Below are 503,814 nucleotides of genomic sequence, written 5' to 3'. Positions count from 1 at the left end.
CCTCTCCACTATTTTTCACCAAATTATCTCTTAAGAGAGGGAGACGGTTCTGAACAAGGTGTGTCCTAGCTCTAAGAGCACTGAGCTCCTTCATTCACTCGTCTATGTTACATTCGACGGATTTCATCTCTTTGCAATAGAATGGACATGATGTGAAGGACACGTGTCAGCTTAGTTAACTGCTGTTTTCGTTCCTTTTCTCTTTTAGCTCAGAAAAAAAAAATATTCAGAATCAGCTCAAGTATTTTGTTTTTATTTTGTCTTTGCCTTAATGTTTTCAGTACTACACGAATGCCGCTGCAGGTGTTTGCTTGGACAAACCTGGAGATGCAACCCAGGGTTCATCACTACTGCTGCTGAGCTTCCTGGGCCTTTATCACGAGGGCATTGAGGAGACTGTGCTTCTTTGCATCTGTTGACAAATGCAGATTCCAAATATCAGTCACAGGTATCGGTGAATATCCTACTTACCTAGGTAGTTACCAGACAGAATCAAACCTTTGCGTCGATGAGATGTACATTTTTAGTGAAGGAACAATCGGATGATATGGTTCCTTCTTGCTCTCTTCCATTATTCTTCAAACATGCTTCTATGAGAATAAAGGCAAACTGGAATTTAAGGACAGTACTCACTTAGGGTTCTAGGAAAGATACATGTTAGTGGAATGATAGGCCTCTGACTTTTAGTTCACAGACTGCTCTTTCCTTAATCTTAGAATACAAGTCATTGACAGAGCCATAGTCTTCTATGGAAGGGTGTTGGATGAGTGTGACCACCTTTTGCGAATGCAGTGTTACAAGTTTCATTGTGAAAAAGGCCTTGAACACACCATCGATGATATCCTTTGAGGCAGCTCCATCCTTTGAGACTTCAGTGCCAGTTTTCTGTTACAGCATCCCTGTTGTCTTAGCAACACCGTGAACCGATCTGAAACACGGTTACTCGAATGGAAAGCCGAGAAAATCACCATCTTTGTGTTACATAGTGGGAGAGGAAGTCTGCTTTATCCATTTAATCTTAATGCAATAATCTATGATTAATCAATTACAGAGAATAGATAAAAATAGTGCATGGACATATGTGATGTGTCGGGAAAAAGGAAAGTTGGTATTTATTGATCTGAGTTTTCATTTATCAGTTTGATACTCATACGTTTGTGTTAATTAATGCCTCCATTTAGACCCAAAGAGTATACATGACTGTATTCTATAGGTTGATTTTTAAAATATTTTTTTAATGTTTATTTATTTTTGAGAGAGAGCAAGTGAGTGAGGGGTAGAGGGAGAGGGAGACAGAGGAGCTGAAGCAGGCTCTGTACTGACAGCAGAGAGCCTGATGCGGGGCTTGAACTCACAAACTGTGAGATCATGACCTGAGTTGAAGTCAGATGCTCAACTGATTGAGCCACCCAGGTGCCCCTGTAGGTTGATTTTTTGAAAAGAGGAGGAGCACACTGAATTCATGAAGTCACATGTAGTTTTAAGGTCTTACTTGCTTATAGCCAGTTAAATTTGAGGCTCCTTACACTTGTTGTTAAAACTAAATTCCAGAGAAAAGGGGGTGCATTTTTAAGATTATCAAAAGGTAGAGAAGCTTAGCTTCTTAATAGAAGTGAGAAAATGGTCAAAGCTGCTATAACAGAGAACCCAAAATACCATGGCCCACATGAGAAGTTATTTCTTCCTCACACAGCAGTCCAGAGGTAGTAGAGAAGTCCAGGGCAGTTCTGATTCATATGGTAATGGAGGGACCCAGGATTCCTCTACCTTGTTGTTCTTTCATTACCAAGAACAGTGTTCATTCCATGGTCAAAATTGACTCAAAGAATCACACCTGCTTTGCAACCTGGAAAAGCAAGGAAGTTAGGAGCTAGCTCTTTCTTTTTAAGGAAATCTTACCCATCACTTTTGCTCACAGTTATTTGTAAATACTTACTACCTAGCTATTCCTAGCTTCAAGGAAGGCTGGGACATGTTTTCTTCCGCTAGATGGACCTATGTTCTACTAAAACTCCAGGGGAAGGGTTCTAGTTCTAAAAGGAAAGGGGAGAGAAAGACTACTAAAGGATGGGAATGATGGATAGCTGTCAATGCCCTATGCCATGATGAAATTCTGAACAATTACAAAGATCCTCTGCCCCCCAGGAAATAAGGTTCTTGGTTAAACCTTCAATCTGCTGTCTTGGAGAAACTTGTCCATTGTTCTCTGTGACCCCTGGTTTGATCTCTAGGAAATTCTTGCTCATTAAACCCATAGCCACATCAGAAACTTTTGGCGTTTATCACAGCTTTTGCATGTTCCTAGTACATATTTGTAGACCTAGATTTCTTTAGGGATTGAACAAACAGGCTTTTGTAGGCCAGGGTTATAGTTTATTTGGCTGTGATAAAGAGGCTGACTCCATTTTTTATGTTTGACTGCTGACACCTTTCATGCCTCCTCCCTAGTCCCCTTTCCCCCTATGCTTGACATCTGGGCAAACTGGTTAGAAAGGCTGGGTGCCTCCTTCCCAGTGGGAAATTCAAACCACACAAGGCTGGCCTGCAAGCAGGATTATACGCTAAGAACAAAAAAAAAAAGCCAGACCAGTCTACTCATTTTTGGACCTGTGTGGGAACTGCCCTGCTCTCCCCATAAAGTCTCATGATGTGAATAACAAACTTTGTACCCTCTTGATGTGTGAGTGGTTAATAGTATTGACATCCAAACCAAATTTGGGGTTAGGGAGTGCATCTGAGGGGTGCCCACAACATAGGTGATAAAATTTCATCCAAAAGGTTTCTATTTGCTTCCAGTTAGTTCGTGTCAAAGTGACCACTGCCAAAAGTCTCCTCTTGTTATAGTTGTTAAACCAGCAGCATTTTACTCAGTCTCTGCTTGTACCTCCAATCCTCAACTTAATGGCAGGCACCTGGAAGCTTTCTGGAACAAGTTTAAGTGGGAATGCAACAACATTTATCTGATTTTTTCTGCTGAGCTACTCCTGTTGTCTGGCCAGCATTACTTAATGGAGACTCTGGAGAAAGATTCTGCATAATTTCCTGCTGTTTGGGGTAAAGAAGCAGTGGGCTGCAGGGCAAAGGCACAAGTCCTGTAACAAAGCTGTGTTACCCTATTTATAGACTAGTTCTTGTCTCACTCAACTATTTTCCATGGTACTTTACTAAAAAACAGCAAAAAGCTGCCAATCCGCATCATCACCGCTTTTTCCTAATTGCTCTCCCCTTTGCTACCGGCCTGCCTTCTGAGTTGGTGCTGGTGATGATTTTGTACTTAATGATTGGTCAGAGCATAACAAGAATCTCTAGTTTTCCACCCTGCAGTCTGTTTCCTCGCTGCCAGCTGCCTGGCAACAATGCCAAAGCCACGTATTTTTGAATTTTGTTATGATGGGAGATAATTCACCTTGCTTTTCTCTAAATGGTCTCATCTGGCGAGACGTCCTCATCTATTACCTCCTGCCCTCACCTGTCCCGGGGTCTGAATGGACATTGCAATAGGTCTGATGCATTCTTAGGTCTTTGTCACAAGCTCAGTGATGGGCAGACAATACAATGACAGAATGAATAATGGGACAAAATATGATCGGACAACATGGGTGGAGAATCATTTACCTGGCTCAGATAATTTATCCTTTTGAAAAATGAACTGAAATATATCAAACCATATAAAATCCTTTTCCTAATAGCTCAGCATTGGCATCACATAGCCTACAATCCAGATGCACTGTGGTCCTCTCAGGGTCTGTACCTATGGGGTCCTGTGCTGTGGCCTGAACCCCTCTTCTCACCATATTTGCATATCTGTTTCTTCTCGTCCATTAGGTCTGAGCTTAAATATTGGCCCTTCCTAGATGCCTTCCCTAACCACCCTATGTAAGTAGGCTTCTCTGGTCATCCTCTTCCTCTTGCTTTCTTCCTTTGTAGTACCTATTGTTGTATATTTATTTGTTTACTTGTCTGTTATCTCTCCCATTAGATGATAAGCTCCACAAGAAGGTAGAATAATGATAGGATTTTTTTTTTCATCACTGCATGGTGCCCAACACAATAAGGTGCTCAATAAATATTTATTAGATGGATAAATGAATGAATGAATGAATGAATGCTCCCAGGATCCATTATGTTCTTTGTACATATGGTTTCTTATATCCTTTCCTGTCTTGGGAAGTATTACCTTACCTTCAAGGCCCAACCTCTTCCGTGCATCTTACCTACAAAATTAATCACTTCCCTCTCTGTGATCCCATACCAATTTGTACATACTTCTATTATTCTAAGACTTTAGCATGTATTGTAATATTTTATTATGTATTGTATGGCTATTAATCTCTGACTCTTCCTTACCTCCTCACCTTTTGAGATGAGAAACATATTGATTTATTTTGTCCATAATGATAATAATAATGACCCAACTAACACTTATTAACTGCAAACGTTTATTCTTTCATACTGTTTCTGAACATCAGGTATCAGGAAGTGGCTTAGCTGTAATTCTAAATTATTCTTGGTGAAATATTGCCAATTAGGAAGATAAGTGCATGAGTTAGAGGAGTTATATGGAATAAACATAAGAAGCAAGAGTCCAGTAGAATTACAATAAGGAAAAATTTTTTTAAATGTTTATTTATTTTGAGAGAGAGAGAAGGAGAGTGTGGGGGCAGGGGGAGGGCAGAGAGAGAGAGAGAGGAAGAGAGAGAATCCCAAGAAGGCTCTGCACTGTCAGCGCAGAGCTCGATCTTTCGAACCGTAAAACCATGACCCAAGCCGAAATCAAGAGTTGGTGTCTTAACAGACTGAGCCACCCAGATGCCCCTATAGTAGGGAAATTTTGATAAGAACACATTATTCGTTTGATAAGCATTTTAAAATAGAAAGTGAGCAAAGTCCAATTGTCTGTCTTTTTTGACTGACATGAAGAGGCTTCCAAAAGAGTCTTTGAAGGCTTGAGGAATAGACTTTACAGTAACTTTAGATCACTTTCAAGAGTAGACAGTGAAGCATATGTGACTCTTGCTCCTTCCTCACTTTTTGTGAATAACCTTAAGTCAGAAACGGGGGAGTTAACTTGCAAACAAAGACTGAAATTGGGAATAGTCCCATTGCCAGATCTTTAATACCTCAGGGAAATGTTTGAAAGAGCCCTAGAGACCTAGGAATTGGAATAAACTAATGTCTTTACAGGTTAAACTCCTAGACACATCATGGGAGAGAAACTCTGGATTGAGATGCCTGTAGGTGTTGTTAGGAGAAAAAGTATTGGGAAACAATTGTGCCAGTGAACAAACTGAAGGAAAAAAGAATACAGTGAGTGAACAATAAAGGTGCTCTGAGGGAGAGCCAAGTAATCAGCAATTTACTCTTGAATTCTCCATTGAAATTTCTTTAAATGTTAAATGACAACTTTGCAAATGTTTTCTTTTTCTTTCTTTCTTTCTTTCTTTCTTTCTTTCTTTCTTTCTTTCTTTCTTTCTTTCTTTCTTTCGTAGTGGGTGCTACAATACCAACCTTAAACCCTGGCATTATTATATCACCACTCCCTCAGGGTCAACAAACTTCTCCAGTAGTGGGTAGCCCGAATGATCCTGGGCACTCTATGTCCCAGCTCATAACTTTTACCCTTGGACTTCAATCAAGGAACATTCCGTTATCCTTTGTGACACTAACCTGCTAATTAAGTAAGACTCCATTATGCAAAAGGATCTGCAGAATTAAGTGTTCCTCTGAAGACCTCTTCCTTGAGATCCACAAGCCCTTCCCTATTCAGACTCAAGTCAAAGCTAATTTGGAAACTAACTTACTGGTATCCTTCTGTCTAAATCAAATCCAAATTGAAGGTCTTCGTGAAGTTCTGGACTCCTTATGCATTAAAAATTCTACCTAAACTGATAGAATTTTGAGGGCTGAATCCATCAAGATTCAATATTCAAATGTTATCCACACTTGCATAATAGCTTCTAAAAAAAAACAATAAGCAAAGGACTGAAACCAAGAGCTGAAACCTACCAAAAGACTCATCATAAATTGTATTGGTCCTTGTACAACTTGTCCTCCTTGTCAAGAAACTCAATGGGTAAAGATTAGATTTGTTCGGGACTTCAGGGTCATAAATAAAATAGCCATTCCTTACTTCCCTGTGGTAGTAAGCCCAAATACTATTTTATGGGGTTATATAGTCTAGACTCTTCCATCTGTGCTATCCTTTCTTTAGTAGTTCCTTAAGTGAGATTGGGATAGGTAAACTTGCTCAAACTTTCCTGCGAGTCAACAATGTGCCATGTCAGTTACCCTTCAGTAATTTAACAAGGTGCCCTTCTACTTTTTTTCTTTTCTTTTTTTTTTAAAGATTTTATTTTTAAGTAATCTCTACACCCAATGCAGGACTTGAACTCACAACCCGGAGATCAAGAGTCACATGCTCCACCGACTGAGCCAGCCAGATACCCCCCTCCTACTTTTTTCTCACAAGGAATTATGGGCCTTAAGTTTCCCTGCAATTCTTGTTTTACCATCTTAACAGTTTTAACTCAGAAAAGATTTTATGTTAGAAAGAATGTTATAATTTTGTCAAAACAAATTATATCACCTAGAACAAGATTATTGCCAAGGAGGTAAATCTCACTTTATACAGACTCAAAGTCATTCAAAACTTTCCCAGGCCAGTCATTCATACTTAACTCAGTCTGTTGAGAGGGTGCCTGGGTCTTAGAGCTACTGCAGGCAATTGGTTTTGAGCTGTTTTAAAATTAGCACAACTCTGTGATTTAACCAAGTTATCAGTAGTCAAAACTCTTCCTTGGGAACCTACACTTGAGCTGACATTTTGTGATTTTTTTTAAAGTTCATTTATTTATTTTTTTGAGAGGGAGCAAATGGGTGGGGGGCAGGCAGAGAGAAAATCCCAAGCCTGCTTAGCAATGTTAACACGACTCCACCTCAGATCTCACAAGATGTGAGATCATGACCTGAGCTGAACCCGAGTCAGACGCTTAACTGACTAAGCCATCCAGGTGCCCTGACATTTTGTGTTTTAAAACTAGCTTTTTAACATCTTCTTACTCTAGGTCAATTTAAGTGTCTTCAACCTTTCTACATATTAATTAATAAACAATCTGGACAAAGCTTTGTTTTTTTAACTCACTTGTATGGTATTGTAACTGGGCCCAAGGGTGTGAGAGCACCTGGCTCTGGGGTCCCAAACAGACCAGATTGGGCCACTCCTGCCACTGATAAAATCCAAAGGCAGAGGGAGGAGCAGTCGGGAAACCAGAAAGGGATTTATTTTCGTGAAGCCAACACCAGGAAGACAGAGGACTAGCATCTTCGGAGACTGTCTCCAAAGTGCTGACAATAATTGCAGGCTTCTATAAGGAAAATATGAGACAAATCTGTAGGTACATGCAGGGGGGCCGGAAAGGTCAAGTCAATCATCATCTTGGGTTCAATCACGCAGGGTCTTGCCGGTGTCAGGGCATCCCCTATTGCTTGAGGGATAGTTTCAGTTCCCCTCTTGAGATGTTTTGCCGCCTGGGCAGATCTTTTGCCTGAGTTAAGAGATAAGCTGGAAAGAACCTAATCAACTAGAAAGTACAGACTGAGGTCAAAATGGAGGTAGTTGAAGTCCTCTTTCTGCATTTATCAGAGAAAAGCTTGCTACGGCTTTTCTCTTGACCCAGTGGCAAGAGCCCACCTTCCTAGTGTTGCAGGATTTTTTAACACATTTTCCAGGATTCGTTCTCTCACTGCTTTGAAGAATGAATGGTGGACACAAAATGAGCAGCAGGCAAAAGTTTATTAGAATATAAGATTAGAAAGGAGAGTAGGAGGAAAGGTCTCTTTACAGAAAGAGGGCATGTGAAAGTGAATGCCTGAGGACGATAGGCAAGGGTCCTTGTTTTGTAAGGTTCTGATTACCCCCTTTCTTGCCTTCCCCCTTGTTCCTTCTCAGGTTCTACCCTTATTGGCTTGATAGCTCTAGGTGCTGGGTTGTCCATTCCTGATTGTCTAGTTCCTATTGTATGAGGGGTGGTCTATGGCCATACTTAAGTCTTTTGTCAAATTTCTGAGGGGAGTGGGTGGGGTCTGTTACATTCTTAAGAGGAACCTTAGGTCTACTGTGGTCAGACACTCCCAGCATTGTTCCAAAATAGGTGTTTTTCCCCACCCTCAGACCTCAGGTCCTAATCTTTTCCTCTCTGCCTACTGAATCCTATCTTCTCCCATCACACTAGTCTCAGGGTAACAGTACCTGCAAATACGTTAGTGAAGACTACTGCTAACTAGGGTCTCCCTCAGTCTTGTGGACCCTCATGGTATACAATCTTTGTTGCTTACTAAAAAGACACTATATTTCTTAGCAGGTAGGCTTACCTGTCATGAAATTCTATTACTTTCTCCTTTGCACATTTCCTTCCCTGGTAATAATACTGCTTTCCCTTTTTTTTTTTCCTTTCCTCTTTTACCAGACGGGTAACTCATGACTGCCTAACCTCTGTCTGAGAACAGTCCATGCCCTGAACAAATATATTAGAAACTCCTCTAGAAAATCTAGAGTTAACCTTGTTTGTTACCAGGTCATACCATAAGACAAAAACAATAAATTATCAGGCTGGATATGTCAAAAAAGACCTCAATTTGTCACCATCTAGACCCTAAGACCTGACCTCTACTGCCCACTTACTTGTACTCACTGAGTATATTTTTGCCTAAGCTCTTCTTTCCAGTTCATTTCTTAACTCAGGCAAAAGACCCAATGGGCATAATATTCTGTGATGGAAATGTAAACTACCCCTCAAGCAATAACTCCAGTGGCCCAGGCCACCCAGACCAGTTTGAACTCAACACCTGACTCTTGCCTGCTCAGATGGATCATGGAGTGACTGATAGTTACTTTTACCTCATTAGAATACTAAAATTTCTGCCAAGGAGGAGCACAAGCCTCATTTACATAACATACAATACATGTACAGGCACGTTTCCTTCAGGCGCATGGGCGACCTTGTGCCCACCTCTACATACGATGACAAATCTACCCCCCCCACACACACACACATTTTTTTTGCCTTCCCTATCTAAATATTCATCCTAACCCTAAATAAAAGGAATCCATTCATCCTCGCTTGGGGGGGTCACAGCTTTGGGAATTATTCCTCATGATCTCCTTATTTGCTACAGATAAAGTTTACTTTGTGCGACAACTCTACCTGATGTAGTTTCTATCTGTGAGTTACCAAGGAGAGAACTCCTATTAGTTTGGTTACAAATTCACTCTTAGAACAATGACCCTTTACTGGAGGCAAAGTAACCTAAAGGCTGTATGCATTGTATTCACCAGGACCAGAACTTGTCAACTGACTAGATACAAGGGAGTTAATATCTATGGCAAGAAGTAGGGAATGTTTTGGAAGTAACTAAAGAGGTAGATCTCTGCATGAAAGAAAAGTAAAGGAAAATGGTCTAATGATTAAGGAACTCTTTAAGTGTTCTGACAGTTCTTAAGGATGTGGGTTCCATTAAAAAAAAGGGGGAAAGGGGGATTAGGAAATGCCCTACCTGGTCATTATGACAGAAAGGCAACTCCTTCCAAGAACCTGTTTCCATAATGTCCTAGAAGGCCAAACCTATTTAAAAATATGAGGGATTCCCTCCAAAATCAGAAAAAAAAAAAAAAAAAAGAAAAAAGTTCACCCATTAAGGACAATAGTTACATCAAGACTTATCTCACGGCCCTCATCTCATTGCCTCATCAATCCTCAACTATTACCATACGAACTTGCCTCTGTCCCAATAAATCCTTAAAAAACCTTAAAAGAACTGCCTTAAACCACCTGAGTTCCTATAAATACACTTGCCTTTCTTTCTCTTTTTTAGTACGACCAAGGGTTTGTCATGGAGTCTCCCTTGCTGGTGTCAGTTTAATAAATTCAGCTTTGTTTGCTTCACAGCTTTTTCTGTGGAGTAGAAAAATTCATCTTGTTGGAACCATTAAGCAGTATTTGGTTTCTTTAAAGCTTGCTTTCCATTATTAACCATATTGTTTAAATCTCTTCACTGGAAGTGTGTAAAGGCGCTAGGAGTATTTACTCTTCTGGGGCATTTAATTAGGGTCATTGGTAAGAAAATGTATGGAAAGATAATATATACAAAATGCTTAATGCCAAATAGAGTTCCTGGCACAACATGGGTGTTCAATGAACATTAGCTACTTCATAATCCCCTAATTCCCCAGTCCTTCCTTACTGGGACCTCTGAGCACACTGCAAACTCCAGGTTAATTGTCTCTGAATTCAGAGTTCTGATTCATGGGTCAACACAGGTTTCTCATCTGGCGTGATTGGCGGGGACCACATGTTCTTCCTCCTTCCTTCCTTCCGTTATTTTGACTCCATTCCACTTCAGTCCCACCAGCAAGCTGAGGGAGGAATTCAATTTGTTTGCCCTCCTTATCCCTTAAGGTGACTCTCTTGGGGGGGACTGAGTGCAGGGTTTCTGTTCAGTGACATTCAATTTTAACAGTGAAACGTGAAAACTATCTTGCCCCTGATAATTGAGCCCATTTCCTTTTCTCGCACTTTCCCCAAATAAATGAAGAAACCCAACAATTTCTCAAAAGCATGCTGGATGGGGTCGTGGCTAACGAGGGGAATCTTGATTAAGTTATACGGTTAACGAAATTAGGAGTCTAGAGGAAACCTTGGTATATCTTTCCTTACAGAGCTTCCAGACCATGAACATAAAAGGTCACCTAGGAAGAGGGGTGCCCAGGGAAGTTTTCCATAATGTCCTGTACGTTGGAGACCAGAAGACACTAAAAACACTGCAGTATTTGCATTAGTTCTTAAAATTCTCCTTTCTGAGACAGCATATCCTAAATGCCAACTCTCTGTTATAAAATTCAAATCTACTCTGAAATTTAAAGGGGAAACGGATGAAGTATAAATGTGTGAATAAAATCTTCCAAGCCAGAAAAAAATGTTTAAAAGAAAAAAAAAAAAAAAAAACCCTGCAGAGATGTTTACTTTGCCCTTTATAATTATTGGATGAAATAATGAGGTTGATGACTTCACTCCTGGATTCGGGGAGCGGGGTGTAGTGTTTGTGTGTGTTTGGGGACACGAGGTGGGGAGGCTTACTGATGGGAAGTGGTGCACGGGTAAATGTTTCACACCCAGCCGGGGGTGAGAGGGATGCCCTCGTTCATAGAGTTTGCTGATTCAATCTACCCACCTGGTTGATGGCGAGCTGTCAACGTGACATTGCTAAACTCGGAGTTGGGAGGAGATGTGCAGTGGCAGGCCATTGTACCATATTCAGGTCACACAGATATAGTAGACAAAAATAACTTCAAGGGCAGAGATAATAGTCAAATGTGGGGAAATAATTAGGAAGTGATGAGTGCTGGGTATTGAATGCCTTTTTCAAAATATAATCGATGAAGTTGTAAGTTTATATAATTTACTTTGCAATAATGGCTGTGTTTGACAACCGGTCCAGAAGAGTTAACATTTGGCTCTCATTGGCCAGGACCAAAACGCTGTGAGAGCTGAGTGTATACTTGCACTTCTGCTTCCCTAATTATGATGGATCTGTAGTTCTTGTGGGTCATGTGGTTATTTCACACCTGAAGATGTAACTTCCTGCCCAGCTTACTTTGAAGACCCTGTCTCCAAAACAAAGCATGTGATCCCATTAAATCTCAGTTTAGGGCAACGGCTTCTCTCTCCAGGCAGGGCAAGGCTGGCCAGGTACCTGTCACACTGCACACTTTTCCAAAGGGGCATGATCACCTCCAGGATCTGAGAGCTGGGGTGGGAAGGCAAGAAGGAAGCCTGAGCTATTACTACTACAGCCAAGTGTAGGGACTTTTTAGAGATGATCTGTGCAAGGCCAGAGCAGTGGCACTTTTCTCAGACTAACGTGGACCCAGCTGCTCATAAATTAATGTTCCAATTCAAATGACTCATTTTGAAGGAACATTAGGTTCACGGCCAATTGGTCAATATAAGAAAAACTATCACTTCATGTTTTTAAAAACTCAAAAAGTATTGCTTAAATTTTGTGCTTTATAAATCCCATTTTGGCAAAGGTGGATTGAAATGCACAAAGGTGGTGTGGGAGCATTAGTAGCACTGTGTTCAACTTGGCTGCCATATTTTCCAAGATGGTTAGAGGACTTGAAACTGTCACCTGAGGATTGGCTAATGAAACTGCTTTTACCAGGCAAAACTATAGGACATGATATCTACTTACAAATATGTGAATCACTGTCATGTAGAAAAGGGACTAGAACTTGTTTTACAGATTATTACGGTTAGTAGTAATAGAGGCTCTATATTATAGAGACTTGAGTTCCAATTTTGGCTTCATCGTGTACTACTTGTATGACCTTGGACAAATTATATAAACTCTCTAGACCTTGGATCCCTTATCTGGAAAATGGGGGTATATTTGTTTCCCACTGGAGGTGTCTAGATGCTCAGTCAGTTAAGTGTCTGACTTCGGCTCAGGTCATGATCTCACGGTTCGTGAGTCTGAGCCCCATATCTGGCTCACTGCTTTTAGCACAGAGCCTGCTTTGGATCCTCTGTCCACCTCTCTCTTTGCCCCTTCCCGTCTCATCGTCTCTCTCTCTCTCCCTCTCAAAAATAAACATTAAAATAAATTTTATTCATTTCCCACTGTTCTTGTAACAAACTATCATGAATATAGTGGCTTAAACCAATTTAAATTTATTATCTTACAGTCTGGAGGTCAGACTTCAAAATGAGTCTCACTGGGCTAAAATCAAGATATCAACAGGGCTACATTCTTTCTGGAGGCTCTAGGAAAGAATCCATTTCCTCTCCTTTTCTACCCTCTACAGGCCACCTGCATTCCAGGTTCAAAAGCAGAAATGTTGGGCCAAGCCCTTCCTACACTGCTGTCTCTCTGGTTTTCTTTTCATTTTCCTCTTCAATTTATAAGAACTCTTAGGATCATATTTGGGCCCACTCAAATAATCCAGGATAATCTCTGTATCTCAGAGCCTGCTGATTAGCAGCCTTAATTAAATCTGCAACCTTGATTCCCCTTTGCCATTCAGTCTATTATATTTCTATTTACAGACTCCAGGGGTTAGGATGTAGACATTTTTCAGGGCCGATTATTCTTTATACCATTTGAGGATTTAAAAAAGTACCTACCTTATACCATTGCACTGCGGAAGAGTTCTTGGACAGAGTAAAGACTTAATAAATATTAGCACCCATCATTATTATTATCTTTAGTAACAATCTGTATTCGTTTGCTGGGCTGCCATAACATAGTACCACAAACTGGGTGGCTCACACAACAGAATTAAGTGCTGCACAGTCATGAAGGCTAGAAGTCTGAGATCAAGGCACTGGCAGGATTGGTTCCTTTTGAGGACGGTGAGGAAGAACCTATTCCATGCCTCTCCCCTAGGTTTTGGAGGTTTGCTAGTGATCTTTAATGCTCCTTGGCTTGTAGAAGGATCACCCTGTTCTCTGCCTTTATGTTCATATGGCATTCTCCCAATTAGTGTGTCTGTCCAAATTACCCCTTTTTATAAGGACACTAGCCATATTGGATTAGGGGCCATGGTACTCCAGTGTGACCTCATGTTAACTAATTATATCCGCAACAACCCAATTCCTAAATAAGGTCAAATTCTGAGGTGCTGGAGGCTAGGATTTCAACATATGAATTGGGGGCGGGGGTACAATTCAACACATAACACAATGCAAAGGATGGGAGGTATTTTGAATGAACTAATGGATGGACGGTGTGGGCGGAGCATATTTAATTGAGTAAAAGGAAATGCTTTCTACCAGAGCTGCCTAAATGTGGAATCGAGTTTCCTGATAATCATCAATAACCTAGTGAGGACAAGGATGTTGCAGAGGAGATTCAAGCATCCCAAAACTGCTAGGAAAACATAAGCTCTAAAATGCCCTCTTAAAGGGCACCTGGTTAAGCATCTGCCTCTTGGGTTTCGGCTCAGGTCATGATCCCATGGTTCGTGAGTTCTAGCCCTGCATCTGGCTCTGTGCTAACAGTGCTGAGCCTGCTTGGGATTCTCTCTCTTTCCCTCTCTCTCTGCCAATCCCTGCCTCTCTCTCTCTCTCTCAAAATAAATAAATAAACTTAAGGATATTTTTAATAAAATAAAATAAAATAAAATAAAATTTTCTCTTAACCCAGAGAGGATAGGCTTCTTGCATAATCAGCTCCAGAAAATGGCATCACTTTTCAGAGAATTATGAGAATTCAGTTCCACAAAGCAGTGTGTCTACAGTGAAACCTCAGGGGAGCTTGCTGTGTGGGCATCTAGAACATTTGGGGAAAATTTATCCCAGATTTTCATTATAGACCATGATGTAGTCACATTCCAGCAAGTCAAAAGTGGTTGAAGTAGGGATGCCTGGGTGTCTCAGTCAGTTGAGTGACCAACTCTTGATTTTGGCTCAGGTCATGATCTCACAGTTCTTGGGTTCAAGCCCCATATCTGATGCACACCGAAGTTTGAAAAACATTGGCGGAGTGATTGAGTGCACTTGCCCTGAAGCTGGATAGTCTGGGTTTGAATCATGGCTCTGCCATTTCTTGGCTGTGACTCTTGGGTCTCGTTTTCTCATCTCATAGGATTTCTGGGAGAATTGAGTCTATCAAAATGGTTAGAATCCAATGAATGATGCTGGGCACTTTGTTGAAGTGTGTATATTAGTATTACATATTACTGTGTTATTATTATCATAATATCTGGAATCTGTCTCAAATTTGTTTGCTTGGTGCCTAGGAGCATCTGATCTGAAGCAACTCATAGTCTAATAGGGAAAACAGAACAAATAATTTCCACATAATGTGCAATGGACAGTGAAAAATGTCTCTAGAGATACAGAAGCAATATGGGAAAGAGGGGGAGTTTAAAAGGATAAGTTAGGGGCATCTGGGTGGCTCAGTTGGTTAAGGTCCAACTTCAGCTCAAGTCATGATCTCACAGTTTGTGAGTTCGTATCCTGTGTGGGGCTCTGTGCTGACAGCTCAGAGCCTGGAGCCTGTTTCACATTCCGTGTTTCCCTCTCTCTCTGCCCCTCTCCTGCTTGCTCTCTCTCTCTCTCAAAAATAAATAAACATTAAAAAATAATTTAAAAAAACCAGACAAGTTAGAGAATGGGTCAGCAACAGTCTCAGAGGTCAAGAGAGGATTGTGACCATTTTTTGAGGTTTCTGGAATAGTAAAAAGCTTTTTTTTTTTTTTTTAAGTTTATGTATTTAGTTTTGAGAGAGAGAGAGAGAAAGCACGAGTCAGGGAGGGGCAGACCGAGACAGAAAGAGAATCCCAAGCAGGCTCCACACTGTCAATGTGGAGCTCAATGTGGGGCTCAAACCCATGACCTGAGCTGAAGTCGGATGCTTGACTGAGCCACCCAGATGCCCCAAAAAATGAACTTTAAATTTTAAAAAATGTCTAAAGAAAATTATAAAAATTGTTTAATTCACAAAATAATAAAAATATTTATTAAAAAAATTTCTTTATAATGTGTTATATAGGTAGACTGATCTAATAATGGGCCTGAATTTAAAGTTATATGAAACATGTCTTCACATCTCATTCCTGTCTGCATCTCTGAGACTCTACATTTAACTTTGGTAGTTAAATTAAAGGGCTGTATACTGCTAGGAATTTACCCAGGGATACAAGAGTACTGATGCATAGGGGCACTTGTATCCCAATACTTATAGCAGCACTTTCAACAATAACCAAATTATGGAAAGCACCTAAATGTCCATCAACTGACGAATGCATAAAGAAGATGTGGTTTATATATACAATGGAATACTTCTTGGCAATGAGAAAGAATGAAATCTGGCCGCTTGCATCAACGTGGATGGAACTGGAGAGTATTATGATAAGTGAAATAAGTCAGACAGAGAAAGACAGATGCCATATGTTTTCACTCATATATGGATCCTGAGAAACTTAACAGAGAACCATGGGGCAGGGGGAGGGGGAAAAAGTTACAGAGAGGGAGGGAGGCAAACCATAAGAGACTCTTAAATACTGAGAACAAACTGAGGGTTGATGGGGGGTGGGGAAAAGGGGAAAGTGGGTGATGGGCACTGAGGAGGGCACCTGTTGGGATGAACACTGGGTATTGTATGGAAGCCAATTTGACAATAAATTATATTTAATATAAAAAATTAAAGGGCTATATCTGCAACCTTTTGTGAGGATGAGGCCTAGGTTAATGACCTTCCTGCCTCCTCTGTGATATACCCTGGGTGTCAGAGAATTGGTGGTAACCATTTTAGCGGGGAGAGCAGAATATACAAGAGCAAAAATGCACAGAACAGCAGTATGCACTCTAGAAACCACAAGGAGCTCGAGTCTGCAAAGCATAAAGTTGCAAGGAGAGGAGTGGCTACTACTAAAGCCAGAGAGGAGGGCACAGGCCAAGTCAAGGAAGGCCTTCTATAGTCCCTGAGGAGCCTGGGCTGCATGTCGTGGATGGTGGGGAGTCACTGGTCAATTTCAGATGGTCCATGGTCATGGATTTTAGGTAAGTCACTCTGGAGGCAATGTGGAGGGAGGACTGGAGTGCCAGACAGAAGCACAGAGACCACACGGAGAACTTCTGGGCTTGGCTGAGATGAGAACTGAACTCCGGCAGGACAGTGATGTAGAGAAGGGCTGGCTCTCTAAGTTAGTAGAAATAAGAACACTTAGAGGGACTGATGACTTCCTGTCCAGGAGTGCGGGTGGAAAAGACAACGGGTCCTTCAGACTTAATAAAGTCGCATAGCTTTTACATGAATCTAGACGCTATTACTCTACCTCCAGTCCTCGGTGTCATGCTGCCCAGCAAAGTGTGTGCACAGCCTTGGGTGCTGAGGCCCCGGGAAGCTGCTGGGGGAGACTGGTCCAGGGAAATCCCAAAGGAGCCAGGAAGACTGCCTACTTCTTGGTCAATGATCCCTTTGTTGAGCTCTGCTCATTCCCTTCTAAGTATGCCACCTGTTTCCTGCTGGACCCCTGACCAGTGTATCCGTGTGGCCTTTGCCCAAATGGAAGTGACGAATGAGCATTTTATCACACCTTTCTTGCCCGTGGCTGGGTTTGGGGGACATGGTAGCAGCAGCACATTTGAGGACCTTCCTGTCCTTCATTCTGTCTCACTCTTCAGGGCCTAGGTAATGCTTGCTTTCTTTGTCTTGCTGGCTGTGAACAGTGTTCCTGTTTTCTCTGCTCTCCCCAGACAGCTCAGCAGTCACTGTGGCCTGGCCTTTACAGCCTCTAGTTGTTAGCATCCTTGTGAGTTGAGAGCTGTCTTTTGGTCCCTGTGTCTTCTGCCTTATTTATGGATTCCTCTTTGTGGTTACTTCTCTTTCTTTATGGCTCTCATTCTGAGTTCACATGCCGGTTCTGCATGGGACAATTATTGGTGCTTTGAGCTAGGAATGTCCTGTAACCTGAAGAATTGTTTAGCAGCATGTTCTGAGGCCATAGAGGGAATAGACGCGTTTGAATTTTGAATAGGTGACTGTGCTATCACATTTAGTCTAAAATGCTGGGAGAGACATCAATATCAGGGCTAATGGATTAATGGGCCTTTTAGCAAGAGTCAATAGGGTAAGGGTGGAGGGAAGTGATTTGTAGCATATATGTGAGTCTGCAAAACTGAATTGAAAGTTGGAGGCCCCACACTGAATTTAATATAAGCCATGGAGCTTAGTCAACCTTTTCTTCAACCCCTGATACAGGAGAAAATGGTTGAGAGTACAGGCTTCAGAATTTACTCTGTCCATGGTTGAAATAAGGCTCTGACATTTGCTAGCTCTGTGACCTAGGGCAAGATACTTTCTTCATGCCTCAGTTTATTCATGTGTAGAACGGAAAAAGTTGTAGTCCCTCCCTTATTTAGTTTAGAGGTGATTGAGATAATGCAGGTAAGGGAGTTCGGAATACTACTTGGCACATAATAATAAGAGTTGCTAACATTTGTTAGGTGCTTATTATGTGTTAAGGCTCAAAAAATATTACTCATTACTATTCCTCTTTGTCACACAGGGTCTGATAGAGTTTCTTCTCAAAGAGCTAGATCTGATTGATGAGAAACTGCAAAACAGCGAGGCTGCCCCAACTTCATACAGAACAGTGTGCTTCTGCATAACCCAGGGACTTGTTCAAACACACGTTGGCCCCACCCCGAGAGTTTCAGATTCAATAAGCCTGGGGGATAGGAGTCTGAGAGTTTGCATCTCTAACAAGGTCTCAGGTGATGTGTTGCAGCTGGTCTGGGTAGCAAACTTGGAGATAAACTGGCATAGAGATTAAGAGATCACATTTTGAAGCCAGAAGGATTCAAACTGGACACAGCTTTGGCACTGCGTGGCCTTGGACAAATTACCTTGTCTCTTTAAACTCCAGATTCCTTGGCTCCAATATAAGTGTAGTAGCTAGGGTGTGCAAAGAGTTAAATTAGATATAAATTATATATGTGTATGGCATTTAGCATAGAGTTACTGATAATAGGCGTTAGCTATTGTTCCTGTGCTTCTGCTTAATTTTGAGCAATGTCTTGGTCTTCTCAATGCCTCTACTTCCTTATCTCTGAGGTGGGAACATTGTCTAATCTATAGTATATGACAGGTGAAGGTTCTCAGTAAGATAATAGCCTTAATGTCACAACCTCGAGTGACTATCCTAGAGATTAAACATGTAGTCCCCTTCTGTTACGCTTTATGTTATCTTAAAATTTTTTAAATTTATTTTTTATCTTTAAAATTTTATTTAAATCCAAGTTAGTTGGGGCGCCTGGGTGGCTCCATCGGTTGAGCAGCCGACTTCGGCTCAGGTCACGATCTCGCTGTCCGCGGGTTCGAGCCCCGCATCGGGCTCTGTGCTGACGGCTCAGAGCCTGGAGCCTGTTTCGGATTCTGTGTCTCCCTCTCTCTGACCCTCCCCCGTTCATGCTCTGTCTCTCTCTGTCTCAAAAATGAATAAACGTTAAAAAAAATAAAATAAAAAAAAATAAATCCAAGTTAGTTAACATAAAGTATAGTAATGGTTTCAGGAGTAGAATTTAGTGATTGATCACTTACTTACAACACCCAGTGCTCATCCCAACAAGTGCCCTCCTTCATGCCCATCGCCCATTTAGCCCATACCCTACTTATCCTCTCCGGCAACCCTCGGTTTCATCTCTGTACTTAAGAATCTCTTATGGTTTGCCTCCCTCTCTGTTTTTATCCTATGTTTCCTTCCCTTCCCCTATGTTTATCTGTTTTGTTTCTTAAGTTCCACATATGAGTGAAATGATAGGATATTTATCTTTCTCTGACTGACTTCTTTCACTTAACATAATACATTCTAATTCCATCCATGGTGTTGCAAATGGCAAGATTTCATTCTTTTATCTTTTTTCTTTTTTTAAATGTTTATTTTTGAGAGAGAGAGAGAGAGTGTGTGAGCAGGGGAGGGGCAGAGAGGGAGACGGAGACACAGAATCTGAAGCAGGTTCCAGGCTCCATGCTGTCAGCACAGAGCCCGACGCCGGGCTCGAACCCACAAGCTGTGAGATCATGACCTGAGCCAAAGTTGGACACTTACCTGATTGAGCTACTTAGGTGCCCCAAGATTTCATTCTTTTTGATTGACGAGTAGTATACCACATCTTTATCCTTTCATCCATCGACGGACATTTGGGTTCTTTCCATACTTTGGCTATTGTTAATAGTGCTGCTATAAACATTGGGGTGCATATGCCCCTTCGAATCAGGACTCCTGTATCCTTTGGATAAATACCTCGTTGTGCAATTGCTGGGTCATTGGGTAGCTCTATTTTTAATTTTTTGACGAACCTCCCTACTATTCTACAGAGTGGCTGCACCAGTTTGCATTCCCACCAGCAGTGCAAAAGTGTTCCCCTTTCTCTGTATCCTCACTAACATCTGTTGTTGCCTGAATTGTTAATGTTAGCCATTCTGACAGGTGTGAGGTGGTATCTCATTGTGGTTTTGATTTGTATTTGCCTGATGATGAGTGATGCTGAGCATCTTTTCATGTGTCTGTTGGCCATCTGGATGCCTTCTTTGGAAAAGTGTCTATTCCTGTCTTCTGCCCATTTCTTCACTGGATTATTTGTTATTATTTTTAGGTGTTGAGTTTGATAAATTCTTTATAGATTTTGGATAGTAACTCTTTATCCAATATATCATTTGCAAATATCTTTTCCTATTCTGTCAGTTGCCTTTTAGTTTTGCTGTGTTGCACTTTAAATAGTACTCGGAATGTCTTCCTCTTAGGTTAAATGAGAAAATCCTCTGCTGTTACAACAGGTCTAAGACTCCCAACATCTCTTCTAGATTCTCTCACCTTTGATTTTACTTCCTTGTTGACTTATGCCCACAGTTTTCCATCAAAGCAGATCATTCATTTTATTTCTCTTCTGTCCTCTTTTGCCTTTATTTATTGCTAATGTGTTATTCTTTGAAGGTAGACAGTTGTTTCCTTCTCCAAACATCTGATGTGAGGGGGGAAGGAACATCTGCTTGGGTGAAGACTGAGCCAGGGATCATTGGAAAATTCTTTAGGAATAAAATATGGCTTAAAAATTTAATTTATATGTCTTACAAATGATATTGTTTGGTGAGGTTAGATTTGGGAATGTTCCCTGGCTTCTGAACTTTTCTCTACTTTTAATGCCTTTTGTTTTTGTAGTTGTATTGTCAGCTTTTTGGTTTTGGTTTCTGTTATTGTTATTTCTTACCTTAGCTCTTTGGCAAGCCCTAAGACACAGAATCTTCTTGGCCACCGACGGCTTGTAGCAGGATAGCAGAGACAAGAAACATATTATATTGCTAGCTCTTTCTTAAAGACTAAAATGCCACATTTGTCCTGGCATCAAGAACTCTGAGAGCAAAGAGAAAAGTAGTTTAATATTAGGATAATTTACACAAAGGTTCTTGCATCATTGTAGTAAACCTCTGAAAAAAAGGGGGCAAGCTTTACTCAGATCAACAAATTCTGAATAGTACAAGTTTCCTTTGGGGGATACTGGGTTGGGGAGATAGTAATCACAGCCTTTGGGATTGATTACCTCCTTTGGTAAAAAGGTGAATGTTACCTCCTATACAGAACCATCCCTGCATGGTTTTCTTTATTACTCAAACTTGAATTTTACTGGTTAATTTTTATCCTTCTATTATGAAAGCTTCTTTTATTGGCAACGTCGAAACCTTGCCAATTCTTTCAAAATCTAGCTGTCGTACCTCTTCTGGTTTTAGGTGGTTTGAATTAGTTTCAATAATGTTTTATAATAGTATTATGTTGGAAAATCATGTCTTCTCTTTTTCTATTCAATATCTCAACTTAAGATTGTGATGGCTTTGCTAAGGCATGACTCTAAAATACAGTCTGAGATGTGTTTTAACAAATGGATGTCTTCAGACATACAAGATATAAAAATAAGAGGAATAATCAGCCAAAATGTTGACAGTTCCATTGAAGTTTCTATCTCAGTGACGAAGGTGGCTGGAAACTGAGATTTCCTGTTTGTGTATATTTACATGTAAACAGGTCCTCCCCTGAGTGTTGGAGGAAGACAAGCTTCAATTCTAGTACTGTCCTGTTTTGCTGTATCACTTTTAATGTTTTTTTAAAAATATTTATTTTTGAGAGAGAGAGAGAGCGAGCAAGCTAGGGAGGGGCAGAGAAAGACAGGGGTGTGTGGTGGGGGTGGGGGGACCGAGGATACCAAGCAGGCTCTGTGCTGACAGCAGAGAGCCCAACACGGGGCTCAAACCCATGAACCATGAGACCATGACCTGAGCCAAAGTCAGACGCTTAACCGACTGAGCCACCCAGGCGCCCTTTGCTGTATCACTTTTTTTTTTTTTTTTTTTTAAACTCTGTACCCCGGCTGTTCGGGGCTGCACTCTTTTTTTTTTTTTTTTTCAACGTTTTTTATTTATTTTTGGGACAGAGAGAGACAGAGCATGAACGGGGGAGGGGCAGAGAGAGAGGGAGACACAGAATCGGAAACAGGCTCCAGGCTCTGAGCCGTCAGCCCAGAGCCCGACGCGGGGCTCGAACTCATGGACCGCGAGATCGTGACCTGGCTGAAGTCAGACGCTTAACCGACTGTGCCACCCAGGCGCCCCGCTGTATCACTTTTAAATTTGGCTCCTGGTTTCCTTCCTTGTCCATCCCTAAGGGATTTTCTAGCTCTAACATTTTATGATTGTGGAAGACATAACAACAAAATTACTCAGAGCTTAGTTCAAATTCTTTAAGAGCAAATTCCATCAAACAAACAGCTACTTTAGGGGGAAAAAAATCCAGCCTCCTAAGTCAAGTTATTTTATTAATTTGATTATTTGAATCCAGAAACTGTTGCTTTGAATTAATGGTTTTATATGTAAATGTATTCTTGCACATTTTAAAAAAATAAGGATTTCTGTGAGTCGTAGAAAAATGAAATACTGGAGTTGTGAAGGACACTGATCTTTCAACTGAAATAGGAAAAGGCAAAGGGCAAAATAATAATTCTGGAAATAGGCACAGCAGCCCTTTACCAAATGTCACACTGCCTGCTAATGTGTGAAGTGTTTCTGAAGGGCTCACGGTGATCCAGCTGGGGCAGGGCCTCTGAGAATACGTCAACACTGCTGGTCAGAGATGACATTTTGGTTACTAATGAACTACAGAACTGAAAACAAGAATTTAGTTGGAGACAGTCAACTAGAGAGTCTCTTGTAATGTACGTGATAACCTAAGTAACCAACTCAGCACTCACAGGAATAAAGGAGAGGACAACCATGCTCTTATGATAATGGCCTGGAAGATTTTTCTCATTTAAAAGCAGTCACACATGACCTTTCTCTTGAGCAGAAGGATGACAGAAATTGACAAATGAGAAATAGGTGAAGAGAAGACAGGACTCTTTGCTTCAACAAACAGCAGTTTTATTCTGGTACTAGTGAGAAAGTGTGTAAGGTACTAGGTAGATGTTTTTGACCAGTCGCAAATGTGAAAATATATCAAGCAAATACATAATTTAAATAGGAAGACTAATGAAGCTCTTTGTTCAAATAGAGTTGGTTAGAAACACACTATTGTGGGGAGGTGCAATAATATGAAAAAATACAATCAAACCTACTGCCATTTTAAATAACCATATTTGCAGAGAAAGAGTACATCATATTAAAAACATAAAAGTGCTCTTTGATAGAACATAATATTTTCAGTTGCTGAATTTATTTACATTGTTTCTGTAAGGTGCATGTCAATCAAGGAACAGCCAGATGAACCTCCATGGACAATAGTGTTATTAGACACTAACACCCAAAGTGTGGGGCCAGGAGCAGTTTCCACTCAAGACATAATTTCTACAAGATAGGAATAGAGAAGAAATTAAAGACCTGATTCTTGTCTTTGTAGAATTTATATAAGCCTAATGAGTCCCACATGGAAGATCAGCAATCAGGGACTCTTCAGGGAAGCACATTGGTGCACCCGGTTGTCAGTGTGGTGGACAGTAGATTTCACCAAGGCCTCTGCAGACTTTCCCACTGGCTTGCAGATGAAACTCTGTCCAACTGTTACTACAAACTCTTAAAGCCACAATCGCATACGTTCCTATTGGGATGCTTATCTGCTCACTCAGCTATTAAAATACATCTCAAATGTAACAGAAAGCTTGCTGTTAGGGTGAAGATGGTATTTCCTAAAAGAAATTACTTAAGGCAGAAAACAGCCATAACTAACGTTTCTTGTGATGATTCTACAAGGGGGACATTACACCTGTGTGACATTATTCAGTTTTAAAAACTTATTTTGGTAACTTATATAAGATCATTGGCATAGAGACTATAAAAATAATCTTTGGTGAAACTGTTAATAGATTCCTTTGTTTTCATTACATAAACCTCTACTAAGAGCATCCACTAACAATTTCCTTATTTCTTTTTTTTTTTTCCTTATTTCATGAATGTATCTGTATACATAACCTTTAAAAAAATAAAATGCCTTATTTTCATTGCATACATTTATTCCTAGGGAACCTCCCTACAAGTCAAGAGTTTTCTTTTAGTCAGAAATATTTCCATTGCTAGAAGCATTTTTAGAACTGAACAGATTTTTGCTATTATCATGGCTGTATCAAATGTTACCCGGCATTTTAACGAAAATGGCCACTTTCAAAGGCATCATCCACTATAAGAATCTTAGGTAGTGTGTCTGAATTCCAAGCTCAGTTTAGTCAAACACCTGGTCAATTCACAAAACTAAATGAATCAATTCAGTTGCTTAATCAGCTAAATCATGTGGCTAATGAAGTCAAAGAGAGCCCCCAAAGGATAATACATCCTCATAGAAACATGACACTTTGAAAAAACAGTCTGGACACACAGAAAGGGAGCCATTTTCTCTTCCCGATGATGTCTGGTTAGATTCCCTTTTTTCAGCTATTTCCCCTTCTTTGCATCATTTCACTTGCTTTTTGTAGTCATGGTTTACAGATTTTCCTCTGATATGAAACTTCCTTTGAATACTTGATATGACTTGAAACCTCTGGTTAAAACTACTCAGAAACTTAACACGGCATGTAGGCTGATAATGGCCTTTCCACTGTGGCTCTTCAGGAATGAGGTGGGGTTGAGGGTTGCTCACAGCCACGTAGGGGAGGAACAGCCATTCCTTCTTGCCACTCTGTTTTGGCTGATCAAAATGGAACCTGCAAAGTCCTTGAACTACTTCCTCAAACAAGCAGCCTATTTTCTATTGTTTTTCAATGCCAGGTCAGGTTCGGTCTGGCTCACATGGGTGAACTAAAACTCTAGAACATCCCAGAGTTGGGGATCAGGTCCTGTTGTTTGCAGTCATACAGATCCAGCCAGTGTTGACCTCACGATTCCAACCTCAAAACTCAGAAAGCTAATTGGGAATTTAGTAGATGGCCAGTAGTTTTCTTGCAAAAAATGAGGAGAGTGTTTAAGAAACTGATCCCGAGACACTAAGACAAGAGAATCAGAGTGTGAAGTATAACATATGAGGTCTATTTTTGTATTGCTGGACATCTGCTTGGTGGTTTCATATTATTTTCACGTGTCATTTTGGGCTTTCCTCCAAGAGGTAATAACAAAATTAATTAAAGACCCTTCCAAATAAAACTGTCCCCAATGTGTCTGTGTGCCACGACCATTTTAGTATTTAAAAGTGAAACCATGGTCATTCTTCTATAATGTGGAGCCTGAAAAGACTATGAAATACCAGTGGTTTTAAGGAGATAAGATGAACAGAAAGTAAAATCACATTCAACTGGGAAAGCAAACATATTCAAAAAAGGAGAAGGGAACAAGTCGTGAGAAAGAGGGACTCAGAAGTGTTCAGGGATGGTGAATTACTTAGGACAAATACGTGCAGGCCCAGGCAGGGAGATGAGCCTTTGAAAAGTCTGATTCAAGAGCTGAAAAATTGGCTGCTTTCCAGAGAGCAACAGAATGATAATATGAAATCGATTTAATGAGTAGAGATTAAAGGAGTTAATTATAAAGAACTTGAGTAAATAATTATTACGATGCAAGACAGGACTCTCTCAAGATTTGATAGCTCAAAAGCCCTTTGAAGATTGGGTGATTCAAGTGTAGCACACAGGTGCGAACAGAATGCCCACCACAACAGGAAATGGCGTGTTTACCAAGACAAAACCCATGATGGGATTAAATTAAAATACATCCAATTGAGCTGAATGTCAAGGAAACCTTTTTTCCCCACCCTGTCCTAAATTTAATAAACAGATCAAGTAGATAATGTATTTAGTCTTTGGTGGCGGCAGGAGGGAAGATAGCGAAATATTTGTTGCCAAGGAGATTTAAAATTAGACAGGTGGAGGGTAGGAAAAAATATTTCCTGGATTAGACTAAAAGAACAGACAGTTTCCCCTTGTCATGTCCATTTCCCTGTGATTCCACCCCAGACACGCCAGGGCATGTGGACATTATTTACTGTTACAGATGTGTGCGTTGTTTATAGTTTTAATTCCTGGTTTGTGTAATTCATTGCTTTCTCTTCTAGATCCAGTGGTCTGCTATGGAGACTGCACTAGCCTTTTCCAGTGTGATCTGTGGGAGGCTGCCACTGCCTTGGACTGCTTATTTTACCGGCTCCCCAGAGCCCTCTTTCAAGCTTCATTGGAAATAGTAACAGCAACCCTAACTTTACTATTGTGATGCATTCTCTTTATTGAGTACAAATGTGTTGTTTCTAGGACAGTGCCTCGTAGGTTATATAGGCACTTACTAAAACTTTTCTGAATGAATGAAAGGCCAAAAATGAATTTCTCTTTCCATGTGTTAATGTACTTTGTGCCAGGCAACATTAGTATAAAAATCTGTTGTTTTTCTCTTGCTTTTTCTTTTTAATGCAGGGAAAGTTATTCCTAGTTGACCCTACCTCTCATAAATCTCTGACCTCTATTTTCTTCCTGGTGGTACATCTGCCACCCTTACCTATATATTGTTTCTTTTCATTTCTAGAAGATCCACCTAGTTCCCTGAGACAACCCAACACTGTTATTTCACAAGGGCATTGAGCATAATGAGACTGAAAACTTGGAATCCTTTTATTACTCTTTGCATCTATTCTTATAAAGTTTTTCCCTGTTTTTATAAACTTCAAGTAGCCCTGGAAATTTTTCTGGCGTGTGTAGAAATTTACGTAACTACAAACAACCATTGTGGATATATTTAATGATTTTCACTTATACCCACTATATTATTTATGGGACTTTATGGTATGTAGCAAAAATACGTACTTTGAAAAGAAATGTATTTTTTCTGCAGTTGAAGCTGTGAGGTCAACAATTTTCATCTCAAATTCTTAGGTTTATTACAGAGAAATCTGTACGTGAGAAAAAGGGAAACATCCTGGCTCATTTCTCAAGTAGCCGTAAGGATTCAGTACAGATACCTTTCAAATTTTCCCTGGCAAGACCCTCAGAACTGGACACTGAGGAGGGCAATGCCTACTATCTAATTCACTGATATTTGTTATAGTCAAAATAGGCACAAATACTGAAAATAAATTTGGTAGGGTATGTAATGGCTTTCATATTAAATGCACCTTCCGGTGACTACTGATATTTTCACCTCAATGACTTACTAAAAAAGTCTTTTGGAAGTTTTTACGTTAAGCACCACTGAGTTGTTTTGTTTTGTTTTTAAGTTTATTTATTTATGTTGAGAGAGAGGGGCGGGGGCAGAGAGAGAGAGGTGGAGAGACAGAATCCCAAGTAGGCTCCGTGCTGTCAGTGCAGAACCCAACGCGGGGCTTGAACTCACGAACCATGAGATCATGACTTGCGCCGAAGTCAAGAGTCAGATGATTAACCAAATGATCCACCCAGGTGCCCCAGATTTTTGTTTTTGTAATGAACTGCATATGATGTTTGTGGACATTTCTATAAAGATGTTAATATCAGGTCCTTTGGTCAGAAATGTAATCTGCCACAACAATCTTCTTTTAGTGGGAAAACCAAATACGACTGGCATAATTTTGACTTTTCCAGGAGTGCAGCCCACTAGAAATGAGACAAGGATGACTGTGTGTACATCAACCAACACACTCATTACAGTATGGGTTTGTATGTTCACACACCGAATGCAGTGAAATCATCTCCAATCACTACAGATGGCACCTTGCATGTTGATTTTGTTTCCAGTCAGGGGTACAGGAGGCATCCTTGATGTAAGGAATTCATCCCTTCTGTTTGGATTGTCCTCTATCAGAACCCTCAATCCTGCAGCCCGGACTTCTCTGCAAGTTACACGGCCCCTGAACTGACCACTTTGGCTTGAACCTCTGGCAGAAGGAAGGGGAGAGATGAACTAGTTTAGCAATAACCACCGGCTTCAGCTTTCGTGCTTCCCCCCCAGTTCTTTTTTTTTTTTTTTTTTTACTGTTACATTTGTCCAAATAGCATTTGGATCATCTTTGGATTTCTACATTCCTAGAACAGCAATGCAGCAAAGCCAGGTGTCTTACACGCTTTCTCTAGCCCTGTCCTTTACCCTGACCAGTAAATATCAAAACAGGTCAAAATCATGGCCCATGGGATTGCCTCTGCAACCCCCTCCAGACATGTTTTACCAGGAGTCCTGTTATACAGGTTGAATTAGTTTATGGAGAACAATCCATGAACACTTTACTGTGGAAACGTAGTATTATATAAAGCTTAATATTAAACATTATGAAAAAAATACATATTTACAGAAGAAACTACAAAATACAACTATGTACAATAATATCTGTTACCTTTAAATTACATAAATTCTTTAAAATTCTCCAGATTAATAAATTATACATAGCGACAACAGAAATAGCTGGAACCTCTGTAGGGCATGAAGCAAATTTTTTAAAAAATCACACAGTGCATAGTTTTTATCCAAGAGATCTTCAGATACATTCTCAATGCCTTGAATAGCCCGTGTCTGAAAGGAAGGACATTGTAATTAGAGATGCAGCAGGGTGTATCATAGTTGTTCCATTTATGAAGATTACAAATGAATGAGGCTGACAGAAATGACTAACGTTCAATATGGTTTAAAGTGAGGCCATCCCTGGAGGGGTCAGCTCATCCCATTCAGAACCATAGATTACTAGAACTGGAAGAAACCAGTAATTCTAGTCCATCCTCTCTGATTTTACAGATGTAAAGTAACTAACTTTACATCTGGTAAAGTAACTAACTCAGGGTTACACAGCTTGGCAATACCAGTTAGTTCCAGAGCTAGGACCTGAATTCTACTTTCAGACACCTGAAGCTAACTATACCACAGCTAGCTCTTTCGGGAGCACCCAAGATAACTCTTGAAAAAGACTCTCAAGCAAGTCATAATAAGACAAAGGAAGTTCCAAGATCCCCCAGAGCTCCCTCCATCCCAGAGCTTCTTAAAGAATGTGACATGCAAAAACCTTAATTTACTATACAGAAAAATTAGGGGGTGATTATTTATAATACAAGAGTATTATCTGACTGACAAAGACTCCTTTAAATAGCAGCTCTCTCATGTTTTTGTGCTTCACAGATTATTAACTATTTAATGTAGTGGCTAGGTGGGTGGGTACAAGGGGTGCAGAGAACTTAAGAAAATTGAGGATAAGTTAGAAATGGAGATAAAATAACTGAAATAATGCTTAAAGAATGATCTGATTTATAGATGGACATGGGTCCATGTGGCAAGGAACTGAGACCTATACCAACAGCCGTGTGAGTGCACCATCTTGAAATGGATCCTCCAGCCCCAGTTGAGTCTTCAGATGACTGCAGCCCCTGGCCACCAGCTTGACTACAGCATCATGAATGACCCTGGGCCAAAACCACCCAGCTAAGCTCCTCCCAAATTCTTGATCTACAGAAACTGTTAGATAATAAATGTTGAATTAAACTGCTAAATTTTAGGGTAATTTGTTAGGCAGTAATAGATAACTAATACAGTGTAACTTCAAATTAGCCTCTGTGATACATTAGGTCTAAATGATATCAAGTAATTAGTGTCTGACCTAAGCAGTGCCTTATAAAGTTTATATATTCTTTCACTAAAATTTTTGTTTAAAAAATCGTTACATGCTTATTCTAGAAAATGTACATGAAACAGAAGAAAAATTGTATTTTATTGCTGTGAGAAATTTGTCTACTATTGTGGTATATTTCTTACCAGTCTTTTCTCCCCCACTTCCCATGTGTTGTTTTTGTTTGTTTTGCATTCTGCTTTTCTTTTTTAACTCAACATATTTATAATAATATCCATGTTATTATAATAATCTCCAAGATATCATTTTTAATGACTGCATTGTATTCTATTAAGTGCACCATGGTGTACTTAGTTCTCCATTGTAAAACATTTGGGTTTTTTTTTTTTTTTTAATTTTTTTTTTTCAACGTTTATTTATTTTTGGGACAGAGAGAGACAGAGCATGAACGGGGGAGGGGCAGAGAGAGAGGGAGACACAGAATCGGAAACAGGCTCCAGGCTCTGAGCCATCAGCCCAGAGCCCGACGCGGGGCTCGAACTCACGGACCGCGAGATCGTGACCTGGCTGAAGTCGGACGCTTAACCGACTGCGCCACCCAGGCGCCCCTGGGTTTTTTTTTCACTTAAACTTTTAGCTATAAAAATTGTCGTGCATAAGACTTTTTTAGTACTAGGTGACAAGATGAGAACATATTAAGGACTTTGACACATATGGCCAAATTCTTCTTCAAAGGGACTTTTGATCTGAACCCTCAGTTGTGATTTCAAAGCATCTTCCCCAGCAAAGAGCCTTACTGCTTAGAAAAGAAATGTTAAGCAGAATCCTTAAGAGAGGGCATCCAAGGCCAGATAGGAAGAGATACCCCATGCAGTTGGTGCTCAGTGGTGGGAGTCTCCTCCCCACTCTGCCTCTCCTCCCTGTTGCTACTCGCTAAGGGTCTTTGGGTGGAAGGAGAAAGGGCTGGTGCACTTTGGAAGAGCTTTTGGTTATTAATGGTGTCCAGAGGCATCATATCTTGATAGGTGAACTTGTAAGTTAATGAAGTAAGGTCCTACCTCTGTGATACTCGGGATTCACATTTTCGTAGATTGGAAACAAGGGGTTTTCTTGTTCACTCCGTAGCTTCCTTGCTCTGAGGACATCTCTTATGCACTGATGTAGGTATAAGTACTGACACTATGAAAAAGTAGAAAATGTGTCAGAGGAAGGCAAGTTCTGAAGCAAAAGAAAGACAAGACACTCTCATAAAGCATCGAGAGTGATGGGATTCTATATGGTTAGCAAAAATTTCTTGATCATTTCACTAACAGTCTCTAGTGCATAGAAGAGTGACTGCTTTCTATTAGCACTAAAAAGAGAATAATGGTAATGAGGAGAGATGGTGGTGTTTATTCATTCTCTTTTTATGTGCATGCATATTTATAGAGTATATTCTATGAGTGCCTGGGATTATGTCTGGCACATAGTTGGTCCTCTACAAATATTAAATAGTTGACTGAATGCTAAACACTGTGCTCTGCATTTTATATAAATTACTTCATTTGATTATTTTGACAACCTCATGAAGTAGATATAAGCATCCATAAGAAAGGAGACTCAGAGAAGTTAAGTAACTTCTTACACGGCCAAGAAATGGGACTTTAGAATTTGATCCTAGGGCTCATATTCATGTTCTTTTCACTATAGCAGTTTTCTTAAGTGACTTCTAATTTCACTGTATTATTTTTTTTCAAATCTTTATTTATTTTGGGAGAGCACAAGTAAGGGAGGGGCAGAGAGAGGGGGACAGAGGACCTGAAGCTGTCTCTGTGCTGACCGGCTGACAGCAGTGAGCCTGATGTGGGGCTTGAACTCATGAGCCATGAGATCATGACCTGAGCTGAAGTCGGGCGCTCAACTGACTGAGCCACCCGGGCACCCCTAATTTCATTGCATTATTCAATGAGAAAATCACTTCACTGTATACTCTTTTGTTCTCTTTCTTTAGGGAGGACAGTGAGAAAAAGAAGGTAGGTGTATACAATAGACCCCATTGGACCATCAGTGCTTTGACGGCAAGGTCAGGGTCTTATCTATCTCGGTTCTCTCAGCATCTCAGCTGGCACAAGGAAGAATCTTGAAGATGTTGGCTGATGACAGAGAACTTCAAAGGTTTACACGGTGAGAACACACTCACCTCTGTCAACTCTCTGGTAACTACTTTTGAAATAGAAACAAAGATAGAAGAGTCAGTGTTTTGGTGACCCCAAAGACATACAAAACCTCCACTGAACACACAGGCTTAGACACAGGCAGCTAAACATGTGCATTGGGCTTCCTTCCTCACTACCTACAGAGCTGTCTAGCAAGGAAATGTCTGTGTAACCTCCGTGCTTGGCCTTGGGCTCCCTTAATGACATAGCAACTCCTCAGAGGGAGAGGACGCTAGAATGCTCAGAAACCCTATTTACTTGTTATGAGTATTTTATGCCACATTGATCTTGAAAATTTGAGGAGGGAGCTGTCCTGGAAATCATTGTTAGTATAGGCAGTTTCTTTTTGCCATCATTAAGACAATCTACCAAATTATAGATTGACATTTCCTGTTTCTTCCCAACCAAACCATGATTCATACTTTCAATTGTACTGGGATATTAAATTACTTTGGGACCTTAAAATTCAGCTGTGAATGAATTCTATTACATCTATGGTATGCCTTACTAATAAATTCTTCAACAATGACCCACTATGGGCTTTGAAACCAGTTAATATTCATTAATTTGCCTTGCCTTAAATATAAATTCTTTTCCCAATGGAACGTCCTTTTGAAAATGATTACCACTAAAACCTTCAGACTGTTAATGTGCTTCCCACTTTATTCTTAATGGAAAAATACAGTTTAATATATGAACCTTGGATCTTAAAAGATAATTTTTGGCTCTGCCTAGCTAACTTATGAAGCCTCGATTCCATTCAATTTCACCAATAGTTGTAGTACTAGATAGTATTTATAGAATAATAGCCTTTCACGGTCCCTGAGTTCGCAGTTTAGCAGAAGGGCAGATATGTGAACAAATACCTATAAGGTTATAAATGTGAGATAGAATTGTGTGTAACACTTCACACATAAGAAGAAACCCTCAGGTTCACTTTTGGGGGAGAGAAGTATCAACCTAAGGAAAAGGTAAAAATTTGAGCAAATAAGTAGGACCTTCCAAGTGTCATAAATAATATGACAGTGCACATATGTATTCTGGAAGCTGTGAGCAGTCTAGGGTAGCTAAAATGTAGGGTGCGTGGGTCATGGAAAACCCGAAGGACAATCCCCCAAATGGGCACTGAGATGCTTATTCCTACAACATCCCACTATTTCCTCCTTAGGGGAAGCAGATGAGTTTAACAGACTGTGCCTATCACCTATCGTTCTTTAACAAGTTACTGCTTCATCTGAGTGTCTCTCTGGGAGTCAGGCTGCAAACTTCCCCAGGCTAAAGAAGAAGGGACACATCTGAAAATCTCCTGTTTGATTCCTCTTTGTTTAGAAATCCTTGCTCTTTGATCTATTTATTAAAATCTGTGAAGACCTGCAATCCCTTTGTATCCCAAATAAGGTGAAATAAAATTAAAGTTGCCTATCCCCAAGAACCCAGAAAAGAAATAAAAGGGGTCTGAAAGCCTTTCCTTCTTTGCTTCCCTTGGCTCAGCTGTGGTTCACACCCCTCTGCACTCACTCCTGGTACTGAGTGAGCCATACCAGTGCCGAGGCCAGGGCTTCTGAGACTAGAAAAAGCCCACTGTGGGCAAGGAGTTAAAACAAGACAGATATTACCTGAATATTGTTTGGGATTTCATCTGACAGTGGGAAGAAAAGAAGAGAGAGAGAAAATTTCTCTTACTATAATGTTTATTTCATTATAATCAAAAGAATCAGAGTTGATTCTGACCCAGGAAGGGAAGCCTTCCTGAATTTTGGCAGACCCTAAAACAATGGGTTATGCTGTGGTATGAAACAGGAGAAGTAAGTAGAGCCCAGTTATGAAGAGGCCTGTAGACAAGGACAAATGCACTTCATTTGAAAGCAATGGAGAGCTTGCCAAGATTTTTATGCAGGAGCTGACATAGCTAGCAAAAGTACTGTGTTGGTGGCAGTGGTGACAAAGAGCTGTTAGGGCAGAGGCTGGTGGTAGGAGATGACACTAGGAGATTACCAGGAGAGCTGATAAATGGCTGAGCAAGGACAGTGGCAGCTGGGTGGGAGACTAGAAGGAAGAGAAAGATGTTAGGTGCTACTGACAGGACTCCGTGACTGCTTGAATGTGAGAACTGTGGAAAAGAAGTCAGAATCCTAGCTTGGGCAAACAGGTGGAAGGCAAGATGGATAGCAACACTGTTACCCGAAACTGAAATGAGCAAGAGGGGGAGGAGCGCTTTCTTTGCTTAAGACAAATAATGAGTTCAGTTTTGAGTTTTTAAATTTGAGATGACTGTAAAGCTTCCTGGTGGAACTGTATGGTAGGCAGGTACTTAGGTCATTGCTGGAAAAGGAGAATGAGACTTGAAAACACAAGCTCGTACATGGTTCTTCAAGCCATGGGACATCACAAAGAATGAAGATCCAGAGAAGGAAGAACAACACCTTGAGGACAGATCTGTGGGGAATCCAACCACTGAAAGGGCAAGCTAAGGAACAAGAGCTATAGAATCCTCAGAAGTTAGGAGGAGAAGGAGGAGGGAAGAGGGGAAAGAAGGAGTTATGTCCAAGAAGGAGGAAGAGTTATGGCACATGGGCTTACTCTGCGCCGGAAGTCTGCCAGTGATATTTACAATAGGAGTGGTTGCTCTTTGCCACAGTGCATCTCCAGAGTTTGGGGCAGGAGTATGCAAGTGACACATGACCCAAGAAGCCTCTGACAATAATTAAGGAACCTGAACACCTCTCTCTCTCTCTCTCTCTCTCTCTCTCTCTCTCTCTCTCTCACACACACACACACACACACACACACACACACGCCTCAAGACGACTTACAATGTAGTAAGCAGTCTTAATCCCCAGATTATAAATTAAATATGGGTTGAGTTTGTAGAAATGACAATAAATAATGAAACACTGATCCTGACTTTTTAGCAACATATTTGTAGGATATCAGTTCATTCATTTAGCAGGCAAAAAAAGAAAAAAATTGCATTTTGAGAGAAGGAAAACGAATTCCTACAGTCTTTGGAACTGGTAGTCTTATGGAGAAAGATGAAGGATGGCAGTTATGATACGGTGTGGTATAATTCTGCAAGCCTTAATGAAATAACAGAGCTAGACAGCTATGTTCAGGTCGCCAACAGTTGCTAAAACTGTTTAAGTGAAAGGCTCATGGGAAATGTTATAATGGATGGTCATTGTCAATTTCATCAAAAGAGTCTCCAGACGGGAAGGGTGTCCTGATGCGATGCAACAGGCAGTACTTGGCACCACCTGTAAAGCATTGGGGTGGTAAAAAGAAACCTTAATTTAATGGAACCTCTAGATCCAATGACCTGCTGACAAAAATTACAGGGAAGAGAGGAATATATTACCAGCATGAAAAAGCAGTCAAATCCAGAATGTGGGAAAAATCTGTGAACAAATTAAGCTGGTGTCTTTAACAAATAAATGGCTTGGAAAACAAGGGAGGGTAATTATAGATTTAAAAGAAATTTAAAAGAGACTTCGACCAAAGGCAGTATGTGGACTCTGTTTGGATTCTTATGCAAACTAAGTGTGGAAAGTAATTTTTGAGATAATTAGGGATATTTGAACACTAACTGGATGTTAGATGATATTAAGGGATTATGGTTAAAATTGTTAGGTGTGATAATTGTATTCTGGTCACAATTTTAAAAAGAGTCCTTATCTGTAAAGTATCTGCATATACTTTATTTAAGGATGAAATCGTGTGATAAGTAGGATTTCCTTTAAAAATAAGGTTATGGGGTGGGGGATAGTGTATGCGGGATGTAGATGAAAAAAGAGCATAGAATGCTGATAATTGTAGAAGCTGGAGTTCACGTGCATGGAAATTCACTATGCTATTTTCCCTAGATATATGAATTTTAAAAATTCCACAATAAAATATTAAAAATATAGTGTAATAATTGTTACAATGAAAGTACTCCCAGCCCAGGACAGTGGTGGTGACAGAGGGTCCCAGGTGTGGCCACTGCCTATGGGAAGCAAGGATGCTAGTATTTTTCCAAATGTGTTACAGCATGAGAGATCTGCAGGATATTAATATGTGCTGCACAAGAAAAGAATCCAGCCATCAAGGTGGTTGGGAATAGTGGGTTCAACAAAACTCAAGGGGAGCCTTTGCTGCAGGATGTTCCTGTTTTGTGGAGCACGGCTGCCTCCACAGTTTTCCTGTGTACTATAACTGCAAGAGGGGCATGTAGGGCTTTGTATCTTTCCAACAATGGGAATATATATATATATATATATATATATATATATATATATATATATGGAGAGAGAGAGAGGGAGAGAGGGAGAGAGAGAAAGAGAGGATTTTGCAGAGTTGCTTGGGAAACACAAGGGTAAGAGAACTTGAGTCTTATAAGGCAATGATGCAGGGGGGATAACAAGCTTGGTCTGTGTGTGAGCACAGATCTGACCCTGAGGCTGTGGGGCTAAGGGCCTGGGACTCTCTTGAATGGGTTTGAGTCCCAGCTTGGCCACTTCAAAGCTGTGCAAAGCCCTTTAGCCTCTGAATCTCATTCTAGCCTGGAAATGGGAAATGATACTTCTCTTGTCTGTTTTTTTGTGAAAATTTAATGAGATAACATGTTCAAAAATGCCCTACAAATGTCAAAGGACAGCACAAATGGAAGCATTTATCCTTTGTAATCAATGTGCATGCAGTCCTTTGGGGTCTTTAGAGGTGGGCTGGGGTGGGCTGGAGGAGAGAAGAGACTGTAGTCTGTTTCTTTTTTCTTAATGGAAGTTCTGGTACTCACTAGCCAGCCTATCTGGAAATAACCTTCAAGACTGGCCTGGCCTTTCCCCCATGTACACCCACGTACAATGCATTGATTTAAAACAGTGCTTCCCACCCACCTACAGAAGATGGGCAACCGGTGCAGTAGAGAAAAGGACACACATCAGCCTCAAGGTCACTGAAATATGTTTACAATGACGAGTCTGACAGAACACCTATATTCAGTTCTCTTTCTCTTCCCAATGAGTCACAGTCATTTGCCCTTGTCAGATTAAAGCCTTGGACATTTTAGGGGAAAGAGGCAGGGAAGGTGATCTGTGTCCTTCAGCCTGTAACTCTTACCTCGGTCTGGACCATGTGAACCCTGTGAAGTCTTAGGTCGTGCACCGCTCCATAAATGTCCACAGAGTCTTTGGAGTCTAATTGCTGGAGGATTCTGTCCAATGCGATAAAGGTTCCAGTCCTACCCACACCGGCACTAGGAGAGAGAGTGAAGGAAGACTGAGCCTTTTTTCTTAAATTAGCCTTTCAGGACTGCATCCCCAGAGACTCTAGGCCCATCTTTCTTTTCCCTTCCAGGTTATGAGAGAATGTGGGAATCCTTCTTTCCCTCTGAGAAAAGTTCCAGCTTTTCATCTCTTTTTCCTTCCTTCCTCTACCTCCCCCGCCCCACCAGGGATAAGTGCTTCTCTACACTTAGTGTGCGTTTCCATGGATGTTTTATACTCTTCCTGCATACATGTAAAACCATGAACCATATACTCATTTTTTATGTTCCAAAAATTGACCAAAATGGTAACATGTTTTATGTATCCTTCTGCCAACTTTCTTTTTACTCCGTATTGTGTTCTGAGATTTATCCATGTTGTTACATGCAGATCCACGTTCTTTTTTTTTTAATTTGATTCTTATTTATTTAAGTTTTTACTTATTTATTATTTTTGAGAGAGAGAGAGAGAGAGAGAGAGAGAGAGAGAGAGAGAGAGAACCAGCGGGGGAGGAGCAGAGCGAGAGGGAGACAGAGGATCTGAAGCAGGCTCTGCACTGACAGCAGAGAACCGGACTCAGGGCTCTAACTCACAAACTGTGAGATCATGATCTGAGCTGAAATCAAGAGTCAGACTCTTGACTGACTGAGCCACCTAGGCACCCCAAGATCCACTTTCTTTTAACTACTCCACAGAGTTCATAAACCACTGCCAGTCTAACCCCTGCTAATCTATTCCCTACTGACAGGCAATGAGATCATTTTTAGTTATTCTCCTTTAAACATTGTGTTGCAGTGAGCCTCCTTGTGCACATGCATGGGGACTTCTCTAGGGTTGATATCTAGAAGCAGAACTGATGGGTCATTGGGAAGCTAGAATCCCTAGCTTCAGTAGGGATTGCTGAATTGCTTCCCAAAGTGACTGTGTAACTGGAGGTTTCTGATGCACAGATTTGTAAGATAAAGAAAAACAGTTCTCAAGTGGTCCCGGCAGAAATGCCAGCCATTCTTCAGAAAGCAGGAAGCTCCTGAGTGCTTCACATTCCCATTAAAAGCATCAGGGTTCCAATGACATATAAAAGCCAGGCTCCTAGGGTGCTGGGCTAACTGCGAGGAAACGAGGGCATCTGACATTTCTCTTACTGTAGCAATTCCCTGCTCTTTATTTCTTAGTGCCATTCGGTCAGGGCTATCAAAGTGTTGCTGCAAACATTAATTAGCTAAGCATCAGGCTCCCCAGAGACGAAGAGTGAGGCATTGCTTGTTAGGCTGGTTATATGGGTATGCAGTCCAAAGCAAAGAGAAGTCAAGACAGAACAGAGATTTAAGAGCAAAACTGGGTGCTCCAGATGGCAAGTGCTACTTGACCTGCAGGGAGGTCTGGAGCAGGGATCTGGAAGGGTGCTCAGGGTTTATACAAGGGGAGCAGAGAGATTTGGCCATTCCAAAGAGTAAGGATGGCAAGAGGCGAGAATAGGCAGGTTTGTGGAGAGCGTGGGAGGGAGGTTTCCAGGAATTTGGGTTGGGAAGTGAGACGGACCCACTTATGGCGGGCCTGGAAGTCACATAGGGACTTTGCATTTTGTACAGCAGCAAAAAGAGCAAGAGGGAGAGAGAAAGGGATGGAGAGTGAGGGTGAGAGACAGGTGGAAGGTGAAGAAAGGGAGAAAGAAGACAGGAGAGAGCACAATAATGTGCTCTCAGCCTGCGCAGGCCGGTTGGCCCAGACGGACGCTCCACTCCCCGTCGGTACCTGCAGTGCACCACGGTGGGCCCGGCACCAGGGCTTCTGCTGATGTAATCCCTGACGGTTCTCACGAACTGGATCAGGGACTGGGTGGTTTCTGGGACCCCGTGGTCTGGCCACACTGTGTAGTGAAAGTGGCGGATGAGTCTGTGTGCATCGAGCTGTTCCTCCTGGAAGGCAGAGAGGATGATAAGAGGAAGGACACCCCCCACCACCACCAAAAAAAAAAAAAAAAGAGGAAGGACCCAAGGCAAACATGCAAGTCTGACATCTGATGCCACTCAGCAACTCCCATGAGCTGAAACTATGGGGGAGGAAGCGGCAAAAAGGGGATTCATGGGTGTCCTGTGTCTTTCCAATAGGGGCTGTTAGGTTAAGTCAAACGACAAACATACGCTGCATATCCTAAATTCCCGGATGGTCCACTCAGGCAGCACAGACTCTGAGAGCATCTGCAGGATGAGGTCCCCATAGTAGAGGGAATCCTGGTCTGCTGGCCAGTAATGGTCACACTTTACCTAGAGGAAGACAGAGATATGTGAGTCTGGAAACGTGACTCCTCTATGAACCTGGATGTTTCCTCCTCAAAACATCTTCCTGAGCTGGAATCTAGGGTCAGCTGCTAGAGCGTCTGACCATCTGCTCTACATCAGTGTGCTCAGGGCCAGTGCTCAAACCAGGCTGCAGTTGCGAAGGAAGGAGAGACTTGGAGGGAGCTCTCCTTGGAGACTATCCAAGGAGCGAAGCCCCGACTTTGGGTTCACGTACCTTTCAGGCACACTGTTCCAAGGCTTGAGCTTTCTGTTGATTTCCTTTGCATTTCAATTCCACTGGCCCATAACCCACATATTACAATAGTTCTTTCTCAAGAAAGTTCTAGGTGGGCAGAGGAAGCCAATGTCTTCTTGGCCCTGTTTTGTTTCTATTTTGATATCACTGTCCTCACCCAGACCAAATGCCATGTGCCAAGTGATATTTGAAAATTTGGAACATTTAGCTAAGCTTCAATTTACATGTAGGAAGACAGGAGGGAGAATTATGAACCCATATTTATTGATCACAGATACTGGGTATTTTATATGCAATCTCTTTTTTCATCCTCAAAATAACCACATAAAATAGAGGCTTATAAATGCATTACAAGATTTGCTTAATTTGTCCAGGTAACTATTTTATTTTATTTTTAAAGCTTATTTATTTTTTATGGGGGGGGGTAGGGGCAAAGGGAGAGGGAGAGGGAGGGAGAGAGAGAGAGAGAGAGAGAGAGAGAGAGAGAGAGAGAGATTTTCAAGCAGGCTCCACACTGTCAGCTCAGAACCTAATACACGGCTCCAACCCACAAACTGAGATCATGACCCGAGCCAAAACCAAGAGTTGGACACTTAACGGACTGATCCATCCAGGTGCCCTAGATAACTATTTTACTTTGTGTCTGCAGCCTAAAGTTTACTTCCTCTTTCCTAAAAGTAGGGGCAGAGCCAGTGATTCTGGCAAGGTATATACTGAAGGGTGGAACAGACAAGGAGCCACCTAATATTTCTGTGTCATGGGCACTTCTGATGATCCCAGTCTTCAAATGGAAACACCTTTGCCTGAAACTTCAGACCCAGAATCAGAAGTGAGTATCACCCAGGTAAGCCTCTTGTAACTGAGTGGCTGAATTCACTAACAATGTTCTCACATGATCCCTCCTTCGCTTTTATGGAGTTTAACTCTCGGAGGTGGGGTAGAATTCCATCCTGGGGGCGGTAAGCGAAGTTCGGAAGTCAGGGAGACTGTTTACTCACCCTGCCCTTCTCCACACACTGGGTCACCATGACGATGTTGTGAACATTCTGTTCCCACGCCATTTTCCAGAAGTCATCCTTCGTGCCAGGAAGAGGTCCCTGAGTAGCAATGTATTCTCTTCTGAAGTTGTTGCCCTGTGATGAATTTACAACATGGAGAGTCAGGAACAATGGGCCTCCTCAGGACTGTAAACAGAGGGTTATCTCTGCAGACTACATGATATATAGGTCTTTGCCAGATCCCTGACTTGAGAAAAAGATACTAACACAAGTGTCAAGGCTTGGGAACAGGAAGGACAAAGGCCGGAACACTGAACTATTGTTAGGAGCCTGCTTCCCATTTATTAGGCTGGGTCTATTCTAAGAGGCAATGGAGGACTCGGGCAATAATCTAGACAGTGTGTGTGTGTGTGTGTGTGTGTGTGTGTGTGTGTGTGTGTGTGTAGGAAGGGACTGTCTGAGGGACTGACTTGGATCAGGCTCTTCCCCTATTCAATGTAGGGGAGCTTTAGACATTTTGGATAGTTGATACGAGCACTGGTTGGAGACATCGTACAAGGGAAAGTTAGGGGAAGGGAAACCATTGTTTATCGAGCATCTACCATATACTGTGGGGCAGGACTTCCACAGATCTTACTTAATCTTCACCACAACTCTATAAGCTAGGATATTTTCGTCCACTTATTCTGCACTCCAGGAAGACAGAATTACTTGCAGCTCCTAGCTGAAGTTCCTTCTCTCCTTGCCTCTCCTCGGGGCCCCTGCACTGTGTCACCTCTGCCACCCCCACGCCCGCCCACCCAAACACTGCCTCTCGGCTGGCTAGTCCTTATTTAGCCTTCATGTTTCAGCATGTTGCCTGCTCTGCTGAGCCTTCCTTTATCTTCAGCTCTGCGGGCTGGTGGTCTCCTCCCAGAAGCTCCCCTGGCCACCCCTAGCTTCTTGCTCCCCAGAGACCAGCAGCCCGGTGATGACCTGGGGAGCTTGTGAGAAATGCAGAAACCCAGGTCCTACCCAGCCCTGCCAAATCAGAGTCTGCATTTTAACAAGACCCTACATGCTGTGGATGTATGTTGATGGTGGAGAAGACTTCTCTAGCCTGTTTCCCATGGCATCGCCTTGTCATTTCCTGATGTCCCGATTCTTCTCTGATGGTCAGGATTCCACCTGACCTTATCCCTGTACATAGCTCAGCGTCTGACTTATAGTTACTACTTAACTGCATAGTGTTTATTGAGTGAATGAATAATTATTTGAGGTAAATATTATTTTCCTCATTTTTTGGGAAAGAAAATGAGGCCCCAAGAGGTGACATAACTTGCCCGAGGTCACAGAGTCAGCAAGGGGCAGAGATGAAATTCAAATGTGAAACTATCTAACCTTAAAGTCTTTTCCACTGTAGTGTGCTGTGGGAAGTTGGCAAGATGCTAGTCAGAATTTGAGCCCAATAGTTTGACACAACTTTTGAGTTCTGTCTTTGGTTTTCAAAAATCCAAATAACATTGAGTCAGCTCCCCTAGCTGGGCAGCCTGAGCCATGGAGCTTCCTTAGGGAGCTCTAATCTTTGCTGAGAGCTGCAGAGAGAAGACTAGCCTTGACAATGCCTCCTGAGCTCATTATCATCTTGTGTGACTATAGCCATTGTGAAAAATGGGCCCTAGCAGTGATGGAATTGCACCCCCTGTGTTTTATGGCAATCAGACCTATGTGCTTCCAGACCTGGGAACAGTGTGGGAGCATGTGGGAGGAAAGGTGTCTGCAATGTAGCCACCCATCAAAGCTTCATCCCAGGCACTATGGCTTAATGGTTCACTTACAGGGATGTAGCTGGCATTGATGTAGTCTGAGCACGGGTCATCATCTACATTGGACAGCTTCACTCGAGAGGCATCATCTGGAAGGAAGTTGATTGAGAGTCACTGGATCTTAGGATGATTTTTTCTACTGTTTGATGGAAGGCTTGGTATTTGATATGCATTAGCTCTGACCCCCAAAACACCCAGAGGGAGGTATTCTCATCTCCATTTGCAGATGAGGGTCAGACAGGGTGACTGATTTGCCAAGTTGCTCAGGCGGCCCATAAACACACAAAGAAGCCAAATGCTCTTTGAGGCCCCCTCTGCTCTTTCCTTCATAACACTATACCTTTCCCCGATGGAGTGGCTGGCTCCCTTTCACAGCCGGAATAAATACAATCCAGAACAACTATTTTCTACTGCCTCACCTGCTAGGGTCAGGATAATAAAAAATATATAATAACTCCTAACTTAGGACTTGAAGGAAACCCACACTGGCCTTTGCTGTTAACCCCATTACTGCTCCCAGGCTTCCAAGGAGGTGCAGTAGGACCACGTGGTGACATGTCAACAGCATGAGAGGTGTCATAGCGGGTTGCAAGCTGGTTGTTACCCACTGAAGGGAAGTGCAATAACATACAAGTCATTCCTTTTTAAAGGCATTCAGAGCCTCAGATCTTCCATATTCAGCTATACCATATTTCTTTAGCCCCATTTTATTCCTAGAAAAGAGAAGAAATGGCTAGAGGAAGACAGCTTGACACATTTCAACACAAAACTCACAGGGCAATATATTGTTGTATCGATTTTTCCCTCTGTTCTCCGGCAAGAGTGCAATGTCACATGATTGGTTTCGACCCACGTCTTTCAAGTCCTATTAGGTCAAAAAGAAGTTTGCAGGTGGAGAATATGAAATAAGAGAAGGCAAATCATACAGTCCTCAAGATACATAATGATCTAACAACATGTCCCAGTAGTTGCTGTTTACGGAATGGCTCTGATCCCCACAGCAGAGGAGCTGTTCTCACCTCCACTCTACAGATGAGGCTCAGACTGGATAACTAACCTGCCCCAGGCCACACACGTGGCAAAGCTGGGAACTGAATCCACAGCCTGGGCACTTTTCACCAAACCACATCGTCTCCCAGTCCAGCAAAATGCCAGGTTAAATAATAGACAGAATTAGGTTTACATCTGAGATTTGTTAATTCTTTCTTAACGTCTTGTCCAAGTAGCACTTTGCTTGCTGTGCTGTTCTGGAGATGAGACTGGCCTCTGGGACCCAGTGGTGCATCAGCAGGGAATGGATTCGGGCATAAAAGAGCGGTCAGCTGAGATCCTACGGGTCAGCTCCCGAGCCCTATCAGCCTGTGACTCCACGGGAGACTCCACGTGGAGGGGAGGAGGGAAGGGAAAAGGAAAGGAGGGAGGCTGGAAGGGAAATTCTAAGGACTGGGATTGCTAAAGCATCACGGAGCCCAAGTTGTACCTCGTATTCCTTGGATAGAAGGTAGTTGGAATCAGCTTGCAGCTTCATGAAGTGCCCTTCGAACTGATTTATTATTATTGGGCTATAGTTAAAAATAGAAAAAAGAAAAAGAAAATTACTGACGTAAAGGGAAACTGCCATACCCAATCTGGGTTGTATTTCAAAAGCAGATAATATAGTAATTAATGAGTTCTCTCTCTTACCAAGACGTTTTCCGGTTACTGTGAGGGACGCCAAAAGAAGAAAGACCTCGTTAGCAAATCTCACATAAAACAATCAACTCATCTTTCAATACATTATGTGAAGGAAAATGTGGCGCTCACCCTTTCTGGCCCAGGTTCAAGTGGACAGATAATGGTCGATCCCGGCGAATGCTCAGGCGGGCAGAGGGCCTTTCTCGACCAAGGCTGAAACATAAGGGAGAGGGTTTATATTCTGATTATGAAACTTGATTCAAACAAAATTTTCCATTTATGGTGAGGCTGTGCATGTCTGTGCAAATATGGATTTTTCAGTATTCATGTAGATTTACACTCAGCCAACGTCTCTTTGAGGGGAGGAAGAACATAAAGAAGAAATAGATTTTTCCCACTCAGAAACGGATCTCTGCAATAGCTGAAGATTTGTCTTCTGGTTTTTGGCTACAGGTCATAATCACTTCCCACACTCTCAATAAAACTTTCCTTAAAAAAAAAAAACCCCAGTAAACCTTAGATGCAAGACATGACTGCAAGAGGGAAGACAATGTGCCAAATAAAACAAATTCCCTAAGAGGAGGGGGTGTGGCTTTGGGGCCACCTGCTATTTGGTTCTTTTTGGTCCCTTCTTAAATTAGCATGGCAAATATGACCACGACGTGGTGATGTCAACCATACTTTTCAGCATATTTCAGAAAAGCACTTGGGTGGGCAATTCACAGACATCTCTATCTTCAGGAGCAAAAGGAGTTATTTCACATTCAAATGAAGAAGCTACAGATGGCCCCTCAGTCATTTGGCTGGGGCAAAATTCATCAATGGTCCTGGAGGGGCTGAATAAAACGAGTCATTGTTGGAGGGTTTGACTTGTTTTTCTCCAGAAACAAAGATGATTTAGCCTGGAGAAAGGAAATTCTTTTCCCTTCTTACTTCTCAGGCTAACGGGCATTTTCAAAGGCACCTTTAAAGTTGGGAGCCCAATCACCATAGGAATCTTTGTACTCACCTAGCTTTCTGTCTGCAGATGAATAAGGCAACAATGGCCACCAGCATGCCAATTAAGAACAGACCGGCACTCACACCTTCAATAACTCCAAATAAAGGCTCTACAATAATCCAGAAGGAAATAACAAACCCAGGTAGGAAAATTAGTGCTAAAGAACCAGGAAGCCAGCTACTGAAATCCTGTCTCCCTAGGGACATTATTACGGAAGAATTCAAACGATGGCCACACTGGAGTATTTACTAGATCACGGAGGAGTGTGCAGCCGGGAAGGTGAAACACTGGCTCCTACACTGGAATGGCAGGTCAGTCCTTACATGTTTGAAGTTCACGGTGTTCAGCTTATAAAGGAATTTTGGACTCATTTGTGCTTGTTATGGAAAGGCCAGCAGTTTGCCACCAAGATAAAAGTGTTATTTCAGGGGCACCTGGGTGGCTCGGTCAGTGAAGCGTCCAACTCTTGACTTCAGCTCAGGTCACCATCTCACAGTGCATGGGTTCGAGTCCTGCGTCAGGCTCTGCGCTGGCATGAGGAGCCTGCTTGGGATTCTCTCCCTCCCCCTCTCTCTCTCTCTGCCCTTCCTGTGCACTCTTCTCTCTCAAAAATAAACTTTAAAATAAAACAAATTTAAAAAATAAAAGTTTAAAAATCCTATTTCATTCATATGAAACAAGTAATGAGTAGCACTGGGGACTTTTGCAAATCCAGTGAATTCCTGAGAGCTATTTTAATGAAATCTTATTTTTATTATCTGGTATAATACTACCTCTGGGAGTTTATGAATAGGTAAGAGCAGACTATTTTTAAAACAGCTTTATTGAAAGACAATTCACATACTATGCAACTCACCAATTTATTTAAAAAAATTTTTTCAATGTTTATTTTATCTTTGAGACAGAGAGACAGAGCATGATTGGGGGAGGGGCAGAGAGAGAGGGAAACACAGAATCTGAAGCAGGCTCCAGGCTCTGAACTGTCAGCACAGAGCCCGACGTGGGGCTCGAACTCATCAACCGCGAGATCACGACCTGACCCAAAGTCAGACTCTCAACCGACTGAGCCACCCAGGCGCCCCGCAATTCACCAATTTAAATTGTGTAATTCAATGCTTTTTGGTACAGTCATGGAGTCTGACAAACATCCATCACCACATTCAATTTTCTAACATTTTTGTCACCCCTCAAAAGAAACCCCATACCTCTTAGCAGTCACTCTCCATCCTTCCCCAGCTCCTGGCAACCAAAACTCTACTTGTCATCGTGGATTTGCCTATTCTGGACATTTCGTATAAATTGAAACATAAATAGGTGGTCTTTTGTCATTGGTTTCTTTTACTCAGCATAATGTTTTCAAAGTTCATCCATGTTGTAGCATGGGGTCAGTATTTTGTTCCTTTTCATAGGTGGATAATATTGCATGGAATATATAACATATTGTTTAGCCATTCATCCACTGATGGACACTTGGGTTACCACTATTTGGGGGTTATTATAAATAATGCTGCTACAAACATCCGTGTACAAGTTTTTGTGTGTGCGTATGCTTTCATTTCTCTTGGGTACATAATTAGGAGTGGAGTTGCTGGTTTGGGTAGATGGTAACTCTAGGTTTAACATTTTGAGGAACTGCAGAAATGTTTTCCAGAGCAGCCAAACCATTTTATATTCTCACGAGCAATGTAGGAGGGTTCCAATTTCTCCATATCCTCGCTAACACTTGTCAGTGTCTTTTGATCACAGCCATTGCAGGGGGTGTGAAGTGATGTCTTACTGTGGTTTCGATTGGCATTTCCCCTAATGACTAATGATGCTGAGCATCTGGTCATGTTCTTATTGGCCATTTGTGTATCTTCTCTGGAGAAACATCTATTCATATCTTTTGCTATGTGACTTTTTAAAAAAATGTTTATTTATTTGGTGGGGGGAGCGAGTGGGGGGGAGGGAGGGAGGGAGAGAGAGCGAGAGAGTGAGAGAGAGAGACAGAGAGAGAGACAGAGAGTCCCAAGCAGGCTTCACACTGTCAGTGCAGAGCCTGACACAGGGCTTGATCTCATGAACTGTGAGATCATGACCTGAGATGAAATCAAGAGTTGGATGCTTAACCGACTGAACCACCAAGCACCCCTGTTGTTTGACTTGTAAGGTAACAGTTCTTCACATATGTTGGACATGTGACCCTTATCAGATATTAATTTGCAAATAATTTCTCCCATTCTGTGGGCTGTTTTTTCACTTGCTTCATGGTCCTGTTTGAAGCACAAAAGTTTTCAATTTTGACCAAGTCCTATTTATCTTTTTTTTTTTTTCCTTCTGTTGCTTGTGCTATCACTATCAGACCTAGGAAATCATTTCTTAATCCTAGGTCACAGATTCTTACTCCTGTGTTTTCTTTCAAAAGTTGCATTGTTTCAGCTCTTATATTTAGGTCTATGGAGCAGCCTGTTTTTGAACTTGCACTTGAAGCCCTTGGATTTTGTTTGTTCAATGTTGCTATTCGAGATGTATTAAATCAACACAATCTTTTAATGTGGTTAATATTCTTTTCTTGGATATATGTTGACTATCTTCCTTTGCTGGACTACATACAATTTTTGCTGTTTTCAAATAGGAAAGAATTGTGTTTACGATGCCCCTACTTAACTTTCAATTACAAGCAAACACATCTAAGTCCTCTTAACTGTGTTCTGATCCCTTTTTGGTTTGAAAAGTGGGAGATTATCCCTATATTTGGCATAAATAGACGGGAGTGTTTGTGAGGCTGAGTCATCTTTTGTCATGCAGCATGAGAGACTGTTTTAGCTATGAAGAAGAACTTCCTGAGACCAAGCATTGTGGAACACTGGCTACAGGGAAACGCTGGGACAGAAGACCGTATCAGGGAACAAGGTGCTGAAAAATGAGGCTGTTTGCAGCATGATGGGAATATTCTGAGGCAATGCAGGGCAGAGGTTAAGGACTCCAGCAGAAAATGCCAGAATTCCACTTCTACTATCCTGGGCAAGTTACTTAAACCTCTTGGTGTCACAGGTCTTCACCTTTGAAATAGAGATGATAACAGTATCTACCACAAAAGGCTAGAGTAAAGATTGGATAAACTATTTCATGTACCAAGGTGATAGTAAATATTAGCTGCTATTATTATTCAGGCTTTCCCTCTAGAACACTAGGGAAGTTTCTTTCATAAATTTATGTAGTCTTTTTTAAGTTAACATTTTTTTATGGTGTAAAAGTAACATAAGCAAAGAGGGAAAAAAATCATCTTATAATCCCACTACTTTGAGATATTCATTGTTAATACTTTAAGAACAATTTTTTTAATGTTTATTTTTGAGAGGAAGGGGGAAGGGGAGGGAGAGGGGCAGAGAGAGAAGGAGACACAGAATCCAAAGCAGACTGTAGGCTTTGAGCTTGTCAGCACAGAGCCCGACAAGGGGCTCAAACCCATAAACTGCGAGATCATGACCTGAGCCTAAGTCGGACGCTTAACCAACTGAACCACCCAGGAGCCTCAATATACTTTTTTTTTTTTTTTTTTTACGTAAACGCTATGCCCAACGTGGGGCTTGAACTCACGACCCCAAGATTAAGTCGCATGTTCTACTGACTGAGCCAGCCAGGCACCCCTCATTGTTAATACTTTGGTGGTTTTCCTTCTAGTCTTTTTTTTTTTCTATGCATTTCTATGTTTCTGCATACATACATTCTCACCTATGAGCAAAAGCCTTTTGTACTTATATTTTGGCCTGTGCAAGTTCTTAATTTGAATGTTTTTCACTCATATTTTTAAAAACTTCATTTTTAATTAAAGAAATCTGATACTTCTACTTTCTTTTCAAGATTAATGCGCATTCAGTCCATTCCCCTTTAGAAGTACGAGCAATTTCTCTAATCCACATCATGCATGATCACATAGAGATTAAATTCCAAGTGAAAGCACATGTTCCCCTGTTAGCCAAGTCACCAGACTTAGGGGCTCTTATAAGTGACACAACAGTTGGTAGACGATATGGGTAGATGAAGAGGTTAGCCTTACCTGACTCGGTGGTGATAGGCAAAGAGAAAAATGTGTCTGAGTAGAGGGGCTTTGTGAACTCCTTCAGGTCCTCATCAAACAGCTGTGTAAAAGCCCGAATGCTGATTCTGAAAGGGAAACCGATTTATTTGAGTACAAATTAGTGTCTGTCCACAGTAAAGCTGACTAGAAAATGTGCTCAAGGAGAAACAAGGTGGGCCCCTGGTCAATATGTGTCCAAGGTAGGATATGAAATATGGAATCAGATAGAGCTGGGTTCATTCATGCATTTATTCGTTTATTCGTCAAATGTTTACTGAGCCTCTACTATGTGCCAGTTCCTGTTCTAGGATCTGGGGATACTGCCAGGGACACAACAAAGACCGTACCATCCAGAGGCTACACACTCTAGTGTTAGAAGTCAGATAACATATATACAAATTCAATATGCTGGATGGTGATATGTACCATGAAAAAGAAAAGAGGAGAGTAAGGGAGAAAGACAGCTATGGGGATGGGTATATGGACCTGCTCTATTCAGCACGTCAGTGAAGGGCTCTTGGATAAGAGGACATGTGCACAGAAATCAGAGGAGAGTCAGGGAGGCAGCCATGCCTGTGTTGCGGCAGAGGGAGCCACAGTGGGGAAGGCACTGAGAAGAAAGACCAGATGGGACCCAGCCTAAAGAGGAGAAGGGAGGAATTCAGGATGGGCCTACGATTGGAGCTCAGTCATTTGAGAGAATAATGGCATCACTGATGGGAACGGGCATCTCAACTGGGGAAAGAAGAAGAGCTTTGCTCGGGCTGTGTTGGATTTACAGTGACAGTGAGGTTGATCTCGAAGTCTCCAGCTGACATTTGGAGTTATTCCAGCCGCCTGGACAGGAGAGCTGCCGAGGTGGCTGTCCACATGTCCATGTGGGACAGTCCCTGAGATTAGCTGGCCCTGAATTCAATAAGCAGCTACTAAAAGATGAAGTTGTAACCTCAGCCTGGATGAAGTCTCTTGTCCCCACCAAAAAACCTTGGTCTCATATTCTCTGGGTAAGCCAGGCCAGTCTGGATGGCCACACTCAGTTTCTGGGGACGTACCTTACTTAGAAAGGGTTTGAGATCATTTGAAGTGATTAAACAGGACAATGAGCAAAAAGACTTTGTGGGACATGTTGTTTGATTTCAGATTTAAGGGAATCTTACCTAGAAGAGGAAACAGACCATCGTTATTTTTCCTCTAGGAAGGCAGAATGAAGCCCAATAGGCTGAAGTCACAGGGAGGTGTAGTTTGGGAATATAAAGTCACTTTGTAACACCTACAGTATGAGCTGCTGCACAGGTAGTGAGCTCTCAGTCATTGAGGGCATTTAAGCAGAGGCTGGAGGAGAACCCGCTCTCAGAGAAGCAATAGGAGAGCATCCCTGCACTAAATTAAAAAGACTGCCTCAGGCCGGCTATTGAGGTCTTTCTCTTTCAAACTGTAGATTGGCTGAGACTATGAGGCTTGATTATATGGGAAAACTTTCCTAGTGTTGATTTAAATCCTACGAAAGTGAATGGAAGTATCTTTTTTCCTTTAAAATAAATCTAGATTTGTTTCACCCAAATGTTCTGGGCAAATTGTTCTGCCCTCTGCCCTTCCTTCTAACTCATGCCCAAGTCCAAATGCAATCTTATAAAACGAACAAGATGATATTGATCAACCACATATTATAATTTCCACCTCTAAAAGCTGCTTTCCAGCCGAAAGTTGTACTTCCAGGAATAACAGACTGTTGATGGAAGCATTGTGAGATGTCCCTCACGGGTAACAAGCAGTCAGCTTGTGTTAAGTGGGAAGGTGAGGAGTTGGTGTGTGTTGCTAATGCATTGTACTTTTGGAAAACGAAATGAGTCTCTCCGGTGAAAAGAGATTCTTCTATTTGTATAGTGATTTATAAGTGAAGAAGAATTTTCACAGACATGGTTCTACCTGATCATTTCCAACTTCTCCAATATAACAAGGAAGCTTATTATTATAATACGTCAGAGATTTGGAACCTGAAGTTTGGAGAGATTCTGTGTCTTGCTCCAGATCACAAAGAACAGCAGTGAAAGAAAACCAGACCCTGTGTTTTCTGAATCTTAGTCCAGATTTCTTTCTCTTATTTTCTCTTGGCTTCATTTCAGTTTGACAGCAATGACTTCTGTTGGAGGGATGGTAAAAAGGGCCCAGGCTAGGAAGCAGAGGTTCTGAGGTCTAGCTATCACTCTGTTGCTGATTAGATGAATGGCCCCTAAAGTTTTTTATGCCTTGGTTTCCTTCTTTGTAAATTAAAAGCATTGAGTGGGACAACCTTGACATGTTCTATTCTGAAATGCTAGCTGCAAAATGCAAAATACAATGTGGACGTAGATGAATAAGAACCTCTAGGAACCCAGATAGGAGACAATGACCTAGTACAGGATTGCCTTCAATTCAATGGGTCAGTAGGAGCTCTGCTCTTAAACTCTTTCCAAAAATGACAGCACCACCACATTAGCATTTAGCACCCATCTGGATCCTACCTTCCTGGTCTTGTCTTCCCTGCTACCCCTTTCCATGCTCTTCCCCCAATTTGAAACTGAACTATTTGCTCTTCTCTAAACAATCTGTGTATTTCTTTCTCTGCACTTTGACTCCCACTCTTCCCTCCACGTTGAATCTCCTTCTGTCCCTATCTCCATATTTTCAAATCCTTCTCTACTTGTTAATGCTAAGCTAAAATGTTACCTCCTTCAAGAAGCCTTTTGAACCTTTACAGCGTTTATTTACTCTCTTATGTCCTTCAACATTTCTGCTTATATTTTACAGACCTCTTCTGCATATATATGTATATATATATATACACATATATACACATATGTGTATATATATATATATATATATATATATATATATATATTCAGTGTATACATATATATTATTATTTTAATTAACAGATATATGATAGTAATTACTTCAACTTTATATGTGTCCACAATCAGAAATCTATAGCACAAAGTTAGAGATCATGTGTTTCAATTTCCTTCATTTGGGGAAAATGAGGTCAAGAGAAGCTGACTACCTGATCGTGGCCACAATGCTATTCCATTTAGAATGGAAACAAAGCCTGGGGAGCCTTGATGGCTGAGTCAGTTAAGCGTCCAACTTAGGCTCAAGTCATGATCTCACAGTTCGTGAGTTCGAGCCCCATGTCGGGCTCTGTGCTGATGGCTCAGAGCCTGGAGCTTGCTTCAGATTCTGTCTCCCTCTCTCTCTCTTGTGCTGGTGCTCTCAAAATGAATAAACAAACATTAAAAAAATACTCTAGAATAGAAACAAAGCCAGATCAGCACTTTATTAACTTCCAAAATGCCTCCCACCCATCATGATCTGCCCTTTCTCTTCCAATATGGAATGGAGTTAATTATACATCCAGTAATAGGAACCCAGTAGCAAATGGGAAACATTACATTCGTTGACATAATAAACTTGCAAAGCAGCTAAACCTAGCATTTCCCATTTCGTCTCAATCCTCTTCCCCTCACCACCCTCCCCCCACCCCCGTTCTCTCTCATCTCTGGAAAAAAGATGCCTGACAGCTTTGAGGGTCACTATGGTGACCATCATCTTGAGACAGGTAGAATTCTGACTGTATTAAGCTAGGGGTCAGCAGCCATCACACAGGATACCACGTAGTGTGTGGTTCCCCCACATACTTTGAAAGGCTGTGCCTCCTCTTATCAAGCATTATCTGCCTGGCATGCTTTTCACAGGACTGAACCAAATGTGGGGAAATATAGGGAAGCTGTGTTCTAGAAAACATGTAAGTATGGCATGAGTTGATCAAGCTATAATAAGAAATGTGTAAGTATTGATAGAGCAACTTGGGTCATTCCCTTATTTGTTCACAAACATTTAATGAGTGCCTCTTTGGGGCCAGGTATTTGTCATATTGTTTTGTCTCTATTAGACTACAAGCTCTCGTAGTCTAGTGAAAAGGGTAAGTAACCAAACAAAGGGCTGAAAAGTCCTGGTAAGTGAGGATTAGAGTGATGAAGGGTCTGGGTGCTGTGGAAATGGGAGCTAGGGCCAACTGCCCAGTGTGGGTTGACAGGTTGATTGGGGTAATTTGAGGGCTGAGCTGGTTTCTGAAGTGTATGAAGGGATGCACCAGCCAGTCAAGGGAGGGGAGGGCATCCCAAATAGAGTGAAAAGAATGTGTGAGGGCTCAGAGGTGTAAGAGACGCATGTCACTGTCAAAGGAACTCCAAGTAAGGGTTAACAAAAGGCAGGGTGTACTTGTGACAGATGGTAGGAGGCAAAGCAAGAGAGAGAAGGTGAGGGCTTTATGAGCCCTCTTTGGAATCTTCATTTACTCCTAGAAGTGACTGGGGACCACTGGAAGACCTTAATCGAGAAGGGACATGACCAGGTTTGATGGATCATCTACATTCCTCCTCAGGACAGCCCTGTGTTGTTATGCAGATGAAAGAAATGAGGATTTGGGAATTGAAATGCCATTTCCAAGGTTACACAGCTAAGTGGCAGCGCGTGAACTCAGTACAGGCTCTCCCAGGCCCTCAGCAGCCGTTACGAATGGGAAGGAGTGTGGTGGAGAGTGGTAGGCTCTGGGACAGACATGAGCCATCTAGAGCTTCTCATTGTCCCTCTCTTAACTGTAGTAATGACTCAGTCATCTTCTCTCCTTCTCTTTCAGAAAGCAAACAAACAAAAAACAGCCTCCACTTTCCAACTCACAAATCGAATAGAGCCACTGGGAGACTTTTGTTCAAATCTCCTTGAGTCCATGTGACCGAGGAGATGAGGCATCTCTTGATTCTTACAGGAACTAAAGGATTCCAGGGCTCTGATCTCCCTCACATTTCTCCTTTGTTCTGTCTGAGATCTCACCTTCTTCAGGTAGGCTCATATGGTCTCTTCTGGAATAGAAGACCATATGAGCCCACCTCACTAGTAAGATCGTATGAGTTTACTCTGAAGATGCCAACCTGGGCTAGGGTGGAAATCGCATTTTTATGGTGAGTCCTGGGCAGAGGGAGTTACACAGAGTTCCTGCCCAAGGTGAGTTTTCTAGTTTAGGAAAACTGTTGGCCTTCCTGTGTTGATTCTAGGGAGGGGCTGAGAAAGTTCTCAGGTGTGATGTCGTGTCATTGTCTCCTTCTGGAGAATGTAGGAAAGTCTCTGCTGGGACTCAGGGATGCTACTCAAAATATGTAAGAGTCAGTCAGACCTGGACACTGACCAACCCGCCATAGAGAACCTGACTGGCTGCCATACTGGCTGGATGTCAGCTCTGCCAACACCTAAGAGAGACAGCACATTCTCTGCAGAAGTACTGCTCTCGGATGCTTGTAGCTTCTATCCAAGATGGCAGCCAAGGTTCCCTTTTTCTTGAGGACTCTGGCTTGGGATGCTGTGTACTTCTGCTCACACTTGCTTTCGGGGAGCACAGTGTAGACCAAGGGCACTGCCAATTCCTATGACTGGAAGGGCCTGTTGGCTGCCATAGTGCTTCCTAGGGCCAAAGCAAACAGCTGCTCCTTTTCATCTGTCATCCTAACAGGAGGAAAGGGTACTCCCATTCATTAAGGGGCCTTCGACTTCAAGAATTCTGTCTGGACCAAAGAGCACCTTTATCTTTTTATGCCTTAGAAGGTAAATAAATATGTGTAATTACAGCCCTCACTAGAAGTAGAAGATGAAACTTCATATTTCTTGGGTCTCCCTACACTCAATTTTTCTGTTTGGACATCTTTGCAGTCATTAAAATAGTAAATAAGTTGTTTTATTTGTACTAAAGAAGTTAGGAGAAAAAACAATCTATTAAGAACCTTCAATTCTTCATATAATGAATTAGAGCTTTTGCAGAGTGCCGAAGGCTGGCCTTCTTTACACATTACCTGTGAACGGGGGCAGGAATTCAACTTTTATAAATGACCCAGTAACATGTGGAACACTGTTGTAGTGCTGGTTATTCATCTACGGGAGCTCAAGTGCATCAGATGCCCAGACTGCTAAGGACCCAGTAGTGCAGCATGTCCCTTCTTGCAAAACAATACATCTAACCTGTAGGCAGTGCGCGGCTTCAGTGGTCCGTCACAAAATTTTTGCTGATTGGGATCGCATTTTCCACCCAGGCTCTCCATCTCTGCTCCAAGCTTAATGTTAAAACTCTTGGAGTTGCTGTCGGGACTTTCGGCACATTTGCTGGCAAAGTAATCGGTCTGATACATTCGGATGGAGGCATTGTGCCTGTATTCTAGGTAGGAGGGCAGAGGGTGCTGTTGTTCTGGCTTCAGCTCATCACTGCCTGGAGGGAGAGAACCCACAGTGAAGCACTGGCTTTCTCGTGACTTCAGTGATTCCTAACTAGGTTTCTACGTCTGCCTCCTCTCACCCACCATCACCGGTCATCTCCAAAGTGCAGACTCTTTGATCTTGAAGGAGGCTGCGCAATCCTCCTAACGAAGTTAATTTTAATTCACTTCCCCTAGAATGAAAATTAAAGTGTGCGGATACTAAATTTTATACACACGCGTACGTATATTTATGCACACACCCTGTCATTTTTCTAGGAAATAGAATGTGTGTATTTGAGAGGTGAACTCACTGCATCTGATAATAATGTGTTCCAGAACTCCAGAAAGCTGGACACTCCCCACTGTGAGTCAGCCCACTAGACAAGCTCTCTACCTTGCCAATGACCATTGTAGCTGAGCTAATAAGGAAATCCCTATGACCTAGGAAATAGGGAAGAGATAAGAGAAATCGAGTTCAAGTCCAGAGCAGTCACCCAAAGGCACACTCCACGGGCCACACCCTGTCAGATAATTGCTCCGTGTACAGCTCTCTGTTATCTTGAGTACAGTTTAATCCTGGCTCGAATTTGGCCCCTCGTGCGGAACGCTTCCCAGAACTCTCCTCTGTCCACCCAGCCTGCTGTGTGTTTTGGCACTGCAAACTCGTTTTTGTGTTGGCTGGAGGAAAGCATAATTAGGAAGATAAATATTATAGAGATAGGATACCATTTACGATGCGTCGCAAGGAGCGGTATTGTGGGGGTTCACCACATCCCGGACTCTTGTTTAGTAAAATTTGCTCAAAATGAGTGGGTCTTGGAAATATTATCTTGTTGGCAGTAACTGAAAGGAATGCCGGGGCGCCTGGGTGGCTCAATCAGCTAAGTGTCCGACTTCGGCTCAGGTCATGGTCTCCTGGTTCATGAGTTTGAGGCCCATGTCGGGCTCTGTGCTGACATCTTGGAGCCTGGAGCGGGCTTCAATTCTGTGTCTCCCTTTCTCTCTGCGCCCCTGCCCTGCTCATGCTCTGTCCCTCTCTGCCTCTCAAGAATTAATAAATGTTAAAAAAAAAAATTAAAAAAGAAAAAAGAAAAGGAATGTTGCCTTTAAGATGAACATATATGCTATGAATGACATTTACATGAGATGGACTGTTATCTTAGATCACCAGGGACACACAGCCCAGCTCCATGGACATCAATAATCAAAACTCACATGGCCGGAGAACACAAGGCTGCCTTCTGGGGTATGGCCTCTTTTTGGTCACTGCCTTACATTCATGTAGTAAAGCAAACATCACCTTCACTACATCTTCATTAAATCTAAAAATCTCTCCACAGTTTGCTGATTTATCTCCAACTATGAGATGTAAGGAAATCTGGGATGCACCACTGGCCGTTGAAATTATTTAATTAGTTACGCACAACCAACTTTAGTACAATTAAATTACATGTCAAAGCACATAGACTGTTAGACACCCGGTGAGCTAAAGCACTATTTAGCCTAGGAGCTGCTCCAGCACTTGTCAGCTTTAAAGTTTCTCATCGTCCACAAATGTGTTGAAATAGAGATGCTTAAGAAACTCATGTGCAACCCTTTAAACAATTCTGAAAAAACAGAAGACGTGTAAAAGATACCACGCCACTCCAGACACAAACGTCTGTTTTGGAGAAATAGTGCACAAGCCCTCGGTGGCAAATACGACACTCCTGTAGGTGGTTTGACAAATGCTGACATGATAAACTCTAAAAATCGTACTTGAGGCCCTATGGAACGTTGTCGTAACTATTAGCCTGTAGAAATTAGGTAGACTTTGAATGCCTTCATAGACTAGAAAATGGACTCTACTGCTGGCAATTCAGTAGAGAAAGGAAGGATGCTTTTCATGATCATCTGTTCCCTCTTTTCGGCTCTTGAATATTTCTTTGTGAATTGGTGAGTGGTTTGGAAGGGTGCGGTTCCTTGAGGTATTTGCGATTGGGGCGGGGAGGGCATTGAAGCATATTGCCGCTTAATGGCCGAACAAAACAAGTAGTGAACAGCATTGAATGAGTGTGAAGAAGGCTGTGTAGGTCAGTCCGTGCAATGCACTTCCAGCAGTGCCTGGCACATAGGAAAGGCTCCATAAATGATAGTTACTTGTACTTACTGCTGTGGTTGCTATGATTATCATTCACCCTTTTAATAAATAAACCCAGTGAATAATAGGCTTTATTGTTGAAAGTTTTTGTTACATCTCCCAGCATCCAGCAGAGAGGGGACAGAATTATATAAAGATTTAAGTTTTCCACTCTTCCAAACGTGTCACAGAAAGAGCCTCCACGGTGACCTTTGAGAAAGCAGTCCCCGTGTCCTACTGCTAGCAGATAATCCGTGATCACTTACCATCAGCCTCTCTCACTACCACTGTGAAGTATTTCACAGCTCCATTGGTGTCGCTGAACCAGCTGCAGTTGAAAGTGAAGTTGATGGAAGATTTGCTAATTAGCACATCCTTTTTATTCACACGGATATGTGGAGGTGGAGGAGGGGGCCCTGAAAAAGGATGGAGAAGGAACCCAGGGGAGTCACAACTCTGCTTTTCCATATAACAGCAATCAGTGAACCGAAGGTCTCCACGCACCGACCTCAGTGTGTGCGCGTGCGCGTGTGTATGTCTGTGTGGAAAGCTTGTGATCCAGAAAACCTCCTCCTCTCCTAGAGGAAAGCAGGCAGAGGAAGTGATGTGCCAGTGGCACGTTAAACCTAATGAAAGAGGCAGCACCTCAGCAGGATTTCCTGAAGTCATAGCACCAAACTGCTTAAAAGCTCCATTATAGCTCTAACTCTATCAGGCAAAGTGACGTATTTAAAGGCTAACTCATTCAAGTACCTTAAGATCATTTAACTTGTTTGCTGCCAGACACAGAGAAATGTTTCCATTCCCTGGAGGCTTCTAGGTTCTCTTTTCCAAGCGACAAGGCCTGCTCATGTGGAAGCGACCTGCATGCAAGTGAGTGGCAGTGATGGGTGCGGTACAGCAAGGTGTTCACTCAGCGCACGCGTCTAGAAACACTTACGGTCTATCATTGTGATAGTGCTGTCTTCAACCACCTCGCTGGTCATGCCAGCCGACTGCACCTTGATGGACACCAGGTACCTCTTATGGGGCACCAGCATCATGATGTTGAGCAGAGATTTTTCTTTCTCCAGCTTTCTGGAAAATTCAACTTCTTGAGTGTCCATTTTCCGACATTCAATGCTATACCCATCAAAGTCAGAATCAGGAGGGATCCAAGAACAGGCAATGGCCGTGGAGTTCTGAGGCCTGCAGTGCAGGTTTTGTATCTTATCTGGCTCTAAAGGAGAGAAAGGAGGAGACACTTCTTACAACTCTGTGAGACATATTTTTTTTCTTCCAGCTCCTCTGGGCCCTACTTGCTCTGAGGTCTAAATAAATAATTCTCAAAATTTACTTGGATTGTTTTTCAAGAAAAAAAATTATTATGGATCTCCCAAGGAATTTCACACTCTGCGAAACATTAAAAATTAAAACGCTGTCCCTTTAGAAAATCACCAGGTGCCAAAGTGATCAGAAACACAAATACACAACTAAGTTCAGCGGGGGCACTAAAATTAAGGGGCGGAGTCAGATCAAAGGTGGGGCTGAATAGCCAAAAGATTAAAAATGCAGCTCGGCCTGCCAGAATTCAAATTCTATTTATCAGCTGTGACTTCTTAGGCAAGTTACGTAAGGTGTCTGTGCCCCATTTGTAAAGTGGGGAGACGAAGAGTACCTCGATCCTGTGATCACCGTGATGGTTCACGGAGTAGAACCAGGCACAGCCACCTAGAAAATGGTGGTTGGCATAGTAATCGCTCAGTAAATACTAGCTGTTACAAGAAAATTAAGAAACGGCATTGCTTACTTGTTAACCCCCTAGGCCCTGGCTCTGTCCCCCTCTTCCACTTTTGCCTTTCCTGCTCACACACATGCTCCAGGCACCAAAACTGCTTCTGGCTCCCCATGTACACCACGCTCCTCCACCTGCTATGCTTATGGCCATTCATTTTCTTCTGCCCAACAGAGTGCCGGACCCAGTAGGGACCCAGTGAATGGCAGCTGATCTCATTAGTTGTTGTGAATGACACTACAAGGAGTAAGACATACAGTCGGACAGAAAGGCACTTATGTGACCTGACCGTGCACGTTAATAACCAAACTCTATAGGCTTTCCCAACCAGCTGCATGCCTACATCTCTAATTACATCCTAGGAAGCTACACTGTACGATTTGGATAAGTAGTTTTTGTATTTTAATATTAGCAGCTGAGCCATTTAAAAAAGAAAAGGCTGGGGGCGCCTGGGTGGCTCAGTCGGTTAGGCATCCAGCTTCGGCTCAGGTCATGATCTCGAGGTCCATGAGTTCAAGCCCCTTGTCGGGCTCCGTGCTGACAGCTCAGAGCCTGGAGCCTGTTTCAGATTCTGTGTCTCCCTCTCTCTCTGACCCTTCCCCGTTCATGCTCTGTCTCTCCTTGTCTCAAAAATAAACGTTAAAAAAAAATTTTTTTTAATAAAAAATAAAAAAAATTAAAAAAAGAAAAAAGAAAAGGCCGGTGTGTCTGGGTGGCTCAGTTGGTTAAGCGTCCAACTTTGGCTCAAGTCATGATCTCAGGTTCGTGAGTCTGAGCCCCACATCGGGCTCTGTGCTGACAGCTCAGAGTCTGGAGCCTGCTTCAGATTCTGTGTCTCCCTCTCTCTGCCCCTCCCCCGCTTATGCTCTGTCTCTGTCTCTGTCTCTCTCAAAAATAAATAAACATTAAAAAATATATTAAAAAAAAAAGGTCTCAGTTCCCCGATATGTTAAATCAGAGGGTCGCTGGTCCTGTGCTTTAAGTGTGCCTTGGTGGTCAGGGGTGCTCTGCTGGGGTGACCTCCCTAAGACTTTCCTTACCTTGCCCCTTGTCCCCAGGAATTTCTGAGGAAATTCTTGAAAATCTAGGTCTAGACCACCCTATTTCATTCCAGGAGTCAAAAGTCTTGACAAAATTAATTTGAAAAAGCCTGCCCGTTGTTTTATTGATCCCAGCAGAAAATACAGTAACAATTTTCAGACAGCACTAATCAGTGGTATCAAAGCATCAAAAAGACTCACAAGAGCACTGCATGATGAGGGGAGGAATTGAAAAAATAAGGCTAAAGACGCTTATGTTTGACCTTTAGGACACCAAATAGAAAAAAAAAAAAAAAACCTCTTCCATTTCATTGTTGGATTTTTATAGTCCCTGTTGTAAATGTAATCCTTTTCTCTTTTCTCCACCTGCCCTTCCTCCCCAAATTAAAATTGTACGTTGGTTCATACACCCTGTAGGTAGGACTGGCTACGTAACTTTCAAGGTCCAGTGCCAAGTGCAAACGCAATGCCCCATGTTCAAAATATTATTAAGATTTCAAGATGGTGACAACAGAAAATGAGACCAAGCATAGGGTCCCTCCAGACGCAGGCCCTGTGTGCCTGCACAGCAGAAAGCTCTAAGCCCTGCTTGCAGAACAGATCACAGATGAGCGACTAGGAACTCTGTGTAGACCTAGTAATCAATCCCTCACAGAGAAGCACCTGTTGCTCTGATTTGGTATTCAACCCACCTTCTCCTGACACCTCCTCCTTCGTTATAGGACTCTGTCCTTAACAATCGTGACTTTGAAATACTCAGTATCTTTGTGCCACTGAATGAATTTCTATTACATATCAAGGTCTAAAATATCAGCTAAGTCATAACAGTTCAGATAAGAATGATTTAGAAAAAAAATCAATCTGAAGATTTTTCAGGATACAGGAATTGGCCTTTGAGGCAAGCAATAATTGTGTCTTTTAAAAATGTTTCTATTTATTCTTGACAGAGAGAGAGTGAGAGAGGAGCTCAGACAGAGGGGGACAGAAGATACAAAACGGGCTCTGTGCTGACAGCAGACAGCCCGATGTGGGGCTTGAACTCAAGAACCGAGAGATGATGACCTGAGCCAAAGATGGAAGTTTAACTGACTGAGCCACCCAGGTGCCTCAGTAATTGTGTCTTTTCAAACATTAACTGCTTCTTAATCTTTTGAACTCCTTCAGACTAATCACAGCTGGAAATCAAGACATCTTCTCTGTTCAGCCTTAGAGAAAGTCTTTAAAAATATCCTGCCTGATCCCTAATTCTAATGTGCTCAAAGAATAATATAGAAATTTGCTTCAACCTCTTTCCTCAGTTCCTTCTCCCTCCTCCTTTCTGCCCCTAAATCCCACATGCCTTCTAAGGCCTCAGGTCACTAAGGTCCCTATTCACTAAGAAATTAGTACCTGCTATGGGCAAGGTGCTCTTCTAGAGACTGTGAACAGTTCAGAAGTGAATAAGGCATTAGCCCTGACCTCTAGGAAGGTAGAGCAGTACAAAACAGCCATAATATGAGATGGCAAGGAGAATGTACCAGAAGAAATGGAGAAAGAAGGCGGTGGGTGGAGCACCAGACAACTTCTCGGAGTCGGTGGTGGGCAGGAGTTGGCAAAGGCTTTCCGGCAGAGAGGACAGACACCTCGCTGAGAATTGGGGTGTTTCAGGCGGAGAAATGCATGAACCCAGGCACCCCGAGGGGGAAGGTGGAAGATCAGGGCTTGCAGATTGTTCATCGTGGCTGGAGCAGATGTGTGAGAAACGGAGTAGTGGAATGATTCCACGTGGGAATGATCAACTTCTCTGTTGCTTAACCCTCTATTATGATGGGTTTTCTGTTACAACCAAACCCAGTCCTAACTAATGCAATCCTTAAAGTTCTATCATAAAACACATAAAACACAGCACTGAGTCCCTCTTCTCGCCAGCGGCTCTCCTTGTAGGCATGCTCCATTTCGTAAATGCCTCTCTTAAATTCCAGCACCCAGGACAGAATACAGTATTCCAGAAGCCATTTAATCCGTCCAGCCTCTACTGAGTTCTTACCTGAGCACCTGTTTTGGTTATACAGCCCACGGTAAGCCACTGAAAACCCATCCTGAGCTTGCTGTAAATTAAAACTCTTAAGTTCTTTTTCACAAATTTCTCTTGACATCCAACTATTTAATCCCAAACTGCTCTTTGGATACACTATGGAGTACAAGTTATAATTATTATAAGATTAATGTTTGTTGAATAGATGAAACAACTACTTAAGTTTATAATTTTCAACTATTTATTTTATAAGTAACCACCATCTGATCTGGTTGTAGAAATGACATATATAGGTATTATTGAAAAATAAATATGTGGATTGAGGTTTCTATACTGAAAACCTTTTCTTTCTTTCTTTCTCAAAGAAAACGTTTGTTCTTTGAGATTTGCTGTACCTATTACAAAGTGCCTTTGGGAAGAAACTGATATATATTTCATTGCCAAAGTATTTTTATCTTTAGGATTGACAGCAATATGTCCTAGCTGACCCCTCTGTTTCTAGTTTGCCCCTTTCAATCCATTGTCTACACTGTACCCAGAGTGACTTCTTATAGTGCAAATTTGATTATGAGATCTTGGCTGCAAATCCCTTGGTGGCTCCAACTGATTGAGGAGAAAGTTGAAATCACTGCTGTGGTTCACAAGACATTTTATGACCTGATTCTCTTAATCCTCACCTTTTATGCTCTGGCCAACTAAACTCTTCTGTTCCTCTCTCCTGCCTGGTCTTGGAATATTTTATTCTGTCTATCTAGAATATTCTCCACTTCGTTCCCCATATCCACCTGGTGAGTTGTTTAGGCTTTGATTTGGAAGTTTCTTCTTCCAGGAAGCTCTCTTGTATTGGCTCAGATGCCCCTACCATGGGTTTCTACAGAGCCAAATACTTACTTCGTCACACTTCCCACTCAAGCTCCATGAGGGCAGAGACAACCTCTTTATTGTCCATTGTTGTTAATGTTGAAGGAATGAAGACGTCTATACAGACTTATGCCTGAATTCAAATCTAACCAACCCCAAGTAAAAATGTGGATTTAAACCAAGCCTCGCTGGAGTAAGAAGTCGCAACACATACTTCCCCCTCACTCCATCTGAGAACCAAGAGTAGTAAAACATGTCATACTTGTCCTCACGGATCCAGATACTGGTTTGCTATAGGTTTTCCAGGAATCACCGCTGATAGTCTTGACACTAAACTGATAGGATCTCCCTGGACGAAGACCATACACAATGCGTCCTTCCGATTTTCTATTGCTGTAGGGGTTGAAGACCGTGATGGCATCTCTGGGGAACCACTGTAGCTCAAAGTCATCGTAGTCTGTCCAGTCTGGTGGCCCCTTCCAGGTGATGGCCAAGGATGTGTTTGTAACATCAGCAAATGAGATAAGACTGGGAGGACTCGGGGCTGCATGTAGGAGAACATGAAAAAAATCACATAAACATGTCTATGCCATAGCATAGACGAGAGCTGGGTGACATCAGATGTACCTTAAGGTGCTTTGTAGGAAGCAATAATATGAAAATATAATAATGGAAGCTTCTAGCTATAGTGTTTACTATGTGTCAGTTGCAGTCCTCAAGTGTTTTACACACATTTTCTTTAATTTTCCTAAGGAGAGATTCCTTACCAAGGTGCTGTGGAGCATGGGTGCGCCCTGAATGGGTTACAAGTGTGCCAAGGTATTGGTTCCATTAGATTTTGAGGTGTGAGGGCTACAATCCACAATTATGCCCAATTGCAGATAGCTCTGTTCATTGATCCCAGGGTGGTGTACAGATTAATGTTATCTGTGTATGCCCGGGAGATAAAAGATTTAGGAAGCATTGCCAATAGCAATGCAATGATGACGTATGTGATTATCCCCATTTTACAGATAAGAAGACTGAGACTTCGAGATGTTCAATGACCTTCCCAGCTTCACATAGGTAAGTGGCAGAGCTAAGTTAAGGACCTAGATCCTTTTCCTAGATCTTGTAGGAACAGTGGTTAAGGTCTGCTTCCTTTATCCATTGTAGCATAGTGCCTTCCCAAGAGCTAGCACGAGGCACTCCATTATTGATTTTCTTTCTTCTTATTAAAACCATAACTCAAATGTGTCTTTAGAAGCTACTTCCAACCAATAGTTGGCCTTTGGCAACAGAGCTCCTTACCTGTTCTGCTCTCCCCCATGAGCTTGTTCCTGAGGTCCCCGCTGTGAGTTACCACACACAGCGTGTACTTCCTTCCAGGAATGAGGCCGTGGAAACGCCACTCTGTCAGGTTCTTGTCTTTCCAGTTTTCCTTCTTCGTGCCATTGGGGTTGTACAGAATTAGCTCATAAAAATCGAAGTCCCCAGAGGCTGGACTCCAGCTGAACCAGAGACTGTCTGTCATGTTCCGATTGGATCCCCGGAGGTTACTCACAGAAGCTGGGACTTAAACACAGCGAAAACCTTTACTAAGGACAGAGGAGTTACAAGCAAAGGCACTTGGCCTACAGGTGAGAATACGAGCTATGTTGGGCATATGGGTGAGTGGTACCCATTGCAGAGTCAGATCTTGCCTGCATTTCAGGGCACTTACGTAGAGGGGCATGTGGTCTAGAGATGTGGTACAAATGAAAATAAAAACAAACCAGCACAGGTGGTGGCTTCCATATGCTCACCACACGTAGCCTGATAAACGTCTGAAATGAAATCTTCAGAAATGATTAATTAAAACTCGTCAAACAGTTCATAACTTATCTTATGAACGGCCTTGAATATATTCACAAAAGGTGCCAGCCCTTTCCAGCCCATCACACCCAGGCCCCTTATCCCATAACATCCTCCCCTGGGTCTCTCTGCTTCCTCTCCGCTCTCTTGTAGGTTCTCAGTTCCCTCATTCGTTTTCCTACCCAAATCTATATTGGTAGATCCTCACTTGGGAAAAGGGTGTTAACAGTCACGTCTACCACTATGTAACTTAGTCACACTGGCACCTGTCCCGTGGGTATTTAAGCTTCGTTATTCTCTGGGAGTGAAGACTGCTGTCTCTTGATGGAGGAACTTTAGACATTAATGAGCACATAAGGGAAGATGCGCAGAGGGCAGATTGTCCTAGAAACGGTAACATCGAGGCAATTCTAGTCAGGGTCTAGGTGTATCCATATCTGTTGCTCATTTCATTCCCTTCCAAAAACATGCTGAGAACTTCTGTTGGGTGCCTGGGATACACTTCCCTCACCTACAAGGCTCACCTGAAATGCTTTCTCTGTCTAAAGTCGTTTCTTGTCCTGCCAAGTCACTCTGTCACAACATACTGTTTATTTCCTTCACAGACTTCAAGGCATTCCCAAGTCATGTCCCTTAAAAATCTGCTGTCTGGCCCTGCTCCCTCTCTGCCAATGAGAGCTCTGTAGTCAGGGGCCTCATCTGTGCTGTTCACAGTTAGATTCCAGCAGTGAGCCCCGTGCCCGGCATACAAAGCACTCAAAAACTATTGTCAGATGAGAAAAAAAAAAAAAACAAAAAAACTGAACGGGAAAATAAAATAATGGCCTCAAATTATGGAAAACGAGTGGATTCAGTTTCTTATTTGCAGCCCAGAGAGATGTCTCTTTCTCTCCTTTTCCTGCAATGCTTTGTGTGCATTTCATCCAGTGCCGTGTTTCTGTCTCACAGTGGACATTGCTTGGTCCTTTTTGTAGCTGGCCCTTCTCCGGACCTGCCCTCCACTCTACGCGTGTCCTGTAGAAAGCTGAAGGGCACAGCTTGAATCAAACCACAGTGGGTTACAACCCTCTTGTGGCAGTTTGGTGGCAAACAGAGAAGCCAGAATCATTTTTCCACCAAGCCCTATGAGGTCAACGAGGGGTGGCAACAGAGCAGAAGCCAGTGCAAAGGCAATTCTGATATGTAATCAAATGCCTGATTTCGGATAAAAAAGCCTGAAGGTCACAAAGTTCATATAAAGCTAGACCACGGCTGGAAGAGGGAACTAAGGACAAAACAAGGAAAAGCCAGTGAATACTGAGACAATTTCCCCACAATACATTCCTGCTTGGGTCCGGGCCTTACCTGTTCTACCGAATATGAAAGACTCATTAGACAGCTCCCCACTGTGAGTTACTATCACCATTTTGTACATTCGGCCTTGCAGCAGGTTCTGGAAAGAGATACTCTGGATTCGTGGGTTGACTTGAGCTCTCTCCTGAAGCGTTCCATCTGGGTTATACAGAAAGATGTTGTACCCGTTGAGTTCCCCTTCTGAGGTGGTCCAGCTTAAGGTCAGGTGTCTGGTGGAGTTCTCTACGATCCTCAGATTGGTGACAGCTGCTGGGACTGGAAAAGTTGAGCGAGAGGGTGAGACCGAGTTTTAGTACCCCCTTGACACAGCCCAGGCCTGACGCCCAGGTGGATACACTCCACAGCAGCTTAAAACACATGGTCTTGGCCTTCAGAAAATATTGACTTCATGGGGACCCCAAAACTAAGAAGACTGAATTTTGTGCATTACTGATGTTGAAACTGTCAATTAAAACAACAACAACAACAACAACAACGACAAAACAAAAGCACGAGAGAACAAAGAAAAACCAGTAACTGGGAAATTATCTACAAATATGTTTTTTGGATATAAAATAAATGTTAATCTGACCTGTGTGACTAAATGTTTTTCTTTCTTTCTTTTTAAATTTTATTTGAGAGAGAGAGAGAGAAAGAGAGAGAGAGAGAGCATGAATAGGAGAGAGGGGCAGAAAGAGAGAGGGAGAGATAATCTACGTGGGGCTCAATCCTACAATCCTGGGATCATGACCTGAGCTGAAACTAAGAGTAGAATGCCCAACTGAGCCATCCGGGTGCCCCAAGGCTAAATGTTTTTCTAATAATAAGAGCTAGATAAGAAATAAAAAACTATCTCTGAATGCCATTTGAAAGCTAAGGAATGGCAAACAGAAGTAAGGGCAGCGGGAAGGGAAGAGAAGTGGGAAAGAAAGAGAAAAGCAGACAGAAGGAGAAGATTTGAGTCGGGGATATGGGAAAGAGATGCAAGAGGAAAAGCCAAAACCATTAAACAAATAGTAATGGGGCACCTGGATGGCTCAGTTATTAAGCATCCGGCTTAGGTCATGACCTCACGGTTCATGGGATCGAGTCCCGCACGGGGCTCTGCACTGGCAGGCTCTCTCTCTCTCTCAAAATAAAAAAATAAACTTGAAAAAGCAGTCTTAAAAATTATTTACATTGGGATTTTACGACCCTTTCGGTCTTCAGTGGTACCTGTTGGCAAAATGATCAAGAGCCACCAGAAATGACCTGCTTCCAAACTGTTCGCACAGGTGCTGCCTAATTCCACGGATGCCAGTGGAAACAGGACACCTGCCTCAGTCTCTTCTGGGTTCTTCTCCCTCCAGTCTAAACACTTCCTCTTTTATTTTCTCCCTCTCCCTGTGCCAGATCCCTGAAAGTTGATGTTTCCCATCATTCCATCCTCTGTCCCCTTCCTACTCCATAACACTGGCTAAACAACCAACCTCATTCACTTCATGGATTGCTATGACTAAATGTTTACGTCCCCTCCACCTCAAATTCTTATGTTGGAACCTAACCGCCAAAGTGATGGTACCAGGGGCTGCAGTTATTGGGAGGTGATTAGGTCATGAGAGTGGAGTCCTCATGAATGGGATCAGTGCCCTTATAAAAGAGACCCCAGAGAGCTCTCTCATCCTTCTATCGTGAGGACACAACAAGAAAATGCCATCTATGAACCAGAAAATGGGACCCTACCACACATCAAATCTGCGGGTGCCTTGATCTTGGACTTCCAGCCTTGAGAATTGTGAGAAATACATGTTTGTGGTTTAAGCCACCCAATTTGTGGTATTTTTGTTATAGCAGTCTGAACAGACTAAGGCATGTATTTAATTAGAATTTTTGTCCAAATATTTATCTCCAGCTCACTTTTCTGAGCTTGGGCCATATTTTCTATTACCGATGATCATCTCTCACTGCAAGCCATTCAGACATTTCAAACTCAGTACAAAACTGAATCCTGTCTCTTTCTCCTTGACACTGCTCCCCCGTTCCTCTTATCTCAATTAATGGCATCATCTTCTTCCAGATACCCCCGGTAGAAATTCTGGAATTTTCTGTTCCTCCTCCTGTACTCTACTCAGACACCAAGTGGCCATCTTATCTAATTAAGAAGTTATTTCTTGACTGTATCTACTTTTCTTCACCAGGGCCCCTGTGTTAGTTCAGCTTTTGACCCTTATCATTTCTATAACTGCAGTCATCTTATGACCCCAGTTACCTTTCGGCCACATCACCCCACTTTGTTCTCACTCACTCCGCTCCAACTATTCTGGCCTCTTTACTGGTCCAACAGGCCAGACACACTCCTGCTTCAGGATCTTTGCCTTAGCTCTTTGCTCTGCTTAGGGATATTCTTCCCCCAAACGCCTGCATAACCCTTTTTCTCATTTCTTTCAGACTTTTATTCAAATATCACCTTCTCAACAAAACCTGTGAGGGCTGTGCTATCTAAAATTGTAAGCCTCGGGGCACCTGGGTGGCTCAGTTGGTTAAGCGTCAGACTTCGGCTCAGGTCATGATCTCAGGGTTTGTGGGTTCGAGCCCTACGTCAGGCTCTGTGCTGACAGCTCACAGCCTGGAGCCTGCTTTGGATTCTGTGTCTCCCTCCCTCTCTCTCTGCCTCTCCCCTGCTCGCACACACACTCTCTCTCTCTCTCAAAAATAAATAGACATTAAAAAATTTTTAAATTGCAAGCCTCTAACACTCGTTAATCCCACTTTCCTGTTTTACTTTTTGGGATTCACCACCATCTAATCTACTATATTTTTTACTTATTTATTTTGTTTACTGCCTTTCTTTTCTACTAGCATGTAAGCTTCATGACCACCAGGCTTCATTTTACTCACTTCTGGGTAGCCAGCATTTAGAAAGGTGCCTAGCACATAGTTGGTGCTCAATGATAAATGAATCAATGAATGAGTCTCTTCTCCATTCAACCTATCTATCCCCGATTGCCATCTGATTTATCTTCTTTAAGGTACAAATTTTTATTACAAAGCGCTCACTGTCTGGCTGAAAAACCTGTATTGTCTCCTCACTGCTTATAAGATGAAAAATAACCCCCTGAGGAAGACGTGCCAGGCGCTCTCTAATCTGGCCCCAATCTGCCTTTCCAGCCTCACCTCTCTATCATGCCACCCACACTTCATCCATCCATTGCTTCTCACTGCTCCTTCTCACACCTCCCTGTCTTGGCACAGGACAGTCTGTCTGTACATGGTGTCCTTTTACCTTCTCTCCACACGCAGAATTGTTTCATCCTTCATGACAGTACTGAGACGTCAGTTTTACGAGGACCTCCCAATTCTACCTGTCCTCCATGCTCCTCTTGGTATTGGACATTCCTTTCTTCTATATAATCCTTATCACAAGTATTGTCATCACAAATATCACAAAGTATTGTCATCCTTTGTCTATGTGTCTGTCTATCCCACCAGTCAGCCAGCTCTTCCGGGACAAAGCATGCTTAATTCATCTTTTCATCTCTGTCAGCATCACCCCCCCTTTCATATCTAGCTCCTTCATAAGTAATCAATTAGACCAGTGTTGTTGTCTGAATAATGACCCCCCAAGATGTCCATGTCCAAATCCCCAGAACCTGTGAACATGTTATCTTATGTGGCAAAGGGGACTGTATACCTGTGATTAAGTTAAACATCTTGAGGCAGGGAGCTTATCTTGGATTGTCCAGGTGGTGACTCACAAGAGTCCTTAAAATATGGAGGAGGGACGCAGAAGAGTAAAGAAAGAGATATGGTGACATACACCAAGGTTGGAACAATGCCATTGTTGGAAGGAGGACATGAGCCAGGGAATCTGAGTGGCCTCTAGAAGCTGAAGAGGCCAAGGAGAGCTTCTCCCCTAAAGTCTCCAGGAGAAACACAGCCCTGCTGATACCCGATGCCTTAATTTTAGCCCCATTAGACCCACTTTCAGTTTGTGACCCCCAGAGCTACAAGATAAAAAATCTGTGTTGCTTTAAGCCGCCAAGTTGGCGGTAACTTATTGCAGCGGCAGTAGGTTTTAACACTATATCTGAACTGGCGTGGGGTAGGCTGAAACCTGTGCAGAGAGGCTGGCTGACAGGGAAGTGGTAAATCATGGTGAATGTTCCCACTGTGTCAAGAAACAGACATCATCTTCCTGTGTTGCTTCATCTCTCCGACCCTTCGGTTCTGAAGGAATAGCACACAGGGAGAGATCTGGTATGAAACAAGCCATGCGGATTACCTGTTCGGCCTTCAGTTTGGGCTTCTTTGCTGAAGAGACCTCCACTGACAGTTAAGATCTGAATCTTGTACTTTGTTCCCGGTGTTAGGTCTTCAAATTTGTGCTGCGTGGTGGAGGCTGGCTCTGACGTGTTACTCAGAAGGATCCCATTTTCACTTAGAAGCAGGATCTCGTATCTTTCTGCCACACCAACAGCCTTTTGCCAACTTACGGTTAAGGAATGACTGCTGTATGCGTTGTTTGCAACTATTCCCTGGACAGATGCTGGAACTGCAAAGAAAGAAGAGAAGCAATGGCCGTCAGGTTCCCTCACTTAGGGTAAACCGGCTGAGAAACCAATGGAGAAAAACTGTCCTAAATCAACTGTGGGTAGAAGACGATGCTACCAGTTCACTTGTGTTGCACCTACACTCCCTGTGTGTGCCCTCAGGAGAGAGCACTTCTTGGCCTGAATTATCTGTACACCTGCTTTGGGTCTCCATTCTTTTCGCTGAATTAAGACAGGATCTTGAAGTCAAACAAGTAGAAAAATTAGTGAACGTGACACTGATAAATATGCAGTGATTCATATTTATGTATCTAGAAAGTGGAAGATGCTGAACACATTTACATTCAGTGAATATAGTTTGGACGGCTGAATTATGTTTAGACTTTCATTCCCAAGATTAACTCAAGTCAAAGCTCTGAGCCTTCACCTAAGCAGTAGCATATAATGATTTTTTTTTTTTTTTTTTTACTATGGCTCCTGATGTGAAAGGCAAAATAGTATTATTTTGAATAATATTTTCTGTCCTGGGCTCATATTTTTTTTTTCTCGTTCTACATAATCTTAAGAGATCTCATCCACTCCCATGGTTTGAATTGTTACCCATATGGTGACGACTCCCAAATTTAAACTTGCAGTTCAGATCTCTCTTCTATTTTTGCAAATGACATCTCTCCCTGCATGTTCCATCCAATTCTCATGAGGCCCAAATTGGACTCCTCAGCTCCCTCCTCATAACCTCTTTCTTGTCCTTTGTTTCTCTTGGTCCAAGCCGGAAATGTGGGTTGTCACTCTGATCCTTCTACATATATAATCAAACATGGGTCTTGTAATTTCTAAGTCCTAAATCTTGTATCTCTTTCATCTATCCACTTCTCTCCCTTCTCTATCCACTACTACTCCCCTAGGACAACATCATCCCTCACATTAGTGATCAGTCCCCTTGCTTCCTCGCCTCCCACACTATGTGTGACATATTCTCACAGCACCCCCATGTGGATGGCCCTTCAATGGCTCTCCATAATTCTAAACATCTTAACAAGGCACACAAGGCCCTTCAAAATTTGGTCCATCTACTTACTTGGCCACATGGTTCATCTTTAATCTAGCATACCACACAGTGTGTAGGTCCTTAAATGTGCCATACTTTCTCTCACCTTCAGGCCTTTGTTTTTTTTCGGCTGGAACCAAGTCAATATATGTGTCACCAGTATGACTCTTAGTGTCCATTTAGATGTTACCTTTTCCTGGAAGCCTTCTCTGACTCTTCATGTTTGCTCTTAACACACCTCATTATGATTTTTATTTTAGAACTTGTGCTGTAATTGCCTTTTTATTTCTCTGTCTCCTTCACTAGCTCATAAGCTTCTTGAGGTTGGGGCTCTATCTTGCTACAGAATTCCCATTTTCTAGCATAGTGTTTAACACATGGTTGGAGATATACATATATGAAATAGAGACATAGTAGGGCACAGTACAGAAGCCCAGGCCCCACAGCTAAACAAGTGGTTTTATGAGAAAGGAAGATGTATTGTATCCCAGTATAGAGGGTATAAGGTTTGGAGCCAGACAGACTTAGATTTGAATTATAGCTCTTGGTCTTATTACTTATATACTTGATAATGTTTTATAAACTTTCTGAGCCCTATTTTCATCTGTAAGATGAAAATAATGATCCCTATCTTCTAGTGTGACTCGAGATAATTTTAAATGCCTGGCATATAGCAGGTGCTTATAGCTTATTTTTGTTTTATAAGTAATATATTAACAGTAATATTAATATAAATAGGCACATTATTCCTTCATTTGCTACTTGTTCTTGTAACAAATGAAGTAAATGGCATAGGTGTTCATTTAAAAAAATAATTTTGAGAAAGGGGTAAACTTTACAGAAAAGGGTAAATATTTATAGGTAGTTAATGTAAATAGTTCTAAGTGTCTACTTGTTAAAATTAAAGTTTTTATATCCTTTAGCACATAAGCAAATGTATTCAAATGATTTGGTTCCTAATTACCTTTCATTTGTTTTGAAGATCTCTATTAAGAAAGAAAAATGCAAAAAAAAAAAAAAAGTATGAGAAAGACTCTTGAAACCACATTCAATTGTAGCTTTGAATTTGGTTAGTTTTGATTTGTGAATAGCTAAGTAAGTCCATCTGTTGTTTCATTATGGATAAAATTTGGCTTTTTTTCCAAGCGGGCACTCACCTGTCCGCCCAACGGCGTCTATCTGGTTCCTTAGGGACCCACTGACCGAGGCAATCACAATCTGGTACTGTTCCCCTGCCACCAGTCTATGGAATGTGTGCTCAGAGACGTGCTTGGAGATAGTCTGAGACTCAACCTTTTGATTCTGTCTGAACGCTGACACGGTGTAAGAATCAACATCGCCCCCACCAGGAGTCCAGTTGACTGTCAGGCTGTCTGTCGCCCCATTGGAAGAAATGTGAATATTTTTGACAGTGCTTGGAACTAAAAAGGAAAATAAATTTAAAAGTCATCACTTAGAGAATGAACTGTGGAAATTTTCAGCCAAAATTTTCATGCTTCTTATATTTTGGCACTTACTAAAAGAACTTGCTTGGATTTTTCTGCCTGAATTGAAGCGATAGGGGAAGTTTAGGGGGACATGGAAACCAGTGAGTAGAAATGAAGAATGCCAGTAGTAGAGCGAGGGGTTAGTAACATTGCCTTGGTTCAGGTCTTGGTTTTCTCATTTACTAGCTGTGGGACTGTAGGCAAGTTACTTAACCCTCTGTAAGTCTCAGTTTCTTCATCAGAAAAATGGCAATGTTAGTTAATTGTAACCAGCCCACAGAGTTGTGAGGATTGAACAAAAATGTACATGTTAAGTTCTTTACTGTGGGTCTGGCTCAAGGTAAACTGTCAATAAATGTCAACTATCATAACAACACTCCTAACAAAGTTCCAAAGAAAGGATACCCAACCAACAGAGTTGTTGTTTTTTTTTTTTAAATTTATATGCCTTACAAGCACCAGCTATTCACATAAATCCAATGCTATTTGCTGTTTCTCTGAAAGCCTTTTTTCGTTTTACCCTGTGTTGTACTTTAGTTAATCCAGATTGGACAACATCGTTGTCACCATCAAGATAACCTCACTTCTTGCCATCTCCTTCTTACCCTAAAATCCTCATCCCAAATGCCTGGCTACCCAACATGCTAAATACACCACCACAACTACTCAGGTTCAAGAGCCACATCTGGAATTACCTGTGAAGCCCTCAATGAAGGCTGACTGCTGTACATCTCCACTGATGGTCAAGACAAGGATTTTATACTGGCGCCCTGGGGTCAGGGAGGTGAATCGATACTCAGTTGCAGTATTTACAAGGTGAAAAGGTGGAAATACTTTCATATCATTGAACAGCAGTTGGATCTCATATTGGTCAACATCCCCATCAGCTCGTGACCAAGTCACCAGAAGGTCCTCAGTGCTCCTATTCCGCAATGTTAGATCCCTAACGGGCTCTGGGACTAGAGAGGAATAGAGAAGACACTTCAGGAATGTGACTGATTAAAGTTTACCTACACAATAATTTATGAATCACATTCAAGGAACTGGCAAACATCTCTTCCCCAAATAAACCACTTGAATTACTTCATGCATAATTAAATTAAATAAAAAAATTGGAAGCAACTATTAAAATTATAATTTTTTTCCTGACATAAATCTTATATGTAAATGTTGGTAGAATATAATTATAAAATGAATTATGACCTCAATCATACGATAAAAAAAGATGTCTAGAACTTTAAATGACACAACGCAAGAGGACAAGGAAGAGAAATGGGACATTTGGCCTTCTTGCTTCCCGACTATGCTTGCTTTTATCTACCAATAAATATTCTGTAATCATAGGCCATCGCTTGGCCGAATGCTGTTAGCTCCAAGTAAGACTTACTGGGAATGTAATTTACTGATCAGTAAGCAGAGAAAATGCAAGGCTCATATATTTTATTGACTCGATGACCTTCAAGTCCCAACCAGCTACCAGATTTTGCGATCTTTCCACTTACTTGTTCTTCCATTCCCTTGTTCACTGGCTTCATATTGTCCACTTCTTGTACTAACAGTAACACTGTACAACCGTCCAGGGACTAACTTAACAAATACACACTCGTTTTCAGCCTTGGGAATGCTTTTGGTTTGAATGAAGTTGTTTTTGTTTTTAATGGTGACTTCATAGTGATCAAAATCTCCAGTAGCATGTAGCCAGGATACCTTTAAATAGTCACTCCTGGCTGAGTTGCTAACACTGACTCCCTGGACCTTGTCAGGCACTGAAAAAGAGAACAGAGAAGTACTAAAGATATAGTGATTCTAAGTGAGTAATTGATCACAGATGACAACCTGAAACAGTAAAGGTGAGTAGATTTTTATTGTGGGCATTGAAAACAAAAGTTTTAGACCTTCAGATCACACGTTTCCAGAGGGGAAAGACTGTTACACTACACAATGTGTCTGGCCTACACAAAATGTCAGGTACAAGACTGAACATTAAAAATGATAACTGATGATTAATATGAATTGATGGTGATATTAATAATTCTAACATACCTGTTGACTCAAGATGTAATAAAAAGTTACAAAGAAGAATACAAATAATCCAAAAGAAAAATGGAAGAAGAGGAAACACATAATTAATACATGAAGAGATGTCTAACATCACTGGTGATCAAATCAAGACCATGGCAAAATACCCTATAATTTTATGGCAAAATTTAAAAACCCAATAGGACCTGGGATGAGAGAGGATCCTCAACCACAGGAGAGTGGATGAATGCACTGGTATATATACACACTGACATTATATAACAGTCATAACTAATTACTTTCTAACTCAAAATGTAAAAATATGGATTTTTGTGCCTTTAACATCAAAACAAAATATAAGTGAATGTTATCAATATAATATAAGTCCCAAGAGATTACATACTGCATAAAATAACCTTTTATTTTATTTTATTGTTTTTGATTTTGAGAGAGAGAGAGAGCATGAGCAAAGGAGGGGCAGAGAGAGAAGGAGAGAGAGAATCCTAAGCAGGCTCTGCCCTGTCAGCACAGAGTCCCATTCGGGGTTCAATCCCACAAGCTGTGAAATCAAGACATGAGCTGAGATCAAGAGTCAGATGCTTAACTGACTGCGCCACCAAGGTAGCCCTAAAATAACCTTTTTAAAAATAATGTTAGGGGCGCCTTGGTGGCTCAGTCGGTTAAGTGTCCGACTTCGGCTCAGGTCATGATCTCGCAGTCTGTGAGTTCGAGCCCCGTGTCAGGCTCCGTGCTGACAGCTCAGAGCCTGGAGCCTGCTTTGGATTCTGTGTCTCCCTCTCTCTCTGCCCCTCCCCTGCTTATGCTCTGTCTCTCTCTGTCTCAAAAATAAATAAAACATTAAAAAAAATAATAATATGAGATCCAAAGTGTTTTAACCCAGAATTTTAGGACTTCATAAATAAAACTGTGCAAAATGAAAGGCAAGAAGACAGATGAAAATGGGAGTTAAGATGATGGGCTACCTTTGGATGAATCAGTGAGGTGGGAACCATATGACTTGATATAGGTTATTGTCAAGGTTCTAGCTTTTATTATAGGTAGTGGTTTCTTGTGTGTATTACATTATTAAAAATGACTAATTAAATACCTGAATTAAATTAGAAGCCTAAAAAATAAATAAAAGTGACAAAACATGGTTTCCTGAACCAAGAATTAAGATTAATCCAATTTTGTGCACCTGAGGTTACCCCCAATAAATATACAAAGAAACAAACAATGTGTACTTGTGGTTTTCTCTCAACCAGTCTATCAATTTATCAATCAATTGGACAAAGCCTGTGTCTAAACCTTCTCTTCCACTTTCCTTTGAAGCATGAAATGACCCAGAAATTTCAATATTTTGGCTTCTAAGCCACATTTTCCATGATGTTTCTCACACCTACCGTTGCATTTTATTATATTTTGTTGGCATATGTGTAGTGGTTAGTTTTTGTATTAGAATATATCTCTCTGCAAAAAAATAAATTAAAAAAAAAAGAATATATCTCATTGCAGATATGGAGCCAGGACAGGTATGCTTTCTTCAAGATATTTACCCAAACCAATTACAGTGTACCTAGAATTTATTCATCATAGAATAAAGGAAAAGAAATTTGGAAGTTTTTATGCACATGGGCTAAGTAAGAAAAGTCAATGACCCAGGCAATTTATTGAAGACAAAGCAACTATTACAGGAAGAAAAACCAGGTTACACACCATGCTAAGTCAATAAGGGGCTTTCCAGGTGGAATTGGAGGTAATCTGTGAGACTTGCCTTGCTGCACGATGAGATGATGTGATGCAGAATTAGAAATATTGATATTTTTACCCAAAATGTAGAACAAAAGCATTAGAAAAGGAAAAGGGCTTTGACACAATCAGCCAAAATCAACAAGACAGCAACTCAGACGTGACTCTATGTTAAACTGATTTGTTGGGGGGCAATGGCTTGCCTTGATTGACTCATTGCATCAAATCCAAGTTCATGCTGGTTTAAAGAGTCAAGCAGGTGCTTTGAATAAAGGGTCACTTTTTTTTTTTTTCATTTAAAAACAATCTTAGCAAAAGGCTTGCAGTATGAAGATCAGATGGATAGGAAACGTTCATGAGTTGACAGAGAGGGGAAGCAAGGGGTTAGTAGTTGGATGATACATCCTTTAACTCTGGTGATTTTTAGGCTCCAAGCTGATCAACATAAGACACTGACATAAGGCTGCTTCATAAATGGAAATCTACTTTTCACATCTCAGTCATTATTGTGATTTTATCACTATAATTAGGCTTTAAATCATTCGACGGTAGGGCATAGCTCTTTATATCCCCAACCAGGGCTTTCAGGGATAGCACTATGTAATGGAAATAGCGCTTGGAGCTAGGTTGAACTTGATTACTGGTTAGCAATGTGACTTTCCCTCCTGGACTTTATCACCAAATGAGACGGAATTAGATCAATCTACGGACACTTTCAATGTTAGCATCCTGTAGCAATGTAAATCAGTGGTTCTTAACCTTTTTGAGGTCACAGAAACTTCGAAAATCACACACTCTCTCCTCAAAGAAATACACATACTTTTCCTATCTGCAACGATTTCATAGACAGTTTCAGGGGTTATGACATTCCTAACCTCTACCCACAGGGCACTAAAAACTAGCTAGAGCTAAGTGATTTCTGATTGTTAATTTATTGAACATTTATTGAGTGTCTATGAGGCTCCAGACCCTTTGCTAGGTAACAGGATGAAATCAATTGTCCTGATCCTCGTGCAAAAAATGAATTTTTTTTTCATAGTTTTAGATTTTTGTAAGGTCTTTGAGTCCAGAAGATGATTGGCTAATTCTTGCGTTCATCAACAGCAATAAAATTATAAGTTCTTATATAAGCCAGGTTTTGAAAAAAAACATGCAAAAAAAGATACGGTTCCAGACATAAAGGCAATCACAGACGGAGAGATGCAAAACACTGCAATGAATGCTAAATTTCTCCTAGAAAGAACTAATAAGAACTGAGAGGGACACATGGCACAGCATGATGGAGTTAAGTGGACAGAGGAGCAAGGGAAGAGAACCATTGTAACTTTAAGTAGTAATGCTCTATGTTCATGCTGTTGGCAAGAAAAGCAAAATAAAGATATACCAGTGAAAACTTTTGTGAGAGGTCAATAGCAGATCCTAGCAAAGGCTAATGTATCAAAAGTGATTTTGAAATTTTCGGTTTCGGTGAATGTGAATACACTTTGGTTTTGGAAACCTGACAAATTCATTTTTTTTTTTTTTACAGTATATTCTTCTAATTTCTTTTTTGTTATTATTTTTTTCCAGTTTTATTGGGAAATAACTGATATATATCACTGTATAAATTTAAGGCATATAACATGATGGTTTTATTTATAAATACTATGAAATGATTACCACAGTTGGTTCAGCTAACATCCAATCTCTCCTACAGATACAATAAAAAGAAAAGAAAGAAGAAAAGAAAAAAGGAGAAAAATTTTCTCCTTATGATGAAAACTCTTATGATTTAATCTCTTAACAATTTTCCTATAGATCATACAGTAGTCACAGTCATTCGTGGGGTACTTTACATCACTGGTACTTATTTATTTTATAACTGGAAGTTTGTACCTTTGGGCCATCTTCCTCTAATTCTCCCTTCCCCCACCGTCTGCCCCTGTTAAGCATAAGTCTGATCCCTTTTTCTCTGAGTTTGTTTTTGCTTTAGTTTTAGATTCTACATATAAGTTAGGTCATAGAGTATTTGTCTTTCTCTTTCTGACTTATTTCACTTAGCACAATGCTTTCAAGGTCCATCCATGTTGCTGCAAATGGTAAGATTTCTTCATTTTTATGGCTGAACACTATTCCATTGTATAGATATACCACAACTTCTTTATCCATTCATCCATTGATGGACACTTAGATTGTTTCCATGTTTTGGCTACTGTATATAATGCTGCTATGAACACAAGGGTGCAGATACCTTTTTGAGCTAGTGATTTTGTTTCCTTTGGATATATTCCCCCAAGAGGAATGGTTGGATCATGTGGTCGTTCTTAAATTTTGAGGATCTTCCATACTATTTTCCATTGTAGCTGTTATCAATTTATACTCCCAACAGTGCACAAGGGATCCCTTTTCTCCATGTCCATAACTGCATTTATCTATTGTCTTTTAATGATGGCCAGAGGTAATATTGCATTGTGGCTTTAATTTGCATCTCCCTGGTGACTAGTGATGTTAACCATCTTTTCATGTATATGTTGGCCTTTGTATATCTTTCTTGGAGAAATGACTGTTCAGGTCCTTTGCCCATTTTTAAATAGAGTTATTTACTTTTTTGCTATTGAGTTGTATAAGTTATTTCTATTTTGAATATTAATGATGAATTTGATATTAACCCCGTATCAGATATGGTTTGCAAATATTTTCTCCCATTCCATAGGTTGTTTTTTCACTTTGTTGATGGCTTCTTTTGCCGTGCAGAATCTTTTAGTTTGACGTAGTCCCACTTGTTCATTTTTTATTTTGTTGCTTGTGCTTTTTATGTCATATGCAAAAAATCACCACCAAGACCCATGTCAAAAAGCTTTCTTCTTGTGTTTTCTTCTAGGAGTTTTATATTTTAAGGTTTTGCATTTAAGTCTTTCATACATTTTGAGTTAATTTTTGTCAGTGGTGTAAGATATGGGTCCAGTTTCATTCTTTTACACGTGCATATCCAATTATCTCTGTATGTTTATTAAAGAGACTGTCTTTTCTACATTGAATATTCTTGACTCTCTTGCCAAAAACCCCTGACATTTTTAAATTAAACAAGTTTTTAAAAACTTTTAATGTTTGTTTTTATTTTTGAGGCGGGGGGCAAGCAGGGGAGGGGCAGAGAGAGAAGGAGACACAGAATCCGAAGTGGGCTCTACTGAGCTGTCAGCAAAGAGCCTGACACTGGGCTTGAATTCACAAACCAGGACGTCATGACCTGAGCTGAAGTTGGGCACTTAACCAACTGAGCCATCCCGGTGTTCCAAAACCCTGGCATTTTTAAATGCAAATAACAACCCATAGCTTAGCAGGAAAGATCTGACAAAATATTAATGTCAACCTTAAGCAGAAATCTCAGATGTAAGCCCCCCAAAAGCATAAGTACGTTGGGAAAATGGTAGCTGTCTAAATTTAGTTCTTTCCATCACATCGAAGACCTGGCATTCATTGCTTTTGCTAAGATTGTGCTCCTGGTCCCAGGACTATGAAAGTTCACATCTTCACCTTGTGTGAAAAAGAGTGAACAGTAGACTTTGACCAAATAGGCATTTCAGAAAGGATTTCAGGACAGATAACTTTGTAGGCTCTGGAGCCATTCAGAACTGGGGTTAAATACAGAAAGGCACTGGCTGTTTCACAAGTTAAACAGTGGAGCAAGTAGGTTATTTAACCTTTCTGAAGCTTGATTTCCTGATCTGTAAAGTGGGAATACTAACAACGACCTCAATCAGGAATTTGCAAGAATTAAGTTAGTTAACATAGCCAGTGTCTAGCAACCGAAAAGTACTCCCAGAAAACACTTGTTACTATATTTGCATATAATACGAATTCTAGCCACAAACGTAGGGTTCATCTTACTTTAAAGGAAACATCTGCTCACATAAGGAATTTCCAGGGTCAGAATTTGAAGACTCTGTCACAATTCTGTGATCTCAAAAAGGCTTTAATCCAATCATTACAGAACGGTTGCAGATCTGTTGCCCTGAGCCACACATAGCCAGGCAGTTCTCACAGAACCTGGATCTCCGTATATATAGCCTTACCTGTTCGCTCCTGGCTGAAGGAATGGTTTTCATACTTGCCACTCCTTGTAGTTATGGTCACATTGTAGAGGCGGCCTGGAGTAAGGGAGCTGAAGGAACATTCGCTGACAGACTTGGCAATGATGAGGGACTGAATTACCCTGCTGCCATGAGAGAGGGTCACCACATAGTTATCTACATCTCCGGGAGCCGGCAGCCAGGAGATGCTCAGGTAGTCGTTCCGACCAGAATTGTTCACCGTCACTCCACTCACACTGGATGGGACTGGGGTTTAAAAAGTGGGGGAGAAAATTTAAAAAGCAAGCACAGTCAAAAGTCTGGAGTCATCTACGACGGCCAGCAAAATACAGTGTGGACTCAGGAGATCTCAACTGATTACCTAAGAGGTCAAAGATGTGTGGGCATTTCACTTTAGCTTCTGGAAGCTGAGTGTTCTTCTATCAGCAAGGCTAGCCCAAATAAAAATGCAAGGAGGTCTTTTGGGTGCCTTATAAATATATGGATGCCGCTACTGTATTTTTATGGTGTTGTTTGTAAGGTATTTTAAGTGGAGGCATTTTTAGGTGAATATGTCAGGAGGTTCCCTCTGTAGGAAAAGGAAAAAACATTAAAAATCCAAACTGCTGAATCCAATCAGCTCAAACCAAACCCATCAATAAGCAAAGATGTTTGAAGGGAAAGGTGAAGGTGGTCACAACTTTTCTAAAGAGCTTAGACTTTGGGATAGTTTTGATTTTCTTGTGATGAAATTATTTATTCCTGGGGAGTCTAATAACTAACACGACCAAAGGGGTTGCATCTTCCCTTTATAAAGCATTTCCTGCCCTCTAGTGGCAAGAAATAAACCTAAACGCGCATCCTGAAAGCTACAAATCAGGAGGTTGACCCACCTGTGGGCAGAAAAGCTATTGTGGTGATAACGGCCATCATCATTTGCTTATTTTAATTGGGGCTTAGTGCTGCAAACATTTATTGAGGACCTACTATTTGCCACATACACAAAAATGGGAAAGATGTGGATGCCTTCAAGGAGCTTCTTGGCTAGACACAGTATGCAAATTAATCATTGTGATATCGAGTGGTAATTGTACATGTATCAGAAATAAGTGTACAGTAAATAGTATTGCCAGTAGTGAATATCAGAATAAAATCCTGTAGTGTATACAAACTGCACTACTGTTTTCATCATTGGTTCACTACTTTAGCTAAACATTTTCGTATAATTGTCACTAGCAGTACATCATGGACAATGGACAGGGTCCAGCTAAATGACCTCTGAGAATCCTTCTAATCTAATGTGCTCTGACTTTGTGACTTAAGCCCCAAAATTGTCTTTATACGTGCAAGCACTTGCCCATCACCAAAAATTATACATAGCACCGTATCGAACAACTTTGCTAATGCTGTTCCATGTATATGAACATTTCCTGTACATAAAGTTGAACTTTTTAGCCACATTTATATACTGATGTCTTCCTCCCTCCCTCCCTCCCTTCCTTCATCCCTCCTTCCTTCCCCTCTTTCTTAACCTTAATGTAACAATCTGTACATCCCCTGGTTGCTCTCAAAAGAATTATGCTTGTTTTTTAAAACTGCTAGAAATATTTGCAATTACTGGCATTTTATTAGAAAAGATATAATTATCAGATATCTTGTCAAAAATATAAATTCATGTTTATGAAAAACAGATATGAAATTTGTTTTTCCTTTATTTATTTATTTTTTTTTTTTTAAATTTTTTTTCAACGTTTATTTATTTTTGGGACAGAGAGAGACAGAGCATGAACGGGCGAGGGGCAGAGAGAGAGGGAGACACAGAATCGGAAACAGGCTCCAGGCTCTGAGCCATCAGCCCAGAGCCCGACGCGGGGCTCGAACTCACGGACCGCGAGATCGTGACCTGGCTGAAGTCGGACGCTTAACCGACTGCGCCACCCAGGCGCCCCTGTTTTTCCTTTAGAAAAAGAATTTTCTCAGGTTAGAATTAGATTTGTTAAGCATATCTGATATCTTGCATTTTAAATATTGTTTTTAAGAATTTTTTTAAGTTTATTTAGTTATTTTGAGAGACAGCAAGTGTGAGCAGGAGAGGGACAGAAAGTGAGGGAGAGAAAGAATCAGAAGCAGGCTGCATGCACTGTCAGCACGGAGCCCAATGTGGGGCTTGATCTCACGACCTGTGAGATCGTGACTTGAGCTGAAATCAACGGTCTGCCACTTAACTAAGCCACTCAGGCACCCCTGAATTTTAAATATTTTGCCACCTTGTCTAGGCTGAAGGTTTATTTATGTGTTTCAACTCTGTGGAAATATAAGTGAAAGAGAAAACCTTTCAAAACCTTTCAATTATTTCAGCACTGACAGATCTTTCAGCAATTTGAATAGATGGTAATGACTATCCAGGCTTTAGCCACTGAATTTTTTATAATCTACTGTATACAAAATTTACTAATCTAGGAAAATTTCAAAATCTCCAGTTATTGTGTTTCTATAGTGGTATCCCATATTCCCCCTTTCCCATGATAATGTCTGCACTCTTAATGTGTTTGAATAAAATAATTCATGCTTATATTTATTCACATTTTGCCCTTTCCTCAAAACATTGTGATCATTCTTTACAGAATTTTTTTGTCTTGGTTTTGCATACTTCTGTTAAATACAGTGGGTCAAATACTGATATCTCTGCTACAATTGAAATTTAGGCATAAAAACAACTATAGGCCCCACTTTTTCCAAGTGGTATAAGGCACCAAACTGTTTTAGTATATCACAGTAAGTCAGAAAGCCCTTAAGGTATTTTAAAATGGGAATTAACTTATGTGGCAGAATCTGACTAGTTGTGCTTCTCTTTCCTCTTGGACACAGAACTAGAAGATATGTCCCGGCCTTCCCCGCATGACAAGTAGCCATATAGTTGTGTTCCCACCAGTGGAATGTGGGGGGAAGTGATGTATCTACTTCCAGGTCCGATCACCTTCCCCTGCCTGTAACCTCTATTCTCTGGAGAAATGGACAGAGTTCTGAGGACCTAGAGGAAGGAAGAGCCACAGATGGTAGGAGCCTGGATCCCTGAACTACTGCTTGGGAAAGAACCAACCAATAGAGCTATCTAATCAGGAACCCCCACATTGCACAGTTGTGTAAGCAGGAAATAATTCAGTCTGATCTGACTAACATGACTGCAACTCACTGGGAAATGGGTGCACCCTCTCCTCAACCCTTACCTCAGCTTTCTTAATTCTCCTTCCCTCCTCCAGTAGGGGTAAATTGGTGTATATTACTAGGGATGGATTAGAAAATGGAGGTTTTGAGACATAAGTTAATTGCAGAGCTACAACCAGACTCTAGGCCTCCTGATTCCCAAGCTAAGTTTTTCAGTCCCCTACCCCCAATTATGCTACACCAATGGTTGGTGCCAAGAAGTACTGAAAGAGGAGAAAGAAGGTATCAGGAAGAAGGACGTGGGTAATAACAACATCAGCTACCACAGAAGGAGAAAATGAGAAAAACGGTATGTATCAGTGAATTTCTTCCAAAACGAGGAAATACCTTTTCAATGACTTAGTTGCTTTTCTGGGAGAGTTAATGAAGTTAATGTTCTTTGGGTTCATTAAGTAGATGAGATTCATGATTTTTAGAAAAGGGACCTATCGATGATGCCTACAGCTGATACTCAGATGTAGGCATCAGAGATCTAGAAGAAGCAGCCTGAAATCCAACTTATGATCATATAAAATTAAGTAGGTAAAGTCACTGACCTGATTCTGAGTTCATTAGTAATTATCAAAGCTTCTACTGAATGCATTTAATTTTTTTTCTTTCTAAGAAACGGGAACATAAGTTGTATATTGTCTATTTATATTCTTTCTTGGTATTGTGCAGAAAACTGTATCTCCTTCTTTGGTGCCAACCCTGTCTGATGCACATGACCACATAGCTCTTTGCCCTATTTGACTGTGATCTCTTCAAGGTCAGGGAACATTGTTTAGTATTAATAGTATTAATATAGTATTAAGCACTTGTTTAATGCTGCTTATGAAAATATATGTGATTTGGGAATTTTATTAACTCAACTTTGAACCACAGACATTAGAGATCATTTCCTTTCTACGTCTTGAAAGAATATGAAAGGGAGTGGAATTTACTTTTTTAAAAGAAGTCTCATTACTTGTCTTCATCTTAACTGGGCCATGAACATTAAGGAAATCATCAACTGAATGTGGGGATAAGCCTCGGCATGAAATGACTATTATGTTGCCGCAAAGGTTTTTATGACACATTTATGGGAGATTTTAGAAAATTCAGAATTCATTCTCATTTACCCTCACCCACCCTGCAATTTCCATTCCTAGAAGAGTAACATGAGTTACTAAGAGTAACTCCTAAGAGTTCTACGAGTTACTAAGGAGTTGTAAGAGTTACTCCTAGAAGAGTAACCACCTTCCGGATGGTTGGTATTGAAACTTGGCTTTTGGGAGAGTCAAAAATGGATCTGTTTTCAGGATGTTTAAAAAAATCCTAGAATATACTCTTGAGTTGCCATGGGGTCCTCTTACCTGTCCTTCCCTCCACCACCACTTGTCGGGATGAGATTCCTCCGCTTACTGTTGTTACAACCACAGAGTAGAGACTGCCTGATTTGAGGGAGTGGAAGCTGTATCTGCTGGTCTCACTGGAGACACTTTCGTTTTTGATGACCACGTTTTCATGGATCAGTAAGACTTGGTAGAACTCTATGTCTCCCAGTGCCTGGGTCCAGTTAGTAAACAGACTGCTGGTTGTCCCTTGGTTGGCCACATACAAGCCAGTCACTTGGGCAGGCACTAAACCACAGTAGAGAAGAAGAAAAAAAAGAAAAGCAAAACAGATGACATTTAATCACCCTAAGGAAGTGTAACAAAGTGAGTCAAAAATGGAGACAGTCTTGAAGATGCTAAAAATATATCTACATTTTTTTTGCTATAGACTCTCAGCTCTATTTCCTGTGGCATATGGCAAACTACTCCCATACAGAAGCTGTTTATATGGAAAATCAAAATTACCTCAGATCCAAGGATGAGATGAAGCATACCTATTAAGTAGTTCCGATTTTACATGTTCAGTAATGAAAGAATTTTATTTTTGAATATTGCCTACTTTATGTGATTTCATCTGTCCTTACCTCATGAGAACTGAGTGCTATGTTAGCTACCTGAGCTGATGGTTGCTATGGGGTGGTAGTGGGAAATCCCTTCAACCTGATGATTAGGTTGTAGTTTAAAACCGGTTAATTCCTTACTGGCGCATTCTCAAGAGGACCATTATTACTATACGTGAAAATGCTACAATAGTATAAATTATATTATCTTATAATACTGGTAATTAACAATGATAACCATAACTAGTAGTCGGAACTATTAGTTCCTGCTTTGTGCCAGTTATGGACTCTATAGTTTTTAGAAATCATATTATTTGATACTCACTCGAAACTCTACATTTGATTTCATTTGATTCTCTTTACTGATGAGGAGACCAAAGACAATTAAATATAAGTAACTTAGCCTATTATCACAGTGCTGATAAATAGTCATCCTGGAATCCAAAGCCTGATCTATCTAACCTGTGAGCCTGTGCCCTTCTCCTATTAACAACTATTGTGATTTCTAACCTACCCATTAAAAAATCTCTTACACAGATCTTGAAGCTGACTCTTGATCAACGTATTTGATTTTCTTTGTGCCTCTTCCCTGAATTTTGGTAATCAAAAGGATTGGAATCGTGGCACAACCCTTCTTAGAATTTGTTAACTCTTGGATTAAGATACAAATATATTCATTAAAAAATATTATTGTAGTTGGGTCGGAAGATTCAATTCTCATTTTAAATTTCATATGGAAAGCAAAGGAACTAATAATAAATAATAAATAATTTTGAAAAAGAAGAACAAAGTTGGAGGAGTAACATCGTCTGATTTCAAGACTTACTAGAAAGCTTCAGTAATGAAGGCAGTGTGATACTGGCAAAAAGACAGAAACATAGATCGATGCAACAGAATTGAGAGTCCAGAAATAGACCAACACATATATAGTCAATTGATTTTTTTTACAGAGATGTGAGGGCAATTCAGTGGAGGAAGAAGGGTCTTTTCAACAAATAGGACTGGAATTATTAGATGTCCACATGCAGAGACAAAAACTTTGGCCCAGATCTCACACACATATAAAAATGAACTCAGGATGGATTATGCACTTCAATTAAAAATGTAAAACTATAAAAACTCTAGGTGAAAATCTTTGTGACCCTGTACAAGGCAAGGATTTTTTAACATGACACCAAAAGTATGGTCCATGAAATAAAAAAAAAAACTGATAAATTGGATATCAAAATTAAAAACTTACATTCTGTAAAATACACTAATACATTAATGAAAAAACAAACCACAGACTGAGAGAAACCATTTCAATACACATTTATGACAAGAGGACTAATATCTGAATATATAAAGAATTCTCAAAATTAAGTGATAAAACACAAACAACCCCATCAAAAAATGGACAAATATTTGAAAATATGTTCTTCCCCAAAGAAGATACATGAATGGTAAATAGGCATATGGAAAGATGCTCAAAACCATTACGCATTAGAGAAAGGCAAGATAAAACTGCATGATATACCTCTATACACTTATTGGAATGGCTAAAAAAACCCAAAAAACCAAAAAAACACAAAACTTGCAAAACCAAGTGCTATTGAGATCATGGAGGAACTGGAAATCTCACATATTGTTGGCGGGGATGTAAAATTTTACAACTGTTTTGGAAAACAGTTTGGTAGTTTCTTCCAAAGTTAAACAATACACTTACCATAGGGTCCAGTAATGTGAATGTTGAGAATGATGGAAATGATCTTAAGACTCACAAAATGCCTTGGACTTCCAATTCTGGCAATATAGTGGGCTACGTACTGTGAAAATCCCCCCCAGTAAATACAACTATGTGTGTGGGATAAAATATAAATATATAAATGTATGAGCGCATTGTCAAGAATGTAAGGAACTCTCAGAGACCTAAAAGTGATAGAAAGGTAATTGGTTCACCGAAGCATACTTTCATTTTGGTGGCATTTTTCAAACATAAATTGAAGCTTTGATTTACAGATTTGCACGATCTATAGGATAGGAGGTAAAGTGTAGGACTTTTCCAAACTGGGGAAGCTCATAGGTGACCCTGCATAACACTGGGTCCTGAAAGGTTACATTCTAAGTGTAAGTGAAATAAATATTCCCTCTCTGCTCTCAGCCTCCTTGGCACTGGATGGAGAAGAAAACCATTTCTGCTGAGCATTCATAACCTCAAGATGGTTTCAGTGAGTTTGCAACCCAGATTCATTAATACCAGGTGCTTGAAAAACCTCAAGTTGAAAATTCAAATTGAAATAGGTCTGGGTTGATAGCCACCCGTGCACCTCAAAGGATCAAATGAAAAGAAAATTCTTTCTAAAACCCATCTTCAAACAAGTCCTCAAAGAATTCTCACAAGGTTTCCAAGGTGTATGAGTTTAAGGACTCACAAACACTTAAGGAAGTAAAGCACCATGAGCAAAAGGCAGCAAACCCAAAAGACAACAGGATTGAACCCCTTAAGATTTCACCTATTATAATTATCAGACATAGAAGAAAGTAAAATAAAAATGGTTTATTTACTTATAACAACAAACGTGGATAATGGAAATATGACAAAAGAGCAAACGAGCACAAAAAAGATATGGAAAGAGAACTAAAGAGAATGTTTCAAAGTGAAGAACATACCAATTAAAATTAAAATTCAGTGGATAAAGTTGAAAAAGATGAGACAGAGCTAAAGAAAAAATTCATGAACTAAAAACAAAGGGCTGAGGAAATTATCCAGATTATAGCCAAGAGGGCAAGTATATGGAAAACATGAAAAAATATATATATACATATACATGCATATGTATATATATTCTAGAATACCAGAGGGAGAACAGAGGCAGTATCAGAGAGTTAATGGCTGAGAATTTCCAGGCATGAGGAAAGATACTAACCTACAAGTACACAAACTGTAATGATCTCAAGCAAGATACACAAATAGTAGTCTGTATCTAGGTTATTACTGTAAACAACAGAACACCAAAGGCAAAGAGTAAATCTTAAAAGCAGTCATAGTAAATAGATTACCCAGGGAGAGAGAAAAAAAAAAATTAGACTGACACCTGACTTTTCTACAGCAAGGATAAATGCCGGAAAGACTACAATAATATCTTCAATGTGCTGAGAGAAACTAGCTTTCAACACACAATTGCAACCTAGGGAAAATATCTTTCAAGATTGAGAGCTATGTTAAGACATATGCAGAAAAACAAAAGTTTGGAGAGTTAGTCCCTAAAACTCTAACTAAGGACATGTGAAGAACGTTTTCCAAAATGAAGGAAAGTACGCCCAGACAGAACTTGTGACATACAGGAAGGAAAGATGAGAAGGTAAGTGGTAATTGTTTAGAAGCAGGCTCCAGGCTTCGAGCTGTCAACACAGAGCCCGACATGGGGCTCGAACCCACAAACAGCGAGATCATGACTTGAGCCGAAGTCAGACGCTTAACTGACTCAACCACCCAGGCACCCCTTCAAGTTCCTTTCTAACACCAATTCCTTTACTTGTGCTCTAAATCCCAGTATCTCTTGCTTATTCAAATAATAACTGCAGCAACTCCTTCCTTATATCGTCACCACTCCTTTCTCTTCTAGAACATTTCTGTCTACATAAAACATGGTATCTCTTCTATTCTTGAAAAAAAAATCCTTCTTTCAAACATACTTCCTCTTTCTGATGCTGCCCTATTTCTCTGCCTCTCCTTTGCAGCAAAACTCCTTGGAAGAGTTGTTCTCTGCTCTGTTTCAATTTCAAAATAAACCCGGGGCGCCTGGGTGGCTTAGTCGGTTGAGTGTCTGACTTCGGCTCAGGTCATGATCTCGCGGTCTGTGAGTTCGAGCCCCGCATCGGGCTCTGTGCTGACAGCTCAGAGCCTGGAGCCTGCTTCGGATTCTGTGTCTCCCTCTCTCTCTATCCCTCCCCCGCTCATGCTCTGACTCTCATTGTCTGTCAAAAATAAATAAACATTAAGAAAAATTTAAAGAAATAAACAAACAAAATAAACCCAAAGTAAAACAAACAAACGAACACTAAGAGTTGAAATTAATATAATAAAAAACAAACAATAGAAAAAATTCATAAAACAATGGCCAGTACATAATAGGCACTTAATGAACACTTGTAAACTGAATGTTAAACAATTTAGCACACAGTAAAACTTTTATAGAGAATATTACCTGTTCTTCCTTTAGTCGAAGATGAATTTTTTAAGTCTCCACTAATACTGGTGACTGTAGCTATGTATTTTCGTCCAGGCACCAGGTCAGTAAAAGTGAATTCTTTGGCATCTTTGGGGAGTGACTTGTGGATGAGTAAGAGGTCTCTGTCAGCTAGTGAAATGATGTATTTCTCCCATTCTGCTATGGGCGTCTGCCACATGACACCCAGTGAGGTTTCGTTGGCGTGTTTGACACGAAGCTGGAGGACAGCCAGGGGCGCTGAGGAAAAGGCAATGGAGACTGTGTCAATGTTTTGATTCTGAAACACTAGAAGGAGGGGTGCCTGGTGGCTCAGTCAGTTGAGTGTTGGACTTTAGCTCAGGTCACGATCTCACAGTTTGTGGGTTTGAGCCCTGCATCAGGCTTTGCACTGGGAGCCTTATTTGGATTCTCTGTCTCCCTCTCCCTCAGCCCCTCCCTCACTAATGCTCACTCTCTGTCTCTCAAAAATAAACATTAAAAGAAGAAGAAGAAGAAGAAGAAGAAGAAGAAGAAGAAGAAAGGAGGAGGAGAGGAGGAGGAAGAAAAGAAACACTAGAGTATTTCCTAGAGAGCTGTTCCCTTCCAACTATAGGAGTGTTCCAGTTCAGCATTTCTTTTCTGAATGTGTATGAGCTCTCAGGGAAAGAAGGAAAAAAAAAAAAAGCTAATCCTTGTTCTTGTTGTTGTTGTTTAAGATTTTATTTTTAAGTAATCTCTACACCCAATGTGGGGTCAAACTCACAACCCTGAGATCAAGAATTGCATGCTTTTCCCACTGAGCCAGCAGGCACTCCAAACTTTGTTTATATAACGTATCCAGAAAGGAGGATTCAAAAGAATACTATTGGAAGGTACTTTTCTGGATCATTTATTTTTGACCACATATTACCTTGAGTATTTATTTCTTCACATGAACCCTATGATACAAAAATATTTAATTCAATCTTGTCATCCACAAACCCACAGAGAAAGGTCCATGTTTGAGTATTTAGGTGAAGTTAGGAGTATTTTTTACTCCGTTAGGTTGGAAAGACAAAGTGCTTCTTCCCTTCATTTCTGAGAAGGGGCCATTGATGTACCCATGAAAGCAAGAGTAATAACAGTACCTGATTAAGGGCTCCCATTATCCAAAGAATTGAAATTGTTTCTATTTCTTTAAAAAGTTTTATTATTACAATTTCTAGGATACATCGTTAAGAATCAAGTACTGGTCCCACAAAACAACAGGGAAAAAAAATTATGGAAGAACCATATTGATTTTTACATCAAAGAAATTTTCTATAATTCCATTCTAATTGAGTCCCTAAATCTGTATCTTCCTTCTTTAATACACTGAAACGAATTGGGTTGTTACAGCAAAGCCTACTTCGACTTACCTTATTCACCTAGAGGTACAGTTTAAGAAAATTTTCCTGATAATTATGACAGTATGCTGAGAGGCCTTATTGTTTCACAGTATTCCAAGTTATTTTAGGTGAATGAGGTACAATATCGGAGAGGACATAGACACTTGTTCTGTGAAATGCTAAAAGTAGCTTGGTTTAAGCTTATGTAGGTCTTTGATCATTATTTAAGGGATATTAATATCTAGAAAATGAAGATATTACTGGAAGACCCCGTTGGCAAGCTAAGGAGGTGTCTTGGTCCTTTTCTTTGACATTCTTCCAAGAAGAACATTGAATCAATGCAGTTATTTACTTATCATCAGGCAAGACTAAGAGAGAAGATATTCAAATTTCATATCAAGTATGGACATTCCATATCATAGAAATGTTAAGCTTGGAAGGGCAATTCTCTTATTTGAAAGTTGAGGAAACACACTCAGAGGGGTTGTGACTTGCCCAAGGTGTTACAGTATAGTGGTGACAGCCAGAATACCAAAACCCATGTCTCGGGATTTTCATTCTCCTCTACCCTAAAATCCAAATATATCCCTCTTCACGTTAATAACCTTTCCTTGATACATGAAATTAGTCAACATTAGGTCAAGGCAAATTAGGTCAAGTAGAAAAATTGTCAGCTGTCCTCTTTTGTGGGAAGGATTCTCAGATTGTTTTCTTCCTATTCTTTTGGTGTTTAAAATGGCTTTCTTTTTATAGAATAATGGACTTCCTACTGGAAGCGATTTTTAATGTTCTAATTTGACAAAATTAAACATTACCAAACCTAATTCAGTCTATAATAAGTCTATAATATCTCAAATTTAGGGAACACGGGGAGGCGGAGGAGGGATGATATTGACCACTATCTGTGTTACTTGGGAGAGGGACCAAGTTAAGGTTCCAACAGTCATTACCAGTTGGTATTTCCTTACCTGTCCTGCCATAGCAACGCTTAGAATTCTTCAGATTTCCACTCTCAACAGTGACTTCTACCTCATACTGTCTTCCTGGTATGAGCCCCAAGTCATCTATGACATAGTGTGTTTCCTCCTTTCCCACCGTGATGTTGAGCAGCACCACAGAATCATTGAAGAGCAGGATACGATACTGCTCCCAGTCTCCAGCAGGGGGCGACCAGCTCACTAGTAGGGACCTTATCGAACCATTGCTGTTTGCTTCCAGGTTCCCAACTTGCTCTGGAACTAAACGGTGAAATGATGTCAAAAAGGAGATTCTAAAAACCAAAAGTAAGGATACTCATTCACTTTTCATGGGAAAAAGTAGATAAGAGACCTGATTGCTGCAATTCAAAATATTTCTATCCCCTTCTAATGTTTGTGGATTGCGAGTATTCTTTCCTAATTTTGGAGACATTTGACACTCAAGAAATGAACGCTAAAATCATCTTAGTAATATACCAGTAATGCAATTTTCTGTCACACTGTTAATAACCTAGATATAGGAGCGCTGTGTTTTCTTGATTGCACGCCAGCCCTAGGGACAGTATTGATGTTGCTTCTAATGATGTTGACATTGATGGATGTGGTTGGTGTCTTTTGGTAGAGACACTGCATGTTGTGGTCATGAAACATTCTTTTCCAAAAACAAGATTAATCTTCTTGCAATATAGCTCTGGTCTAATTATTCCTTTGCTTAAAAACATGTAAGGTCTCTCCATTAATTACAGAATAAAACACCAAGTCCTGGGTGTGGCATTCATAGCTTTCCAAGATCAGACCCCATAACCTCTGACCACTCCCTGGAGCCACCCTCCCTGCTTCCCCACTCTCCCAAATGCTGGCCTCCAATTGCATGTTCTGGAGACCTGTTAGTATCCTGGGCTCTTCTGCCTTCCTGCCTTTGCTTATGTTATTCCTTCAACCTCGAATGCCCTTTCCTCTTTTCCCTCTTCACATTTTTTAGGTCCCAGTTAAAAACCATTTCCTCTGAGAAGTCTTTACTGCTCTTCTGAACAAGAATTTTGTTCTCTTGTTTTTCTGACCATAAGGCTCTTAGTTGGAATCTCTAACAGCACAGAGAACGGACTCTTGACTTAAACACTCTGGTTTAAATTCTAACCCCACCATTTACTGTCTGGACCCCACCAATTCATCTGTCTGAATTATCTGTAAAATGATAGTAACAGAACCTCTCTCATGGTTTTGTAGGGAGAACTTGATGAAATAACGGTGTAAAGTGTTTAGTTAGTGACTGATACATGGAAATATCAATGCAATTACTATTATTAAAATGTACTCTTTTATTTTTGTGTGTGTGTATTCTATATTTGTCTGATCAGAATGAAACTTCCTTAAAAGCAAGGGTCGGCAAAGTAAATATTTCAGGATTTGCAGGCTGCGTATGGTCTCTGTCTCATATTTGTCTTTCTTTTTCCTTTAAAAAAAAAACTTTTAAATATGTAAAAACCACACTTAGCTTGGGGCTAAGGCAAGACGTATACAAGTATAGGTCACAGGCCATATTTGGCCAAAGGGTGTAGTTTGCTGAACCCTGATATTTTAACAACTTCCCAAACTCACCGCACAGAAATTTACACATAGGAGGCACTGGATAAATGTTTGGTTGCATAAGTTAATAAAATAATTTATGGAAAACATGATTAAGTGCTAACTGGCCCTCACTATAAGAGTTGATCAGAAACGTCTTATTCATTAGTATCAATGCTAATGCATCTACGCTACTTAAGTGCTGTGACATGAAATAGCACAGGGCAGAGCCAGTTAGGCACATCATTCAGGAACCATTCCAAACACATTTGCTTAAATAACTCAGAGGAATGCAGTTAACCCTCTGCTTTCCTCTATATATGGGGCCCTGGCCCGTAGGCACCCTCAGTCACGTAGACCATATTTCCCAAATCGTGAACTTATTTTGCCCTGATGAATGGATCTAAGATGGATCAGACAATGATTTGGACAACCAAGGAATATTCGGAGCCCTACACTCACCTGTTCTGCCCACTGCCATCTTCTGAGCAGACAATTCACCGGAGATACAGCTGATAGTAACTTGGTAAAGTCTTCCAGGGATTAAGTCTTTGAATTGAGTTTCAGTAACCCGGGGTCCTAGTGTTCTGGATTCTTTGATAGTCCCTTTGTGAAACAGGGTAATGTTGTAGGAATCCACATTTCCAGAAGGTCTTTGCCACTTGACTTTTAGAGAGGTCAAAGTGCCATCATTTGTCACCTTCAGATTTGAGACTTCCATGGGGGCTAAATAAGAAGAAAGGAAAAGACACTTTAACTCAGGATATTGGACCAGTCTTATGGCCAGATTTTGACCTGTACTTTAATCCCTGAAAGCCGCACTCCCTGCTCAGAAGAAAACAACAATTTCACTAGCAAAAATAATACTGCAAAATCAAAGAAAGGCTGTCTGGCTGTTGGAAAGAGCACAAAGATTGGAGTCAGGAGCCTGGATTCTGGCTCAGACGTGGCCATTAGTCAGCTGGGCAACCCTGGACAGCTCTGTGTATCTCACTGAGCCTAGGGATCTTCACTGGCAAATGACGTCTTGGAATGCTCAAAGAAGTCTGTCATCTGCCTAATTTCTTCCCATATTTATGTATTTAATAATAGCAAGTACATAATAAATAGACTGGTCAACTCATCGGCCATCACAAAATTTTGTGTGCTAAAAATATGCTATCTTTCATATAAAATCATGATAAAGTTAAAGCTCAAGAGTTGTGTCATTATTTCATCAAAGGAAAATGATTACAAAGAGAAACACTTTGGTGAATACTTTTTCTACCTCTTGGCTATGTCATAATTTTGGGCTTCACTAATAACAAAACAAAAATGTTTCATTTTAAAAATGGGCACATCACACTGATTTTGCATAAGCCAGTGATAAGTACAATTTTCTCTTGATATACATTAATAACTCTTAAGATATATGGTACTTTTAAAAAAAGATTTTATTTAAAAATTTTTTTTAACGTTTATTTATTTTGAGAGAAAGAGATAGAGAGCAAGCAGGGGAGGGGCAGAGAGAGGGAGACAGAGAATCCCAAGCAGGCCATGCATGGTTGGCGCAGAGCCCGATGCGCGGTTTGAACTCATGAACCACGAGATCATGACCTGAGCCAAAATCAAGAGTCAGATAATTAACCGACTGAGCCACCTGGGCACACCTAAAGATTTTATTTTTAAGCAATCTCGTACCCAATGTGGGGCTCGCCCTCACAACCCTGAGATCAAGAGTTACATGCTCCACCAACGGAGCCAGCCAAGGCTGGCCCAAGATATATGGTACATATTTGTTGGGAATGTTTATACATCTTTTGAGGTGTGATATGAAGGGTATGTAAATGTACAGGTGCCCCCAGATATCTTTCTCACCAATCTCTTGTAGTCCCAAGAACTCTCCCCATTAGAATAATTTCTAAGTCACTACATACTTAAAAGTTTCTCTTAAAAGTAGATAGTTTCTCAAGAGAGGGAATAAGTTATCAAAAGAATGAATTTATTAGACCCACCAGAAGCATTAGACTCCATTAGAATGTAAGCTCCAAAGGGCAAAGACTTTGGCCTTGTTAGACACTACTATATCCACAATGCCTAGCATATAGTTTACACTCGATAGATACTGAACAAATGAATGAACAGAATGAATGTGTACATGAAATATTCATTAAAACTTAGCACAGATTGGGGCACCTCGATAGCTCAGTTGGTTGAGCGTCTGACTTTGGCTCAGGTCATGGTCTCACAGTTTGTGAGTTTGAGTCCCATGTCGGGCTCTGTGTTGACAGCTCAGAGCCTGGAGCCTGCTTCTGATTCTGTGTCTCCCTCTCTCTCTGCCCCTCCCTGCTCTCACTCTGTCTCTATTTATTTCAAAAATAAATAAAACATTAAAAAAATTTAAAAACAAAACCACTTAGCACAGATTAGTTTATCCGGCTATGTTAGGCTGTGAGTATAGCTCCTGTAGCCTTGGGTCTCAGGGCATGTTTTATTGGATACTGGGTTTAAGAAATGGCTGTTTCACAGGAGCAGGTCTTTGTATAGCACTGAGAAAGGTAATCTTGGCTCATTGTGAGTGATGTCACAGGGCAGAGGATGCTTATTTAAGAGAAGGAAGTAGGAATCCTTACCAAAGAGAACAAAATACTAAAAAGACAAGCTAGGGCGCCTGGGTGGCGCAGTCGGTTAAGCGTCCGACTTCAGCCAGGTCATGATCTTGCGGTTCGTGAGTTCGAGCCCCGCATCAGGCTCTGGGCTGATGGCTCAGAGCCTGGAGCCTGTTTCTGATTCTGTGTCTCCCTCTCTCTCTGCCCCTCCCCTGTTCATGCTCTGTCTCTCTCTGTCCCAAAAATAAATAAATGTTGAAAAAAAAAATTTTAAAAAGACAAGCTAAGACTATATCAGCGGTTAACTCTGTACTTGAGAATGTTGCCGAGGGCTCATCTAAAATTTAGAATAAAAGGGAATCTCTCTTTCTCTGAGTAGAAAAGTGGGTACATCTTAAGGGCCTTCTGTAACATAAGAATTTCAATTTGTCCCGTATTGCCATTATTCAAATAATTTAATAATCCTTGGTTATTAAACATTTCCTTGATTTGAGCTTTATTCTTGTTCAGCTGGTTAGTGGAACTTACTCGTCCTGGCCAGTGCCCATCTGTAGTTTTGCAGCCCTGCAGCCTCAGTCACAATGGTCAGGTTATAGAGGTGGCCAGGTGTCAGTCCGTGGAAAGTATGAGAAGTAGTATGTCTGTCCACAACACTGCCATGAACTAGGGTCTCTTTATCCATGAGCGTCAGCTGGTATCTTTCCACATTCCCAGAGCCATGGGACCAGGAAATCAAGAGAGAATTGGTTTTGGCTGAAATACTGATATCTTTCACCGGAGATGGCACTAGGGACATAAAATGCATTGCCAAAGGGTCATTGATAATTTCCTTAGAGAAGACATAGACACATTTAATTCAAAATGACACATTTATGTATGCTTCTCTGTACATCTCATTTGTATAATAAGTAACGAAAACAGCACTCTTGAAATTTCACTGGAGCCTGGATTAATGCTCTTTTCAAAGTCCGCGCCTAAAGTCACATCATAGTTTACCCACTTAACAGGTATGAAGGTAATTTTTGCCAATGAACTATGATATGGCATAGCAGCAAAGGGAAAAGAAAGGGAAGAACTATGCAAGACGAAAAACAGAAATACAGCAAGAAAGCAGGAGAGAAAACGAGAGGACAGGGCATGGTGAGAAGGATGGTACTTCATGGAAGGAGGTGGAGTGTGTCATTGACATCGGGACATGTGGGGGCAAGTAAAAACTCGTTCCGGGCATCAGAATATTTAGGAAACGTCATGACTTGATGTTCTGAAAAGAATATACAAAGGATGAAAACACTTAAAAAATAAGTTTTATTACAAACTGGGAACCTGAGGCAGAAAATGCTGTTGCCTAAGATTTGAGTTAGAAAGGCCATTAGGAAACGCCTACTTAAGTTTGGAGAAAATTCCAGTCCCAGAGAAGTTCCAGGACTTGTTCAGAATCAACCAGCAAGCTAGCAGCGCAGCCACATCTCCTTATTTTCAGTCTAGTCTACCCACTGCACTGCACAGCATTTGTCTGTCTGTCTGTCTGTCTGTCTGTCTACTTATCTACCTATCATCTTTGGTCTGGGGGCGTTCTTACTTTTATCTCTTCAATTTACTGTATTAAATACTCGACTATCTATAAACAGTCTTACCTGTTGATCCATTGGTATAAACTGTAAGGGAACGTTTCTCTCCAGAAACAGCTGTGATGGCAATATTGTATTTATTACCAGCAGTGAGGTTAAAAAATGTATGTTCGTTCCAGGAAGTACTTTCTTGAATTTGGGTCTCCTGTATCTTGTGGCTATCGTCAAATAACTCCAACTCATAGCGGGTGACTTTTCCAGAAGAAGGAGTCCACCAAACATGCAGACTGGTTGAAGTAGTCTTCTCTTTATTGACTTCAAACTTAGCAGGAGGTAAAGGATCTGCAAGGCCAAAACCCACCAAAGATGACATGGCTTAAAGACTTGTGCAAATACATGTTAGTTTGCTGTAACACAGATTCATTTTCCTTAAAGACTCTGAGAATCTGCTGCCCATGAAACAAATTGGCATTTTACTCCACTTTCACACTTACCATTTCATTTAAAAAAAGAAACCCACTTAGCTACTAGTCAGATACACTTCTTTTTCTGAATAAAACTTCTTTGTTAAGAAAGTTCTGAGCTTAGAATTCCATGAAAGGTTCTATGCTCTTTGGCTTGCAAGTTTTGCACTTTCCACACACTGACAAACATCCAGGCTATGCCTGGAGAAATACCAAAAATCTTAATAGAAAATACAGACATTAGGAAATAATTTTGAAATTTGTACTGAACTTTTTTTGGTTTGTTTGTTCATTTACAATGTCAGTACGAAGCCCGATGCAGGACTCGAACTCAAAAACCATGAGATGATGACCTGAGCTGGAATCAAGAGTCAGATACTTAACCAACTGAGCCACCCAGGTGCCCCTGAACATTTTATTTTTTAGGTTGTGGATTTTGGGGGTTAAGTATACATAACGTTAGTTGTTTTTTTTTTTTTTTTTAAGGTTATATATTTAGATAAAGAGAGAGAGAGTGCATGTGCAAGCAGGGGGAGGGAAGAGAGAGGGAGAGAGAGAATCCCAAGCAGGCTCTGCACGGGCAGCATGGAGCCCGGTGTGGGGCTTGACCTCACGAATCATGAGATCATGACCTGAGCCAAAACCAAGAGTCGGAAGCTTAACTGACTGAGCCTCCCAGGTGGCACAACTTTGGATTGTTTTTAAATATCAGAAAACCACAAACGATGACCTGATTATGAGCCTCGCCTAGGTTTGCTCAACAAAATGAATTCTCCCAACAGCTGGGATTCCTTACATTTTCTCAACTTGCATTCTAGGACATTTTGGAGCTGCTAAAGCCTCCAGAGAAGGTAGAGAGGGTTAGTCCTGCACCCAGCTGTTCACTTAGTTTCAACTCTCAAAACCATGGGTGAGTTTGAGGAGTCCCATATCCCATTTCCTGTGTATTGAATCTTCACTGTGGGACTTGAAGTAGGATGAGCCACCTGTCCCTGCATCAGGAACTAAGTCAATAGTGTTTGGTGACCTGCCATTCTATGATGCAGTGGGACCATCTGAGAAATAAGGCTCTCCTTACTCTGAATGCAGGGAATAGCAACATTGAGAGACATTTACATATGAGCAATTTTCAGAAATCCAACCTGGTTCTTGATCTAGAAAGTCTGATCAAGATATTGGAGGCTAAAACTCAAAGCCAGGTCAGATGTTTTAGTGGCATGGCTATAGAGATCTGAGTTCTTCCCTACACTTGGCAAATTACATTTTACTCATGAAACCTCTGAAACTTTACTCTGAAACTTCAGATCCTAGAATCTACTTAGAACAGTATATGTTTTAAGAAGGTGTTTGCTTGTGACTAACATTAATACAAATAGGAACAAGGTGGTCTTAGTCTATATTGACAAGACATTTATGGCCAGCCAACTCAGAAGACTATCTATGGGTCACCTACAGATACCACACGTAAGCTAAATACAGCCTGTGGTCAGTCTAATGTCTTTTCATGTGCGTGTTTTATGCTGTGATTTATAGGACTACATCGTACTGCAAAAACAAACAAACAAACAAAAAAAAAACCCACAAGCCACCTAACATTTTATAATACAAGAACTAATAATAATATAAATGTCAGTTGACAAGGAAGCCAAGGCATCAGTAACCCAGAGAGCCCAAAGCGCAAGTTGTGTGGTTTACACCCAAGCACAGCAGAGGTTCACCCAAAGGGTGTAGGCTCTGTAGTTTGGCAGCCTGGACCTGAATCAGGTTCTCCTTCATTGTAGCTGTGTACTTCAGGCTGTACTCGCTGTTTCATCCGTGCAATGCTGATAATAATACTATCTTTTTGGCAAGATAGTTACGAAGATTTAAAATTTTTTTTTTAAGTTTATTTATTTATTTTGAGAGAGAGATAGTGTGACTGGGGAAGTGACAGAGAGAGGAAGAGAGAGAATCCCAGGCAGGTTCCATGCTGTCAGCACAGAGCCCAACATGGGGCCCAAACCCACTAAACCAGGAGATCATGACCTGAGCCGAAACCAAGAGTTGGACGCTTAACCAACTGAGCCACCCAGGTGCCCCTGTTTATGAAGATAAAATTGAGGGTTTTCTCTAGAGCACTCAGAACAGTGTCTGGCACATAGTGAGTATTCATTGTTAGCTGCTGTTACTATTTCTATAAGCAGGAGATCTTGTCATGGAAGCAGAGAAATGCAGTGGCAGAGAACGTGGGCTTTGGAGTCCGACGGAACTTAGTTCAAATCCTCGGCTCCATCATGTATCAATCAGAAGATTTTGTACAAGTCGCTTAATCCATCTAAATCTCTGCTTTCCCATCTGTCTGGGGATTATAATAATACCTACATTCTCGGATGTTTTGAGGTGTAAAGCAGGTTTTACCTGGCACAGAATGGGCACTCAATATAAACTTACACTTGATCATAAAAAAAGTGTCCTCTGAATCACTGATAAAATGGAGGCAGAAGTAGAATACAATTTTTTAAAACTAAACTAACAGCCTTACTTGCCTTCTTCATATAAAAAACTTGATACAATCTTATCAGTTAATTCCCATGACCTAACTTTCTCACCATTAAGATAAAATAAAAAAATTCCCAAGATGATTCTAGTTTATAGGTTCTTGGAGAAAAACTGTAGCTTTTTTTCGCCCCCCTGGCAATATTATTTAAATTTCCTATCCTACATAATGGTCTATAATTAAGGACATCTTAACAAAAAGAATGAACATAATTTCCGCTCACAGAAAGTTTTCTGTTGCCTGGCAAGAATAAGGCACTTCACTACCAGGAGATTCTGGTTCCCAACGAAACTCAAGAACAACCTTGTCATAGTTGAGATGACACATTTTTGCTGAAGAGGCATTTTAAGGACAAGGATGCGAGGGACAGCTGCTTTCCAGCGATAGCTCAAAGGAGATCAATACTGTCATCTGTCTCCAAGCCAGATGAAGGTTAAAGACAATAATGGTGTGATCAGTATCATCTAAACCACATATAATCTGCAAAATATAAGCTATAGAAATGAATTTTAAGGTTGCGTGCCTAGAGGGTGAAGTTCAGAAATGCAGGCTTTATCTAATCTCTCTGAGCCAGAAAACAAAACAGTCAATCCTTTGTACATCCGCTAGAACAAAGGAACAATGAGACTGGGAAGTGCCTGGGCTGCGAGAACCTGCACTGGAAACAAACACTTAAAACCCCATTTATACCGCGATAAAGTCCTGTGCTGGCACTTGTCCACTATTGCCCCAGATGCTGCAGAAGTTAAATAGTTTTCAGACTGCTTTTCAATCTAAGCCCGAGAAAAACTCTGCTGTATTAAAAAGAATTGTTTTTCAATATTTTATTAGAAACAAATTAAGATACTTCCAAAGGGGTGTTAATTTCATATATATATGCAAATGAATGTCACATATATACATATATATGAATGCAAGAGAGAGATTTCTAATGCTAGTTGAAAATTTAGTTATATGTATGTAATCTTTTGATCATGTGACAGCTTGTATGTAATTAGAAAACCCTACTTGACTTATGTAATTCATGCTGATGGCTACAGGTATCAGTGCACACATATGTACATTTATAGCCTTTCTGGTTTTTCCATGTATCACTCTCATATATACAGTAACTAGTTAAGTTTTATAAACTACAAGAATGGTCAAAAACCATAAATCAATAATTTCATCTTAATATATCACAATTTATCATTAGCTATAAATTTAAGACATCTTTGTACTTCTTAGTTGCAAACAGACCTGGAATATGGACAGCCAAATGTTCTGTGATACTCATCTGTTACATTTGAATGAATCTGTCAGTAACAGGAAGCCCGATAATTTCTAAGTGGGCTTGATGTCAACCCAATTTTTCTGTTCTTAGAGGAAAAGATGAAGTTTAGCTAAATTTCTGTACCAAAATGAATTCTTTGTTTCCCTTTTTAAAAAATGGGACTTAGGAAGAAGGTGAAACTCACATATAAAAAATGCAAGTAACAATACCTCCCTAAAAATTATTTTGTATGGCCACTACAACATTATTATCTGTTGATATAGGAATGTCCAGAGTGTTTAGAATTTGAAATGATAATATTTATTTTGGAAATAAATTCAACCTTAAAACAAGAGTGCAGGCAATCCCAGGTTTAGTACCAAAAGCTTTTCTTGAAGTCACAATAGTATCACAGTGTATCTATGTAAGATCTGGTCATTTACAATGTGCTTTCTCAGTTGGAATAGGAAGTCAGAGATGTTAAGTGACTCATTTATATCATATAGGTAACAAGTAGTACAGCTGAGATTCTAACACCTGGCTGCAAGTTCCTTCTAGCTGTCCTAGGGTGGGCAATGTCTTGAATGCATATTCAGTAAAATAACAAAGCAATCAAACCAGATGTCTATGGAAAATAATAGGTAAACTTACAGAACTTCCATTTGGTGGCTTGAGTATTGTGGCCGAGATAAAATGAATAATAACACTAACCACACCTAAATCTAATTCTGTGGCTATAAAAGTTATACTGATTTTTTTGAAAAATAATTTTTCTTGATTGTTCCTTTTGTTTCCCTAACCTTACTGTTTTTACCTGGGATCTCAGTGCTTGTGTCTGAACTGCTCCCAGAGTTTTCTGGGTGCCTTCTTTATTTCCTGTCTTTCCTCTACGGTTGCCAAATAATCTCTCTGTCTATCTTCCCCATCACCACCCTCATCCATCTTATAGCACCAAGATCGTTTCAGGAGTTGAAGTTTAAGTTTCTCCATAGGGACTCAGGGTCTCTGCCAATAGGATACCATTCCCCACCTCTCCACCTTATCGTTTACCACCCACTAACTCTAGGCCAAGAGATCTATCTTTTTAGTAGTTACAGGGTCCATTTCTGTATCTTCACAGAATTGGGACACTATTTAGTTAAAAGCAGGGTGGCCAGGAGACTGTAGAACTCTACAGAAAATGGAATGAACACCAACTATTCTTATTAAATAATTGGGAATTTTCTCATGGAAGTCAAGGGTGGCACCAAAAGCCACAGAGCATCCCTTGGTGCGGGTTTTTGAAAATGAGCAGGAAGGGGCGCCTGGGTGGCGCAGTCGGTTAAGCGTCCGACTTCAGCCAGGTCACGATCTCGCGGTCCGTGGGTTCGAGCCCCGCGTCGGGCTCTGGGCTGATGGCTCAGAGCCTGGAGCCTGTTTCCGATTCTGTGTCTCCCTCTCTCTCTGCCCCTCCCCCGTTCATGCTCTGTCTCTCTCTGTCCCAAAAATGAATAAACGTTGAAAAAAAAAAAAAAAAAAAAAGAAAATGAGCAGGAAAACAAAATGAGAAAGCAATTGCTCAGAATCTGTGGCTCATTACATACAGTTATAGAGAGGTAATTCTCTTCTACCTTGTGGTTGTTGCTGTATGACTACTGTCAGCTTCCCGGCTTATTTTAAGAGGATATACTGTATTGCGACAGCACATCAGAGTGACATGCATTTGACTTTGTCAACTTTACACACTAGACATGAAGTTCAAGTAGTAACAACTTTCCAAGTTTTAATAGCCCTGAAAGGGAAATCAGAGCAGTGTTCGCAGTGATTTACGTCGTCATCAACGGCAGTGCTGGGTGCCAAGATACTGTGAGGGACATCGTATTTGGCCCTAGGTATGTTAGGTGGTAGATGCTCTTCTGAGAGTCTACAGTCTCTCAGGCACTCAAGACGTATGTGGAAAAGGTAAGCAAAAGGTAAATAATTAGGGAGGGTGACTTTGATGTCAGACTAGACTTGGGTCCAAATCCCATCACCGTCACTTACAACTGTGACTTTAAACAAAAAGTTGTTTAAACTCACTGATGCTCAGTTTCCCCATCTGTGAAAGAGAAAAACACCTCCTTTACAGAGTTGTAGGTGTTAAGAGGTAATGGAGGTAAATGTTAAGTGCAGCCCCGGCATGTGGCGAGCTCTCAGTAAATGGTAGTCGGTATTAATGTTGCTGCTTTTCTTGCTGTTAAGAGCGACACAGGCCAGGGGCGCGTGGGTGGCTCAGTCAGTTGGGTGTCTGACTCTTGATTTTGGCCCAGGTAATGATCTCATGGATCACGAGTTTGAGCCCTGCATTGGGCTCTAGGCTGGCAGTGCGGGGCCTGCTTGCGATTCTCTCTCTCCCTCTCTGCCCTTCTCCTGCTTGCACATGCTTTCTCTCTCTCTCTCAAAATAAATAAATAAATCAACTTTAAAGAACAATTAAAAGTAATAGTAATAATAATAATAATAATAATAATAATAAAGAGTAACACAGGACAGCAACAACACTAAATGTGGAAATGGAGACTGATATCTAAGGGCTAAGGTCTCAGAGGTTGGCTTTATGAAGGAAATTAATATGAGCAAGTTGGGAAGGTCAAAGTAGGACTTAGAAATCAGAGAGAAGAAAGGGTGTTACAGAGTGAGAGAACAGGTTCAACTAAGGCACTCCTAGTGAGCACCAGAGAACCATGCCCCTGCTGACATGTGAGGGTGCCCTGACAAGCGATGGAGAGTTAACACTGCCATCCGATTGCTATCCTTCAGCAGCCCCACTCCAACCCTTTGATATTAACAAATGAGGCTTTCTCAATATTATCTAAAGTGCTATATAAATGCTGCATAAAAAGAAGTCACTTGGCCTTTCCTTCCAATCAGATTGCTGCCCAGAAGCCTCTCCTAGGTAGAAATTCATGAGCTATCACTTCATGCGTGCCTCCAAACCTGGACATGTAGCTAGTAAGGAATTATTTTTAATGCTAGGTACCTAAATGATATTGTGGTTATGTTAAAAGGAATCCTTTCAGAAATGCATACTAAAAGATGTATAAATGGAATCAAATGATGACTTGGGTTGCATCAAAATGATATGGGGTGGGGGAGTGGGTGGAGCTATAGATGAAATAAGATTGGCTATCAGTTGGTAACTATTGAAGGTAGGTGATGAGTACATGGTAGCTAATTATATTATTCCATTTACTTTTTTACATGTTTGAGTTTTCCCATAAAAAAGGAAGAAAGCAAAACCAAAAACAAAAATTCCTGGAAATCTATATGTAAACCTACCATGTTACCTTTTTTTTTTTAATTTTTTTTTAATGTTTTTATTTATTTTTGAGACAGAGAGAGACAGAGCATGAAAGGGGGAGGGTCAGAGAGAGAGGGAAACAGAATCTGAAACAGGCTCCAGGCTCTGAGCTGTCAGCACAGAGCCCGATATGGGGCTCGAACTCACATACCGCGAGATCGTGACCTGAGCCGAAGTCGGAGGCTTAACCGACTGAGCCACCCAGGCACCCCCTACCATGTTACCTTTAATTTCATGTTATATGTTTAGGGACATATATTCATCTTCATTTCTGTACGTTCATATACATTGAACGGGCTTGATTTCTTTTACAAAGTCAGAAAGGCGTCAATATTAGCCATTAACCCTCAGGGGTATTCCAGCAAACTGATGTCTGGAAATGGAAGATGAAAAAATGTTTCTTTGTTCTTCTCTTATTCTGTCTGACAAATGAGATTTTATGTCTTTCTAGCTAAGCTGTAGAATGCCATGCCCACCAATAGACTAATGGAGGGACAAAGTCAGACTAATGGAGGAAGCTTCCTAAACACTCAAAGGAAGATTAAGTTCAGAGAACTAGGTTGGTTCATTCCATGTGCATAGCTCAGCTTGACCTTAGAATTCCTGAAATAAATAGACGGCCCATGGCTGATTGCTAAATATTGAAATCCATCACCAAAAGTTCCACACAATTAAAAAATCAATAGCTGTTTATAATTTCTTCACACTAAAATGCTTTTAATCATGATTCCATCCTTGTGTAGGCTAAATATACATAGATTTTAGGTATTTTGTAATGTATTTTTTCTTCCTTAAAAGTTGACTTGAAAAGTGGTAACGATATTATATGGTAATTTGGAAGAACTAATACCAACTTAAAAATCATATCCTTTCTGCAGAGTAGTGGAAAGAATTGGAATGGAGTCAGCAAATGAGTGTTCAAGTTCTGGGTCTATTATATACTAGCTGTGTGACTTTTAATTCTCATGAATATCCGTCTCACCCCCAACCTTAAAGTAATAATAGTAAACTTACTATGCACTTAGTATGTGACAAAACTATTCTAGAATTTATGTACGTACCAAATAAAACCTCAAAATGACCCTATGAAGTAGGTGTTATTTTTATTATCATCCCCATTTTATAAGTTAGGAAAAAGTCCTGGAGAGGTTAGTAACTTACTCTAGGCAACTTGACTAGTAAGTGATGGAGGAGGCTGCCTTTAAACTGAGCTCTCAAGCATTATGCAATCTACGCCTTCACAATACTCCCTAAAAATAAAATTAAACAATATATGGTTAGTATAATATATAATTTATACTCTTGTAAAACATTTTCAAACATGTTTGTTTTTGAGAAAGAGAGACAGAGCACGGGCAGGGGAGGGGCAGCGAGAGGCACACATACACAGAATGTGAAGCAGGCTCCAGGCTCTGAGCGGTCAGCACAGAGCCTGACACGGGGCTTGAACTCACGAACTGTAACATCATGACCTGAGCCAAAGTTGGACACTTACCCAACTGAACCACCCAACTGCCTCTAATCTAAATATTTTATACTCTTATCTACTAAATAAAGTTAGTAAGAGTCTTTTGTGTACTATAAAAGCACAAGACAAATATTAGAGTATTATTTTCTTCCTGGGAAAGATAATAAATATTCTTAGGTATTATAGATTTAGCCATGCATAGGGAGGAATGGTACCAGAATCTTAATGCCAGTGAATAAAAGAAAAACTATGTCAATAGCTCTTGAACTCCATTGTACATTGATTCACTGTGATATTTGTTCAAAATCAGACACCCTAGGCTCCACTCCTTCTAAATTTGTTACATGTGGAGTAGAAGCCAATAATATATGCTTTTATAAGAGGCTCTGCAAAAGATTTTGATGCAAGTAGCTTACAGACATTATTGAAAAGTATTGGCTGATGTTTAAAGCTCTGTGGACTGAATTGTGTCCCTCCAAAATTCAGGTGTTGAAGCCCTAACCCCCCAGTACTTCAGAATGTGACTGTGTGTGAATATAAGGCCTTTAGCAAGGTAATGAAGTTAAAACGAGGTTGTTAGGGTGGGCCCTAATCCAATATAACTGGTGTCCTTAGAGAACACGGACACGGAACAAACATGAGAAGACACGACAAAAAGGTGGGCATCTGCAAGCCAGTTAGAGATTCCTCAGAAAAAAAGCTGCTGACAACTTGGGCTAGGACTCCTGGCCTCCAGAATTCTGAGAAAATACATTTCTGTCATTTAAGGCATTTGGTCTGGTATTTTGTCATAGGGTCCCTGGTAAAAGTAAAACACTGTGAAGTGAAAATAAGTAGCTGATATGGTGATTTGGTGATTAAAGTTCCTGAAGTGTACTAAAGACAAATGAATTAGCCATATTAAAAGAGCTCATTGTTTTTCACTCTTTATTCTAGGCTGATTATTTAGTAGCTGAACCTGACTAACAAGAAGGCGTGTGCTAGTAAGATATTCTTCCTATAAGTAAAGTTCTCTACTACTGGACTACTTCCCTAAGGCTCTATAACTATCTATAACCCAACAGATCATATTTTTAGTATATATACATTCTCCCACTGAAATATTCATCTCTTTCATTCATATCTATCTATCTATCTATCTAATCTATCTATCTATCTATCTACTCATTCAGCTATCCATTTGTTCATCCATCTATCCATCCATTTAATCAATATTTATTGAATACGATGTGCTGGTTGCCATTTTAGATACTGAAAAACCACTTCTTATTTCTGGGAAGATAAAAGCCCCCAAAAAGTTCTGAATGAAAACTCTACAGTTTCATTTAAATAAACTCAAGTGCCCTTAGTATGCATTTAAGTACAGAAATAAAGAACTGGTCCAGGGGGATTCCAGTGGATTGGTATCTAAAAGGAGAGAAACTACAGCTTAGCTCTAGAGAGTTCTAGGCAGACCGGTTTAGCTTTGCCAAATCTTCCAGTGTTTTAAGGGAACCTTCATAAAGCTGGTATTTTTGTAAATTTGCCATTTATAGTGCTCGTGAAATAATCTGGATTTTTCAAAAACATTACGTGAGCCAAATGAAACAAATTTATTATTTAGACACCTAGACACTCCTAAGGGCTACCAGTTTGTAGCTCTCTGCTTAGACTCTGAGGACACAGTGTTACAAAAGTGTTGGAATTTTTCCATATCTGTTGTCTTCATTATTTGATTTCCAGTGAATTCACAACTAAATAAGTTGGCTTTCAACTTATTATGGCTGTTGCATCAACCATTTAATGACTAAAGAAACCTGAGAACTGCCTAATGTCTTCTCTATGATTATGAAAGTGTGGGATCCATGAGGCAGGCAAGGTCTTCATCTGGGAAAGAAGTGATGAAGCTCTGTTCCTACCTTCATCATGACCTTCTCCAGCCTCTGCATAAGACTGCAAGGGCTGGGACCACGTTTTGTTCAGCATCCTTATAAGTGCACCAGTCACTACTTGGCATGATTCCCTGCAGGATCCATGCTTGATAAAGGTTTGCTGAATCCACGGATGTTCTTCAATTCTGACTTAAAATCTGGAGTGAAAACTGATTGTTGCTGAAATAGTCCCCATTTAGTTAAAACTTTTTTATCTTTACTGTCATGTCTACATGACAATAAACTAGCTATTTTAGACAACTCCTCAGGAAAAACAATCAGACAAATCACACTTGGAATGATACAGAGATCATCTAAGCAACTGTTGTATCTCTAGTCAAATCATGTCTTGTTCTCATTCTATTTTATTCTAGACTGAGAAGACAGGCAAAATGGAATAAGGAAAGACCAATACATTTTGAGTAGCTTTTTTTTGATTGAAGTTGTATCTCAGACTTCACATTACACTACTAGTTGGTCCTGCTTTACTAACAGTAAAATAGGATTTGTAGAGTTCATCTCTATAGCCTGGCAATTTAGAGAACTACTATACTTTCTCTCAAATAAATGAAAAATTCACATGTGTCCTTAAAATATAGAAAGCACCAATGACAAAAAACAAATAACAGGCAACCAAAAAAATCCTTCCTGGAAGATTTTAAAAATATCTTAAGTAAAAAATGTTTATGTAAGTTAAGTTATTTTTAAAGGGTAGAGAATCCTAAGCCTTCTACCATTGTACAAATAAGTATGGGGGGAAAATATCATTATATAAACATCACCTGCAAATTTCATTCTTCACATGTATCAGGGAGCTCATAAAATTTGTGGTGAAAAGTATATTTGTGATACTGTAAAAAGTAACTCCTTAAGAAAAATGATGAAAGCCTGAATGCCAATGGAGTCTTTTTTTTTTAACTCAACATAGTCAATAAAATGCAAATATGTCTTACATTTCACAAATGTCTCTGGACTTGGAACACCTACATGCATAATTAAACTTGGAGCGCATTCTAACTCGTAACACCCACAGTGAGTCCTTTTCCTATTTTTAAAAATCGTTCTGCCCCATTCAACAGACATCTTAGCAAATGCAGTATACACATCTGGAAGTTCTATGCCATAAATGTCACAGTGTTAGCAATCTGAGTGTTCACAAAACCATCCTCACAAACTGAGACACCAACAACTTTATGACTAAAACCCCAGCCCCTTAACGTCTGTAAAATGTTCTCATTATGTGGTTGATTTCAGTCTTTCCTGCAAATCTCAGAAATTATCTAGATGTTTCATCTGAAGCAAGCCAAGTGATGTAACTGGGCATTCTTAATTTTTCTTTGAAAAAATAAGAGAGTTGATATTTGACTGACTTATTACACGAATCCAGCTACATTTCCTGACCCAGCTCTAGCTGCCCTGAGAGCTGAAAGCTCTCACACATTTTTAAAGAACTGTAGCTCAGGAAGTAACCTTTGTTCAGGTTGACCATGAACTAGGAGTAAGACAACACATTTCTACAATTTGACTTCCAGAAATTTTCTGTGAAATTGACCTTCCCGGATAAAAGTTTAAAGTTTCACTGGTGCAACAAGTAAAGATATTGTTAAAAGGAGGACTGATGACGTCATCAAACAGCCAAGTTGTTAGAGAATTTAGAGCACAGTTACCGGGTAGCTGAGAGGAGTAAGGAGGTAAGTGCCAAGTGCTTGGCACTTGGTAAGAACTTGGACCTGAATGACCAAGCCTGACACTCTTATTTTACAGACAAGAAAACTGAGGCTGGAGAGATATACTCTTACCATTTATTCCTTGCGAGGGTTGCCAAAAGTGTAAGGAAAAGAAATGATTTGAAGCCCAGAGTAACTGAAGGACTTTCTCTGATATTACGCTGTTTTAGTTATTCAAGTTATACAAATTAATTTTCATGCCCTCGTTTGATGGGATTTTTCCAATTCTCCCCTATGAATGGCTCTATTCTACTCCTGAAGATTTTATGTCCTGGTTCCAAAAATAAAACTAAGTTGAGGGAAGGCATATCCCTAATCACTGCACTTCCATTATTTATTCTAAAAACATTAAGTTAAAATTATTCCAGGGCTTGACAATTTAATGTGATGGGAGCTCAAACCACATCATTTTAACAAATTTAACAAACTCCCCCCACAGCCCACAGCTCCTGTCTGCTGTGCTCCCCTTCAAAGGGCTAGTCCGCAGTCTTCGGCACTAAGGAAATCTCTCAAAGTCAACCAAGCTGCTTCTGGCCAGATCTGAAGAAACTAGAAATCTTGGTCAATATTGATCTTCACAGGTATTTTTACCTTTAATTTTTGTCTGCCTGGAACTCAAATGAAACACCATCCTGAAAAGGCAGGGCTCAGCCCAGAGTGGCCTGGCTGCCCATCTGCACCTGTCGCCCCTTACCTGTTTGCAAGACTACCGTTCTCTCTTCTCTATCCAGAGACACAATCCTGAAGTTATAGATGGTTCCCGCTTGTAAATCCTTGGGGTAACATCCATAGGTGATGTTGTCTATCCGCGTGGGGTGGCACAATGCGACCCCTGACATGTCACTGCTATAGATGAGGCTGAAGTTACAGGGTGACCCCAAAGTTCTCCACTGGAGAGACACGGACCGGCTGGAGACCTTGGACTCTGTCAGGGTGACGTTACATCTCACTGGCTCCCCCAGACCAGCCTGCAAAGGAACCAGAGGCAGGTGAAGCCCACAGTCTAGACTGCCCAGGAACTTGTCCACTGCAAGGTCGCTAAGCCGCCTCCTCAGCCGTCAGCCCCAGCCTCGGCCCATCCCTTTGCCCTCCAGCCAGAGAAAAGGCCCGCGGAGAAGGTGGGTGGCAACTTTCTCCCTAGCTGCTCTTTCCCGGGAACAGCTGGAGAAAGAAGGTGGCTTTTGCGCCTTTGAAGTAGTGTGAGCTGTCAGTCCCGGCTGGGGGCTCAGAAGAGGATCTTTCTTCCCAAAGGAGAAGAAGAAATCCTGCCGTCTCCCTCTGCAAAACACAACCCAGGCGACCCGACAGCGGAGTGGGACTTTGGTCGTCGGCGGGGAGGGGCGCGTCCGCCCGCGACCCCTGTCGGGCCACTCACCTGCAGCAGGCTCAGCGCGGTCCACAAGGCCAGCCCGGCTCCATGGCTCAGCATCGCGCTCGGCGGTGACCACCCGGACTCGGCAGAGGGGCTGGGGGCGCGGGGCAGCCCCGACGGCCGGCGCGAGGGGCCACCTGTTGCGAGCGCTCAGCGCGCCCCGCGGGCGCACAGCGCTTCCCTCCCGGCTGGCGACGCGCAGGGGCCGCCGCTGCTGCCGCTGCTGCTGCTGCCGCCCCGGGCGGGCTGCGGACGCGAGAGGCGGCGGGGGCAGGCGGCGCGCCGCCCTTCCCACGCTGCCATGCTGACCCGCGCTGCCTCGCCCCGGGCCCCGGCCGCGGACTTCCGCAATCAAAAGGCAATTTCCTCGTCTCCCGGCAAAGGAACAATGCGCCGGCGAGGGAGGGAGCCCCGAGGAGCCAACGCCCGAGGCTGCCACGAGGGCCCCCCCCGCGACGCGGGCCACGCTGTCTCCCACCGCAGCCCACTGCCCCGCGCCGCCGCCTCCGCGGCCCAGGGGTCCCGTCGGGCCCCACCGAGCTCTGCCTCCTCCTCCTCCTCTCCCGGACTTTCACTTCTTTCCCACCCAGTGGCCCTCCTCCCTGCCGTCGTAGCCAGGATCCGTACTTGCTCCCTCTCACTTTCCAGCTCCCCCCTCCGCCCCCTACCTCCCTCCACGCCCAGCGCCTCCCCCCTCCCTATCTTCCTTCCTATCTTCCTCATCTGCTTTCTCCAGGGCCTCTTTTCCCAGGATTAAACTTGACCACAGCAGATTTCCCTAGGTCGCCTACAGTCCTTCCTGAAGCCTTTTATTAGAGTGCTCTTGCCTTTCTCACCTCAAAACACTCACTTGTCCCAGTGCACACCCCCCTGACACACCAGCGACAGAACAAGACCCGCCCCCCCCCCCAGGATCTTGTCCATTGTCCACTTGACCTTTTTTGTTTTTTTCTCTGCCATTCACTTTCCCCTTTCTCCTGTCTAGAGGTCGGCGTCCTCCCTAAATCTGATGCAAATGGTGCTGACCAAGAACAAATATAATCACTCCCAGTTGTTCATCCCACAAAGCAAACCGCAAAGCAGTTTCATCACTGACCATCCAGTAGTTAAAACCGTTTCATCCATAATTGTCCAAGCAATAGAAGAAAGCAATAAAACTCTCCTTTGTGGAAAATACCATGCATGGCTCAGCTCCCACACATAACGAAAATTGGAATTTACTCCGTTTTCAGCACTAACTTTATGCTTTTTAGCAACTGCCTGGGTACCTGAATGATCATGTATCTGAAAATGGCTTTTCAAAGAGTTCCTAATAACCAAAGAGCAAAAATGTTTAATTGCACACAGATGATAAAAGCAAAATATTGCAACAACTTTTATAATGCTCGGTTGCTTTTCTTGGGTGTCATCCCTGACAACTGCCAAAAAAGATAAGATTTTACGTTTTAATTTTCAAAACAGAATACTCTGGAGCTAAAGCAATAGGAAGAAAGTCATATTCCCTTCTTTTTCAGACAGGCAGATTATACATAAAGCTATATTATTGACTTCTATATCAACTGTATCTACTCTGAGGATAAGCAGAAAAGGGAACGTTGTTCCAATTTTTTTAGAAAATATGTTCTTAAGAAATCTTTTAATGAAAACATGAAATTCCTACCCTTTCAGAGATTCTACGGGCTTTAAATCTGCAAGACCTCAGATTTCCTTTTCAAGTTCGCAGACACTCAAAGGTCAAACCTAAACATGTGCGCATTTCAGGGAAGATGGAAGGAACCTTTCCTATTTCTCTGCTCACATGACTTGCCTTCCAAGAGAGCTTTTTTGGCCCTCTGTATTTTGTCCCCAAGTTCAATGGCTTTTCACAGCCTGGCATGCCTTTCTGCAGCGTCAGAGATGGTCCCCTCCACTCTCCATTAGATACTGCCAGCCCACAGGCTGCCCTCAGCCCTTACGTGAGTCTTTTTGCCACTTCATTGCTTTTTTTCAACATTACCTTTTTCTTTTCTTGCTGTATTCAGAAAACAATGTGGTTTCCTTGTCTGTAAAACTGGAATTGTATCACTCTAAGTACTTCCCAGAGCTGTTATGAAGAATGAATAAGGTCACAGATGTTAAAGCATCTTTGTAAACTTGAATTTGCCATCTAGGTGTTGGTTTGCCTGGTAATAGCATCCTGGTCACATTTTTTTTTTCTCTCTTTTAAATTCATCCATCACCTAAGTTGCACTTTTCTAACTTCTGCCTATCTTTTGCTTTGTCCTTTCCATTGAGGTTTATAATATTTTCTCATAAATTGCCCCTCAGAGTTGAAGTCTTCTCACCCAAATACACTAAATACCCTCTGTCCTTTGTGGAAATCTACTATAAATCCTGTCTCCTCCAAGTTTGGCCAACAATTTTTGTTTTCTTTTAAACACTACATGCCACAACCTACTGTACCGTATAAGTTAATCTAAAATTGTATTTCATTTTCAATATACTTTCTAACATTCTACCTATAATCCTAAGGTGTAGGCAAATGCACCAAAAAAAAAAAAAAAAAGGCAAAATTTAAAGCACTAATCAAACAAGGCAATCACAAAATATCCTCACAAAACAGTTTAGATGCTTACAAATTCTGTTATTAGAAGTGATTCGTTAAGAATGCCCTCGGAAATAGGAATTCGGAAAAGAAGAAATGGTTTCTTTAAATAGGATTCTTTTTTTTTTTTTTCATGTTTATGTATTTATTTTGAGAAGAGAGAGCATGTGAGCACAAGCAGGGGAGGGTCAGAGAGAGGGAGAGAGAGAGAATCCCAACCAGAGAGAGAGAATCCCAATCCACACTGTCAGCACAGAACGCGATGTGGAGCTAAAATTTATGAATCATGAGGTCATGACCTGCCGAAATTAAGAGGTGGACGCCTAACCAACTGAGCCATCCAGGTGCCCCAGTAAGGTTCTTTTATTTTTGATCTACCAAAGAGAGGCACGTGTATTTAGAGTCATGTGTCATCACTTATCTATTTTACTATCAGTGTATATGAAGAACCATAGCAATGCACTAAGGAAAGGACCAGTAGTCAGGGCATTTCTTTTCCAAAGTTATATGACTCCTAGTTCTTTTTCTTGGAGAATCTTAAGGCTTACAGCAGAGTTTCCCCCCAAAATTAGTGGTTCTTAAATAGCCCATAAGGACTAATATGGTATGAAACAACAAGGAAAACTTTAAACTCAGGCTTTTACTGATTACATTTTTCTTCTTAAAAAACACTTACATTAATAAGAGAAACCAGAGAGAATTGTAATGGATTCAAGGCGGTGTGGGACTGGGGAAAGTTGCCAGATGTCGTTTTTTCTATGAGGAGTTTATTTGAAACTACTGTGCAAAGTATAAATAAATTGACTCATTCTTCTTTCTTTGTTCTCATCTTTGTTTGGAGTTCCTCAACTTCTTTTAAGCCTATTTATCCTGCATATGCTTTAGAGGTTACTGCATTCCAGGAATTTGGGACCAGCCACTCCATAACTTCTCAGGGGACAACGTCTTCTCTTTGCCACTTGGAAACATTTCCCAGACTACGTGGGAAGGGAGGGGATGCTTCTGATGAGACACGAGTGGACAGACAGTAGCCTTTTAAACAAATTGTCTTAGCAATCATAATTTACATATTCATAAATTATGAATTCATGGATGGAAGCATGGCTCTTGTCAGCTTATGAACACAAAGGTTGAACGACACAAGTAGACTTCAGGGGCCCAGGGGCCACACCTTGAGAACTGCTACTTCAGATCAGGGTTTGAGCTGGGTGTGGGAAAGGTTGGGGGGCTGAGGGGAGTGGGGAGCAGACTGGTAAAGTTACTGGCTAATCCAGACTCCTCACTTATGACCTAAAACTCCGTTCATGACCTGGCATCTCTTCTGCTTGCCTCCTATGCTCCAGCGGCCTTGGTCTGATAATGCATTTACTCGCTGACTCGGTAAATATTGACTGAGCACCTACTGTGTACCTGACACAGAGCTGACTTTGTCGGGCTTTATGCCTGCTTTTTCATCTCCTTGGACCACTCCTTCCTAGATTCTCTGCTTGGTTATCTTCCTCTCAACCTTTAGGTCTCAGCTTTAAACACACCCCTACGATAGGGCCAGACCTTTTCTGACCACCCAAGGAAAAAGTGTCCTTTTATAATTATTCCTGTCATCAATCCATTTGTTTAATTCAGCGCATTGAGGACACTTGTTATAATATAATGCTTGTGACTGCCTGCCTTTCCCAGGCATATGGAGAATTCCCTTTGGGCAGAGTCTTTGTCTATCTTGTTCTTCTTGCTTGGTTAAAAGTTTCAACAAATATTTGTTGAATGAATGGATGAAGGAAGGAAGGAAGGAATCTTTGTAGCTGTTCAGTAAATACTGTCATGTGAATAAGTACTCTAAGCAAGTGCTTCTAAACATGTTCTTGTTGGATGCCTCAAATACCTTGGAAAGAAGGGAGGAAAAGAGAAGAGAAAAAAAGGGCAAAGGGATAAAAGATTGATTTTGAACAGAAAGAGGTGGGAGGGAAGATAAAAGGAGGAAAGGAGAGAGGGGAGGAATTCCTATTCTTCAGTATGATGGTTCTCAGGTGCAGCATGGCATCTTCTGAGAACTTGCTAGAAATGTAAAGTCGAGGCCTTATCACAAGCTGAGGGATCAAAATGCCATGGTGGAGCCCAATAATCTTAATTAAATCCTGCAGCAGATACCATTTGTATTAAAGAGAGTTAATAATATCTTATTGTTCTTTCTCTTATAAATTTAAATTCTGAGCTCTTTGGTTACAAGAAGCTATGTAAGTGATTTAGAAAGTCTTGAACTATTTTAGAATGTGTCAAATAAGTAAATTGGCGATATAATATATAACAGTATATTTTATATAATATATGCATACTTATATATTATATAAAATATATATTCTACTATGTATATTTAGAACAAATTCGATATTTATAACTTCTCAATAAAAATAAAATGTGGATGCTAAAAGGAAAAAGAACCAACATGCAGCAAACTTAATAAGTATTAGATGATGGGTCAATTCTGCACTTCTTCCTCCAAGGAAATAATTTTTTTTTTATATTTATTTATTTTTGAGAGGGAGAGACAGAGCATGAGTGAGGGAGGGGCAGAGAGAGAGGGAGACACAGAATCCAAAGCAGGCTCCAGGCTCCGAACTGTCAGCACAGAGCCCGAGGTGGGGCTCGAACTCAAGAACCTCGAGATCATGACCTGAGCCAAAGTCCGATGCTTAACAGACTGAGCCACCCAGGCATCCCTCCAAGGAAGTACTTTTGTTATGCAACTCTCATGTGTGTACCCCCAGATATGGTTAAAAAGAAGAAGGCCTAGCAATCAGGCCTAAAAACGATTCTAAGATGGTGAATCCTTTCTAAGTTTTCTTTGAGCTGACTCAGTAGTAAATTATGACAGAAACGAAAACAGTTTTCACTAGCAGGTGTCATACATTTAAAGAGATGCGTTAAAATTTAAGGTAAGGTAATTGTGATAAGCAGTTGCTGCTGCTTTTTTTTTTTTTTAAAGGACCATGACTAGCCTCTTTTGTGTTTAGAGGTACCATTTTGGGAGGCTTATATTTCAAGGAATCTTTCTAGCTTCCTAGTTCATAACCTTCCTAGGTCATAGGTGTCCAGGAAAATGGAAATAATAAAGGCATTTGGGGGAGAGAGGTTGCAAGGATTAAATGAGAAGGTGCATGTTGTATGTATAGCATGGTCCTTGAATAAAGGACTCAACAAATGTTAGATACTATGAGTATTAGTAGTAATAATAGTATATTATAAATACCAATACATCACAGATGCCCAGCACCCAGAGATGCTAGAGCATGACAAAGTCCGTGGATGAGAATGTCTTTCTGAGAACATCCGAATGATAATACATTATCACGCCTTTCCATCTTGTACCGAAGAGAAGCCCTTCAGTAGATGAGCACAAAAGACATTTAACACTGCTCTGGCTGGCGGTCATGCCAACATTTTTTTAAGTCCTGGAAGGGAGGGGTGGGAGTGCACCAGGCTTCACTGTCTCCCTCAGACACATCTCTAAGGTTTCCTGATACTTTTTTTCTACAACAGTTTCCACCCTCTTCTCCTCCCCTAGGTTGTTTTTTTTTTTTTTTAATTTTTTTTCTTAAGTCTGGTGGAAAAGGACTTTGCATAGCTTTTGCCCCCGCTTTGTAACCATACACAGACGGATGACTTAAAATGATGTGACTGTAAACGAATCACCTTTCCAATCTCCAGTGCTTCCTCTCCAGCTTCAGTCCTGCTTTTCAGTCCCTCCCACCCTCGGAAACCTGTCTGCTCACTAATGCGAGGAGTCAAGGTATGAAGGCCTCCTGGGTCTGTGATCTTAATATTGTTTTTTAGAAATGGGAATATGTGGATAATGTTGAGAAAAATTGATTTTACGTGTAAAAAAAAAACCCCACTGGATTTTGATTTTTCTTTAAAAAAACTAAAAGATGGAGGCTTGCTGGGCCCCCATTCTGCCTGCCTCTTCCCCACAGCTCTCCTTTCTCTGCTGGATGAAGCAGATGCCAGGCACGCTAGAGTCCCCTGGATGTTGGGGCAAACAGTGATCAAAGTGGAAGATCAAAGGGTCTTACCATGTTTTTCAAAATGTAATGAAAAACCTGTTGGCTAGATTATAAGCCTTGTGAAGGGAAGAGTCATGTATCTCCATTAGCTAAGCCACATCCCCAGGTCGTGGGGACTTAATGCTACTTTATACTGACAGAGGAAACATTTATACCCCTACCACTAAACAAGGGCAGGACTAATTGTAAATCTGAAGCCAAATGTCATTCTTCAGCTGCTCCAATGCCACCCTGGAACCTTTAGCATCACAGAATCCAAGAATACCTAGCACCTAAGCCTTGGGATAAACTAGTGTCCAATCGGCCCCTGTTCCAAATGGACAGACCCTGACCACTTCATGGAACATCTACTGCTTCTCAAATAATCAGGACCACCAGGGTCAAAACTCTTAGCAAAGGACACTCTTTTTGATATTCTCTCCACAGTCGAGTTGTTCTGGGCTGGACGTACAACAGCCTTGCAGAAGGGGGAGCAAACACAAATGTTCCCGGACACACAGATAAAGGGCAAGCACCTAGTAAAGCTATTGCACATGGGGTGTACTTATTGGTCCAGATCTATTAGGAATCCAAAACAGGGGCGCCTGGGTGGCTCAGTCAGCTGAGCATCCGACTTCAGCTCAGGTCATGATCTGAGCTCAGGTTCGTGAGTTCGAGCCCTGCATGGGGCTCTCTGCTGACAGCTCAGAGCCTGAAGCCTGCTTTGGATTCTGTGTCTCCCTGTCTCTCTCTGCCCCTCCCCCACTCGCACTCTGTCTCTGTCTCTCTCTCAAAAAATAAACATTAAAAAAAGAAAAAGAAAAAAGAAATCCAAAACAGAAGAGCTTTGAAGAAAAAGAGGTGCCTCCTCTGTACCATAGAAGGTTACATAGCTGGGATCTCATCTGGATTTAGCAATGGGAATATTCTGCTGCCAGGTCCCCCAAAGTGTGGGAAGAATGGAAAGGATTTTCATTTTAAAGATGGCTCCTGGAATTCATAGCATTTCCCCTTTCAGCGGTGTGGAGAGTAAGCGGGTGCAAACAATATGTAACTGGCGAAAGTTACAGAGAATTAAAGGACTTCATCTCTTGCAGAGCTTTTGGTATCTTATCTTCAAAATTATCAAGTGACTCATCCAGCAGTTCCGACTCTTGGTTTTACTGTTCTTTCTTGCAAATTCATCATCATTTCTCTGTTGTTCACATCATCATTTCTGTGTTTGCTCTTCTCTTCCTCAGCCCCCACCTTCTCTCCCCCGGTCCTTGACCACGACAGACAGGTTTTAGTTCGTCGGAGCCTCTGGTCTATCCCTAACTCAGTAGCATCCTTGGATTCTGCCCTCTAAACCCTCCCCCTGACTCTTTTATTTAAAAGACATAGAGAGCGATCAGGGAGGGGCAAAGAGAGAGAGGAAAACAGAAAATCCTAAGCAGGTTCCATGCTGTCCGCGCAGACCCCCAAAGTGGGGCTTGAACTCACCACCTGGAAGATCATGACCTGAACTGAAACCAAGAGTCAGATGATTAGCCGACTGAGCCACCCAGGCGCCCCTACCCTCTAAAAGCCCTTAAGCAAACTATTTTTTATTTTTTCAAACTTATACATTGTAAGAATTTCACAGAATGCTTCCATATATCTTTACCCAGACCCACAAATTCTGTTTGTTTTTTTATTTTAACATTCTGCCACATTTACTGTATTGTCTTCTTTCTCTCCGTACATACTGTTCTTACCTGAACCATTTCAGAGTTGGTGGTGTAATCTCAGTATAGTTATCAAATTCAGAAAATTCAAATATTGTTACAATGCTTTCATCTACACTCCATATTTCATTGTTGTTCATTGCCTCAATAACGTCCTTTTTAGCATTTGGGTTTTGTTGTTGTTGTTTGTTTGTTGCTTTTTTTCTGTAGTAAGGATCCAGCCTATGATCCTGTATTGCATTTTGTTGTCAAGTGTCTTAATCTTCTTTAATCTGAAACAATTCCTCAGCCTTTTCAAATAATCCTTATGACACTGACCTTTTTGAATGATACAGGCCAGTTATTTTCTTCTTTTTAATGTTTCTTTATTTTTGAGAGAGAGAGGAAGAGAGAGAGAGAGAGCAGGGGAGGGGCAGAGAGAGGCAGACGTAGGATCTGACCTGGGCTCTGAGCTGACAGCAGAGAGGCTGACATGGGGCTTGAACTCACAAAATACGAGGTCATGACCTGAGCCAAAGATGGACGGTTAACTGACTGAGCCACCCATGAGGCCTTAGGTCAGTTATTTCTATTGTGTTGTTCTCTGTTCGCATTTGTCAGATATTTCCATGTGATTAGATTCGGTTACATGGCTCCAGCCAAACTTTTCCCCCTCTCTTTCATTCAATGTCTGTTCTAACGAGCTGATCATTCAATTATTCTCCAAGGGATTGCAAACCTAATCGCACTTTACAATCAATGGGGAGATTTTTACACTTTAGGTGCTGTGGTTCTACTTTAGTAGTAAATGCTGATTCACTAGGGCTGAGGCAGAATTTCAGAATCTGTATCTTTTAAAATCTCCCCTGGTGATTCTGAGGTCTGCAAGGCCAGGGCAAGAGCCACAGACTTCCTATCTCAATTAGCACATCCTTGCTTCTCCTTTGATGTCATTTCCCCCTTTCTTTGCCATTTTCCCCACTGCATCAACCCTTACCTGCTCAGGGAAACCGATGTGCCAGAGAAATGATGGCATGTTAAAGAACCCATTTCAATGCACATGTTGTATTTCATGGTTGCATTTTTATGTGCACATCATTTATGTTGTGACAAAATATGAACATTATCCTGTTTTTTTGTACACAAAATAGAAAGTAATGCAAATCATAACAGAAGGAAAAGAAAAATCGTTGCGCTTTAAAAGCTGGAGGGCCTCAAGTAAATACAAACTATATTATGCTGTTGGCACATGACAATCCACTTTAGCTGGCAACCTAAGAAAATGACAGCTCTTTGCCAGAATTAAGCTTGAATGATGCAAATTATAGATTAGGGGCTTTAGGAACACATCCCTTCCACAAAACATTACTCCCTAGGATGACCTTTCTGTACCATTTGCAGCCTCAGAATCTGCTTATATTTTATCCCATGCACACTAGAGAATCTGAGAGTTCTTCCTTGTTCAGGAGGAATGATGAGGGTTTTCTGTTTTCTGTTTTTGGTTTTTTGCTACATCTTTGCACTCCTCCTTCTGGGTACTTGCCTCAATAAAGGGGGAGTATTGTCCTATCTTTAGTTCTGGCCACAGAATAGTGGTGGCAGTGGGGCACGTCCCCTCTATGCTGTAAGTAACACAATAAAGGAGGTTGCCCCAGACTTGATGGAGGTGTACGGAAGTGGGGATTTTCTGCATTTGCCTTGTTACTTATTTGGAGGCTCACAGTGGGCTGTGATCTCTTTGAAGGCCAAATGGAAGGAAACACAGAACTGTTAAACCCGGAGCGGCACCACAATGGCTATTCATGAACTGAGGAAACGCAATCCCTCTCCCAGGCCCGAGCCGGGGCAGGGTGGGGAGGGGAAGAAGGAGGTGTGCCTCCAGACAAGATTTATGGTTACTTAGCAGAATCAGCACCAATCGGGAACACTTTTTAATGCATGCCCAACATCTTATCCCCCTCAACGCGTTTTCACGTAATAATGTCAGCGTATCTGGTTCTTACAACTCCGTGAGGCAGGCAGGGCAGGGATAATGAAGCAGGAACAAGAAGTTGGTGTTGATTGCTACAGTTATTGAATCCTTATCTCGTGTAGCCAGTGTACTAAGCACTTTGGCTACTCAGATTTTAATCCTCACACTGTGTTATAAGTCAGAGCACCCTTAGTCATCCTTATTTTGAAGTGGAAGCAATTATGACTGCAGTTGAGTAACCAGTAGATGCCACCACAGAGATTTAACCCAGGTTTTTCAGACACGGGACCCCTACTTTTTACCACCGTACCGCACCGTCTCCACCAAGGTCACATGGCTGAAAAGGGGTCCAGATTGGACTGCTCTTAAGAGTCCACTGCTCAGGGGCACCTGGGTGGCTCAGTGGGTTAAGCTTAAGTCATGATCTTGTGGTTGGTTCTTGGGTTGGGGCCCCACTCGGAGCTCTGTGCTGACAGCTCTGTGAGCCTGGAGCCTGCTTTGGATTCTGTATCTCCCTCTCTCTCTGCGCCTCCCCAACTCGCACGCTGTTAACGTTAAAAAAAAAAAAAAAAAAAAAAAAAAGAGTGCACCTCCACTACTCAACAGACAGAGGCTGGTCAGATTTTGAAGCTAAAGTGAAGTCCAAGGCCCACCCTTTGGATGCCACTTCTTCACATTTGATTCTTCCCCCTGAGCCCCAAACCCCAACCGGGGTCTTCCCCCCACCCGCCGTGTGCAGACCTCCTTCCTGGTGCCCCCGGTCCTGCCGGTCTCACCTTGCCCATAGCAAACGGCGGGCATACGCAGGGCACACATCTGACACCTCCATCCAGCTTCATCTGCAATTGTGCCCGTGCACAGAGACGCAGTGTATCTTTATGTAGGTGGTATATGGGGATGCCTGGCTGAGGGTGTGCCCGGGGGCTGGAACGCAGCCCGTGTTGTACTACCACGTCCTGTCACTCACGGTGGAACCGTGTGCCTGGCAACATCCTTTTTTAATTACCACAAAGACCTGGGTCTTGCAGCAGTTCCCTGTCTTCCCAGCCTCCACGTGCCCACCCCGGGGCCCCATTCCTTACGGGATGTACGCTCTGTGAAGGAATAGCAGGAGGCTGTAATTAGATAAATTAATTTCCATTCCCTGATTATTTAGCTTTTATAGCACCCTGCGCCACCCCCACAAGGCACAAAAGTGCCACCAATTTTGGGAAACCAAGGCATCTAGAAGCCTGAGAGGGAGACATTGTTGGTCAGGGACCAGATTTTTCTAGGTCAGTGTTTTGTTTTGTTTTGTTTTTAATGTTTATTTATTTTTGAGAGAGCACAAGTCAGGAAGGGCAGAGAGAAGGGGACAGAGGATCCAAAGTGGGCTCTGTGCTGATAGCAGTGAGCCAGATGTGGGGCTCAAACTCACACAGACTGCAAGATAATGGCTTGAGCTGAAATTGGGCACTCAACCGAGCCACCCAGGTGTCCCCTAGGTCAGTGGTTCTTAAACATCAAGTACATCCATGTGACTTGGAGGGCTTGTTAAAACACAGATTGCTGGGCCCTCCCCACCAGAGTTTCTGAATCAGTAGGTCTAGGGTAGGGCCCAAGTGGTTGCATTTCTCCCATCCAAGTACTAACCAGGCCCGACCCTGCTTAACTTCCGAGATCAGACGAGATCGGGTGCGTTCAGAGTGGTATGGCCGTAGACAAATGGTTGCATTTCTAATGAGTTCTCAGTCTGGGGTCCATACTTTGAGAACAACCGGTTTAGGTATTTCCTAACTCATATGGTAGACTAGCTTCTTGTTTCACCAGCCTTGTCCTTGTGAAGACACACACAGCCACAAAACACTATCAATGGTAGAATAACAACAGCAGCTAACAGTAACTACACAGGATTTTTCAGCCCTACTCTAGGCACATGACTGGTGTCAGTTTATTTAATTCATGTCTAGGGTGAGGGAGAGAGAGCCAGGGAGAGGGAGAGAGTTAGTTTTGAAGCCAAGTATTGACCCAAAGCTACAGCCTTCCAAAGACAGACCCCCTCACAATGGACAGGCAAGGATTTGAGGAAAGTGGGGAAAGGAGAAAAGTAAGGAAAATTCTCCTCCCAAAGAAACTAGGACAACTTTGCAGTAGCGTTACTAGTAATTGTTTCAAACTATGTTCTCCTTGGCATTTATCTTCACTAAAACGAACTCTAGGTAAGAGAATAAAGTGACTAGGTATGCAGGTATGGGTATGGGTGTGTGAGCTCATCTTGTTCTGCTCTTTTCTAATCTTTTGACCTCCAATCCTTGAGCTTTTAAGCCTAAGCTAGGCATGTGCAAAATAATAATAATAATAACAATAGCAACAAGAATAATAAATACCATGGTAGACTGTTTAATGACCATAAGTTCCTGCCACCCGAGCTGTGTGGCCCTTTGCAATGTGACTTTCAGCTCTTCCCATCAAAAGAGGAGGTCTATTTTCCCTTCCTTCAATGCTGGCCTGGCTTGTGACTGCACTGATCAATAGAATGTGGCAAAAGTGATTGTGTGATTCCAGAACCCAGGCCTCAAGGGGCCCTTTGCCTTCTTACAAAACTTTCCTGAAGCATCATGTAAAGAAGTTGGGTAGCTTACTAGAGGAAGAGAGGCCAGATGGAGAAGAACCGAGTCACCCCTTCCTGCAGCCAGCCCTGACTGCTAGTCATGTAAAGAGAGGCTCTTGTCAATCTTCTAGCTCAGTTTACCCTCCAATCTAAATGCAGCTTCAAGAGTGAGCGCAGGTGAAACCGGCAGAAGAATCACCCAACTAATCAACAAAATCACGAGGAATAGAAAACTGTCATTTTTTACAAATTACTAAGATTTGGTTTGTTATACAGTGATGGAAAATAGATACAAGTACCCACCTCCCAGAGTATATGAAATTGCTTAGCATAGTTTCTGGCATACTAATCTTAGATATTATTTTTGTCTCTTAGATTCTTTTCTTTGCAGACTTTGTACAGTGTCTCTTCATGTTTCACTCCTTGTAACTCAGAGACTGGTGATGAAAGGGAAAGACACAAATACAAGCCACTTTCTCTTTGAAATGTTTTGGGTCATCTCCACCCCTGTTCCCAGCCCCATGTTCCAACCCCAATTCATTCTTTGATTGTGAATCTAGAACCCTGTGGTCATTGCATAAACACTAATTAGTAGTAATGACATACATAGCATTTCCGAGCATAAAATCTTAGTATTTTGGTTCTTGTTCTCTCTTCTCTAGATTTCTACTTCAGCTCAAGTGTTCTAAATTCTACCTAGTGGCTACATGTGACTGGGAACAAAAGGAATGACAGATAATTTCATAGTGTCACTAATTAAAATAACAAGTAGGAACTAGTGACTATTTTTGGATGAAGATTCCATTTGAAAACACGGATTTCAGATCGTCATCAATAGTTTCAAACAGAGAGGGAGGCAAACCATAAGATACACTTAAATACAGAGAACAAACTGAGGGTTGACGAGGAGACTGGGGGAAAGAGGACAATGCATGATGGGCATTGAGGAGGGCACTTGTTGGGATGAACACTGGGTGTTGCCTGAAAGCGATAAATCATGGGGACATACTCTCGAAACCAAGAACACACTGTATATGCTGTATGTTAGCTAACTTGACAATAAGTTATATCAGAAAATGCAAATTTTAGGTAAAGATTGAAATCACTTTCTAACTCTCCATCCCACCCAACCCAGTTCCTTTGTCTCCCTCTTTCCTACTCTCCTACCTCTTATTAGGTTACTCCTATTCTTCTTTAGGCTCAATTTAGATATTCCCTTCACAGGAAGACACTCCCTGAAACCTTCACACCAGTTAGGAACCTTGCTTTTGAATTCCATAAGAGCCTGTGTATATTTCCATTTCCTTCAACCCCACACAGCAGATGGTGAGTTCCTTCAGGGCAACAGTTTTGTCATTCATCTTTGTGTCTCAGTGGAAAATAGCAATGAGAGCTATTATTTCCTAAATGCTTGCTAAGGACCAAGTGCTATAGTAAGCATTTTGCATGTATTGTCTCCCCCAACCCGTGCAACAGCCCTCAGAGCTGGGAGTTCCTTCTTATAGGTGAGGAAACTGAGGCTTAGAGAATTTAAGTAACTTGCCAGGTCACTGGCTAGTAAGAAGCAGAGTTAGGGCTTTGATCTCAAAGACTCAACCACTCTGTTCTGACACTAGTTAGGTCCTCAAAAAATGTTCTTTGAGTTGATGAGCATTTTCCAAATCTATTGAATTGTATGGCCATCAATGCCTCTTCCCCTTTCTTCTAATTTTTTTTTGGTGGGGAATCGAAGGGTGATTAAGGGATGAAATGGGGGGAATTAGAAGAGAAAAAAAGGAACTGAAGATTAACTCCTGAATGAAACAATATATGTATTATTATGTATTAAACATACTAAACTCTAGACACATGCAAACTTAAAAACACTAAAATGAAATGTGCAATAAAAATGTGCGTGGCTATTCAACATGACCATCGTATCTGGACACGGACAGTAGATGGGTCATTTGTTACCCATGTGGTCAACAATTCCACCCAATTCCATACCATTTCAATTGATTCATTTTCCCAGAATTCCATTCCATTATCCCTATTCTATTTTCCTGCACTGTGCTCTACTCCCCTCCACTCCACTCCATTCCGTTTCATTCCAGTCCAGTCCACTCGTCTCCACTTCACTCCATTTCATACCATTCCTCTTCAGGCCACTCCCCTGCACTTCAATGCTGTTCCACTTCCCTCCCCTCTCCATCTTGCTCCACTCCATTCCACATCTTTCTTTTCCTTTCCTTTCTACAAAAACTCTATAACATATTGAGCACTATGTTCAGATGCTGGAGACGCAAAGCTGAATAAATACGGTCCTTATCCTCACATTCAGATTTTTCCCATCACCACCTGATAATATACCACCCCAATTCACAGCCCAACTGTACTGTCAATCCAAAATCACCACAGACCAGTTGCTATCTGATAAAAAACAAAACAAAACAAAACAAAACAAAACAAAAAAAAAAACAAAAAACAAAAAAAAACCCAAAAAACAAAACAAAAAAACCCAGTGGACACATAAAGATTTTCCTTTTACAGAATTCCAAGCAATCAAGTCAAATGATATCTAGGTATAGAGATAGAGTATCTTTCAAAATTACTTTCAAAGGACAATTACTTTCAAAGCATTTTACCTCCCACGTGACTTTTCCTTTCAAAATACCTAACTACAGCTATTTGTAATTGACTGTTATAAGGTAAGTGCTCATGCTAAATCAAATGATGATCTAGCAGAGATGTCTTGACTAAAGCATTAGAGTCATGGAAAACTGCAGTTTTAGAAACTGCCTTTGGAAGGAGCATAGCTTTTAGAACTTCAGCTTCCCAAGACATAGTTAAGATTTTGCCTGTGCTTCAAGGAAAAACTAGGGGATGAGTCATGACTTGATGACTACTGGATACGTAGCCATTCTGGTGCCCCATCTGGGAGCTCACAAACATTGCGGAGGATTTCGCTTTAGAAAAAGACCAAGGGGGTGCCTGGGTGACTCAGTCAGTTAAGCATCCAACTGAACTTCAGTTCAGGTCATGATCTCATGGTTCATGAGCTCGAGCCCCACATCGGGTCTCTGCTGTCAGCAGGGAGCCTGTCTCCCCTCTCCCTTAGCTCCTCCCTGACTTGTGCTCTCTCTCTCTCTCTCTCAAAAATGAATAAACATTAAAAGAAAAAAAAGAAAAAGACTAAAAAACAATAACAATAAAAAAACCCAAAATACACCCCTGCAGTGCATTTACCAAGACCAGAGACTGCAAATCCACGTATAAGGCTGGATCAGTTGAGCTCTATAACACAGGGCTGGGTTGACCCAAGGGCAAGGGTGCCTGCAGCAAAGCTCTGGATGTTCTTGATTCATCACAGTAGAGCCTGGCTGCCTCTAGGAGCTCTTTCTGTGTGTGTTTCACAGTGGTCCAATGTGGGAAAAAAATGGGAAAATGTTTTTTGCTAAAAGACCATCCTTGAGTGTGCAGGCAGGTATGTTTTTATTACAGTTTTATTCAGCCTGTTTCTTAGTTGACATACTTAATGTATTATATGATATATATATATATATATATATATATATATATCAGTACAGTATGTGCTTATTTCCTTTTCTGAACTGGTATATGTGTATATAAGATATCCTATATATTCTTAAAATATACACTTAATTTTTGGTGTATTAGTTGTGTAAAAAAATTGCACGTACACATGTATTTTCAGATGTACGTGGATACTCTTACAAACTGATGTTTTGGCTGAGACACATTCAGCGGAGACAAGAAGGTGCTCCGCCAAGAGGCATTCAATTTCAAAAGTAAGTGGCAAATCTCACTGGCAGCAGTGGGTGGCAGGGCTTAGGAGTTAGAGATTTAGAGAGAGCACAGCACCAGTTCATGATGGCAACCTCGAGTGCCATCTCTCCTGCTCTCATTTCCTGTTTTCCTTCCCCACTTTCCAAGCCCAGACAGGTCTGAAACCACAATGATCAAACTAGGAGAGGTGGGTAAAAAGCTAGGTGGGACGTGGGAGGTTTTGGACGGGTTCCCTTTTCCTACGTCAAGCCCAAAGGGATGGGGTGAAGGGAGAGGACAAGCTAAGATTTATGTTGAATTTAGACTTTGGGTTACTTCCTGAATTGGATAATCCTTGCTAATGGGTTGAGAGTGAGTGTTGAGTTTTAAAGTGATAATCAAGAGCGTCCAGAAAAGTCACGAGGCCTTCCTAAATTCTGTTCAGAGGCAAGGGAAGCACTAGCTTGTAGGGAAGATTTAGAGTAAAGGAAGGCTGGAGGTAAAAAGAAAGTTCCACAAATTACTCAATATACTGGTTATATTTGTTTTGTGATCAATACTGAAGTAGGTGCTTACTACTCAGGAACCACATGCAATATTAAATTCTGCACAACGGGGAAGAAACCAGAGCACTAAAGGGGCGTTAAGTCATACGCCTAGTGTTGGGCTTTTACTTTCTTTCAATTGTTTTTGGTTTGCTTATTAGGAAACAGCTAAACACTTGCAAATGAAGCAGCATTTTTGATTTGTCTTTGCAAATTGCACTTTTACAGTTACACTATTATTGCCTAAAACGGTGGCCTAAAGCCCTGAGTGGGAAGCAGACTGGAAGGGATGAACTGAAATACTCCGTGAGCAGACTCTACGACTGCACTGTTGCTGCTCCCCCAGCCGTTAAACTTATCTGCCCTTTTGTGGCTGCTGATGTAGAATTGGTACGTGACTTTGAGTATTTGGCCATGTTCACAAATCAGTCATAGTGATTCCTGAATCTTCCATTGCTTTGTGACTCTTTCCACTCCCTTATGAGCATAAATGATTGTGGCATACAATCAGGGGAATCTGCAAAACACTGATTTTAATTTCTATTTCCTGTTTTTAGGTTATGCGTAAGACTATGAAGCCTGACTTTGGTTCAGAAATGTGGCCAACCTGCAGGAGTGCAGTTTTGACATCGCAGCCTGATTGTCTTTCCCTTCGTCCTATCTCAAAGAGTTTTTCATCGCACAGAATGCACCATGCATAATTAGCAGCTAGGACACAGAGTACCTAATCACACATTTGAGTAGTGGCAATTCTAGCAGAGCAGATCTTGTCAAGCAGCGGGCTTTCTGAGACCGTTACAAACCACGCCCCACACCCATTCTCCCCTTACCTCTTCAGTGGTGCTGGAGAAGGGCCGAGTAGTCCAGGGGACCCAAGATGTCTCAGTCATTCCAGTCGTCTGCAGACTGGGGTGCTGTGTCTGTCTGCTGTGGTGGCTGTCGTGTTCTGTTGTACTTCTGGTGAAGGCCTCTGTGGTATTCCTAATAAGGTGTTCCGGGCTATACGGAACTGCATTAAAAGTGGTGGGGATTTGGGGTGGAGCCGTGTTTCTAGCGCTCCTTACCGAAACTTCTGCTCCCAGGCCAGCTGAGGTAAAGAAAGGACAGTTGCTAAAATTACCTTTGTGTTTTGTGGAGTCTTCATATAAAAGCAATTTGACTTCAGAAAAAGCAGGCCTCTTTCATAACAGGCATGCGAATGAGCTTCAGTTATATGAAAAATTCAAGATCTTGGAGTGTGACAATGCTAATTTCCAGTCCACCCATCCTTTGTCCGTCTATCATAGGGTCAGGGGAGTTGTAGAAACCGCTACCAGAAAACCTCAGTTCTGTGTAGAAGATACAATTAAATTTACTCTCTGAGCATTTAGGGAGTCATGAAATTGGCTTCAGGGGGTCCATGAATCTCGAAAAACTTTATGCCACGTCCTAAATATATGTCCGTGCATACTTTTTTCTTGTGGGAGACTTTCACAGCTTTCATTCAACTTCTCAAAGGGGTCATTGGACAGAATGCCAGGCTGAGAATCACTACTAACAACTTGCCTAGCTTCGTCATGCAGATGGACGATTCCTGGGAAAGCAATGACTTTCTTTTACCACAGAGCCAACTGTTTCCAGTCCTAATTGTGTGAGCACCAAATCCTGGGACAGTTGTAGTTTCTGAGCTCCCTATCTTCTGTAATTGATTTAAAACTTATGAACTGGTGAGATTAATGTATAGCTTTACTTTGCAAGGCTGAATTGCCAATACTTAAAAATAATTGATTTGCAAATTAGGTTCACCTAGCCATAATTTTAAAATGTGCTCTCCATCTGTTGGGGATTTCACTAACATATAAATTCTGGTTGAGTAAAAGTTGTCAGAGCCGGCACTCCTCACAAGTTCTCAGGGCATGCCAATGCTGGTGTTGATGGTCTTTGGACCACACTTCGATTAACAAGACCTGGAGAACAATCGTATAATATGAAGTGTTGGAAAGGACTGTAAATTATGGATTGAGGGGTATGTTTAGATGCTTCTATCAATTTCATTATGTGTCACAGTTTCCTAGGATATAAAATCTTGCCCAGTTAGATAACTATAATTTTGAAAAGTTTCTGGTTTAAAAACTGGCAGAAGGAAGATTTTATTTTTTACTACTCCTTTAGTGGTTCATTCAACCAACTATTTCTTAAGCAACTACTATGTGCTAGGTGAAGATCTAGGTGAAGGATTGCATTTTCCCTGTTCTGGTCCACCTTTCTGAGCCCTCTTTTGAATCTCATTTATTTCCATTCCAGTTTCAGTGGACATATTTTGTATGATAGCATATATAAAGAAGAGAGGGATAAGGCACAGAAAAGAGGATAGAAATGGAAAAAGTATTTTTAAAATTTAGTAAGATAAAAAAAATCTCACCAATTCTCTTAAAGGTTAACGAAATAATCACGACAGTATTAAGCACCCTCTTTGAGATGTGGAAAGTTGTGCAAAGTACCCTGTACATGGGGTTGCCAGGTTTAGCAAATAAAAATATATAATGCCCAGTTAAATTGGAGTTTCCAATAAATAACTAATAATTCAGAATATTTAGCATATGTCAAATATATAATATTACAAAGGTTATATTATATGTTACATATTATACTGGGAATGTACTGACATTAAAACATTGTCATTTATCTGAAATTCAAATGTAATTGACTGTTCTGTATTATAGCTGACAAACCTACCTGTAGATCTACTAGGCCTAGACTTTAATAGATTTTTGGACATTCCTGCTAGTTTCTATTTGTTTTTTCCTTCTGAATCATATGCCATTGCCATTGCGCCCAGGTTACTACCCTGAACATAGACCAGATTTATTTATCCCTGGGATGTTTTCTATATGACAAACCCAATTGTTCTATTAGCAATATTCGTTTATAATAAACTCCAAAAAGCAGCCTTAATTTTGCAGTCTTAATTGAATTAAGTGCTTGAATGTTCCTTCAAGAAGACATTTGTCTATTGTTGGGGTATAAAATTTTCTGTACGTAGCGATTGGTATTTTAGTTATTTTTGGGCTTTGACCAATGCCGGTCCTCTGCGTTGATTACCACCTATGACATTTTTAGCTTTTAGACCCTCAAAAAAAATTTAATTATGGGGTTAAGACAAAAACAAACTTCCAAATACATAGTATGTAATTATGTGTCTTAGCATGTCAACCTATGCTTGTTCCTCTTCACTGAGGAGGAGATGGTTAAGTTCTTGTTCTAAGAACTTTTTTTTATTCATCAAGTTACATGATTCGTTCAATGGATGAAACAAGAATCTCCCCAAATTAGATAAATGATCAAAACACTCTTGCAATTTCTGTGTAAGTAACATAGCTTATTACCATCACATGTAGCTTTGGAACATCTTATGGAAAAAAATTCAGTCTTCTGAAATTGTCTTTAACCTTCTAAGTGTATTTTTAAAACACTCCAAACAAGTCCATTTTACATTTTAGACCACTACCTTTTTTTCTAAAGAGAAAAAAAAAAAAAGAATATCCAAGGTCGGTACCCCTTCATTTTGTCACTGTGTTTTTAACCTGTGCTATTTCAGAAGCAGGAAAGAAGCTTTAGTCTTAACATTTAGTTTCCAAATTTCGTGTGTTTTAAAGCAGTGGTCTGCAAACTGTGGTAGGCATCAGAATCCCCTTTGGAGCTTTTTAGAATATTGAAGGCTTGGCCCTTCACTAGGAGATTTGGTGTGGGACCCAGCACCTGCATGTCTAACAAGTTTCTCAGCAATTGTAATATATATCTAACTATAAGGTTTTATCCATATACTCAATATGAGCCAAACTGAATTCTAATCATTCTTTACGTGGGTATTGAAGGGTTTAAAGTAGATGGGAGGCAAGAAAATCCATTCTAGAAATATATACGGCAATCAAAATATGCTGGTCTTTTCATCTCCTGAACTCTGTTGAAATGGGTGCTATGAAATTATATTGAAAATAGTATATCCTTGAATGTTTTGGTGTCTATAAATTCTTCTGACATTCTTTAAAAAGGTGTATGCATTTTACAGTTCATGAAAGAGTGAGATGTGTTTTGACAAATGCAAGGAAAAGTTCTTACACAATGGAACAATATGTTGAAGCTATTTTTAAAAGCTTTATTGTACCATTGCTACCACATTGTTTCCACTTTATGCATGATTCCTCTTAGAACACAATTCAAGATAAGGTATATCATCCTGGATACTATTTAAAAGATTTCAGCACTTAAGTTGCAGATAGCGCAACTGTAAGATGATTTTCAATGACTGTACCAGGTCAGGACGATATTTTGAATATATTTTTTAAAAAAGCAACATGTATTTTAGTTTATTAATTAGTCTATGAGTAGCTCAGATATGATTAATAATACAAATGTGATTTTTGTATAATGATAATAAAAATACACAATCTGTTAGTTTCCCTCCTTTAAATGATATAAGTTACTTTCAACCATGCTGAAAAAAGAATAACTTGGGCAGAACTTATTTAGGAGATAGAAAATTTCAACTATATTGGGACTCTCTTTTCTGTAAGAAGATGCCAAATATAATACGCCTTTTAAAAGTGGGCAAAAAGTCTGGAAAAGAGATAATAAATGAAACAGAATATACCTTAGAAAAAGGAAGATTTATGCATATATATTGTACATTAAGTATATTCCACAAGATTAGGCTAGAATAAAGTGAAGTGAAAGGGATATGAGTTATAATAGAGTAAATAATTTTTAGAGATGCTGAAAAGAATAACATTTCAGAAAGTGTAATCTATAAAATAAAGGGTGCATAAGAGAAGACCTATCTAAAATTTGAGAAAGTGAACAAGGATGCGAGAAGTTTGTGGAAAGAGATACCAACGAGGGGGAATTTGTAAACAATGGGCGACATAACAAATCAGAGAATTTCAGAGGTCAATTTTTTTTTTTTTACAGACTTAAGAAAGAGCCAAGATTAGAAATAAAGAAAGAAAAATTAAGTGGAAGTTGACATGGCATAGGAAAACATCAAAGCAGAGCATGGTAAAACATTTAAAGTAAAAAAAAAAAAAGAAAACTTAATGAAAGCAATACTTTTCAATAGCTAATTATTATTCAACTACTATACTCCGAGTTGCGTTAGGAAGATGTGCCTGGTTTATCCTAATGTCCTATGTTTTCTTTGGGGACATGGATATATATTAGATGGTGGGTACAAGGAAACTATGCTGCATGGGGGAGAAAGAATGGCTTTTAAATTCATTGCTCCTAGGCTGTGGGAGAGGGATGCTGAGGCAGGTACTACTTAAGCAAGGTCAGGAAAATGGAAGACGGAAAGTGGGTGAATAACTTGGTGTGCCCCAGCTGACTTATCCATTCAGCACAATAGGCACAGTACCAAGGGCCCATGACGTTAACAAAAATAATTTAATTAGAAAATTTTAAAAAAGGAAGAACTTTCAGAGTCAAAATGTTTGCTTAAATTTGTTTTTTTTACACAATAGGGAAAAATGAGAATTTGGGGGCTCATGAAAATCTATGAAATCATTTTATTTATTTATTTTAATGGAGGAAGGGGCCCACAAAGGGCCCATGAAAGTCATACACCGCCATGGATGTGCCTTGATAAGTTCATTGACGTGTCACAGGTTAAAAATGGTTGGGGGACTCTGGATACAGTGCTGGGTATTTTTCTATAATCACGTAAATCATATACCAGGAACCAATGATCATACGATTTCCAATGCTCCCATAAGTAAATGGTCAATTGCGAGGCCCATGTTTTTATAATCTTGCAAGGAGAAAATAAACCCAATGGCAGCAATGCGGTCAAAGTAGGATCTGTACCTACAAAAGACACTGTTGTTTTGTTTTGGTTTTTTCCTCAACTCTATTGACAAGCATTCCCACCACTCACTAAAGGAAGCAGCTTCTGTTAAGACCCTTTCTCCCAAGAGTATATATGGATATTACAGTGCTAATGCATTTTATTCCCTCACCCACGTTACTGCAATTAAACAATTACTTTAACCAGCAGTTATATCAAGTCTGTCAGCAATTGGTTTACTTCAGAAGCGAAATCTCTTTAAGGGATTTCACTAGCTCGGTCATGTTAGGGACATGTGAAAATATGTCTGCAAAAATTTTCCTGCCCTTAGGTAAATATGAGATTTGAGTTAGTGAATCTATAGTAGATGTCAATAGAATATTGATTGGTTAGTTGACATCTTACATACAATGTTACTCCGCATTCAATACAAACACAGCTGAGTGAAAGTAACTGTTTATAAGTAGACACTTGGCATCCTTTGGAAAAAGTAGCCAAGTGATGGCACCTGTCATCTGGAAGGTCTAGAACCACTATGTTTAAAGAGTTTGTACATTAGAGATTTGGACCTCAGAATGCATTTTTACTCCTAAAGTAATATTCTTTTTTTTTTTTTAAAGTTAAAGGTGTGATTACATAAAATTGCAATATTATTGAACAGAATTTGGTTTTTCCTTATTCTTACTGTGTTATTGATAACTGCTTTGTGTTAATTTATAGACTAAGACTGAGAAATTATACACAAAGGATTTCTAAAAATCATTCTCTTAATTCAGTGGCTCCAAGGATGTAGCTATACAATATAACACCAATATGTATGAAGAAAAATTGAGAAAGTCTGTCAATCACCTTTTTGTTTTATTGACACATGGCCAAAGGTGTGTTTCCAAAGAGCTGGATATCTGGCACCTGACTGACAAAAGAATTTATGGAGGGAATGAATTTTTTCAATTTTTAGCCACATACATTGGCATTTTGGAGACAAGGTTTCGTTATTGCTCTTATGACTCAGAATAATAACTACTAGTGTCTAATTTTATAAATTGATTATAATTTTTTTTTTCAACGTTTATTTATTTTTGGGACAGAGAGAGACAGAGCATGAACGGGGGAGGGGCAGAGAGAGAGGGAGACACAGAATCGGAAACAGGCTCCAGGCTCTGAGCCATCAGCCCAGAGCCTGACGCGGGGCTCGAACTCACAGACCGCGAGATCGTGACCTGGCTGAAGTCGGACGCTTAACCGACTGCGCCACCCAGGCGCCCCTATAAATTGATTATAAAAGGATCATTTTTTTTTTAAGAGTCTGTCTCCCAGGTCCTCTCCTTTTATCCAAAATGAAGGCATGCAATGTACTCTTTAAGGGACTGTGATTATTTGAGGAAATATGACTCTAGTATAGATCCTTCTCTCAAAAAATGCATTAATTTTTGCATTGAATTTTTAAAAATGTTTATTTATTTCGAGAGAGAGAGTGCATGTGCGAGTGGGGGAGGGACAGAGAGAGTCCTAAGCAGGCTTATTGCTGTCAGCACAGAGCGCGACATGGAGCTTGATCTCATGAGCTGTGAGATTATAACATAAACTGAGATCAAGAGTCAGTCGCTGAACTGACTGAGCCACCCAGGCTCCCATGCATTGAATTTTATTTCACTTCAGAAGCCTCCTCAATTCACCTTGTAACAGAGGAACTCTGAGGAAAGGAGAGGAAGAAGAAAAAAACAGCTTCATGAGAACAGGGCACAGCTAAATTATGACAAAACCCAGTGAGCACTCAAAGGTTGGGTAAAAAATATGCAAATTTTAAATTATCCTTAATTTTTAAAACACAGTTGCTTAATATGACGGGCAAGAATGTACAGTGGAGAAAGGGGTACTTTATAAAATTGACACGCTATTGTAATTATTTACATATCTGACTTCCCCATTACTGTAAAGAATAAGACATAGTCAGTGATTCTCAACTTTGGCTGCACATTAGAATAATCTTAGAAGCATTTAAAGAACATGATACCTAGGGGCTCTTGGGTGGCTCAGTTGGTTAAATGACTGACTTTAGTTCAGGTCATGATCTCACAGTTTGTGAGTTCGAGCCCCATGTCGGGCTCTGTGCAGACAGCTTAGAGCCTGGAGCCTGCTTCAGATTCTGTGTCTCCTTCTCTCTCTGTCCCTCTCCCACTTGAGCTCTGTCTCTCTCTCTCAAAAATAAATAAACAAAAAAAAATTTTTTTAAATATGATACCGAATTCAATTGGCCTAGAGGATGAGGCTTGGGCATTAGTATTATTTCAAAGTTCCCACTGTGATTCTGATGAGATGCTTGGGTTGAGAATCTCTGGTGTAGGGTACCCGTAGCACAAGCTCTGGCATATAGTAGATATTAGGGAATTATTACTTAAGTACATGAATGATATCATGAATGTTTCCTTTATGAAACAAATAGTTCAGATTTTTGACCTTCACAGATACACTATCTTTTACTGAAGAACTTAATTAAAAAGTTCATATCTTATGAATGAACAATATGCATAATTGTGCTGTCAGATTATCGTATTTAGTTATCAAGTCTTTCAAAAAGGTCATTTGGAGTCATTCATTGCAAACATCTAAATGTAATTTAATTTTTCACAGTGGATTCTCTAGCAGATCAATGAACGTTCATGCTATGGGTCAACTGATATCATGTGCATCTTTAATCAACAGTAAGTTTGAGATGGAGGAAAAAATATGTTAACTTATAATTGTGTTCAAACATAAGTATTATACATGTGTATTCAAATATAAGATTTTTTTTTTTGGTAGCACAATGGTGCAAATTTTTACTCTGCTTTTTTCTAGAAGTCTATTTTTTCTTCCAACCCACATTCTTGGGCATGTTTTGGATATGGCACATTCAGAGATTAACTGTAAATGGTCTATTTCATCCACTTACTTTTGAAGTGAAGTCCATCATCATTGGACAAGTTTTGCATGAAGGTCAAAAGAAATCATTTTCCATTAATTATATTCTATCTTGAACAATTCTCCACTGAATTGTAAAAGTAAATCTCCGTATTTACTTTTTAAAAGTTCTAGTGAAAGAATATACTGCTAATTAGGGTTTGATTGGAAGCTGGGAAAGGATCTCACTTCTTATGTTTAATGGTACAATGGGAATATTTATAATGTTTCTGTGTTGTTTAGGACAGACCTTGCCCAAAGAACTTACTCATGAAAGGGATTGTACATATTGGTGTTCTGTGCTATATATTCTCTGATAAGTTTGAATTTTCTAGCTGACTTTTATATTTTTGTCTTATTCTCATAGTGAGAAGTTAAGAAGACCGGGACTGTTAGGGCACTTGGGTGGCTCAATTGGTCAAGCATCCAACTCTTGGTTTGGACTCAGGTCATGATCTCACTGTTTGTAAATCTGAGCCCTGTGTTTGGCTCGGTGCTGATGGTGCAGCCTGCTTGGGATTCTCTCTCTCCCTCTCCCTCTGCCCCTCCCTTGCTCCTGTGCATGTATTCTTCCACTCTCTATCTCAAAAAAAAAAAAAAAAAAGTTAAAAAAAATTAACAATAAAAAAAGGCCAAGACTGTAATATTCAACTTCTATTGTAGAAAAGCCCATTGCATTGTTAGCATCTAATTAAACTCTTACTTAATTTACAAAATGGAGTGACAGAAAGCTGTCCAAGGGATCAGCATCATGAAAAAACTCATAGGAGCCTCAAAAATAAACACCTAATAAAAAGATTTAAAAGTACAGTGAATGCTGATCCCCAAATGGGGTTATGGATCAAAATTATCTGGGGGACTTAAAAAAAAATCAGGTTTTAGTCCAAATTTCTTGAAACAGAATCTTGAAGGTGGTAGGGGAGAAGAAATGATGGCAGAGATTGCTTCTCCTCCCCCAGGTCGAATTCTTATGTAGTCAACTGGGCAAAACTCTGTGGTTAAGCATTTGTGAAACACTGTATAATGGAAGGTACACTGGACAGGGAATTAAGACATTTGGGTTCCAATCAGACCTTTGCCACCAATTAATCTGGGATAATTCACTCAACCTTGATATTGCAGTCTCCTCAATGATGGGCTTCTTTTCTAGACAATTTCTCCAGTGACTTACAAGGTCCATTTGTACCTAATATCTAATGATTCTATTAGTTTTATCTTTCATGAATTCCTAAAGCAAATCTCTACTATAGGAGTAAATAAGCAATAAAATGATTAAGTAAAATAGAAAATTAAGCTGTATCCACAATAAAATCCCCAGCACAGGACTGAACTGTGTGCTGCACCAGGAATTTGTGCATGTATATACAAGTTTTTACTGGATCTGTCATCTAGATTATATCCACCAATGGTCAACAAATTAGAAAACTCTGTGACAATGCACTGGTTCTTACCATTTCAAAAGTATGTAACCTCTTGTACCCCTAAACTTTAGTACAAAAAATTTGCAAAGGCACAATGTATTTTCCAGTCTTTCTCAAACACCATTTTAATGTTTTACTAGTTCCTCCTAATCAGAGAATTATCTACATCAGCAGAATTATTAATTTCCTGATCACTGGCTTTAGTCATCACATGTGTATGCTGCATTTATGCCCAGATTTATATTCCTATATAATGGTATCTAACCAAAGTGTCTACAGTGTGGTACAAAAGAGAAACTCAATAAATGTTTGTTTAATTAATAAAAGAAGCAAGGAAAGAAGGGAAGGAAAAGTAAGAGGTAAAAGGAAAGATGTTGGGCTAATTTAATGAGGAGGGCTTATTTAACAAGGATAATGAAGTTTTCCACATCAGTGGGAACCACATGATCCATTCCCATTAGCTTATGAATGTGCCATAGATAGGCATTGTGTTGAGGTAAAAAGATATCCCTTTAATGTGAAACAAACAAACATAACATTGAGCAGAAGAACTTTCAGAATCAATTCTGAAAAGAATAGCTCACCTTTTTTTAAGCAGAGGCTTCCATTCACTGGTTTTCCCTCCTTGTTGACATCAATTTTCATCCAGCTATGGAGGTATTTCCTGTCCTTCTTGACCACTACCTTGGAGCCTTGTTTCTTGAGAAAGAGAGAGGTATTTTCCACCTCAAGGAACCCTTCCTGCTCATGGCAAGTCCATCGGGGTGCCTGGTAGCAGTGGGTAGAGACAGCTGGTAGGGAAGGGCCACGAGAAGAGCTGGAGATGCCCAGGCACAGAGCAGATTTAACATGAAGGAGTTTTCCATCCTCAGTCCACATCCACTGCTGGTTCTGGCTGGTCCCATTGCACAAACCCACCACCACTCTCTTATTTTTGGAAAGGCACTCTTGTTTATGGACATGGACAATCTGAAACCCCTCTGGAAGATGAGATACTCATAAAGTACTATGTAGAAAATTATAAGGCCCATCAGAAAACAAAACATCCCACCCGCAAATCAGTCCAGTGAAAATACAAGGTTTACTTGTCTTTTGCTATTACTATCATTTCGAGCGAATAGTCCCAGATTCAACACACGTGATTTAAAATCCCAAGGCTGACATTGTCAAACGGTTAAAATGTCATCCTTCGCTCCCTTTCTTTTACTTTCACATGGTTTAGGGAAGAAAACACACTCCCACTGAAATAATAAAAGGAAGCTTGAAAAAGACACCAAACCATCCAAAGAATATGGTGTGATATTTTAGCCCAATTATTAAATATACTGAAGTTATAAAAAGCTCCATTCCCCTTTTGACCATTATACTCTTTCCATCTCATCCCCATCCCCCATTCTAAAAAAGCGCCCCTTTTTCCAATTCTTAAGTTAGCACTGCAGTATTTGTACACAAATTACATAGTTTGGATACGTGTTTAAAAATTAGATGTATTCATCTCAAAACAAAACAAAAATAAAACAAAATTTCCCACCCCTCTAAACCGTCTTAGCTAATAGTGACCAGTGAACGTATTGATCACAAATACAATTTCTTACAGTCCTGGAGAGAAGCATTTCTCTATATTGTGACAATCTCTGCAAGTTTCCCTCAAAACTGATAGACTAAAAAAACAAAACAAACAAAACAAAAAAACCCAGCATTTCTTGACCAAAAAAAAAAAATTAAACATCCAATTATTAAACATCAGTATTAAAAAGTGAAATGTTCAGGATCAGAAACCATTTTCTGAGCTTTTACTTAATTTTCTCTACTCTCCCATGAAAATATTCAGACGTTCCTTCCAAATAGCAACTTCCAAATAAAACACACCTCACTTCTTCACCCCCTTTAGTTATATCTCCTTATATTTTCCTTCTTTAACATACACAAAAAACAAAACTATAACCTGATAAGGAAAAAACATGGAGAATGCCACAGACTGCCACATACTAATCAGTTTCTCCTCAAGGTGCTTCACTGTCTCCTATAAAGATGCCATTTCAGGAGCTCTCCGAGTTATTAGGAGGCCATTTATTTTCTTTCAGAGAAAAGTCTCAGCAGAGTGGACAGAGCTGGCTCTTTTTATTCCCCCTCCTCAACGTCTTTGGTTAAACTGCCATGGAGACCTGGCTCCATTTCCACCTTATTTCAGACACTTCAAAGGACAGAGACTCCTCTGCTGGCTGTTGGAGAAATGCCCCAAGGGAGGCAAGCCTACTCACCTGAATTCCCAAAGATTAAGCAGGTAAGAATCGCCATGTAAAATTCAGCCTCCATTTTCCACTTAACAACTGTTCATGCTTTGCTTGAGGGGAAAAAAAATCTCCCAGATAAGAGAAGCAAAGACTAGGAAGGAAATGTGCCTTCATGGTGGGGGGAAAAAGTCAGTGACGAGCACTTCCTCCTATTGAATTGTTTGGGGAAGTTTTACACCAGTGTCCTTTTGTCTGTTTCCTTAGAAAGAAGGGATTATGATTACCTCTCCTTTTTTTATGTAGAAAAAATTCTGACCTCCAGGAGCAGAATAAAACTTGTAAGTTTTCTCCTACATCTCTTTGGCACATGACTACTTCTTAGCCTCAAGAAGGAAGAAAGGAATTGTAATCTTAGTTAATTGAATGTTCCTAAAACATTACATCTCTTCAGGTGATATTGATTCTGCTGAATAAACACAAGTCATGTAATTTATGAGGGCCTATGACAAGTGATATAAAGATGTAAACATGTACCGTTTGTATAATGATATGCTGGGAGCCTATTGAGGAAAACCACATAATGATGGTACTTCTAGATCATTATCCTTCAAGTGATGACAATATTCATTTAGAGACAGTTATCTCCACTGGGGAGAGGCAGAGACTAAAATTAAACCCATCTTATTACCTACTCCAGGCTTCCCCCAAAAGATAAGAGCTTCTTCCCAAGAGGAAAAAAAAGCAGATGTTTTACTCAATACTTAGTATTAAGAGTAGTTTATTGGCAGTATGAAACAAAGTCAACATAGCTGCATTGAAAATTCATATTTGGGCAGAACATCTAGTGTTTGCTGAGTGCATTTTTTTAACTTTATTTGTCTCTTGAGGATTAAAACCTTTCAGAAATTTAAGAATATCCATGGCAGCAACCTTTTGGAGAACTTCTGGAAATGGGACAGTTTACTTCATTCCCAAAGGGATCTGCCTTTTTTTGGGGGGGGGGGGAGGGGAGAGAGATTCTAGGTAGACAGAATATTCAAAAATTCCTTCTTAGTAAAAGAGACACAGATATTTAAAATTCTGGATACATCATAGTTGCTACAAATTTGTTTTTCCCTTTTAAATTAAAATGACTCACAATGTAGAAATACAGTGGCTGGAGTTTTGGAGCAGAAACCACCTCTATGTCCAATAATAGAGAGTAAATACATACACACCCAGTGACAATCATTGTGCTCTGTAATTGATTGACAGGAGGTACTGATAAATACACATTTATAGGTAATATTATCAAGACACATTTCCATATAAAATAGTACTGCTTTTGATTTTTTTTTTTTTTTTCAAAAACAAGGACTTATTTGTGAAAAATCCATTATCAATCACTTGCGACCTTAACGGCAAGATTCTGGTAACTGAGAAAGGTAATAGCACTTAAAACAGGAACAGTTTAACAGCTGACAGTCCATTCACAAGACAGATTTTGCAAACATTAAAGCATCTAAGCACATAATAATAATTTCTTCAGCAGCTTCTCCAGTTGTCATCTGATGACATATATCACCGAGTATTTCATCCGTACATTCTGTGTGGCAGGTAGTCAATACAGACAAAACAAAAGTCTCCTTAGCTGTGTGAGAAATCTATCATACCTCCATCAGCATAGGACCTTCAAAATAACTTAGGGGATGCTTACAAATGCATTCATATACACAAGAGGCTGGCAATCTTTAATTGTGTTGCCATCTTCCACAATCCGTGCCACAGCTTGGCTTCAGGACTTCTCTTTTCCTTCCATTGCAGGAAGTTCCTTCCAGAAGCCTCAGGTGGGTAATTGATTAACTACCCCTGGAGATTGATGGTCTGGTAAATCTTCAGAGAATCACTGGACAGTTTCTGCTGAAAGTCTGCTCTCATACAGGCACAGAGCATGATGTACAAATTCATACTGCTCACTAGTTTGGACCATTCCACCCCTACAAGAAAGAGAATACAGTAACTTCTTATTGCTAACGTCCTGCAGTCTTAAGAGACTATATCCAAGCTAGGGTATTATGCCAAAGACACAGAACTGTTGACCTGGTGAACTTAATATGCTAATGTATATAAGGAGATTATCACAGTGCCTGGTATACACTAGACGCTTAATTAATTTTTGCTACATACATTACCGGGGAGGTGGTACTGCCTACTGGGTAAGTAGTTAGATTTTCGGACCACCCAGGCTGAGTTGAAATCTCTCCTATACCAATTCTTAGCTGTGTGATCTTGGGCACGTTCCTTAAAACCTTTTATGTTTCGGGGTGCCTGGGTGGCGCAGTCGGTTAAGCGTCCGACTTCAGCCAGGTCACGATCTCGCGGTCCGTGAGTTCGAGCCCCGCGTCGGGCTCTGGGCCGATGGCTCGGAGCCTGGAGCCTGTTTCCGATTCTGTGTCTCCCTCTCTCTCTGCCCCTCCCCCGTTCATGCTCTGTCTCTCTCTGTCCCAAAAATAAAATAAACGTTGAAAAAAAAAAAACCTTTTATGTTTCAGTCTCCTCCTCTGTTAAAGTGGAATGATAGTACCTATTGCATAGGATTCTTGTGAGCGTTAAGTGAATTCATATATCTAGAGTGTTAGTATCACTTCTCAGGTGGCTTATAATTCATCTCGTGTTAAAATGGTTTATATACTTGGATTAAAGTTGAAGCAGGTTCACCAAACAAACTCAACTGTGAGGTGTTGCTCTTTGTACAAGTAGAAAGAACAACTATCCTGGAATGGTCTCATTGGGTATGTGATATAGAAACAACCTTAATCTTTAGGTGTGGTATGCTGGGTATCTGAATACAATAGTGGGCGGGACTTTAAATGAGTTGGAAAAAGGGAATTGCTTTTTTCCCTTTGTTATCAACATTATCATTACTAGTTACTCAGGGTACCTTTTGTTCCTGGTTTAGTAGAAGGCAGCTACTTTCCTGAGAAATATTGATGATGCTTTTCATTATACTTCTATAGATAAATTAATTATATCACATTTTGCTCTTTATAATAACAGTTCTTTTACCTGGCAAAGCTACTGACAGTAATGTAAATGCTACTTATTGTTCCTGCTCACTGAATAACAGAATCACTGTTAGTAACTATTTGATGTCCTATAAAGTCTCTATAACCAATACAGTCCTATAACTGATTTCATTATTTCATTATTTATTTACTTATTATTGAGAAAGAGGGGGTACTAGTGTGTGAGGGGCAGAGACAGGGAGAGAGAGAGAATCCCATGCAGGCTCTGCACTGTCAGCGTGAAGTCTGAAGCAGGGCCGACCTCACCCCAGGTTCACCGGATGTGGGGCTCAAACTCATGAACCATGAGATGACCTGAGCCAAAGTTGGATGCTTAACTGACTGAGCCACCCAGGAGCCCCACAACCCATTTTAAAATTACGTTTTAGCCAGTTCTTCCAAGAGGTTGTTACCATTCAAAATAATTAATTCTCGGCCATGTAAGCACTTCAACTTTAAAAACAAGATAGACTACCTCAGTGTAATGTGATTGCTGGTTAATGGTAATAACTGAAACTGAGCTTGTATCTATGTTTACTTGTCAACCTCTGTAAATATAAGCTTACAAAACATTAAAATATTAAGCCTTCTCTCCTCTAAACTACGCAGTGATGTTATTAAGTGAGTGAGATTTCACCCTTCTAAATTAAACTAAGCAGGTTGACATGATGCCAAAATGATGTATTTGGCAAGAAACAAAGAGGTAAATTTCAGTGATAGCAACTTAATGGCAGAAGTATTTCATTGGTCTTTCCCCCCAAAACTATACATTTTGTTGTATTGAAGGCAACTTTCTGGCCAATGTGTTCCTTGGTCATAAGTTGACAACAGAAATGGCAAACTGAAGATGAGGTTTTTCTTCTTCTTCTTAGCTGGATGGTAACATCTGGGCCCACCTCAAACCACAGGAGGTGTCCAAAAGATGCTGGCTTTGGCTGTGATGCTTAAGAGACACAGCCATAGTAAATAGTAGGGCAGCTCCAGGAAGCTGAGAGGTACCTCCCTTCACCTGGCTTCACACAGCTCAGAGAACCATTAGTTTTCCCCCTTGAACTGCTGATGGTTCAATGTGGGGCCTTAGATGTGGCTCCATCTCTTAGGCTCTCCTCTATGAACTTCCTCTCACCATTTACCTCACTTTGAGGTAAGCTCTTCCCTTTCTTGTCTGTTCTGGTGAGCAATGGTATTTACGTGTCCAACTGGTGAATGAACAAAGACATGGTCCAAGTTTTCATACCCATGTTACCCCCAAGTGGGTCAGCAGCATATCTTCTTGCTCAGAGTATATCTTCTATGACATTCTGTTAACTAAGTCAAGATTGTTTCTGCCAGCAAGTATGGGGGAGATGGGGAAACAAACTGATTAGGTGTAGGCTAGCAAAATCTTGTGGGTATGCAGGTTTAAGGAAGGTATATGAGAAATTATTACTTCCCACCTAATTTGGAAAGCATTTTCAGCAAAGTGATTCAATTTATGCCAATTGCTGGCACAATGTAGGCTTTCCAGAAGGGAGCAGTCTACAGTATGGCATATGGTCAGCTAGTTTCTGCTGGAATGCTCATGGGGAGGTGAGAGGTCTTAAGAAGCAGCCTTTCCCAAAGTTGCAGGAAAGCTTCTGAAGAGAGAAAATGAATCTGCTCCTATCTAACTTTCACCCCATTGGTTGAACTGAAATAACCCCCAAAAAAGTCTAAAGACTCCCTCTCGTAGTCACACAATAGCTTTCTAAATGCTGGAAAACAACCATCAAAGTCCCGTAATCTTTTCTTCTCTAGACTAAACATCCTGTGGTCCCTCAATATTTCTATAAAGTTCGGTTTCCCGGTCACCCACCAATCTAGTCTCCTTCGTGTATAGGCCATTTTATCAAAGATGACCTTCTTACTGTGTTGTGTCTACTCCCGACAGGATCTAGTCACTGGGAATATTTTCTCCTTTGAGCTGCATGTCATAGGCCAATGAGCTTGCATTTGCAGGTACATCAGACGATAAGATCTCATGGTACCCATCTGGTGCCTGGTGCCCAACAACACTTTTAAGATATTGAGGGAAGGTTTGGGCTTATGAAGTCTGCAGGATTTTTTTTTGTTTGTTTGTTTTAATTTTGAGTGTGAAAGTTACAGTTTGCTCTCATCCTGTACTTAAGCTATTGACTTTTTGAAACTAAGTACAGGATTTTCTAATCAGTCCTATTAATTTCAACTTGTTGGTTTCAGCACAAAGTTTTTATTTACTGTCATCATGATTTCTATCATTCAATATATTAACCTTTCGTTTCTTACTCCCAGCATTATGTCTTCCAGATATTTAAGAAGCATGCTTTATTTCTTTTTAACTGTCATTCCTAATGGAGGAGGAAAAGACCGGGCCAAGGTGGGGTCTTTATTATAAGTAATTTGATATCATGTGATATACTGTCTATCCCATTCCAAAATTGTTTCTAAGTTGTAGGTCCTTTAAAGATAGGCATAATGTTATAGCCTTCTCATATTTGCAACAATGAAAAGTACTTCCTAGTCTTAAGTGAATGCCTGTCATGTAGATTACTCAGGCCATGCTATTTTCATGTCATATGAAAGCAGATAAACTCTGAGCTAAAAGAAGGCAAAGGGCATTGCAGGATGCATTCACTGGAGTCTGGCTCAAATTCAGGAACTCATCACAAGTATCTCTGAAAATATTTGGTAAATATCTAATTGCATATATTGGAATATAGAATACTCTGTTGATCTTTGTAAGAATTTAAAATTTAGGATTACCATGCAGATTTTACACAGTCTTTTTATAGATTAGCCACGGTAAAAATAATACCCAGAAGCTAATGTAGTGCCTGCATGCAAAATGCAGTTATACGATAAGTGAATAATGCTAGATTATACAGAACCCTCAGGAGAGCTCTGTAATAGTTCATCCTCTAGGAGAGCTCTGACTTGGTTGTTAGGTACCTTTCAGGTCAGACAGGGCTAGATGGACTTGCTGAAGTCTGGATCCATACAGTGATGTACAGTTTAAAGTATTTTTTAAAAATGTTTTTATTTATTTTTGAGAAAGAGAGTGTGAGTAGTGGAGGGGCATAGAGAGAGGGAAACAGAGGATCTGAACTGGGCTCTGCGCTGACAGCAGCAAGCCCGATGTGGGGTATGAACTCATGAACCCATGAGATCATGACTTGAGCCGAAGTTGGGCACTCAACTTAATGAGCCCCTGAGGTGTTCCCCACCCCCACCCCCCAACCACTGATGTAAAGTTTAAAACACATGCTGGTCTTTGAAGGTAAGAAGCAGGGATGCTCTTTTCATTTCTTTAAAAATCATCCTCCAACTCCCTTTTAAAGAGCAGGCACTGGGGGCACCTGGATGGCTCAGTTGGTTGAGCTTCCAACTCCCAATTTCAGCTCAGGTCATGATCTCACAGTTTGTGGGATCCAGCCCCCTGATGGGCTCTGCATTGACCGCATGGAGCCTGCTTGGGATCCTCTCTCTCCTTCTCTCTCTGCCCTTCCTCTCAAAATAAACAAATAAACATTTAGGGGTGGCTGGCTGGCTCAGTCAATAGAGCATCTGACTCTTGACTCTTGGTTGTGAATTTGAGCCCCACGCTGGGTGTAGACATTACTTAAAATAAATAAATAAATAAAAGTCTTTAAAATAAAAGGAGAAGAGCAGGCACTAAAATAATCTTTGGCCCCCAGGAGATCATAGTTTAAACTCAACCAAGGTGGATTTTAAAAGACTTCCATGCTGATCAATATGATGCTTCAGTGGAGAAGGCCTATGGGGCCCAAAATAGATGGACCATTGTGAATCAGGCAGCATGCCCCACCATTACTTAATACATTGTTTTAAAGCATCATGTCTCCTGGAGAATCTTCTTTAGGTACGAAGCTACTTCCCAGAGTTCCAGTTCCCAGATCAAAAACAAACAAGGTTCAATACCTACTGCCAGAACAGGAATTAGTTTACCAAAAAAGTGTGGGGGAAAAAAAGCCCCAAGAAAATGGGGCAAAGGGACCAGTGAGTTATGAAAGTGACTGTGGCTCTGAAAGGTTTGGAACACCAAGGTGTCAGGTTCATTGCCCGTAGGGACTAAAGTGTGTTAAGACAGAAGAAGACACCATACACTATTGTCGAGACAAACCCTTTCTCCAACACTTACTATCTGCTTTACCTTACTACATAATCTTTGCAGTACTCAGTTTTCTCATCTGCAAAATGATGAGGTAATAACATAATGGTGTCTACCTCGTAGCATTGTTGTGAGAAAGCAACGGGACAATCCATTCAAGATGCTCCGCGCACAGCAGAGCACATACAGATGCCAAGCTGCTAGCTATCGTTGTTGTTATTGTTACACTTTGCTGGTATCTGGTGGAACAGGACTGCCTGAAAGGCTCTGGGATGGGACCTCTGAAGGCCTTGGAAAACTCAGAATACACCTGGCAGGGAACACAGTATTGCCCTGGTTGGGCAAGCCGAGATGGAAAGGTCCAAATATGTTTCTAAATATTGACCAGCCTAGAAGTCTGCTACAGTAGAGGCAGATAATGGCATGTAAAGGAGTGGGCTTGGAGTCTGACAGATTCACGTTTGAATCCTTGCTTTTGAATCTCCTCACTGTATGATCCTTCCCAGCTGGGCTTTCTTCGCTTAAAAATGACACTAATGACAAACCTCAGCAGATTGTGAGGATTAAATTAGTCAGACCATTATCAATCTCTAGACAGAGGCTCTTCGCACAATTCTTAACAGCCCACGGTTCTGCGGTGGTGCCTGAGGGGCCATGGCAGGGTGGAGGAGGGGCTTGGGTTTTAGGACTAGCTCCTAATCCTGGTTTGGACCAAGGCAGTTGTGTATTTTATTTTATTTTATTTTATTTTATTTTATTTTATTTATTTATTTATTTATTTATTTATTTATTTATTTATTTTTAAATTTTTTTTAAACATTTATTTATTTTTGAGACAGAGAGACACAGCATGAACAGGGGAGGGGAAGAGAAAGAGGGAGACACAGAATCGGAAGCAGGCTCCAGGCTCTGAGCCATCAGCCCAGAGCCCGACGCGGGGCTCGAACTCACGGACCTTGAGATCGTGACCTGAGCTGAAGTCGGATGCTTAACCGACTGAGCCACCCAGGCGCCCCTATTTTATTTATTCTTTAATTGGCTTTCAATGTTGGTTTTCTGTGGAAGATTTTGTCTTCCCATTATTTTGTTTCCTATTGTTCACCAAAAAATTTTGAAAACTGCTGGCTTGGCAAACGGTATTTACCTAGTAAATTTTCAAGTTTTGCAAGGTTTAAACTGGGTAATACATAAAACGCTTAGCACAGTGATTGTTATTTAGTGAGTACTAAATAAATGCTACATATTATTTTTCTTATTCTTCTGGTAAGTGCTTAGCTGACCCGGTGCCTAGGGTGATCATGTGTCTGGTTTGCTTGGGACAGTCCTGGTCCACTCTTCTTGTCCTGTGTAATTGCTAATAGAGCCACCCTTCACTGACAAGAGTGCCTTGGTCTGGATGATCAATTATTTGTTCACCCTAATTCTGTCCCGTTCCATGCTGTGGAAGAAAGTCATTCCTTTTATCACAGAAGTGGTATTGGTTGCCTGCCTCTGACGTATACCGCGCTCTAGAAATGTCAAACGTCTCATATCACATCAGCCCCACCAAACACAAAAACCAGTGTCTTCTGTCTCCATGCAGGGAAGCACGTAGCTGTGTCAGCTGGGGGTAGACTCAGGTTGGAAGGAAAAGCAATGTCGTTTTTTCCCTTTGCTACTAAGAGGGTGTGTTGAAAAAAACCAACCCAGATGCCCAGGAGAGAGATTTGGTTTTTCACATGTTAAAATTGTGACCTTTTGTGACTATTAACTCACACATACAGACAGCAACAGCCTTTCCTGCTGCACCGCCCAGCGCGTATCCGGTCTAATCAGTAGACAGAAGAAATTCTGCAGCAGTGACTCACTTCTGGGCTAACAATGGAACTTACGTTCCTTGGCTTTTTATTATTTTTGAATCTGGAATTCTTTTGGTAAAGTTTGGTACAGTAAATTTAGAACAAAAGGTGTGGATGTTAATGTGCCTCATGGGTAAAGCTTCGACAGCTTGGGCGTGAGTCAAGCCAGGCTAATGTCTGCTGCTGTAACTCAGGTGTCTTGAACAAAGGTTTTCCCCCGTGTCCTTTATATCGTATCAGGAGGGAGAATTTAAACATAAATGTTCTGATTCTGAGCAGATATTTTGACATAGACATTTTCTCTGGAGTAGCTGTGTTCCAAAGTATGTGTAGGGCATTAAAGCCAGCACAGACCCAACGATAATTCAGTCATAATTCGATGCTTTAGCATATCTTAAATTCCATTTTTTCCCTGAAAATTAACCAATTTTCCTCTGAACACCCAGGTTAATACTCAATTAGCTCTAAGCTGAGAAGGAGGAAAAGGTTGTCCTGGCAACCACTTGGGAGATTCATTTGGCATAATGTGTTCTTTAAGAGGACCTCTTGTTACAGTCTCAGAAACTGTGATGTCAAGTAAATAAGTCCATACCAGTCCCTGGGGCTTTATCCTTAAGTTTCCTTAAAAGAAGTAAACCAAAATGTTCAATTGCTGATCTTCAAATGAGATCTTTGAAATCCACTAATTTATGGGAACTTTGGAATGAGTCGGGAATGCAGAGAGATATGGAGAAATGTAAGGGTAGGGTTGATAAAAATTATATGAACAGGTGGAAATTTTAGCTTTGGAATTATTTTCAACAAGTTTTGGAAACAAATAATACTTTGGGGACACATATTAGCCTAGGAAGCTGATGGCTTATATATTCCTCTTCTTGGATTGTTAAAGTTTAAAAAAAAAAAAAGAAAGAAAATCATCACACTAAAGTGATTAATCAAAACATTTAAACAATGATATGACGCACACTGGAAGCACTTTTCTATCCTGTCTGGGAAGCCACAAGCAAGGTTTTTGGATGTCATTCCAGTTTAAGGCCTCCAAGGTAAGGATGTACAAAGACAACAGCAGATTTCACCACTGACTCTCTAAAAGGAGGATTAGACAGATTGTTTCCTGTTTCTGGGGAAGGAAAAAAAAAAAAAAAAGAAAAAAAAAAAGAAAAAAAAAAAAAAGCCTTGGGACTGCATATTATTTTATGTGCTTCACTTCCCAAATTCTGTTTTCAAGTTCTTCCAGTGTCCAAAGGTGCCAAATGAGATTAAGAGAAATATGATGAGGAAGAAGTTGTTCGAGGTCAACCTGCGAAGGAACATGTTCCTTTCATCCTTGCCTAGATGTCTTCTGATGGCCACATATTGTTCCTGAGTCATTTTCTATGTGCATGGGAGGCATTTTTTGAGTTTTTAAAAAATTTTTATTATTTTTAAATTAATTATTTATTTGTTTTTTAGAAAGAGAGAGAGGGGGGCAGAGAGAGTATGCCCATGCAAGTGAGTACAGGAAGGGCATAGGGAGAGAGAGAATCTTCAGCAGGCTCAGCGCTGAGCCTGATGCAGGGCTCAATCCCACAACCCTGGTATCATGACCCGAGCCGAAATCAAGAGTCAGGTGCACAATTGACTGAGCTACCTGGGAGCCTCCTGAGTTTCCTGGGCCATTTTGTTTCTAAGGATTGTTACTGTTTTTTAAAGGAACAGGTGTATTTCTCATACTTACTGTGTAAATGGCCTTTCACTATGTCATACTGCAAAACCTCGGCACACACAAGCCTAAATGAATTTCTTGCGGCAGGAGCTAAATATGGTAAAACCTGGTTGGTTTAGCTTTAACAGCAACTAAAGTTCTTTAGATGGTATAGACACAACAATTTAGTGATATTTAAGGTTAGAAGATTTAAGCAAGATATGGAATGTCTAACTAATAAAACATGATTACATTGGGCTCAATTTAGTGCCAATGCTATGGGTCCTTTTTTTCACCATAAGTTTTGAAAATTGTTGACCTATGTATGTATGGTAACTTCTATTAACAGGAAAATATGACTAAACAAAATCCTTTTTTGTCATGCTGGTCAATAGAAAGTTCATTGTATTTATCATATTCAGATATCAATAATGATCTAAACTGAAACCATCAGAGATAAACAATTTTCCCTGGTTTATACAGCATCTAGTTCAGGGTCATCGTCAAAGGCAGGATTAGAATGTGAACTTCCTCTCAATTTGCGTTTAACCCAATTTAGTCTCCCACTCCAGAAAACAACAGTGTTTTGGGAACCAAACAAATCCAGAATTTAGCCTATCTAATTAGAGAAAAACTGGAAGTTCAGTTCAGAATGTTTAAAAAAAAAAAGACAGTCAAAATTTGTTATGTGACTTTGGATATACCATTCACTCTTTTTAGGTCTTGGATTCCCCCCGAAGACTGAGAGATTTGTACAATATTTGACCATGTTTCTTTTAAATCATCCCTTTCCTAGTAGGTGTTTGGCAAATGTTATGATTGTCTGTTAATGCCGTTCCATTGTTCTCTACAGAAACAAGGTTCAAAGACTCAAAGAATGCAATAGTTGAAAGGGAGTTTAGAGAGCTAGATGATCACTTCCCAATCACTGAATCCCAAGATGGAAAAGGCATTTATTGGAAGGGTCCTCAAACCCATCTGTGCATCTAGCAGTATCATTAGACCAAATAAACACACACACATATGCATCACTAATTTTTAAATGCATGTAGGTGTTGTTTTGAGTCACAGAATGAAAATTAATTTATTAGCATTAAGGATTTCAAAGTACAACTATCAAGTTGAAGTCCATGGAATATTTTACTCTTATAAAAGGGGGTCTTCATATCAGAAGAGGTTGGGGGGTCACTGATATGCCCATTTCTCTTTTTACATATGTAGACAGAGAGGCCTAGAGTGGACAATGGGTCACACATGGAATTAAGGCACAGCCAGGATTAGTACCAAGCTTTCTGGCCTCTGGTCCAGTGACCTCCAGCCCCTCATACTCTAGTGGCTGCCTGTTGCCTCGTCTCCTCAGCCAGTGCTTGGTCCAAATTGTCCAATACCGACTTCATCTTTTAATTAAAAATGAAAGCTATGGGAATGAAGGAATGATCCATTAATACACTTCTAAATAAAACACTGGTGGGTGCCTTGCACTGAATTTGAACTCCTACTTGGAAAAAAAAAGAAATCCTAATTTAGTTCAAAATATGCTCAAAAGTATTATTAAAAAGAGAATCACAGACTCGTGAATCTGCAGTGAGAACTGTTGCATCTATTAATAGAAGTTGCCCTAAAGCCAATGAAAATAATGTCTTGCCAGAGAATGAGGAATCTACCAAATGGCTTTGTCATCGTTGTTACAATGGAAACATCCATTCAGCAGCAGAACACTCATCTCTAAACCAGACCATTTGAATTTCTTGCTAAAATGCAGGTTTGTGATCTCAGAACACATTGCCTGCTTTTGGCACGTTGAATAACAATGATCAGGCATTGTAATTTATCAACATCATCATTGTCATCATCACCAACATCACCATCATTTGGAGTCAGGTTTTTGATCATGCTCAGTGCTGAAACTCTTATCATCCATGGAAAAAGCCCATTTGAAGTATCTAAATCACTGCCTTTCTTCTTGGCTGTTGGCCGTGCCCTGGACTTCCCATAAGTGGTGGGGGGGTAAACTATTAAAAAAAGATGCACAGTGCACAGTCTTGGATCACCAGTGGGTAGAGGTCATTGTTAAAGGGAGTATGAAAGCAAAGGGAAAGTCCTGTGGAGCATGCATGCTGCAGTGCATAAAATATCAGCCCCTTGATATATTGGCTCTGTCTTTTGTAGCCCTTATTATACTCAGCTGGGTGCTCTTTTTTAATGGTCCCCACCCACGGCTCAAATCCCTATGCCATTCCCTGTCTTCTCTTCACCACCAAACTTCTTGAAAGAACAGTTCATATTTATTATTTACAACTTCTTTCGGTCCCATTTAGATAGGCTTTGAGGAAAGTTTTGTATGGTCAAATTAAATATGAAAGACAGCTTAAAGGAAGTTAAATGGGTTTCTGTGCTGGGGGACTTTCCAGATTCTTCAATGTTTTAATACTTACTGTGAATATCCATGTGGGGAGGGCTTCTAAGAAATAGAGTATATAGCTCACATTTAATTGAGAGCCTATTTTATTTTATTTATTTATTTTTGCCTGCATACACTCTAAGAGGATCTGGCACTTGGCAGGCTCTCATAGTTTAATTAGGAATTAAACTGTGCCCTGAGAAACACAGTCTGGAAAAGTCTGTTAAGGAATCCATCTTTCTATGCCTAGGTACCTGATGCATGTACAGTAGAAGGTGTTTAGTAAATGTTTGTTGAATGAATGATACATGATTCAGGAGCACTAAACAGAGAGCACCCAAGGTCTCTAAGCAGAGACCTTGGGTGTCCATTCCAGTGGACACAGGATTTAGGCCTGTCTACATTCATTCTAAAAATCATTCTAAAAATATCCCACCACAGGGTCAATTTCATGGGCTCGTGACCTGCTGGGTCACACGAGCCTCTTCCCCGTGTTGAGAAGGACCTTGCATTTGGGTTAATGCTCTGCTGTCACCATCTTGAAAAATTTAATATTTTTTTTTAAAAAGAAGCCTCACACTTTCATACTGCACTTGGCCCTGGTAGCTGCTCTTGCCCAAGGAATCTCTTGTAAGCTCTTTTGCTTCCCCTTCATGCCCCTCACTTCCCCAGTACCCACGGCTCTCTACTAGTCTTCTCCACTGCAGGGAGTACCCAGCTTCTGGGGCCCTCTCTTCAATTCCCTTTCATCAAAACTAAGTTCTGAATGTATTCCTAATGCATGGAGTTATGTTCTCTCTAGCTACCTTACTCTAGCTGGAAAGGACAGATCACATTGTTTAGACTGAAGGGTCTAGCTGACAGGTCATGATCTCACGGTTCATTGGATTAAGTCCCACATCGAGCTCTGCACTGACAGTGCGGAGCCTACTTGGGAATCCCTCTCTTACCCACTCTCTCTGCCCTTCCCCTGTTTGCACTCTCTCTCCCACCCAAAATAAATAAATAAATATTTTTTTTGAAAAAAAAAGGTTAATAACTGAGAAAGCATAAGGTGTCACTCTCACCTTCTCCTCCACATTCAATGAGCTTTAAAAAAGAATGATTCTTTTAACCAAAGATTGGTTCTCTAATAGTGATATTTCAGACATTCACCATACACAGATATTTTAGGTATCCTCCACAGACAGACATTTTGGGATGAGGCAACTTTCCTATGTTCCTTAAATTATATTCTTAAGGCAACTGCTGACAGTATCACTCTGTCTCTTCATGAAACAGCTCTCATTCATACTAGACCTTGTTTTAAAAATTATGGTACCACTGCATTTTTTTAATTGGCAAAGCATTATCAAACAGGTATGCTTCTTGTCAAGCAGTTTTGCAATAAACATATTCCAAAAGACTGTTTACTTTAATCTACAATGGTCATGCCTTTTGAGTTAGAAATCAGAAGTCCTAGATTCCAAAAAGGTCTATTTCTCCAGTCTTTTAACTACATGATCTTGGGCAAGTTACTTGATGTCTTGAATTCTTTGTTTCTTTATTGAACAAAACAGGGCCGAGGAATACTTCTTTTCTTACTTTTGGGTTCATTTTGGGAGTTAAATGAGACATGTAAGACATGTGTTTTGAAGGCCATGGTGGAGAGGCCATGATTAAAAACTTCCAAGTGTCAATAGTGCATTCTGGAATGTCTGAAGACAGTTTCAGGACTGAAGGGAAAGGTGGCCACAGAAACTAGGGTTGGGGATAAGGTTTGAAGAACTGATGAATGACAAGCCACAGGAGTAGAAAGGTGGGTGTTTGGATCTTCTGGGGCCAGTTTTTCTTTTACTGGCATATGAGTTAATGATATGGTCAATGGCAGCAATCACCTTCAAACTGGAATTTTATTTTACTTATTAAAAAATTAAGTTTATTTATTTATTTCGAAAGAGAGAGAGAGAGGGAGTGAGCAGAGGAGGGGCAGAGAAAGAGGAAGAGAGCGAATCCCAAGCTGGACAGAGGTGTAGAGTCAGGCACGGGGCTCGAACTCACAAACCGTGAGATCATGACCTGAGCCAAAATCTAGATGCTTAACCGACTGAGTCACCCCGGCACCCTACAAACTGGAATTTTAAAGATGAAGTGTGGCAGAAAAAAACAATTGAAAACTGAAGCAAGTGGCAAGAAGCCTGGGGGAAAAGAAGTTGGATGGGGTGAAGGAAAGGAGGCAGTTTTTTTGTCTTGCTTTTCATAATAACTAGGGGATTGCATAGCAGAAGGAAGAGAAGAAAAAGAAAATCTGTTTCAATCCTGTGAAGGAAGGCAGGCAAAGGAAAGGCGTTTCGAGGAAGGTTTTAAAGAAAGGATCCATTTCATAAACCACAGAAGCAGCTGCTCAGAAAGAATGTGTATAGAAGAGATGTTGATTAATGAATCTGTTAGAATGATTTCCAGATACATACTGGCAGGAATTCAAATGCAGGGGGCAGGGAGCCTTCGGATCAGCAGAGAAGCTCTGATATGTTTTGGAGATCCTATCAGCAATAAAAAGACAAGCCTTGTGGGGAGACCTTGGTGGTGATGGAAGGCCAAGGCTAAAATTTCTGACCGTTTGCTTTAGGAAGGAAGGGACCGATAGAGGAGGCATTGTGATATGGTTTAAAAAATGTACTTGTGATTCCATTCAAAGCTAGAGGACTATTGGGTAGATTTGACAGGGCAATGTGACGGGGAAATGGAAATCAAGGTGGAGGTCAGGCTACAAAAGCAGGTTGAGGAGGTGGGAGATGGGAAGGTGAAGAGCCAAGATTTAAGAATAACAAAAGCCTCCAAAATGAGCAAATTAAACCCAAGGTGTTGTTCTAAAAAGGGTTCAGAGAGAGTGTTGGAGATCAGCTCTGTTCAGAGTCAGCCTGGATCCATGTGGGGATCTGGCGTTTATGGAATTTTGGCACTAGCTGGCAAGAGAGCAGGGTACAGGGGTTTGAACTGGAGTCCTTGAGGGATTTGGGGTACCCAGCAGTAGGAGGCTTGTTTACGGAAGCACAAAGCAGGAGAGATCAAGGTCACCGTGGGAACAGCTCCAGGCTGACTCGGTGCTATTCCCTACCCTCTGACGCAGGCCCCACTTCTGGGTGAAGGTAGGTTCCAGAGTCTGGAGTGAAAAATTGGACCCTATTCCAGCTGGACAGGCAGTACTAGATGGAAGGAGACTAAGATAGCAATTGTAAGAGAAGCAGGAGACATCAGTGGAGCTGATTTTATGTAAAGAAAGAAAATATTTTTGGAAGCAGTTATATGTGGGGTATGGAAAGGGAGGAAGTGGGAGGGGTAGAGAGAGCGTTAGAAACATAGGCTAAATGTTCTACCAAGTGCGTCATGGATGTAATCTCATCTTTATACTACCGCAGCCCTGTGAGGCATATATTGTTACTTTCAGTTTATAGATGTACCTTCAGGTTTCTCGCTATATATATTGGTAACAACAGTGGCTAAACGTGATTGCATGTTTATTATGTGCCAGGAACTTATAATCTTTTCTTTTAAATAATTTTATTAAAATTTTTTTTTAATGTTTATGTATTTTTGAGAGAGAGAGACAGAGAGAGAGAAAGGGTGAGCAGGGGAGGGGGAGAGAGAGAGGGAGACACAGGTTCCAAAGCAGGTTCCAGGCTCTGAGCTGTCAGCACAGAGCCCAATGTGGGGCTTGAACCCATGAGACATGAGATCATGACCTGAGCTGAAGTTGGATGCTTAACCGACTGAGCCACCCAGGCTCCCCAGGAACCTACAATCTTACTCTTACTCCTTACAACAACAAGAGCATGTGGCTAGAAGTATAACTTCCATTTTCCAGATGAGAGACCCCAGACAAGGGAAGGTCTCACAACTTGCCTAAAGCCACACAACCAGAAAATGGTAGCAGTCATAATGCAAACCCAGGCAATCAGTTTCCAGAGTCCAGAATTTTAACCACTGTAATGAACAGCCTCTATTAAGCCAGGCAAAATTGAAAGAAAAAGAGAGGGAAGATACACCTACAAGGACTTGAAGCTATTATTCAAGAAGAGATAAGAACAATAATAGGGATGGGGAAGGAAAACCTCATCTGGACAGAGGGATCTGAATGCTTAATTTTTAGAGATAGGCTGTATTGATAATTTTAATAATAATGAAGATAATAATAACAGTTCACATTTACTGAAGGTTTACTATGAGACAGATCCTACTTTAAATAATACATATATCTGAATTTTTAGAACAATATTTTGTATCTTTTATTGAAATCCAAGGACCTGGGACATAGTAGGTGCTCAATAAATATTTGTTGGATGAATCTTGGGAGGTAACTGCACTTTTAGGAGGACACAGGGCTCAAGTCCAAGAGACCTTTCTCCCATGGCCCTCTTGTTTTCTTACTTCACAACATTTATCTCTGTCTGAAATTATCCCATTCATTTCTTTCCTTTTTTTAATTGTCTGTCTGTCTGTCTCTCTTTGCATTAGAATGTAAACTCTAGGAAAGCAAAGCTTCACTCATCTTGTTGAGTCCTCTACGTGTAGCATCTGGAATGATGCCTTGGGCATAGGAGGTAATTAATAAATATTTGCTGCATGAATAAAAGAAGAGAACGCAGTATTTCAGCCTTGCAGAACAACTCATTTCCACAATAGTACACTGACTTGCAGAGCAGAGAGGCTGGCTATCCATCTGCTGGTACAGCATCTTTTTCTGTGCCTGTTCTCAAAGAGCATCTGTGTACTTTCTCCATCAGTGGCTCAACTCTTCATCTACCCGGGTAGGCTTAGTTGTGGAGCAAGGAAGAAGAGACCTTTCTTGTTTGTTTTGTTTTCAACACAGATAAACACAGATCATCACAAAGGTGATCAAATTGTCTCCATATAAAAACAACTCACCCACCTCACACCCATTAAGATGGCTACCATCAAAAAAAAAACAAAACCCAACCAACCAACCAACCAAACAAACAAAAAATAAAATAGAAAGTCACAAGCATTGGCAAAGGTGTATAGAAGTTGGGACAACTGTACTTTTGGTGGGAATATAAATGGTGTAACCACTGTGGAAAACAGTATGGCAGTTTCTCAAAAGATTAAAAATAGAATTACTGTATGATCCAACAATCTCATTTCTGGGTATATATCTAAAAGAATCTCTACAACGACTTGTACACCCATGTTCATAGCAGCATTATTCACAATAGCCAAAAGGTGGGAGCCACCAAGTATCCATTGATGGGTGAATGGATAAACCATATACAGTGTATACATAAAATGGAATGTTATTCAGCCTGAAAAAGTAAGAAAATTCTATCACACGCCACAACATCGATAAATCTTGAGGATATTACACTAAGTAAAATACCAAGGGCCGGGGGCAGGAGGGAACAGGAAGCTGCTGTTTAATGAGTACAGAGTTTTTGCCAGATGGAAAGAGTTCTGTAAATTGGAGGCACAATAATGTGAATATACTCATCACCATTAAACTGTACTGTTAAAAATGGTTAAGATGATACATTTTGTTATCTACATTTTTTCACATTAAAAAAAGTAGACTGAGAAAAAAGATGATTTTTGGTAGTATGACACGCCTCATTTTCAAACAATCAAGATTCTAAGGTGAACGACCCAGTTAAGCCAAATGGAAATGCAGAGTAAATAGAAGGGAACAAGGGTGTAAGACAGAGAGGGAACAGCTACACCATAAATACCTGTGTTAGAGATGAGGAAGGATTAAGCATAAGCTTTTAGTTTTGTGTTCTTGATGGTCGGTGTTGCAAATAACGCTTTCCTTGATGGCTTTTTAATGTAAGATATACGTAAGCGTCTTACACAGGTCTCTACAGAGATTTAAGACTTTGGAGCTTGTGATGTTTACTAGGTCAGACTGATGGGATGAGGCTGTGGCTGATAACGCTATGTGTGAAGTGACTTCTCTGTTGCACGGTCCAGCGGACACTTACCTGTCTACACGAAGCTGGCAGACAATGCTTAGCGCGTCGACAACTCCTTCTTCTTTCAACTGTCGACAGCCAATGGATGTGGCAATAAAACACCCCGTTCTACCTATCCCTGCGCTGAAAAGACAAAGAGTAAAAAGGTGGATGCAAAGGAGAAACGATTAAATATATTCTATTATTTATTTATTTATATTTAATTCCAATATAATATTAGTCTCAGGGGTACAATATAATGATTCAACACTTCCATACATCACCCAGTGGTCATCACAACAAGTGCCCTCCTTGAGCCCCATCACCTATTTGGCCCATCCCCCCACTCTCCTCCCCAAGATAAAAGACATTCTTTTAAAAGGGTGTTTAAATCTGAAATGGGCAGCCAGGGTTAGTAAAAACAGCGACAGCAGCTCTCAGGCTGAGATTACTAACCTGGCCTGGTGTAGTGATCATTGAGTTATATGCAGTAGGGAGTGTGGGCTGGAAGGAGAATAGTGAAAAAGGCATTGTAATTATTCTACAAAGAATAATTAGGACCTAAATTTAAGTAAGGTATAGGCACTAGAAAGGAGGAGAAAGACTTAAACACATCACAGACGTGAATCTAGGGGATCGAAAGAAAGGAAGCGCCAATGAGACAAAGGGAGAATTCTAGAAGAAGGGATGATGTGGGGGCGGTGAGGAGTTCGGTCTTGGATAGACTGATGTTGAAGATTCTAGTGAAAAACTGAAGATTCAATTCAGTTTGGGAGAAGCCTGTGGCCAGAGGCACATATTTCTGAGTCATTTATGTCCAGGTGATAGTTGAATAAAAACACCATCTGTCCAGGAGGGCTTGCCCCATTCATCTGCCTTAGATGGTAAATTATCAACCTAATAAGCCCTTTAACTCTCTTTCCATATTCCTCCTCTCTCTCCTCTCCGCCCTCCTCAGCAATTTCTACCACTAATAGTCTTTATGCAAATTTCTCTCAAATTTACATCTAAATTCCCTAAGTTTCTCCTAAACTCTAGATTAGCATTCCATTTTTTAGCTGGAACTCTTGATGTTACTATTTTGCACTGGCTTTAGTTCAATGTATCTAAATTCAATGTATCTAAAACAGAATTAATTATCTTTTCCCTCAATGGCATTACCAGTTAGCCACAAGTTTTCCAGCCTAGAAATCTTGGAGCCATCTCCAACATCTCTCCTCTCTCACCTCCCACATCCAATCTGTTACCAATTCTTATATTTTCCACCTCTACTGAAGCTTTTCGGATCCATGCTTTCCTTTCTATAAACTGTGCTCACGTTTTCGACACCTCCTTACTTCATGGTTAGCAATGATCTCATTATGGTTGCCAAGTCTTGAGTCTCTTCCTGGACTAATTCACGATACACACAGCTGCTAGGTTCATCTTTCTAAAATGGGAATCTGAGCATATTACTCTCTACTCAAAGACTGTAGATGCCTTCCAGTGGTTACAGATAACGTCTCAGCTCCCTACCATGGAATTTGTGAACTTGCACAATATGAAAGTGGCTAACTTTCAAGCTTTAGGTCTTTTTACTCTTCTCTTTGTACCTTTTGTGCCATTTTTTTTCTCATTTACATGAATCCTTACAAAAAAAATGGCTTTTATTTTTCATTTTTTCTCTCTGTGTTAATGATATTCCTTTGGTCAAAAATGCCCTCTTTACCACCCTTTAAAACCACACACGTTGGTTATTTTTTAAGATCTTGTTCAACATTACCCCAACTCTTAGAGGCTTTCTTCAGTCCTCATGTTCTGAATTAATAGTTCCCTTCCTGGCACTCAAATAGCATTTATTTCTCATATTTGGTGCTTGTTTCCTGTTGAATGTGAGTGCAGAGGAATTCAGAGGTGAAGGAGGTCCCTTTTAGTTAAAGAGTCTATAAAGAGTTTGTTTCACTAAAGAGATAGAATTTGAACTGGACCCTATGAATGGAGGGCATTTTGGTTATTGTGAATCAGAATATTCCATGTACGAGAATGGAAAGAATTGCTGCAGAACAGGATATATGATGTACAATAGTAAGTAGACTAACTTGGCCTGAAAGGAAAGTTATTTTAGAGGAATAGTGGGAAACAAGACTGGGCAGACACACTGGAGCCTGATGAAGGACCGTGGGGCAAGCCGAGGGTAAAGTACAGGCTAACATACTCCCCCACTCCAGGTGGAATGCGTATTCCTGGGACACTCCTAGCTACCCAAGAACAAAAGGAAAGGGGTTTAAGTGCTTGCCATGGTGATGTAGGAAACTAAGGCAAATGAAAAATTAAATTCCTTTGCTGTCTATAGCCCATTGACAAGTCCTTGAAACCAGCAGAGTGACCTCCCTCTAGGAGTTCAGCTGCCTCAGATGATGACATTTTGCTAGAGGCAAAAGGGAATCTTAGCTTAACATTTTCCCATCTCCCAGGATCCTGTAAGTCTCCTTCAACGCATAAAAATTCCTTTAGAAACTTCTTTTTTCTCAATTCCCCCAAGGTATATGCTGGCAATCATACTCTATGCTTACGGCCCCCAATATACATCTGAAGAGTCTCATGATTGAGATTTTACTAAATGGTAATAAATGGAGTCTCCCTAGCAACAGCTAGCACCTCAAGATCCTGGAAACCTTGCTTCCAAAATATCTTAGAGACTTACTCTATTCCTGACCCCCTCCCAAACCAAGAGTATGTAATGAGTTACCGGTCATGACCTCATGCAGCTCTTCTGCCCACGGGGGTCCTGTCCCCATGCTTTAATAAAACCAACTTTTTGCACCACAGATGTCTCAAGAATTCTTTCTTGGTCATCAGCTCTGGACCACCTCACCATCACCCCGAAACTTCATTAGAGCCTATAAATGCTCTTACATGGAAAACTAAGAAGTTTGAACTTCATCCTCTAAAATAGTGATGCTTTGTGTTTTGTTTTGTTTTGTTTTGTTTTTGAGAATTTGATAAAAACTATGGACTTTCATTCCCCAGAAAAACTCACATAACTTTATGTACTCCAGTTTGTTAAAGTAATTTCAAAGAGTTCACTGACCCCTGTAGTTCATCCACAGATCCAGGATTAATAAAACCCAGGGTTTTAGGAACATCATGCAAGAGAAGTGGGTGAGTAGGCTGGGCTGGGGGTGGGGCATAGGGAAGTGGGGTGTGTTTGTGCAATTAGTTGACTACTTCTAAAATACATGTATGAGGTCATTAGGGCCTGAACCTGGGTGGTTGGACAGGAAGTGATGATTATGGGAGAAGCTTTGAAGGGAAAGCCAATCTGGTGACTGATTAGATACTGAGGCTGGAGTTGAGAGAAGGGCCAAAGATAACTGTCAACAGTAGATATTGAGTGCCTGGAAAAAAGCTGGTCTTATTCTTAGAAATAGTCATCAGAAGGGGAGCTGGTTTTATAGGGGAAATGGCTAGTTCATTTTAGATATCCTGAGTGTTTTATGATTTTGGGTGGGGGACTGTTCCAGCCCTAAAATATGACCAATTAGGCTGTCTTTCCTCACCCCTAAGGGAAGTTTAGGGTAAGGCCTAATGCTAGAAACTGGATAATGACTCCTTTGGATAAATAGATATATAGTAAATTTGATTCTTAATTAAACTATAAAGGCTCAAAGAAGAAGGAGACTAAAGTTATAATTTAAAATAATTAGCGGGGCGCCTGGGTGGCTCAGTTGGTTAAACGTCCGACTTTAGCTCAGGTTATGATCTCACAGTCTGTGAGTTCGAGCCCCACATAGGGCTTTGTGCTGACATCTCAGAGCCTGGAGCCTGCTTCAGATTCTGTATCTCCCTCTCTCTCTGCCCCTTCCCCGCTCATGCTCTGTCTCTCTCTGTCTCAAAAATAAATAAAAACATTAAAAAAATAAAATAATTATAATTTTATTTATTAATATTATCATCAAAAGCTTTCTTGCAAGGCTTAAGAGGTTAAACAAAGCAACATAAATTATTTTGACCAAGTATAAATGGCTGGTTATAGAAATAACTTTAAAATTATTTGCTTTTGTTTGGGCACACTAAAAGGAAAGTCTGGGGAATGAGGTATCAGTTATGAGAGGAGAGCTTCAAGTTAGACGTTAGGGAAGGGAACCACCATAGACATCTGTTGCTTTTCTCGGCCTACCCCCCAATACTCCATGTTCTGGTAACAACACTTTGTTCTCCTTTTGGTGAACTACCACTTGTTCACTTCCCACTTCATAAATTTGCTTCCATCTGTTTTTTTTTTTCTTTATGAAATAAACTTCAAAAATAGCTGACTGGTTTTCACCAAGTTTGACATAATAATAAATGCTATCAAGATCCAACTCACGTATGGTTCAGTGCCATCTTGAAATAACAAAAAAGCCATTAATAATCTTGAAATATGTGTCATTCCTAGTGTACATGAGACCGACAATACAAAAGCAATCGATGTACGTTTTGACGTAGAGGCCTGAATAAAGTCTCCTGTTCCCGGAGTCATTAATTTAGAAGTGGTGTTTTCTCTACTGTGTAATTGTTTGCCTAAATGTTCTGGGAATACTGCTTCAGTTCTGTAAAGTATCATCCTGATCCAAACTCAAACATTGAGCAGTTAACCAATTTCAACAAATCTTTAGTTTACCAATAAAGTCACGACCAGGAAGCACAACCCAACTTCTATCTGTCTGATGACTTTACAGAGGCTAGACAGTTGCTTAGGCAGAAAGAACGGTTACCCCTTACCTGCAGTGGACGACCACGGGCCCTCGGCCCGTGGCAGCAAGTCTGTCTTCTTCTACATCCAGCATGAGCTGTAGAAGGGGCTGGGCACTGTCTGGAGTCTTGTGATCCGGCCATGAGGTGTACCAGTAATGCTTCACATGCTGGGTGTGACTTCCTTGCTGAAAATAGCAATAGCCACCAAATGCCTCATTTACTTGTGGAACTAAAAGTCATCCAAACCACAATACTGAATGCCTTCTATCACTCCCAGCTTGCTGGCAACTTACTTCTGTCTGGGTGGAAAAAAAAGATCTAGGAGATTTCTGAAGAGTACTCTTCCACCTTGAGAAAACTTTACTACAAATAGGCTGATGTCAAAGTTTGACAGTCTTGAGAAATAGATATTTAAAATAGAAAATGCGTATGAAACATATGCTAGATAGGTGTTTGTAATTTGTTATAATAAACATAATGGTAGATGCGAAGGAAGCCGGGAGGGAATCTGAATGGACCATGTTTCCTGCTCTTTGAACATTCTTGACAAGGGATGATAAACATATTAACTCTCATAGGAACACTTACCCTTACATTTGGCCCCTACATTTGAATTTCTACATTCATCCCAAGTTGTAGTTTCTAACAGCAGTTAGGAGTCCCGGTAATAAGGAGCTAGAAGGGGTCACTAGATGAGAGTGAGTGAGAGTCCATGCACATCATTTCAAAACCCAGTGCCCGGCTGGGGAGCTGGCACAGGTGAGGCACTCAATGAAATTCCTATCTCGAATTCCTTTCTAAAAACCCTCAGTGTAGGGGCGCCTGGGTGGCTCAGCTGGTTAAGTGTCCAACTCTTAATTTTGGCACAGTTTATGATCTCACGGTTGTGAGATCGAGCCCCTTGTCAGGCTCTGTGGTGACCGTAAAGAGCCTCCCTGGGGTTCTCTATCTTCCTCCTTCTCTGACCCTCCACTTCCTCCCCTCTCTAAAAATAAGTAAATAAACTAAAACAAAAAAACCAAAACCAAAAACAAAAACAAAAAAACTTTCACTGCAGCTCGGCTTCTATACTTTCTGTGTGATGATTCTGTACCATCAGGGAGGCTCTAGCTAGGATTGAAATCTTTGAGATGATTGTTCTCTAGAAGCGAAAACAGTACCATGGCAACGTTCCTCAGCATCTGCTGCCCATAATTTAAATAAGATAACTTTTCTATGACATAATCTGGTCTGGGGAAAGTCCCCATAAATTACCGTAACTCCGAGTTTGGGAAGATCTCGTCAACACTTCAGGTTTGCCTTGCTTCCTACAGCCACCCACAAGAACAGATTTTCTCTTTCAGTTTCCAGACCTTACTAAAAGCTGCTTAGACCAAAGTGACAAAAAAAAAAAAAAAAAAAAAAAAAAGCGGGGCTGGGGAGGCACCTGGGTGTCTCAGTGGGTTAAGTGTCTGACTTTGGCTCAGGTCATGATCTCACAGTTCGTGGGTTCAAGCCCTGCGACTGGCTCTGTGCTGACAGCTCAAAACCTGGAGTCTGCTTTGGATTCTGTGTCTCCCTCCCTCTCTGTCCCTCCCGCACTCTCATTCTGTCTCTGTCTCCCAAAAATGAATACCGGTTAAAAAAAATAAGAAAATAGCCAAACCGTGATAAAGTCTCCAGTACAAGCCTTGAAAGGCATTCAAAATGTTAAATCAGGGATGTTTTATTTACAGAGATTAGAAGATCACAACATCCGATTTAGTGAATTTCTTGAATGCCTACTTATGTTAATTTAGTTATTCCACATACTAAGAGTAACTGACAACAAAGAAATACATGAGGGAATGATCATAATTGCTCTTTGATTTTGACATTATTAAAAAATTTTTAAAGATTATCTTAAAGGGGCGCCTGGGTGGCACAGTCGGTTAAGCGTCCGACTTCAGCCAGGTCACTATCTTGCAGTCCGTGAGTTCGAGCCCCGCGTCGGGCTCTGGGCTGATGGCTCAGAGCCTGGAGCCTGTTTCCGATTCTGTGTCTCCCTCTCTCTCTGCCCCTCCCCCGTTCATGCTCTGTCTCTCTCTGTCCCAAAAATAAATAAATGTTGAAAAAAAAAATTAAAAATAAAAAAAGATTATCTTAAAAAAATTATTTTTTAACATTTTATTTTATTCTTTGAGAGAGAGCGCAAGCAGGGGAGAGACAGAGAGAGGGAAACACAGAATCCGAAGCAGGCACCAGGCTCTGAGCTGTCAGCACAGAGCCTGATACAGGGCTCCAACCCAGGAGCAGTGAGATCATGACCTGAACTGAAGTCGGATGCTCAAAGGACTGCGCCATCTGGGCGCCCGGACATTATTAAATTTTAAATTGAATCTGCAGCACTTATTGGGGTAAACAATTTCAGAGTAGAAATGTAATCCTCTCATATCATCTACTTTTTAGATAGTTATAGCTTTTTCTTACCTTTAAGACAAGGTTTCGAACGGTGTAGTTATCACATTCATTTACATTGATAACCAGAACCTCAACTTTCCCATAAATTCCTCTCTTTTCTGGCCAGTATAACACACATTTCTGGAGGAGGGGAAAAAAGAACACAACAGATATTAATGATTTCACTGGTCTTAGGGTACTTTTCATTCAAATGCCTCAAGAGTTTTTATTTAATTAATTTAAAAAAATCAAGTATCAATTTTATAAGGCTGGAAATGTACAAAAAACCAGTAAGCTGCACATTTAAACAGGTGACTTTTATGGTATACAAATTATATCTCAATAAAATTTTAGAAGGAAAGTATCAGTTTTTACAGGTCCCTGTCAAACACTATTGCTAATAATCCCATACAAAAAAGGGCAAAATTTCCCAAAACTCCGCATGAAAATTGAGAACTAAATTGAGAAATTAAGGATTAAGAAGTCAAGATCCAAATATTAGACTTTATCATGTGATAACTCGACATAAGAGGAATGTTCTTTCATAATGACTGAGCCAAGTCAAATTTTCCTGCTTCAAGTTCAAGTGTCTAATAAGAGTATTTGTAAAGTTTCAGATGCCACAGAATGAGATCTCTCTAGTATGTAAAGAGGACATAATGATTTTTAATACATATATGGTACTATATCTTCCAGGATCTTTTCACATATAGTATCTATTGAAATAAATGCAAAAAAAAAAATTATTAAAATTTTTTTATGATGAATCCTCTTTGAAGGTTTTAATGAGTAATAATAATTATATTGCAACCACAGCAATATAATATGGTAATTAAGGTGCAGGCTTTGGAGCCAGAGAACCTGGGTCCAAATTTTGGTTTCACCTCTTATTATTAGCTGAGAATCTGTAAGAAAGATACGTAATGTCTCTGGCCTCAGTTTCCTCATCATTTAATACATTAAAAGCACTTCAGACAAAGTCAGACATACAGTAAGCATTTAAAACACTTTGTTCTTATTATGGTTGCTCTATTTTTAGGTTTTTGATCTAACTGATTCAATCATCACTTAATTATGCATTAGATAAAGCAGTAAATATTGCATTATTATGATATCCAAGCTACATTATTAAAAGAAAACTACAAAATGAGATTCAAACATACATATAAGCTCATATTATTCATTATTTTGTCTTTTAAACATTTGCAAAAAAAAAAAAAAACCTGTGAATTTTACTACATATTTCAATGATTAAAAATGTAAAGTGTGAATGCCGCTGTTTATTTTAAGTGCCCAGAGAAGCAATGTTCATTTTAGAAATACTGTTTAAATAGAACTTATAATTTTCTTGCAAACACACATGCACATTTATAGAGAAATTTCTTCACTTGTTGCCTTCAGTCAGGTAGACCTTTTAGTACTCAGGATACTTGTTTCTTTATATCTATGTCAAAGGCATAGGACCTTACATGAAAAAAGTTAAGAACTTATAGATTCAAAAGAGCAGCAAAAGAAAGAATCACAGATTTATAGAACTAAAGGAAAAGACATGTAAAGTATCAGAAACACATCTCGGGGATTCTATCTTGCTACGTAGTAGCCATTCCACGCCAGAGCCAGGATGGAAGTCAGTTGCCCTTGTGGAATCACTGTTTCTTTCATCCATGACAATAAAAACACATTTGCATCCTCTACATTCTGGTCCTTTTCCAAACAAAGTAAATCATATTCACCTCTATTTACATGCCACCCCACACCCAGGCCCCCAAGGCAATCAGGCTGAAGGCATACTCTGGCCGACACAATGTTAACATTAAGAAAAGAAATCTTTTAAAAATAAAGCAATGTATTTCTCTCCTCATTTACTAGTGCCAAATGTCTAAAATTTCCCAGGTTTGTTAAAGAGAATGATACTAACCAATTTGCCTGGTTTCTTTCAATGAAGCTTCAATTATTTCGCTGTAAGACCCGAGCTATTGTGTATCTTAAAACCCATGCCTCCTGGACGCATTCAAGAAGAGTGACAAAGAATCTTGAAAAAGGTATTGAACAAAGCAAGAGACATTCAGCGGTCCAGCGGTCTGGTATACGTGCCCCATTGTCCACGATGAGACCTGAGCAGCAGGCCCCCTCCTTGGGAAGGTGGCTCTTGAAACCCGTAGGAAAAAGCTGCAAAACAGGAGCTCAAAGCCTGCACCCTGACTCTTAACAATACTTGAACAGCCTTGTGCACCTACTTGATAAATGGAAGCGCTGCTTGCTTCTGTCTCAAGCTTGCCGGGGCCCTCTTGAATGTTTTTCTTGACTCTTTACCAAAAATGCAATTGGCAGTCAGCTCCCAGTAGACAATGCAATGTGACTTGTTCATTCAAACAACCCTTAATTAGCATCCCATCTCCTTTCTGAGATACAATAGCTTATTTTTACACACTGAATACATTCCCCCCCCCCCCTTTTAGGAGAACAGAGAAAAAGAGACCAGATAAGTGTGGGTGCTTTTTGAATATGAGGTGGGGGAGAGCTGCAAATGTAGTTGTTTAAAGAGCAAAAGTTCAGGTTCAGGTTATTTTTGTGAACAGCTTTTTAGGGTTTCTTTATTGTGGGGCTAACAATGATGTGAAAGAGGCAGAAAATGCAAGGAAGGAAAATGCTCCGTTACAGGTAATACAGTGAAACCACACTAATTGTAGGTAATTCAGAAGAGCACGCTATCTCACAGAATATAACCCCCAATTATCACTATTCTTTGCTAACTGGACTGAGCCTTTCAGTGAAATTATCTATGGATTCCAAGAATCCATAATTTGGAGGAAAAAGAGGTCTTCAGAGGCTCATGTGTCTCTTGTACAAACAAGTGATTAGTGAACCCTGACTATAAAGATTCTGGACATCAACCAACTCTTCATAATCAGTGGTTTATGATTTTCTTGCAAACACACAAAAGTAGAATGCAAGGCAAAGCAATGCAAATTCCTATATTTTTATGATCTTTTTTTTTTTTTTCTTTGACCCTCCCTCTCAATCCCACCACATTAGTGCTATTTGAGTATGAAGAGGAAGGAGGTCTAGCTAGTAATTTAGTTGCCTGGGGAGAAAAAAATGTATTTTTAAGTTACTTTCTTTTTAAATTCTATGCATTAAAATCAAAAAGATTTTGTTCTCTGAGCTAAAAACATGTATCATCACAAAGACAGTGGCTCTAAATAAGTAAAAAGAAGATGGTCAGGCTCATTTGGATTGCATTAGCATATGAGAGGTATAGGATATGTCAGATTGCCTACAGTTACCGTAGTTACTTTCATTCCTGGCTTTCCAACTAAATATTACCAACACAGGTGCAGCAACTTAATGTTAAAACTACCTTCACCAGCATATCACTTAATCCCTGCCACAATCATCTGAATTTGGTAGAACAGGTTTATTGCTATTAATATCATTTATCATCTTACAGCAGGGGAAACTGAAGCTCAGGTATTTTGGTAGGGGGCTCTGAGAAAATTCCCTTGGGAGCTAAAACTCTCAGAGCAAACATCATTTTAAAAATTTTACTTTCTATCTCTGACATCTGCTGTCATCCAACCAACCCTACTTTACCACGGCATTAACCAGTGGCTTTCCTTCTCTCTGTGAAATAGGCTGGTGCTCATGCGACACATGGTTCTTGGGCCAGTCTCTTACTAAGCCCAGTGCCTCTCTTACTATCTGTTGAGCTTTACATGTTCACCAAGGTGTACTTACATCCAAACCTCCTTATGGTACGTAGAGTCATTATCGAAGCCCCATCATTTAATTTTACATAGATTAATGAAACATGAAGGTGCAAAGAAAATAGGAAATAATTGTATAAGTTAAACAAGTTTTTCATTGGGAAAAAAAAGGACTCAGTAAAGAAAACTGCAGTCAAATCAGGTACAGGTGACAATTGTAAAAATTAGTGCAAAGTTTGAATCTGTGCAGGATTCTGCATTCATAAATCCTTTACAAACTTTTCTGTGTTCTCTTTCATTAAAAAAAAAAAACAAACTGAAATGGGCAAGTTTGATGATGTATAAAGGGCACGATTTCCATAAGCCATATGATCTAGAACTCCAGCTTCAGACCAACACTAACAAAACAAGTCCTATAAAAAAATGAAAAATACTTAGTGTGAACAAATGTACATGTCTTAAGATAAAACAAAGCATTGGAGTTTTTTGGTTGCTGTTTTTATGATTTTTCCACTGTAACTTCTTTGACTAATAGTGTCAAATAGGAGGGATTCTAATTATAGTTAGAAGCAAAGCAAGCTAAGACAATTGAATAAAACCCAGCAAAATAAAAATAAGGTACAGTTATGTTTGGAATATAAGAGTGTTTGAAAGGACAGGTGAGTGATTTTGCTTGGGAGCTATAAGCTTTTGAATTGTGGGCCACCCTTAACTGCTTGGGCAGTATGAGGTCACGTAGGAAATGGTAATTAGGCTTCCCAGCGTTGATGGGCAGTGCTAGGCCAGGCTGCCTCTCTAGATATTATAATAGCTAATTCTGCTCCTCCAGGAAAGCTGAAAACTGGTCAGCAGGAGCTCCACCGTTTACATGCCAGTTTGGCCTTCAACATTACCTTCCTTGACCTTCTTTGGACAGACACCCTGGTTCTGAGACTCAGTTTGCTTGTTTCTTTTTATTCTTGGTACAGGCATACCTCTTTTTACTGAGCTTCACCTTCTGTGCTTTGTAGATACTGCATTTTTCACAAATTGAAGATCTGTGGCAAGCCTGCTTGGCGAAAGTCTATAGGCACAATTTTTCCCAACAGCTTTGGCTTACTTCATGTCTCTGTGTCACGTTTTGGTAATTCCCACATATTCAAACTTTTTCATTATTATTACATTTGTCATGGTGATCTGTGATCAGTGATCTTCGGTGTTACTATTGCAATTGTTTTGGGGTTGCACCGACTGCACCTACCTAAGACCGTGAACTTAATTGATCCATAGGTGTGCTCTGACAGTCCCACTGACTGACCATTCCCTGGCTCCTCCCTCTCCCGGGGCCTCCCTATTGGCTGAGACACAACAATATCGCAATTAGGCCAAGTAATAACCCTACAGTGGCCTCTAGGTGTTCAAGTGAAAGGAAGAGTCATATGTCTCTCACTTTCAATCAAAATCTATTAATGATTAAGTTTAGTGAGGAAGGTATGTCAAAAGTCGAGATAGGCTGAAAGCTACCTCTTGTGTCGGTTTGCTAAGTTGCAAATGCAAAGGAAAAGTTCTTGGAGGAAATTAAAATAGGTACATCAGTGAACACACGAATGGTATGAAGAGAAACAGCCTCTTGGTGATATGAGAATAGTGGGATTATTAAATAAGAGCTTGGCAATTACTCATTTATTTATTAGAAAGTAGAATGGTTCATGAAAATATGAAGCCTGAGAATTTCTAAAGATAACTCCACCTTCATTTTTTTCTGGAGGAAATGATTTTTGTCTCTTCCAAACAATGATGCTGAACACAATTGGATGTTGGCACGTTTTTGGTAAACAGCATTTTCCTGGTAGTGTGAAGTTGACTGCATATTTCTTTTTAAGCCAGAATTCTCAGTATCATTTTGATCTGTGAAGCATCAAAGTTTCCTTTATAGTATTATATTTATATCATGGAGGGTCTGGACAGAAAGGAATTTTTAATTTTAATTTAATGATTAACAGTCTACTCAGATCTAGGAAATGCTGTTAACTCCAGCATGAGTTCTGGGTTGTCAGTTATTTTCTTTTATCCCTTGCTAGGTATTGTTCTACTGGTTTTTGGCTTCTACTGCCGCTACTGAGAAGCCATTTGTTACTTACTCTGTTGTTAAATCATCTCCCTTAGTGTTTTTTAGTTACATAGATGTGTCTAGTTGTGGGATTATTTTTACTTATCCAGCCTAGGATTTATGGTGCTTCTCAAATCTGAGAGCTCATGTCTTTCATCACTTTCGGAATATTTTCTCCAATATTATTTCTTTTCTTATATTCTCTTTTTTCTTCTTCTAAAATATCCATTATCTATACATTGGGCATTTACATACTGTCCTCTATGTCTTAAACTTTTTAATTTTATTTATTTATTTTTGAGAGAGACAGAGACAGAGAGAGCACAAGTAGAAGAAAGGCAGAGAAAGCAGGAGAGAGGAGGCTCCATGCTCTGGCTCCATGCTCAGCACAGAGCTCCACATGGGGCTTGAACCCATAAACTGTGAGATCATGACCTGAGCTGAATTCGAGGGTCAAACCCTTAACCTACTGAGCCACCCAGGTGCCCCTATATCTTAATCTCTCTTTTGTATTTTTGGTCATTTTGATCTTCTAGGTAATCTCCTTAGCTCTATTTTTTAATCCAATCATTATTTATTCAGCTATGTCTAGCCTATTAAACCTAATGATGCTTTCTTTAATTTTAATATCTATATAATATTTATTTCTAGGACTCTTCGGTTTATTTTAAAATCTTCCTACCCATTTGTGATGGTAACTTGTTCCCTTGTCAAGTTCTTAATTTTATGTTTTGTGTGCTTAATTATAAAAAAAAATAGCCTATATTTATAGTTTCTTTTATTATAATTTCTTGTGGGTCTATGTTACCTATTTGTTGTTTCTTCTGATTTTTCCTTATGTTGCTTGTTTACTTGTGTTGTCTCATTATTTTGACTTGTGAGCTTCTGTTTGGCTGGGCTTTTTCTGTTGAAATTCTGTCATATAAATCCCGAGAGTGTATGCATCCATAAAGTTTTTGCCTTTGTAGAGTGCCACCGAGAGTCATCAATCCAGTATTAATTTTCATATTAATTGTTATACTTGGCATTTCCTGGTTTTCAAGTGCTGAATACTACAGAGAACCTTTTTATCTCTCCCATGAGAAGACCAGATTTAGATAGATTAATTTCCTGGTATAGTCCTATTTTGGTGGGCAGGTTTATTTTCGTGGTTCACCTTTTCACTGAAGGCACAGCTCTTGTAGGAGCTCGCTTTATGGAAGGTCTCCATTCCAACTCTTGGCTCCTGCAAGCCCAAGGCTTTGTCTCCAGGTCTTGTATTGTCATTAAAGCACAAGTAACCCATAATTCTCTGGCTTTATGCCTTTTATTCACTTTTTGCCGGCTGGGACTTTTCTTTCCCCCAAGCTCTGTTATGCATGCTATTTTTATTTTACCAAACTTTCCTCTATAGTATTATGTTTACATCATGGAGGGTCTGAACAGAATGGAATTTTTAATTTTAATACTGAGTAATGCAATCTACTCAGATTGAGGAAATGTTGCTAATTTATATTTTACATTTTATGCTATTTAAAATTTTAACCAGTATGACTAGTTTTGTAATGGGAAGTTTTTCACATTATCTGGCTTATATGTATGCAGGAATGTATATACAGATGCATATATAGAGAATGTACATTTTAAGCTTGAAAAATATTTTCCTACTAGGTAAAATAAAGGCAAAATGCCATGGATGTTAAACAACTGTGCAGGAATTATCAGCGGCCCAGTGTGTTGATAGATTGATATGGGTGACACAGCCGAGAATATTAGGGGCTGTTTTTATTATGCCACCTCTGGCTTTCATATAAAATTCATAAAAATACATTTCTTTAGTAAGCTATATAGTTAATTAAGTACATAACTTCATCTATAGACCCCAAATAGACTTTTTTTCCAGGATAACTTTCAGAAAAAAAAAAATACTTTATCTATTGTAGCAAAAATGAAAGAAGGCAACAAACTTTACAAAACTCCTAAACTCCTGCGTGCAAGCCTGGATTTTCTTGATTAGCAGCCAGAATATAGTATACTCATGGGATAGAACTCACCAGAAAGGTAAAAAGGAAAGCTCAGCTTTCTTAAATTCTTATTGTCATGTTGAAGCCCTGACACAGTAATTTTAACAAGAAAACAAACACAAGCGCTGACTAAAACCAGATGATAAATGATCCAATAAGATGCCCTAAAATGTAAGCAGTACCTAGGATAGCACCCTTTGGGAATTACACAATTCTCTTTTTATGATGTAAAGTACAGAATGAGTGTTCTACAAGCTAGACCCTGAGGAAAGACTGCTAGTATGCAAATGGAATTTAACTTTGACCCTTTTCTTGGATTTCTTACAAAGATATTGAAAAAGTTGCTTGACTTTTTGAAGTTAGTCAGAGAAAGACAAATATCATATGACTTTATTCATATGTGGAATTTAAGGTACAAAACAGATTTACATAAAGGACGGGAAGCAAAAATAATATAAAAACAGGGAGGGGGCCCCAACATAAGAGACTCTTAAATACAGAGAACAAACTGAGGGTTGCTGGAGGGGTTGTGGGTGGGGGGAAGGGCTAAATGGGCAAGGGGTATTCAGGAAGACACTTGTTGGGATAAGCACTGGGTGTTATATGTAGGGGATGAATTACTGGATTCTACTCCTGAAATCATTATTGCACTATATGCTAACTAACTTGGATGTAAATTAAAAAAAAAAAAGTTGCTTGGCTTTGTTACTTCTTTCAAATCTTTTTTTCAAAGCTCACCTTCCCCTTTGACCCTTCTTACAGCTCAGCCCCACCCTATCTCCCTATCTTATTCTACCTTTTCCTCCTATACCATTTATCCTTTCTAATTGCTATAGTTTTATGAATTTATTATGTTTATTGTTTTTTAATCTGGATTCCCCAATAGCAAGTTAAAAATCGACCAATGGCAGGTATCTTTGTATGCTTTGTTTACTAATATACTTATATTGCCAACAACTAAAATAGTATCTGTCACACAGTAAGTGCTTAAAAATTACTTGGGACATGAGTAGTTTTTTCATTTCCCTGCCTATAAACCACAGTGATAATTCATAACTCCTCATTTCCTTGCAGAGCTATGTGGAATATGTGAGATACATGTACGCCAAGTGTATTGATTTATCTGAAAGAAACCTGCCATTCATACAATGACACTAATTACCATTTCTTGGAAGCATGAAGTGAAATTGTCTTTAAATGCCTTAAAGTTTCCATCTTAAATCTGTCATTAAATACATGGCAATTTTCCTTAGACAATATCTCTTCTACAGCAACTGAAAATATACAACGTTCACTACTTGGGTTAAGGTCATACCTCATTTTTTTCTTTGAGTTTTGTGATCATAACAATCACGGGACTGTCTTCCTGCCAAACCATCTGCCAGAAATCATTCACGGTGTTGATCATGGGGCCCTGTGTGGCGATGAAAGCTTTCTCTTTGCCACTGTAGCCCTAGTTTGAGTAAAGAGACAGAAATATTGGCTTTGAAATTCATGCCTTGCACTGAAAGCTTAGAACAAGTTCAGAACAAGATGGCTCTACTAGTCCAAAAGCAACACAACTTCCGTGGTTTCACTGATTCTAGCACGAGTCACGTGACTGTTCTCCCAGCTAGTCAAGCACAGCACATGCTATTGAGGGTCATAATGCTCAGTTCTCATCAGAGCAGGCCCTAGACAGCACTGCAGCCACAGACACACAGGAAAGGAAGACTCAATGTAAAAGACCCACTACCAATGTTCATTATGACTAAACAAGCAAATAACCTTGCTAGTAATCAAGTTAAATCAAAATTAATACACTCTGAGGAAAAAAAAAATCCCCCAACAATTCCAAATAGTGAGTTGACATGCTCATCAGAAAGAAAATTTTATTTATTTACTTACCCGAATATAATTAGCATTAATGTAGGTGCTCAAAGAATCAGTTACATTTTTTGGTCTTAAACACACTCTGCTGAGGGGGTCTAATGAGGAAAACAAGAAGGAATGTATTAGACAAATTTACTCTTTTGAAAGGTCCTTAGAACACCAATAACTGTGCATAGCACACTTGTTAATTTATACACTGGTCATCTGGTTTGTGTCAATGTTTGTTGTTGATGTGTCTGCATGTCTGTCTCTTGATCCATCTGTGTTTATTGAGGGACAATTGGGCCCATCTTGACCCCTCCCCTGTTCCTCAACACAAATGTTACCCATAAGCTTGAGATGATTTTATTCATCATGCCATTTTTTGGTGGGTTCCTGATTCTTGATCCCTATGTCTTATTTATGCTTCTTTTCTTGTTCTTTGGATTTGGAATTTGTACCATTTTTCCTTGCTCACTTCTCTCTTCTCTTCTGCCCAAAGCAAACACTTGGTCTGGCCTGAACCCCCTCTTGCTAAAGAAGCTGTCTTTAGTTACCACGTGTGGCACTTTGGTCACCTATAGCATGAAAATGATATTGCATAGATTGCTATCGTGTTAGCAGTATTGTCTTAACTTCTCAAATCACTTTCCATCAAGAAGCTGAAACACTCTTTGTAAACCAGTGTTAGGAAAACTATGGTAGTTATTTTTACCAACATTTACATACATGAATTAAGATCAAGTCATTCATTTATGATTTCTTTAATCTGGTACACTCTGAGCATCCTAAGGCAAGGATGGAGATTTTTTTCTCATCTATACGACCTAGTGTCTAGCACGGTGTTTATATGTGTAGCAGGCACTCGATGTCTACTGCGTTGATTTAATGGTCCCTTCCATTTTTTAAGAAGCCAGTTCTATACATTCCTCTTTAGTAATTGTTCTATTGCTGTTCTTCTCCAGAAAGATAAAATTCTGAGACTTTATCATACCCACTGTTCTTACCTCCTCCTCCACAATTCAGTCTTCCTTGGGTACACTCCAATCTATCCTAACATTAGTTTTATGCAGACACCATTCTTGCTGATGCCCATCAATGATCCTTTTGTTGATCTACACCAAATAGGCCCATGGCGGTTTTTTCTTCATGTTTTATTTTAATATTTATCATCTTGTATTTTTTTTTAATGTTTATTTAATTGTGTGTGTGTGTGAGAGAAAGAGAGAGAGAGAGAGAACGAGAACGTGAGTGGGGGAGGTGGTAAAGAGAGAGGGAGACACAGAATCCGAAGCAGGCTCCAGGCTCTGAGCTGTCAGCACAGAGCCGGATGGCGCACAGACTGTGAGACCATGACCTGAGCTGAAGTCGGACACTTAACCGACGAAGCCACCCATGGGCCCCTACCATCTTGTATTTTAAGTGCTTAATTTTTTTGCCTGTCCTCAATGAATTGTAGTGAGCCCCTTGAGGGCAAGACCTGTATTTAATTCACTTTAAAAAAAAAAAGAACTTTAGTATCCATTGTGATTTCTATCTGGTATGTGGCTCATAGAGTGTTTAATATCACAATTCATTTCTATTAAAGTTGAGACACTGCTGTTGACTTTCTAGATACTTTTTTTCTTCCTTAGTGAAGGGGACAGGAAAACTTTCATTCCTTTTCAGTATTCACTGATTCTTAGAAGTTTCCACAAGAGCTCTAAACCACTGAGACTTGAAAAGAGGCCCACTTCCTTCAGTTTTTATAAAGCCTACCAAGTATATGATTTATTGGGAACTCAGCCCTATAAACCGCTTAGATGCAGGTTCCTTGTCGAGCTAAATTAAGTTTATTTTGGAAATTGATAATTTATAAGATTTCCAAGTATTTAGAGGTTTCCAAATACCTTTTTTTTTTTTTTAAACAAGAATGAAGCATGTGACTGAGGGGAAAATTAGTTTTCTAACCAAAGACTGCCCCCCCCCTTTTTTTTTAATGTTTAGTTATTTTTGAGAGAGAGAGAGAGAGAGAGAGAGAGAGAGAAAGACACAGCACAAGCTGGGGAGGAACAGAGAGAGAGATAGACACAGAATCGAAACAGGCTCCAGGCTCTGAGCTGTCAGCACAGAGCCTGACACGGGGCTTGAACTCATGAACCAAACTGTGAGATCATGACCTGAGCCAAAGTTGAACGCTTAACCAACTGAGCCACCCAGGCACCCCTCTAACCAAAGCCTTTTTTTTTTTTTTTAACGTTTATTTAGTTTTGAGACAGAGAGAGACAGAGCATGAACAGGGGAGGGGCAGAAAGAGAGGGAGACACAGAATCCGAAACAGGCTCCAGGCTCTGAGCTGTCAGCACAGAGCCCGACGTGGGGCTCGAACTCACGGACCGTGAGATCATGACCTGAACCGAAGTCAGATGCTTAACCAACTGAGCCACCCAGGTGCCCCTAACCAAAGCCTTTTTAATGTTAGACTGGACTAATAAAAAAAGCTGAGGGTTAAAAAATATCCAAAACTTTATCATTGTCATCATCACTGTTATAATTTTATTCACTTTATGCATTTTAAGTGTACATGTGTATTTTAAATATATATGTATATTTGTCATATATACATGTCATACATATATATATATATATATATGATATATATGTATGTCAAATTCACTCTGATAACTTTTTTCAGAATAGATGCTTCTAGATTATACGCTAAATATTTAGCATGCCACTTATGATACCTCCGGGTGGTAGCAATAACAATTCCAACATTGAGCAACTTGTCTTCCCTCTCTTTTGTTTTTCTGCTTTTATTTTCTTCCTTCTCTCCTCTTGCTTTCTTTCCCTTTTTCCCCTCCCTCCCTCTCTTCCTGTCTTATTCCTTCTCTTTCTCCTGTCCTCCTTCCTGTTTCTTTTTTCCTCTCAACAAAATATTGACCACATAGATTTCGTGTAGAGAACACATGACATTTCCCCATTTTGTCCTCTTTAAAATATCTCTGGCAATTTAATTTTTTTTTTTTCAACGTTTATTTATTTTTGGGACAGAGAGAGACAGAGCATGAACGGGGGAGGGGCAGAGAGAGAGGGAGACACAGAATCGGAAACAGGCTCCAGGCTCTGAGCCATCAGCCCAGAGCCCGACGCGGGGCTCGAACTCACGGACCGCGAATCGTGACCTGGCTGAAGTCAGCCGCTTAACCGACTGCGCCACCCAGGCGCCCCAAAATATCTCTGGCAATTTAAACCTTCCATTTAACAGACGAAATGGTACCTGGATCCTGATGTTCTGACTGCATCCTATCCTATCAGATTTTATGAAAGGTTTCCTGTGCTGGAGATTTCTTCTCCAGGAAGAAATGCGTTTGAGGTTTGGAGTCAAGAGGAGAACCTATCAGATGAGGGAAGGGTGCACACTGCTAGTGTATCCCTGGGAAAAGACAGAAATGAGTGGGATAATATAGTTTTTCTAGATAAATTCAAGACAACTGGGAAATGGGAGGAAAGGCAGGGACTTGGCCACGCCTTCAAGGTGAGTGAGAGTCACCTCCACTTTGTTGCAGGAGAAAGAGAAGACTTCAGGCCTGCAGTGTCCAAAATGGTGCCACTAGCCACATGGAGCTAAATTTAAGTTATTAAAATACAATAAAATAAAAAAAAAATCAGTTCCTCAGGTGCACTGGCTATACTTCAAGTGCTCGATTGCCACATGTAGCTAATGGCCATCACACTGGAGATATAGAACATTTCCATCACTGTACAGAGTTTTGGTGGACAATGATGATCTCCACAGTGCAAGATGGTGATTACTTGGAAACTCACTTTTTAAGATCCATGTGAAAATTATGAGAGAAAACAGGACCCTTAAAGAGTCTGCTTTTGAAACTATAAACTTGCCTTTGTCTACTTAGTGTTCCTATTTTCTGGAATTGGTTCTGGGGTTAGTGATGAATTCATCTTCAGTTAGGTAGGGAGAAAGGAGAAACTAACATTACCTGAGGGCTTTCTATTGGTTGGAACTTCCTTTTTCACATATTATTACTTAATTCTCTACACAGCCCTATGGAGTGATACTATTATCACTATCTTTAAGGGATGAGGAAAGGTTAGGTGGAACAGAAAGATTAAGTCATCTGTGTAAACTATGAGTGCTCTTGCCATGATAGGGAGTCAAGTCTAACTGCAGTATTTTGTTTCAGCCATACAATTTGTTGTCTAATGAGTGGCTCACTTATTTGCATGTGTACTCTGTTCTGGGCACTTAATAGAACAGGAAACATAAGTAGGAAATATTACCAGACTTTAAATTTTTAAATATGAAATGATGGCCAGAGTAATTAGGTTTAATTAATAGAGTTCTTTAATTTTATATATGTATTTTATATTTGTATAAATAAATTGTTTGCGTGGAATAAATATACATGAAATTTGTTATTATACTTCATTGTTGTGCAAATAACTTCATATTGATATATGATTTTTTTTCCCATTGCTTTTGTGATTTAGGACATAGATATATTTTCATCATTAATATTTGCTTGTGTTGCAAAATAATGTGATATAAACTTGACCTTCTCACTTTAATCTACCATATAGAGTGTTCTGAGCCAGGCTGACATCATCATCAGAGAAACAACTATTTTTTAATTGGTTCTGAGCCATCCATATTTCTGCTGTAAACCATACTCCAAATTATACAGCCTCACTAATATGTACAAGCTGGACGCTTTTAAACTTGGGTTTGTTATAAGTTAAAACAATACAAAATTATAATACTTAAAATATTAATCATTTTTAAGTATTTTATGTAGTGTTACAAATTTAACCCATACTACAGTCCAAAATAAACCATAAAAAAACAGCTTTCCATATAAATTCCAGTCTTTTCTGATTATTTTCAACTAATGGTATGGCATGCCCAAACTGTATTTACTAAATTATATTTTGTGCAACAGGGAGTGGGTGAGGCTTTCAGACATTTTCAACAGAAAATTCATTATTTGCAACATCAGTTGTCAGCACAGGTGCCCTGGTTCAAGTGATCCACCCAGTTCTGGGAATGGAAAAGCTGACACAGGACTATGAAGGGCTATGTCTGATATCATCTGGGCAGGAAATAGAGAAGGCTGAACTTTAAATAATCCTAATAATTTCCAAATCCATCTGACATTAGATGGTTAAGTAAAACTGCGATGGATGTATATGCCCTAATTATTTATGTTTGGTAAATTTCAGATGAAAAGTCTTGAGAGAGAAAGACAGAGACAGAGAAAGAGAGAAGCACTATTTTTTTTTTTTTAATTTTTTTTTTTCAACGTTTTATTTTTATTTTTGGGACAGAGAGAGACAGAGCATGAACAGGGGAGGGGCAGAGAGAGAGGGAGACACAGAATCGGAAACAGGCTCCAGGCTCTGAGCCATCAGCCCAGAGCCCGACGCGGGGCTCGAACTCACGGACCGCGAGATCGTGACCTGGCTGAAGTCGGACGCGCTTAACCGACTGCGCCACCCAGGCGCCCCTAGAAGCACTATTTTTAACTCACAGCACTTTCATCCCCTTTAGCCAGCTGTAGTTATAAAATATCTTTCAACAGGACTATACTACATGGACCAGGTAAAAATATGTTATAGTGGAGTGTTTTCAACTCCACCAGAGGGGGAAGCCCAAAGATACCATTAACAGTAATTCTTTTACCATAAATATGGAGAATTTGATGTTTTATGAGTGAATTAATGGGCTTGATTATGAAGACTCTACTATTCAATATTCATACTTTTTAAGATTATTTTTTAATGTTTGTTTATTTTTGGGAAGGAAGGAGAGTGAGAATGGGGGAGGGGCAGAGAGAGGGAGACAGAGGATCCAAAGTAGGTTCTGCACTGACAGCAGAGAGACCAATGTGGGGCTCAAACTCATGAACTGTGAGATCATGACCTGAACTGAAGTTGCATGCTTAACCAACTGAGCCACCCAGGCACCCTCAATATCCATACTTTTTTTTTTTAATGTTTATTTATTTACTTTTGAGAGTGAGAGAGACAGACCATGAGCAGGAGAGGGGCAGAGTTAGAGGGAGACACAGAAACCAAAGCAGGCTCCAGGCTCTGAGCTGTCAGCACAGAGCCGGATGTGGGGCTCGAACTCACGAACCATGAGATCATGACCTAAGCCGAAGTCAGACACTTAATTGACTGAGTCACCCAGGCGCCCCAATATCCATACTTTTTAAAAGTCTGTGGCTCCATTTTCCAGAGCTATTGTTTTGAGATGTTTATAGATTTTGCCAAATCCCAACTATCTGTTGTCTAGTGATTGACAATGTAACATCCTCTCCAAAGCATTTTTGCCACTGTAAGCAGAATTAGTCAATCTTCTCTATATTCCTACACCACTTGGGCCAGATCTCAATTCTGGCTTTTATTATATTGAACATAATTACTCATTTACATATCTCTCCTCTCTAGTCCATCACCTCCTTGATCTTATAAGCTATTCCTTATTTCTTACTGGTTCCTGGCAGCTGGCTCATTGTTTGATATAAATTTCATGGAGTTAAATTCAGTTTTAACATAGTCTAGGGGCGCCTGGATAGCTCAGTTGGTTGGGCATCTGACTTCAGCTCAAGTCATGATCTCATGGTCCGTGGGTTCAAGCCCCACATCGGGCTCTGTGGTGACAGCTCAGAGCCTGAAGCCTGCTTCAGATTCTGTGTCTCTTTCTCTCTCTTCCTCTCCCCCACTCACACCTGTCTGTCTTTGTCAAAAATAAATAAACATTAAAAAAAAACAAACATAGTCTAAACAGTGTTTCTCAAAGAGTGGTCCTGGTATCATCTGTACCAGAATCACCTGGATGTTTGCTTAGAAGCACAGATTCTTGGGCCCAACAGCAGACCTACTTAAACAGAATGCCCCGGGTGGGGCACAGGACTCTAAATTTTTATAAGGATTCTAGGTGATTGTTATGCACAATGAAATTTTTCGGTAACAGCTTTATTCAGATGGAATTCATATACCATACGATTAACTCACTTAAAGTGTGCCATCACAGAGTTTTTTTTTTTTTAATTCACAGAGTGTACAACTGTCACCACAATTGATTTTGTAACATTTTCCTCATCTCCAAATAAACCCCATTCCCTTTAGTTATTTAGCAGTTATTTCCCATGCCTCCCAGCACCAGGCAACCACTAACACAGTTTCTGTCTTTATAGATTTGCCAATCTGGACACGTCATATAAGTGGAATTACATAATCTGAGGGATTTTGTGATGGCTTCTTTCACTTAGCATAATGTTTCCAAGGTTCATGCATGTTGTAGCATGCATCAGCACCTCGTTTGTTTTTATTGCTGGGTAATATTCCATTGTGTGGACATTCTACACTCTATATATTCATCAGTTGATGGATATTTTGGTTGTTTCCACATTTGGGGCTATTATATATATATTTTATTAAATGCTTACTTGTTTATTTTGAGAGAGAGAGAGAAAGAGAGAGAGAGAACGCACAGGGGAGGGGCACAGAGAGAGGGAGAGAGAGAATCCCAAGCAGCCCCATGCTGTCAGCACAGAGTCTGATGCGAGGCTCCATCTCACAAACCGTGAGATCACAACCCGAGCCAAAATCGAGAGACGGATGCTTAACTGACTGAGCCACCCTGGCACCCCTGGGGCTCTTATAAATAATGCTGTTACAAACATTTGTGTATAGCTTTTCAATATCAATACTTTTTAAAAGTCTTTGTGGCTCCATCTTTCCAGAACTATTACTTTGAGATGTTTTTGGATTTTGCCGAAATCCCAACTAGCTATTTGTCTAGTGATTGACAATGAAATGTTTTCATTTTTCTTGGTTATATTACTAGGAGTAGAATGTCTGAGTCATATAGTGACTCTAGGCTTTGCCTTTTGAGGAACTACCAAACTGTTTCTTAAGTAACTGTACCATTTTCCATCCTTATCAGCAACGTGTGAAGGTTCCAGTTTTTTTACATCCTTGCTAACACTTTCTATAGTCTATCATTTTTATTTTAATCATGTGGATGTGAAGTGTTATCTCATTGTGGTTTTGATTTACCTTATGGCTAATGATGTTGAGCCTCTTTTCAAATGCCTGCCAATCATTTGTGTATATTCTATGGAGAAATGTCTATTCAAGTCCTATGCCCATTTTCAAATTGAATTGTCTTTTTATAATTGAGTGCTAAGAGTTCTTTATACATTCTAGACAGAAGTCCCTTATTAGATATATAATTTGCAATTTTTTTTCCCATTCTGTGAGTCATCTTTCTATCTTCTTGATGGTATCCTTTGACCTCTGAAGCACAAAATTTTTAATTTCATAAAGTTCAATTTATTTTTTCTTTTGTTTCTTGTACTTTTGGCATCACATCTAAGAAATCACTGACTAATTCAAGGTCATGAAGATTTACATCTGCTTTATACTAAGAGCTTTATAATCTTAGCTCTTACCTTCAGGTCTGATCCATTTTGAATTAATTTTTGCATATAGTGTGAGGCAGGGTCCAATTTCACTTTTTTTTGCATGTGAATGTTGGTTGTCTCAACACCGTTTGTTGAAAAGACTATTTGCCCATTGAATTTTTTGATACTCTTGATGAAAACCAACTGACCATAATGTGCAACACAATAAAAGTTTAGAACCATGTGTCTATTGGAATTGTGAGCTGACCACTGTAATAAAAGTAATACAGGATAAAGTTATTAACCTCAAACTACTTTAATGGTTATTAGTCTTGATGTGTATTTATAACTCCAACTTTAGTGTATACAGAGAAGTTGTGAGGATGGGAATCGATGAGGTGGAGGTTAATGGGGAAGGCTTGTGCTTTATAATGCAAACTACTTAATTCAAGAAACTTACTTGGCAAAATGGTCTTATAGCGATTTTTAGTTCCATGACGTGGAATGTCAATTTCTTTGGGATCCACAAAGTTCATTGGAATTTCCTGCAAAAATAAATGATATCAAATTAGTGTATCTAATGCTGCCACAAAGAAAATCTTCCCAGGGGGCCATCTGATCCAGAGCCCTACTGAACTTCAAAGTCATTTGTAAAACAACAGACTACCACCTCTGGTTGACCAACACCCTTCCTTTTATAAACATATTAGCTGCACCCTGTCAAGCTGACTCTAAGAAACACCTCTCTGTCTTAGAAAGTATTATTTTATATATGGTTATCAAAGAAACATATAAAACTTTGATTAGATTTTTAAACTTCTATTTGGACATAATTGCCAGAAATATGTACACACACAGCTGAAAATTGACAATGTATTCAAATTTCTTTAAATCTTTATATAAGTTCAGTACCAAAAATTTCACTACAATGGATTCTCTTTTAACATTGTGTAACTCTTTTAGGATTATTAAAACCTCCCTCCCCAAATGGTAAATATAAAGGGCTTTTTTGTTGATTCAGGAGATGATCATAGGATGCTTTTTTGTATTAAGGAATGGTTGATAATTGTACAGTTCCATTTGTGTTGTCAATGTAGTATTTTTAGTGAAGGTGACCCAGACACTGTTTTCTCCCACTTAACAAGAATATAAATAGTTTTACTCGGTCAGAATATATGTCATGTGCCTCAAATGCTTGGAGAGGGAACAATTAGAGTAGAAATGGCTCCGTGGAAATGAATTAGATCTAAAAGGTGAGCATCTGTAGCTGACTGGGACAAAGAAAGAAATAAGCCAAAGTTTTCAAAAGGGTCAAAAAAATCATTTAAGGATTTGATTACACAACATAGTATGATCTCTAATTAAATTTTTGCAAAACATTGCTTAAACGTTAACGTGAAATAAGAGAACTTTCATCTCTAGATCACGTGAAATACTATTTTTGTTACTTAAAGTTTCTTCAGTGTAAAATATAACTCAACAGCCTAATATTCATTTACATGGAAGAAGTTATCCATAAATTAATTCAAATTGTCCCAGTTTTCAGTCAATCTGAAAATTTGAGGAAAGCCTGACTATCTTATAAATTTGAGATGTGGTCTACAGAGAGAAGTAGTTTACTTTTTAAATATCATTTCCTAAATGTGCACTATTTTAGATATTTATAACATTCATTCCTACTCTTTGTTCCAACTAAATGTTATAACTTCTCAGTTCCAAGTGACCAAAATAAGCAAAATTGTTGGATGTTCAACAGAAAGCACATATTCATGTTTGGTAATTTCAAACAGGTCAGTCTGTTTTAGCAAAGCTATGATGTTTGTTTCTCCTCTGCTTCTTCCTGTTTTCTGACACACACTGACAATTTATCATCTTCCAGCATTATCTTTCTTTTTGGTACTCCTTGTCATTTTTCCTTTAAGGGCTTATCTCAAAGAACAAAGAGCTATCTATGGTTCCAGAAAAGAATACTAGATGTACTTTTGATTAGCTGTATGATCATTGACTTGTTCTTGCATCTCACTAGGTCTCATCTTCTTCATATATGAAAAGATGACACACTACAAAGTCTAATTTTAAAAACTGCATGTTCATGCTTTACTTTGGATGCTTAACAGTAGTTGAAGAGGCTAACAGCAGATCTAGCCCATTGCTGGATATTTCATCATTAGAGTGACTGCAAATATCTGAACAGAACTTGGGATGATCAATTTATTAAAATCAACAGACTTTGGCTTACGATGTACAACTGATTTAAGATTAAAGTGAGCTATAAAATGCATAATCCCCTTGGGCAGTAATTAGAACTAAGAAGGTCTAATCTGTCTCCATGCTCTCTGGGTCGGAAATGTGTTTTCATGAATCGAGTTATCACCAGCTACACTGATGGGTTGCCATCACTTTTGGCTAAAACTCCCAATCCTCTTTAGCCCACATTTGGTCTTCCCCCATGTTCCTTATTTCATTTAAGGTCACTGTATGCAGCCTGTTCCTCATGTCACAAACTGACGTATCATTTCTGACTTCTTCCCTTATTTTGGCCGCCTCATCCAATTCGGCCCCCTTCTTGCAGATTCCTATAGGTTTCCCACATTTTCACTCCTACTATCTTAGTTTAGACCACCATGCCCAGTCCACAGGATCACTCTAGAGCTTCCAACATACCCCTTTCTAATGTTCACTCCACTGCAGATAGAGTGATCTTTTACAAACTTAAGATAAAGTTCAAACTTTTAAATATGTATCAAGACTCGGGTTTCTTTTATAACTCTGAGGCTCAAGCTTTGCCACTTTCCACCTTGATTTCAATGCATCAGCTAAATCGAACAACTTAATTCCCCAAACAGTGACAGTAAACTGTTCCTTCTTCCTGAAATGCCTCTTCTCTGCCTAGTTCCTTCTTGATACTTCTCTGCCTGGCCAGCTCCTACATACTCTGCCTCAATTTAGTAATCACATGCTAGTTTGAACATTTATCAGTACTTGATGAGATGTAGGGTGGCTCTAAAACCTTGTACTTAACCTTTTAAACTGTAACTGTTTGTTTACTTGAGTGGAGGACAGTGCCATTTTAGTAGGTGCCTCTAGGGTCTAGTTTATCAAAATACCTACTGAGGAGTGAATAATAAACAGCTGGCTCACCATGAATTCACTTTGGAGTAAATGTGAACTTGCCACGACGTCCCTCAGCTGTGACCTTGTGAGGATTCGGCTGGCTGACTGCAGATACTCCATTGCTACCTTCTCCCGTGGGGTTGGGATAGCCACAAAAGGTTCAACATTCCCCAAGCTACTCATGTCCAATGTAAGAGATACGTTGGACCCTCGTCTACATTGGGGAAGAATGTTAATAGGTTTAGACACCACGTGAATCATTTTGATCACACAAATTCGTCTTTCTGTGCATACACACAATTCAGTGAGAAGTTTTACAGAAATAAGGACCAAATGTCTTTTCCTCTTATGGTACCATAGTGGACTATAGCAACTATCCAGAGTTTCTTTACAGGAAACTGAAAGTTTTGTTGTTGGAAATAAATCTGAATTGAGAAAATGCACTATAATTCATTAATAGGTATATTTGACACAAAAATAATAAAATGGCTAGTAATATTAAGTGAAAAATTTAGGAAAAGTAAACATCACTTTTGAATTGAGAAATTATGTATAACACAAAACAATTTTATTTTTTGTATGTCTGAGAGCTCAGTATAGAAATCATATAGCCATCTAATATTTTTGACACATGATCTTACTGGACATAGGAAGCTCAGAATGGGAAAAATCAATTTTAGTTCACAGTATTACTATTGAAGTAGAATTTAAAAGTTTTAAAATATATGTACTTTTTATAATGTCTGAGTGAATCCCCAAATAATAGCATCTGTAGCCTCCATCTATGTATGCATGCATGCATGCATCTATATATGTGTGTATATGTATTTATTTAATTCTGTGATAAACTCATAAGGACCATAGAGATCACAGATTCTTATTCTAAATTACATTTATCTTCCCTCTGTAATTTCCCTCTTCTTGTTGAGAGGTGAGGTGGGGCTTTGCCAAATTATAAGGGCCCCTTGTGCCCTCAATAGAAGGTGTGAGTGCCTCTTACCAGTAACATTAGCTGCTTGGAAACAAGAAGTAACTATAAAATAACCTGTGCAAGATTGAGGGTCAAAATCAGAGATTTTATTCACAAAAACTATTAGGTTAAAGGGCCTTAGGCATGAGTCAGGTGATCAAATACGGTGCCAACTGGTTGGTGTTCCAAGGAAATGGAAAACAGGGAAAAACAGGTCATAGCAAATGTGAACAAAGACAGTAAGAGCAAATACTAGGTCCAGCGTATTTCATTTGAAGGGCGATTTACACATTTACTATGGAGCACTACATCTGGAAATATTCAAGTAGCTACAGCTTAATTTTAAACAATGGAAAAATTTTAGAACCTACAACAAAACCCCACTAAACAAAAGTGAGTAAGTTCTTCCTGTTACGAAATTGCCTCTGGTTGTAGCTTTGGTGGCATTCTATAATTTGGTATGTAATGTCCTATTTATTGATTTCTAAATGGTTTATAAAAAAAATAAATGGTTTGTAATTGTAGTTTTAATTCTTGCTTTGGCTTGATGTTTATGTGTTTACAAATTTATTTTCCTTATTAATTTCTAGTTATAGCAATACAAATCAGAGAATGGTTGGACTTCTAAAGTTTGGAATTTCTTAATTCTTTCTTGGGGACAAACACTATGATAAAGTATTCTGAATATTTCATAGGTACTTTTGGAGGCAACTAGTTTGATTATTTATTTACCTCTAGCTAGCTAGCTATAAATTTATCTATGTACATATGTATATCTATATCACCTTATTTATTATATTACTGCATATTATTAAAAATATTATTCCAATCTATTTTTTCCCACTGGATTTCTCAACGCCTGAGATGTATGTGAGTCTTCCACAACACTTGTGTTTGTTATTTTTCCTTATATTCTTAATGATTTTTACTTTATATATTTCAGCCATTGTTTTATTTGAAGTGATTCATAATTATATCTTTACTATAAATTTTATCAATATTAAACATTTACTTTCCTATTAATTTTATGTCTTGCCTCACATCTTATTACTTTTTCTAGTTTTATTGAGATGTAATCTACATACAGCACCATATAAGTTTAAAATGCATGGCAATCTTTTTTGATTTAAGTATATTGTGAAATGATTACCACAATAAATTTAGTTAACATTCATTATCTCCTAGGGACACACACACACACACACACACACACACACACAAAGAAAACAAATTTTTTTTCTTGTGATGAAAACTTAGGGTCTACTCTCTTAAAAACTTGCAAATATACCACACATCTGTGTTAGCTATAGTCATCATGTTGTACATCACATCATGTACAAGACATAATATATTACCTTTTGATCACCTTCCTCCAATTAACCTTCCTGCAACCTCCCACTTGAGAAAAATTAATATTGGCATACCTGCTAATTTTTTTTGCATGATCTTGAAAAGCCTTTTCTAATTTTTATTATTATGGTTAACTTTTTGAATCCCTGTTAGAGATTAGGGGGTAGCATTCTGGATACTCCATAAAATCTCACCTAGCTGATAGAAGAATGTTTGGCCCCACCATTTTTTTTTTTTTTTTTTTTTTGGCTGTTGTTGGTGATGTATGGTTTCGTTTTGTTTTGTTTTTTGAGAGAGTGAGAGAGAGAGAGAACACCAGAGGGGAAGGCACAGAAAGAGAGAATCCCAAGCAGACTCTGTGCTGAGTTTGAAACAGGGCTCCATCTCACAACCCCTGAAATCAAGAGTTGGACGCTTAACCAACTGAGCCACCCAGGTGTCCCAAGGGCTCCTGTGTTTTGAGTAGGAGGTAAACAGTTGAGAAGGCGTAAAGAGTGGTTCTCTCAGACCAAGAATTTTAATCTACTTTTAATGGGAAAGCGGTTTTTTTTTTAATTTTTTTTTACATTTATTTATTTGTGAGAGACAGAGAGAGACAGAGCACACGTCAGGGAGGGGCAGAGAGAGAATGAGACATAGAATCTGAAACAGGCTCCAGGCTCTGAGCTGTAAGCACAGAGGCTAACGCAGGGCTCGAACTCACAAACCGTGAGATCATGACCTGAGCCCAGGTTGAGCACTTAGCGGAGCCACACAGGCGCCCCAGTGGGAAAGCAATTTTTATCATTTCTCAATACAGTTCCTCTGGCCTTTAAATTGCAGAAATTCTTTCCTCATTCTGATAATAGCTTGTTTATTAGTTTTTAGTGTATTTGTGAGAATTTGGCTTTTGTTGGCTTCAGAGATTTTTTTTAGTAAGGCATTGGGAGAGGCCATTTAAGGGATTGCTAATCGGATTCCATTTTATTTTTTATTATTTTAAAAATGTTTTTAATATTTATTTACTTTTGAGAGACAGAGAGAGAGAGAGAGAGAGAAAGAGAGAGAGAGAGAGAGAGAGAGAGAGAGAGAGACAGAGTGTGAGCAGGGAGGGGCAGAGAGAGAGGGAGACACAGAATCTGAAGCAGGCTCCAGGCTCCGAGCTGTCAGCACAGAGCCCAATGCAGGGCTCGAACCCACAAACCATGAAATCATGACCTGAGCCAAAGTTGGACACTTAACTGACTGAGCCACCCAGGTGCCCCTCAGATGCCATTTCAGTCAGTCTTCAGCCCCAAAATACTACAGTATCTGCCATCTGTCCATTAAGTGATATGCAGTGCTACAGTGATTTAGTAGAAAGGGAGATCACTTCCATTCATAGTGGCCAGAGATGTATGAGGAACAGGCATTTGAGTTGAGCCTTGAAGGTAAAAGTTCAATAGATAAATTTTCGGTAAAGGGTTATTTCAGGGAGAGAGCCCGGCAGAAGAAAAAAAATGTGGAAGCAGGAAATGATAAGGCATCTTTGAGAAATGGCATATAAGCAGTTTGAGCTAGAGTTCATTTGTATAAAAGTGTATTTTGGAATTGGGGGCAGGGTCATGTAAGAGAAACGAGAGGAAAGCAAGAGTCACAGAAATAAGAATTAAAAAGCCTACCCAAATCCAGAAAAGAGAGAATTGTGAACATCAGGTTATATAAACTTCTATTAGGGCTTTCCACAGCACGCCCTGCCTGGGAGGGGAGGGTGATTAGAAGCCTCTGAGATTCCACGTCTAATAGGGTCCATTTGATCTAGTGAGCAACTTTTCTGAAGATTCTGTGATAAATTGAGAGCCATGGAAGCATTTTCATGCAAACCGACTTTGTAAGGAAGAACAACTTTTGTCTGGCAAGGGAAGGAAGAAAGGAAACTAATATTTATTAAACATCTATGATTTGCCAAGCACTGTTCTAAGCACTTTCACATATGGTATTTCAATTTCCATGGCAGCTCTTTGAGGTTATTACTTTCCTCTATTTTATAGGTGAAGAAATAACTAACTTAGGAACATGAAAGTGGAACAAAGATTCAATCCAAGTTAGAATATAAAACTCAAGCTCTTTCTGCTTTTCTACCCAAAAGCAAAGTAATGGTGGGCAGATTATGTTAGACTAGCCGGTGCCTCACATGGAGTTGGGGGCCAATTGTTGGGCGGAAGGTCAAGACTACTGAAGTCTAATGTAGAGGTAGTATATTATTCAGAGCACAAATTCTGTCTTTACCGTTATATTTGTCTGGGTTCAAGTCCTGCCTCTCCCATGTCCTTATGGTGGACCTTTGGTCAGTCTACCTAGGCTTGTTACTTGTCAATTTCTTCTTCTTCTGTGAAATGAATAATTAAGAATACTTGCTTCAGAGGGATATTATAAGGATTAACCAGATAGTATAAGTAAACCACTTGTAAGTGTTGCCTGGTTATTATTTTGGGTAATAATGGAATAAAGTCTTATATAACTCTCACCTCTGCCTCTCTAATGGATCTCTTGAAAGAGATCTTCTCAAAAATTCAAAAATTGTTTACACTGAGATTAACTTTAACATTGTGAAATTAATGGATAGTATCTACACATTTGTCACTACAGAGAAATACATCCTTCTTGATAACCTATTTATCTTAAAATTTCCCTTTATTATGGCAAATCCATTTCCCCTGAACCCTAAACAATTCCAGAACACTTCACCTCAACACCTCAGACAATGTCTCAAAGTTCAATTATGGAATTAATCTTGTACAAGCTGTTGACCTTACAGAGAGCATTTTTCCACAAAACAGCCCTTATCGTGATCGTTCTCTTCTATCCTGGCTGTGAAATATTACCATAGGATGTCACTAACTTGGAAAAATCTCTGCCTTTGTTAACTCTTATTTCCAATGAACAAACAATATTTAAGTTAATCGAAATACAGTGAAATAAGAAAATCAAATCAGTAGAATCCACTTAAAAACTCTGTACATTTCTTAGTCATGTATTGTGCTTGCAGAGAAGAGATTAAATACACATCCATATATATTTTAAAGAGTTAATTTTTTCATTATAAAAGTGACACATACTCATTGTGGAAAATTTATAAAAACTAGAAATTTTAAAAAGGCAATTGAAGTCACATAAACTTCACTAGCTCTTAAACTGACATTTAAATTTTGCTATGCCATAGGCAATAAAGGCAGTGGCTTATTGCTTTAATTTTTATTTTTTTGGTCACAGATGGGGTAAATATATTTTCATATGATTCTTTTTAATTTATTTATCAGTCCTTACCCTTGAGAAGTGTCTGTTCATGATCTTTCCTATGTTCACATTGTACCATTAATGTATTTATTATTGATGACTATGATTTACAATAAATTATTTCTCAGATATATGTTTTGAATATATAAGATTTATTGTTGCCTTAAAATACCAAGGATTTTTTAAAAATTATATTTACATCCAGTCAAACATATCAGTCTTTGTGTGTGTGTGTGTGTGGTTTCTTGCATTGCTTTAATACAAAAAATTCTTCTGGAAGCTTAATTTTTACTAAAAGCTAATCTTTTAATCTATTTCTAATTTATTTTGGGGTATGGTAATGGTGAGAATCAACTAGATTTTTCCCCCCAAATAGGTTATCAATGTGTTTAACAATTTACTGAACGATCTGGAGAACAACTGGATTTTATAATTACAGAATATTAGGCTTTTAACCAGCTATCACTGACTAATGATCTGCTGGAGAAAATGTCACTTTACTGAACTGAGATATGAAATTGCTTCCCAGTATCCATAAACAAAAGAAGTAAGGATAGAATCAAAAAGACATTTCAAAAACAAAACAAACGTAAGAAGTTAAGAGAAAGTACAAATTAAGGTACTGGGAAAAAAAAATCTAAAGGATTTAGAGGGAAAAACAATCAACAGAAATAACAGGAGACCTGGACCTTTAATGAAAATAGAATATGGAAAACTAAGAACATGAACTCTTATTGAAAAGTTTGCTTCTCCTTTGTTATGTAACTCTGGACAAACTGTTTAGACTTTTTTTATGCCTCATGATTGCTGTTGGACAAAAGGGAACATAATAAAAAGCTTTATCAAGCTCCTGCTGTAGCACCAATTATTATTTATGCCAAAAAAATAAATAAGAGGGAGGAAATTCAAAAGATACCAATGCAAACAATTGAAGGAAAAAGCAAATTCTTAAGGAAAAGTAAAAGGAATGCAATAAACAGCATGCTAATTACAATTAAGTAAAAAGGAAAACATGTATAAATATTATGGCCCAGGGCCACACATCCATTTTAGCAAGAGCTTATAAGCGGTGCTCTGTGGAAACTGTTTGAGTCCGTACCATTGCTCTTAATGACCAAGAGGTGGGAAGAAAATAGAGCTAAAAATCTAAGAACACTACAATTGCCAGTTAGAATAACTCAAAATTAAGCATTTCTTTTCTTGGTAGTTGGGGCTGGATGCTGGATTTTAGAAGCTGGATTTAGGCAGAAGGGCTACAGTTCCTAGCCCTGGGGCCATGAGGCCATGTCTATGCTGTCCCCTTTGCAATGCCTCCGCCACCAACAGCAGTGAGCCTTCAAGCCTGGCACCTGACTTAGTACCGGATAAGGAATGGAAATGGGAGTCAGAGAACAAAACAAATGATCGGTTTGCCTGTAGTCCAGGAAGATGTACTTCTGCGACTACTGGATTAAGAAATTAAGTTTCAAGGGGAAATGGCGGTAGCTGCTTATCTTGAACTATTTGAAAGGAGAACGGAAAAATATGCATCTAAAGATTATAAGAATTTAGTACAGAGTGAAAGCAAACAGATCTGGTCTTTGAGAGCTTTTCTTAATTCTTTTGTTGTTGTTGTGCTGTAAAAAAATACACATAATTCATTCAGAGCTGTCTTTATTACCATACACATCTAATCCTACATGGTGAAAAGTTGGAAATAATATTGATGTCCTCTCCAGATCTGAAACGTTGTGAGTCCAGGACCTTCAGTGCTGCCTTCCCTCCCTCCTTGTGTATTCCCATTATAAGGATCACAAAGCTGACGATCTTGCCTTGATCCCCAAGGTGAGCATAAACCCCTCCACCTCCAACTTGATTTTTCTTATTTAATTTTGCTCTATTTGTCCACATATTTAGTTTTCTAGGGTACCTTTAATAAAAATGAAGAAAAAAGAGAGAAGTTTTTACTCATTTGAAATGGCAAAGGAGGAAACAGTGGTGAAATTAGAGCGATGAAGTCCATTTATTGTGTATGGATTGCCTGGTCCCCACAGTTCCTTGAAACTCCAGATTCTACCACTTTTAAGTTCCAAAGGTAATGGTATTTAATGAATGGTTTGCTGTTTGTCTCCATCTCTTTACCTCAGATAAACTATATATAGTACTAACTACCTTCCTGGATCACTTGGCAGATGAAAGGGTAAAATTAAAAAAAAAAAAAAAAAAAAAAAAAAGAGGCTGAGGAGTGCTAGGAATGTTAAACTGTGGCTTAAATTCAAAGCTCCTGGAAAGTTAAGTGTGACATAAATGCCATGTAACTAATTTCTAAAAGCTGAAATAAATGAATAGATATTGTTACCATCCATAGTAAAATTTCCCAAAGGAAATCCTGTAGAGGAGAAATGTAATAAGGTTAAAAGAGACCAAGCACGGGGCCAAGAAGATGACAAACGTATTTCACTCTAAAGCAAAAAGAAAATCTTAAAATGTAGAGAACATTTTTTGGTGTGGGAAATGATTGATTTCCTACTTAAAAGCACTACTTCACTAGGTAAAATACTGCTCTCTCTTTTGAGTGATTATATAAAATTTTTTGATTTCATACAATGATATCCGACCTTTTACACATGGATAGGACAAGCAAAATTTACATCCTTCTGTTATTATTAAAAAAAATAAAAGTCAAAACAATCATTAAAAAAATAAACATAAATGGAGCTTGTTATATTTTTCTTGGAGCGTTGATCTTGGAATGTGAGTTTAAATCAATGTTCGACACTTCGCTTAAGCTCTTCCAGCCTCAGACTACCTAATCTGTAAATGGGGATGATAATAAAACTCACAGGGTTGATTCACCTTATAAAAATTAAAGAAGCGAAAATACATGAACATTTCCCAGCCAGTATCTGGCATATAGTCCAGATATATGAATAATTATAATGATTAATAATGATCACGTGGTAATTCTTTCTTCACTCTATGCATAAATGGCTGTGTGGATGGGAGCTATCTGGCATACACATTGCTAAATATTTGAAGAACGCAATGTTGGGAAAGTTGGTTAGTGATGAAAAGTCAGTGGCAGTGTTACATATGCAAAATCAGTGGCCCACGAAGTGGAGACCATTTTTCATACCTTGAGCCCTTAAAATCCTTGCCTCATGTCCTTAAAATCAGTAACATTTTTTTTTATTCAAAACTAATGCATATTCACAGTGTAAAACCTAAAGCTATAGATAACAAAAACAAAGAAAAAATATTCCATAATACCAATACTACAGTGACTACTAGTAACATTTTACGTGTATGTTTAAGTCCCTTATATGCATATAGGACAAAATCTAGATTTTTACTCTACATATTTCTTTATGACTTGCCTTTAAACTAAATATATCATCTTAATATCTCTTAATGTTTTCAAATCTATTTAAAAACTCTTTTCAAACACTCTATAGTATTCCATTGAATGGATGTACCATAGTTATTTAACTAATACCTTTATTTTTGTATACCAACTTTTTTCAGTTTTTCACAATTGTAGACAAGACTGCAAATAAGTAGCCTTGTATCTAAATGTTTGTGCATTTCCATGATTATTTTTAGACTGAGGAGTACTAAACACTAACTCAAAATCTCTGAGTTTGGGGAAACCACTGAACATGTGGAATGTGGTAGAAACATAAAGACTAACTCTTGGGGCTCATTGATATAGAATGAGCTCAGACCTTCTTCATCTAGTGTTCAGACCTTTACAGTAGCTCCCTAACAAACTTCCATAACTCTAAATCTCCTAGTCTGCTATGTTTTCTTCCAGATTTCACCAGAATGATGTCTGAGCACTGAAAATATGGTAATCAAACTTGGGATTTTTTTCCTCTGAAACCCCTTAGCAATTTTTCCAATATATTCACGAGAAATGGCCTATCCTAAAGTGTGAACTCCTTGAGGACAAAGACTTTAATCCTCTTTCTGTATCCAGTCCAGAACACATGGATAGTAAATTTTTGTTATCTACATGTCTGAATGATTGTAAATACTTGGTGAAAGTAATACTGCGTGTAATTACTGTGCTCTGATGGTTTTTCCAACCCTCTGAGATAGGAGAAGTGGGGGGATCATGTTAGATAGAAGTTTGAAAATTTGGAATGGTGAAGCCATGCTTATCCAGGTACAGTAAATGTTACAGTTGATATTTAGGTTGAGTCATTTAAGTATCAATGAAATCTAGCATTAACATCCTAAAGAGCTGTGATGATTTTGTTAACAAAAAGGAAAAAAGTAGTGCTTTGACTTATAACCAAGTATGATTAATTTTTACTCGTTTTTGGGCATTTAGTATTGTTTTGACTGTCACTCATAGTGAGGAGGCTGTTTCCTTTTTAACAAAAGAACAAAATGATGGTAGCTCTAATTTTAGTCCCAAGTTTAGTTTTTCCAAGTTTATATAATTAGTTAAGAAAAAGATGATCCTGAATGAATAAGTCTCAGTGAAAATATCATTCTTTCTGAAATGAGAAATCTTTCTTTGACTTTTAGCTGACATATACACACATACACACACAATTTCCTAAGTAACACAATACAATTAATAACTCCGTCTCTATAAGCAATCAATGACCAAAGAACTCTTTTGGTACTGAACATTACAACTAAATTAAATATATTCATTTACTCTCAAGACCAGAAATGACACACATGATTATAATGATCCACAGAGTTCAGCTAAAATGTAAAATCATCAAAAATATGCAACTTCTCAGCTTCTTCAGTTTTTTTCTTACATTTGGTTGTGCAACCCAATTTTTTAAAAACTGAATTCTGAAATTCTTAAGGAAATCTGTTTTCCAGTTAAAAATTTTTTTTTACCAATACATATGCAGTTGACCTAGCATTAATATTTTTAGCACTAAATGTATTTTGTACATATATTACATGTTATAATTTTTCTATAATATATAATATGATTCCATAATATAAATTATTAGGTATATAATTTTATATATATAATTGAAGTATAGTTGACTCACAATGTTACATTAGTTTCAGGGGTACACTATAGTGATGTGACAGCCCTACGCATTATACTCGGCTCATAAGTGTAGCTACCCTATTTTTTTCAGTTTTAAATAGCAATCAAGGAGCGATTTTATACCTCAATAGCACAATACAAAATAAACCTATAAAGCAACCTAACTGAAACTGATAATTCTGATAAGTTGCAGTTAGACTGTAATAAATGACTAATTTCAACTCTGACTGCAGTTAGAGTGCATGTTGATAATAAATCTCTGGAATTAATCATCGAAGAGATAAAACTTTATTACTTGGAGGACTCTGCTAAGTAGCAGGAGCATACACGATTTTTCCTCTTAGAAAATCAGGCAGGTTGGTAAACTTCCTCTTGCCTCTGCACAGATTATCAGGCATTGCCTGCATATTTATATTAGAGTAAATGTTCACTTTGGGAGTCCTTGTATGTATGGAACTATGTCATCATGATTAGGGATAGAATAAGAGCTTTAGAAATGTAGTTGATCAAGAATTTGTTCTTTAAATTTGCAATATTATTCAGTTGTAGACATTATTGAAGGTGTTCTGTAATTAGAATTCAACCATGCAACAGAAAGGAGTCAGCATGATTTGGATCTTCGTGGAGCCAGTTGTGAGCTAAACTCTCACGAGAGTAAATACTAATTTCACTGCATCCAGATATTTTAGAATGTTGTATTTTCATTTTCATTTATCTCAAAACATATTCTAATTTCCTTTGTGATATCTTCTTTGACCCATTGGTTATTTAGCAGAATGCAGTTAATTTCTACTTATTTGTGAATTTCCCAAATTTCCTTCTGTATTTTTAATTTCATTACATTTGATCAGAGAATATGGTTTGCATGACTTCAATCTTTTAAAATTTATTTATATTTTTTATGGCATATCCTGGAGAACATTCCATGTACATTTGAGAAGAATTTGTATTCTGCTGTTAATGGGTACAGCTCTATAGATATGTATTAGGTCTATGTTTTATAGTTTTGTTCAAGTCTTTTATTTCCTTCTTCATCTTCTGTCTGGTTTTATATTAATTATTAAAAGTGGGCTATTGTATTCTGCTAATATTATTGCCGAGTTATCTATCTCTGCCTTTAATTCTCTCTGTTTTCATTCTCTGTTTTTAGGTGTATATATGATGACAATTCTTATGTCTTCTTGATGAATCGACCCTTTTATCATTATAAAATGTCCTCTTTGTAGTAACATTTTGGGGAGGGTATATGGGACTAGGATAAGCAAAAATACCACACCCCATTCTTACCGAGAGTGAGCTGTTTTTCTTAAATAAATTCTCCTTGAATTGTTGCAAGCTTTTGGTTAATTTCCAGAGTTGTAAAAAGTTGATTTTGACCATTTTTACTAGTATTCTCACTGCTTTTTAAGGAGGATTGGATATTGGATGTTCTTACTTTACTGTTCTGCAAGTCCTTTCCTGCCTATTCTTTTTATGATATCTTTTTTGGTGGAATATATTTGTCTTTTAGAGTGGATTTGAATTTTGGAAACAGCCAAAAGTTTCTTGGAGTGATATATGGTGAATTAGTTGATCAATATGAGTAGAACCAAACCTTAAAAATGAAAAAAGAAGAGCAAACTAAACCCAAAACAAGCAGAAGGAAGAATATAGCAAAGATTGAAGCAGAAATAAATGAAGTCTAGAAAATCAAAAGAGAAAATCAATGAAACCAGAAGTTGCTTCTTTGACAAGATCAACAAAATTGACAAACCCTTAGCTAAACTGAGCAAGAAAAAATAAAAGACTCAATTTGAAATCTCAAATTAAAGAATGTACATCACTACCTATTTTACAGAAATAAAAAGATTAAAAGGAAATACTATGAATAGCTGGATATCAACAAATTAGATAACACAGATTGGCAAATTCCTAGAAAGACATAAACTACTGATGCTGATTCAATATGAAATAGATAATTCATAGACTCGTCTAAATAGACCTGTACTAAATAAAGAGATTGAATAAATAATTTAATAAACTTCTTATAAAGAAAAGCTCAGGACCAGAGTGACTTTAGTGGAGTCTACCAAATGGTTAAAGAAGTATAAACACCAATCATTCAAAATCACCTTCAAAAAACAGAAAGGAGAAAACAATTCATAGCTCATTATATGAAGCCAATGTTAACCTCAAACCAAAGCCAAAGCCAATATAAAAAAATTACAGCTAATTTTAATTAGAATATATATCAGTATGAATCTGTATCCATATGAATCTAGAATCAAAAATTCTCATCACAATATTAACAAACCAATTCAGCAACACACAAAAAGTTTACATAGCAATGACCAAATGAGGTTTGCCCCAGGAATGCAAAGTTAGTTTGATAAACAAAAAATCAAACAATGTTATATGCCATATTGAAAGAATAGAAGACAAACCACATATAGACTCAGAAAAAAGCACTTGACAAAAATCCAATTTTTTTTTATGATACAAGCATTGAACAAACTGGGTGTAGAAGACAGCTTCTTCAACCTGATGAAGGGCATATTTATAAAATACCCACAACCAACATCATGCTTCATAGTGAAACACTTAAAGTTTTCCATCCAAGATCAGGCACACTTTCTTGTACAAGTAAGGCACAAGTGCTCGTACCACTTCTACTCAATATTGTACTGGAGATTCTAGCCAGGGCAACTAGAAAGATAATCGAATAAACAAACAAAAATCTAGATTGGAAAAGAAGAAATAAAATTATTTCCATTTGCAGATGGCATGATCTCATATATAGAAAACTCAAAGAAATCCACAAAAAAATATGTTAAAGGTAATGCTCCAGTTCCAAAATGTTGTATGATATAAAATCTATAGAAGAAATCAATTGTATTTCTCCATACTAGCAATTAATATCAACCATGAAATTAAGAAAACAATAACATTTACAATGTCATCAAAAAGAATTAGATATTTAGGAATAAATTTGCAAAAAGTGCAAGAGTGGTACACTAAAAACTCTAAAACATTGTTGAAAGAAATTCAAGAAGACCCAAATAAATGGAAGGACATACCATATTTATGTATCAGAAAGGCTTAATATGAAGATGGCAATACTTCTGAAATTGACCTACAATGTCAATGCAGTCCTTGTCAAAATACCAGCTGGCTTTTTTGCAGAAATTGACAAGCTGAACCTAAAATTCATATGCAATGCAAGGAACCCAAGTATCCAAAATAATCTCGAGAAGAACAAAGTTGGAGGACTTATGGTCCCTGATTTCAAAACTTACTACAAAGCTACACTAACTAAAACAGCATAGCATTGGCATAAGAAAAGATATATATATCAGTGGAATAGACTTGAGAATTCAGAATAAATAAGAGAAGATGTTCAATATCATTAGGCATTATGAAACCAAAACTACAAGGAGACACCACTTCACTCTTGCTAGGATGACTAAAAAAAAAAAAAAAAAAAGGACAGTGACAAGTATTGGCGAGGATATGGAGAAATTGGGACCCTCATATATTGCTGGTGTAGCTGCTTTGGAGACACATTTTGGTGGTTCCTCAAAAAGTTAGACCTATAGTTACCATATGACCAAGCAATTCCACTCCTAGGTGTATACCCAAGTGAAATGCAAACATATGTCCACACAAAACCTTGTGCAAGAATGTTTATAGCACCATTATTCATAATAGCCCAAAATGGAAACAATTCAAATGTTCATCAGTGGTGAATGAATATACAAAATGTGATAAAGCCATACAATGCAATATTGTTCAGCCACTAAAAGAAATAAAGTACTGATACATGCAACCACATGAATGAACCATAAACACACTAAGTAAAAGAAACCAGATACAAAAGGTCACATACTTCATGATTCCATTCAACATGAAATGCCCAGAATAAGCAAATCCTTAGGAACAGAAAGTAGATTGGTAGTTGCCAGAGGTTGAAGAGTAGGAAACTGGGGAGTGAATGCTAATGGGCATGGGGTAGTGAACGTGTTCTAGAATTGTCAAGACCTTATAAGCAATCTTTGTTATAATTTTATCTGAACATTATTTTAATAATAAAATGCCTATTTACTAAAAGTTTAATAGAAATTTTGTTGATTATTAGAGGGAAGGAAGAGAAAGAAAGAAAAGAAAGGAAGAAATGGAAAGGAAGGAAGGGAGGGAGGGAGAAAGAAGGAGAGAAAGAAAGAAAGAAAGAAAGAAAGAAAGAAAGAAAGAAAGAAAGAGGAAAAGAGGGGGCCAGAAGTACTGAAAACATTTCCCAGAGAGACTATTTTTAAATGATAAGAGCTATAAAGCTTCATTGAAATATATGTGTAGACCCAGGGACAGTGGCAGCTCTGATTATCTGTGGGACATCTACAGAAAATTTTGCAGTCAACATGTATATGTGTTTGCATAACACAGTAGAAATTTTAGAGAATAATATCTTATAAAATAAGAATAATGTATGTCAGTAACAGTAAATTCTCACCATGGGCTTCATGAATGAAAATATAGGGCTATTTTATCACACAGCTCACAATTTCATACATCTGTATTGCTTTGCCTGTTTAGCAATAGGCAGCAAATTTCTTAGTAAATGTAACCATGGTGACAAATTTTCTTAATGCATCTCTGAGTTGTTGTTATGACTTGCATTGCCTTTACTTTAATGTATGTGTTTTGCTCTCTTTCAGATTAGCTATTAAATTGAATTAAAATCCCTTCACACACACACACACACACACACACACACACACACACACACACACATGAAATCTATGAGTATCTTCTCTTCTCTCAGAGCTCATTTGGAACATCCCCTTGTTATATGTTTGCAGTCAGAGTGTAAATTTCCTCATTTCTGCCCCTTCTGGGTAATCAGTCAGAGAGTTTGCAGGAAAAGAGAAGGAAGAAAAGAGAAAGTGTTGATTTTTACTGACTATATCTTCCCCCTAACTAGAGTCTGGAAGGAATCCTGACTTAGTTTCTGCATTCAACTCTTAGAGGAATAACCAGCTTGCCATAGGATGAGAAGTGCCCATGCTCCCAAGGTGGTTATGTGGCTAGTAATGTTGTAATAATGTAATGTAATGTAATGTAATGTAATGTAATGTAATGTAATGTAATGTAATGTGATGTAATGTAATGTTGCACTATAACATTATAAGTACTACTAATGATGATGATGATGATAGCACCTAACACTAAATTAAACTAAGCTTGCAAGAAGTAGTTTACTTGTATTACCTCATTTAATTTCTACACTAATTTTTGAGAAAGATATTATGATATTTTCCTGTTTTATATATGAAGAAACTAAAAACGTTAAGTAATTCATCAAAAGTTATACAGTAAGGTATGTGAATACAGGTAGTATAATTCCCAAGACTTCATACTTTTAAAAAATTTTTTTTAATGTTTATTTATTTTTGAGAGAGAGAGAAAGAGAGAGAGAGAAAGAGAGAGAGAGAGAGAGAGAGAGAGAGACATAGCGTGAGTTGGGGAGGGGTAGAGACAGAGAGAGAGAGAGAGAGAGACAGAATCTGAAACAGGCTTCAGGCTGTGAACTGTCAAGAGTTCATTCTTAACCACAAAGCTGTGGTGAATTTAGTGCAATAACAAATATTTATTGAGTACCTACTATTTTCTAGAAACCATGTTAAGCTCTAGGGAGGTGGTGGTTGCCAAGGTTAATAGGACATGACTTCTGGTCTTGAAGACTTGACAGACTATGAAGAAAGAAACCTATACAGACAGTTTAAATATTATGTAGGTTATGGAATAGTCATGACTAAGAAATTATAGGAGTAGAGGCTATCTACTGATTTTTAAGAGCACATCATTGTACTTTTTTAATTCTTTTTTTCAGCTTATTTATTTATTTTGAGAGAGACAGAGAGAGGGAGAGAGAGTGCATGAGCAGGACAGGGATAGAGAGAGAGTGAGAGAAAATTTCAAGCAAGGTCCATGCTGACATACTACAGAGCTCTATGCGGGGCTCAAACTCACGAACTGTGAGATCATGACCTGAGACAAAATCAGGAGTCACAGGCTTAACCGACTGAGCCACCCAGGCTCCCCAAGAGCACATTGTTTTATATGAAATCTTTGAACTTCCTTTTGGTTGTTAGAGATAAACATTTATAAAACTGAATTTTCACAAAGAAAATTTTCACATTTGTGGAAAAAACTAGATATTTTAAAAAGTAATTAACTTTAACGTCTATCTGAAAGCTCCTAGAAGTCCCTCTCTCACTGAGTATAAGAGGTAGATATCTTAGGGGCTCCTGGGTGGCTCAGTCAGTTGAGCATCCGACTTCAGCTCAGGTCATGATCTCAGTTTGTTAATTTGAACCCCACTTTGGTATCTCTGCCGTCAGCACAGAGCCCGCTTCAGATCTTCTGTCCCCCTCTCTTTCTGCCCCTCCCCGGCTCACACTCTCGCTGTCAAAAATAAACATTAAAAAAAAAAGAGAGAGAGGTAGATATCTTAAGTTATCAACCAGGGCACATCAATTTCTTCCTTTACCTAAAATGAACTCGGTCCAAATTGTGAAAATCTACTCTATCCAGTTTCCCCAAACGTTTATCCAAGAACACCAATTTATTTAAATACACATTCCTGTGTTTGTTCAGTGTTCATTTAAAAGTGTACCACCCAAGGGGCGCCTGGCTGGTTCATTCGGTAGAGCATGCGACTCTTAATCTCAGGGTCATGACTTCAAGCCCTATGTTGGGCGTGGAGCCTACTTAAAATAAATAAAATAAAATAACAATATTAAAAAAAAAAGTGTACCAGTTACGGGCTTTGGCCAGTTAGAATGTTTCAGGAATAAACCAGGATGATGGTTGCCTTCTAAAGTCATTGACCTTCCACCTTGGAATTTCAGAGGAGGGAGTTGCTTCCTTTGGCCAGTGAAGAGTCAATGACTTTGCTGGGTTATTCTGTGGCCATGGATTGTATCTAAAGTACCATCGCTTCTCAGATGGAAGGAAGGCCTCAATTACCTGGAAGAGTGTTAGCGATAAATGAAGAGAGTGGCACTTGACTTGATTACCATGATCACATTCTTGCCAATGTAAATACACAATCATGTTATCAGTGACGCCTAGAACAAGGATAGATGTTTAAATATAAATTATTAAACATAGTTGCCAATAGTTAAAATAAGCCTTTCTCCTCAAGTAATGGGGATTTGTTGATCTGATGCCATTCATAGTAATTCTGGGTTTTCTCTTATCCACTTTTTATTTTATTTTTGGGTCTTCCTTATCCACTGTCAGATGGAATAATTGCAAGATAACCCTGAAAAATCAAATAGCCATTAACTCAAATGCAGATATCATACATGCCAAAGTAAATACTGTGTTTTATTATCTCTATTATGGCCAAGGAGCAGATGGGCTGGTAAAAAATAAATATTTCTGGAATGCAAAATCACATACACATTTCTAAGAGTGAACTGAAATTTGTCATGTAAAGGACACTTTTATACTTGCTGTAGAAAATACATCTCTTTGCTTTTCCATAGATAAAAATGTTCTTTAGTTAGTATGTTTCAACCAAATCAAACAAAATGAAAAAAAAAATGCCAGAAGCAATGTCCCACTAATACTCTAGAAACACCCAACATTTTATATAAAATTAGCGGTATATATACTTTCCCCTTTTATATTGAGATAAAATTTATATACCATAAAATTCACCTTTTAAAAGTATACAATTCAATGATTTTCAGTATGGTCCCAGAGTTGTGTAAGCATCATAACAGCTAATTTATAACATTTTCCTCAGCCCATAAAAGAAACTCCCTACCCACTAGAAGTTAATCCCCATTCCTCCCTCTCTTCAGTCCTTGGAAACTACTAATCTACTTTTTGTGTCAATGAATTTGCCTATTTTGGACATTTCATGTACATGGAATCATACAACATATGACCTGTTTTGTCTGACAACTTTTACCGAGCATGATGTTTTCAAGGTTTATACAAGGTTTATTCAGATAGTATCTATCACCAATTCATTCCTTTTTATGGCACAGTAAATTCTATTGTATGGATATACCACATTTATTTATTCATATATCAGTTGATGGACATTTGGATTGTTTTCACTTTGGGCTATTGTAAATAATTCTGCTATGAACATTTGTGTACACTTTTTTTTTAATGTTTATTTATTTTTGAGAGAGACAGAGAGAGGGAGAGATAAGAGCGTGAGTGGGGGAGGGGTGGAGAGAGAGGGAGACACAGAATCTGACACAGGTTCCAGGCTCTGAGCTGTCAGCACAGAGCCCAACGTGGGGCTCGAACTCACGAACCACGAGATCATGACCTGAGCTGAAGTCAGATGCTTAACCGACTGAGCCACCCAGGATCCCTGTGTACACATTTTTGTGTGGACATGTGTTTCATTTCTCCTGGTATACACCTAGCAGTAGAATTGCTTGGTCATATGGAAACTCCAGATTTAATTTTCTGAGAAACTACCAAACGTCTTTCCCAAGTGGCTGCACCATTTTACATTCTCATCAGCAATGCACAAGGGCTCCAATTTCTCCACTACTTTGCCAATACTCATTATTGTCTATAATTTTGATTAAAGCCATCCTAGTTGATGTGAAGTCATAGCTCATTGCAGTTTTGATTGCACTTCCTCAATTACTAATGATGTTGAGCATCTTTCATATTCTTACTGGCCATTTGTATATCTTCTATGGAGAAATATCTACTCAAATTATTTCCTCATTTTTAAACTGAGTAATTTGTCTTTTTATTTTGAGTTGTAAATTTATTTATATATTTGAATACTAGACCCTTGTTGGATATATGACTTGCAATTTTTCTACAATTTTGTGAATTGCCTTTTCGTGTTCTTGATAGAATCTGTGATGGATAATTTTATGCATCAATTTGGGCCATGGGAGGCCAAATATTTGGTTAAACACTATTCTGGCTGTTTTGGGATGAGACTAACATTTTAACTGGTAGACTAAAGTAAAGCAGATTGCCCCTCTGTCATGTGGGTAGGCCTCATCAAATCAGGGGAAGGCCTGAATACAACAAATAACACCCTCTCCCAAGTAACAGGGAATTATTTCTGTCTTACAGCTTTTGAACAGGGACACTGATTTTGTCGTTTGGACTCAAACTGAAATTTGGCTTCTTTTGAGTCTCAAGCCTGCCAGCCTTAGACTGGAACTACACCACTGGCTCTCCTGGTCTCCAGCTTTCTGACTCACCCTGTAGATCTTGGAACTTGCCATTTTCCACAATTGCGTGAGCCAATACTTTGTAATAAATCTGTGTGTGTGTGTGTGTGTGTGTGTGTGTGTGTGTGTGTGTATCTACACACATCTGTTCTGTTTCTTTGGAGAACACTGACTACAGTCTCTCCCCCATTTTTTAAAGTTTTATTTATTTGTTTAATTCTACACCCAATGTGGGGCTTGAACTCATGACCCCAAGTTCAAGAGTTGCATGTTCCTCTGACTGTGCCAGCCAGGTGCCCCCCTGCAGTTTCCTATGAAGCACGAAGTTTTTATTTTGATGAAGACAGGTTACATATTTTTCACTTGGTTGTTGTGTTTTTGACAGAAATCATTGCTTAATCCAAAGGCACAAAGATTTATACATATGTTTTCTTCTAAGAGTTTTATGGTTTTATTTCTTACATTTTGGTCTTTGATTCACTTTACATCATGTACTGGAAAGCTTGTCTTATTAGAGTAACAAAGTGGATTTTATAAATAATAAGTATATGATAATATATATGTACTGATAAATATCTAATGATAGATATTTATTTTTAATTATTTTTGCTATTGTAAACAATGTTACAATGGATATTTTTGAACTCTGTTATTTGTGCAAATATGTCTGAAGGAACAATTTTCAGAGATATAATCAATATAAGCTTCTGCCATATATCAAGTATGGCAAATGTAAATTTTCTTTGTTATTTAAGAAATTACAAAAAGCGGGGCGCCTGGGTGGCTCAGTTGGTTAAGCGACTGACTTCGGCTCAGGTCATGATCTAACGGTCTGTGAGTTAGAGCCTCGCGTTGGGCTCTGTGCTGACAGCTCAGAGCCTGGAGCCTGTTTCAGATTCTGTGTCTCCCTCTCTCTCTGACCCTCCCCCATTCATGCTCTGTCTCTCTCTGTCTCAAAAATAAATAAACGTTAAAAAAAATTAAAAAAGAAATTGCAAAAAGCAACCTCTTTACCTATTTTATTTCCCCCTCTAGCAGGTTCTGAGCTTTTATAATAGGACAGCATTATTAGAATATTGAATTATGGTCATACTATAAAACACTTGGATTGATTCCACTATATCTGCACTCTAAATTTATTTTCCAGGGGCGCCTGGGTGGCTGTCTGTTAAGCATCCAACTTTGGCTCAGGTCATGATCTCGCAGTTTGTGGGTTCGAGCCCCGTGTCGGGCTGTGTGCTGACAACTCAGAGCCTGGAGCCTGCTTTGGATTCTGTGTCTCCCTCTCTCTCTTCCCCTCCCCTGCTTGCACTCTGTCTCTTTCTCAAAAACAAACATTAAAAAAATTTAAATTTATCTTCCATTTTCAGGTAGGATATTATTAGTAATTTTCAGTTTTTTCCCTATTGTTTATAAGTTAAAAAGGAAAAGTAAGTACATCTGCACTGAAGTTTATATATTTATTTATAAATCACATACATGTATTGTTGTACTCACATGCAATGTAAATTATAAAACATTTGCCAGATTTGAAATAGGGAAGGGCAAGATGAAAATAAATATAAATAATTTTTCTAATTTCTTTTCCTACATTCCAATGGACCATTCCACACATTCCTTGGTGTGGACACATGCACTTGGAAACCACTGTCTTGATTACCTAGACTTACACATGTATGTGGTTGCTTCCTTCAGCTGCTTTGGGTATGTATACAAGATGGTAAGAATCTGACCCGGTGCAACAGAAAATCTGCCCTATCGGCTATAATCACTATTCATGAAAGATTGTTTACAATAACATTTTAGTTGTCTGTCACAGAAGCCATTTCAATCCGTCTTCTAGATATACAACTGGTAATCATTAAGTTTTACTCAATGATTTCAATTTGCCATCTCAAGGATGTCTATAACTGTAAAGATGAAATTACAATGGTCTAAATTTAATATATTCAACAACACTTCTCCAAGGCGGATGGCAGTGGAGAATAGGTAAAAACAGGCTTTTGAACAACAGCTACAAGAATATTCCTTGTTTTGCTAAAAAACTATTCTCTTTCAGGTGTTGTTTTATAATAAAATTCATTATTTCTTTTTACCAGAGACCTCAACATAGAAATCCTAATATTTATCTACACAGCTCAATCTCTGAAATATTCAATAATGGCTTCTTTTGTGTGTGTGTGTGTGTGTGTGTGTGTGTGTGTGTGTGTGTGTGTGTGTGTTTAGATCTCCAGGACATATTTCTGTGAATGATATAATAATTAACAAGGAAGACATATATACAGATGTAAAAAGAGGTAAACCACCTTTCAGATAAAGGGAGGATGTGAGACTAGAATGACTTTAAATGCCAACTAACCCTGTCATCTGAGCATGTTAAGTGTTCCTAAGCTGTACCAGTGATACTTCATTCTGAGAATGGTCATTTTTGATGATAAGAGTGGACTTCAGAAATATACAAATGGGTCTAACTACTAAAAGACTTTAACAGGGATGACAAGGTGCAGGGTCAGCAGATTTAGCAAAAACACAAGATAAGTTAGATTTGAAAAATAGCTCTGGGGCACCTGGGTGGCTTAGTCAGGTAAGCATCCAACTCTTGATCTGGCTCAGGTCGTGATCTCAAGGTTCATGGGATTGGGCTCTGTACTGACAGCATGGAGCCTGCTTGGGATGCTCTCTCTCCCTCTCTCTCTCAAAATAATAAGTAAACTTAAAAAAATAGGTCTAACTGCCAAATTTTTGTAATTTAATTTAAGAAGCCAGATACAGGACATTTAGGGTGTCCTGACAAAGTCATTATAGGATGCAGGACAAAGTCATTAAATAGAGGACATGTCCCAATATACAGAATGCCTGGCAACACTACCAAAATGGAACATAATTGACTTAATTTTCAATTCCTTCTATGTATCCATGACTTTCTTCTGTGCATGGCAGTGATTTGTAGATGTGGGAAGGGAAGAATTAAGTAAGTACCCAGGGATTTTCAAGACTGAGTAGAGATGAATTATTTGTTCTATTTATCATAATATTTTTCATTGATTCCAAATAGAAAAAAATAATTTTGGCTTTTATTATGTATCAAACAACTATAATATAAAACCCAATAACTAGTCAGTGATTTTCCTGTAATAATGTTTATTGATTTCTGATCTGAATAGGGATCCATGCTAACAAATGAAAAAAAAATTTTTTAAAAATCCCACACAGTCACAGTACTTGAAAGATCTCTCAAATTAAATGTCTGATTTCAGGATGAAATGAGTTTTTAAAAATCTGTTATATTGATTTGAATATTCTATTATATGTAGTATTGGGAATTGCTTTTTGACTGCTGGACATTTAAAACAATAAACTACTGTAAGCCTTAACACTGATAGTTACACTTCTAAGAGAGATTTTTAAAAAAAACATTTCATGTTCCACTGCTTTATATACAAACACACACCCTTTTTGTGTCTCACCATTCTGGGTTGAATATGTGAATATTTGGAAAAGTTGGATGTTACGTAAATTCCTTGTATCTTGTGTGAAGGAAATTTGCTCACTCTAACAAATAGTCTTCAACAATTTAAATATTTAGAGTTTGCCTATATTATAGATTAAGTGAAATACTTATAAAGCATGAGAAACACAATTCTAATGGTGAAATAGAAGAATACATAAATTTATAGATGGAAACATTTATAGCAGGTTGCGTATGCTAGAAATATTGTGTAAAACGATCTGAAGGTAAGTCCTTTGAACTTTTTTTTTACCTTCACTTGTTTAAATTATCAATGAACACATTTCCACCAGTAATGCTACGTGTCAGATAAAGAACATTCAGAGAACACTAAACGAGATTAGAACGAAGCGCTTAAGACAATCTGTTCAAATGGATAGAGTGCGTTAACCAAATACTACTGACCCATTCCTGGAGTTCAGGCCCACACCTAACAAATTCCAAGAGTTCTTCAGACCTCAGCAAGTCAAAATATACTACGGAAATCATTTTTGACAAGAACTCTTGGGCTAAGCTTTAAGTAATCAGTATCTGGTTGGGACAGGAATCACCCAGTATCCTGTGGAGGAAAACAGCTGACGCGAGGGCCATTTCAGCTTTCCCTCTCATAATCATACTTTCTGATGTACTGCCAGTTCGCTCCTGGGCTGCCCCGGGTAAAACGCGTAGCATTGCGGGAACCCAGAGTTCACAAATGCAAACTTTGCAAGGCTCCCCACCCCCACCTTTTCCTGCAGACGATTCCTACAGTGAAGTTGTGCTTTATCACAGAAATAAATCCCTTTTTACCACAAATCCTAATGGAACTTCTAAAACTCCTTGAATCAATTGTGTTGTGGCTTTGTTAGGAGGGGTCGGAAGAGAGCAACAAAGTCTTTCTTTTTTAGAATGAAAATTGCGAAGGCTTAAGCATCCAAATTCTACTCTTCCGGGGTCAATGTCTATTAAATCATTACCATTGCTAACAAAGAAGTAAAAGCCCTTCATGACTGATCTCAAATGAGAATCTTCGAAAGGGCCAAGGACGCAGCAGCTGGGAAACCCTGTTGAGTGCATTTGCTGTCTGAACAAATAACAGTGTCCCTGCTGGGACTGCCTTTTATTGATGATAAGGGATCTCAGGAAAAGGAGGCTTCTGCAATTCCCTATCAGCTTTAGGATGGTTACATGGCCCTTTCCCTGTCTACTTGATTTGGCTTTAAATCTTAAAATGGCAACAAATATCTTCAGCAGGATTTTTGGGGACAGAGAAATGAACAGCTTAGATGTCTTAGGAACAAAAGCAAAAGCCCAACCTGCTGTTGACCCTGAAATTTTCCATCTGTTAGTGGCACGAAGGTGCCATCTAGGGGTGGAGGGTGGCGGCAGCAGCTCTTCTCCAAATGGGATGGGTTTACGCAGGTTAGGCTGAACAAATTATCTTACTTCAGAATGCTTCTGTTTCTCTGCTGACAAAACTGAACACAGTCCACTTATGAATATCTGTATTCATAAGAATATATCCACATACAAGGCTAAAGCAGAAGAATTACAGGGTGCCTTGGGCATCAGGGGTGGCAGGAAATAGAAGCATGAGGTTTGCTAGCACACAGACCTGGGCTCAACTCTGCAGCCTACAGGCACTGTGGCATTTACTTAAATGTCCACGTTTCGGTTTCCTCAAAATTAAAGTTGAGATTTTCAAATCTCTCTCCCTGAAGTGGCTATGAGAAGGAAATGCTATTAATAGATGTCATGCATCTTGTACAGTACCTGACACACAGCAGCTGCTCAACAAATCTTAAGTATTCACAGAGACATATCAAGTCTTTTCTAGTTTTTCCCTCTCATACAAAGAAATAGTTATTCTGGGACATTTAAAAAAATTTGTACTAATGCTAGATAGACCTTGGGGTATTATCCTATATTTAAATATGTCTGATAAATGATGTTACTTCCTCCATCCCCTTACCTTGGCCCTAGCAACTTTTTCCATCTGGGTTCAGATTAAATCTTAGATTTGATTCTTCACTGGATAGGGTTTGCTTATCCAGAAAGCCTCTTCATAGCAGTGATGCTTCCTATTCTAGGCATACCAAGAGAGGTCTAGTTATTTAAAATGCATGTGTTATATGAACAAGATCATCAAGAAAAGCACACTTGCCATATGTCCCTGAAAGAAATGCATTGTAGACATTTGCCCATTGTGAGAAGTGAGATGATTCATTTTCAGAAATACCAAATAAAAGCTGTGCTGTTTAGTTAACAATAGGTTTACAACCTATTGGAAATATGTACGAACCCCTCCCCCTGACAATGGAGTCCCAAACCCTTAGACACTTCACTTCTCGGTTCTTCTTCCCCTCTCCTTTCTGTGGGCTTATTTTCTGCCAGCTTTGCAATGAGCATGCACCAAAGAACTGAAGTCTCTGCGTCACCTTAAGGAATGTACATTTGTTCCAATCAGACTACTTTGTGCCTTACATGGGCACAGGCGATGTCCGGGGAAGGCTGTAACCTCTGTTATAGTCACCCAGTGAGGAACCAGGGGAAGGACTTGCACTCTAAGAGATACATTGCCTGCGGTAACTGCCCTGAGTGTGTCTGTCCATCAGACACCCGCTCTTGCAAGAATGTTAATTAAAACCTTGCTTCTCTGTTCTCTGAGTCTTTGCATCTCTCCTTTGATTAGGTCAGTGGGCTTATTTTTCACACTCATTGTTATCTCTATTGCTTGGATGTCCTGCAAAAGCACTCAGTTATGCATGCTACTGCCAAACATCCTAAAGCTCTCAGCTTAGTAGGTTAGAAATGATGTTAAAGAACCAAGGGAACAGTTTTGCTTACAGTCAGAGTCAACGTTGCACGTGGCAAAACTGCTGTCCAGGAATAGACACTCATTTATCCTGGCTAGCATTTCATGACGGGCACCCACCACTCTTGCGAATAACAACTGGCAGCCACCTTCCTTGGGTATATTCCTTTCTACTGCCACAGGACCAGAGGTGGAAAGAAGAATAGGGATTGCTCCTGTCCAAATAGATTGTCATGCAAATCAAAAGGGGAACTAAATTGAGGGGGATCCGGGAGAATATTAAATGTTTTTCAAATAAATGCAGTTTAGGTTTGCTGCAGGATTCTGTTTGGGTTCACTACCAGATTTTTTTTTTTTTTTAAAGGCCCTCGGCCAAGTCTCCCTGACTGCTTAAAAATATTTATTTAGTGTCCTGGGCTTTTCTGCTACTTGGCTATTGGTAAAACCAGGATTATGGGTCTGCAAAATATTAGGATTCAAAATACTGCAAGCTTTTCTTAAAATTTAACCTTTATTTCACAGACCTAGCCTCTCAGGTGGATCAAAGCTCCCCCTGCTAAGACAGCTAGGAAAGAAATCTTTGGGAGGGTGGCCGAACCATATTGGAATTGACAGGGTCAGCAAGAATAGCAAACTCTTAATGAGCATGCTTACCAATTCTTTGGTGACTCTATGCCCTGAGTGGACCCTAATTTTTTAAGTTTTTTTTTTAATGTTTATTTTTGAGAGAGAGAGACACACACACACAGAGGCAGAGAGTGAGTGGGGAAGGGGCAGAGAGAGAGAGGCACAGAATGTGAAGCAGGCTCCAGGCTCTGAGCTGTCAGCACAGAGCCTGACTTGGGCTTGAACCCACAAACCGTCAGATCATGACCTGAGCTGAAGTCGGATGCTTAACTGACTGAGCCACCCAGGCACCCCGACCCTAATTTTAAATGTATTCAAATTTTGGTGTGGAAAATAATTAAGAAAGAACAAATGAGCAGAGTTTGTTCTCAAAATAAAGGAGGCATGGATGAATAAATGGTCAAACACTCTTCTACCCTTTGGGAAATTCATCCTGGTTATGGACTCACCATGGACGCTTCCTCTCCCACCCACTTCTTTCCTGCTTTCTTACCACCACAACCCAGGGTACTTTTAGGTCTTGTGCCTAGGACTTGCAAATGCCTTGGATGAATAAGAATGCTTTTCCTGTGTAAGAACACAAGACATTTTAGGAACAGGAAAAGCCTATCCGGTCCAACATACCTGCCCTTTTTAGGTTTATCTTAATCTCACCTTCCTGTAGTGTTACCTTCCTTCTCTTCCTATACAAAAAAAAAAAAAAAAAAAGAAAAAACAAAAAAACACTCACCACATTTCTTGTACATTTCTCATGATATCTAGTATCGCTAGACCTGATACAATCAGACATACATTTTAATCCTACTGTCTTTAAAACTAATGACTTCTGAAAACAGTTCTCAAGGCTAGTAGACAGTTTGCAATTCTTCTTTTTATCTGGTCATAAACCGTGACTTTGAAAGAGGAGGCTCCAAAGAGGCTTGGCTTCCAGGAATGGGAAGGTCATCTGGCTTGATTTTACACTTAGATTTCAATTACGAGCTATCTTATTTGTCATGTTCTGGGTAGCAACATTTGCTTCAGAGCGCTCAGTGAAAAGGGGTATGTTTACGTGGAATAAGACTTATGAGGAAGAAAATATGCAGCTGGCTAAAGATGAATCACAAACAGCAGAGACCTGTTAAAAAGCTTAACATTCTCTGAGCCTTTCCTTGTCCTCTGTCACACATTTCATATCTGCAGTTTACAATAGGGTGAGGTAAGCCACTCACCATCATGAAAAAGGTAAACTATTTATTCAACAGATGTTTCATTACTTGAGAAAATTCACATTTTCAATGAAAAAGCTAAAAAATGGGCTTTCTATGCAAAGCCTTACAAGAGATCCCAGGCAGCGTTTATATTTAGTGTCTACAAGTTTCAGGCACCGGAGCCTTACTTTTTAATTGTGCAGTTCAACAAATCACTGAGAAGACACCAAAACTGTCTGCCAGATGTCGGCCACTGATTAATTTGTCTTAAGTTCAGCCAAAAGGGAAGAAAATATGATGGGTGGAGCATGAATAGCAAACACAATCAACATCTGACCAACCAGGGTTTCCTGTCACCATGGGAACTAAATTGATTGGCACTGGTTTCCTGTGTACAAGTTAAAAACCAGTAGCAACTGCGGTAACAAGAATAAACTACAGATAAGAGACTTGGAAATTAAATCAAGTCATATCATCAAAACTTCAGCTTGGAACCCTGTGCAGAAAAGTCCTGAGATAATGTTGGAGGACCCTTTTTTCCCTTTAAAGTTATGTCTAGCATATTTACTTATTTAAAAAAATTTTTTTCCCCAAGTTTATTTATTTTTTCTGAGAGAGAGAGGGAGAGAGAAAGAATCCCAAGCAGGCTCTGCACCATCAGTGCAGGGCCCGATGCGGGGCTTGAACCCACAAACTGTGAGATCCTCACCTGGGCCGAAATCAAGAGTCAGATGCTCGACTGAGCCACCCAGGGGACCCTAGCATATTTAATTTTTCCACTTCTGGCAGTCTGAAACCATTAAAAAAGCCACTGAGAATTCAAACTTATGTTAGGACTTATGTATTTTTCCCAAGACTCGATATTTCCCATAATTCAAATGATAAAATTTTACTAATGCATTGGAGTGAATTTTTGTTTCAGTTTTTACAGCATCTTGGATTACAGCTTTTGGAGGGCAGAAGGAATCTTGCTTGTATAAGGGCAGACACAAGTATATGCACAGATTAAATATTACAAATATAAGTTGCAACCTAAACTTATAAAATATAGAATTGCAGAAGACAAAAAGGAACCGAAGCATCAACATTTGCCTTTTTTGTTTGTGTTTAGGGTTTTTCTTTGCCCTTTGGCTGCTATTGCCATCAGCATTAAACAGCATTTCTACTGCAGTGGTACGTGTTTGGCTCAACAGTGGATTCTGTTTCTTATTGCTTTATTTAGTCATTCACAAATACTTATTAAGCATCTGAATATGTGGAGGGACATATAAACTGAAGATATTGACAAGTTAAACAGCATGGTAGCTTGCCTTTTATTTTTAAAGAATTCACAGAGACCCTAAAAGAGTTAAACAAACATGCACAGGGATGGTGGCAAGTTGTTGAGGAAGAATGAAATAGGGGAGACAAATGTTTGCAAAATGTACTACCTTTGAAAGACAGTTAAAAGTTGACGGTTAAGTTGAAAATGATAAAAAATGACCATTTTAGTTGTAAGAGGTGTTTGTTTTTGGCTACCTCATCTCCCCTTATTGCATTCCTCTGATTTCAGAATCACTCTCAATATTCATTCATTCCTTATAGAAGTGTATATAAATTGTAAAACATTCCTCAGACCGTATTGTAGAATTCATGACACTTCTGCTCTTACCACCAGCGTAGTGGTTAAGAGCAGATGTAGGGAGCCAGGTTCTGTCTCTTAAGACTGTGTGATCCTGGGCAGGTTACTCAACCTGAATGCCCATCAGTTTTCCCATATGCAAGATGGGGACACGACCAGTATGCTTCCTTCCTTAGGCTGTTGTGAGGATTAATTGAGATAATATATGCAAAACACTCAGGACCAAACCTGGCATGTGGCAAGTGCTACGTGACTCTGAACTGGCATTATTCACATCCTTCCTGGTACCACTCCTGCGGGTGCTATCAAGACACCTTCAGCACAGCTGCTACAACTACTACTGCTTTCCCTGCAGGTATGGCTAGTGTGGTTGTGGATTCCCTTGTCATCGCCATTGCTGACTTCCCCCTGGGAACCACCGCTGCCCCTGCTCCTGTGAGAACGGTGGCTGGGGCTTGTTCCTGCAGTGATTGCTGTCAGTGCTGTCACTGTCATCAGCAATTACTACGGGCATGGCACGTGAGGGTGTGAGTGTGTGGATAGGTAAGCCTTCGCAGAACTTTATGCGGGTTGTCTCTGGCGGTCGGGCTGACCGTGAAATCATTTCTCTGTTTTTGTTTGGGCTTCACTATGCTTTCAAAATGTCTGCAATAAGAAGGTATTATTTGTATAGTTCCTTAAAAAAATGACAAAAATTTATGGGGCGCCTGGGTGGCTCAGTGGGTGAAGTGTCTTGAGTCTTGATTTCGGCTCAGGTCATGATCTCATAGTTTGTGGAATCGAGCCAATGTCGGGCTCTGCACTGACAGTGCAAAACCTGCTTGGGATTCTCTCTCTGGCCCCCCCTCGCTAGCACATGTACGTGTGCGCGCTCTCTCTTTCTCTCTCTCTCAAAATAAATAAATAAACTTTTTTAAACAATTGACAAAAATTTATAAGGGCTGGAGAAACATTGAGGTCTCATATTTACCAATATTTGGTATAGCCTCATGGCCAACATTCCCTTAAGAGAAAGAAGGACACCCTTTTCAGTGCTCAGCAGGCATCTGCTGTATCATCCTATTAGAAAATGAGCACGAAGGCATAGGGCCAGGAGACATGATTTATGTACCATCTAACTATGCACCAAGATCACATAAGGCATTTAGTCACTGGCTTATTTCATTGTTATTTTTATCTCGTGTCAAACCTTTCCTCATTTATCTTTATGTTTAAGAAGAAATATTTTTGATAAGAGGAGAGATCTTTTGTATATTTTAGCCAAGCTATTCCCAGGAGAATGCCCTTGGGTTGGCCCATAGCTCAGTTTTGAACAATTACCCTGACATTACCCTGAAAACAATGCCCATGAGTTCTACTAAGAATAAATAAAGCACAATGGAGTAAAATTATCCACCAAACTCGGAAAGGCAGCTTTATTTTAGTCAGGAAATCTAAGGCTTTTATTTTCAATGTACTATGTTCTTATGCTCCATCACTAAAGAATTAAGGATGTGGGGAGAAAAGTCAGATCCCCCCGTTATTGATTTGGGGATTGAACACTGGGAAAAAAATACACCCACAGTCAGCTAAGGTGAGTTTATATACACTGACAACTGTCCTTGCGGAACAAATGGTTTTAACAGGACAGGGAAAATGGAGGGGAAAGAATAGAAAAGCATTCAGGTAAGGTGATTGTTTTTAGAATGACAAAGCAACCATTAACCTCTTTACTATTTCCCTTGCCAACTGTCCTGAAACTTTATTTATTTTATTTTTATTAAAAATTAAAAAAAATATATTTATTTTTGAGAGGGACGGAGACAGAGTGTGAGTGGGGGAGGGGCAGAGAGAGAGGGAGACACAGAATCCGAAGCAGGCTCCAGGCTCTGAGCTGCCAGCACAGAGTCCCACATGGGGCTTGAACTCACAAACCATGAGATCATGACCTGAGCTGAAGTTGGGCACTTAACCGACTGAGCCACCCAGGTACCCCTGTCCTAAAACTTTAAATGTCAAAGGGTTAAGTATCTGATTTTATAAGACAGATGAGCCAAATGATGACTTTATTTCTAAACTATCTGTCAAGTTATAGTATGAGTGGGTTCATGCTTACTTAGATCACTGGCATAGCCCTTGTTAAAGGCAATTGCAATAAGTTTGTCTTTCTTTGGCAAGAGAGAGTCTTTCTAGTGCCTGTCTAGACCTACACAGGACAATCATAGTCAAATAACATTGCTTCTTATGTAGACTCCCATCACAGAAAGGTCATGATGATGTGATATTTTCAATATAACTTTGTGGGAGATTGTCCAGGAGCCCGAAGCTGAAACTCAGTAAAGATTGATTCTTTCTCCTCCTCCCCCTCCTCTGCCTCTTCCTCCTCCTCTTTTTTTATCTGCTTAATATTTTTATCTGCTTAATTAATATGTTAGTCAACTTAATTCAAGGAAATTTCATCAAAAAATCCAGTTTAGTGCAACAAATATCTATCATGTACCTACTGTAAGCAAGGCATTTTAAGGGAAAAATCAGGTTTCAGGTTTGGGTAGAAATGTATGTAGAGTGGTTGACAGCTTGGGGTCTGGAGCCAGACCACTTTATATCCCTTCCCTGGCTCCCATGGCCAGTTAGGTGACCTTGAGTGAGGGACATAACCTTTGGGGGTCATGGTTTCCTCTTTTGTAAAACAGGGATAATAACAGTAGGATTGTTTGGAGTATTTGAGTTACACACGTAAAGCATTTGGAACAGGGCCTATAATACAGTAAGTGCTCAGTAAATGTTAACTGTTATTATTATTATCATCATGGGATAATCTGCATTTTAAAAATAGGGTTTCTTCTGGCTTATTTCCATTTTCCCCCATTCTATTCAAGATTTTGATATATATAGTGAAGAGGATGGAGAGGAAATGAAGGAGAGTGGGATGACCATTTGATGGAAAGAATATAAATGCTAAAATTCCTATGTAGTACTAAAGGTATCACACATTGATTGCTGTATATTCGATCATATATGGCTATCAGACTGTAGTATAGCTGAAGAAAAAATCTTTAAAACATCTTAAAATCTTACAATTTTAAGATTTCTTCTTCAACTCTACTGCAGACTGTCATGGCAGGATCCTCACTGGATGAAACTGAATTCTGGTTCCTAGTCCTGATTTAAGAAAATTAAAACACGCAGACACTTATTCATTCAAAGGTCCTCCTGAACAGAAGTTTTTGCTGAACAATCACTGCTTTCTCTGGAAATGTTAAAAAACTGTATTACTCTCAGGAAAAGATGATTGAAGACTTTTATTATAAGAGCGAAGTAAAATACAACCTTTAGAATGTGTTATAAGGATAAAAACCAAAATAATTAACTTCTAAGCATAAATGATAGGTAAAGATCACAGTTAATTTGTAAAGAATTATACAAGAAAAATTTATAAAAGAATTTCTAAGAGAAGTTATCAGACACTTTTGTCTGTGATCAGGTGTTGCAAATGGCCAATGAAAAGTGTATCTGAGATTAAGCAATGGCTTCTTTAGGAATTATTTTTGGATTGATATTTGTTATAAAAAGCCCAAGGAAACCCTAAAGATGTCTCAGATACACTGAAGGGAATGATAGGTGGTCTAGCTACTTTACTTCACCAGTACAGAGGAACTGCACCGGAAGAGTCTCATGAAAAATGTTTCTGGGGCACCTGGGTGCTGCCCAGCCAGTTGAGTGATCGGCTCTTGATTTCAGCTCAGGTCAGGATCCCAGGGTCGTGGGATCAAGTCCTCCCATTGGGCTTTGCAGTGAGCATGGAGACTACTTATGACTCTCTCTCTCTTTCTCTCTCTCCCTCTGCCCTTGTCTCCCTCTCTCCCGCTCTCTCTCTCTTAAAAAATAAAAATGCTTCCAAACAGGGCAATGGATGTGATCTGCACAAAACTGCCGAAGCATGAGAAAGACACATGTACCAGAACATAACGCGACCTGTATGTCTCTTTAGGTCACTGATTCTGACGCAGTTTATCCTGAGCAAGCCTACTAGAGGAAACAAGTGTGGTCTTAAAATTCTTTCCAAAATTGGGGGCTCTCGGTTAAGAAAGAAACGAAAACCTTTCCTGCAAGGCCAATAAGCAGCACAAGTGTATGCAGAGGTCTGCTCATGAAGAGTCAGAAGGGCAGGCCACACCAGCCCAGCTCTCACCCAAGGCCTTGCGGGGACACAGCTGAAAATCACTGATTTAGATCAAAACGTGGGGTAATCTACAGCTAGTGACCAATCCAACTACAATTCTATGGCTGAATAACTCAGTGCTGACAGATGGTTCCCACAGGATTTACAGTTCTCTGTAAACAAGCTGGTTGACTTTGTCTCAGTTCCTTCATTAGTAAAACACTAAGAACACGGTCTTCCAGTGTCCACATCTTGTGATCCTAATAATTTGGGTAATAAATCCATCTTCAGGGACCTCGTGTTAAGAGCTGTTGGACTAGCTGTTGGGGTCAAAAGTGAAATGGATTTTAGACAATCATTGGAAAAGTTTCCAGCTCTGCAATGGACAAGTTGTTTCAGTTTCGGGGCTCCACTTCCAGTAAGGGGTGTGACCACTGCTTTCACACCACAGGCTGTGTCACTAGCTGCACAGTTACGGGAACAGCCCTGGGACTTGGGCCAGGACCACGAAGACTGTGGTTCTCAAATGCGAGTAATTTACATGTAGAAATATAAAATATAGTAATTTAAGTATATTTGAACATACACAGGCAGTTAAATATATGTTTGATTATATGCATGCATTCAAATATATGCAACATTTAAAATACATATGTATATATCAATATATATCTACCATTTGTATAGATCTCTATCTATATACCTATATCTATCTCCTCAACTCTTCCTTAGGGCTATTAAGGCTAAATTTTTGAGTTTGATTCTAGAATATTTTCTATCTAGAAATTCTATCTATATGGGAAAAATTTTTCTATCCAGAAATGTTTCTAGCTAGAAGAATACTGAGAAATGTTACCAAGTTTCCCTGGGGGAGTATGAAATGAAATTAGGTTTGGGAGCTTCTAGTAGGAGCCATTGCTCTAAGCTTCCTCTCAACTCTAAAATGCTGCAGTTTGACTACTGAAGAAACCTCTAGTTCTAATTTTACCACCATCTATTTCCAGACTATCACCATGCCCATCGTGACCACTGCCACCAATACTGAGTGAGAATGAGGGAAGGGATAAAGTACTTATTAAGGTCTGATGTGCTCCAGGCACCTCAGTAGGCAATAAGGATACTAAAGGTGTTAAGATAGCCACATCCCAAGGAGTCTACGATTTAGTTTACTGAATTACACAGTTTAGTATCTGGAAGAATAATGACGATTAAAAAAAAAGTGTGGGGTCAAATAACCACTTTCAAGCCATGTTTTAAAAAAGTTATTATTTTAAAGTTTATTTATTTATTGAGAGAGAGAAGGAGAGCATGCCCTAAGTGGGGGTGGGGCAGAGAAAGGGAGAGAGAGAATCTCAAGCAGGCTCAGCACTGTCAGCACAGAACCCAAGGCAGGGCTGGATCTCAAGAAACGAGAGATGATGATCTGAGCTGAAGTCAGGAGCTGGTCTTTTAACCATCTGAGCCACCCAGGCACCCCAAGCCATGTTTTATTATTTTACTTGTTATTAATATTTTTAGGATCTTGGCATTTTATGCTCTCACCCTTAGGGGGATGAAAGTACTGACTGACAATTAAACCCACTTTAGGGAGACTCTTATTGACACCATAGTAAAGATTTCATGAGATACTCTCCCCACCCTAGAGTTTACTGGTTCCCTGTAGAGGCTGTAAAGCCAAGCTTAAGAATTTCTATCACACACAGAGACGCAGAGATTTTCACTTTGAATGCATACTGTTGTTTCAGTGCACCCCCTACAGGTCATATCTAGTAGGATATATTTAAATTAGAAATCAGGAATCTTTGGGTCACCACTCCTTAAATAATATTTGCTGAGCACGTCCCTCATTGCTCTCAAGGATTTCACATTTAATAGGGGTTAATTATTCCAGTAATATCTTTTTGTATTATTATTACAATAATATCTCTGTGTATATGCTTCCAAAATATCTATCAACCAAGCTCTTAGACTCAATCTGTCCAAATAACAAAATACATGAGATCTTACCCCCCAAACCTGGCACATGCATAATGCTTTATTGCTTACATTCTTTGATTCTCACCCATTGAACTAGAAGTACATTCACTCTACTCTAAACTGCTTTAATACTGAAGCCTTTCCCTCATATGCTTTTTGGCCAGAATAGAAGTTGCTTCTATCGTTTTTTTCTATTAATTACTGCCTTCGATGCATTTAGCACTCCATGAACTATGAGGATGGAGCGACAATAAAACACTTTTAGAGTTGAAACAATACAACGTAAAAGCTGGTTTAAAAAGTGAAATAAATACTCTCTTTTACAAAACAGTGATGGAAAATCGAGCTATCATTGCTATGGTCAAGATTATAAAGATTACTTGCATCAAGAAATCATATGGAAGGATTTTCCCTCTGTACAAGTTTCATGAGTATTTAAAAAGAAGACTGAAATTTTAAAATGCAGTTAGAAAAGTAAAGACAAGAGTAAGGATAGTCACCTCATACAAAGCTCTACAGGATGTTCAAAGATGAAGTCTAGACTTATCTGGAAAAATCTGCAATCTTGTTATTTGAGATCTCTGTTTAGATTTCTAAACCATTATTATATATATACGAGATCATTCAACTGCTTGATTTTTCATGTCTTGATGCATAACTGTGCTGTAATAACAGGTTCAGGATAGAATCTCTTTAATTTTACAAGACTTATACATTGAGCTGAGTAGAGGTCATAGACTTTAAAACTCATTGGTCACATAAAGTGGGTGGAGAAATTAAGCACCCAGGAATGAACTGGCAGTTGAGAAGTTTTCCATGTCCCGGGACTTTCGAGAACTAAATGGACATTTCAGAGCTGAAATAGTTGAGCAAGGCTAACTCTGGTGAATAAGCCTAACTTTGTATTATTCAGTCAAAATTTAAGAGCCCCTATTATACGTGTGGAACTAGGAAGTAAGGAAGCATAGATAAATGAGTTCTTAGGCGATTTGACTTGTATGTATAGTAGGAGAGAGAGAGAGAGAGAGAGGGAGAAGGAGGTATTTGTGGAATCAGGGGAGGAGAGGTGATGTAGAGGTAGTTTATTTCCAGATGTCTGTGTTTCTTCTATGGATGGATGGGGGAAGGGAAATTCAAGGAGCACAGTAAAGATTTGGAAAAACTGCCTGGGGCAATGAGAAAGAGCTGACTGAAAAAGCAACAGATTATTGAGCAGTGTTGAGCAACCACTGGAGATTTAACATGGCTAAGGATCCACATTTGAGATATATTCTTTTCGGCTACAGCAGGTCTTTTCCATTCTTTTTATGTATTCACTGCAGTGAGCCCTTTAGCACCTAATCATTTCTTCGATCATTACTGATTAAAGTGGAGTTAAAATTCCAATTTGTTTCTCAGAATCCTCAGGTAGACTAAGGATTCTCTCAGGAGCGAATATTCTTTTTTTTTTTTTTTTTTTTTAATTTTTTTTTTTTTCAACGTTTATTTATTTTTGGGACAGAGAGAGACAGAGCATGAATGGGGGAGGGGCAGAGAGAGAGGGAGACACAGAATCAGAAACAGGCTCCAGGCTCTGAGCCATCAGCCCAGAGCCCGACGCGGGGCTCGAACCCACGGAGCGCGAGATCGTGACCTGGCTGAAGTCGGACGCTTAACCGACTGCGCCACCCAGGCGCCCCGCGAATATTCTTTTGAGTAAGGATTCAGTAACAAAATACTAACGTAGAAGTCAAAATGCAGTGGCAAATTAAACATAAAAAGAATAAAACTAATCATTGAGGAAACCATATTCAGAGCAGGGGAATAAGGGTTTTTATAAGCTCCCCTTACAGCCTGGCGGTGCAGTGTGATATCAAGGACATGAAGGACATCAGCTCAGACTCTCCCCTCGTGGTGGTTAACGAGACCGGGCAACCTGCCAGCACCAGAGACTGACATCTGTAGGCCAAGAGGGAGATGATGGGGATCATCTGTTTGGCTTCGTTTTTGAAGTATTTCTTTCCATAAAATTAACCTAATTTTAAGGACTTGTTCTTTTTTTTTTTTTCATACTGAAATTTAACAAATATCCATGAAATATGTAGTATGTCAGGCATTGTTTTATAGACACTACCATGTGGGGAAATCAGAATCAAGAGAGAAAAGGAGGGTAATGAGGATTGGGGCAGGCAGGCTGGGGGTGCCTGGAAAAAGAAAGCATTTTTGAGACTCATATTCAAACCTCTGATTTAGAATAAAAATTGGCTCCTGAGTAAGAGGATTTATATCTTATAATACATATTAGCCAATAATAATTTAATTTGACCCATTGTCTTTAAAATAACTTGTGGATTGAATGAGAAATGAAAATGATTGGATGCCAAGCATTGGTAGAAAGCACATCATATTTCAAAGTGTTCACACCAATTTGTTATTTCTTAAGTTACAGCTCTTTCATCACTACACTGGGACATTTTTCTAAACTACCTCTCAAAAAAGATTATGTTTTACCTGCCAGAGAGGACATTACAGTCATGGATTTTTTTTTTTTTTAAACAAAAACAAGAACGAGCTTCCTTTCCCTAGTTGAGACTAGTTAAGAATGGCTTCAAACATGCAGTTCTCCACTAGAGGGCACTATTTGCACATCCTATGATCAGATAGGCTTCATCTAGGCTGGTTTCAGAACGTATCCAAGAATGGAGCACTCCCACCATGTTTAAATCACATCGAGATAATAAGGAAGCATTACTGAATGCAAATGTCATTTTAACGTTTGTAATATACATGCAGGTAAGACAAAAACAACAAATCCATCACTTGAAAAATAATTTTGCTAGAGTCACCTGCTGTGGGCGATCTGTGATTTTTTTTTTACTGTTTTGCTATAGAAGTCATGTATTAATAGCTGGGAAAATCTGATGAGAACACAGTGGAAACTCACTTCATAGGAAAACAATGTTTGAGCAGTCCAGAAAATGATGTAGTGGATCCCTGAGCTGTTACATATTTCAAAGAACTCCAAAGGCAACCATTTGCCTGCAAGGTAAAATCTCCTGACACAGTACAAATATTCAGAGCTGGTCTTTCTCAAAATAGGAAGCAAAACGTACTCTGGGAATCATCTGTGCCTGCCCTGATTAAAATGCTTCCACAAAAAAAGGCCACTTCACCTAATTCTTTCAACCTGTACATCTAGATCTGGAACATGGTCCCCTAGCAAAGACTTGAAATCTCTTGAAAAAGCCCTGCCTTTAGTACTTTCTATATCAAAACTCTAATTTGATAGATCACGGGTAGAGAGGAATCAGTGAACCTGAAAACATTATACCACAACAACCTCTTCTTTAGGGTCAAGACAACAGGAGAGCTCTATAGAAATGCCAGCATTATGCAGTTAGGGGAAGTAGGCATAATTTTCTCCAAAAATAGATCATATCTACAGAATGGTTCTAAGAGTTCCCAGAAAAGAATTGGGCTTTGACCCCCATCGTGGGAGTAGAAATGGAGACCACCAAGTAAAGCTGGAAGCTAGTGTCCAGGATCAGATTGCAAGTTAATGGGTGTTGAAAGATGGGTCGGGATGGCATGCTGAGAAACTCTTTCTGCTTGAATCTCAGGACCTAGGAGCCCTTGTGATGGGTGGTCTGATGGAAGACACAGAGAGGAGGACCCAATGGCCCTTACTCCTATTATTCCTCCAGGGGCCACCCGGGGAAAGGAAGGTGGGGAGAGGAAAGGAGCTATTATAGTGACCGCCATCACAGCCGCTTCTGGGTCTACACTCCTGGGACTCACTCAGCCACAAAGTCTCAAACATCTCAGTATGCTTTGAGAAAAGCTAGGTCTGTGCTTGCCAACAAGTGGTGGTCAATTTTCCCCTATTTTTAATTCCTTCAAAATATATCTTGGCTTTTGTTCTTCTGTCCCTGGGTTGTATCCCCTGTCATTTCTTTCTTTCATTAACCACTATTACCTTTTGTCTCATGACTTGCCATTGATTTTTAGGCAGATTTCAAAACTTTGGCCTCCATTTTCTTAATCTCAGTGGGTTTTTTTTTTTTTTTAATAAGGAACAGTTTACAGCTCTGTTTTTCTAACCCTGCAGAATACCAACACACCTCCATAAAAATGCACTCATGTCTATCCTACAAATAAAGAGGAAAACAGCTTGATGTTCACTGTAAACAAAGGGTTTGTGCCTATTTCCAAGGCCTCCCCAACTCTGGATATCCCCATAAAAGTAATTTATAAGGATGTGATAATCAAAACCAAGGCAAGCCCAAGATTATATCAACTGTATCAGCTAGAAGGAGGTAGAGCATAGTGGTTATATGCAAATTTATGTTGGATTACCACCGGGCCTCTAGAATGGGAACAACCAAATAGAGGAAAGGCTGAGACAGACTGGCAGTCAGACTGGCACCCTCCACTTTGAGTGTTTTGAATCTACCTCATAAAATTGAAATTTACTTGTTTAGAATCTGAAAAACATTTGAAAGCCCAGCATGAAATTTGCTAAGAGGAATAACAGCAAGACACTCCATAATATACCTACTTAGTATATACATTGATTTGTAATCTATTTTTTACTTATTTTCCATAGAATACAGAAATGTGCTTCCCTGACACTCCAAGGTAGTATTTGTTAGGGGTACTTAAACAAGTTTAGCATCTGGAGCCAGATTGCTTCAGTTCACATTCTATTTGTCACTCTCACAACCCCAGTGAACTTACTATTATGTTATTTGTGTCATAACCTAATCTCTCTGAGCAGTCAGCTCCTCACCATAAGGAGGGGCTAATAAGTCCCTTGTGAGGATTAAATGAAATAATGCATGTAAAGTGTCAATAAATCTTATTGAATTGTTTTGAATGACATTACCTGGGGTTAAATTAGGATTAATTTCTAGATGGTTGTTTGTTATGTGTTATGTTATGATTCCCATATTGTCAGACTGGAAGACATGAGTCGTGGTTGATAGACAGCGCTGGGTGGTGCTGGGTCATAGGTTCCATCAGAATGACTGGTGCTTATTTGAAGGAGGCTTCCTGGTATGTGTATCACAGGCAAGATCAAGGAAGTCTGGAGTATAAACCTAGCTCTGCTGTAACTAGTGTCACCACCTTTGGCCAGTGTAGTCATGTTGTGGGCTCTCCACCCAGATCACCTTTACCAGGCTGACGCCCCTCCCTATCCTTCCCCCACTGCTGGGAGTTTTGGCTGTGAATGGCCCACAGCTGCCACTTCTCTGGAGAATCATCCTTGGCTGATGGGAGTGGCCTAGGCCAGAGGCGCCTACAAAGTTCTGCCTCCACCATCCCCAGGATGGCCTGAAGTCAACGGCTGACTGACATGGGGGTACAGATGCCCACCCTGAGGTAGAACAACTGTTCGTGAGGTGCCACTCATGCTGCAGGGCTCCCTGCCTGAACAGGCTGAGATCAGATGTCAGCTGAAACCACCTCTTTGCTTGGCTTCTCCTCCGTTCTGCTTCCCCTACTCTCCTTTAGGCTTCTCCTGAGAGCATTGTCTCAGGCTATGCTCTTCTCACTCAAGACCTAAAAGAGAATTCTAGGTCTTAGTTTCACTCGACAGAAAATGATGGGTCTATTTCATGAATACAGATTTTAATTTCCAGAGTAGTTTTGTCTTTGTAAATGTTGTACCTTGACATTCAGTTGTGTCTATTCTATCCTTTTCTTGTATTTCCCAAAGGGAGATTAGTTGAGGAGCAATTAGGTATCTTCTAAGTCAAAATTTTTGAGCACTGAAATGTTTTTTCACTAGGGAGAGCAGGGGACAGAAGTCAGAACATTCCACCTTGCCTAGAGGAAGGTGTAAAATACTCAACATTTTCTTGGCCAGGCCCATGTTTCCATCGCTTCCATTGCTGCAGGCATTTTTAACTTTGATAGAAATCTCCCGGGCTCAGCCTAAAAAACCTTGTTTTTTTAAAACTTGTTTAAATTTTTTTTAACGTTTCTTTATTTTTGAGAGAGAGACAGAGTGTGAGCAGGGGAAGGGCAGAGGGAAAGGGAGACACAGAATCCGAAGCAGGCTCCAGCAGCCCCGATGCGGGGCTTGAACTCACGAGATCATGACCAGAGCCAAAGCCAAGTGCTTAACCGACTGAGCCATCCAGGCACCCCTAAAAAACCTTTAAAGTGACATAGCTAGGTGTTACATCATCATCTGCACATTTATGGACACCTAAAGAAACCATATCATGGTAGAGTTAAAGAAAAGTTAGAGAATGTTCATTCATTATGGCAAACCTCAGGGGCTAGTGGAGGCCTCAGGTGTGATAGAAAACCTCCGTTAATGCCACATTCCTATCAGCCCACTGAGGAAAAAAAGTCGGGAGGAGTGAGGGTGCCCTGTTAAACGAGACACCCTTTATGGACTGTTCCTTAACTATTCTTGCCCACTTTTATTTCTAATGGAAAATCAAATTAAGAAATAGTGGGAATCTACCCGTCTGCCTGTTAATTTCCTTTCCATAAAACTGGCTGTTAGTCATACAGTAGCATAAAGAAGAAATTTGTAGGAATTTGTATTTTCGAGTTCTCTGCTTTCCCAAGTGAAGGAAATGTATCATTCTAGGGTCTGAGTGTGATCTTTTGGTTACTGGAAATTTGGAAGCTGGTTCGTATACAGTTCTCTTGAGAGTGACAAGCAGGGAATTTGAGGAGGACCGGGATGGGACAAGAGAAGAGGGAATAGGAGCCGGCTCTGGCCTCATGCTGTGTCAGCATGTGACCTTGTTGTCCAGCTTAACTATCACCAGAGCTGTGCAAGGCACGTGCTATTCTCCTCATCACAGGTGAGCAAACAAGTTCCCAGTTTTGTATGCAATAGGTGTGGGGCAGACCTCTGAATGCACCTCTTCAACTCATAGAGTCAGCATGGGAAATGAACTCATCTGTTAGATGACAGCGGGTTTAATATTACCGGTAGTTATTAGATTACATTATTTATTACAAAATTTATAAACATATATTTATCAGTAGGATGAGAAAAACTATAAGTCAATTGACATTTTAAAAGGTATTTATGAAAACATAAAATAAAAAATATTTATGATGTCAAATGGCAGGCTCAACCCTATCAATTTAGTTAAAAAAAAAAAAAAAGTTTCAACTTTCCTGAGTTCAAACTGAGCTAAAACAGGCTCATGGAATGGGACCACAGGAAAAAAAAAAAAGAAAGAAAGAAAGAATGCTAGATTTCCTTTTCCTCCTTAAAGGCAAAATGCCATTTTATATTGATTGTTAATTTTTTTTAAAACGTGTATTCACTTATTTTGAGAGAGAGAGCACACACAAGCATGCAAGCAGGGTTGGGGCAGAGAGAGGGTGAGAGAAAATCCCAAGTAGGCTCCTGGCTGTTGGCACAGAGCCTGACATGGGGCTTGATCCCATGAACCATGAGGCCCTACTCGAGCTGAAATCAAGATCCGAACGCTCAATCAACTGAGCCACCCAGGCACCTCTTGATTGTTAATTTTATCGTGTCCTTTGAAAAAAAGCAGAACAGATATTATCATGCCTATTTTGTACATTGCAGAAACGACACAACATAGGACTTAATTATCTTGTTGACTCACTTATTTAGTGAATGTCAGAAGCAATATTAGCACAGAGACTTAGCCCTGGAGTTTATCATTAGGCTATTTGTTCTTGTGGAAGTTTCCTTGGAAATATATGAGATCTCTAGATGCAAAGACACATTAATTAAGAAAGTCCATAATATTTTTCTGTGTTTACAATGTACCAGGGTCGCAGGAACCACGGTAGACACAAGAGCATTTGAGCCTATACCTGTCCTGAAGGGTCTTCCGAGCTGGTGACGGGACAGGACAAACTACTTGAAAACCAGTGTTAGTCCCTTTCTGAATAATTATTCTTTAATGAAAATCACTGCTAGAGGAGCGGTGCATGTGAGAATTCAGAGGTGTTAAGAATCCCTGTGGGGATGGATAAGTGTCACAGCCAACGGTAGGAGGTTAAGTTTTGGCTGGGATTTAGAGACTAGAGATAGACAGGAGGAGAGAGAAGAGGGACCAGGTGAACACAGATGCAAATTTAGACAGGACTACAGCGCACTGGAGAAGACTGGATGGAACGGAAGGTGTATTTTGGGAGTAGCAGCAAACATATTTGGAGAGAAGGATCAGGGTCCAATAGTATAGGACCTCTAAGGTCCAGCAAGCTGGTCTGGGCCTCAGGCTGTAGGCACAAGGGAGCTTTTGAGGATTTTTACACAGCAGTACTGTTACAATGCAAGCACTGTTACAGCAAAATAAATCTGAAGAGTGTATGGTATGAATCGAAGGAGGAGAGAAGAGGATTAGATCAGGCAGAGGAGATGAAATAAATGAAATATGTAACACATGCTCCTCCTGGTGTCATTCTCATGATCACAGGACACAGTAATTCAAATAAGAACTAATGAGATCTGGGCCCAGATCTCAAAAAGAGAAATCAATAATGAGAAAATCCGAGGAGCAAGAATCAATATGATAATGGTGACTAGTTGGAAAATTTATCTTCATAATTTTGGGGATATATTCTTTGTGTTTAGGTAAAGCATTCACATTCGGTCTCTATAGTTTCTTTTATTTATTTATTTTATTTTTTAAATTATACTTTATTATTAATAATGTCACAGGAATAGATACTCTCCATCAGAGATGAGAGATTTATATGGCATGACCCAAAATATTTTGGGGACAAGTGACTCATAGTTCAGCCTCTATGGTCTCATGGAGATTTTAATGAAGCCAGATTTCCATACAATAAACAAGGCATTATTATTTCACTTCAGGATCCGAAGATGGAGGGATATAAAACACAAGTCTATTTTAAAGACACCATTAGAACACATAAGCATAAATTAAGTTTTAAGGCTTTTAAAACTCTCAGAAATGTTTCTTGATTGCATGGAACACTATACACCTGTCATATTTTACCCCTCTTGAAATATCACTATACCATCTTAGCAGGGAATTATGGCAGAAAAAATGGGGTGAGAATAGAGGAAGAAGGGGTGATGGGAAAAGCAGTGTTTCCCTACATCTGAAAGCTCACCTGAGAATTATTCATTATAACATTGATCATTCGTTCATTCATGCAAGCATTTATTTCCAGGAGCTTTTGCTTTTTAGGAATTATGTTCTACATGTAAGAGACATGTAAACCATATATGTGTCCTTAAGAAGCTTAGTCAATGGGATAAGATAGATTAGTTTTACATACACTTGAGAAATGCTATAAATACTGTATGCACACAGGGTTGTGGAGCTAAAGTAGAAGGGGGCAGAGGAGATGAAACTGAATGAATAATATTGGTGAAGTGGGCTAGAGGAAAAAGGAGAAGGAAGGAATGGCTTCTGGAGGAAGTGACACTTGAATTTCCCTCTCCAGATGCCCTTCCTACTCCCCCTCCCTCTTCTTACCTTGGACCCACCTCCCTAAGTAATCCAACCACAACCACCTTTTCTGTTGCTACCTGACACCCGGATAGCTCCTAAAGCAGTGCCTCCAGCTCAAATCAGCCTCTCTGATGGAACTTGGAAGCTAAGGGAAGAAAGGAATCTAGGTGGGAACCTAACGGTGGCCACCAGACAGCCAGAAGGATAGTGTCTTGGAGGCCAAAGAAGGAGAAGATTTTAGAAATGAAGTAGACATTCGTGCTAGATGGGAAAAGAAATGAAATATGTGCTTTCTATTTGGTGTTTAGGCCATTGATAAATTTGGCAAGTGTGCAAATAGCAAGGATTAAAGTTTGAAAATGACCAATGAGGCAACGAATACACTCTATTAATAAGATGCTCTTCTGAGAAAGGAAGGAGAGGCAAGAACCAGAGAAGGAAATGGGTTAAAGAAGTTTCTTTGATACAAGAGAATCTATGCTAAAGTCACCACGTTAGCAAAGAGGGCACAGTTGAAAACAGAGAAGGAAAATTGATGGAGCGAGCTATCAGGAGTGGGAGCAACTGACTGGAGGAGTCCGTGTGGACAGAAGAGCTTTCTCCTCCTCTGAGGTGGGAAGGAAGTGGGAGGCGATGGGTGGGGAGGCGGGGAAGTTTATAGACCAGGTGGTAGGGAATCTGACACTGATTACACACTTACTCTGCTAGAGTCCCCACGTGGACCATGAAGATGAATAAGACACCATCCCTGTACTCTCCGTTCTCAAACATTCACTTCATTTAAATGAATAAAGGAGTAGTTAACCTTATGCTGCTTGAAATTCAAACACGCCCAGCAGTGGCTGACAAAAGGTAGGATTCTGGCAATAGGTACTTCCTAGAGGATTTCACCACTGGCCTTGCTTAGAATTGGCAGTGCATGATGAGTAAAAGTTAGTCTGACTTTTAGGTAGTTTTATTATCATCTTTAAATCATCTGTAGAAAATGACCACCTTATTGCTTTCATCGGAGCAAATCTCTTCTGCCACCCCGCTTGTGGTACATCACCTCAGATACTTGCTTTGAGGTTTCATTTGGAAGCAAATCAATGTATAAAACTCATTTGAGTGACAAAAGCAAAAGAGCCGGAAGGAAGCAAAGAAGTCAAGTTTAACCCCTTCATATTACAGATGAAGAAAGTAAGGCCCAGGTAGGTGAATGATGTATATGAAGCCACTCAATCCAGCAAAGGGCAGAGCTGGGTCTGGAATCCAGTTCTCCGGACTCCTGGTTAGTCTCCAGGAGAGAGTTCCATCTTGTCTACAGCCCAGACAGCAGTGTTGTGGTACCCAACTAAGAAAATAGTACCTGGAGAGCCACATGGATCCATCAGGAAACCAACCAGTATTTGGGGGTGATGAGGAAGGAAGGAAGACTTGATTGCTCTATGTTTTTCTTCTGTTATGGAGTCAAAGTGTTCTCCCTTTACAGGACTTTAGAGATCACTGCAACAAATCCCTTTCTTTTTACTTCATTCATTTTTTTGGACAATATTTCAAAAAATTTGAATGACCACTTTGGTCTTCTGAAGTTTTTATATTTTCTGAAGGGATGTGGCATGTGTGAGTATGTGTGTGTGTGTGTGTGTGTGTGTGTGTGTGTGTGTGTGTGTGTGTGTGATGGGAAATATATTTAGAGATGTGATCTGAAAACCTAAGACAACAAAAAGGACAGTGACAGAAAATGAAGATATAGGAAAATAAGAGGAAAATGAACCAGGGGAGTGTACCTTGAGAGCCTCTCAGTTTCCCCACTACCCTCACATGCAGTGTTGGATATAACATCAATCATATATATATATATATATATATATTTTTTTTTTTTTTTTTTGAGAGAAAGGGAAATAGAAAGGGAGTGAATGGGGGAGAGGGGCAGAGGGAGAGAGAGAAAGAGAGAGAGAATCCTAAGTAGGCTCTACACTTACCACGGAGCCCAATGGGGGGCTTGATCCCACAACCCTGGGATCATGACCTGAGCCAAAATCAAGAGTTGTATGCTCAGCCGACTGAACCACCCAAGTACCCCATTCATATTTTAAGTATAGATAGGAAGCTTCTTACTTTAAGAAATAGCATGCGGGGTTGGGGGGGGGCCTGGGTGGCTCAGTTGGTTGAGTGTCCTACTTCTGCTCAGGTCATGATCTCACAGTTTGTGAGTTGGAGCCCCATGTCGGGCTCTGTGCTGATAGCTCAGTGCCTGCTTCAGATTCTGTGTCCATCTCGCTCTCTGCCCCTCTCCCGCTGTACTTTGCCTCTCTCTGTCTCTCAAAAATGAATAAATGTAAAAAAAAAATTAAAAAGAAAGAAATACCTTGGGAAAGCTTTACTTGATATTTTGGGGGAAGTAAAGAATTAGGTTTTATATACTTTGCATATCATGGTTTTCATATATTGGCTTTGTTTTGAGTGAGAATGTGTCAATATAAGTACATCACAAAGGCAGGTAAGGCAACTAAAAAAAATGTCATGGATTTTGAGATTTACTGTTTGCTCAGAAGAAGAAGAGGGACAACTTCATAAAAAATTGATTTGTGGGGTGCCTGGGTGGCTCAGTTGGTTGAGTGCCAACTCTTGATTTTGGCCCAGGTCATGATCTCACAGTTTGTGAGTTCAAGCTGTGCATCGGGCTCTGTGCTGTCAGTGTGGAGCCTGCTTGGAATTCTCTATCTCTGCCTCCCTTTTCCTCTGCCCCTCCCCTGCTCACACTCTCTTAAAATAAATAAATAAAACTTTAAAAAAATTGATTTGTGACAATGATTCTTCCCACTTCACATCAAACAATGTGGGCTTTGGTAGGAAATACCTTAAGTTTATTCCTAGTCCTTCCATCTACCAGAGTTTCAATGACAATTAAAGGAGATAGTGTTATGTTACATCATCAGCCCTTAAAATGTACTCAGTACATTTGATTATAGAAGCTGTTCTGTACTTGAAGATGACCTTGGCTTGGGTCTTCCCCCAAATGGAATCTGATGTAACGAAAATATTTTTGTAACATAGCTAGATTCTTTGTAACATAGAAAGATGGCAGTAAACGATTTTAAATCCAATATGCCAATCATCTCTGGTTCTATCATTTTTAATTGGTGAATAATCTTTTAAAAAAAAGTAACCTGTAGGGGGATACAGAAAAGCTCTTACCTCTCCTGAAGTCCTATGGGCTTCATTTTGAAAGGAGAAGGGCAGACAGCGGTGGTAGCTTTGATCTCAGGAGTGTATCGGCCTTGAGGGTCCACAACCACATTCAGCACCTTTGGGGCTTGCTCGGGCTGGACCATGCTGTTGACTGTCTTTGCCTCAGACTGTGCTGGCTGTAATGCAATGGGTGATAGGTGGATCTCCTGATTTTTCTCTTTATCTTGTCGCAAGGAAAACTGAAACTTTTCTTTTAATCTGTAAAGAATCTATAGAAGGAGATACAAAGTCTTGCTGTCATATTTTGCACACTAAACAACAAAATATAATCTCTTCCAACCCGACCCAGAAGACAAACTAAAATGAAGGTTCAATGATAATACAACTAAGCAAAGCCTTCCAGAATGGTCTCTCAATTTTATTATATTGAGATTTTTTTCCCCAAAAGGATATAGTTGGTATTTCTAGTTGTTAAACAAATGTGTTAATGGATCTATTCTTCAAATATATATTCGAAAGAAAATTTGGCTAATTTTATGAAAGTGCCAGATGTCAGTTTGATCACATGCAAATCTTTACTCAAAATGGCTGAAATGGAAGGCTGATGAAAGGAAGAGCCATGAACTATGTATGGGCTGATGACATTTACAGAAACAGAGATCTTCATCCAGGACAACATGGGAGAATAAAATCTTGTAAAATATTAATGAAAACATGGTTATGTTATAAATCTTAATTTCTTATGTTGGTAAATATCCACACTAGCCATGTATTAACTTGAATATCTTGTAACTTCTTGAAAAATTTAAATGTAGGGCACTTATCAAAGAAAAATTTGGATAATCAGAATTTCATTTCTTACCTCTTTCCCCTTTTAATTAAAAAGAAATTTAATGTTTAATTATTTTTGAGAGAGAGAGAGAGAGAGACAGAGTGCGAGTGGGAAGAGGAATAGAGAGAGACACACACAGAATCTGAAGCAGGCTCCAGGCTCTGAGTTGTCAGCACAAAGCCTGACGCAGGGCTCGAACTCATGAACCATGAGATTATGACTTGAGCTGAAGTCGGGAGCTTAACTGACTGAGCCACCCAGGCACCCCTCTCCTTTTTAATCTTGCATGCATGTAGGAAAAAGCAAACATATTACTTTCCTCCATTCTCAGAGCCCTTTCTGGAATGGCTAATTCACTTCAGAAATGGTAGGATTGTCATTTTTAAATTTTTGAAGGAATTGGGCTGACTTTGCTCGAACCCTCCATGGACTGAATTGTGAGGGAGGAGAGTTTGTTTCTCATCCTCAGGCTTCTCTTTTAATCAGTTTTTCTTTTCTATTTTTATTTATTTTTTTCCTTTTTAATTACGATTGACTTTTATTTTCTAGAGAGGGAAAGAGTATGCAAGCGAGGGACAGGGACAGAGGGAGAGAATTTTTTTTTTAATGTTTATTTATTTATTTTGAGAGAGAGAAAGCTCTAGTAGGGGGAGGGCAGAGAGCAAGAGAGACAGAATCCCAAGCAGGCTCCAAGCTGTAAGCTCAGAGCCCAATGCAGGGCTTGAACTCATGAACCATGAGATCATGACCTGAGCCAAAGTCAAGAGTCAGACACTCAACTGACTGAGCCACTCAGGTACCCCTATTTCAACTTTTTAAAAAAAGATTATTTTATCTTTTCTGGTTTTATTAAGATGTAATGGACATATTATATAGTTTAAGGCATACAACATAATGATTTGATTTTTTTTTTCTCTTAACGCTGACTCCTCTACTCCAATTACCGCAGAAACTATATGCCCTTGGGGTGCCTAGTTGGTGGCTCAGTTGGTTAAGTGGCCAGCTTTTGGTTTCAGCTCAGGTAATGATCTCATGGTTCATTGAGTTCGAACCATGTGTTGGGCTCTGCACTGACAGTGCAGAGCCTGCTTGGGATTCTCTCTCTCCTTCTCTCTGCCCCTCCTCTGCTCTCTCTCTCTCTTTCTCTCTCAAAATATATAAACTTAAAGAAGAAACTAGATGCCCTTGTATTTCTTCAAGTATGTTCTCAGGAAGTGACTTGATAAGTTAATGCACATAAAGGGGTGACTTAACCCATTGTCTGTAATTACAGCACTGACAATGTCTGCATTTTAAAAAGCTTTGGGCCAACTGGACTCCCTTGTTTAATGTCTGAAATCCATTAGCTGAACGAGTGATATTTTAAGGGAGAGGGCTTTCTTGGCACTTTTCAATCACATTCACTCTAGTCCTAAGACTAAGTCTTTCTTTCAAAGTTCTTTTAAATTCTAGTTATATCTATATTTGAAATCTACTGGAAAAAAATATATATACATATACATATATATTTGTTAAAGAATTAATAAACAGAAAAATTAAATTGTGAAATAAATTGAGAAAGAAATAATCTGAAATAATGGAGAAGATAAATACCTTTGAGAATGTATTTCAGGAAAATTTTAGAAAATATTTGTCTAATGTTCTCAAAATACATTGGTAGCACTTGTGGGTATTTATTTGAGGAAAATGAAAACACTAATTCGAAAAGATATATACATACCTATGTTTACTGCAGCATTATGTAGTAACAATAGCCATGATATGGAAGCGACCTCAATGTCCATCCATTGATGAATGGATAAAGAAGATGGCATATATACACAATGAAATATTACGCAGCCATAAAAAGAGTAACATCTTGCCATTTGTAATAACATGGATGGACTTAGAGTGCATTATACTAAATGAGATAAATCAGAGAAAGACAAATGCTATATAATTTCAATTATATGTGGAATCTAAAAAACAAAACCAATGAGCAAAGAAACAAACAGAAGCAGACTCATAAATACAGAGAACAAACTGGTGGTTGCCAGAGGGAAGGGGGTAGGGTAATGAGGGAAATAGGTGAAGGGGATTACGAGGTACCAAGTTCCATTTATACAATATAGAAGTAACAGAAGCATAGGCAATAGACTCAATAATACTATAATAACATTGTGTGGTGGCAGTGGTGACTATGTTTATCATGGTGAGCACTGAGTAATATATAGAATGGTTGAATCACTATATTGTACACCTGAAACTAACACACATTGTATGTCAACTTCACTACAATAATAAAAATAGAAAATGGTTAAAATGGGCAAAAAATATGTTGTTAAAAAGTCTGCTTAACAAAATAATATTCTAAAAAATCAAAAAGAAGCAAAACACAACAATGTAAGATGAAAAGGTATCAGACTGAGATGAAGAAGAAAAGGATTTTAAAAGCTGAAAACTCGGGAGCAGGATGAAAATCTTTTAAGCAGTAAAGAACGGAAATGACAATGCAGAAAACACAGCCAGTGGCATATGTGGCAAAGTCAGGAGATTGCCTGGAATATATAGCAAAAAGATAAAGAGAAGAAGGTGAAAACAAGGGAAACAATGGCATACAGAAGTCAGAGAAAAGTCACTGTGAACGATAAACCAGACTAAGTGAGAGAGCTGTGAATCATTCAGAGCTATTTTTCAGTGCCCACTGAATGTCATGTATTGTGAGACTTACTGAGGATTCTGCTATGAACAAAATAAACTATACCCTGTTCTCATGGAATTAGAGATATGGAATGAAAAAGGTGCTCAGTCAAAAAACATTTCAGTTGAAAAAAGAATAAATAGGGGCGCCTGGGTGGCGCAGTCAGTTAAGCATCCGACTTCAGCCAGGTCACGATCTCGCGGTCCGTGAGTTCGAGCCCCGCGTTGGGCTCTGGGCTGATGGCTCAGAGCCTGGAGCCTGTTTCCGATTCTGTGTCTCCCTCTCTCTCTGCCTCTCCCCCGTTCATGCTCTGTCTCTCTCTGTCCCAAAAATAAATAAAAAACGTTGAAAAAAAAAATTAAAAAAAAAAAAAAAAAGAAAAAAGAATAAATGTGAGGAGAAAATGGGAGAGTTTTTGTGACTGAGGAAAAAATGCATTTACAAAAAAATGCATGAATTCCACACCTCGATAAATTGAAGTTCATGAGAATGAAGCTAATAGTATCTCAAATACACAAGGTGTCAGGGAATATACTGCCTGTGTACATTTCCTGGAAAAAATTAACCCAAACTCATGAGAAAGATGACTCAAAATTAAGAACTGAAGAACTAGAAATTGCGATATAAAAGGGAGTTTTGAAATTATGTAAAAATGAGTGAAAATGAAATTTAGTTATGTCTCAGGTCCAACATCTCGGATTATAACAAGACAGAGGTTTGGGCAGAGAGATAAGAAATAGGAGTGATTGTACATTAAGTGATTTATTTATTTATTTATTTATTTATTTAATTTATTTATTTAATTCTCACGTTAGATAACATACCTTGTAGTCTTGTCTTCAGGAGTAGCATCCAGTGATTTATCACTTACATAGAACACTCAGTGCTCATCTCAACAAGTGCCCTCTTTAATGCCCCTCACCCATTTTCCCTCCTCTTCCCCCCACCCCATGAACCCTCAGTTTGTTCTCTGTATTTAAGAGTCTCTTACGGTTTGCCTTCCTCTTTTTTTTAATCTTATTTTTCCTTCCCTTCCCCTAGGATCAGCTGTTAAATTTCTCAAGTCCACATATGAGTGAAGTCATGTGATACCTATCTTTTTCTGAGTGACTTATTTCGCCTAGTATAATACCCTCCAGTTCAATCCATGTTGTTGCAAATGGCAAGATTTCATTCTTTTTCATTGCCGAGTAGTATTCGATCGTGTATGTGTATATTCATCCGTTGATGGACATTTGGGCTCTTTCCATAATTTGGCTATTGTTGACAGTGCTGCAATAAACATTGGGGTGCATGTGCCCTGTAAGTGTCTTTGAAATTAGGGATACAGATGGAATCAGAGTTAGGATGATCACTATAGGTCCTTCTGACTAATTATACATTGAAAAAATTACAGTCCATCTGAATCATGTGGCTTGCCCAAATTCAGCAGTCAGCGAGGGCAGATCCAAGTCCTGGGGCAGTTCTGCTTTGCAGACCCATGTACTTTCCACACCCTTACATTACTTCTGGTGCTGCTCTTTGCCATGCTATCATTCTTAACGATTGACTCTGACATCACATCTGCTGAAGATTGGTTCTCACCACTGAGTATATCTTTTGTGGATTAAAATCTCTCTTTAAGGAAAAGGACTATGCACCTAGGGAGTATAACTACAAATGCATTCTTATAAATTGAACTGTCAGGCAATTAAAAAGAATCCTTTTTGTCTTTTATTCAGTTTACTTCCTCATACACTGGAAACTTTTATACTGGTGGCGTTCACTGACAAAGGTAGGGTAAAGCTAAATCTTAAATTTTTGAAAACGATGGTGCTAAATATTCCTATGAGAAATATTACTGCATAAGAAAAAAACAAGACATCTAGTATTAAGTGACAAATCTTCTTACTCTTATTATAATTACTTTTACGAGCTATAGGATAGAAAACATTGAAGATAAATATCCCTACCCTGTGTATGATGCCTAAGAACTGGGGGGGAGGCAGTTAATTTACTGCTTCTCTTCAGTTTTCATAACCCTCAAAGGCACTTTGCCACCACTTTGCGCAAACAAAATCCTAGAAATACGAGAACAGTACCAATAAGATAACACAAGATTGCTAAGTTAAATACATAATTATTAAAAGATGAGGCAATAGAATTTAAGGCAGGACATCTTTTTAATTTATTTTTATTGATTATTTAAAAAAATATTTATCTATTTAAGTAATCTCTACACCCAACATAGGGCTCAAACTCACGACCCCAAGATGAAGAGTCGCATGCTTTTCTGCCTGAGCCAGCCAGGTGTCCCTAACTTTTTATTTCTTAATTGCAAGCCAGCTATTTACTTGAATGAGAAGAGAAACAAATATATCTGTACCTTCACAAAAATATCTTTAATAAAAGATAATACATATGTTATATATTCTTAGTTCTTCACATCTGAATATAATATGTACATCAGAACATTTGAATGCCTGTTTACATTTGGGTTTTGGAGAAGCATATTTTCATTTCCAAATTGGAATATTTGGATAAGCATATTTTCATTTTTAAAATGAAAATTTGGAGAAGCAAATATTTATTTTCAAAAATGAAAATGAGACAGCCAAGGAAATAACAGCTTTCTCAATAGCTCTTGACAGGTAACTTTTATGATTATATTGGTATAGAAGTAGCTCTAGTCCAAAGTCCTTCTTTACTTCATGAGTTTATGTTCTTGCTGAAGAACCTTTGCCACATATTTTTACAGTCATTGGCTTCCTTCATCGCTGGTTACAGGTCAGCTTTTTAATCTGTGTCATATGTGTACAAACTGATGCCTACGCCTTTGATTAGGCAGAACTGATGCCTACGCCTTGGAGAATATATAATGCTTACAAGACACTTTAAAAATACTCAAGAGTGAGGACACCTGGGTGATTCATTTGGTTGAGCATCCAACTCTTGATTTTGGATCAGGTCATGATCCCAGGGTCATGGGATTGAGCCCTGCATCAGGCTCTACACTGAGCATGGAATTTGCTCAAGATTTTCTCTCTCTCTTTCTCTCTCTCTCTCTTTCTCTCTCTTCCTCCCCCCCTTATCTCTCTTTCTCTCTTTCCCTAAAATTAAAAAAAAAATACTCAAGAGAGAGACTTGGTTGACAAAACATGGAAAGAATGGAAGATGTTGTTACCTGGCAATAGGTGGGTTGTCATGGAATTAAGTTGTAAGACAGTGGTTCTCAACCAGCAGGGATTTAGCCCTTCAAGGGCATTTGGTAATGTTCTAAGATGGTTTTGGTTGTCATACTAGGGTGTGTGGTGGGGTGCTACTGGCATCTAGTGGGCAGAAGCCAGGGATGCTGCTAGATACTTGACAGTGCACAGGACAGATCCTCCTCTCTCCCCAATATAATTACCCAGTCCCTTTGTGTGCTCTTGGTCAAGTCACTGATCCTCTCAGGATCTTGGTTTCCTCATCAGTAAAATTAGCAAACTAAAATACATTAAGTGTTTATGCATGGAGTCTATAGTTAATAATACAACATTGTATACTTAAAATACTTTGCTAAGAGGGTAGATCATATGTTAAGTGTTCTTATCACAATACAGAATAATAATAATTAAAAAATTGAGTGCCTGGTTGGCTTAGCGGGTTGAGCATCTGACTTCTGATTTCAGCTCAGGTTATGATCCCAGGGTTGTGGGACTGAGCCCCGTGTTGGGCTTCACGTTGACAGCATAGAGCCTGCTTGGGATTCTCTCTCTCCCTCTCTCTCTGCCCCTCTTGGCTCATGCATGCATGTGCTCTCTCTCTCTTTCAAAATAAATAAGCTTTCAAAAAATAATAAAAAAAATAAATAGAGAGCAGGAGGACACTTTTGGAAGTGATAGGAAGATCTATGACAAAGATGGTGGTGATGGTTTCATAGGTATATACTTATCTCCAAACTCACCAAGTTGTATCCATTAAATCTGCACAGCTTTTTGTATGTCAATCATACTTCAATAAAGTGGCTTAAAAATACATTAAGTATTTAGTACCACACAGTAAATTTAGTGCCAATTTAGTACCAGTAAGTGTGCAATAAAGGGAAGACATTAAATATTACTATTGTTATTATTTTTATTATTAAGAGGATTGCATTCTCAATACTTAAGAAGTAAACAGTTTTTATTAAGATAGAACAAAATTAAAAATTGCTTCAAGGCACATGCCTACTCTGAAAATGGTATGTTTTACAGAAATGGTTCTGTAAACAGATCATTCCAGCCAGAAATCTATTCCCATTTCCCTCAGTCTCTAGCAATTATATATAACCAATTAGAAGAGGGTACTGTTTATGTCCACCTGTGACATGTTTTCACTGCATGGGGCTCAGGCTATAGCAGGTGATCTGACATACAACTTCCTGTCTCAGCTACCAAGACCATGACTAGAAAACTTCTACATGACTAATAATTGGCTTTTTTATGGGTCTAACATGCTAAAACTTTTGTTGACATCAAGAGCTCTTTTCCTGTATTTTCTAAAATTGCTTTCCAGAAGCAGTCTGGCTTGTAGATATCTCTACCTACATTTCATAAATGCCTTTGCACTTTGTAATAAACCTCTAAGTACATTTGAAGATTTAATTTTGATGATAAATGTTCCTTCCATTGTTTATTGAAGTTTAATAACTAATTCTTCTTAGTAATACATTTCCCCTACCTAAAACAGACTGAATGGATTGGAAATTGCCCACACACTTTTCCTTGGAAAATTGTATTTGTCTATTTGTCGCTCCACCCACTCTACATTCACATTTGAGAGGTGCTAAATAAGTCACACATTTGAAAATGTCATGCATGTCTAATTTTATGCCTGGCAATATAATTTTTTTTTATTTTAAGGAAAGTAAACAATATGCCACATTTCAAAAATTTTGCCAAGCCTTATGTTATTGTTACATAGCACACATAATCCACCATTACAGCAATTTATCTATAAAATTTCATAATAAAACCATATGCCTTTTGTTTCTGTGGTATGTAGGAAGGCTGGATCGAAATAATGGTATTTGATCTCTCATACATATAGTTATTGCCAGAGGGGAAATTCTGTATTGTGTCTTTTCTTTTGCATGGAATCAACAAAATCATGGGAAATAGAATCAGAATATTATGTGTTTGAAAATTGCAAAAGTGATAGCACAACTATTACTGAGAGAGCCAAGTAAAAAACTTACTTTAAATCAAGGTCACTATCAAAACTACTTGAGCAAAGATAAGCTTTTTTAGAGAATCACATTTGACAAGTCCCTAAATGTGAACTGTTGACATGTCAGTGTTATAGTTGCATCAGATAAACTTAACTTCATGTTAAATCCAGTCTGAGTAGGTAGAATTTTTCTTTTTTTTTATTTTAAAATTTATTTATTCTGAAAGATAGAGAGAGAGTGGGGCAGGGGCAGAGAGAGAGAGGGAGAGAGAGAATCCCAATCAGGCTCTGTATTGTCAGCATGGAACCCTATGAGGGATTTGAACTCACAAACAATGAGATCATGACCTGAGCCCAAATCAAGAGTTGGACGATTTACTGACTGAGCCATCCAGGTGCTCCAGAATTTTTCTATCAGTATTAATTCCTTCATGTATACTGCTGGTTCCTCTGTTAACGTTTTTTTTTCCCTTTTTTTAAAGTTTATTTATTTATTTATTTTGAGAGAGAGAGAGACAGAGAGAGAGAGAGAGAGAGTGTGTGTGTGTGTACATGAGCGGCAGAGGGGCAGAGAGAGATGGAGAGAGAGAATCCCAAGCAGGTTCTGCGCAATCAGCACAGAGCCTGATGGTGCTGGATCCCATGAACAGTGATATCATGACTTGAGCTGAAATCAAGAGTCAGATGCTCAACTAACTAAGCCACCTAGGCACCCCTCCCCTGTGACTTTTCAAAGCGACCTTTTCTCATGAAAATTTAAGATTGTGTTTGAAATATATCATTCTACTTCTTTCATTTATTCAAGGGCAACTGGAAGACACATGAAAAGTGTTGTTTCTCTCACTACCCCCACCTCCAATGTGTTCCTTGCCCAAGAAATGGGAGCTCCACCAGCCAGGTACTCAGCCAAATAAATGAGGAGTCAACCTTAATTTCTTTCTTTCCTTCTCCCTGAGAAGGGAGCAAATCCTGTCATTTCCGTTTACAAATAAATCCCAACCATTCACTTCTCTCCATCTCCACCACCATCCCTCCTCTGGGCCATCATCATCTTTGTCACCAGGCTAACACAATGGCTTCCAGAAGAGTCCTGCTGCTCCCAGCTTTGCCTCGTGTTCTGTTCCCAACCACTCTTCACCAGCAGAGCACCTGCTCTTGTAAATCCACACATCAAATCACATCAAAGCTCTGTTTAAAACTTTCAGCTTCCACCCTTCTTGTTAAGCCCAGAGAGGCTGGCTTATTTCCACCTCAACTGCTCTGTCCTCTGCCTGGGAGGCCCTCTCCCCACATTGTCACATATCTTGGAGGTCTCCGAGGGTTCTGTTCCGCTCACTCACTATTAAGGTATCTCTTCACAGCACTGCACAATATATGATTTTTTAAAAAAAATGAATAGGGGCGCCTGGGTGGCGCAGTCGGTTAAGCGTCCGACTTCAGCCAGGTCACGATCTCGCGGTCCGTGAGTTCGAGCCCCGCGTCGGGCTCTGGGCTGATGGCTCAGAGCCTGGAGCCTGTTTCCGATTCTGTGTCTCCCTCTCTCTCTGCCCCTCCCCCGTTCATGCTCTGTCTCTCTCTGTCCCAAAAATAAATAAACGTTGAAAAAAAAAATTAAAAAAAAAATGAATAGACTTCATTTTTTAAGATCAGTTTTAGGTTTACACACAGCAGCAAAGAGTACAGAGTTCTCATATACCCTCTCTCCCCTATTTCCCTAAACAATATTCCCTATTAACATTTTGTATTAGTGTGGTCACATGTGTCACAATTGATGAGCCAATACTGGATATCATAATTAACCGAAATCCGTAGTCTAGATTAGGGCTCGCTCTTTTTGTTGTACATTCTATGGGTTTTTTAAAAAAATTTTTTTTAACGTTTATTTATTTTTGAGACAGAGAGAGACAGAGCATGAACGGGGGAGGGTCAGAGAAAGAGGGAGACACAGAATCCGAAACAGGCTCCAGGCTCTGAGCGGTCAGCACAGAGCCCGACGCGGGGCTCAAACTCACGGACCGCGAGATCGTGACCTGAGCTGAAGTCGGACGCTTAGCCGACTGAGCCACCCAGGTGCCCCCATTCTATGGGTTTTAACAAATCCATGAGGCCATGTATTCACCACCACAGTATTGTACAGAGTAGTTTCACTGCCATAAAAATCCGCTGTGCTCTACCTATCCATCTCCTCCCCTGAAACCTCTGATCTTTTGATTATCTCTAAAGTTTTGCCTTTTCCAGAAGGTCAAATACTTGGAATCATGCAGCATGTTCATTATTTGTTTAAAAGAAAAGTACTAAATTATTATCTGTGTTCCCCCTCCCCCTCCCCTTTAGAGTATAGGTCCTACAAGAACAGGGATCTTGTTCTCTCCTTTGGCCACAGTGCCAACCACAGGTCCACAGTGTATCCCCTGCAGGAATTTGTAGACTGAATGAATGGATGACTCTAACTGCCAACCCAGTGGACAGCAATCACCCATACTTTGGAAACATTCCTTTCTCGATTTGTTCTAGTAACTTTGGAGCAGACTTATCTAGGTTTCTGATTTTTACATTGATGCTTGGCAGAAACTGGGAAAAGAAGAGCTAGTCTCTGGCCCCCAGGGGTTGAGAGTGTGGCCACCACAGATTCTTTTGCCTCATGAGAGCAATATGTCATGAAAGGATTTATCCAGTCATGCTGGATATGCAGGTGCTCCTGAGTTAGAGAGGCAGAGCCTGGACCGAGTCTTACATGGTAAGAGCAGGCTCTGCTGGGCCTCTCTCTGCCCTCCAGGACTCAGAGGCTGCTCAGGAATCTGCTTTCCCACTTCCCTCCTTTACCCTAGCCTTTGCTCTGCCCAATCTTATCCGTCCACCCAACGCCCCCCCCCAGCAGTCTCTGCTTTTAGCACTCTCAACCTCCTTGAATTCTCCTCTTCCTCCCATCTTTTCATCTATGAAGCAGAAAAACACTCTAATTGTGACTGACAAGAGAGAAAAAAGCCCTCAAGATTCCTCAGATTAAGGAAGAGCCGCATATGTTAAAATAGTGCAATTAACTATTACAACAACAACAACAACAACAACAACAACAACAAAAAACACACCCTCTAAAATACTAAAAAATGCCCAGAGGTCTCAGTCATAGTTTCCCTAAAATCTCCAACTTTGTCTCATTAAATTTTTCCCTCTGAGTCTCCACCATTTAATACATAAAAATCAAATTTCTTACTCAATGTTTAAGTTATTCTTTTTATTATTGTGTCACAATTCTTAGAAATCTTGCTAAATGTGTGCCCATAGGAGACCAGACGCTTCTGAATTCATGATGATGGAAGCTTTAGGGTGTCCTTACTGCTTCCTATATTTAGACTCGAGGAAATATGCCCATCATCACCATGTTCAAGGCCTTAAATGTTTTATATCCTTCAAGTTTAGACTTACTCAGCCTCTGCCTTTCCCAACTAAGCCCTAATCTTTCTAACATAAACCCCTCCCCAGCAGGGGAAACATAAATGAACAAAAACCAATAAGACACTTAGCAATACTGTTGGTTGAATAGTATGTAGTGTGATGTCTTTTGGGGGCATTTAAGAGCTAAGGAAGGAATATTTTTGAAAATGTACAAAATTAAAAAGAACATAGCACAAGGAAAAAAATGTTTAAACCCCTTTGTAAACATCAAATATTTTAAAGTACATCACAGAATTTTTGAAAGAATAGGAAAATTTTATCAATGTATTTGAAAAGTAACTGTTAACTCCCTCAATACAAAATAGAGCTGCCTAGTTTAGTGGGTTTACTCTGGGTTCTTTTTTTTTTTAATTAGAAATATACTTTTAAAGGCTACACATTTATAATTTATAATTTACAGAACTATTTGCCGTGTATACTTTTATACTTTTTAAATTCATTCACCTAAAAAGTTAGTCGACAGTGAATTATCTAGCCTTTGAGCCTATGATCATCCCTTTTAATGCCTAGAATTTCGCAGAATGCTATCTATCTTTAGCTATTTATCTAATAGCATTAATATCTAATGCTATTTATCTTTAAAAATAAATAAGGAAATCAACGATTCTTAAAGATATAAGCTTGCCCCTAAGACGTTTCTTTTTAAAATTTGTCCTGAGTTCCATAAAGATGATATAAAAGAAGAAATAAAGTAAGCCCAAAGTGTGCCCATGAGACTTTAATGACTTTGAGGGCTCCAGTGACCACAGTAAATCACTTTCTAAAGCTTCATTCCCAGGGTTGATCAAGTTACTAAAAGCCTCAGTGCAATTACAGCCTTATTCTGCAGGTCAGAATCTGTAATTCCTTAGGTTTTCCTTAGCTATCACTCTGCCATCAGATATGAAATATTCCCAGTCTAATAGGATCAAAGCCTTGCTTCTGTTCCCAGTCTTTTCAACATTCGTTTGAATGACAGTATCCCATAGTATTAAGCAGTGGCTCAGTAAGGGATAAGATATATAAAGAAGCAAACTTACCATCAAACACGTTACTATAATAACAAAGATGCTGAGAAAAATGACAACAGCATAAAATCCTTCTTTGCTCCAGATTTTGTCCGCTTCATGCTGCCCTTGTAAAACATTTTTCTTTAAAAGCAAAACAGAAAGTCTGATGTTAAATGAGAGTTTGAGGAGAATGGCGTTCTTATCAGACACTCAACATATTTTTAGCTTCACTCCATTCAGTGTAGTAGAACACACCTACATCCCCCGCTGCCAGAGCTGCTTCTCAAACTGATCTGAGACGAGGACAGCCGTCCCTGTACATGAAGAGATGATTTTATCTCCTGTGCAGGAGCGAGCGTGCCGGACATGGCATATTGGGTCCTAGACTTCGTAAATGTCCCTCCAACAGTCTCTCTGGGAAATTACCTGGTTCATAAGTAAAAGAGTTCTGTTCTTTTCTGTGCTGAGGAAACTGTTTCTGAACCTTTCCTTACTGTTTTAAGTCCCCTCCCACAACACCAACACCCTGGTTTACGTGCTGTAATGCAGCTCTTGACTTCAAACAAAAGTGAAACAGGTGCAAACAAAATCTCTTGATGCTTTTATAAACAGAGTAACAGTGTCAGGATCATTTCCTTCCTTTTTTTCTCTTTCGTCAAATCTTTTTTTTTTTCCTTTGAATGCAGTCTACTTTTGCAGTTCACCTCCACCTGATTGAAGTTCACCTCCACCTACAAATTGTTAGGATATTATATTTTACTTAAAGCAACAGGGAGCATCAAAAAGTGCAGAATTATTTGGAAATAAAAGTAAGATAAATAGTTTTACTTGCGCCTTTAAAATTTTTTTGCTCTCTGCTTAGTGGGTGAAAGGGTGGAGAAGAAGCTGAATAAAATGTGAATGAGTGTCTTAGTTTTATTTCACCCACTCCTTCTTTAAAAAAAAAACCCACATCTATTAATATCACAACTTAGAAGGCAATTAAATTTTATAATTCAGTGAAATTTAAAGATTCATAGTTAAGGAAACTTTAGCTTGAAACTGAATGGCCTACAGTTGGGAAAAACATAAATGCTAAATCAAGTCAAATGTTTCCGCTCACCTAAACTTCCATTTTGTTGAAGTATGCCTTTTATTTCCCTCGGTGAGAGTCCTTGTCTGTCTTTGGATATTGCCTCCAACAATTAAGAAAGCCCTGAACAACAAGATATTGATGATGAAAAAGCCACATGGATAGTGGCCATGGAGAATGAGAGTTCATCTTGGGCACCCCAGTGGCAGATGAGTGCCCAGCTTAATGTAACCACTGGGGTGACTTCAGCTCCTACTATGTGGAAGAGAAAAACCACCTACTTGATCCTAGTCAACCCACAGAATCATGAGAAATACAGTTGTGTCAAAAATAAAATTCTTGAAGAAAAAGAACACCCCTGTCCTTGTAGGTGTCTGAACTTTGAAATCATCGTTAAATTATTTTTCAAGACTTTTTAAAAAACACAACACATTCAATGTTTGTAAATTAGACAAAAAGAAATAGTTGCCTTAAAAAATAGTTTATAAAAACTTTTATCCTGGAACTCAAGTTGCTGGGGACTTGAACAAAACAGAGCAGAAAGGATCTTGGAGTTCAATTGTGATCATAAAAATGATTTGAGGCAGACTCCTATTGCTTGCATAGTTGAATTTCCATTGCCTTTGCTTATAAAACACTGATATGCTCACTGTAACATCTCGCCTACTTTCTAAGACACAAATTCGTAGGTATAAGAAATGACTTGTATATATTTGAAAAATATGTAAGTGGTCAGTTGAGGGAGAATCTGAAAATACTTGCTTGATGAAATGATTAGAAACCAAGTATCCTACTGGAAAGGAAATCTTGCATTCAAGTGGTGACTTGTCTTTTACTCTTTGACCTCAGCCAGATCATATTTAATACAATACCTCTATAAACATAGCTGGAAACTACCAGAAAAAAAACCAACTCTTGTAGAAACCAGGTATAAATATGGTAATGAGTTTTTTACAGGCAACTAAATAACAACTATTGCTTGCTATAAAAGCAAACTAGTTAAGCATTCAAGTAGACAGCCTAAACTTGTCAAATTTAACTATGAGGATCTGAGCTTTAGTTCATGTAAAATTTGGATAAAAAGCAGTGGTTAGGTGGGTGGAAAGAGATTTTGTGTTCCTAACCTGATTTGGTTCCTTTCTTTCTCTTTCTCTTTCTCTTTCTCTTTCTCTTTCTCTTTCTTTCTTTCTTTCTTTCTTTCTTTCTTTCTTTCTTTCTTTCTTTCTTTCTTTCTTTCTTTCTTTTTCTGCTATAGTTCGACACCTCTGGAATATCAACATGTTCCTTTCTGCTTAAGACAAATCTGTTTTGTTTTCTCTTTTAACCAAAGTGGTGATGATGGAAGAATTAACCTCCTACCCCCACTCCCCCACTCCTAGTTAGAAAGGCACTTGTTTTGAACTCCTAGAACTTAGTCACTGCGCTTTCTTGGTAAATAGATTTCCTTCTGAGTCATGCTATTACTGCTGAGCACTACTATATTTGTACAGAGATCTAAAAAATTGATAAGGATAGGGTAATAAATGGAAAAGTTTGTAGTTAAGATCCCACAAGTCAAAAGAGTATAATTCACAGGAATCTCCAATCTAACCTTTGCATAAGGTTAATGTGATGCCTTCACAGTTTGTCAAAGGGCTGAGGGTTCAATAATTCAGAGGCTCCACAGTCAGGTCAAACCCAATGCCACTGTATTATCTTTACGTCTTATATCATAGCTACATCTACCTACATGCTTTGCCCTTTAACTCTGTTGCAGTGAAAGAAGCTGATGAATTTTGTTTATTACTTAAAATTTGGGCTGTTTCCTGTACCCACAATACGGCTTCTCTGCATTGTTTAATAATTTGATGCATGATAGTTGTCTTAATTGTTTTTTTTTTAAACAATTCTGATCCCAAGTGATGGGAGACATCCCAAATGCTAGAAGACATGATTCAGAGGCTTTAGGAGATATATCTTTTTAGAAGAGATGAAGCACACAGAATAAGAATGAAGTGGAAATATTTTAATTATCTGGTTAATTGAGTTAGGTAGATAAACAAGGTGTATCCTACAACAATATAATTTTGTTAGATAAATGCTAAATGTCCACTGTATTATGCATAAAGTGAACAATTTGTTCTGAATTACCCAACACATGTTATCTTTAATTGTATTCCTCCTCTGCTTTGTATGGTCAGGACTATAATTCTTTAGATTGTTGACTAATGTTCTAGTTTCAAGGAATAATCACCATGCTCATGGGTAATGGTATATATTTATTTGGTATGTATTTTTTTCTGTATGTGAATATTCCATGAAAGTATCATTCAGCACCTTGGCCTGTTAGTAAGGAAGGTAACTTCCTCCTTTGAAACATAAGACCTGCCAAACTGGCATAATTCGCCATTAAACAACAACAGCAAATCCTAGATCATTTTTGCATTATCAATGTAAAACTTACTATTTCAATACATATTTAATTCAGTCATTAATTAATTTTTAATTAATTTTATAAAAAAATTTAAAAATAGAAACTAAAATAATGAATTTCATTTTATTTCCCTAAGATTTAATTTACTAGGCAACAGGAAGTCTAATTTTATCTTTATGAGCATCTTATAATAAAAAAATATGGGAGCACTTACAATGTTCCAGCTCATAAAAATATATAAAAGAAATAATATCTTTTTCTCCCCCAAAACTTAGATTAAAGTGAAAACAGATGAATAAACAAAAGTAATTCTGTATTTGGTATTTTTGTTTCCCAAGAGTCATTTCCAATTAAATCAAGCAGATAAAGAAAGGGCAACGATGGAAAACATGTCCTTCCCTGAAAGTAATGCATATTAACTTAGAAATAGATGCTTTGAGACGGCATTCACAGTGTTCTCTAATCCAGATAAAGGATGAGAAACCAAAATACCAATATTCTTTTTTTTTTTCTGTTAATAAACATGTTAGCACAGCACAGTGATAATTTGGAATAAAAATGTGAAAGAATGGGTTGAGGCATAAGTTGTTATCAGCGTTAATGACAAAGATGAATAAAGAAATGGGGAAACAGAATACCATCACCAGCTTAAACAAATATCAACAAATGCTTTTGCAGTGCCCCTTTGGACCCTATGTTGCTGAGGTTGCCCGGGACCATAGATGGCTTTCTCTTGTTTCTGCATTAGGACTTCAGGTCAGAGGGTAATGCTGGGTCCATTCTAGAAGTGCCTGAACAAAAAGCCGCAAACAATCCATCCTTCTCTCCTTACTGAAATGCCTCATATCCAATTAAAATACTTCCCAGTGTCCTTTCAGGTAATATTCTCTAGATTCTAGATTTCTAAATTTCTACACTTTCATAAAAAGTATCACATTTTGCCCATCAAGTATACTTCCATTATTCAACTACACTACAGACCTGTGGTCTATGGTGGGCTAATAGTTCTGTGCCAAGCCCCTCATTATCACTGGGCTGAGGTGTGTTGGAGGACAAATACTTAATTTTTACTGTTTTTTTTGTTTGGTGAGCTTCTCTTGGTTTGCAAATCTGGATGACTCACTAAGCTGCTGTATTCCTAAAGCATTCAGAGTGGCATTTAAACTCAGAATAAAGCAACAGGGAAGAGTGCTTATAATATTCACTGAAAGATTACGGGAGCAAATAAATAAACCCAATGGTCTTTTTAAATTTTACAGCACTGTCCTGAGCAAGATAGTGTGCAAGGCCATCTGTCAAGGGCCTAGATATGGAAATGGTGTTTGGTTGGATACAAAAGGGAAGCCCTTCAGAGTCACATGCAATCAGGGTTGAGGAGGAGTTTGGGTGTTTAAGCTCATATTGACCTTTTCCCCTGGCCTCTCTGAAGCAGGAAATGAGGGGCTTTCTTCCTCAAAGCTCCTATGGCCCAGTGTGGTAACATTACCATGTATTCTCCTTATCTGCTTATATCTTATTTGCCCTATACTAGAATACAAACTCATTGAAAGCCAAAATCGTATTTTATTTATTTACTTGTTTGCTTATTCATTTATTTGTCCAACTTTGGACACTACCTAGCACACTGCTTGTCTATTTGTGTGCCCATTATGTGCCAGCGTCTGAATGAAGGGGTGGAGACAACAGATAAAGTGAAATGGCATATGTTCTCAAGGAGCCTATAGGGTAGAAATAGATTTGAAGACCAAGATGGGATAAGGGCTTCTTGCACTAAGCTCAGTGAGAACACAAAGCAAGAGCCCACATCTGTGGAAGCACAAGGGAAGGCTTTGTTATATAGTAGACTGATCTTGAACCACGAAAGGTGTACAGATGGATCAACATATGCACAAGCATGGAGGGAAGAGAGTATGGGGGTGTCCTGGTACTCACTGAGTGTAGAGGTGCTGAAGCATAAACTAGGAGGGTGCTGTCCAACAATCAGAAAGCCCAGTGCACAAAGGACCATATATCATATTAAGAAATCTAGATGTGATTCTATAGCATTTAGGAAGGCAAAGAAGAATCAAGAATCATGACATTAGGAGAGCACGGCCAGATCTGCTCTGAAAAAGATTACTCTGTGTGACAAGAGGGAAAATCCCTTGTGTGCGTGTTGGGGTTGTGCAGAGCACGGAGAGGGCAAGGAGGAGAGCAAAACTAGATGCAGCAAGACCGGCTGGAGGTTGTTGTTACAGTCATGGCTCAATGATGAAATACATCTTCATTCTGCCAATAAAAAAACTGTCCTGCATTCAAATTATATTTGTTTGGTCCCTACTCTGTGTGAGGACTTCCACATATATTTCTAAAATTTAATTCATATTTCAAGTCTATAAGATAAAACTATACTTCCCCCACCTTTTTTTTTTTTTTTTTTTTTTTTTTACTATACCCATTTTGGATATGAAGAAACTGAGGCTCAGAGAGGCTGATACTATGCCAAAGACAGACTTAATCTCATAGAGATTAAATCACTTGCCCAAGGTCACACACATCTTACGTGCTGGCTTTGGGATTCAAGCTCAGTCTTGGACCAAAGTTTTTTATACCACACCGGTGATATCTGCTGAAGTGAGAGGCATTGTGCTTCCCTGCATAGGGGAAGAGACTAGGAGTCGAGATGTCTAGATGTCAAAGGCTGTTTTATACCTCATTTGCTTTGTCACTTTGGTGAAGTCACTTAATTTCTATGAGCCTTAGTTTCTATATCTGTAAAATGTTCACATATGCTCCCTCAGAGTCTGAGTCTATGATTCTGTGAATTTAATTAAATGCATTCAGGATGATGATCATTCCAGCAAGTTTGTTAGAATGGGACATAGCAGAAGGTAAAAAGGGACTGAATTTATTCAGGGGCGAGGATGGCGGAGATGGTGGGGGCAATTTAAAAAGTGCAGATTTAGAAAACACTATGAAGAATACATTCATAGTTCTTAAAATTATGTTCCTCAGAAAACAAGACAAAATAAAATAAAATAAAAACCACATCTCAAATGAACTCCTAGATTGTGGACAAAGGTAAGTATCTGGCAACCACTGTGACAATGAAGGCAGTGAAGAGTACGCCTGTTGAAGAAGAGAATAGAAGGGTGTAATTTTGGACACTTCAGTTTCAAGTAATCAACCGACAAATATATCCAAATGGCTTTTCTTCAACACAATTTACTGGATAAGTCAATAGAAGCTACAAGACCATAAAGATTTGGAGAAGAAAGTGCCTCGGAGTGGAATTTTGATGTGAAAATAAATTCCGTAAGGAACAAACATATTAAGTATGAAGATCAGAGAATTCTGACCCTTAGGGAGATTTTTATTATCAAATAACACACAATAAACAGCTTTCATTTCAACACCTCCCGGAATCGAGTTACCATGTCATGCCAGCTGTGCACATTTTTAAATGAAATATTCCATGAACAACATACCTCAGGGGAGACTTCTATAATTCCAAATTGAGATAAACTTTGATGTAAGACATTTATATTAAGTGAACGCAGCACTTCCTCAGATGGGAGAGCATCCGAAATTCCTGCTTTTCGGTTTATAGGAGACACAAATAGTTCAACACTGTTCTTCTTTCCCTAGTAAAAGCAAATTATTTGTGTACATTAATAGGCATTTTAAACAGCTTTGGGAAATATTTTCACCTTCCCCCTAGAAACATTAAAGACAATCAGAACCCTAGAATGTCCAAAGGCATCTTGGCAATCACATTTATTAGTTATCTGGTACACTCAGTATTAACAGCCCAAAGCCTGAGATTTTCCAATGGCCTTCTTTCAATTAGTTGACACTTCAAGATTTGTATCTTTATATTTCATTGGACTCTGGTTTAATTTCCATTCCATATTGTGATTTTTGAAACATATCGTGTAGACGTTCCCGAAGTATTTTGTGTTTAAAGAGGCATTTTAAAATCAAATAAATTAGGGACGCCGGGGTGGCTGAGTCAGTTAAGCATCCCACTCTTGATTTCAGCTCTGTTCATGATCTCACGGTTCGTGAGTTCAAGCTCTGCATCAGGCTCTGTGCTGACAGTGTGCAGACTGCTTGGGATTCTCTCTTTCCCCTCTCTCTCTGCCCCTCCCCTAGTTGCTCTCTCTCTCAAAATAAATAAATAAACAAACTTAAAAAAAACCTTTTAAACCAAATGAATTAAATAAAACCTGTTATAATGGTACAATTATTAGACACCACCACTCCATATATTTTTCTTATAACTTGTATTAACGTAAAGGCTGAACTAAGGAAGGTGATGCTAGATGAACTTTGAAGTTGCTTCCCTGATCCTGTCTTTCACCTCAAGTATATTATACTTTTAAAATCTACCCTTGGTAGAAATGCATATGCTGGGCAGTAATATCATGGTACTTTCCTATTAGTATTACCTCCTTAGCTGAAATGGAAACACGGTATTTCTTACCATAAATGGCTGATACGCCACATGCACACACAAAACAAACACCACACAAAAATGACATAATGAAATAACACTGCACTTATGGAGGGAATTGTTGTTAGTCTTTTCTTGTTGATGCATGGAGTTCGCTCATGCTAGACAACGATCTTTCAGTGCAATTTATCAGAAGTTCAGCCAGGTATAAAATGCAGTATCATGCTCACTTCGGCAACACATACACTAAGATGCAGGGTCAGTGTCCTCCTGGAAACCCAGAAAAAACGTTTCTGTGTTTGCGGGAGATATCAGACAAAGACTAAATACAGCATAATGCTGACGTGAAACATGTTTATAATAATTTAAACAGTTTCTGACCTAATAACCACAATGGTAGGAATAGATGACTTGTTTTGTGCCTGATACACTCCTAGGTACCTTAAATCTGTTATCCATTTAATGCTGAAAACACCTCCAGGACATAGGTATCATAGTTTCCATTTTGCAAATGAAGAAACGTTAAGTGGCTTGCCTAAGGTCACACGGTAGGACATGGTCAGGCTGAAATGCAGTACGGTTCTGTCTGCCTGCCTCCAAAGCACCGTGCTCTACTGCCTCTTGCATCATCATAGCTCCATCGGTTATAATAACTGCTCTTAGAAACAGACATATATAGGGGCGCCTCGGTTGAGGCATCTGACTCTTGATTTCGACTTAGCTCGTGATCCTAGGGTCGTGGGATCAAGCCCCGTATTGGGCTCCACACAGAGCGTGGAGACTGCTTAAGATTCTCTTTCTCTCTCTGCCCCTTTCCCCCACTCGCACTCTCTTAAAAACAAACTATATATATATATATATATATATAAAATATATATATATATATGTATGTATGTATATAAATGCCACTAGCATTCTCTGAGGATAAGCATATACCTCCCTGTGTGTTCCAAAACTATTTTTCATCCCTGCAAAGAGCTATTATGCTCATTAAATCTATACACACAAAAGTATATCCAAGATATCTAAGCATACCTAAAAGATTTAGGTCTAGATCTAAGACATCTGTAATCCCTGTCTTCTCACTTGAGCCGGCTATACCCTGGATATAAAAAACAATTTTAATTCTTTCAGGATATTGGGGAGTGTTGTATTTCCTCTTCAATGGTACTGTGTTAAAAACTACAGTTGGGTTTTTTTTTTTTAAGTTTATTTAGTCTCAAGAAATAGTTGACACGGAATGAAAGTTATCATGGGGTCTGAAACAACTCATCCTCCACACACAGAAAAAATTCAAAGAAACAAAAACTCTAAAGCAAAATAAAAAGCAAATTCTTCTCCGTAGCTGAAAATACAGATATTGACGCAATAGACAGATAAGCCTAAGCAAGAGCGTAAGAATTTACAGGAGGGGTATGTGCAGTGAGATATTAGATGATCCCAAAGCCCCTTTTCACAGGAACCTTAGGTAATTAGATTTTTACAAAAAGAAAATCTTATGATTTGAATTTGCCTTTCTTTGCCTTTGCTCACACCCACCTTCACATGCAGATGGGAACATGTAGTTGGATGACATCAAGGTTCCCAAACACTGAGGAAAGGGGGAAAGAAAGGATGTGGGTGACTGATAGATAGGTCTAAAGTGGGCCCTCTACAAAAGATCCTTCGGTTTTACCTCATCCCCACCCCAGATCAGATCCCCATCTAAGTTTTCGCATGACTTCCAGCCTTATCTATTCATGCATTCCATTTGTGCTGCTGTCCTGAAGGGTTGGGTCTTCTTTATTCTTTATTCGAAATCCTCTGCCTTGTGCATTTGGTACCCTTCATCCTGATACACTTGAAGGGTTTAAATAGATACTGTCTGGAGATGGTGTCTTAACTGATGTAGAAGCTCTCACTCTTAAGGAGAATATTTTGGGAGTAGTGTTAGGTTGGTGAGACAAGTATTTTCGGCCCCTCTGTTCATATCTATCGGGATAGTAGCTAGCCCTGAACTATCAGAGAGTTGACAAACTTTTCTGGAAAGGGCCAACTAGCCAAATATTCTAGCTTTCAATTTAGCCAACTACTCAGCTCTGCCATTGTAGCACGAAAGCAGCCATAGACAATATGTAAACAAATGGGCGAGGCTTGCTCCGATAAAACTTTCCTTGCAAAAAGAGGTGGTATGCCAGATTTGGCCCCTGGGCCATAGAACTGTAGCGCGGGGGCTCTTTATTACTAAAGCCTTCAATAAAGATCAAAGTTTGTACTGGGAATGCAAAACGTAGGCATCTTACAATGAGGCGATTGATGTGCACTTGCTGGGGTAAGAGTCCTAAAGCTGCAGCCACTCCTTGGCGGAATATCCGAAGCAAGGTTATGTTCAGCCTGTTTACATCCATTTGCAGTGTCTGAAAAATAGAGGAAAAAAGAAATCAAAATTATAGTAAATTTTTGGTTCCACATTCAGTGCCCGCTGATGGCTGACCATGACAATTTCTGTGACTGAGAAATTCATACTCATGGTGCTTTATTGCATTTTTAATGGAGATTAGGGACATTTTATGTGAAATTTTAAATGATGTTAGTTAAAAATATGATGCAATTTGTCTAGGTATAATAAATAAAGCTAGGGAATAATCAATTCATAAGGAATTTCCCTGAAATGTGTGTTGGTCTTTAGCTTAAGGCCAGATGACAGATTGGAGTATACGGCCAAGTACATTTCAGCAATCCAAGCCTTAGGACATCTTTAATTTGTGTTCACACACAGTCACATGCTGTGTAGGTTCTGTGATGCTAGACTTGGCAGTTTCTTTATGTAGTGATCCACTGCCAGTGCCAGGCAAAAGAACAAGGTGCAATAATGCATTTTCAAACTCCGGTAGAGAAGCCAATGGTACTCATAATTCGGTCTAAGGTAAACAGTTGTTTTTCATTTGTTTGGGCAAACACTCTTAATTTTCAGGTTATTTGGGGGGAAAAGCACAACTAAATATTTAAAAATTCCTAAAATACAAATCAAGTTACAAAATTCATAGTATAGCCTTTGTTTAAGCCATGGGTGGTATTACTACATTTAAAGTAAAATTGTGAACTAGTTAACAAAGTATTTTCAAAAATGCATCATAACCATTTGAGGTAGGTATTTTGCAAGATGGGGAAACCAACTCTTTATGCATTTCTTATATTTTATAATCCTTATTTCATTAACTTGACCATAGCAGGTTATAAAATAGCTGTTAGATGGTTGCAATATCATCTATTCTATAAAGTGGAGCACACCTCTATTTGTGCACTTCTGTGATAAAGAGATTGGCTTACACGCATAATCTACTATAGTATAAACATTCTTACAGGACCTTTTCACAGCTTGTTGTAAAAGGACAATGGAACGTTTTCAAAAATTTATTGTTTTTTTTTTTTTAATGTTTATTTAGTTTTGAGAGATAGGGAGAGAGAGCATGAGCAGGGGAGGAGCAGAGAGAGAAGGAGACAGAGGATCCAAAGCAGGCTCTGCACTGACAGCAGCAGGGTTGATACAGGGCTTGAACTCAAGAACTGTGGGATCATGACCTGAGCCGACGTGGTCAAATGCTCAACTGAGAATTTAACATTTTTTAAGGAAATAATACATAAAGTTATACATAACTTCTATGCATAAAGTTAGTACAAAATAAGTGATTGGAAACTGGACCAAATACTCAATGTTACAGGAATCAGAGGGATTTGGGGAGGTCAAAAGACATGAATGGTTTTCAGTTAAATGGTGAACCCAGCTGAAGTTCCTGCCTGCTTTTACATCTTAGGATTTTTTTTTTCTTAATTTAATTTAATCTTTTTTTTATTTTAGAGAGAGAGAGAGAACATGAATGGGAGAGAAGGGAAGAGAGAGAGCAAGAGAGAGAAAGAGAGAGGGAGAGAATGTTAAGCAGGCTCCACGCTCAGCAGAGTCTGATCCCATGACCCTGGGATCATGACCTGAGCTGGAAATCAAGAGCTGGTTGCTCAACCGACTGAGCTACCCAGGCAACCACACCTTAGTATCTTTTAATGCTTGCCTAGGGTCAGGGACCATAGAAGTGGGTCACTTAGGAAACTGAAACTGGACTCCTTGCCAAAAACTGAGATCCAGAAAAGGTCAGAACCATTTCAAAACTTTAGCTAACAGTCCAATGAAAAAGTACAACTTGCTTCTGAGGAGAGGGAAAGGAGAATTATGTTGGGGGATAGGTAGAAAAGCTATATCAACACCATCAGTGATACTTATTTTATGAAATAAAACCCATCAAATGTATATTTGCTATATTATTTTATAATTTATAATTTATAATTGTTTGCTATATTATGCTCTCTACTTGTCTATAGACCAAAATTTTTTCTGATGTAAAACAGCATAATTTAATACAGAAAACTAAGACTTGAGCTCAACCCAGAAGGATGATCAGGATTTGGAAATGTAGTAATGAGGAAAGCATTATAGTTTCATGCATGCTTTATGTTCTATGGAAACATGCCTTATGGAAAATCCAACAGATAAGAAAAACTCAGTCCACCTGGTGGTTCTGAGAAAGAGAGGGCTTCCTTTTGTCCAACAGTTTCCTTTTGGCTCTGCAAGGCTGTGGAAACCACCAACAGATAGGGGACATTGCACTGGAGACTTAACTCCTCTTCCTTTGCAAGGCCAAAGATGGGTTCCTCAGTTCCTGCAAATGCTGATTAGGAACCACTGACTTCTGGCTCACCCCCAGTGTTTGTCAGGTGGGGTGAGCAGGCAGGCACTGCTTCTGATCCCCATGGGCAGGGTTTGGAGCCAGCAGTCTACGCTGGGAACCGAGACTCAAGGGGCTTGCATACACACTTGAGAACTCAATTCCCAGGGTCATGATTAGCTCGAAGCTTGTAACTGTGGAAACAGTATTAAAATCGAAGTTCCCCAGACGAAAATGGTAAATGGAAGTGAAATGGGAAGTCAAGATTAAAAATCACTCAAAATGGCAACTTTCTAAGAAGGCAAAAGCTGTGCATTTGAAACAGGAATTTAGACTACCTAACTAGAGTCAAGAAATTAGTTGAAATAATTAGTTTAAAATTACAATCATCTGGTTCATTGCATCAAAATATTTGAATAATTTGCCTCAGTTCTCTGCTTGCCTGAGAAAAACTGGCATGCATTTCTGACTATCCCCCATAAAATAATGATACTCAAATGAAGTACAAACAAATAAGTATATATTTGAGGGTCTAACATGTGCCAGACATTATGTATGAGTGCAACTGGAGAAAAACAAAGGATTTGAGACAAAATGAGAATTTTATTTCAGAAGAAATCAAAGTGTAAGAATTCCTGTAGTTAGAAGATATATGTTCATTCCTTCCTTCTGGATAGGTGCTAGAGATGCACAGCTTCTTTTCCTCCTATCATGTAAAATCATAACAACTATGATAGAATATAAATTTCCATGGCAACAACAATAGTGTCATAACTTCAAAGTTACCATGCAATAATGCAGGATATATTTTAGTCTGAATTCTAAACCCATTTAGTCATTTGTATTATTTAACATACAAATGATTTAAGTTTTTAATTTCGAGAGATTCAAAGGCTCTTTTCAAATGCAAATACCAAGCCATAAAGCTATTCACAGCAGTAAATAATGCAAATAGAGTTACTATCCAAAAACAATCGAGTATTTTATTGGTATTATAAATACATATACAGAAAAAAAATGGAACATATTAAAAAATTCAAAGATTTCAAACTCCATCTGTATTTAAATGTTTTTGGCCTCTGCCTCGTTAAGAGAGTTCTGAGTCAACACTCTTTATCTGGGGCCTAGGGTCCACCCCAGCTAGCCTACAACCCAGGAAAAAGAGATACTACTTTGTAATAAGACTTTCTTTGATCACTGGATTGTCCACTAAAGTAATTGAAGCCTGTGGCCCTTAGACATAAATTAGTCCAGTGGAATTCATTAAAATGTAGTACTTAATCCTATTCACCAGCATTATATTTAAATTAGAAGTATGTGATTGGCTTTTAGCAATTTATTTTTCAAGAACAGGTGAATAATTTTTGCCTGGGAGGGGGGGCAGTTTTCTAAATGTTAGACCCCTTTTGATGTAATGCAGCCTGGTCTGCCATCTGATCAAACCCAGTAAGAGTCAAGACCACACCCAGTGGCCCCATTAGGAGGAGGAAGGCCAAATGGTCAACTCTCTTCCTAGAGAGATGACGTCAAAGCCCCTCAAAGTCTCCGTTCCCAACAGCCACAAAGGAACCCAGCTTCCTCAGGACCAAGCCTGTCAAGAGGAATCTGCCCTATGTCTTTCTAACTTTGTGTGCCCATTGCTACCTGGGACGTCTAACTCCACATTATTAACAAGGAGCATCCCATTTTGTCCAGAGGTTAGATTGTCAAGTGAATTCCCGGAATAAAAACAAAAGTTTCCCTGTTTATGTCTTTGAACCAAGGAGAAGACCCTGACCTATCAGAAGCATTTTATACAATTGCCATGTCCCTTTTTACAATTCTGTGTTGTCCTCTGCTATTTTTAGACAGTATTTTATTTTATTATTATTTTTAAATGTTTAGTTTTGACAGAGAAGCAAGGGTGCGAGCGGGGGAGGGGCAGAGAGAGAGAGAGGGGGACATGGATCCGAAGTGGGCTCCATGCTGGCAGCAGAGAGCCCAATGTGGGGCTCAAACTCAAGAACCATGAGATCATGACCTGAGTCAAAGACAGAGGCTTAACTGACTAAGTCTCCCAGATGCCCCAACATTATTTTATTTTTATTTTCATATTTTACATTCCCACCTTTCTCAGAATTTTATAACTGCTTCCTTCTACATGAATGTCCTACTTCTTACACTTCAAACTCAATATCACCAACTGAACTTACTTACCTTTTTTCCTCTCCCCCTCTGTGACCAAATTTACACCTATTTCTGTATCCCATATAATGGGATGAAGTCTCATATTTGGGAGTCAATTGACTTGATTTTTTCCCTCATGCTTCATCCCACCATCCGATTAATTATCAAGTTCTATTTATTCTACCTTTTAAATATCTGTTGAAGGTTGAATCCATTTTCATCTAACATTTCTACCATCTTGGGTCAGACGACTACCACGGCCATCTGGACCGTTTGAATAGAATCTTCATGGGTTGCCAATCTTCTTTGGCTTCTAATTCATTCCCTATATGGACATCATAGTTATCTGTGCAGAATGCTAGCCCAATGGAATCACTACTTAAAATACTTTAAGGAAATCTAACTTTATTTCTTCCTTCTTTAAAAAATTTTTTTGGATGTTCATTTATTTTTGAGAGAGAGAGAGAGAGACAGAGAGAAACAGAGAGAGACAGAGCACAAGCAGGGAAGGGACAGAGAGAGAGAGGGAGACACAGAACGTGAAGCAGTCTCCAGGCACTGAGCTGTCGGCACAGCTGACAGTGAGATCATGACCTGAGCGGGAAGTCAGATGCTTAACCAACTAAGCCACGCAGGTGCCCCAGGAAATCTCATTTTCTAATGAGAGGTTCTAACTCCTTGGTTCACTGCAATCTCCCTGTCCTTCCAGTGTTACCTCCCAGTCCTTCCCATCATGCACTTTACCCTCCAGCTGTATGTAAGGTGTATACCCTTTTGCATTGTGTCAGTGTATATCTGAATCACTGGCTGGGCTTCCTTCATTCTCCCTGGAGACTCAGCTCAAAGACCATTCTGTCAGCCTTCCACAACCTTGCCTTCCTCCTCCTTTTGTTTGCATCTTTCAGTTCTCCAAGAGTATTCCATGTTGGACTTTAGTTATATTTTGTTTAAGTTTTTATAATAAAAACTTCATACTTATTATTAAAAAAATCAAGGTACAGAAAGATACATAGTAAAAAGTGAAAACATGCTTGTCCTTTCAATATCCAGAAATAACACTGCTTCCTGTGTATCATTCAAATATTTTCTATACATATATTATATAAAAATAACATGTATATATTATATATCATGTTTATCACTGTTAAGTACAAATAAACAACACATACCATTCCACAATTTGCTTTTTTCACTTATTAATATATCTGGGATATATTTCTATATTTATAATATATACTGTAATCAAATATCATGTTTAGATTCTTATCTAATAATGTCTTACTTTTAATAGGCTAGTTTATCCCATTCACTTTCATTATTTTAACAGACTTAGATGTGTTGTATTATTTTATGTTATCTTTTTAAATCTGTTTTTATTTTTCCTTAATTTTTTATCTTTTGCATTGTGGTCTGGTTTGTTGTTGTTGTTCTGTATTTTTTTTCTTCCAGTGTCTATATTTATAGTATTAAATAATATATGCCAATATATTTAAACTTTTATTTCTTGATTTATAGACTTTAGAAAGTATTTATTAACTTCCTGCTATGAAAAACAAAGAAAATGTACATCTCTTCCCACCAATTCTCATGATCATCTCCCAGTTTTTATAATTATATTATTATTTTTATATTGTTATGTTTTATATATTTACATTATATTCTGTGTAATAGAGACTACTCATCCAGCCTATTGCCTCCTCCTGGAAACTCAGCCCATTTACAACTAGGTGAAGCCATGTGATAGTTCTCACCAATTATTGTAACTGAAAGTGAGGTGATATTTTCAGTCTGAGGCAGTTAAGAATGAGGGTGCCTTCTCTATCTTTCTCTCTTCTCCCTGTCTACAAGCTGGATGGTTCCAGGGTGACTCTCAGACTGTGAAAATGGTGGAGCCACACAAAGGCAGATACCTGGCACCCCAAAACACTGTATGACACAGAGGCCCTGCCCAACACCCCTGATTAAACAACGACATGAATTAAGCATAAACTTTTATTGTATTAAGTCACTCGGATACTGGGTTGTGTTAGCATTATTTACACTGATGAATATGTTTTGTAATTATAATTTTTAAAGTTCTATAGTGTTAGTTAAATATTCAAATGGATTCAGTGGTCATGATCAGCCTTTTTAAATAGGAGTGCCACTCTTCCTGAGTTCTTTAGTTTGCTATATCTCTTATTTAACCGGATTTCATTATCAAATAGCTTCTTTCAAGCAGGGTTCATGAGTGCTATATTTCCTGAGGCATCATATGTTTGAGAATGTATGTGGTGTTTGTAACAGTGACAAGTTGGCTGGATATTAAATTCTTGATTCAAGCTTTATTTTTATTTTTTGCCTTTGAACTCTGCTATTATTCCAACACCTTCTGGTATTGAAAGTTGCCATGAAAAATACCTTGGCTTGAGGCTAGCCTGTCTTGTAGATAACCTGCTCTACTGTTTCCATCTGAAATCTCACAGGGGTCGTCATCTTTCAAGTTAAAAATTTCCATCAGGGTATTTCCTTGGGTTGATAGTTCCTGCAGCCAGCCATGCCCTTGAAGTCTACAGATTCCAGATTCTTTATTTCAGAAATATTTTCTCCTATTATACATTTGAATGATTTTTCTTTGACATAATTTTTTAGTTCATCCTCAAGGACACAAATTGTGCAATTATATAAATTTTTTTGTCTTTCTAACTACTTTATTTTGTGTACTTATTTTCTCTTACCACTTGTATGTCTTTATTCAATTGAAATTTTCTCAGGCATATGCTTTCAGCAGAATCTGTTCTATCCTTTTTGTTTCTAATGTGGTTTTGATTTCTGTAATATGTGTTTCATTGTTATCTTCTTGTATCTTCTGAGTTCCGCTGGCTTGCTCTTTGTGATGCCCTAGACAAGATATGTTCTCTCTTCACAGTTTTAGACAAGAAGTGACAGAAAACTTTTGTTTATAGTTTCTCTGCTTTTTGTATCTATTTTTAAGTCTATTTTTTTCCTGAGTTCAGCTTCTGTTTCTCTCTTAAAATGCTCCTGGCTTTCTATCACTTTTAGGGTTAAATTCAATTAGGGCTTCCAAGGCCTTACTGGCTCCTGTTTCTTCTGAGCCTCATATCCTTCCCTCAAGCCATTTCTCAGACAAGCCTCCCTCATTTTTACCTCATGGCATTGGCATCTTCTTGCCCCCTGAAGAGTTGTTCAGTATCACTGTATGGTGGCCCTCTCCAGTCAGGCAGCTTTCAGTTTAAATGCCACTTTCCTCAGAGAGACCTTCCCTGGCCACCACCTATCACATCACTGTGTTGTCTTCTCCTCACGGTGTTTATCACTATCTGACAGTTTCTTGTTTCTTTTATTTCTTCCCTTACTAAAATGTGAGCCCCACTGGTGTGGGACCTTGTCAGTCTGGCTCTGTGCTATATCCCTAGGACCTGGAACAGTACCTGGCACATAGTCAGTATTAAAAAAAAAAATCTTTGTGGAATGCAAGAATACATGAATCATCATAATCAACATAGTGTTGTTACTAATTGGAAGAATCTGGATTCCATGGTAGGCGTAGAAAGGTTACAAAACCGGGGCACTACTTTTGAGGCGTTATATCTGGTTAAGTAGTTCATCTGAAATGCCTAATCATTCAAAAACACACAGAATTGATTTAACACAACTTATATTTGATTTGTAATTAATATGTCTCTGTTTGACTTTTCCACCATTCAGAAAAAATAAGTTCATTTCATCTTATCAACTTTCTTTATTTTTTAAAGAATTTTTTAAAAAAATGTTTGTTTTTGAGAGAGAGAGAGAGAGGGAGTGAGCAGGGGAGGGGCAGAGAGAGAGCGGAGGACAGAGGATCTGAAGGGGGCTCTGCATTGTCAGCAGAGAACATGATGCAGGGCTCAAACTTACCCACTGTGAGATCACCTACTGAGCTGACATTGGACAATTAATCGACTGAGGCACCCAGACACCCCTCATCTTAAAACTTTCTAAAGCTTGCTTCTCATAGGCAAAGTCAATGTAATTTTTTCTGAGTTGTGTTCCATATTGGTTGTAAATGGAATTCAAAAATCAGTGTTAGTGTCTATCTCTTGTGGCTAATTTGAGGGTTTTAAAGTTTATCTTTCTAATGATAAGAATTAAATATAGTCATGATAGCAGGTTTAGACAACACAAGAATTAGTAAAAGAAGTAAATATTATTCTTAACACTTTATCCCATTACCCTTAAATGAAAATCGCGGTGTTTTTAGTGTTAGCTTTTTTCTGATACATAGGCAGGCAATACAATATAATGTAATATACATGTGTATATATTAGATATACCCAGATGTATCATACAAATATTTATCCATTTTAATGTGATGCTGTAACTATCATCTTTCTATAGCTTTCTTCCTTCCATGATGTTAGGAGGAAACACTTATTCCCCAACGCTGATGTTTTATTCTGTGTGGTTGCAGTCCAGATACAGTAATATTCCTTAATTCTTCTCCTCCTTGGTCTCCCCAGCAGAGGGGAAATGACTTGCATAATTGGTACATTTGGAATGAGATACTGGGGCATGTGGGCTCTGTGCTTTCCTTTTGCGGTCTGCTTGCCTGTAAAGAGCATATCATCTGGTCTTCTCTTAGTAAGTGGTAAAGTAAGTTGTAAAAGCTCTGTCCCTTTAGGGGAAACCACAGTTGGCCGATATTGCTGTGACTAGTTAGTAAATTTGCCCACGATGGAGAGGCAGTCATAGAAGTATATTGTTATCATGCTCCTAAGTCATATCTCCAGCAGATCTATCAAGAATAAAGCTACATTTTATCTCCACAGGCTGCTTCCTCTATCTTAGGTGGGAAGGAGAAGGATGCTATTTCTAGGCCTCCTCTAACACCAACACTAGCACTACAAGGTCAGACATTACCCACCCCCAGTATCTAGAAAAAGGCAAAAAGTCTCTAAAAGTTTTCTTGTTGGTTGGTGTTGATTTCAGCATGGATATCTCCAGAGAGAGAAAGATCAGAGGAAAATCAGGAATATGGTATTATGGAAGTCAGGAGAAGAGTTCCTAAAAGAGGTTTGCTAACACTACCAGATGCGGCTGGAGATTAAGAAAAATGTGGACCAATAAATGGCTGTTGGATTTGTTGATGAAGCATAACTGGTGGATTTCAGGTAGGGTTCTCAAAATGTGGCCCGGTGCACTGGGAGGCCAAATGAGTCTTCGTTGGAACCCATTTAAAAGTATAGGGTCACTGTGTAGAAATATGGGTGCATGATGTACAATTCTATAGATTTTTATTTATCCCTAAGGGTCATTTAATGAGTTATTAAGGGTTAATAAAAGTTGATAACTCATAAGCTAAAATCAGCATGTTATTGGTGTATATTGAGATTTTAGGGGGTTAAGGAGTGAGAATACAATGAAGAAACCAGCAGAACACCAGGACCAGTTTATGTTGAGAACAAAAGGAGAAAGATGGAATGGTAAATAGAAAAATCTTTTGCTCCATGTAGTTAAGACCTTTATGGTCTTATGGACCATATGGACCATATGGACCTTTATGCCATAACAATAACATGTCAGATGACTTAATCTTGCTTCTTAAGATCCTGCACTGTGATGAGCTACCCCCTTTACACATGAAATGAGGATACTAGAGTTTAGGTCAGAGTAATGTTCTGAGACATTTGGAAGACAATTGCGATGTCAGTTTCGTGAGTTTCTCACATCCTTGCTCTGTTGTAGTTACAGGCAGCCAAAATCAATTGATGAGCTAATCGGTTAAAAGATTCATGAAGGAGCTGAATGAGTACTGGCAGTGACTGAGAAAAGGTCTCTATGTTTCTTGTTTAGAAAGGTAAGACCTTGTGGGAAAGGGAAATACTTAGGAGGTTCTTGAATTATGAGCTCACACATTTAAAAGTTTTGGCCTACTCTGTTTTCTAGTTACTAGGAAGACTGAACACAACCTCAAATGATTGTGTTTGTGTGTTTGGAAGTTTCAGGTAGGTGAGTAAATACCAAATAAAAAAAACCTTGCCACGCTAAAATGTAATAGGTCAGAGCATGGTTAGGGAATAGACAGACTTGGATTTAATCCTGGGCCTTGGTCAAATTATTACTTCTCTCTGAGTTTCAGTTTCATCATCTGCCAAATGGGGACAATAACTGTGCCCCTTCATGGGGCTTTTGAGGATCACATTAGTTATTAGATAAAAACCAGCTAAAACTGACAGATAAAAGGTGCTCCATAAACTAGGCTTAAAGATACGAATTTACTAGGGGCTCCTGGGTGGCTCAGTCAGTTGCTTGTCTGACTCTGGCTTAGGTCATGATCTCCTGGTTTGTGGGTTCCAGCCTTGCGTCAGGCTCTGTGCTGGCAGCTCAGAGCCTGGAGCCTGCTTCAGATTCTGGGTGTGTGTCTCTCTCTCTGTCCTCCCTCGCTCATGCTCTGTCTCTCAAAAACAAACAAACAAACAAACAAACAAACAAACAAACAGATATGAATTTACTATATATCAATGTTAAGAACCATTAACTAAATGACCTGCTTCTATGGATATTCAGGGCAAGGGGAAATTGAGTAGCAACTTTGTTGATTAAATGAAGGCTCTTTATTTATTTCCTGGAACAGTAATAACATCAACACATGAAGAAGTGGCCTGATTGGATTTCCAGTGTTTGCAGTGTTTGCATTTACTGATTGTTTCAGTTATCTTGGAGCTGTAGCCAAAGTCAGTCAGGAAATTTAGGTCAGAGGAAAAAGCAGTGGTCAAAACAGTTTGATTTTTCTAAAGTGACATAATGTTTGGAGAGAATATGTATTGGAGGTTTAAAGTTAAAATGGCACATTTTAAGATGGATTTTTTGATTTCAGAATCTCTGCTTCCACTTCCTCCCTACTTCACCCTTGCAAACCATGGTTATGTGAACAGTCAACCCAAATCCCAAACCATACAGAAGGCTCTTTATAGATATTGCATTAAATTAAATTATATATTTATAGATATAGAATTTATATTCATCATCCTTTTCTTTTTTCTCTCTACTAAAAATTAAATAATAATATTAAACAATCAAATTAAGTGATTTGGATTAGAAGCCTTTGTCCTACTCATTTAAAAAGCTTTTTAGGGGCGCCTGGGTGGCGCAGTCGGTTAAGCGTCCGACTTCAGCCAGGTCACGATCTCGCGGTCCGTGAGTTCGAGCCCCGCGTCGGGCTCTGGGCTGATGGCTCAGAGCCTGGAGCCTATTTCCGATTCTGTGTCTCCCTCTCTCTCTGCCCCTCCCCCGTTCATGCTCTGTCTCTCTCTGTCCCAAAAATAAATAAACGTTGAAAAAAAAAAAAAGCTTTTTATAACCTAGTTTTTTCTTCATTTCATTAATCTCTCTACTCTATTTTAATATTGCCTCTTAATTAGTGTTCCCTTTCACATCCCCTAGTAACATTCTTATAAAAAAACCTCTCTTTTGCCTTTGAAGACCTCTAAAATTTAGCAATTAAGTAGAAACTTTTATATACTGTTCTGAAAATTTTAGATTCTATATGATTTGGAGTAAACCCCCATCCTTACAGTAACATATTCTTAAAATCATGAACTGGTACAAGTCTTGACTTTCCCATGTACAAATTCACTGGAGGAGATAAAGCTTCCATATGTTATAAAATAACACTATACTTTTATGATACTGCCATTCCCATACCTTGTGAAATTGTGTCTATTTATAACTTATAAAAATATTTTTATAAAAGTTACAAACATCTGTGGATGAAATAGAAGGAAATAGAGGCTTAATACAAAGTTCTTTAGAGACAGGAGAAAAATCATGATTTAACCACAAATAGATATTACCCTGGGTACAGTAAACAAACATAACAGCAAGTTACTTGCTTTCAACAGAGTTTTCAAGTCTCATTATTATATGTCCAAGCCGACAGAAATTTCCCCATTCATCTCCCCGGATTATGTTTTCTATCTTGTACTGAATGTTACTTCTCCATTATTCTTATTCCTGTGTTCTCTTTCATTCCCCCCCACCCCGCCCCCACATTACTTCCACCCCAGTCCTCCCCCCACTTCCTTCACCATTTCTCATGCTGGAGGCAGAACACAGCAGCCAAAAGCTGGAGTTGAAAATGGTTGGAATCGGGGCTAGGCAGAAACCCTGTTTGGACAAAAGCCCAATAATCAGGCAAATGTTGCCTGGAAAACCAGGTCAGACAAATTCAGGTTTCTACACCCAGCCCCGTCAAGATGACAAAAGTGTAATCATCACAGCCATGACCGCGACACTCATGCAGCTTTTGTGAAAGGACAGAGGAGACATCGGACCACTGTTTCCATTAAGAACTGAGACCAGGGGCGCCTGGGTGGCTCGGTCGGTTAAGCGTCCGACTTCGGCTCAGGTCATGATCTCACGGTCCGTGGGTTCGAGCCCCGCGTCGGGCTCTGTGCTGACAGCTCAGAGCCTGGAGCCTGTTTCAGATTCTGTGTCTCCCTCTCTCTGTGACCCTCCCCCCTTCATGCTCTGTCTCTCTCTGTCTCAAAAATGAATAAACGTTAAAAAAAAAAATTAAAAAAAAAAAAAAAGAAAGAAAGAACTGAGACCAAACTAACTTCTAAGTGGCAGTTAGGGATGCTTGGAAATACATATCCAAGGGCAAAGTAATAATCCTTCAACTCTCCAAGCTGTTGTTTGCTAGTCAGAAACTGATATTTTCCAAAACCATCAAATATATAAATGTTACTTTAAAAAAGGAAGAAATTAGCAATCCTCACAGGCCACTGGGTGCTTTACTCCCAATGTGGGTAAAATAGAGAGGTGGGTCCTTTTGATTTATATGTGCTTATATTCAATCAACAGAAATCTATTCTTTCGGGACTGTCAATTTTCCTAGGCAAACGCTTGAGCTGTGAACCATCAGGGAGACCACACGGACTGTGAAGAGTCAGTCTGATCGCAAGGGTGGTTTGGAGGCTAACGTCCATGGAAGGATGTTATAAATTTTCTTTTATTTCCATTCCCTCCACGAAGTAGTTTATGTTCTACGTCAATGACTGTAATAGGATTCTGTTTTTTGCTCTTCTGGTGAACTACATAATTCTCCAAGAAACATGCTAAAGTGAAATGAGGTTTATTGGCATGTGTTTTTGAGATGCAAATAAGAACTCTACAATCTAGTGTCCTTTCAACTTTTATTCTCAGTAATCTTGATATTTCTGTCACAGTGGGAATTAACAAATTTTCTGCATAAGTAAAAATAAATAAAGACAGAACATGGGATAAGATTTAGTCAATGTTCTTATGTGTTTTTTCATCTGCAGAATGAGATGGCAAAATAATAGTAAGTATATAATTTTCCACAATGTGTTATTTTAGTTATTAACACCTTGTGAACCATCTCATTTCTAGAAAAGAAAGACTCTAAGTGATGTAGTCTGCAGCATAACTGTAATGCATAGCATGACCCAGCCAATTTCATGTTATCTCTTCCAGTATTTTCTGTAATACTCTTCTTTTTTCTTTTAACATGATTGGGGCCACGGTACTTATTAGGATTGTTATATCTGGTCTAATTATTAAATTGTTAAATACAAGTGCATGGATTGATAAGAAAAACAATGGAGGCTATATTTAACTTATTTCTCCTGTTACAGGTAAATTTAGAAATGTCTAATTTCATACAACACAGCCCAGCATCAATCGTCATCTGAGTAATTCACCCTAGCAATTAAAAAAATAAATTTAAGATTGTGGAAACTGTCAGGGAAGATGCTTTGGTATATAAAACTAAGAAGTCACATCTTCTTTAAGACTTTAAATTCTATCAAATGACAGACTGTAAACACATTAGCCTTCCTCACATTAAAAAGTATCCATGCACTAGACATCAAAAGAAAATCACTAACAACTTTTGTGTCTTTTTAGTCTAAAATCTTGCTTCTAAACCCAAAATCCTGTTTTGAAATTAATGTCAAGCAATCATTTGGGATCATTATCTGCTCAAGTTTCACACAGGAGACATACTAAAAAAAAAAAAAAAAGAAAGAAGAAAGAAAGAAAATCTGACAACTCTATATTTCATGGCAAATAGAGATTGACTTGAATCAAATGATATATTTGGGCCATCTTGATGACTGTTTTCTGCAATATTGAATCAGACAGGAAGTTACACCAATTTTATTATTAAGATGAGTTGAAACTTCAGATGCAGTATTTTTTGACATGGTTATTCATCATCACAGACCACAGATAAAATCAGAATTATCCATAACTTTGTACCAACACCAGAACCACTATATTATTTTTAAACACTCAAACTAAATTCTAAACTCAATACATATTTTTTGAAATAAACTTAAGTGAACTAAATATTTTGCGAGGTTTTTCACCTGAGGATAATAGCACTGTGCAGATTAACTAATGAATTCATACATAATTTTTAATGAGAGCCATAATTCTTATGAGGGCAGACAGTTCTTGGTTTACTGGTGGAAAACAACAAAGCTGAGGTCCCTGGTTGGGAATTAGACCAGGGATGTCTCATGTCACTAACTTTCATTCCTTGGTCCCCCACATCCGATTACAATGGAAGATCTGACTAGTCTTTTAGTGAAGTCAGCTTGCAAAGGCAGGGCCCCCAAGATGCAGTTATGATAAAAAACATCTAGATTTAGTGACTTAGTCCATTTAACGTTTCCCTTTCTAGATTGTAAATGCAAGCTAAGTCATCTTTTCCGCAATGTCAGTGTGGGAACTACATAAGAAAATATCCGCTCCACTCAGTATCTTTTACGTATTTTTCAGTTCTGTCCAAGTGGATGTATTTGTAACTCCATTCTCTTTAGGATGGATACACATTTTACGAGAAACTTCTTATGATTGCGGTAGGATCTTTATTTAGAGATGCTGAATAATTGCATGGCATTTTATTTCAATTTCCAACTTTGAGGCTAAAGATATTTCCCTAGATATCACAAAGATTCTCTGCTGACTCACTCATATACAGCCACCCAAACAGATACAGACATAAATCTCAGTATTTACCCTCCTAACCTCGCACTGTTAATGTCACAAAAGATTCTCTTACCTGTTTGGAAATTGACTGGATGTTGTGATGAGTTTGATTTCCATTTGTGCTCTTTGTGTTATTTCCTCATCATAGCAAGCTGGACTAATCATAAAGCTTTCTAAGCTTGTGTGCTGAGATGAAGCCTCATTTAGTCACCTGGAGGTAACTGCCTGGTACTATTTCTAGAGACAGTGCTGATCCCAGGCCTGCTGTAGCAGCCCGTGCACTCCCAAGAGATACCCCAGGTGCTTGCAGTTTCGACAGTTTACTAGAATTGAAATTCACGGGGATTTTTTTAATGGTAATTAACAAAACTATAAGATGAGAAATTTGTGGACTATAGACAAGGTGTATTGCATGAAGGATTTTCTTTTCTTTCTGTCTTTAAAAAACGATATGTTCACAAGGTATTTTCACGAAAAATTTTTTCTAGAAGTTCCACTATTTCCTCTAAAATATACTTACTCTGTGCTAGGGAATTTACAGATATTTCAACTCTCGTCACAACTTAGAAAGCAGGGATTATTATTAGTCTTTTTACCAATGGGGAATTTAAAGTGATTTAAGCAAAGCCCACCTAATGAATCTGGTATTCAAATACAGGTTGGTTTGATTCCATAATTGGCGATTTTTTTTTCCACTTCACCATATGCACATCATTATGATTTAACACAGAGGGATTTCAGATAAATGATTGTTGTAATTATTATTAGTAATGAAATATTTGGTCTGAAAAACAGAAGGAAATAAAGATAATTAAGACATGATCTCTGTCTTTAAGGAACTATCAGTCTGTTAGAATAAGGGCAATTGAGACACTATAGGGATTCCAGGAATTATGGGCTCAAGATATATGGCATAACTAGCAAGGTTGCAAAAAAATCATTTATACATTACTGGTGGCACGGTAAATTGATTTTTTAAAGAAATAGGGCACTGTGAAGAGTCTTAAAAATGTTCATGATCTTTGATCCACTAATCCCTCACATGCATATTTATCTTAAGGAAGTGATTTCAATGAATAAAAATAAATGGACACAAAGATTTTCTTTGTAGCATTATAGAAAAAAATCAGAAGCAACTTAAATGAACATCATTGCAAAAAGGGTAAGTTCATTATGGTGCATCAGTGGGAGGTTAATTGTGTAATTGTCTCTCCCTTTCCTGCATCATTAGTTGACCTTCTCTACTGGGTCTTTCTTTCTTTCTTTCTTTCTTTCTTTCTTTCTTTCTTTCTTTCTTTCTTTCTTCTTCTTTTTTTTGATGTTTATTTTTAAGAGAGAGTGCATGCATGTGTGCAGGGGAGGGGCAGAGAGAGTGGGAGACAGAGGATCCCAAGCTGGCTCTGCGCTGACAGAAAAGACCCCCATGCTGGCTCAAACCCACGAACCATGAATATCATGACCTGAACCGAAGCCAGAAGGTTAACCGATTGAGCCTTCCAGGTATCCCACTGCTGGGTCTTTCCAATCTGCTTACAAATGTGCTGTAATATTTCTAATGTTAAAACAAAAGCCAAACAAACCAAAAGATCTCCTTGTTGGCCTTCATCCCTTTTCCTTACCCTCCTTTCAAACAAAGGTCTCAAGAATTGTCTGTATTTGTTGTTTCCAATTCCTCAATTTGACCTTCCATTCTCCCTGTATCAGGTTATACTAAACCATCATGGCTACATCCAATGGCCAAGGCTCAGTCTTCATGTTGCTCGATCTGCCAGGAGCCTTTGACATAGAGGATCCCTTCTATGATACGTTTTTCTCACCAGGCTTCCAGGAGACCACACCTTGGTTTTGTTTCTCATTCACCAGTCACTTCTTTTCAAATCTTCCTGACCTTTCTACGTTGAATGGTCATGTGCCCAATTCTTCATTTCTTACTTTTCCCCCCCGAAATTACAGTCTCAAATTAACCAGGACTTCATTCTCAGAACTCAACACTTGTATATCCATTGGATACTTGACATATCCACCTGGATGACGGTAACATAAGCTCTGACAGTTATTGTTTTTTTCTTTTTTGCAATGCAGGTGCCTGACTTAAGCTGTGATTGCTGATGCATCCACATCAAAGAGGCATCCAGATCAAAACAGGCATCCACTTGGAAGATGGCAAACTCCAATTAACACATCTGCTAGCCACACAACCAGATAAAGAGCTAGGCTACCCTACCAAAACTCCCTTGTTTTAGAGATCTTGGTTGATTTCAACAACTGATCATTTGGGCCACTTGCTTTTCTCTTCCCATCCATATGTTTTAAATTTATCAATAAAGAGTGAGCCATGAAACCCTCAACCCCCACAAAAGCAGAACCCTGGGTGCATGCTTGCATTCTCTCTCTACCCGTGATCTTGTTGTGTGGCTCCAGGTGTGTTGTGCAATTGCCAGATCCTGTAAGTAATAAACCTTTATTTTTTCAAACTTTCCTGATGGTTATCACTGAAGAGCATCTTGCAATCATAATAAGAATTGCAAGGGCCAGTTCAACCACAACCTTGGTTATTGATAGACTAAGACCAGCACAAACAATGACTAACTTGATCTTGTCTACATTGAACTCTTGATTCCTATCTTACCAACCTCCACCCCAAATCTGTTCTTCCTTTAATTTCCTTCCTCTCCATAATTGGCAACTTCAACCTTCTGTGTGCTCAGGTTAGAAACCAGGCATCATTTTTGCCTCCTTTCTCCCAGGACTCACAGCATCTGGCAAATCTAATCAGTTCTACCTTTGAACAATATTCAGTAGACCACTTCTCACCACCTCTGCCATTACCACCCTAACTCCCATCATCTATCACTTTGGCTACAATAGCCTTCTAACTGGTCGCTGCCTCTACTCTACCCACTGTAGTTTATTTTCTGAACAAAGCCAGAGTAATTTTTTTTAAGTTTATTTATGTATTGAGAAGGGGGAAGAAGACACACACACACACACACACACACACACACACACACACACACAGAAAGCGAGTGAGGGAGGGGCAGAGAGAGAGGAAGAGAGAGAATCTCACACAGGCTCCATGCTCAGCTTAACGCAGGGCTTGGTCTAACAGTGCATGAGATCATTACCTGAGCCAAAGTCAAGAGTCAGGCACTAAACCAACTGAGCCACGCAGGTGCTTGTTTAAGCCATAAATTAGATTGTATCACTACTTTCCTAGAAACCCTCCAGAGGCCCCACTTGTTCCCAACAGCATCCTCTCTTCCTCTGTCCATCCCTTCACCCCTGTCCCAGCCTGCATCTTCCACCAATCTTCCCCGCATTTTACCCCTTCTGTTCTGGTCCTCTTGCTGCTCTTCAAACACAGCAAGCTCTCTCTGACCTCAGGGCCTTTGTATGTACTGCCTCACTGTTAGGAATACTCTTCCTGAGATATATGCAGGGCTCATACCCTCATGTCATGCAGGTCTCTACTCAAACAATACCTTTTCAGAGATGCCTTCCCTAATCAGACTATTTTCAAATATCACTTTGCCTATCTGTCACTGTCTGCCTCCTTACCTTGCTTTATTTATTTATTCTACTTCAGCACTTTCCATCATTGATTTATAATATTCTCTCTGTATTAGAAGGCATTATTTAAGATAGGGATCTTGGCAATTTTGCTTACTGTTGATTCACAGAAACTAGACAATGTCTGGCTTACATTAGAAGCTCAATAATATCTTTTGAATGAATAAATGAATTAAACACGTACATAATCTAATATTCAGTGAAATAAGCATAATGCAAAGTTGTATACTTCCATACATAATACAAAGTATGTATACTTTATAACTATACAAATGTGTTAAAATCTGTAAAGGGATACAAACACATTAAAATAATTCTGAGTAATGGTTTTTGAATACAATGTTACATTGTTAGATTAATTTCCAAGAGTTTTAAAATGTAAAATCACCATATATATCTGGGAAATGATTTCAGTTGGCAGTTACGGAGAATGAAGTTGCTTATTTTGAGAAATGACTAGCTTCAACCACAGATCTCAGGGGAAAGTAGCCACAGTAATTTCAGAGTTGATACCACTCACATACACTTAAACATTATCTCCTGTTCAGGATAGCACACCAGTTAAGTGCAACAATTTGGAGTCAGATGGTCTGGGTATGAAGCCTAGTTATTTCACTTAATAGCTATATGACTTTGGGCTCGTTACTTAACCACTATCAAGGTCAGTATTATTTTCAGACTTTTTTTTTAGATTCTCAGCAAAATTGAGTGATAGGTATAGAGGTTTCCCATATACCTCCTGCTCCCACACATGCTAGTCTACCCCATTATCAACATCCTTCACCAGAGTGGAATACTTGTTACAATTAATGAAATTATGACACACATTATAGTCACCTAAAGTTCACAGTTAACATTCGTGCTCACTTTTGGTGTTGTACATTCTATAGGTTTGGACAAATGTATGATGATATATATCCACCATTATAGTATCATAGGGTATCTTCCCTGCTCTAAAAATCCTCTGTGCTCCATCTATTCACCCCTTCCTTTTCCTGAACCCCTGGCAATCACTGATCTTCTTACTGTCTCCATAGTTTTGTCTTTTCCAGAATATCATAGAGTTGGAATCATAGGAGCCAATCTCAGATTGCTTCTTTCACTCAGTAATATGAATTTAACTTCCCTCCATGTCTTTTCATGGCTTTTTTTTTCACTCCTTTTTAGCACTGAATAATATTCCATTGTCTGGAGGTACCAAAATTTATTTATCTGTTCACCGACTGAGGCTATCTACATTGCTTCCAAGTTTGGGCAGTTATAAATAAAGCTGCTCTAAACACCAATGTGCAGGTTTTTGTGTTCAAGGTCATTTTTTTTTAGTACCCTCCTTGGAGGGTTGTTGTGGGGGTTAATTGAGATAAAGCTTCTAACATGCTTAGCACACTGCCTGGAACCTGGTATGCATTCAATAAACGTTACCACTCATTATATTTTTATTATTAAGCTGGCCAGATAGTTTTGCCTTATTTCACAGATAAGGAAACTGAAATTCAAAAAACTGAAATGGCAACCAATAAGTGGCAAAATTAGGGCTCTTAACCAGGCCTTCTAATTCTAAATCCAATTTTCCTATTATGTCATGTGGACATTCCGCAGAAGGCAAGCAAAGGCTAGACTCACTCTGCTTAGTATGGACAATGATGCTTTGCCTCTTAGTCAACTTTACTGTCATTTTATTTAAATTATAATTTACAATGAATTTTATACACATAGCAACTCCTATAATATATCACAAAATAATTATATGTCTTTACTAATGAACTAGTTAACAATGTTTAAAGGGATGAGGGAGATGGGAATGGCTAGTTTAATCAGATACATTGTCTGTAGATCACCTTGTAAGCACCAAACAAAGATTCTGGAATCAAACAAGGAATTTTCAAAATTCACATGTAATCACAATTACTAAAAAACTTTTTGCAAAAGATGTTTATTGAGAAATGTAAGCTGCCAAAAATATAGAAGTAACATGAGAATGACCATGGCTTGAAATAATGGTGTGTTCACCTGGGGATTCAGGAAATCTGGCATAACTAGAACACCTATGACCTGGAAATAACTATAAGTCTATTTACATGAGAGACTAAGGAACTTCTTGGGAAGAAAACTGTGCTAAGAAAAGTGAAGACTGGTTCTCAAAAGAGGGGTTTAAGGACAATGGACTCAAGTGAAATGGAAGAGGAGGTCTAGACTTATAACAGAACTCTGGAGAAGTCAAGCCTGAAACAAAACAAAACAAAACAAATTTTGGGCACTTACAGAACTAAGGAACACACAAGAATGGTAGAAGGAGGGCACGAGAGAGATCCCCTTTCTTCAGCGATGAATACAGAGCAGAGCTCAGTCCACAGAGTGCTCAGTCAGCTAACACACACGGGTCCTCAATGAGGAGAGTCAGCAGCAATCAGAGAACAGTGTCCTTGGTGCATGTATCAATGGCACCAGCATCAGTGCTGGAAGCCTCATAAAGACACAGGCAGATATCACCACTGCCGACAGACAGCCATGGCAACTTTGAGACACAGGAGACTCCAGAACAGGTGACCCCAGTGAGCAAGGGCAGGAGACTTCTTTCTCTTCTATATGCCATACAAAACGAAAAGAACTGTGTGTATGCGAAAGCCAATGTCTTCTAGGGATTCTCAGCAAATATCAGGGTAAGAAAATTGAAGAAGGCTGATGATCTGGTTAATAGTCGGTGCTGATATGTGTGGGGAGGCAGGCAGTAGGGAGATTGCCAGTAATTCCCATGTTGCTAGGGCAACATGGGATTCTTTGACTTTAGGGATGTCGCATACTCCAACATGCTATTCTTTTTGTCACTCTGCAACTGCCTTACTCTATCATCACTCAGTTCTCAGCTTACATGACCCTTCCTCAGGGGCTCTTTGCCACACACACTACTTCTCGATTGAAATTAAATTAAATTTCTTATTCCCTCGGCTGAAATTAATTCTAAAGATGGTGACCGTTAGTATCACTCAAGGTCTGAAGAAAGTTCAAATAAATAAGCAAGATGTTGGAACAGCTTCAGAACAGAATAATAAGAGATGAGATCAATCTTTAATGATTTTCTAACAAGCTACAAATAAAAATTTCACAGTAAGTCTAGAATAAAATAACATAAAATTTCACTCACTGAATGTGTGAAAATAAATCCACATGTTATTAACTCATCAGAAATCTTCTGAGTACATTATTTTTCAATTTTGTATTACCATATAATAAAAATACAGCAGCAACATTCATTATTCATATACCCATTAGAGTATATATATGTCATTTCTGTTTGTATTGCACTGAACTAGAGAAATATATGGGAACCTCATAATTTATCATTCCCTCTACTCCAAATGCAATAATAAAGTTTTGTAATTTATTAACATCAGTAGAATCATTCTTGATAGAAAAAGAAAACAAAAATCTTAACTATTTCTGGTAAGCAAATGCAGCTTATTTGATGTGCTTTCTTTACAGTGTTCAATTTTTGACTATTGCTGGCTGTCATGTCTTTTGAGGAAGACAATTGCTAAAGAACAAATCTTCAAAGACAATTTATTGGGTTCTCTGAGTTCAAAATGTCTTTATTAGAATTTTAATAATAGATAATCTATCTTCCACTTCATCTAAACATCCTGAGATAGACATAAAAAAGTGAGTTTATATGAACCTCAGCCAAGTAGATAGGTGTTTTTTTACATTAGAGTTTTCCTCGCCTTACAAAAAAACATTGGCAGCGAATTAAATCTTACCAAGTGCTATTATGTACCTTTAAGGCCAAATGGATATGTGATTTGTAAATATGTTTACATATTTGGTTTATTATAATCAATAACTTTATCAGCTCTGAAGATAATCATGAAAACTAGGGAAAATTAGGAAAATTTCATGCATATCAACAAATTATTAGACTCCTGCTGTGGATCTGAAAATGAATTAGCAAGATAGAAAACACCATTTGAGAATTTACATTGTGAGGAGATCAGAATAAACACTATGTAAAATAAAAGCTAACTTAAATGCCACATAGACTGTGTCTTCACATTAAAAAAAATTGAGCTTGATTTAAAAAAAGTGTAACTCAGTTGTCTAATCAGGGTGGCAAAGAACACGTTATAAAATAAGAAATAACTAATTAAGGAGTATGAATAAGTCCTGTCTTCTTTGCTCTTCACTCTTTCCTTTTGCCTGCTGCTCGTTTGTTTCCCTGACGTGCAATGGGTGTTTACTTGATTCACTCAGGAAATATTTACTGAGCGTCGAATATATGCCAAACACTGTATACATTGCGCATAAAGTGGTTATTAAGGCACTATTTCTGCTCCCTCCCCCCATTCTTTGCTGTTCTTATCAAAGCCAAATCTCTCCACTTTTGCTCCCATCTCCTGACATATGCTCAAGAATTTTCTTCCTCTTCTGTCTTCCACATCATCAGCCCTTTCCTCACTACTGGATTATTCCAACAGGTACATAAATATGCATATGCCATCTGGAAAATCAAACCTTCATGGAGTCCACATCTCTCTGTACTGATTGTCCATGTCTTTGCTTCCCATCACATGAAATATTTTTGAGCAAATCCTCTATTGTCTCTGCTTAATCCTTATCTCTGGTTCACTCTTCGACTGCTCTGGTCTGATACTGACCCAACTAAAAGAAACCAGTCTTGTCCAGATCGCCAATGACCTCCAAGTTGCCAGGTCCAAGAGAAACATGCATATTCTCATCTCTTTCTCAGCAGCTATTTGGTACACTTGACTACTCTTTCCTTCTTGAAACTTTCTACTCTTAGCTTCTGTGGCATCATATTCTCCCAGCTTTTCAGTGGGAGAACTTCAGTGATGTTCCTTCTCATTTCCTTTTTTGCCTCTTCTTCCACCCAAATTCTAAATGCTGATGGGATTGAGGGCCTCTTCCTGGACACTTTTTATTTTCAATATGTATCTAAGGATATATTGATCCAGTCCCAGCCTTTGCACACTCTGATGTTGTTCAAATATCTACCTCCAGCCCACGTCTGTCTCCTGAGTCCCATAGACTCATGCATCTAACTGCTACCTGATACCTCTAAGGAGATGTCTAAAAGGAACCTCAAATTTAATATGTCCAAAATTGAGATTCAGATTATTCTTAAACCTGTTATTCTTCTAAGTTTCTCATTTTAGCAAATTGAACTACAAATCATCCAATTGCAAAAGATAACAATCTGGGAGCACCTGTAAATCCTTTCTCTCCTTCATATACCACATCCATTCCATCCTCAAGATCTGTCAGTTCTGCCTCCAAATACACAAGAAGTCTTCCCACTTTGATCTATCTCCACTGTCAGCACCAAGTTCACTTACCATCATCTATTTCTTGGGATACTATTATAGCATTCTTGTTCCCATTTTTGTCCCTTTTCAATCCATTCTTCACATAGCATCAAAAGAAATCTTTTAAAAATGTGAATAAGATCACATCTGTTCAATCCAAAAATTCTTTAAGGCTTCTTTCCCACTGCTTTTAGAATAAAGTCCTAGCTTCTCACTATGGCCTACAAAGTTCTACATATTTATGTCTCCAGCTTACTTTGTCAGTTTCATCTTCCTGTCTTTCCAATGTTCTAGCCACACTGGCATGCTCTCTACTTTGAAGACCTTTTTACTGGCTGCTCCTTCTGTTTCCAATGTTGTTCTGCTAAATCTTGAATTGCTTTACTTTCATTCTTTAGGTCTTGGCTCAGAGTCCGTCCTCATGGAGGCCACTCTAACATCTTATCTAAAGAAGCACCCCACCCCCACCCTCATCACAATCTCTATCTCAGTACCCTGTGTGCTTCTTCCATAGGCCTTATTAGAACCTCTAATAAATACATTTGTGTAATACATATATGTATAAATATATATATGTGTATATAAATACATATACAAGAGAGAGTATCTATCAATATACTATCTATATCTATAAATATCTATATACTATCTCTATAGATATCTATGTCTATATCATCTATATCTGTATCTATATATCTGAATGTTAGAAATTTGAGGAGTAAGCCACATTTTCCCTGTTCACCCCAGTGCCCATCAGAATTCCTGGCACATAAGTAGATGTTCAATAAATACTTGTTGGCCAGACAAATGGAAGAAAACAGAAAATAACAAGGAGTAGAAGGAAACAGAAAATAACAAATAATTGTCTAAAGGCCCTGGTAGAGGAAGAACAAGGGGCTTCATAAGCATCTTTTAAGGGTATCTAATCCTTCCATCAGGGAAGAGAAATAAGGTCAACTTATTTCCCTGACCATACCTATACACACTGACCTTCACTTCAGAGAACACTCCAATGTACCCATAGAACAAACCACATTATTTAGCCATGTAGTATAAGTTTGTCTATATGTGTTAAATATATATACACATATATTACATGTATATTATATGTACCTATATTAAATAAAACACACTCAAAACTAAATATATCACTACATCATGTATTTTGTTTTAAGTGCTGGGTATATTGTTCTTAATTCTTTATCACAAGTTAAAGATTCTGATTGAAGTCTAAGCATCACATGTATATTTCCTCTAAAATAAATGTATTTATATAAAATTTCAGCAAGATAATGTCTCAAAAAAGTTGAGAGCCATGGGAGAAGCTTACATGTACTTCTTACAATAAACAATGCCCAGGTGTGATATTTCTATTTTTTATCATTAGAGGTCTTACAGCATTGATTTTTTTCACAACATGGACATATATGTTCACTTGGAGATATATATATCACTTGGAGATATATATTTATATATATTGGAAGAAAATATATTATATATATATATTAAAATTACAAAATACATATTAGAAAATCCTTACTGATGAGAAAAAAAGAACACTTCAAATGTTTCATGAATAAATCATTTTAAAGAAGAGGGGGTTTTCATAAAATAAGCCCAGTCCGAGACTTGTATATAAATGTACAGCACCCAACATAATGCATGTCACCGGCACTTGGTCACATAGCAGTACAGATCATGGGCAGAATCTTAGAGAGAGCCGCAGCACTCAGGTAGCCTGACCAGCTTTTAATCAGCAGCTTATTGTAAATAACATCATAACAGGTGATTCAGAAGAATCAACGGTCACAGTGATATAAATAAAACACAGGAAAGCACAGGGAGTCCTGATGACTATGTTGTCCAGCTTACCTACCTATCTGAGGTGTAACAAGCATCTGGAAACATGATGCCCACATCGGAATGTGCTGCTGGACTGTACAGTTTAAGACTATTGTGAATGTGGGCACACACATTGGTTTAGCTGTTTTGCCAAAAGCTAACAAAGGAGAGTAATAACAGAACATCTCTTCCTGCCATATCTGGACCTTGCCTACCTCTCTTAACTTGTCTAAACCATTTTTCTTTCTTTGCTGTGGCTGTGGAGTTTGATTGTGAAATCCCTGAGCCCTTACAGAATGAGATACACTATCAAAGAGAGGTAGGAACCAGTTGACACAATAGGTCAGTGATGAGGGAAGAAGGGGATGGGGCCAAGGGGATGATTAAGGAGAAACTTGAACACATAAAGTTTTATATCAATAATAATACTAAGAGCTAATGCCTAGGTAGCACTTGCTATGTTGCAGTCACTGTAAGAGGTTACCCGTAATACACTGACTTAATTCATCTTTGCAACGAACTCATGAGGTAGGTAAAATTTTATCCTCATTTACTAATGAGAAAACTGAGGCTCAAAATGTTAATGGCTTTCTCAAGATTACGTGTCTATTAAGTCATGAACATTCTCCCCCTCTACACACACACACACACACACACACACACACACACACACACACACATGGGATTCATTATCATGGAGAAGATCATATTTAAACTAGTTAAAAAAAAAAATACTGTGGCATAGTAGAATGAGAGTTGAATGAAAACGTGATATAATAACACAATATATCTCATAAAATATAAAGATTTAGGTTATGATCCTGGATTTCCCAGGATCCAGTTGGGCACTTTATAACACTTTATAATATTGGAATACAGTTTTCCTTTTTTTTTTTTTTTTTTTTGGAATACAGCTTTCTTAGCTCTAAATGGATAGGGCTGGATTCTACAATGTTAAGGCCCACTGTGATAATTAATTTTATGTGTCAATTTGATTGGGCCACGAGATGCCCAGATGTTTGATTGAACAATACTCAGGGTGTGTCTATGATTGTGTTTCCGAATGAAATTAACATTTGAATTGGTTAACATAGTAAAGAAGACTGCCCTCCCCAATGTGGGTGGGCCTCGTCCAATCTGTTCAAAGGCTGAGTAAGAATACTGCTCTCTCTGCTTATCTGTCTTCAAGCTGGGACATTGGTCTTCTGCTTTATGACTGGCTTGGACTAGAGCTTAACACCATTGGTTCTCCTGGTTCTCAGGCCTTTGAACTCATACTGGCACTATATTATTGGCTTTCCTGGATCTCCAGCTTGCCTACCACAAATCTTGGAATTTCCTAGCCATCTTAACCATGTAAGCTAATTTCTTATAATAAATTATATATTTATGAATATGAATATATATTCATTCCCTATTGGTTCTGTTTCTCTAGAGAACTCAGATTAATATGCCCATCTAATAATACTCACAATCTATAACAGTTTTTTCAAATATACTATGACTGAATTCTTTCTCGCACATCCTCCTTGAATTTGTAGAAAGTTTTTGTTTCCACCCTATAGACATAAGGATAAAAACAGATGGTGTGGGGGTGTAGCAGAGTAGACTGTGGTTACCAAATTGAGAGAATATTTATTGGAAACCTATAAGAGTCAGTTTTGTCTTTTGCCCACATTGTTGAACAGAATGCTTATACAAACGAAATAGTCATCACCCTCTAGTTTAGCTCCCTTGTCTGACAGGAAAGAAAAAATACGAGGTTATATGGAGTTCTCACTGAAAAGAAATAAATGGTTATACTAAAATAATTATTGAATTATTCAGAAAATATGAGCAACATCAGCTTTAAAAAAGCTGTCTTTGCAGACACAATTTATTAAATTAATGCAACCTTATAAAAATATTTTTACAAATGCCCTTCCTTGTTTCACAAAGTACTGTTTTATTTACTCCATTAGGAATGATGAGCAAATTATACTCAGAAGAGGGGTGTAGAAGAAGTCATATTTTGTGAGATTTTAATCAGTACTAGTTATGGGAATCAGGTGTATGATACAACAGTTAAAATGCCTTTGTATATTGGTATCAATGATGGGGCAGTGAATTTGTAGTTAGCCCTAAACGTACTGTGATACTTTTTGCAAACACATGTTAGATAGAAATTAAGAATCAAGGCATGTTAAAGTGATGGTATCTTAGAGATTATGTTGTTTTAGCTCTCTCAATTTACAAATGTATTTATCAAATCCAAAGGAAGGCAGCTTCCCATGCACACAGCTATTGGGAGGTCACACAGCTAGACCTGGGTTTTCAGAGTTCCATGCCAGGAATCCTTTCTCTTTACTTGCCGTATTTATAACTAGTGTCAATATTTTGAAATATAGCATTTCAATATATGATTCTGTGAGAACATAAATAATTAACTGCTTTCAGCATTGAATAAAATTTTTTCCAATATGGTATTTTGGAAACTTCTTATTTAAAAAAGAATTAGGCCTGAAATGGCAATATGAATGTCACTTTTGGCATATCCATGTCAGAATGACCTACTCCAACTCATAAGAAGGAATTAGTGTTTGGGTGTATTATTATCACGTAGATTTGGCTTATATTACATATCTACATGGAGTACAAGCCTAATTTAATATGAGTAAGCTGTTAATTTTGTCTTCAAAACCAAAATTTAGAAAAAATATTGATCATATCTTATAAAAGTAAATTTTTTGATTTGGGTCATGCTGAAGTTTTGTTACTGAAGCATTTGCTGTCTGCTTATGTGCCAAAGAGAATGGTCGTGTTAAAGTGTTGTACTGTCCCTAGAATCCCTGCAACATCTCTACAAATTTCATCACACCAACACCTTTTCACGGCCAATGGCATCCAGGGGCCCATTCTGGGCATGGAGAGTTAGTAGCTTCCAATCACAGAGATAGGAATTGTGGGTCAGTAAACTAAAGAAGCATCTCAGGGGGTTTCCAGGTCAATAACAAATTGAAATGTCCAGAGTTGGATAAATTTAATTGAGAACATCAAGAAGGAGAAATATATGAATTCAAGTAGATAGAGGCCAATACTTATGCAACAAACATGGAAGTTTGAAGTTTGTGGTAAGAAGATGTACAGAAGATTCACTGGGCCACTGGATAACAATTTTTCAGACAGTTCCTATGGACTCAAATGTGGGAATTCTGGGGTCATGTCTGCATAAAGAAAGATTTTTCTATCATTCCCTATCACCTATCAGAAGACAGAACCGTTTGTTTTTACTTTCTAAGTGTAATTAGGTCATTTCTCCATATTGATGAAGAAATATTATACAAATTGACAATCATTCTATAGAACTGTTGGTCATACCTCTTCCTGTCTGCTGCTAAAATGTGTGTGTGTGTGCACGTGTGCGTGTGTGTGTGTACGCTCTTACGTTCATGGCAGGGACTAGTGTAAGAGGCACACAAGGTGCAAGATACAAGGAGGTGCTCAATCTTACAGTTGAGCTGAGGTCAGTATTTTGAATATTTCGTATTAGAAATGGGACCAGAATCTGTTTGCATGACTCTGGGAGTGAGGACCTCTTCATATTTTGTGCCCTTCGTGCCTCTTTTGCCTCACTCCAGTCCTGGCCCTGTGTGTGTGTGTGTGTGTGTGTGTGCATGTGCATTTTAACTCCAAATTTGGGTCTTTAATTCTTATGCTCTTTATAGTTAGGTTGATCAAGGCTATTTTGTTTTGGCATTTGAAGACACCTGATGCTAGCCATTTACGTAGTAAGTAAATTTACCTACACTTCATAGCAATACTATATGAACATCCATTGGCTCTTTACAATTGAATAAAGGTTTACCCAAGGCCACACAAGAATTAACAGAAACAGGATTGGAATCAGTCTGCTTCCTGGTTCCTTGCTTCCATCACACCACCCACTGCCTTCACATCCAAGGACAGACTGTTGACAGTCTTGATGAATGTGTGAACATGCTGGGAACCACAGGCCATTGCACTGGAGTTTATAAAAACTGAACTTTAAGATGATTGCTTTTACAAAATGAAATTTCTATTTTTTCCAGTCCTTGTGAACATTTCAAAATATAATATAGAAAAAATAAATATCATTCCTATTTTCACCAAAAGATAGCAGCTAATATTTTATATATCTCTCCCCAGGCTTATTTTCTCACATACAAACAAGATACTATGTGCCTTTTTTATTATTATTATTGCTTTTAAAAGAAATAGCCTTATACTCTATGATGTTATCCTTTTGTTTTTACTTAATATCTGATGCCATTTTTCTCGGTTCAAATATGGGTTTATCTCATATAAATATTTAAAATTGTTAAAAATTAATCTTCATGAGTGGACCTTTATGTTGTTTCCTGCAACATTTTTATCCTGCAACATTCTTTGTACATTTCTTGTATTACTTTCTTAGGATTTATAAAATTAGAATTACTGGGTCAAAATCCATGGCTTTTTGAGAGACTTTTGATAATTTTGCCAAATTACCAGGGAGGTTATAAAATGCTCATTTCCACTGACAGTTTTAGTGTAGAGCTGGTTGCCTTTTAATAGGATTAATGTTTTTCTGTATTTAAGATAAGCCCATTTTTAAAAAATTTTTGCTGTTATTCTATGTGATCAGTTGTTCTTATTTCTAGAGCCATCAAACACTGAAATCAATTATTAAAAATTTTTTAAAAAATATTTATTTTTGTGAGAGAGAGAGAGAGCAGAACAGGGGAGGAGCAGAGAGAGAGGGAGACACAGAATCAGAAACAGGCTCCAGGCTCTGAGCTGTCAGCACAGAGCCTGACACGGGGCTCGAACTCACGAACCGCGAGATCATGACCTGAGCCGAAGTCAAACGCTTAACCAACCGAGCCACCCAGGTGCCCCTGAAATCAATCAATTTACTCATTCATTCATTCATTCATTCATTCATTTATTTTTCAAATACTTATTGTGTACACAGCAAGTTTTACATGTGATAGAGGAAAATATAAATAAGAGTATTCTCCCTCAAAAATTACCTGTGTGACCACACAACATCAACTGATATGAAGCACTGGCTTAAAGAGTCATGAACTATCTCATTTAATCCTCACTACAACCAAATGGGGTGGATTCCATTATTTTCCCCATGTAAATGAGGAAACTGAGGTGTATTGCTCAACATCACACAGTTTGTAAATGGTAGAGTTAAGATATAAATTCTGGCAATTTGACACTATGCTCTTAACCAACATGTTACAATGTCTAAAAGATATACACAAATAGATCCAATATTAGAAAAAATACGTGGTAAGACCAGTGTGTGTGGCTCCTGGCCAGAAACAGGATACGACATGTAATTGGTTCAAAGCAAAAAATTCTTGACCTGGTAATAGAACCTCAGGTGCTGATGTGGTCTCTCCACCTGGCTAAGTGATGTAGAAGCTACTGTACCTGTAGTTCTGGCCTCTTCAGATCTGGTATATTTCTTACCCTTACAGGCCTAAGCTCAGTAAACCAATACAGACATGACTTCATGATAGATCAAGGAGAAACAGAGGAGCTTTATCCCCTCACTTGCCTCTTAATCCTGTGTACATTCCTGATGCTGCTTGACTGCCTGTTTGGGAGTCATCTGAAAAGAAAACAACCTTGAACTGAGTCTGAGTTATTCTTTCCAGCCTTTGACTCTAGACTAGGAGTTTGGACCTGTTCTAGCTCACCATTTCCAGCAAAATACCATAATCGTTAAAATATTATAATAGTTCAAAAGAGAGTTAAGGTGATCAGGGATGATTCTACTACATCTCTTGGCTGGATGGGCCTTGATGGGTGGAACTTCAGTTTGGAAAAGGATGGCAAGAACATTTCCATAGAATCCATAATAGGCAGGCAGCATTGCACGCCTATAGAAGATGTTGTATTGGTGGGGGGTGATAAGAAATCCAGTTTGACCAAAGGTTTTGGCATATATATGGGGTATGGTGGAAAAAATGAACAAGGAATGCAAGTTAGGTCCAAATTACCGAGAGCCTTGATTGCCACGCTATGAAGTTTTATTTTGATTTTGCATGTTCTGGGAAACCACTAAAAGTTAAACTATTGAGCGCAGCAATAAAATTCCTCTATAAATGATTCTCAAAATCCCTTTGCAAATTCTTAGCACGCAGTTTCCCCACCAGGACATTTACATATTCCTTTAGATCCAGACATCCAATACTGCCAATTGTTCCCTCCCCACACACACCATGTCATTTTATACCCCCATGCCTTTCCCTTGCTTATTCTTTTCTGAATTGTTTTGAGCCCCCCATTCTTTTTTTTAATCAAATCTTACTTATCCCAAAAGCCCCGCCTAAGTGCTACTTCCATGATATCCTTATCCCAAATCAGGAATTTCCCTTTTTCTTTCCTACAGCTGATTTCTTTCTGCCTTATTTACTTGCTCTGTGTGGATATATTACTGAGAGGTTGACCCAACAGCAGTTTCTAAGGACCTTCTTTCTCCCTTGCCGCTTCCAACAGAGGGGTTGGAAAAATGAAGTACTCATTTCTGGAGCCTTCTGTCCAGCTAAGTGTGGTCCCATGGCACAGTTCTGACAAATAGGCAGGGCACTTAATAGGGAAGCTTATGCTTTCTTATAAAGGATACAGGCACCAGGGGGAAGCTCTCTGCCTCCTCCTCCTGCTTTGAACACAGACATGATGCTCAGAGACGTGGCAGCTACCTTAAGATCATGAGGTAGAAAGCACAAAGTCGGAAGTACAGGCCAAGGATGGCAAAGTGAAGAGATGGGATGTTGTTGAACTACTGCATCTGACTAGGACTGCTCACATACGGACACCTTACATGTGAGAAATTAAAATTATTTATTGCATGAGCTAGTGTTTTGTTTCTTGCTGCTGAGTGCATTCCTAGTGGATACAATCTACTTGCCCATCATTACCACCAGATTCTAAGTTCTTGGTTTAATATATTTTAAATTCCTTGATGAAAAATTTCAAATATCTTTGTCTTTCCATTTATTTTTTTTATCCTAACCATTTGTTAATAGTGCTGAATAAGTGCTGAATTGACTGACTATAGTTTCATCTACCAATGTGATCAATTCAACTAAGAGTGAGAAAGGAAGAAACTAAATATAACAGCTAACTAAACACTACTTAATATACTTTCTTTAAAAATATCCTGTGAAACACCTTTTAGATTTTAACATTTTCCCATGTTGATATATTATTTAATCTGGACAAAGCTGAACTCATAATGTTAAATTTCCACTTTATTTAGATGAACTTTGGAATGGAAGACATATTAGTACTTTGTTTTTGCAAGCTATCATGCAAGGAAAAGATAAACAACTAGCAGGAGTCATGTAAATACAGCTGGACTTTCCAGTGATGTCATCGTGTTTCATTGTTTATCACTCCTTGTTTGCACTATTCCCCAATAAATACATCCAGGTAAGCATCTGCTATGTTCATTGAACTCCAAAGATCCACCCTGAAGTAATTTTCAGTACTTCTGTCCCAATAAAAACTTCTTTCATCTAAAATTAATAACCAATTGCTGTCATTGAATGGGAAGACACAAAACACACAGAGTCCCTAGAATTTATTTTGTAGAAGTCAATTATCAAATGTTAAGTGGGAGACCTGCCCAGTATATTTTCTGATGTTGGGTAATAATATTTAAAAAGTTTAGTCTTTAAGAATGTAGACAAAATATCATTACTTTCACAGAGGTCATTTCTCTTATTTTCTTGGTACACATAAAAATCAGTGGTAAAAGGTCAGTATGCATTCACCACTTTTAGATTGACCATCTAACTTTGTAACAATTACCTGAGTGTAAGTTTTAAAGGATCAGTTTCTTCAATATTGAATTAATGCAACAATGCTGCTCTTATATATAATAAACATAAAATTTATACCACAAACTCATGCTGCCTGGAAATGCTTATAAGAAAGCATTTCTAAGCTAAATTTGTTCAGAATTTAAGTAGTTTCTCAAAGAGAATGAGGATGCTATATAGTGAGACATGTATCTAGCATTTAAAGTGACAATGAAAATCTCAGCGCCAGGCATATTTTTCCCCCTTAACAAATTAGCATAATTATGTGTCTGTCTTTCACAGGAGGACAAAAGCTCTATGAGCCAATTAGCTTTAAGACCTTGTAGGTAAGAAAATCAAACCTAATTGAAATGCACCACAGCAATTCCGTGACTGCATATCTTGTCAGCATTAACTAGGATCTGACAGATTATTCTTCTAAAGGGTAATGCATATTAGCGAATGTGCAATGAAGCAACTAACAAAAAGTCAGGGCACTCTCTGGTATCATTGTGATTTGTCAGTGACAGTGAGGACAGGGAGATGAAGATTCGCTATAATAAAACTTCCCATCAATAAAAATACAAGATGAAAAGGATTATCTTCAGCATAGATGTTAGATGTTTGCATTTGATGGGCACAACTGCAGTTTTCAAACTGATGCAAAATGACAAGGAAAGGTTCTGTTCTGCAATAACAGTTTCATGGGACATTATTATGAACTGACAGGTGCCTACAAAATATGATATCCTCCTTTTCACCTTGTTTGGAGTTCATGTCAGAGTTCAGTAAACATGTCCCCAAATGTGAAATTCTTCAGGCTTGAAAGGCTCAAAGGCAAAGTGAATAGAGATAATAATTCAATCTAGCTGACTCTTAAATACAGAGAACAAACTAAGGGTTACTGGAGGGGTGTTGGGGAAGAGGATGGGCTAAATGGGTGATGGGCATTAAGAAGGGCACTTGTTGGGATGAGCACTGGGTTTCATATGTAAGTGATGGATCACTAAATTCTACTACACTATTATTATTACATTATTACACTATATGTTAACTAACTTGGATTTAAGTAAAATTAAAAAATTTTTCAGTTTAGCCGATTAAATAAGTAGAAGTATTTACTTTCTAAATAATTCTGGGTTTGGGGGGGGGGAGAGGGGGAACTAGCTTCCAAAATGCTTCAAAGTGAATACTATAGCTGTTAAATAAGTACTCCCAATCAAACAATATCGTTCGGTAGAGGTTGGCCTCCATGTAAAACACAACAGAAATGCTAGCCTGTCAACCCCAGGCAATTCTGATCTCCAGGATACTTTAATTGTATATTTCCAGAGTACTGAAGCAAATGTAGGTTGTGCTGGATATTTACAATTATTAATAGCAATACTAACATTTGAACCCTTCGTGTGCACTAGTTCACTGAATTTTTCCCACACCCTTATGCAGGTTCCATTACCATGTCCACTCTGCCAAAAAGAAAACTGCAGATGAAGAGCAGAAGGTCAATAACTTGCCCAAGGTCAAATAGCTATAAGCAGTGGATATAGGGCCCAACTCTATGGCTACAGCATTATCCATTATATTGCCCTGTAAAGTCAAAATGGATTCCATAGCAGGTAATAAAGCAAAATTTCAGTGGTTTCCTTTAGCACTAATATTTACCGCGAGATTTTCCTGTTTTTAAGACATGACTTCATTTTAGTTTTTCAGCTCACTTTATGTCAGCCAAGAACCCCTCAGAAGATACATTATGCAATTGGTAGGGATTATCAATGTGATTTCCATCTTTCTGCTATGTTTTAAGGATGGTTTAAAATTTTGCTTTTCCTCTTCACCAGCTGACCTTTCTTTGTCATCTTTTTTTTGTATTCTCCCCAATTAGGGAAGCCACAAAATCCCAGAGGTGTTAGAATAGAAGAGTTAGCTCACAGCATTGTAAGATGCTGTTCTAAATGCCAATATAATTGTACAAGAGACCCTGGCAGTAGAGTGGATGAACAGAACACTTCAGAGGTGCATAAATGTGCATTACCACAGGAACCCACACTACCCTCCAAAAGGCGAGCTTTAGAAATGCATCAGTGCAAATTGTTCCAGAACACAAGAGCTTTCATGAAACATTAACAGTGATTTACTAGGCCAGGTGGACAACTTGTTAGAGCATGTCACTAAAGTGCTTTAAAGGAGAGGAGAGAGAAAAATCCATAGGCCCGCTCCATTTAATCCCCCAAGGAATAGGTTTATTTTCTGCTGTGTGCTCACCTCTAATAAGATCACAGCACTTTTAGAAAGGATGGATATGACTTCTCTAACCCACATCTCCCATCTGAGAAACTGCAATAACAATTAACTATTAATGACAAGAAGAAAATAAGCTTTCTTTTTCCCTTGGCAATCTGTCACAATGAACTCAGCTGGTAGTTTGAGAAGCAGTTCGGTTTGTTTCTCTGTCAAAAGGATATCATCTTAGGGGTAAGAAACGCACATTCTTCAGGAAAGTGGCCTTCTCACAGATAAAACTAGAGCTAAATGATTTTTACATTATTATTGCAGATGCATTTCCACTTTCATAAATCATGGGCAGATGAAAAATGTCACTAAATAGAGTCAGCAATAAGAAAAAAGTACCTCTTGCTTTCTGGGGCTATACAAGCAACCCCTAGTTTAATTGCTTGATTATTTTGATGTTCTTTTTTCTGAAAACCAATGTTTGGGCATCAAATTAATTCTAAATTTTATAATCTGGGGTAAGAGTTTCAGCACATTCTTGGACATAATTTGCTGCACTTTGAATTATCTCACGTTCTGGGTTGAGAACCAATGCTTTCACTAATAACTCTTTTGCTACAATAGGTGACACCTTAACTTTTTAATATATGCAACAGGAACCAAGCTTCTTATCTCTTTTTCCCCACACATAAATTCACCATCCTGTTCATGGCATTGGCTAACAAGATGCCATATCTTTGACCTATTGATATTCAATGTATAAAAAAATCTCAGAATTAAGACTATAACTGCTTGACAAAGTCTTCTAGAAAACAAGGGATATTTTTACTATTGACTTGTCATTAGACAGGTTTGAGAAACCTTCTGAAAACTCTACTTGTCTCTTACTTTCTTGCCAAAATAGAACTTAAACCTATCAGAAATTTTCCTATCAAAATCCATTTCCTATCTTCTTTGAACTTAACCCATCAAATGCTTAAGTCCCGTGGATATTTTGTTTCTTCAAATTTGAGAAGTCAGGAATTACACTTTTAGGTATCAAAGATTTACCCTCCTTCCTACAATGAATATAAAACCAGACAAAATATATGAAACCATGGTTTTCAGATATTGGACAACAGGTAGCACAGGACGGTGATCCCTGAGAGGAGGAAGCTAATGGGAGGACCTTACCAGTACCTCAGGTTGTTGGCTGTAGCAAGGAGAAACTGAGGCCCAAAGACCTCTGAATTCAGAATTCAGAAATGACAAGGGGACTAGAATTCATAGGGCATAGTACCAGGGAATGGAGACTCACAGAAAGGAGAGAGCTGTACAGAGAGATACTGTTCTAGAGATCAGTGCACCTTTTGCCTGGAGTCTTCAGCTGAGTACTGATTAGCACACAATGGGAGGAAGCTTCCTGAGGCAAAGGGGGAAAAAAAAAAAAAAACACCAGAAAGGAAGGAGGATGACAGTCTTCAGAGCTCACACAACACTGGGAATAGTTCCTATTTCCAACAGCCAGTGTCAGAACCTATAATACACAGGTACTGGATGGAGTATTCAGAATGGTATTGCCTGAGTAGTGGGGCAAAACTAGCCCTAGATCGAGGTTCACAAATTTTTTCTAGAGGCTCATAGCAAATATTCTAGGCTTTATGGGCCAAAAGGCACAATCAAATATATCTTGTAGGTACTTACATAACAAGAGAGTAAATTCCTTGCCCCACTCCGCATTTGACTAGGGTGGGCCATCCTATGCGGTGGGCATGCTTTATGCCCAACTGCCACCTGCTGGAGACATTCTTGGTATGAGCAATGGTCTGCAGGGAAAGGTCTGGCTCTAGTGTGGGAAGAAGAGGTAGTGTTATGGGCTGAATATTTGTGTTCCCCGAAATTCATTTGTTCCAACCCTAAGTATCAATGTGATACCTTCAGAAAGTAGTTAGGTTTAGATAAGGTCATGAAGGTGGATCCTCCGTGATGGGATTAGTGCCCTTATAACAAGACACCAGAGATCTTGCTCTACTTCTCTATGTGAGGATACTGTAAGAAGACAACTGTTTATAAGAGGGCTCTCACCAGGAATGAGGAACTGAATTGGCTACCACCTTACTCTTGGGCTTTCCAGCCTCCAAACTGTGAGAAATAAATGTTTGTTGTTTAAACCACTCTATCTATGTATGGTATTTTGTTATAGCAGCCTGAACTAAGACAGTAGGTGCCTTGGTCAGTTTTATGCTCTAATGATACCCAGATCCTGGCTATGACTTTCTCTCTTCTGGAGAGTTTACCCATCGTAACATGGGCAGCTTGCTGGAGGGGAGTTGACTTGCTAAATTTCTGACTCCTAGACTAATATTCTTCCACTTAATACTTGGCAATTGCCAACAGTATGGTCTCCAACTTGTACATGGCAATCCATGCAAGGTCTGAACAGGAGTGAGGCATGGTGACTGGTAGGGTGGCAGGCTCTAGGAGTGGAGGGGATTTCTGGGCTTTGTCTTTGTGGCTTTCAGTGCTTGAGTGGTGCTCTCCAGACACACGGAAACAGACAGTGGGCAGGATTTGGTCCTCAGGCTATAGTTTGATGACCCTTGCCTTAGAGTAAACATTGCTATGGTCCTACCTAATAAAGTCTTGAAAGAACCAACAAAAACTGAATGCAAGACTTAAAAGAACCAAATCATTTGTAAGTAACTTAATTACTTGGAAGTTTAACAACAACAACAACAACAACAACAAAAAAAAAACTTGAAAAAGCCCAAAATATTTAAGGGCTAAAAAATATTCAGCACTTCACAAATTAAAATTCCCAATGTCTGGATATAATATTAAAAAAAATCTGCCAGACATGAAAAGAAACAGGAAAATACAATCCATAGGGCAGAGTAAAATTTAAGAAAAAGAACAGACCCAGATGTGACACAGATGATAACATTAGTAGGCCATTAAGGTCATTAAGAGTTATTATAACCATATTCCATATGCTCAATAAAGTAGAGAAGAAAGCATGAGCATTCTAAGGAGAGATATTGGAGATATAAAAAAGACCCAGGTCTCACCACTAGAGACAAAAATGACAGTGCCTAGGATAAAAAATACATTAGATGGGATTGAAAACTGATTGGACCAGGAAGAAAAGAAGTGAGTTTAAAGACAGCAACAGAAACTAACCAAAAGGAAACACAAAGAGGGGCACCTGGGTTGCTCAGTCGGTTAAGCATCTGACTTCAGCTCAGGTCATGATCTTGCAGTTTGTGGGTTAGAGCCCTGCATTAGGCTCTCTTCTGACAGCTTGAAGTCTGAAGCCTGCTTTCAATTCTGTGTGTCTCTCTTCCCCCGACCCCCACCCTCTGTTTCTCTGTGTCACTCAAAAGTGAATAAATGTTAAAAAAAAAACACAGGGGCACCTGGGTGGCTCAGTTGGTTAAGCGTCTGACTTCAGCTCAGGTCATGATCTCATGGTCTGTGAGTTTGAGCCCTGTGTCGGGCTCTGTGCTGACAGCTCAGAGACTGGAGCCTGCTTTGGATTCTGTGTCTCCCTCTCTCTCTGCCCCTCCCCTGCTCATGCTCTGTCTCTCTCTGTCTCAAAAATAAATAAAAACATTAAAAAAATTTTTTTTAATAAAAAAAACACAAAAAAATTTGAAAAAAGTAATGAACAAAGCTTCAGTTAGCTGTGGGACAACTTCAAATGGACTACTATACGTATAATTGGAGGTCCTGAGGTCAGGGTGGTGTGTGTGTTGGGGGGGAGTGCAGTCAGAAAAAATATTCAAAGACATAATGAATGAAAAATGTACAAACATAATGAAAATCATAACCACACAGGCAAGATATTCTATGAACCTAATGTAGAAGAAATGTGAACAAAATTATAATAGCACTTCGTGTACAAAATGGTTTAAAAATGTCAGAAGTCAGACTGCCATAACCAAGTTCGCCATTAACAGAAGGAGTTTGTCAGAGGTACAAACTTATAAAAATATATTAAGGGACAGATTTAGCATTATTAAAATTGAGACTTCAAAGAAGAAATAGAACTTCCGGTAGTTCTTATGTGCTAGGCAATTCAGGTTGTTACTTCTGACAAAAATTATTTGTATTGAATCTGGGAAAATGGCATAAAATCTCATTTATTCATTAATCCACTAAAATTCATTCAACATACACTTGAGTTCCTGTATCTGCAAACCCACATTAAGACACATGAAAATGAAGATTACTAGGCCTGCCCTCAGAGACCCAATAGTCTAATTACATTCCAAGTGTTGTGGCTGAAAGCATTTTCTAATTTTTTGATAGGCACATATATAGATTTTAGCTGTCTCTTCCTCATTTCCTTATCACATGCACTGAACATGGAATTACAGCTAATTTTAAAGAAATGCTCTTTCCTGAGTTATCTACATCTTCTTAATGTGTGAAATCATTCTTGAGGAACACAAGGTGGATGGTATTGCTTGTGGTAAAAATAGTTTTCTGTTTTCTGTTTGATTCATCATTGTTTATCTCTAGCACAAATGTTTCTTGAAGCTTCTTATCTAAAATTCTATGACAGTAAAAATGTAACAGCCATGACATGGTGCACAAATATTTGCAAACAAATATGAAATGAATGCACACACCCCAAGGAAAAAAAAGACCTTTATATAGGTGATATATAGATAGGAAAATGAATGAGCATTCCCCAAGAAACATGACCTTTACACAGGTCTATACAGGTCTATATGATACAGTATTAGCCATTATCATAAAATAATAATGTGGAATAGGCAACGAAATAGAAAATAGTTCAGACTTGAAGTACTGAAAAGTATGGTACAAGGATCTCAAGGGGTATACAAAATGATCCAGTGGAGACAAGAAATTTTATTTGTATTTACTTTTCTGTATTCAGAATTTTCTTTCTTTCTTTCTTTCTTTCTTTCTTTCTTTCTTTCTTTCTCTCTCTCTCTGTCTCTCTCTCTTGTTATAAAGGACATTATAAAGGGGCCATTTGGCAGTGCATGAGGTCTGTATATTAGGTAACTGTATCAACGGTATTTTCCTGATTTTAATAATTGTTCTATGATTGAGAAAGAGAATGTTCTTGTTCTTAGGGACCATTCACTGAACTATTTAGGGCCAGAGAGTCAGAATGTCTGCAATTTATTCTCAAATGGTTCAAAAAACTTTTAATATATTTTAAAGCTGACATCCACAACTTGAATCCTGATGAATTATCTTCTCAAGAAATAAGCATCAGACATCACTTATTCTATTGTTTCGGTACAAACAATGATGCTTAATAGGCTGAGAAAAGACAGTGACTCCAGAGGAAGTTCCAGTTCAAAATGATGACTCAAAGAATACCAGGCTATTGTTTATACAGTACTATGTCCTTTCAGAAAGGAGACGTGTATATTTCAAGAGACATATCAATAGACAAGAGATAATATTTGACAGACACATGCACACATACATACACACATATGTATGTGACCTTACTATGTCACTCAATATGTTTGTTCACAGCTCTCTGAAATTATCTCTTTTTAAACATTAAATTTTGTCTTTATTGCTTTTCTTCTCCAACTAGAATGTAAATTTGTGATAAAGGACACACACACCCACACACACACACAAATATGTATTTATGTATCTATCTATCTGGCAACAGGGAAAGGGAGAGAGACAGGAAGGAGGAGAGAGACAGAGAGAATGATAAAGACAATGTAAAATATTTAACAACAGAGAAAGCTAGGTGAAGGCTATATGCAAATACTGTTCTCATACTTTTCAGGAAGTCTGAAATTATTTAAAAATGAATAGTCACAGAATATTGAAACTGATAATCAGCAAGGGGGTTATACAGAATGAGGCTGATATAATGTAAGACTTTAGTTTCTCATCTTATATCTTACAGTGATTTATAGTTGATTCCTAGATTTCACGTTGCCCTTGAGGCCTGATTCTTTCTACCTTATTGGAATATTTTACCAAGCATCTATATCAAGTCATCTCAATAGTAACAGATATTAAATACATTTTAAGATTTTGTACTCAAGATATTTTCAGAAAATTAAAGCAATAATAATAACATCTCACGGATTTGTACTCCAAAATAAATCCTGGCAAACCAAAGGACAATTTTAGATTATTTATCTTTTTGATACTTTTGAATAACAGAGATGATAAGGGTCTTTATTTAGGTTGTAATTTGACTTAGTTTTTCAAACATATATTGAACAAGATACCTCTGTAGTGGTTACACAAATGAAAGAACATGGGCTCTGACCCAAGGAAATAACATTCTTCCACAAAAAAGAAAGAATAAAATAGGAAAAAGAATAAATCCAAAGTAATGTTGAAAAAGAAAACCAAAGCTGGAGGCATCACAATCCCAGACTTTAGCCTGTACTACAAAGCTGTAATCACCAAGACAGTATGGTATGTGCACAAAAACAGACACATAGACCGATGGACTAGAATAGAGAACCCAGAATTGGACACACAAATGTATGGCCAACTAATCTTTGACAAAACAGGGAAGAGTATCCAAAGGAAAAAAGACAGTGTCTTTAGCAAATGGTGCTAGGGAAACTGGACAGTAATATGCAGAAGAATGAAACTGGACCACCCTCTTACACCATCCACAAAAATAAACTCAAAGTGGACGAAAAACCTGAATGTGAGACAGGAAACCATCAAAATGATAGACGAGAAAATAAGCAACAACCTCTCTGACCTTGGCCACAGCACTTCTCACTTGACACATCTTCAAAGGCCAGGGAAATAAAAGCAAAGGAAATGAACTAATGGGACCGAGTCAGGATAAAAAGCTTCTGCACAGCAAAGGAACCAATCAACAAAATGAAAAGGCAACCAACAGAATGGGAGAAGATATTTACAAATGACATATCAGATAAAGGGTTAGTATCCAAAATCTATAAAGAACTTACCAAACTCAACACCCAAAAACAAATAATCCAGTGAAGAAATGAGCAGAAGTCATGAATAGACATTTTTTCAAAGAAGACATTCAAATGGCTAACAGACACATGAAAAGATGCTCAGCATCATTCATCATCAGGGAAACACAAATGAAAACCACATTGAGATACCACCTCACACCAGTAAGTGGCTAAAATTAACAACTTAGGCAATAACAGATGTTGGCAAGGATGTGGAGAAAGGGGAACTCTCTTGCATTGTTGGTGGGAATGCAAACTGGTGCAGCCACTCTGGAAAACAGTGTGGAGGTCCCTACAACCTACCAAGAGCACTTCTAGGAATTTATCCAAAGGATATAGGAGTGCTGATTCATAGGGGCACATGTACCCCAATGTTTATAGCAGTGCTATCAATAATAGCCAAATTATGGAAAGAGCCCAAATGTCCATCAACTGATGAATGGATAAAGAAGATGTGGTATATATATATATATACAATGGAAAACTACTTGGCAATGAAAAAGAATGAAATCTTGCCATTTGCAACAATGTGGATGGAACTGGAGGGTATTACGCTAAGTCAAATAAGTCAATCAGAGAAAGACAGATATCACAAGTTTTCACTCATATGTGGAATTTGAGAAACTTAACAGAAGACCCCTCGGGGAAGGGAAAGAAAAAAATATATAGTTACAAACAAAGAGGGAGGCAAACCATAAGAGACTTTTAAATACAGAGAACAAACAGGGTGGAAGGGGGTGGAGGGGTGGGGAAAATGGGTGATGGACATTGAGGAAAGCACTTGTTGGGGTGAGCACTGGGTATTTTATGTAAGTGAGGAATCATGGGAATCTACTCCTGAAGCCAAGAGCATATCATATATACTGTATGTTAGCTAACTTGACAATAAATTATATTAAAAAAAAAGAATAAATGGAAAAAAATAGGCATTGGCAAGTACTTTCTGAAAAGGTATTTATGATCAGGATCACAAGTAGAGTCAGAATCAGAGTACCTGTTGCCAATGAGCTATGATTTGAAGGTTGCTGGAAAACTCAAATTGCTCAAAATTTTCACTTCAATTTATTTCACACTGCCTAAGATTTACTACTGTAGAATGCAAGTGTCTTGTAGAATGTAGACTGTTAAGTCAGTATTCTCCAGTGGGAACCTTCAGGACTTTTCTTCTTTCTGTTATGCAGAAGAGAGTTGTAAAGAAAAGCCAGTTTGAACGGAAAGGTGAAGGTCAGCCAAGGGCATGGAATGGAAGAATTAGGTGGAACACTGGAATACAGAGGCTCAGAAAGGGGAGAATGGCAGAGACTACACACTGCCTCTTCATATTTTGTTTATTGTCAGACCTATTTAATTCTAATGTTGTGGTATTAGAATTAAATAGTCCGATAATATAAATGTGTACACTTTCTATGTCATGAATCTATTTAAACATATTCTCTGTATTCAGTCTAATCTACACCCACGCAGACCCCCCAACTATGACAATCACATTCTGTGGAATGTGAACAAAAAGCAATTATGTTTTCCTTAAGCTTAAAATTTAAAAAGGAATAAAAAGGAATACTTATATTTGCAGTGAAGAATATTAAAAATGGCTGAAATAACATGAGAGAAATGGAATTGCTTCTACAGAAGCAAACTGGCTGCATCCAGGAGTTGGGGCAAGACGAATATGTTTATGCATATATCAACAACAAAGCCAGACATCTGCAAATTAAACCATAGCAGGTGGCCGGCTCAAAAACAGCCATGAGATGCCTCCATTCTATTGTTCCGGTACACAGTGATGCTCAATAGGCCATGGAAAGACTGAAGGTCTCTCCTGACAAACACTCTCTCCTTGCCTGAACTTTGACAAGCTCCTCTAAGCCTTTTTGTTTATAGTCTTCATCTTTGGGACTGTTCTTCAGTCTGCAGAGTCCAGTCTTAGTAAGAATCCTGCTAAGGCAGAGAGGGAATCCCCACCCTTGATATTTTTTTAAGAGTTTTTTTTTTTCAAGTTTATTCATTTTGAGAGAGAGAGAGGGAGAGAGAGAATTCTAAGCACGTTCTGAACTGTCAGCATGGAGCACAGCATGGATCTTGACCTAATGAACCATGAGATCATGACCCGAGCCAAAATCAAGAGTCAGATTATTAATGGACTGAGCCACGCAGGTCCGCCTCCCAACACTGATATTTGATCACCCTCAATATCTGATCAATTTTCTCAACTCCTATCTTAGATGTAGAAGTCCTTGGCCTGCCTTTCCCACGAATCCTGATAAATAGGTTTACCAAAAATCCTTCTATGTTTGATGTCTCCTCTTAGCAATTTTCCACCACCACCCCTTACTCTGTTCATTGGCCATAAATACCTAGATATCTTGGCTGGATCTGGAGTTAAGCCTGATTTCTCTTCCCTATTTGCAATAGTCTCACTGTCTATTACGTTATTATCCCAAATAGAGTCTTCCTACCTTACCTTACCTGCCTTACTTATCTTTCACAGTGTCAGGAAATTTCTATCTTTAACACTCCAAAGCCAATGCCTGTTCCAAAAGGTTGATTAAGAATACTAGACTATTGTCCACACAGGACTGTCTCCTCCAAGAAAAAAAGATTTGCATCTTTCAAGATATATTTCAGTATTTGTGAACATTGCCATATAAATGCAAAATATGTTGAAAGGGACCACTCCTTTTTGTGCCTTGATCTTTACACAGGAACAAGTTTGGCACACTTGAGAATTACTAGGAAGGCTGGTGTGGCTGGAGCTTACTCAGTAAAGGGAAAAATAGTAAGGGGGAAATCTATATATTTATTAAGTGAGGAAAATATTTGTTGACATCTCTGATTCCTGTGGTTAATGTGTAGAATTTCAAATACTAATCGAGAAATCAATATTAACATTCCAGGAAGCTCTCACTTATCTAATAAGCATTTATTGAGCACCACTGTATAGAAAGCCTGGTGCTAGGCATTTCGGGAAATACAAAGGAAAGGTCACATTGAAGAGGTGACACTTTAACCTAACCTGGAGAATAGGGAACACAGAAAATGAAATGAAACATGAACAGATTTGAATTCCCAACTGGAATCCATGCAAGTGAGTGGTAAAGACAGCAAAGGTTTTCCTAAAAATGGATGGGGTTTGCAACACATACAAACAAGAGAGATATGCTTTCCTGCATCATAGAAATAAATAATTCATGCTGCCAGGAGGAAGACCAGTGGAAATGAATGCCAGAACCTAGGTTTAATTTTCTCTCAAATTGAAAAAAATGAATTTTAATGTTCATGAAAAACATGTGTCATGCCCTGTAGAGGCTGAACCAATTGTTCGGTTATTCATAATTTTGTGTCTCTGGTATCTGACACATGGTGGGGAAGCAGCCGAGGATAAAGCAAGAGGTGCCAGGATCCTGCGTGCGACCAGACAGCAAGCTGTGGCACCTCTTCCCCCCACCAGTTCACATTTATATAAATAGCTCCTCCTGCCTTCCAGGGATGATCTGAATGAGCGCAGAGGAAAGAAATTCAATGACTCCCTCCATCAACGTGGAGGCAGAGCTGCTGACACACTCTGAGACAAGCCACTTACCCACGCTCTTTGGGCCTTCAGAAAACTGCCACTTTGGAAAAAGGCACTGACCTCATGTGACCATAATTGGTTGAAATGTCCTCTTATCTCTTAATTCCTTGGTTGATTAGAACATAACACCAATAAAATTAAGGTCACGGGGCTTGATCCTTCTTTAGAACAATGCTGTAGGTGTGCATTTTTTTTTTTTTTTAAATCCTGGGTATAATCCCTTTTCTCTAAAGCTCAATTTTTGAAAGACAACATTTTGGGCCTACCTCCTGTATTCCTAACATTCCCTCCCTCTGCCTTTCCTCCTGGCAATGCCAGGTATGCACATACACACACGTACGCACACACTGTCGGCTTTTCTCTTTTTGAAATAACATGGCCGGCACTATAGCGTTACCTCGAGGTTTAGGACTTGTCTTTTGGTTTAGTTACCAAAAGAATGGAGCAGAAGGGTATTGCTGTAGCTGTATATAACACTATGCGATTATAGCAACTAAGGAATGGGTGCTAAGCTACTGAAGAACATTCAGAAACTGACCCACAGTGACGGAAGCTTGACCGTCTGGAAACCTGGACACTGCTGTCAATTCTCAGATTAATAGAAGTTAAAGCATAGCCTCCAGCCTAGCTGACCATTGTATCACACAGAAAGTGCCCTAGACCTACTTCTAACCCAGTGGCAGAATTGTCAACTCCTCCCTCTATATCCCACAGTGCCCTATATTTATTTTGTTATTATTATTATTATTATTATTATTATTATTATTATTTACAACTTACAGTTATTACATTTCCCTTCTAACTCTTCCCTTCCCTTGCAGCTTTATTCCCTTCCTTCCCTTACAGTTCCCATGGTGAAGACTGCATTTTCACGGAGAGAATGAGGCCTGAGTCCAGCTACGGGAGGTGGAGGCTGCCTGTCTAGGGGCCAGGTCCTTGCCCTAGAGAGTTGAGACTACATGGAGGCCACAGGCCAGAAGACAAGGCCAGCAGAAGCTGAGAGACGGCCGAGGAGGGCAGGACGAGCCAGAAAAGGGCTGCTCCTACTCTCTCCTGCTGTGGCGTTCAGCCTGTGGGCTCTACTTCAACTAAGTGGCCATGTTGGTGGGGGCGGGCCTCTGTGGAGAGCCACATAGTGGGGGCAATACACCAGTGAGGGAAACTCAGTGGGAAGGCATTGGATGGGGCTCTTCTCGGCCTGCAAGGAGCAAACTCCTCCTCCCTCAGCAAGTGTTCACAGAGCCCTTAGCATTGATGGAACTTCCAAAATTAGACAGAACTCCCTCTGGGAAGCAGCCCCTGGGTTAGATGCCCTTCTTCTGTGTCGTCATAGCATCCTGTGCTTAGTCCTAGCACCACATCTTGAGTTGCAATTATCTGGCCGTGAGCCTCTTGAGACAAGGGCTGAATTTTATCCACTCTGTGCCCCTAAGGCCTGGCACAGTGCTTGGTATAGACATTCAACAAATACTTTCCTTCAGTTGAAGGATACATAATTTTGAGCAATTTAGATGTTAAAAAAATGTAAGCGATGATCATGGCAATAAACTTCAGTCTCTCCGTTGAGAAATTCCAAGGGCTAAAAGCTACCATGAAGGATGTTAAGAAAAATAATATTTGATTATCTCCAAAGAGCATTAACTTACATGGGAAACTACTATTTCAGTGATGTTTGAGCATGGTTTATAGACAATTCTTGGTGCCCAAATGGATCATCATTACCTCAGGTAGCCCTGGCTTCAGCAGCTGCCTGGCCTGGGAGGACCCACAGTGTGACAGTGTGACCGGTGATGGCAGCTGCTGAGTCTTACTGTTTTCCTTGTCATCCTCCTAGTACTAGAGAGCAGGGACGTGGCTACAAATATTTGGCTTTGCTTCCACAAGGTGGCATCTGTTTAAGAGTAAAGATAAAAAAACACAGTTCCATCTCGACCGAAGTTGACTTTCAAAGACTGCTTTGACAGCCAAGTCACTAGAATTAATACTCATGAATGTCATGCAGTACTTATTAAGTTTTCATGAACTGTTCTAAGTGCTTTATAATACATTTACTCCTCAAAATAACCCTACCAGATGGGGAATATTATTGGTCCACGTTATAGACAAGGAAACCGGATAGAAAGGTTTAAGTTACCTGTCTAAATTCACCTAGAGAGTTAGGTGGTTGGGATAGGATCCCAACCCAGACAGCCTGGCTTGAAGAGTGGCCGCTCAAAATCACTCTGTTATCTTACAGCTAATGAAAACTGCACTCCAGATCATGCCATTTCTCTGCCAAAGAGTCTCCGGTGACTTGCACCAGGTTCAAAAGAAGACATGAAATCCTTGCCACACCCCTCAAGGCCCTGTAGGATCTGATGCCTAACTCCTCTTCCCTTTCATCAGCATCTTCTGGTCGTATTGTCTGACTTTCTACTCAGTGAACAGGCCCGGCTCATTTCTGCCTCGGGGCCTTTGCCCTTGCTCTTTCCCCTGCCTAGGATATTCTTCTACTTGAAGGTTTTCCTGATAAGCTTCTTCTCGGGGTTTAGACCTTGATTCAAACATCAGCTTCTCAGGACGTCTTCCTTTACAGCCCTGACTAAGCTAGCACTACCCCCACCACAACCAGACACCTTCTTGGGGATGGCCCTCTAAGATCACATTCACGGTATATCTCATGACCCATAATCACCTTAGTTACATATTTAGTCGTTGATTATCTGTTTCCCCCACCAGAACATAAGCCACAGGAGGGCAGGGTTCATGTCTGTCCAGCTCCTATGATTGTATCTGGTATAAAACAGGTACATAATAAACAGAGATACAAACAGTAGGTATCTAATACATATTCCCATGATACATGACTATATAAAGGTATGCCTCTTCTCCTTTGGTAATTAGTCACAGTGTAAGATATAGAACATGCCTTAGAAATGAGGAAGGGGTGACAGCCTAATATGTAAATACCTTTAACGAGCCCACTCTGGGGTGCCTGGGTGGCTCAACTGGTTAAGCGTCTGACTTTGGCTAAGCTCACAATCTCCCAATTCTCAGGTTTGAGCCCCGTGTCATGCTCTGTGCTGACAGCTCAGAGCCTGGAGCCTGCTTTGGATTCTGTGTCTCCCTCTCCCTCTCTGCCCCTCACCCACTCACACTCTGTCTCTCTCTCTCAAAACACACACACACACACACACACACACACACACACACACATACACAACAAGCCAACTCCTGTCTCCATATTCTTTGCCCTCTGATCTGACCCTGCCCTCTTGGGTACCTCTCTTCTTTCTTGTCTTTTGAGTCCCTCGATCTCTGAATTAACAGTGTCATCTTCAAGTTAATGTGTTTCTCAATCCACATATAGTTTGCTATGCAAACTCCTGCCATATTCAAAGATTTGGTCTAAATAGCCCTCTTTTGAGAATTGGTGGAGTGGAAGAAAATATCTTTCAAATGGGGAATTATATGCATTTAGTTTCATTTTTCTCTCTGTTCATTTGACTTTTCCCTTTGCACATTTTTCTCTCTGCACAATGCTCATAAACTACAGGCTGTACTAAGGCAGACAAGTTGTTTACATGGCCACATTCCCATGCTTAGCCATGACCACGTGGGGATTATTTCTTTAGTACGTAGAACTTTCTTGTATATATGTACTAGTGCAAAGCGCATGATACCCATTTTTATTAGCTAGATAAACATAGCTGGTTTTCTGCATTTATTCAAACTCTGATCTCCTCTAAGTTTGTCAACAAATGCAAAGCAGCATTTACAGCAACATTAGTTCTGTTATAAATTTTCACAAAATGAATCAATTAATAGCTGTTGATAGTGTAGTATTACTAAATGCTCCATATTTATGGGGATAAAGCCAGCTCTGCTAATTCCTGATATGTACTCACTTAAAAGAAACATTTATTGAGAACCTTCTGTATTCCAGGTACCAGGCAAGAGAATATAGGTACCAGGCTGAGAATATAAAGTCTAATGAGATATGTTTTTTTTTCCCATGTCTTTAAGGATCTTGTAGTAGAAACCTACAAATATCATACATAATGACTGTGACAGAGATATGTGTCAGGAGCTATGGAAGCACAGAACATTAGCCACCCTCAGATGCATAAACTCCATCAGGCAGGGACTTGTCTATTCCATATCTCAGTGTCTAGAACAATGACTGGCACATAATAGTCACTCAATAAATATCTGATAAAAGAATGAATGAATAAATGAACGAATCTAGATCAGATTGTACTACCAAGTAAGATTTCCTAGAAGGAAGATTGAGGACTCTACTTGAGAAAGAATGATAGGGAAGGACATTCTAATCATCCCTGCTGGGAGAAACCCTCAAGCTATTACAAATCACAGTGGGTGATGATGAAGCATCTGTGAGAACAACTTGCAGATAAACACATTTATTCATGTACTCTTTACTATTTATTTATTTATTTAAAAGTTGTATTTCTTTAAGTAATCTCTATACCCAATATGGGGCTCAAACTCACAACCCTGGGACCAAGAGTCATGTGATCCTATTTTTATACTCTTTAAATCAGAATTTTGTGGGGATTGATGGTTGGGTATAATATTTTTTCCATTTCAAAGATGACTATAATATTATATGGCATAAGAAAATGTGCCCTTTGGAAAACCAAGAAAAATTGTCATCAAGCCTCTTCTTTGTGAATGGCACTTTCGGACTGAGAAGTGTTTTATGAGTTAGGACATATCGTTTGAGGCCCCTGGCCCCTCACTCACAAATCAACCTTTTAAGGAGCTTTGACTTCTGGGGACATGTCTGTCCGTCAGTTGTCAAGTGCTGTCTGACAGTTTCGCAGGTGCAAGGTGGTCAGACCTGCCCATGAGTTCTTAAGAATTAAAAATGGTTTTCTACGCTGCTATCAAACTTTATAAAGTGCTTTCTAAGAACAAACCTGTGGTACACTGAGCAGATATTACGATATCACTCCTCCTATTTTAGGAAATAAAATCAAGGCTCAGATTGATTAACCGATTTGCTGAAGGTCACAAAGTTAGATAGTGGAGGAACTAGAGCATGATGTCAGCATTTGGCTCCTGGCCTAGTGCTCATTCTCCTGCCCTGCGTTCTCTCCTAGGGAACAGCAAGACTGGAAGCCTCAAAGAGCCACAGAAGACACCAGACAAACAAAAGAGGGCACTCTTGGGCTCTATCGAGTCCCGAGGGTGAAAGACTGATGCAGTAGGGTTTTCTGGACATCACAGCAACCAGATATACCTGGGGGTGATGTATCAGTTAAAATAGGATAAATTATGTTGTAGTAACAAAGGACCCCGCACTTTTAATTTTGTAGCTTTAAAAATAATTATTCTCACGTGTGCACTCCATGAACAAAGGGCGTTCTGCTTGTTGTAATATATCAGAAACCCAGGCTGAGGGAGGCTTGAACTTGATGTGCTTCCATAATCCCAGAGGTGGGGAGAAGAGTATGGTTGATGGTATGCTGGCTCTGCCTAGAAGTGACAAATGTCATTCCACTCTATTTTATTGACTAAAGCAAATCACATGGTCAAGTCTGCCATCCATACTCTCCCAGGGAAGGGAAATGAATTCCCTGAACATTAGTACAGTCTACCACACATGCTCAAGCAGCTTTTGTCATCCTTTAAATCTATAACAGGTATGAACAGCATCATCGTCGAACCAGCACCTCTGAATCTAAAAGACAATCACTGATCTCTCACCTGACCAGGCTCTCAACACTTTGTGCTTCTGCCAGAGGATATCTTTGTGTAGGGACATAATCTTTTTGCCAGAGTGAAAAGGGGAGGTTATCATCAGGGGCCCTGAGTTTTCTTTGTGTACCCAAATGAGCTGCCTGGAATGACTGGAATCCTATGTAGCTATGAAATACTTTACTTTAGGGTAAAAGGAGTCTAAGCTCTAGGAAAGCGGGGACCCTGTCTATTTTTCTCATCAATGGATATTTAGTACCTGGCACAACGTGTGAAAGCTGCAGTGATGATGATAGCTGACAACAGGCTAGCCACTTTATTTGTATTAGCTCTTTAAATCCTCACCACCCAAAGAAGGCACTGTTATTAGCCCCCATTTTGTTGAAAAGGAAAACGTAGCACAGAGAGGTTAAGTAGTTTGCTCTAGCTCCCTTAGCTGATGAGTACTGATTTGAATCAAGAAAGTCCACACTTTGAAGGACACCTGAGTGGCTCAGTCAGTTAAGCATCTGACTCCGGCTCAGGTCATGATCTCGTGGTTCATGGGTTCAAGCCCCACGTTGGGCTCTGTGTTGACAGCCTGGAGCCTGGTTCCGATTTTGTGTCTCCCTCTCTCTCTGCCCCTCCCCTACTCGTGCTCTGCCTCTCTCTGTTTCTCAAAAATAAATAAACGTTAAAAAGAAAAAAAATTTTAAAAAGGGAATCCACACTTTTAACCCTACTATGTCAAACTGTAAACAATATGTGTTGAATATATTAATTAATTATTCACTTCAATTTATGAATTTGGGGGTAGGAATGGGGTTAAAAGCATTTCCTTGGCAATTCACCACAAGATACTACCTGACTATTTTAGATCTAACAGTCTAATATCCTAATAATCATAATCATCAATCAATAGCCTAAGTAAAGGCTCAATTAAGCTATTTCAAATATCATTTTGGCATTCTATGGAAACAAGGAGCCAGGTGGAGAAAAGTGAAAGATGATTCTTTGAGCCACACATGGAGAAGACAGAAGCCAAGGAAACGAGGGCTTCAATCCCTTCAATCAGCTGTGCAAAGCTCTGGCTTCATTCTGTGTCAAATGTTCTGTTGTTACAAACGCTACAAAATAGAGCAGCCCACGCAAGTGTTACCATTTTCCTTTTGGCTGGTGTTCTGAGGAACTGGCTCCTGGAGGACAGATGGCGAGCTGTCATTTCAGGCCTGCCTTTTGGCTCACCTGCATGTAGCCACATGAAACTTTCTATTTCCTAATAAAGTATTTCCTATCTCATGTCATATATATAGTCTCTGATACCTCACTGCTCCTCCTAGATCTCTTAAAGTCTTGCTTACAGTCAGGAAGTCTTCCAACATAGCTCTTACCACATACACTCACGCTGCAGGGTTCTCCCAGTAGCACCCTAATTATGTTAAAACCTGAGACTGCTTCTTCTTGCTCGCCAACACATTTAGTTTTAATGTTCACACTCTGAAACCAGATCTTTCCTTCCCAGCTTTAGTGTCTCCTCCAAGACCTAAATAGATATAACCTTATCCCACCAAAGTTGTTACTCCCAAAGCCTGGAATAGAACGACAGGGCAGAATTTCTTGCTCACGAATGCAACATTATTTATTTAAGCCATGATGTTCTAATTGTTCCATATGCTGGCAGCTCCATGATTCACTGATAAATGACTTCATAAACATTTGAATCTCTGTAGGTCAGGGGTTGCAAATTCAAGTGCCAAGAGTGAACAGACAAGTATTGGAGGTGAGTAAAACAAGCGGGACTTGAGAGGGGTGTGCAATAGGGAGGTTCTGACTACAGGATCCAGCTATCCGTGGCTGTGGCTGATTGCTGGTGTGCGAGAAAGCAGGCTTTTTGCTACCAGGTCTTAGTTTTCAAGGGAAGTTCAAAATTCAGCTTTTTCAAAATGTAAAAACTTCTGATTTTTAAACGTCATCTCAAGTTTTAGAATATTACAGAGAAAGGGCACTCCAGGCAAGAAAAATTTGAGACCACAAGTACATACAGAGAAATTCAAGTCATATAATATGAAAGGGTGGTGTACACAGTGGAGAACAGTGGGAAATGGGGCTGGAAGGTCACTTGGATTTTATCTTGTGGGTGATGAGATTCCATTTAAGAATATCAGCAATTAGGGCACATAGGTGGCTCAGTTGGTTAAGCGTCCGACTTTGGCTCAGGTCATGATCTCACGGTTCATAGGTTGAAGCTCTGCGTGGGGCTCTGTGCTGACAGCTTAGAGCCTGGAGCCTGCTTTGGATTCTGTGTCTCCCTCTCTCTCTCTCTGACCCTCCCCTGCTCATGCTCTGTCTCTCAAAAATGAATAAACTTAAAAAAAAGAGTATCAACAATTATATGACATGATTGGGTTTAGATTCACATTTCTATTTGGGTGGTTAAGAGAATGGGTCAAGGGGGAGAAAACTGGGGTTGGAACAGGAGCCAGGAGGTTACAACAACAGTTCTGGGGAACATGAGCACCAGCTAACACTGAGGGGGATTCAGAGTTCGGGGGGACTTAAGAGTTCATAGGAGGAGAATAAGCAGGATGTGGTGATGAGTTCCAAGTGATAATGTGGGAGAAGGAAGCCTAGAAGATGTCACTCAGATTTCTAGGTTGGAAAAGTGAATGGTGAATGATTCACTGAGGTCGAAAATATAGGGGCAAAAGCAGGTAGGATGGGCTGGTGGGGGTTGGGGGGGAATGAAGGCGATGAGTTCTGTATCTGACTAGTTTTGTACGATGTGCATGTGAGATATCCAGGCGGCTGGAGAAAATTTCCTGGGACACATCAGTGTAAAGGTGATGCAGGAGGTTCTGAATGGTAAGGCAAGAAACAGTGTGGGGACAGGAGCCGGAGAAGAAGCTTGTAGTAGGAAACAGAGGCTGAGGACATGTGGGGTTAACAAAGACACAGTACTCTCACTTCCATCATGTGCAACTCGGAGACTTGAATCCTCCAAAAAAGCCTCCGTGGGTGGAGACAGAAATGCTTCCCCATGCGTACAGATTGCAATGGTTTGGGTATCATAGCTGACGAGCAGCCCGCTCACCTTGCATGCGGCAGTCCAATGAAAGACCCCTGGTGGAACTAAACATGACATCTACAACGGCCCCTGAAAAGGTCCCAGGTGGCATATGTTGCATACAATAAAGAAGCTTTTGTGGGGTTACTCATTCCCTCCTACACACTTCTTCCTCAAAAAGCAACCAACCACAGCTAGGCACTTTATCACACTTGGGAAAGGGCATGCAATGATTTTGGCTTTGATTCCATCAGCAGGCTTTCTAGAGATTTGGGCAGTTATTGACTTTTGAGTCAGCATGGGCACATTGTGGGGAGCAGAAACCTTGCTTTTTGCTACAGATACCAGCCTCATGGGGCTTGGGCTCTACTGAACTGCAAAACATCACCTGGCAGTGGGCACCAGAGACACCCTCGCTGTTAATGTGGGATTCTGGTCATTCCATTGTGCCTCAGTGGCCTTTAGAATGTAGGAACCAGTTTTTAAACTTACTAATAAAGATAAATATTTTGCACTTGTGTGATCTTTTAAAATTTTAAACATTTATTTTTAAAATTAATTTTTTTTATATGGCTGCAGGCTTTTGTTCCATATTCACGGTGACAAGCTTACATACCTATGTAGCAAAGCCCCACTGAATGACAATGTTCTGAGCCATCTGCCACTCACATCCCCAAATTTCTTGGAACACATAACTGAATATTTAAACACATGAAGATCTCCTTTGGTCAAATTTTACAGTTGGTAAAATCACATGGTTGGTGCAAAATGCAAAATTAATTCATTTTTTCCAATTAGTCTGGTGTTGGCCCCTAGCAGAGAAACCACTCAAGCTATTCCAACAAGGAGAGTTCAAGTGCAGGGAAGGTAAGGTCAGCCAGGGTAGCGCTTTCCTTTCTTTTATTAACTGCTGTTTCTTCCACAGTTAGAATCATCCCAGGACATGGCAGGTCTTCAATGTAAAATTTTTGACTAATAGAATGAAGTTACTCCCACATAGTCCTTCATATTATTTCTCTCAGAAAGAACATTTTCAAGGAGGAGAATCACATTGTTATTCCAGGAGGCAGTACCCGCCACCCTACATACGAGGCATCCTGACCATCCATCTCCTACTGGAGGCAGTGGATGCTCACATTTAAATTCGCAGTCACACATTTTGGTCTACAGTTCGTTGCCCGGATGCCTTGGTGAACCCAGAATTGACTTGTAGTCAAGACAAGCCTGTCCCTGAGAAGTGTACCACCTTGAAGAAGTTGGTGACCGACCCGTGGGTGATAGAACCCATGAATCTTGCTGACTACTCCTGGGAAGAGGGATGTGGAGTAGAAAAGCCAGAAAGTGGAGTTCTGTCCACTGTGAGTCTGTACGTGTAGAGCAGGGACTATAATGGCTCCGGAGCTGCTAACAGCCACTTGCCCCAGCAAAGGACCCTAAAAGCTAACACTATTCCCATGTAACGACCCCTTCCTGCCTATCAGGGGAACACCAGCTTCTTGCTGCTGTTCTTCGCTCATTTGGGAAATCATACTGTTTTTAGGTCCCTTCCATTCAGAGAAAGTGACTTCTCAAGAATTAGGCCCAAGTCACCTTCTAAAGACTCAAATGCAAGTTTGATAAATGCTAGAACAAAAGTCAGCGGTTCTATATTATTTTAGGTTTATAAAAGAGATTTGGAATTCTTTTTTTTATGACCTTGGAAGAACATTCTGGTGTTCAACTGAATGGCATAAAAGGCATAAAAGAATTTTAAAATTCTTTCTCCTTTTGTATATACGCATATGTTTTTGTTTCCTCTGACTTGGTCTATGCTCATCTGATATGTGGAATTTGTATGAAATGGTTAGCCAAGTGACTAGACTATTTCATTAATTTATTTCCTTGAACACTTTCCAAATTAAAGCAACTTGGTTAGTAAACAAAAAACAAGCAAGCAAAAAAAGTAAGAAGAGATAAAAAGAGATGTAGCTATAAATGTAGGTCAGTTAGAAAGCTAACATACTGTGTTCTGCATTACACATCCATAGCTGACTCTAGTTTGGGCTTTCCCAACTAAAAATCCTCCCTCTGCTTCATTGAATGTGGCTTTCAGCCAGTAGAATGAAGGATGCTGGGTAATCTCTAAGTATTCTTCTATCTCTGATATTTTATGCTGCTGAGACCATTGGCCACCTTGACAGAAAAGAAATATCCCTCATTTTGATGGAATATTGAGATATCCCCACTACAAGCTGAATTTATATACCTCTTTTGCTGATTATTACGGAGAAAGCTATTGACATGGAAACATTACTTTACTTTGATCCTAACATCAGACCTCATTTTTTCAGCACTTCTTTACAAAACAAAAATACAAACATTTCAAAATGCCAACAAAGTATCTTAAAGGTATCAAGAAGAAGTAATTGTTGCTGATGGCATCCTTAGAAGTTCATCCTCATCACTGCTAAACCTACATTAGGTCTGACGTGTTTTTGTGAATGAGGTTGGATATTGACTATCATACATTTGATCTCAAAAGCAGTCCAATTTGTATAAGTGGGACTACTAACTATTTAGCATAAGCTTTATCTATTCTAAAGTCAATAGCACTAAAACATAAAACCTGCTGATGTCATTCGTTCTTAATGCACTTTGGCAAAGGATAAAGCTCTTGGGTGTTGTCAGCATAAAGAGGATGTGTGTCACAGGCCATTGTTTGAGATAATTTTTGAGTGGAAGAGAAGCACCTGGGCTATTTGGGATTCCAGATTATTTGGTTGGCTAGGAAGGTGACCACTTACATGCAGAATAGAGCAGGGACAGACAACCAGAAACCGAAAAAGATATCACAGGAACAGAGTGGGGGAAAAAAAAAAGACTATAAACTGGTGGCAAAGGCAAAGGTAGCAAAGTGAAGTCACAATGGGAAAACATAGATACAGAAGGAAGTAAAAAGACTGCAAACAGGCAGCCAGAAACAGATCAAAAGCAGGCAAATTACAGCAGCAGTAAAGTGGGGATACGTAGCCAAAGGTCTTGATAAATCTGGTTTCCCTGGTAGGGATCATTCTAGCTTTCTACGCAAAGATTGTTAATTATTCCCTCAATATCCAGTCTCTCCATTTTTCCCTTCACTAATAGACTCCTCCAAATTTAAACCGAACATGTGTCCACCTACCTACAGATTATATTTCCCAGCCTCCCTTGCTGCTTGGTATGGCTGGATAGCTCAGTTGGGCTAATGGGATGTCCGTAGAGGAAATGTGTGCACTTCTCTGCATATCCTCAAAAAAAGGGTGTATGGCCTCCACTTTTTTTCCTTCCTCTATGGACTAGAATGTGGATGTTGTGATGCCAATCCACATGGACGAGAGTTTTCCCCTAAGGTAGGGTGGAGAAACAAGAAAGACACAGCATGGGCCTCTGATAAACTCATGGACCAGAAATATCTTGCCCACCTGGTCTGCCTGTCAGGTCAGATTTTTGCAGGAAAGGGAAATAAAGCCACTAATATCCTAAATTCAATTAATCTTTCTTATTCTCTTTATTCTGTGTGTGTGCATGCCTGTGTATGTGGACATATGTGTCTGAAAGGCATCCAATACATCACTGATATTTTGAATATGGTTATCATGAGTCAGATGACTCAAATCACTTAAGATTAAGGGAAAGAATCCCGGAAATATGCAACTCAAACATATGCTTCATCTGTGAAGTTATACAGACTATCTTAAAGCTATTAATATAATCCAGTGTAATAGTTTCAATATCGGTGTGGGGAATCCAAGTTAGGAGGATAAACTATTCCATGAGATACCATCTGTATGGTCTGCAAACCCCTTTGTTTTAAGGATAAGAATATCCATACACGTAGTTAGTAAGTAAAAGCAATTATTGTTGGATTATCAACCTTGTGACATACATAAAGAACCTGATTATGATATGGCTCTGGGCTCGCCTTCTTGGTGACCATCTAATTGTGCTCACACCAGATGAACCAGGTATAGAGTTTGGCTTTCCCCCACCTGTGGAACTGGGTCACTGGTTGGTACTCTCACTTGTGCTTAAAATTCCTTTCTTAGAAACAGGAATAAGCCACTGTTATTTCAAAACCAAAGTGTCTATGTTATGCTGCAATATTAATGCCCTCTTCTTGTCTTGATTGCTACCCCATAAATGTGACCATATCTTTGGATTTTGAAATATAAATTAATTAACTATGGGTCCTTGGATTCTGATTTCATATTTGTTCTTGAATGCTTACTGTATTAATTTTCTACTGTTGCCATAGCAAATTACTTTAAACTTACTGCCTTAAATAATGCAAACTTGTCTTGCAGTTCTGTAGAGCAGAAGTCTGTCATGGGTCTCACTGGGCTAAAATCAAAGTGTCTGGCAGACTACATTCCTTTTTGGAGGGGAATCCATTTCTTTGCCTTTTCTACCTTCTAGAGGCTCTTGTGTTCCTTGTCTTGTGGCTCCCTTCCTCCATCTTCAAAGCCAACAATGGCACACTAAGTCCTTCTTACATTGTATCACTCTGACTTTCTCTCTTGCCTCTCTCTTCTACTTTAATGACACTTGTGATTACACTGGGCCAGAAACCCAGAATAATCCCCCCATCTCAGGGTCAGCTCATTAGCCATCTTAATCCCATCTGCAACCATATTTCCCTTTTGCCGTGTGAAGTAACACATTCACAGATTTCGGGAATTAGGACATGGACATCTCGGGGGACTATTAATATGCCTACCACAACCATTCTGAATTAAGTAAATTAATTTTTTGAGTCTCTTACTATAATTAGGTTGCTTCTTTAACTTTTCTCTCTCTAATGCAGGATAGAGATTCAGGTGACTCTGACCAATTGGGATAAAAGCACAGGGGAGAGAGTTAACATGGATCATCTTTGAAAACCCCAGGAAGCACTCACTGCAAATTCCTCACCCTTTTAGATGGGGAGGAACAGGAGTTGGGTCTCCTGTGTGTGTCTCCATTTGAGCACATTAACTAACACCTCTCTCTGTAGACCAGGAGATCAAGGTTAAAGGAATTGCAGAGTAATCTCTACCAAAATCATCAGGACAGGGGTCAGGTTCACCAGAGATACTCCTAAGTCACCGTGCCTTCAAGTACACTATGATCAATGTTGGGCACACTATCTTTCTCTCTGTCTCGAGTTTTTACAGCTTTGTTTTCTTAAATGGGTTTACTTCAGAGATAAGAGACCCCTGCAACTAAGTTCCTTTGCACTCTCAGTAAAGAAGGCTCCTTTGGTTGGTCCCAGAGAAATTCCTGCATTTAGCCTTTCCTCTGCCACAGAAGAGATGTTCAGTAAAAATTCCAGCTCAACTGTCATCAGAATTGGATGCCACTGTACCAGCAAAATATCACAATGCATAAACAGCTGCAGCCAGCTTTTTCCTGAACCTCTTGTGAATCAGCAGCAGAGTAAGATAACAGTGCCTCAATATGCTACATGAGAAGATCTAATTTCAAATATACTAATATGGTGTGGGTAATTCAGTCTCTTGTAGAGGCTTTTCATAGTTTTCCACATTTCTTATTTATATCTCCATTTGCATCACAAACTGGATATCCCTCACTCCTTGACTGATTCTCTTAATCCTGACTTGGGTGATCTTCCAAAAAATGAACAGTATCTCTAGAACTTGAGTCTCACAACTGGACTCCCTGACTCTGAGTACCAGAGCTCACAGGATATAGCTGCATTTATAACATAATTGCATAAGATGATGCTTACGGTTAGGGAAAATAATAAAACCTTTGTCGTAGGGAAAATAAGAAAACCTACCGAAAATAACATAAGGATTGAAAATGTACACTAATTCTAATTTTACACAATATTTTTAAATATTCAACATGTTCCAAGTGTTTTATTTAAGCTGAATAAAATTAAAGGCAACTTTCCCTCCAATTTAATACAGATTTCTGATACCAGACACAATAGCCTTTATTTTTTCATTTAATTGCCCATGGCATCAATCTTCACTCTCAATTCAAAATCCAATTAACATTGTTTTAATGAGAGTATATGTATGGGTACACAATACTTATAAAACAATTTACTAATACTTTGTGGATAATAAGTCTTTCTGTTAACATCCCCATGGTGCTCCATTAGCATTACCAATTCCTTTATCAACACTCAGATCTCATATCTTCAAATTTAGTTTTAGGAGTCCTTAAAGACCAAATAGCAATGTTAAAATCTTCCCTGAAGGAATTTAGCATTATGTTTCCTCGTAAAGGCCCAAGAAAGCAATTCCTATGGAAATGAAAAATACTGGATTTGTAACCAACTGTTGTACTTTTTTTTTTTTTGCTCTTTTATATGAATATATCTTACCTTTTCCCCATAATTATCTATGAGTAAAACAATAGGTCATGGTGAGTACAATCAGACCTATAAAATTATTGAATTGCTCAAACACTGTTATTTTGGAAATCTTTGCCTACTGAAGACCTACGAACCTAGTTAATCTTGGGTTGTTCCCAGTACAGGGATTAGCTGGCAGATACCTACCAGATTTATTTATGGCATGTATATTAGTTTTCTGTGGTTGTTGTAGTAAGTTGCCACAAAACTGGTAGCTTAAAACAACACAAATTAGTTCTGGAACCATGGAAATCTGAAATCATGGTGTTGACAAGTCCATACTCCCTCTAAAAGCTCTACACAAGGATCATGTCTCCTTCTTTCAGCTTCTGGTGGCTGCTGGCATTCCTTGACTTGTGATTTTATCACTCCAACCTTTGCCTCTGGGGTCACACTGCCTCCTTCTTTTCTATGTGGCTTCACTGATGTCTGTCTCAAATCTACCTCTGTCTTCCTCTTCTAAGGACACTTACCATTGGATTGAACTGTGTCTTTATGCTCTTTGGTTATGGTCCTTCTTATTCTAAAAATGTGTATTATAAGCCCAACAGTCTACAGTCTACAAAAATCTTTATGGACTTAAAACATCTAAAATGATTTAATTTTCTCATGATATATATGAATGGCTAATATTTACTGAGCATTTATTGTGTGCTGCAACTCTCTGGAGGTGAACATGAATGTCTAAAATGACAATTTAAATAATACATAATCATAAAGCTCTCAAACATATCTTCATAGCTAATCTTCACAATTGCTTTGTGAAATCTATGGAGCAAGGGTCAAGGCCTGCTGAATGCTGGTGACAGGTGGATTAACTTCTAGTAGGTCTGTGTAATTCTGCACCAACTCATTGTTAGCCTACTAAAGCCCAGTGGGTATGTTTCCAAACCTGGTTATGCCAATTATATTCATTACTGTCATTGACAGAGTTTAAGAACTCTTGTATAGAATGATTATTATGAGTACAAAAACAAGATAGTTGTTAATTCTATGAAAACTAAATTGAAACCTTTAAAATATTGGTCAAATAAAAGTTTGTGAAAGTGCTTTGTAAACAATAAGGAGCTATATAGATGTTTTAAAAAAGAGAGATTTGAGATATATCTGTTGCTAAGAATTCCTGTTGTATTAGGTTTAGGTTACACAATTGTACTAGTCTAGGAAAAATCATAAAAGTTTAGAAGGATTTTGTACTTATTGTGTCTTTTAGGTTCTCACCCCATTGTAAAGAAACCAGAAGTGAGGGCCACCTTGGTGGCTCAGTCAGTTAATCATCTGACTCTTGATTTAGGTTCAGGTCATGATCTCAAGGATTGTGAGTTTGAGCCCCACAGCTCTGCACTGCCAATGCAGAGCCCGATTGAGATTCTTTGTCTCCCTCTCTCTCTGTCCCTCCCCTGCTCTCTCTCTCTCTCAAAATAAAGAAATAAACATCAAAAAATAAAATAAAGAAGACAGAAGTGGAAATACAATATGATAAAATTTGAGCATGGTTTTCACAAGAAGGATAACATGGCACTCCAATCAGCACATTCATATAGAAAACATTATATATTTGAAGCTAGATAACATAAGACTAAAAGGCATGTCATGTCATTTCTATTATTCCCTACTGTAAATGAAGTGAATTAGTCAACGAATTATCAGTTTTGATTATATCATATAAGCAGGTTTATACTGTATTTGGACTGATGAGTAGTTCTAGTTTGATTTTAAGATTAATCATTTAAAAAATTCTATTAGATTTTCAACTGGATACTGTGGAAAGAGTAACAAGTAGATACATATTTACAGAAAGTTAAAAAATCGATACAAATTATATATACAATATATGCCTATCACCGTGCTAGGTGTGCTAAGGGAAATAGCAGAGAGGTATAAATTATGTTTCATGCTCTTAGAGAATTAGAATTTGGTTGACGGTAAGACCACAGAAACATCAAAAAGGACAAGGACAAGAATCAACACACAGAAGAGAAAAGTCTGAGGTACATTTTGTAAGTATAATGAACATAAAAGGGGAGACCTGTGTGGGCTGCTGGAATCAGACCAAGCTTCGAAAAGGAGATTGGATCTGATTTAGACAATGAAGAGAGAACACTGGAAAAGTTAGGGAAGACTGCTGGAGGGAGTGCTGGAAGACTGCTGGGTAAGCAAAGCCAAAGGGGTAAAAGTGAGGCATATACCATGTGTTGAAGTGAATGCAGTTGGTTCAAGCTCTCACTGAAGCTCTGAGCATCATGAAAACGGGTTGTGGAGGGTGCCAGATGCTCGTTTCCTTCTAGGAAGGCTTCAGTGGCAGGTTGAAGTTGGAGGAATACAAGAGTGGAGGGAGAAAGAAGCTTATAGGTGTGCACAGAATATTTCCCCCAAAACACAAAGTTCACAAGTAAAACCAAGAGAAGTTATTTGGAAGCACTTATGTTGGTTACAAAAACAAAAAAGAGAAAAAGGGGGTGGGGTGGGAAGAAACTGACACTGAACCATCGAAGGGAATTGCATTGGACAGAACCTTAATACGTATTTACATCATCTGAGAGAAGAGGCTGCCAAGTCTGAATCAAAATAGGATACATTTAGAAAGAATTCATCTATGGGCTTAGAGCAGTGCCATTTAGAATGCATTTTTATATCCCTTAGGAAGACTTCTGTGCTCTTCATGATTTAATCATCTTTATCATATATATACACACACTCATACCACACAGACTTTTTCATTAACCTAAAAAGTCTCTTATCCACTTTAAGAAGTACTTCAACCATATCATGAATCTTAGGTCGTCATTGGCTAAAATGCCCAAGAATCCAGAAATCCAGGCTGTGCTTTGTGCCCAGTAATTCTATAAAGGGCCACATACCACATAAATGTAGCCAAGGAAGCTAAGAAAAAAACAAATGGACAGATTACAACAAAGGGATAATTCATCTGATTCCTGTATCTTGCTCTGTGGAGTCACCATCATTGATGAACTATATAGACTAATAATGGAAAATAAATTCGTAGGAATAGTGAAATAGAGTACACGTAGCCCAACCAAGAAACAACTAAAAAACACAGGTTAGCAATATCCAAACATGGGAAGAATCTGAATAACAAGGTGGAAAAGAAATTAGTTAGCTTGAGGCATCTTGTTATGGTTAGGTGAAATAGAAAGAAAGGAACAAAATAGATTTTTTCCCCCAAAGTTTAAAAACCAGAAAAAAAGGTTTTTAGGCCCATTCAAAGGCTAGATTATGAAATTACCTATAAGAGAAATTAATAGGAAGCTTTTTAGAAAGGACTGTAAAAATGTGGCTTGTGAGCATCTTGGGGATGAACTGATATTTCAGCAGACAGGGCTTAAGAAAGTATGGAGCCCTGGGTGGCTCAGTCAGTTAGGTGTTAGACTTTGGCTCAGGTCATGATCTCATGGTTTGTGGGTTCAAGCCCTGCAGTGGGCTCTGTGATGATGCCCAGAGCCTGCTTCGGATTTTGTGTCCCCTTCTTTCTCTGCTCTTCCCCTGCTCACACTCTGTCTCTGTCTGTCAAAAATGAATAAACATTAAAAAATGTAAAAAAAAAAAAAATAGTATGGAGTCCCAAGCACAGGTACTTGACAAAGGTAGCCAGTTAAGGCTCACTTTTTTAATCTTAAGAAATGGTTATTTGGTTGTGAAGAAAAAAACTCATATAGGCATCTGTATCTCCTCAATCTCCCCATGATTCTACTTGTCCCCATCACAGGATTTCTCTGTAATTTTTATGTCTCCTCTCCTGCCTTCTACTTTGATTGTAAGTCCTGGTATGAGGCTTTTTATTGATGTGTCCAGGCACTTGACATGAGAACTTTGTAATTAAGTGCAAAAACTTTGGCATGAGACTTTGCTCTGCCTCGGTTTACACAGCTGTAAAATTAGGATAGCAATGATGCCTACATCAGAGGAGTGTTGTGAGGATTAAAAGCAACACAGGTAATGTGCCTAGCACTCTACCTGGTTAGCTCATTATTATTTATTATCAGTGCATTAAAGTATGTTCAAATCACAAACATAATCAAAACATTTAGTCCAATATGACCTCTCTAAAGGTCAAAATAGGTGATACTGTGGTCATTCTGATTGGCACTGATATTTCAGATGGCTGATGAATCTACTTCCTATAATATGAGGTCTTGGAGCTGAACTGTATAGTTTCTACCTCTTTCAGTTTGCTCAGTGAGATTAAATTCTGGAATGATCCGGCAAAGCATACTCTCCCCCCACCCCCCATTCTCCATTTTAACCAAGTTTAAGGATCATTCCTTGCTCCTGTCTCATCAAAAGATGAAATATCAGTTAATGGGATTTGTCAATAATGGGCTTTAAGTTTAATCCTCCCACAATCCTAATGCTAAGAGACAGAGAATTTTTGAATTTCAGACTCTGTGATTTTAAGTACCAGATGGACACCTAGAGATTCCAGAAAGACTCAGCAGAACTGGGAAACTTGGCTGGATTTTCATTTTGAAAAGGATTCTATTTTTTGTAAAGAACAGTTTAGAAATAGTCGTAACATATAATTTGTGTTACTTGATTTGCATAAACATAATGATTTTCAGTGAAAATAATTTGCACTCAGTTGATTTTAGAGTACTCTCTTCATCTTTTTGCTGAGATTCTGAAGAGAAAACTACTTCATATGGGCGTGATCATAATCTTTACTATCTACAATAATGTATCATAAGGGTCATTACAATGAGTTACAAGAAATGCCCACGCATTCATATTACATATAATATGAGGAATGCCTTTAAAATTAACACAGAGCTGAGATGTTGACTCAGTAGCCTAAACCAACCATCAAATGACTCTAAAAATAAAATAGAATGTTTCAGTGTGTAGACAGCTGTACTGGAGCAGAGTAATCTCCATTTGCAATAATTACCCGGTTCTGTGACCAAATTTCCTTCTCTCAGTACTATTCCCTCTGGATATTTATATGCTCATCTGTGTTCATGCAGATTAATGGATATTAAATTGTAATGATCAGATTAGAGGATTATCTGATAATTTAAGAATGGAAATGTACTTTGAATGTTATTTGGTTACTGTTAGATTTTGAATAATGTAAAATAATCATCTACAATTCAGATTACTTAGAACTACATCAAAACACTGGGGTAGAATAAGTGATAGAGGCTTAGAATTATGATTTAAATCTGGGAAAATAATTTTCTAGGAAATTTCTGTGTCATATCCATTGAACCAAATACAATTAACAAATTAAATAATCTTTATCTGGAATTCTTAACTAGGTATTTCACAAACATGTACTTAATAAAGGTAATTTCTGACCAATTCATCTTGCTATAAGTTACATAAAATTTTGTGATCTAGTCCACAACCCTGGTCACCATTTATAATTTTCTATTTGTATGAAAATACATCACTTATTTGAAACAACTGACTCATCAATGAACTCTGGGGACACAACATAGTTAGCCTGGAGAAGAGAATGTATAGACAGTACTTAGAAGCTATTGAATTATTTGGATGACTATTATTGGAACAAATGTATTAGATATGGTTTATATAATTTCCAAAGATAGAAATTCAAACAGTGGATGATGGATGTAAGAGGGAAATTTCTGATGAAAGTAAGAAAGAAATTCCCAATAGGCAAAGCTAACCAGAGATAGACCAGCTGCCCTGGATAGGAGTAGCTTTCCTACCGAAGCAGATTTTTAAGAATAAGCCAGATAGCCACTTAGCAATGGTGGCATAGAGGGAATCTCAGTCCAGAAAGAATGTTTAGACTTAGCTGCTAAGGTTTTGTCATTTTGTAGCTGCGAAAATAAGTCGTGGGGATTGCCTGTGGATTTTATTAAACTCAACTACCAGTGTCTTTCATTAACAAAACATGACACTTATTTGTGTAGTAACACATCCCCAAGTTTGAGAAGAGGGACATCTGGTGGATGAAACAAGCAAAAGGAAAGGGGCTTTGTTTTCTTGTTCAGGTTTTCAGTGTTTGACATTTGCATTATTTTTCTATGAACAATTTAATCAAGTGATCTATCTACATAAATATATATTTGAAAAATGGCAATAACTATGAGCAAGTAAGTGATTTGGGTAAGATAATTCTTTCATCTGGTCCTTTAAGACATACTTAATGAATGCCTTTTTCATCATTTTTCTTGAATCAATTCAAACTAGGCTGTTTGAGGATAAATTTGCTTGTCCTTATAAAACATAAGCATATGTAAAACATAATTAACCTTATATTATTTCTTCTTATACTCTAATCACTATCAGAAGTACTCAGCACTCATCAAACAGAAATTGGATACCTACTAAGGAGAGGCTGATTCTGTGCCGAAATTAGGCTAAGCCCCTTCATGGAATTTAAGTCAGCTCCAGAGGAGGTGCCAGATACAGTGTGAGAATTTAGAAGAGGCAGCATTAGTGTGGTGTAGTGCAATAGATATTAGACCAGGAGTCCAAGACCCTGAATTCAGGAACCAGCTTTGTAATAAACTAGCTGTGTGACACTGTGTAAATTACATTATCTTTCTGGGCTCCTGTGCCCTTATTTTTACAAAGCACAGATTGCAGTAAGGACTTTAAATTTCCTTCTACTTCATATTCTTTACTTTTCTGATATTACGTTCAGCATGATAAGGGATGTAGGAAAGGAACTGCATCACATGCTGGGCTTGGAGTGCATACTTTAGGATGTATGGGTAGGATCTTAGGGCTTTCAAAAGAAGTTCTATCCTCATGGGATATTACCTTAGCAATTTTCTACTCTATACACCTGATAATAATTATGACTACTATTCAGGAGCCAGATGCCTCCACATTTTATCTCATTTATTCCTTACTACAAAACTCTGAGGTGACTGTTAATGACTTTTGTTTTATGAAGGAGGAACAGGAACACAAAAAACGATTATTAATAATGATAGTAGCAATTATTTGTGCTTATTATCTGTAATCGCTGTGCTAAGGGTTTTTCAAATATTAGCTCCCTTGATCCTCACATCCACCTAAGGAAGAAGGTTCTGCTATAATTTTCAGCCTCATAGCTGAAACATCCAACAATGAAATAATCTGCTCATGTCACATGGTTGGTAGTGGAGAAACAGGATTCAAATCTCAGCAATTCAACTGGAGAATCCAGTACCTAGTCATTGCACCTTCTGGTTAAAAATATGCATAAGGCCACACCACTAATCAGAAAGAAAATAGGAATCCAGATTTGACCCCAAGACACAAACTTTGGGCTATTCAGCGGCACTGCCTTGGTTCCTTGCCTGACCACATCTCCTCTCCTCCTGGATTTGTCTATGGCTTCTGCCTTCTCACCCACTTTAGCTCAGTCTTGGTCTCTGATCTGATATGTGATGTTATCCTTATCCCCAAATATGTTTTTTCTTCTTGCATGGGGCTCTGAGGTCCTACTGTGCTCCCCCCAGGCCATGATGGCTCTGTAGCCTATCCTTGGCTTCACTGCTTCTAACTTGGTATGGATATCTCTAGGGTCCCAGACTTGCTATAGGACCAAATCACCCAGCAATGCCCTAGCAAAAAAAATGAAGAATATTGGTCACATATGTTTATGAAAGAATTTACTCTAGACCAACAAGTGGAAAACATAAGGGGCAAAAAATTCCAAGTTTGGGAATGTTTCTACCCTTCACTTTCTCTATTTCAGAAAATGGGAGATATATGTATATAAATATATATAATGAAATATATACATATATATATATGAAATGAGAAATATATATATGAAATGAGAATGAGAGTAATAAATGACATACTTATTTTGAAGCCTTATATGGGGGAAGGGATTACTTACCCTTCCCTTCTCTTTCCTTACCATGACCACATTGAATTCCCCAACCTGATCTCTAAGTGTTTCTGGGTATCACATTCAATACAACATCAAGGGCTTACAAAGAGGAGTGGAATTGCTAAGAAGGAAAATGCAGAGCAAAGCCAGCTGCTCCTGGCAATATACACTAGTAATCTACATTTATACAGAATCAGAGTGGCACAAGGAGACACACTATATTCAGAAGATGTCATGGGCCACTCTATGCCATGTGCCCTTTTCATCCTTTTGACCGAAAAAAACAGATACATTTTCATTAGGCTCTCAGAGTCTTTAATGTCCAAAGAGGCTCACGCTCCATGTTGCATATGCAAACATGGCATCCTCAGTTCATTTATTCAAAGGTTCCCTGGATCACTTTTCATTGAGAAGGACTACTCTTTGACCTCTTCTGATGCCTATAGACCAATGATCTGTCTTCTTTTTATAAATCACACAAAAGCTGACATGGCATCTAAGCACCTGAACCAATGCCCCAGAATTTTTCTCTGGATCCAGACTGTCTGGTCTGAATTTCAGCTCTGCCAGTCATAACTGTGTGACTGGGCAAGTTATTGAATTCTGGGTGACTCTCTTTTCACATTTGTAAAATGGGGATGATGAGATAGTATTTACAACTAAGAGTTATCTACCTGTTAAGAGTTTGTTGTGTTGAGTAAATGATTTAATATTTTTGAAACATTGAAAACAGTGCTTAGTACATAGACAATGCTTGATAAATATTAGCTGTTATTTTTACCCAATGAGGTATATTAATATGGGCAGGAATTGAAAACTCAGATTTCTTCTGGGGCCAGAAATGTAAAAGAAATGACTTATGATGGGGCCCAGGGCATACTGAAGAGTGCATTCTCCGTCTCAAATCTTCCAAATTCTAAGTGCTGTTTAAAGCACTGTGAAATCCAAACAAAATACATCTATTGCTGAATTTAGCTTAGTGTAGGGAAGTGGAGGTGAAGAAAATTCTTCCATAAATGGTACAAAAACATATTCTAGCCCTCTTTGCAGAATTAAAGAATTTCAGTTTAACCTTTAAAAAATTGTTGCAGTGGTTGTTTTTTGTCAGGAATATGGAACCACAAAATCACCAAATGCAGGACAGAAGTTCAGACACCCCAAGAGCCATAATCATTATGTGGGGCCAGTAAAAGGGTTTGATAGTGCATTAATTAGAGCTGGCAGCTCCAGCCACTACTAGGGCATCTGGGACAGCTGCTGAGAGAAAGCATTTGTGAAATGAGGAACCTCCTATAACATCCATGGTCTTGACAGTGACCAGTGACCACGGGGCCATGGGAAGCAATGCAGGAATGGAAACTGAGCTGGACAGCACTAACAGTCCACAATTCCATGTGCCCTGCAGACAGAAACCACTAGCAGTGAGGATGGTGAGAAGGAATATGAGTGTAGCACCCAGAAGTCCTACTACGTTCCAGCTCCAGCTCCAGTAACTGAGTGACTGTCAGCCTTGAGCAAGCTACATAATGTCTAAAAGCCTATGTTGTATATAAATAGATGGATCATTTTGGTCCTGACTACCTCTTCGGGATACTCTGAATGCCAGATGAAAAGAGGGCATGACAACCTTTTGGCAACAGTTAAGTATTGTATGGATACAGGTTTTTTTAAAAAGGCTTTCAGGACAAATTCCATTTAAACAACAAGCACTGCATATGAAAACCTTCATATAACATGTTTTGAGACTCCCTCATGCCCTACTTACACTGGGAATATTTGACACAATGGAAGCCATTACAGGTAGTGGGAGATAATCTTCTAAAGTTGCTTTAATAGAATGAAATCTGTGCACTTGAGTACCTAGAGGAACATTTTCATCTACAGGCCACAGCACTTTTTATTTTTTTTCCTCCTGTGTATCTCTTCAAACAACTATTTTAAAACAACTCAGGAGAGGACATACTAACTTTTCAAAAGTATTTTTATTTTTAAGATTCAATTCTTTGAACCCAATCTCATTCCTGCACTCATTCAAATAAAAATATTATCAGGCACTTAAATGCCCAGGTTTGGGGAATGTATTGATTAAAGACACAACCTCTGCATCTAATTAGTGCCACACATGGGGGGGGGGGGGAGACAGAGATGCCAATAATTATAATACAATAGTAATGGATACAGTGAAGCTTTGTGAAAGAAATAACAGGAGCATTGAGGAGAGCACCTACTCTGTCTGGGATGTGAAGAATGAGTAGGCATCTTCCAGGTTGGCAGATACAGCTGCATACACACAAGGGCAGTTAAGAATGAGCATAGTGAATTCTCCCACGTAAGTGGTTCAGTTACAATGAGTATAGAGAACATAAGCGAGACTAGAGGGGATGAAGTTAGACATGTCTTCAGGGGCAAGATGGTGGCAGACTCCGTGTGGTACGGTAAGGGATCCTGGATGGTAAACTATTGAAGACTTCTGACAACCTGAACAGATTTGCCTGTGAGAATAATTACTTCAGAGATAACAGAGATCACACCTGAAATGCTATCTTCAGAGGTAACAGAGATCACAAACTGGAATCTGGAATGCCAGTTTGGAAGCTGTTGGTCTAAATAAGGCAGGAAATTATAAATCCCTAATTATTACAATTACAGTTGGGATGGCAAAGAGTACATAGATTCGAATTATTTAGGGTTGGTGTTTGATTTGACTCAGTAAGTGAGGTGAGAAATAGAGAAAGAGAGAGAATCTAGTGTCACTGTATAGTTGTTTTAGGCAACTGGATAGATATATTTACCAATACAAGGAACAACAGGAGGGAAGAAGGGGGAAATACGTGGGATCTGAATTTAAAATTATTTAAATGTGAGTTACCTGTGTAACATCTGAAGGGAGGTATTTATGAGGAGGTCAAATGACCAAATACCTGTTGATTCTGGAGCTCTAGAGAAGAGTCTATTCTGTGGAGACACAGATTTGGAGAGTTATTAGCAAATAGGTATTCGATATCTTGAGTGAAAATAATATTGACTAGACTGGGGATAGACCCCTGGGGAACAGGCATTTAAAGTGTGGTTGGAAGGCTGTGAAAGAGCAAACAAAGAAGTAGCAGAAAAACCAGGAGCATGTCATAAAGAAGGGAAGGGTCAACAGTATCAAAATCTCTAGTCACACAGGAGTCAGCAATTATTGAACTGGTCAACTAGGTGATTGGAAACTTTATAAGACTGTTCCATTGGTGAAGGTGGATCCATACTGCACGGATTGATGGAAACTGAGAAAGACACTCTTTCAAGACACTAGACTTTGAGACTATAAAATACAGCATATAGCATTTAGTAATTATTTTAGCTTGTATAAAATAAGCCAGGAAGCATAAAATTTATTAAGTTAACATATTTTGGAGGTGGATGCTGGCGGTGGTGGGAGAACAATAAAGTGTTCCAAAAATAAGTTGGTTACATTTTTGGAATCTATACACAATACATAAGATTGGCCACTTGTGAAACTGTCTATGCATGTGTGATAAGAGTTTGGGAATATATAAATGCCTAATTAAGGGGATAAGCTTTATCTTGGGAAGATGGTAGAAGTCTATGCAAAACCCAGAAAGCAAGAACATGCCTCAATTATACTGTTTCTTGACAACGGGCTGCAAGATAAAATTCAGCCTGGGGGCACAGAAGAGGAACCAGTAAGAGCCAGACGTCAGGGACATTTATCTAGGGATGTGGCAGCAAAAGGGGTGTGTTCTCAGCTCTCCCTTTCAGAGAAAACCTGTTGCTGTTGGTCTCTAGCTACTGTATCATTAGGACCCAGCACCACCACCATTTCATGCTGAGGTCATACTCTCTCCTCGCCACTCCAGCCAAGGACTGAGCACAGCAGGGGCACTAGAGCCAGCCAGTGTGAGGCTGTTTATAGGCAATCTGCTCTCTGGTTCCCCATCAGCCTGGTTGCACTGTAGTGTGAGGCCCATAGCTAGTGCTTCCTTCTTGGTATATTTGTGAATTCTTTGAAGTTCATAAATAATTGTAGAAGACTGGATGTTAAAAGGAGAGAAGAATGAGCCACAGGATCATGCAGGCCAATGTTCTTCAACTGGCTATGCATTAAAATCAACAGAGTAGTTTTAAATGTTAGTAATACATGGGCAGCACCACTCAAGGATTTTGATTCCTTTGACCCGATTTGGACCCCAGGCGTCAGTATTTTTTTTCCCCAGAGATCCTGGGGGATTTAATATATGCCCAGGGTTGACATCAACTGGCATAGGGTCAAAGGAGAAGCTTTTTTTTTGTTAATGTTACCATTGTTCTATATCATTTTATGATGTGAACATACATTCATGTGCTGAGGGGAAACTATTAGTGAAGGTTGAAGCTTCTGGGGAATGGTGGTGATAGATGGAGCAGTTCCTGAAAAGTGGGAGGGCATGAGTTCCAGGCCACAGGATTTACCTGTTTTCTGTCAGACTTGGGAAAAAAGGAAGGGAAATATACAGACCCAGAGACGTTTATATATATGAGAAGCCGGCCAGGAAGAAGAATGAGTTCCTTTGTAATGAGTCCTACTTTTTTCTGGGAAATAGGAAACAAGTTTATCAGCTGAGAGTAAGGCTAAAACTCATTATGCCAAGACCCTGGCATTGTGTGAGTAGAGACTTATATGCAAGTCTTTTCTCCTAGATGATTTAAAATTTTTTTTAACATTTATTTATTTTTGACAGAGAGAGAGAGAGAGAGACAGAGTGTGAGCAGGGGAGGAAAGAGAGAAATAGAGACACAGAACTGGAAGCAGGCTCCAGACTCTGAGCTGTCAGCAGAGCCTGATGTAGGGCTCGAACCCATGAACCATGAGATCATGACCTGAGCCGAAGTTGGATGCTTAACCAACCGAGTCACCCAAGTGCTCCATTGATGATTTATCATCTTAATAGCAGAATTACTCTGTTTTTACCATTCCACAACTACCTGTTACAGGGGTAACAATAAAACAAGTGCTCAAGAAACATTCTGCTTAATCTCAACTCAATTTATTTTCTTTTTTCTTTCTTGTTATTATAATATTCTCTCTTTTTTTCCTTCTTCATCCTGAAAACCTTTTATTACTTGCTAAATCCAAGTCATTGACTTTTTTTAAACTTCATGGTTTATATTCAAACTCCTATCTTTCAAAAGGTTTTCATAGATAGTCCCATCATAAAATCCACACTGAAATAGCTTCCGGAAAAAGACAGTGGACACTGGGATCCTTTCTGGAAAAAGGACACAATGAAACTTTCCAGTGTTGTGAATGCATTTCCTCTGAATTCTACATGGTGGCAGCAAGGCAAATACCACTTTTAGAAAATGCAAACCAGAACGAATAGAGTTAACCTTAGGACATGGAACATAAGTCAATATTTTCTATGCAAAACACTTTTTCAGTTCTTTAACTTAATGAGAAGTACATATGAATAGACTCCTTTAAGAAACATTCTATTAAATGGGATCCTATGTAACTGTAATTATTTGATACATACCAAGTTAGTACAACTAAATCCTAAAGAGTTCAGAGTTCCTATCAATTGAGGATGAATCAAGAGATTGATATGCATTTCTGAAACTATGTATGTGCTTAGAAAACCTACTTTCATGTGTGGATATTTAATTACATTAATGTGAAATACTCTTATTGCATACTCCGTGACCCACATTTACTGTGTGTATGTAGCTACCTTGTTTATGTATGTTCACAGTTACCTATGAGAACCCCATGATCAGATTTGGGTTTACCAACCAGCAACCTTGTTCTTCTTCTAAGCTTAGTTCTAAGTAGTGTTTCATGGGAATTTAAAAATAAATGTTAGAACCTGTATTTTTTTTTATAGGAAATATATAATATACTCTAGTCATGGAAGTTAAGGCACATGAGACACAAACCATGTGGTCAACAAGCACTTACAGTATATTTAATGTACTGAATATTTATTGAGTTACTACTATGTGCAGTGTGGGTACTAGACAGTGTGGAAAACTGAAGCCTCTTTCCTGGCAAATATATGTAAACCAGGTCTCAGTATAACCCTCTATTTGCTTTGCTGTTTTTTTTTTTTTTCCTAGAACTTATCAGTGCTTGAAATACTATGCATGTATTGTCTTCCTCCGCTAGAGTAAGAGAAAGCTTTTTATTTTGGATCTCCAGAATTGAAAGCAGTGCTTGACACATAAAAAATACTCAATAAAGATTTGTTGAATAAATGAAGGGCTCCTGTGCAGTAGTATTTAGAATAGGGAAAGACTAATGCAAAGTAGCAGTGATCAGGAATGAAATGCCAGCTAGGAAGAAAGACAAAGAGAAATCTCAGAGCTCAGTCTCTGAGGACATTTGTTAGTGTTATGGTTAAACCATTTTCTTGTTGTAGGTTTCCATAAAATCAGTTTTGTATGTGGTCTTTCCCATTCCTAGAATTGATAAGAATTTAATTTTCAAATTCCCAAATATTTTTCTATGATGGCTATAACGGTGAGCTTGAGATGATGCCTGGCAAATGGCAAACAATAAATTTTTATAGAGGTTATCAGTCAGATTGTGAAATCTACAAAACCATACAAAGGCTGGGATTTTCTGTTCCAAATATCCTTAATGGAGATTGAATTCCAATGGCATCCATGCAAATTTCCCAAAGCCTTGTGGAATGACTGGGATTGATCCCAGTCAGAACTGTGTTCAGGGTTACATTGAACTCATTCAGGTCACACAGAGACTTTTGTTCGGTCCTGGGGTTGGGTAAGCAGATGTATCCATTCTTCCTATCCCAAGTTAAGGTCATCTCCCTTGTTGAAGGGGCATCAATCTCTTTCTTAATATGAGGATTTTCCCAAACAGCACTGTGGACATAAACAGGTGGCCTTAATTGGTTACTGCCTTTCTAATATAGTTCTTAAGGAATAAAATTTGGATTTCAAAACCAGGCTGTAAACTTACATTCAGAATGGAGTGATCTTCAGACTGTTATACTCTTTTAAGGAGGAATTTTAAACAAAGGGACATCTGGCCAGAGGGTGAGGACATAAGGCAAATATATCAGTATTGCTCACGACCAAACCTTACTTTCCCATACCAATCCACAGTCGGCAAGACAAAGTTTATAATTAGTGGGGGAGAAAGTAGGGCAATTGTCCTCAGTCCCCAGGGAAAACTGAAGCAGTGTAAAAAGTTACAAGAGCTTGGTAAAATCCTCCAGCCCTAGATAAGTTACCTATTGTGACATAGATGAGCTTCAGTTTCCTCATCTATGCAATGAAGATAATGATGCTTTTTTTTTTACAGACTTGTAGGTATCATAATTAGTGCTTTCAAATCTTCAATAATTAGCAGACCTAATTATTTGTACTAAAGAGGGGAATTAAGATGGTTAGAAAAATTCAAAGGGTAAAAATAAATTATATAAATAATTTCAGAACAGAAAAAGTATATCAGCTATTGCATCCATTGCTTAATTTATCAAAAAAGGGATCAAGCAAATCAAATAAATTTAATAATTTGATATTAAATATTGATATTAAATTTGATAAATCAAATTTAATTTAATTTAATTTTTTTTGAGTAGAGCTCTATACCCAACATGGGGCTTGAGCTCCCAACCCTGAGATCAAGAGTCATATGTTCTACCGGCTGAGCCAGCTGGGTACCCCAAGGGTCAATTACTTTTGAATAGCATCTCATTTGGCATCCAAAAAATGTCTAAGTTTATCATAGCAATTGATGAGGAAGTAAACATAAAAGGAAGATGGAAGTAGAAAGGCATGAGGATCGGTGTAGTGTCAAAGTTTCTGTAGAATAGGTCTTCTTAGCAACCAGCTGCTCTGTTTCCTACTTGGGGTCTAACCCTACTCTATACCTTTATATAAAATTATAGCCCATAATAACTTATACAGTATCTAACTGGCATTGATCAAAGTGAAAATAAAAGATAAACAATGTGCACTGACCAGAAGATGACTGTAATTAAATAAAGTTCCATGACTGGACATGACTGTGTAAGTATGTTTGATACAGAAGACTCTCAGCCTCCCCAAATTAATTAACTCCCTAATGAAAGTTGTCTGCTATCAGAATAACCAATTTACTTTTTTCAAGAATATAGCCACATTAGTTTTCAATTAAGATTCAAAAAGCCAAGTCCTGATGAGCACGGAAGTCATAAATGATTTATGAGTGTCCTACTTTTATGTAATGTTACATCTATTATTCTACTTTAATCCTCTAGCACACTTTTCAATTCGTGAAAAATTAATGCTGAGGCTATTTTATAAAGATTATGTGCACTTGGAAGGTAGCTATTCCAGGAAGCATATTCTAAAACTAAGAATGCAATCTCTTCAAATTTAGCAAGCTGATTCCTAAAATGCCCAATTAAATTTTCATAGTTTTTTTTTTGGTTTAATTGACAAAATTGTCAGTCCAGTAATTCTAATGAGCCAATGGCTATCATTTCTTCTCCCTTCATAACAGGGTGAAATATTTCCCAGGTATTTTTATTATTATTATTATTTTCCTTTCAGAATCGAAGGACTCGGGAACTTTCACATGTTGGAAAACATTCAGTGCTTAACATCACTGAGTCCCAGTTCTGTTCAGAATGACCTTCTAGGAGTTTGTAGTGCCCAAAGCCATCAGAACTCTTGGTTTCCTTTGATTTTCACTTTGGCCACACTGCTATTCCACAGTCCGATCTTCATTAAATTCCACTGTCATGCTAAGATCCTAGGTGAAGCAACATTCCAGACAAGTGTTTTAATGATAAGGAGCAGATATCCTTTCTGAGTTAAAGACAGAGAAGAAAAGCTGTAAGGATACAAAAGACAATTTCATAGCCACGCCAAAATAGTCAAGCCTCATGTAAATCATAACTGAACACTGGAAAATCAGGAACTGAGATCGTCTCTCTCTCTCTCAATAGCTGCATCATTTCTGCATAATCATCTTGCATGTGGCAGACTGGAAGCCAGTCCCTAATCTATGGCATGACCCATTTGCTCAAGCATCCACTACCAACTTTAGACAAACCATTTCTCTTCATCTCAGTTCTCAAAAGGAAAAAAACCTCTAAAGTTTCAGGCTTGTTTCTTGTGAGTGCTCTTTGCAACAGGCCATGTCATAGGCTCCTGTTTAGCTAAGGGTAGAGTGTCATTCACTTAGGAATCTTTCTGTGTTCCCATCAGCTGTGGGGTCACATGATTAATAAGGTTGCCTTTCCAGGGCCTGTGGGAGGACAGGCACTCACGTGAACTTGTCTGTATCAGGTTTGCATTTGCTATCTCATTCAAAGATGTAACATCCATTTATAACTAAGTTCTCATAAGTGTTAGCTATCATCAATATCATTGTCGTTATCATCATTTATTTATTCATTCAACAAATATTTATTATTCATTCATTCAACACCTGCTGTGTGCCAACCACTCTGAGACTGTGGTCATAAAGATGATGAAAGTCTTTATTTGGAATAAAGTAAATTCTAAATTTTAAGGAACTGATGTACTTATGAAACAGTCCCAGAAAGAGGGAAAAGATGCTTACTATCCCAATGACAGGTAGAAAATTTTACCTCCAGTGAAGGAAGGAGTGCCCCAGCACCCCCTGGGACACAGCATCCAGAGTGCTTTTCCTGGATACTTAGGGATTAACACAGACTTTTCTATATATAGAGAGAAAGTTACTGTCCCTGTCCAAATTATCTGAGCAAATGCTCTCTAATATGCATACTTATGCTGTGTTTTTAGAATCATGATTATAAACTCAGACACTTAAACTACAGAGTCCAAGCAGTTAAAATAAGTGAGTGAAGTAAGCCAGGTGTAATTCGTCATCAGACAGTGGCAGAGATGAAGGTGACTGAGAGAGCACATATTCTGTTTGAAGGCAGAAGCAATTATGCAGCCATTTGGAAAAGTGGCACTGTGATGCTAGGTCTCCCAATTTTTATAGAAATACTTGAAATGCAAATTTTTGGTATAAAATTCCCGACTCAAGAAAAAAACGCACTGAAGACTATTCAAAATATGCAGCTGGAGGCTGCATCCAGCTTGGCGTCCACCAAATTTCAAGCCCTGTTTGATGGCAAGCAAGGAGCACAAATTGGCCTAGCCAGTCATACTCTTGCCTTGAAGAGCTATACAAGAGGGGAACTCAGAATGCTTTGTCCCAGGAGATGCTGGGACAGTCCTGAGCTGTTCAAAGTGGGTATCGTTACCAATGGAAAAATCATCATGGTCAGTGGCTGTTGTGGGTTGAATAACGGCTCCCCAAAGATGTCGATATCTTAATCTTATGAATGCGAGGCAAGAGGCATGTGATTGATGGAGTACCTCGAGATAGAAAATTGTCCTGAATTTTCCAAGTGGGCACAATGTAATCACAACAGTTCTCACAAGAGGGAGACAGGAAGGTCTGAGAGAGAGACAAGGAGGTGTGATGACAAGTCACAAGGATGCCATTGCTAGAAACGAGCCATCAGCTAAGGAATGCAGGTGGCCCCCAGAAGCTGGAAAAGGCAAGGAACAAATTTCTCCCCAAGAGCCTCCAGAAGAAACCAGCCCTGTGGACACCTTGACTTTAGCCCAATAAGATTTTGGACTTCTGATCTCCAGAATTATATGATGATAAATGTGTTGTTCCAAGCCATTATGTTTACAGAAATTTGTTGCAGCCATAGGAAACTAATACAACAACATAGAACTTTCCAAAGAGTCGAGCAACCTTCTGTGGTTGCCACAATTGAGAAAAGACCATGGGAGCATTAGAGTGGAAATTTTATCACAAGACCCAGGCCATGAACTTCAGAGCTCCCTGGCACCGAGAAAACCTACCATCCAAGAGAAAGCCCTTGGCTTTCCCTGCACGAATGATCCTCCTCTTGCTAGGAGTCCAGGGGGACAGTTGCCAATCATCTCCAGTCCTAAGCAGACCTTTCCAAAAGTCCACAGATGAGAAGAGATGCAGACCACATGGTGGAAAGAGTACTGTCTTTAAAATCAAACAAGATACTTTCTGTGTGACAAGCTCCAGGAGCCTCCATGTCATTATCTATAAAATAAGAGTAATAAGGGGCACCTGGGTGGCTCAGTCGGTTAAGTGGCCGACTTCGGCTCAGGTCATGATCTCGCGGTCCGTGAGTTCGAGCCCCGCGTCGGGCTCTGTGTTGACAGCTCGGAGCCTGGAGCCTGTTTCCGATTCTGTGTCTCCCTCTCTCTGACCCTCCCCCATTCATGCTCTGTCTCTCTCTGTCTCAAAAATGAATAAACGTTAAAAAATGTAAAAAAAAAAGAGTAATAATACCACATAGCATTATGAGATAGAGGAATGGAATCTGGTGCCATCGTGACTTATGAACAGTGGGAGCCCGATACACGGTAGAAAATGTTGTTTCTGTTATTCTTTTATTGTTACCGTATTCTCTAGATTTGCAATTATCCCCTGATTATGTTTTCTACATATTCTCAATAAAGTAGCAGTACAAAGGGAACAACAGTGAACATCTTTAAGTGTAATCTTCAGGCCCTATTGCCTCAAAGACAGTGGGGAGACAGATGCTTCCAACACTGTGAAAATGTTACATTTATAATGCAACCTTCTGTCAGCAGAATGTCAGAAAAGTGAGAGGCTTCTAGAAAAGTCCACTTCCCTTAAGCCATCCTGACAACCATGATGCCCAATACACACACTGTGTTACTAATGCTTGTGAAAGAAGGCCTTAATTATCGCAGCTTCAGAATGTGTGCTTATGATATTCAGCAGTCTTGAGGCCCTGCAAAGACTCACAGTAACATTTCCACCATGGTTTTCACAGTACCATCACATTAATTGAGCAGAGGATATATAAATGAGATCCTGAAAAAGCAGGCAAAGGACATGAACAGATTTTGGAATAGGTTACAAATACAACCAACACTTGGGATAGAGACACCGACTCTGAAATCCAAAACCAATGTCACAAACTCAAAAGATCTCAGGGGCCAGGCAGGAAACCCAAGGAGTGAAGGGGAGGAATTTGCCAATGGTCTGTGCAGGGTAGGTGGGAGGGTGGGAGGCCTGCTTGAGGGCGTTCCTCTTCAATTCCCTTCTTACTCCTTGGGGCCAAAAGACTCATCTGTGGGCTGACTTCAGCTCACAGACTACGAGCTTATGACCTCTCTGGCCAATGGGATGCTTTGCCAAAAATTTCACCAGCAGCAAAGCCAGCCTGAGGGACGTTTGGCCAGAGGAGCTGTTTGTCTGTAGAACCATCCTTACATCAAATCAGTCTCAACCCCACTCCCACCTCTTAGGTGCCCACATCCTGTATGTTGTACTCTGACTGCTCAGATCTCTCCCAGCCCCTGGCCTGACTCGGCTCTGCTTCAACAGTATTCCAAGCCTAAGCCACTCTTTCTCTTTGAGGGAAAAATTATGCATCTGAATACTCATCCATTCCATTAGGACAAGGCTAGGGATCCAGAGCCCATCATGTACAGCAATATTAATTATCATGCCAGTAGCTAAGGCATGCTGTACACATAAATGCTTTGTTGGCAGTATCTGGAAAAATTATACGAGGAATCTCTCAGTACCCGAGTACTGCCAGATAGCAAGACTTTATTCATTCCAAATATCGTGGCTATTTGGTGGCATTATCAGAGTAAATTATTCTGTGCTGATGAAAGTTTAGACTGTGTGACAGGCTGCTAAGTATTTTTGAGCAGGGGATCTCTTGTCACCTCAGATCAGACCTTGGCCTCATTTCCATAATTCTCTTTTCCACAGTGGGGAAGGCTGGATGAGTTAGATAGGTAACAATACTGTTTTTCAGAGTGGCTCTTTTGAACCTATTTTTAAAAATAAAGATAGACTTAACCTTTCTGAATAGAAAATAATGAAAACAAATTTAGTAATCTTATTTTTAACTTTACACTCATAGAGTTTTCTTAAGACTATGAAGAGAATTGGAGTGATATCCGTTTTTTTTAAAGTTCATTTTATTTTTTTCAAGGTTATTTAAAATATGGATATAATAGAATTTATGTTCTATTGACTATTAGTTACTTTTATTTCTACAGAAGATCATATAATGACACATAAAACAGGCTTCATAGAGGCAGGTAAGTTTGGTGCATAGATACTGCAAAGGATGTGCCTGAGTTCAAAACCTGACTCCAGAGCCTGGCCTGTGATATACTGTCCATCTTAAATGTCTTTCAAAGAAACAATGGCAGAAACATCCTGATGCCTACTAAGTCAACTATTCCACTCTTTTTAGGGCCAGAGGTATCATAATGAAAATCTCTAAATGAGATGAATTTGGTAGAGGGCCTGTTCATAGATAGTAAGTCAATAAATGGTAGCTATTATAATCTATCCAGAGATTTCTGATGCTCCCACTGGCGGAGATATAACATTAAATGTTCAAACAATTTTATGATACCTGCATTTATGCATAGCATAAATATTTCAAAGTATTTTCACATATATTGATTCATTTCAACACTAAAGTCCTTATGAATGAAAGGGAACAGATGTTAATGTCCTAATTTTTCATGAGAAAAACTGAGATTCAGATTAGTATCTGATTCAAGATGCTTTGATCTCTCATGAGCTCTCAGTCTCAAGCAAGCCACCTCATATTTCTGAGCCCATCTGCAAAATGAGTGAGTTAGACAGGTGGTGTGTCAGACCACTTCCTCTACTAGCACTTGCATTAACTTGGAGATCAAGTGGTTGCAATAAACCTGACTTCACTGTGTAGAGGACTGATTAGGTTGCCAACTTTTTGGGATTTGGAACTGAACTTTGAGACTTACTCCCCCTCATCAGTGCCCAGGAGTGATGGGACCCTGAGACAACGACTAATGCCACTAAAAATGCCTGGGAAATCTGGGTATCCAGTGACCTCATTTACAATGAGAAGTAATTGCACAGGAACTAGGATTTTCGCCCTCAAGTTAAACAGGATGGAGGCCCAGTCATGAAAAGAAGTCAATTTTGTTGACTCTAAAATCAAAGCACAAGGAATTTAAATGATTGATGAGAAGTCTTTAAGAGAGCCAAATGATTTCCTCACTATGCTTGAACCTACAGAACTAAGATACTTGGGGTCCTTTGCCAAGGACTTGATTCCTGTGAAACTGCTGGATGGACAGGACCACTCTCATCATTGGTCTACCTCCTTCTGTGAGCTACTGCCATTGTCTTCTACTAGAGACATATGTCTAGTCTATAATTTTACTCTAAGAATATACAGGGACATAGTCCTGTAGTCTCTCCCTGTAGGAGAGAAAATAAATGTTCCCAGACACCAAAATTTAAGACACTATAAAGACCAGAAGGAGCCAAGATGGCAGAATAGCATGGAAGTTTTTTGTGTGTCTTGCATCCATGAAATACAAGAACACAGACCAACAATACAAGCCAGACCAACACTAAACCATCCTGCACACCTAGAAAACTGACTGGAGGATTAACACAACAATCTGCACAACCTGAACCACAGAATTCAGCAGGTACGTGGCATGGAGAGGTGAACTTGGGGAGAGGGAAGCTGTGGAGGGCAGGGAGCTGCTTTAGTGTGCAGAGAGAGGATGGAGATGGGGCCGGGGGGAGAATACAGGAAAAGCACCCCACCCCAAAAGCAGCTGGTGAGAAAGTGGAAAATTGGAAACAGACGCAGGGACTGAACTAAAAAGGGAGAAAGGAGAAAGGAGAGGGTTTAAGTTCCATTAAGACTGTAAACAGGGGGAGCGCAGAGTCTGAAACTCTGAAGCTCGATACCTGGCGGTGATCTGGTGGGAAGGGCAAATCCCCAGGAGCAGAGTAGGGTCCAGGATGTTCTCAGGCCACATGGAGAGAAGCGGTTCCACTGCTGGAAGGATATTTGGTAGAGGATGTGAGGCCACCTGGGACCAACAGACCCCAAAGAACAGCCACGTTCTCTGGTGCTGGAACAAGGTCATTGGGGGTAAAGCCTTTTGCCAGATATGCATTGTGATTTTCCATAGTCCCTGAGGCGCTGCTGCTATACTGTCTCACGAACTTTTTCTGGGGTGGGCTCGCACCTGGCAACAGTCTCTGGGCATTGGCAGCAGCACGGTCCTGCAAGCATTCCTGGGTGTGGCCGGCACCTGGCCATTGCTTGGTAAGACTGTCAGCAGAGGGGCCAAGCGGATCAAAGCCGCAGTCCGTCAGAAGTGGGGGGGCTGGGGAAGGCAGCCTCATCTGAGACAAAACTCGGGAAGGAGGTGCCGCCTGGGCTTGATCACAAACAGTGTGGAAGCGGGGAGTGGACGGAAGCCAAAGATGAAGGACGGGTGCCCAACTGCTGATAAGGGAGGACAGAGTTCGGATACTACAGACTGAGTAGCTGGGTGATGTCATTTCACCACTCCTGCGCATGCCCATACACATCTACAAGGACCACAACATTCCACCCCAGTAGGCTAGCAACGCCATCTAGTGGAGAACCGAGCCATTACACCAAGCCCTGCCCAACTGTACCAAATTCACTTTTCAAGAACATAAGTCTCACCGCTTGCTTAGTTTATGGACTATAAAGCGCCTCACAGTTTGACTTCTAGGGGAAAATGAAGTAATTTCAGTCACATTTCAGTCTGTTAGCCAGTCCAACTATTCATTTTTTTTTCTTTTCTTTCTTTTTTTTCTCCTTTTCGTTTCTTTTCTTTTTCTTGAATACAGAAAGAGAAAAAAATCATTTTTATTTTCAATTTTTATTAAAATATTTTACTTTATTTTTTTCTACTATATTCTTTACTTTTGTGTAAATTTTTTCAAATTCTATTTTATTTCCATCATTTCATTTTAGTCCACTTTATTCATTTTTTCAAATTTTCAAACAATTTCTTTTTTTTTGCTTTCTTCCCCTTTTTTTCTCTAATCTATCAACCCACTTTCCCCCAAAAGAAGGAGCAGGAAGAAGGAATTCACCCTAAAAGAAAGTGCAGGAAGAAACGACTGCCAGGGACTTAACTAACACAGATAAAAGCAAGATGTCTGAACCAGAATTTAGAATCACAATAATAAGAATACTAGCTGGAGTCGAAAATAGATTAGAATTCCTTTCTGTGGAGATAAGAGAAGTAAAAGCTAGTCAAGATGAAACAAAATTGCTATAACTGAGCTGCAATCTTGAATGGATACCATGTTGGCAAGGATGGATGAGGCAGAACAGAGAATCAGCGATATAGAGGACAAACTTATGGAGAAAAATCAAGCAGAAAAAAAGAGGGAGACTAAGATAAAAGAACACAACTTAAGAATTAGAGAAATCAGTGACTCATTAAAAAGGAACATCAGAATCATAAGGGTCCCAGAAGAGGAAGAGAGCGAAATAGGGGTAGAAGAGTTATGTGAGCAAATCATAGAAGAAAACATTCCTAACCTGGGGAAAGACACAGACATCAAAATCAAGGAAGCACAGAGGAATCCCATTATATTCAACAAAAACCGACCATCAACAAGGCATATCATAGTCAAATTCACAAAATACTCAGGCAAGGAGAGAATCATGAAAGCAGCAAGGGAAAAAAGTCCCTAACCTACAAGGGAAGACAGATCAAGTTTGCAGCAGAACTATGCACAGAAACTTGGCAGGCCAGAAAGGAGTGGCAGGATATATTCAGTGTGCTGAATCAGAAAAATATGCAGCCAAGAATTCTTTATCCAGCAAGGCTGTCATTCAAAATAGAAGGAGAAATAAAAAGTTTCCCAGACAAAAATTAAAGGAGTTCGTGACCACTAAACCAGCCCTGCAGAAATTTTAGGGGGACCCTTTGAGGGGAGAAAAGATGAAAAAAAATAAGTAAATACCAAAAGCAACAAAGATTAGAAAGGACAAGAGAACACCACCAGAAATTCCAACTCTACAAGCATCATAATGGCAATAAATTCATATCTTTCAGTACTCACTCTAAACATCAATGGACTCAATGCTCCAATCAAAAGACATAGGGTAACAGAATGGATAAGAAAACAAGATCCATCTATATGCTGCTTACAAGACACCCACTTTAAGACCTAAAGATACTTTCAGATTGAAAGTAGGGGGATGGAGAACCATCTATCATGCTAATGGTCAACAAAAGAAAGCCGGAGTAGCCATATTTATATCAGACAATCTAGACTTTAAAATAAAGACTGTATCAAGAGATGTAGAAGGGCATTATATCATAATTAAGAGGTCTATCCACCAAGAAGACCTAACAATTGTAAACATTTATGCACCAAATGTGATAGCCCCCAAATATATACATCAATTAATCACAAACATAAAGAAATTCATCTATAGTAATACCATAATAGCAGGAGACTTCAACACCCCACTCACAGCAATGGACAGATCATCTCATCAAAAAATCAATAAGGAAGCAATGGCTTTGAATGACACACTGGACCAAATTGACTTAACAGATATATTCAGAACATTTCATCCTAAAGCAGTGGAATATACATTCTTCTCCAGTGCACATGGAATGTTCTCCAGAAGAGACCATATACTGGGACACAAATCAGCCCTAAGTAAGTACAAAAAGATAGAGATCATACCATGCATATTTTCAGACCACAACGCTATGAAACTCAAAATTAACCACAAGAAAAAATTTGGAAAGGTAACAAATACTTGGACACTGAAGAACATCCTACTAAAGAATGAATGGGCTAACCAAGAAGTTAAAGAGTAAGTTAAAAAGTATATGGAAGTCAATGAAAATGATAACACCACAACCCTAAACCTCTGGGACTCAGCAAAGGCAGTCATAAGAGGAAAGTACATAGCAATCCAGGCCTTCCTAAAAAAGGAAGAAAGATCTCAGATACACAACCTAACCTTATGCCTTAAGGAGCTGGAAAAAGAACAGCAAATAAAACCCAAAACCAGCAGAAGACAGGAAATAATAAGGTTCTTTGAAAGAATTAGCAAAATTGATAAATCACTAGCCAGTCTAATCAAAAAGAAAAAGGAACGCACCCAAATAAATAAAATCAAGAATGAAAAAGGAGAGATCACCACCAACATGGCAGAAATAAAAACAATAATAAGAGAATATTATGAGCAAGTATATGCCAATAAAATGGGCAATATGGAAGAAATGGACACATTCCTAGAAACATATACACTACCAAAACTGAAACAAGAAGAAATAGAAAATTTGAACAGACCCATACCCAGTAAGGAAATCGAATTAGTAATCAAAAATCTGCCAAAAAACAAGAGTCCAAGGCCAGATGGCTTTCCAGGGGAATTCTACCAAACATTTAAGGAAGAGTTAACACCTATTCTCTTGAAGCTGTTCCAAAAAATAGAAATGGAAGGAAAACTTCCAAACTCTTTCTATGAAGCCAGAATTACCTTGATTCCAAAACCAGACAGAGACCCCACTAAAAAGGAGAACTACAGACCAATTTCCCTGATCAACATGGATGCAAAAATCTTCAACAAGACATTAGCCAACTGGATCCAACAATACATTAAAAAAATTATTCACCACGACCAAGTGGGATTTATACTTGGGATGCAGGGCTGGTTCAATATCTGCAAAACAATGTGATTTGTCACATCAATAAAAGAAAGGATAAGAGACATATGATCCTCTCAATAGATGCAGAGGAAGCATTTGACAAAATATAGCATCCTTTCTTGATAAAAACCCTCAAGAAAGTAGGGGTAGAAGGAGCATACCTCAAGATCATAAAAGCCATATATGAACGACCCAACGCTAATATCATCCTCAATGGGGAAAAACTGAGAGCTTTCCCCCTAAAGTCAGGAACAAGACAGGGATGCCCACTCTCTCCACTGTTATTCAACATAGTATTGGAAGTCTCAGCCTCAGCAATCAGACAACCCAAAGAAATAAAAGGCATCCAAATAGGCCAGGAGGAGGTCAAACTTTCACTCTTTGTAGATGAGATGATACTCTATATGGAAAACCCAAAAGATTCCACCAAAAAAACTGCTAGCACTGATTCATGAATTCAGCAAAGTTGCAGATATAAAACCAATGCACAGATATCGGTTGCATTCCTATTCACCAACAATGAAGCAACAGAAAGAAAAATCAAGGAATTGATCCCATTTACAAGTGCACCAAAAAAACATAAAATACCTAGGAATAAATCTAACCAAAGAGGTGAAAATGTATACACTGAAAACTATAGAAAGCTTATGAAAGAAATTGAAGAAGGCATAAAAAAATTGAAAACGATTCCATGCTCCTGGATAGGAAGAACAAATATTGTTAAAATGTCGATACTATCCGAAGCAATGTACATATTCAATGCAATACCTATCAAAATAACACCAGCATTCTTCACAGAGCTAGAACAAATAATCCTAAAATTTGTAGGGAACCAGAAAAGACCCCGAATAGCCAAAGCAATCTTGAAAAAGGAAACCAAAGCAGGAGGCATCACAATCCCGGACTTCAAGCTATACTGCAAGGCTGAAATCATCAAGACAGTATGGTACTAGCACAAGAACAAACATTCAGATCAATGGAACATAATAGAGAACCCAGAAATAGACCCACACACGTATGGCCAACTAATCTTTGACAAAGCAGAAAAGAATATCCAAAGGAATAAAGACAGTCTCTTCAGCACTTGGTACTGGGAAAACTGGACAGCGACATGCAGAAGAATGAACCTGGACCACTTTCTTACACCATACACAAAGATAAACTCAAAATGGATGAAAGACCTCAATGTAAGACAGGAAGCCATCAAAATCCTCGAGGAGAAAGCAGGCAAAACCTCTTTGATATTGGCCGCAGCAACCTCTTACTCAACATGTCTCCAGAGGCAAGAGAAACAAGAGCAAAAATGAACTATTGGGACCTCATCAAAGTAAAAAGCTTCTGCACAGCAAAGGAAACAATCAGCAAAACTAAAAGCAACCAACAGAATGGGAGAAGATATTTGCAAATGACATATCAGATAAAGGGTTAGTATCCAAAATCTATAAAGAACTTATCAAACTCAACACCCAAAAACCAAATAATCCAGTAAAGAAGTGGGCAAAAGACATGAATAGACACTTCTCCAAGGAAGACATCCAGATGGCCAACCGACACATGAAAAAATGTTCAACATCACTCATTATCAGGGAAATACAAATCAAAACCACAATGAGATACCACCCTACACCTGTCAGAATGGCTAACATTAACAACTCAGGCAACAACAGATGTTGGCAAGGATGCAGAGAAAGAGGCTCTCTTTTGCATTGTTGGTGGCAATGCAAACTGGTGCAGCCACTCTGGAAAACAGTATGGTGGTTCCTCAAAAAACTAAAAATAGAACTACCTTACGACCCAGCAATTGCACTACCAGGTATTTACCAAGGGATAAAGGTGTGCTGTTTCAAAGGGACACATGCACCCCCATTTTTATAACAGCACTATCAACAATAGCCAAAGTATGGAAAGAGCCCAAATGTCCATCGATGGATGAATGGATAAAGAGAATATGATATATATATATATATATATATATATATATATATATATACACACACACAATGGAGTATTACTTCGCAATCAAAAAGAATGAAATCTCGCCATTTGCAACTACGTGGATGGAACTGGAAGGTATTATGCTAAGTGAAATTATGCTAAGTCAGTCAGAGAAAGACAAAAATCATATGACTTCACTCATATGAGGACTTTAAGAGACAAAAAAAATGGACATAAGGGAAGGGAAACAAAAATAATATAAAAACAGGGAGGGGGACAAAACAGAAGAGAATCATAAATATGGAGAACAAACAGAGGGTTACTGGAGGGGTTGTGGGAGGGCTGATGGGCTAAATAGGTACGGGGCATTAAGGAATCTACTCCTGAAATCATTGTTGCACTACATGCTAACTAATTTGGATGTAAATTAAAAACAAATTTTTTTAATTAAAAAAAAGACACTATAAAGACCAGAGTCTTTGTAAATTTTGGTAATGTGGTGTCAGGGTGTAAAGAGAATGTCATGATGGAGATGATTCACCTTTTTCTAAGGTGGTGATCTGAAGTTATAATTTTCCTTGTTATGTGATAAGTGGGTTCTGAGGCTATTAATACCCCCAAATAGACTGACATTGGTGGTCAATGGTTTTACAGACAGAATCCTTTTAACTTTCCCTTATTAGCAAGGTCACTGTTTAGAACGAAAATTTTTCTTAAGAACTAAATGATTACTAAAATATGAGGCTGAAATAATAAATGGTACTCTTTGCGCCTTCATTGAGAGTTCTATGATTGATGATTAAATGTTCTGAGCAAATACAGTCTCTGGTTTTCAATTCCAAACTTTGTAAACATATCAGAGACAAACAAGTAGGTGGGGTGGAGGCATCATTTGGGAGGCCACTGGAGTCGGGCACAGTGACACTGAGATATTCAGAAAGGGGTCAGGAAACTTGCAGAGAAGACAGATTGCACAATGCAGTCAAGGAAGACAACTGATCTGGAATATTCAGAAAAGGCATGTTATTCTTTTTCAAGAAACTAGAAGTTTCGGGGCACCTGGGTGGCTCAGTTGGTTGAGCATCCGACCTCGGCTCAGGTCATGATCTCACAGTCTGTGGGTTCGGGCCCCGCGTCCGGCTCTGTGCTGACAGCTCAGAGCCTGGAGCCTGCTTCGGATCTGTGTGTCTTTCTCTTCCCCTCCCCTGCTCATGCTCTGTCTCTCTCTGTCTCAAAAATAAATAAAAACATTAAAAAAATAAAAAAAAAGAAACTAGAATTTTAAAAAGTTAAAACAAGGCTTTTAAAAAAAAGAAACTAGAAGTAATAATGAGATATAAATTTACATTTGTCATCACACAAAAAAAGAGTGGTAACACCATTGTTTATAGAGATGGAGGGTGGCTACTTTCCTACTTTCTGGTAAAAATGAAAATTACTATTGCTTTTCAGAAACAAATTCAGTCACATATTATTTCAATGTAGCAATCTCACTTTTGGGAATCTATTCCACAGAAATAAACGTATTAGCATGTAGCAGCATATGTATAAAAGTGTTTTTACAACTTATTCACAGGGTGAAAAACAAGGGTGAAAACACTGTGAATTACTACCAATAGAGGAACAGAGGAATAAATTATGGTATAACCACACCATGAAGTTGTTTGCACCATTAAAAAGAATCCAATATGGGGCACTACCTGGCTGGCTCAGTTAGCAAAGCCTGTGACTCTTGATCTCAGGGTCTTGAGTTCAAGCCCCACATTGGGTGTGGAGCCTACATAAAATGAATAAATTAAAAAAAAAAAAAAAAGAACCCATCATGACCATTGATTAGAAAAGTTTTCCATAGGTATCATTGGGAAAGAATGTTGGGGAGAGAGCAGAAAATGTCTAGAATATTATACATTTTTGTGGACTACAAAATGACAAAATCCCAATGTAGGTGTATGTGTGTATATATGCACATATCTGTGTGTGACTGTGCATGTACGTGTGTGTGTTTATGTGATGAGATGAGTGTGAAGAAAAAAAAAATGAAGGATGCACCTTAGATTCTAGTGGGAATGACCAGGAAGATAAGGGGCTTCAATAGAAGCAGATGAAGCAGATGAAGGGAAGGAGGGGAGAGGAAGTCAAAAAACATGATACAAAATGACTGCAATAAAAAGTGAAATAAGTGATTTCTCAGTTGGGTAGAACTACACATGCATAAGTTTATCCATGTATAAAGAAATCGGGGGAAGATAAATGAGAGAGTTAAAACTGCCTTATAAGAATGACCATGATATATTGTTGAGAATAAAAAAAAGAGACAGTCACAAAGGTTGTTTCTAAAAGGAGGTGAATATAAACATATGAGCACAACACAATTAAAAATCTGTATAGCAAAAGACACTATAAAGAAGAGAAATGACAGCCTGGGAAGAAATAAATGCCACCCATATGGCAGACAAAGGGATTATGTCCCAAGAAACAAAAAGCTTCTACAAGTTGTTAACAAAAAGATAATTAACCTGATATGCAACTTACGAATAAGCAATTGCATGAGATGAAATCCAAATAACCAATCCACATGAGAGGTGTTCAGTCTTTTATATCATCGTGGAAATGCAAATGTAAGCAATAATGAAGTACAACTGTTACTCCCTTGGTCAGCAGAAATTAAGAACAGCAACTAACCGCTAGAGAGACTGTGTACCAGTCAGGCAGGCACCTTTATACATTACTGGTAGGAGGGTGAATTGCTACAACTGTTCAGAAAATAAAAATTTGGTAATATAGTAATTAAAACACTCTTGTGATAATCTCTCTCTTAAAAATCTTATTCATCTTTATAAAATACCTAAATGAACAAACAATATACATTTATGTACATACACACATTATACATAGATACATACATACATATGTTCCTCTTCCTCCAAGGGTGTCTATACAAGATACTGACTGTGGCAGTTTTGTTGTGGCAAATACAAAACATATACACAAAGCAAGAAAATGGCAAACAGCCTGAATGTACATTGATTCTGAGAAGTAGTTCAAGAAAGTATGGTATATATAAACTTGAAAATTATGCAACTATTTGGAAGAAATAAATCAAATTTATATCTAAAGACTCAGAGGTACATCTATTATTATTTTAAAGAAAAGCAACTTGTACAGTATGACCAAGTGTTAAAACAACAATAAAATATATATGTATTTAAAACAGAGAAATGTGTAATATAAATTAAAAAGATTTACATCCCTATACAATTATACAGGTAAACTTCAATTGTCAAGAGTATGTGTTTATATGTGTGGAATCCTTATTACCTAATCTTCCCCAATAAACTGGGAATAAATTATCAGCTTATTAATAAATTATAAGGTTATTAATAAGTTATTTTGCATTTGGATTAATGATATATTTTTAAAAAATAAAAAAAAATCCTCTTTGTAATAGAGGCTCCTGACAATACAGCTAATGTTAACATGCTAAAGGCAGTCAACACATTATTTTATTTCAGAAAATTTTAGGTGAAAAGAAGGAGCTGTATCTGGGAGCACGTGACAAGAGGTGAACACAGAGCAGGAGTGAGCACGTTCTGGCTGACGGGAAAGGTGGTTCAGCTTTCAGCGGGTAAGTGTAGCAGGTGGGAGTCCCACGAGAAGACAGCTCATGGCAGCATGAAAAACTACCAGCAGGTAGAGGTGAGGGCTGGCTGTGAGAACGGAGTTCAAAGACAAAACAAGTAATAAGGCAGGTCTCCAGGCTCAGAAGAACTGAAGTGTGGGTCAGTGGTAGCAAACACTCAGGAAAGGAAGATGTCAAGAACCCAGGTAATTAGCAATGGAGTATAAGCAGGGTTTTAGTCAGGGCCACCACGTGTGGCTGTGAGCTGTGTGACGCACAGGGGATGCTGTTGGCTTAAACTACCATGCGAAGGATGCCTCCTGAATTTATACAACGAGGCAGGAAGCTGTTGCAATGCAGAGATTTTACCCCAAGATCAGAGGAGATGAAAATTGACAATTCTGTTGATTATCATCACTAGCACCACGACTGTGACAGCTGACATTACGACAAGGTATTATACTTTACAGAACAAATTCACTGTCCTGGGAAGGATCAAAGGAGGTAGCCAGGTCAGGTACTACAATCACCATTAAAATGAGGAAACAAAGACTCAGAAATGTTTGTTGACCCGCCCAGGATCTCAAAGGTAGTCAATGGCCGAACAGGCTTGTGAACCCAAGATGTCTCCTTCTAAAACCATCCGTTCCCACTGTCTCAAATTACTCATAAGAGGAATGAAGATTGCTCTGTGACATTGGGGATTGGCCTGCTGAGCAAAGAGCCAACAGATCATTTTACACCTTGTATTTCTTTCACGCGAACTTTATTTTCTTATTTTTTCAAACCTAATAGGTAAACAAATTCTCCCTTAAGGAGATTTCCTGTTGTGCAACATTCAGACTCAACTTGTCCATACTGATGGCTGTTTTATTGTAGTGACTATTTGTTTAGACAGAATGTGTTACAGAAAGATTTATAGCAGCTTACAAAAACACTTACGATACAAAATAAAATTGAATAAAAACTAAGGAAATGAGGACATTGAATTAGAAGGAAAATGAGTGAAGAAAAGCAAACATCCAGCCACAAATGAAGTTAGTTCACAAAATAAATAAGGCACTCAATAAAGTTCCCTATGTTTGCTAAAGGTGGACTGCAAATTTGGCTCTCAGCTTTTCAGCAGGAAGAGAAAGAAGGAAACATGATTCACAGCACTTGAAAGATATAATTATAAGCCAACCAGTGGCTCAGGAGAAATACAAGTATTCTTGGTACTAAGACTGAAAAGTTATATTTTCCGTTGTTCCATATAATGCTAATAATAGCAGCCAATTTTTATAAGGATCTTACCATGTGTCGGGCATGCTTCTAAGTGCTTTGAATGCTTTGTATCATTCAATTGCCATGAAAATTCCACAGGATGGATTTTATTAGTAATTACTTTTTTACAATTGAGGAAACTAAACTACAAAGATGATAAGTAAGTCTCTGAAAACACACTCACACGCACACACACACACACACACACACACACACACACACACACACACAATTAGTAAGTGCCTGATTTGGGATTCCAACACAGTTCTGCCGACTCCAAAGTTATTCTTTTACCATGTGACTTCCATTTAGGAACTATACCTTGATTCAGTCCCTAAGTATCCCTGAAGATCTAAGAGACTCCCTCAAGATCCAACATTCTGTAGTTTCAACCATGTTCTCTCTACTACAGAACTTTGTTTTTTTCACTGCACTTACTACCATCTGCTTTCTTATTTTATTATCTTTCTCCTAACAGAATGTGAACTGTGTAGCTGCAATGATCTTATCTTTTTAATCTTCTATCCTTAGTCTGCTTTTCTGCCTAAAACATAGGAGGCATGCAATAATATTTTTGAGTAAATGAATGTCTCAAGGAACAAGGAGTAGGTGTCCATTTAACATGCTTCCATGTCTGAAAATCCACTTGCCCCTGCTTATGCTTAGCCCCTTACACATATTACTCACATATTCTTCCCTAGTCTCCATGACTTATACTAGTTACCAAAAATTCGCTGGACCCTATAATTTGGCTATATTCTGTAATCTACCTTGGCATGGAGTTAATTTTATTCACTTGACCTTACAATTTAGAAAAGTATTCCTAAGAATATAGATGTCACCATCACGTGTCACACATGAGGAAATTTTTAAATTTTTATTTATTTGTCCATAAGCAATGACTGCTGATTTTTAAAAGTATACATTCAAAGAATATAAGGCCTTGTGACCTGTTCAACATAGATTTTGGTATTGTTGCCCAATATTTCCTATTTAAAAAAACAGACCACTTCTAGAACAGAGAGAAAGCAACCTGTGCTTAAGGGACAAAAAACCAACATGAACTTGTTCTGGTGAAATACCTAATTCCAGTTACCATGTTTTCAGCAGGAAAAATAATCAAATTGTTAAACAATGCAGCTTCACTAGGTTTGTAATGGGAGCATGAGATGATTAAGGTTTTTTTTGTTTGTTTCTTTGTTTGTTTTAACTACAGACACACAAACACCCAAAATATTCAGAATAATTGATTGGATGACATTAATAAATACAATTCAGGAAATCCCGGAATAAGACAGATTCTTAGCCCTCATTGTCTTGATGCATATTCTCAGCCTTCTCTAAATCTTTCAGGATTTCTTGGAATTTGTATCACATGGCTGTCATTTCCAGAGAGGAGGACAAACAAATCTCACAAACACATCTCTTCCTGCAATCTTGGAAATTGACTGCGAACATATGGCCTATCCCTCAAAGTGGGTCTTTTTCTTTCTTTTTCTTTGAAGTTACCTGTTGCTAACTTATTGTTTTAGTAAAAAGACTAAATCATATGAAAGTGTAGGCTGAATTGACGACATGTAAAGTTGATGATGTGCTCTTGACTTATTTTTCTGAACTCGAATAGTCGAAATGTGGCACACAGGTAATCAAAGAAACAATGTGGGATAAGAATAATGGCTGGATTATACTTTCATACTTTATTCTATTTTTTAAGTTTATTCACTTCTTTTGAGAGAGAGAGAGAGAGAGAGAGAGAGAGAGAGAGAGAGAGAGCAGGGGAGGGGCAGAGAGAGAAAAAGAGAGAAAATCCCAAGCAGGCTCTGCACTGTCAGCACAGAGCCTGATGCGGGGCTTGATCCCATGAACTGTAAGATCATGACCTGAGCTGAAATCAAGAGTTGGATGCTTAACCTACTGAGCCACCCAGAAGCCCCATAATTTCATACTTTAAAAAAAAATTTGGTAAATATTAAAGTACAAGATTATGACCAATCTCCTTGTAAACAGACAATGATAAATGGCTACAGTGATGTGATATTGTGATTTATAATAACAACAACAAAAAATCATTTTGGTCTTCCTCCACAGTTCCCGGCACAAAGCTCCTAAAACCATGGCAGTTTCCTATCTGACAGCAATAGGGGAATCTTTTGTCATACTATTTAGTTTTGTTCCCAGTTCCTAAAATAACTCCAAAGCCATAAAGGTGAAATGGGTGTTTTTCCTTATTCACAATAAGCCCTTTCAACCACACTTGAGTTTGTATTAATGGGGTGACTTTTGGAACCCCCCTAAAGATGGGGGGGTCGGGTGGCCAACGGAACCAGCCAAGTGATTAAAGGCACAGAGCTTTGAGTCCCACCCCTCAACCTCTGGGAAGGGGAGGGGAGCTGGAGGCTGAATAATCACCAATGACCATGATTCACTGAATCATGGCTACATAATGAAGGCTCTGTAAAAACACAAAAGAGCAGCGTTTGGAGAGTTTCCAGGTTGGTGAACACGAGGTGGTGCTGGCAGAATAGCACACCCAGAGAGGACATGGGGGCTCTGCACACCTTCCCGCATAACCTGCCCTATGCACCCATTCCATACTCCTGGTCCTGAGTCACGATAGCCTTTCTAATAAACTGCCACTCTAGTAAGTGAAAGGATCTGATTCTGTTTCCAAATAGATAGTTCAGAACTGAGTAGAGGAGAAACACAGGAGCAATTTTCCCTTTACATTTTGGTATGAGAAGTGGGCTTTGCTAGAACAGTCTTGGTCCATGGAAACATGGGGTTTACAAGAGAAAGGATGACAGGGTGGGGGATGAAGGACCTTTGATTCCTGGGGGGTCAGGTGGTCACTCCTGCTATGAAGCAACAGCTGTGTTACACTCAGTTACTAAAGGTAAAAGTTCTTGAGGAGTAAGCTTTGTAACTTTGCTCAGGGAGAGAACCTTCCAAAGACTTTTAGCTCCTGTGTTTACCTCAAACAAGAGAAATGAACAAATTGTTTCTACCATCTGAACGATAGAGATCAAGTGGAGGGAACTGAGGCATTTGCTAAATAGTATCAAACCCATCATGCACAGGCAGGGAGGGTCAGATGCCCAGAAAGCAGAGTATAATTATCCATTAGCAGTTAGATATTAAAGTGAAGCATTTTATAGTAACAACAACAAAACAAGCAAAAAACTAAGCATGATTCATAGTATTTATGATTAGAGGGAAACAGAGAAAGAAGGAAGAAAAGAAAGAAAAGGGGACAAAAGTCACTCACAGAAGGTATAAGAGACCGGTTCTCAACAATCGTAAAACCAAAGCACAATTTTTACAGAGATCTGACAAGTATGTATTTGCTCCAAAGCAAAGATACCCTCTTTGTTCACCTGAAGACCCCATTTGTTTTTATACTGTTGTGGAAATTTTAGATTAAAAAAGGGTTTTTAGGTTCCAACATAAAGACACACAGCACCTTCCACCTTCCTCAATGAAAAACACTGAAATACAACATTTTATTTGTTTTCAACGGAACACCCTCTTTTTTGTCCTGCTAACTTCCTTGACTGCTTTAAATATTTACCTTGTTTTACACTTAAGGTTTATGGAACATAAATAATCTGGCCAAGGGAAAGAAAAAACAGACCCCATATTGCAATTGTATATAGAGTTCATAAAGAAAGAAGTTTCCCTTAAAACAAGCTCTTAAATTCTCTTAATAATAGTAATCAGGCAGTTGAAATGAAAAGAATACTGTTTGACACAGTCAACATTTAGTTCTCCTCAAAATTAGCTGCCTTAAGCCACTGGATGTGTGGGGAATATAAGTCAATATATATAACAGTAAAATCTATCATATAATGGAATTTTTAGCAGCTGTTAAAAATGATGCTTTTTAAAGGCAGTTAATGGTATAAGAAGATGTCCAAAATATAAACTAAGTAAAAAAAAGAACAGCTGCAAGCCTTATGTATGCACATTCCATATATCTGTAAAAAAGAAAGTCTACACCTGTATATATAAAAGACTATACAGATACATATAGCAAAATGACATTGTTATATAACAGTTAATGATTATTTTTATTCCTATTTTTCCTTCTGTATATTTCTAAATATTCTGAAACTCTAAGAAATTACATTACTTTTTGAGTTGAGACAAAAATATTAGTCAATACCCAATGTCCAAGTAGTATGATAATCAATTAAAGCAGCTCTCTTAAGACTCCAGTCATCCCAATGTTGAGTCTAAATGATCCAAACAAGCAGATGCACTGAGTGGTCCAGTATCAAAACTTCACACAGACACTGCCTAAGCTTGACCTCTAGCATTTCCAGAATGTGTTCCAGAATCCTCCTTGCTGCTTTAGTAGTGAGAAATGGAGAAAAGCAACAGATGGCGATAATTATGACTGTCAGGATGCCAACCTCAAGAACGAAATTTTTACTTCAAGACAATTTGCAGGGGTACAATAATATCTGGAGAATCTAGGCACAAGCTTTCTGAAATGCAAATGTTTGGGATAAAAAGAAAGTTGGTTATATAAGAAGATCTGAGAGTTTAACATGAAGCACTTAGGTTAAGAGCAAAAATTTAACCAAATTTCTGAAGCAGATTACAGAATTTCTTTTTTCAGACTTTCTTAAAAATAAAATCTAATTTGACACTACAATTCCTTTTTTATTATAATCTCTAGACCGGCCATCATGGATCTTTACCTTTTACTCTCTGGCTCCAATATTAACATATAGCTATCAAGGAGTATATTTTCAAAGCATGAAAATTAACATTATCATTAGCTTAAATAAAAGGTAATCTATCAAGTTATAAATTTTCTATTGAGGAAATGTACAACATTTTCCTGAAGCAAACCAAATGACTTATGGTAAAATTTAAAATGTTCTGAGTTTTGAAATCAAATTTGGACTTGTATTCTGCCTGTAGTACTTATTATTAACTGTACAACCTGATTTGGGGCCTTAATTTCCTCATGTGTAAATTGGAAACTAATCATGAGGGTTTTCTGATGCTTGAAGGTTCATTATTGAGGTAGTTTCTTCCATTATTACCATATATGATGAAATTTCTGTGATATGGTTTCAGCACACCCTTACCTTTCCTGAAGTTCATAGGTAGAAGAATATAATAAGCAATGGCATAATGCAGAGATGCCCCAATTTTGAAGACTGTGGTAGCCAAACCCCAAGATAGTGCTCAACGATCCCAGCCTCCTGGTAATCATGCCCTTTGGAGTCCCTTCCCCATGAGAATGGGCTACACCTAATGACTCATTTCTAAGGAACACAGTAAAGTGGAAACGATGGTGTGTGACTTGGAGACTAGGTCATTGTGGCAGTGTGGTGTCAATCTCTCTCTCTTCACGTGTGCTGGGGGAAGCCATGTCGTGCACAGCCCTGTGGAGATGTCCACGTGTTGAGGAACGGAAGTCTCCTGCCAACGCCTCGTGAGTGAGCTTGCAAGTGAAGCCTTCGGCTCAGTCAAGTATGCGGAAACAAAGCCCCAGCTGGCAGCTTGACTTCAGTAACCCCTGAGGCAGAGAACTACACAGCTTCTGCTCCCAGATTCCTGACCTTCAGAAACTGTGTGAAATAATAAACGTTTTGTGTTTTAAGCTGCTAAATGTTGAGGTAATACGTTGTGCAACAATAAATAACTGCTACACAGATCAAATCCAAAATGACAAAGTTGGTAAGGTCTACAGACAAAATACCGCTTTCAAGGAAGACAGAAAAGAAGTTTCTAAGATATAACTACATTTATCTGAAAATCCAGAAGAAGAGTTACACATTTTATTATTTAACAAATGTGTTATTACCATGGTACATGTTCTCTCAGGCTCTTATATTTATTCCCTCTAGGAACTTGGGATAAGTGTCCCAAGGACTATATTGGAAGACATCTGAGTCACATTCCATATTACAGTAGGCTTGCGTCTTACATCCATTTAGCATTGTGGACTTGGTATTTAGTATTTGATCCCAATACCCTTCACACAAAATAATTCATAATTTTTCCCAAAGCCTATATCTGAATCACACTTTCTGTGGGTTGCCCAGCATGAGCAAGTCACTTAGCTCAGGAATGAGCCCATGCACCTGCTTCCCCTACACTCAATACAGCCTTCTTGTTCCCTGCCATGTAAGCAGTCAGCATCAAAAAGTACACAGGCTACAGTGGTTTTCACAAATCTGAGACATTCTTGAGACATAATATCGTGTGTCTAGCAGATTGCACTAAATCACAGTCCTAACTGGCAAATAGTCTGGGTGTTTGGACATAGCCCAGGAACCTGAATTTTCTATTCTGTCAGAGTAAATTTGCTGCCTACTTGGGCTACTGTCAGAGAGTATAACCGTAGTCACCCATTTTGTACAAGAATCACATTCCTGAGGTCACGTTGTAAGTCCTCCTATCCTCATTACTTCTTGAAGGGGCTATTGTGTTTTAATAGAAATTGAAGTCCAGACACTCTGCTCTAGCATACATTTAACTGCCATCTGACATCTAGTCTATCTTTGCTTGTTAACAGTGTCCCAATTTTTATTCAAGTAACCTCCCCTCCCATAAACAGCTTGTGAGTTTTTAGGGATGCTCTAGGGGGTGGAGCATGTAGTTTAGGTTTGAGATAATTAGCTTAATTTTATCTGCAAGTTGTTCAGGGATGAAGTGAGTAATTAACTTAAATTGCACTAGTCATAGAGATACCCAGGATATTATTGATGGTTGTGAAAGAGTCATTCTTTCCCACTAAAAATGAACCTGCAAGGACAAAACTCCAGGAGGTTCAGGAAACCATGTGGAGATGAACAAGAGAGAACCATCTGAGAATGAAGTTACCCCAGAGGAAGCAGACCTGGAGACTGAAGCTGGCCAATTATCTGTCTTTGATCAAACCACACCTAAAGCTATATATACTACAGAAATGTTGTTACCTGAACGACAAAATTTTCTCTAGTTTGGACTGGTTTCTTGTCACTTGCCACAAAATATTTCTAACTAATAAACCTTCCCTGACATGGCAGAATTTCAACAGTAGGTACAAAGGCTAAGTCCACCTTTTAGGATATTTCCTACACAAGTACAAAATTATGATTAAAACAACATGTCTTTTAAAAAAGTGTTCAACAATTACCTGTCCACAAAACATAAAATACACTAAACATTACAAAATTTATTCACTGTGTCAAGGCTGGACTTTATTCACTGTGTCAAGGCTGGACCTTCTAAGCTGTTCAAATCTCATCTAGAAATTACCTCTTCCCTTGTAAGATGAACCTCAAAAACTAGTCCACAGCAGAACCAAGATGAAGTGAAGCATAACACAGACTCAGGATGTAACTGAAAGCCAGAATTATTCAAAGCATTTGGTTTTAAGGGTCTTCTGAATCAATTGCCTGATGAAAATGTTTTCAAAGAGAGTTTGTGTCATAAAACAAGAGAATGTCTATGTGCTGGTCTGGGTGAGTGGTGAGCAAGACAAAAAGTTTTAGGAGTCTGGGAAACTCACAGAGGCCATCTAAGGCTACTGGAAACTCCCCCATCATCTTCTTATGTGCTCACAGAAGTCTTCTCTCTGCCCCAAGAACTGTCCCTATATCCTCTCTTTTCTCCTCTTTCCTTTCTTTTTTAATGTTTATTTTGAGAGATAGAGAATGTGTGTGCACACGAGCAGGGGAGGGGCAGAGAGAAAGGGAGAGAGAGAATCCCAAACAGGCTCCATGCTGTCAGTACAGAGCCTGATGTGGAACTATGTGGAGCTCGATCCCACAAACCATGAGGTCATGACATGAGCTGAAACCAAGAGTCCAACAGTCAATCGACTGAGCCACCCAGGTGCCCCTCTCCTTCTTTTCTCCTTTCCTTTATCCCTTCCCACCTTCTTCCCTCCACTTTCCTTTCTCATCCTCCTCTGCTTCCTCCTCTTCTTAGCTCTTCTCCTCCCTTTTCTTCCTTTTATTTTCCTTCCTATGAAGAACATTCCATGAAGTAAGTCATAATGTCCCAACTTTTATATTCATTCCAAAGCCTTTCTAGTCCCAGTTTTCTCAGATTTTCTCCAGGCTAGAACATTCTTCACTCAGCAACCTATATGGATCTTGCTGAACCGGAAAAGCCTTTAGTTGGTTCCACTCTACCGTTTTCATTCATACCCCTAAGTTCTCTCCTTCCTGATGTTGGGGGCTTGCTGCCTGATGTAGGACTATGGAATTTCCAGCACATATTTGTTTAAAGCCAATTTTTTTTACTCCTACTACAGCCCTGACCTTGAGGACATTCATATTCCCTCTGTATTCCATTTGTACAGAAATCCTAATAACCACATCTTAGTTGAGCTTGTGGGATGTAATTAGCATTCTTTGGGATAAACATTCTAATTGTGTTGTTCTTTCCTTGGAATAAATAAATTACAGATTTTCCTGATCATAAAAGAAAGAAAAAAATGGAAAAAATCATTTGTGGACAAATGCTCTAATGAAATTCTTTGTGGATACAACTGACAATCTGAGAAGGAGGAGTGACACATACATCTTCCATGTCCCTTTTAAATTTCTCATTTAGGAGGAGAAAAAGTCATCTCTTCCTCTCAATGGAAGTCTTGAAAGTTACATACACTTTTTGGAAATTGGCACTGGTGTTTTTATTCTGGCTGAAAAAAAACCCAATAATTTCTCTAATTCAGGAAACATACTCATGAACGCTGCTCATTTTGGTATAAATTAAGCCATAAATAAATTCTTTGCTAGCACTACAATATTCCTCAATATATATTGTTTATATATATTGTTTTATATATGTAAACTCCTAAATAATATATATATATATTTTATATATATATATATATAAAACACAAATATATATATATATATATATATATATATATGTATATATATATATATATATATATACACATACCAGCTAACACTTGACGGAGTGTTGACCATCTATTTTTTGAGTAAGCAGAACATTACTGATTTATTTAAAAATAACCCCACTTCTCTGGTTTTCCTACTAAATCACACGTGCATAAGTAATGTTGATAGATTATATGAAACACTGACACTAGCAATTGTTGCAAGCTACCAAAGCCACAGCATGATTAGAGACTAGATCACAAGAGGTTAGGGGAGGCTAATACAGCAAATTCGCCTATTGCTTCCATGTAATCATCACTCAGAAGAAAAAGCACAGCTTCTTCATGAGTCTTCAAACCACGAATAAGCTAAAAGTGAAATGACCTGCCAGAATTCCTCATTGATGCCTTTTATCCTCCATGATATTAAATTAACTAGAGAGTGCATGAAATTACAAGATAGAACAAACCTCTTGAATGGCAATTCAGTGACTTCAAGAGTTGATGACTATGGGAATATGATGGTCACCAGAGGAAATATCTCCCATGAGCCCCTAGTATTAACACAGGCATATCCAGATACAGCCACATCGTTAACATCATTTGTCTTCACCGAATAGACAGAGTACATGGCTTTCACCTTCAGAACATCTGTTACTCATGTAAATGTACAAAATTTGTTCGAGTACCTCAGGAGGCCAAGTGACCCACATATTTTGTAACAAGAGCTCATCTTGTGTTCTCAATTGATGATTTTTTACTGAATTACCGACATTTCCCCTCAAACATTTGCCAAGCAAAACCAGAGATTCCATTTCATCTGTCTCTTTCTGGATCCCCCAAATGACAACTGGATCATAATAAATACTCAGTGTATGCTAGTTGAAAACATCAATGAATGGATCTTTGATTCTCAAGATCAAGTAAAGCATCCTATGTGTAGAAGATAAAAAATAAAGAAAAAGAAAAAAAGCTTATTAAATTTAACTACATTTGGTTCATAGAGAGGTTGTCAAAATGTAAACATGGCTTCATTCAATGATCTTGGCCTCAAAAGTCAACATATTTGATTACATTTGGGGGCAAAAAGGCAACAGCAGTCATTTAGCTACTGACTTGCAGTTTTAATGTGAATCCTCCTGTTGTGATTTTAAACTTAAGAGGGACTGTAGTCTAAACAGGGTGTCGAACTTGTATTCAAAGTATGTATTTAAACTATGATACTTCCATAAATTGGAGAACTCTGGCCTGAGTTACATACCCTGAAAATATGAGCAATGGAACCACTGCATTATCTTGATTAATAAAGGGTGATGCCTCTTCAGTGATATTAAGAATATTATCCATCAATTACTCCCAATTATTCCAGTGACAGAAAACTACCTTCCCCCTCTACTACACTTCCACCTTTCAGTAGTCTCTTCATTCATTACAATTTTAAGACAAGTGGCTAGAAGATCTTCAGTAGGTACAAATTAGTTATGTAAACTGAGACTAAGCCCTGTCTGCTGAACAGATTGTCACAGAAGACAGAGGCTCAGTGCAGAGTATTACCTACTATAACTGCAAGGCTTTCCTAAAGCAATTTTTTACTCAAATATTTATTGACCGCCTACTATGTACCACGCACCTTGCTGTGCACAGAGGATACAGACAAGGTTTCTTATTTCATGGGCTTACATTCAAGAGGCATCCAAGAGACAATAATCAAGTACCAAAAAAGAAAAGAAATATCAAAGAATGAGAAGCGCAGTGGTAAATAATCCTTGAGATCCAGTGATAACTATGCACCATTGATTTTTTTTTTTTTCCAAGAATCAACCACAGAGGAAAGTATCGGCATCAGCATCAGCATCAGTTAAACAAAACACTTACCACCACAATTACATTTGCTGCAGGGATAGGAAGGTTTTCCACTTCAAGATCTTGACCAGCCATAGCCAGCAGATTGAGAGATGGGTCATACGCAGGTCTTGGAAATGCTGAATTAACAATTTGGTGGCGTTTGTTTATTTGAGCTTTAGAAGAGGAATGATAGGTATGCTTATATATCTTTTGTGGAGTTATATCCAGGCTCTTCTCAATGTCTTGTGAATGGTGATAAGTGAATACTGGCTTTCCACTCTTCTTCTGCTGAATTGCCAACACTTGATCATTATTTCTGGAAAAGCACCCTGAAATGGTGAGAAAGCAAAAAACAAAAATCAAAGATCTTATTCAGTGAGATGAGTAGAAATATCTGATAAAGAGAATTACCTGTCCTCAGGCAGCTTTAAGACTTGTGAAGAATTTAGATCAGTTGGTTTCCATCTTTTTCCCTGCTTCATTATCCCACAAATAGGACACACTTGGCTGGTCTGGAGGCATCTCAGAGACTTAGGGTGGACAGAAGTGGGTGTAGTGTGAAAAAGTCCTATTTATTAGATATTCTTACACATCTTTCAGTCCAGAACTTCCTCCTTTATCTATACTCCCAGTTCTAACATCCATTTGAGTTTCTATTCCTGGATGCCCTATCTGTTATGATTTGCATAACCATTAATGTCATATCCAAGCCTTCCTCCCTTTAATCAATAGCCTTTAATACAATTCTTTTTTATACTTATCTTGTTTGTATTATAGTTAGCAATGTATGATTTTTTTTTAAATGCTTGCAGAATATTTTAAGCTGAAGGCAGAAATCTGAATATACTCAGCAACTTCTCGTTCTGTAACAATAACCATTCTCTCCTTAGTAATATGGCTGTCCAGATACCATGATACATTCACCTTTATTTCTCTGTTAGGCAAATATCCATTGACTTGTCTAACTCCTTTTCCTATTTGTCATTGGCCACAGGAAGAAATAGATAACATGTACACGTGACCCAAAAGAATATCACTAGGTCAAGCATCAGTTAGAAAAGCAAAGATCTATATAAGATGATAAGCAGAGTAAACGTATCACAAGTAATGCCACCCAGATTTTCCTTTGGTAGGTCACAGAAACAAGAAGTGGTACAAATACTGTCCTTAGAAAATTACCTACCTCTTTTTATAAAAGTTCTGGGGTGCCTAGAATTCTTATTGAATATTTATAGTAGAGGAATTGCTAGTTTTTACAGCTTTTGCCCTCCATCAAGCTTTTTGTGACCAGCATATATTTCTATCATCTTCAGCAATTCTGTCTTACCAACATGCTTTCAACTTTCACTTAGGGATATAAAGACAGGTTATTTTTAGTTGGCTTAAGTGCTTTCTTCCATGACATAACACTTTGGGAATCATCTTTGGGTACCAGTGACTTCAGCCTTTCAGATTATTCAAATCACAATTATATTTCATGTGAATTCTGAAATTGTAATATATACCAATTGTATCTTCAATCTTGAGTTTGCTAAATATACTAAAAGCTTTTAAAAAGCAATCAAGCTACCATAATTTTCCAAAGATGATGATTGGGCAATGATGACCTTGAAATAATTGTTGCTCTGATAAGAGATCCTCAGATTTGGAAATGAAAATGTCTTTAGGAACATATATAATATTATGAAATTCACAACAGGGTACTTCAATGTTATTATTCTTGCAGTGTTTTATTAATGGAGATTGGTGCTAAAATGTTTTAGATGTATATTGACTTTCTGACCACAAGACGTCCATTTAGAATTTTATTGAAAGTAATTTACTCAATAATATTATAGTGTCCTGGAAGTTTCTATACTTCTGAAAAGTGAACACTTTTCTCCCTCCCCTCTATGAGAACTGAATCTAATATTGTGAAATGCAACAAAGAAGTGGTCAACTTGGAGTTAAGAAATAAAATGGGCATACTATTTTTATCTTAGTTGGCTTTTTTAATACTCCTCTTTTAAATACGGTCTCTTGTTTTGGGAAAGGCATACTGTATGCTTGAATGAATTTGGGTTTCTCACGTGACAGACTGGCTCTCCTACCAAAAAAGAGGTTTCTATAATGGTTAGTAGCATGAAAACTATACCTGCCACGATAGTGCCATTGAAATAGGCATGTTAATAAAGATTAACATGCAAAAAAAGACAGGTTTAGGAAGACTCAGAAAGTAAAAGATAAAATAGTGGGGAATTGAGAATTCCAATAAGAAAGAAAGAAGCAGCTTAAAAGATCAGAGAATGCAGATTTATGAGGAGAGATGAATATAGAACTGAGAAAGTTACACAATTATCTTCAATCTTTCTTTTTATACGCTATCAATCTTAGCAAACCTTGTCAGAGCCACTTTACTTAAATAAGATAGGTGAGTCTAACAAATCTCTCTTGTGCTAAAACTGGCCTACAAGGAAAGGTGAAAAAATCTAATTTTGTGAGTAATTGTAACACAATTAAAATTTCCCAGCCTTATCCAGCTGTGTATGTGAAAAGACTTAACTCGTTCCCTGTCCTTAAGTAACAAGAACAAAGTAGGCAGCATAATATTAGGAGCCCCACTATAACCATCAGGTAGGAAAAAGTTTTTCAAAGTGTTGTGCTTAGCTTCCCACAACAGAATCACCTGGGATATTCAGATGCAGAGTCCTAGATCCCAGCCTAGAACGGCCATGGCAGAATCTCTAGCGATGTAGCCTAGGAATCTGGATTTATAACTAAATTCTTCTCACATTCAAACTCTGAAGCTGAGGCCCACTGACCTAGTCTCTGGAACTAGCTCTGTCTTCTCTATCTTCAAATGCCACCTCTCTATTACCCCCTTCAGTTCAGCATTATGAATACACTCAAGTAAATATTTCAGTAATGTTAAGATTGAGATGCCTATTAAATATCAAACTGCTGAATTAGAAATTTAATAACTAAGTGTGTAGTTCATAGTTGGAGAGAGAAAGATGGATTTGTGACTCATCCAATACACATAAAATTTAAAGCCAAGTGACCAGATACTGATGGTGAAGAAAAGACTATGGACAGAGCACTCTAGAATTCTAATATTTTGAGTCAGGGAACTGACTGAAGAAGGAAGCAAAGACAAGTGAGAAGGAATGGTAATAGAAAAAGAGAAAAACCAAGGAAGAGAGAAAAACTTAAGGAAATGTTTCTGAACTTGTATGTATTATAGGCACTGAAAAATCACTCTCATAGTGATGTCTCTAGAAATAAGTATATAAATGCAACTTCCACGTGTTACCATGGAAGATAAATCCCACTGAAGAACATTCATAGATTTTAAAAATTACAAAGCACACTGAGACTACTTGCATGAGAGACAGTCAGAAGATGGAGTAAGTGGGAAGATTCTCATCTAAGAAAGAATAAATAAAAGAGAAAAATAAATGAGGCTTTAAAATAGGTTGATTTAAAACACCCAGAGATAAAAGAAGAAAATAAGAGTAAGGGATTTAAGTAAAAGAGAATAAGCATGTTTCATTCCAAGCGGAAATCATAGAAACAAAAAAATAAGGTAATTGATGAAACGCAATGTATGGGTTATACAGTAGAGTAGACACCACTGAACAGAGATTTAGTAAATTGGAAAAATTTAGGTGACAATTCAGAAATCAGCACAGAGAAATTAAGAGAAGAGATGTGAAAAAGAAGGTAAGAGACTGTGGTAGACTGACTTTTCAGATGGCACTCTGTGATCCACACTTGGTATTCACATCCTTAAAATAATCCCCTCCCATTGACAGCTGGATCTCACTTTATTTATTTTTTTTATATGCACCTCTTTGTTTATTGCAGCATCATTTACAATAGTCAAGATATGGAAACAACCTAGTGTCCATCAATAGACAAATGGATAAAGAAGATATTTTTTATATACATATACATATATATATTATATTTTTTAATATACACAAATATACATAAATGGAATATTACACATAAAAAAGGATGTGATCTTGCCATTTGAGACAACATGGATGAGACCCAGAGGGTATTATATTCAGTGAAATAAGTCAGAAAGGCATGGGAATAAAAAGCACAGCATAGAGAATATAGTCAACAATGTTTTAATAACGTAATAATGTGTGGTAAGTGTAGCTTCACTTGTGGTGAGCATTGTACATGTGAAACTAATGTAACATCGTGTGTCTATTATACTCATATAAAAAAGATTTTTTAGGGGCACCTGAATGGCTCAGTTGGTTGAGCATCTGACTCTTGATTTCAGCTCAGGTCATGATCCCAGGGCTGTGGGATGGAGCCCTGCATCGGGCTCCACGCTGTGTGTGGTGCCTGCTTAAGATTCTCTTTCTCAGCCCCTCTCCCTCTGCACTTCCCCCACTCGTGTGTGTGTGTGTGTGTGTGTGTGTGTGTGTGTGTGTGTGTATGGACACGCATGTGCTCTCTCTAAATAAAAAAATGTAAAAAACGATTTTAAGGGGAAAAAATAAAATGGTGTCCTGGAATAGAAAGATGTGTTGTAGATGAAGTGAGGGAGATGGATGATGGTGATATTAAATACTAATTTTTAGAGATTGGAGCATTAATCTAGCAACATTTGCGAAGCTTATTTTTATTTGATGTTGCTTGCTGTTGCTGGCCTGTGTCATATATTCTTGTCATTAAATATAATATCTGAATGTAGGGAGGCTGGAGAGTCTTGGGAGTATTATACATACTGAACATCAAATGTGAGTTTGGGAATATCACTTAAAATCATATGTAATACAGTGTTTATATTTAAATATTATGTAAACTGATTTAGGAACTATAAGTGGCATTTAAATTTTATAAATAGAAACAATTTCAGATTATATGTGATTTTATAGCTTTTGATAAATGAGTGAATAAGATGGCATTTACAAATTTTTATGGCATTTTTATGGTATTTAAAAAGGTTAGTTTTTGTTGACTGAAATCTTGACCATCTCTGGATTCACATATCTTTCTAAATTTGTTCCTGGATTAGAATTGCAGCTCCTAATAGCAGTTTGTATCACCTGCTTAATCCCCCCCCTTTTTTTTACCTCTGTGGGGTTCTCCAGCCCACCTTCCCACTGCCTTCCGTGCCTACACCATCCTCTCTTCTCTCCCCCACTCCCTCTACGTCATTAGGGTGCTCATATCAGAGTGGTGTCCCTTCCACAGAGTTAAGGTGTCAGCCACCTTAACTTCGATTCATACGTGTAAATACATTTTTAGTATATATCATTTTCTTGGCTAGTTTTTTTCTCAAAATAACACAGGAAGAAAAATCCTAAATTTTTTTTATTACACTGTTTTTGGTTTACACCCTCAAAATTATTATATGATTAAAAGGTATTTGTACATCAAAATTTTACTCCATTCATTTATTTAATCACTTGAAATATTGAGCATTTGCATGTTGTTCCTTATTTAAGTTTGTTATATAGCACTGTTCAATTTAAATAATTCATATGTGGTCTCTTGGTATGCTTTTAAAATTCACAGTGTTATCAGGAAAACAGTACATATTGAAAAATGCGATATTCCATATTGGGTTGTTCAATATAAGATTAGGTTTATAGGCAGCGTATTAGAAATTATCACTTTTTATTCCTCCTTCCCATTTATGATGGAAATAAAGTCTGTCCATTTTAGCTTTTCTATAATAACAGCTTTAAATATTACTTTAAATAAAACTTTAAATTTTAAAAAAAGCAGCAACAAAATAATTCACTATAACTTGTAAATAATGGCAGCTCTTTTCCTGATTATTGAGATATTTATAAATGGTAATTTTGTCTCATCAAATATTCTTTTGTTTTTGGAGCACCAAGGCATTTTGGATTCTGAAGCTTTATAAGGACATGTTATTTAGGGAGTAATTGATGCCAACTTTATTGAGAACACCTATTTTATTTTACTAAGATAATACTTTTTTGACATGCGGGATTACAGTGATCCAGTTGATTCCAGTACACCACCCTTTACAAAAGAGGAAAAACGGAAATTTTGAAGGAGATGGAGTTTGTACTTCATAGTCTACTTTAAAAGGATACACTGTCTTCGTTTTCATTATACTTTCAGTACAGTTGACTTCTGAAATGTGGATTATAAACAAGTTTGAAGATTAAGAATTTGAAATGGGAATATATGATGAGAAAATACAGGAGCTAACTATTTGGTTCTTTTTCATCTATTAACAATTAGAGTTTTGACACCTCAAAGTTGCACACATTTGATTCTTCAACTTCTTCACTCTTTAACTTTCATCCCTTTCATCCTGGCCCTGCTTCTTCACCATGAGATAGAGCTCTTTGCCATTTGTTTCAAACGTAAGAGAAAACGATAGATAAGTTTTGTAACTGCTCTCTCCTCTACCTTTAATTGCACCTGTTATGGGGAGTAACCATACTACCATGTCAGAGAATGAGGTGCCTTGCTCTTTCTCCTGGTCAGTCCATCTCCTGCATACTGGATTCATCCTCTTGTTTCTCACATGGGACTTTCAGTCTACCAGCTGTCAGCACAGACACCGATGTGAGGCTTAGACCCACAAACTGTGAGATCATGACCTGAGATGAATTCGGACATTAAACCAACGGAGCCACCCAGGCACCCCTGTTCCATACTTTTCTGTTTCCTTTTATGACTCTAATACTGGATCTCACTTTAGACTTACTCTTAACTAACAGATAATGGCAAAGGTGATGGGATATTACTTTCTTGATTAGGTAAAAAAGATGTCACTTCTGTGTTGCTAGGAGACTCTCTCCTGCTGACTTTGATGAAGCAAGTTGCCATGCTGGGATGTTAAGGGATCTGGTGGCAGAAAATGAGCAAGTTATCTTCTGAGGTTTCTATTTTCTCTGTGTAGAAGTGAGGCCATCTCATAAGCGAGAGGACAAAGGAGGAAAGATAGTTACGTTTCAGAAAAATGGAGAAAGATTGAAACAGTTCTTGAGATAAAGTTGATCTGAGATCTGAGATGTGTAGTAGGATTCCTCATCTTCACTGAGAATTCAGTGGTAACTGTCTCAGGCCCCTAAGGGATAGAGTGTCTCACAGAATGTTTAGCAAATAGCTTTTCAAAGATACTCATCTGCATTTAAAATATAAGTAGTTTGATCACTGAAACAGCATTTATGTGCAAATAGCCAGTTTTGATGGTCATAAAATTCCATGATTTAAATTTCACTTTGGATATGACCTTGGTAATCTCTGAAGAGATCTTTAACAAAGAGCAATGGATAGGGGCGCCTGGGTGGCTCAGTTGGTTGAGTGTCCGACTTCGGCTCAGGCCATGATCTCACAGCTTGTGAGTTCGAGCCCCGCGTTGGGCTCTGTACTGACAGCTCAGGGCCTGGACCCTGCTTCGGATTCTGTGTCTCCCTCTGTCTCTGCTCCTCCCCCCACTTGTGCTCTATCTCTCTCAAAAATAAACATTAAACAATTTTTTTAAAAAGAACAATGGATAAAATGACAATGTTAAGTTAGAGTATGTTATGATCCATTATTTCAGATTCAGGGTTGGTAACTCTTAGATGCACCAGGTAGAATGGCCTTGCATGCACCATCTCAGAATAAATCCTCAAGCAGCAAGGGTCAATCAGTAACCTGTGAAAGGAACAAAAGGATGAAGCAGCATTCTCTCAGAGACCTGAAAAAGTGAACAATCAAAAAAGGGAAACTTGGTTCTCTGATCATTTTGTGAAAGGATAACCATTGTTTTTAAAGCACTGCCAGCACTTTCCTTTCTAGAAAGTAGATATAAATGGATAGCATCAGGGAAGTCCCTTGGGAATTTCTACAGGAGAAAAGATGAGGCTCTCATCTGATTTGTAAACGCCTCTCAGGAAAATGTTAAAAATACACAGGAGTACCAATGAAAGTCTATATAGAAGATGCCTACCAATGATAGCCAGAAAGGAAAGAAACATACTTCTTAAAAAAGCAATGGACCAGGAGGTAAGGGACCTAGATCCTAGTTGCAACACCCCTACCTCCATCTATGTAAGCCTGAACAAGTCTCCTCACAGCTGAGCCTCAGTTTTCTCCTCAGAGAATGAAAATGCTTCTGGTATATCTATGACTAGATTAGAATGCACTGTACTTCAGTAAAAGAGAAGCCCCAACTCAATTGGATCTTGCATGATTCTGACTTTTTTCTCAAGAGATAAGTTTTTCCATATGTACAATAAAGAAGTACACTTACTTTCCATAAGGAAAATAAAAAAGGTTACACCTAAAGCTTTACAGTTATACTCACTTTTCTAATTTTTTTTCTGATGTAATGAATTATATTACTGTTATGTTTTTGCTTCATCTAAGATAGCTAAGATTGCTGTTAGCCTCCAGTTCCCCTTAATGAAATTTGCTTTCCTCCATATATCCTCTTGGGACATCTTCAAAACCCTCCCTTAAAGAATGCAACTTATGTATATACAAGGTACGGATAGTGATCCTTTATAATGTATTACTTTGTATCCTCTGAAATTTGTGATTTTTTTACATTTATTTTAAATTTAAGACAATAAATGTCCAGACTGTAGTCAAGTTTCAGTTTATGTTTTCCCATGATTTTGATTTTTTCCAGAAAGAACAAAATTATATGCATATCACTAACATTCATGTATCAGACTCAAAAGACTGTTTTTCACTTAGTTCAAGTTTTTTTTTTTTCCCACCAGTCAGTGTGTCATACACCGTTGCCACTGTTCTTTTCCAAATGTCTGATGTGTACTATGACTGACAACTACTTCTCTCTGGGTCTAATCAATTAGATCAATAGACCAAGTACAATAAAAGAGCCTCTGGGAACTTATAGGAGCAGTGATTTCCAGAAACGATATCCTTGGATGTAAGGAGGCTAACATTTAAACTATTCTCTCAGCTGTTCTGCAATTCTATTGGTAATGGTTAACCCAAGATGTCACTACAGTACTAATCTCCAGTTACAAGGACCACCATAATAACCCTGACTCTTCCTGATGAACACTGCAGTGCCCCCCAGATGTGACAGCTGATGTCTTTTAGGATAACCTCCCAGCTCTAACATATGATCACTCCTACCAGTGTTTTCATGGAAAGTTACACCAGTGTTTTGAAAGAGTACATATGGCCCTGTTTATCTATAAAGTCAGTTTTATAAAATTCAGTTTGCGTGTCTTAGTTACATTCTAACAACATACATGTATGTATGTATTTATATGTACAACATTTATTTGGTTTTGTAGCCTGACAGCAGACAACAAATTTGACCAAAAACAAAAAAAAAAAGGTTCATCTTCAAATGAGCAATTATGTGATAAAAAGTAAAAAAATAAAAATAACAAAATGAGAGTTTCTACAAGATAACTATGGAATTTATAAAAATTATAAACCATTATGGCCCCTGTTAAACAAAAGGCTTGGATGAGCTTGTCACTGAAGGAACACTTCTTTCCAGGAATGGTTTTCCTAAAATCTGGTCTAAGCACGGGTATCTATGATGTGAAAACATAATCCCACAAGGAAGTGCTATGTCATTCTCTAAAAGACTATTTAAATGTTTCACATGTTTGACCAGTGATGTGTCTAGTATATCTAAAAATTTTTTTAAATACCAAAGTAATTAGTCTATCTCATAGAGCTGGCTCTATTCTTCTCTATGTAGGAGAGAACCTGAATCCTAATGATTTTAATTAAGGCATCTTGTAAACTTTTTCTGTATGTTCTTTGATATAAACACTCCTTCATATTTCTTGAAATATTCCATTAGAAGATGTAGTTCCTGCTCCTACTTCCAACCCACTGTAACTACTTACTTCTTCCTCTTTATCTTATCCACCCAAAGTTGAGCTGCACAATAACCAACTCTATTTGGGAGTCGCAGGACTGACTGTCATTTCAGGAAAAATCCACTGTGTGCTATGTGCCGGTGGCAAAATTACAATGAACGAGTTTCATGTTTCTTGATTTCTGCCCAGCTTTAATAGAGTTATTTTTCATCTGATAAATGCATGTTAGAGTACAGCATAATACAGTTAGGACAGTGCCCTTTGGGACAATGTGACTAGACATAAGTCACAAGGAAGGAATGGGGTTAAGACCACTGGCCTCAGACTCTGCTGGAGAAAGTGAGATTTATGTCAGTTCAGACAAATGCAGTCAGAAGCCCCCACCGCCCCAGCCCCCATTCCTGAAGAACTGAGCTGAAGGATATTTGCAGGAGAGGTCGACAAGAGTGAATGCTACTATCTCTTAAATCCTACACAGCCATTAAGAGAACTTCATCAAGATATGCTTTCTGGGGAAATTCAGAAGTACAGAAAAATGATCATGTGGCTGGAAGACTGAGAAATACTACTCTCTGAAGAAATCATAGGAATTGAGTTCCACATGTACTTACTGAGTAATGAAGCAGTGCATTTGTAAAATCTAACTTTTATACTTCAGTTATTGTTATGCAAACAGCTAAAATATTACTTACAAATAGTTACAGAGATTATAAATTATTTCCATCATTTTTATAGTAGAGTCCTCCAGATGATTTGAAAGGTGGGATCCAATAGCAAGACAAAGAAGAAAATACATGTCTGTTTTAAGAATAATTCTCGCAGTAGATTAAGAATTATATTAAAACATAGCAAAATGAACATTAGAACAAACAAAATGAACATTAGAAAATTAAAATATTGCCATAGTAATGATATTACAGAGATGTAAATGTCTGGATATAGGGGCAGGAGGAGGGTGGAGAACAAGGTCCAGTGGCCACTTGAAGAGACCCCTGCCTGGTCCCCCCTGCCTACAGTTAGATAGAGATTTGGAGACACTTGGTAGGCCCTTAAGTCAACACTTCCATTCCATTATTAGTCCCTTCCTCCATCATTTGAAATTAATATCACTGGTCTAAGGCACTGCTCTGTCATAATTCTTTGAAAAATAAACCTCTACTAGGGGAGGACCACGCAATTAACAACTATTCTTACCGGGAGTAGAAAGTGCTCCAAGATACCAGTTAATCATTTGTCACCCGACCTCTCCTACCCCTAATCAAATAATACTTGGCACTTAAATGGCACTTACTAAGTGTAGTTAGCATACAATATCCTATTTAATACACAACTGTACAGTTGTATAATATATAACCTCCATTTTAAAAAGAGGAAATTGAGACTTAGAAAGATCAAGTAACTTGCCCTAAGTTACAGAGCTAGAAAGTGATCGTGTGTGGATTTGAACCCGATCACAATATCATGCTCTTAACTACTATGGTATTCTGTTAAAGGTTATCTAAAAATATGGCATTTTCCCCTTTATTTTAATTTTCTCTTTACTTCTCTCTTTAAGCTATTTTATTTTCTTCCAGGGAGAATAAAAATACTGTCTTGAATCAACAAGGCAAAGCAAGTAAGCTGCATATAATTTAAAACCACACCACATGTTAGTGGATTGATGGGCTTTAAAGCTAACTCACCATATTATGTACAGCATTCTTTGTATGGAGCATCTTTCCCAGTAACCCAGTGATTGGAGTTGGCTCTGTTCAGTTATGCATAGTGCTTGAATTCCCCTCCAGGGTCCATCAGGAGTTGGGGCGTTACTATAGTGAAAGAAGAGCAGTAGAGTCTTGCTCTGTACATGTTGCTGTACAGGCTGGTGAGACACTCTTATTCTGTGTTCATTTTGTGCTCTTTTCCAAGGATCAGTAGTTAAGGGCTGCCTTAATCCATTGTGCACATTTAAATGAGGACGTGGACATTGCTTCAGGTCTGAACTAGGAATAAAATGATTCATGTCCTCACTGAACTTGGCATTTGCTTCGGTATAATTAAACATATTGATCTACGTTTAATACAGATACAGATACATTGCTGCATCATGTAAACAATTAGTTTTGCTTTGTTTTTGGTCCATGAGGCTGCAATTTTAATGGACACGAACATCTTAATAAATTGAAATCAAATGAGATTTGATTATGAGGACAGTCTTGATAGCCATTACGAGTAAAAAATTATTTAAATGGAAAGTGCTAATAACGTTCATAATATAAATTTGCTAATTGTCACTCTGTGGCAAATATCATTGCAATAGCAGACACTTTACAGAGATGTTATCTGGGGAAAAAGCATTAGGAAATTTGATCTTAAAATAATAATTTACCATTAAATATTTTTTTCAAAGCTATTAAAATCCTTTATGCTGGGAAATATCAATGTTACTCTAAATGTGTCAGCATTTGTAAGTGCTTTGAAAATGAAGAATGCATTCATGGGCCAAGTAGGATCTTTCAAAATCCCCTTTTAAAGGGAAAAAATGGCTTTCTCTACCTTTTAAATTTGACTTTGTAAACAGTTTTTAAAAGATTCAGCAATAAACTTACCATAAAATATGACAGCCATATTATCATTAGTACTAATGGAAATACATGGGTTTTGATGTGTGAGCCATCATTTTATAAAAAGTGACTTTTTACAATTCATAAACTAGTCTCCATTCTTCAGATATAAGCATGCCTTTAGGTGTAGCATTTTTCCATATGAAAAAAATGTATGGTATCCAAAAATTTTATGGTTCCATAAACACTTTAGCTACACATTAAAAGAGAGAAACAAAATGTACACAGCCATTCAAATACTCCTAAATTTTCTGTGATGGTTTGTTTTTTGTTTGAGAGAGCAGCGGAAGATTGGATTATTTGGGGTCTTGATATATTGAACCCACTAACTCACACTTCGCTTGATTTTGAATGTGTTAAGTGACTCATATTTGTTATTGCACGATAGATGATAACCAATCAGTAATCAAAATTAGGAGTTCTGGATCTATTCCTTAGTTCATAACTCTCACGCTATGTGTCTTATCTAATTCCTTGATCTATTTAAAATAAAGACATTCATCTCATTCCCATCCTGAAGTAGTATAAGAAACTCATTTAGGAATGTCTAACTAAGAGGAGTGCAACATACAACTCCACTACAACCATCATCATGCCCAGGGTGCACAAACTTATCCTACAAACTATGTTTAAATGAAAGCTTTTCTGTCCCATTTCATTTCTTTGTAACTAATCAATGTAAATTGGATTGAGGGAACAATAGTAAAATCAATTCTACTCTTCACAGTTATGAAGATAAGATGTAATCTCTTTAATTTAATTTATTATAATATATTTTGCCTAATACATCCTGAATGCGTTTATTCATTCATTGGACATTCATTGATGGCATACTAGGCAACAAGTTCTAGGAAATGGTATAGAAGCTACAATTCCATTATTATCCTCAAAAAGCTTCAATATACAGGCTAAGTACAATAACAGAAGAATATACAGGGCCCCAAAGGAAAACCCAGGAAAGTTACTTGAACGATGTGGGATATCAAAGGAAGGATTCTCAAAGTAGGCAATGCCTGACGAAGATTTGAAATGGGAGGAAGAGTCGTCTAGAAAAAGAAGCAGAGATGGGTAGTTAAGATAAATGGACCAATATGTGAAAAGTATGAAAGGCATGGCAAACCAAAAGAAATTTGGTCTTAGTGTGATAATAGTGTGCAAAGATGGCTGCCATGACAGGAAATAAGAATGGAATTAGCCAAGACCTGAGGGTGGAAGACTTTGCCCTGCTAATGAATTTGGGTTTTATTTTAAGAGAAAAGAAAATAGCTGTATTAAAGAATTGTACAAGGGGAGAACATGATCAGATATGCTTTTTTTTTCAAGTTTTACCTCTGACATTATTATGAGGGATGGATGTGATAAGAGGATTGTATTGTAAGATACTATATGAGAAATAAGGACCTACCCCAAGGCAGTGATGTGAACATGGAGAGTGGAGAAGACTTGGTGACCCTTCAGATGAACACAGTAAAGGAGGGAGGGCACAGGATGAGTTATTAATTTCCAGCTTGGGTGATCGTGGGGGATCTTGGTGTTATTCACAATGATAGGAAATACAGAAATAAGAGCAATTGTGATGGGAAGCACTGAATGCTAATAGATAAATATAAGGTGTTTGTGGGATATTCCATGACTCCTAGGCAATTATAACTACATGACTGATATTCAGGAGAAATATATGAAATTAAAATATGGATTTAGGAATCTTTGATATGTAGATTTGAATATAATCATCCAGGGATATTGTACAGAGAGGGAAATAAAAGTAGACACATAAATTCTAGAAAGTGCTAACCATTAAATACTACTCAGAGGAAGACCTAAAAGTAGAAACTGAGGAATGGCTTGAGAGATAAGAGGGAAGCTAGAAAGTAGTGGCTATCCAATGGAAATCAGTGAGGAGAATTCTCAAATTCAGAAAGAGACAAAATTAGATAAATGATGTAAATATTCATTGGTAAGAAGAAGATAACTTAATTATGTTCAACATATCATAAATGGGACAATAAGATGAGGATTGGAGTTGGTAGAGAAACAGATGAGAAACAAAAAAGATAATGATAAGTGTGGATAATGCATTCCAGAATTTTTATAAGGCACTAGTCAGGGTATGATCTCCAATAAAACACACAATCTTCAAGGTGTTAGGAGTGTGTGATGTTCAGTATACATATATATATATGCTTCTGATGTGCCAAAGAAGTAGACAGGTTTGTCCAAGTGCTTTAAATCTTGTTTATAAATTAGCTATATGAATCCTTTTGTATCACAATAGCCATTCCTACATGTATGTATAAGGCATTTCACTAAGAAGTGAAAATATAGCGGAACCAGCAAGGTATTTGAGCTGTATAGCATCTGGTAATCAATTTGAAGGAGTTGATCTGCAGTTCTGGTCTCTTGCAAGCCCATCCATATTGTTCTTAAGTTCACAATGCTGGAAAAGTCTGTTTGAGATAGTATGTCCCCTGGGCATGTGAGGTCCTAGGGAGAAACCTGAGTGTTGGATAAATGAGCTCTGTTGAAGTCCATTCTAGAAGTGGCTAAGTTGACTAAGTGTGTCTTGCATGGGTGCCAAGAAGCAGTTAAATGCAAAAGAGAGAGACCAAAAATATCACTGTGTTGTTTCTATTTATTCAATATAATTTAAGTCTTTAGTAGCTTTTATGCCAGGCACCGCCCCCAGGTGCTAGGCTGGGCAGGAACTGCAATAAATACAGCAGTAAACAAAACAGACAAATACCTTTGTCTTTAAGGAGCTTACATTTCAAAGGGGAAAGGAGGAATCACAGTAAACAAAACAAATAAGTTAAATATATGATATGGAAACTGGTGAAAAACCTCTGGGGAAAAAAGTAAAGCAGGAAAAGGTATTGAAGTTTTTTGGGGGGAGAAGATGAAATAAATATTAAATAGGATAGTTAGTGAGGGCCTTCCTGAGAAAGTAACATTTGAGTAGAAGGCTAAAATGAAGGGATTAAGCCAGAGATGGAAAGAGTGTTTTGTGCAAAGAGTGTTTTGCACTCGTGGAGTGTTTCAGGCAAAGAAAAATGCAAAACAAATGAGGTGGGCAAGTGCCTGGCATCTTCTTGGCATAGCAAGGAGACCAATGTGGCTGAAGACAGACAAAAAAGAGGACAGTAGTGAGAGATGATATCAAGGAGATAATGGGAGAAGAGAATATGGTAGAACCTGGGCCATTGTAAGGGTTGTGTTGAGCGATTTTGAACAGGAAAAACAAATTCTGGAGTTCACTGAGAAAAGACATCTTAAAATCTTAAAGAATAATGTATTATTTTCCTATCAATCTACCCTTTCTTTTGAAGGTGGTGCCTCTGCAAATGATTTCCCTGATCCTCCTGGCCTCACCATAGGAATCCTTCTTTCTCAAAGACTAGAGAAATTGACTGTGCATTTCTCTGAGAGTGAAGCTGTATCTTCAGAAGATACATCGAAGGCAGTCTTCGGTGCTGTCCGGAATGCTCAACAGTAAGAACAACGTGAACGTTTGAAAGAACCTTTTCCAGAGCTTAGAGAGAGAGAAATGCATTGAAATTACGTTCTGTTTTGTTGTTGTTGTTGTTGTGGTTGTGGTTGTGGTTTTTAGCAAAACATTCACTAGAAACAATAAAGCTTTCACATGAGAATTTTTAACAGCCTAAGACCTTCACTCCTTTGTAAGTAAAACACTACTCAATAAATATCATCTCCTGAAACAGAACATAGGTTTTTGGGCAAAGAAAGAGAAAAGCCAAGGAAAAAATAAGCTTTCTGTAAATCTTGGGGTACCATCCATATTATTGGGGCACACTTTCTTGGATATTCCTGAAGTAGTCTTTTCAACTGGAGTTTATGTATCACATTGGTTCATAGAAGGAGTAAAGAATGAGTACATCTAGGTAAAAAGGATTTGACTAACTCAATGGTGGCCTTAACTCAATGGTGGCCACTAACTCAATGGTGGCCTTTCCTACTGTATGATTTCATACAATATACAGTCACAGGTCTGAACACATGCGTTTTCATCTTGACTATGCTGTTCACTGGCATAACTGTTAAATAGTTACATTTACTATTTAAAGTAAATACTGTCTACCATTTACTGGATCTTAGTTTTCTTACCCGAATAGTAAGCAGTTGGATAGACAATAACTACAACTTTCCTTGTTAGGGAGATCTAGGAAAATGAGCTGCCATAGAAAAAGTTGAAACTGAGTTATTTAACAAGCTCTATACTCAGTAATTTATTAGAATTATTTTACCTAAAGATGTTAATTACACAGTATTGTACCTCTCATCATCGTTTTGTTCCCACGGACACTACAAAGAGACCACAGTACTTTTCCCTATTAAGCCAGTTAAAACTCAGGGTTGGTCAGAATTTATTTATTTATTTATTTATTTATTTATTTATTTATTTATTTATTATTTTCTTGCTTGCTTATTATTTTGCATAGTGTCTTAGGTAATCATGACCAAATAATTGGAGATGGCACTGAAGTTGAAAACAGTTGGCTACCATCATTAGGGGAATGATTATCTGGAAGGCAACAGTTCCTTGTTGCCTGAGTAGAGCACTCACATCCTGTCAGCCAATTCCTCCCATCCCTAAACGGTTCTAATATGTTATCAGTTCCACCAGCATGAAGTAGCTGTTGGCACCCAGGGCATAACCAAAATGGACCAGTTAGCTTTTCAGTAAAGAGGGCGAAAAAAGAGAATTCTTTTCCCTCCTTTATAAGCCTCGCTTCTATCCTGAGAGGAAAGCGTTCTGTAAAAGAAACAAACTCACTTAACAATGACTTCTTGCTCTTTGTCTCCCACCCATTCGCTTTCTTATTACTCAAATCTACAGGAGCTAGATCAAAAAATATGTGTTTCAGTTCCAATGAAAGTCCTAATAATGTTATTAGATAACTGTGATGAATTTTAATCTGATGACAGCTTGTGACCCACAAATTGCTGTTTAAAATTAAAATGCATTCAAAATGAAACTGGCAAGACAGCTACACTATTAAACTTGCAATCTGCTGTGAAAAAACACCTATCAAAAGCACTATATTAAATATGAATACAATTAATTTCTATATAGCATCTTGCAATTGAAATATGAAAATGATAGGCCAACAATGCATTGCCTTATCAATTTCAAATTGGTTGAATTTTTTTTTTTTCAACTTAAGAAGTCAAAGTAGAGGTGGACAGGCTTGTCTCTGGTAATACACCCTTTGGCAGAGCTCCAGGTATAATCTAGGGCTACAGACTTCTAGGTTTCCCCTTTGATCAACAAAATCCTCTACTTTCCTCATCCCAAATGTTCACCTACAATAAATTTAGAAATGTTTTCCACCTGCCTAGACTGAAGTTTATTTATAACTTTGAAGCTATAATTACTCAAGATACATTAAGTGTAATCTTTAGAATTTCTTATATATTAGTTTTCAAGAATGACTACACTGACATTTTTGATAGATCAGCTAAATCATTCTTAAACTTGGTAAGAACTGAGGCTTTTTCTTTAAAAAAATTTTTTTTGGCAATGGATGTTTGTATCAGTGCTATCATTAAACATAATAATGTAAATAAAACTCAACCCAATGTGCATATTTTCATCCCAAATTTCAACATTAAACAACTGTACGTAGTAATAAAATGATGCAGTACAGCTGTTTGCAAATAACTTAATGACCAAGTCAAAGCTATTTGCTAGTTTTTTTTTTGTTTTTTTTTAATTTTTTTTTTCAACATTTATTTATTTTTGGGACAGAGAGAGACAGAGCATGAACGGGGGAGGGGCAGAGAGAGAGGGAGACACAGAACTGGAAACAGGCTCCAGGCTCTGAACCATCAGCCCAGAGCCCGACGCGGGGCTCGAACTCACAGAGAGAGACAGAGCATGAACGGGGGAGGGGCAGAGAGAGAGGGAGACACAGAACTGGAAACAGGCTCCAGGCTCTGAGCCATCAGCCCAGAGTCCGACGCGGGGCTCGAACTCACGGACCGCGAGATCGTGACCTGGCTGAAGTCGGACGCTTAACCGACTGCGCCACCCAGGCGCCCCTATTTGCTAGTTTTTAAAAGGTGCCAAAGAACTATTGAAATTTTCACAATAAAGCATCATAATTATAACAATTAACATGTGTACTTAACTACAGCCTTAATATTCTCATGTATTACTTGTTGAAGAGGTTCACAATACATTAAAAAAGCACAAGCTAGAAATGAGGAAGTACCATATTTTACTTGCATTATTGCACACATAGGAAAGGAACTCACCCACTCTTTTTAAAAGATACCACAAGAATTGTGATTTTGCAGCCATTATTTTTATTCATTATCCCTGGGATATAATACATGCTCAATAAATGTTAGGCGAAGGAATGAATGAGTATGTGTGATTGGGTGACAAGAGAACTCGGGGGAAATATCTAGTCTTTGGTTGCTACAGGACTACTGCATGGACAACTGCTGTCGCAGTAGGGTGCCCAAAAATCTCTCTGCCATATTCTATTTTGGTACGTGTGTGTAAAAATGATAAAGGATTCAGTCCAGCAAGTCCTTGCATTACACAGAGACTGCATGTATCCAAAAAGCAGGATCTGTAGTGGCATTGCATATAAAATTCCCCAGGTACCCTCTAAGGTTTGCTCCCATATGAAATCTAATATTGGTTCTGATGTCAAATATGTTTATATTTGGGCGCAGTCTCACTGTCACTCTTGGCCGGTCCTCCCCAAATCTGTCCCAGGGACAGTGCCTACCCTGGCGTTGTCAGCCTTGAAACTGTGATTAAAGGTTTTTGTTTGGTGCCCTCAGACGCTGACCATGATGCTGAAAGAGAAGAGGGGGCCCTATTTTAAACCTTTCCTTCTTCTTATTGGCTTAGAAAATTCGAGTGACAAGAGCAGGGGCCAAAGGAGCCTGGAGCGGCATCATTAACGTGAACCATGTATTTCGATCTTTTGGGCGGAGATGTGGTCCTTCAGGTTACAGCCAATGCATCCCTGCGAGCTCTTGCTAAGCCCAGGGACCTTAGGATGTAGCCGCTGCAGTAGAAAAGGTTACATTCAGCAGGATGTCTTGTCTGTCTCCTGAAAAATTGACAGTCAAGTGCATAGCCTAGAGACAGGATTAGGGAGGGAGTCTAGATGGAGGGGAAGCAAACCTGTGTTCATATTCAAAATGTTCACTACGATTCGTACCAGGTAAGGAAAAATCGAGAGCTGATTTTAGCTTAAGTTTTCCGCCTCAGTCTTCCAACAGGTGCACAACTCCCTCACCCCTTGCCTCTCCGTACTGTCCTGCTTTGCCTTTCTACAGCTTTCTCGGCGAGGCAAGCTTTTCCTAGAGTCCTCAAGCATGTGCATTTTCCCATCTCATACACAGCTCCAGCTCTACGCCCCGCCACCCCTTACCTGCAGCGTGAAGATTAAGAAGCAGGCACAGCGCAGGGAGGCAGACTGCTGTCCGCATAGTGCTTGCATTGAGCGGTGGAGGGGGAACTCCGCCACGACCCCACTTCAGGCAAAGTGTTATTAGAAAGAGCCACCGCCAAGGGTCCTCTGGTCTCCGGGTTTCATTCTCAGGTCCTGGCTGGGCTCGCAGAGGTCTGTGGCGCCGACAGAAGCCAGCACCAGCTTCGCCTCCCGAAGAGAGGGCGAGAGGGAGGATGAGTAGGAGGCGGCTAGGAGGGGGGCGGAGCAGGGCAGGGGCGAGGCGCTCGGCGGCGGCTGCTGCTCGGCCTTCTGGAAGCCCGCAGCCGCCGCGGAGAAGGCGGGGTGGACTCCCGCGCCAGCCCCGGAGCCCTCCGCGCGGGGCCAGCGCAGAGCCAGCAGCAGCCAGACGCGCCGCGCCAACTGAGCATGCCCAGCGCTGGCCCTCGCGCCGCACGGAGTTTCAAAGTGGATTCCACTTCTCCGGGTCTTCGCGGCGGCTGCGAGGGGGGCTGGCTGCTCCGAGGGGGGCTGGCTCCTCCGAGGGGGGCGTCTAGCGGCGGTTCTTAGTGAGAGCCCGTCTAAGACCCGGGGCTGGGTGGGGAGGGATAAATTTGGGCCTGACCAGAGGAACCACAGGACCTTAAGACCCACCCTAGTCCCTCCTCTGCACGTGGACAGGGCTCGCTGCTGGCCCAAGGGTGCCCAGGGCTGCCCATACGAATAGAGAATTCGGTGGTATCTTACCCTTGCTGAGTTTGCGAGCACCGTGGGCTGCCTGGGGAAGCATTCCCAAAGCACCTGCTGGGGACCCTGCCTTGCGGGTGACTCCTTTCTGACAGCTTTCCTCTTTTCCTTTCCCTTTCCCCTTTCTCCAGCTCGATCCCTGTGTTTAAACTTTCTGTCGACTCAAGCCCAAAGTCTGTCCATGACCATAGTGAGAGAAAGAAGTGAGGTCATACTTTTAGACTAGTAGGATGTAATGTGTAATTGAAGTAATTATCTCTGGTCTTCATTTTCCTTTCTAAGGTGAAAGGTAATAGAATCAGCTCTGTAACTGGACTCCTCTGGTCCTGCTCGTGTCTCTAGGTAGCCTACAACAGTCTGCGCAATAGAGGTGACACCCCCCCCCCCCCCATCTAAGACTTTGGAGGGTGAAGATCCTTATATTAGTCTAGTAAGTAATTACTCCTAATCATAAAACACGCCCGGCCAGTCTACTCTCCCTTAACCATCCCAGGAGCACTGACCTTTCTGCCTCTGTGTCTTCATAGGATGCCCTTGCCCCCTTCCCAGTTAACTTCCTCCTGCATCACCACCACACTCAAACTTACAAAGGTCTAACCTTGGTCTCACTTCCAGAAAGCCCTGGCCCACCTCCAGATTACAGTGAATTTACCTTCTACACACAACATCTGCCTCATTTTTTTTTCCACCAGATATTCATTTATCTGTGGTTTGTCTTACAACACAGTTGAAAGCTCGATAAGAACTTCTGCATCTTTGTATCACTTAAATTGAATAAAGCCTTTCCAGGCAAATAAGAGGTACTAATAAACGTTTGTTGAATTGAACTGCATGCCTCACTTGATGCATTCTTTCTCCATCCACTGTGAATTGGGACAACTAATAGGAAATATGCTACCCACAGAGCTTAAATCAGGCAAGCTGTCATAGGATCTGAGAGCCCAGCCATATCATTGCCTCTATAATTTATTTCAGCTCTAGCACTGAGACACAAGGCCAGGAATTGCACGACAGGTGGGAGAAGGAAAGAATGACATATATATTTTAATATTAGACAAGTCTTTGATGCTGAGAATAGAGATATATGCAACTGCATTTTCCCAACCCCTGGACGCACCCCCACGAGTGTACCCTGCACCATTTCTGTGGCACTACTATTTCACCCCAAAACACTCTAAGTTGCAACCTCTCCCCCTACTCCAGAATCATCTTTTCCTGGTCTCCTTTTTCCATAGTGTGCAACACTTTCTAGCATACCCAAAGAATTATTTATTAAATCTGTCATATTGTCCATTTCCCTATCTTGTTTCCAATCCCTGCAGTGGAATCTGACCCACAATGGCAGAGATCTTTGGCAATTTTATTCACTGAGGCATCGTGACTGACTAGAACAATGCTTCTTTGAAAATCGGTGCTCAAAAAAAGAATAAATTGAAAGGAACTAGTTGGTGAAGTTCAATACTCTATCATTAGCTTAGCTCTTAGCCATTAGTCTAGCTCTTTGGTGTTCATACTGAATAGATATTCCAGATAATTTATTTAGCTGTGCTTAAAGCTTAGAGGATTAACCCTTCCCATCTAACATCTGGTACTAGAGTTACTGTATAGAATTGGGGAAAATAATAGTAGCCCACTTACAATGGTTTTGCTTCTCTTGTTTTCTTCCTTCCTAAGACAAAAAGTTAAAAAAAAAAAAAAAAAAAAGAAAGAAAGAAAAAAGAAATGATGGGGCACCTGGGTGGCTCAGTTGGTTAAGCACTCAACTCTTGAACTCCAGTCATGATCTCACAATCAGTGAGTTTGAGACACCCATCAGATTCTCTCTGCTTGGGATTTCTCTCTCTCTCTCTCTCTCTCTCTTTCTCTCTCTCTCTCTCTCTCTCTCTCTCTCTCTCTCTCTCCCCCTCCCCTGCTCATGCTCTCTCTCTCTCAAAATAAATAACTTAAAAAACCCACTAATTACCAAACTTAAACAGGTCTCCAAGAAGAAAATGCACATAAGATAATGAAACAATGCCCTAACATTGCCCTGAACCCCTTGCTCTCCTACAGATAATTCCAGCATGTTCAGAGAAAAGGGAGGAGCATTTAAAGTTTCAAATAATATAATTGGCTGTGACTTTGCCAACAAGCAGTCAGCTAGCTATTTATTTTGCCCAGGGGTACAGGTAGTTGAATTATTAAACTTTGCATGAAAATCCCCTTAGCAGCAAAATTTTCCAATTTCCAATTGCCTAGATATACTACAAAAATAGTTCAGTATGGTAAAAATAACCTCGAGTGAGCTATAATTTTGGTGATGGGACATTCATTATTAATTTACTTGAAAAGGATAAAGGATTAAGAAAAATTCATATTCCTTGGCAAGTCGATCTAATATACTTCTAATGGATTTGATCCCACAATGTGTGAAGTCAAAGGACAATAAGTGAATTAGCCAATTAGTGAAAAAGCTAACCCCTTAACTCTTTGAGCAATATTCCCTGTGAGTCCTTAGATGCTTCTTTCCCTTGACTCTGTGACCTAATGCCTGTGAAGGGAATTTTGGTGTTTTAGAGGAGAAAGAGTTAAAACACTGCACCAAGGTTTTACAAATTAGTATCAATTCAGAGGCATGGAAACTAATATAAGAGTGCCATAGAAATTAGTACAGGCCCACAGAGTGGTGTCCTCAAGGAAATCATTTACATTTTGAAAAATAAATGGGAAATTCGTAACATATGACTTCTCTTTCTCAGTAGATGTATAATCTCTGTTTCTTAAGACATGAGATTCAGGGAGAATTTATAAGAAGAGAAGACTTTCAGAGCTTTTTCTCAAAACAAATTTAACTGTTTTAAGCCTGCACATTAATTTGCTTATAAATGGATGGTGATCATTCATGTTGGCCATCTTTCCTGAGAACACTATAAACAGAGATATTAGATCTACTGACTGTTAGTTTCCTACTCAAGTCATTTAGATTAGTATTATTCCTTAACTATAATGATATCTAACATTGATTGAACGTTTCCTATGTGACAAGCTCTGTTCTAGGCATATGGATGTCCTATTTATTTTTATTTTATTTTATTTTTTATTTTAGAAAGAGAGAGAAAATGAGCGGGGAGGAGAGGGCAGAGAGAGAGAGAGAAAGTGCACAAGCAGAGGAAGGGCAGAGGAAGAGAGAGAATCTTAAGCAGGCTTCATGCTCAGTGTGGATCCCACAACCTTGGGATCATGACCTGAGCTCAAACCAAGAGTCAAAGGCTCAACTGAGCCACCCAGGTGCCCCTGGATGCCCCATTTAAACTTTATAATATCCCTACAAAGAGGCATTACCATCATCTCATTTTAGAGATGAGACAGTTGAGGTACAGAGAAGTAACTTGCTCAAAATCAAGTCATAAGTAATCAACCGAAGGGCAAGTTGTTAAAGTTAGGATGCACAATCAGATAATTTGATTCCAAACTGCTACAATGCATTACTACATATATAATAAAAGTACACAGTATCAGTTGTAGGCAGCTCACTAGAATTAGATCGGGGCCAGGGCGGGAGGTCCTGACCCGAGATCTGGCAGTGACTAGCTCTGTGGTGAGAAACACCCATAGGTGAATGTCTCCAAGAGGATGAAACACTGCTTGTGGCAGTGGGCACTGGGATCTAGAATCTAGTGAACAAAGACAAATAGCAAGTCAAACCATGCTTAGAAGAACCATAGTAGAAGATGCCTAAGGTAAAATAGAGCAGCATAGAGGAAATGATCTCTTCTAGGGAGGGTGGCAGCAGAGGTGGGGACGTGTAGCAGGCAAGAAACTGTTGGTGAAGGGCAGCAAATGAGCTGAGTCTGCCTAGATAAATAATTTCTAACTGCTCTACATATAGACAGAGGCCAGGGGATTGTGTGAGCCAGTAAGAGAGACATGAAATGGTGAAATGGCTTCAAGAAACTTCTGAACGTGTACAAGAATAGGTGACAGTGACCAACAATTCACTGCGATTTGTAATGTGTTTACCCTGCCCCATCCTTTACAGAGTCACATTATTAACCCCCAAGTCTTTCCTTTTGTCTGAGAGGTATCTCCGTGTAAGAGGAAGAAAGAAGAGTAACAATTTATTTTTACCTAATAAAGAATTGATGTGAATTTAAATATATTCAAAGTGATGTAAATTAAACTATATTCAGTGTGAAAAGGAATGAATTGGAAATTCATGGGTGAAGATCTCATGTTCAGGTGTTTGGATTCATCACTAATTTTTAAAAATATTCTCTCAACCATAACAGGGCAGAACAATATACCCTTCTGTATGGACATATGGTGAAGGAAACAGTGAAGTTACAAAAGGCACTAAGAATGGGATGGAAAAGAACTAAAATTTACAAACTATATGTTATCTCATTGAACTCTCACAAGAGCTTTATGGGGTATTATTCCCCCTTTGTGATGAAAGAAGAAGCTGAAACTCAATGAGGCTAGTAATTTGTCCATGGTCATCTAGTTGGTAAGTGATAAAGCTGGGATTAGAACTCTGGTCTGGTGAGTCCTCGCAACAGGGTTAATGAAAGCATTTACTTCATGGCTCAAATGGAAAACATAGTATTTTTAACCCAAGAAACAGACTTTGAGATGATTAATAGCAATTAAAATTTACAACTTAACACAGCCTTGAGATTTATCTATTTGAAGTGTTTGATACACACACAGATACACACACAAACAGCAATATGTATTCTAAGAAAAAAAATTAGGTACCCAAAATAAGGTATATATTTTTCTATACATATGTGAAATATGATATCCTAGTCAAATACAAAATATCAAAGACAGAAAGTGTATGATTACCTATGGATTCTGCTATTGGTTCATCATTAAAATTTTATTCAAAATGAGGTATGAACTTTCCTTGGAGCTAGCCCTTGGTACCATGTATCGTATTGTCATCTTTCTCTTCTCTCCCTCTGGCACTGCAAAGGTCAGATCCATCCAAGATGTCGGTAATAGATTTACAAACCGCTGACTCTCCTGCATTAGCTCTTTGTCCATCCCAAGACACTAATTAGGCTGCACTTACACCATCCATCATCCTGAGCAGCACACAGATGTGAGGCTTCTATTATGGCTTACACTAGCTACTTGGGGCCAGTCAAGCACATTTTCTACAGTGCTTGGTCATTGTTCTGGGTTTCCTTGAATGAGGCCACTTTGGAACAACTCATTCACCTAATAGCCCAAAATATTAAGAGTATCCTGGAAATATAGCTATGGTTTGATTAGATCACTTAATCCCAGTCCACTCTGTTTCATTATTTTCTCACAAAACTAAGATGATGTAAAAGGACATCTCCAAAATATGGGACTTCATGCCTCTGTCACTGGTATCTTGAAACCTGCTTGTGTGAGCATGATGTTTCATGCTTCAATGCTTCTCTCTGTCTCCTACTTCTTTCTTTCTCTCATTCTTGCAGCTGTATGTCTACAGTAGGTAAAGGGCTAACTTAACAGTTTATGGTTTGGTTTTGAGAAATATTTTTAGATTAAAACATTCCTTAGTGAAAGACCTCTACAACAGGGAAGGGAGAGTTAGAGGAAATCTTACTAAAAATATCGACTATAACATGACCACTAATACTCCGAAATAACTAAGCAGTCATCTGTTTATGACCACAATTTAAATCATTCATCAGAATCCATGTGTGCCGGGACAATGCTAGTGCCTTTCTTCATTGAATATACGAGGAAAAATCAGCTGAAGTCAAGTTACAATGTGATATGGTATGTTACATATTTTCTAAAAACAGTGGCATAATCTGCTGACATTTCACTGATACATGATTTATTTTAAATAGTTAAGTATATATTGAGTACCCATGATGAGCCAAGAAGTGTCTTTAGTACTTGGGATACATTGCTGAACAAAATAGATAAAAATTCCTGCCTTCATGAAGCTTACATTCTAGGAGGAAGAAATATGCATTGAACAATAAATGTAAGAAATAAGTAAATTATATAGTATGGTGGAAGGTGATAACTGCTATGGGAAAATGTAAAAGTAGATCAAAATAAGGGGAATTTGGGGAGTAGGGATTGGGGAGAGAATGTGAGTACAAGGAGTTTACAGAATAAAATGGGATCTTTAAGAAAAGCCATGTGGAGGGGCGCCTGGGTGGCGCAGTCGGTTAAGCGTCCGACTTCGGCCAGGTCACGATCTCGCGGTCCGTGAGTTCGAGCCCCGAGTCAGGCTCTGGGCTGATGGCTCAGAGCCTGGAGCCTGTTTCCAATTCTGTGTCTCCCTCTCTCTCTGCCCCTCCCCCATTCATGCTCTGTCTCTCTCTGTCCCAAAAATAAAATAAACGTTGAAAAAAAAAAATTAAAAAAAAAAAAAAAGAAAAGCCATGTGGAGAAGAAGAGCATTGAGCAGAAACTAGGAGTTGGTAAAGGAGTTATGAAAGCAGGTACTTGGTTAAAAAATTTTCCAGGAGGTGGAAATAGCTACAGCAGAAGCTTTTGTGATTATGTAGAAACCTTAACCAATCTGAAAAACTGTACTGTGTCAGAAGTAATTTCCAGCATACCTTTAAATATATGAAGTATTTAAGGAGAAATGTAATTGAAAAAAAAAAAGCCAAATTACACTAAATGAATAACTCTCTACCAGAGCTTTTTATTGATTCAAGTTGCACTGATTTGAAATTACATTGACACAACTGTGCAAATAACAAAGCTATTTGGCTCAGAGATTATAACTGCCCAAGGCTAACTGACAGAGCAACTCAGAATTCTACTTTTTTTTTTCATATTTTTGGTGAACATCTTGTTAATTAAGTAAAATAAACACCTTATTGATTTAGAAATGTGGGTCATACTTTGATACTTTATTCATCTTAGGAACTTAGAGGAAAATTGTGTGAACTGGCTTTACAGTAAACAACTAAAAAAAAAAATAAGTCAGTCTAATGTATTATGGATGAGAAATTTAAGCAGGAAAAGAATGAGAAAAATATGCTACCAAGCATTTTTGTGTTCTTGGCTTCCTGCTTGGCCAATGGCATCAAAATATTTGGGTTAGGTATTTTCCAAATGCTGGAGAGTAAAGAATAAAGATTTCATGAATTCTCTGTTTCTTAGAATAGCTTCAGCAAATAATTTTAATTTTTTATTATTTGGGGATAGAATAGGGTGGCTTCATTTCATATTTTAATAAAATGTATTTTTATTCAATTCCATGTGATAAATACCCACCCAAATACTGCTTTGTTATTAATACAAGTGGAGAGAAAATATAAACCATTCCTCTTACAAGAGTTTTCTGGATCCTCGAGTCTTAGAAATAGCTCTCCTTTAGAAAAAAAGGTAAGCAACTAGTCTAGATTTTGACTGCAGAACTTAAAATCATATTTTATATTAAGCTTATGCCAAAAGTGATTATCACAAAGACTGTACTCCTTTCAAACCAAATTCAGTGGTAAATTTGGAAATAATATCAAATTTAACTACCTTTGAATCAGCCATAAATAGACAGCAATCCAACTTTACCTCACTATTTCTAGGAAGTAGGCAAAAACAGGCATGATATTTCTAAAGTTTTCTTTTATCTAAATTAATTGTCCTCAGTCTGGAGGTGAACGTTCTAAATTACAAAAGTGAAAACACCCATTGCACAACAGACAAAATAGAAAGACAATAAAATGTTCCCATAGATTCCATTAACTGGTGGTAAGCACCATTAACATTTTGTTGTGTGTATTCTACTACTACCCTGGGTATAGATGTGTTTATGCACGTGAGTATTTACAATTCTTGTTTATTTTAACATAATTTTTACACCCCTGGGAGCATACTGTGGATTTGGAAGCTTTTCTTTACCTAATAGTATGGTGGGAACATATTTCCATGTCAATATTTTTAACTGTTACATAGCTTTGCACTATAGCATTCTATTTTTGACTTAGTTTTTAGAGCTCTTCATCAGTTAATGTTAACGGCTTTAGAAGAGCAAGAAAAAGCATTCAAATGATGTTCATTTACCTCTTAAAACATTTGAAAGCTGTATTTCTAACATGGCGGTTCTAGTGCTGATGAAGCCATTGACCCATGAAAAGAAGAGATTCCCAAGTGTCAAAACCTAGTGTCAGGAATAGGACATCAGAGATTCTGAGTCACATCTTGACCTGTAGCAAATTAGGAAGAACCTAAATGTGTACATTCCAAATAGGGATCCTGCTTTTTCTAAGAATGTTGGCTAAAAGCAGAAGGTGAATGAGAAGACTTTGCTCCCTTTTCATTATCTCTGGATAACTCAGTTGACTAACACTGGAATTATCATCACAGGAAATACCATTGGGTAAAAAGTACTGGAGAGTGAACTGCATAAATCGGAGTTATATGTAATCGTGGTATCTCCTTTCTTTTTGAAAAATTACTTTTCTTTGCTTTTCATCTCTTTTTATTAAAAAAAGAAAAAAAAAACCTTAACAATGTACCTATCCTCTTCTGTTCCTCCTCAGATGTAATGACTATTATGATCTTATAGTTTATCATTCCTAATCATGTCTTTGAATTTTATTGGAGGTATCTGTAAAAAACATGCAGTATTTTTTTTACTTTAATTTTTACTAACTGGCATTACATCCCATAAAACTAAATCATTTCCACTTTTTTCCTCTATTATAGTTCTTTTTTATTATTTTTTTAAAAATATGTTAAGTTGATTATTGTTTCAAGACAGTAATTTCCCATTAGGAATACATTCTATTTTATATTTTTTAAAAATGTTCATTTGTTTATTATTTTTGAGAGAGAGAGAGAGAGAAAGAGAGAGAATGAGAAAACACAAGTGGAGGAGGGGCAGAAAGAGAGGGAGACTCAGAATCTGAAGCAGGCATCCGAGCTGTCAGCACAGAGCCCTTCATGGGGCTCAAACTAATGAACTGTGAGATCATGACCTGAGCCAAAATCAAACGCTTAAGCAACTGAGCCACCCAGTCACCCCTCCAATTTGCATTGTTAATCGCAGTGTATAAGAATACAAATTTTCCTGTAGCTCCACACATAAGTATCAGACTTACTCACTATTTTGCCAAATCAGTGCATATGAAATAGCATCTCATTTTTAAAACTCATCTTTTCTTGACTACAAATAAAACATGTTTAAAAATGTTTAATGGAGGCGCCTGGGTGGCTCAGTCCGTTAAGCGTTTGACATCGCCTCAGGTCATGATCTCAGGGTTTGTGAGTTCGGCCCCCCTTCAGGCTCTGTGCTGACAGCTCAGAGCCTGGAGCCTGCTTCAGATTCTGTGTCTCATTCTCTCTCTGCCACTCCCCCACTTGTGCTCTGTCTCTCTGTCTCTCAAAAACAAGTAAATGTAGGGGCACCTGGGTGGCTCAGTCAGTTAAGCACGTTAGGCTCAGGTCATGATCTCGTGGTTTGTGAGTTTGAGCTCAGCGTCAGGCTATGTGCTGACAGCTCAAAGCCTGGAGCCTGCTTCTGGTTATGTGTCTCCTCCTCTCTCTGCCCCTCCCATTCTCATGCTTTCTGTCTCTCAATAATAAATGAAGAAAGAAAGAAGAAAGAAAGAAAGAAAGAAAGAAAGAAAGAAAGAAAGAAAGAAAGAAAGAAAGAAAGAAAGAAAGAAAGAAAGAAAGAAAGAAAGAAAAAGAAAGAAATGTAAAAAAAATTCAAATGTTTAAAGGACAACAGTGTTTCCTATTCTATATCCTTTGCCTATTTTTCTTTTACTAATTGATTTTTAGAAGTTTTCTATATAGTCTAGAATTTAGATAATAAGCACTTGATTTTTATTATGCTGCAAAAATTCTGTCATTGTATGATTTTTCTTTTCATTTTTATAGTGTGCTTTGATCAATAGTTCTTAATTTTAATGTAGCCATACTTATTAATTAGTCTGGATAGAGGTTTACTAATTTTATTGATCTTTTTCACAAAACAGAATTTTTGTTTCATTGATTTTTCTTTTTTTTTAATTTCAAAGATTTCTGCTTTTGTCTTTACCCTTTCTTCTGCTTGCTTTGGACTTAATTTACTCATTTTTTTCTACTTTCTTAAGGTGGAAACATAGATCTTGGATTTGTGAAAAAAATGTTAATATAAACATGTAATGTGCCCAGTAATCACTGCATTAGTACTCTCCACCAATTTTCTTATCTGTATTTTCATTTTCACTCAATTGAAATTAATCTCAAATTTCTTACATAATTTTCTTTCCAGTTCATAGGTGATTTAGAAGTGTGTTATTTAATCTCCAAATATTTCGGTAATTTTCCAGATGGTTTTGTTATTATTTGAGTGACTTCCATTACAGTCTGAGAGTATATGCTACATGATTTCAATTACGTTAAATTTGTTAAAAACTGTTTTATACCGAGAATATAGTCTATCATGGAGAGTGTTCCATGGGCACTTGAAAACAAAATGTGTATTTTGTGTTGTATAGTGTGTCCTAGAAATGTTAATTAGGTTAAGCTGGTTAATCGTGTTGCTCAGGTCTTCTATATCCTTATCGATTTTCTTTTTTTGTCTACTTGTTATATTGATTACTGAGAGATGAGTGTAGAATTTTCTGACCACGTGTGTAGATCTGGATTTATCCTCTGAGCTTAATCAATTTTTGCTTCATGTATTGGGGACATCTCCTGTTAGGTGCATGTTGCAATTGTTATGTCTTGGGAAATTGAGATTTGTATCATTATGCAATATATTTTAGAAGCCTTTTTATCCTTGAAATATTTCTTGTTCTCAAGTCTACTTTGCTGACATTAAAGTTACTCCAACTCTTTTTTGATTAGCATTCACATAGTTTTATCTTTTGACCTATTTATGTCTTTATTTGTTAATTTTTTTATTAAAAAAATTTTTTTTAATGTTTATTCATTTTTGAGAGACAGAGAAAGAATGGGGGCAGGGGAGGGGCAGAGAGATAGATAGATAGGGGGAGAGAGAGAGAGAGAGAGAGAGAGAGAGAATGTGAAGCAGGCTCCAGGCTCTGAGCTGTGAGCACAGAGCCTGACGAGGCTTGAACCCACAAACCGTGAGATTATGACCTGAGCTGAAGTCAGACACTCAACTGACTGGGCCACACAGGTGCCCCTATGTCTTTATTTTTAATGTGGGTTTCTTGTGGACAGTAAGTAGTCAGGTCTTTTTTTTTTTTTCTTTTGTTTAAATATAATCCAACAATTTTGGTTTTGTTTGGAGTACTTACAATTATTGATATGACTAGATTTAGCACTACTGTTTAATTATTTGCTCTATTATTAATAGAAACATACTTACTTCCCTTTCACAGTGTGCAGAGTTATTCTGCCAATTTAAGTAAAGTTCAGACAATTTACAACCATATAGATTCCTTGAGCCTGTGTCTTCTGTTCTATTTATCATATTTTCTTTGCATACATTGAAAACCCATCAGACAATGTGATAAATTTTGCTTTTAACGGTCACACATATTTTGAAGTTCTTAAAAATGTAGTCTTACATAGATATATACTATGTATCTTATTCTTTTTTCATTCTTTTTTTCCAGTTTTATTGAGGTATAACTGGTATACAAAAATTGCATAGTCCAGGGGTGCCTGGGTAGCTCAGTCAGTTAAGAGTCTGACTCTTAGTTTCAGCTCAGGTCATGATCTCATGGTATGTGAGTTCAAGCTCCACATCAGGCTCCATGCTGACAGTGTAAAGCCTGCTTGGGATTCTCTCTCTCCCATTCTCTCTGTCCCTCCCCCACTCACTCTCTCGGTCTCTCTCTCAAAAATAAATACATAAAACTTAAAAAATAACTGCATAGTCCATCTTCTGTGTAATGTGTCTGCTTTTTCAAGATTTTTTTCTTTACTTTTGATTTTCAGCAGTGATGTGTCTTGGCATGGATATTTTGTTTTGGTGTAGTTTACCTTGTTTGGGGTAATGAGCTTTTGGAATGTATAAATTTATAGTTTTGCCCAAATGTGAGTAAATTTTAGCCACTATTTCTTAAGGTACCCTGTCTGCACAAATATCTTTCTTTTCTCCTTCTGTGACTCCAGTGATATAACTGTTAATCCTTTTGATATTGACCCACATTTTTCTGAAGCTCAGCTGATATTTTTCTGTTTTTTTCTCTCTGATCTTCAGATTGTGTGCCTATCATTCTCTTGTCAATTTCACTGACTCTTTCACCACCTTCAATCTGCAATTGAGTCTATCCAGTGAATTATTATAATATTATGATTTCCAATTCTAGCATTTCCATTTGACTATTTTTTATAGTTTCTGTTCCTTGGCTAAGAACTTCTATCTTTTCACTCATTTCTAGTGTGTTTAACTGTATCGAAAATAGTAGCTGCCTTAACGCCTGTTGGTAATTCCAACATCTAAGTCTTCTTGGGGTTTGATCTATTGGTTATATTCTCCACTTGAGAAGTGGTTACATTTTCCTGGTTCTTGGTATATCAAGTAATTTCATATTTCATGCTGGCCATTTGGAATGCTGTGCTTTTTAAGCCCCTTGGGCATGTTAAAAATCCTCTGGACAAGGTACGGTTAATGGAGGTTCAGTTAGACTACAAGTTCTGCCTTGCCTTCTGGTACTGGTAGTAGTCCCAATGTCAGTTCAGTTGTTGAAGTCTTTGTTAAGCTACTTTGGATCTGTCCTATGCATTCATGACTCAAGAAATTGTCTGTGATGGCTGGCGGTTTAAATGATAGTGCAGATCTCAAAGAATCTGCTATGCTATTTTGGACCTGCATAATGCATGTGTAGTTCAAGGGTAAGCATGGGTCTTTTGCAGGTGCATATCATGGAATTAGAGACGTCCAGTCTCCTTAGCTGATATCTGTTCCTACCCATCCATGGTTTGAAGGTTAGCCAGATTTGGGGGGCAGAATTTATATACATGATTTGGGGCTCCCTCTTTCTTATTCTTTTATGGGGTTCTTTCCTGCTTTTCCAGGAACCCCAAACTCCAGCCTCCAGTTCGTTGTTCCACAAGAACTGCCAGTTTCTTAGTGGAGTCTAGCTGTTCCACACGATGCCTGGCTTCTAGATAAATGCCATAAGAATGAGTAACTCAATCTATGCTATTCCCTTCAAAATTTCACCTGCCTTCTATAGTCCCCCTAGTTTTATCTTCTCTTTGATGCCTTAAGTTCATCTTTTTTGTAACTTTTGTTCAGTGTTTATTATATATGAGAGCATTGGCCTAAACCAGAATCATAACCCGTAATTTTTTTTACTGCCTACTATGACAACCCTTTAATAGTTACAAGTGTAGGTAGAGGTCTCTCATTTTCCAACTGTCTGTCTTACTTAAGATTATGATTTGCCTATATTGGAAATTAAAACCTAATGTCCAAGATATAAGAAAATATGATAACCTTCCTACTTTTCCCCTTATCTGGACCACCCCATCCATCACCATTTTAAACTTTTCTCCTTGTTTCTGTTTCAGGTTGTGTGTTTAGTAGCCTGACTTCCATTTTCCCTGTTGATTTTTGTCAGCTGGGGATATAGTCCTTCCTTTATTTTGAACTTGGATATACTTTAAATTTAGCTGTCATAGTTTATTCATTGCTCCCAGGTATTTTCCAACACAAGGCTTAAGAATAAATAAGTCTAGTCTACCATTTTGTCAGAATTAGAGCACTATTTTGCCATCTTTATTATTTGGTTCTGTATTTTGGAACATTCTGAAGTAGAAGCATTGTATATACTCGGTATATTGGTCATTGTCACTTGATAGAACAGATAATAAAGATTTTAGTGATTATAATTTCTACTAAAAATAATCCTTATAATTACAAAAATGAATATTTCTTTTACTGTTTCATATTTTGTTCTGTAAAAATTCAATGAATATATAATGTGCAACTCCATGAGATCACCATGGTTTACCACTAGCTCATATTATCAGCAGGACATTGTTACATAAGCACCAGCATGAAATCAGGTACAGTTTATTTAGTGTTGGGAAGCTGAATCAGGAACATGTTTTTCTTCTTGAATTGTCCTCAAGAGCTCTTTAAATACATTGAACAGATATAGGAAAGTTAATCCATGTAATCATTGCCTTCTGCTTACTTAATAGGCCTGAAACGGGTTCTAAAAATGTGTTACAACTGCAATCATAGTTATGTCTGCTTGGCTGAAAGAGGACAAAGGCCTTTTCAAAGTCTAGAGCGGATAACTGTGAATGTTTATTGGGGACCAGAGAGAAGGTCAACAATAAACAGCATTTCCTCAATAATGTCGCCATTTCTGTTTTATTAAACAAAACGTAGAGTAAAATTCCATGCCTATAAAGTGTACGGAAAGTGTTTCTCTCTCTTTTGGTAGATCTGAACACGGTTCACTGAAGCTCTCTAGTCAGTATCTGGGCCAGTTTGTTTCTCTCTGTTTTATCACCAGAAACACACCTTTTACCCTGATCAGCTATTTCATAAAGATGTGTGCTGCTTGTCACTCATTTGCTAAATAAGTGAGAAGACATGGAACAACAAAAAATGTCACTCTATTCTCAGAAGAAAAGGACTTTTCAAAGCAGCATAATCTTTCTACATCAAAAGTGGCATTCACATTGCAGGTTATTGTCCCTGACCTTCGGGAGCCACTGGTGACCTGATGTGTATAATATAGTAACCTGCAGGTCACTTGGGAATGCTGTACAAGCAAGCATTTACTCATCATTATATCAGACATTGCTTGAGGAAGATTTCTGCTGGAAGTTTTTTCTTGAGTTTTAGTTAAATAACTTGCTAAATGAGTTAAAGGATCAGTTTCCATTTTGGTATTTGGGATAATGCTTTTTGGTCCAATTTTTGAAATCCTTGAAACCAGAGACCCTCAATACTTTGTGAGTTTCATAGAGATTAAAAAGCTACCCTCACTGATGAGATGGGAGACGAGTGAATGTCCTATGACACTTTGAGGTTTTCTGCCATAAAGCTTTACCTAGTTCTAGAAAACCACAACCCCAGTAGAAGTTTAACTAAGAAGTAAAAACACAAGTGACTGTTGATATTCTACCATTGATGTGTTGAGTGTGCTCTTTCTCTCTTCATTTTATCCAAGTTATTGTCAGAGGAATGTAAGGGTATTATTCTCCCAAAGCTCAGATAAATAGGACAAATTGTAACATAAAATTTGCCAGAGACAGGTCACAGTGTTTCCCAATAATTATTTTTTAATATTCTTTCAAATACTCTTTTAATATCATGCATAATTTTCATAGATAAATTTTATTTATGAGATTTGACTATGAATAAAAGGAAAGAAATAGTATTATAGCTAGAGCATAACAAGGAATTAGTTGGGTTTTATTTTCCTCTTCTAAATAAAGGAGAAAAAGGAAAAGATATATGGCAATTTAATTACAATTCTATCCTATCCTGTGCGATTATTGATTTTGTCTGAGGAGTCAAATCATAGCCCATTTAACCTATCCCTTAATGTCAAATTCAGTTTCCATATCCTGTATGAAATCTTTATCTACTTCTCAACTTACAGCCATCTCTCCCTTGCCTGATTATTTTGGCTAGAACTGCATGTATCATTCACTGCAGTTCTTATGTGAGCTCCTCAAGGAAAGGTGCGTTCTCTTATTCATGTATATTCCTAGCACTCAGGCAGTACCTGGCACAAAAGTACTCATCACATTGTATCATAAATTCTAGATTGTTTCTCCGTTCACTCCCAAACTATATTGTAAAATCCTTCACAATAAGGATCATGTTTTCTAAGCTGTGAAATCCTCAGGGCCTGTCATAATGTCTGGTACACTACTGGTAACCATAAGTACCTTCTGAATATATATGTAATCATAATGAATACAAATTTATCAATTATGTATGTATATTTCATGAAACACAATATTTATAATTGGATATGATTATGAAATATCTTACATTCCTGATTACACTGGTACGTTCTTTCTGAATAAGAACAATACCTTTTGAAAAACATTTTTTTAATGTTTATTTTATTTTTGAGACAGAGAGAGAGTGCGAGCAGGGGAGGGCAGAGAGAGAGGGAGGCACAGGATCCAAAGAGTCTCCAGGCTCTGAGCCATCAGCACAGAGCCTGACGCAGGGCTCGAACTCACAAACCATGAGATCATGACCTGAGCTAAAGTGGGTGCTTAACCAACTGAGCCACCCAGGTGCCCCAAGAACCATACCTTATCTTCTTCCTATATCATTACCTTCCCCAAATCAGAAATGAATCCACTAAACACTTCTAAAATTGAATAATAAGATATAATTATGAGGAACCTCAAATTTTAAGTCATACCCCATGTAATGTTCAAAACACCTCTTGGTTCACATCAGGAAACACTTGCTGAGAATTTGCTGCATGTCAGGCATTACACTAGGCACTAGGTTTACAGGAATGGAATAAAAGAATAAAATTGGGAAGACACTCCTAAGGAGCTTATATAGTAGGTAACACTGATACATAATATGTTACCATAGGTAGTAAGCAAAATATGGCTATACACTGGGTATTTTGGAAGCACAGAGGAGCACTTAGCTCAACCTTGAGTTAATAAATGGCTCCCAGGAGAAAATAATACGTTGAAGGATGAATAAGTGTTAGCCAAGAAAAGAAAATGTGTGTCTCTCTTAGAGGGATCAGGGTGAATGAAGGCACAAGGGCTAGCGGAATACGATGTGTATTTATTAGTGTTAAATATGAAATTAAGAGTGAGGAGAAACTAGATGTAGAAAAAGACTGCCTCAGGACATAAAGGCATTCATGTGACAGTCTAAGGAATTTAAACTTTATCCCACAGTCAATGCAGAGTTTAAGTGTTTTGAGGACAAGAGTGCTATGGTCAAATATATATTGTAAAGACCACTTTGGCTTTGCGCAGAGGATTGATTAAAGAGTTTGAGCAAAATAGGAATGAAAGAAAACAGGAAGAAACTGAAATTGTGTAGGCAAGAGATGGTGAAGGCTTCTGCTTGGCCAGTAGAAGTAGGTATATAGAGGAACAGAAAGGGAGTACATTCCAGAAACATTATGAAGAAATAATTGGCATGGCTTGGTGATGGATTGAATGAGGTATATGTAGGAGAGAGCTGAGTCAAGAATGACTTTCATCTTCCTGGAGAAGATCAGACCACCAACTAGGAGAATCAGAGTAGAGAGTGCAGAGATAGTGGGAACTGTTTGTGATATTCTGACTTTGAGGTAGTATCAAGTGCAGGTGCACAGCCTATATTTAGGCTTCTATGACTGAATCACAGAATAGATGCTAGAGCTGAAAGCAAAAGTATATACGCGGAAGATAAAGACAGACTAAATCAGACAACCCCTCAGCAGTGTGTGAAGAGAAAAGAGCAATGGGATAAGATATCGAACTCTGATTAACTTCGATGTTAAAGAGAGGGAGTAGATGAGGGAGACTTTACCTGTCATAAAGGTAACAGGGGTGTCAGATCTTAAATAACATCAAAAGGCATGAGATCAATAATATCCAACAGCATCAGGAAGACATTATTCTGTCCTTCAATGTAAGTATTTTAGCAAAATGTTCCTCTGTGTTACACCCTGTCGTCATTTCCTATTTCTATTTCGTATTTCCTATACCTGTCGTCAGTACGTATTTCTCATGAATAGCTTTTTAAAAATGACATGAGGCTGTCCACAAGCCACTAAGGGTGCACTAAACCATAATGCACCACAAAACGAAGAAGGGAGAGGAGCATTTGTTCACAGTTGTGACCTTCCCAGTCATGCTGGGAAAGCAGAGAGCAGGCCTATTGGAGGTCTGCTTACCAAAGGGTTCATGCCAGCTCCATATTAATGGAAAACCACAGATGGCTAGCTGTACCTCATGGGCGCACCCTCCCTGAGACACATTTTAAGCAAACTGATGCTCTTTTGGACAGCTACTTAGCTCTTTGGACTATACCTATGAGTACTTTACTATATGTTTTGATGTATATTTGATGTGGGTTTTTAATGTATCTTAGAATAAACCCTCCGCACAGCTATATTCTTTTCTGTGCCCCAGAGGGATGTTATTTGTGAATCTTATTAAAAATTAACAAGAATCTACTTCCCATACTCTGTCTGTCATAGATAAAGAATGGCATATGTTGATAAACATAAGCCATTCATTGATTTCTGAAGCCAGAGGCACTGGAAAGCATCACAAATCATGTGGTAGGACTGGGCAAACTCAATGATTTATCTAAATGATGTTCAGAATTAGATGTGTCAATAAACTTCCTGGGTGGCTATAAACCCAGAGAACTCTATTTCTTTTGTAAGGGGAAAAATATAATATTCCATGAGTTGGGTCCCAGTTTGTACATTCCCAACTTCACCTGCTTTTAACTCAGCTTTATGTGTTAGCACAAAACCACTCGAGTCAGCATCCCACCAGTGATGAATACAGACCTTAAAAGAGAACAGCTAAACCTAGAATTACCTGAAAAAACCTAGCTAAGACCACAAAACCTTTGTTGCAACAGACCATCATCAAAAGTATTTAAGTTCAATGCATATCTTGCTACCTTACAAAAATGAAAAGAATGACCCACTCCACCAAAACTAGAAATAACAGGGGAACTTGGGTGGCTCAGTCAGTTAAGTGTCCGACTCTTGGTTTCAGGTCAAGTCATGATCTCATGGTTTCGTGAGTTTGAGCCCCACGTTGGGCTCTGTGCTCACAGCTCAGAGCCTAGAACCTGCTTTGGATTCTGTGTCTCCATCTCTCTCTGTCCCTCCTCTACTCATGCTGTCTCTATCTCTCTAAAATAAATAAATAAACTTAAAAAAGAAAAAAAGAAACAAAATAGTAGCTTTATGGAACACAGTCAGAAAAGTTCTGGGTTAATCTTTTTATTATACAATATCACGAAGAGATTTAATTATAATATTCTCCTCTGTCCACTTCAGTACAGTGTCCAGAGAGTACCTGAAATTCTGGGCAAGAGAATTATGAAGAAGGAGCATAAACTTTAAGAGGCATTAGGCAAGTTATTTAGCCTCTATAACCTCAGTTTCCTCATCTGTAAAATGGAAATATAATTCTCTAGTGTTAGTGAGAGTACATTCTATATATAAAGTATATAAATAAAAGTTTCAACATAATACTATGTACATATAAAACAGATGATTAAGGGTAGTCATTACTATTACTATCATTATGGAGTTGGCAATAGCAATCATTTACTACTTGTAAACTCATTTGTCCTCTGCTAACCGGTGACATGGAAAGAATCAAAAACTGAAGAAAAACCCTAAGATAAAAACACAGGGGTGCTGGTGGCTCAGTTGGTTAAGTGTTGAACTTCTGGTTTTGGCTGAGGTCATGATGTCAGGGTTTGTTAGCTAGAGTGCCTGCCATGTCCCCCCACCCCCCACTCCTCCTGATCAGCACAAAGTCTGCCTAGGATTCTCTCTCTCTCCCTCTCTCTCCCAACTTGTGCCCCTCCCCAACTTGTGCTCTCTCTCTCTCTCTCTCTCAAAATAAATAAATAAACTTGAAAAAAATCCCCACAAAAGGAACCAAATAATATTCATTAACTTTACCTATAAATTGGAAAAATATATATATTTCAGTTAAGTGGATATGTTTGTATATGTGTTCTATAGAAATATATGTGTTCTACAGAAACATATTTTGACAAACCACTTCACAAGACGTAACCTAATTACACACTCTGAAATATGCAAATTACCTTTTATCCAGGGAGGAATTTGGCTCACCCTAAGAACTGAGTCTTCGCATAGGATATTTTTCTATTGTAAAACATTTCTATTCCATTTTTTTCCACAACAAATAGAAATAAAAGATAAATGACTGCAATAAATATGTCTAATTCACCAACTTGCTTCTTTTCCAAAGATGTGTGCATTCAGTGCTGTGATTTTTAAATTGTATGCATATAATACAGCCATGTTTTCTATAACTCATATTACTTCTCCTTTAAATCAGAGTTCAATACATCAGCATGCATCATTCTTCCAGGCGTTTTGCCACCTGAACAAATTTGAGATGTCCCAAGCTAATGTATGAGAATGGCTAATTTCAGGAGTAGGCTATAAATCTCCAGCAGTGAAGGATTATGCTGAATTTGAAGGTCTCCAATGGAAGATCTGATGAAGTGAGGTGGTGGAAAGAAGGTATTGCCATAATAAACGGAGAGTGGAATAATCATGATGTAGTACTTGTGGTACTTTGTAAATTACTTCCTACACCTAAAAATGTGTTGATTGAATGAATACTGGTATCCCACCAGAAGAGAGGAATGTCACAACAAGCATGCAAACAAAGAAACATCCCCAAACTCCATGGGGGAAAAATCCACATATTCAATATTTATTCTCAATGAAAACAGGAGAAAAGCAAGGAGCAGGAGAATACACTGTAATTATAAATGGGAAAAATGGAACTATTTCTGACACAAACCCATGAACCCACGAACCCACGAACAGTTCCAAGAATGTGACATTTAGCAGTCAAGGATCCTTTGTTATGAATGTATCCACGCATTCAATCCCCACTTAAATGAAGCATGTAATCCATTCCAGGCTCTGTCCTGGGCACCAGGGATTCAGAGATGAACAAGCTGCCTAAGACTCTATAGTATATTTGCAGTCAAATGCTCTAAAACTCTGAGTGTATTTGAAAAACAGGTGAGAAAGTGAAACAATGATTGAACAGCAAATTAACTGACATGGGGTCCAGATGAAGATCACCTTACCTGGCATGAAGATAGCAGAATGCTTCCAAAAGGAAATTATACTTGAGCTGACTTTGAAGGACATGTAGGAATCCCTGGAATAAGAAGAAAGTATAGAACACATTCCAACATACAAAAAGTCAGAAGTACAAGAGCACAGGAGGTATTTAGGGGGATGACAAGCAGGGTTTCACTGTAGAACACATTATGTTGGTAGGAGAATGTCTGTAGGAAGATGACGGGGACTAAGTCATGAAGCCTCATATAAAAAAGTAATTCAAATATGTCTGGTGTCTAGCTTCTTCTGGAGATTTGGCTCCAGGGCTCCATGTGAGTCTGAGGTGACAGTGATGTCAGTAGTGTCATTTATCCATGGCTTACCATACTTACATAGAGGCACATATGTGAATAGACATGGCTATTTACTCGAATTGCAAGGGCAAATTCGAGAATCATCTTTGACAGGGAATAACCAGGAAATTTTGTCTAAAACAGCTAAGGATCTTGAGCCAAGCATTAGAAGCCAAAGTCTAATGCCAAATGGGAATCTGAGAACTAGACAAATGAGTGCAAAGAGCAAGAGGACAGAAGAAAACTGGTATCAATCTGGGCTAATTCTGGAAGTGGCTGAAAAACCCATGATGGAATGTTTTGGCACTCGTGGTAGTTTGTTTATGTGGGTGGTTGAATAGGTCAGTTAACTGTCACACAGTAGGATCTCAGCAGGGTGTGTGATCACATTATACCATTTGTCTATTTATATATGTGCCTCTATGCAATGATTCACCTTAGAGCCAAGAATCTCTCCTGTGCAGAAAATCTTTTAGGAATATTTACTAGTCACAGGTATCTTATTCTTTCAAAATAATTATCTGCTTGTTCATCACCATACACGAAGACCTATTATAGCCCCCAGAGTAGATGTTATCTGAACTGAACTGAAATAAAAGAGCCCTCCAATGCAGCCCTCCTCCCCCACCATTGGAAGACAGATTCAAATTGTGACAGATCAGTGATTTCTATACCTTCCTCAGTTTTAATTTTAAGACTGATCATCCTTAATAGTGATAGCACTAGCATCAGCTTTATATAAAAATTAAAACAATTATATAGAAAACAGTAAACTAAAATTTAAAATAATAAGAATACAAATATTAAATTTTATAACAATATATTGGGGAATACTTTACAAAGCATTATCTTTGTGACATTGAAAAAGAGAGAGGTATATTTTTATGGTCAACAGACCAGAACAAATAATTTTTATGATTGAAAAATCAGTGTATAGTTTTACAGCTTGTGTGTAGATGTAAAAAAAAACCCATAAAATTTCAAGAGCTGAAAGGAAAGAAAAAGACTATCTGATTCAATCCCTTCCTGTTCTGGATGAGTTGAGACCAACAAAATTATTTAATCCAAAGTTCTTTTTGCACAACTCTTTTCAGTACTTAGATGAGACACAAAACCCAGGCACATTAGAGTCTTTATTTTCCCTAACTGTAAATTCTTAAGTATAGGCATTGTGCAGAGGTGAATATCTTTGCATCTCTGTTATGCAGCACAGAGCAAGGAATTTGATAGGAAGTCAATGAATATTTGTTGGATGAATGAGTAATGAATGAATGCTATTCCATGTATGTAGTCTGCCTATGTAAAGGGGGAAAAGTATCACACATAGGATTGTTATCTCTTTCACTAATATACATCTGTTCTGTTCATTGTCTATACCAGCCTTCATCCTGGAACTCTTTACCTAGTAAAGGACACAAGTTACCTGATTTTGGTCCATGCTAGTGAACGTAGGATTTTTAAGACTTATGAGTTCATGTGATATTGAACGTTTCGCATCATTTATTTCTAGAAGCTTAACACAATTACCTACCTTTGGGGATCTTACATTTTGTAGATCAACTCTGAGTACAGGTTGATTATGGGTTACTCCCACAATCTTTAGGATCTCAAGGAAGGCTAAGTTGTTTTATATATTATCCTTTCATATTTTTATGGCAAAGATTAAGAATTTGGTTGCATGCACAAAATGTTACCAGCATTAAATTAAATAAAGTTTTTTCACAGTGGATGTGAAATTGATCAAGATGATATATTACTATTGGGGAACCTGGGTAGATCAGTCGGTCAGACTCTTGGTTTTGGCTCAGGTCATGATCTCACGATTCATGAGATGAATACCACCATCCCCATCCCCTACCCTGGGACTCTGTGCTGACAGCATGGAGGCTACTTGGGATTCTCTCTCTCCCTCTCTCTGTGTCTCTCCCTTCCTTGTGTGCATGTTTGCGTGTGCATATGCACCTGCTGTCACTCAAAATAAATAAATAAACTTTTAAAAAAGGTGGTAAACTAAATAAACATTTTCTTTTGAGTCCAATAAGAAGAGGCCATGTTTAACCATTAAGGCATATGAAATGATACTATAACTCTCTCATTCAGTAAAATTCCTGGTCTAAAAAGCATAGCCCACTAGCCGACGTTCTTTGTAAGCAGATGACTTGAGATACTGGCTTAATACCAAAAGAATAATCAATACTTTCTTTTTCATTAAATTTTCTTGCAAAAGTTCCTTTATGCAACGGGTCAATAGGATACTTATTGCTCAGAGCTTACATATAAATAGGGTCATGTGGGCTAAGTATTACTGGGATCGTGATCTTTAGTGAGACCTCTGCTTGAAACATACCTTCCTGTTAGTAAGAAAGGGAGCAGCAGCAGCTGGTAACAGTGGGGGTCTTAAATTATGGGACAGCAAGTTATTGTCATTCCCTTACTCCTGTATTCCAGAGAACTCACTCTGCAGTGCTCTGACGATGCTGTTGAACAAATGACATAAAGACAGAATTTTCAAAGAATTCTCTCTGTGGCAGAAGACAGCATGAGGGTTTTTTTGATGTTTCAGTTTTGTTCTTATATTCAATAGAAAACAAAGATTGTGATAGTACCATTCTACTTCTCACAATTTGGATTCCTTTCCTTTCAGTGAAACCAATTTCTGTACCTGTTGGTTATTCGGATTGTACTGGAATGATTATAGAAAAAGATGCCCCCTGTCATTAATGCAATGCTCTAGAGGAAAAAAACTAAGCATCTTTCTTTTAATAGCAGAAACATTTGAAATGTATTAGGAAGGCTTCCTGTGTAAGAATGCCTTATATATCCTCTTAGGCACACGTTTTGTTCTCCTATGAGACTGTATTCATGTTTCAAAAGTCTTATTCTTTGGGATATTGAATAAATTGAGAAGTTGCTATTATTTAGAGCATATATTAAATAAACATATATTTGTGACTGGTTGATTGAAGAATTTGAATTCATTGGGATGTTATGATGAAATAGATTTACTTGTTCCAATAACTGTTATTCAACGCTGAATCTAACCTTCTCATTGGGTAAAATATTTCTTCATGACATCTTGGCCAAATTCCAGAACTTTCCTGATACTCATTGTTATTAGAATAGTTGCAGGTTCTTTATGAAGTTTACCTCCCTTCAGTGTCAAGTGCTAACTAGACATGAATTAGGCACTGTGCATATATTATTCCCTGATAGAACACTATAAAGTAACTACTTTTATCATCCCCATTTTACAGATGAGGAACTTGAGATTCACAAAGGGTAAGTTACTTGTACAATTTGTATAATAACAAGCAGTGAATAATCTCAGCTTCCTGATTCTACAGTCTGAGCAATTTCCAATAGAATACACTAAACAATATTAAACTCTTCATTGCCATTTGTATAACGGGTAGGTCACTTTTTAAAGACAAGTGTTTGTAATCGTCTGGAAGGACCATCTTTAGAATTACATCTTGCTATTTCTCATGAAGGCTCCAGAGGTTAAAGTTTATAAATCTGTTTTCTCCCTTAAGAAAAATTTTTCTTTTGCAATTTTCTTCATGGACCTTGATGTGACCAATTTCTAACACTCAATCGTTAATATACATCAATGGATCGGCAATGTCAATATCATTATTAAGTGCTTTAGTATGTGTAGAGCACTAACCATAAAATCGAGATTCCTTACTTACAAGTTACATAGCTGAATGTAATGAAGACTCTTGGGCCTTTACTGGTTCTTGTCCAGTTCATTCAGAGAAGGATGGCAGGTTTTGCTTAATAATCATTCCTATGGCATGCATTCCTCATTTTGCCACATTAATTCTCTTCTTTCACCTATTGCTGTTTGCCTGACATTTTTATTCTTGTGGCCAATATTTGATCTTCAAACCCATGTTACTGGGAATTGCTGATATGTTTATTTTCAATTTTCCCAAAGGGCTCCCTTAGCAGGTTTGTAGTAATGACTACAATGATCTGACACGTTCCTTTTTGAAGATTGACTTAGAAGAGGCTCTGCATATTCTCCCTTCCAAAATTCTCATGATTTTCTTTCTCTTCTCTTGATTGTACACTTATTTTTGTTTTAGTGTTTTTCTACTCTAATGTACTGACTTTATGTAAGCCTTCCTAAGTCTCCTTAGCATTCAGTCATTTTTCTTTGAACAATACTTGATATTATATGACTTGGGATTCCCGCAAAGAACTTAAAGAATCTTAGCAAATATGATAATGTTTATGTTCACCTCAACCAAAATAGCTCACAGGTATGTAATGAGATCCTTTCACCTAATGGTGAAGGATGGTCTTGTGAAGTTCAGCTTAGCTTGGCTACCCAACTTTTTAGGACAAACAAGCCTAATTGTTGCTGTGACTAGGAAAGTAAGACCTCAAATTCAAGACTTAACTCACCTAAAATTTGCCTGAAATTCTAGTGCTGCTGCTTACTTGCCTATTCAATTATCCTGATCATCTGATTCAAATGGAGTCTTCAGGAGTTTAACTGTTAATCTGTACTTGACTTTCTATACCCCATCTGAATAATTGTCCTTCAAGCAAAGATACAATGAAATAAATTGTAACAGATATTTAAAAATCATTTTGTTTTATTTCATTTTTCATAATAATAGGTCTACTCATTAACCCCCAACCTCTATTTCCCCCATCCCTACCTCTCACCTCCCTTCTGGTAACCATCAGTTTGTTCACTAGAGTTAAGTCTACTTCTTGCTTCCCCCAGCCTCTCTCTCTCTCTCTCTCTCTCTCTCTCTTCCTTTGCTCATTTATTTTGTTCCTTAAATTTCACATATGAGTGAAATCATATGGTATTTTCCTTTCTCTGATTGACTTAGTTTGCTTAGTATTCTACTCTCTAGCTCCATTTATGTCATGGCAAATGGCAAGATTTCATTCTTTTTTATGGCCAAATAATATCCATTACACACACATACACTCATTTTATATGTATACACACACACACACACACACACACACACACACACATACATACAAACATACACATACAGTTTATTTACCCATTGACCTGCTGAAGGATGTTTTGGTTGCTTCTAAGTTTTAGCAATCATGAATAAAGCTGCTATAAACATCCATGTGCAGTTCTTTTGTGTGGATATGTTTTCATCTCATTTGAGTAAACACCAAGCAGTGTGAACGCTGGATCATCTGGTAAGAATATGTTTGGTTTTGGGGCGCCTGGGTGGCGCAGTCGGTTAAGCGTCCAACTTCAGCCAGGTCACGATCTTGCGGTCCGTGAGTTCGAGCCCCGCGTCAGGCTCTGGGCTGATGGCTCAGAGCCTGGAGCCTGTTTCCGATTCTGTGTCTCCCTCTCTCTCTGCCCCTCCCCCGTTCATGCTCTGTCTCTCTCTCTCCCAAAAATAAAAAAAAAAAAAAAAAAAAAAAAAAACAAAAAAACGTTGAAAAGAATATGTTTGGTTTTGTTAGAAACTGCCAAACTGTTTTCCAAAGTGGCTGTACCATTTTGCATCCCAGCAACAGTGAGTGGGTTCCTGCTGCTCCACATCCTCACCAGCATTTGGTGCTGTCAGTGCTCTAGATTTTGGCCGTTCTAATAGGTGCGTGGTGGTAGGTCACTGTTGTAATTTGCATTTCCCTGATGCCTTATGATGTGAAACATCTGTTCTCATGCTTATTTGCCATTGATATATCTTCCTAGGTGAGGTGTCTGTTAAAAGTCTTTAGCTCACTTTTAATCGCATGGTGTCAAGTTGAGTACCGCGTACCAGGTACCAATCCCAGGGGAAGGGAGATGGGCATCTATATGTAGAGGAGAGTAAAAAGTATCACCATGCCACCCACCAGGAATGGAAGTCCAAACAATTCTTCCCATTGCTTCTTGGTTTCAGAGTCACTAAGGAAAGCATAACACAGTCAAGCACTGGATGGAACAACATTTTACTTACATAGAGAAGAGACAGAGCAAGATCAGCTTCAATAGTGGGTGTCAGTCCCCCACGGTCAGAGGATCTTTCCCCTCTGCTGCCACAGTGGAGAAGGAACCCTGTCCTCTCTAAGTGGATGACAGACAATGCCTACTCTTTAAAAAGAGACAGAGTACTCATTGAGCCTGAAACAAAGAAAGATAGTCTCACACAAGGTCAAGTCCAGCAAAGAATGTGAGGGTTTTCTATCTCTTGGTAAGGAAATGTTCCAGGCCCAAAGCCCATCCATACGCAGTAAAGTGGGAGGAGAAAGACTCCTCATGAGAATGTCTTTCCCAACAGGTTGTTTGTGTTCTTTTTGTTGAATTTGAAGATTTCTTCATGTATTTTTGGTAACAGTCCTTTATCAGGTATGTCATCTGCCAATATTTTCTCCCGGTCTGTGGTTTGTCTTTTCATTTTCTTGACAAAGTCTTTTACAGAGCAGATATTTTAAATTTTAATGGAGTCCAGCTTACCAATTCTTCTCTTTATGGATTCTACCTTTGATATTATATCTAAAAAGTCATTGCCATACCCAAGGTCATCTAGGTTTTTCCCTATATTATCTTCTAGGGGTTTTATAGCTTTGTATCTTACATTTAGATCTATGATCCATTTTGAGTTAATTTTTGTGAAGGGTTAACTTTTGTGAAGGCTGTTCTAGATTCCCCTTTCTTCTTCTTCTTCTTCTCCTCCTCCTCCCCCTCCCCCTGCCCCCCCCTTCTTCTTCTTCTTCAACACAGGATTGTCCACTTGTTTCAGCACCATTTGTTGAAAAGACTATCTTTTCTCCATTGCATTGCTTTTGCTCTGTTATCAAAAATCAGTTGCCTATATTTATGTGGGTCAATTTCTGGACTCTCTATTCTGTTCCATTGATCTATTTGTCTCTTGCCAATACCACACTGCCTTGACTAGTGTCACTTTATTTTTTTAAATTTTTTTTAATGTTCATTTATTTTTGAGAGAGAGACAGATTGCGAGCAGGGAGGAACAGAGAGGGGGGAGACACAGAATCTGAAGCAGTTTCCAAGCTGCTTCAGCACAGAGCTCGAACTCACCAACTGTGAAATCATGACCTGAGCTGAAGTCAGACACTTAATCGACTGAGCCACCTGGGAGCCTCAACTACTGTCACTTTACGGGTAAGTCTTGACGTCTTTTTTTTCCCATTAAAACTAGAAACAAATAAAGGATGTTTCCTATCAACACTGCTTTTCAACATTGCCCTGGAAGTCCTAGTTAATGCAGAATGACCAGAAAAGGAAACAGAAGATATATAGATTGGGAAGGAAGAAATAAAGTTGTCTTTATTCAAAGATGACATGATAGTGTATGTAGAAAATCTGAAATTTTGATATGTATGTTCTCCTTGCAGAAAGTTTTAATTAAGTAAGGCAATTCAGATTTTATATTTAAAATAGTTGGGAAATAAAATTCACTTTATAGATATGTACCCTCAGCAATCTTGGTAAGATTTTACCTGTTTCATGAGTAATATCTTTAACAGGGTTTTCTTGATGATCCTAAACTGCGATTTAAGGTCTAATTCTTTGTTAAAATACTGGCTTTGCTGGACATCTAGTTGTATGCCCTTGTGTGTATAGAAGAAGCTTTTCTTTCAGGCTGAAGGAAAGCAGAATTTAATATTTTTCATTGGATAAAGATGAAGGATTATAGCAACAGTGGAAAGGGAATGGCTTTTATTCTAGAGTGTCCTAGGATACGGTATGCCTACATATAGCTGGAGCAGAAGCACATGTCCTTCGTGAAAGACTCAGGCACAAGCAGCACTGTGTAGGTTCTTTAGTGAAGACTGAGCCATTCTCACCTCCACAGTGCATTGTTGGTACCCAGAAGATATCAAGGAGGTGGCCCCAGCTCACCTGTACTGGTGCAGCGCAGCTATGGCTGGCTGTGACCAGGGTCCTCCTCAGGTAGTTTGCAGGTAACAAACCACGAATAGATCAGAGTGGAGGCAGGTGAGTTGCCTTCATGTGTCGGACATTCCTGGAACTATCTGAAAACAACTAGAAAGATCAAAGAAAAGGAAGAGATTTGTCTGTCAGTAGATGGGAGTAAGGAGAGAACGGAATTTTAATATTGATTATTTGTTTTCACAGGTTGATGGTCCTAGACAGCCAGAGTCACTCCCCTTTCATAAAGATCCATTTTTATTACAGATAAGGACATGCTGGACATGGAATTCGGGGAATTTTTATGGTCAATAATAGACTTTTCTGTGTGTGCAAGTGTGTAAATTATTTAAAACCCACCGTGTATAGTACCACACAATTAAACTGCTACATATCCATCCAAAATATTTATTTTCGCAACTTGCATGATCAATATTGACTATTGCAGTTACTTGATTATATCAGAATCCACATCAGGGTGCCTGGGTGGCTCAGTTAAGTGTCCGACTCTTGATCTCAGCTCAGGTCATGATCTCACAGTTCATGAAAGTGCAGAACCTATTTGGGATTCTCTCTCTCCCTCTCTCTCTGCCCCTCCCCAGCTCTCTCTCTCTCTCTTTCTCTCAAAATAAATAAACATTTAAAAAATCTATATCAACTATTAAGACTGACCAGACCATTATTTTCGGTGTACAGATCCATTCAATGTGTCTTAAGGTTCATTTTTTAAAAAGTGGACTACAGATTGTTTTGTTAAGAGATGACTCACAGAAGAGGTATGAGAGGAACGCTGCTCACGCATGAGCTCTTTGGATAGGCAGGAGAATGTGCTTCTCCTCACAAGAGAATAATAACAAGAGACAATATCAACCTGCATTTGCATAGCAAGATTTTCAGGCCCTTTTTCTTCTCCCATTTCATATTATTCTCATGTTATTTAGACAGCACAATTATTCCTGTCTACATCATGCAAATGATGAGACCAAAGAGAGGTGCACTGAAAACCTAGTGAACAGGAAAACACAATCCCTTTGCCTAGGATGCCAGCATACTTTCCTTAGACCACTGAAGAACTTTAATTCTCTGTGTGCCCTGTGTTCAGCAAGTGCATTATGAACCATCTCAAAGTTCATTCAAATACATTTAAATTCTCCTATTTTTCTTTCTTTCTCTGGACACTTTACCTGGCTTACCATAGGAATAATAAACCAAAATTGGCAGACCTGAATCACACAGAATGGAAAACTATTTCATTGGTTTAATAGGAAACATCTGCTGGGTTGGTTGGACCACTACTGGCTATACAATTCTTTTATCCTTTGTGCTTTTAGTGATCATTGTATGTGCCTGAATTATTTTCTTAACTACATTGTACACTCTTCCAGGGAATAAATGATCATTTCTACTTTATATTCTTAGCACCTATGCTTAAACATTGGTAGTCATTAAAAATGAATTTTTGTTGATGATGTTTATGTATAAAAGGGCTTAACATATGCATACACTATGGATCCAGCAGTTTCCAAATGAATAAAAATTGCTGAATGAGTAACTTCTTTCAGGTTATTAAATGTACCATGCAACCTAGGCATGGCTCAACATCTGCTATATTTTGGCTTTTTATATTGTATCACATTTCATACAGGAAATGTCACTATAATACTAACTTTATGATGTTTTCCTCTATTGGTGTATAGTATATTTTGATCTATATGAAGTTCATTCATCCAGAAAACACTTACTAATCTCCTTTTATATGCCAGACACTGGATATGAACTTGGCACATGGGATATGCATAAAATTGGCCCAGACTTTAAGAAACTTTACATTGTATAGCTAATTTAAAACATGTTGTACATTCTTCTGTTTTTTTTTCTATTTCCTCTATTGCTTCTTACTCCCCATTTCTCCTTGAATTTTCTCATATTTGTTTATATAGCCTGGCAGCAGCTGTTTAGTAACAAGAGGGCTTCCATTTATTGAGTACTCACTGAATAGCTGTGAGGAATGGTGTTAAGTGCTCTTCACACAATGATGCTTTGTTGATTAGTGCTTAAACCTTAGAGCAAACCTACTAGGTGGTTATTATTGTCTCGTTCATGTTATAGCTGAGAAAATAAAGGTTTGGAGTGGTTGCATAGGACCTGTGTCTCATGTAGGGGAGCCAGGGTTGACGCAGATCTTCCTTCTTCAAACTCCACTCACTTACCCACTACATCATAGTGCTATTTAACAAAGGGTGGAGTCAATTATTGATGTAATGACAGACCTTTTGTGGCATGTACACTTTTATTTCTCTAATGTATGTGCATCAATAGGAGCACATGTAGAGAATAGGAAAGTTGTAGAGAGGGGCTTGAAATAAGATCCAGGAAGGCTGGAAGAAGTGAGACTGTTTAGATGAAGAAGAAGAAGAAGAAGAAGAAGAAGAAGAAGAAGAAGAAGAAGAAGAAGAAGAAGAAACCTTTGAGGGGATATAACATCTCTCTGTGTCTAGGGCTGTGGTATGGAAAGGGAATATTACCTCTTAAACACTACTCCAAGGATACAGCTAGAAAAAGTTCCAAGTTAAAAAGAAACAAGTTTGGGCTTAATACCAGCAAATATTTTCTGATAGAATTGTTATGGAAGAAATAAACTAACTCAGAATGAAGGGAGTTCAGCTGGTGTAGAGGTTCTAACATGACAGTGTTGTGGAGGGGTTTCTGCAGAATGGGGAGATCAAAAAGACTGTGACTGTGGTCCTGCCTCTGGCGCTGAAAAATGGTCTTAGAACATCCCCCAGGATTAGCCCTACTGAGCAGTAGATGTCACTGTTTCATAGAAAGAGCGGTAAAGAGGCACCTTCCTGATTGTAAATGGGATACTCAGAAAAGATGTATTCAGATCTCTTTTCATTTTCTACGGAGAAAAGTTTCTAAAAACTATTTATATCTAAGAAACATGCAATGAGAAATCCAATATTTTATAGCATTTTGCTTTAAGAAGTCAGGCCTTATTTTTATTGGAAGGTTTAGTCCAAAATTATGGTGGAAGATTATACTAGGTCCAAAGGTTTCCATGTATAAGATGAGATCTAAAAGAAGACAAACTTCTTGTTCCTTAGATGCTGCTGCTTGTATAGAGGATGATATACACACTCTCAATATATGCATATATACACACGCACACACACACACACACATATATATATATATATATATATATATATATATATATATATACCCCCCAATACACACGCATTTTTAACAAATGCTTATTCTGTCCCCCTTTCTGGCCCCTTATTATTTCTGTACTTAACTCAAGGTTTTTTAGAAAAAGGGTATGATGTTGTATATATTGACTAGTATTTGTATTTCTCGATTTGTAAGACACTTAAGCTGAGATCACTGTAAATCAAGTTCCAAGCAGAGGGAGCTTTTTCTTGATAATCTGCAAAACCCAAAGGTTGGGAATGAAGCAACTTCTCAGCTCCAGAGAATGTTACAGGGTCACTGACACTGTTTAGCAATAGGAGACAGCAAAGCCCTCTGGACCACATTTCAAGGGTTTCCTCTTCCCTCTGCTTTGTCTTGTCAGTTCCGATGATCCCCACTGGCTCACACAAGACCTGATCCTCATTTGACCTGTCTCTCTGGGGAGCTTTTCTCTGGGAAGACGTTTCTTTCACTTCAAAGAGACTTCAAAGACAGAGAGAGGGAAAAGAGCAGCTGGGGTCCTCAAAACCTGCCCTCTTCCTTGGCTGTGTACTGCTTTCAACAATGGCTTCCTAAGAATCTATAAACGTATGTAACTCATGGTTGCATTCTTTTAAGGAGCTTATAGTCACAGAGGAAGGATGAAATATAGACAAATGACATAATAAAAGGTGGAATGCACCCTAAAATTAGAACAAAGGGCCATATGTTTTAAAATAGGATAGTGAGCTGGAGTAATCACAGAAGGTTTTTTGGAGCATATGAAATTTTAATTAGGATGCTGAAGGATGGGCAGAATTCTGATACTAAGAAAATGCTGGGGAATGACATTGTAAAAAAAAAAAAGAATGGTCACAGTATATATAGATCAAAGGTGGAAAAGGAAGGGATTTGGGGTTCTTGTTCAGATCGGTTGAAATGTGGGGTTCATAATGTGGAAATAAAGCCAAACCAAAATCATGATCATAATCTTGCTCTGCATGTGAGGATAGACATCAAATGGCTTTTGGGAGGGAAAAGATAGTTCCAAAAGGAATGCTTTAGAAAGATACTATGTTGCTGTGGTCTTTTCTGTACAGTGGTGATCTTTATCACGGGAGGCCAGATCATCTGTTGAGAGTAAGGAAAGTATGCATGCAATTGAGATCTTTAGAAGCATGGAAATTTGGGGTAGTTACTATAGGAATTTTGGCTTTATAGGAGAAAAAGAAAGCACTGCAATGAGGACCAACAGGCTGAAGTCAGAGAGCACAGATTATGAAACATGAGTTAGCAACTGCCACCATAATGCTTCAGTTAACAGTGCTGGAGTGGAAGCATGGAAAGCAGATGGTGACAGCCACTAAAGGCTAGGAATGTGCATGATGAGTAGGACACAGAGTAAAGAAGACTAGGAAATCTCAGGTACAGAGAGGGCAGTTTTGAGAATGACTGAACACTAGCTTCTGTTCAAGTGGAAAGAAAATAAAGCATACACGTGTATCTATAATCTCCAAGCACCTATGTGTGCCAGGTAAGGCTCTAGGCAATATTAATAAACTACATGAATTAGATGTTGATGTAATTGTTTTACAGATAAAGAGATGGAGAGTTAGTAAGGCACTAGTAGGACTGGTATGAGACAGAATTGGGATCCAACCCAGATCTGCCTGATGGAGACAGAAGAAAGTGGCTGCCAGTTGCCTTATGGATCGACGGCAGAGCAAAGATAATGAAAGGAGAGGTCTCTTTGGAGAAGCCTGGGTCAACCCTGTTGGGATGCAAAAGAAGGATGATACAATGCAGGCCAAGGGGAGTTCAATTATTGTCTTGATATTCATTTCATATCCTTGATGCTTTGATAATGAGATTCTCCAGAATTAGTAGAATATGGTAAGACTGGCTCAGCCATGGTAAAAATATCAATTATAATAAATCTTAAGATGAGAGAACAAGATCTAACAGAATCTCTCATGATCCTATAAAAAAAATACTACTCTGGCCGGAAGGAGTCATCCACAGTCAGTCACTCTGCTACAGCCAGGGCCCATCTAAGAGATAACCTCAAGCTGTGAGTCCTGAAGCACCCTGGGGCATTTGGTTGAAGGTGGGAGAGAGTGCCAAAGCCAGGAAACAAGGACACTGAGCCACTGTGGACCAGGTCTAGGCAGGGGTATCTGCCTGGTGACACTGCATGCTTGGCCAGTTCCAGTCTCTGGAAAGAGATTTACAGAGCAAGAGGCCGGGAGCTTGGAAGAAGGAGAGCTGAGACTTGAGCCCTTGTGCAACCTTCACGATTGCCCCATTGTAAGTGCGGTATTGCTCACCACAGACACCTTCGTGTTGAAGAGCTCGTGTTCTGCAGTCAGAGCTGCTTTGGATTCCCACCACTGTCATTTACTCACCAAGTAATTTTGAGCAAATTGACCCCTGGCACTTCAGCTCTTTCATTTCTGTATAAAGGTGGGACTACAATATCTATCAGATTAGCTACTTGATATTTGCCCTACAGCTAATAGTACATACAGTTTACTGGCACATTGCCCGAATTAATAAATGGTAACTGCTACTAGCTGATAGTAAGTCATGGAAAAAAGGAAAGAAACTAACTGCTTAACAATAGAAGTTTGCTTAAAAAATGCCGACCATTTTGTATAAAATCACTAAATTGTATTCATGGTAGGATCTCATTTTTGTAAAAGAAAAGGAAGAGGAGGGTTGGAATAAAATGAGACACAGTGTGAGGATGAATTATCGATCGTCCTGTTTGTGAGTAATATGAGTAATATGTGTTACTTTTGTAATAAAAAAATAAGTTAAACATTTTATTAGAGGGGTTGTACTGAGAAAGTGAAAATGTAGTTCTAAGGAATATTTTTAGGTTTATGTTTCTCATTATTCTGTAATCTCAAATTCAAAATGCTCCAAGGTTTACAAAAGAACATTTTGAGTTCATTTAGTGTTATAACTACATTACAATATTATACCTGGTGAATTCCAAAGAGATACATTTATGACTCCATTTGTATTAGCCCCAATTTTCTCTATTTAAACACAACTGTTTTTATTTGTTCTGTTCCATTTCATTTCGTGTCCATTCGTAAACATATACCACATATTGTAATCATAGAGAATGTCGAGATTTCATATGCCTCTTTCTTCACTTAACGTTTTTCATATTGCCCCATTGTCTCCAGATTTATGACTTTCATGTCTGCTAAGTAATATTCTATCGAGCACCATGATCTTATTTGTCAATTTCTCTAAGGTTTAACATTTCAGATCCTCCCACATTTTTACAAGCATAACCCAATCCCACTGCCATAAACTTTTCTGCAAATGTAATTTTTTTTCTTCTTGTGAACTCTTTCCGTAGGGTGAAGTTTTCAGAGGTAGGGCAATATTTTCTAGTTCTTAAAATTTACTGTCAGATCGCATTTCAAAACCACTCTACGGATTTACAATGCCACTCTCCTGACAACTTGCACAGCTGTGAGATCTTTTGGCCCAATCTCACTATTATCATTTATTATCATTTTAATTTGCATTTCACTGATTACTAGCAGGTTTAAGCACTTGCATTGTTAGGTTTACTTTTTATGTTTCTACTGGTAGCTCTGATGCTTGTAAATAAATGCAACTTTTTGAGGTGTGATTGGAGCAAAGAAAGTCCCTTCATCGTTGGCCTTTCTCTACTTGATTTAAATCCAACAAAAAGTATTCATTTTACTTTTGAGGTGCCCCCAAAATGCCAAGTGGCATAACTGGAGATCAAAAATAGAAAACAAATATACAAATTGTTTTGCTTTCATGCCATTCCACACTCAGGAAAGAAACCAAGGGCCTCAGACTTGTCCTTTCTCAATATTTTGAAGCCTGATGGCACCAATCCAAGGGTCTCCTGGTGGAATTAGTTTTAGGGACAGCCAAAACACTCATACTCTGGACAACAGATTGGATTACTGACCAGGATCAACTCTTAATGGGCCACTTGTTTGGTCGTTATAGCAACAAAACTTAATTTAACATTCTGTTATCCTATCAATGGTTCAGCAACTAACCCTCAAACAGCACATTCTGTTGAGCCTGAAGCCTGCCTTTCTCTCTTCTAGAATTCTTATGCCAATGTCCATCTGACAATTTTCAGGCCTTAGTATTTCAGCTGAAAGTTTTCAGGGCTTAGTATTTCAAGCTTGAAATGTGTGCCCCCACTCCCACCCACCCCCCACAAGGGATCCAGCTCTTCCTCTGGATGTTTGCGTCAACTTAAGTCAGGAATCATAGAGGATGCACACAGTTGCACCGCTGGACAAAATGAGGTGTCACTCATTACATCTGGACCTTGGGAAACTGAGGGAATTTGATTTGCTTTACTCATTATTCTGGGAGAACCAGAGAAAGTCCCTGCGCTGGCTGAACAAGCAGGTTCTCTCCTTTCTGGAGCTTCCTGGGGTTATAGCTGTCCTTCATTAATCATGCTGAATGTGACTCTTCCTCTAGGACCATTGAGCTCAACAGGCTAAATCACATTTTCAAAGGGCTGTAACTTCATACATATTTCAACAACGACCTAAGAGGTTCCATACACTTTGACGATTTGGGGTAAACGCTTCACAGACTGGTAACCCCTTAGGGAAGCAAATGTGGTAGTTTAACTGTGGCTCTAAATGTAAAACTATACCTGGATATATGTTTGTTCCACTTATAAGAAATTTTACATTCTATCTTTAGCTAAGTGTTACTTACACATTTATACAAAAATGTATGACATTTTTCATCCAAGAACCTATTTTGAATTCAAATTAAAACTGTGTATGTATGCGTTTATGAAGTCTTAGAGTTAAAAAAAGAGTCTTAGGGGTGGAGGCAATGCTTGATTGAAGCCAATATATAAGGCTCCACTACCAGTAAAGAAGCTATAAATATTGTTTCCTGTTGCTCATGTGGAAACATTAAAAAATGTGTTGAACTGAGTCAAATGTATCTTCCTGTGGGTTCTCCCACAAGCTACGATATGCATAGTCTGGATGTGTATTCAATTTAAGAAAACAATGACCTAGATACATTTGATTTTAATTTCTAAGTTTTTTTTTGAAAAGACATTTTATTTTTGCTAACAAGACAATGCTACCAGCCAACCATGAACCCATGTAGAATATATATTTTGAGCGCATTTATTTGCTTTTGCAGTAGTAGGGATGGATTTGATTTTTTTACATGTTATTCCACTTTTTCTGCCTCCAACCAACAGTATACATGGGGGAAATGGTTAGCCAGAATTTAGAGCACAACAAAGCTAACTGACCTGCAAAATGATTGAACCCAGAAAACTGTCCTGTTCAGTTTGCCAAAGCAGTTTTATGTTACATGCTATCCTTTTAAATAGAGACCATGGCAACCTGGAGCTGGTTACTCAATCTTATTTCTTTAAGACAGGGAAGAATTAATAGTCTCTTGTAAGCAATGTTGCTTCTTTCTACTTGCTTTGTTGTTGACTACATGCCCGAACCGTTTAGCAAATCTAATGCAGCAGTTTTTAAAAAGAACTTTCTTCTAACCTGTCAATAATATCAGAAAGCTGAGAGGTTGGGTGATAGTTCCTGACTTTGTTTTGATTATAACTCTCAGGCAAGAACTTGGTAGTTTGTGTCAGCCTTGCAAAATTCCTAGACAAAGAGAAATTTGCTAAATGTGTGTTCCTCTGTTTTTTAAAGAGCACATTAGGGGCGCCTGGGTGGCACAGTCGGTTGAGCGTCCGACTTCAGCCAGGTCACGATCTCGCGGTCCGTGAGTTCGAGCCCCGCGTCGGGCTCTGGGCTGATGGCTCAGAGCCTGGAGCCTGTTTCCGATTCTGTGTCTCCCTCTCTCTCTGCCCCTCCCCTGTTCATGCTCTGTCTCTCTCTGTCCCAAAAATAAATAAAAAACGTTGAAAAAAAATTAAAAAAAAAAAAAGAGCACATTACTTCTATTTTTTATAAACTATTTTTAAGCCAAGGTCACAATGACTTGACCTTGACCTTGAGTCAAGACTCAAGGTCATCCTATCCTGGTTAGGGCCTTAATTTCTTAGGTGCGCAAATTTCACAGATTGATATTCTCTCTTTCTCTTTGCCTCTTTCTTCCACTACCTCCCTCCCTCTTTTCCTTTACCACTTCTTCTCCTCCTTCTTCTCCTTTTTCCTCTCTCTCTGTTCTTAACATTGTTTTAAGTATAAAATGTTTTCTTTTGCTGCTTTTGTAATGACATTACCTCCTAAGGATGCCCTTAGGACTGCCTATAGGAATTCACATAGGGTTGGGAGACCTCCCCCAGGTTGATGAAAGCTCCCTCAAGCCCCTCTACTAGGCAGCACCACCTGGACACCCACTCTTTATATTCCATCAAAACACAATATGCTGATCCCCGGTCAAATACTTGATTCTTTTCTTGACGTTACCTGCCTTTGTGCATCTTCTTCTGCTTTCCAGGGTAGATGGTAAATATTCATTTTTGTTTCAATACTCTCATAAGCATTCTTGTGAGTTCTATATCCTTTCAAAACTCCCTTCTTTGAAATGGGAGCACTCAATAAAAGCGGTACCAGTGATTTTTATGTGTGTGGTTTACATTGTGACCATTCACCCATGCCATTTAGTTACTTATGTCAGCCGTTAGTCTTATCAGTTTAGCTGATGTTACTGTGAAACTTTCAAATCTTGTTTAGCTTTAGTTTTAGCTAACATGAAGAGAAGAGTTTGACAGATATGAAATTTAGTGCTATAGATAAATGGATTCATGTAAAAGCTGAGTGAAAGATGGCTTTCCAGTAAATACCTTATCTGTCTTAAATTCTCAGTGAATTATAGCGTGACCATGTAGGCTCGCACACTCTAACGCAACAAGGGTTACCGGTTTTTTTTAATGTTTATTTATTTTTGAGAGAGACAGAGACAGAATGTGAGTGGGTTAGGGGCAGAAAGAGAGGGAGACACAGAATCCGAAGCAGGCTCCGGGCTCTGAGCTGTCAGCACAGAGGTTAGGGAAATCTAATTTACTCATATAGCGTTGAAGAAACAGACACGAAGGTTGTGACTTGCTCAAGGTCACACAACTGGAGGTGGAGTCGACCTGAGCCGAAGTCGGACGCTCAACCAACTGAGCCACCCAGGCGCCCCAAGGGTTACCATTTTTAAAACAAATGCATACGGATAAGTCAGGATTGATAATCAAACATGCCCTACTTCTGGTATTTCAGACCATAGTAAGGAAAGAAAAAGTTCAATTTGAAAAGCGACCTCACTTTTCTGCCCCACTCTCTGATGATGAAAAGCACTTAACATTGGCCCTGTTGCTTTGAAAAAAGAGCTCTTGTGCAGATTTGGATTTTAGCCCTGGCTCCACCTCCAGTTGTGTGACCTTGAGCAAGTCACAACCTTCGTGTCTGTTTCTTCAAGCTATATGAGTAAATTAGATTTCCATAACCCCTTCAGCTTAAAAAGTCTACAACTAATACAAAACTAAAAGGATCCATCTATTTAGAAGTAATGAATCCATTTTATTTTTCATTGTGCATTTGAAAAGCAGTCACACAACATGAGTTGGATTAAGTAGAAGACCCAGCCTGAATGAGGCTAGCCAGGACTAAGGTTAGATGAGTATTCAGTCAACCTCCTGAGAACTCTAGACTCTTCCACGAAATCACCATCCAAAAACATATCACAGTACATTGTTCTCATGAACCTGTCAGTCAGGCGAGGGTCTCCTAATAATAATGATCAAGTAATTATTACCTTTTATAAGTTATCTTATTCTTTCAGTCAAGAATGAGAAGTTACTGTCTCCAAGACATTGTTTGGGCCAGTGTGTGGGATTACTATATGCATTTTTAAAGATCAAACTTCAAAAGATTTTTAGCAGTGAAGCAGGCTACCGTGCACACGAAAAAATATACTTCTAAGTGGCAGAGAAAAAGCTCTGATTTTTACAATAGCAAAAGACTTTGAGTCAGATTCTCTGATTAAAATTCAATTCCCCACGAAGCTTCTCATGTTTCTTATCACTTAAAAAATCATAAAATATTTCTGCTCAAGAGGCATAACTCAAACTCCAATAAAACCTGCATATTTTCTGCATATTTCTTCCCAACAACTATATCAAAGCAGTAGTGTTAGGCAACCTGGGAATAAATGATACTCAGTTTAAGCGTCACCGTGGTCTTAAGCCAAATGATGTTGCCAACAGCTCGACAAAGATTAGCTCTAATAGAGAAGAAATGACAGCCTGCAGAATTTCTTCTCAAGTTTCTTCCAATTGTCAGTGAGTCAAAACCACAGTCACTGATGCAACAGCCCAGAAAGAGAAGGGGAGTTGAAAAACTTCCAATAACTGTCAAAGGAACTTCTAGTCTTTCCTAAGGTTTTAAATTAAGTTTTACTCATGTCAACCCCATCAGCACAAAGGAGTAAACTAAGACTGTGTTTACATGACACGACAACAACCAGTCAGTTAAGTGGGGAGGGAACTCCAATTCCTTGATTGACTCCAGTTTTTACTTACAGTTTGCTGTTTCAGTGTATTTAATTGGTCACAGTCTTAACATGCACATACTCAGTCAGTAAAATTCATGCGGCATTTAATCACTACTAACAACACTGTCCAAATTAACTCTGGAAATCTCAGGAATATATAACATAACAGCTCTTAGTCGATGCGAGTGCATGTTCATTTCTGAAAAGCAGTTTTGCTTTGAGCTGTCACTGAGTAACAGTGTAGATGAAAGCAATGTAAAGAGGGCGATAAATGTGGTCTCCAAATAAATTAGACCCAGAGTAATTTAAACAATGCAAGGGTTGAAAGAGCAAATCTAACTGCACTGTTATTTAAAGATGAATTCAAACACACACACGTGAAAAATGGTGAGTATTTCAATTATATGATGTTGTAATTTCAAAATTATATTTTGGATAATAATCCATAATGTTTTGCTTTTTCTTTTTGAAAATTTTATTTTTAAGTAATCTCTGCCGCCAGGGTGGGACTCAAACTTACAACCCTGAGATCAAGGGTCACATGCTCTACCGACTGAGCCAGGCAGGCATCCTAAACCATAATGTTTTAGATTGGCAAAAATAATAAACAGAAACAATGTCTACTTATTTACCAGATGAATTAGTAGATAGGTATCCTATTTTACCTACCTTAACGTTGTGCAGTTTATACATATTACAGGCTAAATATTAGCTGTATTTGGTTAAAAATAGTGTATTATTAAGTATTTATGTATTTCTTTTTTTTTTTAATTTTTTTTTTCAACGTTTTTATTTATTTTTTTGGGACAGAGAGAGACAGAGCATGAACGGGGGAGGGGCAGAGAGAGAGCGAGACACAGAATCGGAAACAGGCTCCAGGCTCCGAGCCATCAGCCCAGAGCCTGACGCGGGGCTCGAACTCACGGACCGCGAGATCGTGACCTGGCTGAAATCGGAGGCTTAACCGACTGCGCCACCCAGGCGCCCCAGTATTTATGTATTTCAAAGAAAACTGTTATAGCCTAATGAAAAGAAATTTGAATGTGAAGTCAAAATACTTGGGGTCCTTATTAGGCTCAATGCCTTCTGGCTTCTTGACATTGGGAAAGTCATCAGTCTGCCTGAACATGAGTTTCTTAATAAAGAAAGTGAAAAAAAAATCTGCCTCACAAGGTTAGACAAAAATTAAATAATCATGATATGTAAAAATTTGTTATAAAATTATAAAGCACCACAAATTATTATTATTGGTTATGGTATGAAATCATTAATCTGCATTATCTTGCAAGGTCGGTATCATTCTACATGTTGTTCACAGGAAGACACTGAGGTTCAAAAGGGTTAGTAATCAATTCAGGAACATATATCAGCAAGAGAATATAGCAAGGATTAAAACCCACGTTATCTGACTTCAAAGCCAAACGCCAATGCACAGTGCAGCATGCTACTTCATAATAATGACCTTCTCTGAGATGCTTGTGGATATCCAGGGCACTTTACATCCTTAGTTGTCCATTAGATAGGTATTTATCAATATGCAAATGACTAATCTTATAGCAATCCTTTATTTGAAGTTGTCGATGAACACAAAGTGAGGTCATTTACAAAATGAACTACGTTTGAAATGTAGTTAATCAATATCTTATCTGCAAATTTAGGGCTTTTTAAACTGATGTTTTCATTTAGGGAGATAGTTTATGGATGGCAGGGAGTTAGTGTAGTCAGCAAAGTACTATACATGCTTCTATCTACTCAGACTTGGAAATCATCAAAAAGTGGGGCCACTGGTGTCCAATCTGCTTTCTAAGTGAAGTTTTAGAACAATTTTTTTTTAATATATGAAATTTATTGTCAAATTGGTTTCCATACAACACCCAGTGCTCATCCCAAAAGGTGCCCTCCTCAATACCCATCACCCACCCTCTCCTCCCTCCCACCCCCCATCAACCCTCAGTTTGTTCTCAGTTTTTAAGAGTCTCTTATGCTTTGGCTCTCTCCCACTCTAACCTCTTTTTTTTTTTTTCCTTCCCCTCCCCCATGGGTTCCTGTTAAGTTTCTCAGGATCCACATAAGAGTGAAACCATATGGTATCTGTCTTTCTCTGTATGGCTTATTTCACTTAGCATCACACTCTCCAGTTCCATCCACGTTGCTACAAAAGGCCATATTTCATTTTTTCTCATTGCCATGTAGTATTCCATTGTGTATATAAACCACAATTTCTTTATCCATTCATCAGTTGATGGACATTTAGGCTCTTTCCATCATTTGGCTATTGTTGAGAGTGCTGCTATGAACATTGGGGTACAAGTGCCCCTATGCATCAGTACTCCTGTATCCCTTGGATAAATTCCTAGCAGTGCTATTGCTGGGTCATAGGGTAGGTCTGTTTTTAATTTTCTGAGGAACCTCCACACTGCTTTCCAGAGCGGCTGCACCAATTTGCATTCCCACCAACAGTGCAAGAGGGTTCCCGTTTCTCCACATCCTCTCCAGCATCTATAGTCTCCTGATTTGTTCATTTTGGCCACTCTGACTGGCGTGAGGTGATACCTGAGTGTGGTTTTGATTTGTATTTCCCTGATAAGGAGCGACGCTGAACATCTTTTCATGTGCCTGTTGGCCATCCGGATGTCTTCTTTAGAGAAGTGTCTATTCATGTTTTCTGCCCATTTCTTCACTGGGTTATTTGTTTTTCGGGTGTGGAGTTTGGTGAGCTCTTTATAGATTTTGGATACTAGCCCTTTGTCCGATATGTCATTTGCAAATATCTTTTCCCATTCCGTTGGTTGCCTTTTAGTTTTGTTGGTTGTTTCCTTTGCTGTGCAGAAGCTTTTTATCTTCATAAGGTCCCAGTAATTCACTTTTGCTTTTAATTCCCTTGCCTTTGGGGATGTGTCGAGTAAGAGATTGCTATGGCTGAGGTCAGAGAGGTCTTTTCCTGCTTTCTCCTCTAAGGTTTTGATGGTTTCCTGTCTCACATTCAGGTCCTTTATCCATTTTGAGTTTATTTTTGTGAATGGTGTGAGAAAGTGGTCTAGTTTCAACGAAGTTTTAGAACAATTTATGTGCTGAGACCTCTTTCTATAAAAACAAAACTGTCTAAGTGTTCACTGCTAATTCTTTTAACTTTTAGCCCTTCTCTTTAGGTACATTCTCCCTAAGAGAGCTTGTGCCACTAGCATATGGACATGACCATCTCTATGGGATAGGTGTTCTTGAAGAAGCCAAAGAAATTTGAAATGCTTTATGGTCCAATAGCTTCCTTTCAGAGAGAAACATACTCAAATGGAACAGGTAAGAGGGAGAAGTAAATATGTTTCTCAGTTATAATAAGGCTTAAGAGGGCTACCATATTCTTTGTGCACGTTGAAAGATTTTAAGGCAATGCGTTTCAACTGTTGTTCTTGAACCAGTCTCAAAAACATTTGAGATGCTTATTAAGGATTCATATTATTAAGAATTTATATTAAGTTTGACTTCATCCAGGTTTATTAAATCAGAATATTAAGAAGGGTATACTTAAATGCACTAAAGTTTGAGAATGATTGATTCCAGAACACTTCACTTTCAGGTTACATAAATTCAAATTTTCAGTGTTTTCTTTTTACATAGAATAATAGTCATTTTTCTATTCATTCCTTAGTTGTGCTTAATATTAAGCATCGTTTATGGTTAGTTCATTCAATTTATAAAGAAATTGTAGAGGAACTACTTTTCTTTATTACTGGGTATGGGTCTTCAGCTGGGTCTTATGAAGACTATAGCCTTCTACAAAAAGATATGTGCACATGTCTAAATACAGTACATACAACTTCAGTAGGTTCACAGACACCCTGAAGCTGATTCATGGACCACAGTTAATGATGATGACTTTAATAATGTAAAATTTTACCAGCATAATGGGAGATTTTAATGAACATTTTTAAGGAGTTGATAAGTTAAACAGGCAGAAGCAAGCAAACTTCAAAAAATACAAAAGAAAAGATGTGAAAAATATGAATAAGTTTTACCAAACGAATGTGTTTATGTGTGTGTGTGTGTGTAACCGCATACAACATTTGCAGAGTACCTATTTTTGTCAAGAATGCACCACACATTTACTGAAGTGGGCCACACACTGGGCCATAAACATGTCTCCACAAATGCCAAAAAGTTTATAACAGTATGTGACTAAGGTGATTTAACTAGAAATCAGAAAATATGGGGTGTATTAGTTTTCCATTGCTGTGTAACAAATTACCACAACTTAGCCGCTCAAAACAAAGCTCATGAATTATCTCACAGTTCTGTATGTCAGAAGTCTGGAGAGCCTTGTCTGGTTTCTCTGTTCAAAATCTCCCAAGACTATAGTAAAGTTGTGGTCTGGGCTGGGATCGTATGTGGAAGATTTGGGGAAGAACTTGGTTCTGTATTAGGAAGGATTCTCAGAACCAGGAGCACCAATACCAGCATTAGGTAAGATTTTTTTAAATGGAAAAATCTAAACAATAAATTATTAGAATTAATAAGGTAGTTTACCAAGTTTCTGCAATGAAACATAAATGTAGAAAATTATTGTATTTCTATGTATTAGCAATAATGGAAGAAGTAGATAATGAGATTTAAGAAGCATATCAGCCACAAAAATCTAAAATAAACAACAAACACATTTTAATGCAGATACACAAAAATCTTCCTGAAGAAAAATGTATAACTTTATTAAAAGACATTAAGGTAGGCCTAAATAAATGGATACCCTATGTTAATTGGTTGGGACACTCAATACAGCAAAGATTTCAATTATTTTCAAATAGATCTACAAGTTTTATGGAATTTAAATCAAAACCTCATTATGTATATATTTTTTTGTAAAAGTGATACTATGATCCCAACATTTATTTGAAAGCAATTTGGTAACTAAGATGACCTTGGAAGAGAAGAAGGTTTGACCACTTATTCTTCAGGTATCAAGATATATTATAAAGATACATGATAAATAAAGCAGTGTGACATGGATCATGGATGGATAAATAAACTAATATAAAAGAAGAGGATCTATTATTTTTAGATAAACAGGGTATATGACAGAGTGGTGCTGCAGATGTGTGAAGGTGGTCAACAAATGGTACTGGAGCGATTGGTTATTCACATGGGAGGAAAAAAGAGAAAAGAAAATGGATTCCTACCTTATAGAGTACACAAAACACAATTCCATTCTGATTAATGATCTAAATGGGAAAACAAAAGTATAGAATTTAATATAGGGTGGGTGAGGGGCATTGAGGAGGGCACCTGTTGGGATGAGCACTTGGTGTTGTATGGAAACCAATTTGACAATAAATTTCATATTAAAAAAATAATTTAACATAGCAGAATATTCTTGATTTTGACGTATTCAGGATTTTTTTTTAAAGTTAAAAAGTACACAACATAAAGAAAAAATCCCCTGGTAAATGTGGCTTGTATATGAGCCATGTAATAATTCAGATCTTATCCTACTATGACCATATTTTGGTGACCTTTGGGAACAGGCATTGTGCCAGAAGCAGCTCCCTAACGTCAACTCTTTCCCATTGGCCACACCAGCAGTATTATAGGACAAGCAATAGGCTAGAATAAAATACAGATGCTGAAGGGTGTTTGAGAAGAGACTGCAAAACATGAAGTTGTGGACAAAGAAAGGGAGAAAACCAGAGGAGAGTTAAAAGAGAGAAGCCATTCCTCTGTTCAAGCCCCTTTTACCTGATCTGGGTGCACCAGGTCCTAAGGGCAGCTCACCAGAGGACAGGTCGGTCTGTACAGTATAGGCAACTTGAATCTAGACTAGAGGATTTCAAAACAAAAATCACTGTTCTTTTATTATTTAAAAAGTAAATCACAGGAACATGGATTTCAGTTTTTTAATCTATGTGTTAATCCGGTGAATAAAAATCAATACCTGTAATACTATATGTAAAAGTAGCATATGAATTTTGCTGAAAATTGTGTGTGTAATCTTCTACTCAACCCGGAACAACCCAGATTGAAGGTTTGCATCAATAATCATGACATCCAATCCACTCCATTAAGATAAGTTTATTAATCGCTTCATGCTGAAAGAGATTGAGGAAAAACCAATTCAAGTCTGAATGCTTTGTTATTATTAGAGAATTTGCCTTTGAAAAAAACTATAGGATTGTGCTCTCAAGGATGATCATTAGGAGTCTAAAATTAGCTAAATAATATAAGAAATGATAGAAAGTAACTTGAGATGATCTCAAATATTTGAAATAAGCTTACTGGGAAAATATATAAAGTCAAATAACTTACTCAGGGAAAGAAAATGGCAATAGTCCTCAATTGCTACTAACATTTATTGAATAGTCTGTTTAGTGGAGGTTTCACACAGATTTTGGTTTTCAAGGTTACTATCTGGAGACATATCATCTAACTGTGCCTAGTCTCCATAAGCCAAAGTGCCACTTCTATCTAAAAGCAGCTCTCAATACCACAGTCATAATTACCAGTAGAGAATCATTATTCTTTTGGGACTGGACCTTATAGATCTTACTTCTGTAGGTATAGCAAATAGCTCACCACTATATGAATATATAAACTAAGGATGACACAGGCAGGACAGAATTCTGACAGGTTAATGGACCAGTCACATTATACTCCCTTTTCCTTTACTAATGCCAAAAATCAGACAACAGATACGATACTCACTACAAGTAAAATGTATCCATGGACCCCATTCTCAGAGAAACAACTATCAAATGACCTCATGTTACAGAACATCATATCACCAATAATGAAGGAAGCATGGATTATCAGTAAGAGTTTAGGCCTACTGAAATACCCAAAGGCATTGTTCGATTATTGTAACATTGTGAAGATATTCTTTTTAATTAAAGGTGAAATATTGGCTCTCCACTTAAAAAATGTATCACAACATATTTGGAAGCACTGTTACAGGAAAGCGATCCCAGATGTTCTCTGAGAAGTCATGAAAGCCCATTTGGAAAACACTGGTACACTGTAATGTATGTGTGGGTATAAGTTATATCTATGTGTTTACATACACTTATGTATATCTTATATAGACAGACAGACAGACACACATACACATACAGGTATACATGATGACAAGAAATAAACCAGAGTAATGGACATTTGGGGAAAGACATTGATAACTCTCCATAAACAATTTGCTAAAGTAAATCACTGAACTTAATGGTTGAAATGAAACACACAAGGGAGCAATTAGGTACAGCAAAGGCAAATAAATAAGACCAAACTCCATGCAAATATAATGTTTCCTCAATGCTGCTGATATGGTTCAAGAAAAGCTAGCTTGACTAGTTAAATCTCAGGAAGGAGAAGTATTATGACCATCCTCAGAATCCAGATGGGCTATAAGCTCCATTTTTGTATTCAAAAAATAAAAATAAGTTAACACTTTTTTTTTACAAAGTAGCTTTAAATAGACGGTTAGAACAACTATTAAGGTTTAATATTTTTATACCAGAATTAACAGAAGAAATAAAATATGATAATGAATATTTGAATAAGGTACTAGAAAGCAGTGAATTAAATTTTTTTAATTAAAGGGGTGCCTGGGTGGCTCAATCAGTTAAGCGTTCAACTCTTGATCTCAGCTCAGGTCATGATCTCACAGTTCATGAGATTGAGTCCCTTGTCAGGCATCTGTGCTGACAGCATGGAGCCTGCCTGGGATTCTCTCTCTCCCCCTCTCTCTGCCCTCCACCACTTGCACTTGCTCTCTCTTTCAAAATAAATAAATAAACTTAAAAATTTTAATTAAATTATTATCCTGTCCAACATACACTTTTAAAAGCTGGGGATATTTAAGAAAAATGAAAAATTATCAAAGAGTACTTCCTTAAAAACAATACTTATGGATTTTTTTCTGACCATAAACATAATCATTTATTGTAGAAAATTTAGATGAATAGAGAAAAATAAAATCTCAAATCAGTCCTGTATAGGTGGAAACACCCAAGGCCATAGATAAATTGCATATAAATTGGAACAAAAAAATAAGTATATAAGCATGTAGATTGGAAAGGAACAAATAAAGTCATTTACATAGAACCACATGGACTAATGCAAAAGCTCAGGAAGCTAATCAGACAGAAAATAAGCATTTTCTGAAAATGCTTCTGAAAATAAGCACAGAGATTAATAGTTTTCTATCAAACAAACAAAAAAATATTAGGTAAGTATTTTTTAAAGATTCCATTTAAAAAAGCAGTAATGCCTTTATCAAAGTATAAATATATAACCGAGTAACAAGTTATGACATAACCTATAAAACTTTACTGCAGTATCTAAAACAAAAACTTACTAAGTGGAAAATAAACCATATTTATACGTAAGAATGCTCAATATTGTAAATATCTTAATAATCCAAAGTAGCCTATAAATTAAGTGACATCTCAATCAAAATCTCCACAAGATATTTCATGGAACTTGATAAAATGGTTTTATTTATTTTTTTTCAAATTCTTATTTAAATTCTAGTTATTTAACATACAGTGCAATATTGGTTTCAGGAGTAGAATTCAGTGATTAATCACTTACGTACAATGTATGTGATTTCAAGAAGTGATTTTAAAATTCATATGGAGGAACAAAGGCTTAAGAATAACCAGGAAAATCTTGAAAAAGCAAAAAGCAACTGAATGATGCATTCATCTTAACACCATAACAGAGTATAGAACTAAAATTAAAATAGTGACAGAGCGGGAATAGTACAAGACAACATGGATTAATCATATATAGCTGAGTGAAGTTCTGAACTTTCCACTGTGGAAATGTGGAAAATCCAGAACTTCACTCAAGCATGGGTGGTAATTTAACATGTGATATAGGCCAGCATTTAAAACCAGTGGGAACTGATGAGCTCAATCAATGTTTTGGGAAAATGAAAATGTAGAGAAGAAGAGTCCTGCTTCAAATCATTAAATGAAATAAATTTTGACTGGTCTATAAACCTAAATAAAAATATTAAGGTATTAGTAATGAATATGGTCAAATGTGTTTATGGTGGTGGGGAGAGGAAGAGCTTGAGTAGCAAAACACAAAAAACAAAAGCTAAAGGAAATGGTTGACAAGCTTAAATTCAAACTAAAAGTAAAGAATGATTATTACTTTGGAAGCTAATATGTACAGCCTGTATAACATAATCAATTAATATCTGGGAAAATGTGAATATGTTATATAACTTACATAACATATATACCCTTCAAAATTAATAAACCAAAAACAAAACAACTCAGCAGAAAAATAGGTGAGAAATATAAACAGATAATAAGAGACCAATAAACATAAAAATATGTTCTACTTTGCTAAAAGAAAAATGGATTAAGATAAAATGATTTATCAGTTTTTGATCTTTATAGATAGGCAAAATGTTAAAGTTTAATAATCTCAACTGTCAACTAGAGTGTAAATCAATACATTCTTTTTGCATTACAGATGGGAGAGTTGGCATAGCCCTTTTGGTGGACAACTTGGAAGACTGTTAAAATTGAAAATGTGAAAACCCTAGCTTTGTTTATAAAATGGAAAATTGGAAAAAGATGAATGGCCATTACAGTGAGCGGTGGAACTATGGAATTAAGCAGATTTTTATATACTAGCATGACAAAAGTCTTAAGTTGTGACTAGGTAAACAATAAAGACAAAAGATCAAAACAAGAAAAAAAGAAGATTGCAAATTAGTACATTGCAATGTGCTATTTTGGGAAAAATCCAATGAAAAGCAAAACTGTATAATGCTACAGATGTAAATATAGAGGAAAATTCTAAATGGCTGTTCATGAACTTCATAATAATGTTATTTCCATGGAGGCAGAAAGGGGACCAGGACATGGGAAAGAGCCAAATATGGAGAGACTATATCCTGGGATGTCTGGGACAGTTCACATTTATTCCTGTTTTAATCATCAGTTGACTTACCTATACTCAAGTTGCTTTTCCTTTCATACCTTTAATCCTAGATTACACTTTGGAATAATAACAATAGTAAACAATGTTCATTAAATTGTGCCAGGCATTATTCTAAAAAGTACTCCAGGGGCGCCTGGGTGGCGCAGTCGGTTAAGCGTCCGACTTCAGCCAGGTCACGATCTCGCGGTCCGTGAGTTCGAGCCCCGCGTCAGGCTCTGGGCTGATGGCTCGGAGCCTGGAGCCTGTTTCCGATTCTGTGTCTCTCTCTCTCTCTGCCCCTCCCCCGTTCATGCTCTGTCTCTCTCTGTCCCAAAAATAAATAAAAAAACGTTGAAAAAAAAAATAAAAAAAAAATTACTCCAGATTAATTTATGTATCTTTCTCATGGAGACTGTGTTTTCCAAGATGGTTACAGTATCTCATTCCATATGCTCTTACAATGTAACACTTATAGCCATCCCATTGAGAAGTGGGATCTGTATTTCTTTCCCTTGAACATGAATGAGTCTGTGACTACAGTGGAAGAGACACGATGCAGCTTCCAAAAGGAGGTCATAAAATGTGACACAGATTTCACCTGGCACTCTTGAGATATGTGCTCTTGAAATTTGGCTACCATGCTGTGAGGAAGTCCAGGGTACAGGGAGAGGCCACCACCAGCTCTTGCAGCTAAAACTTGTTTCACAATAAATCATGCCAAAATGTAGCAGCCTAGAAGAGCAACAATCATTTTATTATCTTTTATGGTTTTGGACATTGGCTCGGATTACTCTGTGGTTCTTACTCAAGATCTCTCATGTAGTTGCAGCCAGACAGTGCCTGAGCTAAAGACATCTCAAAGGTTTCCTCCCTTTCATATCTGGCACTGAATAGTGGCTCATTTCAGGCTGTCTTCTAGATTACCTACATGTCAAGGCTTCCTATGTGACAGGGATCTAAGAGTGAGCATCCCACAGGAAAGCCAGGCAGAAACTGTATAGCTATTTATGACCCATTCTTGGAAGTCACATAGCTCCGCTTGTGTCATACTTGAGGCAATTAAAGAGTTCTTCCCAAGGACAAGGAGAAGAGATACAGATTCCAAGTCTTAGACAGGAAGTGGCAAAGTCACACTGTAAGAACATGTGAGATGGGAGATGCTATTCCAGCAATCTTTGGAAAATACGATTTGCCACAGCCCTCAACAGTGCTATTATCATCCCCATTTTACAAACAAGAAAAATGAGGCACAAAAAAAGTAAGTTAACTTGTTCACCAGCACATACACATAGAATGTATTAGAGCTAAGATTTGAATCCAGGCTGACTGCAGGACATAAGTTCTTGACCTTTATTCTATGCCATGCTGCTCCTCTCTAATGAAAGTATATTCTTGTGTGTGTCTTTGAGACAACTTAATTTTTCATCTGGAGAGAGTGTATACAAAACATTTATAAGTGGCGTTGGTACTCATAGTTTTTAACGAATATTAGTTAGTTCCTAGCTGGGAAATGGAGATTCTTGCTATATATAAGTATATGTGGGAGATGGGGGGGAGAGGCATGAAGAGGCAGAGGGATGCTCCAAGTAAAGAAGAATGGTCTTAAATTGGTTTCAAGAACAGAGGAGTTTTGATTCCTTCATGCAACTCTTCAGGAGGCTGACATTCTCCTTAGTATAGCCAGAACCACCTTTGGGCATACTGGCCAGAGAAGAGGAAATGGACATTTTTGAAACACTTATGTTGTGCCAGGCACTGAGGTAGCTACTGAACATTTATCTACCTCAATCAAGAGGAGAAATGGGAGGCTTCTAACAACAAAGATATTCTGATAGTGTATGCACAACTTAACTTCAAGAAAAAGAAAATCGGGGGATTTTATATTTCATTGATCCTACCAGCAAGAATTAACATCTTTAAAATTTTTAAGTTATTTTTATTATTGAAGTATAGTTGACACGCAGTGATCTATTAGTTTCACATAGCGGTTCAACAACTCTATACATTACTCAGGGCTCACCGCAATAAATGTGGTCACCATCTGTCACCATACAATATTATTGCGCTCTTAGTGACTGAATTCCCTGTGTTGTACTTTTTTCCCCTGACTTATTTTATAACCAAATTCATGCCTCTTAATCCCCTTCACCTGTTTTGCCTATCACTCTCCTCTCCTTCCTTCTGGCAGGCACCAGTTTGTTCTCTGTGTTGATTAAATCTGTTTCTGTTTTTGTTTTGTTTATTTTGTTCTTTAGGTTTCACAGATAAGTGAAATCATATGGTACTTGTCTTTCTCTGTCTGCATCTGACTTATACCATTTAACATAATACCCTCTAGTTCCATCCATGTTTTTGCAAATGACAAGGAGTCATTCTTTTTTATGGCTCAGTGGTATTTCATTGTGTGTATGTATGTGTGTATATGTAATCACCATATATGTGTATATATATGTACATACATTTATATATATATATATATTCATATATATTACATTTTCTTCATCTATTGGTTGACATATCAAGTAAGGGATTAATAGCCAAAGTATCTAAAGAACTTATTTCAACACCCAAAAAACAAATAATCCAATGAAAAATGGACAGAGAACCTGAGTAGATATTTTTCCAAAGGACACATTACAGATGGCCAACAGACATATGAAAAGATGCTCAACGTCACTACTCATCAGGGAAATGCAAATCAAAACCACAACGAGATGTTACCTCACACTAGTCAGAATGGCTAGTATCAAAAAGACAAGAAATAGCAAGTGTTGACAAGGATGTGAAGGAAAAGGAACCCTCATGGACTACTGGTGGAATATAAATTGGAGCAACTACTGTAGAAAGCAGTATGGAGGTTCCTCAAAAAATTAAAAATAGACCTACCCTACGACCCAGCAATTGCACCACTAGGTATTTACTGCCCCCACCCCAAATGAAAACACTAATTTTAAAAGGTATATGCAACCCTATGTTTATTGCAACATTATTCATAATAACAAAGATATGGAATATCAACATCTTTTAATGACTTTACAGCACTTTATTTGTGCCACTATAATTATAGTGTTTTTTTTTTAATTTAGCATTTATATATAGCTTGATCTCCAACAGGGCCAAAAAAAAGGTTTATTCATCTTCATGTTGCTTACAGCGTCTTGGATATAGTTGAGGCTGGATTGAAAGAAATTAAAGCATTGAATAAAATGCTTGGTTTTGAGCGTAAACTTGCATGTTCAATTGATATATCATTTCTGCTGCAGAAGAGCTAATTCTAAGTTATACAATTGCATCCTGCCAATAACAAGCTTATTTAAGAAGACTTGAATCTCAATTCGTAGCACTGGCTGGAAATTTATGGCATATTCTGCATTACCAGATGTACGGAAGTGTCATCTTTTGATAATTTACTCAAACTTGTAGAGACACAATTCCTGGCACACTGAAGTCTTTTTTTAATTTTTTTTGTTTGTTTATTTTTGAGAGCAAGAGAGACAGAGCACTAGCAGGGGAGGGACAGAGACAGAAGGGGACACAGAATCTGAAGCAGGTTCCAGGCTCTGAGCTGTCAGCACAGAGCCCGATGATGCAGGGCTCGAACTCACAAACCGTGAGATCATGACCTGAGCCGAAGTCAGAGGATCAACCGACTGAGCCACCCAGGCGCCCCTCTGGCACACTGAAATCTTAATGCAGTGCTAGGTGTGTTAGATTCTTACCCTTTCTTTTTCTTTTGCTTTCTCTTTCTTTGTTTCTTTCTTTGTTTCTTTGTTTCTTTCTTGCTTGCTTGCTTGCTTGCTTGCTTTCTTCTTTCTTTCTTCGCTTTCTTTCTTTCTTTCTTTTTCTTTCTTCCTTCCTTCCTTCCTTCCTTCCTTCCTTCCTTCCTTCCTTCCATTTCCTTCCTTTCTTTCCTTCATTCCTTCCCTCCTTCCTTTCCTTCTTTTTTTCTTTCTTTCTTTCTTTCTTTCTTTCTTTCTTTCTTTCTTTCTTTCTTTCTTCCTTTCTTTCTTTCTTATAAAAATTCTTACTGACAATGAGTATGAACTCCAATTAAAAACAAAAAAAGATTGAGGTGTTGCAACAAGGGCTGAGTTACCAAACATCTTTCCATGGGATTTGTACAAACACTTATCTCTACTAAGACTAGCTTCCACACTGTCGAAACAAGTAATAGCACTAAGTCTAGCACCCATTCTTTGGTGCTGAATTCAAACACAGTGTGAAATCTAGGATGATTTCCTCATCTCTCTTACCAGTGAAATAGTATGTGGGCCATTTAAAACAGGTAATGATCTTCATCTTGGCCAATATAATTAAGTAGCAAATGTGCAGAATTATTATATTCTCCAGTTAATTTTATGTGTGTATTGCTTAGCTGAAATAATCAACAATGATTTTAATGAATTTTTAATAAGTGAAAGAAATGTGATAGAATGAAAATAGCACCAAGTTGGAGATCTGGAAATTTGCCAGTTCTGGTATTCCTCTACCAACGACTCCCAATGCAGCCTTAAAATGTTGCTTAATTATGCTATTTTCTAATGTATAGAGAGAATATGTGCTTTCACAAGTTTTTTGAAATTATCTTTAATCCACTTTAATGAGGTAAATAAAAATTCACCAAATTTAACTGTACAAATCTGTGTTTGACAAATGCATGTAGAAGACATTTAACAACCAACACAAACAAAATGCAGAACATTTTCATGGTCCCCAAAAAGTTCATTTGTGCCCCTTTGCAGTAGATCCACTCAAAGCCCCTAGCACAGAATTTTACTTATTAGGATTTTGTTTAGAATTTTTGCAACTATTGGGATGCCAGGGTAGCTCAGTTGGTTGAGCGGCTGACTTTTGATTTTGGTTCACTCATGGCCCCAGGGTTGTGGGATCGAGCTCCGTGTTGAGCTCCATGCTGAGCATGGAGCCTGCTTGGGATTTTCTGCTTCTCTCTCTCTCCCTAAAATAAAATTTAAAAAATTTAAAAAATAAAAGAAATTTTGCATCAATGTTCTTGAAAGAGATCGGTTTATAATTTTGTTTCTTGTAATATTCTTGTCAGTTTTGGTCCTTAGGCTATGCTGGGCTTATTAAAAGAGTTCAGCTACATTAAAATTAAGAACTTATATTTTTCAAAAGATATCAGAAAGAGAATGAAAAGAAAAACCACAGGATGGAAGATAACACTTTCCATATATATAACTAATAAGGGACTTAAACCCTGAACAGAGAACTTTTGCAAATCAATAATAAAAACAAAATGAAATAGGATTATAGAGGAAAAATTGTGAGTAGGCAGACCACAAAACAGAAAATCCTATGACCAATAAACACATGATAAAATAATAAACTTCATTAACTTTCTGGAAACAATGAAGTTTAAACTAAACTAAGATATCAACGACTGCATATATCCTCCAGATTGGAAAAATATTTTTAAACTCTGAAAATATCAAGTATTAACAAAGATATGGAATAACAGAAATTCCCCTTCATTGTTGGTAGGTAGGTACAGGAATTGATACAACTATTTTGAGATGTTAGCAACATGATCTATTAAATGTAAACATATCCATGCTTCATAACTCAGAAATTCCAATCCGGAGTGTATAGCATAGAGGAATAACATTATACGTGCACCAGAAAATATGTATAAGCATCGGCTTTAATGTAAACAAACTGAAAATAACACAAATATCCATCAACAGTAGAATGAATAAATACACTTGTGGTAAAATGCCAAACAAATGAATATTATAAAGTAAAAAAAAAGGTCAACAAATTAGAGCAATACACAATAATGGAGATGAAATTAACTAATATAATGTTTAATGAAAGAAGAAATTCTCAAACTAATGGGCAATTGATATGTGGAGTGAGACTTCAAAGGTACTTGTGATGGTTTATTTCCAAGCTTTGATCATTCCACGAATGCTCACTTAGTAACTGCGTCATGATGTACATTGTAATGTATTTTTCTGCACATATGCTATATTTTACATCTTTAAATGTTTATAAACATTTTGAAGTGAAAATAATTCCCATTACACAGGTCTTCATGAAAGCAGATATTGACTATCACTTTCTGAAATTCCAAGATTTCATAACAAATATGATTGTGTCCGAGAATCTAGGTTTTCAGCTATTTGTGATAATCTTCAATGATTTTTTTGCACACGACATTGTTATATCATGATTTAAGTGACAGTAAACTTAAAACACAATGCAATTTAGAGTTCTTTAAAAGACTTGCACATTTAAAAGTGAAAGACAATAGACTTGGTAAAACTCCAAATGTATGAATAATAGTTCGTGATATCATTGTTATCTCAATTACAATCGACTTAGCTCATCTATTATGAGAGAAATACTCATTATTATTTCATAAATATAAGTTAATTAGATAAATTAACCATTAGGGAAAGGATGTTTTCTATAACTCAATAAAATATGAGACAGATTAATCTTATTAGTCTGAGAGAGGCCACTATGTAATTTTAGCCATTTATTCTAGAATATTTTGTGTTTTTTGGCAGTAGATGACTAGGAATGTAAGTAAAGAGAGACATTTTTACAGTTCTAGTCAGTCAAAATAAAATTGTTTTTCCCCCCTTAGAATTGACTAAATGATTAGTGATATATATGTATTGAGATGTGTTTCTGTATAGTTCAGTGTGCTTTTTTGGAAAGATGAGAAATATTGCAGAAAAAACATCAACTTTGGAATTATGTAGATTTGAGTCTGGGCAAGTTACTTCATTTTTCTGAGCCTCAGCTTCTGTATCTATAAAAAGGGGAATAATACTAGGAAACTTTCAGGTTTGCTGTGGGTATTTACCCTGAAAAAAATAATTAATGGCATATGGTAGACATACAATGAATGTCAGGTATCCACTTTCCAGTTAAGATCTTTTCCAAACCTATGACTCTATATCTAATTTAAATGTAAATCTATTTAAAATTTAGTATATTTATATTATGTAAAAATCTTTCACCCAATCTTGTTTTAGAAATATTAAAAATAAGGAATATCATATTGAAGAGAAACTCATAATGTTACAGTCAGTATTTTTGCAAATAAAATACATTGACATACATTGATCAGTGGTATATATTGATTACCATGTTCTTCTCTCAGGGTATTTAGGAAAAAGGCAAAAATCTGTCTTGAGAAAATCTGATGAGCCTCAAGTCTAGGACTAACAGTGATATGTAGAAAAAAACAAACCAAAAAATCCCCACAAAAATCAGCACAGTTTCTAACGTAATGATTCCACTGACTAACTACATGACCCTGTATTGGTCATGTGTTTTCTTTTAATATTAGATTTCTTAACTGTAAAATGACACTAATACCTGCCTTGCCTCTTTCACAAAGTTCTTATAAGGACCCAAAGGGAAGAGAGTAAAAACAACACCTGATTAAGAATCTAAAGACCTTCGATTTAATTAAAGGAATAAAAGATATCTGGTAATATTGGACAAGAGGAAAAAAGGGGGCACTCATTTTAAATATCCAATGAATCTCCTTCTGAAAAGTCTTTTCTAAAATACAGGAATAATAATACTAATATGAAAGATCAAACCCGTTGTATCAGCAAACCTTCCAGATTTCAGAGCAGAAAAGCAAGCCTGACCCTGGGAAATTCACAAAGTCTCTCTGAACCTGAGTGTTTCATCTGCAAAATAAAAGGACTTGAATAAAATTTCTCCAAAGTTTTTTCTAATTCAAACTTTCTATGATTTCATTTGAGGAAAAGATTTAGTAATTGGATCAAGACCTGCACTTTACATCAGCATAATAAGGTCTCTTTGTGAACCAGAAGGCAGGATAAAATAAGTGAGTGAAACAGAACCTGAAATATTAAGCTAGTTTAATCAGAATTAGAGGTTTTAATGATTGCATATCCACAAAACATCTGTGCAAAATTCTCTCTAAATGAAACAATCTACCTGAAAGCCTTTTGGAAACTGTAAGATGCTATGCATCATCATCCTCTTCTTTACTTGAGCCCAGAGACTTGGCAGAAGTAGCCTGACATACATTTCATATATTTCAGCTATGACCAATCACCCAGGGTGGCCATGGTGGGGAGAGAGGAAGAGGAAAGAGGAAGAGGATTTGCTTTCCCGGTTTCTAACTTCCCCCTTGTTCCCTGAGCATGTAGGTATGTGATATAATACATGCATTTTCCCCCAAGTGTTAAGAGATAGGTATTTCTTAATAGCTAGATAGAAAAATAGTTAGGTCTTTGGTGTATTTAAGGTTAAGGAAATAGATGCTCATTTCTTGATTTGAGACAGTTTTAGACAAAGCAGGTGGGATAGCATGTATTTTGCCACTGTATCCAATATTTTACATATACCAGCTTATTTCTTTTCTAAAATAAGCTATAATTTGTATAATTGGGAAGTGCTTTAAAATAAGAATTGCGAGTTATGAGTCACTGCAATGATGTTAGACAACCTGGCAGTATTACTTGCATTTGGCCGTGAGAGAAACCGAGGGGTTGAGACAGAGGTAGAGCAAGAACTAGACCTCCAGGGCTGTCTGCAGAATGCCAAATCTCTGGGAAAGAGTCATAGAATGATAATTTGGAAGATGCCTGAAGGCGGACAAACCTAGCTGCATAGAAACCTAAAAAATCTTAGTAGATGAATTTGTGCTGTCTTAAAATCTTACGACCTGGCTCAATAGCATATTGTAAATTGCTTGTTTAAATTGAATGCTAATTTGCAAGAACCTTTTGGGAAATCATTTTGACCAATTATGAACTAGATTGTTAAGAAGGAAAGCTGGGCTAGCTCTCGCCTGAGGTTGTATTTTCATCTGCTCTCATCTTTCTCCTAAGAGGATAATTGGATAAATAGTGCATCTTGGCCTGCAGATAGGGGGTGGAGTGGGGATTGGAGAAAATTTTGCCTTTACTTTTTTCCCTCTCTGATTTCTAGCCATTATAGGCTTGGCTAAGCCATTAGTCAAACTCCCTCATGGTACAAGAGGGATAATGTCAATGTTAAAAGCTTCAGAGCCAATAAATAACATATTTATTTCCCTACAGTTTTCCCAAAACTAACTGCTCAGCTCAGCTCAGCTCAGGATAGAGGATTTGCAGCATGACAAACAGGTTTTTCTCAAACTCAATTTGAGAATTTCTCATGTACCCTCTGATAATTATAAAAGGAAATCAACTCATCTGCTGGAAGGCACATGATTAAACAGTAATGTTCAGAGCTTCTGTGGCCTGGAGAGGTTTTAATGGCATTACACACAGCGAGTGCCATAGTCCAGCCCAAATGCGAAAGGGAGATTAAATTGCTGAGTGGGGGAGGAGGGTTGTTTTCAGTTGGAACCGCAAGCAAAAAATCTCTTTCTGCTGTAAGAACTTCAGTCCTTCACAAAGGCACGGAAGAGAAGGGTGAACAGCCAGTTATATGGTAGCACAAAGCATTACATCGTGATTCCTGGAATAAACAAGAAAGGTCCAAGAAGCATCAGTGACAGGGTTTTGAAGCAAGAGGTGGACATTCCCACACAGAGTAGGTAGGGAGAAAAGGGGGACCTAAAAAGCAGACCTAAGAAGACTGAATCAAGGTGATTGAGAAACAATGCTATCAGAACCCACTGCGTTCTTAAGATGGCTTATTGTGCACTAAGAGTACATATGTAGCAAGGTAAAACAAAATTTTTTTTTAATTGTTATCTTAATAGTAAGAACAGAAAGTTACTCGTATGGAGAGAATTGCCTTTGTTAAGAAAATAAATCACATGGTAACTCACTTTGGGTGTGGAAGGTGAACCCTTACCAGCAGCTGGAAGCTGGCAGCTGAGCCCAGGGAACCACTCTGCACAAGAAGTTTTAGGAATTTGTGATCCTGGGAATCGTGAGCGGGTAAGGAAAAGGTTTTAGAGGTGAGCCTGCGAAGACTAGACCACATGGTAGGAAACTAGGGTGAAAAGGGGTCCAGTGAGAACCCCTGCAGGGACATGGAAGATTTCCAAAGACCTGTTGAGAACAGAGATGCTAATAATCAATTTAAAGTTATTTGAGTCTTCTCAGGCTCTGTTATCCTGAGCCTTTGATACAGTCTGCTAAACACATTTCCTTGTGCAGGAGGTGTGTGTGTGTTGGGCAGGAAGACATAGGACTCGGATTGGGAAGCAGGGTAACACAGGGAGTGGAGCAGGGCAGAACAGTGAACACAGGACCTCAGAGCCAAGAGGACTGGGTGCAATGTAAGTGCATTCTCCCTAGACTTCCGGCACCCCAAAGAATCTCTGGGGCAATGACAGTCTTCACCTCAAGTATCCCAGTCTCTTTTCCCTGCACAGCAAGCGTGCAGGTACCACTCCCGGTGCAACTCTAAACTGGGGGTGGGGTGGGATGGAAGTCGGTGGATAAATGCCTCAATCTTCCTTTGTCTCCTCTGGAGACAGCATTTATTTTTATGTTTCTTAGAAAGCATGAATGGGGGACGGGGGAGAGAGAGAATCCCAAAAAGGTTACATGGTGTCAGTGCAGAGCCCAGCTCAGGGCTCGATCTCATGAACCGTGAGATCATGACCTGAGCCAAAATCAAGAGTTGGACACTTGACTGACTGATCCACCCAGGCGCCTTGGAGAGAACATTTTGAAATACGTTTAACGTAGTTTCTGAATGAGTCCCCTTGAGACTGAGTACTGTTTGCCCACAGTGTTAATACGCTCTTTATCATACTCTTTGGCTTATCTTCTTTCCTTGTTTCACTTTCCCCAAATCTATACTTGTGCTTCCTGCCATGAACTGTCATGAATACCTGCACTTGAATTGTTATTTTCTTCTCAAATTTTATTTAAGTTCTAATTAGTTAACATACAGTGCAATATTGGTTTCAGGAGTAGAATTCAGTGATTCATCACTTACATGAAACACCCAGTGCTCATCATAACAAGTGCCCTCCTTAATGCCCATCACCCATCTAGCCCATCTCCCACCCCCTTCCCTCCAACAACCCTCAGTTGGTTCTCTATGTTAAGAGTCTTTTGTGGTTTATTTCCCTCTCTTCTCTTGTTTTTCCCCCTCCCATATGTTCATCTGTTTTGTTTCTTTTTTTTTTCCAGGAATAGAATTTAGTGATTCATCACTTACATATAGCTCTCAGTGCTCATCCCCAAAAGTGTCCTCCTTAATACACATCACCCATTTAGCCCATCCCCCCCCACCTCCCCTCCAGCATCCCTCAGTTTGTTCTCTGTGTATAAGAGTCTATTATGGTTGTCTCCCTCTCTGTTTTTAATTTATTTTAGCTTCCCTTCCCTTATGTTCATCTGTTTTGTTTCTTAAATTCCACATATGAATGAAATTATAAGATATTTGCTTTTCTCTGATTTATTTCGCTTAGCATAAGACACTCTAGTTCCAGCAACATTGTTGCAAATGGCATGATTTCATTCTTTTTGATTGCTGAGTAATATTCCATTGTATATATACACAACATCTTCTTTATCCATTCATCAGTTGATGGACATTTGGGCTCTTTCCATACTTTGGCTATTGTTAATAGTGCTGCTATAAACATTGGGGTGCATGTGCCCCTTCAAATCAGCACACCTGTATCTTTTGGACAAATACCTAGTAGTGCAATTGCTGGGTCATAGGGTAGCTCTATTTTTAATTTTTTGAGGAACCTCCATTGTGTTTTCCAGTGGCTGCACCAGTTTGCCTTCCCACCAGTAGCTGCACTTGAATTCTTAAGTCAGTGTCCATTTTGGGGGGAAACAAAAGTAAGACATCTTCCCACCCTTGTCCCCAAGTACACTCTGTTAATCTCAGACACACCACTTCTACCAGTTTCTTTTTTTCCAAAAGCATCCTTTGCTTAGGTAAACATTTACATATATATATGTGTGTGTGTGTGTGTGTGTGTGTGTGTGTGTGTGTGTGTGTATACGTACCTATCTCAATTATCCAAAGTAGAGGAAATAATTCCATATCCTAGGCAACAGTTTAAGGGATCTTTTATAAAAGGTACACCTGTACTTAAAAGAGAATACATCATATAATATCAATCACATTTAAAAATCATGCATAATGCATATCAGTTAGTTTGAATTGTGTTGCCAAGGAGTACTCAAGGGCTCATCATTCATTAGTGGCTTGCCATCCACCACACTTACCTTACATTGGTGCCTTCGTATTTTGTTGCATGAACACACAAAATACAGGACTTCCAAGCAAAGTAGTTCCTATAACTTAAGTAATAATTTCAAGTATTTAAATATGTATTGTAAAAAAAAACCCTGAAAATTAACATAAAGTTGTCTTAAACTTAACAAAATTTGACGTTAATGGTGCTACGTCTTAAAATTATTTTAGCGTTCAAATGTTCTGTTTGTTGTGTTGGCTTTCCATGTGCCAAACTAGCAAAATTAAGTTAATTCTTGGTAACTTAACTATTTCTTCTGTTGGGACATGTGGTTTTCTCCAACATATGGATGTAATATTAACTATTACACTTAATACTTCTTACTGTTAAATTGGAAGAGATTGGTCTCTTCTGATGCTAATTTGACCTACTACTGCTTGCCTAGAGTGGAAGATAAATCTTTCTAAAGGCTTATTAAACTATGACTAATATGCTGTGATGACTTACAAATACACACACACACACACACACACACACACACACACACACACATTTCCATGGGAACTCACAGTGGAATGGGTATCAATTGAACCAGCAATGCAAGAATAACAACTAGTGGATTTATCTTTTATTCTTCAGTTATATAGACACTATTTGCATTCAATGCAATTATATTTAGATGATTGAGTATCATAAAAACTACTTTTCACCTTAGAATGACTCAACTTATTTTAGAAGGGGATGTACAAAATCAGCTATGTGATCATTATTTCTTGGCTTCTTTGCATTCTTGCAAAATACTTCTGTATCTTCAGATATATCTTCATTCAGTTTTTAAATGCCAAGCATAACATAATAGCTGCATTCAGAAATAAGTATTAGGACCTCTTTTTAGTGTCCTGCCTATCACAGTCAAACATCTCAAACCATGTGTTATTTTCCACCCAGAAAGGCTTTTTGGCCCTGCCTCTCTAATTAGCAATTTTAGTGGCATCCCTTCTTCACCCTCCCACTAATATATTCTGTGCACTGATTTCACCCCAGCCTTCCTTATCAAAGCTCACTCTTGGGAAATGAATCTGGGTCTAATTCACTCCACTATATAACTTAGTGATATCACTTGTTTTTCTGGAGAATTGGGAGCTGTGGGGAAAAATTCTATTTTGGACAAAAAAAAAAAAAATAGGAAGCTTGCAGCAAATTTTAAATTTATGTGTAATTGTTTTATTGAGTAGCTTCAACATGGGTTTATAACATGAAATGTTTTTCTTTTTCTCCAGTCACTGTTTTCAATTGTGCTCTGTCAAATGTCACTTCCCTATTCCTTAAGGACATCTTGGAAGTATGCCAGACCTTTCACTAAAAGTCTAGGTCTGTTTAAGACTCTCATCTCATATGGGCTTAAATCACATTTGCTACTCCTCCTACCCACACCTCCTCTGTCTCCCCAGTAGACCAGGCATTTGGCTAAAAGATCTGGAGTCAAGAGAAAGAATGATCTGATCCTGGTTAATTCCTTCTCTTCCCAATTTCAAAGCTCAGTTCTTCCAATTTGGGAGACCGGCGGGGTGGGGGGTGGGGGCTTGAGGGGGGGTGGGGAAAGGAAGGCAAAGATCTTTGGAGTACTTGGTCACCTGCTGGCAGTGGGGATGCAGCCAAGGTCTCAGGCAGGCTCAGGTCAATTCTGTGTGCTCTTCCAACATAAGGGTCTCCACGGAAATTCCATGCATGGTTCTCTTGGGAAGGATTTCATTTTCTCTCAGCCTCCTCAGCCGCTGGGACCCTCAAAGAGGGGAAATCTTGTCTCCTTTTAGTCTCTCCTGAGTAGTCCATGTCCCAGTGCTCCTCAGCATGGTACGTCTCCTCACTCCCTCCCTGATAGCGTTGGAGAACTGGAATGGGGGTGATTCTATCATCTTCTAAGGCATACCACACCACCGTCTGTTATTGCTTCTCAGCTGTCAAATATTCTCTCCAGTCTTCTGCTTTTGCAGAAAATATGCTAGCACCAATAATGATTTTTACATATATCCACAAGTTTCAGGGAAAGTTCATCAGACCCTCCTCCCAGGACCTCCCCTACTATTCTCTGCTGTTGCCCAATGGCACCACCAAGGTAGGACTGCAGTAAGAAATGAGATTCTTGTCTTCCCATCTCAGACAACTTCTGGCTGTATTTACAGAGCTTCAAAGACACCTCCCATGGTATCTTTTGTGGTAGGCTGAATTCTCAGGTGACCCCCAGGATTCCTGCCTCTTGTACCTATGCCCTATGGATGCTCTCCCCTTGAGTGGACAAAACTGATAAGTATAATGGAATATTACTCCTTGGATAGGTTATTAATTAGTTGATTTCAAGGTCATCCAAAGGGAGATGTCTGGATGGGCCTGATACAATCAGATTAGCACCTAAAAAGAACTGGGCTTTCTCTTCCTGAAGGCAGAGAGATTGGAAGTGTGAGAGGGTCAATGTCAAGGGCCATGTGAAACCAGAATGGTCTAGAAGCTGAAAGTAGATCCAGGAACACAACAAGCAAGACAGAAAGACAATAGGGACCTCAATCCTACAAGCATACAGAAATGAATTCTACAAACTTTCTGAGGAAGCTTGAAAGCAAATTTTCCCTAGTTGAGACTCCAGATGAGAACACAGTCTGGCTGGCACCTGGATTTTAGTCTCAGGAGACTGAGCAGAGGATTCAGCTAACTTGTAGCCTGGGAAACTTGAAGATAATATATGTATGTTGTTTTAAGCCATTAAGTTTGTGGCTATTAAGCCATTTGTTATGCAGAAATAAAAAAGTTGTATACCCTCTCTCTTCCCTTTCTGTTTCTCTTACACCATCTTGAATTGGGAGCTCAGTGCTGGGATTATATCTAGAAGATAGCAGGGCCAGTTTGGCAATCTTATGGCAGGGCTAGAAATGTCTGGCTTAATTTCTTGATGACTTTCTTCAGAATGGCAGAGATGGGAGATGATAAATACTTTTTTTTATCCCCAGATAGGAGTCCTAATCACAAATCCAGAGCATCAACATATTCAATACATACTATTGTTTGATTAAACATGCATTATTGGCTATCTTAGTAGCTTTCTTATACTGTTCAATTCTACTGAAGGTGTGTGTACACGTGTGCATACACTTGTGTGTGTGAAACTTAATACAAAATTAATACATGGAAAAACATCTTTTACATTGCAGGGTAGCATGCATTGAGGCAATTAAAAACTCACAACATTCATTCAATATTTGTTGAGAAGCCCCTCTGTGCCAAGTCTTTGAACTTGCTCTTAAATATATATAATTGGTAACAAATTGAGTCTCAAGGACCCAATTCATTCAAGAAATATTTATTGAGCAACCTGGAGATAAAATCTGAGTAAAGAATAGTCCTCATCTCCTAGGGGTTGACAGAATACTGGAGATGGTTAAATACCTAAATAAATATTCCAAATTCAATGACAAAAGTGGGCACACTATCAATGTTTAAAGACTACTTCGTAAGAAACTGTGTCTAAGCCAGGCAATGTATGCAAAATTTTGTGTATGTGGATTTATTTATGAGACAAGAATCCATTACTTTATCATATTTTCTAACACATCCATAAACAAGTTCACAAGGGAGGAGTGTCCTAACATACGCAAAGACAAAGAAACAACACAATATATTGCCTGGTCCAGTGAATGGATTGACATGGGTTACCTAATAGGGTGTGTGTAGAGCACTCTGGCAACTTTTCATTATTAATGCTTGGGGGAAGGTCATAAATATGTAAAAACAATAAAACCCTGAGATGAGAGCCAAGCAAAAGATTTATTAAGCGATGTTTCCTAAATTTAGGATGAGCAATATCACACAGGTAAAAAGACCACTCACTTTCATAAAAGCAAGGGGGAGGGCAGGGAAGCAACTCTATTAGTACAAATTTGGTACAAAAGAACCACCACGCTTTTGTTTTTTGTTTTGTTTTGTTTTTGAGGTAGAGAGAGATAGAGAGACTGTGAGCAGGGGAGGGGCAGAGGGAAAGAGAGAGAGAATCTTAAGCAGTCTCCATGCCCAGTGTGGAGCTTGATGCTGCCCAATGGGGGCTCAATCCCACCACCGTGAGATCATGACCTGAGCCAAAATCAAGAATCAGACACTTCACTGACTGAGCCACTCATGGGCCCGAACCACACTTTAACCAGTAGAAACTCCTTTTGATGCATCACTTTGATTATTTTAATTTTTATTTCATTAAATTTTGAAAACTGGACTTGGACCCAACTTGAATGACAATTCTTTACCTTTTCATATTTTCCTTTATTTTATTTGTTGATTTGATACAAATTTATACTGCAAAAAATAAAGGAATCTGAAACAGGAGAGGTTAAGAGAGTTGGATTCAGTCTTTTCAAGTATGCTATGAATGTTTTGTAACATGCTTGCAGAACCTCAAACTGCATTTCTGGACTGAGTCTCTAAAGACAAAAAAATGTTCTAACAGCATTTGAAGGTGTATTTCCATTATTCACCCCAATAAGTGCTGCTCATTTTATACTCTGATATTATAGCAATGCTATTATCACTGATACTTTTGCATCAAATTCCAATTAGCACTTTCTAGATACAACTGATTTACAACAGCATGGTTTTGTCTAATGATACAACAGTTAAGTTCTTCTGCTTTACTTCTAAGCCCCCTTCTTTACTTGTAGTGGATATACTCTAATACTCTTCTTTACTTGTAGTGAGTATTATTCACCCAGGGGAATAATCTAATATTGAACTTATTTCTATATTAGCTATCCCATTGGATAAAAATGGGACACACCGTCTGTCCCATCACATTCTAATTAGAAGTTTTTCATTAAAGGATCTGAGAGCACTTTTATGATAGCCTTCCCAAACTGCAGCTAGAAATGTTAACTGCAAATCTCCTTTATAATGGCATTGGTCTGCCGAGATACGGTAGCTGCCCTTTCATTGGAACAAGGACCAAAAAGCAATGTGAAAAGCTTCTCTTAGGTATTTATCATTTATCATTCTTAAAACATTATAATTATATATAATAAAATAAATTATAACATATAAATTTCAATCTACATTTTAAGTTTTTAAACATGATAATATATACATAATAATAAATTAAATTATAATATATAAATTATATATTTTTAAATTATTTAAAATTATGATTACATTATGCATAATAAATTGTATGTAATATACATATGCTATTATATACATACACATATAATGCATAATACCAAATTATTTATATGTATATATATATATATATATATATATATATATATATATCACAGAGTTATTGTAACAATCTTATAAGATAATATATTCAAAGTGCCTAACAGTGCAAAGCACATAACAGGTATCCAATAAATGGATTATATAATTATATAAATAATTATAGATTATATAATTATAAATAAAATTAAATATAATTATAAAACTATAATTATTTTTAATATAGTCATATAGTTAAAATTACAAGTTTTAATTATATTTTCTTTTTTTATTTTAGAGAGAGAGAGAGAGAGAGAGAGCATGAATCAGGGAGAGGGGGGTGAGGGGGAGGGAAAGAGAATCTTACATGGGGCTTGATAGCACTACTGTGAGATCCTGGCCTAAGCCAAAATCAAGAGTCGGATGCTTAACCAACTGAGCCACCCAGGTGCCCTGAGTTATAGTTATCATTCCTAAAAATTATTTTAAAATTCCATCTTCACATATTTGTGAAACCAACTAATTCTCCTCCCAATTACTAACTTTCCTTCAACTCTCAAAATATTCTGAACCTATGCATATTAACCTTTCCAGAGATTATTTTCATTTAATAGTGACCAGAGATTCAAAATAAATTTAATAAATATGTAATTTGAGGCATGAAACAATTTTTAAGAAATCAGCCTTCCTAAAGAAAGCCCTGGAAATATCTTCACTCATGCTCTGCCCTACTTCATGGGTAGTTTAGACCAGTATGCATGACCAACAAGGCAGTTTCTTGAATCTCCCCATTGTATGTCTGCTGCTTGACTGCATAATCAGAGAAATTTTATACACCACACTACTTTATATATATTTGCATGGGCCTAAGATTAGCAATCCTGGCACAGGACTCAGAGATGCCCAATAACTGCATAATCATGATTTCCGGAGTGAAGGCTTATCTCACTAGGCTGTCCAATTCCGTCAATTCCATCAAGTTTCCAGGCCTGATCAAGACATAATTACGACACCACCTTCTCCTCCCAACCCTTCTATTCTCATATTAAGGTAACATTTTGAAAGTGTTGCTCTGAGTCTGATTTTGTTCCTCATTCAAATATCTCATTTACTTGTGTGGAAATTCACTGATCAGGTCAATATTCTCTCAGATTTTGACACCTTTCCATACCTCAACCTCAAGACAGTTTCCCTTTCTAGTGGAGAGCATTACTTTGCCACCCACTGGGCGAAAAAGTGGTGGCACAATGTTAGGTGCATTTATACATTTCATAAGGTGCTCTCTACTGGCTACAGACTTATAGTTCATGAAATTAAATATCAGGGGAAAGAGCAATTTTTCCCTTTTTCTTCCATAAATTCTGTGCTTTCCAAACCAGAGAAACTCCTAGATATATCTTATGAAGGAAGAGTTGCATCACCAAACCAGCCAGCCTTAATGTGGTAGTATTACAGAAATCAGAGTCTGCTGTTGTGTGTGGCATCTCTCAGAATACCGTTGATCTCTATTTGGGGCAAAAAGGTTGTTATCAATTTTGTGTGTAGTGTTTCAAAGCACTTATTTTATAGAAGCAGTGACTTGAACCACCCAAAGTTATTGTATCAGAGTTATTGTGCCAAGCTTATAATACCAAGTGCCTAACACAGTGTAAGACATGTAACAGGTGCTCAGTAGATGGATGCTGAATAAGGAAAGCTTAGCCTACTTGGCCAGGCAGAAGTCTGTCTCATAATAAGTCTTGTTTCCACTGTGCCAAGCTAAGGGTATCTTTGCTCTTTATCACAGAAAGACTTTAGTATATGTTGTGAATTGGTCACTCTTCCATCATATGTGTTGTCTAAAAGCTACTGAAATAATATGGGTGTGCAGTACACTGCACACATTTAAAGTATACAATTTGGGGCACCTGGGTGGCTCAGTTGGTTAAACAACCAGCTCTTGATTTCGGCTCAGGTTGTGATCTCACAGTCATGGGATTGAGCCCTGCATAAGGCTCCACAGCACTGAGCATGGAACCTGCTTGGGATTCTCTCTCTCCCTCTCTCTCTCTGCCCTTACCCCACTCATGCATGTGTATGCATGCACTCACTCAAAATAAATAAACTTGAACAAATAAAAATAAATCAAATGGCTTTCAAAAAATAAAGTATAAAATTTGATGAATTTTAACACACGTATTCATTTAACCTATGAAATCATCACCACAGTCAAGATAATGAACAAATCAATTATCCCCACATTTTTACCTTGTGTCTTTGTGATCCAACCTCTCCTTTGCTTTCCTACTTTCCTGGGTAATCACTGATTTGCTTTCAGTCACTAAAACTAGGTTCACATTTCTTAGACCTTTACATGAATGGTCTCCAGAACTTGAGAGCCTCAGGCCTACACTTTCAATGAACTGAATTCTATCAAAAATTACAGGAGTGTGGAAGAGGACCACAAGCCTCAGGTGAGACCACACTCCTGGCAACACTTCCAACGCAGTCAGTGAGAGGCTGAAAAGAGGACCCAGCTAGTCCACACTCAGACTTGAGGTCCATGTCTGACCTCAAGAAGCTAGGAGATAATAAAAATGCATTATTTTAGGCTGCTTAATTCTGGTAATTTGTTATATAGCAATAGAAAACTGACACACCGTCTGTCCCATCACATTCTAATTATAAGTTTTTCATTAAAGGATCTGAGAGCACTTTTATGATAGCCTTCCCAAACCGCAGCTAGAAATGTTAACTGCAAATCTCCTTTATAATGGCATTGGTCTGCCGAGATACGGTAGCTGCCCTTTCATTGTTCACAGTATCTTTCCAGGGTATGTGATCATTCTGATGACTGATCACATCTCTGCATATGTTAGCCAAAGAAAGATGAACTGGAAAGCATTTTTGTTTGAAGACTGGCACTGAGGATAAAAAGAATGATAGGTATCAGAACTCTTTCTTTCTTTGAATCTCCTCCTCTTTTGTTCCCTCTCTTAGCTCAAAATGAAATTGAAAATTCAATGTGAAGCCAAAAAACATCAGTAAGATGTACTTGACAGTTTTGATTGATGTTTCCCACTACAGGTGAATTCTATATTTTTACACGCCTGCTTTGTCTGAGAGAGCTTGGGCATGGATACCTGCACTTAGGCTGGCCTAGAGGTTAATATTCTAAGGTTGTGATATTGATATCAATACTGCTATTTTGTAGCCATCCTGTCATTTTCATGCATGCCTTTTAATTTTTTTGTGTGTACTATTTTGGTTAAAAGAATAAACTTTAGAGTCAGCTGGCCTGAGTTCCATCCCTAAATCTCCCAGTTATGTGTCATATGCTTCTGTGTAAGTCAGCTAAGCTCCCCGAGCACCAGTTATTTATCTGTCAAATAGACACAAGAACTACCATTAAGTGTAATCAGGAAGATTAAAAGAGATAGGATCTGACATGCATTTAACAGTGACTGGAATATGGCTATTCATGTTATTCATATGGTAAAATTTTAATAGCAAAATCTTAAGGTAAGCTTATTAAAAATCTGCACGCTAGTAAATTCATTTTAAGAAATATCAAACACTTATTAACTACTTACCTATTATTTGCAAAGTTTTATGTAAGGGAAGGACAAAACTCTAGGCTGGACAGAGCAGTATTTCTTAATCATAGGTCCTAACATCACACACACACACACACACACACACACACACATCCCTGTACCATTTCTTATGAAGTATATTATAGGTGATATTTTATTGATTTATTCACTCCATATAAGCACCACAATAATAGTTGTATTTGACTATTTAGGACTGTCCTATGCAATTTTACATCATCTCATTTAACCAGGTATAGGCCAAGTAAGTTCAATTATTATCCCTAACTGTCCAAGTGATTGAAAACATAGGGAAGAGAGGCTTTGGAAAAGGCACAGAGCCAGAGATGTATATTAAGAATGGAAAGTTGAAGAAATCGTGAATATAAAACTTCAAGATAAGAAACTGACATCTCCTCTCCCATATATAAGTGAAAGGCTAGGACATAAATCCCAGAGCCCTGTTTGAACCACAGTCTGTCTGACCCAAAGATTGTGCACTTACTACTACCTTGTATTAAAACGCAGTCAGCCGTTAGGCCTGGTTCTATTGGTAGTGAAGTTAACAAGCTCCAGTATTTGAACACTATCATTTAACCCATGATGTGAAAAATGTGATACAACCTAACATGCCCTTGTTAGGTCTGATAGTAAGTATATGCCTAGGGAAAAATAATCACTGTAGTTTTTGTTTGTTTGTTTGTTTGTTTGTTTGTTTGTTTGTTTGTTGAGAGAGACAGAGTGCAAGCAGGGAGGGGCAGAGAGAGAGAGACACACACAGAATCATAAGCTGGCTCCAGGCTCTGAGCTGTCAGCACAGAGCCCGATGTGGGGCTCAAACCACAAACTGCGAGAACATGACCTGAACCAAAGTCAGACGCTTAACTGACTGAGCCACCCAGGTGCCCCAAACCACTATACTTTTGACTGACATCTGAATCTAGATTTGGATGCTCTGTTCTTTCTGTCTGTGTGGATTCAGTGAAAGATCATGGTAGAAAGCAAAGATGAGACGAAGCCTGTTTCTAGAAAGCAAGTTTATAAAGGAAGATTGAAAAATAAATGCTTATTTGGGAGACACTCTTGGTTTCTGCAGTTTCCAATATTCTGTTCACAGTTGTCCTACTAGTTTTGTGCTTTAGGGAAATATTATAAAATCTTCAAGACCAAAAAATACATGCTGATCTTTCCAGTCAGCCAATTGCTTCACCAAATAAAACAGAAGTTCTTCAAAAATGTTCTGCCACTTTGGAGTACCATTTAAGTTCAGGCTTGGATATTCAGTTCCTAAGAAGGGAAGAAGGGGATAGTTGCTGAGTGAATATAGGCTTGTGACCGGGCATTGCATTCTCTTCTTCTCTAATGTAGGTCCTCTTTGGCATCTTTTCCCAAAAAGTGCAGTTAAAAATTTCCTCCATCAGAGGATGTGGAGAAACAGGAACCCCTTGCACTGTTGGTGGGAATGCAAACTGGTGCAGCCGCTCTGGAAAACAGTGTGGACGTTCCTCCAAAAATTAAAAATAGATCTATCCTATGACCCAGCAATAGCACTGCTAGGAATCTACCCAAGGGATACAAGAGTGCTGATGCATAGGGGCACTTGTGCCCCAGTGTTTATAGCAGCACTTTCAACAATAGCCAAATTATGGAAAGAGCCTAAATGTCCATCAACTGATGAAAGGATAAAGAAATTGTGGTTTATATACACAATGGAATACTACTTGGATACAATGGAATAAATAATACTATGTATATTACTATGTATAATGCATACTATGTAGAATACAATGGAATAATACTATGAGAAAGAATGAAATCTGGCCTTTTGTAGCAACATGGATGGACCTGGAGAGTATCATGCTAAGTGAAATAAGTCATACAGAGAAAGACAGATAGCATATGTCTTCACTCTTATGTGGATCCCGAGAAACTTAACAGAAGACCATGGGGGAGAGGAAGGAAAAAAAAAGTTAGAGAGGGAGGCAAACCATAAGAGACTCTTAAAAACTGAGAACAAACTGAGGGTCGATAGAGGGTGGGAGGGTGGGGAGGGTCGGTGATAGGTATTGAGGTGGGCACCTTTTGGGATGAGCACTGGGTGTTGTATGGAAACCAATTTGACAATAAATTTCATATTAAAAAAACAAAACAAAACAAAACAAAACAAAACAAAACAAAACAAAACAAAACTTCCTCCATCAGGTAACACTCAGAAACCATGAGCTTCTGGAACTCGGTAGCAAATGCTTCAGCTGCCTTAGTGTCCAAACTCACAGCCTCTCCATGCTTCATAACTCCATGGGTGCCACTTCTCTTAAAGTTATCAAACCATCCCCTGCTTGCCTTGAAGTCTTCTTTGTTTTCTGTTGATGTGCCTGGCCATTTATTTATGAGGTCGGTGTACAAGGTCTTTGCCTTCTTGCAGATAAAGTTCTCAGTCACAGTATCACCTGCTCGTTACTCCTCGTTTATCCAAAGCAGGAGCACCTTTTCTACATCTTCCAAAACACATGGCCATTGCTTTGATATTCTCATGACTCCTTTTGCTGCATCTAGCCCCCTTATTTCTTCTTTCTGCTTTAATATTGTGCAAATGGTCAACATAGACTTCTTATAAAACCTTGAAATTTTGGCCACTCACATACGTCATTCATACTTCTTGATGATTTCCTTCTTAACTTCCACTGTAATTACCTCCTTCTTCTTACCGCCCTTCTTTTAGTCCTTTTTCTGTATGGGGGCCATTGTGTATGCTCACATTGATGTTAACTACAATACAGTATTAATATACTCTTGTCATATACTGTAATGTAACTGGTGATGAGGCATCAGAAGAAAGAAAGGGTCTATATCTGCAGGCAGCCTGACCTAGAATGAAGCATAGCATTCTTAAGCTTACTCTTGATGGAAAAGCAAAGGACTGTCCTTGTATTGCAAGACATTGCTCATTTATCAAGTTAAAATTTATTAGAAATGTTTGCTCGTCTTGTGTAACACTCGCAGAACAAGTTACTCACAAGCCAAGGTTTTACTGTATATTCTAACTATGCTGTCTTCAGGCAATAGCTACCTGCATTTCATTGCCATCCTATATTGCATCAAGAAAGGTCTGAATCTTTTCTCCAAAATCCTCATTCTCTTCTTTATAAGATACCTCCATGGTGTATTTCTGTCATAATCATGAATAATTGCATTCTTCCATTCAGCTTCTTACATGTATGATTAATGTCAACCACACGAACTTCCCTTGTAGCCTCTGCCTCTAATGTCATTTTCTATTGGATAGGCCTGAACTCCGTTGACAAAATGGCAGGATTACATTCAAGCTGGATCTAAACAACAACAAAATCAATATGTGTCTCAAAAAATGTACCAAAAAATCCCACCCTATAATCCTGAATGTTTCCTGTGGTTAGGATGTTTTTTTCACTTCTAAAACAATTTAAACACTTTCCTCTAAATATATTTTTCAGTATTTTGTTTAGTCCATTTATGAATAAATAGATAAATGTATATACCTATACTGAACATACCTCTTAGTATACATTATGTTTCCGATTCCAAACTCTGGTCTTCATAGACAATGTGAGTATTAATTATAGTGTCTCTGAATGTCCTATGATTTAATTTAGTCATCCTTCAGTGCAAATAAATGGTACTTATTCATTTATACTTTTTAACCTAATGACCACAATGACCACATCTTGAAATCTTCAGACATCTATCTTCAAAAGTTTATTGATCCTAAAAGAGATAAAACCCATGACCCTGGCCTCTCTGGATTTGAACTGAGGAAAGGGGAAGGTATGGAGCTTGTTCTGTGGGTTTTGCATTTTGTCATAGTCTTTGTATAAATTTTCCCATTTAAAAATCTAGGGGCGCCTGGGTGGCTCAGTTGGTTAAGTGTCTGACGTTGGCTCAGGTCATGATTTCGTGGTTCATGAGTTCGAGCCCCCGTCGGGCTCTGTGCTGACAGCCCAGAGTCTGGAGCCTGCTTTGGCTTCTGTGTCTCCCTCTCTCTGACCCTCCCCCACTCATGCTCTGTCTCTGTCTCTCTCAAAAATAAACACTAAAAAAAAATTAAAAATCTAAACTACTTTGTGAAGTAAGTGTAATAGGTACGGAACTCAGACCACAAAGTTGACAGTACAAGAAACACACATTTCTAATCCATTCCTATCTAATCTTAATTTGTAATTTTGGCCCCCATTCTGTGAAGTGAAAGCAACTTAATTTCACCTATATTAAGGATGACAACTTTAATTTTTCCCAGAGTTGGCAACTAAGTCTGGAAGACTTTATGAGTGTCATGGTAAGGGACATAGTGGGGAGGCATCTGATCCTCAGTTTTCATCTTATATCCACTCTGATATTACCTGAGGCAGCCACTTTCTTCAGGCTTTATATCTGTGTTATCCAATATGGCAGCCAGTGGCTACAAGTGGCTATAGACTACTTGAAATGTAGCCAGTCAAATTTAAAATGGTCTGTAAGGGGCGCCTGGGTGGCGCAGTCGGTTAAGCGTCCGACTTCAGCCAGGTCACGATCTTGCGGTCCGTGAGTTTGAGCCCCGCGTCAGGCTCTGGGCTGATGGCTCAGAGCCTAGAGCCTGTTTCCGTTTCTGTGTCTCCCTCTCTCTCTGCCCCTCCCCCATTCATGCTCTGTCTCTCTCTGTCCCAAAAATAAATAAATGTTGAAAAAAAAATTTTTTTATAAAAAAAAAAAATAATAAAATGGTCTGTAAGTGTGAAATAGAGAAAAATAAAGAATATTACATTTCTAAAATACAGTACCAAAAAAGTCTACCATTTATTATATTTAATTGAAAGTATGTTGGTATTATTTTGGATATATTTGGCTAAAGAAAATATATTATTATTAAAATTAACTTCACCTGTTTATTTTTACTTTTTCAATATGGCTCCTAGAAACTTTAAAATTATATCGGTGGATTGCATTATTTCTATTAGGAGTGCTACTCTAGGACGTCTCCCTTTTGACTAGCAAAGTCATTTGTATTGCTGTTACATGCATTGTTTTGCAGACCTGTGGACTTACTATTATGAAAAAGTTAACTGAGTTTACTCTGACTCAGTTAACACAGTGTTGCTTAGATAGTCTCAGATACAAAGTTCTGTAGGACTTTATTTCATTTTCTCTAAAAATTAAAATCACCATTTTCATTCTAGGAACATCTTTAAAGTTTCTTTCTGCAAGGCTCTGACAGACACTTGTGGGCTCATTCTGTGGAAATTAGAAATGATAATCCATGCTCTGTTCCTGACTACCAGGAAAACATCAATTTGCGTCACAAATGAACAAGGACTTCCCGTGAATTTCAAAACAAAACAAAACAAAAAATTGTGGGGTCTCTCTGACGGACATAATCTATTACAAGCTCAGTTGCTATTTGAGCTGTTTAGTTTTTCAAAGAAAACAATCATTCATTTAAAGTTCCTTAAGTAGGGGTTCATAGAAGTTTATAAAATGCTTTAAACTGCTAGGGGTACCTGGCTGAACGAAAAGCCAAAATCACAATGAACCAAGTTGCTCTTTTTATTATTATGATTATTATTATTATTATTGTTGTAAGAACACTTAAAATGAGATCTACCCTTTTGACCAACTTCTATGTGTATCATACAGAATTTATTAACTATAGGCGCACAATGCTGTACAGCTGATGTCTAGAACTTATTCATCTTGCATAACTGAAACTCTATACCTATTGAAAAGCAACTCCCCAAATTCCCCCTCTTTTCAGAACCTGGCAACAACTACTGTTTCTATAAGTTTGACTACTATAAAGATTTTTTTAATATACATTTAGAGTGCAAGCAGGGGAGGGGCAGAGAGAGAGGGGGACAGAGGGTCAGCACTGACAGCAGTGAGCCCAATGTGGGGCTCAAACTCACAAACCATGAGATCATGACCTGAGCTGAAGTCAGATGCTTAACTGACTGAGCCACCCAGGTGCCCCCGAGTTTGACTATTTTAGATATCTCATGTAAGTGGAACCATGCAGTATTTGTCCTTCTGTGACTGGCTTATTTCACTTAGCATAATGCTCTAAAGTTTCATCCACGTTGTTGTATATGGAAGGATTTCCTTTTGTAAGGCTGAATAATATTCCACTGTATATATACTGCATTTTTTTATCCTTTTATCCATCAGTGAACATGGGATTCTGTTCAAGAATCTGATTTCACTTGTTTTGAATAAATACCCAGAAGTGGGATTGCTGGATCATATGGTCTTTCTATTTTTTACTTTTTCTAAGATTCACAAATGTCAACTCAAAATGGATTTCAGACTTAAACAGAGGACCTAAAATTGAACACTCCTAGAAGGAAACATCAGGGAAACTCTTCCTGAAATCAGTCTTGGCAATGGTTTTCTCCATACGACACCAGAAGCAAAACAAAAGCAAAAACAGGCAACTGAGACCACACCAAAGTAAAAAGTTTCTGTATATAGCAAAAGAAAACAGTTAACAGAATGAAAAGGCAACCTACAAAATGGGAGAAAATAATATCAAACCATGTATCTGATAAACATAAGGAAAAACATAAGGAATATATAAGGAACTCCTTCAATTCAGTAGCAAAAAGAAAAATCACCCACAAATATCACTATTTAAAAAAATGGGCAAAGGACCCAGGATTCAAGCAGATATCTCTCCAAAGAAGACATACAAATGGTCAACAAGTCCATTAAAAGATGAACAAAATCACCCGTGGGGAGGGCAAAACATCCTGACAGAACAGGAAACAGAGAAGAGCAGAAAATAGACCCAAGTGAGTAATTTATTTGCTCTCTTTTCTATGGAGGAAAACCTTGGAGGTTTGGGAAAGATTTCGGGAACACTTCTGTCTCTATCCTTTGTCTGTCAGAACTTGGAAATAGGTGGGGGGGAAAAGATAGAAGCTGGTGAGGAAGCAATAATGAAGGTGTTTCTCCCCGAGTCTTGCCACGGCTTGCAGAAAGCAGTGTCAGATAAAGAAGAGGGCTAGTTGAGGCTTTACACTGCCAATTACAGGCTTGCTGCTACAGCGAACCGCTGAGAGTAGCAGAGGCAAGGTTATTTTGGCAGAACAACCACTCACAATCACCGAGGAAGGAAAACGTGACTTCCTTGTGATGAATTCCGATGGCAGTTATAGGCTCTAGCCCTCAGAAAGACAGTTCCTTCCCTTCACGTGATGATACACATGGTGTGCTAATTAGCGACCAAAGATCTAATCCCCACCCCCCATCCTCCAGACAGACACAGGCTCGGAAGGGACATCGGCTAGGCAGGCGATATTAGGCTAAGGGTCTTTTTCCAAAGCAGTCAAAACAGAGAGGGCCAGAGGGCCAGTATAAAATACATCCAAGAGAAAACAGCTGCCAAGATCAAAATAAGAAAAGCCCAACTGGTTATCAGATCCAATGGGGGCAATCCCAGGTACCATGCCCGGCGAGAAGCTCAAATGCCCAAGAGCCAATGAAATATAAGAACACAATCAGAAGTAAGGGATGAGGGGGCACAAGGTCATTTTCATTTAACAAATAAGCAAAACTATAATATATATATATATATATAATATATATTTAATATATAAATATGACTATAGATTTATATAGTCTGTTATGTGCCAAGTAAAATCACAGGCAAAATGCAGTAATGACCAATACATGGTGCTTGCCTTCAAGACACTTACAGTCTAGTCAAGAGGGTAACAAATAAATCACAGAGTGATGTGTCTTATGGGAGTGCACAAGCATGGCCCCTAACTTGTTTTTAAGAGCCAGAGAAGATTTCCAGAGGGTATAACATCCAGGGTTATATCTAAATGATGAGTCCAATCAGGCAGGTAAGATGGCTTGTCAGGGACGGGGGAGGAATGGCAATGGAGAGAACAGGGTTCCAGGCTAAGGGCAGTAGATATGGAGGCTTGGGATCAAGAATCAATACAAAGGAATACAAAGAAGCTAGAAGCCTGAAAGTGAGAGCTGAAGGTAGAGAGGGTAACAATTATACCCTGTTGAGGAGTTTGGACTTTATCCTGGTGGCATAAGTAAGCATCCCAAGTATTTGGTTTTAGGCAACACTGAAATACAGACATAGACTTCTGGGAGGCAAGACTGAAGGGCAAGGTAACAAGAGTAAGGGGCTCCATCAGTGACATATGCCAGAGATGACAGTAACCAGAACTAGGATGGTGGCAGTGGGTATGGAGAAAAGTGGATGGGCTCTGAAATACAGAGGAAGAATCAGGACATATTTGATGATTGGATGCAACATTGAGGGGGCCTGTAGGATTTGGAGTTGGGCAAGGGACTGAGGCTCTAGGATGTTTTCTGCAAATAGAGACGGACTCATCTTAGCTCCATCTTCCAGGCACCTGTGGGGGTCAGCCTCCAGGGTAAAGACAGAGTCTCTGAAGACTCCTGGTTCTTTGAACAAAGCTGCTCTGAGTGTGAGGGAACATCAGAAGCAAGTTGGGGCTTCTCTGTTCTGATTTGTGACAATAACCTCTGAGAGATGAATGACAAAGAAGCAATCACAAATATAGTCCTCTCAAAGGCAGACCAGATCTTGGCCCAGCTGAAGGTGAGGCAACATAAAAGCCATTTAAAAGGAACTCTATGGAGCTTGGTTTTGTATTATAAAGACTATTTTTATATTTCAAGGACTATGTATCAGATTAAACTTCTAAAACCTAATAATGGCAGGTAGTACAAGACTGGGTGTAGCAGATCTAAGAGGAGAAGACTGTTTGTCAAACACTAAGTACCAGTGTCTAAATAGGCCCTAGTATATTTTATGAACAGCAAACAGGAAGCAATCATCCTAGAAACTGCAAATTTACTAGAAGCATACTTAACCGCAGGCAATATCCAGTCAAGATATCCAATCTGAGATTATGGTTTTCCATTATTTTTATAAAATAAAAACTTAAAGTCTTTCCTAATCATACCTGTAAATTGAATATTGGATGCTGTAAAATATCTATAAAAGACCTAAAATATCTATATCTATTATCCCCTATAAGAAAATATTACATCCAATCTGATATTCAAGATCCCATTCAAATATGTTGACTTTGTACTTTCCACATAAATGTATCTAAGAACCTTAGAGTGGAATAACCTTACAGATTTCAGAAAGCACAATTTAAATGAAAAAGAAAAACTTAGTTTTAGGAACCATTTGGCCCCACTTACTAATCATAACAAGCCACATAAAAATTGAGAAGCTAATGTTAATAGAATTTTTTAATTTTAAAATTACATTTTGATATTTGATACATATGTAACAACTAAATTTGTTCTCTCTGAGTACTTTTGGCATGTAATTCAATCTATCCTTCTGTAAAATATTGTTTTTCTTCCCTCCCAAATCTTACCCTTCCAAAATAGATGTTCACTTTTTACTCAAGATAAAAACACAAAATTTATATTCAAATAATTTAATATATATATTAAAATCCAAATTATTTTCCACATCAAGTACACAAGGAAGGAAATGTTTATAGGATAGCATCTATAGGATACATATACAAATTAACTATAAATTTTGTGAAATTCCCCAACTTACCCATATTGGATAAAGTATAATAAGTTAACTGTGTTTACATATTTTCATATGTGGAGTCACTATTTTATAAATTATAATGTTTATATCATCTTTAGATTGAGGATAACAAATCAAAATTCTAAAGAAAGACTCCATAAGCTTTCTGTGGACATAATTCTTACTTTTCTAAAGCCTTGAGATGATATTTAGAAACAAAAGTGCCTTCCAGAAGAAAAATTTGGGGAAAAGAGACAGGCCATGATGTCAGAAATAAAGGGCCATTGGGAGAAAGTTGGAAATGGGCAGGAAGCATGTTGAAGGAAACTAACATGGTAGCAGGGCTTGTTCTGATGGGAGCGGTCAGATAGTTGAGTGTCCACGTGGTTTAGCAAGGCCAGAGGTGATGCAAGCAAATGCTAAGACCAAGAAATACAAATGTAATCTGAGCAGTGGGGGTCCATACAGCAAGAATTCTAAAAGAAAATTAATCAGGGGATAATCAAATCACAACAGGTCCTGAATTGGGATTGGCAGTTGAGAGGCAGAGCCTAACCCTCCAGCAGAGGTGACTGAGAAGGACTTGCCTGGGGAATCAAGAACCTGCCAAGCAGACCAGGGTTTTGGAAAGAACTTTCATAATAAAGAACACTAGAATTAGGAAATAAAAAATAGGCATCAGGAAAATTGGGGTACAGTCACAGTTCTTTAAAATGGAAAATAGAAAAATTCTCATATACATAAAGATTCATGCCTTAACTAACCCTACCACAGGCAACACAAGTGATTGAAGACAAAATTAATCCAAAGTCTCACCAGATTCTCTCACCTGTCCTGAATCCCTTCTGCTCCATCACACCCTCCATGATATTGCCATTCCCCACAGACTCTTCCTCTGGAATTTCTCTTAATAAATCTCCTACTTCCCATGCCTCACTACTACTCCTCTAGTTGTCTCTTATAATTTTTTATTTGCTTTAGATTTTTCCCCATTCACTCCAATTTCTACACTGATCCTAATTTCCTTTTCTAAACCATACATCTGTTTGCCCCATTCCCTTGATCAAAAACCCTTAACAATTCCCCATTGGTAATTTTCAACATTATTTTCCAGCCAACTGACATGATAGATAAAATTGAAATGCATGATGACACGATTCCATGGGTGTAACATGATTTTGAAAAAACCAAAAATATTTTTTAGGGAAGTAAAACCAATTTTATATTGTACTTTTGTTTGGGTAGGTTTGGGACCCTTAAGCATTCACAAAATCATTTTGCAAGTGTTTTAGTAATAAGTGGAGCCATTAGCAATCCGTTCATGTATTCATCCGACAAATGCTATATTATAAATGCCTCCTACTACTCAGGTAGTGCAATAGCGAACCAGGCAGACAAACCTCACACTCAAGGAACTCATAGTCTAGTGGAGGAGGCACAAACTGATACACTGAATAAATAATTACTTATTTTTAATATAATTATTTACATTATAGTTGTTAAAGGTGCTGTTAAGGGGAAGCATGGCATATTAGATTACCACATAAAAAGGAAACTCCCCCTCTATATCTCAGGAGGGAGGTTGGGAGAAACTGTCCTGATGAAATGATATCTTAACTGTGATTTGAAGCACGTGTAGGAGTCAGTCCCAGAAGATGAAAGAAACTGAGTAAGAGTTCCCAGGAAATCTGGAATTCAGACATGCATGCTTGCGGCCTAGCAAGCAAGAGAGAAAATGTCTTAAGATGTAAGCTACAGAGGCACGAAAGCTTCTGGAGCAAGCAATGGGTAAATTACAGTGTCTTAGGACAGATATAGTAACTACAGAAGAATCAAGTTTGGTGTCTGTCAGGGGATGGGGACACATCAGTACCTGAGTTCAGTTTACGAGATGTTCAGTTTCAAGGCATGCTGAGATATTCAACTAGAAATGCCAAGAAGGAATGGAACTCAGAAGAGATACAAAATTCAGTTTAGAGATAGAAAGTTAGGTTTCATTGGAATCAAGATGGTGTTAAAGTCATCTTAGATTAATTCACCTAGAAATGAACACAGAAGGAGAAGAGGAGCACACAGTAAAAGAGCCGTTAGGAATTCTAACAATAAAAGATGAGGAGAGAGGACTGAAAACTCAAGAGCTGGAAGCTATGATGTCATAGAATCCAAAGGAAGTGAATGACTGAAGAAGTTGAGAGTAGTTCTGGGTCAGAAGACATGAGTAGTCAAATGAGGTGAAGACTACATGTGTCCAGGGAGTGGATGATCTCTTTCCTCTATAAAACTGCTACTCAGAACTGTGTTGTCAAGTTAAGGAGAACCAGAAGAAAATTCAACTGACCTCCAACTCCCGGAGGACTGCAAGGAAAAACCTTGAGTCTGAGAAGGAGGGGAAGAGGTGTTTATTCATGGGAGATTATGATAATAAGCTGTCCCCTCCTCCTGCCCTCCTAAAATTTCTTTAGACAGTTGGTTAGAAAAATTGTTTATGGGATTCTGTGAGGCCTAATATAAAGGTGAATTCCTCTAGGAAGGGTCTGCACTTTCTTCAGCCTAGGGCCATGAGCACTACAATTTTAGAGTAAAAGTATGACTTGAGGGTTTTTGTTTTGGGTTTTTGTGGGATTTTTTTTTCTTTTGATCAGCTAGGACTAAAAGTAGCTTCAAGGGACAGATAAAGTAAATCAGATGACACTGTAAATCTGAAAAGAACAAAAGAGAATTTACAGGAATGGAAAACATAATACTTGTATTTTTTTTTTAATTATGGAAGAGATTAACAGTGGATGAGATATCATTGAAGAGATACTTGGAAAGCTGGAAGGTAGTTCAGCATGCCATAGAGAAAGACAAATGTTAAAAAAAAAGAGGTTAAAAAGTGAAAAATATTGAGAAGTTTAACATAAGTTCAATGATAATTCTAGAAGGAGAGGGCAGAGATAATAACAAAACATGCAATTTTGAAGAGATCAGGCCTGATTATTTTCCAAAACTGATGAAAAACACACATTTGAGAATCTCAAGCAAAATAAGTAAAAGAAAATCCACATTAGAAACAACCTAATGAACATTTATAATATTAAAGCTAGACAGAGGATCTTAAAAGCCACCAGATTACATTTAGAAGGTAAACATGGCCTGAAATTTTCCACTGCAATATTGCAGGCCAGAGAATCATGTAATAATATCATTGATATACTGAGAGAACGTAGCTGCCAAAATAAATTTTTGTGCTCAGAGACTAAAATGAAATCAAGATACTTCCAGATAAATAAGAAGAGACAGCTTGCCACCACAAGACCATTTTACTAGAGGAAATTCTAAAGCAAGAATTTTAGGAAGAAAGTGACCCCAGACAGAAAATTTGAGATACAAGAAGGAATGAAAAACACATAACATTGTAAATTTATGAGTAAATCTAAATGAACATCAACTGTTTTAAAAAATACAAATACAATCCTATAAGGTTAAATGTAAGAATTAAATTACACAAAAACAGCTGCATATAAGAGTGTAGGGTAAGTTTAACTGTTCAAAGCCTTTTAAAATTATTTTTATACCAGACAAAGGTAAATTTATTGATTAAATTTAGCCTTTGGTTTTCTTTAGTTTCAAAGGTAACTACTAAATAATAGAAAAGATACATAACTTCTAAACTAATTAAGGGGAAAATGTCTGAGAAAATATCTTAATTGCAAAAGAAGGCAAGCAAAGAGGAAAAAAAACAGGAAAAGCTATGGGCAAATAGACTATAGATTAAGATAGTAGATGTAAACCCAGATATATCATTAAACAAGCAGGCATAGAGTCAGTGCAATTGACTTAATGATACAGTTTTAAAAGTTTGTCAGATAAAAAGAGAGCATCTCAAACATATGGACATAGAAAAGTTGAAAGTAAAGAAATCATGAAATATACCAGGCAAACTTTTTTAAAGTTGATATTTATCAAAGAACAGATAAAAGCAAAAAGCATCACAAGATACAGAGGACCTCTTTATAATAATAAGTGGTACAATTCATCAGGGAGATAATATCATTTTAAATTTGCATGCCATAGACCCAAAACACATGATTAAAAAATTGACAACACATAAAAATAAATTTTAAAATCCTGAGCATAGAGCATGTGGCGATAACGTTTTCCAAAAATGGATGCAACAATCTAGTTATCCCACATCAAGAGGTGGAGTCCATTTCTTCACCCCCTCGAGTCTGGGTAGGTCCTGTCACTGCTTTGATCAATATAATATGTAGAAGCAATTCTGTGCAACTTTGGGACATTACCTTTTTTTTTTTTTTTTTTTTTTTAACATTTTTTATTTATTTTTGGGACAGAGAGAGACAGAGCATGAACGGGGGAGGGGCAGAGAGAGAGGGAGACACAGAATCGGAAACAGGCTCCAGGCTCCGAGCCATCAGCCCAGAGCCTGACGCGGGGCTCGAACTCACGAACCGCGAGATCGTGACCTGGCTGAAGTCGGACGCTTAACCGACTGCGCCACCCAGGCGCCCCTGGGACATTACCTTTAACTGATTGAATAGTCTCCACACCCTCGTGTGTGTGTGTGTGTGTGTGTGTGTGTGTGTGTGTGTGTGTGTGTGTATGTGTACACACACACACACACACACACACACACACACACGGGAGAGAGAGAGAGAGAAGGGGGAAGGGGAAAGAAATAAGAATGTGGAGAAAGTATGCATAAGCAACCTATCTAAAAGCCTGGCTATGATGGTGAGAGAAAGATGGAGCCATAACCTGAGGGAGATGTAAAAGTGAAAAGGAAGTTTGTATATTTTTGTTTGTTTGGTTTGGTTTGGTTTAAGATGGCTGCTATGAGATGTGTTTAAAATGTTTGAACACTGTCAGGAAGGATCCAGAAGTAATACAGAAACTGAAGAGATAGGATAAGTGTTTACCTAAGAATTGACACCACTCAGATGAGGCCAGAGGGGTTGGGAGTTAGCACTCAAGGGGGGAGAATTCTTTCCCAATGACAAGGGGGCTTTCGAGTTCCCCTCAGCTTGAGTAAATTTGTTCCTGACTATGGGCTCCCTGACCTTCCTTTTCTTAGAGTATTTACTTTAGAAAGCTTGCAGGTATAATTTCTTTCTGTGACCCCTTGAGATGTAAATTTTCTACAACCCAGGAATGTCTGGGAAGCATTGTTCTGAAAAGTAATTGTCAAGAAAGATAAGGCTCCTATCACCTCCAGTCTCTGTTGGAGGGTGGAAGCCTAACTTCAGTAAGTTAAACAATCGGCAGACACAGATGGTCTAATCATATTGACCATCCTCTTTCTTAATGACCCAAAGAACTTTCCCACCCACTCAGCCCAGTGCTTAAAAACTCTCACACTTTTGTTTCAGTGGAGTTGAGTTCAATTTCTCCCTATATTGCAATAGTCTTGAATAAAGTCTTGCCTGCTGTTTTTAACAAGTGGCCAGTGTAATTTCTATTTGACACCTGCAGTAAGAGAGGAGAAAGGAAAGGTACAGAAGCACTGGGATTTGCAGATACAGTGTCAGGAATTTGAAGGAGTTCCCTATGGTGGCCTTGATTTATGACATAAATATGAGGCAGGGTTACCTTAAGGAACGGAAAAGAGAAGGAAAGAGGACAAAGGTGGTTGATGGCTTGAGGAAGTGAGAGATGATCTGAAATCGTCACTGGGGAGAAGTGAGGGAGTCAACTGGAGAAATGCAGTGAGAATGATGGGAAATACTGAAGGCCCAGTTGAGGCTGGTAGCAGTGGAGGATGCTGACATGACTCTGACATCTGTCATTTTATAAGGAAAAAACCCCTGAAATGTAGCTAATTTCACTTTGAATATTTGGACTTTATCATTAAATCTTATTCATGATTGTTTTCCTCGCACTCTGCCTCACGTAATATTAGTGTACTTTAGGGGAGTAAAAATAAACCACATTTTACCACAACACATGTTTTGAATCCCTCCTGGTTTTTTAATAGGAAGTTCAATATCCTCAGGATCTTCTTCTTTGAACATTCCACCAAATTCCGAAGGATGCTACATGGAACCTACTTGTAAGTCACTTTCCCTGAGAATTCTAGGGGATGGGCCGTGGAAACTTTCTCACGTATGATTACTGTCCCTGCCATCTTTCTGTTCAATTGACTGCAGTTGGTCTTTTTTACACAGGTTACCGGGTCAGCTGCTGATAACTTCCTCTGGACAGAAACACTTGTATGCCCTTCTTCCTCCTCTCCTGGCAGTAAGAAGGTGGCCACTTCCCATGACTAGTTTTTTCATAGAGATTTGCCCTCAGCAGAGCCTGAGGCCCAGGGGACTAGTTGATTCTCTTACCTCAGCCTCTTCTTCCTAGAACACAGGGAAACTCCAGGTACTAGGGAGCAGCATGAAGGAGAATGAGTCACATGCCTCACAGTATACCTGGAAGCCCAGGGCTCAGTTGGGTCTACTCTGATAGACTTCCTCCTCCCTTGTGATCATTGTCTCTTAAAGATCTCAAAGTCTCTCTTCCTCTAGTCCAGCTTCTTTTTTTTTTAAAGTTTTTTTTTTAATGTTTATTTTATTTTTGAGACAGGGAGAGACAGCATGAACAGGGGAGGGTCAGAGAGAGAGGGAGACACAGAATCTGAAACAGGCTCCAGGCTCTGAGCTGTCAGCACAGAGCCTGATGCAGGGCTCGAACTCGCAGACCACGAGATCATGACCTGAGCCAAAGTCAGATGCTTAACTGACTGAGCCACCCAGGCGCCCCTAGTCCAGCTTCTTTAAGAGACCCTTACCCCTGGTCTATGACACAAATGTGTATATATATATATGAACTCCAAAGTGGGCTCAAACATTTAATTAATGGGCTCATGGATTCTATGCATAAGAAGGAATATAACTGAATATCTCTCTCCATATCATTGAAAACTCCACGATAGTAACAAGCTTCTAGACTATCACTTGACCAAGAGCTGGTTGACTAGGAGCATACAGATGGCCTCTTAGGAACAGGTTTGCTTAATTTCACAGCCTCAGTTCTATCCCATGGGCCACGATTTACCGATACTTGGTCTATAGGTTCTATGAAGTCTACATCCCACCAAAATTCTATGCTGAAGCTTTAACCTCCCTTATGACTGTATTTGAAAATAGGGCCTGTGAGGAGGTAAAAAGGTTAAATGAGGCTGTGAAGGTGGAGCCCTAATCTGATAAGACTTGTGCCCTTATAAGAAGAGAAAAGACACTAGAGCTCTTTCTCCCTACTATATGAGGAAGCAGAGACAAAGCAGCCATCTGGAACCCAAGGAGGGAGCTCTCACTAGACACCAACCCTGTTGGCACCCTGATCTTCGACTTCCAGTTTCCAGAACTGTGAAAAAATAAATTTCTATTGTTTAAGCCACTCAGTCTATGGTATCTTATTATGGCAGTCTGAGCTGACTAAAACAATAGGATAAAATCAAGACTACTTCATATGGAATTGAATTCTGTCCCCAGCCAACTTTTCCCCGACTTTGACGTCTTATACAAAATGTACAGTCCTGCTTATTCCTCTACATCCCTCCCTACTCCAACTTTTAATCACCTTTTAAGACCCCACTCTCTGAGAGATAGATGACCATTATATGGATTAAATTGTGTTTCATCAAAGGACATGTTCAAGTCCTAATTCCCTGCTACCTGTAAACATGACCTTATGTTGGAAATAGGGTCTTTGCAGATATAACAAAATTAAAACAAGATCATACTGGTTTAGGGGCAGACATAATCAAATGAGTGATGCCCTTGTAAGAAGAGGAAAATTTGGACATAGACACCAAGAAAGAATGCCAGATGATAATGAAGGTACAAATTGGAATTATGTCTCTACAAGGCAAGGAACAGTGAGAACTGCCAGCAAACACCAGAAGCTAGGAAAGAGGCACGGAACAGATTTTTCTTCTCAGCCGCCAAGAAGAACCCATCCTGTAGACACCTTGATTTCAGACTTGCAGCTTCCAGAACAGTGAGAGAATACATTTCTGTTGTTTTGAGCTACCCAGTTCATGATACTTTTTTTATGGCAGCCCTAGGAAACAAATACAATAGACCATCTTTCCCCTTTTTATGATCTTAATGGAATTCATTGCTCCCTATATTTGTCATATAGGGCCTTATGATTCCCTCATTCTTGGAACACATATTGAAGGACTATTGTATACACAAAGCACCATGCTGAACATTGAGAGTATAGCAGAGACCAGGACAAAGATACTGATTTCATAAAATCTAATTGAAGAGACAGATAAAAAAAAATTCCAGGAAACAGACAAAAATAGGTGCACATTACAATAAAAATAAAAAATAAATAGATAGATGATAGATAAATAAATATGAAAAGCAACACAAAGAGGGAGTTTAAAGTGGAGAATTTAAGGCAACAAAAATCTTTCTAAGGAGGTGACTTTTAAGCCAGGGGAGAGGTTCTCTGTAGAGCAAATAGCAAGCAGCAGTGTTCTGAGTGAGGAAAGCATTTAGCTCCTTGTGGAAACTGACAGAGCCCAGACTGGGAGGGGCAGTGCTATGAGATGAGAGATAGACAATGGCCAGGACCTGCAGGGCTTCATTATGGTGTTCTAATTGCACTGGTTGCTCTGAATTATATGGGGACGGGGATGCCTGGAATGAAGTGCGAGGAGTAGATTAGAGGTTGTGGTAGTAATCCAAGAGAGACAACTGTCTTAGATAGGAACAATGGCAAGGGAGAGATTTGTATAGATTCTAGATAAACTTTGGAGTAGAAGCAACAGGAATTGCTGATGGAACAGTGCATACCATTATCCTAACATTCAGTGCTTTATATTTAGTTTGTCACTTAGGTTTCTCTCTTCCCTCTTAGACTTCATGGCTTTGATGGCAGATATTGTCAGAGTAATCTTTGAATTTCTAACATCTAGCCCAAACTCCGTATTCATTTGTTGAAATAATAATAATAAAAAAATCCCTTGCTTTGTATCACGTAGACACAATTTATGTCCAGAAGATCCAGGTTAAGCCAGGTGTACAACCATAAAATTCAGTTGATCCAATTCACTATGGATTGATAGTGGTTGTGTTCTGAAATAATTGTGTCCAGGTTCTAAACGGATGGCTCTGTTCCTACTTTGTTTTGGGGGAAGAGACCAAAGGGGATCTGAAATGATTGTAAACTTTATTTTCATTTATTTTGAAATCATTGTAGATTTTAGTCATCTCTGAAGTACTTTGCATTTCCCACAAGCAATGATTTGTATTATGGGGACCTTAATTCAGCTGCTCTGTAGGTGGTCTCTTCTGGGAGTTCCTCCTGATTAGTTCATCAGCGGGTACCGCCTCCTCATTAAAGCAGAGGGTATGTTGCAGGGTCAATGTTAATAGCCTCTTCAGCAAGATCTTAGCTGGAGAAGGTAAAACTACATTAACTGATCAGCATCTCTTTGCTCTTACCCATTGTGGGATGATCTCTAATGATCAAGAGTGGTCAAGACCTCAAGACCATGGTGCTATAGCTATAGCATTCTGCATGTAGCATTAGAACAGTCGCTGGGCTTTTGCTGTGGTTCCTAATAAACTAGAAAGATACCCAAAGCCTTAACATGTGGAACATATTAATCACTGAGTATGAGGTGAACTGTTAAGAGGTCTCTTCCTGGTTTTACTTAATTTAGTGCAGAAGTCACACCAGGCAGCTTCTTGGGCAGATGCCGGCTACCGCTATGTTGTTTCTGTTTCCCAAAACAACTTTACTAATGACAATAGAATATTTTTAGAAGCTCAAAATTGTACCCAAAAATATTCTATATTTGTATTTCTTTTGAAAATAAAAAATGGAATCTAACAACATGGGAGCTGCACATGTCCTGTTTGAAAGCTCAGTGGACACCTGTCCTTTTGTACAGACCTGTAGCCCTGCAGGTTCACTTCGCTCATTCACATCCTTTGCTTGGGACCTCTATGCTTTTGTGCTTGTGACCCTTGGTCTAGGGTCACTGCAGTCATCAGGAGCATCGGAAGCCTTGGTAAGCAATGTAGGGCCCTCCAGGGTCATGGGTGAAAGACAGAGGAGGGCAAATAGCCTGGGCCAGAACATGGGACACCAAGGTCCTCAACTTCACAAAAAGCATGCTTCTCATTATTCCTGCTGTTTTAAGGTGAGCAGCTGGGAGTTACCGTTCTCTCCAGAGACACCACAGGAAGAGACAAGTTCAGTACAGCTGCCACGCTACAACTATTTTCAATCTCACCTTCTAGTTTCTTGCTGAAAGTATGCTCAGAAAGGCAAAACAACAACAACAAAAATGTCCTTGACATATTTCACAATATGATTCAGAGCACAAACATTCAGAAACATTAGAACAGACAGAATAAACAGAAAGTGTTTATTCACTTTTCTACAGGCACTGGGGTTTTATTTATTTTGTTAATTGTTTTCTAAATAGATTAAATAGTCACATGAGTTAGCATATCAAAACAAGAATTTTGATGGGAAAATTTCCCACAGGAAACTTCAGAACCTAAAATGAAACTTTCAGAACCTTTCTTGACATAATATCTAAATAAATTTAACACTAGGTGATTCAGGAAAATGTATTTCATGGTCAATAGACAAGCAGATTTCATTTTATTATTAAGGATTAGCACCCCTCAATTCAATTGAAAACTCCCAAGGAATTAAAAATGCTTTCTGGATCACATCACATTTTCACAGCATATAAACTAAATAATCTCTAGTTTAAGTGGCTCTCAAAGTGAAATTTAAAAATTGTCATCCTTGCTATATTGTCTTTACTTTTATAAGGATACAAATGGTATAAATAATAATTTCAGTAATATTTCTAAGTCTCACTAAAGGATGGCAAATGCCCATTTCTCTCCTTTCCCATCCTCTCTCAGTATGGGGGAGAAAAGCAGACAGATAAACTGACACATACACAGTCAAGGAAAGAAAGAGTCACAATGAGGAACAGATGATTAGCTAGATACAGAGAGAAGGGTGGAGAGGGTAATGGAAGATGGGTAGGGGAGAGAGGGAGAGAGATATCATCAGAGGAACCAGATAGGACTAGTGTTCTCTGGACCTTCCAAAACCCAAAATCCAGAATCAAAAAGAAACAAGTGCAAGCCAACAAAGTCCCTTCCTTCTGTGTTTGGATTAATCTGTGGGTTTTAAATACTAGTTCTCTGGGTTGCCAAGTCTTAATGCAACTCTACCATTAGTAGAGTTAGGCAAAGTGATTACCTGGATAAATTTAGAGCATTAAACACCCTTAATCTTCCCCATACCTTCCATAGCCAGAACTAGTAATGACGAACAGAATTGACTAATTTTAGTTTTACTCCTACTCTGTCCCGATTACATTTTAACCTGGGCCAATTAGGTCATGTACATAAAGCCAGATGAGAAGGCATTCCAGCTTGAGATTTGTTCCTCATGGAGTAGATCTATCAGACCTGACTTTCATGGAAAAGTCCTACGTATCCAGATAATCTTTCTTTGATGACACAGGAGGACCATTCTTTGGTCAAAGATAAATATGTAGCTGGATTCTCTTTCTGAAATCTCCATATGGGAAATGCCTGAAACTAGGAAAGCCCAAATGATAGGTTCTATTCTGATACAGCTTCATGGAGAAAACTGGGCACAGTCCACACACTGATCATTCAGTGTGTGTGATCATATATATGATGTAGTATCTCTGACGGTCCCACACATGTCACAGTGAGCCAGCTTATGTGTTGAGTGCTCCTCCGGGCCACAGTTTGCACTAGGGCTTTCCCATGTTAACCAAGCACAGACAGCTGCATTCGCATAGAACCGAGTCATAGTGAGGGTTGATGGCTGCCGATGAGGCAGTGATTCACACTGTCAAACACTCATACTGTGAGCAGAAAGGATATCATGTACCCTCTGCAAGAGAAGCTCCTGTGCACAGAAGTTGTTTCAAGTGGTGCATCAGTAAGGAGAGCATGACTGACAAACAGGAAAATAAACAGGAAGTATCCCAATAATTCACAAATCGTATAACAGGGTCACAAACCCTTGTCCCAAACCTTGGCATTAAAATGTTTTAAAGCTCAGAATTGTGTATGTTTCAGAAAGGTATTAAAGCTCATAAACTGTGTATTATATAACCTCCCACCAGGGTAAGAAGCAAGACTCTGTAATCAAATTCTGCAGCAAAATACGTGAATATTTATACTAAGTGGGATAAATAAACAACATAAATAGCCTCTGTCAGGTTAGGTCTGGTTTTACCTTCAAATGAGAGAAAAGGCTTTCAGTTTTTGAGCTTTATGGATTTTGGAAATGGACATAAAAGGTTGTAGGTATGTATTCTTTCCTCTAAAATAAATTACTAGTTTGAGGATAAAGATGCAACAGATTCTTTACCTCTAGCACTTTTATTACTGCTTCGTTTCCACAGTTGGCTTCCACACTTAACTCTCCCATCCTGGCAGAGCCCCTGGGGCCACTACATAGTAATGCCCTAGGTGAAAGAATTCATTTGTTCATTTTGTAAGTGTGACTGACTTATTGAACACCTACTGTGAGCTCGAGTGGATCACGCTAGGAACACACTGGGAATAGTGACTCAGCTACTCTAAATTCTAAATTTCTAAATTCTACATTTCATAGTTTACCAAGGCTACTGAAATTAAAAAAAAAAAAAAAAAAAGGAAATATTTGTCCATTTTCTTTTACCCGAAGGATTCTGATGGTGGAATCTTAAGTTAGTATTTTTGAGCCACCTAAGAAAATACCACCATTGAATGAGGTCATATGAAATTAATCCTGAGTAGCAAGTAATAGTTGAAAAAAAGTCTGTTCTTGAATCATCTGGGTTTTTTAATTCATTTAATTATTTTTATTGAGAGACTGGTTCTCTCCTTACCACTCATTCTTTGTTTTGTATTGTGAAACACAAAAACATTAATCCAAATAATCCAAAATAATAATTTTATTAATTAAATTATTTATTAATTAAATCCAATGATTGTTATTCATTATCCAAACAAATGAAAAATACAGCAAATTATTTATTATGCCACCCAAGTTAAAGCTTGGTTTAATTAATTGAAAATGGAAAAAATACTACTTCATGATGCACAGATTTAATTTGACACACTGGGACTAATGATTACTATTTAAGAATCTGTTTGAATTATTTTATTTTTATTCCAATGTATTGCTTCCAATATTCTACTCTTGTATAATGGCTGTATTTCACTTCTACATATTAAAGTGGTTATCCAAAAGATTTTCAGCAGTCTTCCAGATTTGAAATTTCTCTGGTTTGACAAAGACAAGCCAGAAAATAATTTGAATAGGAAATTTGAAAGATGGGACTATAACACAAGATCATGGCAAAACAGAAATAAATTATACTAGTGCTATAATTTGGCATTAAAATAAAGGATATGAAAACCATGGCTCTGCACTTATGGAAAATAAATCCAATATTTTTAGTTTTGTGCCAATACCATATCTGGAACAAAGCTTTCAACCATGTTGGAGTATGATTTACACCTTCATAATTTTCTGTATCTTATCCCAGCAGCCTATAGGAAAATCTACCGCATGAATTACAAGCAGACACTCTACACCTTTCATTTAACATGAGCAAATGTGATAAATACAAATGCTGCTGATTTGCACATTTCTCACAAGAATTATTGACCCCACAAATAAATAATAGTGCAAAGCTTTAAGCCAGTTGCCAAAGCATGTACTTGATTATAATAATCTGACATGCTGTACATTGTGGAGAAACAGGCCAAAAAATTATGCATGCTTGGACAGAATCTTATCACCATATGAAAATTAAAACTGAATGCAGTTAAATTCTACCAGCTGACTGCAAGAATCACAAGATGTTAGGGCACCCATTTGTAGTGCAGTCCATTTTACCACAATTCAAATATTAGGTTTGTTGGCTATTTATCTCCATAGGGAAGTTAGGCTCCCACAGGAAACAGATCATTACAAAAACCTCACAGACCCTAGGAAAAACTAAAAATCTTAGATTTGCTCCATCATTCACATCTGACTGTATATTTATTAAAACAGCTCCTTACTTTTAAGAGAGAATTCTGCTTGAATCAGATTATCTCCATATCTTAAGCTATAGTTTGTGTATCTTTTCTCAAATGTTAGAAAATTTTTAAGTTGTTCACTCACAGATTCCATCTGCTTTATATATGGTTGTTTATTCAATATTTTTACTATTGCTAATCATACTAGCAATGCTAGTCAGATAATGATGAGTATAAGCTCACTTTTATATCCTGTAAATCAATAGCCTTGTTGAATATATCCATATAGCACATTTAAGACATTTCATAAAATTTTCACTGGCATAATTCCTTGCTAAAAGAATTTGATCAGTTCTGTAATCTTGCATTTCACCTGCAGGACATATAATCAAAATATTGTATATTCTACTCTAATTTTCAAAATTGGTCATTTTATATAAAGACAAAATTTTATAAAAATATGACTTAATGATTGAATATATAATTACCTGCTTCAGTATGAGGATACTAAAAACAATATCTAAAACTCAATTCTTAAAGTATTTATGCCTCAAATTGTATTTTTTTTGTGTGTGTGTGGCTGCTTATTAAGAGGGAAAAGCAATCTATATCAAGTTTTTCTTATCTTGCTTCAGACCTTGAACAGACTAGGAAAGAAAACTCAAAGGTCACTTGACTCTTTGGGTCCTGTTTTCCTTTCCTGAGTTTTCTATATCCTTGGATATGAACCCAAACGGCCCAGATCATTTTCTTACCAAAGTCATTCCTTTCTACCTGATCACTGCTGAAATCTGTGCATGTCTGGGAAGTGAACAAAAAAAAATCAAGTAAAGATTAAACCCCTAATTCCAGTTCAATAAACTGCCTTGTGACAATTAGCCAAATAATCCAAGCAAATGTGTGGTTTCAGTTTTGCATAAGTCAGCAACCAAAGAGCCAGAGGGAAAATAGAATTTAGTCTTGCAAGTTTGAGATTCAATACTGCTACAGATTCCAGCACTGCATTCTACCAGTTTGCCTGACGTTTATTACAGGGCTGAAGAGGGGATATTTCTCTATGTGTATTTTCCTTCTTCTAGCCTTTTTTTTTTCTTAACTATTCCACTGTAATGCTTCTTCAAAGCGTGGATTGTTTTTACACACCCAATATGCTGTCTGAACTGCTTTTCCTTGAGCAGTATTGACATCCAGTGGAGACTCAGAATAATTACAGGTGTGTCAAAATCCCCAAGGACTCTAGCCCAGAATGGGTGCCTGATTTGAGAAAGATATCACACAATTCAACAACAAAAAATAGGTTTTTCCATTCACACAGCTGAAATAGAGTGAAAGAAACAATACACTTAAAGGCAGCAAATGCATAGGAGAAAACATTTGTGACCAGGGATTAGGAAAAGAGTTATTTGATATGACACCACATTGAACATCAAAATTTTAAACTTTTCGTCTGCAAAAGAAACTGTTAAGAGAATAGAGAGACAAACTATAGAATGAGAGAAAATATTTGCAAATTACATATTTAACAAAGTGATTGTGTCCAGAGTATATAAAGAGCTCTCAAAATTCAACAGTAGACATTTGCTTCCACTGAAGATGAACTAACAAGATCTGGACTCACATTCCTGGCTAAACCAACCCAAATGGAATTAACAAAATAGATGACACATTGGTGTTTGAGATACTGGACATCAGGCATTAAAGGGCATTGATCCCAAGAGAAGAGAGACAAACAAGTGAGCCCAGCTTACTGCCTTGGGAGAGTTTCCAGTCTGCAGTGCAGGGAGGGGGAACCCCGGCATAACTCAATGAACTCCGTGTTGAGGAGCCTAGAGTCTGGGGAGGAGCAGACAGCTAGATTTCACAAGCCAGAGTCAAGAACAGACTCTGCCTTATTCTTATTTTTCATTGTATTCCCAGCCACCCACATGAGGACTACATAGTGAATGTTCAAGAGATATTGGATGGATCAATAAATGAGTGCTAGGAACAATAGTCTCCAAGTGACAGTAAGGTTTTTTTACGTTTATTTATCTATTTTTGAGAAAGAGACAGAGAGGGTGAGTGGAGGAGGGGCAGAGAGAAAGGGAGACAGAATCTCAAGCAGGTTCTGCACTGTCAGCATGGAGCCTGATGGGGGGCTTAAACTTACAAACCGTGACATCATGACCTGAGCCGAAACCAAGAGTTGGACACTCAACTGACTGAGCCACCCAGGCGCCCAGAGAACAAGTTTTAAAGGCAAAATTTGTGAATGAAATGAAGAAAGCATTCCTCCATGCTTGGAAGGACCAGTTGGTATCATTAACTATAAAAGTCCTAACCTAATGTCTCACTGGCTTGACTTGTTTTTGCGTGTGTTCAGCAGCTATCCATCACATGCTGTGCACCAACTCTGCTCATGATATTTTAAATATTCAACAAAAATAGAACTTCAGTGGAGCACTCTAGAATTAAAACATGCACTGGCTTTGGAACTTTTGTTTCTGAAGTCCAGGCGGTGCTGTGGTTCAGTGTTCTGTGTGTCTTACGAGTTCCTGAGGTTGTCTCTGCTGATTCAGGGCAGGGCTACGTGGCAACTTTTTGGCCCAGTAAAGCACATCCTGCTGAAAGCTTCCTTGACTCTTACCTAATACTTTTACCTTAACACATTAGCATTTCTAAAGTTCCCTGAAAAGATATGCTTCATTTAAATGGCCAGTTTTTGAAAGGCATCAACACTAGAAACTTAATACCAAAACTTTCCAGTTATTTCTCAAAAAGATTATCATATGAAGGCTTTGGAAAGTCTAAGGTGATCTAATAATTTTATTCTACTTCCTCTTGGGCACATTGCCATATCACATAAGCTTGGACAACTAACACTTTTGTTTGCCATCTTCTACAAGCAGTTCACATCCGTGAATGCTAGATGTCTACAGTTAACTCTAGTCTGTTCTGGGAGTGGGTGTGGGGAGGAGTATATTTGTAAAATGATATACACAGCAATGGGAACTTATGTTTTATATTCATATTTCTTCTGTGTATGACAAATATATACATCTTTAGATACAATTTGGGAATTTACTGGGAATAGTGAAATGAATCAAAGTTCCGAAGAACTCTGTCGTTCTTTTCATTAAAATACGTGTAGAATCATCCAAGAGACAAGTAACCTCAGCAATTGCCAAAACAAATGGAAATGAGAATGTTCCTCTTTGTGATCAATAGAATCACAGCATCACTGGAAGCCAACCTGAGCTACAAATATTATCTCAGGAAGGACATATGCCAGAAGCCACAGGGCCCCATCCCAGTCCTCTATAGCATAAGCTTCAGCAACATGTGTGAGACAAAAAAAAAAAGAACTACCCTACCACCCAGCAATTGCACTATTAGATACTTACCCAAAGGACACAAAAATACTGGTTTGAAGGGATACATGAACCCTAATGTTTATAGCAGCATTATCAACAATAGCCAAATTATGGAGAGAGCCCAAATGTCCATCAACCGATGAATGGATAAAGAAAACATGGGGTATATATATATGTGTGTGTGTATATACATATATATATATATATATATATATATATATATACATACATTCACACACACACACACATACATACATACAATGGAATATTACTCGGCAATTAGAAAGAATGAAATCTTGCCATTTGCAGTGACATGGATAGAGCTAGAATGTGTTATGCTAAGTGAAATAATCAGAGAAAGACAAATACCATATTACTTCACTCAAATGTGGAATTTAAGAAACAAAACAGACAAACATATGGGAAGAGGGGGGAAGAGAGAGAGGGAAACAAACGACAAGAGACTTAATGATAGAGAACAAACTATGGGTTGATGGAGGGAGGTCGGTGGGGGATGTGCTAGATGGATGATAGGCACTAAGGAAGGCACTTATTGTGATGAGCACTGAGTGTTGTATGTAAGTTATTAATCACTGAATTCTACTCCTGAAACCGATATTTCACTGTAAATTAACTAAAATTAAAAAAAAAAATAGTATAGGCATTCCTATGGGGAAACATATCAGCAAATTGATAGATTCCATGAATATACACAGGACATATAACAAGAAACAATAATATAAGAGAAGATGACAGATGTGGAAAGTAGTATAGCACTCTAACTAAAATTAATACCCATTTCAGAAGGAAAAGGTATCTGGACAGATAGTCAAGGGTATAATTGAAAAAACTTTTCAGAATTAAAAAATAAAACTGAAATCAGATATTGAAAAGGCTTACTATTTCTTAATCAAAATCAATAACAGTAAAGTAACCAAAATCTGGTACAATCTTTAAATTTCAAGAAAAATGAAAGACTTTTTCAAGCTTCCAAGTATAAAAATAAGATTACATTGAAAGAAGCCCAAGTTAGGAAATTCTCTGACTTCTCTGTTGTAACACACAATGCCAGAAGATGATGGGGCGATTACTTCACAGCACTGACAGGGAAAGGTTTATTCAGGAATACTTTATCAGCCAAGCTGTCACTCACACATGAAAGTCAAGAGAGACATACTCTTTGTTCTGTGCACCTGACCACTCTGTCTTCAGGGATCACTGTGGGTATTGTCCAGACCTCACGGGCCCTGAAAAAAAGTTCTTGAAAAGGATAAAAAATGATTGTCAATAACATTAACTTTAGGGATAAGCAAATGAGAGAAATGGGACATGAACTCACTGAAGGGAGAAGGATGATGCTAATAAGAGGCAACACAATCAAATCTCATAGCCAAATTAGGACATAACATGTACACATACAAAATGAGAGAGTCAAACCTTCATATGGAACTACTAAAGATTGACAAAAGGGAGAAAACAAATGGTTAAAATTCTTCTATAAGCTGAAGTAAAAAAATATTGTATTTGATTAAGTAACTTTAAATTCATGATTTTTTTTTTTAGAGGAAACAGGTGAGGATGATAGACAACCTTTTTTTTTTAATGTTTATTTTGAGAGAGAGAGAGAGAGCATGTGCGTGTGAGTGGGGAAAGGGCAGAGAGAGAGGGAGACACAGAATCCAAAGCAAGCTCCGGGCTCTGAGCTGACAGCACAGAGCCAGATGTGGGGCTCAAACTCATGGATTGAGATCATGACATGAGCCAAAGGTAGATGCCTAACCAACTAAGCCACCCATGTGCCCCCCAAAATTCATGATTTCTAATATCGATAGGATTTATGAAATGTCAGCTCTGTTAGGAGCACTACTAAAAACTGTGACATTTGCCTCCTGTATCTTACCTAAATATTAATCTTTAATCCTTTCATTAATTCAATAAGCATATGTTGAATACTGACTGTGACAAACCCTGTTCTAGATTTCAGGGCACACTTGAGCCTTTACCTCTCCTGACTCCAGACATGAGAAGGGCTACTAATTTGTTGGGTCAAGTTCAAGCGCATCATTGCTTCCCAGAGTTAAAGTTAGTTGGCCAAGATGGTCAAATTCTTTGTGTCTATGTGATGGAGCTGTTTTTAACTGAGTCTTTCTTTGAAATGTTTATTAAAATGAAAATCCATTGGTAGGTAAGATGAGACTGGGATGGACTACAATGTAGGAGGAGACTCTGGCATGAGAAGGACCAGCAGGACCAGGGTGGAGTCAGGGAACAGGAAAAGGAGGCTTTGGTGAGCCATTCTGAGCATAAGGGAGAAAAGTTCTTACATTTTGGGTTCTTTAGGATTGGTATTTCCTTGCCTTTTCTCACCATCAGAATGGTAAGACAAGTCTAGGGGAAAGAAGCCAAGGGGGGCTGCTTGCCTGTTTCACATCTAGGCCACTTAGGACTGAGTATTTTTTTATTTTATTTTATTTTATTTTGGTATTTGTGTATTTATTTGTTTATTTAAAACTGTGTCAGATGGGTTTTTCTTTATTCAAGTATAATTAGCATACAGTTGTTACATTAAAATGATTCAATAATTCTATAGATTTCTCAGTGCTCATCACAATAAGTGTATTCTTAATTTCCTTCATCTATTTCACCCATCCCCCCACATAACTCTCCTACTGACTCCTTTTTTTTTTTTTTTTTTTACTATATTGTGGTTCCTTTAATCCAGTTCAGTTAAGAGAGCCATGATTTTTACATAAGGATTGTGGTCAAAATCCAAAAGTATTCTCAACAATAACAAAAGTTTAATGGTACAAATCAGCTTTTTTCAATTGATTAAAAGATATATCTAGTTAATATATCTAGTAGCAAACTTTATTTAATCTTGGTTAATTCAGCATTTCCAAACCAAAATTGAGCACACAACCTCTGTATGTGGAATGCCCATATACACAGGGAAACAGTAGGATTGTTGACATAACACTGATTTGGAGTAATAGAGTGACTTTTACGTGGAGCTGTTCTCACGTCTCCATAAGGTAGCAGCAGTAATTATAGCTAACACATATAAATTGCTTGCTATATATGCCAGGCACCATTCACATGCTTTATATGTACTAAGTCATTTAATCATCATACCATCACCACACAGTAGGTCTTGTTCTTATTCCTATTTAACAAATGAGGAAACTAAGGCACAGAGAGATCACATAACTTACCCAAGAGCATTCCGTTTGTAAGAAACAGACCCAGGATTTAAACTCAAGTAGACTAACTCCAGAATCCAGGCTCTCAGCACAGCATTCAATTGCCTCCAGCCCAGGTATGAATGTCTTTCTATAGCACAGCTAATGGGTTGCCAAAGGGCCAGCAATGTATATTCTAGCTCCTGGCCGTCTGCTCACCTCTTTTCAGCTTGAAGACACCATTCATATTAGACACTGGAAAAAATGACAAATATAATATAGTTCTAATCCTTAGATGAATAACGATCAGGAAGGAAAAACAGACAAAGCAATAAGTGCCACCCATTGTGATCCATACAGCAATAGAGGTGTATCTTCAGGTGTTTTTAATTATTTCACAACAGGATGGCAAAGCCACCAACCAATCAAAATGGGAGCTAACATGCAGAAGAATGAACCTGGACCACTTTCTTACACCATACACAAAAATAAACTCAAAACAGATGAAAGAACTCAATGTAAGACAGGAAGCCATCAAAATCCTCAAGGAGAAAGCAGGCAAAAACCTCTTTGATCTTGGCCGCAGCAACTTCTTACTCAACATGTCTCCAGAGGCAAGGGAAACAAAGGCAAAAATGAACTACTGGGACCTCATCAAAATAGAAATTTTCTGCACAGCGAAGGAAACAATCAGCAAAACCAAAAGGCAACCTACAGAATTGGAGAAGATATTTGCAAATGACATATCAGATAAAGGGTTAGTACCCAAAATCTATGAGGAACTTATCAAACTCAACACCCAAAAAACAAAGAATCCAGTGAAGAAATGGGCCAAAGACATGAATAGACACTTCTCCAAAGAAGACATCCAGATGGCCAACCAACACATGAAAAAAATGCTCAACATCACTCACCATCAGGGAAATACAAATCAAAACCACAATGAGATGCCACCTTACACCAGTCAGAATGGCTAACATTAACAACTCAGGCAACAACAGATGTTGGCAAGGATGTGCAGAAAGAGGATTTCTTTTGCCCTGTTGGTGGGAATGCAAACTGGTGCAGCCACTCTGGAAAATAGTATGGAGGTTCCTCAAAAAGCTAAAAATAGAACTACCCTATCACCCAGCAATTGCACTACTAGGTATTTATCCAAGGGATACAGGTAGGCTGTTTCAAAGAGACATATGCACCCCCATGTTCATAGCAGCACTATCAACAATAGCCAATGTATGGAAAGAGACCAAATGTCCACTGATGGATGAATGGATAAAGAAGATACGGTGTGTGTGTGTGTGTGTGTGTGTGTGTATAATATGTATATATATATATATATATATATATATATATATATATACACACACACATACATACACAATGGAGTATTACTTGGCAATCAAAAAGAATGAAATCTTGCCATTTGCAACTATGTGGATGGAACTGGAGGGTATTATGCTAAGTGAAATTAGTCAGTCAGAGAAAGACAAAAATCATATGACTTCACTCATATGAGGACTTTAAGAGACAAAACAGATGAACATAAGTGAAGGGAAACAGAAATAATGTAAAAACAGGGAGGGGGACGAAACATAAGAGATTTTTAAATATGGAGAACAAACTGAGGGTTACTGGAGGGGTTGTAGGAGGGGGAATGGGCTAAATGGGTAAGGGGCACTAAGGAATCTACTCCTGAAATCATTGTTGCACTATATGCTAACTAATTTGGATGTAAATTTAAAAAAAAGAAAGAAAGAATGGGAGCTAGCTGTAGGGCCTCTGCAACATCCCAGAGGCTCCCTGCTGTACTGGTGTGCCCCCTTTCCTTCTGAATTATGGGGTGGTCTAGAGAGTCCTAAGGAGAGGCCAAGGTAACCAGGGTTACCAGGGTGTTGGAACACTGTGGGCTCAGAGTAATGGATGTTTTCCAGCTATCACAGAAGCATTTCAATGTTTAAATAATTGATATTGCCACAGCAGCCATATTGTCTATAAGTCATGGGGTTGCCTGTCTATTGAACTCCTTGTAGCCCTCACTAAAGCTGACAACTGAAGCAGCAAAGCTACTCTCACACTAGCTAAATTCAAGATATGGAATGAGGAAGTTGATTTTTCTCTCTCCTCCACCTGCCAATGCTTCCAATCCAAAATCATGGATTTGTGGACATTATTACTTAGAAAGAGGCTACATTTTTTTTAGTTTGTTTTTTTTTTTTTTATTTTTAAAAATTTTTTTTTCAACGTTTTTATTTATTTTTGGGACAGAGAGAGACAGAGCATGAACGGGGGAGGGGCAGAGAGAGAGGGAGACACAGAATCGGAAACAGGCTCCAGGCTCCGAGCCATCAGCCCAGAGCCTGACGCGGGGCTCGAACTCACGGACCGCGAGATCGTGACCTGGCTGAAGTCGGACGCTTAACCGACTGCGCCACCCAGGCGCCCCTTTAGTTTTTTTTTTAAATGCTTTAGATGTATAAGAAAAAGACAAAAATGATGAGGTCCCTAAATAAATGATTAGGTCTGGAAAGTGTTGCCATATCTTTCCTGAGATGACTTTCTTCGTTCATCTGACATTTTTCTGTCCTATCTCTCCCTGCCATGCATTAAAGATCTATTTTTTTCACTTCATCCTACATTTCTTGTTCTCTTTTCTCCTTTCTTCAGCCCAAGGCTTATTGTAATCCCCTATTTTCAGGAATGAACTAATTGATTTCCACAGTCATAGCAGCTGGCAGCTTTTATTTTTTATTATGTTTATTTTTGAGAGAGAGAGAGAGAGAGACAGAACACGAGTAGGGGAGGGTCAGAGAGAGAGGGAAACCCAGAATCTGAAGCAGGCTCCAGGCTCTGAGCTGTCAGCACAGAGCCCGATGAGGGGTTCAAACCCACAAACTGTGAGATCATGGCCTGAGCCAAAGTTGGATGCTCAACTGACTGAGCCACCCAGGAGCCCCAAGCAGATGGCAGCTTTTAAAAGCCTATAATAAAGACTCAACTCAAACTATCTGAAACAAAATAAGAAAGTTTATCGACCTAAGTATCCAAGCCACAGAGATGTGAATCCAACTTCATGTGTGACTGGATCCAGGGGCTAGGATATTTTTAGAACTGACACTATCTCAGAGTGTGTCTCTTTCTGTCTCACAACAGACTTTCTCCATATGAGAGTCAATGTGGCAACATACAGCTTCAGGGTGATAACCTTACAACGTTGAGACCAATTAAAAAAATTCCAATAAACCCACTTAGAAAACTTTTAGGGAAAGACTATGACTGGAAAGAATGAAAGCACATATTCAGTACAAATATATGTTTCATGTGGGAGAAAAGCATTTCTCCAAAAGAGAGAAAACTTACCAGAAAAAAAAATGTAGGGTAAAATTGAAAGTTTTCAAGTCTATGGAACAGAGAGTGTCTTACGTAATTTTATGCCAAAATTTAGGTGTTTGATAAACTTGTCTCCCATTAAGGAACCCCAGGTCCTCAAAGGGCAAGAAATCCTGAAAGAGTATGTAGAAAGAAGGTTCCCATGTTGTACGAAGTGCTCCTAGGAGACTTTATATACGTGGAGATGCTTGAGAGATGAATAGTAGTTTGCTAGGTGAGCAGTAGGTAACAATCTAGGCAGAGGGAGGAGTCTATGAAATTTCAAAGAGGGATGAAATAGCAAAACCCAGGGGGAAACAATGTTTATCAGCTGGGTGGTGTATTCCTTCTTCACCATCCCATATAGCATTTGCGGTGGCTAGGCCAAAAGCAGAAAACTTTTACATTCATCAAGAACAAGAACAGAAGAAGGAGCAAGGGGCAGTATCAGTCAGAATAGGCCAACTGCCGTAGAAAGCAACCTGAAGATCCAGTCTTAATGCAATAAAAAGTTTGTCCTGTGATGTAGTCCAATGAGGTGGGAAGGGGGACAGGAGAGGAGTCTCTGCTCCATACAGCCATCCAGCGACTCAGGAGTCTTTCAACTTGTAGTCCTGTTACTGCCTAGCACAGTGGTCCCCAAATCTGATGTGCGACAGAATCGCCTGTATTCTGGAGGGTTTGTTAATCCATGGATTGCCAGGCCCCACCTCCAGAGTTTTTGATTTAGTAGGTCTCCGGTGCGTCCCCAGAACGCATCTTGAACAAGTTGCCAGGTGATGTGCGTGTTACTGGTCCACAGTGGACCCCAGTTTGAGAACAACTGCTGGAGAGCCTCCAGGAACCGCCTTCAGCATTCAGACAGCGGTGGAGGAAAAAGATGATGCTTAGGGAAGGCTCAACTGCTCTGTCTTAACTTCCTCAGCTCAGAGGTGGCAGACATCACTTCTGTTCACACTCTATTGTAAAGAACCAGTTCCCCAGCCCTACCTTGATACGGGAACTTTGAGAAATGTAGTCTAGCAATGTGTCAGAGAAAGGAGGAAAACACAATTTTATGAGCACTAGCAGTTAACGTCACAGAGCATAACTGAACTAAAAGCTTCAAATAAAACATGAAAGGCCGTCCTAAGGACAGACAGTGGTGATTTGACCCCTGGGTTATGACAGATTAAAACAATGTATTCGTTTGATGGAATTAGATTCAGAAAATATTCTGATATTGTTGTTCAGCTCTCTTATTCTTTCATTAAAAAAAATAAAGATTTAGAATTCTTCTGGACACGTGTACTAGTTTGTACATACACACACACACACACACACACACACACACACACACACACACACACACACACAAAACTTTACTTTGCCTGAATTCTGGTTTGCCTTGTCTTTAGATTGGCGTTAGTTTGCTTCAATTCCTTTCCGGAAGTAGGCAGACTCTAAGTTATGAAAAAAATACACATATGTTTTAATAAAAGTTATTTTCCATTGGGGGAGGGGCCAGCAAGTTTGTGAGCTTCGTTTCAGTTTGGGGTTTACAATTCAGTGAATGTTTTTGCTAAAATCATCTTTGCCTTTCACTAACTTAATGATAATTTGAAAAATGAAAATATCCTCTGCTGCTTATTATAGGAACCTGCTGCTCCGTATTATGTGTACCAATATTCTCTTCATCTGGTGCCTAATTTACAATGCAAAATAAATCATGTGGCAGTTACCTCCCAAGTTGCAAGTTGCCTTCACCTTTGGTTTAATTCTTCCAGCTGCCCTTCACTTGCTGAATTTTCTTTCAAACACAAAAGAACAGTAATTACGTCCTATTTTTAATTATGCATCCACTCTCAAGGGAAGAAAGGAATCTGATTGTTTCCATCCAGACTGAAATTCTTCATCCTTGCTCTGGACTTACTATACCTTGGACTAGTGTTGTGGTTGAATATGTGGCTTGGACTTAGCTCATTTGAACTTTGGATTTTTTTTCTGGGATTGCAATTCCAAAATTACAAAGAACTGTGAGCAATAGACTTTTCACTATTTCTAATTACTTCATTGTCCTTTGCAGAGAGACTTAGTCAGAAGCCATAATTGCAGGGCTTATGAAATTTTATGAACATGCAATAAAATATCTTGGGAGACTCTGGTCAAATTTCAGTCTCCTGAGATATATTTAACTTCCATAGCCAATTTATCACATTAATCACTATGAAATAATTACTAGGGAGCATATTTTTGAAGTGTAGTATTTACTCACAAAACCAAGCCCATACTGGGGTGTTACAGAGGCCATTTCCACGATGGATTTATACACTAGCAAAATCAAGGAATAGTGTAGAATCTACTACTCATGTAAATAGCCAATCCCACATTTCCATTTCCCTTCCATTCCCAGTACCCAGTACTCAGCAATTGCCTTTTGAGAGGCAGCCTCCTGGAATGAAAAGAACCAGGGGCTTGGCCATTAAAAGACTCCAGGTTCAAGCACTGTCTTAGCAACTTATTTGTTGTGGCCTTGTGTTGTTAATTTAATCTTTCTAGATTTCAATGTCATCATCTGGAAAATGGAAATTAGACAGTGAAAGAAGGAATCATCCTCACCACACAAGGAAGCACATTATAAAAATAACTAAAAAAATTTTTAAATGTTTTTATTTATTATTTTTAAATATAATTTATTGCAAAATTGGCTAACATACAGTGAATACAATGTGCTCTTGGTTTTGGGGGTAGATTCCCATGATTCATCACTTACATACAACACCCAGTGCTCATCTGTTATTTATTTTTGAGAGAGAGAGGGAGAGAGAGACAGAGTGTGAGCAGTAGGCTCTGATCTGTCAGCATAGAGCCTGATGCTGGGCTTGAACCCATGAACCATGAGATCATGACCTGAGCGGAAGTGGAATGCTTAACCGACTGAGCCATTGTAAAGATCTCTTTTACAGCTGTAAATCTGAGTTGTTTCCACTGACTCAGCACTGAGCCTAAGACAAACATTACAAAGTAGGCAAATTGCGGTCCCCTTGCTTGAGGCCTTCTTCCTTTGGCCAACCATCTCCTAATGCCAGTGTCTGCCCAGACTTACTCATCTCTTTCCTTTTATGCATGCCACTCAATCAATGTTCTAGTTAAGGGTTCATCCCCCACACTGTTACTTTTTGAAAACAGACTTCCAAGGCAGACACTTACAGCCATGGCCATTGTCCACAGACTCTCTTTTGGACTGGCAGTTGCTTTCAAAACCTGGAAATTATTTTCTGTGCATGAAGAATTATCTCAGCCCTACCCACATGTGAACCCATCCTGGGTATTAAATATTGATTCTGTCAGATTCGCAGGTGCCCTCCTAACCACGCTGCAGAGTATAGAACAACCCTGGTATAAAATAAACAAGCTTCCTTACTAGTTTATTTGCTCTTGATCTAAGACAACTTTTCTTTCCAGTTTACTGATGTATAAATAAAAGTTATTGAGAAGCTACTGTGTGTTAGGAATTGTTCTAAGCACTTTACATCTTTGCATGTAGCCACTCAAATCATGTTCACAATAACGGCATGAGATAAGTAAGATTATTATCCTTATTTATAGATACAATCCAAGGGGCTTAAATAATTTGCCCCAAAATATATAATCAGTAAATTGCTGAAATTGAGACTTAACCCCAAACCCCTTGGCTCCTGAGCCCAAGAGCTTATCATACTTACAAGGTGCTTGGTTAATTGAAGCTATAATCATCCACAACAGAGAATATCACAAATTCACTGATGGACAACATGACTTGGGAAATACTAGGTGCAGTAGGGGGAGCATGACTCAGAACAAAAGAATTTAGATTTGAGTCCTCCTTGCATCTTATCACTATATGATCTTTGGCAAGCCACTTAAGGATTCCTAGGTTGTTTCCTGTCGTGGACAAGAATACTCATTCCCAAATCACAATGTTGTTTTTGTTTGTTTGTTTGTTGTTGTTTTTAATGTTTATTTATTTTTGAGAGAGAGAGCACAAATGGGAGAGGGAGACACAGAATCAGAAACAGGGTCCAGGCTCTGAGCTGTCAGCACAGAGCCCGACACGGAGCTTGAACTCATGAACCTCAAGATCATGACCTGAGCTAAAGTCAGACATTTAACCTACTGAGCCACCCAGGCGCCCCCACAATGTTGTTTGAAAAACAAATGAGATACTCTCTTAAAGAATGCCTGGCAGGGGCGCCTGGGTGGCTCAGATGGTTAAGCATCCAACTTTGGCTCAGTCCAACTTTGGCTCAGGTCATGATCTCACGGTTCATGGGTTCAAGCCCTGTGTCTGGCTCTGTGCTGACAGCTCGGAGCCTGGAGCCTGCTTCAGATTTTGTGTCTCCTTCTCTCTCTGCCCCTCCCCCATTCATGCTCTGTCTCAAAAATAAACACTAAAAAAATAAAGAATGCCTGGCAGTCATAACTGAATAAATATGGGAGTTTTCTTTAGAAGAACATTATTTCTATTTCCCAGCCTCCTTTTGTACTCCTTTGTAGCAACTATATCTTATCTTCTTCCACATCAGGGCCCTAAAACACTCCTTGAGAAAAAAATTCTTAATATAAGTACACTGTTTTTACAGACACATTCTTTTATTCCTTTTTGAAGTGTAGAAAGAGACAGATTCGTTAATCTAAAATAATGATTCTGTGGAATTTCAAGCACTGTTTCATTCACATAAGTGAGTGAGTTAAGGCCAAAGGAACTTTCTCGGTGTCCTAGAAATCATAAATTATACCATGCAGATCACCCCCAAAGCATTGGGTGCCAACTGGTCTAACCACTATTGCTTGCCACCTGATATTTTTTTAAAAAAAAGAATATAAATGGCTTAGAGGTAAAATAGGGGCTCAAATGTTCTCCCATTAACTTCAATCCCTTTAGTCTGGCCTCTATCATAGGTGAGTTAGCCATTCCTTCAGATGAACACCTTGCTAGAGCTTTGAGGAAAGTTTTAGTTGCTTGGATGAGCCACAAAGGACTGAACGCCATCTGCTGTTTCCATTCATTCAATTCTATAAATAAAGAGAAAAGACCTTAGAATTACTGTTAAGGGGAAAAATAATAAACCCTTTGGGATCTTAACATTCAGTCAGGTTTAGCCCACCCAAAATCTTTCCAAAGTACTTAGGATGTGTTATATAGCACTGATTTATGGGTAACAATATTTAACTAGGCTATAACTAAAGCATCGATACAACAGACACACCCTCAAAGAAAACTATAGCAACAGGTTTATACTTGTGAGATAATCTAGATGATTTTTACCTCCATTAAAACCTGTCTTAGGAGGGGTGCCTGGGTTGCTCAGACGATTAAGCATCTGACTCTTGATCTCAGCTCAGGGGCTCAGGTCATGATCTCATGGTTCTTGAGATCAAGCCCTGTTCCTCCCCACCCCCACCCTCCCACGCCCACCTCCCACTTTTGGGCTATGATCTGACAGCACGGAGCCTGCTTGGAATTTTCTCTCTCTCCCTCTCTCTCTGCCCCTCCTCTGCTCACACATGCACTCTTCTCTCTTTCTCTCTCTCCCTCTCTCTCTCTCCTCTTCTGCTACACATGCACTCTTCTCTCTCTCTCTCTCTCAAAATAAATACATAAACTTAAAAAAAACCTATCTTGGTGCTTAAATAGCTGTGTAAAAAGAATCTCTCAAATGGATCCCCACAGTAATATTGCTTGAACAGCTGCCACTAGTGTAAGATAGAATTGATAGGCAGGAATTTGAGGACTGAAGCTAGGATGTGAACATTTCCCATCCAAGTGAAGCTGTGGAACACTAGGCAGAATCACTATTTTGAGAGACAGTGTGTCTAAGTAACCACAGTGAAACGGACTCAGCAGGCATCAGCCATCACACATGTGAAAACTGCACCATTAGCAAAGCACCTGACTCTAGGAAGCACAAAACACCACCAATAAGGTCTGTACATCAGTGTAAACGGTCATATGCACACACCTTGTGTTGCTCTGAGTTTGTTCAAGGGAAGTTAAGGGGCCTTAGTGCAGGTAAGAAGGTCAAGGTAAATGCTTGACCAACCAACTTTCTCTTGTGCTGTAATGTCAAGTTAATCACTCAGTTCCATTTATGTTTGTAGAGCCCAGAGCACGAATGCGAAGGAAGGTCCAGATCTCCTGTGTCAAACAGTGAACAGTTAGAAACCAAGCTACCAGTCTCTTAGATAAAACGTGTTCTTTTTGGCTACCCTGACACATGAACCTTCAAAATGATCTGGAAGATAAGGTTTAAATTTTGAATTCTTGGATTCCTCAAAGTTCCATGGAAGAACCTGGTCTCCAGCCTGGAGTGGATTACCTTACTCCTCTTACACCATGAAAGGCCAAACCTGCATGTTTGTGGTCACCTCAGCCCTTATGTGCAAACTCCATACACAGCCCTGAAAAGATAGCCATTGGCCAAATCTCAGCCTGTGGGAGCACACACTGGCAGCACAGGCCATCCGTGGGCGGACGGAGCAGGCAGGAGGCCCTCACAGGCTCGGACACTGTCTCAGAACCATTTGGACTGGGGGTTCTGGGGTCTGCCCTATATGGAACACAGTCTAGAAAGGCTGAAGACTTAACTCTGGGCGGCACATTTGCTTAACTGCTTTCAGGGGAGGGGCACGGCCAGAGGAGGGCCGAAGTGGGACCCGCTGAAGTCGGGGGGAGGTTCCTTTAAAGCGGGAGAGGCCTGTTATGTCCTTTTGCCTTTCCCGCCTGGGTCTACTTGGGGCCAGATCACAGTACTTGACTCATGCTTTCATCTGCAGCACAGGATAATGCTATAATTCTCGGTTCATCCAGAGAATTCACAGAAGCCTGTGTGGTTTTAAGTGCAAGGATTTTATCTGGTTTGAAATCTGAACTACTTTACAAAGACTCTAAGGCCCAGGGACAATCCCAGGCTCAGTGACACTCCAAGGACATTCCAGGCAAGTAAGGTTCCAACAGCTAGTTGGACCACCTCAGCCCATCCATCTTTACTCCACCTGGAGTAAACATTTGTCTTGAACGTTTTGAGCTCTGGGTCAGAACCAACCTGGTTTCTCAGGATTTACGTTACACATCTTGCCAGAGCCTCTCCCCAACCCTTTTATTAATCAACTGGGAGACTAGATAGTTACTGTATCAATTGCTTCAGTTTTCCATTTGTCACATACACTTTCCCGGAGCCAAGGAATGTTTATTATTTTCTCCTTCACACCTTCAAATGCAGTGCCTTTCTTAAAATATGCTATTAGAGTTTGGTGAGTCACTCTTAAAGAGTTGATTAAAATATATTACATTTGTCTAGTCTTCTTTTATAAGCATTGCAATTATTTTCATTTTTGATTTTATTTATAGAGGAATTTGGAGGTTTTCAATCTGTCTCACCTCTCACGGTGGAAACTGAGACCCAGAGAGGTTAGGATACCAGTGTAAAGTCACACAGTACAACCTTGGTAGAACTGAGTCCATTCTAAAGTCTTGTATGTTTTGCTGTCTCCAGTTAGTTATAATTTTTATTGTATCACATGATTTGACTTTAGAAGGAGATGGATAGGGGGAGGAGCCAAGATGGTGGAACAGCATGGAAGTTTTTTGTGTGTCTCATGTCCATGAAATACAGCCAGACCAACACTAAACCATTCTTCACACCTAGAAAACTGACTGGAGGATTAACACAACAATCTGCACAACCTGAACCACAGAATTCAGCAGGTACGCGGCGCAGAGAAGTGAACTTGGGGAGCGAGAGGCACAGGAAGGGAGGTGCTTTCCGAGCGGAGAGAGGACGGAGACTGGGGTGGGGGAGATACGGGAAAAGCACCCCTCCCCAAAAGCAGCTGGAGAGAAAGTGGAAAATTGGAAACAGCCACAGGGACTAAACTAAAAAGGGAGAAAGGAGAAAGGAGAGGGTTTAAATTCCATTAAGACTGTAAACAAGGGGAGTGCAAAGGCTGCAACTCCACAGCTCGATACCTGGCGGTGCTCTGGTGGGAAGGCGAATCCCGAGGAGCAGAGTGGGGTCCAGGAGGTTCTCGGGCCACACGGGGAAAAGCGGTTCCACTGCTGGAAGGACATTTGGTAGAGACTGTTGAAGCCACCTGGTCCCAGCAGACCCCAGAAAACAGCCACATTCGCTGTTGCTAGAACAAGGTCATTAAGGGTGAAGCCTGGTGCCAGATGTGTGTTGTGATTTTCCATAATCCCTGAAACGCTGCTGCAACACTATCTCGCGAACTTTTTCTGAGGAGGGCTGGCAACTGGCCTTAGTCTTGGGGCACCGACAGCAGCAGGGTCCAGCGGGCATTCCTGGGTGCAGCCGGCACTCGGCCATTGCTCATTCAGCCACAGCTTGGTGAGACCCTTCCACAGAGGGGCGGGACAGGTCAAAGCCGCAGTCCTTCGGAAGTAAGGGGCCGGGGAAAACAGCCACATCTGAGACAAAAACTCAGGAGAGAAGTATTGCCTGGGGCCTGGTCATGGAGTGTGAAAAAGCAGGGAGTGGACAAAAGCTGAAGACAGAGGACGGGTGCACGATTGCTGATCCAGGAGACAGACTGGGTAGCTAAGTGGCGCCATTTTTCACCGCCCCCGCGGATGCGCAAATGCACCTATAAGCACCGCAACAATCCACCCCAGTAGGCTAGCAGCGCCATCTAGTGGAGAGCGGCGCTGTTACACTGAGCCCCGCCCAACCAGGCCAACTTTGATCTTCAAGGACACAAGTCTCACTGCCGGCTTAGTTATCAACTATAAAGCACGGACTTTAAACTTTATAACACTATAAAACACTGACTTCTAGGGGAAAACAAAGTAATTTCAGTCCGTTAATAGGTCCATCTATTTAATTTTCTTTTTTTTTCTTTTCTCTTTACATTTCTTTTTCTTGAATACAGAAAGAGAAAAATTTCATTTTTATTTTCAATTTTTACTAAAAATATTTTTAAAATTTTTATTAGTATATTTTTTACTTTTGTGTAAATTTTTTCAAATTCTATTTTACTTCCATCATTTTATTTTAGTCTACTTCAGTGTATTCACCTTTTCAAATTTTCAAACAATTGCCTTTTTTCCTTTTTTCTTTTCTTTTTTCTCTTTTTCATTTATTTTCTTTTTCTTGAATGCAGAAAGAGAAAAACTTCATTTTTACCTTCAATTTCTATTAAAAATATTTTTCTCTAACTTGTTACTATATTTTTCCCTTTTATGTAAATTTTTTCAAATTCTATTTTACTTCCATTATTTTATTTTAGGCTACTACGGTGTATTCACTTTTTCACATTTTCAAACGATTTCCTTTTTCCTTTTTTCTTTTTTCTCTTTTTTCTCTATTTTTATTTCTTTTCTTTTTCTTGAATATAGAAAAAAATTCATTTTTATTTTTAATTTTTAATAAAAATATTTTCTTTAATTTTTTTTCTACTGTGTTCTTTACTTCTGTGTATATTTTTTCAAATTCTATTTTATCTACATCATCTCATTTTAGTCTACTTAAATGTATTCATTTTTTCAAATTCTCAAATGATTTCCTTTTTTTTCTTCCCCCCCTTTTTTTTCTCTAATCTGTCAAACCACTTTCAATACCCACACCAAAACACACCTAGGATCTAGCATCATTTATTTGATTTGTGTGTGTGTGTGTGTTTAATTTTTTAATTTTAATATTTTTTAAATTTTAATATTTTTTAATTTTAATTTTTTAATTTTAATTTTTTTAATTTTAATTTTTTTAATTTTAATTTTTCTACCTCATTAATTCCTTTTCTCCCTTCAAAATGACAAAATGAGGGAATTCACCCCAAAAGAAAGAGCACGAAGAAATGACAGCCAGGGATTTAACCAACACAGATATAAGCAAGATGTCTGAACCAGAATTTAGAATCACGATAATAAGAATACTAGCTGGAGTCGAAAATAGATTAGAATCCCTTTCTGCAGAGATAAAAGAAGTAAAAAATAGCCAGAATGAAATTAAAAATGCTGTCACTGAGCTGCAATCACGGATGGTTGCAGTGGTGGCAAGAATGGATGAGGCAGAACAGAGAATCAGTGATACAGAGAGCAAACTTATAGAGAATAATGAAGCAGAAAAAAGAGGAAGATTAAGGCAAAAGAGCACGATTTAAGAAATAGAGAAATCACTGACTTATTAAAAAAGGAATAACATCAGAATCATAGGGTTCCCAGAAAAGGAAGAGAGAGAAATAGGGATAGAAGGGTTATGTGAGAAAATCATGGCAGAAAACATTCCTAAACGGAAAAGACACAGACATGAAAATCCAGGAAGAACAGAGGACGACCATTAGATTGAACAAAAACCGACCATCAACAAGGCATATCATAGTCAAATTCACAAAATACTCAGGCAAGGAGAGAATCATGAAAGCAGCAAAGGAAAAAAAGTCCCTAATCTACAAGGGAAGACAGATCAGGTTTGCAGCAGAACTATCTACAGAAACTTGGCAGGCCAGAAAGGAGTGGCAGGATATATTCAATGTGCTGAATCAGAAAAATATGCAGCCAACAATTCTTTATCCAGCAAGGCTGTCATTCAAAATAGAAGAGAGATAAAAAGTTTCCCAGACAAACAAAAATTAAAGGAGTTTGTGACCACTAAACCAGCCCTGCAAGAAATTTTAAGGGGGACTCTTTGAGGGGAGAAAAGATGAAAATATATACATATAAATACCAAAAGCAACAAAGATTAGAAAGGACAAGAGAACACCACCAGAAATTCCAACTCTACAAGCATCATAATGGCAATAAATTCATATCTTTCAGTACTCACTGTAAATATCAATGGACTCATGCTCTAATCAAAAGACATAGGGTAACAGAATGGATAAGAAAACAAGATCCATCTATATGCTGTTTACAAGAGACCCACTTTAGACCTAAAGACACCTTCAGATTGAAAATAAGGGGATGGAGAACCATCTATCATGCTAATGGTCAACAAAAGAAAGCCGGAGTAGCCATACTTATATCAATCAACCTAGACTTTAAAATAAAGACTGTATCAAGAGATGCAGAAGGGCATTATATCATATTCAAGGGGTCTATCCACCAAGAAGACCTAATAATTGTAAACATTTATGCACCAAATGTAGTAGCATCAAAATATATAAATCAACTAATCACAAACATAAACTCATCGATAGTAATACCATAATAGTAGGAGACTTCAACATCCCACTCACAGCAATCGACAGATCATCTCATCAAAAATTCAACAAGGAAACAATGGCTTTGAATGACACACTGGACCAAATTGACCTAACAGATATATTCAGAACATTT

At 38.8% G+C, this 503,814-nt stretch overlaps 2 protein-coding genes and 1 long non-coding RNA gene across 6 annotated transcripts; 1 reads left to right on the top strand and 2 right to left on the bottom strand.

Annotated features, from left to right (window-relative positions):
- Positions 1 to 26,606: 26,606 nt before the first annotated feature.
- Positions 26,607 to 142,388, bottom strand: PTPRB (protein tyrosine phosphatase receptor type B). Of its 4 annotated transcripts, none has more exons than XM_025926649.2 (34): positions 142,235 to 142,388; positions 140,558 to 140,953; positions 130,625 to 130,881; positions 111,939 to 112,212; positions 98,635 to 98,910; positions 97,529 to 97,786; positions 94,875 to 95,138; positions 92,838 to 93,107; positions 90,500 to 90,760; positions 85,732 to 85,998; positions 81,176 to 81,439; positions 74,858 to 75,121; positions 74,051 to 74,314; positions 73,026 to 73,289; positions 70,553 to 70,822; positions 66,304 to 66,567; positions 64,417 to 64,680; positions 63,389 to 63,670; positions 58,378 to 58,656; positions 57,704 to 57,853; positions 55,086 to 55,329; positions 49,020 to 49,126; positions 44,990 to 45,089; positions 44,110 to 44,193; positions 43,990 to 44,007; positions 43,787 to 43,868; positions 43,081 to 43,171; positions 42,319 to 42,395; positions 40,502 to 40,636; positions 39,110 to 39,232; positions 38,721 to 38,884; positions 36,823 to 36,958; positions 30,592 to 30,712; positions 26,607 to 28,491 (listed from the first exon to the last, which is right to left on the bottom strand). In XM_025926649.2, the coding sequence occupies exons 1-34, from the start codon at positions 142,287 to 142,289 to the stop codon at positions 28,469 to 28,471; spliced, it is 6,648 nt and encodes a 2,215-aa protein (XP_025782434.2). In that variant the 5' UTR covers positions 142,290 to 142,388; the 3' UTR covers positions 26,607 to 28,468. The 4 variants fall into 4 exon arrangements, with proteins under 4 accessions (XP_025782434.2, XP_086568945.1, XP_086568943.1 ...); XM_086712819.1 differs by having other exon boundaries at positions 140,558 to 140,741; positions 142,235 to 142,367; XM_086712817.1 differs by lacking the exon at positions 30,592 to 30,712.
- Positions 142,389 to 142,968: 580 nt separating this feature from the next.
- PTPRR (protein tyrosine phosphatase receptor type R) lies at positions 142,969 to 387,232 on the bottom strand. The gene is given in 15 exon segments (XM_025926367.2): positions 142,969 to 144,109; positions 144,111 to 144,183; positions 161,273 to 161,386; positions 165,986 to 166,143; positions 168,407 to 168,517; positions 177,491 to 177,628; positions 178,063 to 178,142; positions 186,898 to 186,982; positions 189,579 to 189,765; positions 237,795 to 238,057; positions 250,945 to 251,055; positions 257,867 to 258,022; positions 261,117 to 261,230; positions 367,035 to 367,333; positions 386,817 to 387,232. Coding segments are annotated over 15 exon segments (2,007 nt in total). The 5' UTR covers positions 386,875 to 387,232; the 3' UTR covers positions 142,969 to 144,049.
- Positions 282,782 to 296,888, top strand: LOC147579042 (uncharacterized). The gene is made up of 3 exons (XR_015253125.1): positions 282,782 to 282,925; positions 294,705 to 294,877; positions 296,695 to 296,888. It is a non-coding gene; the product is annotated as an uncharacterized LOC147579042 (long non-coding RNA).
- Positions 387,233 to 503,814: the final 116,582 nt, after the last annotated feature.

The sequence above is a fragment of the Puma concolor genome, chromosome B4 (assembly GCF_028749965.1).
Source record: "Puma concolor isolate L17-30 chromosome B4, mPumCon1.1.hap2, whole genome shotgun sequence".
Taxonomy (NCBI): domain Eukaryota; kingdom Metazoa; phylum Chordata; class Mammalia; order Carnivora; family Felidae; genus Puma; species Puma concolor.
The sequence above is the reverse complement of the archived record's forward strand: the minus strand, read 5'-3'. Positions and strand labels throughout refer to the sequence as shown.

Excerpts from the sequence above, each read along its gene's own strand:
- PTPRB (XM_025926649.2), bottom strand. The coding sequence starts at position 142,289 with ATGGAGGCTGAATTTTACATGGCGATTCTTACCTGCTTAATCTTTGGG. Across the intron at positions 95,139-97,528 it reads ATGGGCACTGGCCAGGACGA|CCCCCATGGAAGTCTCAAAT; the intron begins GTAAGTTCCACT and ends CTTCTTATTTAG. Across the intron at positions 85,999-90,499 it reads TTCGACTAAAGGAAGAACAG|TGCCTGCCCAAGTGACTGGC; the intron begins GTAATATTCTCT and ends ACTGTGGTTTAG.